The sequence below is a fragment of the Pseudorasbora parva genome, chromosome 20 (assembly GCF_024679245.1).
Source record: "Pseudorasbora parva isolate DD20220531a chromosome 20, ASM2467924v1, whole genome shotgun sequence".
NCBI classification, from domain to species: domain Eukaryota; kingdom Metazoa; phylum Chordata; class Actinopteri; order Cypriniformes; family Gobionidae; genus Pseudorasbora; species Pseudorasbora parva.
Window position 1 is genome coordinate 23,866,711 of NC_090191.1, and position 576,716 is coordinate 24,443,426.

The 576,716-nt window shown below is 38.1% G+C and overlaps 8 protein-coding genes and 1 long non-coding RNA gene across 17 annotated transcripts in view; 5 read left to right on the top strand and 4 right to left on the bottom strand.

Annotated features, from left to right (window-relative positions):
• slc35e3 (solute carrier family 35 member E3) overlaps window positions 1-1,230 on the bottom strand; it is a 6,275-nt gene extending 5,045 nt beyond the window's left edge. Inside the window, exon 1 of the mRNA XM_067427052.1 lies at window positions 615-1,230. Coding sequence (XP_067283153.1) covers window positions 615-1,016 — 402 coding nt within the window. The 5' untranslated portion in view covers window positions 1,017-1,230. The remainder of the gene's footprint in view (window positions 1-614) is intronic.
• A 35,226-nt stretch (window positions 1,231-36,456) lies between these two features.
• magi2a (membrane associated guanylate kinase, WW and PDZ domain containing 2a) lies at window positions 36,457-339,169 on the top strand. 8 transcript variants are annotated; one of them, XM_067428392.1, is made up of 23 exons: window positions 36,457-36,908; window positions 122,461-122,577; window positions 231,252-231,371; window positions 239,200-239,415; window positions 242,059-242,263; window positions 248,694-248,773; window positions 260,232-260,289; window positions 263,612-263,733; window positions 270,163-270,345; window positions 279,632-280,249; window positions 300,658-300,689; window positions 307,145-307,313; window positions 311,383-311,424; window positions 313,042-313,157; window positions 313,301-313,493; window positions 321,946-322,206; window positions 322,512-322,697; window positions 324,783-325,077; window positions 327,222-327,441; window positions 327,651-327,794; window positions 332,100-332,238; window positions 333,194-333,282; window positions 335,745-335,936. In XM_067428392.1, the coding sequence occupies exons 1-23, from the start codon at window positions 36,626-36,628 to the stop codon at window positions 335,799-335,801; spliced, it is 3,945 nt and encodes a 1,314-aa protein (XP_067284493.1). In that variant the 5' UTR covers window positions 36,457-36,625; the 3' UTR covers window positions 335,802-335,936. The 8 variants fall into 8 exon arrangements, with proteins under 8 accessions (XP_067284493.1, XP_067284492.1, XP_067284490.1 ...); XM_067428391.1 differs by having other exon boundaries at window positions 333,172-333,282; window positions 335,742-335,874; XM_067428389.1 differs by having other exon boundaries at window positions 36,458-36,908; window positions 313,042-313,133; window positions 327,225-327,441; window positions 335,742-335,936.
• An 8,914-nt stretch (window positions 339,170-348,083) lies between these two features.
• nup107 (nucleoporin 107) lies at window positions 348,084-364,717 on the top strand. The gene is made up of 26 exons (XM_067426931.1): window positions 348,084-348,238; window positions 348,765-348,850; window positions 349,188-349,280; window positions 351,106-351,215; window positions 351,301-351,430; window positions 351,521-351,624; window positions 351,801-351,928; window positions 352,460-352,508; window positions 354,207-354,278; window positions 354,366-354,454; window positions 354,543-354,735; window positions 356,631-356,721; window positions 358,056-358,135; window positions 359,235-359,294; window positions 359,378-359,523; window positions 359,612-359,660; window positions 359,742-359,811; window positions 359,906-360,021; window positions 360,149-360,338; window positions 361,544-361,656; window positions 361,749-361,851; window positions 363,168-363,328; window positions 363,625-363,750; window positions 363,850-363,963; window positions 364,199-364,366; window positions 364,510-364,717. The coding sequence occupies exons 1-26, from the start codon at window positions 348,231-348,233 to the stop codon at window positions 364,615-364,617; spliced, it is 2,757 nt and encodes a 918-aa protein (XP_067283032.1). The 5' UTR covers window positions 348,084-348,230; the 3' UTR covers window positions 364,618-364,717.
• Window positions 364,718-373,601: 8,884 nt separating this feature from the next.
• LOC137049860 (uncharacterized) lies at window positions 373,602-426,280 on the top strand. The gene is made up of 3 exons (XR_010899740.1): window positions 373,602-373,889; window positions 384,550-384,675; window positions 425,604-426,280. It is a non-coding gene; the product is annotated as an uncharacterized lncRNA (long non-coding RNA).
• Window positions 388,285-422,138, bottom strand: gnai1 (guanine nucleotide binding protein (G protein), alpha inhibiting activity polypeptide 1). The gene is made up of 9 exons (XM_067428585.1): window positions 421,707-422,138; window positions 400,174-400,216; window positions 399,931-400,072; window positions 398,360-398,517; window positions 394,986-395,114; window positions 393,798-393,927; window positions 393,079-393,232; window positions 390,466-390,673; window positions 388,285-388,879 (listed from the first exon to the last, which is right to left on the bottom strand). Exons 1-8 carry the CDS (start codon window positions 421,822-421,824, stop codon window positions 390,483-390,485), a joined length of 1,065 nt encoding a protein of 354 aa, XP_067284686.1. The 5' UTR covers window positions 421,825-422,138; the 3' UTR covers window positions 388,285-388,879; window positions 390,466-390,482.
• Window positions 426,281-430,136: 3,856 nt separating the features above from the next.
• On the top strand, window positions 430,137-451,205 carry cd36 (CD36 molecule (CD36 blood group)). Its single transcript, XM_067428075.1, has 12 exons — window positions 430,137-430,486; window positions 431,324-431,484; window positions 434,958-435,102; window positions 437,440-437,586; window positions 437,979-438,070; window positions 438,349-438,398; window positions 440,415-440,484; window positions 442,210-442,394; window positions 442,485-442,603; window positions 442,699-442,772; window positions 442,866-442,920; window positions 450,719-451,205. Exons 1-12 carry the CDS (start codon window positions 430,364-430,366, stop codon window positions 450,893-450,895), a joined length of 1,398 nt encoding a protein of 465 aa, XP_067284176.1. The 5' UTR covers window positions 430,137-430,363; the 3' UTR covers window positions 450,896-451,205.
• A 2,716-nt stretch (window positions 451,206-453,921) lies between these two features.
• On the bottom strand, window positions 453,922-507,299 carry sema3c (sema domain, immunoglobulin domain (Ig), short basic domain, secreted, (semaphorin) 3C). Its single transcript, XM_067428074.1, has 17 exons — window positions 507,167-507,299; window positions 481,495-481,655; window positions 479,317-479,379; window positions 477,145-477,264; window positions 472,739-472,829; window positions 470,390-470,509; window positions 469,708-469,850; window positions 469,502-469,616; window positions 467,421-467,490; window positions 465,223-465,367; window positions 464,360-464,582; window positions 461,929-462,017; window positions 460,679-460,720; window positions 460,336-460,493; window positions 459,458-459,525; window positions 457,526-457,656; window positions 453,922-456,075 (listed from the first exon to the last, which is right to left on the bottom strand). The coding sequence occupies exons 1-17, from the start codon at window positions 507,297-507,299 to the stop codon at window positions 455,674-455,676; spliced, it is 2,274 nt and encodes a 757-aa protein (XP_067284175.1). The 3' UTR covers window positions 453,922-455,673.
• Window positions 507,211-568,820, top strand: kdm7aa (lysine (K)-specific demethylase 7Aa). 2 transcript variants are annotated; one of them, XM_067428073.1, is made up of 18 exons: window positions 507,211-507,341; window positions 553,098-553,183; window positions 553,270-553,387; window positions 553,542-553,702; window positions 556,416-556,557; window positions 556,852-557,038; window positions 557,198-557,360; window positions 559,543-559,630; window positions 560,857-560,963; window positions 561,231-561,322; window positions 561,419-561,505; window positions 562,294-562,527; window positions 562,764-562,879; window positions 564,629-564,807; window positions 565,244-565,335; window positions 566,657-566,778; window positions 566,868-567,181; window positions 567,928-568,820. In XM_067428073.1, the coding sequence occupies exons 1-18, from the start codon at window positions 507,298-507,300 to the stop codon at window positions 568,014-568,016; spliced, it is 2,421 nt and encodes an 806-aa protein (XP_067284174.1). In that variant the 5' UTR covers window positions 507,211-507,297; the 3' UTR covers window positions 568,017-568,820. The 2 variants fall into 2 exon arrangements, with proteins under 2 accessions (XP_067284174.1, XP_067284173.1); XM_067428072.1 differs by lacking the exon at window positions 507,211-507,341 and adding an exon at window positions 544,125-544,244.
• A 1,798-nt stretch (window positions 568,821-570,618) lies between these two features.
• Window positions 570,619-572,371, bottom strand: ndufb2 (NADH:ubiquinone oxidoreductase subunit B2). Its single transcript, XM_067428076.1, has 4 exons — window positions 572,159-572,371; window positions 571,064-571,208; window positions 570,877-570,970; window positions 570,619-570,760 (listed from the first exon to the last, which is right to left on the bottom strand). Exons 1-3 carry the CDS (start codon window positions 572,242-572,244, stop codon window positions 570,896-570,898), a joined length of 306 nt encoding a protein of 101 aa, XP_067284177.1. The 5' UTR covers window positions 572,245-572,371; the 3' UTR covers window positions 570,619-570,760; window positions 570,877-570,895.
• Between the last annotated feature and the right edge of the window lie 4,345 nt (window positions 572,372-576,716).

The window sequence follows — 576,716 nt, forward strand, 5'->3', positions numbered from 1 at the left end:
ACACACACACACACACACACACACACACACACACACACACACAATCATTAAAATAGGTGTGGGAAACAGGTGTAAAAAGCAGATCACAGCAGTTATGTGACCCATTACCCTACATAAGCAACTCTGCATATAACCATGACTTGCTTTTATCAGAATTTAGCCAGAGCATAGTTCAAACTGATGCATGGCATGTGCATGCTATACAATTGATTAAATATGTGACCGTTATAACACATATTGTATTACTTTACACTCTCAGAGAAAGAAAAAAAAAGTACAGTGGGGGAAAAAGCACAACTTTAAAAGATACACAACTGGTCCTTAGGGTACAATTTTACCATGTGCCTTAAGGGTACCAGCAGTGACAGCCACTTGTACCTAAAAAGGTACAATTTAGTATTCTTTTTTGAGAGTGTACAAGCACACACACACACATATACATTTACAGTGTGGTTCACAAGCCCCAGACACCAATATGAAACAGTGATTTTTTTGTTTTGAACACCAGATTTTAAATGTCGTCCATACTCAGATTTCATGAATACATGAACTACTGATTTGTTAAGTAAAACTTTTGAATGACTTCATAGTCGAATAAACGAAAACCCACTTACTAGAGTCAGTTTAATCTTTGAGGAAAATGTCTTTCTGTAGTACATGGTCTGGATGGCTATGATCACGGGTGTTGTCATGGCTTTGGCCAGCTGATATGTTCCTATAGTGTTGCTTTGAAGAGACAGATTCGTGAAAACAACAAAACCACAGAAACTCAGAGCCAGCAGGATGATTTTAGAAGGTCTGAGACTCTTGGGGGAGAACATATCCATCTTCTGACACATATACAGCCCCAGCCATGTCACTACGAAATGAATGAGAGTCAGGGTCATGTTGGGAAAGCCATAGTGTACATAGATCCATTTGTTGATGAACACTATGCATATTGAAGACAGTAAGTTAGCCAGAAGTCCTGTAATTATCCGAGTGTTTCCAAGCAAGTCAGAGAGTCGCGTCGCCATAGCGGAACTAATTCAGAAGCACTTTAGTCTTCTGGATGCAAATAGTTCTGGAGAAACCGTTTAGGTGTCTGCTTTGGTGATGCATTAGCAGAGAGAGATAAAAGTGCACTGCTTCCCGTGGCTGAATGTTTGAAAGCGTGTCAGAAGAGCTTTCATTCTAGAGCGCCGCATTCACTCAAAGCGCTGCCACGGGTGTGACGTCCTGAAACGCGACGCGACGCTCGCAAATGAGGGATGTTCTTGGAAGGTAACGGTCCAACGTGAAGCTCTCGCGAGATTCACATGCGTACACAAACCAAAGGCACAAACAGCAACGATACGCACGCGCGAGAATTTCGCATTACGGTACCTTCCTTGAGGGATACGCCACGTCACTGTTCTTATGTGCGGTTTAGTGGACAAAATAAGGGTGCGACTCAATTAGTTCCCTAGTTCAGTTGCCAGGGCACTGATCAGGGAGTCAGCCCATTGACTTATGTCCTAATCAGTTCCCTGACTAGTGAACTAGGGAGTGGATTAAGACGCACCCTAAGAAAAGTTTCTTATTAGAAAAACCTTTTTGACTATTTAAATTGGAAAAATATATGGTCCATTCAACACAGATTTCTCCTTACCAACAAAGTTAAAGAAATATCCTTCAAATTACTCCATTACATTTATCCCTGTCAAACACTTTCTTAAAAACAAATTTAGATTAAATTTGGACGTTCCTTTTGTCAGAATGACATTGAAACTCTTATTCATTTATTTTGGTTGTGTAATTATTCCCAGCTCTGTAAAGATGTTAGTTTGTTTATCTCAAACAGCCTATGATTTTTACGGGTTTTCAATGAACCTCAAATTAGTTATTTAAAAAATATATATTAATCATATGCCTATTCAAATGCCTGCTTTATAATAAACCTAAATCTTTATCTATGTAGATTTTACATTCATAAATGTACATTTGTGCAGCCTACAAACTTTTCACTGTACTCAGTCTGGAATTGTTATTCATTTGTGTAATTTTTCCTTTTTTGTGTTATTTTGTTTTATTTGAGCTATAGGTAGCCTATTGCTTATTCATGTTTTGTTATTGTTGTTGTTGTTGTTTGTTAGTTTTTTTCTTTTATTGATGTTTATTGTTTCGCCATTATTTTTATGTTTGTTGTACCATAGTACAAACAGAATGTACTAATAAACCATTAAAAACTCATTAAAAAAAGACAAAATAAGAAAAGAATTTAACCAAAGATTTTGACCTTTTTTTTTCTTCCTCAAAGTAATTTATGATAGTATTAGTGGGGGGTTGTTCCTTTTACTTTAAAAAGTTTAATCATTTATCCATAAGCCTAAAAAGGCCTCCGATAAGTCTTGTAAGTTGTGATTACAAATGTATTATTACAGTATTTGCAAACCATTTAAAAACTATTTTAGATGTCATAATAGAAATAAAACACAATAGGGCTCTCTTAAAAACTGACATTTCGAACAATATTCAGTCTGTTCTTGATTTGTTGGTCTATTCAGAGTTATTGAGAAATGATATAGCCTATGCCTTTTCTGGATTTTTTCAAAGCCTTTAAGTCTTACATATATGGATTTATAGTTCAAACTTTTAAACAAGTTTTGGAGACCTGTTATTTAAAGCAGGTAATACTGTAGTCTATGTGACCGTGGACCACAAAGTTTTTTTAGTAAAAAAAAAAAAGAAGAAGAGAGATTTATACATAATCTGGAATCTGAATAAAAAAGCTTTCCATTTATGTATTTGTTAATTACATTAAGAAATTCAAGGGATTATCATTGGAAAGGAAATTGTCATCATCAGTCAATTGGCTGATGATATACCCTTTCAACGGGTTCCCTTAGCTCTTAATAGTCCACCATTAAAACCTTATCCAATGCTGATGCGCTTCATCTCAATGTGCTCAAATGTGAATTAATGCCAATTTAGCAATTTCTATGTCAATGTAATGTCCCTGTCAAAGAGACAATGACCTACTTTGGAATATAGAAAATTAAAAATCCAAAAGTTAGATGTGATTTGTATGTAATCAGTGTCTTCAGACTTATATTTAAAGGGAAGGATTCTTCTCTCACTTCACATCTGACATCTGCAGCCATCTCTTTATCGTTAGAATAATGTGTAAAAAGATTGATTATTTTTGTTTTGTCTAACAGCTAGTAATGGCAGTCTTAATTTGGTTGATTTTTTGCAACTTTAAATAATACTTTAATGGTTGAGGAATTATATTTTAGTATTTGGAATATTGCAGAATATATAATAGCTTTTCTCAGTTGAGAGGTTTGATTATATATATATTTGTTAACCCCTAAAAGTAGGCTATTGACATCAAATTTCCACCAGATAGCCATCAAGCCAAATATTGAATTCAAGCAAAGAAAGAAAATGTGGGTATACAAGTTGAGTCATAATAAATAAAGTGAAATGACACAGGGAATAAGTATTGAATACGTGAAGATAACAAGGTGCAAAATGGCATAGAAAGCCTGAAATCTGTCAGTATTGAGAGACAAACCCTGCTCCCATCAGTACTAATTGATATCAACTGCTTTAGTCCTAATTGATGGCATATAAAGGCTTCTCATTGCGCAGGAGGCACTTAGGAAAGACTTCATGATGGGTAAAAGTAAAGAACTCTCTCAAGATCTTGGTAATCTTATCGTTGAAAAGCTTTTTGATGGGAATGGTCCAGAATGCTGAATGTTCCTGTGAGCGATGTGGGGGCCATTATCCAGAAATGGAAAGAGCATCAGTTCACCAAACTAAAATTATAAGCAGCGCACTGAACCGCCATGGCATCCATGCACACTCATCACGCAAGACTCCATTGCTGAACAAAAAGCATGTTGAGGCTCGGTTAAAGTTTGCGAAGGAGCATTTGGAGAAGCCTGTGGATTATTGGGAGACAGTAGTATGGTCAGATGAAAGCAAAACTGAACTTTTTGGCAGTCATTCTACACACCATGTTTGGAGAAATGGCACTGCCCACCACCCCAAGAACACCACCAACAGTTAAGTTTGGGGGTGGAAGCCTCATGGTTTGGGGCTGCTTTTCAGCAAGGGGTACTGGGAGACTTCATATTATTGAAGGCAGGATTAATGGAGAAATGTAGCGGGACATTCCGGATAAAAAATCTTCTGCCATCTACCAGAAAACTGAAAATGAAAAGAGGGTGGACATTTCAGCAAGAAAATGATCACAAACACAAGGCCCTTGATTAAGAACCTTCAAGATTAAAAGACCATTTGTGTGGAAGAATGGGCCAGAATACCTCCTGCCCAATGCAGACGACTCGTCTCTCCATACAAGAGGCATCTAGAAGATGTAATCACCAACAAAGGCTTTTCTACAAAGTATGAAATAATGTGTTTAATACTTATTGCCTGAGTCATCTCACTTTAGTTATTATAACTTTTATACTTAAATGTTCTGATTTCTTTGTAAGAGTTTGGCTTGATGGCTACATGGAAATTTGGTGTCAATAGCCCGCTTAGAAATCCCCTTACTGATAAAAATGCTGATGTGTCGAATACTTATTTTCCCCGCTGTATATGTATGTGTGTGTATATATATATATATATGTCTCAACCGAAATCAAGACTCATCAGACCAGGCAACATTTTTCCAGTCTTCAACTGTCCAATTTTGGTGAGCTCGTGCAAATTGTAGCCTCTTTTTCCTATTTGTAGCAGATTGTGAAATACTCAGACCGGCCCGTCTGGCACCAACAACCATGCCACGCTCAAAATTGCTTAAATCCCCTTTCTTTCCCATTCTGACATTCAGTTTGGAGTTCAGGAGATTGTCTTGACCAGGACCACACCCCATAAAACATGGAAGCAACTGCCATGTGATTGGTTGATTAGATACTTGCATTAATGAGAAATTGAACAAGTGTTCCTATTAATTTACCGAAAGCACTATTTAATATTCCAGATTTTTAGATATCCAAGTGTTGGATAATAATCATGGAACAGACTGACCTCTGTTCAGAATACCCAATGTCACCAATAGGTGGCAGCATAGTTCTTTCAACTCACTGAGCCAGCCTCATATGATGTCATAATTCAGACAGCACACTTCCCCTCAATATATAATATAAATTACGTTTATTGTGAAGATTGGACCTGTTCCCAAAATTCTGCTGATGTGCAACATCAATATGTTGATTTTTTCCACTGCTCATTTTCTCTTCCCTTGGTCTGATGCCTGTAATTGTTCATAAGTAAAGATATATTAGTTGCCTCTAACTGTGTCTGCACACCGAATTCATCCTACAGACAGTGTGTTAGTAGTGTGATAAATCTGCTACCAGCTCATCACAAATGAATGTGTATGTTTTCAGTGAGCTAAATGCCGCAAGCAATCGTTCATCTGCAGGCATCTGCATGAAATTGTTTCCCTCTTAAATCATTAAGGGGGCCTAATTGACTTTTTAAATGAGGATGAGCTGCTTGCTGTATTGATTAGAATTTCAAGGAAGTTGAATCTGTGCAGTCACATGCCCTTGATAGATGTTTATTCATTGTTCTTTCCCGTAACCAAATATGAATAATCTTCTACCCCGTAAAAACAACACATTCACCCACTACAATCCATATGAGGACATTACAGCCCCATTGAGCCATAAGAAACAGTGTTTCTTCATTGTTTCTTTTTCTGTTTTCTGTTGCTCAACTGGTCACCCTTATTACGGAAATAATATTGTCATGTTGTTGTTTTCCCTGTTTACATGCAAACCAGAAAAAAACTGACAACGCAGCTAAACCACGTCTACATGACTTTATTAAAGGGGGGGGGGGGGGGTGAAATGCTGTTTCATGCATACTGAGCTTTTTACACTGTTAAAGACTTGGATTTCCATCCTAAACATGGACAAGTTGGATGTTTAATGGAGTATTTCTGTGTCAAAAAGAGTTTTTGTCGAGTATGGGTCCGCTTGACGTCAACAGGGCGGACTGTCCTTGTATAGGCCGCATGCCTCTTCTCCCGGAAGGGTGCGCGCACACGTGACCAGAGCGAGAGAGCAAATGCACGCCCATAAACACTGCTCTCAAGGTGCAGATCCACTCGTCCGTGCAACACTTCTGACGCGCCGCGCTCCACTTTACCGTGGAGATCGACTTTTGCGACACGACTGAAGCATGATGTTGTGACGCTTCCCGTCATTTCTGCGTTCAAATTGGTTCAAATGCAGCGCTGCCTTCCCGGAATGCTATGCGGGTGCGTTAAAGTCACTTAATGTCATCCATAGGAATAAAGTGGAGCACGGCGCGACAGAAGTGTTGCACGGACAAGTGGATCTGCACCTTTATTCCAATGGGTGACGTCAAGCGACTTCAACGTGCCCGGATAGCTTTCCGGGAAGGCAGCGCTGCATTTGAACCGATTTGAAAGCAGAAATGACGGGAAGCGTCACAACATCACGCTTCAGTCGTGTTGCAAAAGTGGATCTCCACGGTCACTGCTGCAGGACTTCCAAATCAACAATGTTACCAAAGAAGTGTGTTTTTGACGGAGCAGCCCCAACGATAAAGGTTCACATCGTGCTTTGGAAGCAGGCGGTGAGTAAAACTGCTTCAAATGTCTGTTGTTGGCTATCGTTGTGTAAGTAAACATCAGTAGACAACACGATCGTGTATAGTTAATTTATCAATGGAGAATGCGATCTATGGTGTGTGTTTAAATACATTTGTTTAGCTGACCAATATAGGTGTCAGTTTACAGTCAGCGTACTTGGCTGGATTCACCTTTCCCTCAATTGCATTGTCATCCTGTCCCTGAAGCTGAAAAACACCCCCACCGCATGATACTGCCACGACCATGCTTCACTGTTGGGACTGTATTGGACAGGTGATATTTTTCTCCACACATACCGCTTAGAATTAAGGCCAGAAAGTACTATCTTTGTCTCATCAGACCAGAGAATCTTATTTTTCACCATCTGTGAGTCCTTCAGGTGATTTTTTAGCAAACTTGTATGTGTCTAGCACTGAGTAGTGGCTTCCATCGAGCCACTCTGCCTTAAAGTCCCAATTGGTGGAGGGCTGCAGTGATGGTTGACTTTCTACAACTTTCTCCCATCTCCCAACTGCATCTGTGGAGCTCAGCCACAGTAAACTTTGGGTTCTTCTTTACCTCTCACCAAGGCTCTTCTCCCCCAATAGCTCAGTTTGCCCGGACAGCAGCTCTAAGAAGGGTTCTAGTCGTCCCAAACGTCTTCCATTTACTGTAAGGATTATGGAGGCAACTGTGCTCTTAGGAACCTTAAGTGCAGCAGATTTTTTTTTAACCGTGGCCAGATCTGTGCCTTGCAACAATTCTGTCTCTGAGCTCTTCAGGCAGTTCCTTTGACCTCATGAGTCTCATTTGCTCTTACATGCACTGTGAGCTGTAAGATCTTATATAGACAGATGTTTGGTTATCCTAATCAAGTCCAATCAGTATAATCAAACACAGCTGGACTCAAATGAAGATGTAGAACCATCTCAAGGATGAACAGAAGAACTGGACAGAACCTGAGTTAAATATATGAGAGTCACAGCAAAGGGTCTGAATACTTGGGACCATGTGATATTTCAGTTTTTCTGTTTTAATAAAGCTGAAAAAATATCAACAATTCTGTGTTTTTCTGTCAATACGGGGTGCTGTGTGTACATTAATGAGAAAAAAAAAGAACTTAAATGAATTTAGCAAATGGCTGCAGTATAACAAAGAGTGATAAATGGAAGGGGGTCTGAATACTTTCTGTACCCACTGTATATAGGCCTTATAGCTCTATATGGAGCAAATTATCTGTTCTCCTGGGTCCTAAAGACAGTTAATTCAGTTTATTTCATGCGTTTAGATATCTATTTAGACCTTATAACATATAGATTTTTGTGAAAAGAAGTGTGATCAATTCTATTGTCTGTGAACTTGTATTGTACAACCGCAAATCAGAAAAAGTTGGGACAGTATGGAATGTGCAAATAAAATAAAAAAGAAGTGATTTCTAAAATTACTTTGACTTGTATTTCATTGCAGACAATATGAACACAAAATATTTCATGTTTTGTCTGGTCAACTTCATGTCATTTGTAAATATGCATCCTTTCCTGTCATTCACACCTGCAACACATTTCAAAAAAAGTTGGGACAGTAAAGCATTTACCACTTTGTAATGTTGCCATTCCTTTTCACAACACTTAAAAGACGTTTAGGGACTGAAGACACCAAGTGATGAAGTGTTTCAGGTGTAATTTTGTCTCATTCTTCCTGCAAACAAGTCTTAAGGTGGGCAACAGTACGGGTCTCCGTTGTCTCATTTTGCGCTTCAAAATGCGCCACACATTCTCTATTGGAGACAGGTCGGGACTGCAGGCAGGCCAGTCAAGTACCCGTACCCTCTTCCTCCGCAGCCAGGACTTTGTAATGTGTGCAGAATGGGGTTTTGCATTGTCTTGTTGAAATATGCATGGACGTCCCTGGAAAAGATATCTTCTTGAAGGCAGCATATTATGCTCCAAAATCTCGATGTACTTTTCAGCATTAATGGTGCCTTCACAGAATTGCAAGTTACCTTTGCCAAGGGCACTGACACGACCCCATACCATGACAGACCCTGGCTTTTGGACTTGTTGCTGGTAACAGTCTGGATGATCCTTTTCTTCTTTGGTCCGGAGCACACGGCGTCCATTCCTCCCAAAAAATACCTGAAATACTGATTCATCTGACCACAGTATATTTCCACTGTGTGATGGTCCATCCCAGATGCCTCCGAGCCCAGAGAAGTCGACGGTGCTTCTGGGCACTGTTAACATAAGGCTTCCTTTTGGCACAGTACAGTTTTAACTGGCATTTGTGGATGTAACTATGTATTGTGGTACTTGACAAAGGTTTGCCAAAGTATTGTATTTTCCGGACTATAAGTCGCACTTTTTTCATAGTTTGGCTGGTCCTGCGACTTATAGTCAGGTGCGACTTATATATCAAATTTAATTCATACTGACTGACAAGAATAAGAATAGCCACAAGAATGCGCTCTATGCTGCTCCTGTAGCCTAATATTAACTTAAAGACAGCATCTTAGAAAGACTGAACACAAACAAAATGCCCCCATAAAGAAAATCTTATTCTGCAAAATACAAACAGCATGTAGTAAAATATGCAGTGGAGAACAATTCACACAGCGTCGCGCGGCTGAGCCTCTCCCGGCAGAGAGTTCAAGCGTCTGTGGACTCTATCCTTCAGCTCTGGCTATCTTGCTTACAGTCCGCAAGTAGCTTTCTTTTTCTTCTTCATTACAGTTAAAGTAACCTCTGCTTTTCGCCTGTCCCTTTCAAGTTTCTCACTCACTTCAAACTTTCTTTCTTCTGCTCGGTTATGCGGTGAAGCGGGCACGAGCGAGTGCATGCGAGCGGCTCCCGCTCTGCCCTAATGCGACTTATAGTCCAGTGCGACTTATATATGTTTTTTTCCTCTTCATGATGCATTTTTTGACTGATGCGACTTATACTCCGGAGCGACTTATAGTCCGGAAAATACGGTAGTCCTGAGCTATATGTGGTGATATCGCTTATAGATGAATGACGATTCTTGATGCAGTGCCGCCTGAGGGATCGGAGATCATGGTTGTTCAGCTTAGGCTTGCGGCCTTGTCCTTTACGCACTGAAATTCCTCCAGATTCCTTGAATCTTGTAATTATGTTATGCACTGTTGAATGTGAAATATCCAAATCTCTTCCTATCTTGCTTTGAGGAACATTGTTTTTAAACATTTCAATAATTTTCTCACGTATTTGTTGGCAAACTGGCGATCCTCGGCCCATCTTTGCTCCTAAAGGATTAGATCTTTCTTGGATGCTGCTTTTGTACCAAATCATAATTTCAATCACCTGTTTCAAATCACATCATTATTTAACCCTATTACCTCATTACTAGCCCTAAATTGCTCCTGTCCCAACTTTTTTGAAATGTGTTGCAGGTCTGAATGACAGGAAAGGATGCATATTTACAAATGACATGAAGTTGACCAGACAAAACATGAAATATTTTGTGTTCATATTGTCTGCAATGAAATAAATACAAGTCAAAGTAAATTTAGAAATCACCACTTTCTTTTTTTATTTGCGTTTTCCAAACTGTCCCAACTTTTTCTGATTTGGGGTTGTACTTCATATCTTACAAATATACTTGAAAAGTTTGTATAATATATTATAATAGCATTTTTCTTACATGGAGTCATGGATTCAAATAAGGTACACAAGAAATAAACCTAATTTTACACAATAACTGTGTCTACTTTGTATTGTGAATGCTCATTAGAGTATTGTGTATTGTGCTTTTATATAACAACATGCTATCAAAAAAACTCTATTGGAATCAATTTGCCAGCGAGTCCAAATATGCCGTACAAAACCACATTATAATAAAATGCAGTCAGGCTGATTTTGGATCATCAAGATTTTGGAAAAATCAATCATAGCAGGTTTGTTGCTATACTTCAAGCTCTAACCTGCTGGTTTATGCATTGCTTTGAATTTTGTCAAATTCACAAATGCCTCTTTTTTCAGTCAATATTCCCTAAATATATTTGATATTTGTTTTTTGCTACTTTCTATACGTGTGTGTGTGTGTGTGTGTGTGTGTGTGTGTGTGTGTGTGTGTGTGTGTCTTGTTGAGTTCAGCATTAACCTTTTCAAATAAAAAAGATATCCAGAAGTTTTTTTTATGGACTCTTATACAAAATGAACTCTTGCCCTGTGACACTATTAGCTTAGCTGTTATCATTTAGTGTTCAGGTCCAAACTTTGACTGCTCATCCTCACAACTGCATTTTTGGAGGCAAGACTACGCCAGCCATGTCAGCAGTTTAAGATAGACAACATGGGTTTATGATCCCTTGCACTTGAATGAAAACAGCTTGGATGCTTATAAAGCAGGGTGGGCTTGGTTGGTAAATGAAACACAAACAAGTAAATGGAAAAACGAAATAAGTATCTCAAAACTCCCTCTAACTCTACCACAAACTCAACCTTTGTCCCCAAGCCTATAGCGAGCTGCCTAGACATCATTTTAAGCAATGAATATGTAATTTTATAATACTGTATATTATAATGAATGGTGGTGCTTAAATTCACTTGCATTTAGTGAACATATTTTGTGTTTTATTTTGACAAAATGCAAAAGTAACCCAATAATCTGAGGCCACATTATTGCAAGTTGTGAGAAAGTGTGTGTGCGTATACACTATATAAAATATAAGGACATTACCAATGTCCCCAATTTTCAAAATGCTTATAAATCATACAGAATTAGTTTTTTTAGAAAGCAAAAATGCAGAATGTTTCCTGTGATGGGTAGGTTTAGGGCTAGGGGCAGTGTAAGGGGATAGAAAATACGGTTTGTACAGTATAAAAACCATTATGCCAATGGAATGTCCCCACGTGTGTGTGTGTGTGTGTGTGTGTGTGTGTGTGTGTGTGTGTGTGTGTGTGTGTGTGTGTGTGTGTGTGTGTGTGTGTGTGTCTGTGTGTGTGTGTGTGTGTGTGTGTGTGTGTGTGTGTGTGTGTGTGTGTGTGTGTGTGTGTGTGTGTGTGTTTTAGTATAAGTTTACAATAATAAAGAAAAACTATTGTTATCAATTATCAATATTTCTATATAAATGATGGACAAAGTCATACACAAAGGCAAATAACCATCAGGGTAACACACACTATTTAAATAGTGCAATACACATTGACCAAAAAACACAAAATGTAACAGAAATCTAATGTGCATTACTGATAACATAAAACGGAGAAACAAAGTTATTTAATCATGTGATGTGTCATGTTGAGAATTTTTTTAAAGTATATTGAGAATTTTTTAAAAGTATATTATACAGCAGTTCATAGTTTTATCTCCAAAAAAGCACTTATGCGGATGACGTCACAAGAGTTGTTTGCCACATAGAATTGTTATTCTCTTTTTTCCCCCTCATTTTGGTTAGGATGCCGCCTTCGGGCTATATATTGGCTGTTGACAGCAAAACAACTGTGTTTTGTAACGGAGCTTTTGGCCTTCATTAGCCATTATTTCTCTTTTCCTTTCTCTCCAGACTGTAGTCAATTTACATTAGGAACATGACAAATGTTACATCTAGCTCCCTTATTACTCTCAAAACATCTCAAAAAGCCCTATGAACCCCCCTCCAGTCAGTTTCTTGCACTATTTTCAAACATGCCACGCCGCTGAGATTGGTTTTTAAAATGCTGTGTATATTCCAAACATGACAAATGAGATGTTCACCATTGTCTGAGAACGAACAGTTATATCAGAGTGAAGCGGCAACCTCCGGTGTAGATAATGTGAGTTTTCGTATTAATTCAGACATCATTCTGAAAAGACTGAGGGGGTGATAATGATGACTAAACAGTGACAGAAAGCAGGGCGAATGGCTTCCAATCACAGAAGCCATCAGATGAGTTCACTTTGAAAAGACAACCTTGGTAAATATCCAAGGTAGTAAAGAGGCACGGTAGTAAAGATAAATGCTTTCTTTGAAGCCATACATTACAACTCTCAGTTAGACTGGAAGAATTAGCCTGTCACATGCAGACTAACCTTGAAAGATAGATTTTGAATTAAGCTGCCTCTGCCTGGCAAATGCTGCCGCAACACGGAAAAATGTCACATTTTCATATATCAAAGAATCTGTTGTCCTTGAGTCGCATCATTATTGCAAGTGTCATATTAAAGGAAGTCATAAATTCTGTCATTTAATCTCCTTCAAACTTGTATTCTTTCGTCTGAACACAAACTGAGATTTTGCACAGAATGTCCATGCTGCTCTTTTCCATATAATGAAATTGAACAGGGACTGGAGCTGTCAAGCTATTAAAATGTCAAAACCACAATAAAAGTACCATTATTCACTGAAAATCTTGCCCTGTTCTACAGCTTGAAAACAGGTCATTGATGCTCAATAATTTAGTATTTAATGATTTTTATGGTTATTAAAATTTGCATTAAAATTCAGTTTGATATTTTTGAAAGGGGCATATTCACTCATGAGGGGGGAGGTGCCTGTGTCGCGTAGCATGTTCGGGAATGTGGGGCGGGGCTATTAAGATAGGGGTGTGATCCTTTTGTGTAGGGGCGTGTTGTTTTTTTTTGTTTTCAAATTTCAACAGTTTCTCAGAAATCTCTTACTGCACCTTTAAGGCTTTGTTTACAGTGGGAAACCTGGGAGCTTTTTGTCCCTCCATTGGATGTCCATTCTACCAAAAGTTTGATGCTTAAGAAAAATCATAAAGGGATCTTAAAGGGATATTTGCCTTTTGAAGATAAATGATCCCTTTATGTGATTTTTTGGGTGAACTAACCCTTTAAATAGTTTGCCATAATCTTTTATCATTATTTCTATAAGTGTGTGTGTGTGTGTGTGTGGGGGGGGGGGGGGGGGTACGAAAAAGCTTTACTGCTTATCAATATTTAATATTAATATTTAGGCAAGGCAAGGCAAGGCAAGGCAAGGCAAGGCAAGGCAAGGCAAGGCAAGGCAAGGCAAGGCAAGGCAAGGCAAGGCAAGGCAAGGCAAGGCAAGGCAAGGCAAGGCAAGGCAAGGCAAGGCAAGGCAAGGCAAGGCAAGGCAAGGCAAGGCAAGGCAAGGCAAGGCAAGGCAAGGCAAGGCAAGGCAAGGCAAGGCAAGGCAAGGCAAGGCAAGGCAAGGCAAGGCAAGGCAAGGCAAGGCAAGGCAAGGCAAGGCAAGGCAAGGCAAGGCAAAAATAAGTTACCTGGATGCCTTAAAAAGTTCTGAAAATTTGAGTTAATACAATGAATATTTTTGAGAATAGACAGCTTTATTCAAATGTTATTAAAAGATTTTGTAAGCATATTGGGTAATGTAATTATGACGCAGTAAAACATGCATAATTGTGCTATTTTCACGATTTATCAAATTTTTATGTGGTTCAGATACAATAATATTTTGAGTTTCTATTTATTTAACCAATTTCCTTTATTGTATCAAATATTTTATTTCAATAAACTCAACATTTCAGGGCAACCAGGTTACTTAAAAAAATAAAAAAATAATAACAATATGTATTTTTTATTTTATTTTTTTTTGTAAACCAACATTATATTTTTTTACAGTGCATGAAAAAATAAAATAATAAAATTCACAGTAAGGAATCCTGCAGACCAAGTTCAATAAGTCTTGTAAAATGGCAATTGATTAACTTTAATGGCTTTAATTAAATTACTTTTTTTTATGACAAGACATGCCTGTAAAATGGTGCAACTCGTTAAAAACCTAATCATATGTTCAAATTATTCATGCTAAAAGCAATAATTATTGACATCACACTAGTGCATCATTCCTGCACATGCCAATTTTGACTGAGATTTATAGTGTTGAGTTTGAGTCCACCTTAGTAAAACAGCTTTTGAATTTAAAAAGCTATAGGATGGGACTTGACTTATCCACTGATATAAATGTATGGATTTAAGGCAGGGGGTGATAATCAGGGTATAGCTTGGTGAAAAGGAACAGCCTATTGGGACATGAAGAGCTGTAAATGCACCTCTTCTCTCTCAGTTTGTTGCTGTAAGTTTTGTGTGGGTTGATATTGACAGTTAGTTAGACCTCAGTAAGGGTAGATGCCACTTTTTTAATTTATTTTTTATTTTATTTTTATTTTTTTGTGGATGAAAAGGGGACACACCTACAGTTTTTACAATGGCAATCACAAGGTCCTACATGTAATTTCCATAAATCAATAGTTTCATTTTTGAATGCATTTACGAAAAAGAAATTACATCAATGTTCATTGTATGGATCTATGTTTTCAAGCTGATCAATATTTTGGAGGTTTGTTGTTGTTTTTGAATTTTTACCCAATCCAATTTTTTATCCCCAAAAAATGTGAACACGACACACGAGTGTGTGCAGCTGTGCACATAGAAACTTGTCTTAGGTTTGGAAGTATTGCATTGCTTGCATGAACAGAAAAGACTTAAAAACACATCAGTCGTCAGTCCGAGTCAAGTCCGAGTCACGAGAATGAGTCAGAGTTCCACAACTCTAGAGATTTTAAAGCTACACCAGAGACTTTTTTAAGCTTATTATACTTGATCTAAGGTTCACTATAGGAACGGGAAACACATATTGTCCAATTTACTCAGTCATATTTGCAGTTTACGCAACTTAAATTATTTAAGGCGAATCAAGTACTTAAAAAAGATTTTTGCTGAAACTGTAATTCCCAGCAATCTTTGATTGGGCCTTAACGAGGAGAGTAAAATTGTTGAATTAAGTGTTATTTTAGGTGTTTTTAAGCAAGATGAGCAAAGGTGGAGACTTGATGTTCAATTATGTTGGAATTATTAGAACAATTTAAATTACACTGCATTGTGGAGAAGAGTGGAGCATTTGCATACATTACTTCTTTGCCCAAGCATAGAACAATCTAATCATTTAGTTGTGACGCAAAAATATAAGAAATTGAATGAATGAATCCCATTATGGAACCATATTAAAATAATGTATAGACTAGGACTTAAAAATTACTTGATTTTGAAATTACGTGGTAACTTAAAGGTGAGATAAGTGATATCTGGTAACGTTTTTTTTTATTTCAAATCACCAAAACAAACACACCCCTACCCCAAAAAAGTTCTCGGCCCTATATTGATAGCTCCGCCCCACACATACGTAACCCAGGCAACGATATGGCAGAATCTGTGTGTAACGAATCCAGGTCGAATATTCAATGAAAAAGTCATCCCTTCCATCACAAAAACACAAACCGTTCTCATGAACAACTCGATAGTACACGAATACGAGTCCAGCTAACAACATATTACAATTATGACCAGATTAGAGTTATGGCGATCACAAAAACACAAACCGTTCTCATGACAACTCGATAGAACACGAGCACGACAGTCCAGCTAACGACATATTACAATTATAACAAGATTAGAGTTATAGCGATCACAAAACACAAACACACTCGATAAAGTTAGTAGGCTATACAAGCTCGATAGTCCAGCTAACGACATATATTACAATTATGACCAGATGGGTTATGTAAAGAGGAAACAAACATACCGGTATATTAGGAGTATCTTGTCGAACACATTTTGTGAGCTGACGCTTGAAACCTTGAAAAACTGAGGAGATTTAGATGCTTATACGGTGTGGAAATGAACGGGTCTTTATCATCGCTGAAGTGAGCCACAATACGATTGCAAATGGACAAACAAGAAAACATGACACATGAGCATATTCAGCCAAAAGCAGCATATATTCGTTTTTTCTTGGCTAATGTCCGTCTTGTGTGACTCGTGTTTTGAATAATGACGTGCACCGAGCTTCTCGTCTCACCATAGACACGCCCCTTAACCTGCTGATTGGCTACAAGTTTGTTATTTCACTCGGCCCGAGTCCTTTTTTTTTTTTTTTTTACGGTTTTGAAATAACACTTACCCCACCTTTAATTGATTGATGTGTAACCGATGTACAAGATTAAATCATTTAAATCCAACACACTTGGATTTTTTTCAGTGCCCTCAAAATTTGTCTGACTTTCTTTCTTCAGTGGAAAACAAAGAGATGTTTTGATGAATGTCCACGCTGCTCTTACCCTATTTGAGAGGGAGTAAATGATGACCATGGGTAAACTTTCTAAATCTAAACCATGGGTAAATCTTTGCCGCATTTTAAATGACTGTATGGTGTATCTTCCTACCCGGTTCACCTTGTAACTTTTTTTTTTCTCCCACTTTCTCTTTAATTACTCTCTCAGTTATTAATTAGTTGTCTTTGAGTTATCACCACACTCAAGGCCTTTAACTCTCAAGGGAAGACAAATCTGTCATCCTTCACGACCATGTGAGCGGTGTGTGTGTGCAGGAAACAAATTCATACTCTTCTCTTTTTCAAATTGTATGCTTTTAGTAGAACAGCCTGTATGAGTGTGATTATTATTATCATTACAGTGGTTTATATTTTGTTTGACCGACTCTCACATACGATGCATGGCTGAAGTATGATGGTTGCATGCGGTCCTCTTTACATCTTTCTTATGTCCTCTTTCTTCTTTCTTCAACAATAAGATATCCTGCATATAAAAGCTTAGTTCCAAAACCTAATGAGTCGTCCTATTTTCTACTCCCACATAGGTTGTTAAATTGTCAGCCGTTAAATGAGACTACTGATTTGAGACGACTGCCTTAAACCGTTTTAAATGAAATCGAGGTAATTTAGTTTAGAATAGTTTAGCTAGTTTAGAATTATAATATTAAAAGTATATTAATACCTTTTCTGTAGACTTTAATTTGTGCAATGCACACTGGCACGTAATAATACAAATTTGAAATGAAATAAAATAAGTTCAAGTACAAAAAAATACTAAAAATGAAGTATATATACTATAAATATGAATTCAATCTAAATAGTTTAAAAACAAATAAAAATGGTAAAAGCACATACCAAAATTACTAAAACTTAAACTAAATGATATACAAATAATATACAAATAAAAGCTCATTCAAAATATTAATTACTATAATACTATAAATACTAAAATTAAATAAATAAAAACTAAAAAAAAAATAATTTTGAAGCTTACAGTCATCAGCCATGTTTCCATCCACCTATTGTTTTGCGAATTTTAATGCTGGATGGAAACACCAAGATGCCAAATTGTGCATAAAAACAAATGCACTCAATTAAATTGGATCTTTTTTTTTTCTGATAAAAAAACATGCACAGAAATTATGATGGAAAAACTTTTACCGAATTAATCCCCTTAAAAACTCAAGTGACCTCGACAATGAATGTGATTAAGAACGTTCATTCCACGTTGCAATTACCGATATTACCGCAATAAACTATTCTGAACTGTAAAAAGCCTTCACCTCCATGTTGAACTTGTATTTACTTGTAATACAAGGTATAAACCCATCATTTTCTGAGAGCTACGACTTGCATCACCTGACCACTGCAGATTTAAAGAGTGTTCGACTTGAAATGGTGCTGTGCATGTAATGGAGGCCAGCTAGTAGTTGCTGTCGCTAGAGGTTGCAGCCTTTAGCCTCCTTGTTAGAGCGTTGACTCTCATGTCAGCGGACCAGGTTCGAGTCCCACTTGAGCAGGTGGTTGGAACTGGTGTGGTTACATTGGTGCCGTGACCCAGATGGGAGTGAGGTTTAGGGGGTGAGTGTAATGGAGGCCAGCTAGTTGTTGTTGTGTGAGTAAACCTCACTCCTCTGACCTCAAGAGATGCTCGGCGACTGACACTAGAGGCTGCAGCCTTTAGCCTCCTTGTTAGATCATCCAAATCTCATGCCGGCGGACCCGGGTTTGAGTCCAGCATGGAGCGGACGGTTCGAACAGGAGGGGTTACATGCAGAACGATCATGTATAACATTAGCATACAGGGGTTTATTTACAATTACGACATGATGTGAACGTAGCAATTGTATAGCCAGTGGCATTGCACAGCATCTCAAATGTTGGTTTAGTTATTTTGAAATGCCTTTGGCATTTGGTATGATGACTTCCCAGAAGCATCTCACACGATAGCGTTCACAAACACCAGGCATCCGAACTCGAGATAACATGACATGAGTGTTTATTGCGTTTCGTCTGCGAGCTCTGAGATGCAAGTCATTTATGATGGAGGATAAATGAGCTACAGTGGCTTCCCAGATTATACGAACCTACCTCTCATTCTTATTACAGATTTTTTGCGCCAATTTCACAGGAAGCATCTTGAACGCATGGGATGGAAACGGTGGTTTATTTAAAAATGTTTTATGCGATTTTCCAAGTTAAAATCACAAATTTGGATGGAAACAAACAGAATTAGCAAAGTAACTAATGCTTTGCTGCAGAATAAAAGTGGAACCCCTTTTTCTCTTTGTCTCACATGCGTCTTATATCTTGACATTTGTGTTTGTGTAGCTGAAACGCTCAGTGTGACCTTCAGCTTTGATACAGGCAGTTTGGTGAATGGTGGCAGACCCTCAGGGCACAGAAAGACACCTTGCTCCTGCTCTTCAAAGTAAATAAGCCAGTGTCTCTTCTCTTCCTCTCATGCATCCATCACACAGCGATAAGAGATCTCAAAGTCCTCCGTTCAAAGAGGCAGCGCAGACCTCGCTGTGAGGATTGAATACCATACTGAAATACAATACCGTACCACAAACACAATATATACACTCACAAAAGCAATTCATTTTATTTGTGAACTGTAATTCACAATTGTGGGGAACAGAGACAAAATCAAGCTTTTATTCTCTTCATCTCCATTCTCAACAGCGACCATAAATGTCAAATCTGGGACTCGTTATGAATTCATTGCCACTTCAAGAAGCTTTACGACATGTTTTACAGCAGTATCAAACATTCTTTTGTTTTTGTTTTTAAATATTCACATTCAGGGAAGAGAATATATATTTTATCCCATTGCATGATCATTTGATGTTTGCACTGTTTTTGTTCACAATGTTGATCTGGATTCTGTGAAAACAGTGTCAAACGCTGGATACTCACTGCTGCTTCAGACATCATATGGTAGAAACGTCCAAATGTCCCAAAAGGAGAGTCGGGGTCACATTCAGTGGACATACCCGGACATTTATTGTATTTATTTCAACAAATGACAACTAAAATCAAATCAGAATCCCTAGAAGCTTGTGAAGTTGCTGCATACAAGTTATGCTGTTTCACAAGCCAAGTGAAAGTCATACTCGCATGTAATGTTAGTTATTAAACCAAACAAATTTCAAAACTTTCAAAAACACTAAGCAATATAATTATTCGATCAGCAAGATTATTACTAGATTTGCTATCTGCCATCTTCCGTCACCTCCTCAACCTGCTTCCCTAGTGTTTTTACACAGAAGAAGCAAAAATTGTATTACACTGTCCAGTTTTCTCCCTATGCTAATTCTCAATTGAGCCTACAATGGCTGAATCCTTTTTCACAATCAAAACAGAAAATCCAAATACTGCCCTAAACTCACTAGCAGAAAGCAGCTTCACATTCTCTATATCCACCACCTCAATGGCAGACAAGTCTTTCAATTCAAATCGGTCTTCTTTATAACATAAGGATCACATCTAGCATATGTTGGGATTTTCTGTTTATACCTTTCCAAACCAGCACAGTACGGACTTTCCTCTATCTCATCCATTATGCTTTATCCTTCCTGTCCATCTGAATTTTGCGTGTCATCAGAATCCCGTGTCTGCAAACTCACAGGTGCTTGAGTTTAACGTCATGGACTGCCATCTGCCAATAGTAGTGCCAATAATGTTTTAGACACTGGTCACGCTTATGGCGTTCGCATAGCATAAATCCAAGATAAAGTATCCTGTTCCCCTTCTCAGGGAACCATGGTTACAGTCGTAACCTGAGATGTTTTGTACCTAGGGCCTTTCACACTGAGCAATTTAATACGTATGTACGGTGCTCATTAATCGAACCAATGGATCCCTATATGGGGCTATTCACACCAAATGTTTTGTATTTAAGCCATATTAACAATGAGACCAGGCTGTGTTTTCTTATGCTGTAACATCCCAAAACATTACTTCCAAAACCTAGTGAGCTGCCTGCAGCATTTGAAATGGATACTTAAAGGGTTAGTTGATGTCATAATGACTCACCCTAGTGTTTCACACCTGTAAGACCTCCGTTCATCTTCAGAACACAGTTAAAGATATTTTATATTTAGTGTGACTGTATCTAAGTGTATGCACACTATACTATCCATGTCCAGAAAGGTAATAAAAACATCATCAAAGTAGTCCATATGTGACATCAGTTAGAATCTCTTGAAGCATCGGAAATATATTTTGGTCCAAAAATAACAAAAACTACGACTTTATTCAGCATTGTCTTCTCTTCCGCGATTGTTTTCAAACCTCAAATAAAGATTCAAACGGTCATGAATCAGCGTATTGATTCATGATTCGGATCGCCAATGTCACGTGATTTCAGCAGTTTGGCAGTTTGACACACGATCCGAATCATGATTCAATCCGCTGATTCATGACCGTTTGAATCTTTATTTGAGGTTTGAAAACAAATGCGGAAGAGAAGACAATGCTGAATAAAGTCGTAGTTTTTGTTTTCGATGCTTGAAGAGATTCTAATTAACCAACTGATGTCACATAGGGACTACTTTGATGATGTTTTTATTACCTTTCTGGACATGGACAGTAAAGTGTGCATGGATACGCTCTCTGACTAAATATAAAATATCTTAAACTGTGTTCTGAAGATGAACGGAGGTCTTACTTGTGTGGAACAACAATAGGGTGAGTCATTAATGACATCTATTTCATTTTTGGGTGAACTAACCCTTTAATAACTTTTTTTTTTGTTACAGATTTGGAACAAAATAACTTGCATTTTGGTTGAACAATTCTTTTAGCAAATCTTAGGCACTCAAATGATGCTTCCTCATAAGCTTGATATGTGTTAGACAAATTCTGAGGCAGCACTGCAGCGTATACTTTGTTGATAAAGAAATCCCAGAATTTTTTGAAATCAGTTCAATGAAGAGTTCTATCCAAGATGGTGGACTTCTGTAATCGACAGATGCTGCTGATAGTGATTAACTGAACTCACAATATTCCTTAAAGTTTCAAGAGAAACTTGTGAACGAAAAATGTGAACTTTGTAGAAAAGGGCACTTTAAACTCCTCTGTGGTCTGCCCTTTTTTAAAAGAGAGGTCTTAGAAACATTATTCAGCTGATATTTTGAACAGATTTGGCATTTTGAGAAATCTCTGTGGATATGATTAATGAGGAAAAATATGCATGCTAAGGAGAGTCCATCTGATCTGTAATAATGGGAATTAGGAGTGATTTGTCATTTGGTCATATTTCTAGTAATGGAAATGTTCTTAAAGAAGTAATATCCATCCAGAAATTCCAATTCATCTCTTTTTTACTAGCAACATTTCGTCTCCAAGTAGGTTGCTTCAAGTAAGTCATCCACTATGCTCAGTAATAATACCTCCTGTCCGTACTGATTAACATGAATGAGAATATTTGAATTTTAGCAATGTCCATCCACACTAAAGAACATGAAAGCACTCTCAGATATATGTACAAATGTAATGAGACCTATAGGGATTATAGGGTCCATACCACTTTAACTTGAACACCATTGATGTCCATATTCATTACAAACGAATATGGTTATGGTTGGGGTTACAGGAATATATGGAGCCCCTAAAAACGTCATGGTGATGGAAAAGAATATGAAATGGCAGAACAAATTATATTCCAATGCTTTTGCCTAAAAAACGTTTCCACAAGACCCTATTTATAATGTCAGGTTTCAAAAGTGTGCTTTACATTACATTTCGATATGCATTTTGTTTAATGAAAATGTGGGAAAGATTGGCTCTGTGAGTGCTGGCATTATTCAGGAAAAGATTACCACGAATGTGAGCGATTGGATTCATTTCTCTCTTTATCTTATCCGTGCGATCCACTTTCCTTTTCTCGCAGAATGTGTCCACTGGTGCAGAGTGAGAGGAGCATGAGCTGGCATTTTCAATTAATTCTCTATGGGAGCTAGGGGGCATGTTTGCTCAGGGGATTGTGGGATTGACAGCAGGGCAGAACGAGTGATGAGAGCATCAGATAGTTGGGAAATGCTGAACTTATGTAAATGAAAATAAGAACCGGCAGCCAATCACTATGACATGATAACAAGCTAAAGCTGTCCGAAATGTTGGGATTTGGAACACCTCGTGGCCGGAAATCAGAGATACTAAAATGTCCCATAAGACTATGAATGGAGCACAGCATTATTCAGTCTTACTCACAATACCTCTTATCCAAATGAAACCTTCATATTAACCTATTCCCTCAAATTGTCCAGCAGGGGGCACTGATGAGTTTAGCTCCAGCTTCTGCAAAATCCTCAGCTGAAGGCAGGACAGAAAGACACAAACATGATTTAGTATCTGGGTCATGAGAAATAATTTAATTTCATTGGCTAGGGAAAATATTTGTCAAAATGTATGAGGCTCACATGGCATGTAGGTGTGAAACAGTAAGAAAATTACTATGATTACAGACGAGTAGATAACATCAACCCAAAAGCATGCTTTAAGTTATAGATAACACTGTGTCCAACTGATGGCAGGATTTCATAACCTATTTGTGACTTCAAATAGCAAAACTGTGAGGCTAATTTGTACGTCAACCATTCAAAGAGTTCCATCTTGATGGTCTGCTTTTATGATGTTTTGATAATTTCGTTCTCCTTTGAATGGAAAAGTTTTTTTGTTGTTGTTGTTTTATAAATGGTTAACTGGGCTGTGCCAACTGGGTAAGTGACAAATATGCATAAGATTGTGCGGCATATATAAAAATAATAATGAAAAATTCAACAAAAGCTTAAAACGAGTTACCTTTAAAAATGTCAAAAAAGACATAGCCCACTAAGATATTTTCCTTATATATATATTACACGGCTCTGTGAAATATTTGATTCTGATTGGTCAATCGCGCATTCCAGCGGTATGTTATTTCCAGATAACACCCGCTCATACGGGTACTACGAGTTATCTTGACCGGTTCTACTTCTATGCTTAACGCTGGCGCCATCTTGTGGCTTAAACAGCCGTGGGTTACAATGGAAGACTTCAAGGCAGGTTTCCTTTATAACATTTTTAATATAGATATTTTTCTTACACAAACGCATTGATTCGAATCAGAAGGCTCTATTAACCCATCGGAGCCGTGTGGAGCACGTTATTTGACGGACAGCTGCCTTTTTTATGGACTTCAAACACAACTACAACTAGGCCTACTGCTTGGATTAAGGTTAGCCTGGACTTTTTAAATATAACTCCGATTGTATTTGTCTGAAAGAAGAATGTCATATACACCTATGATAACTTGAGGGTGAGTAAATCATAGGCTTGGTTTCATTTTTGGGGGAACTAACCCTTTCAAGCATTCATTTTCAACATTTAGCATATGGCAAATCTTCAGCAATAGATAAAGGCTTAAAGCAGGTTGGAACTGTTTTTCTTCGCGGAAACTTTGCGTAAGAGCTAATAAAATATTTAATCTCAAGACAATATTTTGTGTCTAATAATTATTTTTTTGAGACTAGTAGCTGTGTAATAAGCGGGATAATGTACACCCAGCCGGTTGTTATCGCAGAATATACCCCTTCAGAGTGATGCAAGACCCCTCCGCGATCACTCTGTCGGGGTTTATTCTGCCATAACAACCAGCTGGGTGTACATTATCCCTTACATATAGGTGACATGGACTGCCAAGGCTCATTGATGCATACGGGCCTGCATAGCCTCAGCCCAGTCAGGGTGCTTATGCTGACCCCTGTCCATCACCGAAAGCACCAATAGTCGGCATGTGAGCATCAGAACTGGACCGCGGAGCAATGGAAGAAGGTGGCCTGGTCTGATGAATCACGTTTTTTTTTTTTACATCACGTGGATGACCGTGTGTGCATCACTTACCTGGAGAACACATGGCACCAGAATGCACAATGGGAAGAAGGCAATCCAGCAGAGGTGCTTTGGGGAATTTTCTGCTGTATGGGAAACCTTGGGTTCTGCCTTCCATATGAATGTTACTTTAACACATACCACCCAACTAAGCATTGTTGCAGATCATGTACACCCTTTTATGGAAACGGTATTTCCTGCTGGCTGTGGCCTCCATATTCCCCAGATCCTAAACTAATCGAGCATCTGTGGGATGTGCTGAACAAACAAGTCCGGTCCATAGAATCCCTATCTCACAACTTACAGGACTTAAAGGATCTGCTGCTAACATCCTGCTGCCAGATACCACAGCACACCTTCAGGGGTCTAGTGGAGACCATGCCTCAACGGGTCAGGGCTGTTTTGGTAGCAAAAGGGGGACCAACACAATATAAGGTCATAATGTTATGCCTGATCAGTTTATTTTACAGCTCAAACTAACCCTGCTTTGTCATAAAAAGTCTATTTTATGTAACAGAGGAAAGCCAAATAAATTAATTGGGTTTTCTTTTCAAGTATAGGTAATTACTACAATATACAATTGATATGATCACTAAGGTGTTAATCATAGAAGAGATGTATTCAAGTCATTGAACTGCATTTCAAATTTATTTTTACAATTGAGCCAGACAAGAATGAGCCTCATGTCATTGACTTGCTAGCAAAATGTAGCTGATAGATGACATAACCTCACCATCTGAACTCAAAAAGCTGCTAATCGCTATTATAGCCTTCCTTGCTCACAATTTCATTGAGATTTTCATGGAATTACCCATCAAACACCTGATGAATCCACACAAATGACTGGAGAAACATCTTCAACAACTGGAGGACCAGTTGTTTTTGACTAAATTGCCCCCGACAGTGCTTGTTCGGCACTTCAGTGCTGCAAAAAGGAGCCAGTCTACATCTTAAAACTGTACATCTGTCAGTGAGCTTTCAGCTGTGCCTTTTGCAGCCTGCCTCATTACATAAAGAATGGAGGCCAGCATCTGAAGTGGGAGGGTTACATAACACACTTAGTCCAAAGAGTGTGAGATATTATGGGTTTGTTTCATGTAAAGGCAAGACAGATTCGGAGAATTCGAAGCATTAAGCATCATGAATCTACAGAGCATTACAGGACAATGAAGTGGTTCATAGAAAAACCACATGATTGTCGTTTTTTCCCTATAGCCTTGCAGGCACCAACTCCTGCTGCCCTATATATTGCACATAGGTGATTCTTTTGCACATGCTTTTGAGAAGTCACACTAATAAATATTAACTTAAAGCCATCTTGTTAAAGGTGCACTATGCAACTTTCCGTCCACTGAAGGGTTCAAAACAAATGTGTAGTTTGATGACGCAAAGTTTGAGCGCAGCATCTTGGGACATGTGGTCTTGACCTCACAGCCGGTGGAAAATAGGACTCGGGCAGAAATCATGTTCATGGATGCGGTTATTAACGTTAGGCAAGGCAAGGCAAGGCAAGTTTATTTATATAGCACATTTCATACACAATGGCAATTCAAAGTGCTTTACATAGAAAGGAATTAAAATAGGGATAAAAATGCATAAGAAAAATAATACAATGTGAAGAGAATTAAAAATAATAAAATGATGATAACCAAAGAAAATAACAGGTAAACTAAAAAAATTATAAAAAGAATTAAAAAAATGATGCATAGATAAGGTGCAATCAGTCGGACGTACAATAGCACAGTGCTCATTCAGTAAATGCACAGCTAAACAGATGTGTTTTGAGTCTGGATTTGAATGTGGCTACTGTTGGAGCACATCTGATCTGTTCAGGAAGCTAGTTCCAACTACGGCTGGCATAATAGCTAAAAGCAGACTCTCCTTGCTTTGAGTGAACTCTTGGAATTTCTAACTGATTTGATCCTGCTGATCTGAGTGATCTGTTGGGTTTGTATTTAATCAGTATATCTGGAATGTATTGTTCTAGGTCATTGAGAGATTTATAAACAAGTAATAGTACTTTAAAGTTGATCCTAAATGTAACTGGAAGCCAGTGTAAAGACCTGAGAACTGGTGTGATATGGTCATATTTTCTGGTTCTGCTCACAATCCTGGCAGTAGCGTTCTGTATGAGCTGCAGCTGTCTAATGGTCTTTTTGGGAAGGACGGTGAGAAGGCCATTATAATAGTCCACCCTACTGGTGATGAAAGCATGAACAAGTTTCTCTAACTCTTGCCTGGAAACAAAGCATCTAATTCTTGCAATATTACAATATTAGACGACGTTACTGTAGTTTAAAGCAGAGCAGGAGCGAGTGTTGTGGAGCTGAGCACGACTGCTGGAGCGAATGTTATACAAACACACGGCTCGCGAGCACCGGGACTTTTATTATGACGGGACGGGACACATTCGCCGGGCGCCCGCACTGATCCGCTCTTCCGGTTATGATTATGAGGTAATGGAGCTCTGTTTATCATATTAGATACATTTAAGTGTGTTGATAATTATGTTATGACGTTACGCTGTGCGTTCACTTGTTCACACAGCTAAGAGTAAAGCGCTCCTGCCAAATAAATCCCGAAACCGAGGGTAGCGCAGATATGAAGCAATTGACAGGCGACTTCCTCAAACGCTATGCTGAAACATCCTGGTCCTTAGTTAAAATAGCAATTTTCTCACAATTTACAAATAGTTGGAAACATTTGGGATATTGTAGGTCCTCAACTAAACAAAATATATAACACTGGCTTAGTGGTTTTTCGATATTTTACTGCAAAAATACTACATAGTGCACCTTTAAGTAATAGTTAACCTTTAAAAAACTGGTGAGGGCGCCTATTCAAAACAAAGGCATAGTTTGATGACGGCAAGTTTAATGGCAGAATCTTGGGACATGTGGTCTTCACCTCACAGCGGGTGGAAAAGAATCGGGCTAGGACTCGGGCAGAAATCATGTTCATGAATGCAGTTACTAACGTTACTGTAGTATGAAGCAGAGCAGTACTCAATTGATCAAAATATATAACACTGCCTAGTGTTTTTTGGATATTTTACAGATTATTATTATTATTTTTTACATAGTGCACCATTAAGTAGTTTGGCGTAATCTTTTAAAATGGTTCACTGCTTAAAAAAAACAGTCATGTGGTGCGATTCCCCAAAAACTTTAGGATATTTATGAATTAAAGGGTTAGTTCACCCCAAAAAATTAAATTCTGTCATTAATTTCTCATCCTCATGTCGCTCCAAACCCGTAAGATCCCTAGTCCATGTGTTGAACCTTAATTTTATGGAGCGTTGAGAATACTTTTTGAGTGCAAAACAAACAAACATAATGACTTTATTCAACAATTTCTTCACGACTGTGCCAGTCTCTTACTGTCATAATTCCCCAGTGTGAGTGCCTGTGAACACCACCAGAGGGTGCACTCCAACCCGGACTATCATTCTCTCACAGACTACACTGCCCATTATCCTTTGCCCGGACACAGTGGCAATCACTGTTTACACCTGTGTCTCATTACCTCAGGCTATATATACCATGTTCACTCAGTCATTCATTGTGAAGTCTTGTTTTGTGTAATAACTGCATTTCTAAGCGTTTCACTGGTTTCATGTGTCTTAGTCTTGGATTTCTTGCCTTCTCCGTGGATTACCCTTTTGCCTGTCCCTTCTGTTTTGGTTGCTTTATTGGACTGATTACCTATTATGACCTTTGCCTGTTTTTGCACTACGTTTGAGGATTACTCTTTCATTCATTAAACACTGCATTTGGATCTCCTACCTTCTGTCTCAGAGCAGTCGTTACACCTTAGCTTGTTGATGTGGTAAATACAGTACAGCACTTTTGAGTTACATCGGAGCTACATTAGAACAGTGGTTCACCATTGGCCCGATGCTGTTCATGTGAGCACCACGACAAGTGTGTGTGATGCCGATGCAGGAGCTGGCCAGCGTAAACGTAAATTCATTGTTGAGAAGTTGAGTTTTGTTTGCTTTTTGCGGGCTTAAAGTATTCTCGACACTTCATACAATTAAGGTTGAACTACTGGAGTCACATGGAGTATTTTAACAATGCTCTCCTACATTTCTGGGCCTTGAAAGTGTTCATTGAATAGCTGTCTATGAAGAGGTCAGAGAACTCTGACTTCATCAAAAATATCTTAATTTGTGTTAAGATGAGCAAAGGTCTTACGGGTTTGGAACAGCATGTGGCTGAGTAATTAATGACATAAATATATTTCTATTTTTGGTGAACTAAACTTTTTAAATTGTTTTGTTTTTTGAAAATGGTATAAATGTTTTTAAAACCATATGAAGGTAACATGATTACAAAGAATGCACTGCTAAAATGTTACATTTAAACTGTAGATTTTTATTTAAATGTTCCCTTTCTTCACCGTGGACACTTAGATTTCGTTGAATTACGAATTTGGAATGACACATGGGTGTGTAAATATAATTTTTAATATTGTGATAACATATCTGATTTGTAATTGGTTAAACCATGGTAAAATGCAGTGGTCTTAATATAAGTGTTGTTTTTCTACAGAAAACCTCCAGTCATATCCTTAACAAGTTTTAACTCTTGTGAAACCCTGTGACAGTAGGACGGACGGTGGCTCTGTTCCAGTACTCTTGTTTGACACGCTCCCTTCACAGGTGATTTAAACTGGAGTCCATGATTTTGCAGCTGCCATGTTCATGATGTATGCATGTAACTTACTACGTTTTTCTTTCTGACACTCCAGCCTTGGACTCAGATAGAGTGCCTTAAAGGAAGAAAGAAGAGGAGGGACTCTCTTAAAAGATTAGAAGTGTTTAAAGGTGTTTGAAGGTAACTTATCGTGCAGACATTTTGGCGGGAGAACACTCCCTTGAGGTTTATCCACAGAAAACTATGCAAAAATGTCCCAAATTTGTGGGCCTTGCATCTGTTCCATAACAATGTAAATCCAAGATAGTTTGATAGTTTTGACATAGCTGGTTTAAATAGCACCATCCTGACCTCTTGCAGGGTTTGTCCTTCTAATCCAATTTAAATATAATGATACATACACTTTTACAAACATATTTCTGTCTTTCAGTGGAGTAGTAAACTACATTTTTACATCCTCATGTTTGCGCATGCGTCGAGATCACGTCAATAACTTGGTGGATAAAGCCGTTATGTTAATTTTTGTGCGCACAATGATTATTTTCGTCGCATTGTAACAATATTGTACATCCACTGTAGTAAGATGGACTTTGTATCGATGTGTTTTTAGTGCCTTTATGGGTCTTGTGAGTGGGAATGTACTGAATGCCAATGGAGGCCTATCTGAAGCCTTTCTCAGCCATCAGCTTTCAACAAAAATATCTTCATTTGTGTTCTGAAGATGAACGAAGGTCTTACGGGTGTCCAACGACATCAGGGTGAGTAATTAATTAAATCATTTTCATTTTTGGGTGAACTAACCCTTTAATGTTTCAACACAAAAATAGTTAGTAGTGCGTAAGTTGTAACTTAGTCCCCAAAGCTATGACAATTTTTTGACAAAACTAGGCTGAATTGTTGTAAGTAAGTTGTGATTTCAACCTATGTAATGTGTTAGCTTGTCATGATAACTACTTTTTGTTTTGCGATATGTCATCCCAGAAATAATTGCGATAAACTATATTATTGTAATTAAGACTATTTTAAGCCACTGACTGAGTTAATACTAATATTATTAGTATACTCAATTAACTGCAGAAACTGACTGAGGTCCTTGTTTTAAGCTACTCTGTATATTGCCGTCCCAAATGGCACGCAGCAGCCATTAACAACTCTTATCTGTGTCCCTTCCTTCTCCCGTTAAAACCATCAGGCTCTGCCTCTTTATTTCTGGATGGCTTTAAATTGGTTGGAAATTACGCCTGTCATAATCATTAGATCATGTTGCCTAGCAATATGTTGCAGTCCCCCCGGCGACATCACTGTCAGGACCAATGTGCTCCCATCTGCTGGAGTGCATTGTGGGAGCGTGAGATTGCTTCCTCCAGCTTTTGGATCTCTGACTCGATTGTCCTGTTTAGGAAGGCCACCTGCTCTCTGATGTACCAGCAGGGATGGAGCATCTCATTTCTGGGAGCACTTTTCTGTTGGATGAAAGCGTGCGAGTGTGGGTGTGAACATGAACCAGATTTGGAACACACACCAACAGACCTTTTGCATAAGAGTACATGTTGAAAACAAAGCTCTGACCTGAACAGCACTACATAATGCTCATACTTAGGTTCAAGGATTTCAGTATTTGATGCACTACTGTAAGCTTCAGGACATCTCCAGAAAATGGTGCATTCCATTTGTTCTCTGTATTTGGAAATTCCTAGTTCCGACATGGAAGTTTTAACTGGAATGCCTCTTCGAGTCAGAGTTGCGAGGAAACCTCGGCTCAAGTGTAACAATCCCGACTTTAGCGCATCAACGAAGCAGTAGTAATGGATGCGTCAGCATTATCTGTGCAAAATACTGCTTTTTTATGTTTGTTTTCCGAAGGAGCAAGCACAACAAAGGTTTGCCTGGATGCAACCTTAGTTTTCCGACCTGTGTACTGGAACGCGGTCAACTCAGGTGTGACACACCATTCCCAGAGCCGACATCACTCTTCTGAGGTAAATGGAATGCAGCATTACGCCTGTAAGTCAATGTAGTTGTCAATCTCACACACTAAAGCCATGGTCATACTAGACTTTGAGCATGGAAAATTTCTAGGGACACTCCAATGGTTGTAATATGATGTCACACTGCGGCTACTTTTTTATAAACATAATTCAACATATAGTATATTACATCCAAAATTTTATTGTAAAGGGCCCAATATACTTTAAGTGAAATCAAAGAATGAACTGATGTGATGTCATTTCAAACTAAATCAGGCCAAAACTAACTTCGCTTGGAATTTGTTATGAGAGTTCGAAACAACAAGCCAAAGCGAACTTTCCGGATAAATGTGCTACGGCTGGTAAACACCTTTGTACTATGATTGGTCTGAGGCAATTATGTAATAGGTAGGTGTGCTGGAGGCTCCGTCTTCATTCACACTGAAATCTTTTCCAGTTCATTTCTTCTCTTGAGTCTGTCACGGTCTGATGTGTGTGAGTAAAAACATGAACACACTGGAGAGCTGAAGTTGTACTTCATATGAAATTAGACACTGACACTTTTTTCATGTTTAAGCTATCTATTCTAAGTAGAGGCTCCTGGCCGTACATTTAGGGTGCTTTCACACCTGCCTCATTTAGTTCGGTTGAATCGTACTAGAGTTCGTTTCCCTCTTTAGTGCGGTTCATTTGGTCAGGTGTGAAAGCAGCAATTGTCCTCGGGTGCGCACCAAAAGCGGACCAAACAAGCATACCGAGACCTTCTTGTAGAGCTGGTCTCAGTATACGCTTTCAAACTAACTCTGGAGCGGTTCGTTTTTGGTGAGAACGTGATCCGACCTCGAACAGAACCAACTGAAAGAGTACTAATCATTTTTGGACCTAGCCAGCTGCCTTAGTAAGCTACACTGACATTATGTGCATTATTAGCTGATAGATCGTCAAGATCTTTAGAGTTAAGAATAATGAATGCATGTGAATAATGAATGTGAAAGCACCCTTAGATTTTGGGTCTTATTGCTAGTCTTATGATCGGCATTTTGTGGGCTCTGAACAAATCAGACACACTTTTGGCATAATTCTAATGTCCTTGCGTTATTCAGCCTGAGGGTGGCGCTCTAATGATGATTGACAGACTTTAGTATACACAATAAAGGCATAGAATGCAATCTTAGAGTTGCTTGTATTGTGTCTAAATGTTGTTTTAGAATAATAAAAGTCAGGAATCAGAGTGAGAAAAAAAGTATATTCTCAGAACAAACATAAAACAAGCACAACAGTGCATATAAAAGCTATTCACATGAGCATGTTTAAACAAAAGTATTTATACTTTCATTAATTTGATATGCTACTCCACATAGGAAGAACATAGTTGAAGCGGACTGATATCATCTTGGTCTGGAGCGAGGCTACATGAGGTGTGCTTACCTAATCGGCCAGAAATCTGCCCTAATACTTTAATACTTAATACCTATACTTTAGAAATCTCTATGAGAGTATGTTGCATTTTCATTTTTTACCACAGATTTAGATTGAAATTTGTGAGACGCTGTAGAGCTGGGGAGGGCTCAAAGACCAGCTGCCCCTCATAGTATCATAAAAACATGCCTGCCAAATCCATGCGCTACATTTTAATATATCCTGCTGACTTCACGACTTAAAATCCGAAAAATATTTGCTGCAGAATGCTGAACACATTTATAATTTATTAATAATTCAGTGTATATGGGTCTATGTTTGGATGAATACCTGCCCATACAAGCTGTGGCTGCCTGATCTAATGTATAAAGTGCTATATAAATAAACGTGACGTGACTGGATTGCTGAATTGTGGAGCTCATGCAAACAAAGTTGCTGTTTTTGTTTTGTTTTTTGTTTTATTATTGAGAGGAAGGCATGCAGCACATATTTACATATTCATCTAACCGTCGCTCTCAGCAGTGTAGGCGCCATCAGATGTTCACTAACAGTATATTGCTGCTTATGTATTTCGAACTTTTTCCCTAAGAGTATATCGGGGCCTTCTACTCCATGCTACTCTACATTTAGTTTGCGTTCTTAATTCAGCTAAGGTTCACACCATGAATTATCAGTCTTCTATTGGTCATACGTCTTATAGAGTAATTAATGAAACTCTTTAACAACGTTGAATTTGTTTAGCTTAATGTCGTTGGACACCCGTCAGACCTTCGTTCATCTTCAGAACACAAATGAAGATGTTTTTGTTGAAAGCTGATGGCTGAGATAGGCTTCAGATAGGCCTCCATTGGCATTCACTACATTCCCACTCACAAGACCCATAAAGGCACTAAAGAGTTCGATACAAATCTCACTACAGTGGCTGTAAAATAATTTTTCAATGCGACGAGAGTGGTATGGTTGCATTTATTGTTTGCATTTAATAAGACTAAGAAAAACTTTAATTTTTTTCAAAAAAAGAATAGAGTTGAATTAGGCGGTCACACACAGCCTCAATAAGAAGTTCTGGAAGGGCATAATTCATGTACAGTAAGAATTCTGAAGAGACTCATGTGAAATCACACAGGAGATAAGCCAGTCAGCTGTGTGTTTGTTACAGTGCTTTTTATATTGTTGTCTTTCATTGCATATGGTAATTAATTCTCAGAAAGTAGAAATGAAAATTACATTCATTACCAGATGACTAGTTAAAGCATTTCAAAATGTACCTGCAGACTATTTTTCCAGTCATGAATTTTGTTATTGAGGAATTCTTTAAAAAAAAAAAAAAACTGTGTAAAAATCTTCTCGTCTTTCTTGTTAACCCAATCTCATGTCTCGTCCCGTGTGTTTAGTGTCTTCACACACCTACTGTTTTATAAAAGTGATATCACACTCAATTATGAATATCAGATTCACATTAATATTACGAACATCCTACAGAATGTCTTTTTGCATTCTACTATGTGCTGCTTTCCTATAGTTTTTCAAGTGAGTGTTGTGAGTGTTGTGCTCACATCTTGTGTCTTTCGCAGTGCTGGGATACACTACACTTAACTTTAAAATCTAAACAGATTTAAAACACTAGGCATCACACACACTATAAATGTTAACAGAGAAAGCATCACTAAAAAACTGAGGATCACATACCACCAGACTCAAGCCGTTCCGAACATAAACTAATGCAGAAATGTGCTACGAGACACGACAAAAGAAAACAAAGAAAAAGCTAAAAAAACAGCTTGTGCCAATCATACATAATGTGAATAATGTACAATTTTCTGTGAAATCTGTCCTCTCCCACTGGCCAAAATCAGTTTTAGACAACTAGTATCAACTCTTGCCAATCAAGGTTAAAATCATTTAATTTCTTGCATTTTTAAACACACAACATTCTGTGTGAATGGCCTCTTACTCGTGTGATCGGCTAAACTGCTTATGTGGTTGAACTCTGGACTGGACGTAACTCCTCAATATCCTTTTGCCATGCTCAGGGAATTCCTAAACTTGTTTAAAACCTCCTGCCAAACAATTCTTTTTGCCTTGTCAAAACGTCCTCCTCTTTCTCGCCTTCTCCCGCTCGCTGTCTGTTTGTCTCCCGCTCTCACTCATCGCTCCGATACTCCCATCTGTGGAATGCAGAGCTGCTCCTCGGTCTCATGGAGCAAAGGTCACAGCACTGGCCCTTGTTATTTCCCCTAAACATCCCATAAAGATATCTCAACATCATCCTAATGTATTGCTCTCAGCAAAAAGGAAACCTTTAAGCTTGCATGCAGTACACCAGGATTCACAATGGTTCAGTTTCAGCACAGTCTGTTATTTAATGAAATCAAGTGTGAGAATATGAGAGTATACATGATAAGCAGTCTAGTTGGCCGTTTAACAGAAGATAATAGGAAGCATTCCCAGCATGGAGTTAAATATCTCATAATAATATTTCTAAAGCAACTCAGGGGAACTGTCTTGGAAGATGAAGTGCTGACTTGAAAGCATGTGTTTTGTGTGATGGATTATAACAAAACAAATAATAACTTAAAACTCATTTGGCTTGGTTTCAACCTCATTTGATCATAAAATGATGCTGCGTTTCTCTGTAACTAATCTACTTGAAAAACCTGGTCCTCTAATAAGGACTGCACTGCGCAAAATTATTATAGCTCTACTGGCATGATATGAGTTATCCTTTTCTTTACTTTAGATGTGTGTATGCGTATACACTACTATATTTTTTAACACATTTTATGCTTGCATGTAAAATGTTCACATATTCTTTTGATTAACTGTTTTTTTTTTATTCCAAAAGCTTTTTTGTGCAGATAGTATAACAAAAATTGTGAGAGTATAACAAAAAGTGGGGAAAAAAACATGCAAAACCACAAGGAAAACAACACTGTCACTTATTGTGAATGCAGTGACATGCAATTTAATATGCACGATTACCTATAAATTATATAACTTTTTATTCTACGCAGGAAAGATAATGTGTGTAGCCTATGTGAGGACATCATTTTTATTTTTATGTCAACTAAGAATAACATTTTAATAAATAACATTTAAGCTATGCTATTAAAATAAATAGCCTAGAAATGGAATGGAACTTTGATTCATACTGACATAATAATATTTCTACTGTGTTTGTGAATCACTTGCTTAAAGGTATATTAAAGTGTCTCCTATCTACAGCAGTACAGCTGCAGAAAATAGAGTTTCATTTTGCATTTTCTCCAGGAGGCGGCACAGCAGTCGTTTATAATGGAAAAGTTGCTCCGGGCTAACGATATGATGAAAGTTCCGTTACTTTCCTCCTTTCTTTCTCCCTCTCTCTCGCTCTTCTTTTTCTTTATGTTCTCTTCTCTTCTCTAGCGGGAAAGCGTCTCTTCTCTCCTCCTCCTCACATCACATCCGGCTCAGTTTCCCGAGCAGTTTGGACTCTTACAGTGCAGCGTTATGAAGTTCGAATCATGTAAACGAATCGATTCGAGCGGACGGTTCGTTTCAATGGCTGGACTCACTGATTAATTTTATGTGTCGTCTAAAATTACTCTTAGAAAAACCTTGTGGCATTTTAAAGTGTAGAAAGCGTCAGTTAACTGTTAAGAAACGATTTACCGACTTATTCTTCTAATAATATCCTAGGTAGGCTATGCATGAAGCAGCTTATTATTTTGTTTGTTTTATTAACTTCTAATGTTATTCCCCGTGTTTCCGTTTACGTCACTTAACTCGTACGCTTCTATCATGTCACTTACCATACAATTGTTCTCCCAAAGTTGACCATATAGCCGATGAATTCACAAACGCTTCGAGAGTTCGGATGAATCATCAAAAAGAACCGGTTCAAAACGACTCATTCGCGAATCGGACATCGCTATTACAGTTGAGTGTAGCAGTTTTAAGAGGCTGCTGTGGATCTGCTGCTGATATGGAGACTCTTCCCATCCACAGACCCTGATCGTGCAACTTTAGTGAGCTGACTGGACGGATTACGCACTTTCATGGATGCTCTCCTGTCACAGTAACAACTCCAAACATGTCCAAAAGCCTGAAGAAGAAAAGTCACTGGACTAACAGAGTCCACGAGATGGTGTTAACCAGGGGTCTGAATGGTGATTTTGGGTTCAAGCTGCAGGGAGGCGCGGAGAATGGACAGTTCCCTGTTATTGGAGAGGTGAAACCGGACAGGGGCAAACTGCACCAGGACGACTTACTTCTGGAGGTGAATGATACTCCAGTGGCCGGACTGACCATTAGGGATGTGTGGGCTGTGGTCAGGCACTGCAAAGACCCTGTCCGACTAAAGTGTGTCAAACCAGGTTAGTCTGTATCTATCTATCTATCTATCTATCTATCTATCTATCTATCTATCTATCTATCTATCTATCTATCTATCTATCTATCTATCTATCTATCTATCTATCTATCTATCTATCTATCTATCTAGTCAATCACCTGCTTAAGCTGTGAGTAGGCTATTGACTAACATAACGTTACCACACTTTTAATTGTAATAATAGTGTAGGACTACATTACAACTACACTTGTGTTTTTTCACGTGAGCATGAACTTTTGCATGTATGATTTTTGACAGTATAGGGTTGTTTAAAGTTTCACAACTGCTCGGGCTCGCGTGTGAAAGTTGTTAGTTTGTTGCTATAGAAGCGGGGTTGGTGTTTCTGGAAAGGGGGGCGTGTCCATCGCGCGTCCTGGTTATGATGTTACGTCATCTCCACGATTACAACGTCATCGCGCTGCATGCCATATTCCATTTAATGTTTGTAAACTTCTTGCTACATTTACCTAAATTGAGCTTTTTTGTTGACACTGAAGGTTTATCTTTCCGTTGTCCTTCAGTTTAGTCTGCGTTATCAGGCTGTAATCTGTTCTTTGTGGGTGTGCCACGGTTCTGAAATAAATCATGACATTACTATTTTCCCAAAAGGCTTGTATCTGAACCTCACAATCACAGTGTCATGAATGATGCCAGTTAAGTTAAACAAAGTGCCTTATTCTTTCTGTTTAGTAGCAGACCCATAATTGTAGCATTCCGGCTTCTTTAAGATTACCGGTTTAGCATGTGTGTGTGGCATATCTTCCTTTGACTTGTAGATTTTGCATTTCAAAGCCCACCTTTAGTAAATGTCTTAGAGGGTTTAGAAATGTTTGACCCAAGGACCCTCAAATATGAAGATCCAATGCAAGAGATCCCTTCCTGAAATATAGCATGTTAAAACTGAAACATTTGTTTTTAACATTAACAAAACAAAACAAAAAATTGCCTACTATATGAAAAACAAGATTAATAACCTGATTTCCAACTAGTTTATTGTTAGAAGGCAGAACGAAACAGTAATAATGTAGAATTTGGTATGACTTTTGTCCGAAATTTTCAGTGGACTTGTAAATCTGTTACTGCCTCAGATGTGTGAAATATTAGATTCTCTATATAATTCATAATAACAAAAATCCTCGTAATAATGTATAATGAGAACCTTTCTCGTAATATCATCCCGTTATGAGAAACTTTCTCATAAATATGACTTTACATGACTTATTATTTTCAGAAACTGTATCATGACTTTTCATAATAAATGAGAATCTTTATAAAAATAAGAAACTTTCTCGTAATAATGATTTAACAGCACGTCATGAAACATTCTCATAATTATGACATAACATCTTAAAAATAACGAGAAAATGTCTTTAGAAAGCAGAATGTATCAGTTATGCTAATTAAATGATGACATCTCATAATATTGATCATCTCATTATATTCAGAAAATGTTTAATAATTACTTAACATCTCATAATAATGAGAGAGTTTCTCATAATGTTAACATATCATAAAAATAAGAAACTTTCTAATAATAATGATTTAACAACTCATCATGAGAAGCTTTCACATAATTATGACTTATTGTCAAAAATAATGAGAAACTATCTTTAGAAAGCAGAATGTTTCAATTATAATATAAAAATTGGTAAATGTGACTTTTTTCAGTTGAGTGTAAATTTGATTCTGTAAGTAATATCATTGAACATGTTCTCATAACAGCAACAACGAGAACCTTTCACATAATAGTTACTAAACGCTATTGACGCATAATAACGTTATTAGTTATGAGAAATTTTGAGATTAAGGCATTGTTACCAAGTCATAGTTATGCGAGTTTTAGAAAATCTTTTGTTTTTTTGGCCTTGGATGATTATCACTGAACATTCATATCAAAGTTAGAGGCCCTACATTTCGAGGAAACATTTGGTATTGCCACCTTGTTTCATTGCCATGACCTTTGAATTTTGCTGTAGGCACAACAAAATCAAGAGATCAATAACTTGTATGAAGCACTTTGAGTTACTGCACTTAATTCCAAGATGCACCCTTTGCCCACAACTGAGCAATGCTTGTTCAGCTTTAGAGGGCCAAGGATGTGCTGTATCATTTGCATAGCAATAACAAGCACACTTTATACAAAATGTAAAACAATATCCAAACCCTTAGGCCTCATAGTGGGAAGTAGCACTTTTGTTATTCAGTGCTTTAATGTGTTTAAATTATTCTTTTCACTGTTTTATTTTCACATTAATTTATAGTATGTATTTCAATCATGACAATTCTCTGAGAAATTGGCATGGTAATATGGATATGGCAATGTTAATGTATTTGGTCTGTGTTGCTGCTTCTGATGCCTGCTTCTGCAGAGAAAGTATGGATTTGCTACTGCTAATAGATAGACATACATGCTTGTGTGAGCATACTATGTAAGATGTTTTTCTCCTGCTGCATAAAAGACATTAATCCTGTAGCAGTTTTAGGCCAAGTTTGCCACAAGAGTGCTGAAAAGTTAAGCCAAAGCACCTCGACCGCCCCAGGTGGCTGGATGCACTATAGGTCATAAACCCAGCCCTCTCCATGTAACATAATGGGACATTAGTCTCACGCCCACGGACCGTTGGTTGAGCGTCTGATGCATATGGCAAACACTTCAGGATTTTCAAAGTCGTCATCTGATTGGTTGAATTCTATAGAATGTAGAGCGTTTACAATGAGCGTTTACCAAGATGAACTAAATGCTGAATTTTCACAAATATGTGAAGTTCGCGGCTCCATTGTTGCAGTAAACTTAAACAACATTCTTAAATGAATTTTAGGTGCAACTTTACATTTTCATGCCCCTAAACAACAAAACGAACTGTGATTGGTTGTGTTACATGTCAGTCAAACTTCCTCTTTGGTGGTCCTTGACCAATGAAATTGACTGTGTAGAGTCCAGACTAGGCTTTCTATAATAGTCTGTGTTACCGGTGTTCAGGCGCCACACACGCCACGCCGAGACTTGGAATTGTTATTAAAAATGATAAACTGCACAAAGTTTGCTTCAAATTGTGTGCGGGCTGATTTGTGGAGAAAAAGAAAAAAGATGACGGAAGAAATTGTTGGAGAGAAAGAGGGAGCCAGGATTGTGTTCTGCAAAGAGAGTTTGAGGTAAATAAATAATTTTGTAATGTGCTGCTGCTGTTTGGCCTTTGTTTCTGTTTGATAGAATTGTAAATATATCTATTAAAATACTGATATTCTGCTCTATAACTCCTCCCTGAACCTCCCGCTGCCCTGTATCTCCCTCTCTCATTGGCTGTCGCTCATCGCCGATGTAATTTTCTGTCAGAACGTAGTTCACACAGCAGGAGTTTCAATCGCCGACAGGTCCAGATATTTAGCATGCCAAATATCTCAGCGGCGTCCGGGACTCGTCTGCGATTCTTTCTGATCGCGTCTTTGATTATTCACAGTGCGTGATTGTCACTCGTGTGCACGAGCACCGATTTGCTTATGATCTCGGGCATTTGTCGGCGATTTCACAAAACCTGTCGGCGACTCAAAATCGGGGCAAAAATAATCGGGCAGTGTGAACTAGGCTTTAGAGAACAGACACTATACTTTAAAACTGAACGTGTCTGCTTAATACAGCATGAGCTGAACGAGAGTCGCAGGAGTCAGATTTCATTCATCACCAGAGTGAAGAGCTGACAGACAAAATGATCTCAGTAGATTTGATTTCAAAGGGAAATGTAAAAGCGCCTATTTAAAGCTGCTGTCCATAACATTTTTTTGTGTTCAAGAATTACAAAAATTATATAACGAGAATGTACAACATAAATTCATTTTCCAAACCGTGTTTTTGTCTTACCCTGAGTCATTATGGTACACTTATAATAAGTGTTTATACTGGGACTATTTCAGACCGGTCTGGTAGGATCCTCTGCAGAGGAGGACAGTCCCTGTGTGACTCGCCATAGACATAAACAGAGAGGGGTAGCTCCGGCTTCAATGTTCTTCCGCAAGACGCATGCAGTTCTATTTGTTAACTGCTAGAGCACCAAAAGGTAAGGACTGGAGCTTTAAGTGAGTTTATCATTGTGCTGTTTTGTTGTTTTTCATTAAGAATAATAGGCTAATGAACCCAGAATTCAAGCAACCCGCCCCCGAATTGCTGCTAATTCTAGACTGAAAGTAAAATTTGTACTGTCATTAATTCACGGCCGCACAGAGCGAACACATTTACGGCCGCACTGTCATTTACGGTGCGTGTCCACTGGTGCGTTTTCCGTTCATTCTTATGGAAGCTTCCATAGGAATTTATTAAAAAACACTCCCTCCGATCCGTTATGAAGTGAACTTGCGCATTTTACTTTCGGATTAGAATTAGCGATTTAAATGTCCCCGTGTGTGATACAGGTATTACCGGTGTTGTCACACGTCGATTAACCGGTGGAAATATGTTCTTATCGTAACATCCCTAGTCCAGAAGTTCTCAAATTCCCTAGTGTTGTCAGTCTGAAGATCTGGCTACACCAGACTTAGACAAACTAAACAATCAAATTACACTTCAAATATTTTTTTTCCAACGATGGTTTCTGACATTTTAGGCAGTTTTTATCATGATCTTGGTCATCATTCTTTAAATATGTTTGGTTTAAGTTAGTTATTTGAGGCTGTAAAAACGGGGGTGTGACGTTATGATTGACAGCTTCTCTGTAGTCACTGAGGCACCAACAGACTTTTTTCGGGAACTTCGGGAGGAGATTGGAGCTTTAACTTAAATTTTTACCTTTCCATAACTGTTTACCAAAAGGTCAGGGGCGTGTGATTGATTAGGCGGGAGCAGTCTATGGGCGAGACCTTGATATCCCGTCTCCACTTTGTGCTCACTACTGCACAGACTCAAGATGTCCGTGCCATATTTGTGTGTGTGTGTGCTATAGATGGTATCTATGATTTCATACTGGTAGTTAAAAAGTTAGAATTTTTGTTGAAGCGTTTTTTTTTTTTCCTCAAGTGCAGTAGCAGGGGCCTACTTGATATTCATTGGACACAGTAGTAGGGCAGACACAAAACTGTGGTCGGTGTGGTCAGATGCCTAGGTAAGTACCCTAAGATGAGATGTCTGTAGCATTCATCTGTGAAATAACAGGTTGTGAAACACACACACACACACAGCCTCCTGGGATGACCTGGCCAACTTTTTGATGTCTGGGTTTTGAGTTATCTATGAGACCGTTTGATGAAATCATTTTTCATATTACTTTGAAATGCTGCAAGGCGACCTTTAAATATAGTTTTGTCACAATATCATAATTATGGCACTGCACATTATTGTATATATGTTTCATTCATCCCCTTGGGTAGGATGATATGAGGCTGACATAAATTATCATCTCTCAGCCGGCAGTTATAATTGTAAATTTAATTTCAGATTAGAAGATGTAATTATAATCATACCGCTGATTAGGTGTGTTAATACGCAATGCTTCCGGTCATTTTCTCTCTTGTTTGCTGTATTCTTTAACCCTGGACTCTGTGTTTCATGTTCCTCTCTCCACCACTGCTTGACCTACCAATCACGTAGGCTGCATGCTAGTTTAAACCACACCAAGACATCTGTAACTGGGATGTGACATCGCATGGATAGCAAGTACACATTTTCTGGTGCTCAGCTCATGGGGGTGGGCAACCCTAACTATAAAGCGTTATTTAAGCCTTGTGATGGAGCCGGCAGCACAGCAAGCGGAAAGCATGACATCATACATGTGCGGTTGTGGGATCTATAAACCTAGGCACTTCAGTTTGACACGAGTTTAGCTCTTCACCAGGCTGAATTCAAAGAAAAGGACTACGGCTCATCCTGCGCCATTTTTGCTATGCACACGAAGGGTTGATCAAATAGTTTTTTTTTTTTTTTAAAGAAGGTGTGCTTTTACTTTAAGTGACTGCACTCCAAGCTGTGGGAATTTTGATTTATCCCAATGACTTGATTCTTTTGAATCCATTCACCAAAAACTTCTGTTCAGATTAATTTACTGGTCCTTTCTGCAGGTTACACTTACATTGTTAAATAGGAGAAGTGGAGTTGGTGAGAAGTGTCTTTTGTGAGAAATTGAATCATTCTATTAAGGTCAGTGTATTGAAGTGTCAGAATTTGCTTTGGAAAATTGTAATTTTGACATGAAACGTAATTATGGCATAAAAGGTTGAATTCTTGAGTTTGATGTCATAATGATCTTCGAAATTCTCAGATACTAAGTCATGAGATCAAAATTATAACAGAAAATGAAAATATGAGATATAAAGTCATAGCAAATATATTATCATGACATATTATGGCATTTAATGGCATAAAGTGTCAGAAATATAAGATACTAAGTCAAAAGTCAGAATTTACCTGATTTACCTAAGCATTATTTGTGAAATTATGATATTGAGTCATGATATGATTCAAAAGTCAAATGTTTTGTCATAATAATGACTTTATCTCAGAAATTCATTATGACAAAGTTGGAATTAGATACAAAGTAGTCATAATAAGATAAAGTTGAAATTAAGGTAAAAAGTCAAATATATTTGCCATAATTATGAATTTTTATCGCATAATTTAACTAAAAAGTCATAATTATGACAGTTGAAATTATTAGATCTTAAGTCATAATGAGATAAAGATGAAATTATGAGGTCATACTTATGGCATAAGTCAAATGCTGTGACATTATTTTCTGAGCTATTAATTTTTATCTCACAATTTCAACTGTCATAATTAATATTTATGTTAAGTTATTTATATTTCTTCTTTTGCATCACTGTGAAATACCCCTTTTGATTTTAAACTGATGAACAATAAAAATGGATAAAATCCTATATATCTATATTGAAGCAGCTATACCTTATGATAGTTAAATCATTTGTTTTGAGCAGATTAGCAACCACCTAGAAATGACCCAGAACAGCAATGCCCTAGGATTCAGATTCAGAACATCTTCGCAACCACATAACAACTCTCTAGCGCCATGGCAGCGAGTATGTAGAAGCGCGTCGGAAAATATAAAGTCTACTTTATATGTATTTGCAGCGAACCCACTGTGGTGTTTGTTTATGGGAGCGCAGGACCAACTGCAGTGTATGATGTATCTCTGGGAATTGAGCAGACTCGCCTCAGGAAAGGCAGGAATGGGTTTCACCTCCTCTAGACTAGTGAAAATGTATTGATGCATCTCATTCATAGTCTCAATCTCTATGTCAGACTGCCCGAGAATACTTGTCTTGTCATGTGTCTATGTGGGTTCTGTACACCAGGTAACATTGCACCCTGGTGCATGTGTAGTAATGGTGTGAATGCAGTCACCCAGAAATCCTGCACTGGTAAGGAATATTGAACCTCTGGTGATCTGGAGCTGTCTTCCGCCCTCAGCACTTTAGTTATTGTCAGTCTGCATGGTGCAACGCCCATGAGAGGGGTCGGAGTTTGTGATAATGGAGAGTCATTACTCTTTAACACTTCCTCCCTCTCTCCATCTCTTAGTCTTTCACTTTTCGTTCAAGTGGGAGGTTCTCTCAAGGGAACCAGCTGTGGTGTTTTTAACCGTGGCAGCATTGAGCCCTCTTTTTTCTTCCCCTCTTTTTCTCACTTTTTCCCTTACACAGTCTTGATCGTTCTATATCTAATACATGATCATAGGTTATATATGACATTTCAGAGCAGAATGCGCTACTGTATGTGATTCAATTGCCTGAAATATGGCTATTCCATTGCCTCTTTTAATGAAGAATAAATGTTGCTGGGGCCATAGAGCAATATGATACATTTATAACAATTTCTCAGTTAACTTTTATGTGTTAGTGTTGAATGATTAGTAAAAAAAAATAATAAAAAAAACATCTGGAAATTAGAAATAGCTGTCCAGGTATCTCAAGCTGAAAACCAACACAACCCAGCCATGTAAATAATTATTAAAAATCAGCATATTGTCTTTGCATTTTAGTCCGTGTGTCAATTACCAATCAATAATATAATGTTTAATAATAACAATTATCTTATGTTTTGTAATCAAATTTTACTCTGTATCTAGCCGAAATATATTTCCATGTCCATGATCAATTAAAAAACAAATCAAATGTATGCCATTTTATGTAATTTACTAAAGCATGATTTTCGAAATCATGCGACACTAGTCATAATGATAGTGTTGTAGTACTCAAGAGAGGTCTTGGTCTTCAGACAGGTCTTAAGACCATTATTGAAGGTCTTAAGTGTTGTCTCCGTCTCTACCACATTTTTACTCGGTCTTGTCTCGGTCTCAGACTTAGCTGGCCAGACTGCTGGAATATTACTAATAATTTGATAGTTAACATCATTAAAGGGTTACTTCAGCGATTAGCATATGGCTTTGTATCAGTAGAAACCAAGCCTGCAGTCTCCCTCTCATTTACTGAAGCTTTCGCGCCTCGATCGCCCCCCGGTGACCGGTCCCAGTATAGCCGCCCCTCTGTGTTTTCTAATGGACGCGAGGCAAACTAAATAATAAAATTACACTTCAAAAAATGTTCCCCAAAGTTAGTGTATGTCACTGAAGGCAGTTATCATCACGATGATTTCATTTCAGGTGTTCGTTTTAAAAATAAGTTTACTTTGAGTTAGTTAATTGATGCTATAAAAACGGGGGTGTGACGTCATGATTGACAGCTGAGACTGACGGCTTCTCTGAGTGAAGTTGTCACTGAGGCACTAACGGACTTTTTTCGAAATTTTTGGGAGCAGATTAGATCTTTAGCTTTAATTTCTACATTTCCATAACTGTTTATTTCACACCAACATAATTAATTGTTCTGCATCTGCGAGAGTGTGGGCGGGCTTTTGAAATCGCGGCTGTACTTCCTGCCCTACTTCCTGCGCTCTACTGCGCAACTCCGGTCCCGAAATCGCTACTGCGCAGACTCGGTCCCAAGATGTCCGCGCCGTGCAAGGGCGCCTGAAAGCTTCAAATCTGACAAGCGGAAACGGATGATGTCGAGTCGTCCATATTTTTTTACGGTCTATGGTAGAAACCCTGGAGTATATTCAAATGATCGTAAAGCATTAATGTAAAAATAAGTATTTGTATGAGATCTGGATTTTTATATTATATGTGATATAATTAAGCAATATCACGAGCAAGAAATTAAAAAAAAAAAAAAAAAAAAAAAAAAACATTCTTCTCAACATTTTTTATGCATTTGTAATTTACTAATTCAGATGCGTCTTCTGTACAACCAGTGCAAAGATGAATTTTGTTGTTAATGATTTCATTGGATTGGTATAAAGAGCTCTATAAGTGCCTTATTCTAATTATGTTTATTAATTAAAAATTTGTAATTTCTCAGTCGGTGATGTGGATCTTTTTGAATTTAAAGAGTGCTGGTCTTGTCTTAGTCTCAACACACACACACACACACACACACACACACACACACACACACACACACACACACACACACACACACACACAGACTTGTCTTAGTCTTGTCTTGGTCTTAACACACATTGGTCTTGGTCTTGTCTTGTTCTCAACCCTTGTGCACATTGGTCTTGGTCTACTACACAAACTACTCTGGTTTTCATAGTAATGAGAAATGTAATTAAGAAATACATTTCATAATTTAAACTTTGTCGTAGTTATGACGTTTTATCTCATCATTCTGAAAACCAGAGTAGTTTATTCACTTAGAGCAGTTTGTTCACCTAATTTTATCTAATGTTTTGTGAGTTTTACTCTGTATCTAAATCAATACATCTTTTAGTGAAGAAAATATGTCAATGATCAATTTAATAATTAAAACATTAAAATGTAAATAAGCAACTTTATAAATACATTTATCAGTGTTTATAAACCAAGGGGCCAGGGCTCAGGATGACTAATCTAAAAAAACACAAACTTTTTCATAAACTTCTTGAAACATAAGAAATTAATGAATCAAGGTTAAATAATTTAAAGGTGCAGTAAGCGATTTCTGAGAAACACTTTAGATATTTAAAATCTACTCAGACAAACACCCCACTTCCATCATTGTTCCACCCCCAAAATGCATGAACATGCAATGCAAGCGTGGATGTCTCTTTATCATAGCCGAATCGAAGCAAAACAATGCTTTGCGAAGCAAACATGACGAACAAACCACAAAATACAGTACACGTAAGCGCTTGCTTTTCGTTGCCAGCAGCACAGCAGCTCCAGACAAACAATGACAGTCAAAACTATCCTGTTACGAGCTAACATTACAACAGCAGCATCTTGATTCTGTAGGAAAACCAATGTATGGAGCAGACAGAGCAATCTCAGCATACGTTTACAGGCCTTACCTCTTAGGTCTCTCCAGCTCTTGAAAGCTTTTCTAATATTACAGTTTTTTATGAATTGCTAAAGCACATTTCTCAAAACCTTAAACAAAAACAAAAACTTCAAGCTACATTCAGAGAACATCTGACTCCTCTGGCAAAATCAAACAATTGCCTCATTTTATGTGTGCTCAAAATCAAACTATGCTTTCAGATTATACACACAGCACAGTGCTGAGTAGTAAGGTGAATAAATTGCATAGTAATATTTTGTATGAGTGTTCTAAATATAAAAATATTAAATACAAAATATCTAAATACAAATATTAAATATGGTACACTGAAAAAAAAGGTTTGTTGGATTTACATTAATCATGTACATCGGTTCCACTTGACTCAGTTAAGTTAAACAAACATAATTTGTTCACATAACTACAACATGTAATTTTTAAGTAACCCAATTGAGTTGGGTTACTTGGGTTACTCAAAATGATTTTAATATGGCTTCCTAACTACATGGTGTGCATAGGGGGCTTGAGACCCTGCCTCTTTAATCAAATCACAAACTTATTTTTCTTTTTATATTTTTGTGGCCACTTGACTGATTTATAAGACTGCACTAGCTAGCTTTCATTCTGTTAGCCAGCAATAGCACTTAATGAACATGTCAAGTGCTATGAAATGCTCTGCTCTTTAAAGGGGTCATATAATGCAATTTTTGTACAAGTTAATATGAATATTTAGTGTCTAAATTAAAACTTTGTAATATACTTTAGTTAAAAATTCTATTTAGTATTCTAAGATATCACTCATTTAACCTGGTGAAAAACCGCTCTGTTTTCAGCAAGCCATTGAAATATTAAACAATATGAAGTCTCCCTCTTATCTAATTTTGCCCAAAAATTACATGAAATAACATTTAAGTTCAACAATTTTACTCTTTTCGTCAAGTCCCATGCAAAGCATGCTGGGAACTACAGTTTCTGCAAAAATCGTGTTTGAGTACTTGATTTGTTCACATTAACCCCAAATAATGTAATCTAGTAGATTGCATATTTAAAATAATTGAAAGAAATCACGTTTAGTAGAGAAACACAATTTTGTTGCGTAGATCGCAAATAATAAGATTGTGTAAATTGGACTGTTTTCCTTTTTTTTTCAGTGTATAGTAGGCCTTTTGGCTGTCTGTGTTCAGCACTTGCATACTGTAAAAAATTCAGGTACCAAACTGCGAAAGCCAAAAGGGTTAAGAAACTCATGAAAAGCAGGTTACAGTACACTCAAAAGAGTTGTGCAACTGCAAAATCAAAGTTAGTGAGAGATTCATTCTGCCTCAGCATCACGTCTTCATGTTGAGTCTGGCCTGAGGACTTCGTCCACATCACAGGCAATGTCGTCTCTTGCGAGGCAAAGGGCAAAAAAACCCTCTGGTGTGCCGGATCCGGCCTTGACAACATTCTCCACACCTTGCTTTCACTCATCCTCTTTCTCCTTGTTCGCCATCTCTTACGCATGCTCTTCTTCCTTTCCCTCTTCTTTGTTTCCATCCATTGGTATTAACCGTAGACTGTAAAAAAAAATATGGAAGATATGGAACTTTAGAAATAAATGTAAATAATTTTGTATAACAATTAACTGTTTTAGTAGTTTAACTTTTGCCTGCCTGTGTTAAACATAAGTGCATCACACAATTCGTGTTTTAGTGAGTTTTGCAAAAAGATTTGCAAATGGTGTCTAAACTACCTGAACGTTTTACAGAAAGAGTGATTTATTAGACAAACTGGTTTTGGCTATTGTGAATTTGGTTTAGTGTTTTTGCAGTTCAGAAAACTTTAACACTGAAGCTCTTGCCTGATCAAAACCCTTCTTTTTCCAGTGATACTCCTCTGACCTTTTCTCTGATGTAATGTCTTTTTTTTGTCATTTGCGTAAGCCACATGGGTAAAAAGGTTTAAATGTTTTTTCACCATTTTAGGGATGCACCGAAATCAAAATTCTTGGCCGTAACCAAAAAAGAGCAAACCAAGGCCGAAAACCGAAACACTGAAATAAATTATGCTAATTATTAGTAATTGTAACCAATAGTAACCATTGCATTTATGGCTATCTGTGGCTCTGTAACTTTACTAAATATTAAGACATTGCAATAGCATAAATTAATATTAAAGTTTCAAATGATAAATCAATTACAAATTATGCAAATATTTATTTAGCACATTGCAGCAATGCACAGTATAAAATCAAATTCAAACTAAAATGTTTAACTTGACCTCACTCGTGTGCATTAAATAATAATTTTCAGGTTGACTGGCCTGCAGAAAGGTAGAACCTGAACAAAGTTATCAAATGTAAAATAACTGCATATTTAACTGTTTAAATTAAAGATTTATGCTTATTAAACTTAAAAAAGCTATTCAATCAAGAGCAGTGAGTGATGTCCTTTGACCTTATCTTTTGTTTGACATTAAACAGAGCAGTAAAGGCTACTGCCCCTTTAAGACCTAATCCACAGATATGCGTAGTCTTTCTGGACTGTATAAAGTTCTCTTAAGGCATATGTCTGCTAGGACAATCATCAAGATGGACATGCTGACATACTTGTGTGGGTTTGTCCATTTAAGCGTGTAATAAGTTCGATATAGTGAGGAAGGAAGAGGACACGGGGGTCGGCAGGACTGTTGATGCTCTTTATTCTCTCAATAACTCAAATCACAACGTGCACGCTTCAGCGTGTGTTTGTCTCTGTATATGCTCAGTTTCGCTTCCGGGTCACGCACTTCCGGGTTCCGGATATCTCAGGGTCTCGCATCAACAGTCCGACTCTCTCTCTCCCTGGTCTCCGGTTCCGCTGGTGTTTTATCCCGTCTCCGCGCTCATTACTAGAACAAGAGACAGGTGTTATTAATCTGCGTCCAACCCACTCACTTACCGCTCGTCCCGCGGCCCTCTCTCCCGCTGCAGACCTCGCTGAACCACGCCCCCCTTGCCACATACCCCCACCGCCCGACTCAGGCCGGGGAGCCGTCCGGCCTGCAGCCCCCCCCCCCCCCCCCCCCCATTTCTGGAGAGGAAATCGGCCACAGCCATCTGAGCACCCGGCCTGTGGACCACCTTGAACTTAAACGGCTGGAGAGCCAGATACCAACGGGTGATCCGCGCGTTGGTATCCTTCATGCGGTGGAGCCATTGGAGAGGAGCGTGGTCCGAACAGAGGGTGAACTCCCGCCCCAGGAGGTAATAGCGGAGGGTGAGAACGGCCCATCTGATGGCCAAACACTCCTTTTCTATGGTGCTGTACTTAGCTTCCCTCTTGGAGAGCTTACGGCTAATGTACAGCACCGGCCGCTCTCCCCCCTCCACCTCCTGGGCCAGGACTGCGCCCAGCCCCCTGTCCGATGCGTCAGTCTGCAACAAGAAAGGGAGAGAAAAGTCAGGGGAGTGTAACAGCGGCCCGCCACATAGAGCAGCCTTTACTTGGGTAAAAGCCTGTTGACACGGCTCCGTCCACTGGACCGTATCTGGTAGCCCCTTTCTAGTAAGATCAGTCAAAGGGCTGGTGAGGTCCGAATAATTTGGTATAAACCGTCTATAATATCCCGCCAGCCCCAAGAACTGTCTTACCTCCTTTTTGGTCTTGGGCCTCGGACAGGTTGCAATTGCGGCAGTCTTATCAATTTGGGGACGCACCTGTCCCTGACCCAAGTGGAAGCCCAGATACCTTACTTCCACCCGCCCAATCGCACACTTCTTCGGATTGGCCGTGAGCCCCGCTTTCCTCAGCGACCTCAGGACCGCCCTCACATGCTGCATATGCCGCTGCCAATCGTGACTATAAATCACTATGTCATCTAGGTACGCTGCAGCATATGCAGCATGGGGACGCAAAATCCTATCCATGAGCCGCTGGAAGGTTGCGGGCGCCCCGAACAAGCCGAAAGGAAGCGTGACAAATTGGTGTAATCCAAACGGCGTGGTGAAAGCTGTTTTTTCTTTGGACAATGGAGACAAGGGGATCTGCCAATAGCCCTTTGTTAAGTCCAGTGTCGAATAAAATCGAGCCGTGCCTAACCGATCAAGCAACTCGTCAACCCGTGGCATTGGATACGCGTCGAACTTCGACACAGCGTTCACCTTGCGGTAGTCCACACAGAACCTGACCGAGCCGTCTGTTTTGGGGACCAAAACTATCGGGCTCGCCCAGTCACTGTTGGACTCCTCGATTACTCCCATGTCGAGCATTGCGCCTAATTCGTCCTGAACTACTTTTTTCTTGTGTTCAGGCAAGCGATACGGCCGGCTGCGAACTACCACGCCCGGCTCGGTCTCGATATGGTGCTGAATCAAGTCGGTACGTCCCGGTAGGGGCGAGAACACGTCAGCGAACTCCGCCTGTAATTTCGATAAATCAGCGAGTTGTAACGGTGAGAGGTGATCTCCCCCTGGGGCCAACGCGACTGATTGCGCTTTAATGCTCGCCTCTGGCCCGAGATCATCCTCTCCCCCGATCACCGTTGCCAACAACAACGATTCCACCTCATTCCATTTTTTAAGCAGATTGAGGTGGTATATTTGACGTGCCCCGTTCCTATCGGATCGTATCACTTCATAATCGAGCTCTCCTATCTGCCGTGCGACCTCAAACGGCCCCTGCCACTTTGACATTAATTTTGAGCTCGACGTTGGGAGTAGAACGAGCACTTTCTCTCCCGGTGTGAATTTGCGTAGTTTCGTACCCCTGTTATATGACCGGCTCTGGCGGTCCTGGGCTTGCAACAAATTCTCCCTAGATAGCCGCCCCAATGTGTGGAGTTTTGTTCGCAAGTCCATGACGTACTGAATTTCGTTTTTGGCCAACGAAGGCCCCTCCTCCCAAGTTTCTCGTAGGACGTCCAGCACCCCCCGTGGCTGTCGCCCGTAGAGAAGCTCGAAGGGGGAAAACCCCGTGGAGGCTTGCGGGACCTCGCGCACAGCAAATAAGAGGGGTTCTAACCACCGATCCCAATTTTTGGCGTCTTCCTGTACGAATTTACGGATCATGGATTTAAGAGTGCGATTAAATCGTTCGACCAAGCCGTCTGTTTGTGGGTGATAGACGCTGGTTCGAATGGATTTAATGCCCAATAATCCGTACAATTCGCTTAACGTGCGTGACATAAACGCCGTGCCTTGATCAGTGAGGATTTCTTTCGGAATCCCCACCCGGGAGATCAAACGAAACCGCATCACTCTTCGCCGAGATGTTGCGGAGAGCCACTGCTTCCGGATATCGTGTTGCGTAGTCCACGATAACTAGCGCAAAACGATGTCCGCGTGCGGATCGCTCTAATGGCCCGATGAGGTCCATCGCAATTCTCTCGAAGGGGACCTGCATTAATGGTAGGGGGGGCAATGGCGCTTTTGGGGCGGCCAGTGGGTTCACCAACTGACATTCAGGACAAGACGCGCACCACCTGCGCACATTGTCATGAATGCCTGGCCAAAAGAATCGGGTCATTAAACGATTCAGCGTGGCCGCCTGTCCCAGGTGGCCCGCCATCGGGTTAGAGTGAGCCGCCTGGAAAAGCATTTCCCGGCGGCTCTTTGGTACCAACAACTGGGTTGTATCCACTTTTGTCTGAGTGTCTTGGGTCACTCGATACAACCTATCCTTAATTATGGCAAAATAAGGATACGTGACGGGCAATGCGGGTTGGAGGGACTGACCGTCGATAGTGCGGACCTGTTGGAAAGCATGTTTTAGAGACTCATCTTGGGACTGCTCCAGAGGGAAGTCATCGCGGTCCGAGAGAATCAGTCTCTCAACCCCGCTCGGTTCCCCTGAAGCTGTTCCCAAGGGTCCCGTATCAGTCTCGCCAACCTGCACTCGCACCGCTCCGTTCCTAGCCTTGTTTCCCCAAGCGGCATCCGCGCATAACGACCCCAATAACGCCGAAAAGGCGGGCCAATTCGTCCCCAGAATTAGCGGATGCCGGAGGTGGGGACTAACCGCCACCTCAACATTATGCTTTTTCCCCCTAAACTGAATCGTGACTGGGACAACCGGATATTCCACCACATCCCCGTGCACACACCGCACCTTAACCATGCGGCTTGTATCCAATGCCCCAGGCTGCATCAGGCTTTGATGGATCGAGGTTTGGTTACATCCTGAATCCACCAAGGCCTGATATGTACCCCCCTTGATACTTACAGGAATTTGGTACTCTCCTGCTTGATCGGGGGTGGTCCGCTGGACGTCCGGGATCCGGATCATTGTTCCGATGTCCATCATCGGACATCGGTCCACAAAATGATCCGGATCGCCGCACCGCCAGCAGGCCAGCCCAGGCCTACCCGCCGCCCCGGCGGCGGGGAGTGGGTTGGAGGATGAGCTCGGAAAGGGGGCGGAACCAGAGCCATTGTCACCACCAGCCCCCAGCGGCCCCGCCCCCCTGGGCGGGACCCGCGAACTCCCAGACGGTCCAAGGCCCATCCCACCCCGGCCTCTGGGGGGGACGCGAGGAGGGCCTGGAGGGCGGGACCTGGGGAGAGGGACAGGTCGAGAGAGAGAGAGAGAGGGGGGAGAGAGAGAGGGAGAAGTTAGTGGGGGTTTGCCGACCCCCGGGCACGCCACCAGGTGGTCCTCCGCCAGGTGGATGGCCGTCTCCAGCGACGTGGGCCGGTGGCACTGGACCCACTCGGCGGTCTTCCGGGGGAGCCGAGTGATGAACTGCTCCAGCACCACCAGATCGACAACATGGTCCACGTCGCTGCCGCCGGCCAGCAGCCATCTGCGGCACTCGTCCCGGAGCTGTTGGGCCAATGCGAAGGGTCGACCGGACTCACCCCACTCCAGGGAGCGGAAGCGCTGGCGGTGTTGTTCTGGGGTCCGGCCGACCCGCTGAAGTATGGCCCGCTTCAGGTCGTCGTAGTCCAGGAGGTTCGCGACCGGTAGATGTTGCGCGGCCTCCTGGGCTTCGCCGGATAGAAGGGGGATGAGGCGCACCGGCCACTGTGCCCGGGGCCACCCGCAGGCCTCCGCGGCTTTTTGGAACAGATCCACGAAGGCCTCGGGATCGTCTTCCGGCCCCATCTTCTGTAGGGGCACGTGCACCGGTGCGCTGGCCCGCCCAGCGGCCTCGGCGCGAACCTCCCGGTCCATCCAGCTCCGGAACCGCTCGCGGTCCTCTTGCTGGCCTTGGACGATGGCCTCGAAGCGGCGCTCCTGTTCGGTCCGAAGGTCCAGCAATGCCTTATGGTGTTCCTGGTGGAGGACCGCGAGGGAGTTGATGATCTCCGCAAATGGCGAGGCGGAGGGCGTTGTCATGGCGGCGGCTCTGTCCTGCTTCCTTCCCGGGTTTCGGCACCAGTGTAATAAGTTCGATATAGTGAGGAAGGAAGAGGACACGGGGGTCGGCAGGACTGTTGATGCTCTTTATTCTCTCAATAACTCAAATCACAACGTGCACGCTTCAGCGTGTGTTTGTCTCTGTATATGCTCAGTTTCGCTTCCGGGTCACGCACTTCCGGGTTCCGGATATCTCAGGGTCTCGCATCAACAGTCCGACTCTCTCTCTCCCTGGTCTCCGGTTCCGCTGGTGTTTTATCCCGTCTCCGCGCTCATTACTAGAACAAGAGACAGGTGTTATTAATCTGCGTCCAACCCACTCACTTACCGCTCGTCCCGCGGCCCTCTCTCCCGCTGCAGACCTCGCTGAACCACGCCCCCCTTGCCACAAAGCGCAAGACTTGAAAGAGAACTCAATATTTGCACGCTGTGAGACGAGTGCGCTCTCTCGGATGAGTGCACAGAGACAGATCGTCTCACAGTCTTATGGCTCTACACGCGGTTGATGACGGCGAAAATGACTGGTCATATTCGAACAAACAGCGGCACTCTCATGCATTGAACAAAGTTTACAAAGAGAGACCGTTTTGCCCGTTTTTATTTTATCACTGTTGTTGTAGTGTATCACTGAGGAGCCAGTACGTGTATCCATCAACAGTTAAACAAGTCATCATTTTCAAGTTACAACCAATATGCATCATCAGATGAACCACATACGTCCACACCGCAGACATGTTGCTTTAGAAAAGCATGTGCATGTCGCGGTTTCTGTTTGTGTCATCACAACATTTCGGAAGTATTATTTCGGTGATAAAAGTCTTTTGGCCTTTTGGCTTTTGGGCCATTTTCGGCCGAAAATTCGTTGCATCCCTAGCCTGAATGCCAGCCGAACTTAGCCCCGCCCACAATATTTTTAGGTCGGGCGATTCGGTCTGGCCTCGATCAATAGAGGAGTAATTATCCCCGAACAGAAACTGTTTGGATCAATGAAATCATCAGGGCGGGCTTTAGACGATGACGGACAGATGATAAACAGTAACGTAATCATGCACGTCATCAAAGGCGCTTGGATTATATTTGTTCGAATCCTAAACGGAGAGCTTGTTTGTAAAAGCATTCACCTTCACTATTTCTCTCTGAAATGATGATCATGTTGGGTAAGTACTCTGTGTATCATTAAATTCTTAATTTTTTTTTACAACACCGACAAAGATTGTTTATTCCAGCGCGCGTGCAGACAGGGTTGCCAAGTTTTTACAACAAAACCCGCCAACTAATAGCCCTAAACAATAGCTTCTCGGGGTTGTTCACCGAGAAAAAAAAAAAAAAGTGTTTGGGGGGTAAAATGTGTTATTTTGGTAAGGTTGCCTGCTAAAATTCTCACTCATGGGTCTATATATCACATAATAGTCGCTTCAACCCGCAGACATGTAAAACAACCCGCGGAAAAAAAACGCGGACTTGGCAACACAGTGCAGTTGAGCTCTGTTGACATTTGACAATGCGCCGCTTCGTTGCTCTGATTGGTTGTGGCTCTATCCAATTGAGGTCTTTCCTGGTTCGGTTGAAACACGCCCCATAATCACAGTCCAATGGAGCAGTTTCAGACTCATATTCTGACTAGAATTGAGTATGACCACGTCAGGCTAGTGCATCACTTCACCATTTGTTGTATACAAATGTCAATGTCATGACTGCTTTTTATATTTTACAAGAATTTGTCAATAGATGAATGGTCTTGTGCATCACACCGAGCTTTTAAGATACAAATTTCAACAGTAGGTAAATTCTTAAAACCAGATGTGTTCAGGCGCATTATTTTGTGGCAATTGAAAACTAAATTTTTGATGCAGTATTTTCTGTTTAAAGGGCACAGAAGTAATATGCACCAATAGGCGGGTGCACAATGCGCATACACACTGCTTATTACACATAAGGACACGCAGAAAAGATTCCTCTCTGGAGCATACAAAAGCGTCTTTCCGCTCGCAAATTCCGCCATGTTAATAGCGAATTCGCCATGGTGCAAGCGCAACTGGCTTTTAAAGGGAATGGGAGACTCTGGTTGGTTTATGGTACATTACGGCCAAAACAATGGAAGCCCGTTTCTGCCACTAAACAAAAAATAAAAAGACTAATTGCTACTTTTCATCTTAGAATTTATATCACGCAATTGCGAGTTTATATCTCAGAATTCTGACTTTATAATTTGCAACTGTGAGAAAAAAAAGTCTGAATTATGACTTTACAACTCGCAATTGTGAGAGTCAGAATTCTGAGATAAAAAGTCGCAATTACTGTTTTTATTTTTTTTATTTAGTGGCAAAAACGGGCTTCCATGCAAAACATTCCCATGACTCATTAAGAGACTAGGGACAAGCCTTTTGGACCATGCGCCTGGCACGCCACCCGTTTTTTCCGTCGTTAAATTGGATTTTGACACGCCCTAAGTGCACCTGCTCTATACGCTTCAGACCATTTGCTCAGAATGGTAAAATAGGGCCCTTAATCCTCTATAGTTTCTATTAAATAAAGCACATCTCTAACAACATCTAATCTCACCCAGGATCGATCCATACAATAGGATTTGTCTTAACCAAATATCCCGTTTAAGTCAGTTTGTATTGTATGAGAGCTTTGGGTGGCTTATTGGATTTACCTATAATTTGTTTGTGGCTGTTGTAGTATTTATGTAAGAGTGAATCATAAGTGAATAAAGGGTAATCCAGTAAAAGTGTGTCTGAGTGGGCCAACAAATCAAGAAGATTTTCTGCCTGAGGATAGCAGTAGCACTGACACTTGTTTTGAAAAGGCTTGAGTTACTTTTTTGGCATCATAAATCCATAAGTTATATATGTTAACTTATAGGATGGACGGACGGACGGACGGACGGACAGACGGACAGACAGAGATAGATTCCATTCAATTACATCAGAACAATGTGCCAACTGTTGTTGTTGGTGTGTGTCTGTGTGTGTGTGTGTATGTGTGTCTCTGTGTGTGTGTGTGTGTGTGTGTGTGTGTGTGTGTGTGTGTGTGTGTGTGTGTGTGTGTGTGTGTGCACCATTGCTTCCTTCCATGTCAATTTATCACCCCTCCATGCCTGTCTGCTTGTTCACATACCCTTGCTCAAGGACATATGATTCATTGGTCTGAATATATCCGATTAGCAGGTACATTTGGGTCGACTTTATTTAACTTGAATTTAAATCACCTGCAGAAAGTCATTTGCATTACTTGTTTTGGGACAGTTTATAGTTTATGTGAAACATTCTACTTTCTACAAATGCAAGTGTCCATCTCTCGTCATGTCCATTACTGTGACGAGCATGAAAAAAAAAAGCTCTCTGCCAAGAGATCTGATCTCAGTTCTGTGGAAGACATGGATGTGTGAGTCAGGCATCATATCTATTGTGTCTTGTGTTGCTGGAGATCAGTGATAAACAGCGCTGTAGAGAAGATGGAGAAGGATAATTTGGAGTGAAGCCGTCTTCTGAGGCATGTTTGTTGAGGAAAGCGATCGTGCATTTGTATTCGGTGATTCAGATTTCCTCACGAGGCTGTCACTAAGGAGTCGGCAGTCCTCCACTTTAATTTGTTATTCCTAAAGCTTGTAAGATGATAACTAATTAATTTCTAAAACTCATCGAAAGTGCGATACCTCCTCCCACTAGGGTGCTTTTAGTACATAACAATTTGGCATCTTACTGAAGCTAATTCTTTAGCAAAACCATCATTTTTTCTTGCCTACGGTGAAGATGAAGGCGTTGAGAATTGCAGCATACGTCATACTGGACTGCCTACTATGCACAATGCATTTAAAATGTACAATATGAAAGAGTATTTCATTTATTTTACAATATACAACATAAAACGGTATACAAGATACAGTTAATGCACACAATTTGAATGCCCTACTGGCTATTTTCTGATATTAAAAATTGATTAGACATTGATTGGCCAAAATTGGATATTTAATTGTGCATGGTAATTTCCTAAATACATTTAGATTACATTTGCTGTCAACTAAAGCTCACTAAAGGTTATATTAGAATAGAACCGAATGTATCAGTTATTTATTGTTTATTGGTCATAACAAAATGAATGTTGAGCTTTTCGTATTGGTCAGAACGGAAATATGCTGTATTCCTGTAATTGTTTGTGTGCTTGTATTTGCTTCCAACAGTCAGAAATAGAGCGATAGACAGCCAGAAAAAGTACTTTGATGATTCACTGGAAAAAGAACGAACACAATCAATACTCTGTGTGTGTGTGTGTGTGTGTGTGTGTGTGTGTGTGTGTGTGTGTGTGTGTGTGTGTGTGTGTGTAGAAAGAGAGAGAGAGAGAGAGAGGGGTTCAGGGGATTGTAACTCTTTCGTTTCTACTGTAATTGCAGAAGGCCATGGACAAAAGAGGATGAGCTCCTTTCATATACAGTTTCATATACAATTAAGATTTATGTCAGTGAATCAGTTTAGTTGTGTGAATATTTACACTCTATGTAATGAATGTTTTATATTATTATTAAGAATTTCTTTTCATAGCGGTGAATGAGTTACAATACTGATGAAATTCAGCGCTTATGGTTTCAAGGTTCGAGGGGAAAAAACAGTGACCTGTAATTTAGTTCCACATGTGCATGGTTATGATTAATAACTCGGCGGATATGACCAGCCTAATTGTTACTGTTGCTGAAATTAAAAATGTTTGCCCACTTGCTGTCAGATTAAGAAAAAAAGATGTGTAATAATTGAATTTGTTGGAAATAGGTTATTGAAGAAATGAATTGTATCTGCTCATATTCAACTTCAGGCAGAAGGTTTTCTGATGTTACTTCTTGTTGCCATACAAGTTATTAAAGGGGGGGGGATGCTGTTTCATGCATACTGAGCTTTTTACACCTTTAAAGACTTGGATTCCCATCCTAAACATAGACAAAGTTTCAAAAACTAATGTTGGACGTTTGATGGAGTATTTCTGTATTAAAAATACTCCTTCCGGTTTCTCACAAGTTTCGGAGAGTTTTTTCGAGTATGGCTGGGCTTGACGTCGATAGAGCGGAAGGTCCTTGTATGGGCCGTACGGGCTCTTCTCCCGGTAGGGTGCCCGCGCGTGACTAGAGCGAGAGAGGAAATGCACGCCCGTAAACACTCTCAGGTGCAGATCCAGTCGTCCGTGAACACTTATGTCGGTTATAGTCCACGCCGCGCTCCACTTTATTCCTATGGGTGATATCAAGCGACTTCAACGCTTCACCACAGCATTCCGGGAAGGCAGCACTGCATTTGAATCGATTTGAACGCAGAAATGACGGGAAGCTTCGCAACATCGCGTCAGTTGCGTCTAAAAGTGGATCTCCACCGTTCACTGCTGTCAGGACTTCACCAAATCATACCAAAGAAGTGTGTTTTTGACGGGGCGGTCCCAGCGATAAAGGTTCGGTCCTGCTTTGGAAGCAGCCGGTGAGTAAAACTGCTTCAAATGTCTCTGCTATTGGCTACCGTCGCATGAGTAAACATCAGTAAACGACACGATCGCGTGCTTCGTCATTTAAATGCGCTAACGGACTTCGTTGTTGTTCTATGTACGTTACACTAGTTTGACGTGCAAAACCGTTTTGCTTGCTACTGCTAAGGTTTAACGTTAGTCGCATACAATAGTCCATAAACCGAATCATGTCCTCATAAACTGCGAGTAAAGACACACAAATGTTGACAGTAAATACAGTACATACCACAGAGACGGATGTCCTGCTGTTGCTGTTTCATCTGTTCAATTTATTTCAGCCTCCGAATTTGATTCAGGATCATATATCTATTAGCTGAGATTGATAGCGATGGGCTTCTCCACGCTTGAAGACGTCACCGCTTTGCGCTCGTCATTCTTTAGCTCCGCCCACACGATACGCCTCCAGGCACTCGTTTTTTTCCGGAAAGACTCGGTACAGCCTATATTTCTTTTATAAATATAATAAAACTAAAGACTTTTCGGAGATATGAAGGATGCAATACTACTCTATAGGTACTCAAGATTGACATGAGATTGACTGAAACTGAGTGTTTCACCCCCCTTTAAGATTCACCTTTAATGGACTATGAAGTTCTGCAGCTTCTTTTGTTGAGAAAAGAACAAGGCATGCTCTACTTTAAACTCTCTCACAGTACTTCCACCCTTTTACCATTTTGGCACCAAGCTGTTTGTGGTCAGCATGGCCTGCCAACAAAGAACATCTAAAAGTTTAACCTCTGACATCATCAGCAAAGTCATGTAAACCTGAACTCACAATAGAGTCTGGTCTGGTCAGGTCTTTCTCCAAAAAGCTCAACTGCATTATTCCATTTTTTTATATTATAATATATTATAATGATTTAGCTTTCACGCACCAAAACTTTTGCATTCTCTAATAAAACAAATGCATCTGCTATTTGAACAATAGCAGGAAGTGTAAATGATAACTGTGTCAGGCTGAAACTAGCAAAAAAACAATTGTGCCTGGTGTCACATTGTGCCGGGTGTATTATAGGGCCCATATCTTTATCCAATCTCATTTCCCCCATCCACATGTCCCTTTAGGGGTTCATTAAAATATTTAAAGGGTTAGTTCCCCCAAAAATGAAATCAGCGTATTGATTGATGATTCGGATCGCGTGTCAAACTGCCAAACTGCTGAATCATGCCTTTATTTAAGGATTGAAAACCAAACCGGAAGAGAAGACAACGTTGAACAAAGTCGTAGTTTTTGTGATTTTTTTATTTTTATTTTTATTTTTTTATTTTTTTTTTAGACCAAAATGTATTTTCGATGCTTCAAGAGATTCTTAACCAACTGATGTCACATATGGACTACTCACTTTCATGAAGGAACAGAAAATCTCTCTGACTCAATATAAAATATCTTAAACTGTGTTCCGAAGATGAACAGAGGTCTTACGGGTGTCAAACGACATTAGGGTGAGTCATTAATGACATAGATTTCATTTTTGGGTGAACAAACCCTTTAAATGCACCATAACTGAGAATGTCATTTAGCCTAGAAATCTAGACGCACCCTAGCGGCAGCAAATCTAACCTGCCCGCGAGTGTCGTCTAGCAACTCTCAATACACTTCTGAGCTATAAAAAGCCAAACTCTGGTCGGGCCAATCACATTGTGTCTAGAGTCGGTGGGCGGGGGTTAACATAATGACGGCTGAGTTGCGCTTGCGTGCTACTAATAAACAGAAGCTGGCGAACGGCGGTCTTTTGAATCAGCTTTGGCCGCGACTATGGGAGACTTGGAGTTAAGCTTTTCTCTGAGAAAAGAACAAAGAACAGCACTAATGTCACGTGTTCTGAGTCATGTGTTCTGAGTTTTGCCGAGCGGATACAGCGAAAGTGTAATCTGTCAACCAGCTCTGCTTCACCTTCGTCGCTCTGGTTGGTTGTAGCGCTATCCTATCGCGTGCAGAGGGAGTTTGAAAGACAACCGTTTATCCCGCCTCTCAGATTGAGCCCTGTCAATGGTGAGTTTCCAGACCAAACATCTCGATGTGGGTCTGGCTTGTCAGGCTAAATGTCATTAAGAACTTCATCTAAATCAGTACAGTTGTCTTCTGTGGTGTCGTTGGATCTGTTGTTAACATGTTTTTATTTGTTGGCTTCAGGTTTGTATTAAGTACGGAAGTAAACAAGGTTTCTTAAAAAAAAAAGTGTTCAGTAATTAGATGTTAAGGGAGTACAGCTTTCCTCAGCTGAGTACAAAGTCTTTCAAAAACAGGCAATCGTGCCACAATTTGTCCACTTAATAAAACGCCCATCTCCCCCTCGACTCACTGTCAGCTTCTTTCCTGCCTCCTCTCCTTCTCCTATTTCCCACATGTTTAAACTTCCTCCCTGCGTCAGTTTGTTTTTAATTAATGCCTACCGTATTATCGGAAGTACGTGAGTCCTGTTGTTGCATGGCTTGGCATTGAACTGAGGAGGCTTTGTTTACCAGCGTTGTATCTGCTTGTCAAGAGCTCACATGATTAAATAAGTTAATTAACTCAAACAAATCTGATTGGAGGTCATGGTTTGAATGGAGGTCAGGGTTTGTACCTAAAATAAGTCTCTTTCACTGAAGGAGCACTGAGTTAAAATCAGACTGGAATCACAAGATATTATGCAGAGGAATGCACTCAATAATAATTGTTTATACAGAGAATTTAATGTTCAGGTCAAACCATCGCACTATTATTGATATATTGATATTATTGGGTAACTATTATTTAAGTTGAGTTAAAAACTTTGGTTGAGTGAATGGCGATAATGCCATTCTAGACCATGATTGGCTAATACATTGCTCTTCCATTGCTTTTTTCTTATCTAATAGTTAATCAAACTCTATATAAACAAGCTTTTAATCAATGGTATAAGGTATAGAGTGTTTGTTAAGGGCTTAGTATTGACCTACAGCGGTACAATAGGTGGACTGATATTTAGGCATCTTGGCCCACGTGAGGAGCCCATCTCTGCATACATTACCATGAACGATGGGCCGCCATTGTCCTCACATAAAAAGGAATGCACAGTTATTCTAATGAAACGTGGGAAAGTGGATCACTCTCCTTCTTTTACCTCTCTGCCCCTTTCTTCCATTCACTGTTGGTATGCTGCTGTTTGTGAACTCTATCAGTCTTACATTAGTCATTCGAGTTTGTTGGCTGCTCAAGTGTGTGGTCATGTTGTGTGTGTGAATACAAATGGATACAGGTGTTTGTGAATGCGTGCGCTGTTTAAGTTGGTAATATTGTAACAGTTATCCACAGCTATGTTTTTTTCCATTCATACTTTTGAACCAAACACTTCTGAACCACATTGTTTACTAAAGCAATGAGCCCCAAGAAGCTGAGGTGTACAGTGAATATTATAACAGCTAGGGGTGTTGTTAGGCACGACGCGGAGGCACTGTAAAAACCACGGCTTCAAAGCGCTTATTGCTTTTATAAAATGGTTACCACACAATACAAATAGTAAAGCCAAAATATATGATTCATTGCAACTTTCATGAAATAAAGTCACTAAAAGCCTTCCTTCCACCAGAAAAAATAGTCCCTGACTGTGAACAGCAACCACTGATCTATATAAATGTTCTCTGTATGGATCAGTAAAGCAGCATAAGTAACATATGGTAAGCACTTGGTAAGCTCTTACAAAGTCAAAGACAATATCAGATGATCACAGAACTTTTAAATCAGCACTAGGTAACTTTTCATAATATATTTTCAAGACTCTTGTGATGATACATTGACTTCTAATAGGTTGAATGACATGTCTGCCATAGCCTGACGGGGTCTGTATCATTTTTTAATCGTACTTTTAAACTTCAGGTTTAGGGTAGTAACCCAAGAACAAAAAGAACTAGAAAATCCGACTGCTTTACGGCATATACGTCACTTCTACCACCACCCCACTTCCTTAAATTCAGACGTGCGAGCCCAACTATCGTTTGTTTGTCGGATGTTTTAGTCATGTCCGAAGCTGCACAGAAAAATAAGAAAGCAAAGGTTTTGTTGGAGGAAAGCAATAAGAGGAAACGAAAGTGATCGGATTAAAGGCAGGACGTGGATCAACATTGGACCAGCGTTTGCTCGTTGGCGTGAGCTGAAGGAGGCGTGCCTGACCTATGCTGACTTGGCTGTCATGCTTGCTATGGTGATAATTACCTACCACTCAAACATTGAATTGAAGTATCATAGATTCTGTAAAACGGTAACCAATAGACTATAGTCTACTATAATGACGTTGGCTTGTAAACGTGAGCATTGCGATCATTTGGCGTTAGAAAACAATAAAACCCATGAAATTATATTCATATGACATGCTGAAACATATGCCACTGTACCTGGGATGAAGACATTTCACACGCGACGCAAGCAGAACACATGCATGTGAACTTTGTTCAGGGTAACTGTTAGGGGTTTTTTCCAACCCGCGGGTCCCGCTTTTATGAAATTATTTGGCCCGTCCCTCACCACTATATATATTTTTACAACCTGCCCCGCACCCGCACCATTAAATAGACATACGGGGTCCGTGGGTTATGAGAGGACCCACACATCACTAGTTCAGGGCTATCATGGTTGTCATGTCAACAAATGCACGTGCGCATACCCTGATGTAGGATGACGAAGTTTGCGACAGTAGTAGAGGACAATATTTTTTCCCAACTGTAGGGGGACCCCGAGGGCAAAGCCCATGCTCTGTATTAGTACACTCCGAACTTTCTTTTCAGTTTTGAGACAATATGTACAGGGCTTTAAGGGTCTTTCTTGTTTTTTAATGTCTGAACTTTTTAACGTCTCTCTGTTTCTATCTCACTTGCTTGCTCTATTTTACCCTCTCACTCTTCCGTGCTCCTTAAATCGAGGTCTGAAATTTATATTCTGTGCTGTTGGCTGGTGGAGAAGTTCAACCATTGACTTATGTAGGTCAGAAGGTTTAATTGGATCTCGCTTTATTGAGATGGAGCCCTTTGTCTAAACGAGTGTGAATGCAAATGTGCGCACACACACTCTGCAAATTGAAGGCTGCTGTAATTTCAAAAAACAATATAATCTTTACCGCATTGCTGGTCTTTGTGCTTAGCATCCTACAGGAGATGAAAGCACAGAAATGCAAAATAAGCCGAAAGGTTTAGGTTTTCAAATACACTAAGAAATCTCTCTAAGTTCCTGCCAATGAAAGAACCACATCGTAACCATAAATTGGTAATGGACTTATACTCTAGGAGACTAATCAAATATAAAAAGTTATTGTGCTGTAAAAGGTTATTGGTTTATTGGTAACAAACATCAGGAGAAATTAAACTTATACTACAATCTTTCAATCTTAAAACGTATTGTTGGTAGTTACATCCCTGGTCCCTTTATTGCCACACACGGCTATTAGTGAACAGCTCATCACTAAACACATCAAAAGAACTTCAATGTCACAAAAGTCCCATTCAGGGAAAGTCAGTTGACTTGGCAGCCATATTTGCAATGACTTTGCCATGGCCTTGTAAGACCAATTCATATTTACCTAAATGTAGAAATACTGAAATCTCCAAACTTCTTGTCAAATTCACATTTAAATCACATATTTCAGCAAACCAGCAATAAAAAATGACACAACTCAATCTTCATGGTGATCCAGCCAATGCACGTGCATTCCCGAGCGCAAGTTTTTTGTTTGTTTCTAACCTAACACCAAATGTTAGTGACAAGTGAACCGATTCAGGTTTCTTCCTCTGCTTTTCACTGTTGCTTAGCCACATTGTCTGTTCTGCCACCAAGGCGTTTGCAGACTGAACAGATGCATGAACAGCCGTTCATTCAAATTAAAATGTTTTTTTTTTGAGGCAAATATTCAGTCTTGGTTTGAAAAGGCCTTAAGGATATTGACTGTTTCAGTGGGAAACAGAATCTTCTTCTGATGCAATGACTTTACCAACGGCAGTTGGCTCTTTTATTAGACGGTGGGACTTTTTATACCATATTGCATGTTACAGTTTCTCCCATTCCCAAAAATGAAGCCCATGAGAGAGTCAACTAACACCACCCAACACCAACATATGATTCTGACAGAGATTGTCATTAGAATCTCGCTAATCTAATGGTTTAAATGCAACTTAAAGATGCACTGTGTACATTTTAGCGGCATCTAGTGGCGAGGTTGCGAATTGCAACCGCTCACCCCTCCATTTCTAAGCACATAGAGAAGCTACGGTGGCCGGCACAGGACAAAGATGTCATCGTCTGAGAGATGTCATCGTCTCAGACATAATGTCATCGTCTCAGGCTACTGTAGTGGAAAAAATACATTTACCGAAATGTTTTAAATACATGTATTTTATGCAAAGTATACTACAAATACATTTACATATGCATGTACTAAATATAAATACTCTGGATTTGTACTGTTGGTATACTACATTGATATACTTAAATTCTGCTAAATTGAAACCACTAATTTTGTACTTAATGTGCTTTAGTTATCCAGAATTATTACACGGCTCTGTGAAATACTTGATTCTGATTGGTCAATCATGCATTCCAGCGGTATGTTATTTCCAGATAACAACCGCTCATCCGGGTACTTCTTGACCGGTACTACTTCTATGCTTAACGCTGGCGCCATCTTGTGGCTTAAACAGCCGTGGGTTACAATGGAAGGCTTCAAGGCAGGTTTCCTTTATAACGTTTTTAATATAGATATTTTTCTTACACAAACGCATCGATTCGAATCAGAAGGCTCTATTAACCCATCGGAGTCGTGTGGAGCACGTTATTTGATGGGCAGCTGCATTTTTAAGGACTTCAAACACAACTACAACTACTGCTTGGATTAAGGTTAGCCTGGACTTTTTAAATATAACTCCGATTGTATTTGTCTGAAAGAAGAATGTCATATACACCTATGATAACTTGAGGGTGAGTAAATCATAGGCTTGGTTTAATTTTCGGGTGAACTAACCCTTTCAGCATTCATTTTCAACATTTAGCATATGGCAAATCTTCAGCAATAGATAAAGGCTTAAAGCAGGTTGGAACTGTTTTTCTTTGCTGAAGCTTTGCGTAAGAGCTAATAAAATATTTAATCTCAAGACAATATTTTGTGTCTAATAATTATTTATTTGAGACTAGTAGCTGTGTAATAAGCGGGATAATGTACACCCAGCCGGTTGTTATATATATATAATGTTATCTGTAAGTCTGAAGCGATATATCAGTAAATATGTTAACAGATTTGTAGTATGCTTAGTATGAAGAAAAACATTTTAAATACATTTTGGTATACGTTACCTGACACAAATTTCATCAGCATTTTTCATTATTATTTTTCCAGCACCTAGTTTAAACAAGTACGAAGACATTTTTATCTGGAAAATCCACATCATCTATATTTTCTGGGAAACAATGAAAAAAATGGTCAGGTGCTGGACAAAGAAGAAACTCCCTAGTGTGCATGTGTCAATCACCTGCATGTGCATAAGCAATAAAAAATGAAATAGTTTGAAAGGCTATGTGTTTGGCTGTACAAGCATACGTGTAAAATCCATATATACTTAAGCTTAAGACAGTAATACACAGCCACTAGTTTAAGCTGGATTTTCCAAAGTTATCCCATTGGCATACTGTTAGCCTAGCCACACATTTTGTTTGTTTTTGTTCGCTCAGCCATTACAAATGGCTACATTATGGGGTCCTACGCAGACTTAACTCAATGCATCACCCCATTGTAAGGTTGCATTATCGTTAACCGATTTATATTGCTCCCTGCCTTTTGCAACATCCTTCTGTACGGTAGGCAGTAACAGAGCTTTAGTGTTTGTGATACTCCCCCAATCAGACTATGGAGTCGCAACACATGCCCCGAACAAACACTAACAATATAATATTCATTCCTGTGCTTTTTCAAACCCCACCGCACCTGTCCAGCATGTTCAGTACTGTAATCATTTTACCCGATTGCTTCCTTAGTCATGAAATGCTGCTCTTTTTTTCCAGCGCACTTTAATGTGCCGCTCGAGGAGTTCAACGTCAGCATCTTCAGACTCTAGACAGGCTGTAATCATTGACTCTTCAATGTGCACCACTGTGAAAAAGAGGCTCAGGGAGATTGGTTGCTAATTTTAGCTCCACTATAGCACAGATGCTCTCTGCTCTTAGTGGTGTCGAATTGCATCCACTTGCGTGTTTGCAGGTCGTGAAAGCACGCAGGTGTGGGATGTAAGGTTTTTGTCGCAGAGATCAGTCCACTTGCAAACGCACACAAATGGGAGAAGATATGGATATTTCCAAAGGTTTTGACATCAGCCTTTTGTGTTTCTATGTCTAGTTCAAACCTACATTTGTAGTCAGATGTGTCTGGCTCAAAGATGTCTAGCACAGTTCTCCTCGTTCCAGTTGCTCCTTTCTTATCTCTTCTTTCTTTCAGACTGGACTGAATTAACCCCTCAGGTCTGCTCTCTGCACTGAGAAACTAGGGCAGGGTCTTTGTACGCAGACAGCCTGACTAAGAGCATTTATAAGTGTTCATGTCTGCAGACATCTCAGTTTCCAAGTCGCCAAGAGGTGAATTAAAGCTCTTTTTTTCTGTTTGTGCTTTTTGTTACATAAAAACGGGCCTTGGAAATAATGGACCTGATTAAAGGCGCAGTTACATTCTGCAATGCAATGTGACCTCAATGTGAAATCTGCACTCTAAAAAATGCTGGGTTGAAAACAACCCAAGTTGGGTTAAAAAATGGACAAACCCAGAAATTAGGTTGTTTGAATGGGTCCATTCTAGGGGTGTAACGATACACAAATCTGACAGATCAGTACGTAACTCGATTTTGAAGTCACGGTTCGGTGCGATTTTGGAACAGCAGTTTTACAAAATTGCTTATTTATTTTTATTCAACAGTGGTATATATACTGAAAAAAAATCTGTCTGTCCTTAAATTAATTTAATTATAACTAAACGTTTCTTAAAGATAATGCTGTAAACTATATAGGGAGTCCTTACTTGGGCTACACATTGTAATATTAAAGGTTAACAACAGAGCCCAACTATTAGCCTCAATTCAGTTATTTATTTTTAGATATAATAATCAATACTCATAAGCTTCACATGAGGCAGTTTTTGCATTAACTTCTAAATCTAACTATATATTTTTTTTGCTCCAATTCGTTGTTGAAATATAATAATTTATAGTATACACGGCTGTCAAATCATGACAGATTTATTTAAACATGCGTTAAATAAACAAGACATCACTAAAAGGTGTGGGCACTGAATGACTTGCCTGAGGTAAATTTGATAGGGACATTGTTCTCAAGCTGTTGTCTTTCCGCGGTTGAAACACCGATTGAGCAATTACACAACATTATACAATTCAGTAAGTTGTAATGTATCGTCAACATACCTTTAGAGATATGTATTCATGTTTATTCTTTAGGAAGAGAGGATCGCGTTCACTCGCGCACCGCCGCCACCGCCGCCACCGCCGTTAGAACTGACCTGTACTATACTGTGATCAGTTACATCGCATTAAAGAGCGTCAAAACAGCATTTATCGTTTGAAATTTGTGATGAAATGGACTAAATACTTATTATGTCTGCGTGGGGACTCGGATTGTAGTATGTTCCGCGCTTAAAACAAGCCTACTGTTAACTGTTAAAGATTGCATTAGTACAGTTCGGTACACATGTGCACCGAATCGAAAGCCCTGTACCGAAACGGTTCGGAACGAATACGTGTACCGTTACACCCCTAGTCCATTCACTGGGTTTAAACAACCCAATATCTGGGTTTGTCCATTTTCAACTCAACTTGGGTTGTTTTAAACCCAGCATTGAGTATGAGGACATTTCTTTGAAACTCTGAAAAAGTTTCAAAGCACCAATTCATTATGAATTCCCCATGGATACTGCAGAGCAAAGGTGATGTGACCGCACCTTGACAGGAAAAGCTGTTTTGGCAATTCATTACCATGTTAACATTCATATAGTAATAACTTGCTATTGGTACTGTTATACTGTCAAGAGTCCTACACACTGCGATTTTTCAAAATCCTTTTAAATGTTGCTTGTCAGACTGTACGAACATGATTCCCGATGTAATACATGTCACACTGTAGGATCTCAGTTGTCCTTAATATCAGACTTTATAATAGTCAAGGCGTGCTAAAACGGACACATGAAAACTCGTCCGGAGTTTTATATCATCAATCAATGACGTGTTCGATGACGATGAGCTGCATTAAAAGTGGGACTCAAATTGTGGCTACAAAGAAATCTCTAGCTCTCGTTTTGGTCATAGTTTGTCTTGAAAAACTGAGATATTTGATGGTCATCGTAGGAGAAGTCACACTGCAGGATTGTGTGGCAAATCTTCTGAAACTCCCAGAATTTCGTCTGTGGTCAAATTTGATCGCAACGACCATTAATCGGCTGCCGGTGAACATGTCTTCAAAACTTCAGATTTTAGCCTAGGATCAGAGGACTCTTAGGATTTGCAAAATTTGTCTCAGGCGGCCAAATCGTGGCCAAATTCGCAGTGTGTACCCAGCTTTAGTGTAAGCTAAACCCCCCTTCCCTAAAAAATGAAAAGTTTCGTCATTGCATCATAGACAAGTTCTATTCTCGGATTTGCAGTTTAATATTTTCATTTTGATTGCTTAATTTAAGGAATATTTTACACATTTCCACATATAGCCCCCAAATGAAGAATTCATAAAGATGACATTATTCATAAATATTATATTATTGTGAAGGATTAGTAAAGCATATTATATTTACATATTAAGCACACAAAAAGTAGTTTTAATATGTCAATAATATTTGTTTTAAGATCTCATGTCAAAATATCTAAATAAAGTCGTTGTTGTCCAACGCTAGGAAGAGGATGTCTAAAACAAAAGGTCTGAAGAGAATTAGGTCGACACAAAATTCTCAAAATCAATCACACAATGATAGTACTTACTTAAAAACTTCCTCCAGACTCTGAGATCCTCTGATTAAAAACATTAAGCCTTTTTGATTGTTGTACAGCACTTTGGTCAATGCTCCGTTCTTTATAAATAATCCGAGACCTGATTAATCACATATTAATAATTGCTGAGAAAAGCCCTCAAATGAAAAATTCATAAAGATTGCATGGATTGTCCAAATTTATTTCATTGGCGTACTGTTAGCGGATTAACCTATTAGCCTAGCCTATGTGCAGTTCAGCTCTTAAAATGAAATCTGAGGTCTGAGTTATGACTGCAGAGACCAGAGACCTTGTCTTTGTTCAGTCAGAATAGATGACAACAATTACCTGCTAAACCGAATGACAGCCCTCCGGTGCTAATGCTAATTTATGTCAATAGATATAGCGCAGCAAGGCCACAGATGACTTTACTTAAAGGACGTATCCTTCAGACTCTGTTCGAGGATTGAATAATTCCCTCAACATAAGAGAATCAAAACAATGAGGAAAAATTTAGAAAATCATTAGCGTTAAAATGATAAAGACACCATGTTATGTGTTACCTATTATCCCAGCTAAGCTCTTAAGCTGCCTTGTCTATTCATTTTTCATTTAATTTCGAGCAATTCCAATCCCAAACATCTTTTGTTCATTTCATCAGCTCATTTGGGCTGAAAGAATGTACAATACATAAATAAATAAATAAAAAAGTCGTCCTACTTTGTTCTATGTGACAGATCTTCTTTTATTTAATAAAAAGATAAAATGATTCGACACATTTTTTAATCAAAAGAGTACACAACAGGACCTTAAACTCTTTCCACAAAACATCATATTCACAAAACGTTCATGACCCCCAGAATGTTATGTTGTTTGAATATCTCAGCTGTCAACATATAACAAAAAAAGAAACATTGCATGTTTTAAACAAAAAAAAGAGATTCTATTCGTTTATCCTTTTTTTTAATCAACACTTGAATGTGGACAAGGAAAAAAAAAAAGCTGAAAAAAATCTTCAGGTTTTGGTCAAAACATAGACAGTCCATCAACACCCCAAAACTTCACAGTTGTATATCTCTTTGTGGTTTTGACATTTTTCTCTGTAACCAAAAAAAAAGTTTTGATTTCTCAGCAGCTAAATGTTTAATGATCGTGTTAGCTTGCTTGTACGTTACCAACTTCTATTTAATACTTCTGGTTTGATGCTTGACCGTGCCATATTTAACCAAGGGGGTAATCTAGCACTCGGAAAGCGTACCACCCATTGCTAACCAAGCCATCACCTGCTGTTAGCATCCCATTGACTCCCATTCATTTTTGAGTCACTTTGACAGTGAATAACTCTACATCTGAGGTGGTTTTAAGACTCAATTTGTCCATTGTTTATTTCTAAAGAAACACAACAATATTTAAAAGGCTCCATTACCTTGTATCTTACACTATCGCCCCATAGAAGCTGTAAAAATAGGCTAACTATTGTGTTATTCCAACGCGACTCTGTCGCACAGTAGAGAAATTACCGTATAGACAGGAGGAGAGACGCTCAGAAGCAATCTTTTACTGTCTATCAGACAGTCGGGGGGACGTGGAGACATAAAGTGCAATAAAGAAAAGGGAGAACAATGGAGAGCAGCTGATAGTGAGCCAAAAGCAATGGGAGAAAACATTTAAACAACGTGATTCAGATTTCACTTCCCACAACTACTAGAAGAATTACAGCTGTCAGACAGGTTGCTTACGTCACATACGTCGTCAAGCTCCGTCTGAGCCTGCGCAGTTCGCTCAGCCATCAGGAAGTGAGTGCTTCTAATTGACTTCACAATTCGCCGTTGAAGTCAATGGGATCGCTGTGTCCATTTATTTTACTGTTTGTCTTTAATTTGGGAAATTGTAGAGAAATTATTCACAATTAAATAAATAAATAAAAAATTATAATAAATTAAAAGTTAGATTTATGTAAATAATGTGGCAACCTGTATTTATGTAAATAATGTAGCAACAACAAAAAAATGGTATGCTAGATAGATAGTACACTCTTAGAAGAAAAGGTTCTATCGGCGCTAGGTAGTTGGAACCCCTAAAAGGTTCACTGCAAAAAAATGCTTTTCTTACTTAGTATTTTTGTCTTGTTTCTAGTCCAAACATCTAAACATTATTAAAAAAAGAAGTATAGACAAGCAAAAGTAATTGTCTTATTTTGGGAAAAAATAGCTCAAAATTAAGAGAGTTTGTGCTAAGATAAGAAATGCATTTTTTTCTTTGATAAGAAATGCATTTTTTTGCAGTGTTCTATATAGAACCCTTTTTAAGTGCCAAAAGGGTTATTGCTTGTCATTATAGAACCCTTTTAGCAAAAAGGGGTCTTTGGAGTATACTCAACTATACTTCTATATATAAACTTTTAAGGGTTCCAAATACGTAGCGCAGGTAGAACCTTTCCTTCTAAGTGTGTAGTTTCTAATATAATTGTGTCTAAATAATATGTTTAACTTTAGTTAGCTACTGTTACGACCCTAGACTAGGGTCAGGGAAGTAATGTAAATAAAATGTTCTAAAAACCTGATTTAACAATTCCTTTCTCTTTTATTTTTTTATGTTATTTTTTTTCTGCCAGTTTCACCAAAACACAATGAAGCAAAGTCTTCAGGGTTGGGCTAGGCCAAATCAATAAACAAAAATAATGGCAACTGAGTAAACCCAATTATAGCTAAATAAATCCTATAAAAGAAGATAAAATACAGTAGTCTCACCTAATTCCCAAGGTGCACCAAACACAGGAGAAAAGTTATACACAAAAAAACAAAAAACAAAACAAAATTGCCATCCAATCCCAACCGCTTTAGTAATAAAGGAACAATTAGGTATACACTATTTACAGAAAAGGGGCAACACATATGCCACAATGAAGAAACAAAATTACCAGCGGGTGGAACACTAAACAGGGACAAAAGCCAAAATGAGTACGAGAGAGAGAGAGAGAGAGAGAGAGAGAGAGAGAGAGAGAGAGAGAGAGAGAGAGAGAGAGAGAGAGAGAGAGAGAGAGAGAGAGAGAGAGAGAGAGAGAGAGAGAGAGAGAGAGAGAGAATGCACTCACACACAAAGAAAAAAAACTGCAATACGTCACTACGTACGTCACTAACAATTTAAAAATAGTGTATATGTAGCCTCAACTAATATGAATTCAGCAGATTTTTCCCATATATGACATTATTGATTGTTCGGAAACCTTTTGGAAACCCATTTTTTAGTTTATCCTTTTTTCTTTTGGTGACGCCAGTGGTGCTTCGCCTTTCAGTTAAAATGATTGACTGCGTTAGTTGGGTTTTCTCTTGGCACAATGAATTCATTTTGGCACAGTTATTTTTGGCACAGCTGGGCAGTGTTTTGTAGCAGAATTTATTTTACATTCACCCAGCTGGAAATGCCTTGTAGTTGGACACACTGTAATCCATAATTGCAATGTGCCGTGGATCAAACACTCTCTCTTCTGGATGTGTTCCTCTTTCTTCCTTCCAGCTCCAGCCATCTCAGGGTGTTTTTTCTTTGCCATTGTTGCCTTTTTCCTTCTCACTGGGGATTTTTTTACACACTGATTATGTATGGAAATGCTGTAGTGTTATAATGTGCAAAAAAGAATATGGAAATACAGATATTTAAATTTTAAAAGTTCATTCATCATTCAATCTCAGCAGAGATTCTACACTACTTGATTATTTTCCTTTCTTATACGACCTATAACCTGATGACCAACCTAGGCTCATTGGGGGAAAAAACGTGTCTTTACCTATTTTTTTTTTTTACAAAACTACAAAACACACCTATATATATATTTGAAAGCAGTTTCCAGCTGAAATGAACAATAGTGGCTGTAAAACCGTTCACACAATTTATTATTACAGGTGCAGATAATTGATTAATAAAGATTTGATTTCACATGGTTCCTTCCTTGCACAACACTGTTATGATGTGAAAACATTGTTACCATAGCGCAGGGTGATCCCGGAGAGCCACATCCCTGCATATTGTGGCTTCAACCCTAATCAAACACATTACAAACACTAAACAAGTTAATGAAGGCCTGAAGGGTTACTAGGAAGCTACAGGCTGAATCCGAAATTGCCCCCTATACCCTTAAATAGTGCACTTGAAGGGAATGCCATTTGTAGTAGTGTCCGAAACCATAGTGGACATTATTGAGTGCACTTATTCAATCCCCACATTGCACCACAATAACGAGTGTACAGCCGAAGCGGCTGTACACTCGTTATTGTGGTGCAATGTGGGGATTGAATGAGTGCAGGGATGAATGAGGGATCCGAATTCACTCAATTGTTTTAATTCACTCATTCAAGTGAACTGTATTAGTGGATTAAAGTAGGGAATAGTGATTTAAAGGGTTAGTTCACCCAAAAATGAAAATGATTTAATTAATTACTCACCCTCATGTCGTTGGACACCCGTAAAATCTTTGTTTCTTCTTCAGAACACAAAAGATGATGTTTTTGTTGAAAGCTGATGGCTGAGAAAGGCTTCAGAAAGGCCTCCATTGGCATTCAGTACATTCCCACTCACAAGACCCATAAAGGCACTAAAAACATTGATACAAAGTCCATCTCACTACAGTGGCTGTACAATAATGTTACAATGCACCGAAAATAGTTATTATGCACACAAAAATTAAAATAACGGCTTTATCCACCAAGTTATTGACGTGAACTCGATGGAGGAGCTCCGTTATCGCGTGAGTTCACGTCCGAGACCTACAAGGAAGACAATAACTTGGTGGACAACGTTTTTTTTCGTTTTTTTTTTTTTGCGCACTATAACTATTTTCGTTGCATTGTAATATTATTGTACAGCCACTGTAGTGAGATGGACTTTGTATCGATGTTTTTTACCTCGGACCTCGGTTTAACGTCTCATCTGAAGGACGGTGCCCTTTGTCAGTACAGTGTCTCCATCACTATACTGGGGCGTTAGGACCGACACAGACCACAGGGTGAGCGCCCCCTGCTGGCCTCACTAACACCTCTACCAGCAGCAACTTAGTTTTCCCAGTTGGTCTCCCATCCAGGTACTGACCAGGCTCAGCCCTGCTTAGCTTCAGTGGGAAACCAGTCTTGGGCTGCAGGGTGATATGGCTGCTGGTTACAATTATATGGCACTTGGTTACAATTCCTGTAAAACAAGCTAAAACAGCTTCAGCAAATGCGTTTTAACTCATGTTTGCTGTTACACGGCGGTGTTCGCAACCAGGTGAGGATTAATTATGTTGACAAGCGCGTGCGTTGTTCAAGACTCAGTTTAGAGACGATGATTTTCCTTCTAACACAACTGCTTGCTAAAATTCATAAGGAAATATTAATGTCATCATAGTTCAAATTGCAAGTTTCACCCACAGTCAGGTGATTGACACTATTGGTGTGAGACTCGCTCACAATCATGTCAGTTTATGATTTGTGTCTAACTGATCGCATGGTTTTCGGTTAAAATGTCAAAATGATCGCATATCATTTGAAAACATTTAAAAATTATTGCAATATCATTATTATAATTATTTCGTCAGCTTTATCACGGGATTATGATGAATAGGTCTATTCATGTTTTAACCAAGAGGGAAATACGAGACATCCCGGGTGTCCTATGAGACACAGTGCTCTTCTGTAAGTTGTGCTGTAGCCTAAGCCTATCATATAGCCTACCTTTTGACATTCATATTTCGTTCTGTAACTGGAAAATAAGTGAATATTGGCTCATGTGTACATGATCCGCATGATGAGGCGCAGTCAAGCTTTAGTAAAGAGCGCGACATCTACTGTTTGAATTTTTATACAAATTTAACAGGAAGTGGTGTTATGACAAAATCAGTTTATTTATATCTCAGTCATGCCCCATCTTTCTGCAGAATGCTTACTGTTTACTTTAAGTGTAAAAAAGGAGTCTTTGGTTCATCTTTTGAAAGCATGAAATGAATGAAAAGAAGGCTATATGTATTATTTATTTTCTTTTACAGTTAAATTATTATTATTTATGTAATCAGGGAGGGTTTTTTTTAAGTCGCCAAAGCACTTTGTTCCTACATGAACTGACTACCTCATTGCACTTCATTAAAAAAAAGATATTTTTGCTCCATATCGCCCAGCCCTAAACTGCAGTACCCTGTTCTACATGTAGGGGCAGTGCTTTACAAGCTGAGGGGACACAATCCACTTAGACTGGAAAAATAATACCACTCTATAATATATAAGGACCAACGAAAACAGTTATGTCACCATCAATCTCTTTGATGCAATGCTAATTTGCTTGTGAGGAATGTTTTTTTTGACATAAGTGTTCCCAGTTGAATAACAGCTCTTCAGTCAGACATCCAGGAAAGCAAAACAACAACAATATGGGTTATGTGCAACAAAGTTCTGTATTCTGTAAAGCACCGCTTTCAGATCAGGTCTTTTGTATGTGCTTTGTTAAATATTGAGCTATTTTAATCAAAATGCCTTTAAAGTTGCAGATGCGATGAGACCTATTTTCCTGTTTGTTCATGTGATGCTCGGCATAAAGCCAGTGTTCACTATACCACAACAGCACTGCATTCAAATCAATGCATTTTATATCATCCAATGGCTTCTCTTTGCAAGTTAATGAAATCTTTTTTGATACGGTGATCATTATACTGCACCTCTAGAGGATGGCAACGTGTATTGTTTCCTCTGTTTGAGTAGGTCAGCAGATTGTGGATTTGTGTAATGGTTCAGTTGGTGGAATATTATCAAAAACCTAATGGCACCTGTGCCCATGATGAAAGTAAATGCAACCTACTGACTCCTCGCACATGCTCAATGTGTTTCTGGGACTCTGGTAGCCATGGTGCAGGGTAAAACCGCCATTAGACTAATGCTATAAATGATTCAATTGTGTGTGAAGCACCACCAGTAGACACACAACAAAAGATTGCCAACTGAGAGTAAGTCTGGGGCTGTTTTGGCCGGCTTTTGGTATTAGATTGTGCTGGCTTCTAATACAGACAGTATACAGTGTTTTTTATGTGTTGGGTTTCAGTTTGTCAGATAATGTTATTTTAGCTTGGCTTTGTGTGCGTATTTTAGTGTGCTCCTTTTTATTACAATTTGCTGCAATGTACTGCTTTCCATTGTGATGACGAAGCTGCATTTTCAGCAGCCATTATTCTTGTACTGTTGTCAAAAGTATCAGTATTTTGTATCAATTCAGAAAAATATCTGAAATTGTTATAATACTACTATTTTGCAGATTTGATACACCAATACCAGGTGCTCATTCTCTCACACTCTTCTCTCCATCGACAAATTTACAGTCGGACACACAGCCACCTCCACTCATTCACTCGTCTCATTCGCTCCGGTTGGATAGTGCTTGTATTGTGCATAATTTTAGTCATTCCCACAGGTTTTATGCTAACACCAAAAGGCTCACATTACTAATCTATATAAGTAGTATTTATATACTAATATATAAAACAGCCTCTCAAACAGTTTGCGAGTACAAAATTGACTTTTTTCATAGCTTATATGAAATTATATGAGATTATATTTTTTTTTTCATCAAATATTGAGCACCCCCATATTGCCAAAATGATATGATCCTCGTTTCATAACACCGGGAAGATTCGACCGTGATATCGGTGGTCGAATCAGGCTCCGCATATCGAAGCATCGAATCTTCGACTATTCGGGTCAACCCTAAAGTAAATACAGTCAGTTTTGGAATAATATTTGAAAGACGACACATGTTGAGTGACAGTATATTGATCTGTGTGTTAGCTCTTAAAGTGACAGCAGCCTAATAATTCTACTGCTGTCTGTCAAGTAAATCAAAGAATAAACGATAAAGAAAATCACGCGATGCTCTTGACTGAATAACTTGTCTCTGTGTCATACTTTGTCTCTTTATTCTATTGTATTTGTTCTGTAGTTTGTAATGCGTATTTATTCTTATTTTATTACAGACTGTTTACGTGTCTTTTTTTGTAAATCTAGTTCAAAGATTAAAGTAAAGCCTTCCTTTGTTGTAAGCTATTACAACAAAATGACCCATAAAAAAATCAAGATAACAAATAATCTGTATGGTGGTATATGAAAGTTTTTCCCGTGGTATGGAAAATGGTATTAAATATCGATATTTTTCAAGGTATCGTATCGAATTTGGAAATTCAAAAATCATGACAGTAATGTCTTGTATCAATATTGAAGACAATTGTGCTGCTTGTAAATATATATCTAACTTTTTTTAACTATTAACATCTCAACGTGCCTGCCATCTAGGTTTTGAAAGAGTGGTATGCTCTTGCTATATCATTTTCCATATTTTTCCTTGATTAGTTTTAGAAAGAAATGGGTCAGTGTTAGTGTTGCAAATATGCTGGCCTATTACAAACAATAGTCTGTGTACGTCAGTCCATGTAGGCCCTTGACTGTTGTGTCAAACTAAACACCGAAGCATTCTTTTGACTAGGAAACAAAAATTTTCTAGATACTTGCTAGGTTTTGGAACTCTTACTATATCCATCCACTTAGAAGAAAAATTATCAATTATTAAAAAATACACGTACAAACATGCTCAATAAACACTTGTTTTATATGCATTTACACTTTTTCTATTATCTCTCTCTCTGTCACACACACATGATTTAATTTAGGGATGTCTCAGCCATGCAGATAATTATTTTGCAGCAATATTAGCAGCCTGCTCTTTCTCAAAGAAAATCGTTAGATACCAAAATTAGACACAAAATCACCCGAAACAATGAGCTATTGTGTGTTTTGTAAAGGAAATGAGCATATCAAGGCACAAAGAACTGATAAATAATATCTCAGATGGTTTGAGAAAGGTAGTAACTTTGTGAATTGCCTTTTTGGCTATTTTACCATTTGACTTTGTGTCATTTAGTGTGTGTATCCGTCTTGCTCATCTTATTGAGTTTCCTGTCAATGCATTTAATTTCTAACCTCCAATTATTCCCCAGATATGCTGATTAAGTTGCTATAGCGACGCCTAAAATGTGTACAATCATATAACTTGAGTTGTGAATTGTGTAATTTATGCCAGCATATGCTACGAACGTGTACATGAGTCCTGTTCGTAGATGTGTGGGTGTGTTTTTGTGTACAGGGTTGTGTTATGCCCTCAGTGTGCCAACCTCCTCAACCTTCCCTGGCACTCAAACCCATAGAAAGACTAACATGCCAATGAAACCGCTGGGTTTGTTCAAAAGAGGAACTCTCAAACCCAATGCCCTGCCAGATTCAGTATTTACATACAGAGAAGTCAAACTGCGGCCATGTTCTCACTTATTGAAGCTGCCAGGCTTACAAAAGCTCAAATGCCTTTCCACAGACTTCGTAAGGCATGGACTAGTTATGGCGTTCTGTCCTTGATTCACTCTTTAGAGTCAATCCTCTGTTCACATGGGCTTTGTTGACTTCTGTTTAAAGGGGTGATGAATTGAGAAATCAACTTTCCCTTGAGCTTTTGATATATAAAAGGTCATGGTAAAATAAGAATATCCTGTAAGTTTCAGAGCTGTAAACATCCTTGTTAGTCAGAGAAATGCTTTTATAGACACCAGGCCCAGAAAACGATCCTGTTCGCTTGGCATCATCAAACTGACGAAACACCCCCTTTACTGAATAATAAGCACGTGTAATTCAATAGCTCCGCCCACTGACTAATCGGATCACGCTAGTCAGCAGCAATAAACATGCTGAAGGATATAGCAAGATATTGTGGAAGAACAGTTGCTTCCTTCAGATCATAATATTAGGAATGTTTGGTTGAACTTTATTTTTAATGAAGTTTCAGCTCACGTGGGAAAGACATGGTGTTCACTTCATTTCACTGCAGAATCGTGTGTAAACAATTCTCATGTGGCGCGGGATTTGCAGCCAAATTGAGATTAAAACACAAAGCTGTTTCTTCTATATTGGATCTGACAGAAATGTTGCAACACACTTATGTGAGTAAAACGTGTTTTTATATGTAATAGTACTGCATTGTTATAGATCGTTTTGCTTATGTGTACATGTCAAACACACTCTAAATAATGCTGGGTTATTTTTTAACCCAAAATGCTGGGTTAAGACTGTTGGGTAATTTTTGTTGATTTATTTGATCATATTTTAAACACCACTGGGTAGTTTCAAATTTCCAGTCGTTGGGTTAAACCTGCTGGGTCGCAATGCTTGGTTGATTCTACCCAGCGCTTGGTTGTTTCACGTGCTTCCCGCCTTGATTCGTTTAAATTCGCTCCCAAACTGTCATTTTGAAAGGACAATGCAAAAGACACAGCCACTGGTTGCAGATGTTTTAAGATAAGTTCATATATTTTCAATAATAATCCATTTTAATTAGCATAATTATAGTTTTTTTGAAGAAAAAGGTGAAATTATAGGTGAATAAATTGACAGAATATATTAGGTTTGTAGTTGTCATTGTTGCCAATTTTAAGACATTTGTTATTGTACTATTTGTCAAGCAATAAAAATGATTGTTTTAACAGTCTTAACATGCATACTTCATTTGTTCTTTCATGATTGTCTAGTTTTACAGTAGGCTAATGCACAGGAGATTTTTTAAGAACAACCCAGCAAGAATAACCCAGAATAGCAAATCCATTAATGGTAAAAAATTGACTACATTTTGGGTTTTCTCAACAGCCCAGCCTGCTGGGTTAAAATGCCACTGGATTAATTTAACCCAGCATGTGTTCTGTCCAATATTTACCCAGCGCTGGGTTGCCAATTGGGTTGTTTTTAACCCAGCCATTTTTAGAGTGCAGAACATACATTTAGCAAGCTGGACTTCCATGTTGTATACATTGTATGGTATGAGGTCCCAGGGCTGTGTGTTTTCCAGACCCCGTTGGGTGTCGGCAGGCCGATGAATCTCGTAATATCCCTTTCTTGTTCTGCTATGCTCTCTCTCTTGACTTGACATTTGAAGAGCGCTTATATTCGAACAATCGTGCGGGCTATGTAATACAAAACTAATAACCCAATCGATCGTGGGTGGATGAGAAATAAATCATTGTGTTTGTTTGATAAAGACGTACTTGAATCATTCTGGTTGCCGCTTTCAAAACAACCTCTCCCTCATGTGAACTGAACTGAGCAGGGGAGCTTAAGCTCATTAAATATGCAAATCTTATCCAATCCTAGCCGTGGGCATTTCCTTCTAAGAGTCCAGTGCGTCACGCCCATCAAAACCCAACGTTTTGGAGAGAGCCTCAAAACCAGTGTAGAAAATAGCCTGTTACTTATTAGTAATTATGTTTTTGAATGTAAAAACCAGATAAACGTCATCTGTTGACCTCAGACAACAGTATAACTTTTTTTTTTAAAGCCAGTTCATGACACCTTTAAATTTTATTGACTAAATGGCATTTCAGGATGGCGGACGTTTTTGAAAGCTGTAGCCTTTACTCTTCTCCTGCTTTTGTAATATTTTTCACTTGATATGCAAAACTCATCACCTGGATGATAGTCTGTTTTGGGTTTTTTAACATGTTATTATATAGTTGCTTGGATATTTTGGGTGGTAGCTAGGTGTATGCTTTCGACTCTCTCTCGGGATTTTTTAGCTGTTTTACTGTAAACCTGAACGTATACTTTTTTACACAGTCAAATTCACTTTGACTTGCAAAGTACACTTCTTTTGACTCGTACATGTACACAGGCATTCATCGAAGTTACAACCCATGTAAATACAGCAAAAAATGAAAATGCCCATGTGCAACTTAAGCATACAAAGTACACAAAAATCTTGCGGTGCACAGTACGCACACACTTTATTGTGATGACGAATTTGTGTCACGGACACTGTACACTGAACCTTGTGTATGCGTTAAAAAGTGAGCTATATTTGGACTTTTAGGATGCACTATACATTTTCATAAAAAAATACAGTAAAAACAGTAATATTGTGAAATATTATCTGTAAAAAATAAAACTCATTACTTTAGTCTTAGTCACGTTCAGAAATCACTTGTATAAGCTGATTTGCTGCTTAAGAAAATTGTGCGCTGTGCTGTTGTTCTGTTGTATTTTTATCGTAACGCTGTAAAACGATTTTTTTTTTTTTCAGGATTTTTGCGATTCATAAAAACAGCATTTATTTGGAATATAAATAATTTGTAATTTCTTTCTTTTTACTGTCAGTGTTTTACTTTAAGTTACTTAAAATTTTACTTTAAAGGTAGGAATTGGTTAAAAAACTTTTTTTTCCAAGCTTGTTTAAACTTTCTTTATATATCAATACATCATTAAAATGTAAGTACTCTGAAAAAGAAAGTATAAAAATGGAGTGTCTGTAGACCTCTCAAGACTGTTTTAAAGACAGCTCATTATTTCCATTCACTCCACCTTCTCCCTCCCTGGGCTCTTTCCAAAGCCACGCCCCCAAAATACATGAACGTACTACACCCATAGATATCCATAATAAAGGCTAGATGTCTTATGGCAGAGTCACCATCGTCATCACCGGCGGCCATCTTGTCACAGGCAAGCTTTCTGTTGGGCTCTGTGGAACCTGATGTAAAATGAGTGATCTGTACGAACATAAATACTCTTATCTCGCTGAAATCTTGACGGATTTACCAATGGTTTGGTTTCTTACAAACGTTATTAACATGGCTACAAATCTGGATGCTTTAACACGTTGAAATTGCAGCTTTTTGTTTCGGTAAACGACTTAATCGTGCAGCTTGTGTATCACGGCTATAAAGTACGTGCACTTTATCAAGGCTGAGACCACAATCGAGCTGTTCAATTATATAGGTTTTATTGACACCAATAACGATTTTATGACAACCAATCTTTTGTGTGTATATATATATATATATATATATATATATATATATATATATATATATATATTAGCTATAGCTAGCTCTGAAAAAAAAATCAGCGCTAGGCTATATATGTGTGTGTGTGTGTGTGCTTGTTTTTGTGACATATCAGGACAAAAATGTGTATAATAACATGTGTATGACACAGGTATTACAGAAAATGGTGACATATCAGGACATTACCCCATGTCCCCACTTTTCAAAATGCTTATAAATCATACAGGAGGAGTTTTTTTGAAAAAGTAAAAATGCAGAATGTTTCCTGAGATGGGTAGGTTTAGGGGTAGGTTTGTTGTTGTCGTGACTCCGGAGCGCTAGTTGGTGTTCCAGTATAATCGGTCCGTCAACTCATTCATTGAAAAACGTTCCACGGTGCAAAAATAAGTGTGGTTAAATTTTTTTTTTGTTTGTTTTTTGCGTAATTAATTAACGCGTTAAAGTCACGTAATTAATTATTCTTAATTAACGCGTTAAAGTCCCGGCCCTAAAAAAAAATCGAACTTTATCAGTATGAATATAAACAAATAAGATGTCTTTTAGTACAAACTATCAAGCTAGAATGGTAAAGTTTAAAATATATTTTTGTTTGATTTGGTAACGAGCTAGTTATATTTATAAGGCAAAGAAAACGGGTAGCATCATGTTTTTCCAATAACATCAGTTATACTGTAATGAAGATGAATTTCATGTAAGATTCATAACATACAGTGTTGAGCATGTAAGAGTTTCCATGATGAAAGCATTGTTGATTAGTAGTAGCTAAAGGTAACTTAGCTCTAAAAAAAGTTCCTGGATGCGGTGTACTAGCTTTTACACATGCATTTTGTTACCTAAAGTTAATTTTGCGAAATTCAACACATCAGTGATCAACTTGAGCTAAGCATATTGAGTATTTATTATCTCTACTAATGGCTAAGTGTATAATATTGTAACTTTATGCTAAGTAATGTTATTAGCTATATTAGGCAGCTTCGTGTGCTAGTGATACATGCTTCATGAAAACATAAACCAAAAAAATGTATAATCAAAATGAAAGATTACCTGTCCAGCAGAAATACAGCAGCAATGAGTCATTTTTCAGGTCCCTCAGTTCTCACCATCGTTGAAAAGCCACGCAGATATTTACTCGCATTTGATTTCTTTGTTTATCCAAAGACTTTCTGTGCATTGCCTTTTCTCGTACCGTCTTCCTTTTTTTGCATTGCTTGCCTTAGCTGACTGTAAAACCCTGCACTGTGAATTTTGAATGCTCTTTCTCTGCCATTATTTTGCCTAGGTTTCTTGCCTCTTGAACTGCTCAAAGCAAACGAGCGTGCGCATGTGGGCAGATCCTGTAGCGAAAGCGGTGGTCGCAATGGTAGCGAGAGAGAGTGACAGTCGCCCCAGCCAATCATTTGTTTCTTCCCAAACGAAAATAATGAGCGGTATTTATTGCAGATTAAAAAGTCTAGAGTCACTCGGTTTTTAAACTCTGCTTTTCAGGGAACTTACATTTTAATTATGTATTGACATAAAGAAAGTTTAAACAAATTTGGACAAAAGTGTTTTAGATCAGTCCGTCCTACCCTACCTTTAAAAGTAATGCGTTACAATGTTGCACTACTTCCTAAAAAAGTAATTAATTGCATTACTTAGTTACTTTTGTTTGGAGAGTAATGCATTACTTTACGTTTGCATTTTTCTTTTTTACTTTACTTTTTCTCACCTGAGCTGGGCTTGTTTGTTTTGTAATAAACACCTGAAGTGCAAATGCAAAATTAAATGCTAAATCACATCTGTACAGTGGAGGGTCCAGCTAAAACAAACCTTTATGATGCTCTTCTGTTCTGGATTGCAGAAGCATAGGAGACAGGAGAAGAAAGGTAAACACTTCATAAACAAACAAACAAACAAACAAATAAATAAATAAATAAATAAATAAATAAATAAAGTGCAGTTTTGCTTAGTATAGTTGAACTTCAGCATTGAAAGGTCAGTAGCAAAGATATTGGTTATTAAAGTAAGATTAAATTCATAAAGTATTTTTATGTAATTTTACATGTTTAATTATTGCAGATTTGTATAATATCCAGAGTTTGTATTTTGTGGAATACTGAAACTATTTTTGTGCAAGTGAGGAGTAAATGCTCATTTACTCTAGAACTACAATAACCACAATGTTTGCACACAACACCTCTGCATTTTAATCACGATTTCTCTAAACATGGGGACATGAGAGCTGTCAGTCAATAATTGGGAAAACAAAGTAACTTGCGTTACTAATTTAAAAAGTAACTCAGAAATGTATTGTAAATTTAAAAGTAATGTGGTACTTTGCCAGTTACTTGAAAAAGTAATCTGATTACGTAACTTGCATTACTTGTATTGCGTTATACCCCCAACACAGTTTACAGTGTCACTTTTGAATATCTTTGCTAAGTAAAAGTATTAATTAATAATAGATAAAGAACATCTTACTAACACCAAACGTTTGAACATTAGTATGTATATTCATTGATATTAGAAAAATATTGGATATTTCATTGTGCATTTGCATTTACCTTATTTTTACATCTTTAAACATTATTAAAGATTTGTATGCCATTGTATGCCAAAGTTATGCCATAACATGAATATAAGTACTTATTTAATATTAGTGCGTCTCTAAAATATTTCCAAAGTCAGATTGGTTCCAAAATGAATAGTACATCTCTCCTCAACCAGCCACACAATTGAACTTCATTATTTTTTTATATATGTTGCGAGATAAAGTTAAATATTTGGGTTTGTTCAAATCCCTTTATAAGTTTGAGCAAAAGTAATACTGATACTTGCCACTTCAGATACCACTAATAAGCAGTAAACGAAAAGTTCTCCCCCGTAGAAGATTCTAAAAAGAAGTTATGTCTACTTCTGACTAGTCATGGTGTGTTTCAGCAGGGGGTTGTGTGCCGCCGTGAGGAGCCTGAGAGAGTGATGACTAATGGATGGAGAGAGATATTTTAGAGTGTTAAAAGTGAGTGAGGAAATGACAGTTTAAGCGAGTGGGAGATTCTGGCTGTCGAAAGGCCAACATCCGAAAGTTCTGTTTTGGGCCAAACTAACAATTTCTCTCACTTGTTTTGAAAGCGATGTTCAGTGCATGTCATGGAATAGAGCGGTCTGTTTTGCCAGGAATTTACGTAAAATAGAAAGAGGGAAAGAAGGAGAGAATGGAAAGAAAAAATGAGTTTCCTGTGAGCTGTAGTCATCACATCCCCTGTATATTAAAGGGATAGTTTACGGCCATCGTTTACTCAGCTTCATGTCTTTAATACTAAAAACTATAATACTAAAAGATATTCTCTCTCAGTATATTTGTGTCCATCTATTTGAAAGTCTAAGCTTTAAAAGTGTATAAAGACATCGTAAATGTAACCCAAGTCTTCTGAAGAGACACGATCGCTTTATATGATGAAGCTTTTAATCACATATGAACATTGATCACCTTGTTGGTTCTTGCATGCATGTTCAGCACGTTTATTTGATTAGTTCTATGCATGTGTGTTAATCGATGTTTATATGAGAATGAAAGGCTAAGTAAAAAATCTACTACTGCTTTTAGTGTAATTTCTTTACTGTGGTAAAGAATAATTCAACATGTTTCAAAATCTCTAGGTGAATTTTTTGACAGACAGGCCATATTGATCCTCTCTTCTGATGTTTTATCGTGGTCTTCAATATTCTTTTGAATTTCAAAGCCATCTGACAGTCTTTGGGAGACGTCTAGCTTCAGGGAAACATCTATAGATGAAGGGAAATGACTTCTAATTCTTCACACTCGGAGATGTTGTAATGAAAGATTATGACTGATAGCACTGAAAACGACAGCACTCTCATTTGTGCCTGAATTTTCAGGAAAGTTTTTTTTTTTTATGACTTCATTTCAAAAGGTTACTGCTGACCTTTCAAGAAATCATATTTTCCCACCTCAGGTCCAAAATGTCATAGCCATAACTGGCATATTGCCCCTTAATATTCAGATTAATAGTCAATACATATTTTTCTTCCAAAAGGCTGATTCTCAACCTCCAATCCTTAACACAGCCTTTTCTTATTTATCACTAAGCCTAAACTTGAAGCGCTAACTTAATGATCACTGTTTTTTTAAGCATCAATTTTAGTGTTCATCTTAAAATATGGACCATTTTATAAATGAACAGTGCTTTATCAGTGATGAAAGTACTGATTGTTGTCAGCTGGAGACTTTGACCGGATCATTTGAAACAGTGAGTTGCTGAATCGAGAACAGATAAAAACAGATTGGGCCAATTCACAAATGAATAGTTTTGTGTTATTTTCAAACCGATTTAGCAGGTTCATTGAAAAGACGCTATCGCGTCTCTTAGCGGGTGATGTTTTTTTGTTTTTTGTTTTCCGTTCAAAATAAGGAGAAACAACATGTTTTTGTTAAATGTAAAAATTATGATGTTGTGCTTTAGAATGTAGTGAATGAAAAAAAGTACAGATAACTTGAAAAATGTAATTGTGACAAAGTAAAATACTTGTATTGTCCATTACTGACAGTAACACGCCGTGGCAGTGGAAAATGAATGGTGGAAATACAAAAATATAAGGTTGAAGAGTTAAAATACTATTAAATTTTTTTAAAATCTATCTATCAATTTGACACATTTCTCCAAACTCAGGTCACTGTTCTCAAAACATTTAACATAGTAATCTGATAGTAATCTGAACACTTTGTCTGTCTTAAAGGGTTAGTTCACCCAAAAATAAAATTTCTTTCATTAATGACTCACCCCAATGTCGTTCCACACCCGTAAGACCTCCGTTCATCCTCTGAACACAGTTTAAGATATTTTAGATTTAGTCCGAGGCCTTTCTGTCCTTTGAATGTAAGTGTATGCCCACTTGCTGTCCACGTCCAGAAGGTAATGAAAACATCATCAAAGTAGTCCATATGTGACATTAGTTGGTTAGTTAGACTCTTTTGAAGCGTCAACTATACATTTTGATCCAAAAATAACAAAAAATACGACAGCATTGTCTTCTCTCTCCGTGTTCCTCAAATAAAGAATCAAACGGTCATGATTCAAGATTCGGATCGCATGTGAAACTGGCAAACTGCTGAAATCACGTGACATTGGCGATACGAATCACGAATCAATCTGCTGATTCGCGATCGTTTGATTCTTTATTTGAGGTTTGAAAACAAACTCGGAAGAGAAGACAATGCTGAATAAAGTCGTAATTATTGTTATTTTTGCCATTAATGAAAGAAATTTCATTTTTGAGTGAACTAACCCTTTAAACAGTTTGTACATTTTCCTTCATTTTATGCAAATTGCATCATTTTCTCAAAACTCAAATGTTTTCACAATACAGCCAACCAAAACTTTAATATATCCGGGGGGAAACAATTGCAGCTTTTTTATTGATTTTTCAAAAATCACAATCCTTTATGCTCCATTTTTCCAAATGCAAATTGTCATTTGTTCAATTCTCAGTTGCACTTGGAATGTTCTCAATTGGCCCTAAATAAATATCTGCAGAGTTAGTAATACAAAAAACACAGGAAATGTATATTTTCTAATTGTTTACACTTTATATAAATGACAAAAAGTATAAAAAGGAAGATGTGTAAGAGCGAGAGGTTTTGGAGCGGATAGAGGAAGGGTAAAAAAGAGTGGAAGAGGTAGAAAGATGGTATAGAGAGGAAATGGAGCAAGAAGAGTTAAGGATTTATGATAAGCAATAAGAGCTGAGGATGTAGGAAGAGGAGTAGAGGGAGAAGAGATGGTTGAGTGGAAGGCAATGATATTAGTGGAAAGAGCAAGAGAAGAAAATGTAAGAAGACATGGACAGAGGGGAAGGGGAAAGCTGGTTTAAGAGGAGGGAGGAGAAGTAGAAGGATAGGGTGCAGGCTGGTTTCAAATGAAATCAGAGCCACCCTAATTGACCATGTCATTAATTATGGTCTTTCCTTGAGGGAAGCAGGACAGAGAGTTCAGCCCAATATAAACATTGTGCCACAGTCAATGTCCCTTGACAACAAGAGCTGCGATCCACTGGTGTTGTGGCACACACCGCTGTCTTGGGGCTGCACAACACAGAAAAGCTTCTAAATTTGAACTCCCTCAGTGAATCCCACTTTCCGCAGGGTGATCAGCAGCAAATTGAGCGAAATTGTGTAGTTGTTTGGGAAAATTTCCAATTTCACCATTCAACACTGGTGCAAGAGTGGTTTGAGCTTCAGCCACATTGCAGGAAGGTGTTCCTTCCAGCATATTCTCCTCTTGGAGATGTTACAAAGTAAATCTTCTTCAAGCGATGGAAGAGGCGTGTGGAGAGGTTGAGGCACGAGAGCGGCTTTTTTCCCCCCAAGATGTGTGATTCGCTGACCAGATGTAAATGCAAGGAAAGATATATAAAGTTAATTGATTCGAGGATTGCTGTATATGTATTTATTTCACTGTAAAAAAAAATATTGCTCGAAAAAGTAATTAACCTGGTTGCCTTAAAATTGTTTATTTAGAGTTTATTTAAATAAAAAATTGAGTTGATACCATGAAGGAAATTGGTTAAATAAAATAGAAACTCAAAATAGTATTGTATCTGAACCACATATAAAAGTGATACATCATGAAAATAGCACAATTTGGCATGTTTCATTGCATCTTCAGAAATAAAGCACACACACACACAGTTACCCAATATGCTTATAAAATCTTTTAATAATATTTGAATAAAGGTTGTCGATTCTCAAAAATGTTAATTGTATTAACTCAAAATTAAAATTTTAATGAACTCAAAATTATAAGGAAACCAGGTAACTTAGTTTTGAAAGAATTTTTTACAGTGTAGACATACGAATCCATATTAAACCCTGCGACACATTGATGTCTTAAGACATAAAAATGAACAGTATTTGTTATTTTTTACCTCATATCAGACGAATCTCATCTAGTATTCCTAATGCCATTACTTCCATTAAGTAAGGTCAAAAGGTCATGGCATGATCATAGATATACATAGAAGCCTCAATCAACTGATCCGCGCAGGCACTAATGAAAAAAAAAAAAAAAAACTACTGTATATATATGTATAATATCATATCTATGGACCCTACTCTACGGAAGTAATGGCATGGGGAATATGATGAGATTCGTCCTATATGAGGTAAAAATAAAATAAAAAATACTGTTCGGTTTCTTGCAGAAACCGATCATTTCGTATCTTAAGACATCAATGTGTCGCCACGAGCCACAGCGTTTAATATGGATTCTTATGTCTATGTGTTTTTTACTCTCATAGTGACTCTCGAAACACCCCAATGACATGCATTATATACGTCACCGGTTGGAGTTAAAAACCTTCATTTATGTTCTACTGAAGAAACAAACACACCTACATCTTGGATGCCATGGGGGTAAGCAAATAAACATTATTTCATTTTTGGGTGAACTATCCCTTTAACGCATTAAAATAATGAACATAATTTACGTCACGCTGTTAGATGATCTAAGATGTCGGCAGTTTATCACACTGAGCATCTGCAAGCACCTGTAACCATGGTGGGATCAAATGTCCATTCTAACACTTTAACCTGATTCTTCTTCTCTGTTTATGATCAGACCTTTAAACTCTGGGAAAGTTTTCAGTGATCCAGTAATCGAATTCATTCAAGCGAACAGTCCAAAACAGCGCTAATGCCAGGCTGATTGCGTCACACATATTAGAGAATAAATCACATTGCATTTTAGTGAATTATTCCAGTGTGTGCTTTGCTTTAAAACATATGCTTTGTCATGTTCTGTGATTGTTTCTGAAGAGCACAATTTTGGTGACGTACAGGAGTCGTACAGTAAGGGCACGAGAATTAAATTGATGCATGAATAACAAAAAAACATGTCTGCGTGCTTAGTTTTTTTTTAAGTGCTTAGTTTACCAAATCTCCAAAACCATAAGCTATTTCTCAGCCTTTGACTCAGTTTTCAATTGCAAAAAAAATTTTTTTTTTTTCAAAACGCTACACACTATTCTCTACATAAAACACAAAAATCGAACAGGAAGTGACTTGCTTTCCTTTTCCAAACACAACCAATCAAAATGCTACACTAATTCATCAGTGCCTTCAGGTGGAACACCTGCCTGGTGAGGACACACACACACACATACACACACGTAGTGTTTCCGTGTTTTATGGGGACTTTCCAAAGGCAAAATGGTTTTTATACTGAACAAACCGTATTTTCTATCCCCTTACACTGCCCCTGCCCCTAAATCTACCCATCACAGGAAACATTCTGCATTTTTACTTTCTAAAAAAACTCATCCTGTATGATCCCCACAAAATGTCCCCACAAGGACAAGGATTTCGGATATTGCCATCTTTTTGGGGACATTTTGTCCCCATAACGTAGAGATTACCAGCCCACACACACACACACACACACACACACACACACACACACACACACACACACATTCATGTATTTGTGTATCTACAGCTTCATTTCTAAGCTTTATTCATTACTATAATAAAATTCAGTGCATCATTTTTCAGTGAAAAATGTACTGTTTTGTCAACATAAGAGTGTTTAGTTTGCTGTGTTAATTGTTTTGAGAGCAACTACATTCATTTGGAGAAAGTGTCAAATCAATTGAGAAAACTGTAATTAGTAAAAGTATCCGACAATATCCTGTGACTACATATCGCACATAAAATATGCTGTAAAGAAAAAGTCTTCATCACGACACTTTCCACAAAACAAGACATACTTAAAGTAATGTTACATTATGATGTTTATAGTGCAAAATGTTATTTATTTTTTTGTGAAAATCTACATAGATAATTTCAGTACAAGCTATTTTAGATCAAATTGAATCTTTATAACCCATTAAAATATACAGTAATGGTGATTATTGTGACTAATTAAAAAAAATCATGTTTTATTTTAAAATATATTTTGCATTATGTACTAAACAGGTCTGATATAGGATGAGTTTCTTTTTGATCATATTATCTTATATAAATATTTCTCTGGGCCAGCTGGCTGAAGATTATTAAATTTGCGTGCAAGGACCTGCTATGGTCTCGTACATGCAGATCAGAATTTATGATGCCATTTGTTTTGCACCACCACTTTTTATTTGTATATCATCTCAATATGATGAATCCCCCTTTAAAGCTTCCATAGAGGACATCTGTTACAGGGAACGATGATTATTATACCCCATAATGAGCACCTGTCTTTATTTAATCTATCATAACATGCAATTTATGAAAACCTTAAGTAGGCTGACAGAAGTGTATGTGTGTGTGTGTGTGTGTGTGTGTATGTGTGTGTGTGTGTGTGTGTGTGTGTGTGTGTGTGTGTGTGTGTGTGTGTGTGTGTGTGTGTGTGTGTGTGTGTGTGTGTGTGTGTGTGTGTGTGTGTGTGGTATATTCTAAAACATCAGGATGTTAATCCCGTCATGTCTCTGTCAGCACGCCAAAGTGCTCTGAGTGGAATGACAAAAGGACAGTTTCCTTCACTTTCTTTCATCTTTTTTTTTTCTCTTCCATTTCTCCAGCTCTTTCTGGAGATCCATATAAAGCTGTGGTGCTGCATAGATCTGAAATATGGATTTTTTTTAGCCCTCTCTTAAGGTAAAAGCACATTTTATTACTCATAAGTTGATCTTTCATAGACATAGACATAATGGAGCTCCTACTAGCTATGTTTATTTTTGATATCGCAGACATTTATCCTAAATTTCCTTTTTGGAGACATTAAAATATTTAAATGAGGTCTTGCTAACAATACGGTATAAGAGCAAAGAGCTACAAAGTGGAGATTTCTGATGAGATAAATACAGAAATCCCTGTTTATTGCAGTACTGAGTATAGTTTGACACATTTTCGAGATCTCTTCTGAATCCCTAGAGACCTGTGAGATGATTTCTAAGTCTTGATTTTTCTTTTTCTGTCTCCTCACGTCTTCTCACCCCAGCATTGAGTGTATGCTTCCAGTAGGAGGTGTTACTGAGTCACAGTTGAGCAGAGAGGAGAGCCACTTCTTCTATATAAAAAGACTCTGTTGATGAGAGGAAATGAAAAAAGAGGAGGAAAAGAGGCTGTGAGTGAATGAGAGAACATGGCCAGAGTTTTAATGAGAGAGAAAGGGAGAGAAAGATGAATAGAAAATCAAGAGATGGGATGCAGAAAAAGTAAGCCAAACAGAGGGATGTCGCGATATATAAACAGAGGGTGAGAAAGAATGCAAGAAACAGAGAGGGAGATGAAAAACATATGGAGATTCCACATCATGAATCTTTCATCACAGCTATTGAACTATTCACAAAGAAATCATATGTAGTGGCATCCAGAGTTTCTTCATCTTTTTTTCTTTCTTACAAAAATCAACACACACACACACACACACACACACACACACACATACACGTTTGTTTTTGTGACATATGGGGACATTCCATAGGCGTAATGGTTTTTATACCGTACAAACCGTATTTTCTATCCCCTTACACTGCCCCTGCCCCTAAACCTACCCATCACAGGAAACAATCTGCATTTTTACTTTAAAAAAAAAATCATCCTGTATTATTTATAAGCATTTTGAAAAGTGGGGACATGGCCAATGTCCTCATATTTCACCTTCTCCTTGTAATAACTATGTAATACCCATGTCATTATACACATTTGTGTCTTCATGTCACAAAAACATGCCCACACACACACACACACACACACACACACACACACACACACACACACTTTATTTAACATCAAACACACTTTATTTTATACATCAAATTTATTTACAACTATACACTACATTTTTCAATGTAGAATGAAAACATAAATAAATAAAAAATGTCATAAAATGAAATTTAAAGGTGGGTCATTCCTGTGCCGCTAGTGTCAACAAACCCACACTACTGATTGAGACAACTTGAAATGTCGGATGCCCAAACAAACAGAGCTTATATTCTACAAAAAGTCTGCCTACACTTATCTTTTACCTAAACAAAGCCAAATAAAATGAAGTGAAACTAAACAGAACGAAACAATGGAAAGCCAAGCTAAACCAGAAACAAAACAAAACAACACATCATCTTCAAAGAAAATTGCTAAATAGAGGAGTCAAGTTCAAACAAGAATGGGCAGAACAAAACATTAAAAGCAGGAAAAAAAGATGTAAACTGACTCATGCTGGGTCAGAGAATAGCCCAACTAAAAACAGCACTCAGTACCTTCAGGAGTCTACAATGCACTCCAAGAAAACAAAGACATTCGATTGCTGAAACAAGGATGCAATAAACGGAAATAACACATTCTGTGCCTTCTTTCTTTTTTGATTGACAAAAAGAACACATGTACTATCATTAGAGATGTTCTTATTTTCAGTTAGAGATCAGTCATTTATTGAGCTTTTCACAGAGTGGTATCGTTCTTCCACAATCCACTTTTCCAGATCTCAACTGGGCTCAATCAATGGCGCTGTACTTGCATGAAAACAAGCTGTGAAATTCTTATTTTAGACATAAGCATGGTTAATTATTTAAAAAGGTGTAAAGGTGAAGAAACTATTTATTGGACAATATCTTTGTTTGTTCATTTGTCGTCCTTTACAACTGTTGATTTTCAGACTGTACAGTATGATTACAGGGAGATCTTTGGTAAAAGCCATGAAACTTGACTTTTTACAATCGGCATACAGTCGATAGGAAAAATTATTCAGACACCAGGTATATTTTTTTACTAGTGGATGCAGGACACTATAGTTCTTTTATGTAAGTGAGGATAGCAAAATAAAGTAAACTGCGACATAATATACCCCGAAATTCCTCATATAGTGGACTATGTAAAATTGATACAAATATTAGACTAAAATTATTCAGACACTTTGACCTGACCATGTTTTACAAGTGGTTTTTTTTTTCTTTAATTGCTATTGTGACCTTTTACTAGCCTAGAAATCTAGACGTACACCCTAGCGGCAGCAAATTTAATCTGCCCGTGAGTGTGGTCTAGCAACTCTCAATACCCTTCTGAGCTGTATTCGCCTAACTCTTGCCGGGCCAATCACATTGTGTAATAGTCAGTGGGCGGGGCCACAATCACGACGGCCGAGTTGCGCTTGCGTGCTTCTAGTAAACACAGAAACTGGCGAACGGTGGTCTTTCGAATCAGCTTTGACCGTGACTCTGGAAGACTTGGAGTTGAGCTTTTCTCTGAGAAAAGAACGGCACTGAAGTCATTCTTAAGAAGGGAAGTTTTGCCGACCGGATACGGCAAATGTTTAATCTATCAACAAGCTCTGTTTCACCTTCATTGCTCTGGTTGGTTGTAGCGCTATCCTATCGCGTGCAGAGGGAGTTTGAAAGACAACCGTTTATCCCGCCCCTCGGATTGAACCCTGCCAATGGTGAGTTTCCAAACCAAACATCTTGATGTGGGTCTGTCTTGTCAGGCTAACCTTTTACACCACAGACTGAAAAAATAAGCATTACTTGGTAATTGGTTGACCTAAATGGTTATTAACGAATGCAGTGTTCCAGGCAACCAGTAACCCGTGTTTTTCCAACCTTCTACCTGTAAAAGTGCACTGGAATGGCCGTTAAACCCGTAAATTCCCACCCGTGAACTCGTACTAGATTGCTGTACTCCCAGTTATGAGTTCTGACGTCACATAGCCCGCAAAAGAACAATGGCAGCCCCTACGGATGCGGTGTTGATGGAAGTCATACATTGAAAAGCAAATCGTTTATTAAAAAAAGGTATTGGTCTAACGTTAATTATCTGCAAATGTTATGCATTATCAGCAGCTTTTCTAGCATCAGCTAGGTTTCAGTACATTGAGTACAAGAATAAATTAATACCAAATACATTTCCAAATATACAAACACAATTCAAAAAAAGTTGAAACACTTTACAAATTGTGAATAAAAACAGAATGCAATGATGTGGAATTTTCAAATTTCAATATTTTTTTCAGAATACAACATATAGATGACATTTCAAGAGTTTTAACTGAGAAAATGTATAATTTTAAGGAAAAAATAAGTTGATTTTAAATGTCATGTCATCAAGTTGGGACAAGGCCATGTTTACCACTCTGTGGCATCCCCTCTTTTTAAAACTGTCTGCAAACATATATGGGCTGAGGAGAAAAGTTGCTCAAGTTTAGGAATAGGATTGTTGTCCTATTCTTGTCTAATACAGGCTTCTAGTTGCTGAACTGTCTTGGGTCTTCTTTGTCACATCTTCCTCTTTATGATGCACCAAATGTTTTCTATGGGTTAAAATTTCAGTACCCGGATCCTGCTTCTACGCAGCCATGATGTTGTAAATGATGCAGTGTGTGGTCTGGCATTGTCATGTTGGAAAATTACATTGAAAGAGATTACGTCTCTTGGGAGCATATGTTGTTCTAGAACTTGGATATTCCTTTCAGCATTGATGGTGGCTTTCCAGATGTGTAAGCTGCCCATGCCACACGTAACCCCATACCATTAAAGATGCAGGCTTCTGAACTGAATGCTGATAACAACTTGGGTTGTCCTTGTCCTCTTTAGTCCGGATGACATGACATCCCAGTTTTCCAAATTTTGATTCGTCTGACCACAGAACAGTTTTCCACTTTGCCACAGTCCATTTTAAATTAGCATTAGCCCAGAGAAAACGCCTGCGCTTCTGGATCATGTTTGGATATGGCTTCTTTTTTGACCTATAGATATTTAGCCGGCAACACACGGTGGATTGTGTTCACCGACAATGTTTTCTGGAAGTATTTGTGAGCCCATGTTGTGATTTTCATTACAGTAGCATTCATGTATGTGATGCAGTGCCGTCTAAGGGCCCGAAGATCACAGGCATCCAGTATGGTTTTCTAGTCTTGAACCTTTACGCACAGAGATTGTTCCAGATTCCCTGAATCTTTGGATGATGATATGCACTGTAGATGATTATAGCTTCAAACTCTTTGCAATGTTTCTCTGAGAAAATCCTTTCTGATATTGCGCCATTATTTTTTGCCGCTGCATTGGGGGAATAGGTGATTCTCTGCTCATCTTGACTTCTGAGAGACACTGCCACTCTGAGAGGCTCTTTTTACACGCAATCATGTTGCCAATTGACCTAGTCAGTGGCAAATTTGTCCTCCAGCTGTTACTTATATGTACATTTAACTTGCCTGGCCTCTTATTGCTACCTGTGCCAACTTTTTGGTAATGTGTAGCTCTCATGAAATCCAAAATGAGCCAATATTTGGCATGACATTTCAAAATGTCTCACTTTATTGTGAATAAAATATAAGTTTATGAGATTTGTAAATTATTGCATTCCTTTTTTATCCACAATTTTACAGTGTCCCAACTTTTTTGAATCGGGTTTGTACAAATAATGTAAAATAAAAGGTATAACAGCTTCTCTTGCCTTATGCACCATTTTTTCTCCGCCATGTCCCTCAAATAAGCAAAGAGTAAGCGATATTGGCGATAGAAATTATTGTAAATGAACATAAGCTCTGTAAAGTCTGACATGCTTTGTTTACATCTAACTACCGTAATTCCTTTAGCTAAGGCAGTTTGGCATGACTGCTTGGAACGCTACAAAGGTGTGAGTCGCGGTTTGAAGTCGTAACTTACAGGCTCAATAACCTGCCTGGAACGCAGCATAATTGTGTACATCACACAACAGCTGACAGCTGATTGGTTGATTATAATCCAATAAATACCTTTCTATCAGTTATCTGACGTTATCAAGAAGAATTTGTTCTGACACAGTTTAAATCTGAATTCTTGTCATATTTTATTAACATTTAACTGTGATAATGTGAGAGAATTTTGAAGGTGTTTGAATACATTTTGGTTTGACTATAAAGTCTGGTCTATTTTAGCCGTTGCAAATTTATTCATTCTTTGTGTCAGAAGTAGTGTGATCACTTGAAGTTTGTCAGAAATATAACAGGTCATCCTTTACTGGAATTTGTCGTGTCGCATCACTTTGCCCCATGTCGCATCAGTGTAGACAGCATCACTGATTATAATGGGTTCAATTTGCTTTTGTCGCTTTGCATCTCGCCGCTCGCAGCCAGTTCAGACACGGTGTTACATAGGAAAGGCTGTCTTTCTGACTGACATGCAAAGTGACCATCCTTTTTGTTTTATGTGCTGTTTAGATGTGGGTTTATCTTAAATCACTTTGTTTTTTGTTTTTTGGTGCCAGTATTCATCAGATGGTCGATAAGCGGGTCCCTGACTATTATAGGTCTAAAACAAAGTACTAAATGTTAAATCCACAAGAATAAAAAGTAAAGTTTGCATGGGACATAGCTTTATGTTTGCTTTGGAAACCCTCTGAGACTGTGGCCTCTTTTTAAGTCTGTCTTTTTTCTCAAATAGTGTACATGAAAGGAGGGCACAAAGCTTTCTCTAACACTATGTGAGAAATAAAAAAAAATGTAAATCTCCCAGAGTTAGACTTAAAGGTTAGGAACAGCACTGATTTAGCTGGGTGATATTTGTAGGGCTTGAAACTACTCAGACTATGGTCAGTCGTGACAGTTGTGGCCTAATGGTTAGAGAGTCTGACTGGTAACACAAAGGTTGCTGGTTCAATTTTCAGTACCTAACACCCAATCGCTGTTCACAAGTTCACTACTCATTGCTCCTAATGAGTATTTTTTTTCTCACAAAAAGAGAAAAAAGTCAAGCTGAATGTTGTCAAACAAGCATGAATTTGATAAGGCTGCCATCATTGATTCCAGCCATCTCCCTAGAGGATTTTTGCTGTCGTTGTGTGTGGTAATCAAACAAAGGCATCATTTGAAGAGAGGCTAATCTATAGTGACTGTTTCCTGTTAATGAGGTGAAATTAACTGCCCCTTCAATCCCACATGGGTCATGACTCTATCAGCACTGTGTGAATTACAGAAATGTAACAGATCTGATTCACTGCTAAGAGCACTGAAAGGATAGTTAAAGGTGAAGTGTGTCATTTTTTCGATGTTAAAATGATTTCTTCTATTCAGGCTTAATATGCTGAGACAGTTAGTTGTAAGTTTAGTGAATACCCAGGCTTGGTGGTGCTTTTAAAACATGTGATATGTTTGTTTGAGCATCCTGGCACAGCTACACCAACTCAACCAATGGCATATGTTTGGAGAGGGACTGTTTGTTCAACCAATGATTGGGAGAGTGTTTCAGAAAACTGTTTGGAAAAAGTACGATTTTTTTGCTGTTCTCCTAGGTAGAGCTGATTGATTATGGCAAAAATTCAATCAAAAATCAGTCAGTCAGTTGAGTAACATTAATGACACAGACAGCAGAAGGTATATTAGGCTGATGTTACTTTAAGACCTAATGCACAAATCCAATATACATTAGATTTTCTTGAAACTGTTTACATTCACTTAAGACATAAATAACTGTGTTAATGTAAATACTAATCAAGCCAGATATTTTGAAATATTTTTTGTGTATTTGTCAGTTTAGCCACACACCCGAAGCCCAAAGTATATTTGTCTTATCTGTGTTCCACTCCGTCTCTAAATTCTATTAAATGAACACCTCTACTGCTGGGTCATGCTTATAGTGTAAAAAGGACATATTTAGACTCAAATTAGGCATTTCTGAATCGCAGTTATGGCCCTGTTCACATCTGGTACCTGTTTATATGCATTTTGGTCAATTGGATCACAAGAAGAGAAGGGAGAAACATACCCATTTACACCTGGTGTTTTAATCTGTCTCTTTTTTCCACTTTCAACCACTTCTGTCCTGATTCTTCAAGGGGAGGGTCTATGGGTGCGTAAATGTGTTTTTTTTTTTTCAGATCTTCCGATCTATTGGACAAAATTAGCTTGCAAAATTTACATATGAACATGCCCGGAGACAACAGAAACACATATGGAGAACAGCAGCTTTCTTTTCTGCTCTGACAGCCACATGACCATGCTGAACGCTGTGAGTGTGTGTTAGAAATTAAGAATGGTCAAAGAACATTGTGCTTGGTGCGTTGTTTTTACCACACTATACCATGTTTTAGATTGTGTTTTAGATCATCTGGAACTTATAGCAGAGCATATAATAAAAATAAGTAGTATTGCAAGATTATTTATCAATGATGAAACTCGCATGATGAACATGTAATAATACTATTAATAGCAGAATCATGAATATTTAATCGCCATGTGTGCAGTACACACTCACGGCTGTTCAAACACATTTGACCACAGGAACGTTTACACTATGAAAGCAATTCGGTCAGCTGCGTTGACCGGAAGTTGGAAGTTGTCGAAAGTGGAGATGCTCAACTTTTAGACCCTGTTTACACCTGTATTTAGCGTCATCCACTTGTGATCCGATCGACCAAAACACATCTTAATACCAGGCTTAAACAGGGCCTATGTGATGTGTTCAAAGTTTGAATAAAATGTACACATTGGAATCTTTCAATCTTTTTGCAATCAGAGCTCAAAGTGCCACTACTATTTACAGCATTATAATCAAATTGATAGTCATCTGTCTTGTAAATATGCTCATTTTGTTATAACTTGAGGGAAGAAATTGCTGTGTTAGACTTTGTGTTTGACCAAACAATGCAAGATGGACGAAGCAGAATTCTTCTGTGTGAGGGACCATATAGCTCTGCTTCATCAGGTTTTTCGGGAGCTTGGAGGAACACACCTGTTTGGCACACAGCTGAGCTGTTTCAGAACATTGCTTGTATTAATTCATGCAAATGGTGCATGAGAAACCGGTAACATTTCTAGTATTGTACCGCGACAAGCATCATTATGACATTTAGTGTTGTAAAACACCGCTCATCTGTTCATCACGCCATCTCTGTATCCTATTAATCTACCAGCGTGTGTTTGTGAGAGTTTTTGAGAGCGTTTTTCATAAATCTTCATGCTTTCTGATTACTTCTAATTATTTCCCTGCTCTGCGTTGCAGTGTGTTTATGTTTTTGGTACACGTACGTACGTGTGAGTGTGCATATTAGCACACGGACTGAATCAGTATGTCGTCGCGAGCATTACAGAGGAACGTCAATTAGATGATGCTCAGCAGGGGTGAGGCACAGCGGTTGAATTGATTTCATCTGCATATAGATGATGGGTGATTCACACCCTCTCTTACTGATGAGCCCTCGTCACACACACTTCAACACACCCCTCAGGTAGTACGTGAGTGTTTTGTGAACTGATGACTTTGTTCATCTTCGGAACACAAATGAAGATATTTTTGTTGAAAGCAGATGGCTGAGAAAGGCTTCAGAAAGGCCTCCATTGGCATTCAGTACATTCCCACTGACCCACTCACAAGACCCATAAAGGCACTAAAGATGTCGTTACAAAGTCCATCTCACTACAGTGGCTGTAAAATAATTTTACAATGCGACGAAAATAGTTATTGTGCGCACAAAAATAAAAAAAAATGACTTTATCCACCAAGTTATTGATGTGAACACGACGCATGCGCGAGAATATGACCCAGCTCCACCGTTCCAATACATGACCCTGAAGAGGAGGAGTTCCAGGTGAGTTCATGTCAGAGACCTACAAGGAAGACAATAACTTGCCGGATAGTCATTATTTAGATTTTTTTTGCACAAAAAAACTATTCTCGTCACTTGGTAAAATTATTGAGAGATGTGAGATGGACTTTGTAACGAAGTCTTTAGTCCCTATATGGGTCTTGTGAGGAATGTACTGAATGCCAATGGAGGCCTATCTGAAGCCTTTCTCAGCCATCAGCTTTCAACAAAAATATCTTCATTTGTGTTCCGAAGATGAAGGAAGGTCTTACGGTTGTCCAACGACATGAGGTTCAGTAATTAATTAAATCATTTTCATTTTGGGATGAACTAACCCTTTAAAGATGATGTGCCATATGGGTAATTTAATAACAAGTGTGTATCTATTGAGCATCTGTGGAGGCCATTTGAGTATATTGTACTCATTGTCATGGTCAAGAAACCATTTTGAGATGATTTGAGCTTTGTGACGGTGCGTTATTCTGCTGAAAGTAGCCATCAGAAAACGCCACAAAGTGGTCATAAATAGATGGACAGGGTCAGCAACAAATGATACTAAGAGGCCAAAAGTGTGGCAAGAAAATATCCCGCACACCCTTACACCACCACCACTAGCCTGATCTCTTGATATAAGGTAGGATGGATCCATGCTTTCATGTTGTTTACGCCAAATTCTGACCCTACCATCTGAATGTCGCAGCAGAAATCAAGACTCAACGTTTTTCCAATCTCCTATTGTCCAATTTTGATGAGCCCTTGCAAATTGTAGCTCAGTTCCCTGTTGTTAGCCGACATGACTGGCACCCGGTGTGGTCTTCTGCTGCTGTAGTCCATTTGCTTCAAAGTTCGAGCAGTCAGAGATGCTCTTCTGCAGACCTTGGTTGTAAGGAGTGCTTATTCTCCTCTGACCTCTGGCATCAACAAAGCTTTTTCGCCAACAGAACTGCCGTTCACTGGATATTTTCTCTTTTCAGATCATTCTCTGTAAGCCCTAGAGATGGTTGTGTGTGAAAATCCCTGTAGATCAGCAGTTTCTCAGATACTCAGACCAGCCCGTCTTGCACCAACAACCATGCCAGTACAGCAGACATGTAGCAGACTGCCGAAATGCTACATACTGTAAATCTCAACATGCAAGTATTTCAGATGGAACGTTCTACTAAGCTTAGAGAAACCTTGCTGATAAATTTATTAAGAATATCAAATTACTTTCCTGCTTCATCAAATCATATTCCTGTTAGTATTCCTTCAGGCCTCCCGTCTTAAATAGTGTCTGACTGGATGCATAAAGCCTTGGTATGGCATAATTACCGCTAGACAAATGGATATGTGCTGACTATGGCTGAATTTAAAATTAGCCTGCTCTGAGTCTGACCCACAACCCCCAATCAATGCTAGTCACTTTATGTCTCTATTAATGAGATTCCAGCAACAATGCATGGTTAGAGAAAGTTAATGGTCTCTCACTCTATGCAGGACACCTACAAGTGTTGCCTTAAAGAAGCTGTAATATATTGGATACAAGGCTGGACTCAGGAAACACAAAGCTGACTTTTTGGCACATCGGTGGAGATGATTTTTCTTATTTCAGGAAGTTGTGTAGGCTGTTCATGCTGATTGGTAAAGGGATAATCGCTCAAAAAGTAAATAAATATAATATAACTAAAATATACGAAATTGAAAACTATTTCAACATGCTTTTTACCATAGACCTCAAAGGGAAGTTATTAGCTGGAGGGTCCTGTTGCTCTTTTCTATACAATGAAAGCAAATAATAATGACCAGGGTCTGTCAAGTTACAAAACAAAATAAAACAGAATTAAAGAAGCATACCAGTGAATAGTCAATATGAATTTTGTGCCGTATTCCAAGTCTAATCATGCCAAATCACTGTGTTAGATCTTGACAAGATTTTAAACAAGCTTCATTACCTTCAACAGTAAAGGAATAGTTAACACAAAAATGTATCAATATGGGATCCTCATGGAGGGTAGCAGCAGATACATTTTACTTCTATGACATATGAAATAGACTAAGAATTTCTTCAAAACCTCTGGAGAAGTCTATGTTAGAATTAATTTCTGAATGCCATTTGTCATCCATTAATTTAAATTTGAACATATAAATTGTGCTTCTACAATATCTTATATTAAACCTGTAGGCTTTTCTGGAAAAGGATTGGTAGAAAGAATTAATTTGTCTGTTTTGGTGCTGAGCTAAGCTGGTTTTCATCTATTTATTGCTCTAGCCAAGCTGGAAAGTGAAGAGATGTATTTGTATTGAAGTCAGTGTGCAAAAATGGTGCTTTGCTTAGTAAAATTTATGGGTGCAGATGTGAGCGTATATGTGGATTTAATTTAGACTGGGTAAACCCAGCCTGATCTGCCGGGCCTGGCAATTTGATTTCGCCCTGCAACTCTGTTCTCAACCTGTACATTAATTTCTACTGCTTCTGTTAGACTTTTGTGGGAACCAATCACAGAATGGCTTATCCACCTGGTGCGCTTTTGGAGGGTTTAACACGATGACGGATAGAGAAGCGTTGCCTGTTGATCACGCCTCTTGTGGTCTGATTGGTTGAAGGACTATCCAATTGCATACAAAGTCATTTGAATAATACTCGTCTCTTGTGCAGTAGAAAATACATAGCAGAATTCCCAGGCCAATGTTCAATCTTAAATTGAGCTTGGTCTGGTGAAGGTGACCATAGACCTGCATTATATGAGGCACAGACAAGAACGGTTTGACCTAAAATGATCAAAATTGTAACTACTGGGGAAACAAATACTCCTACATCTCGGATGCCCATGAGGTAAGCTAAAACATATCAAAATTTAATTTCAAAGTGAACTATCCCTTTAAGAGGGTCACAGTTTGGTTGGTTGTAATTAAGGCATATTTTTATACATAGAGGAGGTGTACCGCTACGGTAACTGGCTGTATAAAGTCTGATTTGTGGCAACAAAACTCACCTTTATTTTAAAGAATAATTAAGAAACTTTCCATTGATTTCCTCCTCTCTTTTCTTTTCCCAACCACCTCCGTTCCTCTTGTTCTCTCTCTCTACATGATGAAAAATGGATCAATAGGGGATCCTCATGGAGGGTAATAGCAGATACATTTAACTTCTATGAAAGTTGAAATAGACTTTTTTTAATCTCTGGAAAAGTCTATTAGAATTAATTTCTGAATGTAATTTATCATACATTAATTTAAATTTGAACATTGTGCTTCTACAATATCTCATATTAAACCTGTAGGCTTTTCTGGAAAAGGATTGGTAGAAAGAATACATTTGTCTGTATTGGTGCTGAGCTAAGCTAGTTTTCATCTATTTATTGCTCTAGCCAAGCTGGAAAGTGAAGAGATGTAGCTATTTGTATTGAAGTCAGTGTGCAAAAATGATGCTTTGCTTAGTAAAGTGCATGTGTGCAGATGTGAGAGTATCTGTGGATCTTACATGTTCTGTAGGCCTTTATGTGCTACAAGAAACAGTCAGTTAGTTTAGAGGTCATTATACAAATATATTTGACAGAATAAATTAAATTAAATTAAATTGTTGCCTTGGTAACTGAAGTACTAGTACTCAAGTACTAAAATGACTAAAACTAAGATAAAAATATGACTAAATATAATACAAAATTGATAGAACTATGTACTGATTTGCCAATAAATTACATGGTCACATTTTTCTGAGACATTTAGTTCTAAATCACAAGCAGCACTGTATTGTTTCCTTAGTTATGTTTGTGAAATAATCAGTAGTTCATTTTTTAATGGACACGTTTACATTTTTTAATTTTTTATTAATGGAGAGCGCCAACTACTATTTTGATTTTATGTAACCTGGTCAGTCTTTAATTGTGCTAGTGTCTATTTTAGATAATAAACAGAGCGTTTTATTTATTTTTTGAGCAAATCCATCTATCCATCCATCCATCCATCCATCCATCCATCCATCCATCCATCCATCCATCCATCCATCCATCCATCCATCCACTTTCCTTGCTAAAATGGGTTATTGTTGTCCAGATTAAGCTGAATTGAGGACCAGACTTTTTTGCCTCAAGTCAAAAGTCTGGCTAGGCGAGACTAATGAGATTCTGCTGTGCTGCGTGTGTCATGTGATGAGACAGGTCCTTGATAGCTATGACTACAGCATCTCCTCCCTGATCTCTACACATAAACACTGTCTTTGATCAGCTGGGGCTCCCACACACACACACACACACACACAGAAAGACAGAGCGAGGATAATACCGCTCCCTGTGCTCTACAGCAGGAGATATGAAGATACGATTTTTCATTTCAGGAGTTTTCTTGGTTATTTTATGGCTGGCGATGCTCCTGGGATTTGAACTCATCAGGTTTTAAACTCGTAAGGATGGAAAGTAGGCATGCTAGCCAGATGCTGTGTGCTTTGGTACATTTTTAAAGGAGCTGTTCTTGCAGTAACAAGCAGCACATGGTAATCAACCACACTCCACTGCGCTCTATTACAATCAGACATCTCAGAGACAAGAGACGAGATAAACAAGAGATTACTTGGCAGTACTACAATAAACAATCATGCTAATTTAGCTTTGCTGGATTTAACTCAACCTGAAATAAATGGCTTTGAATTAAAGTATTGAATAGCCTTCTGAATGGTGAACTGAACAGAGCTAAACTGCTGAACGGAGCTTAACCGAACTGAGCTGTTCTGTAATGAAGTGAACTGAAGTGAGCTGCACTGGGGTGTATTACAAAAAGCAGGTTATGTGACATACCTGGGTATGTTTAAGCGTAAGTAAGCGGATAATCTCACCTTTTTTTTTCTAAAATGGGGGTAACTTTCAGGGTATGTAGCCATAGCAACTCACTCTGAACATAACCTGCTCCAGATAAAATAACTTTATTTATGATGCACTTTCAGCTTTACAACTTTGCAACTGTTTACATTCACATACAGCTACATTACACACTCCATGAAAGGTCATTTTCAAAAATCCATAATAGCGGCACTTTAACTAAACTGATCTGTACTGAACTGAACTGTGGTAAACTAAACTGGGCTGCATTTATCACAAACATTGTAAAGGTTTGTGTAAAATTAAAAGAATTCCGTTTTTAAACTACTAATTCCCGAGAAATACTACTCTATTACTACAATGAGAGTATCTGTAATTCATTACTTTACACCACTGATCTGAACTTAACTGAAATTAAAAATAAACCAAGGTGATCTAAACTAAAGTGAACTGATTAGAATTATACATTTAAAAAAAGACAGAAGGGATACATACATAGTATGATTTAAGAACAAATTATAGACTAGTACTAATGTTGCGTTCAAGTCCTGGGAAGTTCATATTTACGTGTTTTACGACGTCAGCGTTCAAGACACTTTCGCTGGAGCAAGATGGCGGTGTATCGTCTCTTAATTAACTAGACAAAAATACAGCAAGGTTTTTTAACTGTACTTCCAGAAAACGAAGAACAAAAATGTGTGCCAGGCTTGTTAATGCTTTTTTTTATTAATTTATGAAGCCACCGTAAACTTTATCTTCGCATATTACATGTATTATATTACAGTGCTATTATATATTTTTTTGTAGGTAATTAGCTTATTTTGTTGTAAATAAAAATGCCTGACAATGTCACTGCTAAATACCTTTAAATAATGAGGTATTCTCCGGCACGTTTCTTGTGAACGCCTCCAACTCGTAAACATCGGGGCTTAAAAAAAATGTCAAGCCTCCCACTCCTATTTATGACTTTGTGGTGGCGTTCATGTGCGTTCAACTCGTAAATACGGCCTTTTCGGCATGACTTGAACGCGCCATGAATAAAAGACGAAGGACAAAGCCTCCCCACACATCTTATCTGTATTTTTGGAAAGCTTTGGATTTAGCATTGAAAAAAAACACTTTTTGAAATTGTTCGGAGTGTTATTTAATGCCCTGTTTAATTGTTAAAGCATAGTAAAATATTTTCTGTCGTTCACATTTTAAGAGCTTTAAACAAGCCTACAAATGTATGACAAATGTGACACTAGAAGTATCTTTCTGCCCTTTAATCTTAGGGTTATTATTACACTACACACAAGATCTTTATTCTTCCATAAAGACATCACTCATCACTTTTATAAACTTGTCATTGTGTGATATCTGTAAAATGAGCTGAGAAACACAGAGACTGTGCGTGTTGTGCAAATGATGGAGACTGCAGCTCCTTCAGCAGCGCTGAGGATGATGGACATTTTCTATTAGCCGCTCTAACGCCACTCCCAGTGTGAGAGATGAGTCTGTGCGCTCGTGTGTGTGTGTGTGTGTGTGTGTGTGTGTGTTTTGTTAGATGCAACTCCTGATAGACTTCTACTTTCTGCCAGACTCTGGGCTACACTATATGTAGAGAACATGACTGACATCTCAGACAAGACCCTTTATAACAGGAGAGTATGATACTGTTGGTTTAATGATGTGCTTCTTCTTTTTTTTTTTTTCTTCTTTTTTTTTTAAATCGTTAACATTTTAATTTAAACAATGGATCACATTTACTAATAATTGTATGGATTCATCATATTTATTTGCTCAGGAGAACAACAAAAATCCACGTAGTTCATAACACATAAAGGCGCATGAATTTGGTTTAACCTGTTCTAATGTTAGTTGTGTTCATTTTGACCAATTTTCACCGATTGTGTGCCCAAGGTCAGTAATTTGCATAAACACGCTTAAACCTAAATCTCCATAAAAGGGCATTCCATTCATAACAACTTAGTACTCTTAAGCCCCTTTCACACTGCGATTCCGGCAAATACACGGATAATGCGACCCGGCATTTGTTCCCGGGCCGCTAGATTTGGTCCATTCACACTGCCAGCGAAATGCCGTAATATGTGCGCTTTCACACACAACGCTTAACGGTCCCGGGTCGAGTTGACACGTGACATCCTGATGTGACGTGTAATGGCGAGCGATCTCAGCTTCAGCGCGGATAGTAAGGAGCTCCGTGGTCTCGACTTGTGTCCAGTTTGCACACATTTCTGCTTGTTTAATTTTAGTTTCTTTTGTGTACGAACACTCTCTGCGTTTAAAACACCGACTAGCTCTTCTGGCACTGCAGGGTTGTATTATTGAAAAAACAAGCTCTAGGAGTCACACGATAACTACGTACACGTTGCGGCATATGTTACGACTTTTGTTCACACAGCGCTCGTCCCGGGTCGAATACCGCAATATTACTAGGTCCCCGACCCGGGTCGAATTCGGTAATCAATCCCGGGACGTGGTTGCTTTCACACAGAAGGTGACCCGGCAATGTTCCGGGAATATTGCGGGTCCGACGTGCAGTGTGAAAGGGGCTTTAGTGAATGAGACATGCATTGGAATAATCCTTGGGTATGAATAGCAATTTCTGAATTTTCTCGCAATTGCAAGTTTATTTCACAATTATGACTTTTTCTCGCAATTATGACTTCTTTCTCGCAATTGCAAGTTTATATCACAATGAATTTTCTCGCAATTCTGACTTTGTATCTCGCAATTCTGACTTTTTCCCTAATTCTGACTTTTTCCTTGCAAATCTGACTGTGACTTATGAGTTTGTTTTGTGAGTTTATTTCATATGTATCCAAACTGTATTGAACTGTATTTCTCTTTTTCTGTTCTTTTTTCGCAATTGTGAGCTATAAAGTCCAACAATTCTAATGGATAAAAGACTGAATTTCTTTCTCCGAACTGTGAGTTTATATCTCACAATTCCGACTTTATAACATAAGGAAAAAAAAGAATTGTGAGATGTAAACTCACAATTGCAGGGGGAAAAGTCGGAATGGTGAGATAAAAAGTCGCAATTACCTTTTTTATGTTTTTATTCCATGGTGGAAACAAGCTTCCATACTATCCTTTTTTTTTTTTTTTTTTTTTTTTTCATAAACTATCCTGATGTCAAATAGGTATAGTAATATAGTTCCTGAAAAGAAAACAAAAGCATGATAAATAGTTTGACATAATCATTTCTATTAGTAAACTGAAAGGTTAGATTCTGAAATCCACTGCCGCCTCAATATATCATATATAGCCAAATTAAATTTTTAATTAACCCTTTCGCACGTACGTTCTAAATATTCAGACTGGCAGCCTGGCGTGAGTTTTTTAATGCGACTGTTACTGTGCAATGACATGCGTTCTAATTTCAATGGTAACACATCAACCTTAACACGTGAGTTTTCGCAGTCACAATGGCGCTCATGGTGGATGACTGCGTGCAGTGTGAGCACTCTATGAATGTTTTGCTTTATTTTTTAAAGCCTTAAGCAATATCTATCCTCCTATATTATTATAATGATTTTAAAGGATTCTTTCTAGTAATGATTTTGCTTAATCAATAGAACCACTGATTGTTTCTTGTTTTCTAAAGTTTCTATTTGGTCTCTGAGGAGTGACTGATGGTCTGTCCTAGAGATGTGTGATGTGTCACTAAACACTTGATAGCAACATGTTGTGGTGCGCTATCACAAACCCATAACATGCCAGGAGTGCAGTAACAGTGCTTGCTCCCGTAGCCCGGCTTCCAGAGATGAAATATGGATTTGTCTTTCATTTCTATTATATTTTATTCATTTTTATATTTCCATTTATTGAAACACTAAAGAATCAAGATGAATATTGCCTGTACTAATATCTGTATCTCTCACTGAGAGAAAGCACGTTATCAGTATGTTTTAGGAAAGAACTGGAGCTCGATCAACTCCAACCTTGAAAAGACTGTGTATCTGTGTATGTGTGCAATATTTTGTGTTACAGATCAGTGTTGGAGGTGGATTACGGGCATCCTGAGAGATGGATGGACTTGTTGTTCTGGGCAAGCTGGTGCCTGCTCCAGAGCTGGAAGGTCACTTGTGTGCCTAATTCCAGGGTGAAATGAACCTGATTAACTGACAATGTGTGGAAAAAATACCATGAATGTTCATTTTCTCTGAGCCAATCAGAATCATTCAACTTGCAGTAATGATGTGAATAGACCTTGAAAACAGTTTAACTGGTGGGACAATTGTATGTATGATAAACGACACGGGTAAAGCGGGAGTTGTTCTAGTGAAATTGTTCCTTAATCAATTGCACTCCTAACTCTTGGTCTTCATTTTTTAACCCCTAACCAAACAAAGCAAAAAAAGGGAGGACAAAGGATGGTTTGTCCAAGATGTAAAATCTTATGTTGTGTGACTCCCCCAAAAAATGAATTCTAAATTCCTAATTTGCTATATTTGTTAAAAATGCTTTTTACTTTGACAAATATATTTAAAAAGATTTTTGAAAATAATGATTATATGAAAAAAAATTACAAATTATTTGATGGTTATACATCACATTTTTAGAGTCAATAAATGTAAGATTTTGTTAAAATTGATTTAAAAGTTTTTTCGGAACCAAAATAAAAATGAGATTTTTTTTTTTCTTTAACATGGACACTCTATGACATTTATTTTTATTTTTGTAATTTTACATGTTGTGTTACATTCCACAACACTGTTGTGCATGTTTCTAAACGAGCATCTCTGCTCACAAGGTTTCAGCTCAGTCCCCCTCTCCTAATTAGAGGCTTATTATCTCAACAGCTGTCTTCCTGATGCCCACTCCAAATATGGGGGCACGTATAAATGCGCTCGCACACACACACAGTCATTACAGACACATTAAACTATAATAAAGTGCTACATCTGCCTGCTGGGCTAAAAGGTGCAGTCCTTCTGCGTGTAGCAAATAATGATTTTATGATTTAATGTAGCACGAGTGTGAAACATGTTAACTCGGCAGATGTTGCTCATCTTGTTTTGTGTTTGTGTGTTGGAGTGGTAGCACACGTGTTATGTAGCCACCAGCCAAAGGTATAACTTGGTCTTCATAAGCTATATTCATAGTGTATTAGTTAATTAATGGACAGGTATCATGGAATATTATTTTTTTATTTTGAGGTCATTCAGAAGTCGTCATATTAAGTCCTTGTTTACATGTTGATGCTGTTCATTATTTAAAGGAAGTATATGTAAGATTGTGGCCAAAACTGGTACTGCAAGTGTATCTCCTCTCCCCCTCCCCCTGACTCGAGGTTGCCAGATAGGCTGCAGGATCCAGCAGGAACGTTTGTAGCTGCAGCTGTGGTAACTAGAGCAGATCTAGCCACCCGGATGCCGAGACACTACTGACTTTGTGATTGGTAGATAGGTGGAGGGCGGAGCTTCAGGCCAAAACACAACATGTCCACATCAACATCAGTCGAGGGCTGCAACAACAACTTTTAAATGACAATATCTTGGCTGGACTACTGTTGTCAGGGATATAAGTATTTGAAATTAACATGATTTTTTAATGTCTAGTGACATATCACAGCCATTTTATGATTAATTGAAATACATTTCTTACATACAGTTCCATTAACAATTTGGTGTTGCTGTTGCTGCTTATTTCAGGATAACCAATCCAATGGGATTAAAACATATACATCTTAAAGGAACACTTCACTTTAAAAAAAAAAGGCTAATTTTCTAAGTCCCTTATAGTTAAACATTCAAAAATCTGGCGTTAGCACTTTTAGCATAGCTCAGCATACATCATTGAATCGTATTAGTCCATAAGTATCGCTCTCAAAAATGACAATAATGAAATTATGTTGTGGATTTACTGCGATTTGTAAAGAGCTGTGATAGTGAGTCGAAGGTGTATACAACCATCATGTTTCACAGAATACCAACGAAAATCAAGTAACGAAAGAATCAGTGGTTGACTGCTCTGAACCATAGATATCAAAACACCGTTAGATTCAAACAAGAAACTGCATGTTTCCTCAAAGCATTTGGGACCAGATGACTATTTGGAAAACATGGACAGTGTTACCACGTCTAAAGTGTTAAAGCGTCTAAAGGATATGGCCAGGATATTTTTTTGTTAGCTTGAACGACCAGATTGTACTACGCCAGTGATGTTACGTTCTGTGCCGAGGCTTTGGAGCGTGTCTCCTGCATTTAAAATTATTTGGTGGCCGCCAAAAAAATTTTTGTCCCGTCAAAGCCTTATTTGATCAGTTTTTGTGATTTATGAGAGATGTAGATAACAGGGCACTAACTGAGTGACAGAGAGAAACAACGGAGCACGTGCACTCTATCGGCCTTCATAATAAGAAGCACTGTCTTAGCATATTTCATTCGCATATTACGCTAGTCAATATCAAAAGGTCGGAAGATTGAATCCATGTCAGACCATTTTTCCTCGTATTTTGACTCACCAGTTTGAATCTGCTCTCCTCGTCGCTTCTGCCCCAGTCTGTTTAGCAACACTTTCTCTTTCACTTTTCAAAAGCTCGCCTTCAGTAACTGTTATTCCGGTTCAAATAAATACGGTTCGGGATCTGCAACAAAGTAAGAATCTTCTGAATCGTCTCACAAACAAGTTTGCCTATTTTCAGGCGCTTTGTAATATCATTGCTCTGCAGCATCCATGACGGGCGCAGGAAAGAGAAAATAGTTCCTAGCTATAACGGTCTAAAAAAATAGCAACTTTTTATTTTTCGTTGGTCTTAGTACACAATGTAACTATAGAAGAGTCAAGTTTTAAATAGAAAAAATATTGAAAGTCTTTGGTCATTTTTTTTAGCACTGATGCTAATGGTCTAATATGATTCAATGATGTATGCTAAGCTATGTTAAAAGTGCTACCGCCAGATACAGAGATCGGCTAAATGGATTCAAAAACAGTAAAACTCAACTGTTTAACTCTAAGGGACTTGGAAAATGAGCCAATTTTCAAAAAAAGTGGAGTGTTCCTTTAAAGATACAGTAGCAAAAACAGCCTCTTCAAAGATAACACGCAATAAAAGGATATTTTTTGTAAATTGTTTTGTATATACAATTTTTCTTTACTCAAAAACGTTAAAGATGTTCTTTCTGGCACTGAGGTCCTGGAAAGCAGCAGCTGTGGGACGTTATGAGAATTCAATACAGTCTGTTCCCTCTCTCTGGGGGTTCTGATGGCACCTGTTCTTAATCATGTGCTCTGTACTCACTCAAGGGCAATGGCACCCTGAACACTTCACTTACTCATTTTGTGTGGGTTTGTTATGAAATTCACTGAAACTTGGCAAACTAAGTTTAGCTGCTGACTGGGAAGTTCTTAATTACAAAAGAAGAAAGATCTGCTCCTCTCTTGACTTCTGCTCCAGCCATTGGATCTCATTCATAATATTTTTTTGGGGAAAAGTTCTTATTTTGAGAATATTGAGTAGTTTTACTCACTTGGCAAGTTTGGATGGTTAATTTTTTTTAAAGATTTGTTTAAAATATTACTTGAAAGTGTACCCAAAATTTTCTACACAACATTTTCCATTATCTTTTTTTGTAATTATACACTTTATTGTTGTAGTTTCATATAGGGGTGGGCGAAATGACCAAAATCTTATATATCGCGATATGAGCAATTTTATTTCACGTTAACGATTCATCACGATAGTTATTGTTATGATATCAGAAAGTTTGGATAATAATTTATTATTATTACATTAATAACACATATCTATATTCTACTTTTATTATATTTGTCAAGTTAAACCAAACTTTTATTCTGACGGGTTGCCATGAAGACCTTTTAAGTTTCTGTGTGTTATGATATGATGAGTTTTTCTCAAATGAAACGGTAACCAATTGATTTAATGTTAATCGGTACTTTGTAGTACCAATGTAATTTGGCCGGTGCATCCCCTTAAAAGTGCAGAGTTCGTACTTAACCCTAGTCAAGAAAAGTGAGAGATTTTTCTGTATTTTTGTAGTTTGATTAGCATTTGATCAACATTTGGATGCTGTCACTTTAAGACCGACTGCACGGATCCAATATACTCAAATCTTTCGCAACTCAACGTTCAGTTAAAACATAAATGACTGTGTTTACTTGCAAATGCATGGTCACTGACACATGCATGTATATTAGGGCCGGGACTCGATTAAAAAAATTAATCTAATTAATTAGAGGCTTTGTAATTAATTAATCGAAATTAATCGCATTTTAATCGCATATAAATATTTGACCTGAGAACAATGAGAAGTAATTTTTCACATGTATTTTTAGTATACCATTGAATAATGACTGAATACATAAGCTTAATCAACAAAATATAGTTTATTTATTTGACCTGAGAACAATGAGAAGTAATTTTTCACATGTATTTTTAGTATACCATTGAATAATGACTGAATACATAAGCTTAATCAACAAAATATAGTTTATTTATTTCAGTCCAGCAGACCAGCGCAATGTTTGCCATTAAGTTTAGCAAAAGCACACTTGTGATATTTGAGGCTCGATGTGATGCGGTGATACGCAAATTCCTTGTTGTATAGCTTGCACACAACCCTGCTCTTGACGACGCTTCCATCCTTTCGTTCTTTCGTTTTTTAAAAGAAAATTTCCCATCCACGGGGCCAAGCAAAGCGGTCTCATCAGCTTCTTCGTTCATGTTCGCTCATGCCCTGCGTCTCAATCAGCTCCATAGTTCCCTAGTCAGGGCACTGATCAGGACATAAGTCAATGGGCTGACTCCCTGATCAGTGCCCTGACTACTGAACTAGGGAGCTGATTGAGACGCACCCATGTTGTTGTCGTGACTCCGGAGCGCTAGTTGGTGTTCCAGTATAATCGGTCCGTCGAAACTGATTTATTGAAAAACGTTCCGCGGTGCAAAAATAAATGCGGTTAAATCTTTTATTTTTTTTGCGTAATTAATTAACGCGTTAAAGTCACGTAATTAATTAATCTTAATTAACGTGTTAAAGTCCCGGCCCTAATGTATATTTAACTGTTCATGCTGAATTTGTCAGCAAAAATCACTCAGTTCAGTTCTTACACACACTGAGCAACGGCGTCATGTCGCCCATCTCTCAGACATCGCTGAGATAGCGTGCATATACTGAAATATGTCTTTTGCTGCTAATTGCACTTCACCGGTTTAAAATCGCTTGTTTTTAAACCTCAGTACTTAAAAAAATGCATGCAAACGATACGTTTTTTCATGACTGTCTAAAATCTCTACCAGTTGACAAACTGAATCGAATTGAATCATTAAAAATATCCAGTTGAAAACAAATGCAACTCGAACATCGCTAGAAAAGCAAACTAAACAGAGCTGTGATGGATGTCTTAGCAGTTGACATGTTTTTATCTTGCTTAAGTAACTGCCTTATATTACTATACTGTTTGGGAGAAGCGGTTTATGATCCGAGACCAGTAGTGAAAAAAGAAGACCAAGAGTCAGGAGTGCAATTAATTAAAGAACATTTTCCTGAATAATAGTTTGTAGTTTCATCAGCAGAAGCCAGCTTCAAGTCTCAAGAGGAGTTCGTAGGCCGCGCTCCCTCTCTACCCATCTCATCTATCGTATACAATTGTCCCAACAGTTAAACTGTTTTCAAGGTCTATCTACATCATTACTGCAAGGTGGATGATTCTGATTGGCTCAGAGAAAAGCAGTCATGGTAAATTTTCACACATTGTCAATTAATCAGTTTCACGTGTTGACACTTTCACTCCAGAATTAGGCCCGTAATGACCTTCCAGGTCTGGAGCAGGCACCAGCTTGCCCAGAACAACGAGTCCATCCATCTCTCAGGATGCCCGTAATCCACCTCCAACACTGATCTGTAACACAGAATATTGCACACATACACAGATACACAGTCTTTTCAAGGTTGGAGTTGATCGAGCTCCAGTTCTTTCCCAAAACATACAGATATTAGTACAGGCAATATTCATCTTGATTCTTTAGTGTTTCAGTAAATGGAAATATAAAAATGAATAAACTATAATAGAAATGAAAGACAAATCCATATTTAATATCTGGAAGCCCGGCTAAGTGCGCAAGCACTGTTACTGCACTACTGCATGTTACGGGTGTGTTTAGTGTTTAGTGACACATCACACATCTCTAGGACAGACCCTCAGTTACTCCTCAGAGACCAAATACAAACTTTAGAAAACAAGAAACAATCAGTGGTTATCTTAATTAAATAACATCATAACTGCTAAGAATCATCAAAAATCATTATTATAATAATATAGGAGGATAAATATTGATTAAGTGACAGTGTACAATTTAGTGACAATTTAGTATTTCAGAATACACCTTTCAATACTAAATATGTCCTTCACTTCAATAAGAAAGAGTAATCCCGAATGGCAAATATAGATGTAAATATAGAAATATTAGGCCTGTGTGCATTTTTATTTTATTTATTAAAGGTGCCCTAGAATGAAAAATTGAATTAACCTTGCCATAGCGAAATAATAAGAGTTTAGTACATGGACATCACATACAGTGAGTCTGAAACACCATTGCCTCCTCCTTCATATGTAAATCTCGTAAATCAAAAACACCACGGAAAAATAAGTGCTTCTCAACATAAGGCCAACCGTGACGCAACATTTGCATCTGTCCAAACATGTTCATTGTCAGGCGGAACTGACGGAGCCGAATCTTCGGGACTGCAGGTAAACAAGACACTTGAGGATAGCAAAAACGGCAGCTCTCATTGACACTTCATGTTTAGGCAGTGCCTGTGTCAACAGGCAACTATGTCAACAGTCATGCTTGAGGTTTATTATAATCGGATACCAAAACAATTTATTTAAAAATCGTTCGTTTGCTCGGCCCATTTCAAGCAAGCTTCGCTCAGCGCCTTAAACTAAAGAAAGGGGCAACTATATTCCTGCAAGCAGTAAGTAATTTATCCACTTATTGACTAGCTGTTTAAACAATTTCTGAATAAATTGAGAGTTTTTTAGAGAAACCGCATTGTCTAGATAACACAAGATGCTAGTACAGTAACAACAGGAACGTCCAAGTACCGTACAAAACTAAATAGTGTGTCTAATGACAAAGGTTAATATTATTTTTTATTACAAAATACAACCGTAGATACGTTGCTTATAGATCATTCACTCAATCCTTCTTGCAAAAGTCACCTTTTCCTGACAGAACACAGACCCCCACAGACAGAATGACACTTTAAGCAGAACATCTCAATGGAGATTGCTGAAATGCAGCTTACTTGTTTATTGGTGTTTTCAGATCATCCGTGGTAAAACGGAAAACGTGGTTTAGGTAAAACACCGGATAGTATACATGTTTTTTTCACAGAAAAGCTATGTTTGGGGGATTTAAATTACTGAAATCTGGCAACCACAAGCACGAAACTCTCTCTCGCATGCGGATGATCTGAAAACACCAATAACCAAGTAAGTTGCATTTTAGCAATCTCCATTTGAGATGTTCTGCTTAGTGTCATTTAGTCCGTCTGTGTTCTGTCAGGACGGTCAGGACTCACGAGCTCAGCTGCTGTGCTGCTGTGAGCGGCTGAAACAAGCCAATCAGAGCAGAGCTCAACATTAATATTCATGACTATTCCAAATAAGGCAAAAACAGAGCATTACATCCTAGGGACAATTTATAGGGTTGTAAATGGACCTGTAAAACTGTACTTGGACAATTTTTGCATTTAAATAAGCCACATACCCTCTATGTAGATATCAGAGTTATTATATTAAAGTCTGAGCAAACATTCGCAAATCAACTGGAAAATAGATAGGTATGGGCAACCTTTTTATTCTTGCGTAGGAGAGACATTTGCCCTTCCAGATAATCTAACATCTCAATTTCCTACTATTTTCACAATTGTGAAAAAAAGTGTGTGTGTTGTCTGTATGTATTTGTGTTTCTTCTCAATAGATGGCTTGATTCTTCATATTGGTTACTTTGCACTGTTGTTAAGGAACACTACCATCCAAAATGTTGGGGTCAGTAAGATTTTTGAAAGAAATTAGTACTTTTAATCTGCAACTATTAAATTGATCAAAGCTGCAAAGACATTACTGTTACAAAAGATTTTAATTCAAAAATAAACTATGTTCTTTTGAACATACAATTCAGGGAATTCTGAAAAAAAAAAATGATTATGGTTTCCGCAAAAAATATTAAGGAGCACAACTTTTGTATTAATAATAAAAAAATATTTTTTTTGAGCACCAAATCATCATATTAGAATGATTTCTGAAGAATCATGTAACCTGTAGACTGGAGTAATTATGCTGAAAATTCAGCTTTGCCATCACAGTAATAAATTACATTTTAACATATAATAGAAAACTTTTATTTTAAATTATAATAATATTTTTGTATTTTTGATCATGTAAAGGTAATTGTAACCCCACACTTGCTTTGTCTCCTAAATTTTGGATTTGGTTTTGGATTATACTTTTACATTTGCTTTACATTTACAACATACATGTGAAAAATCTAGTAAATCTCCAGTTCACCCATAGAGGGCAATGAATCTCTTCCCATCCACCATCTCATACACAGGCACAGAGAGCTTTGTGATAGGTTCCCACTGTTAGGGCACGTTTCTTCTGCAGCGGCTCAGTGCTCAACCTCCCCTTTCTCTCTCTGTCTGTCTCTCTCTCGGTCACTGCAGAGCGACACTCTGTTACGGCAACGTGCAGAGAGACAGCCTGTGGCACTGAACCCATCTAACATTGCTAGGAAACCTGCACACTGTGGCCGCAGACCTGTGAAGACCTGGACTGCACACACACACACACACACACACACACGCATGCAATCACAGACACGCTCAAATCATCGCCTGCAACATCTGGCTGAACCGTGCAAGAGAAGTGCCGTTCCATTGCGCTCTGTGAGTCAACAAAACGTGTGCGTGTGTGTATGTGTCAAGGGATTTGAGGCTTCAGGGTCTGCAGTCTTCATTTATTTCTCTTCATGGAACTGAGTGTGTGAGACTCATCAATTTGTGTGTCATTTGCCATTAATTGCCTGTCCTATGTCACCCAGACAGAACTATGTGCCGATGATGTCTGTGTTGGATTTTAACACATGATTTGATTGTAAAGCAAAGTCGAGTTTTTTCTTTAACTGACTGCGCGTGTGTAAATAGCATGACTGTCATGTCTAGTTAACCAGTATGTCTGAAGTAGGTTATTCTATCTAGACGCATCGAGTTTGCTCTATGTGGAGTTCTCATATCCACCGGTGTGCATGCATGAATCAATGGGTGATGTGTGTATTTGGTGGGTGTAGATTTGAAGCATGAAAAACTGTTTTCTGAAACCCACATGACCACAGTTACTTAGTATGACGTCTTTTTTTCTTACAAAGTCCCTCCATTTTTTGACATGCGCTGGTGATGTCTTACGTTTCAACGTGTGCATTTAAATTATGTTTAAAGAAAAGTTGACCCAGAAATGAACATGACATGGTATTTCAAACCCCTTTGGCATTTTTCTTGCATGGGACATTAAAGAAGAATTTTTGAAAAATGTTCATGCTGCCCTTTTCCATATATAATGAAAGTGGATGGGGACTGGAGATGCTGAGCTCCAAAAAGGTAGCAAAAGCCTAATATAAGTAATCTTTAGTACTTGTAGGTCTTATAAAAGCCTTATGCTAACTTTGTGAGGAACAGTTAACATTCTTAACTGGAAATTTTGTTTGATAGCCATGGTCACCTTTCAAGTGGATGGGGACTGGGATTGTCACTGAAAGTACATAAAAGCATCATAAAAAGTCCATATGACTTGTGCAATGTATTCCAAGTCTTTTGAAGATATATGATCACTTTGTGTGAGGAAAAGGTCAAGATTTAAGTTTTTTTTTTATATATCTATATTCTTTGTATGCTCCACAGTAGATGTCAAATCTTATACAAAGATATGCATACTCAAAATTGATGCATAACATTGCATCACACTCAGAGTGAATCACACAAGTATGAATATAGACACATTAAAATTTTCATTTTCAGGTGAACTGGCCCTTTAAGAATGCATAAGCTATACGGTGAATTTTACTTATTGCTTTTTTTTTTTTAACTTTAAATTTTTCGAAATTGTGTATGTTCTCACAAAGCGGCAAGTTTTGATATACACAATCAAATGTTCATTTGGGTGAACGGGAACTTTAGAGATGAAAGCTTCACAGTGATAATTGGATTATCTTGGTCTGCATCTCACATCAAATTATAATATTCAAGCACTTCAATGTTAATTTTTAGGTGAAGTTGCCCTTTAAGGATCCAAGCTTTATTGTGAAATTTACTTATTGTTTATTTTTATTTTTTTACAGTAAAAACAATGTAAAAAATATTACTGTATGTTCTGACTAGTCTTGTTACTTGATAATGCAACACACCGCAGTCAAAAATATGCATTGTCAAATTTTTATTTTTAGGTGAACTGGCCCTTTAAGGATTTACACGTTACTGTGAAATTTACTTAATGCTCTTTGAAAGAGGGAGGGAAGAAATGCAGTTAATGTGTGTGTATATATTTCACTGGCCTTTTTTCCATATTCCCTCATCTGTCTATCTCTGATTTTTTTTTACCCTAACCCCCCTCTCATTCACACTCTGTCTGTCTGCTGATAAAGCACATTTTCTTTAGAGAACCCCCCTCCCCATTTCATCACAGGACGTAATAATGATGACAACGCGTGTGTGTGTGTGTATTTATTACTAGAGCGCCCCATGGGGATCCCTGCACACTAATGTGTTCAGATGTCATGTCTTCTCTATGTACTAGGAAACATTTCAATGTGTGTGTATCCACGACTTTGTGTGTTTATATTGATGGGGAATAAACGAAACAGGAAGGAAGGACCCTCTTAGAAGCCTGAAGAAGCTTTTTGACCACAGAACAAAGTGGAAACTATCACAGACGTATTCTCACAGCTCTTCAGGCAATCGCTTTGAGGTTAGGTTTTTGTATCGAGTGACTAAATCAGGGTTTGCTGCAGTATTGTCAAGCCTTTTCCTTAGAAAATAGAAAGGCGACACACACATTCACGTAATGGAGTCCTTTATTACCACAGAAAAACTGCACACAAAAGCATTTCTTCACAGAGTTTATTGTGAATCTGAAGTAAACGGCAAGGAGTCTGTTATCAGATGAGATTGTATCACGGTAGAGGGTCATCTAACCGCCTGTGTGTGTGTGTGTTACAGGAGGTGTTGTGGATAAAGATCTCAGGCAGTATCTCAACCTGCGTTTCCAGAAGGGCTCATTGGACCACGAGCTGCAACAAATTATTCGGGACAACCTCTATCTTCGTACAGTACCCTGTGAGTAACTCTTCACCCTGATTTCCTTAACCTTCGACACTGCTGCCCTCACTGGCTTGGCCCATATAACTTTTTATTGATGATTACTTGGCTGATATTGTCTGATCTCTGCAACGGAGCGGTCTTACTTGATTTTACATGTATGTAATTCTTTAGAAAATGACGTGAAAAACGATGCTGCCACATGCTAGGTTGGCAAGGCTTTGGTGTGGAGTTGCTAGGGTGCACTTGGTGTTGCTAGCATGTTAGTAAGAGGTTGCTAGTTTGTTTTGTGTGCAGTGTTAAAGAGATAGTTCACTTTAAAAATAAAATTCTGTCATACTTTACTCCCCCTCAAGGTGTTTCAAACCTGAATTTCTTTCTTCAGCTGAACACAAGGGAAGATATTTTGAAGAATGTCAGTTAACTGGAGCCATTGACTTCCATAGTAGGAAAAAATATATACTATGGAAGTCAATGGCTCCAGTTAACTGTTGGGTTACTGACATTCTTCAAAATATCTTCCCTTGTGTTCAGCTGCTGAAGAAAGAAATTCATACAGGTTTGAAACAACTTGAGGGTGAGTAATGGATGACAGAATTTTAATTTTTAAGTGAACTATCCCGTTAAGGTGAGATTGATACACAGCTGTTATGTACGGGAGTGACAACCACATTCTTAGAAAACTTAAAGAACGGAAAAGTACTGGACAACTAGTTGTCTGTCCCGTCATACAGTGCGAGAAATCGGAGATATTAGATGTGTGTCAACTGAAGGTTTGAGATCCAGTCATTGTTCTTAGCCGTAGCTGCTTCAAACAGTTTTGTGTTCTATACATGACTCAAATGCTCTTGGCTCAATTGGACTCTTGTCACATCAAAAGTGATAAGGCTTTTCATTTTTATTGACGTTGCTATCTTTGATAATGCTCCTATTCATTTATACAGACAGTATTGAAGATACTACTGTAAGTGGCAGTTTGACTGGGACATTTCAAGTCTCACACAAGTAAATGTGACGTGTACAATGGGCCCAATACAAATGGAATTTCTCACCTGTTTTATAGAAATCATAAGTATGATCGCTAAGGAAGGAATAGCGCACAACTTCTCAACAAGCTTCATGATCTGAGATGTTTAAGTCAAATTTGCAAGTCAGAATTCAACTACCTAAACTTATAGCTTATGGAATAGTATATAACACAATGTCTAATGTAACCGCCTATTTGTGATTGAAAATTTCCTCAAACAGGTAAACACTTTGCCAGTCTTTATACTGATAATGACGTGAAGTTTGTATCTGTATATTTCGAGTTGTAGTCTGTAGAGATTTTTTGAAACATAAGATATAATACTCAGTATATGCTGCGTCTTTGGACTGCACCGACACTTGAAAGGATTTCTGTGAGGATTTTGGTCAAGTGAAGCCCTTGTGTTATATGTGAGAGCAAGCGAGAGAGTGGAAGAGAGAGAACGAGAGAGAGAGAGAGTGATTACTGTCCAGCTGAGAGACTGAGCTGTGATTCCATTAGACCAGAGAGCGACACGTGAGATCCGTACCCAGGAGAAAGAGAGTGGTTTGGAGAATACAGATGAGAGCGAGAGAGAGGGATGGACTGACAAGAGATTACGATAAAAAAATGAATGAGGTGTGAGGACCTTAGATGAAATGCCTCAGATGTCGGATTCATTGAACGCTTGCAAGAGGAAAAAGAAACAAGGACACTGATAGCTTGAAATAAGAAGAGCGAGATTGAGGTGGAGAGGAAAAAAGATTGGATAGTTTGGAAAAACCCATGCATACAAATGTATTTTTATTCATATGTAATGCAACACCTTTGTTCCAAAACCTAGTGAGCTGCCTACTTAGAAAATAATTTAAGGGCATCATAGATGTGCTAGCGACAAGAAGATTTTTCCAAAAGGTGGCCAGCATAATTGCGTTCTAAGATATTTCATTTTGGCAGTTCCACTGTAAAAAGAGGTGAAAATATTCCTCCAAGATGGTGGACAGGTTTTTACTCAATAATTGTGTGCTATGTATTTTTTTTTTTTAGTATTGTTGACAAAATTATAATGAGATGTACACAAAATGGGTTACATCAAATTAATGTTACTTTTTGGAATATTTACTTTAAATTCACAAAATAATATACAAAAATAAATTGACTTTTAGGCTTTTTTTAAGGTTAGTTATCAGACTGCCAAGTGCCAACAATTGAGATGCGCTTCACGTTTGATTCATGTGAGGAGTGCTTTTTTTGTCAGTCTAATTATTCAGTCTATTCACTTTTATACTGTCCCACTCTTAGCTTAGCATCATGTTAATATAATCAATTGTCTGATAAATGTGAGTAGTGCAGTTTTGTGTGGTGAATACGTATACATTTGAAATGGCCATATATTGATCAATTATTTGTTGTTATCAGATAATCATGCTGTTAGTTTAGCAACATGCTAACTTCACACTCTATTGAATTTAATTTGGAGGTGCGAGTCTAGCTTTTAGCTTAGCATCATGTTAATTAAATCATTTGTTTGATAAACTTGAATAGTGCTTTTTTGTGTGGTGAATATATATCATTTATTGATCAAATATTGATCAATTATTTGTTGTGTTAGCCTACTATTAGATTCTCATGTTGTTAGCTTAGCAACATGCTAACTTCACACACTATTGAATTTAATTGTGGTGCGAGTCTAGTTTTTAACTTAGCACCATGCTAATAAAATTAATTGTTTCATAAATGTGAGTAGTGCTGTTTTGTGTGGGGAATACATATATGAAATGGCCAAATATTGATCAATTATTTGTTGTTGTTGTTGTTACTATTAGATTCTTATGCTGTTAGCTTAGCGGCATGCTTACTTCACACTCTATTGGATTTAATCATGAGGTGCGAGTCTGGTTTATAGCTTAGCACCTTGCTAATAAAATAAATAGTTTGATAAGCGTGAGTAGTGCTGTTTTGTGTGGTGATACGTTTAATTTTGAAATGGCCAAATATTGATCAATTATTTGTTGTTTTACTATTAGCCTAGAATCTCTTGCTATTAGCTTAGCAACATGCTAACGTTACACTATTGGATTTTATTGATATGCAACTCTAGTTCTTACCTTAGCGTCATGCTAATTAAATCAATTCTTTAATAAATGTGACAGGTGCTGTTTTTTCTGCTACATGCTCGCAATAATCACAAATGACTGTATAAATAAATGTAGACAGATTCTTTGGTCTATTACTAATTTCATGTTTTTAGCATTGCATCCTGCTATCACAACACTATGTTGCACTTGCAGTCAGTAATCACTATATGCCCAAATATTTAAAAAAAATATTTGTTGTGTAACTATTTCTTAATGTGTCGTTTTTAGTAGCATGTTAACGTTACTTTGGATTCAAATGTGAGATGTGGATCTAGTTTGATTCACCTGAGGATTTTTGTCTGCCGTGTGCCTATCATCTCAAAATAACCAAATTGTTGTCACGTGATTACTTTTGGAACTTGTTACCATCGAACTCTATTGGAATGTATTACCACACATCTATGAGGTTTTTGAAATCGTTGCCTATGTAGTAAGTTCCAAATCTGTTACTTATGAAGTTCAGTTTCCAACAGTGTTACAAAAAGTTCATTCATATACATTTGTAAAACATCATTCATATGCTTATGTTAATCCTACTAAGGGGTAGGTTTAGGATTGGGATTAGAGATGGAGCTTTATATATTTTTTTTCATTCAAATTGTACATGTTTATGTGAATCACATTTTACACTCTCATTACATACCTAGATTTTCTCATGAGATCGGCTTGTTAATTTCGGTTTGGATGTTGCCTTTGAAGTTCATTAGGTTTTGGAACAGAGTTTATATTTCACAGAAAATAATTTCTGCAGAATTGAGTTTGTGTATGTGTAAATCCCAGAAAGTCTCCAGAGGAAGTTGAGGATGTGTCCCCATTGCCGTCATATTATCAGTCGTGTGATTGGCTGCTTGCTGAGTAATGACATTAATGCTCATAATCACAGAACTGTCTCATGAATTATGCAGCATATCTATTACAGCTTAGGGTTCCATGACAGGTTAGGTCTGACACACACACACACACACACACACACACACACACACACACACACACACACACACACACACACACACACACACACACACAGGATGCAGACAAGGTGACATTAGAAGTTGTTAGTGCTGACATTGAACCTCTAAAGAAATGAGACGTGATGGACTATTATAAATGGGGGATGCAGTGTCCTCTAATAACAAGAGACCTAGAGATATCCATGTTGACCACTGCACATGTTTGCTTTGCTCAAAGTTGGACACTTCCCTGCTAAATAGTACGGGAAAAACAGCATGCCAAAAAGTAGTATATTCGAATAGTATTTGAAAACATAGGTGAAAAATACCCAGATGACCTACTATTTCTGCCAAGATTCTGCATTCGATGGACACTGTGAGAGAGGAGTTGTGAATGGCTGCAAAGCAACGCAACTGATGCGGAACTAGTAACGGCCGAAATTTCATTCATACCAGTACACATTATTATTTACTCATCCTCATGTTGTTTCAAACCCTATTCTTTTTTCGGAACATAAAATTAGATGTTTTGAAGAACGTGCAAGCTGCTCTTTTCCATGCAATGAATGCATGGCTAGGGAATGGCTGTTAAAAGGACAAAAGAAAGACACACGAAGTTATAGTGGTTGGAAGTAATGTTGTGAGCAAATAATGACAGTGTTTTTTTTTTCATTTTGTGAAATATTGGTGAACTATTTTTAAGGGTGGTGTGTTTGTCAATGTGTCTGAGGATGTTTGAGGGAACATTTGAAGTTTCATAACAAGACTGAAGCAGGTCTCATTTTCACTTCAGAACACAGAAATGTGGATCAGGCTTTTTCCAAAGCACCTGCCACCACATGCAGTCTGACACATTTTCAGAGCAAAACCACACACCTGAAAAATTGAACAAGCTTGAATTGCCAGTTAAAGATACCTAGAGTTCTCTGTAACTCCCTTGTTACTGAGCAAGACTTGAATGTAAAAGTCTCTGCCCTGAAATCCAAAGCTCTGATTTAGATTTTTAACAACAATCTAGACCACACCAGCCTGAAGTATCGTTTTCAGATCTACTGAATTGAGTCTTTGAAGAATTCTGAAGAAGCGGGTTTCATCATTCCAGTTATCAAAAATGGATATATGGTTCAACTACATTTCCAAGGCTTACATTCTTGGAGAGATTAAACATTGCGTTATTAAAAGGAAGATCATTACGATGAATTCATTCCCTAGATACTCTGTTTGGATTGGATTTAACTATATTTGTCAAGGATGTGGATGATCTAGTTCTTTCAAGTCAATATAAAATTAAAATTGACCCTAGTAATTTTAATACATATTCCTGGCCTTATCATGCACATTTCATCAAAAAATGAATAACTTGCTCCTGTTCTGAAATGGCTCTGCTTTTCGCCTGTCATCACTGGCTACGCAACTGTCGGGTAATGTTGCACACGCCGCCGCACTTTAAAAAATCATATGGGTTTCTGAAGCAAAAGATTATTTAAGTATTTTTTTTCCCAAGTATAAATAGCTAAACATCCTTAAAACAAGATCAATTGTCTATTCAATTAAAGTTAAGCTTGTTTTCTATTTCAGATTTTCTGCATCATTACTCCAGTCTTCAGTGTCACACAATCTTTCAGAAATCATTCTAACATGCAAATTGTATTGCTTATATATATATATATATATATATATATATATATATATATATATATATATATATATAAACGTTTTTTTAGTGGAAACCATGATACTTTTTTCAGATTTTTTTGATAAATAGAAAGTTCAAAGAACAGCATTTATTTGCAATGAAAATCTTTTATCACATCATAAATGTCTTTACTGTCACATTTGATCAATTGAACGAGTGTCCTTGGTGAATAAAGTTATAAAAAATAAAAATAAATATAAAAAACTGACCTTCGAATGTTAGTGTGCATTAGTCAGTTCCAACCATCCTTCATTTTGTTCTTACATTTCTCAGGGAAAATCTGTTATAGTGTTTTGATTGGCCTTTTCTTTCTCTGTATCCACATGACTCTGTCTGTCAATCTCGGCATCTCTTTCGCTCTTTCTAGCTCTGTCTTCCACTATTTTGGCATGTTTTTTTGTTTTTTTTGTTCCTGTCTCGGTTGTGGTACTTAAGCACCATGATGAGGGCTTTAGGTTTCCATGGTAACTGCCATCTCCCACCCCCCGCAGTCTGCGTCAGACCGCTGACGTCTATTCCCCCTTCCACCTCATTCCTTCACCCAGTCCTCCATCCTTCATATGAATACACAGGAAGTCAGGAAATGGGGCTGCTGTTGGGGAGCTCTTACGAAACAGAGCTATAATTGGCCAGGTTGCATGTGCATTGTGTGCTCTGATTGGAGGACGGGACTCTGAGAGCTCCTGGCGTGAGATGAAGAAACGTTTAACTGCAGATGAGGTCCGTTAGGAAGTCTGCCATGGAATAAGACTAAAGACGTGTGTGTGTGTGTGTGTGTGTGTGTGTGTGTGTGTGTGTGTGTGTGTGTGTGTGTGTGTGTGTGTGTGTGTGTGTGTGTGTGTGTGTGTGTGTGTGTGTGTGTGTGTGTGTGTGTGTGAGAGAGAGAGAGAGAAATCCTAAAGGGTAATATTTTTGTGTTACTGTGTGCCTGTCTTGCCACATGGCTTACAGCCAGATAGAGATGCATTAAAGCAGATACACTCAAACACACTTTAGAGAATGAGAAAGTTATTTATCTTTAATCTCTTTTTCTACACCCATATTTGTGGGTGATTCTCATGAAACATTGCCCCCTTAATATATTAACAAAACATAAAAGAAGAAATATGATTTTCCACAAAGTAAATGAAACCCATTTGACCTCATATTTTAAATTAGTGCAGTGCATTCTCATTACAATAATGTGAATAGATTTTTGTTGCTTTCATTTATTTTTATATCTATGTATTATATATATATATATATATATATATATATATATATATATATATATATATATATATATATATATATATATATATATATATATATATATTTATATATATTATGTATAAATATATATTTTTATATATATATATATATATATATATATATATATATATATATATATATATATATATAATGTATAAATATAAATATAATTGTGGGTGTGTGTGTGTGTGTGTGTGTGTGTGTGTGTGTGTGTGTGTGTGTGTTTGTGTGTGTGTGTGTATTTATTTATTTATTTATTTTTGTCTGTGTTTTGGAAGTTCCTGGAATTTATATAATGCTCAAGGGCATGGTTTCTAAATTTGCATGAATTTTGTTAATACATTTTTTTTATTGAATATTTTCTTATATTTTTTTAAAAATCTCTAAAATAATACTTATAATGAATTATACTAAAATTAACATGTAAATCCACTACGCTAGTATTTGTACATAATTTAAAAATGAACAATGTATTTTTTTAATGTATCACTTGAATTTCTTTTGATTTTATGGTGAAATATGATCAAGTGTTATTTATATACTATTATAGAATTTATTTATATTTTGAATTTGCTTTCATTTTTATTTATTTTTGCTAATTTTTAAAATATATTTTATGTTAAGTTTAAGTTTCGATGATTTTAATCAAAAGATATATGTTCATAGCATTACATTATTTTAAATTCAGTTGTAGTATTAGTAATTTTAGAATAACCTTGTACCCTGTTCATACACAACATACAAGTATCTCAGTTTCATACCAGCTCCAAACTCAGGTCTTCTCTCTCTTTTCCAGTTGGAGTGTCGTGTTTCTAAGATGTCCTGCTTGATTAAAGGTCCTTGTGTAGGCTGATGTCCAGAAGAGAGAGAGTTATTTGTAGCTTCGAGAAAGAGAGATACTGTAGCGAGAGGACTGGGAGGGAGGCAGCATGTCAAATGCCGTTAGAAATAGACCATACTTCCCCAAACAATCCCATCATCCATTTTTCTCTGTTGCAACTTACTTTAAATACCACTGACAGTTAGGTCAGTCACTTTTTAGCTTTTTCTGCCGATTTGATCTTTCATGAGTGTATTTCCCATTTAAATTGTTCTAATATTTAATAGATTTGACAGCATGATTGTGTACGCCCTTACAAACAAAAAGAGTCATTCATACATTATTCCTTTTTCCTAAAAGACTGCTTAATTTTTTAATATACGCCTATTTTTTTCAACTTTTAAGAGTATGCTAACATATAGATTAGCTTCAAAGCTAACATGCTGGACTTAAAGCCTCAAAACTCATGCGGTTTAGAAATGATCATAGTTTTCCTGTCCTAGACATCATTACAGATCTTCTAAACTCTCTTTAATGTGTTCATATGTCTCAGGCGCTGTGGTAGAGACCCTTTATCTTTTAAAGCTTGTGTCGTGGATGAGGTCTAATCTGTTGACAGTGATGTCTAACTCATGACATACTCGCTGGCTTTCTGAAGTCTGTGTGGCACAGCTGCAGTCAGTGTCGAATGCAAACCACACTCAGCGAGCCAATTATAATCTCCTTATCTCCAGAGTACAACACAAGCCATCCTGGAGTAAACACACTCACAGCCCAACTTCAGCTCAGATCCCCCATGATCCTTTAGAAGTTGTACCCCAAATAGCCTTTCATAATGAAAAACTCAAAACAACAACATCCCGTGGTTGTGTGCGTGTGGTTTTCATTGGATGTCCTTGAATGTTTGTTCTTTGCAGTTACTTCCATTCCAGACAGTAACTAAGAGATAGACACTATTAGAGAATTATATGCAATGTTGCTCCCAAAAATACACTTTGTGCCCAATATTTTTGGGTCACCTGTATTTACATACACATGACATTTTATGACATCCCATTCTTAATCCTTAGGGTTTAATATGGAGTTGGCCGACCCTTTGCAGCTATAAATGGTTTAACTCTTCTGGGAAGGCTTTCCACAAGGTTTAGCAATGTGTTTACCATACTTCTAGAAGCGCATTTGTGAGGTCAGGCACTGATGTTGGACAAGAAGGCCTGTCTCACAGTCTCCACTCTCATTCATCCTAAAGGTGTTATATCGTGTTGAGGTCAGAACTCTGTGTAGACCAGTCAAATTCCTCCTCACCAAACTCACTCATCCATGTTGTAATGGATGGGCATTCAGGCAGGCAAAGGAACAGGCAGAGAAGAGGATCCACTTGCGGCTATATTTATTGTAGAAACCCACAAGAAGAACAAAACACAAGTAAACCAGGGTAAATCAAGAAACACAGGCAGAAGAAAGTTACAACAAAATACATTGACAAAACACAAGAGAAACACAAGCTCTATATACACAGGAAAGACTAATTAAACAATATAACAAGGGAACATCTGGGGAAATTAATCAACATGAAAAACTACAAAGAACTACAAACATGACCACAGGAACAGGAAACAGGAATAAACACAGAAACAATGAGAAAAGAGAACACTTCAGCTTAAAAAGTTCTTAAGACAGGGTAAAACGAGACACAGTCATGTTGGAACAGGAATGGGGCTGTCCTCAAACAAAGTTGGGAGCAGGAGATTGTCAAAAATGTCTTGGTATGCTAAAGCATTAAGTTTCTTTCACTGGAACTAAGGGGCCAAGCCCAACCCCTGAAAAACAACCCCACACCATAATACCTCCTCCACCAAACTTGACACTTGGCACAATGCAGCCAGACAAGAATCATTCTCCTGGCAACCGCCAAACCCAGACTCAGTCCATCGGATTGTCAGACAGAGAAGCAAGATTCGTCTCCACTCCATTTATACCACTACATCCGACACTTTGCGTTGCACTTGATGTAATGTTTGGATGCAGCTGCTCGGCAATGGAAACCCATTCCATGAAGCTCTCTATGCACCGTTCTTGAGCTAATCCGAAGGCCACATGATGTTCAGAGGTCTGTAGCTATTGACTCTGCTCTGTGATTGTATGTGGCCTATCACTTCATAGCTGAATTGCTGCTGAGAAATTTCACAACTTATTTGGACTTATTGCACAGGTGACAACCTATCACGGTACCACGCTTAAATTCACTAAGCAGTCTGCATGCCTAGATGCTTGATTTTGGAACATCTGAATTAAGTGATTTCGATGGGTGCCCTAAAACTTTTGTCAATATAGTGCATTTAAGATGAAAAAATAGTCACTTTGTGACTTTCTTAATGTATATCAACAATTAGACAATTGCTGTAAGAAGATACAGAGTAAGAAAACAAATGCGTATATTATAGAATTTGGTCTTGTAAGTATTTACTGTATTTATTGTAAGTATTTATTTGTAAGCTGAAAAATGAAGATCCAGAGTCAGGAGTGTAATTAATTATAATAAAAAAATACTTAAGGATAGTTTGCAGTTTTAGAAGCCAGCTTCAAGTCTCACAAGGAGATCACAGGCCGCGCTCCCTCTCTCACAGTTTCGTTGCCTCGCCCCTATCGTACATACAATTGACCCAACAGTTATACTGTTTTCAAGGTCTATCCACATCATTACTGCAATGTGGATGGTTCTGATTGGCTCAGAGACAATGCACAGTCATGTTAATTTCCATACGTCAGTTAATCTGATGCACGTTTCCATAGACGTGTCACTTGTTGATGCTTTTATCCCGGAATTAGGCCCGTAGTGACCTTCCAGGTCTGGAGCAGGTGCCAGCTTGCCCAGAACAACAAGTCCACTTATCTCTTGTCCATTCTCAACACTGATCTGTAACACAGAATGCTGCGCAAACATACACAGATACACAGTCTCTCCAAGGTTGGAGCTGATTAGGCTCCAGTTCTAACCAAAACATACTTATATATATATATATATATATATATATATATATATATATATATATATATATATATATATATATATATATATATATATATATATATACAGATAATATATATATATATATACAGATATATTGAAGTTGCAGTGGATTTCAGAATCGCCCTTTCAGGACACTGTGCTCTAACAAGCACTGTCCTTCGGATGAGACGTTAAACCGAGGTCCTGACTCTCTGTGGTCATTAAAAATCCCATGTTCTTCAGAAAAAGAGTAGGGTGTAACCTAGGTGTAACCAAGAGTAGGGTGTAACCATCCTGGCCAAATTTGCCCATTGGCCTCTGTCCATCATGGCCTCCTAATCATCCCCGTCTCCTGGTTGGCTTCATCACTCGGTCCCCTCTCCACCAATCAGCTGATGTGTGGTGAGCGTTCTGGTGCAATAGTGCTGCCGTCGCATCATCCAGGTGAATGCTGCACATTAGTGGTGGTTGAGGAGATTCCCCCCTTCAATGTAAAGCGCTTTGAGTGCCTTGAGTGAGCTAGAGACTTGAGCAAAAGTTTGCCATCCATCCATCCATGCATACGTACATACATAATATGAACAATTTAATTAATAAAGAGATTTATGTGTACATTTTCAGTTTCTTTCCATTCAGACTTTGCCAAGGCAGTTCTGGTGAGTGCTGTATTTTATACACTATTGTTCAAAAGTCAGTAAGATTCCCAACACATTAGATTATTAATTTTAATTAGTAAAGATGCAATAAATTGATCAAAAGCGGAATTAGAGAGGTTTCAACCTAAATATATTAAGCAGCACAACGGTTTTCAACATTGAAAATCTGAATAATTTCTGAAAGATCATGTGACACTGAAGACTGGTGTAATGATGCTGAAAATACAGCTTTGCCATCACAGGAATAAATTACATTAATTATATTAACCCCAACTTTTTAACAGTAGTCTGATTAGGGAGCATTAAACTCCCCACAGTCTGAACTATTAGACTATGATCTTTAATGACAAGAACATGTGGCGTGTTTGTTATCCTCCGTAGAGTCATATGACAATCAGTGGCTATTTGTGTTATCTGTATCACTAGTGTTTGCCTCACATTAAAACACATGGTAACAAAGGAAATCAAAATGACTTTCAATACTTTTCCACCAATGCTGTACTATTTGGAAAGGTGGCATTTGATAACATAATGACATGAAAACTTTATTATTCTCTGAGGAATTTTCTACTTTCAAAGTCTTAAAATCTTCCCTCAACTCTTACTTCAAGGTGTTCCTGTCCTAATTTGTAGTCAATCCAAAGTATACTCTGTGCCAAATTCTAGATGTATGCAAATTGTTATATCCCCTGTGATTCGCTTTCCAGGTGAATCCAGCTGTTTTAGACGGCTGTGAAAAACTTTCAGTCAGGATGTGGCCGTTGTATGGAGAGTGTAAAGTGTACATTCATGGACAGTGGGCATTTGGGTATTTTTGCCACTCTTTAATGCATCTAAGAGTGATTTGTGTGGAGTGGGATGGTAGTGTAGAGATGGACAAAACACTCCACTGCATTAATATTCATACAGCGACGCATTTCAGCTGAGGAGAAATGGCGCACTTTCAAACAAACATGAGCCCCATCCATTATTCAAAGCCATTGGACCTGTGCATGCACTCACACATTCACAACAAACACACTCCCCTACTACACACACACACACACACACACACACACACACACACACACACACACACACACACACACACACACACTCACATATGCTTGTCTTCTCTTGGGAATACTAGAGAAAAGCAAAACTTTATGTGGATAAGCCCTTGAGTGGACTTAATATGAGCTCTACCTGTGTTTCAAAAAATGTAAACATAAAAGAGTCTGACACCTCAACCGTTGGTGTACGCTTGAGACCTAAATCAGAGAATTTCAAAAGAACATCTCAGAAACGTGTTAATTAATAATAATCAAGAACATAAATATTTAGGAGTTTTGGGGGAAAAAATAAATGAGCGGCTGCGCTTCATTTGACAGTACGTGTACTGGGTAATATAATGGTAATGAAACTACATGGGTTAAGGTTTGGTTTTGGGGTAGTTTTAGAGTTAGTACCTAGTACGTATTATATTCATAGGGAACAGGGCTGTACAATAAAGTGATACCCAATGAGTTCCAACACTATGGAGATTTTTGGGTTACACATTCATTTACAGTATGTGTACTTAAAGTGTACATGAAAGAACTGGTAATATATATATATATATATATATATATATATATATATATATATATATATATATATATATATATATATATATATATATCATATAACATGGGTTAAGGTTAGGTTTCAGGGTTAGTGCTTAGTTATAATCCAGTTATTGTAATTTCTATAATTAGTACATACGGAACAGGATTGTAAAATAGTGCTACCGATTTTTGGTATTTTGACAATATTTCTAATTACATTTAATAGGTTTTTCCCATCAATTCTTGTACAATACCATTTTAAATGATTGTTGTTATTATTGTATTAAAGTAATGTAAATGATCCTTTTCATACAATAAATAATGTTGTAAGAAAGAAGAAACAAAGTCTTGAATGCCCTGGGGGTAAGCTGATAAACATACAATTTTCTTTTTTGGGGCGAATTAGCCCTTTAATACTCTTTAATATATAAATCTCCCAATGTCAAAAATCATGGTTTTAAAAAGGTTTTATTTTTAAAATGTGATTGCACAATTAATTAATTTTAAATATTTGTTTTGCTTTTGGTCACCTTTCAAAAGATTTCGATTAGACCTAAATTGCCGTGTTGAGATCTTATGTTCACATAACCCCTGTCTATACCCATGAGAACACTCATGTTTGCTTTGCTTATCTAAATGAGGGCATATCATGAATTAAAATGAAAAATGTTTGCATAATATAAATATATTTATATATATGTACTTTACTTTAGAATCCTTTTTTCTTCTCATCCTCCCACCAAAGGCAGTTTTTGTCACATTTCTTGAGACAAATTTGCATTAAAGCAACAGCTAAGAAACACACACATATGGGGACATTTCATAGGCGTAATGGTTTTTATACTGTACAAATCGTATTTTCTATCCCCTTACACTGTCCCTACCCCTAAACCTACCCATCACAGGATTTTGTATTTTTACTTTCTCAAAAAACTCATCCTGTATGATTTATAAGCATTTTGAAAAGTGGGAAAATGGCCAATGTCCTCATATTTCATCCTCTCCTTGTAATACCTATGTCATACCCATGTCATTATACACGTGTCCTCATATGTCACAAAAACATGCACACACATCCCTGCGTGAGAGTACAGCTCAGAGCCAGTGACTCATTGAGCTACAAAAAACAAATCAATTCACAACCCCACGGCACTTTTCTAAACCCTGTGCCTTCCCTGCCAGGACCTGGTGAGACATGATGAACTCAGGAAGGGGTAAGAGGGGAAACATAGGGTCAAAAAAGAAGGAAACATGAACCAATCATGAAGTATGGAAGAAGAGAGCCAGAAAGGAAGTTAGAGGGTGGCCGGTCCCTTGCGTCTTTCTTTAGTCTAATTAAAGCGTGAGTCAGAACTCAAGAGGCTGCTGGGCTTTAGTGAGTGTGGCTACTATAAAGTCTCTGTGTGGTAATTACTGAAACCCTGTGCTACGAAGGCAGGGCCAGGGAAAAGTGCCGATGGAGGATGTCAGCAAGCCAACTGAGCGTGTGAAAGGTGGAAGGAAGTGCTTTGATTGTCCGTGAGAACTGCTGTTCCTACGAAACAGGATGAGACTGCTTCATTACTTTGATTAGTTGTTTTTATTCATATAGAATTTGATACATCTTCATCTCACTGGCGAAGCTCGCCAAAACAACACTAGGGTGCTGTGAGTGGTTGTCATAGCGTTTCAGTGTGGTTGTTAACATTTTTGATAACATGTTGCTGCGTGGTTCCTGTTGCTTTAGATAACTTGAAACATCAACAGTTTGTTACATGTTTTGAAATGTTCATTTCCTCGAAAAGAACTCGTTACACCCAGAAAATAAAGAAGACTATAAGTACCAAAGAAACAAAAAAAGTAGGTTGTTGTTTGTGCTGTCAAATCGATTAATCACAATTAATCACATCCAAATTAAAAGTTTGTGTTTTGTGTACTTTGTATAGTTATATATATATATATATAGAGAGAGAGAGAGAGAGAGAGAGAGAGAGAGAGAGAGAGAGAGAGAGAGAGAGAGAGAGAGAGAGAGAGAGAGAGAGAGAGAGAGAGAGAGAGAGAGAGAGAGAGAGAGAGTTGTTCATCTCTTTCTTTCTTCAGTCTAAAAGAAACTAACCTTTTTGAGGAAAACATTCCGGGATTTTTCTCTCCACCAATGACTTCCATTGCAACCAAAATGTTCAGGGCTCTGCATGATCCCAGACAAGGAATAGGGCCTTATATAGAGAAACCATTGGTCATTTTCTAATATAAAAAAAAAGATTATACCTTTTAAACTAAACTACGCATCTTGCATTGCTCTGCGACGTGCCAAGGATTGCGCAATCACGTCGGAAAGGTCGCACTAATTGTAGGCGGAAGTATCGCCCCCAAGCGAACGTGTGAGGACTAAGGCCGTGTGTTCACCAAAGCGCTTTTATCACGCTGCTGGCTGGCGTTTTCAATTGTTTTCAATGAGAGCGCCGCGTTTTTAGACGCCTGGAGTGCACTGAGGCGCTGAGCGAGTATTTCACGCTCACACGCTGAGCGCTCAGCATTTTTTAATGTTCGCCGAGAGTTGAAGAATGTTTAACTTTGAGTAAAACGCAGCGCTCATCACCGTCACTTTTCACCCAGCCATCCAATCACAGTGGAGGAGGGGCGGGACAAACACAACACAGACCAACTGCCACATTATGCGTGTCATCAGATGAAAACAAGCAAATAATAACGGAATAAAATGATTTAAAACAAAAGCCAGAGCAAATACTTTACATTGGATCTGCAGTTTTATATATAATCAATACAGAAACAAACTACCTGTGAAATTAGTAAGACTTTCGCGGATTTTCCATATCATAACAAGCAAAGAGTCTCAACTGAAGAAAAAAAAAACGCTGCCTGCCAAAACGCTCTCAAGCGCTCACAGCAAGGCGTTTTCAGCTGAGCGCCTAGCGTTTTCAGCCGGCTAAAGACGCTTTGGTGGACACACGGCCTAACACAAGCGCATTTTACCAAAAAACATCTTCAACTTCAAAGTTGTCTGACATCATTGTTTAAACTTTTTTTTGCTAAAGGACATTTGTAATAGTCTTCGCACGTACGCTTCGTAAACACAGGGGCGGTACTTCTACGTCTAGTGTGTGACGTTTTCGACGTGATTGCATGATTGCTGGCATGTTGCAGAGCCAGATGAGCACTTTAGGTCTAAAAAAATAAATAAATTTAAAAAAAAATAATTCTGGCCAAGACCCTATTCCTCATCTGGGATTGTGCCGATACTCCAAAGCCCTTTAAAACTGCTTTGATTTGGATCTTCAACATTTTGGTTGCAATAGAACTCAATGGTGAGGAGAAAAATCCTGGAATGTTTTCCTCAAAAACGTACTTTCTTTTCGATTGAAGAAATAAAGGCATGACCATCTTGGATGAGATGGGGGTGAGTAAAATATCGGGAAATTTTCATTTTGAAGGGAACTAATCTTTAATTATTGTAATGCAAATAAATTCCACAGATGTACTGTACAGTATTGAAAAAAACATCCTGCAGGCTGCATATAAATAAAATGTAAATATGTATAAAAAACAGTTGACATGTTCACTTTCTAGAAATAAACTGTTTTCGCTTCATTACATTCTTATTATAATTACTGTGCGAAGAAATGTAATTCTAATCACTCTAATGTAATATTGAAGATCATTCTGTCACATAATGAGAATGAGATTATATAGTAATGAAATTTGAGCGGGGAAAAAAAATATTGTGTTTTCCATTAAGTCTGATTGCTTAAATAGAATAGCACATCTCTCCTCAACAATCTTCATTATCTGAGTTATCATATATGTCCAGAGTTTAATGCTTAGGTTTAAGTGGTTAGTTCAGATCCTTAAATTGTAACTCTAATATCAAAAGTCCCTTTATTGATTTGTTTGTCCACGGTTTACTATGGAATTCTGCTTTTCATCTTCCAAAAGAGTGTGACTCAGGGTGTTGACTTATTAAAGAATAGCCGTCATAATAATTGAAACTTACCAGACAAACTGTGCCATTATGGCTCAAGTGATTTAAGTTACCTGAGGGCTGTATTGATATTCATAAGCTCTGAGAAAACTGCGTATGAGGAGGTGGTAAAGTGAGGCCTGCTCTGTGAATGAATGTCAGACACTTAAAAGTTAGTTCAGTGACTTTAAGACTTAGAGGACATGCTTGTGATGAATATGAATGATGGCAAGGCTAGAAAACATCCTAAACCGCCTAAGAACAGAATCTTTAATCTTGCTTCTGAGAAGGTAGTCTCAGACTCGAGACCATGCCCACAGCGGGTTCAAAGACATTCTGATGCGGATTGCACACAAAGCGGCTAGAGCTGACTAAAGTTACAAGCTCTAATTTGATTGGCTGATTTCTACAGTGACTGTATGCAGGACCATTGCAAGCATGGTGCGGTGTCCAGCGGTCAGTGTGAAGTTGAAAAAGCAGTCTAACAGCTCTCGGTAGAGGGACCAATCAAATTAAATAAGACTGTGAATTTACTGTTCACAGAAAACCATGCTTCAGCTTTAAGGGTGAAAGAGTTCAAGGTAAAATATATGCGTGCTAAATATTTACACTAACAACTGTTTTTGATATAGAAATATTAAATCACTGGCACTAAACAGTTGATACAAACTACTTGACTTTTTTGTCAAATATTGCCATATTGCATTCAATATCATTTACAGGATTCATGTAATTCGTAATTGAATGTGACCAGACAAGAAACATTAACAGAGCAATTTTGGCATATTAGGCATATAATTAAAAGTGGAATGTGAGCATATGTTAAAAAAATATAAATACAAATAAAAATATAAATAATTAGCAAATAGTTTGAAAGCATTGGAATAAATTCCATTTTTCCAGACAGTACCCTATAAACATTTAAATAAATAAAACAATGTCAGATTAAATAAATAAATAAAATATCACATGATGGTAATAATCATTACTCTTTTTATCATGCAATCAATTCTAGATATAAAATCAGGGCTATAATAATAATAATAAATAAAATAAAAATATGATTATACTTTTTCTCTTGTGAATATGGAAAATTGCAGAATGTCCAACCTGATCTGAACAATTTACATTTTGGCAAATTAGTTGTGAATTCATATGAATTTGTACAACTTGATTCGTATAAAAAAAACTAGGGCTATCATAATTGATTAATCACGATTAATCGCATCCAAAATAAAAGTTTATGTTTACATAATATACTGTGTATATAATATACGTAGTGTACTGTGTATAATTATCATGTCTATCTGAATACTGAATACACACACACATATATATATTAGGAGTGACCCTGAATAGTCGATGACTCGACGCATCGATATGCGCAGCCTGATTCGACCACCGATCTCACAGTCGAATAATCGCAGATGTTATGAAACGAGGATCATACCATTTTGGCAATATGGGGGTGCTCAATATTTTATTGACGTGACGTGACACGGCGCTGAGCTGAGCTGAGCGTCCGGTGTGCAACCCCTTTAAGGGTGCTGAGCTTTGCACCTCAAAGCGAAGCTAAGCGTCACACCTTAAAAATTTGAACACATTCAATGAGTGTACACACACCGGCGGCGGCATTCGGCATTCTCAAATCGTCAATGTAAATATTGATTTCACCCTGTGCTAAAAGATACCCTCATCGTGCAGCTCTTCTGTCTGTCAATTCAAACTTGAGCTCGCGAGTATACACGTCAGGTGTGCGTCTGGTGGCGGTGTGAGATCCTGAGACGGCGCTCTTCAGTCCGGTGTGCGACATGGTGAGAATCATTTCAAATTGGTTTCTTGAACATGAAAATGAGTTCACTGTACTAAAATGACCCCCACAGTGACCAGATCTCAACCCAATAGAGCATCTTTGGAATGTGGTGGAACAGGAGCTTCGTGCCCTGGATGTGCATCCCACAAATCTCCATCAACTGCAAGATGCTATCCTATCAATATGGGCCAACATTTCTAAAGAATGCTTTCAGCACCTTGTTGAATCAATGCCACGTACAATTAAGACAGATCTGGCGAAAGGGGGTAAAACACAGTTTTAGAATGGTGTTCCAAAAAATCATTTTTCTGTGTATGTTTGAATTTTTTTGTTTCTTTGGTGATAAATTAATTGCAAATTTCCATGAGAGTGCATTGGAATACCATTTTATTCTTCAGGTATTTTTCAACTTAGTACAACATTTACATTTAGAGTTTTATTCTAAGTATTCTGTTCAACAGCAGAAGGAAACCAGAAACATTATGTATTTTGCCTATCAGTCATCGTATGCAGAGCAGATAGATATCTTTGTGTTTGTGTATCAGTAAAAGGAATGAACTCATGCTGAGTGTGTAGTGTGTGTAAGTGAGTATGTACTTGTGGAAGGAGTGGATTTGTCAGTGGATTGTAGCGCAAGTAAATTAAAGTGTGTGATGTTTTGCTTAAGAGGGTTGTTGGCTGAGACTGGGTCACTTACACTTATGATGTTGAATGAGCACCACTGAAGCACAGCAATGCATGTTTGTTTCAGTGTTTTTCAGGTTGCGGTCCGTTTGCGGCATTGTTGAATGATCATGAATGGCCAGCGCTGTGTGGAATCAGACTGTGTAATGAACATTTATGCAGCCGTACTCCTGAGGACGCTTCAGAAAATGAACAAAGAGGGATGTGCGGAGAAGAGATTCTGTTGGTGAAGATGGTAGTTAATGCTGTATCAGACTTGAGGAAATGCTAAATCAAAGAGGTTTAGGACATTAGCATGACCTGGATGCCACGGATGTCTCATGTGCCAAAGGTTCTTATCACAAAGTGATACATTTACATTGTTCACAGTAGCGTTCAGATGCATTTAACAGCTATAAATGTTTTAGGTTTTTTACACTTATTTTAAGGTGTCCATGTTACAGTGTAATTCTAAGTTTTAGTAGTGAGTAATAGGGATTTGATGGTGAAGAAATTTTTCCACCGGTTAATCGAAGTGTGACAACACCGATAAAACTGGTATCACCGGCGGGGGCTTTTCAACTTGCTAATTTTAACGCGAAAGTGAAATGTGCATGGCCCCTCGGGCATTCATAATGGAGCAGGCCAGCACGCCAGACTGGACACACGCTGTGAATGAATGACAGTGCGGTGGTGAATGAATGCCTGTGCGGCCGTGCTCATTTTACTTTCGGTGCGGGTTGCTTGAATTGTGGGTTCATTAGCCTATTATTCTTATGAAAAAGGACAAAACCATACAATTGCAAACTCACTTAAATAGGCGCTTTTACATTTCACTTTGAAACCAAATCTTCTTCAATCATATTGTCTGTCAGCTCTTAACTCTGGTGATGAATGAAATCTCCTAATCCGGCTGGTTTGTAGCCTAGAAATATAGACGCACCCTAACAGCAGCAAATCTAATCCGCCGCGAGTGTCATCTAGCAACTCTTAATACCTTCTGAGCTGTAAAAAACCAAACTCTGGTCGGGCCAATCACATTGTGTATAGAGTCGGTGGGCGGGGCTTAAAATAATGACGCCAGAGTTGCGCTTGCGTGCTACTAATAAACACAGAAGCTGATGAACGGCGGTCTTTCGAATCAGCTTTGGCCGCGACTCTGGAAGACTTGGAGTTAAGCTTTCCTCTAAGAAAAGAACAAAGAACGGCACTGAAGTCATTCTTATAAAGGGAAGATGTGTTCGAATTTTTGTGACCAGATAATGCGAATGTTTAATCTGTCAACTAGCTCCGCTTCACCTTCGTTGCTCTGGTTGGTTGTAGCGCTATCCAATTGTGTGCAGAGGGAGTTTGAAAGACAGCCGTTTATCCTGCCGCTCAGATTGAGCCCTGTCAATGGTGAGTTTCCAGACCAAACATCTTGATGTGGGTCTGGCTTGTAAGGCTGGCTGGTTTGTTCTCCGACTCTCATTTGGCTCACGTTGCACTGAGCAGACACATTCAGTTTTTAATTGTTGTGCCTCTTCTCTAACTGAACTAAATGATTTAATTACTATAAAATATCAAAACGGCGGTGGGGGTGGTCCCGCGGTGGGCACAACGGCAAAACCGACTATCGCAGCAAGCCTACTGAGTAATATTACAATATGTACTCACTATAGGGTTAGAGTTTGGTTTTGGGTTAGTTGCATATAATAATGCATAATTTACTGTTATTCATAGTGTAACTCTTTTGCATAGTTTGCATAGTTTAACTCCCTGCCAAACAGAATATTCAGTGATTTGTGAGAAAACACTTAACCTCCAGACACAGAATGTTCTGGGTTTCCATATTTTTACTGTTATACGCTAGGGGACGCTATGACACATCTGAAAGAGTACTAAATCTCCTGATCAAAGCACATGCGAAGAACGCACAGAAACAAGTGATTTCTCATGTAATCATATGCATGTGTAAAATATCATTAAACATTAAACATATAAAGCATATAAATTCAAATGTTGTTGAATGAAATGTTGACCCTGGATGAGCTACAGGAAGTAAGCATTAAGGGTGTTCTTGATGGAGTGTTGATAAAAAAAAACTGCATGAAGCTAGAATCAATTGTTGTTGTTTTTATAAAGCAGAAGGGTATTGATATATTGCATGTTCAGACATTCATACAACAAAAATATTCTAAGGGGCATTGCATTTTTGTGAAAATGATCTACTGATCCGTTGCTGGTAGCTGGCAACTTTCTTTTAAAACACTGGCAGTGAAAGAGTTAATGCATTTGTTTACCATAATATGGTTGTTATTATTATTATTTAACATGTAAAACATCTTAATTTAATTATGACATCCTTTCATTAAAAAATATAGGCATGCATGCAGTTTATAGATTTATATGGTTTACATTTAAATACACAAATAGTTCATATGAACTTGAACTGTTGGCTCATGAGTGCCCCCTTTTTTGTCTGGTGCCCTTGGCAGATGCCCGGTAGATCTGTGAGTTAATCCGTTTATGATCTCAAGTGGCAATTAAAGTCCTGTTATCTTGATTGGTGTAATTAGAGTCTCGAGATTGATACTTGTGAGTTGTAAGTGTCTTCTCTCAGCTGATGCATACATTTGTCTGCATTTAGATGCGATTAAGCAATCGACCATATGTACCATATGTTGCCAAATCATTTGCCATGTTGGAATGCAACAGGTGAGTCTGCTTTTTTGACAGCACGTTCATGATGTTTTACATCAAATTGTAGAATATGGATTCACACCCCTGATCTGTCTTTTTCTTTCTATTTTCATTTTGGGTTAACCCACTTTCTTTTTACTGCTGTTTGCATCTGGCAAATGAGCCTATTCTGAGACAATGACCTCTGCTTCCAATTAAAGCCTGCTGAAGATTTACTGGGACAAGAGACGAGAGAGAGAAAAAGAGAGAAAGATTGAGATCAATATCTGGACAACAAAGAAGAAGGAATGATTAAGGTGATTCAGTGAGGCCTTGATGTGGACTTTGCACTTTGAGGAATATTTACAGCCATTTGTGAAGCCCACGGGTTCACAAGCCTCGGCATGTGAGCGCTTATGAGTGTGTGACCACTGAACCAGGCTCTCCAGCGCAGCCCAGGGAGCCCAGAAAAATTGCATTGCTAATCAAAAGCTGGACAGCTCTGCAGCAGTCATAAAGTGTGCTGGTTCTGCCTGTTCACCTGCCTGTCTTTGTTGTACGGCCAGTTCAAGAGAAATTAGTTTACAACCCTCTACGGTTTACGCACACCTTGGCAATAGAATCACCATTGGCTAGTAATTTTTTGTAGTTTAGTCGCCAGACTTATATACTATATATATATATATATATATATATATATATATATATATATATATATATATATATATATATATATATATATATATATATATATATATATTACACCTAATTGAGCAATATCTTTTCAAAATGACACATTTTATCCGAATGTACACCCATTAGTTCACCCAAAAAATTAAATTTCTTTCATTAATGACTCAACCAAATGTCATTCCAAACCCGTAAGACCTCCGTTCATCTTCAGAACACATTTTAGGATATTTTAGATCTAGTCCTGGGGCTTTCTGTCCTTTGTATGCCTACTAGTGTATGGGCTATTAGTTGGCAGGTTTTGTTGTAAAAACTTGGCAACCCTGTCAGCACGCAGGCTAAAATATACGATCTTTGCCGGTGTTGTTAAAAAAAAAAAGAAAAGAAAAAGTTTAAGGATACACAGAGTACTTACCAACATGATCATCATTTCAGAGAGAAATAGTGAAGGTGAATGCTTATACAAACAAGCTCTCCGTTTAGGATTTGAACAAATATAATCCATGCCCCTTTCATGAGGTGGATGATTATGTTGCTGTTTATCATCTGTCCATCATCGTCTAAAGCCCGCCCTGATGTTTTCATTGGTCCGAACAGTTTCTGTGGACAAGCCTCTATGGATCAAGTCCAGACCGACCTGCCTGAGTTCGGCTGGCATCCAGGCTACTCATACAGTGCCATGCTCAAAAAAAAAAAACCTTTCCGCCAAGTATTCAAATCCTGAAAGAGTGTATTTGGCACACAAAAAAACTCCATCATGTCTTGTCTTTTTGTGTTTTTGCCATGTTTAGCATGACAATTCAACTATTTAACAGTGTAAATAAGTCAGAATGCATGAAAAAGCATTAGACTCCCCCCTTTAAGACTGTTGATAACTTTGAGTTGTGATTGAGATTCATATATTCATAAATCATATAAATTCTCCACCAATAAGACTGTTGACATTTTAATTATCTTAAAAACCTTTTTCCACTACAAAGAACTCATAGTGTATTGGAAAAGTTCCATTAATTTCATTAAAAAGAACAAATGTTGCATTGTGGGGGACAACTTTTGCACCACACATTGGTTTTTACAAATGTAAAATTGATCTGTTTTAGCTTTTGAAATGAATTTCTCCTAATTGAAGCCACAGCTAATTTGTATGCATATGTGCTTTTGTTGTAGACTGCTAATTTGATCAGCAGCACTGCACGCTCCCCTTGAACGTGGATTTAATTTGAGACGAATCAGAATTCACTGGAGTTCAAATCTGTCTTTTTTTCTGCGGCTATAAATAGCTGCTTGACTTCTTTGTCACAATTGGGTCAAAGGAAGTTAAAAATACAAGAATGTCCCAGCAGAGCCGACAGATCAAGTGCCAAACAGCACGCAGGACGTAAGAGTGCCGGAGATGGACGGGGAGGCAGTATTTGTTCGGCTCAGGAAAACAAGACTAATGCACTTCATTTAGAATGTCACCGAAAAGATATGGAGCTTATATATCAGCTTGACATTTCTGATTCTGTCAACAAAGTGAAATGTACATGCATGTGTTGATTCGCGTGAGCGCCTATAGGCGAGTGCGCAAACATTAACCTCAACATGCTTAGTATTCCATGCCGGTTGTTTCCTGACACTCACGGCTGCCGCAGCCTTTCTCCTAGCGGATTTCCGACCGGCAGAGGCGTCACCATGGAGACAGACATGATGTCAGCCCAGTGGCATTGCTGATTATTGAAGGATGAAGTTTCACTCTCTTTGGACCACACTGAGTGTATATGCAGTGTTTTTTGGAGTGTGTGTGGAACAGGTGTATGCTCAGTGAAGGAGCAACGATGTCAATAGATCAATTGTTTGTTCAAACACTTGTATGTGAAATGAACTAGGCATGATACCAGCGCTGAGAAAGGGTTACCAACTAAAAAAATCATCCCTCTTTGTTTTCATGTTTGGTTATGCATAAGTCAGTGTGCTTGTTTGTGAATGTACATTAAAGTGTCATGAAACTGCCAATTTTAGCAAGTCAGTTCACACCACGGTTTTTAAAAAAGGGAGAGGGAGAGGACACAACTCTCTGTGCTCCATTCATAGCAAAAGGTCATGAATAATGATGAGATGGCGTCGTCTCATTGGCTTAAGCCACACAATCGAATAAATAATTATTAAAGAGACAATACTCACTGGAAATATAAATACTTCTCAAAGTAATTTTGTTCTCCTTAAAAAATAAAGTCTCAACAACAAGGTTGAGAACCCATGAGCATTTCCAATAACAAAACATGGACAGATGCAAAATAAAAATAAATAATTAACAATGGCATTAAAGAGATAGTTCACCCAAAAATGAAAATTCACCTTTGATTTACTCATTCTTAAGCCATGTGTATATGACATTCTTCTTTAAGACAAATACAATCAGAGTTATATGTAACAGAGTTCAGCTAGTAGTAGTTGCTGTGCGAGTAAACCTCACTCCTCTGACCACAAGAGACGCTCTAGCGACTGACGCTAGAGGTTGCAGCCTTTAGCCTCATTGTTAGAGCGTCCGACTCTCATGCTGGCGGACCTGGGTTCGAGTCCCGGTCCGAACAGTAGGGGTTACATTGGTGCCGTGACCCGGATGGTGAGCTTTAAAGGCACAATATGTAATGTTTCAGCATTAAAAATATAAAAGATCACTATATCTATGTTATATATTTTTTAAAGTTGTGTGTTTACATTATCCCGACAGTTCCAATTAACTTCTAAATCCAGAGAAATTAATATTTTAATTCGAAGACACGGACCGTGTCTTTATTTCCGTTATGTCGCCAGTCTTTCACGTCATATCCACGTTTGCGTCTTGCTTCCTGCGGAACTCGGCGGAACCGCCAAACTCAAAGAGGATCACTGACAGTATAAGGGGAACACCCGTATAAAAAAGTCTGTATGATAATGGATCATGACTACTCTTTGCCAGCTCAACAAAGCGCAAACGTACGAGTGAAAAAAAATGACCCGAGAAGATTTTGGGACAGTAGAAGAAGCAAGAGACGTGTAAACCTTGGAGAAGCCTTTGAAAGATGGCGAAATCTTCGTGACAAGCTCGGACTGCAGAGAGATATGCTGATCTCGCTTTCGTTTTAATAAACAGGTAATTTAAGTAACCATTCAGCTAACATAATAATCATATAATCATAACATGCTGTATGTTTGCATATTGCATAGCGATCTTGACCACATTGAGACGCGTTTAGCTGAATACGTAGCCTATAACGTTACATTTTGTATTGCATCGGCTTTTCAAACAGGCGGATTCTGTGTTTTTGGAGACTGAAACTGAGACTTTTTAAAACTGATTCAAAAGTATATTTCTATCCGTATATTTTGTGACAGGATGATGTCATGTGTAAAACGCAGATGGACTAGCTATTATTGGTTTTATATGTAGCTGGAGAAGGTAACGTTAGCTTCATAAGGTAATATGCCACTATCTTGGTCAATTAATATAAGGTGACCGTCACTTTTATCATATGTTAATACTAGCTACATATAATATCGATTTAATAATGATCTACTTATTCATATATCTCTGAGTTCCAAAATAAATGTTTATTAGATTGATGAATGTGGGGAGCGACACAGCGCGTGTTCCAATGAACAACGTATTGCTAGTGCTGGTTCTCTCATTTACTGTTTTATGTTGGTAATGATAAACTAAATTGAAATGTATTTCCTTATTGAACAGTTGATATACAGAATGTTCGACAATCGCGGATGCCATGTCAACATATCTATACTTTGAGTAACTCAAATTATGATGCACGGTTAATATGTCAACATAGCCTACCAACTTATAGGTGTGTTGACATAGCGACCGCCCGCACAACATTCTGACTCACACATTAGCTAACGTTACTGATAAGTTTGTTAAGTAACGGTAGCTCGCTGCTATTTCATTAGATTGGCATTACATAACGTGAAAAGCCGTAACTAAACTTAACAATAATAGAGATGTAATATAACAATTACCTTGTCAGTGAACATGTTTTCTGCTGGAGATGCCAGATTCGCTGGTTGACAGTGGCAATAATGACAACAACTCCCATGAGCACACGCACTTTCCCGACGTCATTAAAGTACGTCTGTTGTTATTATTTTGAATGAGTGACCCCTAGTGGCCAAAAGTTGCATACTGCACGTTTAAGGGGGTGAGTGGAACAGAGGCCAGCTAGTAGTAGTTGCTCTGCAAGTAAACCTAACTCCTCTGACCTCAAGAGATGCTCTAGCGACTGACGTTAGAGGTTGCAGCCTTTAGCCTCCTTGTTAGAGCGTCCGATTCTCATGCCGGCGGACCCGGGTTCAAGTCCCGGTCCGAACAGTAGGTGAATTCACTCACTCGTTTTCATTCACTCCTTCAAGTGGACTGTATTAATGGAAAAGTTTAGGGAATAGTGAATGAGGTTATACAGGGCGATTTCGAACACAGCCCTTATCTTGTAATTACAGTAATTACGTCACATGAAAGCAAGACATACGTGAAATTTGGCCATTTCTAAATGGGGGGGGGGGGGGGGCTATTATGGTTATGGCCCTGGGTGACATAAAAGCAGAAATGTTAGGCTGATAATTTCATATAAAAGCACCTGCATTATTAAAATAGTTTCTATTGATACCTTTGTATTATTTAAGCTTTAAATCTATTTAATAGTTTTTACTGTTAGCGTTTCTTGGCATAATATTTCATATACTTTTACACAGGAAAGATTGGAAAACTTTTTTCACACTAAAATCATGTTAGCACACATTGTATATATCCTGTCGCCATACTTCTGAAAAAGTGAGCATTTTACTGTTTAATTATTCACTTATTTTATTTATTTATTTATTGTGGCAATCAATATTATTCCACAATTGCAGTCAATTCATCTAAACTTGTACTAAACCCAAGATTTATTTTTATATTGATGTCAAGTCTGTACATTTGTAATAACATAATTTGCAAAATATCCCTGAATTTAACGCTTTTCTCTTATAATTAAATATATCAGACACCATCCCCATCTTCATACGTACAAATGTCAAAATTTTGAAAATGGTGTTTCACAGCCCTTTAAAGATATCATAAAATACTTTTCCTGTTATAAGTTCAACCTTTAATTGCCATTAAATTACCCCTTCCTGTACTTCAGCTTTGCCAAGACAATACATTTTTTCTTATTCTTAAAAATAGCCAGAAGAGCGGCATTAAATACACTGACATTTAAGAGCGAAGACCATTTAAAACGTGTCTCGGGCCCTTGTTGCATAAGTACCGGGTGTTATTATTACATAACATAGATGAATTCCTCACATAATTCATGAAAGTGTCTCAGTTTAAATAACTGGAAGTATTTAAACTTGTTATTATTATTATTTTTAAAAATAAATATATACTTAAATTATTAAAAAATGTGATTAGCAGCTTATTACAGTGTTATTACATGCCTATTACACACATATTACTATGTTATAAATGTGCCTTTATTGGTTGTTGTTACATTTGGTTTCCTGGAAATGGGCTGTGATCCTTTGAATTGTAAGGGCCCTTGTGAGTGATCCGTGCTTGTTTTGTTTCTCAGCTCACGTAGCAGTGCACTTCTGAATGCAAGGACAGTTTACCATGTCTCTGCCCTCTCTCGCCCTGTCTCTAGAACTTTCTTCAGAGAAAATGAGAAGGCTGTCGACCCAGCATGAGGAAAACAATACTTCACCCTCATCTCTTTTTTTTCTCCTCATTCTCCAAACTTAACATCTCTTTGTTACTCTCTACTCTTAAGTCAGCAGTTAAATTTAGTTTGCTTTAAAAGTTTGCCACTTCCTCTAATTAAGTACATTTGTACCGGATGATGACTTGTAATTGGTCTCAAGGAACATTGTCTAAGACATTAAAATGCATAGGGTTTAGAGTTTTGCAGCTTATTATGTAGAATTTAAAGAAGACATATCAGACATTTGAACAGCTCTTTAGTTTATAAAAGCCACAGAAAAAAAAAACAGCTTTAAAGAGTTAGTTCACCCAAAAATGAAATTTCTTTCATTAATGACTCACCCCAATGTCGTTCCACACCCATAAGACCTCCGTTCATCCTCTGAACACAGTTTAAGATATTTTAGATTTAGTCCGACAATGTATTTTTTGTTATTTTTGGACCAAAATGTGTTGTCGACGCTTCAAAAGAGTCTAACTAAGCAACTGATGTCACATATGGACTACTTGGATGATGTTTTATTACCTTCTGGACGTGGACAGCAAGTGGTCATACACTTACATTCAAAGGACAGAAAAGCCTCGGTCTAAATCTAAACTATCTTAAACTGTGTTCCGAGGATGAACAGAGGTCTTACGGGTGTGGAACGACATTGGGGTGAGTCATTAATGAAAGAAATTTCCTTTTTGGGTGAACTAACCCTTTAAGACAGAAATAGTCGTGTTTATGATAACCCATTTTTTACATGTTGTATCAACACTTCAATAGCATGTCATTATTCAGCAATTTGGCCCAACTTATATGGATATTAGTATAAACTACACAGCCAATCATAACAAACGTCATTAACATGTAATCTGTTCACCAATATGGATATTTCACTGGCAAGAATTTATGATTTATGAAAATACATTTTGCGAATTGAGAATTGATATTTTGAAAAATCAAACTTGATTTGTTTTTATTAGCACTTTTAACAATACATTTATACATTTAAAATAAAATAAAATACCATAAAAGGGTATATGGCCCTTAAAGTTTTTCATGAATAAATATTTTATGGAAGATTAAGTGTTCGTATAGTAGAATTGAAATTGTATAACCAGTTCTTTGGACAAAAGTAAAGAAAACTTTCACTTTCTCACTCATATCATGATTGTGACACTTTTACGGAAAAAACATTCTGACTCATCACAATTCATCCAAAAAACAATGCACTCAATTTCATTCTCTCTCCGGGTGTTCCGCCAGTAGTTATTTTTCCTATCTTTCACTGTTTTCTGCTTCACCATTTGGAATATAAAAACAGAAGGGAAGAGATATAAAAGGCTTTTAGACATTGATTTGTTTTGCAGCTAGCTGGATTGAAGTTCTCGGACCCTGCGCTGACAAAGTTGCCATGCGTCTAAAAGGCTCTTGAGAGGGTAGCTAGGCTTTCGTAATAGATCACCTGAACCGTCATTATCGACAGGGAGTTGAGGGAGGTGTGGGCTTTTAATGGCAAGAGAGCAATGAACTTGTTTATCTGTTGGTTGTCTTATCATTTTTGTTGTGCTGCAGCTTAGAGCTTGCTTCAAGGTTTCTGTCTTTACAAAAGCGCCTTTATATTCACTCACCTCAGAGTTCAGATCACGATTTACATGTTCAGTCCATGTTTAGAGCTATTATTTTTTATATTTGATACAATTTGTTCACAAACAAAGCATTTCTGTTTTTGTTTTCAAGGCTGCTTGAAAGAACGGTTCACTGAAAATGAAAATTCTGTCACTGCTTTCGCACCCCTCACCGTATCAAACCAAAAGCAGAGCGTTTGTTTGGTTACAACACACACTAATGGTGTTTGGGATAAGCCACATGCATTTGGTGCAATGAGTCACCATTTTAGTGTCTCAACACAAATGAGATGAGGTTTGAAGGTATATTATAGTCTGGAACTCATATACAGTCAGTCTTTTAAAAACGTTTCGATCCCCAAATGTCCTTGCTAAAATACAAAAGGTATTTTTGTACAAAGTGGATTTTTATGCTTTTACGTTTTCATTAAACTAAAGCAATTTATAAAATTTACACCATTCAGAAGTTTGAAGTTGTAAAAGAGCTTTTAATGTATTTGAGGAAGGCCTCTTATGTAGCCTAGAAATCTAGACGCACCCTAGCGGCGGCAAATCTAATCTGCCGCGAGTGTCGTCTAGGAACTCTCAATACCCTTCTGAGCTGTAAACGCCAAACTCTGGTCGGGCCAATCACATCGTGTATTGAGTCGTTGGGCGGGGCTTAACATAATGATGGCCGAGTTGCGCTTGCGTGCTTCTAGTAAACACAGAAACTGCCGAACGGTGGTCTTTCGAATCAGCTTTGACCGCGACTGTGGAAGACTTGGAGTTAAGCTTTCCTCTCAGAAAAGAACAAAGAACGGCACTGAAGTCATTCTTAAAAAGGGAAGATGTGTTCGTAGTTTTGCCGACCGGATACGGCGAAGATTTAATCTATTAACAAGCTCCATTTCACCTTCGTTGCTCTGGTTGGTTATAGCGCTATCCAATTGCGTGCACGCCGTGCAGAGGGAGTTTGAAAGACAACTGTTTATCCCGCCCCTCGGATTGAGCCCTGTTAATGGTGAGTTTCCAGACCAAACATCTTGATGTGGGTCTGGCTTGTCAGACTACCTCTTATGCCTATCAAGGCTGCATTTATAATAGAGTAATATTGTAAAATATTAATACATTTCAATTCTATATGGAGAGTCCCCTCAAAGATAGCGCAACTGTGTGTGTGTGTGCGTGTGTGTGTGTGTTTCTAATGTTCCCACAAGTATAGTAATACCAGTAAATTTTGATCTTTTGGGGATATGTTTTGGTCTCCATTAGGTAATAAGCTTATAAATCATTGAGAATTATCTTTTTTTTTTTTTTTGAATATCTAAAATAGCAGAAAGTTTTGTGTAATGGGTAGGTTTAGGGGTAAGGTTAGTGTAAATACATAGGGGATAAAATACACAGTTGATATAGATTAAAGCCATTACTTATGGAATAGGCCCATAAGGTATGGAAACCGCATGTGTGTGTGTGTGTGTGCTGCGTGTGCGTGTGCGTGTGCGTGTGCGTGTGCGTGTGTGTGTGTGTGTGTGTGTGTGTGTGTGTGTGTGTGTGTGTGTGTGTGTGTGTGTGTGTGTGTGTGTGTGTGTGTGTGTTAAGCCCCTGTCTTGCAGGTGCAGCTCCAGTAGTGTCTGGATGTATGTGTGAGCGCAGCTCTCTGTAATGCTAATAAGAACATCAGACAGGCTGATCACCCCCCCCGCCTGCTCTCCACACAGGAGCTTCTCACACCACTGCACACACAGCTGAACCACTGAGAGGCTCAGAGAGAGAAAGAAGCTCGAATTGAACTGTGAATGGAGATAAAGCAAGAAAAGAAGAGATTTGAATGGCTGAACTTTATGGATGAGAACGAGAAGGCAGGATGAACTGAATGAAATGAAGATAAGACAAGACAATAGAACCATAAACACTCAAATTGAAATAATAATTCGCCTAAAAAATAAAATTCAGAAAAGCACTCACCTTCATGTCGTTCAGAAATGTCATTTTCTGGCCAAAAATTAGGAATTTGACTTACTACGTTGTACTAATTTATTCCCTTTTTGCAATTTAGTTACAGGATATAATTAATAAGTCATATGTATAGTCTAAATTTGTGGCCATGTTACCTTGTTTTTCCTCCCTGCATGAATGTGAAGCTCTGCACAAAAAACTTTCTGTCTTCTACGGAACTTTCATTATGAAATAGTGACCAGAGACAAAAAGACACAAAACTGCAGTAAAAGTAGTCCATCTATATGTTTTGCTATATACAGTACAAACTTGAATATGCAAAAATCCGAATGAGATTAAAGGGTTAGTTCACCCAAAAATAAAATTGATGTCATTAATGACTCACCCTAATGTCGTTCCACACCCGTAAGACCTCCGTTCATCCTCAGAACAAGATGCATTTGTTTTCAAACCTCAAATAAAGATTCAAACGGCCATGAATCAGTGAATCGATCAATGATTCGGATCGCCAATGGATCGTCAGTGGATTGGATCGCGTGTCAAACTGCTGAAAGCACGTGACATTGGCGATCCGAATCATTGATCGATTCACTGATTCATGGCCGTTTGAAAACAAACGCGGAAGAGAAGACAATGCTGAATAAAGTCGTAGTTTTTGTTATTTTTGGAGCAAAATGTATTTTCAATGCTTGAAGAGATTCTAACTAACCAACTGATGTCACATATGGACTACTTTGATGATGTTTTTATTAGCTTTCTGGACATGGACAGTAAAGTGTCCATATGCTCTGGGACTAAAATATAAAATATCTTAAACTGTGTTCTGAAGATGAACGGAGGTCTTACGGGTGTGGGACGACATTAGGGTGAGTCATTAATGATATCATTTAATTTTGGGGTGAACTAACCCTTTAAGGTATTGATAGTTCATTCTGTTAGGTGCGATTAAAAACAGAAAAGATTACTATTTTGCGACTCTGGTATCTGAATAGTTTTCGCAAGTGGAGAAGTGAACAATGAAGGCTAAAAACAAAAGCTTGTGATCCTGGAGCATTTTGGGAAGGTGTGTAGTTGTGATGTGTTACTGACTAGGACTCTGTGGTGCCCTCAGCAGCATACTTGACTCTAAAGTCAAGATCTCTCACAGCGAACAGCACGAGCGGCCCTGGAGAGAAGCCACGGTCAGAGGGGCACTTATGCACTGCCAAGTATTCTTGACTATCTGAGGGAAGGAGAGGTGAGGGGTAAAGAGTGAGGCAGAGGACAGAGCAAGATGACAAGAGGGAGGCAGCAGGAAAGAGGATGAGTGGAGTTTGTGCAGTGAGACCTTGAGGCACTAGATTAACTGCCAGTTTTTATGAATGCAGTGCAAAATATGGACGGGATTGTTTTTTGTTTTTTTGTGAAAAAGTAAATTATATATAATTAGGTGTTCAATATTTAGAAAATGTTAATTGACAACCCCAGTATTTTGTATTTTATGCTGTTTTACTTCACATTTATTTAGCAACCTTATTTTTAAAGTTATGTCTTCTAAATTACTTTGTAATAATTTCACAGTTACTTTAAGTTACAACTTATATTTTACATTTCTGTTGCAATTGCATCTTTTTATAAATGACAGCCAGTATCAATACCAATTTGTGTAAAAATAAAACAAAATATTACTTGTTTTACTGCAGACCAAAAGTCGTGTTTCATGATTGAAAGAAATTGCACAATTCTTCAAATTAGTTAAATTTGTGTATCAGTTACATTTTTCTTTACTTTTTTTTAGAATTAAAATTAATTAAATACATATACATACATCAATATATATATATATATATATATATATATATATATATATACATACATACATACATACATACATACATACATACATACATACAAAACATTTAATATAAATTCAACAGGTTCTTACTTTGAATGATCTTAATACTTAGAGACATATACAAGATACTGATACATGACTTTTGAGGTGAGATTAATCGTGATTAAAAAAAATTGTTTTTAATAATGTTTAGTAGTATTTTTATATTGTAATTATTTCCCATTTACTCTCCAAATTAAAGTGTTAGTTCATCCAAAAATGAAATGTATGTCATTAATGATTCACCCTAATGTCGTTCCACACCCGTAAGACCTCCGTTCATCTTCAGAACACAATTTAAGATATTTTATATTTAGTCCGACAGCGTATCTAAGTGTATGCACACTATACTGTCCATGTCCAGAAAGGGAATAAAAACATCATCAAAGTAGTCCATATGTGACATCAATTAGAATTTCTTGAAGCATCGAAAATACATTTTGGTCCAAAAATAACAAAAACTATGACTTTATTCAGCATTGTCTTCTCTTCCGCGTTTGATTCATGAATCGGATCGCCAGTGTCCACCCAACTGATGTCACATATGGACTACTTTGATAATGTTTTTATTCCCTTTCTGGACATGGACAGTATAGTGTGCATACACTTCAATAAACTCTCAGACTAAATATAAAATATCTTAAACTGTGTTCTTGTCACGTCACAGACACAAGGGAAAATGGTGCGAGGACTCAAGTGCAGAAAATGATTAAATATTTATTTATAACAAATAAAACATAAATGCAAAACAAAACCCACGAGGGGGAAAACGTAACTAGAAAACACATAAACTGAAACTGAACACATACCACAAGGAAGTCACAGGGGAACGGAAGACGTAGACAGTACACAAGGATCCAACACAGACTGACAAACACAAGGAGCTTATAAGGGGAAGAAATCAAGAGGGAACAGGTGGGGCAAATTAACCAATAATCAGATAACAAGAAGGGCGGGGTTGACAGTAGACCGGAGACATGACAAAACCCACATGTGCACACAAAACAGGACAGGCATGTGACATTACCCCCTCCTTAAGGAGCGGCTACCAGACGCTCCACTAGGGACAGGGATGGGAGAAACAGACCAGGGCGGGACGGGAGGGGCTGACCAGGGCGGGACGGGAGGGACTGACCAGGGCGGGACGGGAGGGACTGACCAGGGCGGGACGGGAGGGACTGACCAGGGCGGGACGGGAGGGACTGACCAGGGGGGCACGGGAGGGACTGACCAGGGGGGCACGGGAGGGACAGACCAGGGCGGGACGGGAGGGACAGACCAGGGTGGGACGGGAGGGACAGGGGAAACAGACAAGGAAGGAACAGACAAGGGAGGGGCAAACAAGGGAGGGACAAGGAAAACAAAAAGTTCAGGAGGCCATGGTGGCACACAAAGTTCGAATGACCAGGGCGGCCCGCCGAAGTCGGGAGGCCCACCGAGTTCAGGTGGCCGGGGCGGCCCGCAGAGTTCAGGCGGCCAGGGCGGCATGGGTAGAGCAGGGCGCCAGGGAGGCGCGGTGAGAGCAGGACTCCTGGGTGGTGCGGTCAGTGCAGGGAGCGCCAGGGAGGTGCGGTGAGAGCAGGACGCCTCAGCGGCGCGGTGAGAGCAGGACGCCTCAGCGGCGCGGTGAGAGCAGGACGCCTCAGCGGCGCGGTGAGAGCAGGACGCCTCAGCGGCGCACGGAGAGCAGGACGCCTCAGCGGCGCACGGAGAGCAGGACGCCTCAGCGGCGCACGGAGAGCAGGACGCCTCAGCGGCGCACGGAGAGCAGGACGCCTCAGCGGCGCACGGAGAGCAGGACGCCTCAGCGGCGCACGGAGAGCAGGACGCCTCAGCGGCGCACGGAGAGCAGGACGCCTCAGCGGCGCACGGAGAGCAGGACGCCTCAGCGGCGCACGGAGAGCAGGACGCCTCAGCGGCGCACGGAGAGCAGGACGCCTCAGCGGCGCACGGAGAGCAGGACGCCTCAGCGGCGCACGGAGAGCAGGACGCCTCAGCGGCGCACGGAGAGCAGGACGCCTCAGCGGCGCACGGAGAGCAGGACGCCTCAGCGGCGCACGGAGAGCAGGACGCCTCAGCGGCGCACGGAGAGCAGGACGCCTCAGCGGCGCACGGAGAGCAGGACGCCTCAGCGGCGCACGGAGAGCAGGACGCCTCAGCGGCGCACGGAGAGCAGGACGCCTCAGCGGCGCACGGAGAGCAGGACGCCTCAGCGGCGCACGGAGAGCAGGACGCCTCAGCGGCGCACGGAGAGCAGGACGCCTCAGCGGCGCACGGAGAGCAGGACGCCTCAGCGGCGCACGGAGAGCAGGACGCCTCAGCGGCGCACGGAGAGCAGGACGCCTCAGCGGCGCACGGAGAGCAGGGCGCCTCAGCGGCGCACGGAGAGCAGGGCGCCTCAGCGGCGCACGGAGAGCAGGGCGCCTCAGCGGCGCACGGAGAGCAGGGCGCCTCAGCGGCGCACGGAGAGCAGGGCGCCTCAGCGGCGCAGGGAGAGCAGGGCGCCTCAGCGGCGCAGGCAGGGCGTTGGGGAAACTTCTCCAGTCCAGCAGTATCCACCGGCACTGGGACCACCGGAATACGATCTGCTGGCATTGGGACCACCGGAACATGATCTGCCCGAACTGGGACCACCGGAACACGATCCACCGGCACAGGGACCACCGGAACACGATCCGCCGGAACTGAGACCACCGGCACACGATCCACCGGAACTGGGACCACCGGAACACGATCCACCGGCACAGGGACCACCGGAACACGATCCACCGGCACAGGGACCACCGGAACACGATCCGCCGGAACTGAGACCACCGGCACACGATCCACCGGAACTGGGACCACCGGAACTGCCTCCGGGGCTTCGGATAAAGCCCTGTGCTCCTTCCACGCATGCAGGACTGCCACCACAAAGCATCCCATCACAACCCTCCAGGCCGTTTCCGGACTCGGGACCACCGGAACGGAGTCCACCGGCACAGGGACCACCGGAACACGATCCACCGGCACAGGGACCACCGGAACACGATCCACCGGCACAGGGACCACCGGAACACGATCCACCGGCACAGGGACCACCGGAGCACGATCCACCGGCACAGGGACCACCGGAGCACGATCCACCGGCACAGGGACCACCGGAGCACGATCCACCGGAACTGGGACCACCGGAGTGGTGGATGACACCCTGTGCTTTTCCCAAGCATGCAGGACTGCCACCACAAACCCTCCCATTACGGCCCTCCAGGCCATGTCCGGACTCGGGATTCCCGGACTCGGGACCCCCGGAACTGGCACCGAGGGAGAACTTCTCTGCTGAGTCCTCATTGTATGGTTGGATCCTTCTGTCACGTCACAAACAAGGGAAAATGGTGCGAGGACTCAAGTGCAGAAAATGATTAAATATTTATTTATAACAAATAAAACATAAATGCAAAACAAAACCCACGAGGGGGAAAACGTAACTAGAAAACACATAAACTGAAACTGAACACATACCACAAGGAAGTCACAGGGGAACGGAAGACGTAGACAGTACACAAGGATCCAACACAGACTGACAAACACAAGGAGCTTATAAGGGGAAGAAATCAAGAGGGAACAGGTGGGGCAAATTAACCAATAATCAGATAACAAGAAGGGCGGGGTTGACAGTAGACCGGAGACATGACAAAACCCACATGTGCACACAAAACAGGACAGGCATGTGACAGTTCTAAAGATGAACGGAGGTCTTACGGGTGTGAAACAACATTAGGGTGAGTCGTTAATGACATAATTTTTATTTTTCGGTGAACTAACCCTTTAATGTAGAAACAACTTCAAGACAGTATATTTTAAATATTTGTTGTAATGGCATCTTTTTTATAAATGAAGGCCAGTTTCAATAACAATCTGTTTAAAAATAAAATATAATTATATTTATTGCATATTGTTTAAAATACATATATTGTTTTACAGCAGACCAAAAGTCGTGTTTCATGGATTAGTAAATTGTAAAAAAAAAAAAAAAAAAAAAAATGAGTGAAGTAAAATGTGTTATCAGTGTTACATTTTTTAAAAAATTAAAATCAATTAAATACGTTTCTAAAAAATATTTTTGTACTACCAAAAATGTAATAATAGTTCAACAGATTAAATAGCAAAATATCTTATACTTAGAGACAGATACAAGATACACAACCTTTGAGGTGAGATTGGCCAAAATCACAATATTAAAGGAGGGGTATACATATTTTGCATGTTAAAAACGAGCTACTTATCATGCTAGATTAATATTATGTTAAATAGCCAAAAATGTCTATTAGGACTCACTACAAAAACACAAGGCATGTGTTTGGTGAAAGGTGCACTAGATTTCATGCCCTGTAATATTTTTAACCAAGCAATTCAATGCCTGATTCTCATCCATGTTAAATCAGTGTTATATAGAGAGAATACTATTTAAAAAAAGGATAAATTGATTTCTGGTATTAAAGGAAATGCAGAGGTAAATTTCAGCCCCCCTTTCACAGGCTGAATTTGGATTGCTGAATAGAGTCTCTTTCTCTGAGGTGTGAAATGAGATGGAAAATTAGACGAACGGATGTGAGTTTTTTTTCTTTCTTTTTTTCACTTCATCTCTGAAAGCGCTTGTCTGCTCACAGTCATATGTTCCATTTTTTTCATGTGAGAGGGTTTAAGTGGAAGATGAATCAGCTCTTGCCCTTGTGTGTCAGGCGTAAAGATGAAGTGTGTGTCTTATTGTGTAGTCATCTGTGCGGCAAGTTCGCCTTCACTGATTTTTCTTTTCTTTGTTTGTTTTCTGGATTGTGATGCTTAAAATCATGTATCTCCTTACATTCAGATAGAATTGCCAGGAATTCCTTGTAAACAGGAGCTCTAATTCATTCAGAAATCCTATTGGCTTGTTGCAAGTTTGTAACCATTGTTTAGACATTGGGGGGGACTCAAAATTATTTAATTTGATTGTCCATCTCACTTATTGTGACTGTTAGACCGCAGAGGCAAACCAACCAATAAAAATTACATTTTATTTTTGTCATGCGCAACAAACAGAGATTATCAAATATTGGGGGGAGGGATTATTCAGGGGTACCCCTCAATGTCTATGGTGGTTACAGCCCTGGCTCATTTGCTTCTCACTACTTTAACATATATATATATATATTTTTAATTAGCAACATTTTACACTAATTTAAAGACTGGGGGGGGGGGGGTTGTTCAAACTTTGGATTGAATTATTTGTTAATGAATCAGGCTGATCAGATTCTCAGGTTTGATTCACTTGAGCAAATCTTCAGTTAAAAACTCATGGGAGGGAAAGGCTTTCTTTGAAAATGACTTTGTTTTGACAAAGCTATCATGCGACTTCAGAAGACTTGAAATATAGTGTGCAAGTCATATGGGGGTGCGGTATAGTTTTCTAATTTCATTACATAAGAAAGAGCTGTTAAATTATGTTCAAATCACCTTTTTTCTTTTCTTTTTTTCTCCAGTCAACAAGGTTGAAAACAACATGAGGGTGAATTGATGATTACAGATTTTTCATTTTTTTGGTCAACTAACCTTTAATCAGAGGTAATATAAATGCAAAGAGAATCAGAGGGGGTAAATGTTGAGTCAATGGGAGCGATAAACTGAAATAGGGCACATTGTCCTTGCCATGAAAGGAAGTGAAGGATGGGTAAATGAATGGGAAAGGTCGGCATATATCGAAGCAGGGTCAGCCACTTGTCATGACGAAGTGGGAACCTTGCGGAACCATAAGGATTAAAGGTCAGTCATGATGTGCCTCATCACATGCTGTCAATCGTTTCTTTATGTGCCCTGTCAGTCAAGCAGACCAGAGAGATGTTGACCTCACTTGAACTTGAACTTTCCAAACATCCAAGAATCCAAACATTTGGATTTGGACCATATCTTGTCCGAAAACCAAACATTTAGATTGAAAAGGGGTTATCTGAGCAAAACGAATGAGCAACATTTATATAATTATATAGAACTTTGCCATCTCTACCAATGGCTGGGAAGTGAGAACAAATTTATTTGAAAAAATAAAAAATCGATATAATATATAAAAAAATATTTTTAATAAAAAATATATAATTAGCATTCATATTTTTGTATTAATAAAATTGTAAATACTTTTTTATTTTACATTAATAAAAATATATATAATTTCTCGGATTATCCACACACAAAAAAAAAAATTAAACGGTAAAATAATGTTTTGGGGTTATCAAGATACAAGAAACTGAAAGAAAATGCAAGCAACATACTTTTTTCTCTTTTCTAAATCTTATCAGTAGGCCTTATCTTATTAATAGTATTAAATACAAAGTTTACAGTTCCGTAGTGAGATCACGTTTTGCAGTTTTAGTCACATTACACTGTGATTTTGCCAATTCTTTAAAGAAGGCAGGTGTAAATGTTTTACAATGTAACACTTCATTCTAGCCCATTTAGGAATAATATCCATTCAATTTTAACCACGCTATGAGCACATTTGACTGAAAAATCTGCTGTTCACAGAAATCCCCAAATGCATAAATATGAGTTTCTTGAAAGCTTCTGTGAAAGAAAAGAAAACCCATAACCTAGGGTGCAGAACTTATCTCTTATCTTACTTATCGACGTAACTCACTGCTTAACTACCGTAGTATGTTGCGTCGTTGAAGAAATCAACTTGCTTGTCACAACTGTTTCCGTATTGTTGCAAATCTGTCATTCAACCATGTTGGTTAATTATGTCAAGCAGGTGGTGGAGTAATAACTGCTTTTAATGAATTCGTTTGAGATCGAATTTTATGCTAGACTTTTTGCTATAAACAATGAACATGGCACCTGAGGACTAATTCTTATTTTTCTCAGTTATTTTGCAGTTATTTTTAGTCCGCACATGCGCACTCTTCAAAAAAAGTGATTTAAATCTCTTGAAAAACTAAAAGACATAAATTACATTTGTATGTATTCAAAATAAAATATATAGAATGTACTAAATGTCCACTTGCTTACTTTGCTCAAGATAAGGATTTATTAAGTCCACATGTTATGCAAACTAGAAACTACACTGTACAAAATTATTTAGAAAAAAGTTACCTGGTTGCTCAGAGTTCATTGAAATTGAAATTTTGAGTTAATACAATGAACATTTTTTGAGATTCGACAACCTTTATTAAAATATTATTAAAAGATTTTGTAAGCATATTGGGTAATTGTGTTTGTTTTATTTCTGATGATGCAGTGAAACATGCCAAATAATGCTATTTTCATGATTTATCAAATTGTTTATTTGGTTCAGATGCAAAAATATTTTGAGTTTCTATTTATTAAACAAATTTCCTTCATTGTATCAACTCAATTTTTTTATTTCAATAAACTCAAAATTTTAAGGCAACCAGGTTACTTACTTTTTTAAGTTAAACCAACAAAAAACAACAAAAATGTTTTTACAGTGTAACCACAGGTCGAGATCTGTTGTTGCAACCACACAAGTTTGTGATGCTGTTAATAACTAAGAAAGTGTGAGTAACAACCAGATTTAAAGCTATAAAAGCCTTTTTAAATATGTGTAGGGCTTCATATTATAAACAATATCATGAGGTTGTGAGAAAAGAGGAAGAGAGCTCTGATGGGAAGTGTGTCAAGAGAAAAATAACATTGCGACTGTAGGTTAGACCAAATGCCCTCAACTTTATGAATCACACAGGTCAGTAGAAATCTCAAATAGGGCACTAGGGGTGGGATTTAGAGAGGCATGATTTGTATTAAAATAGACCTTCAGTCCTGTGCATTTTGCGCAACTAAATCTGACATGTATTTCAATTGTGCTTCCTTAAAAGCGCTCTGATACTTTTTAGGAAAGAAAACACTTTTTAAATCAGAAAAATCTTGGATAAAGTCCTTATTGAATTCAAGTGATCTGTAAACCAGGGCACAAAGCAAAGAGGTAGGAAGATCAACCTTGGAAAGCTGCACATCAAAGCTTAGAAAATTATCATCCGGCAGGAGTCTACACTTAAAACAGTTCATGAAAATTGTTGCTATTCCGCCTCCATGACCTACAGTTTTTGGAGAATTAGTTCATTTAGTGCCGTAGAATCAGCTGGAATAAGCCAGGTCTCCATCACAAATGAAAAAATAAAGAGGTATCAGGAAGACTGACAGTACGAAATTTACGTTGTGAGTCGCGATTAACATAGCGCAGGCGACGAGCAGTTCCCAAAGCCACACGTTTGGTAAGTTCCTGCTGGAAAAAGCAATGGCAAGTTCAAATGATAAAGCTCTGCGGGTGAATAGCAAAGGCCCATTGCAGAAAAAAAATACTGTAAGGAACAATAAAACAACTATAGCTGACATGCCGTTGCAGGAGAGCTCAGCCTTGAACGGCGCATCTTTCTACCTCATCCACACAACCATGTTAAGAAATGTGATACCACAAAACTTACCAAGAACAGAGCAAGTTGGTAAAGAATGCCCCAGACCTTTAAATCCCAAAGGAAACATGCCACAGAGAAAGTTGAAACTTACCCACGGGTCGATACCCAACAGACTAAGTGTAGCGGGGGGATAGAAGGCTCGCGTTAAGCCAAGATTAGAAGATTATAAGAACAGTCAATGAAACCAATAGTCTGTAGTCCTCTCAAAGAGAGCAAATATTCAGTGTCGAATGTGTTTAATCCAGGAAGGCAAACAAACCAAAACGGTTGTCCTTATGCCCTTTGTAAATTTGGCCTAAAAAGCATAAAAGGCCATCTGTTTAGCAATTGACTTCACACTGCCAATGAAAACCTTACTAAAAATTATGCTAATTGATTCTAAAGGTTTCAACTAAACCTCATCTGCATGTCCTGTTGGATAGTTTCTTTTTTTATCAGCTCCGTCTCCCCTGATTCATTCAAACTCAATTCATTTTGCAGAGACTGTAATCCTGTCATAATGCAAATTTCTGTGGCTAGTCCTAACTGAGATAAATTGTGTTTCAGAGTCATTTTAATCTAGAGTGAATAGGGCTTAAGTGCAAACACATAAAACGAGTGCTTTTTTCATATCGGGTGATTATGCTTGACTTGGCGCCTGAAGTGTTCGGCAGAGACGTGTGCCTGTTGTTTTAGTGATTTTATGCTAGTTCTGTTTTATGTATGTGTGCATACGTCTTACCTCGGGGGACATGATGAAATGTGACTCATTTCTTTTCTTGATGGTCACAAGAAAAAAAAGGCAGATGCACACATTCAAAGACGGATCCCTTTATTTGACATATGTTGTAGTAAAGGGATAGTTCACCCAAAAATGAAAATTCTGTCATAATTTACTCACACTAATATAGGCCCAAACATGTGAGAAACAATTTATACTGGTTGCTCTTTTCCATAATTGAAAATGCATTTGTATTTGGTTTGCATCTAACTAATGCCTGATCTGTTTAAAAGATTCTCAATACCGATACATGTATTCACTCAGTTCACCCCAGTTCAAGATGTAGTCATTTCTGTTTCTAGACTGAGTAAACCCATCCTGTTCTGCCGGTGTTTTGATTTTGAATTTTTCAACTCAGTCTGGAAACCTGTACATTCATTTCTACTGCTTCTGTTACACTTTTTTGGGAACCAATCACATACTGGCTTATCCACCTGGTTCACTATTGGTGGGTTTAACACAATGACGGATAGAGAACAGTTGGATCGTTGCTATGATTGATTGAAGGACTATCCAATAGCATACAGAGTCATTTGAATTATGCTTGTTTATCACGCCTCTTGTCGTCTGATTGGTCGAAGGACTATCCAGTTGCGTAAACAGTCATTTGACTTATGCTCATTGATCACACCTCTTGTGCAGCAGAAAATACAGAGCAGACTCCCCAGACCAATGTTCACTCTTAAATTGTGCTTGGTCTGGTTGATAGCCAAACAATTCTGATTCAATAATGAATCAGATTAGTGATTCGGTTAATCCAATTCCCAAAACCGATCTGAATTATTTGTTTCTCGATTTTGTTCTCCAGCAAAGACTCAAGACAGTATAGTATTGGTTGTCAATACAAATTATTTGTGCTGTTTTTAAATTGTAAGTCTCCCTTAAACAAGTAAACAACTGAATTGCTTCACAACGGGCCCATACATGCAGTTGTCACCAAACGAATACCAAAAAGAATCTGTGTTATAATCTATAGACAAAACTGCAAAGAGACAACAGTTGTTATGCAAATGTCTTCAAAAATGAAATTTCACTGTTCTAAATCCTAATGTGAACGGTTCTTCCATGCATGTTTATTCATAAAAATAAAAATAAACTCATAATGTGTAATCAAAATATCATAACTGGACCTTCTGGTGGAAATGAAAAACTTCTCTCTGTTAATGTATGCAGGAATTCTCCAATAATCATTTTAAACTCCAAAAAGCTCACATTCATCTGCCTCCACTTTTGAGTGCAACATTCACATCTCAAAATTCAATTACCAACTTTATGCATAGTTCTTTTTTCACAATACAGAAAATATCTGCTGCTACTTCTGTTTCATTGAGAAAAATAGGCACCATTTGATGTGAATGTTGCAGCTACAGCAATTGTAGAATCAGTAGGTAACATTCAGATTCAAATATATTTAATACACCCGATTCATTTAATTATTCTATTTGCTGTGCTTTATTGGATGAGTAATTCATTCTTTCCTTCATAAAAGATGTTAAATACATTTTTGTCTTTTGTTCAGAATTTCAAATACTCTTTTCTTTGAATCAAATGTTATAAGATTGTTATTCATCTCAGACATGGCACCTTTAGTTCAAGGCTCAGAGCTCTTTATTGAAGAATTTCTGAAATACCACAGACAAAATGAATGGAAATATGCTTGTGTAACCCGGCCGCAGAAGAAAAGTATGAAGCCACCTTTGAGCTGGATTGATAAACGTTAGCATTTCCAAAAAGAGGCTTTATCTTGTGAAAAATGACATAAGCGTCTTACGGGTGTCTAAGATATCTGCTCTTCATTAATCTTTAGGATTCTCCTTTGAATAGGGATTACTCATGAAAGTTCTGGGTAGGGGTACGTAACTTGACCCCTTCATTTGGAGTCTATGCTGTTATTTTCTTTCATCTCTCTTTCTAATTCTCTTTCAGAGGCAAAGTTTAAAGTAGTTCACACTCTAGCATTTAAAAGACCAAACATACTTTGATGTGTCTGTCCTCTTCTTTTTTCTTCATTTTTAGTGTTTTTTTCTTGGTGATATCCGGACAGGAGTAGTTAACCTTTACCACTGCACAATGTCTACTGCTACATCTCATTAAATGAGCTGTGCTCCGTTAAATGCTACAGTATTTCCTGCCATTAATGAGCACTGTGAATGTGTGTGTGTGACTGTTTTTAAGCATAGCTGTGTAATCATACTATTTGAAAAGCTGGAAAGAGCAAAAGCTTCATCAGCAGCCATATCACCCTGTACCCCAAGTCTGGTTTTCCATTAGAAGCTAAGCAGGGCTGAGCCTGGTACCTGGTGGGAGACCAACTGGGAAAACTAGGTAGCTGCTGGTAGAGGTGGTAGTGGGACCAGCAGGGGGGCGCTCACCCTGTGGTCTGTGTGGGGCCTAACACCCCAGTACAGTGATGGGGACATTGTACTGTACCAAGCACCGTCCTTTGGACGAAACGTTAAACCGAGATCCTGACTCTGTCCTCGGTTACAACCGAGGTATGCAGCAAAGCATTTGTGAAGCCACAACACACACAACCTTGAGGCGGATAGGCTACAACAGCAGAAGACCCCACCGGGTACCACTCATCTCCACTACAAATAGGAAAAAGAGGCTTCAATTTGCATGAGCTCACCAAAATTGGACAGTTGAATACTGTCTGACATTCAGATGGTAGAGTCAGAATTTGGCGTAAACAGAATGAGAACATGGATCCATCATGCCTTGTTACCACTGTGCACGATGGTGGCGGTGGTGTAATGGTGTGGGGGATGTTTTCTTGGCACACTTTAGGCCTCTTAGTGTCAATTGGGCATCATTTAAATGCCACAGCCTACCTGGGCATTGTTTCTAACCATGTCCATCCCTTTATGGCCACCATGTACCCATCCTCTGATGGCTACTTCTAGCATGATAATGCTAAAATGGCCTCCACAGTCACCAGATCTCAACCCAATAGAGCATCTTTGGAATGTGGTGGAACAGGAGCTTCGTGCCCTGGATGTGCATCCCACAAATCTCCATCAACTGCAAGATGCTATCCTATCAATATGGGCCAACATTTCTAAAGAATGCTTTCAGCACCTTGTGGAATCAATGCCACGTAGAATTAAAGCAGTTCTGAAGGTGAAAGGGGGTCAAACACGGTGTGTATGGTGTTCCTAATAATCCTTTAGGGGTGTATATTATAGCATTAACACTGGATAACTTTTCAGACAACAGAAGTTTTACATTATATGCACTTACGCACCGACTACCAACAAAACAGACATTTGATGCAGTTTTACTTACCACTTGTTGTTGCGACTCATGACCGGGATATTTTATGGCTGGGAATACTCCATCTTTCAATTTCAAATGATCTTCAAATCCAGCATCAAACTGTGCCTTGTTTATAAAACATTTGTCACCGAAATGCGGGGAACAAACTATTACACTCGCACAATTCCGTTGCTGCCTGAGAAAAACTTACTGCATCCCCTGTTCCCTTAATGCTGGGGAAGTTAAACAAGGTTATCTTTCCCTCACAACCAAAGACACACTGGTTTAGTGTCATTGTTGATTATTTGGTCTACCCAGTGGGCATTTGATGTAAATTTAACATCAATATGACATCAAACATTGTCAAAATTACATCATTTATTTATATATTTTATATCATTTATTTACATATTTGATATCATTTCAGTGTCAGGCAACACTCAATTTCAACCTAATCCGTATTCCTGTAGGGCATGGCTAATATACATATGAAAGGGTTTGTTTTTCGCCCATAGTGCAGTCAGTAAGAGCACAAGTGCTTGATTACCCTATTATGAAGTAGCAATGACTAATTTTAAATGTACTGCAGAAAAAGTATTAGATGTATTAGAAAATGTATTATGAAGTAGCAATGATTCATTTTAAATGTACTGCAGAAAATGTATTAGTTTTTAAATTATGTAGTGGTTCAAGTCAAATCATGATCCAAAGGAATGTTGGGTCATTCCATGTCAAATCAGACAACATCCAGGAAAATGGTTGCTAGTGTCAGATTTTGCTCAAAGTTGCTGTAAAAAATTGTATTTAATTATTTTAATTCCAATGTTTTCATGCATTTTTTAACACTTGTTTTTGTATCTTTTCTACGCTAAGAAATGCCTTATCTTGGATGCCATGTTTGGGCATTTATAGCTTTGTAAGCTGCTCAAACTTTGTAGGGTGGAAGACGAACATGTTGTTGGGCCATTAAAAGTATGTAGTTTACCTGTTAGTTTTATATAAGGCCCTAGATTTAAATGAATAAAAACAGAAAAAAAAAAACAAAAAAAAAGAAAAGAAAAAAAAGACCTAGGCTTATGACATTCAAAAACATTCAGGGTAGGTCTTTTAGATGTTGAAACTGAGTCACGTCGATTTACAATGAGTATTAAATATACTTTTCAGACAGTGAACAGACATTGTTTTGACATAAATTTCACATCAATCTGATGTGTTATTTCCTGACATCAAATCAATGTCGATTTAATGTAAATGATATTGACTTGAGATGTAGGGACCAGAAAAAAACATGTCAGACTGATTGAATCCAACTATTTAACAGTGTAAATAAGGCAGAACGCATGAAATAGTTTTAGACTCACCTTTGATATAGTATTGGATAATGGCCATATATCATGTTTACATAGTATAGTGTACTTTTGCAAATGAAAAAAACTCTTTTTTGCCATCTTCTAATTACCCTCATTTAGTTCCAAACGCATAAGACCTTCATTAATCTTTAAAACACAAATGTAGATATTTGAAATGAAGCCTGAGAGATTTCCGTCCCTCCATTAAAAGTCCAGCTACCTAAAACCGATCTAAAATCAGCAAAGCAGACCAGCCTAAGCTTGGCTAGAATGGGAGACCATGTAACAACCTTAAGCTGATTTAAACTGTTTTGGCACAACCATGGCATGTGCCCCAAAAAACTCTTTTTTGGGGGGGGATGCACACACTCTTTGATAAAGAAACTTAAAAATGAAATGCTCGTGCTTAGAGCAAAGGAAGCACATGGTATACTTAGCAATACTGTATTTGTCTGCTGTATTCAAAGTCATGATAGACACACCACACACACACACACACACACACACACACACACAGAGAGAGAGAGAGAGAGATAGATAAACTGAATTTGGATTCTGCAGCGGATAAGCCAGAATTCATTTCTGTTTCACATATCCTTACAAACTTTCATGCTAAGCTCTGTGAATACTGCCTGGCTTTCTTTCCCAGAGGCAGGCCTGTTCCTCTCAGATAGGTAGAAACAACAGGAGAAACGTTTTGTGAGGCTCAGACTCGGACACACAGACTTACAGCAGAACTGACTCTGAATGCAGCAAGTGGAGGACCTCAGTAGGGAGGAAACCGTAAAGTGCATTTACTGCTAGTGCTTTAGAATTTATGTTGAAATGGAAGTTTTGAGTTATAGTGGTAGCTATTTTAGTTCAAGAAGACTTGATTATGCAATATGCATTAGTGTAAAGAAGAATTGAGCTACGGTGCAGGAGAGCTTTTTTTAAATTACATTTATTGAAGATGCCAACATGCAGAAGGAAAAAAATTGAAGCACCTTTATACTGTGTGTCAAGCAGTGTTGTTATTAATAAAATGTCCCTATTGTGCTGATTTAAAGGTTGCTTATTTTGTCTTGGAGGACTGCTATAATAGTAAAAAAAAAAAAAAAACTGTTGACAACACAAACTAACTCTTCCAGGCTTTAGCTACAACTATGGAGTTTAGGATGACCACTAAGTTGTCATTATGCAAATTTGTTACAAACCTAAATAAACTAGAAAACCTACTGTATATAAGTAATTAATAAATACTGTATAAATACGTCTAAATAATAGCATATGAATAATATTAAAGTCAATCAGTCAATTTTAATTATCAAGGACAGTTCATTTTTAGTACATTAATTTTCATTGTATGGAAAAGAGCAGCATGGACATTATGCTAAACTTCTACTTTTGTGATCCTCAAAATTAAGTTGTATTTGGAACAAATTAGGGTGAATAATGTTTATGTGAGGTAGGGATGAATGGTCCCTGAAGTGTTCAAGTTTGGGTAAACTAACACATGCACACATTTAATTTCATTCAGTATGTCCTGCCTCGTGCTCTCGAGAAACAATGAAAAATGAGCGCACACACACACACACACACACACACACACACACACACACACACACACACACACACACACACACACACACACACACACACACACACACACACACACACACACACACACCTTCACATACTCTACACCATTAGTCCAGACAATCTCACCTACCGTTTTCCGCAGCTGTGTGTGGATGTGTGTGTGTGGCAATGTGATTCATCCCTTGAAAAGTGAGGTAGAGTGAGTAAAGTGACAGGGAGAAGAGTATTCCTGTCACTGAGGCCCTCTGGGAAATGTGGAGCTTGACTGTGTGTTGATGCATCCAAATGTGTCACCTGTCAAATCTTGCCGAATGCAGTGTCTTTACTCAAATGGCCTGGACTGTTTAGACTGAGGAAGAGGGCGCACTTGATTCGGCATGATTGTCTTTTTGAAGAGCCTTCAATAACGGAACAGAGCGTTCTGAGAACATTCATTATCCTCAGAGACCATCTCTGCCACAATCATTTGGCTTTGAAAAGGGCTTTTGTGATTTTTAGCCACATTGGCTTCCAAAAATATAAATAATATCATGTACAGGTTAAAAATACACTGCTATTTTGGGAGCAGGTAGCTGATATTACCAAACTTTGCATGACTGTCGTCCTAATGGTTTCAGCGACTACACACTATATATATATATATATATATATATATATATATATATATATATATATATATATATATATATATATATATATATATATATTTACCAAGCTCAAAGTTTTCATGTTTTTGAAAGAAGTGTCTTATGTAAGGCTGCATTGTTTTATAATAAGTATAAATTATAATAATTAATATGGTTACATTTTATTACAATTTAAAATAATAATTATATTGTTAAATAATTATTATTATTATCATTACTCCAGTCTTCAGTGTAACATGATCCTTCAGAAATTATTCTTATATGATGGTTTCCCATTCATCACTCGGTCTCCTCTCCACCAATCAGCTGATGTGTGGTGAGCGTTCTGCCGCAATAGTGCTGCCGTCGCATCATCCCGGTGGATGCTGCACATTGGTGGTGGTTGAGGAGATTCCCTCCTTCTATGTGTAAAGCGCTTTGGGTGTCTAGAAAACCGCTATATAAATGTAATGAATTATTATTATTATTATTATTATGGTTTATGCTAAAAAAAACAACAACAAAAAAACAGTTGTGCTGCTATTTTTTTTTCAGTTGTGTATCTAATATTTTTTTATGGAAACCATGATACATTTTTTATTTCTTTCAGGACACTCTGATGAATAGAAAATTGAAAAGAGCATCTTTTATTTGAAATCAAAATAATTTTCTATCACAATATGAAAGTCTTGAGTGTCACTTTTGATCAATTGGATGCATCCTTGCTGAATAAACATATTAATTGCTTCTTGACATCAAACATTTAATACTTGTCCCAATTCTACTTTCTTTAAGTTGGAAATGCAGTTTGCTTTGTAAATTTCCATAACACATAATTTACCATCTAGACATTAGCTTTAGGCTACTTGCTTATTTTTGTTGTGCACCTAAAGACATTTTTGTGCATGTCATTATAAATGTAATTTATTTCTTTAGTAAAACTTTAATCTGTCATATGGTTCAACTGTAATCTTGATTTAGTTATACGAGTCAATATATCCACTAAATATTTATAATAAATGTATGCAGACAAGCATGTTCCTGTGTATTGGGCCACCTAGAATCCAACATTGTGGACCTTTCTAAGCTTCTCCTATATGGGAGAGTCTAATCAAGACATTGACCAATTGACGTGATGTAATGTCCTCAAGGACCTGTTATTATGTTATTTAGCAGACTCATTCTTATCCAGAGATTAAGTCCATTTAGTTCAAGTTCAGTCCCTCGATGCAACCTGGGATTAAGTGGCCCGCTCAAGGGCATGATGACGATAGGGGATCCCAGTTCACTCTCATTATTAGCCTATTACTGCCGATTGCTAACCAGTGGGCTCGGTGCCTATGTGTGAAGTGTCACATACAGATGCTCAGTTCACTTACTCACACATTCCCTATACTAGAGCTGGGCAATATGACAAATATTTGTATCTCTCGTTAATTAATTTTCCCATGTTCTACCCATCCATTGAACTAAGATAACTGCTTATAAGCATCAGTCAAAACTAAAGCCACTTTTTCAAATCTCGTCATACAGTCTGCATTACCAAGATGAATGCAAGCCAAACAGTTCATCTCACCTCTAAAACTCCCTCAGACCAACAAAATACGTATATACAGTGGGGCAAAAAAGTATTTAGTCAGCCCCTAATTGTGCAAGTTCTCTCACTTAAAAAGATGGAGAGAGGCCTGAATTTTTCATCATAGGTAAACTTCAACTATGAGAGACAGATTGAGAGAAAAAAATCCAGAAAATCAGATTTTTAAAGAATTTATTTGCAAATTATGGTGGGAAATAAGTACTTTGTCACCTACAAAAAAGCAGGATTTCTGGCTCTCACAGACCTGTAACTTCTTCTTTAAGAGGCTCATCTGTCCTCCACTCGTTGCCTGTATTAATGGCACCTGTTTGAACACGTTATCAGTATAAAAGACAACTGTCCACAACCTCAAACAGTCAAGACTCAAAACTCCACTATGGCCAAAACCAAAGAGCTGACAAAGGACACAAAAATGTAGACCTGCACCAGGCTAGGAAGACTGAATCTGCAATAGGTAAGCAGCTTGGTGTGAAGAAATCAACTGTGGGAGCAATTATTTGAAAATGAAAGACATACAAGACCACTGATAATCTCCCTCGATCTGGGGCCCCACACAAGATCTCACCCCGTGGGGTCAAAATGATCACAAAAACAGTGCGCAAAAATCCCAGAACCATGATGATAACAAAGCCTTTACCATCAGTAACACACTATGCCACCTGAAACTCAAATCCTTCAGTGCCAGACGTGTCCCCCTGCTTAATCCAGTACATGCTCAGACCCATCTGAAGTTTGCTAGAGGACATTTGGATGATCCTGAAGAGTATTGGGAGAATGCCATATGGTCCTGCATTTTTACCAACTTTTTGGTAAAAACACAACTTGTCATGTTTGGAGGAGAAAGAATGTATCCAAAGAACACAATAACCACTGTGAAGCATGGGGGTGTAGACATTCTGCTTTTGGGCTGTTTTTCTGCAAAGGGACCAGGACGACTGATCCGTGTAAAGGAAAGAATGAATGGGGCCATGTATCGTGATATTTTGAGTAAAAACCTCCATCCATTAGCAAGGGCATTGAAGATTAAATGTGGCGTTGTCTTTCAGCATTGCAATGATTTTTATGACAATGACAATGGCTTTGTAAGAAGCATTTCAAGGTCCTGAAGTGGCCTAGCCAGTCTTCAGATCTCAACCCCATAGAAAATCTTTGGAGGGAGTTGAAAATCTGTGTTGCCTAGCGACAGCCCCAAATTAAAACTGCTCTAGAGAAGATCTGTTTGGAGGAATGGGCCAAATTACCACCAACAGTGTGTAAAAACCTTGTGGAGACTTAAAGAAAGCATTTGACCTTGTTGCCAACAAAGGGTATATAACAAAGTACTGAGATTAACTTTTGTTATAGACCAAATACTTATTTTACAACAACAAATTGCAAATAAATTCTTTAAAAATCAGATTTTTTTTTTCTCTCATAGTTGAAGTTTCACTATGATAAAAATGTCAGGTCTCTCCCATATTTTTAAGCGAGATAACTTGCACAATTGGTGGTTGAATAAATACTTTTTTGGCCCACTGGATGTCTCAAAATAAGCTCGTTCCACCACAACACTGGTGGAAAACATACATGTCATTGTAACGCGGTTCTTTGATGGAAGGAAGGAGGCGGGAAACGGCGAACGTTTAACAAACTTTTTAATTTCAAAATAAATAAACAAAACGAAAGTAAACCGCGGGCAGCCCCTCACGGACGACTACCTGCACACACACAACAAAACATAAACAAAACTCAACGTAAAATCCAGGCCTGGTCCTCTCTCGTCTTTCGCTGCCTTCGCTCCTCCTTTTATGCTCCCGTCACTTGGCCGCGAGACGAGACCGGTGTGTCGCGCAGCTGGTACTCATTACCACTCGTCACCGGCCTGTTTACTGTCTGTAGTACTACTGCAAAAAGTATGAATAAGAAATGTAGCAATTTGTTTTCTATAACTTTACATATAATTTATGTGAAAAATAAAAAGTTGAAACAACAACAAAAATGCATAAGCAATAATAATTACAAACAACTACAACAAAAGTATTTCACATTCAAAATGCACTAAAACTACCAAAACACTTCATAAACTCTTTCTTCCAGAACGCTATCAAAGGTTTTCAATAAGCAAACACACGTTATCAATCATAAAACACAGACCGACATCAGGTAGCATTATACAATGTTTTGTTTTGCAAAATTTCTTTACAAAACAAGAATGACACTCAGTACTGCTTATAATTCACTACAGTTTGTTACATAGTCCATGTGGGCATTACAGTACAAAAATATTAGTTTTTTTCCTTTTGCATAATGATGAAATTGAAAGACTAACACTTGTGTATAGGTGTTCAGTTTCATCTAGTTGCATTGATAGTAATAGATTTTTTTTCATTTCATTAGAATATTACAGTAGAAAGTAGCAGATTTCTATCTTATTCAATTGTGTATTACGTTATTGTTTTGAAATTAAATGTAACATTTTTGTAATCATGTACAAATTGGCCTGTAGGTACACTGAGTTTTGGGGGTTGTTATTTTGAAGTTTGAAAAGAGTTAGTTTAATTTGAAAGATCATCATTGAATGTTTGTTGTGCCAAACATTGACAAATGATACACTGTTTTGCTCACATACTGTTGTTGGGATCACTGTGTGAAGAGTTTTGAAAAAGTGAGAGAGAAAACTTTGAGAGACTAAAAATAGGACAGACCTGGGTCAGCTTTCAGCTGAAATTGCTATTAGTTGTGTTTGTAATAATTATTGTTTTGTTCCATTGTACATATTCTGCTAAGATTTTATATTTCAATATAGTTTGCCATTATTCTGACTTTTATCAGTTTTGAAAGCATTGTGTTAGCATTTGAAAAAAAAAATGTCTGCAAATATAGTGTTTTGCAGATAGTGACATATGAATGACAAAAGCGTTCATGGATTTTGGAAAATGGGGTCATTGAATGTATTTTGTGTGAAAGCAGTGAAAAATGATTCACAGTTTGGTCTACATAGAGTTTTGCTGAATGTGTGAAGAGTTTTGAACATGTGGCTTCAGTATTGATCGATGCTTGTTAGCAACTGGAGAGAAAAAAAAACTGTAAGAGGCAAAATTCCCCTTCCTTTCATTTGAACTAAAAAAAAACATGAGTCATTAAAAATGTAGTCTTTAAGGTCCTCAGAAACATGGCAGCAAGCAAACACAAATCTCAAGCAACTTCTGCACAGACGCGCGAAAGCAAACAGCATGCTGTTTTTCACCCCAATAAATCTGTTTCTCGGCGCTTGCGTATGGTGTGTGTGCATGTGCGCGTGTGTGTGTGTGGATGCTGTTGTCAGGAGGGATTCTGTGTCCCCTGTACTCTGAGCTCTGTGTGCACATGATAAGAAGCCTCCATTACCCCGACACAACAGCCAGGCAGGTAAACACCCTCCATACCCTCCTGGACTTATCTCCAGTATACACACACACAACTTTCTTTCACACACTCGGAAAGGTCAGCATTATTTGTTGTCGTGTGCATTGTATGATCAGGCCATCAAACTAGCGTTTATGGTAAACTATGTCTTTCCAATTGTAGGCTAGCTAAACATGCAGTATCCGTTTTAACATTGTATTGCTTAACTTCTGTGTTATCAGTAGTTAAGGACAAGGGATGGGACAATATCTTAGAATAGAATTACAGTTTTTCAAAACTCAAAAATACAAACTGATCACACTTGTAACACAGCTATCATTCTTTCAAACCTGATCTCATGCTTTCATGCACATATTTCCAGTCCAGATTATACTTGTTTCAAACTCAAGATTGTTGTAATATGTAATGAGAACATTTGATTTAATCAACAAAACACAACAGTGTAATCTTCTTCCAATTTAGTACTTTTAACAATCAGCCCATTCAACAGAAAACAATGCAAGATACATGTTTCAAATCACCCTTGTTGCTGAATTGTCTACAGTAATAGGCTACAGATGCTACATAAAAAATAGGCTTACATTACCTAACTTATTTAATTGAATCCATAATGTTTGTGATAGTATCTAGTCAGTGTGTTATTAAAAGGTGTGATAAAGTTATGACATACCAATGAGTTTCCTGCCAATATGTAAATGTTCTCACTGTGCCATATGACTTAATCTATACTGTAGTTGAACTTTATAATGGTGAGTTGCAGTAATGTGGCAGCCTCTGCCATGGTAATCTGTTTATAGTATCACATGGCATACATAGTGTAATGTAAAATTTTGTATTTGATTCCATCTGTGATGCAGTGTCTAAGGGCCCGAAGACCATGGGCATCCAGTATGGTTTTCCGGCCTTGACCCTTACGTACAAAGATTGTTCCAGATTCTCTGAATCTTCGGATGACATTATGCACTGTAGATGATGATAACTTCAAACTCTTTTTAATTTTTTTTTCTGAGAAACACCTTTCTGATATTGATCCACTATTTTTTGCCGCTGCATTGGGGGAATTGGTGATCCTCTGCCCATCTTGACTTCTGAGAGACACTGCCACTCTGAGAGGCTCTTTTTACACCCAATCATGTTGCCAATTGACCTAATAAGTTGCAAATAGATCCTCCAGCTGTTCTTTATTATGTACAGTTAACTTTCCTGACTTCTTATTGCTACCTGTCCCAACTTTTTGGTAATGTGTAGCTCTCATGAACTACAAAATGAGCCAATATTTGGCATGACATTTCAAAATGTCTCGCTTTCAACATTTGATGTGTTATCTATATTCTATTGTGAATAAAATATAAGTTTATGAGATTTGTAAATGATTGCATTCCTTTTTTAATTACAATTTGTACAGTGTCCCAACTTTTTTGGAATCGGGTTCGTAATAGACAAATGTTTTAAACAAAACATTTAATAGTAAGATTATTATAGATATGCATAGATTATATATTATGTTTATGACCAGATCATGCTAAAATGCATATCTGTACATTATTTGCGGTGGATTGTCAGTTTGTGTTTGGATGTCATGCTAACCTAAAACTTTTTTTGTGCAAAAATAGAGAGACTGAATAGCACAGTATTAGTTAACCACAATAGGTCAAGATAAATGCTGTTGGTTTTTACATCTTTACTTACCGCAGGACATCACTAAAGCATGGTGGGTAGCTTTTTTGTTTTGAAAAATCTTTTTGCTCAAAAGCCATTTCTCGTAAAAGCAGACGATTTATGCAGGCAGAGACAAGGTCAACCTCCAAAGATCCATAAATGCCAAGTGATGTATTCATTTAGTCTCAAAACTCTTGTGAATATGAATGCAATAGCAACAGACCTCAATACATAAAGAGTTTAGCATTGGATTTGAGATGTAAGGCACATGTCTACTGAATACATTCCACCAAGCACTTCATACTTGTGTGATTTTTTTTAATGCATATTCCTGTTGTTTGCATTTCAGGACAAAGGGAGTAAATATATCATGCTGCTTTTTGTTTTTATAGTGCGTATTATCAGATGTGGTTATATTAGCATAATTGAAGAAGAGCTTCATAACTGCAGTGGCATATAATCAGGACTTTAATATCTGGCAGGGGTTTTAACTGTGCCATGCTGGATAACCCAAGCCCATAAAAAGCATGATTAGGCACAGCAGAAGCCAAAGCAAACAAGTCTGTGTGTGTGTGGGCATGTTTTTGTGACATATGAGGACATGAATGTGTATAATGACATGGGTATGACATAGGTATTACAAGGAGAGGGGGAAATATGAGGACATTGGCCATGTCCCCACTTTTCAAGATGCTTATAAATCATATAGGATGAGTTTTTTTTAGAAAGTAAAAATGCAGAATGTTTCCTGTGATGGGTAAGTTTAGAGGTAGGGGCAGGGGCTAGAAAATACGGTTTGTACGGTATAAAAACCATTACACCTATGGAATGTCCCCATATGTCACAAAAACAAACGTGTGTGTGTGTGCGTGTGTGTGTGTGTGTGTGCGTGCGTGCATTACCCCTTTTCCACCAGCATGACCCGGGTGCTCGATCAGAGCTAGTGCCGTTTTAGAGTTGGTTCGACTGACGAGCCTTCTAAGCCATCTTTTTTTCATCCATCCATCCGTCCATCATTTCTTCTATTCATCTGTTTAACTATCCAATCTTATTTATACATCCATCCATCCATCCATCCATCCATCCATCCATCCATCTGTTAATCAGTTTATCCTTTTTTGTCACTTCATGTTATCCATCCATCTTTCCATCCTTTTATCCATCTGTCTGTTCATCAATGTATTCATCCACCCACTTATCCTTTTGTCTATCCATCCATCATCTATACATCCACCATCCATTTTCCATCCATCCATCCATCTGTTCATCAGTCTATCCTTTTTTGTCACTTCATGTTATCTATCCATCCTTTTATCCATCTGTCTTTTCATCAATGTATTCATCCACCCACTTATCCTTTTGTCTATCCATCCATCATCTATACATCCACCATCCACTTTCCATCCATTTTCCATTCATCCATCCGTCCATCCATCTGTTTTCCATCTTTCCATTAGTCAAGTGATTGATCTCCCTTAATTGTGGCAAAAGAGTTAATCATTGCACAATTCCCTTGAGTGTTTACACCGCTTGTGTGTGTTACACTGCTGCAGACTTGCTAGAGAAATTACTCTAAAATAGCATAAATCACATTATGTCATGTCAGAGTGAATTTAATGCATTTATAAATGCACATGGTAGATTTAAAGTAACAGCTCATATATTAATATGTAAGAAGTTAAAATAAAACAACACAAAGAAAACATTGTTTGTATTCATAAAAACATGGAAGAGTAATTTGTGTTGCAAAGTATATTGCATTTGATTTAGTCTGAAGAAGATTTTATTGGAGATATTTGGGAGATTAATATGCTGTAGGATTTTATAGGTCTATAAAGAGTCAGCAATTTCAGCTGAAGATACTCCAATTCTTTTGAGTATAAATCATGGCATTGGCTCTTTTTCAAACCATAGTACACTGCCTTGTTGTCTACATAGGCAGCTACTTTCTAAAGCAACACCCTTGTCGAAATAGAACAAGTGACACCATCCCACACTTACCACATAAACAGATGCACAGAAGATTCATAGTGCTTATAGTTCACTGCATTAGTTTTGCATTAGACTTCTGCTAAGCTAATGAGAAAGTATACTAATAAGCACAAATACACATACACATATATACATTGGTCTATAATAGTCAATTTTTAAAGCAATAATTATCCCAAAAATAAACATGATCAATGCACTGACGCTTTTGTTCTTCTAAACCCTTTTTTCTGTATTTTTTTGTGGAAGACATGGTAAGCTACTCTGGAGAATCTCTGATAGCATACTGTGATCATCAAGGCTTTGTGTGAGGAAAGTGTCATTCATTGACCTTTTTGATGTCAGCCATAGCTGTCAAATCTCATTTGCCCATTCACATTTTAAACTTGGTGTGTCAAGATACATCACACCTGGTTTGACGTCAATAACACCAAATGGCTTCGGTTCTCACAAAATAGTATCTAGCAAGGTAGCTTGTTTGATATTGGAACAGAGCTAGTGTCTCTAAATGTTCCAGAAAATCCTATTATGTTCAAATGCTTTTTTCCAGATGTCATTGTCCTTTCCCATATGCTATGCAGCCAGGGTTTAGCCAAGGGGAAGGTGACAGTCTTCCCCCACCATTTGCAAAAATCACTGTAACTGGATATTCAGCACCAGTGAATGGCTTTTATGGAACCCCCTAAAAGATTCCTATTAAAACCTGTATATGGCTAGAGATGATTTGTCTGTGGGTGAAATTGGATTAGTTGAACTGTAAAGCTTCAACGTCGTGCTTGAGACTCACTCTATCTCTCTGGCCGTCCGCCATTAAACAGAGAGGGAGAAAAGAGAAAAAACTTAAATTGCATTGGTGGAAGTGGTCTTGGTGGACACCTTTAGTGGGATCCAATTAATTTTTATGTGGAGTTGGCTGTCTGTGGTAGGAAGGGGTTGACTTTGGTGTCTGTGAGTATAGCTGATGTACTATAGATTATATAAAATGTGTTTTGATGATATCTTGGGGACCGTATGAGTGTTTTCTGGTTTGAGAGCTGTCATGCCTACAAGTGCACCAGTATCTTTCCAAAAAATATTACAGAAAATAATTGCAGTTCGGTCTTTGCTTTCAACATTCAAGCATTTCATAGCTAGAAGAGCTAGATAAAAACACTGAAAGGCGATAGAAGAACGGACTGAGTATAAAAAAGTTAAAGAAAAGCAAATATGAACACTAAGTGGGTATAGTTCCCCGACTTCAAATAAGATGTAACTTTGAGTTAACAAATGGGAATGTTTTAGCCTACCATGAACATTTTGTTGTTCAGAATACATCGAGAATAACAAAAATAATTGATGTAATTTATATTCTGTTCATATATTACTGTATGCATGTATATGTGTGTGTCATGATCATGTTTAGTTTAGCAACAGAGCCCTAGCGATCACCAGTGGCTCATTTTATTGCGGACGCGAAATCCAACATGGAGTCTGTCAAGGTGTGTGAGCCGTCAACAGCGACCATCGTTGAGGGAATGTTAGTGCAGTTCATTGGTTAGCGCTAGAGCTGCAACTAACGATTATTTTTTCTGTTGACTAATCTAGCGATTATTTTTTCGATTAGTTGACTAATCTAACGATTATTTATATTACAATAAATAATTAATCTAATGTTCTTTTTTGTGATTAGCTCATGAATCCTTTGGATAACTTTACAAAAATATATATAAGTACAACTTCTAATATAATATTTCAACCTTTATTCATTTTCAACCAATGTGGCTGAAGTTTTTACAGTATAAAATAATAAAGAGGCAAAGAAAATTATTTTACTATGGTAAATATGAGTTTATGATAGCGTTTATAATTAAACCACAGTAGCCATACATTTACAGTTGTCTGAGCCGCCATGAAATGTTCTTTAGCATCACAAACCATAAAGTGTAGTTAGGGTTCTGCTATGGTTTAGCATGGTTTCCTGATTCGGGGTAGCTCTGTGGTTTGTGACTGTTGTCTCGCGGCGCGCTGTCTTTTAAGGGGTCGTTCACATATCATGTCTTTTGTGCGCTCAAGTTCATTATTTCCAATGTAGGCGCGCGATAAGCGCGCTCATAATGGAAGCTCGCTTTTTCCAGGCGCGTCCGCACCGCATCAAGTTAAAAACATCTCAACTTTTCAGAATGCCGCAAGCGCAAGAATATCAGACCTGAACCAGGAAGTTGGTCACCAGATCACACGGAAACCAGTTAAACCGTAACACCGGAGAGTGGCGAGATGTTTTCCTCTAAGGTGCTCGCGCATCGCAGTTGTGCTGCCGTGGTACACCATATCGGTTTTGCAAAGGGAACAAAGGTCCATTTTATTTGTCCTCTGTTTAAAGTATTCCCATACTTTTGATAACAGTGGTCTCTTTTTTTGTGATAGAATGTAACTTTCTCCAATCCCTGTATGCCATTACGCGAGATGTAAACAAAGTGTGACGCGTCGACGCATTTCACGCACATCGACGTATTTTTGTAGTCAACGTAATCGATGACGTCGACGCGTCGTTGCAGCACTAGTTAGCGCCCCCTCCCACCTTTGAGGTACAGACACAAAGCTGGGTTGATAATGATTTATTGTTATTTGATGAGCTGGATGAGTTTTTTGCTGCACTTCAATCATGGCTGGTCCCAGATAATACCATATCATCTCAGTCATCGCTGGATATGTCCAAGTCATCACTGAATAAGCCCAGCTCCAAGTTGTTGCCGGTCAAGTCCAAGTCGCCCAAGTCGTCGCTGTTTAAGCCCAGCACAAAGTCTCCTTCTTTGCAGATGGTCCTGCCCAGCCTCCCCTTCTCTCTCTCTCTTCCGCTGCCAAAGCAATCCATTTCATCGACCTCATCTTCGCTGTCTCCCTTCAGCACCTCAGATCCTCTAGTTGTTATGCTATACTGCACATATCTGCCTGGGGCTTTCCGGTCATCAGCTGTGCCTTAGCTTGTTGATCCCTCAGCTCCACCTCAAGCCTCCAAGCCCTGGACTCCTCCTCAGCTCCACCTTGGCTTAATGCTCCCTCGGTTCCACCATGAATTGCCATCTCTAATGCTATCCCAGGCTTCCTCGTCCCTCTATCTCCACCTTGGTCCACCATTGGACCTTCATCTTGTCATAGCTCCACCCAAGCTCCTTCCTGGTCGTCGTCTCCTTTCAGTCCTCCTCTGCATTCGCCTCATCCTCCTCCAGAGCCTCCGCCCTCCTACCTTCCTCAGTTTGGATTATGCTTTGCAGCGTGAGATGTGCTTTCCGGGGATAGGGAGTTATGACATGTTCTCGTTTAGTTTCTTGTGTTGATTCGTTTTCAGTTTCTTTGTCACTGTTTTCCCTAGTTTTAGGTTTTATTCATCTGTTGTCATGGTTTATACTTAGTTACATACTTGTTCTCTTTTTAGGTGATAATCTTCCCTCTGTGTATTTAAGCCCTCAGTTCTCCTCTGTCCATGGTCTTCTGTTAACATTTCTCTCTGTTTGTGATTTTTTTTCTCTCCCAGAAGCACTCATCCACTATTAACGCATAAGCAATCATTAAAAGTTAAACAAAACCTTCTCGTTAGTTCTTAGAAATCCCGTATTGGTAAATGCTTTATTTATCATAGTGAATTTTCATGACTGGTGGGGCTGTTCACTCCTTCTAATGGTTGACAGAATATAAAGTATAATATTCAATGACACTTCCTCACACAGCAGTCAGCTTACAACACTGTTCCCTCAACTTTACACACACGCGTTTACCTTGCATTAGTATTTATATAAACATTGTCTCCAAATCTTTATCTTGCAGTTCCAGTTAGCTGCCACGCTGGTACAAGTTTTTTTTTTTTTGTATTTTTTTTTTTTTTTGAGAGCACATTCTTCGCCTGTAGCAAGAATCTGAGAACCAGAAGGAGGCAAATATTTGAATTATTTATCCCAGCATTTTTATTATTCATGATTTTTGTATAAACTTGTATCATGCAATAGATTTTTTTATTTGTAATGTTTCAGACTTTGGAGTACAGACATTTTGTTGTTTACTGTCGTTTGGGCAGCGAGCGGAAAAGACAGTTTTGAAACTAAACAGAACAGACTTGTACCTGTGAAAGTACCTGTGAAACAACTGGGTTTGTTTACTGGCTGTCTTAGTAATTCAAACAATTATATCTCAGAATTGTAATGGAGGACAAAGTTATGTGTGAGTCTCAATGAAACTCTCATGCTCTGTTCCAAACCAAACTCCCTTGTTGTCTGCCGTCTACTTTGTCAGTATTCTAATCTTAATGAAATCGAACTCTGATTTCCATTCATCCATCCATTCCACACAAATGATGGTTTTCATTACAAGTTTTAAGTCAATGATGTTTGCTGCTAGCATTTTGCTAAGCTAACAAAATGAAACATAATAAATACGGAGCAAAAACCTATTTTTAATTTATACTTGTCAGAATATAATGAAATAATTATAGTCAACATATTTCTCAACTTCATCCACCATATTGAATAAGGGCTTGTTGTAGTGCATTCTGAGAGGGATACATTGACTGTTACAATAAAATTGAGGAAAAACTTTACTTCTGAAAAATGTGGATTACATGCACACAAATTAAATAGATAACTTTTATAATACTTGTATGGTTGTGTGTGGTGTATTTTTTGTCATTTTTGCATTCTGAAAAATACAAAGTGATGATAAATAATAAGAAACATTTTAGTTCCCTTTCAGTCAGTCACGTTCGGCGTACGTCGGAACTGACCGACAAATTGGTCTCCGAAATCAGATTCCAATTCGTCGGTCAGTTCCGACGTACGCCTCTGTTCCCTCCTTCAGGGCACGAGGGTTAAATACGTAACTGAGACGATTTTTTAATGTTAAAAAAAGTGTAGTCTTGTCCTGAACAGAATTAACTTCTATTGTTTCAAATTAAGTAAATGAGCTTAAATAAATGCAGTAATTAATTGTGATTTTAAAAAAAAAAATCAATTATTATAAATGCAAGATAATCAGCCCATTCATTCCATTAATTAAATGGCTGTCGATAAATAAGGATTTATAAACATTCGTACAATTGTGAAGTTGTTCATATGTAATTAATTTTCATTTTAGATTCAGCAAAACTATTGAAATCAATTGACTGATTGTTAGGCTGCATTCACTAGGTCAGCCAGAACCGGGAACACATCCCATAACACCTGATGTACTCGTTGCATAATAAAAAAGTGGCATCTATGCTAATGTTAGTCTCTTTGTTTATCCCGAGGTTTGCTGCAGTTGGCCGGATCCAGGCCGTATCCAGATGCATTATTTGCAGCATCTATATGTCTGTTTTGGTAGCATTAGCATAGCATATCACTTTCTGAATGAGGACACCGATATAATACATTGAAACTCATGCTCTACTTGACACCATGATGGTAACCCTACAAACAAACAAAAAAACATAACAGAAACTCTTCTGAACACAGCATAACAAAACATTAAACACTACTAAATCTCCCACTTAACGTAAATCTTGCACACATACAAAAACATAATATAACACTTATTTTTGGCATTTACTGTCCCTTTTGAGTGTCATGTCAAAGCATGCTAGGAAATAGAAATCCCAGCCCAGTGTTGAAAATTTAAGTAAGTCTAAATTAAAAGAAGCAAGTTCATAAAATTCAAAAAAATGAGACAATTTATATTACTTAAAATGTGTCAGTTGTGTGAACTCAAAAAAGAAGATCTAAATACTCATAAAAGTTAATTAGTTTGAACTAATTTGTTTAATTTGAGTTGGCTCTACTCAAACCAATTCATTATTTTGAGCATTATAGGTGTTCACAGTTTACAGTGTATAGCCAAGATTCCACTATACTAAAATATTTAAAAAATATTTAAGATTACTTGATAATTTTAAGTTAAACATATAAATTAACTTACTCATATATTTTAAGTTAAGAGTTCATTAAAATGTACTTGTGCTAAAATAGAAACCTGGCAGTTATGCTTACTTAAACTTTGAATTTCTTAACTTTAAAATTTAAATGTAACTGATTACCTCAAATTTTTGAGTTTTGCCAACTTAGTTTACAGTGTATTTTCAAATGCCAGCTTTTAGCACCACTCAGCGGACATTTAATTGCTATACTTTCCAGCATAATGAAACAGATTCTTGCTCATCTGTTTTAAATCATACTTAACATGTTTTTAGTGCCACTCGCTCAAAATTTCACTTTTATAGTGCCTTGAAATGTGCAAGAAGCATCGTAATATCATTTTGTGAAATGTCACCATTTATATGTGGTAAAATAGAGGGATGGGACTTCAATAATATCTGCATGCTGGGTTTCAGAAGAACACATTACAAGAATTTAGCGGAGGAATAAGACTCTAATTTCATAATCGGGGTCTCTAGGAATCCATAAAAACAGTAAAGTCAAATCTAAACACAACTTTAACATTTAAATATATTTGCTTGGTTATAAAGCACAAATAAGAACAAAATGGAGGCCCTTGATATATGTGCACAGGGTGTCTATATGTATAATTGGCTCTCATTTGCATAATCATCCCCCACCATTTGTTGTCTCCATATGTTGAGGTATGTATAATTGAAGCTTTTTTTTCTCTGGAAGCGTTTGAGGCTTAGATTGCGGTGGTGTTCACTGATGTTATTTCTTCTCATTCTCTCGTTTCTTCCCTCGACCCCCCCGCCCATCCTCTTCACTCATCTCTTCTCCTCCCATCATCTCAGGAGAGGATATGACTGCAGGGCTGGCGGCCTTTAGCTGTAATTGGTGACTCTATTAACTGAAAGAGGGGGGAAATGACAACGTATAAATGGAAGAGACAATGAAGCCTTTGTTTATAATAGTGTACAAACACTAGCTATGCACTTTCCCACCGATTATAATATGCGCTTCCTCCTTGCATTTGCGAATCTCCCGAGGGTCAAAAAAGAGCATATGCAAACCTGCACATAATAATAATTCCCTTAGATGCTCAGACACAATTGTGCCTGTAAAGCTCAGTGATGCAAATACACCAGAGAACCCAGTTGTAGCGTCACTTCTGAAGTGAAAGAGGGCAAGTGTTTTATCATATCATGCAATTGGGAATGTCATTTCCTTAAAGGGGGGGGGGGGGGTGAAACACTCAGTTTCAGTCAATCTCATGTCAATCTTGAGTACCTATAGAGTAGTATTGCATCCTTCATATATCCGAAAAGTCTTTAGTTTTATTATATTTATAAAAGAAATATAGGCTGTACCGAGTCTTTCCGGAAAAAAACGAGCGTCTGGAGGCGTATCGTGTGGGCGGAGCTAAAGAATGACGAGCGCACCCAAAGCGTTCTCAAGCGTAGAGAAACCCAAGTATGCTATCGATCGGATTCAGCTAATACAGATATGATCCAGAATCAGATCCGGAGGCTGAAATAGAAACAGCAACAGCAGGACGTCCGTCTCTGTGGTATGGACTGTATTTAGTGGCCTGTCAACATTTGTGTGAGTTTACTCGCAGTTTATAAGGACATGATTCGGTTTATGGACTATTGTATGCGACTAAACCTTAGCAGTAGCAAGCAAAACGGTTTTGCACGTCAGACTAGTGTAACGTTATACATAGAACAACAATGGAGTAACGTTAACCTTTAGCGCATTTGAATGACAAAGCACGCGATCGTGTCGTTTACTTATGTTTACTCACGCAACGACCCAACAGCATAGACATTTGAAGCAGTTTTACTCACCGGCTGCTTCCAAAGCAGGACCGAACCTTTATCGCTGGGACCGCTCCGTCAAAAACACACTTCTTTGGTATGATTTGGTGAAGTCCTGTGACAGCAGTGACCGTGGAAATCCGCGATGTTGTGAAGCTTCCCGTCATTTCTGCGTTCAAATCGGTTCAAATGCAGCGCTGCCTTCCGGGAATGCTGTGCTGAAGCCTTGATATCACCCATAGGAATAAAGTGGAGCGGGGGCGCGGCGCATCATAAGTGTTCAAGGACGAGTGGATCTGCACCTTGAAAGAGTGTTTATGGGCGTGCATTTCCTCTCTTGCTCTAGTCACGCGCGCGCACCCTACCGGGAGAAGAGCCCGTACGGCCCATACAAGGACCTTCCGCTCTATTAACGTCAAACCGAGCCATACTCGAAAAAAACTCTCCGAAACTTGTGAGAAACCGGAAGGAGTATTTTTGACAAAGAAATACTCCATCAAACGTCCAACATTAGTTTTTGAAACTTTGTCTATGTTTAGGATGGGAATCCAAGTCTTTAACAGTGTAAAAAGCTCAGTATGCATGAAACAGCATTTCACCCCCCCTTTAATTAGTAATTTCTTGGCTTAGTTTACCAACTTCACTGGTTTTAGTTTATAAAGCAAGCCATGGCCCCACACCCCAATACCTGGCTGAGACAGTGCAACAATATGTTCCTGCCCAGACCCTCAGAACTAGCAATGAAAACATTGTGTGTTGCACCCAAGTATAAACGCTCTACTGGTGATGGAAGGGCTTTTAGTGTTACTGGCCCTAAGCAATGGAATAATCTGTTCCTGGATCTTCGTGGCTCTAGACATTTAACTCCCAACTTAAAACTCATCTATTCTCTATGCTCAGTAAATAATTATTTTGCTCTCAACTTCTCTGCCTTCAAGTGATCTCACACTTTTTCATTTTATATGACAAATTTATTGTATTTAATGTTCTCTTTGATTCTATAACTTCTAAGTTGTGTCCATCTGCTTGTATATTTTTAATAATAAGCAGGCTAACTGTTATTTTGATTGTCAATAGATCTTGTACTACACTGTGAAGCGACCTTGGGTTCTTGGAAGGCGCTATCAAAATGATTATTATTAAGAATCTATTAATTTACATGATTTTTCCAGTGCTAGAACAATTAGGCTACCTCGTTCATATATATATATATATATATATATATATATATATATATATATATATATATATATATATATATATATATATATATATATATATATATATATATATATATAAAATATATAATATGATACATATATGATATATATAGAAGGGGTTTTGAAGAAGTATTCACCCAAAAATTTTAATGATGTGATTATTTATTCATGAAACATTTGTTTATGTAACCTGAGTGTATTTCTTTCTAACATGGAGCACAAAAGGAGATATTTTGAAGAATGTTCATACTTTAATTTGTTCCCACGACTTAGTAATACCCCAGCACGTTTTAATTCGTTCCCTTGTTTTAAGTAAATCATGCGCATAATATAATAATTTGTTCCAAATTGTTTACAGAATGTGGCCACGTTGAAATTATTTGTTGTCTTGTTGTCTTTTTGTCAAAACGAGGGAACAAAATAGTTCAAAGTGGCCACAATGGACTAAGACGAGGTAATTAATAAATCATAGGAATAAATTCTTAATTTGTGCCCGCAATTTAACTAAAACAAGTGAACAAATTATATATATACACAATATATATTCTTTACGTTCTGTATTTCCAGGTCTTTTGAGGCCATATGATTTATCTCATATCTCTGACCAGCTTTGTACATTATTAGCTTCTAAGGATACTCAGACAAATTGAGTCACAAAGCTCTTTCTCTCTCTCTCTCTCTCTCTCTCTCTCTCTCTCTCTCTCTCTCTCTCTCTCTCTCTCTCTCTCTCTCAAACACACAGTCTTTGCTCAGTAATATTTACAGAGGATTAGGTTGACAGCAAAGCGTCTAATCTGGGATCAGGCCAACAGTCATTCAACACTGTGGCACACGGTGACATCATCCCTCCCTCAAGCCCTCTGTGTTCACTGTGTCTTTCATCCCTTTTTCTTCTGGTCTCTCGCTCTAAGACAGATCATCATCAGTGTCATTATTTCTATTTATTTTTAAATGGTGCCTTTTCCAGTTTGATAAGGTGTTTTTTTAAAGGAAATTGGTGCAATCATTTAAGCATTCCATTGGATAAATATGTGAAGATAAGTAGCTGCTTGTACCATCTCAAGCTAAATTAATATGCTGGGATATAAATATGCCTTCAGAAAGGTAGCTGGGCTGAACGTTTTACAGTTTAATTTCACATCATAAGCCCCCTGGTAAAGGTCATTACAAAATTATATTCTTAGGAAATGTAATAAATGTAATTTCTACTAATATCCACTTTTCAATTATCAATTGTTTACGAAATCATGGATTTTTATTTTTTTTTACCTTGAAGAGTTGATGACCAAATAATGATACTTTTAGTTTACGTGGTATTGCATTACTTTAAAAAGGGAAAAATATGGTTTATGCATTACCTGGAGCCTTTTTAATAACGGAATGTCTATTTACACCAAGTGCAAATAGCGTGCCTTGTTGGCAAGTACTATCCGCACTAGCTATGCCTAACAATGGCTGGTAAGCCCAAACACGATTAAGATGTGTTTTTCAACATCTGCAGTTGTGTAGTCAGTAGAGCACAAGCTTTCAAGCTTTTGACGCGATTGACCCGAGGTTCGAAAACAGCGCTCGAGTTTTGCAGAGCTCGCTCTTTTCCCTTTTGCCATCACATATCACTTCGGAACGGAATTTGCTTTCAATACAAATTAAGAAAATGTTCTAAAAGTGCCTAATGAAATGTTCAATATTAATAAAAGTATGTATTAGGTAGGTGTAGGGAGGGTGTTTATTGTCTCATTAAGGCTGCATCCATGTAATCCTTTTAATAAATATGATCATTCGCACTCTGTTATTATTGCATTCAATGTGCAACAGCACTGATGTGATAAAAGTATGTATCTGCAATATATGTGTAAATAGCAATTAGATGCTGTTTATACTTTATTTTGACAAAGAATATGCTATTTCACAAAATATGCTATTTCACTTAGTAAATAACATCAACAACTATTTGCCGTTGTAAATATCATCTATCGCTAAGAAATACAATTTTCACTTAGTGTAAATATAATCTAGTTGCTATTAATACTTGGTGTAAATAGCATCTATCCCTATTTACACAGTGTAAATAGCAATTATTTAAAAGAAAATATGCTACTTTCACTTAGTGTAAATAGAATCTAGTTGCTATTTACACTTGGTTAGGGGCATTAGGGGTATGATGAGACACTTATCTTACGAGACAAGATGAGACACGAGATGAGATTTTTACATAGTATTTATTAAAAATCCTCAATGATGAAATGCATGACTAGAACATTTGTTTGAAGGTGCATTTGAAATGTAAATGTTTTAATTGTTCATCTTGTAATGAATGTCATTTCAGTTCTACTTTCTGAGTATGAATTATCATATGCACTAAAAGACAAGCACTCTAAAGGTTTTGCCAAAAACTCAACTGTCTGGCTTCTCTCCTGTAAGATTGTCTGTTCAGACCTGCATTTGAGTGTAATCAAAGTATATAATATTCAAAGTGCAAATAGAGACCATATTTTTCTTCAAGCATAATGCGGAGTTAAAAGATGGGTACAACGAAATAGCTTTTATGTTGGGAGATATTCACGTACCTCAGGGAGCCTCTTTCAAAAAGCGGTAACATGTTGAAATCACATTTGAATCAGCTCTCAGTTCAGAAGCTTGCATCTCTGATGGTATGGGGTTGCATGCGTGCATGTGGCATATAGGCAGCTTACACGTCTGGAAAGGCACCATTAATGCTGAAAGGTACAGTCTTGTTCAAAATAATAGCAGTACAATGTGACTAACCAGAATAATCAAGGTTTTTAGTATATTTTTTATTGCTACGTGGCAAACAAGTTACCAGTAGGTTCAGTAGATTGTCAGAAAACAAACAAGACCCAGCATTCATGATATGCACGCTCTTAAGGCTGTGCAATTGGGCAATTAGTTGAATTAGTTGAAAGGGGTGTGTTCAAAAAATAGCAGTGTGGCATTCAATCACTGAGGTCATCAATTTTGTGAAGAAACAGGTGTGAATCAGGTGGCCCCTATTTAAGGATGAAGCCAACACTTGTTGAACATGCATTTGAAAGCTGAGGAAAATGGGTCGTTCAAGACATTGTTCAGAAGAACAGCGTACTTTGATTAAAAAGTTGATTAGAGAGGGGAAAACCTATAAAGAGGTGCAAAAAATGATAGGCTGTTCAGCTAAAATGATCTCCAATGCCTTAAAATGGAGAGCAAAACCAGAGAGACGTGGAAGAAAACGGAAGACAACCATCAAAATGGATAGAAGAATAACCAGAATGGCAAAGGCTCAGCCAATGATCACCTCCAGGATGATCAAAGACAGTCTGGAGTTACCTGTAAGTACTGTGACAGTTAGAAGACGTCTGTGTGAAGCTAATCTATTTTCAAGAATCCCCCGCAAAGTCCCTCTGTTAAAAAAAAGGCATGTGCAGAAGAGGTTACAATTTGCCAAAGAACACATCAACTGGCCTAAAGAGAAATGGAGGAACATTTTGTGGACTGATGAGAGTAAAATTGTTCTTTTTGGGTCCAAGGGCCACAGGCAGTTTGTGAGATGACCCCCAAACTCTGACATCAAGCCACAGTACACAGTGAAGACAGTGAAGCATGGAGGTGCAAGCATCATGATATGGGCATGTTTCTCCTACTATGGTGTTGGGCCTATTTATCGCATACCAGGGATCATGGATCAGTTTGCATATGTTAAAATACTTGAAGAGGTCATGTTGCCCTATGCTGAAGAGGCCATGCCCTTGAAACGGTTGTTTTAACAAGACAATGACCCAAAACACACTAGTAAACGGGCAAAGTCTTGGTTCCAAACCAACAAAACTTATGTTATGGAGTGGCCAGCCCAATCTCCAGACCTTAATCCAATTGAGAACTTGTGGGGTGATATCAAAAATGCTGTTTCTGAAGCAAAACCAAGAAATGTGAATGAATTGTGGAATGTTGTTAAAGAATCATGGAGTGGAATAACAGTTGAGAGGTGCCACAAGTTGGTTGACTCCATGCCACACAGATGTCAAGCAGTTTTAAAAAACTGTGGTCATACAACTAAATATTAGTTTAGTGATTCACAGGATTGCTAAATCCCAAAAGAGAAAAAAAATGTTTGTACAAAATAGTTTTGAGTTTGTACAGTCAAAGGTAGACACTGCTATTTTTTTTGAACACACCCCTTTCAACTAATTGCCCAATTGCACAGCCTTAAGAGCGTGCATATCATGAATGCTGGATCTTGTTTGTTTTCTGACAATCTACTGAACCTACTGGTAACTTGTTTGCCACGTAGCAATAAAAAATATACTAAAAACCTTGATTATTCTGGTTAGTCACATTGTACTGCTATTATTTTGAACAAGACTGTATATCCAAGTTCAAGAACAACATATGGTCCCATCCAGACGTCATCTCTTTCTGTAAAGACCTTGCATTTCCCAACATGCCAGACCACATACTGCATCAATTACAATATCATGGATGCGTAGAAGAAAGATCCAGGTACTGAAATTGCCAGCCTGCAGTCCAGATCTTTCACCCATAGAAAACATTTGGTGCATCATAAAGAGGAAGATGCGACAAAGAAGAACATGTTTCATGTTCGCTGGCCCTGTCCCAAATGGCACACTTCATGTGCACTTTCGGTCTTGTGGACTTACAATGGATATTGCGTGCCAATATCCATTGTTAGTCCGTTAAGTCCACAAGACCGTAGGGTGTCCCATTCGTCATTTAAGCTTAAAGAAGGGTGCTCGTGAGCGCCCCCTTTGCGGCTTCTATGCGCCCTCGATGCGCTCTACAGCTGAGCCTGCAAGTTTGCGAGCTACGCATAGGACTTCTAGCAGTCAAAGCGGCATTACGTCGTGAAAGTGCGGACTCAGAGGAAGACCGTGAGGGTTTAGGAGGCCATTTGGGACAGGGTCACTGTCATGTTTTGTCATGCACTTCCTGGTTTCATCATGTGGTCTATTGTCATGTGATTCTATGCCCTCATGTGTTCCTGCCTCGTGTTTCTGTTTCATGTTGTCATTGGTTTATGGGTTGATCGGTGTTCACAGGTGTCCCTTGCCTTGTGATTACCCCTTGTGTATTTAAGCCCTCATGTTTGCCATGTATCTTTGTCCCCAAATTGTATGATGTAACCCATGATTGGTGAGTTTAAGCTAAGTCTGTTTATGTCTAGCCAAGTTTGTTCAAGTCAAGTCTTTGTTTTATGTTTTGATTTTGATTTATGTTAAGTTTTCAATAAACTGCACTTGGGTTCTCAACCTCGCCTCTTCAGTAGGATTCGTTACATATTCATTGTTAAAGATCTTTTTTTTTTTTTTTTACTCGTATACCCATTTTATAGAATGACCCATCTAATGTATCTCTGTTGCTTGCCTGACTGGGCACTGCTGTTTTCCACATCTACAGACGAGCAGGCGGGAACATCCTGGGATGCCCACTGCACCTTCTTCTCACCCTCTCCCGGATGGCATGAGATTAAAGGAAGGGGGTTCGACAGATTGTTGAGGTTACAGCTCAGATAAGATCAAAAATGTGTTCACTGTCAAAACGCTTCAAATTGCATATTTTTTCCAAGCTGATCCTTCTTTTCCGCCACTTCACCCGTGCGTGAATGCTCAGATGCCTGTATGCCTCTGAAGTGGGAGGAAAGCAAAGCTTTTTTGTCATCCAAAAAGGTAAACAAGGAAGGGAGCGATATGAAGCATGAGAGATCAAACATACGATTGGAGGGAACACACCCTACCCGTCACCAGCTTGGAGAAAAGCTGTGCGTGTCACAGAAGCTACAGGGGTGTTTTATAAGGACATAAAACACGATGTTCTTGCATAAGGGTACACACAATTTGTCAGAGTCTTTTTAAGATGTAGTCTTTTGCCTGGGTAGAAAGAGTTGTAATTCACTTTGTTAAATGTTGCTTCTGTGATAGTTTATAGCAGATCTTCTTTGTTTTTGGAGATTTGTGATGTTCTGTCAGCCAAATGAGATTAAGTATATATGGATAGCATTACAGCTGCTGGATTTCTTCATGTATAGCCCCGTTTCCACCACAGGAACTTTACCCAGGAACTAGGAACTTTGGGTGGTACTTTGTGTGTTTAGACCGCAGGAACCAGGGTCTAAATGAAGTTCCGGGTAAATATTTCCGAGGGCGGGACTTGGGCGCTGAACATGCTGATTGGTTGAGCTCACGCAGCATTTTAGTTCAACCGGCATTTTTAAAAGTCTTTTGCGAGGTTCGTTCTGCGTTCAGTAAATATCAGTCTTGCTCTCTGTCTGGTGGCGCGCGGTCGTCTCAGCCATCTCACGTTCAATGTCCGTAATAGCTGATAATAATATACATTGTAATTTTAAATCTAGCTTTACAAGCTTTCTGAATATGCTGCATGCTGCTGAATCTGCATATTAGTGCTCTTTTCTGTCGTTATTAATTACCTCTTTAGTAAACCTATACATAACCAGCAAAAGCAGCACAGCTTGAATCTCTTCCATACTCGTTATTAATTTTTTTTCACCATGTAAACGACCTGACCGATTACTTTTAAGTGTGTGTCCTTACATGACGCGCTCATGTTGACAAGAGAGGAAAGTACATTTTTCTGAGGGGTAAACTTTTTATTTCGTAAGTTATGAAGATAATGTTGGAGTAATGACACAGCGTATATTGCCCCAGGCAGTTTTTACTTTAACTGCGCCTGACAGAAGATTTTTTTTTCTGAGATGATTATTACACTTTACAACAAATAGCTATAAATAATACTAATCCTGGTGGCCGTTAAGAGTTGCTATGACTACAGTTAACACACTCCAGCTGCTGGAGAAAACAGCGTTGACATTTTTGGTGCGGCAGACAAACTGCATGTGACAAAATGATTGCGATTGAAAGTCATCACATGTAAACACCAGATCGGTTTAGATAACGTCTCATGTAAACAGTTCACTAAATCTTTCAATCGGTACACTTAAAAATGATTACTGTCCCTCACTGATTTGGAGGAGCAGTCGCGCGCAGTCCTACATCACCGGACTAATTTGCCTAATCTTCTCGGAACTTTATCGCGGTCGAAACGCAGACAGCTGCAGGTCTGGGGGGGAGAAAAGTTCCTGTAAAAAAGTTCCTGGTACAAATTGTTCCGGGTAATTTTGGTGGAAACGGGGCTTATGTTTCTGCCTTGTGTTTTGAAGTTGGTCTCGATGTACAATTTCGTGGGTAGCGTAATAGTTAAAAATCTAGGCTGCTAGTACAAAGTTTGCTGGTTTAGTTCCACAACTAGCTGTATTGAAAACCAACTGGGATTTTCATAGTAAATATTTAAATAGCTATTATTCATCTTTTATCTCGAAAATGCTTACTATTCATCTGAGTAAATGTTGCATTTTTTTTTATCGGACAGTATGTAGCAGTATAATGACTAAATAAGGAGGCCAAGAGACAATCATTCCCTCATGTCTCAAATGTGTTTACTGCGCAAGTATCTTTTGAGATCCTCCGAATAACCCACTAAGGGGATTGAATCGTCTGTTTCAAGAGTCCCCTCAGGCTATCAGTCATAATAGAGGATGTCTGAAAAGCCACAGATCCATGTGAATTATTAATATCAATGTATTTATAGCAGAACAAATAATGTGGTTTTAAATGCACAGAGTTAACAAACAGACAGTGACGCATCACAGCGATGTTTTCTCTTCCTTGCTCACTTCTTCCCTTCCTCTTTGGCATTAATAATGCCAGTGTGTCAATAGGCTTCTTGGAGGTGTAGCTAATAATGGATATGTTTGGAGGGCAGGTTTGTTACCGTTTCAGCAGGGTATAGGTCGATTCGCTGGTTCTGAAATCAATCTTGCGTGTCCACTATCAATCACTGTGAAGCACAGAGCTCTCACGTCCTTGAACTTTTCTGATTTGTGGCTTCTTACCAGTTGAAAGAACTCAAACACATTGTTAATCTTGTTTGTATTTCCTAGCTTTGTTAAACAAAACCTCCGGTGTGCCTCAGGGGTCAATATTTGGTCCAATGCTGTTGTAAATTATTTACTTTTATCTTTTACTAAATGCTCCTCATTGTTGATTTTCTCAGGTCCTAGTAGATCTTTAAAGCATATCTACACCTTTCAGTATGTGGAAAGTGCAGTGAAAGCAAATTTGTCACTGTCATCTCAAAGGTACCATGTTACCAGACACATTGTTTTTATTTCTAGCGGCTTCCGGGGATAATCCAGCTCCGTTCACAGTATTATAAGGACTTTGCCGTTTCCTAATTGACTAATGGTCAGATTAGGAAGAACACAATGGACCTCGCTGACACGGCCTCTCGCAGTGATAACAGATGGATTACGAATTGAAATAGGACAGGCAGAACGGTAGTACTGTGAAAACATTACCTAAGCTGATCGGAATGAGATCAGTATCACTATGAATGACTGGTCTCATGAGCTCTGTCCCAAAATATAGTGTGCATCCATGTTGTCCTCTGTCTATACAGACATATATACTCTTATGCATCTTAAATGAAACACAACCTTTTAAGAGACTGGTTTAGAATGCTATTTATAGGCAGTAACTCTGCATGGTGCACAAATCACAAATTACCTAGTGTGAAACGCACAGGAAACCTTAGCATGTTGCTAAGCTAATGACACGGTTCTCTAAAAAGCATTAAAAATAGGAGATTATTATTTTAGCTGCATTCTCTATGAAGAGACTATTCTACATTGTTAAACTTGACATTTATTTGCATTATTATTAGTTGAAAATGGTTGTATTGATTATTTGATTAACAGCACATCTTTTGTAACATTATGAATGTATTTACTGTAATTTTTCTTAATTTTTAAGTGTCAAAGTTTCCCATGTGCTTCTTTTGTCATGGACTCTTATTTTAATATATTTTTTTCTTGTTATTATTGGCTATGTTTACTTCCTGTGTTTTTAGATTCTGGCTGTGTCCTAAATTGTCCCCTATACCCTTAAATAGGGTACTATTTGAGGGGACAGCCATTTACCATAGTGGACATTATTGAGTGCGCTCATTCAATCCCCAAAATGCACTGCTGTAACAAGTGTACAACAGATGTATTTTATTCCTATGTATAAATTCCTTTTTCATTGATTATTACATTGTTATTACATATTACATACACTAAAAAGGTTCAATTGGTGCTATGTATTTGGAACCCCTAAAATGTTCTAAATAGAACCCTTTTTAAGTGCCAAAAGGATTATTTATTGTCATTTTAGAACCGCATAAAAGGTTCTTTGGAGTTGAGCATACTTCATTAGGTTATTTGGGGTTTAATATAGAACCATAGGGTTCTTTACTCAACTCCAAAGAACTAGCATAGAAATCTAGACGCACATTAGTGGCAGCAAATCTAATCTGCCGCAAGTGTCGTCTAGCAACTCTCAATACACGTCTGAGCTGTAAACGCCAAACTGCGGGGCTTAACATAATGACGGCCGAGGTGCGCTTGCGTGCTACTAGTAAACAGAAACTGGCAAACGGCGGTCTTTCGAATCAGCTTTGACCACGACTCTGGTAGACTTGGAGTTAAGCTTTTCTCTGAGAAAAGAACAAAGAACGGCACTGAAGTCATTCTTAAGAAGGGACGATGTGTTCTGAGTTTTGCCGACCGGATGCGGCGAAAGTTTAATCTTCCAACTAGCTCTGCTTCACCTTCATTGCTCTGGTTGGTTGTAGCGCTAATCCAACCGTGTGCACGCCGTGCAGAGGAAGTTTGAAAGACAACCGTTTATCCCGCCCCTCGTATTGAGCTGTCAATGGTGAGTTTCCAGACCAAACATCTTGATGTGGCTCTGACTTGTCAGGCTACCAAAGAACCTTTTATGCTAAAAAGGTTCTATAATGACAAGAAAGAACCCTTTTGGCGCCTTTTGGTTCTATATAGAACCTTTTAGGGGTTCTAAATACACCACAGATAGAACATTTTAAGGTTCTGTATATAACCTTTTCTTCACAAAAGAGTGCAGTTTGTTCGCTGGCTCCCATGACTGCTGCAGTACCACCAACTGTCAACCTGTAGTGTCGAAATACTATTGGGTATACTGGTGGCGTTCGGTATCGCACAGACCAAAACAAAAACAAACATTCTGACACTCAACGCACATTTCAAAGTTGAATAAGTATGTGAATTTAGCATTTTTCCTAAATATCGGCAAACATATTATGGTATCTTTGATGCTGGTGGTTTTCATAATTTTTCCTAGTGTTTTTATTCAATGTAATTGCATCATTCTTCTGCGTCGAACCTCTTGAATCCGGATTATTAAATGAAGCCATTGCGTGAAAACAGTCAGAAGATCAGAAAATGTGATTTTTTTTTTAGTTATTGAACTAAATTAGCCACCCTTTTGGATAAATCTTTGCAATGGGAGCATGTCTATAATGACTCATCCTTCCATGCCTTCTCCTCAGTTTTCCATGGCTCCACCATCTCCATTGCCTGCTCCTCAAGTCCTCCAGTATTTTCTCCCTGGCTGTTCCACTTCATCAGACCACCACAGTCCATTATATCCCATATCTCATAATCTTGCCAGAATAATACTTCTTTTCCACAGTAAATGGGTTGGTGGTTGCGTATTGCAATTGCCAGATCCTTTTGCAAAGCATTAATAACAAGCTGTAATTTCCCCTGATGAATCACAGCGCAATGTTGTCATATTGTCTCATAAACAGGAGGAAGAAGAAGTAGGTCACCGTCTTTTCTCATCACCAGCCGCATTTTCTGCAAGGGATTACTTGCAGTGATGCTTTCATGCATGGGCAGGACAGGATTGGGACCCTTGGCAGCTGTAAGGCTGATTTTCCTTAATGTTTTCGGATGGCGACTGTATGTGCCATGACTTTGAGAGGTAGGAGAGTAGTTGCCCAAAGTCTTTCTTTAGAGTCTGTCACATCGCAGTGCCTGGTCCTTAGATCAAGTGACGGTGATATTGTATCTCCCAGCAAGACCAGACAGAGAGACTTAAGAATCAAGTTTAAGGAAACGAGACAGAGTCCATATTGCAGGCATTAGGAAGTGTCCGGAGGCATCCTTTGGGTTTGGTTAGTGCTCCATTCTGACCTCGGTTTGGTTGCCAAGATGATTCATAGCACCCAGCCGCAGAACAGGAGCATGCCACATAAAGCTGCACAAACCCCATTCTACACCAGCTCTTCAGAAGAACAAGCACAAAAACTTTACGGGCTTCTCGCATGGCTCAGTGCCTGCTAACACAGTAACAGTAATCCTCTTGGATCAGAGCAAGATAATCACATGCACAAGACAACAGAGGAAACACCAGAAGTGATGGATTTCCAGCTAAGCATCTCATATCTATCTGCAAATGGAAACGTGGCTCATACTGTGCACATGTTCCTCTGCATTAAACATTCAACCTAGTTCCATTTTCAATTTTTCATGTTGTTAAATTACTACTTCGCACAGGAGGTGTGGCCTAGCGGTGAGCTTACATGCTCAGTCACATTGCGCTGTGGCGCTCATGCTGGCATCGCAAGTTTAATCCTCTTTTCTTCTTGCCATTTCATGTGCTTTGTTATCTCTGTGAATTAAAATTTTTGAAAATGACTGTCAATGGGAAGTCAAGGTTAGCTGTGTTGTTTTGGGATGGGTTTTGTAATTAATGTTGCAAAAAAAAAAAACATATTCTTCATAAATAAATCGTATTCTTTATTTTTCCTTCAGAAATCAATCAATCACTGTGAAGCACAGCGTATCATTATCCTTTAACTGATTTGTTTGTATTTACTTTGCTTTATTCAAAACAAAACCACTGGTGTGCCTCAGGGGTCAATAATAGGCCCAATACTATTAAAAATCATTTCCTATTTTTTTTCTTTTAATGAAGGTTCATTGTTGCTAGTTTTCTCTGGTCCATGAATCTTTGAAACATATCAACATATCTCTGTATAGGGGAGACCAGGTATAGTAACTCTACCAATTCCAAAAATAACGGATAAGATATGAGTCATATGATAGTTTCAGTTTCCTCTGGCTTCCTTTACAATCCCACATGGAGGTTTTCCAGTCTGTGTTGCTATCTCTCCTGAAGCTACCGCAGAAAATAGGTAAGAAAGTAAAAAAAAGAGAAGAAAATATTTTGTTTAGTACTTCTACCATTGTAGATAATATATCAGGTCGAGTTATATCAGGTCAAAGTGTAGTTTCTCTAGTAAAGATTGGTGTATCTACCTCCTGCTAATTTCAAAGCACCATGCTAATACAGCTTGCTAAACAATGGGTGACAGTGGCAGGATATATTGTAACTTGAAACAATCATCCACTTACATACAACTAAGAACATTTTTTTGTGTATTTAATTCTACAGAATGCCTATGTTTATGTTAATTTGCTCACACACACAGACACACACACACACACACACATACACGTCTATATTACCAAGAGGGGACTATCACTCTACACTATCCAAGAGGGGACCTGTATTTCTAGTCATTTTGAAGAAACAAAAATCACATACAAAATTTTCTTTTAAGGTCCTTATTCATAATATAACTTCAAATAAGCATTTTTTTATTTTTTAAAAAATATGCCAAGAGGGGACCTGAATGATGTCTACCTATCCAACAGGGGACCTCCATAGACTCTAATGGAGCTGTGTGTGTGTGTGTGTGTGTGACCGATGTCTACCTATCCAACAGGGGACCTCCATTAGTCTGCAGTGGAGCTGTGTGTGTGTGTGTGAATGTGAAGTGAGCTGGCAGTCAAGTCTGTCTTCATTTTATTTATATATATATATATATATATATATATATATATATATATGCATTTGGCATATATATATGCCATCTCCACCATTACATGTCTTTACAAATAAATAACATAAATGCAGTTAAGCTTCGTACAGACTATATAATGTGTCAAGTAATAATATGTCTTTTTATAATAACTGTGTTCTTTTGAATGTACTGAGAAGTATTTATTTGTAACCTAAAATATACTTTAATTTATTTTGAAGCTTATTTTTAAATATATTTATTACACAGTCGCAATAAAGTTACAAGATGTAACATCAAGTAACACACTACACTTAGTTAGTCCACAAGTCTTCTTTTGCTTTCGTATGTTAGTCAACACATTAAAATAATGTAACAAAGTTCTTAATGTGAGGAAGGAAGAGGACACGGGGGTCGGCTGGACGGTTGATGCTCTTTTATTTATCAACTCAATATATCAAAAGCACACTTATGGTGTGGAGATTCTTTCCAACTCCAAACACTCGCGATCACTTCCGGGTCGGCACTTCCGGCTTCCGGTTTCTCAGTCTGTGTTTCAGCATCAACCGTCCGTCTCTCTCTCTCACTGGTCTCTGGTTCCGCCGAGGTTTTATACCCTCTCCGCGCTCATTACTGGAACAAGAGACAGGTGTTATTAATCTGCGTCCAACCCACTCACTTACCGCTCGTCCCGCGGCTCTCTCTCCCGCTGCAGACCTCGCTGAACCACGCCCCCCTTGCCACATACCCCCACCGCCCGACTCAGGCCGGGGAGCCGTCCGGCCTGCAGCCCCCCCCCCCCATTTCTGGAGAGGAAATCGGCCACAGCCATCTGAGCACCCGGCCTGTGGACCACCTTGAATTTAAACGGCTGAAGAGCTAGATACCAACGGGTGATCCGCGCGTTGGTATCCTTCATGCGGTGGAGCCATTGGAGAGGAGCGTGGTCCGAACAGAGGGTGAACTCTCGCCCCAGGAGGTAGTAGCGGAGGGTGAGAACGGCCCACCTGATGGCCAGACACTCCTTCTCTATGGTGCTGTACTTAGCTTCCCTCTTGGAGAGCTTACGGCTAATGTACAGCACCGGCCGGTCTCCCCCCTCCACCTCCTGGGCCAGGACTGCGCCCAGCCCCCTGTCCGACGCGTCAGTCTGCAACAAGAAAGGGAGAGAAAAGTCAGGGGAGTGTAAGAGCGGCCCGCCACATAGAGCAGCCTTCACTCGGGTAAAAGCCTGTTGACACGGCTCCGTCCACTGGACCGTATCTGGTAGCCCCTTTCTAGTAAGGTCAGTCAAAGGGCTGGTGAGGTCCGAATAATTTGGTATGAACCGTCTATAATATCCCGCCAGCCCCAAGAACTGCCTAACCTCCTTTTTGGTCTTGGGTCTCGGACAGGTTGCAATTGCTGCGGTCTTATCAATTTGGGGACGCACTTGTCCATGACCCAAGTGGAAGCCCAGATACCTTACTTCCACCCGCCCAATCGCACACTTCTTTGGGTTGGCCGTGAGCCCCGCTCCCCTCAGCGACCTCAAGACCGCCCTGACATGCTGCATATGCCGCTGCCAATCGTGACTGTAAATCACGATATCATCCAGATAGGCAGCAGCATATGCGGCATGGGGACGCAAAATCCTGTCCATGAGGCGCTGAAAGGTAGCGGGCGCCCCGAACAACCCGAAAGGAAGCGTGACAAATTGGTGCAATCCAAACGGCGTGGTGAAAGCTGTCTTTTCTTTGGACAATGGAGACAAGGGGATCTGCCAATAGCCCTTTGTTAAGTCCAGCGTCGAATAAAATCGAGCCGTGCCCAACCGATCAAGCAACTCGTCAACCCGCGGCATTGGATACGCGTCGAATTTCGACACAGCGTTCACCTTGCGGTAGTCCACACAGAACCTGACCGAGCCGTCTGTTTTGGGAACCAAAACTATCGGGCTCGCCCAGTCACTGTTGGACTCCTCGATTACTCCCATGTCGAGCATTGCGCCTAATTCTTCCTGAACTACCTTTTTCTTGTGTTCAGGCAAGCGATACGGCCGGCTGCGAACTACCACGCCCGGCTCGGTCTCGATATGGTGCTGAATCAAGTCGGTACGTCCCGGTAGGGGCGAGAACACGTCAGCGAACTCCGCCTGCAATTTTGATAAATCAGTGAGTTGTAACGGTGAGAGGTGATCTCCCCCAGGGGCCAGCGCGACTGATTGCGCTTTAATGCTCGCCTCTGGCCCGAGATCATCCTCTCCCCCGATCACCGTTGCCAACAACACTGATTCCACCTCATTCCATTTTTTTAGCAGGTTGAGGTGGTATATTTGACGTGCCCCGTTCCTATCGGATCGTATCACTTCATAATCGAGCTCTCCTACCTGTCGTGCGACCTCAAACGGCCCCTGCCACTTTGACATTAATTTTGAGCTCGACGTAGGGAGTAGAACGAGCACTTTCTCTCCCGGTGTGAATTTGCGTAGTTTTGTACCCCTGTTATATGACCGGCTCTGGCGGTCCTGGGCTTGCAACAAATTCTCCCTCGATAGCCGCCCCAAGGTGTGGAGTTTTGTTCGCAAGTCCAGCACATACTGAATTTCGTTCTTGGCCAAAGAAGGCCCCTCCTCCCAAGTTTCTCGTAGGACGTCCAGCACCCCCCGGGGCTGCCGTCCGTAGAGAAGCTCGAAGGGGGAAAACCCCGTGGAGGCTTGCGGGACCTCCCGCACAGCAAATAAGAGGGGTTCTAACCACCGATCCCAATTTTTGGCGTCTTCCTGTACGAATTTACGGATCATGGATTTAAGAGTGCGATTAAATCGTTCGACCAAGCCGTCTGTTTGTGGGTGATAGACGCTTGTTCGAATGGATTTAATGCCCAATAATCCGTACAATTCGCTTAACGTGCGTGACATAAACGCCGTGCCTTGATCAGTGAGGATTTCCTTCGGAATCCCCACTCGGGAGATTAAACGAAACAGTGCGTCCGCAACACTCTTCGCAGAGATGTTGCGGAGAGCCACTGCTTCCGGATATCGTGTTGCGTAGTCCACGATAACTAGCGCAAAACGATGTCCGCGTGCGGATCGCTCTAATGGCCCGATGAGGTCCATCGCAATTCTCTCGAAGGGGACCTGCATTAATGGAAGGGGGCGCAATGGCGCTTTTGGGGCGGCCAGTGGATTCACCAACTGACATTCAGGACAAGACGCGCACCACCTGCGCACATTGTCATGAATGCCTGGCCAAAAAAATCGGGTCATTAAACGATTCAGCGTGGCCGCCTGTCCCAGGTGGCCCGCCATCGGGTTAGAGTGAGCCGCCTGGAAAAGCATTTCCCGGCGGCTCTTTGGTACTAACAACTGGGTTGTATCTACCTTTGTCTGAGTGTCTTGGGTCACTCGATACAACCGATCTTTTATTATGGCAAAATAAGGATAGGAGACAGGCAAGGCAGGTTGGAGAGACTGTCCGTCGATCGATCGGACCTGCTGGAAAGCGTTCTTAAGGGTGTCGTCCTGGGACTGCTCCAGAGGAAAGTCATCGCGGTCCGAGAGAATTAGTCTCTCAATCCCGCTCGGTTCCTCTGGAGTTGTCTCCGAGGGTCCCGGTTCAGTCTCCCCAAGCTGTACTCGCACCGCCCCCTTCCTTGCCTTTTTCCCCCAAGCGGCATCCGCACACAACGATCCCAATAAAGCCGTAAAGGCGGGCCAATTCGTCCCCAGAATTAGCGGATGCCGGAGGTGTGGACTAACCGCCACCTCTATACTATGCTTTTGCCCCCGAAATTGTATCGTGACTGGGACAACCGGATATTCCACCACATCCCCGTGCACACACCGCACCTTAACCATGCGGCTTGTATCCAATGCCCCAGGCTGCATCAGGCTTTGATGGATCGAGGTTTGGTTACATCCTGAATCCACCAAGGCCTGATATGTACCCCCCTTGATACTTACAGGAATTTGGTACTCTCCTGCTTGATCGGGGGTGGTCCGCTGGACGTCCGGGATCCGGATCATTGTCCCGACGTCCATCCTCGGACATCGGTCCACAAAATGATCCGGATCACCGCACCGCCAGCAGGCCAGCCCAGGCTTACCCGCCACCCCTGCGGCGGGGAGTGGGTTGGACAATGAGCGCGGGGAGGGCGCGGAACCAGAGCCACTATCACCCCCCATCCCCAGCAGCCCCGCCCCCCTGGGCGGAGCCCGCGAACTCCCGAGCGGTCCAGGGCCCATCCCTCCCCGGCCTCTGGGGGGAATCCGAGGAGGGCCCGGAGGGCGTGACCTAGGGAGAGGGATAGGAGGAGAGGGAGACACAGAGGGGGGAGAGAGAGAGCGAGAGGTTAAAAGGGGTGCGCCGACCCCCGGGCACGCCACCAGGTGGTCCTCCGCCAGGTGGATGGCCGTCTCCAGCGACGTGGGCCGGTGGCACTGGACCCACTCGGCAGTTTTCCTTGGGAGCCGAGCGATGAACTGCTCCAGTACCACCAGATCGACGATGCGGTCCACGTCGCTTCCGCCGGCCAGGAGCCATCTGCGGCATGAGTCCCGGAGCTGTTGGGCCATCGCGAAGGGTCGGCCGGCCTCCCCCCTCTCCAGGGAGCGGAACCTCTGTCGGTGTTGCTCCGGGGAGCGGCCGACCCGCTGGAGGATGGCCTTCTTTAGGTCATCATAGTCCAGGAGTTTCGCCACCGGTAGCTGTTGTGCAGCAGCCTGGGCCTCGCCTGTCAGCAGTGGTATCAGGCGCACCGGCCACTGTGCCCGGGGCCACCCGCAGGCCTCCGCGGCCTTTTGAAAGAGGTCAACGAACGCCTCTGGGTCATCCTGTGGCCCCATTTTGTGCAGGGCCACGTGGACCGGTGCGCTGGCGAGCCCGGCGGCTTCGGTGCGAGCCTCCCGGTCGATCCAGCTCCGGAACTTCTCGCGGTCCTCTTGCTGGCCTCGGGCAATGGCCTCGAAGCGGCGCTCCTGGTCTGCCCGAAGGTCCAGCATGGCTTGGTGTTGGTCCTGATGGAGGACCGCGAGGGATGTAATAATGTCCGCAAATGGCGAGGCGGAGGGCGTTTGCATGGCGGCGGCGCTGTCCTACTTCCTCCCGGGTTTCGGCACCAATGTAACAAAGTTCTTAATGTGAGGAAGGAAGAGGACACGGGGGTCGGCTGGACGGTTGATGCTCTTTTATTTATCAACTCAATATATCAAAAGCACACTTATGGTGTGGAGATTCTTTCCAACTCCAAACACTCGCGATCACTTCCGGGTCGGCACTTCCGGCTTCCGGTTTCTCAGTCTGTGTTTCAGCATCAACCGTCCGTCTCTCTCTCTCACTGGTCTCTGGTTCCGCCGAGGTTTTATACCCTCTCCGCGCTCATTACTGGAACAAGAGACAGGTGTTATTAATCTGCGTCCAACCCACTCACTTACCGCTCGTCCCGCGGCTCTCTCTCCCGCTGCAGACCTCGCTGAACCACGCCCCCCTTGCCACAAATAAGTTAACTTGTTTACACAGGCATCTGGTATCACAATAGGCACACACACACACACACACACAAACACAATATACCTTATACATAACACCTAATACATTACAGAAAAGTCATTTCTTTAAGAAATTCATTCTCTGTTGTGTCTTCATAATTACAGTATATGATCAGTCCACATCTCTCATTTAAGATTATTGTCAGGTACACCAATGTATTTACATTATTGAATATTACAGGTCATTATTGAATAGTGATTACGTTACACACACACTGACTCAGGTCCCCTGTTAGATAGTAAATCACGACGCCTGTGTGTTTGCTGTGACATTTCTTATCATCACAAACACACTGTAAAGATTTAGAGTTTTTACAGCAATACCTGAGTTTAAAGAGTTAAATCAAGCAGAAATAGCTCTCTAATGTATTAATTGCAGGTCATTATTGAATAGTGATAACGTTACACACACACACTGACTCAGGTCCCCTGTTAGATAGTAAATCACGACGCCTGTGTGTTTGCTGTGTCATTTCTTATCATCACAAACACTCTGTAAAGATTTAGAGTTTTGACAGCAATACCTGAGTTTAAAGGGTTAAATCAAGCAGAAATAGCTCTCTAATGTATTAATTGCAGGTCATTATTGAATAGTGATTACGTTACACACACACACTGACTCAGGTCCCCTGTTAGATAGTAAATCACGACGCCTGTGTGTTTGCTGTGTCATTTCTTATCATCACAAACACTCTGTAAAGATTTAGAGTTTTGACAGCAATACCTGAGTTTAAAGGGTTAAATCAAGCAGAAATAGCTCTCTAATGTATTAATTGCCGGTCATTATTGAATAGTGATTACGTTACACACACACACTGACTCAGGTCCCCTGTTAGATAGTAAATCACGACGCCTGTGTGTTTGCTGTGACATTTCTTATCATCACAAACACACTGCAAAGATTTAGAGGTTTTACAGCAATACCTGAGTTTAAAGGGTTAAATCAAACAGAAATAGCTCTCTAATGTATTAAATGCAGGTCATTATTGAATAGTGATTACGTTACACACACACACTGACTCAGGTCCCCTGTTAGATAGTAAATCACGACGCCTGTGTGTTTGCTGTGACATTTCTTATCATCACAAACACACTGTAAAGATTTAGAGTTTTTACAGCAATACCTGAGTTTAAAGGGTTAAATCAAGCAGAAATAGCTCTCTAATGTATTAATTGCAGGTCATTATTGAATAGTGATTACGTTACACACACACTGACTCAGGTCCCCTGTTAGATAGTAAATCACGACGCCTGTGTGTTTGCTGTGACATTTCTTATAATCACAAACACACTGCACAGATTTAGAGTTTTTACAGCAATACCTGAGTTTAAAGGGTTAAATCAAGCAGAAATAGCTCTCTAATGTATTAATTGCCGGTCATTATTGAATAGTGAATATGTTACACACACACACTGACTCAGGTCCCCTGTTAGATAGTAAATCACGACGCCTGTGTGTTTCCTGTGACATTTCTTATCATCACAAACACACTGTAAAGATTTAGAGTTTTTACAGCAATACCTGAGTTTAAAGAGTTAAATCAAGCAGAAATAGCTCTCTAATGTATTAATTGCAGGTCATTATTGAATAGTGATTATGTTACACACACACACTCACTCAGGTCCCCTGTTAGATAGTAAATCACGACGCCTGTGTGTTTGCTGTGTCATTTCTTATCATCACAAACACTCTGTAAAGATTTAGAGTTTTGACAGCAATACCTGAGTTTAAAGGGTTAAATCAAGCAGAAATAGCTCTCTAATGTATTAATTGCAGCTTATTATTGAATAGTGATTATGTTACACACCCACACTCACTCAGGTCCCCTGTTAGATAGTAAATCACGACGCCTGTGTGTTTGCTGTGTCATTTCTTATCATCACAAACACTCTGTAAAGATTTAGAGTTTTGACAGCAATACCTGAGTTTAAAGGGTTAAATCAAGCAGAAATAGCTCTCTAATTTATTAATTGCAGCTTATTATTGAATAGTGATTACGTTACACACACACACTGACTCAGGTCCCCTGTTAGATAGTAAATCACGACGCCTGTGTGTTTGCTGTGACATTTCTTATCATCACAAACACACTGCAAAGATTTAGAGGTTTTACAGCAATACCTGAGTTTAAAGGGTTAAATCAAACAGAAATAGCTCTCTAATGTATTAAATGCAGGTCATTATTGAATAGTGATTACGTTACACACACACACTGACTCAGGTCCCCTGTTAGATAGTAAATCACGACGCCTGTGTGTTTGCTGTGACATTTCTTATCATCACAAACACACTGCAAAGATTTAGAGTTTTTACAGCAATACCTGAGTTTAAAGGGTTAAATCAAGCAGAAATAGCTCTCTAATGTATTAATTGCAGGTCATTATTGAATAGTGATTACGTTACACACACACTGACTCAGGTCCCCTGTTAGATAGTAAATCACGACGCCTGTGTGTTTGCTGTGACATTTCTTATAATCACAAACACACTGCACAGATTTAGAGTTTTTACAGCAATACCTGAGTTTAAAGGGTTAAATCAAGCAGAAATAGCTCTCTAATGTATTAATTGCAGGTCATTATTGAATAGTGATTATGTTACACACACACACTGACTCAGGTCCCCTGTTAGATAGTAAATCACGACACCTGTGTGTTTGCTGTGACATTTCTTATCATCACAAACACACTGTAAAGATTTAGAGTTTTTACAGCAATACCTGAGTTTAAAGAGTTAAATCAAGCAGAAATAGCTCTCTAATGTATTAATTGCAGGTCTTTATTGAATAGTGATTACGTTACACACACACACTGACTCAGGTCCCCTGTTAGATAGTAAATCACGACGCCTGTGTGTTTCCTGTGACATTTCTTATCATCACAAACACACTGTAAAGATTTAGAGTTTTTACAGCAATACCTGAGTTTAAAGAGTTAAATCAAGCAGAAATAGCTCTCTAATGTATTAATTGCAGGTCATTATTGAATAGTGATTATGTTACACACACACACTCACTCAGGTCCCCTGTTAGATAGTAAATCACGACGCCTGTGTGTTTGCTGTGTCATTTCTTATCATCACAAACACTCTGTAAAGATTTAGAGTTTTGACAGCAATACCTGAGTTTAAAGGGTTAAATCAAGCAGAAATAGCTCTCTAATGTATTAATTGCCGGTCATTATTGAATAGTGATTATGTTACACACACACTGACTCAGGTCCCCTGTTAGATAGTAAATCACGGCGCCTGTGTGTTTGCTGTGACATTTCTTATCATCACAAACACACTGCAAAGATTTAGAGGTTTTACAGCAATACCTGAGTTTAAAGGGTTAAATCAAGCAGAAATAGCTCTCTAATGTATTAAATGCAGGTCATTATTGAATAGTGATTACGTTACACACACACTGACTCAGGTCCCCTGTTAGATAGTAAATCACGACGCCTGTGTGTTTGCTGTGACATTTCTTATAATCACAAACACACTGCACAGATTTAGAGTTTTTACAGCAATACCTGAGTTTAAAGGGTTAAATCAAGCAGAAATAGCTCTCTAATGTATTAATTGCAGCTCATTATTGAATAGTGATTACGTTACACACACACTGACTCAGGTCCCCTGTTAGATAGTAAATCACGACGCCTGTGTGTTTCTCTCCTCAACCCCCACAACCCCCCACTCACAATTTACATTTCAATAAGGGAGACTTGAAAAACCAGTTTGTGAACCACAGGCCAATAGAGCTCAAACTACCAATGTGGCAGTACCCTTCTCAAATAAACTAGAGAAGATGCTGGGATTTGCCCTGCCAAATTAAACTAAATTACAGTTTTTACAATCGCTAGGCCACATTTCTCAATACTTTGGTCATTTTCAAAATCCTTCACACAGTTCTCCAAACCAACTTTCTGCTTCACATCAGTTATTTCACATTCAAAATCCACAAAAACTAACAAAAAACTTCATGTCTCAAATCAAGTGCCAATGATCCACAGTTTAGCTTGCACAGACTGAAGTTGTGATCACTGTGTGAAGAGTTGAAAAAGTTGAAAAAGTGTGTTTATTATTGAGAAATGTTTTGTAAAAGAACATTTTATATCACAGCTTAACTGTGGATCAACATTGCTTTAGCACAAAATGCATTCAATGGCAACATCTTTCAATTTACCTGAAATCTTTTCTCACTTTGACACAAACACAATCAAATCTTTGTTCTACACAGGCCAATTTGCACATCCTTACATGCTGTTTTCAAAAGTGTTAAACTTATGGACAAAACAATAACATAATACAAAACTGAATGAGACAGCAATTTACAACATGTATACAGTAATACTGTAATGCAATTTATACTGCTAAAAAAATCAAACACTATCAAAGCAACTTTGATGAAACTGAACACCAACACCAGTGTTAGTCCATTACCATCCATTCAAAAGAGGAAACTTAGGAATAATAATGTACTGTAATGTAAGCATGCAGTGAATTATGAGCAGTAGAGAGTGTCATTCTAGTTTTGTAAAGACATTTTAATTGTATAATGTTCCTGATGTTAGTGTTGGATGTAAACCTGTGCTGCCAGTGCTCTGTAAGAATGAGTTGATTTGTAAAAGTAAAATTAACTGCTGTGAAGCTGAAAGTTGGTTAGCAAATTTATAAACTCCTCACTCAGTTCTCCTAAATATTGGTAAATGTGTCCTAGCGATCGTAATTTCATTTCATCATGTAATTTCAATTTATTTTTGGCAGTGTATTTGGTCTAGGACACAGGTAACAGTAGTGAGGTTCTGTGTCTCACCTGTGAGAGTCTTCATGCATTGAAATGTAAATTACTGGTGGGGGGTTGAGCAGCAAACTCAACACACACTATTCTCTATTCCAATTTCAAGAGCACATCTAAACCACTAGCCCAAACACATTACAAGTGAAAGCACAAATAAATACAAAAGATATGATACAAATGAAATAAACAGTGCTTTTCAGGACGGTCTGTCAGTAGTTGTAATATAACACTGTCCTCACTGTAAAAAAAAAATATATATATATATATTATAAGTTAATAATTTTAAAGTTACTTTTTCTCAAAGTGTATGTTCACTTAACTGAACCTACTATGACATAAGCAACTATGTTTACTGGGATACTTCCTATTTTTTTTTAAATAATTTTGTATTAATTTTAGCATTTTAGTTTAGCATTCGTGGACTGTCAGAGATCCAGCTTTTGGGGCGTGTGCTTTAGGTGTTCACGCATATAGCACATGAGTAATGAAGAGCCTTCTGAAGCAAAGTGGCACGTTTGCGTAAGAACAATGTCCATATTTTAAACTTTATAGACTAAACTAACTATTTTTATTGAAAGAAATTGTGTTTTAGTGTTATTATGAAAAGAGTAACCCCTGACGCTAAGTTTTGTTTAGCTCTATCTTCTCTCTTCTGCGTTTGTCAGTGCACATACGTCAAGGATTCATGGGTGAAGAAGGGTTACTCTTTAAAGTACAACTCCGGTGAGAAATGACCCTTGGGGTAATTAATAGATGGTTACCGAGTAGATCGTTCTCTGGGATGCGTTTTCATGGAAATCAAGTGTAAAGAGTTTTATCTCTAAAAACAGATTTGAGTGACGAACGCTGTGCTAAGTGATGAACTGTGACTTGGAATCTCATATGGGCCATTGTTTCCGGAAGAAAGCACTGAACGCAGTAGAGAAAAAAAAGAAAAAAAAGTCCATGTAATTAGATTTCACAAACTTAATTCCTATCGATCAGCTCACTTAGCACAATGTTCGTGGCTCGACTAGTCGAGACTGTTTTCCAAGATGGCTGCAGTCTGTAAATGTGTAATGTACTGTCTTTATAAAGTATCTTCTTATTAAACCGTTTGTACTCTGACAAGTTCTCAATGCTTCGGTTTGCATGTAGGGACCCTCATTATGCTGCCTTGTTAGTGTGAGGTTATTTTGAGCCTTGTTAGTGGTATTAACTAGCAATTTAATTTCACTTATTCCATGCCCCATAGACAAACATTATAAGCTAATCTGTGTTTAGAGATAAAACTCTTTAAATTCGATTTTCATGAAACCGCATCCCAGAGAACGATCTACTCGGTAACCATCTGTTAATTACCCCTAGGGTCATTTCTCACTGGAGTTGTCCTTTAAGCGCAATGTGATTCGTGTGGCACTGAAAACCGAAAGCTAGTATTTTAGTCTATGGATCAGTTACTGTGTGGGTCAGTTATATGATGGTTAGATGCACTTTTATGGACCGACAAGGCACTGGCATTTTAAGAGCCAGGACTTTTTAAATATAAATTTAAATAACTCAGATTTTATTCATTTAAAAAAAGAATGTCATATACACTTGGGATGACTTGAGGGTGAGTAAATCATGGGCTAATTTTCATTTGTAGGTGAACTAACTGCTGTAAACTGGGCCCACAAACACAGTAGATCCACACAACCCCCCCCCCCCACACACACACAATTTACATTTTAATAATAATAAATAAGGGAAGACTTGAAAACCTAGGGCCCTATAATTTCCGCGATCACGGAATCGCGGACGGAATCGCGGAATTGGCATATTAACGCAGAATCTGGTGTTAACGCAGATTTCCCCGGAATTTTACATATTTGTAATGAAATTCTGTGTCGTGTGGGTTAAGAACGTATGTCTGAGGAAAGTGCAGACCGGGGGAAGCGACATAACCCCTCCCGTCATTTCAGCTCGCCCGTCAAAACATTGAAAGTACAGCGAAGTTGGTCTCCACGGCTCTGCTTTCGGCAGCGAAAAAGTTAAGAAACTCGACGCTAACGACGGTTTCACACTGCACGCGCAGGCGGCGCAGAAGCTTTGCATATGGAGAGCGTGAGCCGCGCTCGTGTATTGCACATACAGACAAATATTGTCCATTCTGTCAGATTTTCCGGTGTTCTGCTCGACCCCTGTCATCTCGTGCTTTGATTTATAATGTGCACATTAGGCAGCAATGCATATCTGCTGCAAATGCAACCGTTTTCCCCTCTGTTAGTCTGTTCCAAACATGCATTTAACATGCTGTATATGGCTAGTTTACATGATAAGTAACCTTAAAGTTAAGATAAGCATCTAGTTTTAATCATTTAAAGGGGCCTTTGTTGGGGAAAAAAACTTCAGGCAGTGTTGTGTTTTCGTGTATTTTTATTTTTCACAGCTCTGGATATCATTATGGTGATTGTTAAACACACAGAACAATTCACTACATGATTTCATGGTGAAATGTGTTTTTTTATGTTAATTTTCAAATTTAAATGTTTTACTTAATAGTACTGTAAAAGATGATTCTTATGATTTTTTTTTTTTTTAGTTCTTTTTAAAAAAAAATTACTTGAAAGAAAAAGCTAATGGAGCACTTTCATTTTAACTTATATAAACTATTACAATTTATTTTACCGGAAAGTTTAAAGCTAATAACCATTAATATTTGAAGTATTTGAAGTGCAGTGTTATGTCAAATATAATATTTGTCCTAAAAAGTAAATGTAATGTTTGTTACCTCGATAAATTTAAGGTCATTCCTATTTTTTGTTTTATGTTGTATTATATTAACATTAAAAGCAAACTCTTTTTTCACCAAAATTACAGTAAAGGGAAAAAAAACTGAATTACCAAACATTTTAACGGAACAAAAGGAATCTGCAAAAATTAAAACGGAAAAAACGGAATTTGCAAAAATTTAAACGGAAAAAACGGAATTTGGGAAAAAATAAAACAGATTTTATAGGGCCCTAAAACCCAGTTTGTGAACCAAAGGCCAACCTAGAGGAAAGGAAAATCAAACCTGAGATCTCCTTCTCAACTCACATCTTTCTCCTAGACAGAAATGAGATCAAGTGAATCAAATTGAGACATAAGGCTAAGTCTCCTGCTTCTCACATGTTTATCCTGAGACAAAAAATGACATTCTCTCATGTTTATCTCCACTAAAAGTTTCATAAGAGATCTCAACAACATCACATACTATGCTCTGATTTGTCTCCTTTGCTAGAGAGACTAGATTGCTCATATGTGTCTCCTCTAAAGTTTCAGAAGGGATCTCAACAGTATCGCATGCTGTGCTCAGACTTTTTTCTTCAGCTCGATACTCTGGAACTCTTACTTTTATCACCTCTAAAAAGTTTCATAAAAGATCTCAATAACATCACACACTGTGCTCAGAATATTCTCCTTAGTTAAAGTCTCTGGCACTCTCAAATTTGTCAAACAAATGTTGGTCACTTTTTCAAAACTCTTCACACAGTGATCACAACTTCAGTCTGTGCAAGCTAAACTGTGGATCATTGGCACTTGATTTGAGACATGAATGAAGTGTTTTGTTAGTTTTTGTGGATTTTGAATGTGAAATAACTGCTGTGAAGCAGAAAGTTGTTTTGGAGAACAAGTTTTGAAAATGACCAAAGTATTGAGAAATGTGTCCTAGCGATTGTAAAAACTAATTTAGTTTAATTTGGCAGGGCAAATCCCAGCATCTTCTCTAGTTTATTTGAGAAGGGTACTGCCACATTGGTATTTTGAGCTCTATTGGCCTGTGGTTCACAAACTGGTTTTTCAAGTCTTCCCTTATTGAAATGTAAATTGTGAGTGGGGGGTTGTGGGGGTTGAGGAGAGAAACACACAGGCGTCGTGATTTACTATCTAACAGGGGACCTGAGTCAGTGTGTGTGTAACGTAATCACTATTCAATAATGACCTGCAATGAATACATTAGAGAGCTATTTCTGCTTGATTTAACCCTTTAAACTCAGGTATTGCTGTAAAAACTCTAAATCTTTGCAGTGTGTTTATGACAACAAGAAATGTCACAGCCATACACAGGCGTCGTGATTTACTATCTAACAGGGGACCTGAGTCAGTGTGTGTGTGTAACGTAATCACTATTCAATAATGACCTGCAATGAATACATTAGAGAGCTATTTCTGCTTGATTTAACCCTTTAAACTCAGGTATTGCTGTAAAACCTCTAAATCTTTGCAGTGTGTTTATGACAACAAGAAATGTCACAGCCATACACAGGCGTCGTGATTTACTATCTAACAGGGGACCTGAGTCAGTGTGTGTGTGTAACGTAATCACTATTCAATAATGACCTGCAATGAATACATTAGAGAGCTATTTCTGCTTGATTTAACCCTTTAAACTCAGGTATTGCTGTAAAAACTCTAAATCTTTGCAGTGTGTTTATGACAACAAGAAATGTCACAGCCATACACAGGCGTCGTGATTTACTATCTAACAGGGAACCTGAGTCAGTGTGTGTGTGTAACGTAATCACTATTCAATAATGACCTGCAATGAATACATTAGAGAGCTATTACTGCTTGATTTAACCCGTTAAACTCAAATATTGCTGTAAAAACTCTAAATCTTTACAGTGTGTTTGTGATTATAAGAAATGTCACAGCAAACACACAGGCGTCGTGATTTACTATCTAACAGGGGACCTGAGTCAGTGTGTGTGTGTAACGTAGTCACTATTCAATAATGACCTGCAATTAATACATTAGAGAGCTATTTCTGCTTGATTTAACCCTTTAAACTCAGGTATTGCTGTAAAAACTCTAAATCTTTAAAGTGTGTTTGTGATGATAAGAAATGTCACAGCAAACACACAGGCGTCGTGATTTACTATCTAACAGGGGACCCGAGTCAGTGTGTGTGTAACATAATCACTATTCAATAATGACCTGCAATTAATACATTAGAGAGCTATTTCTGCTTGATTTAACCCTTTAAACTCAGGTATTGCTGTAAAAACTCTAAATCTTTACAGTGTGTTTATGATGATAAGAAATGTCACAGCAAACACACAGGCGTCGTGATTTACTATCTAACAGGGGACCTGAGTGAGTGTGTGTGTAACGTAATCACTATTCAATAATGACCTGCAATTAATACATTAGAGAGCTATTTCTGCTTGATTTAAACCTTTAAACTCAGGTATTGCTGTAAAAACTCTAAATCTTTGCAGTGTGTTTGTGATGATAAGAAATGTCACAGCAAACACACAGGCGTCGTGATTTACTATCTAACAGGGGACTCGACTCAGTGTGTGTGTAACATAATCACTATTCAATAATGACCTGCAATTAATACATTAGAGAGCTATTTCTGCTTGATTTAACCCTTTAAACTCAGGTATTGCTGTAAAAACTCTAAATCTTTACAGTGTGTTTGTGATGATAAGAAATGTCACAGCAAACACACAGGCATCGTGATTTACTATCTAACAGGGGACCTGAGTCAGTGTGTGTGTAACGTAATCACTATTCAATAATGACCTGCAATTAATACATTAGAGAGCTATTTCTGCTTGATTTAACCCTTTAAACTCAGGTATTGCTGTAAAAACTCTAAATCTTTACAGTGTGTTTGTGATGATAAGAAATGTCACAGCAAACACACAGGCATCGTGATTTATTATCTAACAGGGGACCTGAGTCAGTGTGTGTGTGTAACGTAATCACTATTCAATAATGACCTGCAATTAATACATTAGAGAGCTATTTCTGCTTGATTTAACCCTTTAAACTCAGGTATTGCTGTAAAAACTCTAAATCTTTACAGTGTGTTTGTGATGATAAGAAATGTCACAGCAAACACACAGGCGCCGTGATTTACTATCTAACAGGGGACCTGAGTCAGTGTGTGTGTGTAACGTAATCACTATTCAATAATGACCTGCAATTAATACATTAGAGAGCTTTTTCTGCTTGATTTAACCCTTTAAACTCAGGTATTGCTGTAAAAACTCTAAATCTTTACAGTGTGTTTGTGATGATAAGAAATGTCACAGCAAACACACAGGCGTCGTGATTTACTATCTAACAGGGGACCCGAGTCAGTGTGTGTGTAACATAATCACTATTCAATAATGACCTGCAATTAATACATTAGAGAGCTATTTCTGCTTGATTTAACCCTTTAAACTCAGGTATTGCTGTAAAAACTCTAAATCTTTACAGTGTGTTTATGATGATAAGAAATGTCACAGCAAACACACAGGCGTCGTGATTTACTATCTAACAGGGGACCTGAGTGAGTGTGTGTGTAACGTAATCACTATTCAATAATGACCTGCAATTAATACATTAGAGAGCTATTTCTGCTTGATTTAAACCTTTAAACTCAGGTATTGCTGTAAAAACTCTAAATCTTTGCAGTGTGTTTGTGATGATAAGAAATGTCACAGCAAACACACAGGCGTCGTGATTTACTATCTAACAGGGGACTCGACTCAGTGTGTGTGTAACATAATCACTATTCAATAATGACCTGCAATTAATACATTAGAGAGCTATTTCTGCTTGATTTAACCCTTTAAACTCAGGTATTGCTGTAAAAACTCTAAATCTTTACAGTGTGTTTGTGATGATAAGAAATGTCACAGCAAACACACAGGCATCGTGATTTACTATCTAACAGGGGACCTGAGTCACTGTGTGTGTGTAACGTAATCACTATTCAATAATGACCTGCAATTAATACATTAGAGAGCTATTTCTGCTTGATTTAACCCTTTAAACTCAGGTATTGCTGTAAAAACTCTAAATCTTTACAGTGTGTTTGTGATGATTAGAAATGTCACAGCAAACACACAGGCATCGTGATTTATTATCTAACAGGGGACCTGAGTCAGTGTGTGTGTGTAACGTAATCACTATTCAATAATGACCTGCAATTAATACATTAGAGAGCTATTTCTGCTTGATTTAACCCTTTAAACTCAGGTATTGCTGTAAAAACTCTAAATCTTTACAGTGTGTTTGTGATGATAAATGTCACAGCAAACACACAGGCGCCGTGATTTACTATCTAACAGGGGACCTGAGTCAGTGTGTGTGTGTAACGTAATCACTATTCAATAATGACCTGCAATTAATACATTAGAGAGCTTTTTCTGCTTGATTTAACCCTTTAAACTCAGGTATTGCTGTTAAAACTCTAAATCTTTGCAGTGTGTTTGTGATGATAAGAAATGTCACAGCAAACACACAGGCGTCGTGATTTACTATCTAACAGGGGACCCGAGTCAGTGTGTGTGTAACATAATCACTATTCAATAATGACCTGCAATTAATACATTAGAGAGCTTTTTCTGCTTGATTTAACCCTTTAAACTCAGGTATTGCTGTTAAAACTCTAAATCTTTGCAGTGTGTTTGTGATGATAAGAAATGTCACAGCAAACACACAGGCGTCGTGATTTACTATCTAACAGGGGACCTGAGTCAGTGTGTGTGTGTAACGTAATCACTATTCAATAATGACCTGCAATTAATACATTAGAGAGCTTTTTCTGCTTGATTTAACCCTTTAAACTCAGGTATTGCTGTAAAAACTCTAAATCTTTACAGTGTGTTTGTGATGATAAGAAATGTCACAGCAAACACACAGGTGTCGTGATTTACTATCTAACAGGGGACCTGATTCTTTTTGTTAAACATAAATAAATCAAAAGTGGTTAGTTTAAAAAGCTCATAAATGTATAAGGTGGTAAGATGGGCCTTTTATATGGGCCAAAAGTCACACATTATTTTTACAAATACTTGGCTAAAATAAAATGTTTTTAATAATGTCTATGTTAACACTTGTTTAAAAGAACTTTAGATGCAAAGTTTGTCCCATTTACCGTACCTTTTTTTTAAATATAAATAAAATAATGCATTATTTTTCAATAATTATAGGCCACTGTCATTAAAATGTTATATATATACACAGAAACAAAAAATGTTTACAAAAGCATTGAATGAGATCCCTTAATAATTTAATAAAGTTTTACGGTCTCTCCACAGCCATGATGGATGGTATTTACTATATTTATTTGTAGAAACTGAGGACACACACATTTTGATGGCAGATGTATTTCTAATTACATCCTGGTTGTTTAGATTTTTTAATCGTTTTTTCTTGGATCCTGTTGTATTTAATTTTAAAGTAATGCAAAGTTTGAAACTAGTCAGGGTATTTAGTAAAGAGATATAATCTATATACTGTTTGTTCCTTTAGTAAGCAGCCTGTTAAACAGCAGCTCTAGAGTCAGAGGACAGCAGGCCATTCAAACAATAGAGGAGTGTGTGTGTGTGTGAACGACGTGTGTTTAAGGGCTATTACAGTTCCTGCTCCAGCCTACAGGGGAGCTGCTGAGCATGGCCTTAAACACTCACACACTCTTAGGTCCCCTCTTGGTCAAAATTTTTAAAAATTCACCAGAGTGTTGTTTCTTGATTTTAACATGATTTAAACACACACACCTGTAGGTCCTTACTTGGTCAAACATTAAAAAAATCACCAGAGCATTTCTTTAGTGTTTTACTTCATTTTCACATGATTTAATGCATGACCAACAGGGGACTTGAAAAATGTCCCCTCTTGGCTCAGAGGTCCCCTGTTGGTGAGTGTGTAACGACGCCAAGGTCCCCTGTTAGATAGGTAGACAAGTACACACACACACACACACGCAAACATACATATGAATGTTCACGTATAGACATGCACAAACAAACACACACCCAAATTAAGTAATTTTAACTTGGCCAGTAAAAGATTGTGTAATTTCCACTTACTTGAAGTTTCCTTTGCAGTTCATTTTACAAAAAAATAAAATAATAATAATAACATTGAATTAAACCCCACTTTTAAAGTGTATGTTTAACTAGAAATATCTAAGTAAATAACACAATAGATATTGTGTAGATACTATATCTACATAGAAGTTACACGGCACCTGAACACAGAGACATGTGTGTGAAATGAATGTGTCATTTTCAGTAGGAAAATGACCTCTGAATGTCGCAAAATGACAAGTTACTAAACCTAATAACAAGAACAATGAGACAACAGTGTAAATACAGCTGGAAAATACCAAAAAAATCAACCTAATTATTTATTCAAACCCCAGTGCATGATGGGAACATCAGTATCAGAAAAGTTTAGTAGTTTTACCTAATTGTATAATGTTGATATTTACGCTTTAATTTCTACAAGCTTGAATTGAGTACTTATATAGAATTTACTTACCTGAACTAATTTGTGTATGTAGAAATTACTTCTTTTTCTGTAGTAATTACTTCACCACATAATCATTTTTATCAGTAAGTACCATATCTAGCTTCTAAAATATTGAGGAACTTAAAACTAGACAGAAATGCCTAAAATGATGCGAGTTTTACTTTATATTATTTTCCCCATAAGTTTTGCTTGTTTCAAAAGGAGCATTTGTTGCAGCCCATTACAGCCTTTTGGGGAGCACTAGTTGTTTATCAAGAATATAATATAATAACCCAAGGAATGTGCTATCATGTCCTTGCAGTGGAAATCAAGACCTTTTAGACTGTATGAAGCACATACTGTTCTTGTTACATGCCTTATGTGGCTGCAGACCCATGCCAGAACATAGCCCACGCGCCATGTTTTCAGAGACACGGCAAGCCCAAATTCTTCACGCCTCTCTTCGTTTTTTTCTACCTTGCTTGAGCAAATGTGCAAAAACTCTATTTCCAGATAGTATTTTCCTCTTCCCTTCTTCTCAGCAGGAGATATAGAGGTACATTTTGTACACAGGAAGCTGGCGCCACTTCGAAGTGGGCGAAACTGAGGACAAATAACTAGCCGCCTGCCGCACTAAGAAGCTGTGTGCCTTTTTGCAGATTGCTGCAGCCCAGGATTGCTCATGTGGAAAGAATCACTTTTTTTTTCTCTTCCTCTAGAGGTTTGTAAACTGCAAAGCGCTTCCTGACTGTAGTTGAAATAGATGTAAATTGGTTAAAAACTTGATTAAGAATAACACACTAGAGAGTAGCTAAATAAGCTTAATAAAATAAATAAGTGAAGCAGGATTTTGCATTGTTTTCCCTAAGTATTATCACATGATATATGTCTGTTATCCGTCTATTACATTGCCCAATTTATTGTCAGATACATTGCACTCTAAGGAGTGAAGTGTTACAGGGTAATTTATGTAATAATTAGGTGGCGCAAAAATCTGCCCAAGATCCAAGAGATATCTTGTATCTAAACATTTTTAGCCATCATCACAATTGTATGGCTTAATGTTGATAGCATGTTTACAGTGTGCATCCCACTTTATGCCTAGCCTCCTTCCATGATGCAGGTGAGTTGAAGCCTTGACGTGATTCATATGAAAAGGGTGGAAGATATCAACCCAAACTAATAGCAAGACAGATATATTTAGACAGCTAGAACAGCAACAAACAGCAAGAGTTCACAAATATGAGGTGACCCAGAATTCAGTGTTATGCGGTAACACCTCAAACTGGTGCTAAATGAATTACATTCTTAAATGTAAGCAATTCCTCTGTGCTCCCATGATAAAGTACTGTCATCATGAAAAGCACCCACTGGATAGGATGGCTAATTATAGCGGTCCACCATCAAAGGTCCGCTTTGAAGTTAGCATAGACATTCTCAACAAAAAAAAATTATTGGTACAAAAGCTGTCACTGAGGTGGTACCCTTTCAGATGGTACTAATATGTAACATTTAAGTACTAACACGCACCCTTTAGGGGACCTTTGAAACGGGCACAAAAGGATACTGTCCCTACGATTTATACTAGAGTCTGAATACATCTGTCTGTGGATGCGATTTCGAGTTTGTGTGGATTTTACATAAGTAGCCCTGTTCTAATAATGAACTTAGAGTTTTCTAAGTGAGTGACTACGTGCACAAGGTTAGCAACATGCCCAAACCATCTACATATAAAGCCTTTCACACAGCAATTATAAGCAGACATTCAACACTTTCTAAAAGCATGCTCTTTTCTTATGAAATATATTTAAGATTAAATATCTATGCATCAGTGGTGTGCAATGGTTTTGTGAAATGAGGCAGCAAAGTCCTCAAAGTATATATATCATTATACTTCAGGCATTCTTTAGAAATTTTGGCCCCTGTTGATAGGATAGCATCTTGCAGTTGATGGAGATTTGTTGGATGCACATCCTGGGCATGAAGCTCCCGTTCTACCACATCCCAAAGATGCTCAATTGGGTTGAGATCTGGTGACTGTGGGGGCCATTTTAGTACAGTGAACTCATTGTCATGTTCAAGAAACCAATTTGAAATGATGAGCTTTGTGACATGGTGCATTATACTGCTGGAAGTAGCCATTAGAGGATGGGTACATGGTGCTCATAAAGGGATGAACATGGTCAGAAACAATTGCTCAGGTAGGCCATGGCATTTAAATGATGCCCAATTGGCACTAAGGGGCCTAAAGTGTGCAAAGAAAACATCCCCCACACCATTACACCACCACCAGCAGCCTGCACAGTGGTAACAAGGCATGATGGATCCATGTTCTCATTCTGTTTACACCAAATTCTGACTCCACCATCAGAATGTCTCAACAGAAATCGAGACTCATCAAACCAGGCAACATTTTTCCAGTCTTCAACTGTCCAATTTTGGTGAGCTTGTGCAAATTGTAGCCTCTTTTTCCTATTTGTTGTGGAGATGAGTGGTACACGGCGGGGTCTTCTGCTGTTGTAGTCCATTCGCCTCAAGGTTGTGCGTGTTGTGGCTTCACAAATGCTTTGCTGCATATTGGTTGTAATGAGTGGTTATTTCAGTCAAAGTTGCTCTTCTACCAGCTTGAATCAGTCGGCCCATTCTCCTCTGACCTCTAGCATCAGCAAGGCATTTTTCGCCCACAGTACTGCTGCATACTGGATGTTTTTCCCTTTTCACACCATTCTTTGTAAACCCTAGAAATGGTTGTGCATGAAAATCCCAGTAACTGAGCAGATTGTGAAATACTCAGACCGGCCCGTCTGGCACCAACAACCATGCCACGCTCAAAATTGCTTAAATCACCTTTCTTTCCCATTCTGACATTCAGTTTGGAGTTCAGGAGATTGTCTAGACCAGGACCACACCCATAAATGCATTGAAGCAACTGCCATGTTTTTGGTTGATTAGATAATTGCATTAATGAGAACTTGAAGAGGTGTTCCTAATAATCCTTTAGGTGTGTGTGTGTGTGTGTGTGTGTGTGTGTGTGTGTGTGTGTGTGTGTGTGTGTGTGTGTGTGTGTGTGTGTGTGTGTGTGTGCGCTGAACAAACAAGTCAAATCTATGGAGGCTCCACCTTGCAACTTACAGGAATTAAAGGATCTGCTGCTAAAATCCTGGTGTCAGATACCACAGCACACCTTCAGGGGCCAGGGCTGTTTTGACAGAAAAAAGGGGAACCTTAGGGGTGTAACGATACATTGTATATCGAGATATCGCGATATAAAAAATGCAATGATATTTTTCATTCATGTAAATTATATGATTTGTGATCTAGAGTTAGCTTTATCCAAGGCTCAGCTTATTGGATTTATAAGGTATCTCAAAACTCACTCAAAGAAATGTATTCTGTCATGTTCTCGCCTTCATGTCAATTCAAACCCATAAGATTTTAATTTAACTTCACTACACAAATGAAGATGTTTTTCAAGAAACCAGAAAAAGATTTCTATGCCTCCATTTAAAGTCTATTACTTTCAAACTTAAAAGATCCAAAACATGTCATAAAGGCATCATACAAAAAAAAGTAATAAATTAGAGTGATCTAATCCAAATCCATAGCTTTATATGATGAAGAACAGATTTACAACAACGCACACAGGTCTACTGTAGTAAACACGGATGTTCAAATGATTGCGTGATGCGCAAGTATAACATGAGAGTGAGTAAATGCAGAACTAACCATTTACAGTTTGGGAATAGTCATTTTGACACGCTTTCTTGCGATTAGAACTGTGATTGATTGCATTGATCATCTGCAATGCAATTGCAAATGTGTGATGTCAGTTGTTCCTAGAATTTTTTGTACTTTTTTGTAAAAATAGTACAGAATGTATTGATGCATTGATTTGTTCATGAAAACATTTGTACACGGATATCAAACGCAAATTTGTGCATCGGACGGTCAGTGAATTCTCGCAAAGAGACCTGGCTAGTTAGCATATTCACGTTATTCTCATATGCTAGATGTTGTAAATTACTGTCTTCTCCATTCAAAACTGTCCAATTATTGATGAAAAGAGCCTTCGCGACATGACAGTCACAGCCAGCCACCAACGATGTTTGCTATTCTCTGGAAAGCCAGAAGTGTTGTGTTTTCAGTTAGCATCTAGCTACAGTTTGTATCGGCTCAAGATAAACAGATTGATGTGCATCTCGTCAACAAAGCCTTTCTGCCAAAGTAGCTGCCTCTCTCGAGAGAAAAAAATCACTGGCGTGGAGATCGATCCATCTTCCAGCAATTGGCTTTTCTCATTTAAAGTATGATTTATCAACAAATTGAGCTGTAAGATGATGCTGGCAAGCGATTTAATGGTCGTAGTTGATTCATTTTCTTTTCATTATGGTATTACACGCTCGGGTAGTCAGCGATATTGTGAGATATTCTAGTTGTCGTGATGAGGCACACCGTCTTGCGGAGTCTTCTGACGGGGCCCGGCCGCGTGTAGACAGGTCGCAAGACTGGAGACGTTCCATTTGCCCCTATTACCTGTGAACTGTCATTAGCATGCCCATCATAACTCTGAATAATAGGCTATCACAGTGGATAGACACCAGCCACTGGGGCTTGTTGTCATTGTGTAGTTATTGACTGATAGATGATGAGAGATGATGTGAGTTTTCTAACACTGGTGACAACTTGATGACTGTGCGGGGATCCGGTTGGGATTCTCTGCAACACTCGATGCCACAATCTCAGCGGAGTGCGAATCTCTGCTGTCAGATGTGGTTTTTAAACTGCCGTGGTTGTGTTTTGATTGCTGTGAACTTGCAGTTTGGAGGTCAGGTAATGGATGAGAGTGGAACCGTTTCACATCAGCCAGTATTTGGACAAGAACAGGGTAAAGGAATTTTCTGTGTTGTTTGCTTAATATTATTTGTGCAGTACTTTTTATGTTCATGGGAAGGGGTGAGTAAGCAGGTCATTTGAGTTATTTGGGTTTTAGAGGGTCAATGTGTCCAAAAAATATATATATAAAAAATTGTAGTTTACCGTAATTCTTCAAATAAAAGCCTGTAGTCAATTAAACGCCGGGCCTCTGATAGTGGAACAAATAAAGGCCCGTCTCAAATTAAGGTCGGGGGAAAATGTGTGGATAATCTCCTAAATGCCTTTCATTTAATGTGCATTCAGGTTCATCGTAATGTATAGTAGGGTTGTGCCATGACGTTGACCGACATCACACGGCCATCCTGATAGCATGCACCCCGTTCTTACGAGTGCGACACACAAATCCTATAGTAGTCTCTTAGTTAATCTAAAAAACTTTGCTGGGATTGCTCTGTAAATTAAATTGAGAATATAACTGATGCATTTATGCCATTTTAAAAAAGCTAGTGTCGTCTATGAGAGATGCGACATCTGTGAAAATAACAGGTCAGGCAGACTACACAAATATTGATCTTCACCTCTCGTCTCTCGTCTTACTCTGCATTTAACTTAAAAAATATATATATTTGTACAAGAAAACAAGCCTGCTTCAAATAAAAGCCAGTTCCCTTCTTCAGTTCAGGTAAATAAAGGCCCCGGTCTTTATTTGAGGAATTACGGTAAGGGCCTAGTTCTTAGAATTATATATTGGTATTACATTTTAAAAAATAACCTTTTACATATTTTTTTTTTAAGTTTCAATGTAATTAATATATGATATCTGATGTCATGTGGGGTAAAAAATGTAATTACATATTTTCTATGTTTACTTGTGTCTTGAATTATTAATTGAAAAGTATGATTCGGTTTTGGAGGCATCACACCATTTTACAGCCTGAACTAACCATACCTAGTCATAAAAAGGTTAATTTATCTGATATTTTAAGACATGTGTTGACCTTTTAATAATGGATATGTCATACTTTTACATGCGATTTTACTATCAAAAATGTCATTATTTTAATCAGCTTTTTTATTAAATATATAATGGCTGGAAAATAGCCCCAGATGACACAGCTTGCCCGCCTTATGGTATGGTCATTCAACAAACTTACAATTACAAAAAAAAACCTAGTTCTGTGGATTTGGCCACTTAGGTATTCTATAAAGAACCATCTTGTTTACAACGTTTTTGCAGTGTTGAGCTAAAGAGCCAATCACAAACAGATCTGTTGATTTCTTGAATGCAATGACCAATCAGAGGTGTTTGAGTTAGCATTAAACAAAAACTCTGTTGTTTTTAGTGTTTAGTGGATTCTGCACACTTGCAAATATCCCCTTATAACAAAAAATCGTGTAAATAAGAGATTTATTGCAAAGCCAGCTTTATTTATTGTAACAGAACTTCTTGAGATCTTGATGAAGAAGAGTGAGCATTTTAGTGATTATAAAGGGAGCGCTCTTTGCACTCTTTTTGAAATGGCAAGTCCCACACACATTATGTCCCTGTCCCTAATGACACCCAAAACACACGCGGCCTTCCTATAAGTCCACACTTTCACTGTAAGGCCGCTTTGACTATCAGATAGAATTCCGCTGTGGAGCTCGCACCAGTGCACTTCGTGGGCACATACTGACAGCAAAGGGGGCGCTCATGAGCACCCTTCTGAAACCTAAAATGAAAAACGGGACACTTCTCATGTCTCATGGACTTAACGGATATGCGCATGTGGCAGCCACTGTAAGTCCACAAGACCGAAAGTGCACATAAAGTGTGACATTTGGGACAGGGCCTGTGTAACCTGTTACATCTGTAACCTGTGAACGTAGACTCTGAGTAGGTTGTGCAGTGACAAGTAGCTTGAAACTGTTTCAAGGAAATCTACGTAAATGTGTTTTTAAAAGGAAGCTCTTCTTAGACTTTCCCTGGAGTTGGTTCACCCTCCGCCTATGATCAGAAAATTGATATTTAACACATTATTGCACAAAATAAAATTTGAAAGATAATTAATCTATATTTATAATTGACTATCGCTTGAAGGCTCGCCGCCTTCAACTATTTAAATGGCAAGTACACTCAAAAAAAAAAAAAAATACACTTCAATATGCTACAGATGTACATATTGTATTGATCTTTGGTATGCTTTGTTTTTCTCATTGTGTGGGTGGAAGAGTTGAAAAGTTTTTGTGCCTCGCGTTTACAAAGTAGCCTATATAGGCATAATCTTGTTTCTTGGTGTTAATATAGAACTTATAGGTCTATTTCAGTAATAAAACGGGATGTTATTGTTTTGGTGAATGTCTGTGATAAATGTGCCCCCCGAAAACGAGATACCCCCTTGTTACTTTTTTATGCCCCTAATATAATATCAAAATGTATTTTAATTCAGAAGATAAAACATTCTTATCACAGATGATATGTATTTAATCTCCATGTCATTGACCCTAGAATCAGGTGTTTACTGCTGGCATTCCCACAGTGAGCTGCCTTAACATGCAGAGTTTAGAAATACCCCAGTGCTTTCTCAGCTAGCAGCAATTAGTACAAACTCTGGAGCTCCTCGCTGGCTAATTACTGCTCTGCTATATCCAGGACGCAGGAATACATTAACACTTTTTACCCCTTGCTACTTGTGCATACACTTTAAACTATTCTCACTGTAAACTCTGTGAGGGGTGGTTTGTGTTATTTCTTTTTCTGTAGCTTGTAAATTGTCAGCATTTAAGGTTGTAAAAATTGGCACGAAAAAGAAAAAGCTGGTGTAGACATTTAGACATAGACATTTATTATTAGTTTAGCATGGTCTCCCAAGCTAGTGTTTAGCTGGTTGGCCAACTGGAATCCTAGCCTGAGTAGCTAACAAGCCTCTAAAACTATAGTAGCAAATCAGACCAACTAGCAAAAGTGCAGCATTTCTGAGGCTAGTTTAGGTGTGCCCAATTATTCTTGTGGAGGGTCAACATTCTGCAAAGTTCGCACCAACCCAAATTAAATACACCTTAACCAGGTAATCAAGTTCTTTTAGAGTGATATAAGCTTCTAGGGAGGTGTGTTAGGGCAGGGTGTAGTAAATGTTAGCTCTCCATCAGCTGCATTTGGAAACCCTGGGCTAGTTTAAGCTGTTTGTAGCATTACAGTCTCACTAAGAATTGTAGATGCATCTTCTAGACATAAGAGAATTCTCCAAAACAAGGGTTAAAGGGCTGTCAAACAGGGTTTTGGTGGTGCGTCATGATAAAAGTCACTAGAGCATATTTTGTCAAAATTGAGTCAAAAGTTTCGTTTTTAAAGAAGTTTCTTGTGTTTTCACCAAGGCTTCATAAAAATACGGTAAAAACTTTAATATTGTCAAATACTATTGCAGTTTAAAATAATGATTTTAAAATGTAATTTATTATTGCAAGCAATGCTGAATTGTTGAGCAGCCATAATTTCTTGTGTTTTTTACAGAAATGTTTATGAATAAAAATGTTAATTGAACATATTTTTTGTAACTTTATAAATGTCTCTATTTTGTCAACAAAATAATAGTGTGTGTTCTTTAGATTTTAGAAATGCTACATTTTTCAAGATTTTCATTGTTTCCTTTTGTATGGACAAGGTTGCATCATTATTTTCACCTTAGAACCTCAAAACCTTCTTTTTCTTTTTTTTCTTTTTTGTCCCTGACAGACTGTCAGACTGCATATGTGGCACTCTGTGTAAAAATTAAGTGAACTAGTTACCCGGGCACCTGTTCTGTTTGGCTCATGTTGAGCTTTGCTATAAAAACCTTTCTTTGTTAGATGAGCCTTCTAGCTGCTGATTAAGACCATGGCTCAAACCCTTAGGGGCCTCGCTGACCTGAACTGACTCTCTCTTTTCTCTGTAGGTACAACGAGGCAGCCTAAAGAAGGAGAGGTTCCGGGAGTAGACTACAGCTTTGTGACCGTTGAGCGGTTTGTGGAATTGGAGAAAAGTGGAGCTTTGCTGGAAAGTGGAACTTATGAAGGTAAGTTGACCGAGTTGCACAGTCATATATCAAGATATAGTTTTTTGTCCCAGTATCTCATTCATTGCTATGATTAGGGATTTGAGCAAACCCTAACCTAACTAACCACTGCTAGCTAAGTATTAAACTTTGGTTCATAACTCAATGTGCTACAGACATGAGCTATACCTCAAATCATTGAGTTTCTTGAGTTTAAGTGTGCTGTTACTTCTCTGAGTGTTTGTTTAACATGGTGAGCAATAAAGCCAGCTAAAAAGTTGCATCGATTTTCATTTAGGGGGGAACTGTACCTGATCTGGGATAAAAATATCAGTTGCTGAAAACACCTTGCTCTGGTCATTATGGAATGCTGGAACCAAAGCCTGCCATCAAAATGATTGGCTGCCATTACCTCCTAGAATAGTTTGGCGTGTTCTTGCTCCTAGACAGAAGAGATCTTCTGCTTAACCAAACAAGTTCTTCAAAGCATTTTGTTTGTGTGCTCTAAAATACAAGTAATACAATTAATAATGAGCCACAGTGGCATCCCCAGTGGCTACTATACAACTTTTATTTCCATTTCTTTTTGGTGACATTTTCCAGAAGAGACTATTTTATTTTCATAAGCTTATGGGATGGTAATGCTGCTTTATTCACAATTATTTGTGCGATATTCAGTTTTTCTTCTGAGACCCCCTGTAAATAAGAGTGAACAGACCTTGGGAAAGTATCTGATTGGCAGTAACTCTAGTTAATTCACAGCGTGATATAAAAATACCCTAAAGGGAATCTGATTCTCTGGGGTCTTGTGAGCTTAGCCTTTCTTCACTTCAAAAGTCCAACAACTTCATCTCTTGAATAAATATCCATTCCTTCATCTTTCTTTCAGTCCATTTCCACTTTTCCCTCTGAGTTGACTGTGAACTAAAGGGTACAGAAGAGAATCTCTGTATGCGAAATACATCAACTCTTTTCTTATACTCTGCTTCTTTCTCATTAAGTCTTCCTCAGTGTTCACAATGGGGATTTGGATTTTTATTGTGTTTTAAAGATTATGACTGGCACAGTAAAGAGACTCTTCTTAGCTCAGCTTTAATAATGTAACTTCAGGTATGTAAGTGGAATATGTGATGGGTTTACGAAGAGTTTTGAAATCTAATATAGAAAAAAAAAGTAATACAAAAATGTAATGTCCTGACTGACTCAAGTATACAAATAAATAATATTTGTACACTTTGCATAATTTGGTATTTTAAAATAAATGCTGTAATATTTTGCATTATTACAGATTGACACTCATGGTGGTTTAAACTTATGATTTCTTTACATTAAAACTCTTAAAATGTCAAAGTCTGGATCTGGGTCAAGGGTTGAAATAAATCTATATACAGTGGTGGTCAAAATTGCTGGCACCCCTGGTAAATATAATCAAAGGTGGCTGTAAAAAAAATAATTTGCATTGTTTATCCTTTTGATCTTTTATTGAAAAAAATCACAAAAATCAAACCTTTCATTGAAGTTAAATAATTGAAAATGGGGGAATAAATGCTTTTTTTCCAAAGCACGTTGGACACAATTATTAGCACCCCTAGAATTTTTTATGAGTAAAATATCTCTGAAGTATATTCCCATTAATATTTATTTTTTTAGCACACCATGGTGACAAGTAACATGAAATTGTCCAGCTATGATGTCTTGTTCCACAGGAGTATAAATATGAGGAAACACAAAGGCCAAATTCCCTTAATCATCCATCACAATGAGTAAAACCAAATAATATAGTTGTGATGTGGAGCAAAAGTTGAGCATTACAAAATAGAAAGCGGCTGTAGGAAAATTGATAAAGCATTAAAAAATCCTATTTACACCATCAGGTGCCAATCAACTAAAGATGTTACGAATCTGCCTAAAAGAGGACATGTCTACATCATCCTAATGCACGGCAAGGAGGATAGTTCAAGTTGACAACGACTCTCAAAGGATCACAGATGGAGAATCGCAGAGATTAGTTGAGTCTTGGGGTCAGAAAGCCAAAAAAAACTACATCACCACATGTTGTTTGGGAGGGATTCTAGAAAATCCTCCTCGCTCATCCAGAAACAAACTCCAATATATTTAGTTGTCAGACACGACTGGAAATTCAAAAGGGACTTGGTTCTGTGGTCAGATGAAACTAAAAAAGAGCTTTTTGGTAGCAAACCCATCAGATGGGTTTGGTGCAAACAGGGATCAATCAATCAATCAATCAATAATCAATCAATAATCAATCAAATTTTATTTATATAGCCCCTTACAACAACCAAAAGTAACACAAGGCGCTTTCCAGTAAAAACAGCAATAGACAACAGAATGTAACAACATAATTGTACTTAAAATGTGTGAACGTTTGTGGTTGTTGGGGAGAAGACGTGCTAATTCGTTTTGTACCAACTGAAGCCGACTGAGCAGTGATAGATTTAGTCCAGTGTAGAGGGCATTGCAGTAGTCTATACTCGAGCTGATGAAGGCATGAATTGCTTTTACAAGGTCAGCTCGGGACAAGAATGATTTGACCTTACTGAGCAGTCTTAGCTGGTAAAAGCTTGCCTTCACTACTGCACCAATCTGTTTATCGTACTGTACATTTTAATCTAAAATAACACCCAGGTTACACACAGTGGCAGCAAACTGAGGTGTGGCCAAAACTAAAAGAACTGCTGGATGAATCCGGGCTGAGCAGGATGTACTCAGTCTTTTCTTCATTCAAATGAAGGAAATTCTGGGATAGCCACTGTTTGATGTCCTGAAGGCAATTATGGAGAGGGTCTAATGGAGAACGATTGCTCAGAATCACAGGAAGATAGATCTAGAGGTCGTCTGGATAGAAATGAAATTGAAAATTGTGATTGGAGATGAGTTGACCAAGTGGCAACATATAGTGTGAGAACAGAATAGGACCGAGAATGGAACCTTGGGGAACAATAGATGACATTGGGGCAACCGAGGAGGAAAAGTTATTAAGCATTATTGAAAAATTTCTGTTAATGAGGTATGAGGAGAAATAATTTAGCACCCCACCCTGCAGACCAGCAACATGTTGAAGGCGAGAGATGAGTATGGCATGATCCACGGTGTCAAATGCACCGGTAAGGTCCAGTAACATCAAAACCAGAGCTTTTACTATCTAGGGCTCCAAGAATGTTATTATGGATCCTCAGTAACTCTGATTCAGTGCTATGTCTAGACCTGAAACTGGACTGAAATGTATCACCAATGATGTGCAGTTGAAGATGAGTCTGGAGCTGGGCGAAAACAAGCTTCTCCATCAACTTGAAACAAAAATGACAGGTGAGATATAGGGCGGAAGTTGGACAGTATGAAGGGATCAAGGTTGGGTTTCTCGAGCAACGGTCTAACAATGGTGTGTTTGAGAGCAGTAGAAACAGTACCCAAAACTAAGACCCAAACTGTTTATGAAGAGACAAGGCAGGGACCTATGATGTTAACAACCTCCTTCAGAATCCTCGCGGGAACAGCGTCTAGAGGGCAGGGGGTAGACTTCAACTCCTGGACGGCTTTTTTGAGGTCCACAAGAGTAACTGCATCAAAGTTCTCTAACACACATTGCGCCAAGAATTATTGTCCAAGAAATGTTGTTTTGAATGCATTGCATGTATTTACATCATTCAAGGCAACAGACACCAGATTTATGAAAGATTTAATAGTACTGAATACAATTCCAGGGCGGTGGCTATTGCTGTTAATGAGATAGGAGAGGTACTGTCCTTTAGCTTCCTTCAGTGCTCTCTGATAGGTGGCCAGACGGTCTCTAAACATCTCCAGTGACACATGCAGCCTGTCCTTCTTCCATTTACGCTCATCCTGTCTACACCGGCGCCTGAGGGCCCAAGTTGTATCATTGAGCCAGGGGTCCAATGGACCATTGGTCGACTTTACCTTGTAGGGTGCAACAGAGTCCATAATCTGGGAGCAGAGGGTGTGGAAGGAGGGGAGGAAAAGCTCTGGAAAAACAGGCGATGCTAATTCAGTAGAAGCAAGATCGGAAACAGAGAAGGAAGCAACAAAATCATCAACAGTAGATGAGGTAATAATTCGACAACGATGAGGGGCAGTAGATGTTGGTGCTGGCGAAACAGCACAAATGTCAAAGTATGAGAGAGTGGTCAGAGATGGGAAAATCCATGACCTCACAAGTTCCCCCCACGAGAGATAATAAGGTCAAGAGTGTGACTAAACCTATGAGTGGGATAGGATATGGACTGAACCCGATCTAATGAATCTAAAAGTGCCTTAAAATCATTAGCAGGTTTATCAGTGGGGCAGCAAACATGAATGTTAAAATCGCCATAGATTAGAATATTATCAAACTTTGCCAGAAACCCTGTCAGGAACTCAGAGAACTCAATTAAGAAAAGCTTGTTTAATTTGTACGGCTGGTAGATTGCTGCACATAAAATAGGATAAGGTTGTGTTAACACAAATACTTGTAACTCAAAGCTGGAACACCCTCTAGTCGACAGCTGGCGACTGTCAGGGACTGTCAGTGTGTGGTGGTTATCCCCCCGTCCCTACCTGCTTGCCTCAGGGTGTTTAAGTAAAGGTAGACAGAGGGGAGGAGCTCCAAGAAAGTACTGACATCACCTGGGAAAAGCCAGGTTTCGGTGAGGAAAAACAAATCCTCAGATTGTGAGGGGAGATTATATCATTAAGGACAAATGTTTTGTTATTGAGCGATCTGGTATTACAAAGTGCTACGGAACATAGTCAAGTTCACTGGCGGCGATGTCACACAAGGAATTGGACGGAGGTTTCCTTGGACGCAACCCCGGGTGGATGTTCCAAGACGGCCGGGACAAGAAAATGGGACGCCAGTGTTGGAGCTAACCAGCCAAAGCCAAGGGTAGCATTTCCACACTCATTGCCAAATCCTGATTGATCTCCATTGATCCGCCTGACATGTAACCTGCCTCTCCGACCGCGCCTTCTGCGGCATTTACTGCCTGATAGCAGACAGATAGGGCGTCTCAGGAAAGGAGGAATTAATGTCAACAATAGCGGTGGATGTTTAAAGGACTGGGCATTTAGGAGGCGATTAGTTGTAAAACGCAATTCCAGCAGCGTGGTGCATCATAAACAGTAAACGGCGAGACGGTAGCGAAAACAAACATGAAAAAACAGAGGAGCAAGTGGCAGGCCAAATACAGCGGAGCCATCTTGGATTTCCAAAGCACATCACAAAGATAGAAAGTACCCCATGCCCACGGCTAAAAATATAGCTGGATCTTTAATGTTGAGGGACCTATTTTTTTCCTGGAGGTCCTGGACATCTTGTTCAGACACATGGTATAATAGATTCTAACAAATACCAGCAGATAAAACAAATCAAAACCTGACCGCCTCTGCTAGAAGTCTTATAATGGGCCATGGTTGGATCTTTCATCAGGACAACAATCCAAAACAAACATCAAAATCAACACAAAAAATGTGTCACTGAACACAAAATGAAGCTTCTGCCATGGCTGCCCCAGTCCCCTGACCTGAACCCTATAGATAATGAGTGGGGTGAACTGAAGAGAAGAAGCACCAACATGGATCTGTGAATCTGAAGGATCTGGAGAGATTCAGTATGGAGGAATGGTCTCTGATCTCTTGTCAGGTGTTCTCCAAACTCATCAGGCATTTTAGGAGAAGAATCTGAGCTGTTATCTTTGGGAAAGAAGGTTGCAAAAAGTATTTAATAAAAGGGTGCCAATAATTGTAGCGTGTTTTGGAGAAAAGCATTTATTTCTTAATGTGATTTACCTTCATTTTTTTAATTATTTTACTTCAACGAAAGGTTAGGTTTTTGTGATTTTTTTTTAATTTTTTTTTTTTTAATAAAAGATCAAAAGGATAAACAATGCAGATTTATTTTTTTACAGCCGTCTTTGATCATATTTACCAGGGGTGCCAACAATTTTGACCACCACTGTAGCATCAAAAGATTTCTTTAAATAAATACTTTTGTTCAGCAAGAATATATATATATATATAAAATATATGTTATTTTAAATTCTAATAATATTTTAGGGTATTACTGTGTTTACTGCATTTTTTTATTAAATAAATGCCAAAAAAATTATAAAATACAAAAATTTTAAAAAAATATCCATATTAACATGGAAATGTATTTTATTTAATTTTTTTACTGTATTACTTCATTATAATTAAAATATTTAAAATAAGACTACGGTTAGCTGGTTATTATTAAAACAATAACGGGTAATTAAAAAATGGACATGATATATGACTTGATAAACTTTGATACAAAGAAACACTTGTGTTTGTGATGCATTCATGGTTTATTCTATTGTTTTTTAGTTTTTTTTTTAATCCATATTTATGAGATACAGCTGTTGTGCGCTCTTGCATCATGTCAGTTAGTGACCCATAGAGAATTGAAGGCACACTCAACCAGATGCCCTGCTCTCCTCAAGAGCCTGTTCATCCCAGGGGAGCCGTGGCACTATTACTGAGTCTGTAAACATAGAACAACACTCGCTGACACACTCATCCTTTGAGCAACAGTTTGTGTGTGATGTTGTACATGTGTCTGACTTTTGTGTTTCGTGACTTTTGTTTGCAGAGACATGATTTTCACTGACCGAGCAATGCAAGAAACTCAGATATTACAAACACATCACGCACACGCTTACCTAGTCGTCTTATTTAGTACATATCAGACATTTTTATGTAAAGCTAATTATAATTACTACTTTGTGTGTAGATTAGGGTAGTGACTATCACAGTTTTTTCTGTGACAGACGATAGATGGCTGGACGGATCGACAGACAGACAGATAGATAGACAGACAGACAGACAGACAGACAGGCAGACAGACAGATGATAGATGGATGGATGGATGGGCAGATCGACAGAGAGACAGACAGAAAGACAGAAAGACAGACAGATAGATAGATAGATAGATAGATAGATAGATAGATAGATAGATAGATAGATAGATAGATAGATAGATAGATAGATAGATAGATAGATAGATAGATAGATAGATAGATAGATAGATAGATAGATAGATAGATAGACGGACGGACGGACGGACGGACGGACGGACGGACAGATGATAGATGGATGGATGGATGGACGGATGGATGGATCAACAGACAGACTGACAGACAGACAGACAGACGATAGATGGATGGACAGACAGACAGACAGACAGACTAAATAGATAGATAGATACTTTAATAAATGTAATACATTAATAAATAACTTTACAGCCATGACTGAAATAGAACAAATAAATATAATACTAGGAGAGGGACAGACAGCAGCACTGGCAGCGAGATACATGTGCGCGTGCCACAGCCTGAGAGTGAGCAGGTGAATGTGTGTGTAATGTGTGTAATGCATCTGACCTCAGTGTGTCCACCACAGTGACCCCCAGTATGTGTGAGTGTGTGTATATATGTGTGTTAAACCACTGTGGTATCAAATGTTCTATTTGTTACACCGTTTATTTAAGTTGAAGTTCTGTTATACTGTGTTGTAATATTTTCTTCTATTTTCTTTATTATTACCATCAATTATTATTATTTATGTTCATATGTATCATTATTTATGTTATTCGCTTTGGCAATATTGTATTTTTACATTCATGCCAATAAAGCAATATTGAATTGAATTGAATTGAATTGAATTGAATTGAATTGAATTGAATTGAATTGAATTGAATTGATAGCGAGATAGACATACAGAAAGATCAATTCATTTAAAAAGTTGTGATCATTGCAGAGCTTACATTATAAACTTTGAAATGTCAGTTATACACCAAATGTCTGATGGATTGCAGATAACTATTACGGCACCCCGAAGCCCCCGGCAGAGCCCAGTCCACTGCTGCTGAATGTAGCTGAGCAGCTGTTGCCAGGCGCCACACCCAGATCACAGGGCAAACGCAGACGTAACAAGTCCGTCAGCAACATGGAGAAGGCTGGCATCGAGCCACCTGAGGAGGAAGAGGAGGAGAGGCCCGTCATCAACGGCAATGGAGTGGCCATCACCCCAGGTGAGGAGCTCTCAATCAATTTAAGAAGAAGAGAGATCTTTAATGCCATCCTGTGATGTACCGGCTCACCGCTGTAGTAAATTCAGTTGCCGCTGTGACCTCAGATCAGGGTTACAAGCGTAGAGATGATTACCATAGGGCCGCTAGGTGCATCATGTATCATAGCAACCGCCTCCACTCTAAATTACCTCATAGTAACCACTGTTGTCAGGGCAATAGCCTAGCAACTGTCATGCCAGCATGTTATCACACATTGTCTGTTTTTCGCTCCATAAGCTCTGTGGGGCAGAAATGTGCATCGAGTCTGGATGTACTGAAAAAAAAACTTTGTTTTGTTCTGGCTCTTATACATCACCATGATATGGTGATTTAGAATCTAACGCAGTGCGAGTATTGTTGACATCCAGCAATATTAAAAAAAATAGCAGAGTAAAAATGTATTGCTCAGGGCTCTTTTATAGCTCAGTGCACTTAAATTCAGCATGAAATCAAAATTGACCCTATTTACTTTCTTAATACAAGTTCCAGGCCTTATTGTACATGATTCATCCATCCATGTTATTCGAAAGAGGAATATTTTTCAATAAGTTGTAATAACTTTCAAAAAAACAACAAGGATTTTTTATTTTTATTTTTTTTACAATTTTACCACACTGTAAAAAATTATTTAGAAAAAAAGTTACCTGGTTGCCTTCAAATTTTGAGTTAATACAATGATTTTTTTTTTGAGATTCAACAACCTTTATTAAAGGGTTACTTCACCCAAAAATGAAATTGATGTCATTAATGACTCACCCTAATGTCGTACCACACCCGTAAGACCTCTGTTCATCATCGGAACACAGTTTAAGATATTTTAGATTTTAGTCCCAGAGCATATGCAGTCTATGCACACTGTGTTGTCCATGTCCAGAAAGCTAATAAAAACATCATCAAAGTAGTCCATATGTGACATCAGTTGATTGATTAGAATCTCTTGAAGCATCGAAAATACATTTTGGTCCAAAAATATGAATTTATTCAACATTGTCTTCTCTTCCGTGTGTCTCCAAAAAGATTCAAACGGTTAATGAATCAGTGAAACGATCAATGCTTCGGGTCACCAATGTCACGTGATTCTTTGACGCGATCTGAACTGCTGAAATCACGTGACATTGGCGACCCGAATCATTGATCGATTCACACCGTTTGAATCTTTTCTGAGAATCGGAGGAACACGGAAGAGAAGACAGTGCTGAATCAAAACATAGTTTTTGATATTTTTGGACCAAAATGTATTTTCGATCTTTCAAGAGATTCTAATCAACCAACTGATGTCACATATGGACTACTTTGAAGATGTTTTATTCCCTTTCTGGACATGAACAGTAAAGTGGGCATTGACTGCATATGCTTTTTGTTAGCTAGTAAGTGTGTATAATAGATATAATATAATATATAATGTGGATAGCTCAGATCATTTGGCCTTGGGATTTTATGTGTTTGAGTTCATATTGAAATTTCTGACTTTTCATTGCATTTTTGGTGTCTTGCCAGATCTAAGCACAATTTGAGACATTGATGAAATCTCTGAAGTAAGAATATTTTTACTTAGAAGTACTGTTTTACACATGTTTGTTATTATAGGAATATAATATAAAAATATTCTCAATTCATTCACAAAGTGTAAAAAAAGACTTTACTCTGTCTTCTGCACCTTTGATGCCTTTAAATTCTGTCTAGGCAGCTCACAAAGTGTGCGTGTGTGTATGCGTGCGCGTGCGTGCGTGCGTGCGTGTGTGTGTGTGTGTGTGTGTGTGTGTGTGTGTGTGTGTGTGTGTGATTGAGTGAAGCTGTCCTCTCATTTCTCAGTTGATTAAAACATCAGTACTGTTGAATGTTATGGGATTCGGTGTCTTTTTCTTTCGTCTCTCCCTCTCTCTTCCCCTCGATCTGTCTTTTGCGCCTCTCCTTTGGGACCTCCAACCTCCATAACTCAAACTAGGACACGTTCAGTTCTCTCTCTTTTTTTCTTCTCTCTCGCTTTCTCGCCACAGACTCCATTTTAATCACTCGACTCTTATTTCACCGTTCTCATTCCGACTAACTCCATCTCTGTCTTTTCTTCCATCATTTCTTCCAGTCTTCTGTTTTTCTCTTTCTAACATGCTCCTCTTACAGTGACCTGCTTTTTGATTCTCTCAGAAACTCCAAATCTCAGTTACATCTCTCTCTCTCTCTCTCTCTCTCTCTCTCTCTCTCTCTCTCTCTCTCTCTCTCTCTCTCTCTCTCTCTCTCTCTCTCTCTCTCTCTCGCGCTCTCTCTCTCTCTCGCGCTCTCTCTCTTATAAATATTTTCTCTGTCTGTCTCACTCATATTCACTGGTTTTCTCTGTAGTCTTGGACACAGAGTTTCACCAGCCATGCTGTTAAAAGTTGGAGACGTCTCCCGGAATATTGGATTCTCGTAAATTTGACAGTTAGATTTTTATAAGCGTACCTCCTATTGGCGATTGTTCTGTTGAATTCAATCACACTATTCAAACACTGTATCCGCTTCTATTGTCTAGTTCTTTTTAATTGATAATGGTGTTTGAATCAGAAATGTAGGTCTGCCGTTGCTATTGTTAAAAGGTTATAGATTTAGTTTTCTTGCATTTTTTAGAGTCCAGTGAACATGAAGACAAGAGTACAGACGCCTCAGGAGACATGCCCACCACATGCCCCTCTGAGACCTCCACAGATGCTCCCAAAGAAGGGACAGAACCACCAAAATCGCCTCCCAAACTGGATGAGAATGACGAGCTGGGTCCTCTGCCAGATAACTGGGAGATGGCTTACACTGAAAAAGGAGAAGTGTACTTCATTGAGTGAGTATCTATAATCAGCATTATTTTAAAGTTCATTCAGTATTTTTCCCCAATAAAAAAAGTTGGTAACACTTTACCTTTTAACTAATTTTAGGCTTCATTTTTTGCAATTAATTAGCTATTAGCATGCATATTACTAGGATATTGGCTGCTTATTAGTACTTATAAAGCACATATTAATTCCTTATTCTGCATGACCTTATTCTACATCCCTTAATCCTAGCCAATACCTAAAATTAACAACTACATTACTAACTATTAATAAGCTGTAAGTTAGGAGTTTGGGGCAAAAGTCGTAGTTAACAGTAAATTAATGTGTTCTACTTACTAAAGTGTTACCAAAAAAAAATGTACATGGAGCAGGAGCAGAATGGGGAAGAAAGGTGATTTAAGTGACTTGGCATGGAACGTGGCATGGTTTGTGGTGCAAGACGGGCTCATATCTGAGAAACTGCTGATCTACTGGGATTTTCACACACAACCATCTCATGGGTTTACAGAAAATGGTCTGAAGAAGAGAAAATATCCATTGAGCGGCAGGTCTGTGGAAGAAAATGCCTTGCTGAGGCCAGAGGTCAGAGAAGAATGACCGTTAGATAGCTGATAGAAAGGCAACAGTAACTCAAATTAGTACTTGTTACAACCGAGGTCTGCAGAAGAATATCTCTGATCGCACAAAATGTCAAATCATGAAGCAGAAGGGCTTCAGCAGCAGAAGACCACACCGGGTGCCACTCCCGACAGCTAAGAACTGGAAACTGAGGCTACAATTCACACGGGCTCATCAAAATTGAGCAATAGAAAATTGGAAAAATTTTGCCTTGTGTCTGAAGAGTCTAAATTTCTGCTGCAACATTCAGATGGTAGGGTCAGAATTTGGCATAAATAAAAGCAAGGATTCATCCTACCTCCTGGTGGTGTAATGGTGTAAGATCACCAGGATATATTCTTGGCTCACTTTGGACCCCTTAGTTCCAACAGTCTACCTGAGTATAGTTGCTGAGCATGTCCATTTGTTTATTACCGTTGTCTCTCCCTCTTCTGATGGCTACTTCCAGCAGGATAACACACCATGTCACAAAGCTTAGTGTATTCCTCCCTGAGAAACATTTTCGTGTACAGTAACAGAAGAAACCGCTCTGAGATCAGTGGCTGAAAGGTAGACTCACTTGTCTCAATGATGGGACTCGACTGGCGGCACTCTGCTATGCGACTGGCCAGAGAAATTGCAGCCTGGGGCAAAAAGATGGTGCACCTTTGATGTGCTCGCTCTCTATAACACTCCACAATTCTGCCCTTGTGTCTCTATCTTTCAGAGTGTGTTCCTCCCTGGTGTCACTTACTGTTTCATCCCCTCTTACAGAAAAGAAAATTAATTTCATATAAAAGCATATCAAAGGACGCTCTATTGGCACAGTGCATTTCCGCAGCTTATGTTCAGTTGCTTTGGGAGTTTAAATGTGACTGAATGCATGTACAGAGACATTTTGTCGTGATTAATCTGGTCCAGTATGAGTATGTGTGCGTGGTGAGAGATAGACATATGGAGAAGTGTCTACAGTTTGAGAATTAAAGACGCTCCGTCTGTGAGGGAGATCGAGAAAAACAAGGCGCCATTGGCTGCTTGACAACTCCATTAAATCCTCAATAGTCACACTGTGTGGGCCAGTGCAAACTGTGTTTGTGCGCGTGCCCATGTGCGCGTGCCCGTGTTGTGTTGTGTTACATGAAGCAGTGACAGACTGTCCTCGCATCATTCGGAGTCAGTCATGTTCCGCTTCTGTCATGAACGATACAACAGAAAATGAGTACTATCCCTGTGGAAAAGCAGTGATGTACAGTTTGAAGATTGCATACACACACACACACACACACACACACACACACACACACACACATTTCTAGCTATCTACAAGGGACAAATATCAAATGTATGGAAAAGCAATTGAAGAGTATAAATATATGAGCAATATCAGTTGGAATGCAAAATGTTTTAGATTTTTTGGAATTTTACTATTGCAGGTCCTAAACAAGCTTCCTATTTTAATGTCAAATCAATCTCATTGCTTTTTTGTTTTTTGTTTTTTTTACGTGAAATCTTTGAAAACACATTTTTATTTTTTAACTTTTTAATATACTTTTAAATATAGGTATAGTTTGAGTTGAGTGCATAGTATGCCTAGTATTTGTCTGCATTTCCTAAATTGTCACGTTTTGAGATTATTTTTATCAGTTTTTTTTCTGTTCTGTTCATGCCTAAATTCAATGGTTAGGTTTCTAGTTATTCATTAGTTTTGTCCATCGTTCATTCCCTGCCTGTTTGTCACTATGGTGAAATCCCAGAGTCTGTTCCAGTGAGTGAAATTCCTGACTTCATTCCAGAGACTGACATTTCAGAGTCTGTTCCATAGTGTGAAATCTCTGAGTTCTTTCCAAAGAGTGAAATCCAAGAGTGTTCCTGAGAGTGAAGTTCCAGGAGTCCATTCCTGAGAGTGAAATTCCCAAGTCTTTTCCAGTGAGTGAAATTCTAGAGCTTTTCCTGTCTGTTCTGGTGTGATCAAAGAGGTTTTCCTTTCCTTATTCGTTGTTACTGCTACTGTCATGTGAAAATGTGAGGACACCCTATTGAATTCCAAGGTTTTCTGCATCAGTACATAATAAAACAAATAATCTGGTCCCCTGCAAGATCTTAATTTAGAAAATTAAACCTCAGATGAACAACAACCCCTGAAATATCCCACCGTTTCATTATTTATTTAGCAAAAATAAAGCCAAAATGGAAAAGCCATGGGTGACAAAAGTTAGTGACACCCTTACTGTTAACATGGTAATTAAGAGGGTAAGGCACTGCTAATCAAATGCCTTTGGTTAACTGATCACCAGCAAGTGTGATCACCTCTATTAGAGCAAAGGTTTTGGCAGTTTGCTGGTCTGGAGCATTCAGGTGTGTGTTAACACAATGCCAAGGAGGAAAGACATCAGCAATTATCCTAGAGAAGCAATTGTTGCCGCAATCAATCTGCGAAGGGCTATTTCCAAACAATTTAAAGTCCATCATTCTACAGTGAGGAAGATTATTGGCAAGTGGAAGATATTCAAGACAGACACCAATCTTCTCATGAGAGGACGTCCCAGCAAATTCACCACAAGATCAGACTGTGCTCAGAAAAATTGTAGTCAACCCAAGAACTACACCTCATACTCTACAGGCCTCAGTTAACATGTTCGGTGTTAAAGTTCATGACAGTACAATTATAAAAAGATGGGTCAAGTATGGCATGTTTGGAAGGGTTGGCAGGAGAACCTCTTCTCTCTAAAAAAACATGGCAGCACAGCTTAGGTTTACATAGTTGCAACTGAACAAACCATAAGACTTCTAGAACAATTTCCTTTGGACACACTAGACCAAGTGGAGATGGTTGGCCTTAATGCACAGCGCTATTTGGTGAAAACCAAAAGAGCATATCAGCACAAACACCTCATACAAAAAGCCAAGCATGCTGGTGGAGGGGTGATGATTTTGGACTTGTTTTGTAGCCACAGGACCTGGACACCTCAAAGTCATTGAGTCGACCATGACCTCTTCTGTATACCAAAGTATTTTAGAGTCAAATGTGAGGCCATGTGTCCGACAGCTAAAGCTTGGCTAAATCTGAGTCATGCAACCGGACAATGATCCGAAGATCACCAGCAAATCTACAACAGAATGGCTGGAAAAAAAGAACGAAGGTGTTGCAATGGCCTAGTCGAAGTCCAGACCTCATCCGGTATGAAAGGCTGTGACAAGAGCTGTGCATAAACAAATGCCCACAAACATCAACACACTGAAGTGAAAAAAGTGGACCAAAATTCCTCCAGAATGACATGAGAGACTGATAAATCATGCAGAAAATTATTACTTCAAGTTATTGCTTTTAAAAGTGGATCTACAGGCAATTGAATGATAGGGCGTCCTAACTTTGTCACCCATGGTTTTCCATCTTGACTTTCTTTTTGCTAAATAAATAATGACAGGGTAATATGTCATGAGCTGTTGTTCATCTGTGGTTTTATTATTTTAAGACGTGCCTAACACTAGATGATTTTTTATTATGTCCTGATACAGAACACCATGGAATTCAATAGGGTGTCCTAATATTTTCACATGACTCTTGCACAGTGTCGACTCCAGCCCCTGAGCACAGTCCAGTGTCGGCTCCAGTCCATGCGCTTGCTCCAGAATCTGAGATTCTGTACCTAGTCAAGTCTCTAAGATCAACCAGGAGATCGCTCAAGCCAAAGAGATTGCATTGCTGTCCATTATGGCTATTTTGAATGTGGGCTGGTTCCACCTAGCCTTATGTCGTCTATGGCACCTCCTAGGCTCCCTGATTTATCTGCACCTCCCTGGCTGCCTGTGATGCTGGCACCTTCCAGGATCCTTGAGTCATCAGCACTTCCTTGACTTCCTGTGATGCTGGCACCTTCCAGGCTCCCTGAGTTACTAGCACCCTCCCTGGCTTCCTGTGATACTGGCACGTGCCAGGACCCCTTAGCTTCCGGCACCTCCCTGGCTCCCTGTATGGCCCATAGTGCCATAGAGGCTTCCTGTCTTGCCTAAGCCACCTTGATCACACCCTTTACCAGCCCATTGTCAGCCTCCAGGGTGTCCACCCTTCCAGCTCTGTGGACCTATTACGGCTCGAGGATACGCCTTCCGGGAGGGGGGTGTACTGTAACGTTTTGAGTTTGTTTTTGATCTGTTCTGTTCATGCCTGAGTTTCATGGTTAGGTTTCTAGTTGTTAGATAGTTTTGCTCATCTTCTAGTCCCTGCCTATTTGTTATCACGGTTATACATTGTCTCATTCAGTTCCGGTGCTCTTCGTTTAGCCTTTTTTGCACAATCTATTTATACTCACATTCTTGATTCACCCTCTGTCGTGGTATTAGTCTGTTGTTGAGTTGTGATAGTTTTCCTATTATTTCTTAGTCTTCTGTTTGAATTTAAATAAAACTTCCTTGGATTTTGACTCCTGCTTCCAGCAAGTGTTTGAACCTAACAGCCTGACGATAACACATTTTTTTTTTTTAAGTATTTTTTTAACATTTAGTTGGGCATCATACTAAGTTAAGTTTTGCTTTATTTTTTGTGATTAACATAAAACCTTGTTCATGCCCTCATGTTCCAGACTATAGCCGCTTTTCCATCATTGGGCCAAACCGTTCTCTATGCTTAACCATTCCATTCAGTGCTGATCAGGCCCAGCCTGCACAGATATGGGCTGATAACGGAGCTCTTTGAATTGTAATATGAATGTGTCAGTCATTGCCTTGGTAAAGCAGTGGTGTACTGATGATATGAGATGTACATAGATACCGCTTTATAATTTCGAGCCAAGAACGGTTTGTAATTGTGCCATGTTGTACCAGTCTCAAGTGAAAAATAACTGGATCTTTTCCTTACTGTTCTTAGAAAAGTGGCTTGAGTTGTGCAAGAGATGCAGGCTCTAACCTAATCTGCAGTCTTCCGATTCTGATTTATTTGATTATCCGAGTTTTATATTTAAAAAAGTTTATTAAAATTTGGCATCCAATTTGACAAACAAAAATAAAAAACAAACTTGCCCTTTTGCTAAGATAAACAATTTTTTGCATGGGAAACAAAAAAAAAATTGAACTGTCTGCAGTCATTGCTGGGTGGAAGAGGAAATATGTGGACTGCATATTCTTCAGAGCCAACTCAACAAAACTAAAACGCTAATTAGTGTAATTAGCTAATTAACAAGATGTGTGAACCTCTAATGTTGATTGAAATAGAGAAGGTAGTATCAACATTTTAAGTTGCGTCATGTTAGCTTCATCAGTGGCTGTAGTCTTATTGGTTCTTCTTAGATGGCCGTCATAGGAGCAGTCATGCCGCAGGACTATGACTCAACATTTTAGATGCTGTCAGAACTTTGTTGGAGGCTAAGATTAATTGCAAAGGCAATTAATTAGCTGTCGGTGAGCATGTGACACTAAGCCACTAAAATAAAATTAAAATTAAAAGAAATTGACTTATATTACCTGAAATTGGTCTCAGATGACAATTTCTCAGAAAAAAAAAAATCATATTAGGTACTTAACTGTTTAATAAAATCGCTGCTCATGTTCAGTTCTCCTCCCTCATACGGTAAATCAGGCACATCTTCCTCGTCATCTCTCTCCTCCTCCTCTCTTTCTTGCTGTGCTAATGAGAAGCTTACAGCTAATTAAAAGTATCGATGGCCGTTTTGTTAACCTAAACTTTTTTTTCTCACCCTCGTTTAGAGATGAGGTCTCCAGAGACTTCATTTCAGTCTTTTTCGTCTCCTCAGTGGAATGATTTACAGTAGCAGTTTGCAGCACTCTCATCTCCCTCTCTTCCTCTTCATCTCTTTTCCCTTTCTGCTCCATTTCTCTCCTCTCAAGCCACAACACAAAGACGACGTCCTGGTTGGACCCCCGGCTTGCGAAGAAAGCGAAGCCCCCTGAAGAATGCAAAGAGAACGGTTAGTGTTACATTTCTCTCTACATGTAATGACTCTGTTTGATTTACTCTCTGCACTGGTGCAGGCCAAAGAAAAACGTTTTAAATCTACTGAAATGAAGCAACTAGCTACAAGAGACTGTTTAAGTGATTATGGGGTGTTATTAAACAAGATGTGAAGCAGAAATGGCTTATTGCTTTTATTAAAGTCTGACCAATGTTTCTTAAATCCTTAAGTTCATTAGCCTAACTGAAGGCTGTTTATGACTGCTAAGCAACGTAACAGTGAAAGATCCTTTTTATGACTGTGTATGCATGCACAGTTCAGTGGGTCTATTTGCAAGAGGATATCAGTATGTTTATTTCATTTAGTCCATTCATAAGTCAAGTATCAAGTATATTTTTCAAAGCAACTGGACATTTGTGAGTGGCAGACAATAAAACAAGTCAAACAATCATGTAGAAATTGAAGAAGGGACCTGTATATAGAGACAAGAATATTGTAGCGCGGAGTAGCCAACACAACCATCCTGTAGTTTAGCCCTGACTCTAATCAAACTCACCTGAACCAGCTAATAAATTTGTTCAGGATTACTTAAAAATAACAAGCAGGTGTGTTGGATCATGGTTGAAACTGAAGTATGCAGGAAGGTAACAACTCCGTTTTTAGTACATTGTTGTTGTGTAAACGTACCCTAAACCCCTCTCATAATATCCTACCAACTCCCTAAACCAGTGGTGTCCAATCCTGCTCCTGGAGGGCCACTGTCCTGCAGAGTTTAGCTTCAAACCCAATGAAACACCGCTGAACCAGCTAATCAAGGTCTTTCTAATCATACTAGAAACTTCCAGCAGGTGTGTTGAGGCACGTTGGAGCTAAACTCTGCAGGACCGCTGCCCTCCAGGACCGAGTTTGGACACTCCTGCCCTAGACCAACCTCGCAGCTGTAAAACAGCACTCTGTCAACCACCCAGGACATCCTGGCAACCCCCTACCAATGCCCTACCAACTACCCCTTTGCAACTGCACAACACCATCCATAGCACCCTATTAACCATAAGGGAATCCCACGGAAACCACCCAAAACATTCTAGCATTAAAGGGTTAGTTCACCCAAAAATGAAATTTCTTTCATTAATGACTCACCCCAATGTCGTTCCACACCCGTAAGACCTCTGTTCATCCTCTGAACACAGTTTAAGATATTTTAGATTTAGTCCGAGGCCTTTCTGTCCTTTGAATGTAAGTGTATGACCACTTGCTGTCCACGTCCAGAAGGTAATGAAAACATCATCAAAGTAGTCCATATGTGACATCAGTTGGTTAGTTAGAGTCTTTGACAATACATTTTGGTCCAAAAATAACAAAAAATACGACTTTATTCAGCATTGTCTTCTCTTCCGTGTTCCTCAAATAAAGAATCAAACGGTCATGATTCAAGATTTGGATCGCGTGTCAAACTGCCAAACTGCTGAGGTCACGTGACATTGGCGATACGAATCACGAATCAATCTGCTGATTCGCGACCGTTTGATTCTTTATTTGAGGTTTGAAAACAAACGCCAAAGAGAAGACAATGCTGAATAAAGTCGTATTTTTTGTTCTTTTTGGACCAAAATGTATTGTCGACGCTTCAAAATAGTCTAACTAACCAACTGATGTCACATATGGACTACTTTGATGATGTTTTTATTACCTTCTGGACGTGGACAGCAAGTGGGCATACACTTACATTCAAAGGACAGAAAGGCCTCGGACTAAATCTAAAATATCTTAAACTGTGTTCCGAGGATGAACAGAGGTCTTACGGGTGTGGAACGACATTGGGGTGAGTCATTAATGAACGAAATTTCATTACTAACCCTTTAAGGCAGTGGATTTTACACTGGCAAACACCCCTAACATATTCTTTATCAAGTGTAACAATCCCATGTTTTGTTTTGCTTACTCTTCACACTCTACTTCACTTATGAATGTGATCTGGAGCTGAAGTATCATTTTAAAGTGAATGCGTTGTTAAATTAATCATGTCTGCAAGGGTATTCGCCATTGTTATACCTGTCGTAAAAGGATTTATCCATCACTGCCTTCCTCTCAGTTCACACATTCGTGCACTAAAATCTAACTTCATGTTTGCAGTATAATCAACTGTGCCAGTTGAATAAGATGCTGCTTGTTAGCATGCATGTGCGAAAAAACGCATTTCACATGTCAGCGGATTCCCGCAGTTCAAAGGCCTGTCAGCCAGTGTTGTGAAAACACGCATCACTGCGGATTTGCGCGGACGCGTGCGTTGCGTAACTCGGCCGCCCTCTTTTGTTTTGGAAAATGAGGGGAAGACACACAGCTCTGGATGCAAATCAAAGTCGTCTGCTGTTTTCTTTAATACTGTCACGCTCGTGTTCCTAGACTGTTTGTTTCCCAGCGTATATTTGCGGCAGCACGGAGTGAAGTTTCCGTAGATATGCCACAGTGTCTCTCCTGTTTACCTGTCATCTTGTCGTTCTCCCCGTGTCGATGTATCTCTCTGATGGTACCAATTCCCTGGGTTTGCGAGTGAATGAATAAGCACAACTAACATGTCTCTCTGTGTCTGTCGCTCGTGTTTCATTGTATTTCATCATTTCTGAAGCCGTCACTGTCAGCGAGGTCCCCCCCCCCCCCCCCCAAAAAAAAATATAACATGCTCACACTCGCTGGGAACAGGTGGAGATATGATTACAGAAACAGATGCATGGATGGATTGATGGATGGAAGCAGCTTTATCACTTGACAGCTGTGTCAATACAGGAATTACTGTTGCTTTCTCATTGATATCGCACAAATTAGCTAAATTAATGAACAAAATGTACACGCAAAAGCCCAACAGCGTCGCATAACAACACACAGCGGTGTGATTTTCACCGGGATGTTTATTCATGCAAGTTGCATGAGGTGTCACAGCAATTTTGTGCCATTGTGGATTCTTAGAACGACGAAAAGCCTCATTTTCCTCCAGCTGTAACAGTTGAGATTGGATTTGAAATGGAATATTCTGGTTCATAAACGTCCCCTGATAACAGCATTTTTAGCAGATATTGCTTTCAGTTTTGTGCATTTCCTCATGAGTAATTAGTTTAGTTGCCGTCAGAAGTGGTTTTATCCATCATAAACGCTTAGAGTCACATAACACATAATTGTTTGTTTGAAGGAACGTTGGGTTTTAGGCAAATCTATGTCTTCCTTTATCGATCAAAAATGCTTCTAATGCCTGAAGAAAGCAATTTGTTCCCATGCACCTCATTTTTGCTTCACATGTATTTGAATTCCTGGTGAAAAAACTACAATAGCCATTATTCTACAAATAAATCTCCACCTATCAGAAAATCGTGATGAGCACACCACCACAAAAGATGACTATCACAACACTGTGAATGAAATAAGTCATATACACTCAAAATACTCAAATATGTGTGTATATATGCATAATTTGCAACAAACTTTAAATATTCTGTTTTTATATACGGTACATAATCAACAACTTTTAATTCATAGTTTTTTATTTCTAATTCACAATGCTTCATGGAACTGTAGATGTTTTTCTCATTTAAAGCCTTTTAAGTGCACAGTCCTTGTACCTTTATCTTTTCAAATGCTTTTTTGCTTCAAATCAAAGTTTATAATGTTGCGATTTCATACCTGGTTGGTTTTGTTCATGGATTATGACACTTTTTTTTAAACCCTTTTGAAACCAAACCTGGCAAAAAAGTTGGTTTCTCTATTATTTTACTCTAATAGTTGGACTCTACTCCAAATAAACAAGACATTCATTTTTATTTCACACTTTTAAGAGCCCTCCAAATTGCCTCACTGGTAAAACAGCTACTGAAATATAATAGGAATATTTGCCATTATTTTTTCCTTTTGTTTTTTTTTGTGGAATACATGGCTAAATGGCCAAATTGTTCACACCAACAGTGATTTTATTGAGCTGTTTGCCCTGACATTTTTTGAAAGGCTGCACAATTGACAACTTTCTGAAAAAAGACCAGTTTTCTTTCAGCAAACTGACCTTCTAGTTGTAAAAGTGTCATGAATAATAAAATATTAGAGTTAGTTAGAAGTTAGAAGTTAAGAAAAGTCTTTGTAGGATGTCCTCGACTCTCTTCCAAGCTCCCAAGATTGAATGAAGAAGACGAATGTGGCGTTATAGATGGGTGCTATTTTAGAAGACAGAATCTAGCAGACAGCTGAAGATGGCGATGCGGGAATTAAGTGTTTGTTTTATGATAGCTCACACACAAACTCCATCCATCAATGAAGTTTCAGACTGGGTGATAGTGAATCAGTAAAGGAAGACGAGAGACTTTCATCCCTGTCAAGTTTAAAAGCGTTGCACTCAAACTATTCCGTATGGAGCCAAGATAGGTCAATTGAGAAAATGTAAGTATCTGCACAGTGCTGTTCAAAAGTTGGAACATTTTTTTAAATGTAAAGATTAATACTTTTACTCAGCAAGGATGCATTCAGTTCATCATTAGTGAGAGTAAAGCCATTTATGACGTTACAAAGGATTTGTATGGTTTACTTTTTTCACAAAAATATTAAGCAGCACAACAGTTTTCACCATTGATGATAATACATTTTAATAATAAATAAATTCAGCTTTGCCATGACAGCAATAAATTACATTTTAAAATTTTATATTTAAATAAATGTTTCACTGTTTTAGATCAAATAAATGTGCGCGTGTGTGTGTGTGTGTGTGTGTGTGTGTGTGTGTGTGTGTGTGTGTGTGTGTGTGTGTGTGTGTGTGTGTGTGTGTGTGTGTGTGTGTGTGTGTGTGTGTGTGTGTGTGTGTGTGTGTGTGTGTGTGTGTGTGTGTGTGTGTCGTTTTTTCTACTTGTTTATAAAAAGAAAACTATCTTACCTGTTAAACAATAGCAAACAGTTGCCAATCAATTCCCTAGTCAATTATTTAAATATTTTCACCACTTTTTGCTCTCATTTGGCATTTCATTTTTTGCAGCGTCTCTAAACGTTGATTCACCAAACCTATAAAGCTTTAGTTCATATTGTTTCTCGCACATACTTTCTTTTGTTTCCTTCTTCTCCTCCCTTCTCCTCCCTTCTCATCCCCACCCCCCTCATTTCCGTAAAGGTCAAAGCTTTTAACAAAAAAGATACTGCTGCCTGTTTTTACTGCAAAGGGCAGGCAGATTTTTAAATAGCAAGATTATTTAAATATTGTACAAACAAAATGCAAATATTGAAGAAGGTAATTAGCTTGAGCTCACAATTCTCAAGAGGTAAGTAGGGTGGGTTATATTTGGAGGCTGTGAGATTAGTCCAACCTCTGTTAATGTTATTTAAAATTCGGGTTTGAACGTATCACTCACTTGTGTCCTTGCATGGCAGCTGGGTACTTTATAAAAGAACCCACAGACCTCTATGGCAACAGTTTATGTAATGTGAAAGGAGAACAGAGGAGTTTTATGTTTTAATCTATTTTGTTAGGTTTGTGTATTTTACCCTTTTCTGAGGCCTCATTTATAACCATTGCATATGCACAAAACAGTCCCTGGAAGAGGTGTTCGCCACGTCCTCCACATAAGTGGTGATTTATAAAAACAAACTTGACAGGAACATTTGTGCACCTGTATGCAAACTCTGACCCATGTGTACAAACATTTTGGAGACCGTTTAGCGACACCGATGGTTAGCTGAGGGACTGACGCAGAAAACCACTTTAAAGGAGCAGGCCAACTTTTTGGGGCTTAAGCTTATTCACTGCATTCCCCAGAGTTAGATTAGTCTGTACATATTATTATCATCTCCGTGTGTGCCATAACTTTGTCTGACGCACCCACCACTAGCCTAGCTTAGCAGAAAGACTGGAGGTAAATGGCTTCATCTAGACTACTGCTCAATAAGGAACAAAATAATGGCAACATTTTCCTATTTACATGTGATGTGTATAGTTACATCGTGTACTAAGACCGACGGAAAATGAAAAGTTGTGATTTTCTAGACCGATATGGCTAGGAACTAGTTGTCACATTGGTTATTCTGACGGAAGTTAGCCTACTTTCAGGCACTGTGTAATATCATTGCGCCTGCTGCACCCGTGGTACGGCAGCAAAGTTATCCATAAAACTTGCATTGCAAACTCCATGTGACCTGGGCTACAAAACCAGTCATATGGTTTAAGTTTTTTTTTTTTTTTTTAGATTTATAAATCATCTGATAAGCTTTCAAATGATGTATGGTTTGTATATTGTAAAGGACAATATTTAGCCATGCATATTACTGCTAATAATATTATATATATATTTATATATGTGTGTATGTATATATATATATATATATATATATATATATATATATATATATATATATATATATATATATATTTTTTTTTTATATATATATGTGTGTATATATATATATATATATATATATATATATATATATATATATATATATATGTGTGTGTATATATATATATATATATATATATATATATATATATATATATATATATATATATATATATATATATATATATATATATATTTAAGGTAAATGTACAAAATATCTTCATGGAACATTATCTTTACTTAATATCCTGAAGATTTTGGGCATAAAAGAAAAATTGATATTTTTGACCCATATGTGGTACGGCAGCAAAGTTATCCATAGTAAAACTTGCATTGTAAACTCCATATGTGACCTGGGCTACAAAACCAGTCATATGGTTTAAGTTTTTTTTTTTTTTTTTTTTTTTTTGATTTATAAATCCTCTGAGTAAATACACTTTCAATTGATGTATGGTTTGTATTGTAAAGGACAATATTTAGCCGAGAAACAACTATTCGAAAATCTGGAATCTGAGGGTGCAAAAAAATCAAAATATTGAGAAGATCGCCTTTAATAATAATGTGTTCAATTTATATTAGACACCCAAAGCACTTTACATTGAAGGGGGGAATCTCCTGAACCACCACCAATGTGCAGCATCCACCTGGATGATGCAACGGCAGCCATATTGTGCCAGAACGCTCACCACACACCAGCTGATTGGTGGAGAGGAGACCGAGTGATGAAGCCAATCAGGAGTTCCTATTTTATTAATGAATTTATTAATGAATTTATTAGTGAGCAAAATGTGCTTAATGGTATCATCTGATATTTGTATATTTATAAGCTTTAAAGTTGTCCAAATGCAGTCCTTAGCCATGCATATTACTACTAATGATACATTTTTATATATATTTAAGGTAGGAAATGTAAAAAAATATCTTCATGGAACATTATCTTTACTTAATATTCTAAAGATTTTTGGCATAAAAGAAAAATTTATATTTTTGACCCATACAATCTATTGTTGGCTATTGCCACAAATATACCTGCGCAACTATGACTGGTTTTGTGGTCCAGGGTCACATATATGGTTATTTCGGGGAGGAGATGCATGTGGGGATGCATCTTCTGCTGACTGAGTTTTAAAATCTAGCTTTTGTGTGAGTATGTCAACTTTTAGGATGAAATCTAGGGAAACCTTTATAAATGAGGCCCCTGTTCTTTTCTAAAGATGTTTAGTTCAGCTTTATGCTCTGTTTGAGTGTCAAGATCAATTTGTTCAATTTTCATTTAAACTGACAATGAGGCCAAGAGCTGATCTGAGAACAGCAGAATGTCTGTTGCGTCTTGCATAGTCAAGTAGACTTGTCAAACTATCAGTATGAAGTCTGGTCCACTTAGCAGTTTTTTTTTTTCTTTTTTTTTTTTTCTGGCCAATCAGACAGGCCAGATTTTCAACTGACATGCAGTGTTGGGGAGTAACTAAAGCCAAACCTTTTACTTACCTTTCTGGGACTGCCTGTGGGTTGTTCAGAAACCTCTCAAATTTAATCAAAAATATCTTAATTTTATATTCCAAAGATGAAATTACTTTTTTGGGTGAACTAAACCTTTAAAGATTTAATTTCTTACTAAACTACATTTTTCAGTAGCATGAGAGCAGGTATATTTGAAATAGTGTACACAGTAAAAAAATTAAATATAAAAAAAAAATTTAAAAAAAATAAGTTACCTGGTTACCTTAATTGTGAGTTCATTGAAATTAAAAATTTGAGTTAATACAATTAATATTTTTGAAGAATTGACCACCTTTATTCACATATTATTAAAAGATTTTTTTAAGCATATTGGGCAATTGTGTGTGTTTTATCTGTGATGACGCAGCCAATTTTCATGATTTATCATATTATGTGGTACAGATACAATAATATTTTGAGTTTCATTTATGAAATCAATTTCCTACATTGTATCAACTCAAATTTTTAAATCAGGTTACTTACTTTTTTAAGTTAAACCAGCAATATTATATTTTACAATATTATATATAACAATATTATAACAATATTTACAGTGTAGGCTTTTAAGTTAAACCAACAATATTATATTTTACAATATTATATATAACAATAATTACAGTGTAGGCTTTTAAGTTAAACCAACAATATTATATAAAACAATATTATATAAAACAATATTATAACAATATTTACAGTGTAGGCTTTTAAGTTAAACCAACAATATTATATTTTACAATATTATATATAACAATATTATAACAATATTTACAGTGTAGGCTTTTAAGTTAAACCAACAATATTATATTTTACAATATTATATTTTACAATATTATAACAGTATTTACAGTGTAGGCTTTACAGCAGAGCAAACTAAGGTACCAAATCAAGCATTTGTCTTTTTTTCTCTCAAACAAAGCATCAGAAAATATCATTAGAGTTATATAATTCATGAACTATTCGCACAGGAAACTATTCACCAATCAAATGATCAATTCACAATCAATGTAAAGGCAAATGCTGCTGTTCATCACTGTGTTTTCATTTCGCTTAGAATAAATTAGACTGTTTCCTATTTTATTAATGAATTTATTCGTGAGCAAAATGTGCTTAATGGCAGAATAATTAGTTATGAATTAAAATAGTATCATCTGATAGTTGTATATTTATAAAGATACTGTCTCCTTAAAAGTATCAATGTAATTAGCTATATTAATTATCATTACTTATTACTGGTTAAGAGTGCATTAAAAAAATGGTAACTAATTGGTACCATACATTTTATTCAAGTCATATATTATATAAAATCACTGAATTGACCTACATGCATTAGTTTATGCAAGCAAAACAAATGGGTTAAATCAGGTAAAAAAATGGTCTCTAAGGTTAAAATTACAGGTTTATGCCTTTTTTACCATTTAGCTTGATTGTAATTGAAATGCTTTAAATTAAGTGCATGCTTGGCAAGCTGCAGTCTCCCTGTTGGAGCCAATAACATCATCATGATCTCTCTTTCTTTCCCAGTTCACTTCCTGTCAGCTTGCTCTACTCCCCTATCAAAATAAAGCCAAAAAAGCTAACAAAAAAACTAAAAATAGTTTTAAAACAATGCATTTTATCCTATTTGACGCTGCGATAGTTACCGCTATACTGTAGAAAGAGGCGCCACAGAGAACAGAGAGCATGTGACCGAACCGAGAGAAATTTCTCCAGTCTTAATTCATTTGGAACACCAATGATTATCCGAACATATTGTTTGCCAAGTTATTTTTAATTTGCGCTACTCTTGTTAGATTACGTTGGTTATAATGGAAATGTCGTTTTTAGATATCTCTAGATATGGCTTGAGTCTCTCCTTCAATGTAAACCTATGGGTTGTTTTACTTACAAGGAAAAAATCATGAACATCATTTTGAAAAGTAATAATGCACCTCTCCTCAACAAGTCGCATGATTTGATATTCATGAAGTATTCATGAAATGAAAATTTTATGGCACCCATTTAATAATTGTGGTTAGGGGTTTGTTCAGATCCTAAATGTTCATCCTAAAGATTGATCCGTGCACTCGGTTGTCTTTACAAGCTGATTTTTATTTTAATAGGACAACCAGCTCATAGCACAGCAGTAGAGTAATACCCAACAGCGCTTTGATCTGTGTGTGTGTGTGTGTGTGTGTGTGTGTGTGTGTGTGTGTGTGTGTGTGTGTGTGTGTGTGTGTGTGTGTGTGTGTGTGTGTGTGTGTGTGTGTGTGTGTGTGTGTGTGTGTGTGTGTGTGTGGGTGCTAGCCAGATTAAGTGAGAACATCACACAGTTTCTGTCACTTGCAATTTACAAAGTTGTGTGTGATATACACGGAGTCTGGTATTTCACCCTGCTCTACGCTGCTGAATGTATAGTGTGTGTGTGTGTGCGTGTGCGTGTGTGCGCGCTTGTAATTACGCTGTGTTTCCTTGACACTTTCGTCTAGAAGCTCAGCATGTGTGCGTGCTATATGGAGCGTGTGTATTCAAGTATTGATTGGTATATGTAAATTTTTGTTTAAATATTAATAATAAGGTTCAGTCGAATGACAGTCTCTGTGACCAATGACTTTTAAGTCTTATTATCTTGGAGTGGCACGAATTAAGTGCACCGTACTTTATTAAGCAACAGAAAATATTAGGATAGACAGTGAAAATTAGAATATTCTCAGGATATGGTGCCATTTATGCTAATATGCTAAGAATATTCTATCTATCTATCTATCTATCTATCTATCTATCTATCTATCTATCTATCTATCTATCTATCTATCTATCTATCTGTCTGTCTGTCTGTCTGTCTGTCTGTCTGTCTGTCTGTCTGTCTGTCTGTCTGTCTGTCTGTCTGCCTGCCTGCCTGCCTGCCTGCCTGCCTGCCTGCCTGCCTGCCTGCCTGCCTGCCTGCCTGCCTGCCTGTCTGTCTGTCTGTCTGTCTGTCTGTCTGTCTGTCTGCCTGCCTGCCAGCCTGCCTGCCTGCCTTCCTACCTACCTACCTACCTGTTTATCTATCTGTCTATCTATCTATCTATCTATCTATCTATCTATCTATCTATCTGTCTGTCTGTCTGTCTGTCTGTCTGTCTGTCTGTCTGTCTGTCCGTCCGTCCGTCCGTCCGTCCGTCCGTCCGTTTTTTTTTTAAAGCAGGAATGTCACAGTATAATGGAGGTGAATAAAAAAAGTACAAGGACAAATATAAATTCCGTAATTTTCAGAAACGTGTTTAGAAAAAGAAATGCAGACAATGAAAGCACAATATTTTAATTTCGATAAAAGCTACATTTTCTTCTTCCGTATAACCCATTAAAATGTCACTGTGATGAATGGGGGCCTGCAAATTAGATGATATTGTGAAAGACTGTGAAAAATGTTTAAGAATAAAATGAATGCTTTATTTTAAAGTTATTCTGCATTTGCACACTAAATCTGTCAGATAATAATGCAGCGGTCAGTATTCTGTTAATTATCACAGTAAGTCATGGGGACACGCAAAGCCCAAATGGCACCCTTTTCAGATAATGAGCAGATCATTTTTACTTTATAACTACAGGATCTAGCTTTGAATTAAATGTTTAAGCGGATGTATTTATTGTTTGTTTTTCAGAGCTTCCTTATGGCTGGGAGAAAATCGATGACCCTATTTATGGAACCTACTATGTCGAGTAAGTTGAACTGCTTGAGTTAACGCACTCATTTTAAAGGCACTTTGGCACATTTTCTCACAGCTCTGTATTAATTGGTTATTAAGCTGCTGCCCCATGCTCAGGACAGAAAAAAAAATGCTCCAGTGTTTCCTAATTCAGTTCGCAGTGTTTTTGCGTGTGTGTGCCATCATTTTTCTTGCTTAATGCACAGTCTGGGATGAGGTGGGACTATTTATAGTATGGCTTGCTTGGCTACTCTTCCTCCCAGGACAGAGGAGAACAGCCTGCCTAGAGCAAATAATGCAGCTGTAGTATCATGTGGATACAAAACCATACACTCTCGCCAACTGCATCATAAATGCAGCACTGCATCCACGTCTGGTGTCCTCAGATGGGATTATGACACTTTATTTCATTGATAACTATAAAGAATATCTACATGCTTTGTTGTGTATTTATAAATGTTATTCTGTCTATCTATCTATCTATCTATCTATCTATCTATCTATCTATCTATCTATCTATCTATCTATCTATCTATCTATCTATCTATCTATCTATCTATCTATCTATCTATCTATCTATCTATCTATCTATCTATCTATCTATCTATCTATCTCTGTCCGCTGTCCCTCCGTACATGCCTGTCTACTAAATTTAAAGGGGTTCTTCAGCGCTGGGAAGATGAATCTGTATTTAATATATTTGGTGCCTTCTTGACTGAGAAAAGACAGAAAATGTATGTTTGTCTCATGGGGATGAAAGACTACAATTCCCAGAATGCTTCGTTGCCCTGTGAGGCCATTCCCAAAGCCACCTACTGGATTACTGTGGCTGAGTTGGAGAAGACACTACATTTAAAAACTAAATGGGTCTGTTCAATATAATGAGTGAGTCGCCGCGCGAGTATCACAGCACTGAGCACTAACTGCAGGAGTGAGATATATGAGCTGATGAGCTCTCGTGATGACAGCTGAGGTAATCGCGACTACACTCGCAGCATACATTCACAACACAAGTTAAGTCTGGCGCTTTTCAGTTTATGCCTTTGCAAGCTTAACTTTCATAGAAATTAATTTGAGAAGTTAAAAGACTCACATTGCTCACCATAGCTCCGTTTAAATGAGTGCCTGTAGCTGCGAGCTGAGCTCTGAGTGTGATCTCCATCCCCCATGCGCGGGTTCAAAACATGCGGAAATGGCTCCCTCTGCTGGCTGTAGTCTTTAGCCTTTGGGCAAACATTCCTCCTATGATGCAAATATCACCAATTTGCAACATAGGATAATTTTTTCAAGAAATAAAATGCATAAATCTCTTGTCTCAGGGGGATATGAGGGGAGAAAGCACAATCATTTGAATATACTCCAGGGTTTCTACTGATTCTACTGAAAGCTTTTAATTTTGATTATATATCCTTCATAATGCATTGTGTATTATTAGCAAATCAACTGTTGTATTTTATTTATTTTTTAATTAAAGCAAAAACACCTATTATTTGAACTCTTTTTGTTTGTCTTTCTATGGAAAGGGAGGGAAGAAAAGCCCATCTTCAGTAGTAATTGTACAACTGTGGGTTTTACATTGCAGAAGATGACAGCTGAGAAGATCAGAAGCTGCATCTGGTGTGAAATGACTGTAATTTACTATAAATCTGTGTCTAGTGGCTTTTTATAGGAGAAGATATAACAAGAACAATATGCATAAAGATTATCGTTTGTGTTTGTGTTGTGTGTGTATTTTCAGGTTGACACACACTTTACCCTTTACTGTTGGTATTTAATAGGACCAAGCCAGAACCAATTCCAAGACTGGTTTCCACTTTGCCAAACCTTGGGCTAATGTGCTACAAGAAAGTGTGGAACTGATTTCAGCAAAAGTACTGGGGACAAAATCCATTTGCTCATTATACTTTGATCTGTTGAATCAATTTCCGGCTTTAGACCTCAAAAGAAATCTAAAACCAATGTCTCCAAAATTGACCTTGCATAGTCTTGGCACAATGCTGTAATTACAAAAGCCACGTCTTTACAAGAAAGCATTACCTCTTTTCAACAGAATGCCTTTTAATAGGGCCTAATTGTCTTTGTACTTTCAAATGGCGTGGTTTTCAACAGTGCTTTTTAAAACAGATTGAATTAATTCTGACAGCAAGTGTTGCACAGACAGTCAAAAGAGCCATTTTTCTTCCAGATCAGAGGATGCTCTCATTACTGTCTGATCTTACATCACTCTTTTAACAAAGATAAGGACTAACTGGGCTTCTGTTTTACTCAATGTCTGTTTGATTTTAAATTACTTGTTAAAGTGTATTAAAATGAACACGTGCTTTCATGCATAGTGCATAACATTAATGGCTTGTGTCAATTTTTGTTTGTTGGAGGTGTTTGACCAATTGCATTGACCAACCATGAGAAATTATACTGCAGGATTTGCAGAACAAGTGCATAAACCAAGGGACCAATGGCATGACTTCATATATGCTTTAAAGGGATAGTTCACCCAAAAAACACAATTCTGTCATCATATAGGTGTTCCAAAGCTGGATGAATTTCTTTCTTCTGCTTTCTTCACAAAGGAGAAATGGGAAATGTTTGTAACCAAGTAGAGCTCAGCAGCCATTGACTACCATAGGATTTTCCCCCCCACTTTGGTAGTCAATTTCTGCCAATTATGCTTGGTTACAAACATTCTTCCAACTATCTTCCAGCAGAACAAATACATTTATACAGGTTTGGAATGACTTGAGCATGACTAAATTATGACAGAATTTAAATTTTTCTGGATAGATTTCAACTATTCCTTTCATAGCCAGTTACTGAAATGGATGCAGACTCGGTTAAATAATGAATTAAAGATGACAAATAGAGTCAAGAGTGTTAATTATAAATATATTTCATTTAATACCAAATATCATTGTCTTTTTGTTGCATGATTTTGGTACAATAGTTTTGCTCAATATTTGGTGTCCAATATAAAATCTGGGTCCTGAAACAAAATTAGTTGCATTAGAGTACATTTAGCAAAAGGCTGAAATACAGTACATGACTCTTTTTTTACCATAATTTCCAATTGACGAGAGAATGCTAGTCGCTTAAAAGTTAGAGCCGGTCTGTAGATATCAGATTTTCATAAAATAGTTTTCATTGGTATAGCTGCGGCCTATAGAGTGTTCCAAATCAGTTACTTATGAGGTTCCATTTCAAATAAAATGCTCCCTTGAAGACAGGCAGCAAGTCAGAACGCTAGGGGGCTTATATATGGAATATATAAGCCATATGTAAGTGTTTATAAAGTAGCCACTCAAGAAATACATTTGAACAAGTCTGTTTTCTGATTGCAGTCACATAAACAGAAGGACTCAGTTTGAGAACCCAGTTTTAGAGGCCAAGAGAAGACTACAACAGCAGCAGCAGATGCAGAGCCAAGGCTTGTCCTCTCTTCCCCTACCTGCAGTCTACAGAGGTAAAGTATTAATGATATCTTAATTTTAAGGTGTGGTACTAATGCAAATATATTTATATTTGTGGTGTTCCAAAACCACCATATCTTAGGCACACTGATGACATCATAATAACACTTATCTGCTCTCCATGCAATGACATGTTTAACATCAAATATGCTGGAATTGCTGATTGATGCTCGATACTATTATATTTATCTTATGAGCTCAGTGTCTGTCTCCATAGAAACACATCTAAGCTCAGGCATTGTCTTTGGTATTGTACCATCTGTGAGTGAACTTATTGTTAAGCATATTACTTCCTTAGAGCCAGACCTTTGAAGTTATTTGTTTTACTTCGCCCAAAAAATGAAAATTCTGTCATTGTTTACTCATGCATATTTTGTTCCGAACCTGGATGGCTTTCTTGGAACAAAAAAAAAGAGAAATTATGAAGACCTGGTCTTTTTCCCATGCACTTACATTGAGCTGAATTCAAGCTTCAATAAATATGGAGAACCAGATGAGAACCAGATAATGACTTAAGTTTTGTGTGGTATGGCTTGTATATGACACACGCGCAAATGGACGTTTATGAATTTGTTTGTTTGTTTGTTTGTTTGTTTGTTTGTTTGTTTTTGCATCCTTTTTTTAAAGCTTGATAGTCTCAAAATCTCAAGCTTGACTTTTTCTTTATTCATTGTAAATACATGGAGGGGAAAAAGGGTACTTTATCCAGAATATCTCCTTTTGTGTTCCATGGAAGAAAGGAGAACATTCAGGTTTGAATGGGCAGTATGAGTAAATAATGACAGAATTTTCATTTGTGGTGAACTAATCCAGTAAATATAGTTGCACAGTCCATTCAAACTAAGGCTGAGTGCATCCTGTTTTCTTTGAGACTCCGTTATCAAATGATAATATGTCTCCTTTCATAATATGGCCTTGGACTGATTATGGTTAGAAGCATTTCTTGTAATAATTCCTGTTAAGTTTATCCATTTAGCATGGGCATGCTGCTACACACATAAAGGTAAGGGGGGGGGGGAGTATTTTAGGCCAGAATGGGTGTTAACAAGAAGAACTTTCTCTACCTTGTTTCAGTCCATCTTTCAGAGACAGCATACTGCACTAGAAACTTCCAGCATACCTACACTTTATGGCCAAAAGTACTGTATGTGGACACCTGAACACCACATATGTGCTTGTTATACATTTAATTTCAAAATCATAGCCGTTAACGAGTAGTCTGTCCTCCCTAACAGGCCTACTAGATCCACTAGATGTTAGATCATGTCTGGAGGGATTTGCTCCTGTTTAGACACAATAGCATCAGTGAGGTCACTGCGTGTTCCAATTAATCCCTAGGGTTTTCAATAGGAGATCATGTCTGGTCTTTGTGCAGGCCAGTTTCCATACGGGGATCATTAATATGTGGACTTATAGAGTAGAAAATGGCCCTCCACAAAAATGGAAGGGGGGGGGGGGGGTCCACATACTCTTCGCCATGTAATGTCAAATCTTGTGTCTACAAGAGAAAAGTGCCATACCTTTAAGCAAAAATGGACCATAGAGGACTGATAAATAATTTACTTGATCTGGATGCTCAGATGTTAAATGTAGATCAATACAGTGCATAACTCCTTCTCTTTAAATAGTAAAGCAAACTTTGTGGTGACCAGTTTGCCAAGTAGGACATGTTCCTTGATCAACATCTTTTGATGGCACCTAACCCTATTCCTAGACATGAACTGTGGTGTGACAAGCAGCGGGGCGAAGGACCGCGAGAGCGGGCCGGTGATGAGTGTTGATGAGTGCCAGCTGCATGGCACACCGGTCTCGTCTCGCGGCCATGTGATGGGAGCATAAAAGGAGGAGCAAGTGCTGCGGAAGATGAGAGAGGACCAGGCCTGGAGTTTATGTTGAGTTTTGTTTTACGTGTTATTATGTGTTAGTGGACAGTCGTCTGTGAGGGGCTGCCCACGTTTTATTGTGTGGGTATTTGCAGGCAGTCGTCCGTGAGGGGCTGCCCGCGGTTTTACTTTCGTTTTGTTTATTTATTTGTATATTAAAGTTTGTTGAACTTTCGCCGGTTCCCGCCTCCTTCCTTCCCAGCTACAAACTTGTTACACTGGTGCCGACACCCGGGAAGGAAGCAGGACAGCCCCGCCGCCATGCAGCTGGCACTCATCAACACTCATCACCGGCCCGCTCTCGCGGTCCCTTGCCCCGCTGCTTGTCACACCACACGAACCCTAACCATAACTGCCCATAAACCAAAGAAAAATTATAGGATGATAATATTCTTGACGCTTCAACTCAAGCCCTATCCCTAACCCTAAATTTAGCTCTAAAATCTGATTGCTGGGAACATTCTTCCAAGACCAGCAAGCATCACCCTAGATTTCCTGTTAAAATGTAACCGTCTTATGCCCACAGTAGGCCAACTTTGTATCCTTCAATGCCATTTACAGATTCCCTGTGTGAGTTGAGGATGCAAACCCAGTCCTATGTCTAGCCTTAAACTCTAAAACCGGATTATTCAGTGTTGTTCCAGAACCACCAAGGGTGTTCAACTTGGCAAACTCTCCCTAGATTGCCTGTTAAAATGTAACTCTTCTTTGTCAATGGTAGACTTACCTTATATCTTTCAATGACATTTCTCGATTTCCTATGTGAGTTGAGGGTTTTTGTTCTCTGTAACAGTGGAGGAGAGCCCCTCCTCTGCCACCTTACCAAGGGCCAGACTGGCATATGTGGGTCCCGCTCCAGAGCGCTCTCACAGTCTCACTGACCTGACCGAGGCCCCTCTGTACCGGGCTGGTGTGTTTGGACTGCATGGTACGTCCCCAGACCAGTGCCCCCTTTGAGCAAGGGGAGACTACAGCAGGAGTCTATTCGCCTGGCCTGTTTTTGCATAGTCCTTAAGCTCCTTTAAGGAACATTCTCTCAGTTTCAGTGGAACAAGTGGATACTTTTTGTTGGCTTTTCATTGTTTGGTTTTGTATTTTACTTTTTGCCTGCGCTTCCAGGATACATATGAGTACACCTACCCTGCTGAATAAACCAGCATAACTGGATGCCATCATATGTTTGGGATGCTGGTTTATAACAAATGGCTATTGTTTCCATAAAACAAGTGACCAACAACTACCAACGAGTCGATTTGCGAGTCGACTAATCAGTTTATCTTTCTTCAGCATTTAATTTTAGCTTTAATATTTTAACAAAGTTAATATTAAAAGGGTTAGTTTACCAAAAAATGAAAATTCTGTCATTAATTACTTACCCTAATGTCATTCCCGTTCATCTTCGGAACCCAAGTGAAAATATTTTGGTTGAAATCCGATGGCTCAGAAAGGCCTTCATTGACACCAATGTCATTTCCTCTCTCAAGACCCATAAAGGCACTAAAGACGTCGTTACAAAGCCCATCTCAATACAGTGGCCTTACAATAATTTTATGAAGCAACGAGAATAGTTTTTGTGCACAAAAAAACGAAATAACGACTTCGAAAGGGCCGATTTCAAAATAGTTTCGAACCATTATAAATCAGTTTATCAATTCATGATTCAGATCGCGTGCCAAACTGCTGAAATCATGTGACATTGGCAATGTGAATCATGAATTACACTGATTCATAACGGTTCGAAACTCATTATTTAGTTGTTGTTTTTTTGTGCATAAAAACTATTCTCGTCAGGGCTGGACTGGTAATCTGTCATACCGGGCATTTGCCCGGTGGGCCGACGCACTTTGGGGCCGGTAGTGTTTTTAAAAATAAATCAATTTTTCGTACCACTGACAACATGCAGCGACACCGGCCCATTGGTTTGTCTTCTGAATTGACAAGCCAAAGCGAGAGAGTCCTCCCCTCCATATTAGGCGCTTTTTTCTATCTATTTATTTATTAGTAGGCTATTTGAGCGCATGGAACTGCAAAAGGTGAATATTCGCACAGCGCAGCCGCTGACAAACGTACGCTGCGTTTAAATGCTGCTCTATACGGCACTTTGACTCCGAATTATGTTTTATTCAATCGTATGATATAGGAACATTACAGGTTCTGTGTTGAATCAGCTGAAAACAGCCGCGAGCATGTATTCATGATGAGGTGGAAAACAGCAACACACAAACGTTTCACTTTAGCAGAACCACAATTTACATTGCAGCTACTAACAGCGAAGAAATATGGTGTTTTGGAAGAAACATTTATTAAAAATGTTGCTATATTACTTAAATTAATATTGCAGAATATAAATCACTTTTATAGAGGCTGTTTTTGTATTTTCTACAGGTGTTTACATTTTTTTGCTTACAAATATAATAGTTTATTATATGTTTTATATATTTTAGAAACCATATAGCCATATAATGAGGAGCCAGGTTTGTACAGTCTATGTTTTTTACCCTGTGACTACCATGATCTTACATTTAAATGAAACTGGCCTACAGTTAAACTATAGTCTATAAAAGTTTTAAAGTCTGGATCCCATGAATTAAGGGCCTACAGTTAAACTATAGTCTATAAAAGTTTTAAAGTCTGGATCCCATGAATTAAGGACAAAGCTTTAAAAGTTTTATTAACTTTTTTTTTAATAGATTTAATGAAATGTAAGAGCCTCATGAAAGATAGATCAGTGTCTTACTTAAATTATGTGTTAACTCTTGAAAAATATGATTGTTCAACCCAAAAATGTGATCATTTACTCACCCTAATGTCTGTGTTTTTGTTCATACAATATTCAAATGGTAGCCTAACCAAAATGGCTTGGTTGCCAACATTCTTCAAAACATCTTATTTTGTGATTCACAGAAGTCATGCAGGTTTGGAATGACACGAGAGTGAGTAAATGATGACAGCATTTAAAAGAAGTAAATTTACTTTACTGCATCCTAGCTCAAAATCATCAGTGCTTTACTGCCAAGGGAATTTCTGTGTGACAAAAAAAGCAATTTGTAGCAAATTCAATAATATCTATCATTATTTGTCCTTGTCCTAGTTTTATTTATATACTCCAATTTAAGGCCCCAACCCCAGCAAAAACATTCACAGGGAACTCATGGGCCGGATGTGTTGGGTATGCCAGAGTCGAATTTTAGCCCCAGTCCAGCCGTTATTCTCGTCGCTTCATAAAATGATTGTAAAGTAAGTAGTGAGATGGGCTTTTTAACGACGTCTTTAGTGCCTTTTATGGGTCTTGAGAGAGGAAATTGCATTGGTGTCAATGAAAGCCTTTCTGAGCCATCGGATTTCAACAAAAAATATCTATTTTTTCTTACAGGTGTCGAACGACTGAATTTTCATTTTTGGTTGAACTAACCCTTTAAGGTAGTTTTAATTGTTCATTTTATTATTCCTATTAAAATTAAGAGTAAAAAATATTGTTATCTTTACTTGGGGTTTACCTCACATATTTTAAAAGCACTATTCACAGATATATCCTGACTGACTGTTAGCACCCCAAAATCCTCTCTGAAGACATGTAAACATGAAATAAAAAGCTTTTCATGAACCGATCATCTTCCGATAGACAAAATCAAGTCCAGCTATTAATTTTATCCTCATTGAATGTACTGTTTATCTCTGGAAAATGTCAGATTACAGAGGTAAAACGAGTTGCGGATGCTATTTTACCTACCAACTCTGCCCATCCCTATTTTTTTTATTTTAACCAACAAGGCTACGTTGGTCAACCAGCTGCTCCAGCTACATATTGCTGGTGCCTGTCCATCGGGTAGACCAGCACCAAACAAGCATGGATCAGCATGGAAATTCATGCTGGTCTTTCAGCAGGGTACCTGGACCAGCTATTGACCCTAACAAACGCATGGCAGAAACTGCTAAAAGACTAGATCTGGCCCAGATGATGGTGAAAAAAAGACTCTCAACCAAGAAATAAGATGGAGTGACTATGGCTGACATATTGTTACTCCATACTGTGTACTGAAGTAGGCCTCTCTTCAGTTTGAAGAAGCAGCTCTTCAGTACAAAGGTCCTTTTTGGTGTGCGATTACAGCGAAGTGTCTTCTCCAGAACAGTTTTCTCCACTCTGAGAGAGCAGAAGAACCACTCTGCCTGTGCTGGTTCTTCTCCTGGCTTTTTTTTTTTTTTTTTTTTTGCTTAAGTCTTGGCTGTCCTTAGAGATGGTCCTGGACAAGGCTAATTCTAAACACTGCTGAGTGTAACATTGGAGTATGCCTAAAGAGCCAAAAGTGAGGTTTGAGCAAAAAAAAAACAAAAAAAAACAAGCCATCATGTCCCACTCTGCTCTTGTATGTTTGGCTGTAAGCAAAGCGCTTGGCCTTCTACCCACAATTCCCCAGTGTGATGTGATCTGCTGCTTTTGATGGGTTTGGAGTGGCTTTTACAAAGTAACCCGTTTATTTCTGGATATCTTCTGCTTGATTACAATCTCATGTTTCTGTCTGCATTTCTTCGCCTTGGCAGAGAAGCCTCTGTTCACGCGGGACCCTACACAGCTGAAGGGCAGCTTTCTGTCTACAGCCCTGCAGAAAAGCAACATGGGATTTGGCTTCACTATCATCGGCGGTGACGAACCGGATGAGTTTCTACAGGTCAAAAGCGTCATACCGGACGGGCCTGCTGCACAGGATGGGAAAATGGCTACAGGTAAACACACACACACACACACTCAAACACTTACAGGTCAATGTTTGAATTGCGCTAATGTGCTATTCTCACTCAAACAGAGCTCCCAGCTGGCCAGTCTCTCTCAATCTCTGTTTCTGACAAGGTTACGGTGTGAATCTGTCATTTATTGGTTGATGGTGCGTTAGGGACATCCAGGGGTTAAATGCATTTACGGACAGTGTATTTATTGGCTTTGTGTGTTATCCACAGCAGGGCATGTGTCCATTAATCATGGTGGGACTTATAAACCCTGCAACTCCAGTTCAGCCTAATGGAAGTGTGACTGCGGCAGCATTACTCACACACACACACTCATATTGTACATCCACATTGAAATATCTGGTACATTCAGAGGGATCCACAGTGCAGAGTTCAGAATATAGTCAATGCGTCTCCCATGATGACGCTTTAATGTAGTATTGTTGTTAGTAGTTGTGGAAATTATCCTCTCTGCTCCTTTCCTCTCCTTTCTGCTCCTCTCTTCCACCCTTCACGCTCCCTCTGGACTCCTTGTCCTACTTGTGCTATTTCACAGTTACAGTGCTCTGAAGGAGCTTCAGGTCTATGTCAGTTTGAAATATTCAATTCTGCTGGATTAGAGTACTCCGCGCGGAAACATGTCCTGCAGTGGACATACATACAGTGCATTACCACCACCATTGTTGGGGAATGTAACTTTTGAAGACCCCATGTAATCACATAAATGATTTTTTGTTAATTTCAGTCAATGTGTGTTAGCTTTTAAACAAACCTGTACGCTAATGTGCTTCGATAATGCTGATCAAAATTAATCTTTAGCTGATAAAAAGCTGACTAAAATATTTTTATATATCAAATCAGATTGTCTCTAGAATGACAATATATCCCTCATGCAAGTTGCTACCAGCACATTTTGGCACATTAAGCAATACCATATTTATTTAATTGCTCACTTAGTTTTGTTGTGGCAACAACTTATGAACTCATGCACTCTATAGAATTCTGGCTTGTTTCAACCCATGTTCGGGTCAAATATGGACAAACCCTTGCCTAGAAATCTAGACGCACCCTAGCAAATGTTATTTTCAGCCAGGGTCGTCTAGCAACTCTCCATTGGCTTGCGAGCTTAAAAAAACCAAACTCTGGTCAGGCCAATCACATTGTGTATAGAGTCGGTGGGCGGGTTTAACATGATGGCAGAGTTGCGAGGGTTCCACATGAAATCCCTGCTACTTCCCTGCTAACAAACAACAGCACTGAAGTCATGCTTAACAAAGGAAGATGTTTTCTGAGTTTTGCTGACTGGATATGGCAAAAGTTTAATCTATCAACTAGCTCTGATGTATGGGATTTAGCCACAACCCGCTTGTGATTGTTGTCTCACAACTAATAATGCTTTGGTTGGTTGTAGCGCTACACTATTGCGTGCAGAGGGAGTTTGAAAGACAACCGTTTACCATCTTGATGTGGGTCTGGTTTGACAGGCTTGACAAACCCAACCGTTGGTTTAAAAATATTTTACCCAAAATGGACTGAAACAACCCAGCATTTTTAAGAGTGATTGTTTTTGGGACATGAAAGGTTATAAAATCCTTATGTTATGGCCTAAAGATCCTGCGTTGAGGGAACAACATCCATTTTTCATAGTCATTAAGGGTGTACTTAACCAAGCCTCACTGAAATTAAAGAAACTGTATGTAAGAAATGTATTTTAGTTAATCATAAAATGGCCCTGATATGTCACTAGACATTAAGAAATCATGTTAATTTCAAATACTTATATCACTGACAACAGTAGTCCGGCCAAGATATTGTCATTTAAAAGTTGTTACATTTACATTTTACATTTATGCATTTGGCAGACGCTTTTATCCAAAGCGACTTACATTGCATTCAAGGTACACATTTTACATCATTGTCAATTCTTGCTTTCCCAGGGAATCGTACCCATGACCTTGGCGTTGCTAGTGCCACGCTCTACTGGTTGAGCTACAGGAAAGTTGTTGCAGCCCTTGACTGATGTTGATGTTGACATGTTGTGTTTTGTCCTGAAGCTCCACCCTCCACCTATCGACCAATCACAAAGTCAATAGTGTTTCACCATCCGGGTTGCAAGATCTGCTCTAGTTACCACAGCTGCAGCTACAAACTTTTCTGCTGGATCTGGCAACCTCGAGTCAGGGGGGAGGGGGAGAGGGGATACACCCCTCTACAGTCATTTGAATGTCATTGCAGTTCCAGTTTTGGCCACAATCTTACATTGACTACCTTCAAATATGATAATATAAATGTTAAACTCCTCATGAAATCAAAATCAACCGTATTTACATTAGCAAACATTATTGGTTTTAGGGTGAACAATTAATCCGTGCAAATGAATACACAGAAAACAATTGTTTAATCAAAATCTGGAAAGTAACGTCCAGTCTGGAGTGGTGTTCCTTCTCAGATGATGTCAGTTTGAAGGCTTAGGTTTGAAAATGCTTAAAGGGTTAGTTCACCCAAAAATGCTGTTATTAATTACTCACCCTCATGTCGTTCGACACACCCGTTCATCTTCGTAACACAAATGAAGATATTTTTTTTGAAATCCGATGGCTCAGAAAGGCTTTAGGAAATGGCACTGTGGCGAATGGAGGCTTTTCTGAGCCATCGGATTTCAACAAAAATATCTTCATTTGTGTTCTGAAGATGAACGGAGGTCTTACAGGTGTCGAACGACATGAGGGTGAGTAATTAATGAAAGAATTTTCATTTTTGAGTGAACTAACCCTTTAAGCACTCCTCTCCAACCGTTGCTATGAGCGAGAGATGGAGAGGAGGACTGCTGAATTAAAACCGTGCCCTCTATTCAATATCCCGTTTCACTTAAAAATACATCACAGCACTGAAATAAAAACAGTTGCAACTTCCAGTTCACTGGGACTTTGCATTTAAGATAAAACATTTCCCTCAAAAAAACCTGTGGCCATGAAGGATTTTGTTACAATATATTATCACAACAAAGCTAAGTGAACAGCGAACAGAACCCATCGCTTGCCAGGCACCATAGCTATTGATTATTTAATTATGAATGTTCATTTCCCCATTATTTTTTTACCTTCAGCATCATCTAACAATCCCTTTAATCCTTAAAAAAAACGTTGATAATTGAACACTATTCGATTTAACCTTAAGAAAAATCTTAAAATGAATATCTATTTTTCATACCTTATAATGTGAGGCATAAATAGACTTTTATAGAAAGACATTTATAGACATTTAAAATGATTTTTTATTTTTTTTATTTTGACAAGTATAGAAATGTAATATTGGAGATTTGTCCATGGCATGAAACTAATTATAAGTTCATCTTTATTGGTTTGGAAAATACACCAATATGCAAGAGTTACATTTTCAAACTATTCACATTATTTTTCTATTCATTAGTGGTGTTTGCTAAGGCAAATAACAATATTAATATTACTCATATTTCTGATACAAAGCGTGATTTTGTTAACGTATTACTCCAACACTGACCTCCACAATAATCATAACACTCCTCCACAAATTAGCATTAATGTGAGGTAAACATGACACGTATTCCTCTCTCCACTGTACTTCTGGCTAAGTGCTTCCCTGATATATTAAATATATCATGCAGAGTGCTGGGATTTGCTGCGTGACATGCTTCTCTTCCTGCTTCTTAGAGCCCTGCCATCTACCCCGTCCACGCCCACTATAGATGCCTCTGCGGCGCTGATGTTTGCTCTGCCCCTCACAGCTGTGCCTGAGTCCTCTCATAAAGAATCTAACAAGCAGATAATGAGTTAAATCAGGTGCACCAGTGTGCTGCTGAGGGACAAGAAGCACACAAGTCATATGCCTGCTGGAGGATCTCTGCATTTGATGTTTAGAGCTTCATTTGTGTAGTGTGTCTATTGTGGCTCAGCAGCGATGTTTAGGGGATTGTGTATTGATTGTGTTTGTTTAGAATGCCAGTCACAAAGCAGCGCTCCTCTGGGTTCCCATGCATGCACAGACACAAGATGTCTCAGACGTTGGTTCCCAGAGCACCTCTTATGTTGTCTTGCTGTCATTAGTTTTACGCAGCCTCTTCAGAACAAGACTGTAGTTTAGCTGCAGTGGGTTTTTGTTCAAGCTTGTGTGTGTGTGTGTGTGTGTGTGTGCGTGCGTGCGTGCGTGCGTGTGTGTGTGTGCGTGTGCGTGTGTGTTCGTGTTTTAAATATTTTTACATGCAAATGTTCTTTTATCAACATACCAATTAGTGAAGGGCTGAATACAAACATTAATAGGAATTACATCATATATATATATATATATATATATATATATATATAGTGATAGTTCACCCAAAAATGAAAATTAGACCATGTTTTACTCACCCTCAAGTCATCCTAGGTGTATATGACTGTCTTTTTTCAGACGGAGTTATGTTAAAAATGTCCTGGCTCTTCAAAGCTTTATAATGGCTGTGAATTGTCATTTTTGAAGTCCATAAAAGTGCATCTATCCATCATATAACTGCTCCACACGGCTGTGCGGTTTTCCGAAGCGAAGTGGCACGTTCGTGTATGAAAAATATCCATATTTAAAACTTCATAGACTAAAATAACTTGCTTCTGGGGGTCAGCGGTACGTGTATAGAGTTGCGCTAAAAGAGTAACTCTTGACCCTTGACCCTTGAACCCTTGATGCATGTGTATTGGCGAACGCAGAAGCGTAGAGGATAGAGCAAAACCACAATCCCGACAATCCCAACCACTAAAATGAAATAAAAAAGAGTCTAAAACGAGAATTTCTAATGAGAAATGCAGAAAGATTTCGATATAAGAGAATATGGGCTTGAGTTTGTTGTCCAGCCATACCAGCAAGAAGCGTCAAAGTTTCAGGTGCTCCTGTACATCGCATCAGGGGGTTACACTTTTAGCGCAAGTCGACTTGGTACCGCTGACCGACGGAAGCTAGTTATTTTACTACAAATAGTGGTGCATTCACACTTGTTGTTCAGTTCATTTGGTTCTCTTGGTCCGAACCAAAAAAAAACTAAAACAAAACATATTGTTCTGGTCTGCTTAGCGTTCACAGTCACACTAGCATTTTTAACAGTGAACCTAAAGTTACCGAACCAAAGGCTTAGGGATAAGGTCACAACCTGATTTTATGGCGTATATTTCGCGACGGAGCTTGCTTACCGAACATTCAAAACAATGCTGTGTGCTGGATTAAACGCAGTCATTTTATGCGTGTACATATGGCATTATTTTTACCAGCTGAGAACTCACGAAGAGCTCATAAAATGTTTAAGACATTCAAAACAGCATCGGGATTCCTCCGTTGTATGCAGAAACAAAGATCTGCTGCAAAAGAGATGGCAGTTCTGTCGTCTGTACCAACTCATGGGCAACACAGGTCCTTTGATGAGAAGAACCAGGTATGCTTTTTGTGCGTTTCTTCTAGCATTTTCTAGACTTGCTCGTCGGACCAAATATTGATGAGGCCCTTCCCTCTTCATTGCGTTGCTCCACGTTTGCCCGTTACTCATTTGGGATACACCGATCGATCTTTCCGCATCGTCAAATCAGCTTACTTGTACCATCGCATCTTGTGACATTCCATCCGGTTTTTGGTTCGTTTACATGTCTTTTGTCCGTGTCGCGTTCATATACCAATCAAACCGCACCAGAGTTCATTTGGAAGCGGACCGAGACCCATCTTTTTAGGGTGCTTTCACACCTGCCTCATTTTGTTCGGTTGAATCGTACTAGAGTTCGTTTCCCTCTTTGGTGCGGTTCGTTTGGTCAGTTGTGAATGCAGCAATCGCACTCGGGTGCGCACCAAAAGCGGACCAAACAAGAGTACCGAGACCTCCTTGAAGAGGTGGTCTCGGTACGGTTTCAAACGAACTCTGGAGCGGTTTGTTTGTGGTTAAAACGTGATCCGACCTCGAACAGAACCAACTGCAAAAGTTCTGATCATTTTTGGACTTAGCCAGCTGCCGTAGTCGGCTGCGCTGACATTGTGTGCATGATATTATTACCTGATAGATCGTTGGCAATATTTTCGGGAAGATGAGCATGTCAAGAGTTAATAATTAATGCACGGCTCCGCTTGAAGTGATGAGCGATGCACGGTCGCCGTCTGCAGTGCATTAGAGCGTTGTTTTCACGTCGCATCCGCGCGTCATTATAGAAATGTATTTGCATACTCTGTGGTAAATACACACAGTGTAGTAGATTATGGCCAGGGACAAAACTAGCCCGCGCAGTTGTCTCTCCATAGTGTTATTATAGTTTGCTGGCTTTGCCTCTTCTGCTGGAATTTTCCCACACGTAAATTCTGACCAATCGAAAAGCAGTTTAGGAAATACGCCATGGCCAATGAGTGATGTGGATGTTGTCACGTGCTTGCGTTTTGGTTCGTTTCAACTGGTTCGGACCAAAGCAATCAGTGTGGTGTGAAAAGGAACCAAAAAAATTGAAAAATGCTACAATGTATAATTGTTTGCCCTTGGTACGGACCAAATGAACCGAACTAGAGATGTGAAAGCACCCTTAGCTTGTTTGGTGCGCACCAGGGTTCGGATGGCAGCGTTCACATATGTTCAAATGAACCGCACTAACCAAGCAATCGCGCCAGGGTTGCACTTTTACTTAAAAAAACTTTAAAAAAGCTTTGAAGGACCAGGACATTTGTAATGTAACTCCGATTGTATTTGTCTGAAAAAAGGATGTCATATACACCTATGATGAATTGAGGGTGAGAAAATCATGGGCTAATTTTCATTTTTGGTTGAATTAACCCTTTAATGTAAGAACTTAACAGTAAAAATTTAGTTAAAAACACTTAAGGCATGTTTTCCACACTCCTTTTCACCAAAATTATTTTAAATGCCCCAATATAACAATACAGTAAGTTGCATTAAACAAAAAAACTTTACTTAAATAATACATATTTTTAAATGAAATAACTTAATAAATAAAAAATTCATATGCAGGGGCCATGAACACTTTTGAGTGATTGATGAATCATTTGAATTGGTTAATTGATTATATTATTTGATTCATTGAAAATAATCAAACTTACTCTACATTTTTGCTATTAATGTTGAAATCAGACACCTTATTAACATATCTATTTAAATACTCTCATACAAATAGAAAAAAGCAGATATAAACCAGCCCTTGTTTTAACTTTTACCGGCTTTTATTACCAAGTGTCATCATACACAAGTATATTCTAAAGCAGAACAGGACAAGACTATGAAAAAAATCTTTCATGTTAATTGTTAAGATGGTAAAAAAAATTCCCTGATACTAAAGAGGTAAGTTTGCACTTTAAGTGGATGATAATATCTTAGGAAAAGTAGGAAAATTATTGTAGGAAAGTAGTGATTTGGTTTGCCCTGTTGAGCTCTGGCCCATATTGATGCTGACATAAAATTAGGTGTGAAACGGTGAGGTCACGCCGATACCATTTGCTCTCTGGAAGCATGTGAAATTATTGATTGGAACACCAGAGGCTCTAGGCAAATGTCGAACGTATTTACCGAGATTAATTAAAATTTCTGCACACAACAGTCAGGAGGGGACAAGCCCATCGATAGACGCGTGCGGCACTGCATGAAATGTCTCCAGGAAACCAGCAACACAACAGACATACTGTGTGAGACCCCGTGATCTTATTTATCCCACAAATACATTCGCCACATTTGCTGGAATCATCTCATTTCCATAATAATTGCATTTCCAATATATTTTTTTTTGTGTGTGTGTCAGCATTCAAATATGGAGGGAAAAGCCTAAATGAGCCTAAGTAACGCAAACATACGTCAAATGTTAATGCAAATGCTTTTCACAACACAAGACAAGCTCGATTTCACATTCCAGGCAAATTGAATGAGGGAACGAACAATTGAAAGAACGGTAAACTTCTTCATAAAAGAGAAGTGACAATCACAATTAAGGCTCGAGGCATATCGACACTTTAGGATTTGGAGAAGTATTGAGTATTTCCCTCAAATTGGTGAGCTGTAATTGTCACAGTTGCCAGGGGAGACGACATGAATAAATATTGAATGACTAAAATCGTTGCAAATTGGGAAAAGTTTTTCACCCTGATTAAAGAAACTGTTCTTGTTGTGTTTTTTTTTCTTTCTTTCTTTCTTTTCTTATGTTCCAAAAACCTTGTGAGCTGTGCACTGATTCATTTGCGTTGGGCAAAATTCATTCTACACAGACAGCAAGCCACTTTCTCATGTAAAGCACACAGGAGATTTGACTCTTCTAGTCAAAAAAATCCTAAAGGAGTTCTAATGAAATTTAATGATAAGATGGAACCAATCCTAAACCGTTCTAATGAGGTATTAACACAAGAATCAAAATAAGAATTTTACAACATCTAATGGATAAACTAACAGTCTGAGAGGAAAAAATACACTGGGACAAATTAAACTGGAATTTAAGTATATCCAGTTAGGAAAACAGTTATAACGGTTAGATCATTCTTAAAGGGTTCGTATTGAGGCCAATAGAATGAGTTCCATATTATGTTGATTATGATTATGATTATTAAGAATACTCCATCAGCATTTCAGTTGATTACTGTAGCTATATAGTCAGAATTTATAGAGTTTGACTTTAGAATGTTTGCTAAACTAATGACGTATCACTCTCATAAGAACAAAATCTACAGCACACATAAATAATGCAGAGCAGATAGTCAAAATAGTTAGCATGTTGCTAAGCTAATGATTTAGCACTTCATTAGCACAAACAAATAATGGAGCTGAATGTAAAAATTTATAGTTTGAAATTAGCATATAGTTAAGCAATGATTTATCACTTTCATAAGCACAAAATATGCAACACAAACTCATAATGGAGCAGAGAGTTTGACATTAGCTAGTGTGCTGTGAAGCTAACAAGTTAGCACTCATGAGCACAATACACAGCACAGATAAATAGCTAATAACTGATAACTGATAGTTTGACATTAGCATGATGCTAAGCTAATTTCTAAACACTGCCATAAGCACAAAAAGTAATCTGATTAAACTTATTTGTATAAATACTTTTCTGAATTGAATTAAAAAAATTGACTCATCCACCATTTTGTATGCATTTTGTCACTGTGCAATGCATTCTGGGAATGAGGTATCTTGTTAAGAAGCATAATTATGTTTAAAGCGATTACATTTTGGAACAGCCTTTGCTTCTTGGCCGCATATATCTGCCAGAGCTAATATATGCTAATATATCTTTCTCTCTGTCTAACTGTTTTCCAGGAGACGTGATCGTCTACATTAATGACGTCTGCGTCCTGGGCACCACCCACGCTGATGTGGTTAAACTTTTCCAGTCTGTGCCAATCGGACAAAGCGTAACCCTCGTCCTTTGCAGGGGTTACCCTCTTCCTTATGACCCGGAGGATGCAGCCAACACCTTGCTGTCCCCCCTTGGCCTCATTGAGCGCCCTCTGCTGGTCAACGGCCGGAATAGCTACGACAGCTACATGGAGTACATCTCCCGCACCGCTCGCTTCATCGACCCCCTCCAAACTACCTTGCCGCAGCCCCACCCTGGAGACACCCACCTGGACGCCGGACCGCTGGAGGACAGCGTCTCAATGGCCTCGTCAGGAGCGGCCGGTGGAGAGCTGCTAACGATTACCATGGTGAAAGGTGCAGACGGGTTTGGATTCACCATAGCAGACAGTAATGGAGGACAGAGGGTGAAGCAGATTCTGGAGGCGCAAGGATGCCCGGGGCTGTGCGAGGGAGATCTGATTGTGGAAATTAACCAGCAACCCGCACTAACCATGCCACACACGCAGGTGGTGGAGCTGCTAAAAGAGTGTCCTGTCGGGGCAGAGGCCACGTTGGTCGTACAGAGAGGAGGGGCAGGTAAGGAGGCTTATGTTTGTGTTGGGGTGGGTGTGTGTCTTCGGTTTGTGTGTTCTTAAAGGCCTCTTAATTGGTTGATTGGTCCATTTTGTCCTTCTTAGCAGTTTTATTATTCACTCCTCGGCTTTCTTAAAGCGCTGAGTCATGCTGAAGAATGAGCTGTTTCTGGCATTGACCTTCACTGTGTGGAAAAGCACTCTGGGTAAAAATAGACTCTGACACATAATTACAGTAGTGTACAAATATGCATACACCTTACCTGTGTGCTTAGTATATTAATATCCTACCTTCTGTGCAAGGACTGTTACATAACATGCTTTCACAAACACACACACACACACAACACCTCAAATTCACAAATCAGCACACCTAAAGGGATAGTTCACTTTAAAATGAAAATTCTGTCATCCTTTACTCACCCTCAAGTTGTTTCAAACCTGTATGAATTTCTTTCTTCAGCTGAACACAAGGGAAACTATTTTGAAGAATGTCAGTAACCCAACAGTTAACTGTTAAAAGCCATTTACTTCCATAGTATTTTTTTTTCCTACTATGGAAGTCCAGCTAACTGTTTGGTTACTGACATTCTTCAAAAAATATTCTCTTGTGTTCAGCTGAAGAAAGAAATTCATACCGGTTTGAAATAGCTGGAGGGTTAGTAAAGGATGACAGAAATTTCATTTTAAAGTGAACTATCCCTAGAGGCTATGAAATTAGTATTTGAGCTTTGTGACTTTTAGCACATCTGCTAGCTTTGAGGATAATTATACTAGTCTAGTCTACGCTAGTCTATGCCTTATGGTGCGGTCACATTTACTGTTGTTTGTCGGGATTTTGTGGACACAATTCTGTCATTAGAGTAGGCTCAGTATGTTGTATGTTTTCACTGTGCAAGTTTTTCATGCAAATTTGCAGCACTGACCCATAGAAATAGTGTGCTTTATAGATTTCTATGCTATTGACAATAGAAAGGGGACCTTTTTATTAATAATTCCACCTAAATTATGCTGAAAGTGGTCATATAATGGTACAAATGTGTGTTGGCAGTGCCTATACACAATCATCCTATAATGAAAAAAATCCATCCAGTGTTTTTTTATTTTATTTTTATATATAATGTTTCCTAACATGTTTCCCCTGTCTCAAATGATTCCGAGCTGATTCCGATCATCGGTTCCAAACGCGCAAGTCTTGGTTTCCATAGTGGCCACCTGATTTCCGGAAGTGCTTGCCGCGCCCGCTTGCTCTTGCAGCCATCGAGCACGGTAAACGGCGCTCTAAAGTGTGGATTTATTTCACTTTTAAAAAGCCTGGGTCGGCACAGTGCAAGTAGTGTTGTCAAAAATATCGATACTGAAATATCTGAAAAGATACAATACTCAGTTTCTACAGTATCGATACCAGCTGCGCTCTCCTCTCCGACCGACAGTGAGTTGACATGCATCTGCATATTCTCATTCAGTCCGGTTAATGGCGAACGTGCGTTCTGCGGGACTTTTCCTCATGACAGTGTTAGTGTTAGTGTGTGATCAGTAAAACCGCCCCACAGAACAGAGGGGCGGGGCGAGCAAAGCTCATTATCATTTAAAGTCACATGCACTAATATGGCTTGGTGAAAACAGAGCTGTTTTTGACCAGGTAAAATGAGTGCTTTCTTACAATACTAATGATAATTTTTAATTAAAGTATATTACAAATATAATATATTTTCTTTTAACTAAACACTAAATAATCATATTAACTTGTACAAAAATGGCATTATATGACCCCTTAAATTCTCACCTAAATGATGCTTAAGTGATTACATTTCTTAAATCAGTGATTAAATCAGTGATTAAGTGATTAAATCATCTTAAATTTTAACAGTAGACCTTTAAAATGTACATTCTTTAAACTACAGTAAAATAAAGGCTAAAGGCTATTGACCCCTTGGATATGTTCCACCTTCAGTCCAGGAAAGAAAACTGCAGTGGTCAAGCCATTTCATGGAGCCTTTAAAGTTAAACTGAATTCAAAATTGATCCCAAAACTGATGCCAAACAGCTATTTTAAGTTTCACTCTTGGCATCGTGCAGTGATGTGCTTTCCAGCACACAAGCACTTCCTACACTCAGCGTACACCGTGTCCCAGACACCTACACTGTCTCACATACAAATTACGGTTTGCTGGTTCAGTGTCTAGCTCTCGAGAGGCAGTGAATCAATACTGATTATTTAACAGTGCTGTTGATTATTGCTGGTGATAACTTGTTTCTCACCCGAGACTTAAATTCTCCCTAATTAATTAAGAAATTGATTACTTCAGCTATTCAGTCAAAAAAGCCAGCTCTGCAGTCATTTTCTGTATATCACTGATGGTTGAGAACTGGGACAAAATTTGATCTGCCATAGTTTTCATTTATAAAGATCCATAGTGCCATAGTGGTAATTTTCTTTATTTTTAAAGTTAAATAATAAGTTAAATAATTGTATCTGGGGTTTTCACAGATGTTTCCCTGCTTTTTTTCTTTGCTTGAGAGATGTTTGTTTTTCCAGAATGACTGACATGTATGATTATTAAAGTCAGGCCTCATCCTGAAGGTACTCATGATACTCATTTTTGATATTTTAAGTTGAACACTCTTCAAGCTGAAAATCAACTTTAAAACCATCAGATAGCATTCATTAATTGAAGTGAATTAAAAATGTGTCTGTATTCATGTGAAGTATTTGGCACATTTATTTAGTACTGTATCTCACAGCAATATTGGTTGACAGCATGACTTCTTCTTTTTCCAGTTCTATAGCCTGTTTTGTTTCAAATATCAGTGGTATGAATACAGCCTGTCCAGCATGTCAGAACCCGGAAAGCATATAATTTGAGCACTAATTGCAGTTGGAAGCACTCTGCGTTGATAATTTTATTTAATTTTTTTAGGCCTGTGGTTTTAGGCCGAAATTAATTATGAGTCATTTATTTTAGGAAATGAAAAGGTAGCAAAAGCTGATCCCCATGCACCTGTCTATACTGTAGAAAAGCAGAAAGAGAAAAGCTTTTTCAATACGTTTTAGTATTCAATACAAAGGAAAAAGTCCTTCAATGGCTTTAGCTCTGACTGACTCCCTTGCTGAGAACATATAAGCTCTTTTTAAAAGCAGCTCGAGTCAGTGTGATTTATGACCCTTTAGCAATCAGAGTCTGATGTAATGCAGAGAGAAAGAAAGGGAATATATAGAATAGAGATTCAGGATGGAGAGAAGGTATAGAGATCTTAACCCTCAGAAACCCACTGTAGCAAAATGGGTTAATAATGAGAAAGTGGGAAAGAGGAGGTGAAGGAAAGATCTAGAGAGACATTTTGAGAGCTTATTTGAATGGTATCTCTCCTCTGTGTCAGTGTAGGTCAAAGGTTAACGAGCGAGACATTAAATCCTCGTTAAGCCTCCTCGTGATCAGTATGCTGGGCTACAGCCTCTATGCACTTTTTACATACAGTATTAGGAGCGAATGCGCTCCAAAGCACACACTCTCGTAAGTATACACGCATAATTGAGGTTAAGGGAAATTAATGAACATTTAAAAATCTATGAATGTCATTGCGTTATACAAACAAAATATCGATCCAAGAATTTGTTTTAAAGGATAGCATTTTAAATGAAAACATTTCACAGTTTTTAAGTGATAAATCAATAATAATAAAAAAAAATATTTTGGACTTAAAGAGCTGACTTCATACACCCACTAAAAACTTTGCACCAGTTGGATAAAAAGAACTGCAGAAATTACTTTTCAGAAAAGCTCATTTTTTTCATGTCCAGACATAATGAATAGGAATTGGGCTTGGGCTTGATATTAAAAAAACACTTTTTTAAATAATTTGTTATCTAATGCAATGACATTAAGATATTTTAACATGTGACTTAAAGGTGGGGTAAGTGCTATCTGGTAACCGTTGTTGATATTTCAAATCACCAAAACAAACACGCCCCTACCCCCAAAAAGGGTCTCGGCCCAATTTTGATAGCGCCGCCCCACACATACGTAACCCAGGCAACGACTACGGCAGAATTTGTGTGTAACTAATCCAGGTCGAATATTCAATGAAAAAGTCACCCCTTCCATCACAAAAACACAAACCGTTCTCATGAACAACTCGATAGTACACAAGCCTGACAGTTCATCTAATGAACATATTACAATTATGACCAGATTAGAGTCATAGCGATCACAAAACACAAACAGTTCTCATGAACAACTCGATAACGTTAGTATACAAGCTCGATAGTCCAGCTAACAACATATTACAATTATGACCGCATGGGTTATATAGATGAAAAGAGGAAACAAACATATATTTGGAGTATAGTATCTTACCTGTCGGACGCATTTTGTGAGCTGACGCTTGAAACCTTGAAACACTGAGGGGATTTAGATGCTCCATAAGGTGTGGAAATGAACGGGTCTTTATCATCGCTGAAGTGAGCGACAATACGATCGCAAATGGACAAACAAGCCAACATGACACACGAGCATATTCAAGCAAAAGCCAGCATATATTAGTTCTTTCTTGGCTATTGTCCATCCTGTGTGACTCGTGTTTTGAATAATGACGCACACTGAGCCTCTCGTCTCACCATAGACACGCCCCTTAACCTGCTGATTGGCTAAAAGTTTGTTATTGCACTCGGCCCGAGTCCTTTTTCTAAAACGGTTTTGAAATAACACCCCATCCCCCCTTAAAGGTGCTGTATGTAGGAATGACAGCTAGTGGTTGAAATGGGTACTGCAGTCCAAATTAAAAATATACTTTGCCCTGCCCCCTTCTCTATTCTGTTTTAGGGACACGAGTATGTGAACTTTGCATGTTTCCTAAATATCTACAAACATATGGTGGTATTTTTAGGCTTTAGTACAATCAAAAACCATTAAGAGTCAAAATACTTTTTTATTTATTTTTATGTTTTGTGTGTGTGTCTGTTTAGTATATTTTAGTATTTTAGGTCTGCCAAAGTTAATGGTCCAACTAAAAAAGTTTAACAGCATAAAATTTCTAGGTTTATTGCTGTCTAGTGGCATTTTCTTATTTAACACGGCGGATTGTAAAGGTTTCAAGTATTTTAATATACATTTTGCCTATTTTTATTTCATATATTTATCTAATTTAATATTTTTTTGGCAAAAAAATGTTTTTGCTTTAATAATACCACAACATTTAAGTTGTAATTCTTTTGTAAAAATCATATAATAAACCTCCTTGCAATACTTTTTTTTTTTTTTTTGCAATAATTTACCATTTACCATTTTAAAGAAAGTAAATACTTCTTCAGATAATTCTAAATTTGTTTCGTATCTTAGAAGCCTGGATTTTATGCCATTTTAAATGTGAGATAAATTGGAAATATACCTTTAAAACTAGGCCGCTTCAAAAGTGGGCATTCAGCTCTGTTGTCAGTCAGTTCATTTGGAACAATAAGGGGTAGAGAAGTCATCTTGATTAATCCTGATCGCAGTAAAGTTATTGGTATTCATTCCTTACTTCATTTCTCTTGTGTTGAGATTTGTGCCTCACCAAAGTGAAGTGTAATGAAGCTACATTCTGTTTGCAAGGGCACAGACTCACAACTATAGTTGTATGTATTCTGTGCCACTAACAGAGTCAGCGTGCTTGAAGGTCATTATGGTCACTTGAATCCGAATATGGCATAATGTTCCTTACATCAGCAATCATCATTTTCATCCTCATCATCCTTGTGTGCATACAGACTGCACAGTGATCCCTGAAAAACTAAACAGCCTGTTGCATCACGCCACCACCCGAGTTTCACATCCGTCTGTTATCCGTGTTATCTGTGACTGACATAAGGAGGACAGAAGATGATTTGCACAAACCAACAGTTTCTGTCAAGCCAAGTCGCAGGGTCAGTCTTATTCAATGCTGCTTCCATCTGTATTTATCTGCATCTCTTCCTCTCTTTTCTTCTTTTTGATTCATTATATTCCAAGTATTCTGAAGCCATGTGTGTGGAACATTTAGTTTTACATCATTTTACGTATTCACAAAAGCAGTCTTAATGATTAATCGACCATCAGACTGATCCAGTTCTTAAAGGAACTGTATGTAAGAAATGTATTTCAGTTAATCATAGAATGACCCTGATATGACACTAGACATTAAGAAATCATGTTAGTTTCAAATACTTTTTAGGGATGTTAACTGATGACCGTTTGACTGATGATTGACCGTATCAACGTTCCGCATAAGATGGGCTTACATTTGGAAATATATTACATCTACATTTCAGTGGTAACACATAAGGTGTTGATCGTCTTTCTTTATTATTGTTAGCACTACCTCAAACTAAGGCAGCGTCTCTTCGGAGCGCTCATTTTCTTAAATGAGCCGCTACAATGTTTCAAATGAGCTTCTAACGATAGACAAATGTCTTTATTTTCAACGCGATCACCTTGTACCTAAACCATTTCGAAACTAAGGAACCATTTGTCACCCGATTACAAACAAGCTCCTGGGTGCTGCGTTTGCAGGACTCATGTTACGCGCTGTAGAGGATTTTAAAAAAGTGACGTGAGTGGAAGGGAGGCGGCGGCGCAGGGACTGTGTGTGTGTGAGAGCGGGAGGCAGAGCGGCAGAGAGATGCGACAGAGTTGCGAAATTGCAGGCACGGCTCGCGGCTGTTATTTTGAAATAGCACAGCATGTTTTAAACTAATCGGTTAACCGGTTTCAACCGGCTAATGAGGCTCAGTGGTCGGTCAAGAAAATGTTTAGTTTTCGCCATCCCTAATACTTAAATCACTGACAACAGTAGTCAGGCCAGTATATTGTCATTTAAAAGTTGTTGCAGCCCTCAACTGATGTTGATGTTGACATGTTGTGTTTTGGCCTGAAGCTCCACCCTCCACCTATCGACCAATCACGAAGTCAGTAGTGTTTCAGCATCCGGGTTGCCAGATCTGCTCTAGTTACCACAGCTGCAGCTACAAATGTTCCTGCTGGATCCTGCAGCCTATCTGGCAACCTCGAATCAGGGGGGAGGGGGAGAGGAAATAGTGATTGTAGCATCAGTTTTGGCCACAATCTTACATACACTTCCTTTAAGTTTAAATCACTGACTCCATTTATCGGTCACATCGTTTAACATCTCACTGGAAGGAGAGAACATTATTTAATGACTTAAATTTCGAGCTTGATGTTGGTCCTGAAGGTTAGGATTAAGGTTAGATGCAGGGCTGGGAGTAAGGGGTTTGGGATTAGGGTTAGAAATAGGGGTTAGATTTAGAATTTTGGGGTTTGGGGTCAGGGTTGAATGAAATGATCAGGGAGTCCATTATAGATTTGGGTTGGTCTTAGAATTAGGAGTTTGTGTTGAAGGTCAGGATCCAGGTTAGATGAAGGGGTTGGAGTAAGGAGATTGGGATCAGGCATAGAAATAGGGGTTAGATTAAGAATTTTGTGGTTGGGGTCAGGGTTAAGTGAAAGTATCAGGGAGTCCATGATGGATTTCGGTTAGAGTTTGAATTGGACTTGGGCTTGCGGTCAAGGTTTAGTGAAAGGATCATTGGGTCCATAATGGATTTGGGTTAAAGTTGCGGTTTGGAGTAGGAGTTGCTGCTAAGGTTTAGAATCAAGGTTAATTGAAGAATTGGGAGTAATGGGTTTAGGATCAGAGTTAGAAATAGGGGTTAGATTTAGAATTAGGGGTTGGGTTTTGGGTCAGGTTCAGTGAAAGGATCAGGGAGTACACAATGGAATAGATTTTGGCTTATGGTTGTTTGGTAGCTATGTTGCTCTCTTAGCAAACATGATCATCCATCCATTAATTCTTTAAAGCTACACTGTGTAACTTTTTTAGTTTATTCTTAGCTAAAAAGTTAGCTTAGCTTAGCTTAGTTCTTTCAAATATATATGCGCTCATTAATGTATATTTACTTCTTTCAACCAATGAAGTATTCTCGTAAGCTTATAATATGCCATTGAAAATACATACGGGTGAGGGGTTCGAATGCCGGTCGCCATGTTGGCCCTCCATCTTGAAAGTACATCAGCCAAAGAGGGACATACCCGCAAATTCAAGCTTTGCCTTTCGCGTTTTAACACTCAATGGCACCATGTCAAATGTGAAGAGGGGGATTGCCATGTTAATCTTGGACTAACTCGGCCACCGTAGGAGTTAAAACGAAATTGGAATTGAGAGGAACAAAAACTGGATGGTTATATACCTTTTCACCGCTAGATGGGGGAAAATATAACACAGTGTAGCTTTAAATCTCATATCTTAGGTTGTGGGGATGCTGGAGCTTGTCTTGGACCGTAGACAGAGAAACACTCTGGATGAATGAGTGGTAATGTCCTATTGGTTAAATCATTATATGCTATAAATTAAATGAGCTATAGCAAAAAGTCAGTTCTTCAGCATTTACTGTTATACCAAAATATACATGCAGTTACCAATTAACAAACAGACTTTCTCCGTTCTACTGATCCTGTATCCTGAGTCAATGACATGAGGCGTAGCTCACTCAGAGATGCGTAATGCCAACACTTAAAGGTTTCTCTACGAATCCAATCAGTGGAATGTTCCAGGAGCGTTTAGACAGCCTATTATACACCCTAATAAAACTGTCAGTGTTCCAGTGAAATGATATGCTACTTCTTAATGTACCTCAATTTGGCCCCTCTGTCTCACTAGTGGACACTGGCCATCCTATCTAATTACACTAGTGCAAATGTGAGTGTCTCTTGTGAACAGTTTGGTTCACCCTCTCTGGTTCTCTTTTTATAACGCACCTTTACTGCATTCCTGCAGATCGTTTCTCATCTTTTCTTTCCTTGTATCCTCGGAGTGGGAGTCTGAAGCTAAATCTCAAGGCTTGTCCTTTGTGTAACAGTGGGTTGATTGTTTATAAATGTCTCATTCATAATGTCCAGATGGTGATGTGGTTTTACTGCCAGATCTCTTTGTCTCTGCAATAATTTCACTGCCCCACATGTCTAGCACTCTTCACTTGTGAAAATGCCCTTGGCTGCTGATTTAAGTGCATTTTGGCATGTTCCCCTGGAATGGTTATTGGTTGGATCTGTCTTTGAAGCGCTGCTCCAGGATCTCTAACCGGAATCCACTGATTACCAAACACCCCACCAGAGCGCCATCTGGCGTTTCCATGATTGGCTTATTTAGTGAAGATCAGATTGTTATCAGATCATTTTTGCAGTGAAAGTTCCTGTGTACTGTCACTATGACAGCCTTGTTATGTCAGACAGTTCAACAGAACGTTGGTTATGATGGCCAAAAGCAATACTTCCAGAAGAAAACAATGACTTTATCCCTGAAATGAAAGTATTTAAATACAATTTTAAAAAAAAATAGTTACTGTTGCCCATGCTCGCATTAAAGGCATAAAGGAGTCACATTTGAAATGGCATAAAGGAGTTTTGTGGCTTGTGTCTGTTTGAGGTCTTTGATATAGTTGTTTACTCCTTAAAACTTGACAAAATAATAATTTAGCAGATATTCAAATTTAAGAAGTAAATTCTTCTGAGAAAACAAAACAAAAATATTCATGAGTCATTGTGCACTCACAGGTGTATCCAAACAAGTCCCGCTAAGTTCGATTAGCATTATCAAGTGTAGCTAATCATGGTTCTCGGCTGTAAAGTTAACTTAAAGCCTTTTCGAAATGCATCATCCCCAGCCTGGATGCCACCCAAACTCAGCCCCGCCCACAACATTTGAGCTCAGGCAGTTCGGTCTGGACTCGATCCATAGAGGAGTATTTTGCCCAAACAGAAACTGTTCGGACCAATGAAATCATCAGGGCGGGCTTTAGATGATGGACAGATGATCAACAGTAACGCAATCATCCACATCATCAAAGGCGCTTGGTTGAATTTGTTCTAACCCTAAACGGAGAGCTTGTTTGTATATTCATTCACCTGCACTATTTCTCTCAGAAAGGATGATCATGTTGGTAAGTACTTTGTGTATCCTTAAATTCTTTTTTCTCTGGCAAAGATTGTTTATTCCTGCGTGTTTGCAGACAGGGTTGCCGAGTTTTTACAACAAAACCCGCCAACTACTAGCCCAAAAAAATAGCTTCTTGGGGGGAAAAATGGCATTTGGGGGGTAAAATGTGTTATTTTGGCAAGGTAGCCTGCTAAAATTCGCATTCCTGGGTCTATAAATCACATAATTGAGGTCGCTTCAACCCGCGGATATGGAAAACAACCCTCGGGAAAACCGCAGACCTGGTAATGCAGTTGAGTTCTGTTGACATTTTACAACTAATATTATATGTCGCTCCGTTGCTCTGATTGGTTGTAGGTCTATCCAATTGATGTCTTTCCTGGTTCGGTTGAAACATGCCCCATAATCACAATGGAGCAGTATCAGACTCATATTCTGACTAAAATTGAGTATGACCACATCAGGCTACATCACCCCCAACGTCCTGTTTAAATAGGACATACGTCAATACAAGAGGGAAAATAAGATATTTCCTTGTTTTGTTTTTTCTCCTAAAAAACAAAATGTCATTGCTTTGCGATTGTTATGTAATGTTTGTAGTAAACAGTTTTAGTTTTTAGGATATATTTTAATATAACTCTATTATTGTATTTGATTATTGTATTCGTCTGAAAGAAGAATGTCATATACACCTAGGATGGCTTGAGGGTGAGTAAATCATGGGATAGTTCACTTTTTTTGTGAACTATTCCTTTAATATTACCCCATACTGAACTTAACCACTAATCCCGCTATCTTAATGACTTGTAATAAGATGTAAATTAGGAGTTTATTGAGGCAAAAGTAGTAGTTAATAGTGCATTATGTCACAGAGTTTAGCTTCTTGGCTTTCTTTGTTATAACCAGAACTGTAAAGGTTCTTTTTAGTGTCTTTTGCTAATGGTGACTAGATTTTAAAGTAGAAGTGTGTAATTTCTGCCCCATTACTGTTTCTCAGGATTCTCAGAAATCAATCTTCTTCAGCTTTGCATTTTAAGCTGTGATGGAAGAAGGTATTTTAGCGTAGAAATACCTACACAGCTCAGTTCTATATTATTGCAGAGAGTTTGTATTTTTGACACATTTAATAAGTTGTTTTTACGGAGCCCTAAGAGAACATTAATTTATTAGAGACATTTAGAGACATGTGGATACAAAAGGTGATGAATATCATTCAGGCTTGTACTTCCAGTCTCACTGTTGTCATGGCCACCAGTTAAAGCATCTGCTGTTTTGGTTGTAGTTGGTGTTTAGAGGAAATGTGCTGTCTAGCTTAGTGTGTGTCTGTGCGTGTTTGTGAGAGTATGTGTGCACTGTTTAAATTACTTTTCAAAGCTGGCATTAATATCTCATATGGTGTGATCAATCCTGTTTATCAATTTTCTTCTTTACTAGCAGTGCGTGTGTGCGTGCATGTGCGTGTGCGCGTGTGTGCGCGCGCGCGCGTGTGTGTGTGTGTGTGTGTGTGTGTGTGTGTGTGTGTGTGTGTGTGTGTGCAGAAGCAGATGACTCTTAGCTGGTTGAGAAAAAACAAACGCCTCTCAGCGTCTCATCAAAGAGGTAATTAGCTCCAGCTCTACTGATATTCTCATTAGCTGATTTATACCCATTAACTGAGATATAGGCATGGGACCATTAGCTTACCAGACACATGCTTCACAATTTCAAAAGGAGCTTATGGGGAATTGACAGTGGATATGAATTAACACACTCATAGACATCTCACACAACACATCGGCTGTCAAAAACTCTGACTAGCTTCTCAGTAAGGACAGTTACTGACTACAATTTAATGAAGGATTTTACCTATATATAACCCCCCAATAACCAAAAAAATGAATAGTCATATAATCAGGCTATTAATTAATTAAATACATTGTGCATTCAGAGATTTTAAAATCTCTGAATGCACTGTACGAAAAGTTCCTGTACGAACTAAACGGAGCAATCTACGCAATATGACTGAAGCCCAGTTTATTTAATTGTGCGTGAGTGGTGCACAAATCACTATACTTTACACGTGTTAAATAGTGATAAAAAGTGATAATAGTGAAATAGGGATAATTCCTATCGCAATGCTGATGATAAAATGTGCTTTCCATTTGAATTCTATTGAGAATTTGCCATTTAAAATCCAAAGACCCGCCCCCTTTAGTTACTGTTGCTACGTCCGACAAGCCATAGGCGCCTCACATCATGTTATCACGCAGTGAAAAATACATTGCGGAGTCATTTATTCAGAAATGTAACCAATAAATACTGCTCTAATCCAGTGGGGAAAGTCAAACATGATCTAAAACAGCCACATAAACTAAAAGGACTGATGAAAAGAGGAGAAAACATCCTCTTGCACCAACATAAATTACTCACTATTCATGACCATGCATACTACACTCTTAGAAGAAAAGATTCTATATAGAACCTTAAAAGGTTCTATTGGCGCTACATAGTTGGATCCCCTAAAAGGTTCACTGCAAAAAATGCTTTTCTTACTTAGTATTTTTGTCTTGTTTCTAGTCCAAACATCTAAACATTCTTAAAACAAGAAGTATTTACTAGACAAGCAAAAGTAATTGTCTTAATTTGGGGGAAAATAACTCAAAATTAAGAGAGTTTTTGCTAAGATAAGAAATGCATTGTTTTTGTTTGTTTTGTTTTTTTTGTTGTTTTTTTTTTTTTTTTTTTGCAGTGTTCTATATAGAACCCTTTTTAAGTGCCAAAAGGGTTATTTCTTGTCATTATAGAACCCTTTTAGCATAAGGGTCTTTGGAGTATACTCAACTATAATTCTATATGGGTTCCAAATACGTAGTGCTGATGGAGCCGTTTCTTCTAAGAGTGTAGAATTTATCTCGTTGTATTTGTTGTGGTAAATTTTGACTAACTTTACTTAATTTACAACAGATCATCTATTGTGATCTATTACAATAAGAATAGAATTTTCACTAAATATTTTAAATATTACAACTGTGGCATGTTGCAGCTATAGCTTCTAAATGTGTATGTTGCTATTTTTCTATACAAATGCTATGGATAAAAAGGAAAGAAAAAGGTTAACATTGGACTTAGGATGGTAATGAGGAGTCATCAATCGTCTTTACTCTTTATTGTAACAAACGCTTCAGTTAAAAAAATTACAAGAAATATGTTACTTTTTCATAAAGCCAAGTACACCTTAAACAATTGATTTTCCCCATGTGTAAAATGTGTTCTGCTAATGATAACAGATATTAGGTAAACCTGGTTTTCAGATATTCCAAGAGATGATAGAACATTTACATTTTCAAAATAAGAACATTTTAAGCACAGTTAGTTTGACCTATAATAGCAATTTAATTTTGAAAATTCTGTCAAACTGTTTTTAGGTTTTCTTAAATTTCTTAAAATCATATTCTATGTAAACAAGTAATTGTTAACTAGGCTATTACTTTTTTTGCAGTTGTTATTGATGCGTGGAAGATACCACAAAAGAACATGTTGCAAAAACAAACAAACAAATAAATGAATCAATTCATCTCATGAGGACACGTGCCTTGGGACCACGCCAAACTGTTTACACTTCAGCCTCCACCCATGAATTAATATATATATGAGCAATATCACACTCATAGCAGTGATATGGTTGTATATCATCATGGCTGTGATTCAGCTGTAGGTAATCAAAGCCACGCTGATATACAGCCATATCACACGCCTGCGGAGATCACATTTACGAAAGCGGCAACAAAAAAAACCCAAAAAATAGAAGCTATGTTTATATATGAGTCACATATTTGAGACCTAAAAAACTCTTAAAACTACATTTTGTGACACAACAACAGTAAAAAATATGGTAGATGTGGCCTCTTTCAGCAGGATAATGTCCCCTGCCACAAAGCAAAAATGGTTCAGGAATGGTTTGAGGAGCACAACAACGAGTTTGAGGTTTTGACTTGGCCTCCAAATTCCCCAGATCTCAATCCAAGCGAGCATCTGTGGAATGTGCTGAACAAACAAGCCCGATCCATGAGACCCCACCAAACAACTTTCAAGACTTAAAGGATGTGCTGCTAACTGCTGCTAATTGCAGCTTCATACCTTGATGTACTCAGCAGTCAGACAGTTGCCCGCTGGGTCTGTGTGTATATTATGTATAAATGAAGATTAATGCCCCCTCATCTAATCTCAGTGCTGCTTAAATCTTATTTAGTTAATGAAATGTGCCAGAGCCGTAAAGCGAGGGTAAGCAAGCCATTGATTTGCAGCAAAGTGGACATCAGATGTCCTGACTGCGTATTTGCAAAGTGTATTTTAATCAGTATGGACCAGAATCCACACATGAGAGCCTGGAGGTATAGAAAAAGATATCAGCTTAAAAAAATCATAATTCTCTGAAAAGCTTTTTTGTTGTATACAGTCAAATAAATAAAAAAGGACCCGCTTTATATTAGGTGGCCTTAACTACTATGTACTAACATTTTAATTATTAATTTTAAACAATGCACTTATTGTGTACATACTTGTTTTTTACATTGTACTTACATTTTAAAAATGCCTGCATGTAATTACTTCTGTAATTAATTTCTGTAGTTACATTTGTAATTTCACAGTTGTCACTTGCCTTACACCTAACCCTACCCTTAAACTTACCCATATCACCACACCTGTCCCTAACTCTACCCGTATCCCACCTCAATATCAGCAAAGATGTTTTGCAATACAATTTGATCACAGTAAGTACATATTTTTTAATGTAAGTACTTAGTACTTAAGGCCACCTAATATAAAGTGGGGCCAAGAAAAAACTATATTCAAAGTGACAAAGACAACCACAACATGTTTTCTTTCGAACAAAATGTATCATGGTTTCTTGAGCAGCAAATCAGCATATTATAATGATTTCTGAAGAATCACGTGACACTGAAGACTGGAGTATTGATGCTGAAAATACAGCTTTGCCATCTCAGGAAGAAATGACACTTTGAAATAAATTAAAATAGAAAACAGTAATTTTAAATTGTAATAATATATTATAAAAAAAATGCCTTTTTACTGTTTTTTCTGACCAAATTAATGCAGCTTTGGTGTGCATAAAAGACCTTTTTCAAAAACATGAAAAAAAAAATCTTAGAGATGTGGGAACCCGCGATTAAACTGTCTACTTTGGTCTGTTTTAACTTTGAAGCACAAAATGATCCTTTAAACGATATATTGTCTATAAAACAGCATTATTATAATTTTTAGGGTAACACTTTATTTTAAGTTGACGTAGTTACATGTTACTGCATGCACTTTAAAAACAGTAAATTACACATAATTACCAGTAACTAACCCTAAACCAAACCCTAACCGTAACTCTATAGTAAGTCTTTAAAAAGTAAACTTTTTGAACCATTGTTGTTGTTATTATTTCATTTCAATTCTAATATAACAACAAAAATAGTCATATTTTCATCAATTAATAATACATTTCTAATAATTATTCATAAAAAAATCGATTATTCTAAATTTGATCATTACTAACAGTTATGATTAACTTTGTATCTATACTGTAGGATCTTCTCTCCCTGACTCTTGTCATCCTCCACTTATGCGATTACCAATTAGTGGATAGCAAATTTGGACAAGTGGGCAGCACTTCCATAATTGCCAGATGGCAGGATGTACTCCAGAACACATTTACTGGTTTAGTCCTCACCTGCCTCATACAGATTTACGTGTTTGATGGTTGTTATTAGCATAATCTGCTTCATATGCATCAAGGGTGTTGCAGAATCTAGCTTGTGTGTTTATTTGAATGAGTCACACAGTGTATTTCCTGGGGATTTCATATCGGGTTCAAATTGGGAGAGATATTTAACAGCCGCATCCTTCACAAGACTTGTGATGTGAACTCATTACAAATCAAAATCTGAGCATTGTTGTCCATTTATTGTGTCTTATCGCCATCAGCATAAGCTTGTCTTTTTTTAGCTTAAAGCTTTTATCTTAAAATATGTGTATTTATTTACTTTATTTGATTTACATCCATTGATGAGGCTTGATATGACTTGTATCTGTATTTTCCAGAGCACGCCTTCCATTCATTTCTCTATCCACATATAAATGAAGCCACTTCCCTTCCCTTTCAGCTGTTCTGCCCTAGTGTCACTGATTTCTTGCTCACTGAAGCTGCCCAACTTTTGGCCTCTCCACTCCTTATTTGATGGCTTATGCCCAGCCAACACGCTGCACTTTTTAATCTGCTGGTTACAGTGCTTGTGTTGTAAAAGTGGCGTACATTAAAACACACATACTATACAATGTATGTGTATGAAATACATATGAATACTCATGAGATCACTTTGGATTAACATTTAGTGTACATTAAAATGCTTTTGTGTGAGGCGCAATGTTTCTTTATGTAGACTACACTTCCCAAAAGAGCTGAGGACTATTTCTGAATCGTTTGCCTGACGTTTTATACATCAGATATTCAAGATTGACTAAAAGGTCACCTTTACATAATCACTAAAGCATTTTTTCATAATCACTGTCAGCCTGGAGCCTTAAAGAGCAAATACACGGTTCTGACAAACCTATGACATCAATAAGTTTTTCATCTCCAGAGTCATGTAGCAACTCAAGAACCATATCCACCTTATTTTGCAACACGCAAGTAAGCTATTTTATGTGATTGAGTGAGATTTCCGATTCATTAGCTCCCATTGGGAAATAACTAGAAGAGAAAGGTAAAACTATTTGGGCTGTTTATAATTATGACAATACAATACAATACATTTACATTTAATCATTTAGCAGACGCTTTTATCCAAAGCGACTTACAAAAAGGGGAGAGCAATAGAAGCAACAAAACAAACAAGGGCAACAACCTCCGAGCTGTAAGAATTCTCAGTTAATCGAGCACAGTACACAAACAATATATTTTTTTATTATTATTATTTATTTATTACAATAATAGGTTAAGAAACAAGTTCACAAAATCAAGCAGATTGACAAGCTGTTTTGTACAGCTGAAAATAACTGAAAGCGGATCAAACTGGAAGCCATATTCAGTTTACAAATTGTTGGATACAGTGAAAAAAATTGTTATTGATAAAAAGTGTACAACAGTTTGTCACTGGGGCAGTTCCCTTAAAAAATGACAACATTGTACCTTAACAAGCCCTTAAAGTTGTCTTTGAGAGTATTCAAAAAGCACTGTCAGTTATGTTTTAAGTGCATGTAAACAGTTGAGAACGAAAACGTGTGTGTAACAGTATAATGGATACGTGCATCAGGTCTTAAAGTGACAGCAGCCTAATATACCTGCTGCAAAAATTTAAGATAATATAAAAAAATATCTATATGGCCCTTGGTATTGATGTCAAAATTGTGGCTAGTGAAAATGCTGAGTGGCTAGTAACTTTGGAAAACCACTAACCACAGTGGCTGGGAAGCAAAAAAGTCAATATCAAGCCCTGTGTACCCTTAAAGTACTACTAAAAAATGTATATATATGTATTTATATTAACAATAAATGCAAAAAAGTGAATAACCGGAATTTTACAATCAACAGCCAAATTTTTCACAGCCACAGTAATCTTAATGCTTTATTGGATTAACTGTGCAGTCCTAATATGTGCGTTGACTGTCTCTCGTGCTAATTCCAAACAGGTCATTTGCACTGCCTTGTTCATTTCTGAAGGTCATCCGTGGTAAGACATGAAAGACAGAGAGGCAAACAGAAGTTGAATGCAAGACACTGGACGGCCTGCGTGTATGTGTGTCTTTGTTTTGTGCGCTTCAAGGCAGATTTAGAAATTTTGAGAGAAAATATTCATGAATCTGCCGTTTGATGTCGGCGGGTATTGTTTAGCTCTTAATACCTGGAGAGGTGCTCTACACTGACACTACTTCCTGTTTGTTATGATTAGAGTTCAGAAGCCTCATGGTCTTTCGCCTCATCTTAGCCAAAGTTTTTCCTCCAGGGGGAAAATAAGCATTTGATGTGATGTGAGGATGCCGTTCAGTGCATTTTAAGTATCTTTGTGTCATTCGATTTGGGCATCCTTTCATTGATTGCAACAGGAGAAAATATATATATTATATTTTTTTTGTCATCAAAAAAGGATCAACAAATACAGTCCTTAGGGTCAAACTTGCATATCTTACATTCAAATCTCTCTTTTACTTAACAGATATATAAAATATTCACCACTTGTCCTCAAAATGCAATTGCCTTTTTTTCTAGATTGAATAGATATTTGAATAGATGCTGTTTGAATCGCTTCTTCAGAGTTAATTACATATTAAATTCTTTCGATTTTAAACACTGTTCTTTTTGTGATTCCACACTAATCCTGTTAGGCGATTTTAAGCGCTTTACGGCTGTGAAACACCAAAACAACATCAAAGAACTAGTGGCGACGAAAGCCGTATGTGTCTTCGCATGAGACTGTGGTGGCCAACGAGCAAGTGTCAATAGTCCATATTTGTCATTTCAAAAAAGAAAACGAAACTGCTGATATACAAACCATTAAACAAAAAAGCACTTGTTTACCATTTATCATGTTGCTCACTTTCTTTGTTACATGTCGTTAAGAACATGTTACCGTATTGGAATAATGTAAGATGACATATTAGAACAGACTTCTGTCTGTGCCTTCTTGATTTTTTGCTCAATTTCATCACTTTCAATTTTATTCCCGAAGACGGATGGCGATTTAACATCTGCCAAAAAAGTCACTGATGGGGTCTGACTAGTGCAAATGGTGCGGAACACATCACAAAAACTAAGCTGACATATGCTCAACGATGGCCCAACATTGGCCGTTGGCCAACCATCAGCATAGGGACTTGAGGGATTTGTTTTACACTACTTAGAATTATTCAGAATTTTATTTTATTTTATTTTTTTGAATTTTCAAATAGAATTTGAAAATTTAAAATATTTGTTCTGGATGTCATTCATATAGGCATACTTCATTATTCATATTCTTTGTATAAAAGTTGATATTTCCTTCATTCCATTGAATCTCAAAGCATGCTGGTGTAACAGTTCTGTTTTAGTTTTTTTCCCGTTTCCCTGAGTTTCTGATTATTTTCCATAGTCACTAATTCCACACACCTGTTCTGTTTCTATCATTATTAAAGGCCCACTGAAGTGCCTTAAAACACACCACATTATTCAGTGTGTTGACATGATTTCCGGCTCCAGCTGTTAGCAGCTCCTCCCCTTTTTTGAAACAGCCAATAGCGTTTTGTTATATACAGTTTGACCAGAGCCTTTCTGTTTGGTAAAGCCAGACTAGCCAGTTTCCTCTGAATGTTTATCATCATAATCTCCTCCATATCGCTTTGAAATGCAGCATTCTGTGCAGAATTCAAACGGGTCGATATGTTTGTTGTTTGCACCGACTCACACATATGATCCGCTCTGCGCTCTCGTGTCTGTAGTCTAAATTTAGACCAGAGCCGTTGGTGTGTGCGCGCGCTGCTGCGCACAGATATTTATTCGCCTCAAATGAAAGCATATTTACACTGAATCATTTCCTATCGCATATATAGTGTGCTATGTGCCTTTCACCATGTAGAAATGAGTAAATGTGTGACAACAATTTCAGCCGCAACTTCAGCAGTGTAAGTGTCGGGCTTTAGATTCTAGAGAGCATTTTGATTGGACAGAAGATTTGATGAGAAGATGAAGTTTTATTCATTTTAACGGAAGTGAGAGACTGTAAGTTTTGAATGCTTATATCTCCTAAATGCAAATTGTCTTCATTGTTTTGGAACATACCAGTTTATTCATAACTTTAAGGCTAACACAGTCATACTAATAGCTAAAAAACATCAATTTTGATTTCAGTGGGCCTTTAAGTTCCTCTGGTTTAGGCCTGAGTGTCCTTAGTTCATTGTTTAGTATTGTTTTTGTCAAAATCTTATCTATGTTGTATGTGGTTGAGTTCTTTATCTCCTGGGATTCTCCTGAGTTCTCTGCGTGGATTGTAATAAAGAGTGTTTTTGTTTCTACTCTTTCATCATGCGCATCTTTACAGCCACCGTGACAGCTGGATTATCAGCTTTTGCACAAACAAGATTTCATCCGAGGCGGACGAACATCCCGACACCCCCACACCCCCAGGATCGGTGCAAAAGTTGTATTAACATTTTGTATTAAATAACAATATTACAAAATAGAAGTAATCTCAGAAATGGCTTTTAGACACCACTGTAGGGGGAAAACTATAAAACTAGCTAGAAAAATAACAAAATGAAAGTGCATCCTCACACTCAGATAAGGAACAGCTCTGGAGTAAACAAACTAAAAATGCTAATAAGAGGTTATCGTCCAGGACTTTTCCTGTTTTGTTTTTGTTTAATATTCACCGTTGTAATCTTATATTAAAGCTCCAGCTGGCTAAAAGTTTTGTTTTTGTACCATTGCAGGTCACTTTTCACCTTGGAAGACCTCTAAACAGGTAAAATGTATCGTATTTCAGCCTTCTGATTAATAAACTAACAGTAACCGTGCACTTTCAATATTGACTGATTAAGTCATATAATACATTATGCAGCATATCTACGAATAACCATGACTGTTGAGCTTTAATACTAAGCTTAATGCATAATAGACGCTTATTACATTGCTATAACATATTACCACTAACTGCATTGTACTAAGCTACTGCTTGTTCCTCTTAATGGACAGTTCAGTAAGACTGACTAATTTTCTTCACAGATACATCATTAAAACACCAAACGGCAGCTATTTTAAAATATGTGAAAATAAATCACATTAATATAATAGAGCAAATAATTTTTTTCAGGTTAAAGATTTATGTATAATTTTTTCCTATAAAAAAGAAAAGAAAATGTTGGTCAGTTACAAGTTGCGTTTGTGTGAGTGCAAAGAATTAGGTTATGGAAATTCATTGTTTTAAGATGTGGGAACCCTAGTTGAAATAAAGAGTTAATATGTCATCATTTTATAGCTGAGAACAAACTCTTAAGATCACTGCACTGTCTCTAATCTTTTCTCACCAACCATTGCCCTGGCCTGTCAAATCTTGACCCTCAGCAGCAGTCTGCCCATTTCGTGTCCACTGTTTCTGATCCAATATTGTCCGCTTGACCACATCTCAAAGGAAAGTTTCCTCAATAAACTCTAAACTGTACATGCATCAAATATTTAAAAACCAATCAAATGATTTTAATAGAGCAAATAATCTTTTCTAGTTAAAAATCTGATTAAATCTAGTTATGATCAGGCGGCTGTCTAGGAATTGCAATGTTTTGCATATACAATATATTTATTTTATTTAATGTATGTTTTGCAAATCCAATAATCACCAATGGACAGTTATGGAAATTCATTATTGAAAGATGTAGAGACTAGTTTAAATGTCATTTTACACACACACACACACACACACACACACACACACACACACACACACAGGTTTGTTTTTGTGAATTGTGGGGACATTCAATGGGCGTAATGGTTTTTATACAAATTGTGTTTTCTATCCCCCTACACTACCCCTACCCCTAAACCTTCCCATCACAGGAAACTGCATTTTTACTTTCTCAAAAAAAATCAACAAACAAAAAACCTAATTCGGTATGATTTATAAGCTTTTTGAAAAATGGGAACATGGGGTAATGTCCTCATAAGTCACCATCTCCTGTAATACCCATGTCATACCCATGTCATTATACACATTTGTGTCCAGATATGTCAAAACATGCACAAACACACACACACACACACACACACACACACACACACACACACACACACACACACACACACACACACACACTTACATCTATTTATTTTTGGTTTGAGAACCCTGCCTTGTCTATTTCATATAACAAAGGCTTGACTGGTCATAAATCGACTGATTTTTCTTCACACTACAGAGAGTCAGTGGCAATGCCTTGAGCTGCTGGCGACTGTACTGTCATTCTTCAGCACATATCTTTGAATCTATCTCTAGGGAACAGAACTGGGACAGAGTGAAAGTACCCGCTACTGCACTACAGTAGAGAGCTGCTTGGTCTTTATCATCTCGCTCCCTCCCTAACGCTGGGGTTTAATTAGACATCATTTGCTTTAAGAATAACTCAACAGTCAGAAAAAGTTTCATTACTTGAAAATGTTAAAGAGGTCCATCTTTTTTTCTGCAATTATACATGTCTGAAGAATATCATCCAACGCTGAGTGTGACGGTTATATGGGCACTGCACAGCATCATTTAATCGATTGAAATTATGAAATGCAATGGCTTTTGCTACAGACCACCAATGGTGTCAAAATACAGTAATGCATATGCGAACCGCCTAAATTAATACCATGTGTAAGCTAATAGGAATGGGATAATACAGCTGAACTATGTGGTAATATCTGTGGCAAGCAGTGCGTGACCGAGAGCCATGGGAACGAGCGAGGCCGGTGGCGTGAGTGCCAATGAGTGTTATCTGCACACCACACCAGTCTCTCGTTTCATCCTCGCTCCGTTCCCATGGCTCTTGGCCACGCACTGCTTTCCACAATATATTTTAGGCTTCTGACAATAGTTTCGTTATTGATATATGTTTTGAAATGGCTCAGCAGTACCATCATTTTGACCAAAAATCCAGTCTTGCTAAGTAGTTTAAGTTCTAAATCAAGAGGTAAAATACAGTAAAAATCTCGTTAAAATTACTAAATGAACCGAATCATTTGAATAGGGAACTAAATAAAATGTTCATCTCTTCATGTGCTCATACTCATAAATCATGCAATACAAACTGTTCAATTTCCACAGAAGCTTAATTAAAACAGGGTATCCGCGGGGTCTTGAAAAGTCTTAAAAGGTGATAAATCAATTTTGGGAAAATTAAGACCCTTATAAAGTATTAAAAAGTCTTATCACGGCTTTATAAAGTCTTAAATTTTGAAAGTATTTTGTTCAAGCTTTGTCAAAAGAGTTTGACTCCAAAAAGTATTTATGAATATATTTATTTTCATCCCCATAAGTATTAAAAAACAACCGGGTACTCAGTCTGAGATCTGCTCGGAGCGCGCGCGCCAGGGATGGAAATTAGCGCCGCCACGCCACCAGCCAAATGCGGCTGATTTTGAGTTGTGGCGGGTAAACTCGCTTCACCTACCGAGCTGTTTCACCTCTTTGTAAACTTTGTTCAGTGCATGCGAGTGCTGCCGTATGTGCGCATATGACCAGTCGTTTTCTCCGTCATCACTCGCGTGCGCTGTGAGACTCGCGCGCTCTGAGAGAAGATCTGACGCTGTGCATCATCCGAGAGCGCGCGCGAGTCTCAAAGCGCGCAAATATTGAGTTCTCTTTCAAGTCTTGCGCTTAAATGGACAAACTCACACAAGAAGTATGTCAACATGTCCATCTTGATGAGTATCCTAGCAGACATCGTCTGAATATGCCTTAAGTGAACTGTATAGTGTGCACAGTCGAGAAAGACGAGCATATCCCTGCCTTAGGTCTTAAAGGCGCAGTAGCCTTTACTGCTGCCTGAGGGATGTCCTTATATTTAGTTTGACATTAAACAATGCTCTTGATTGAATAGTTTTTGTAAGTTTAATAAGGATTAATCTTTAAAAATATGCAGTTATTTTACATTTGATTACTTTATTCAATTGCTGTACCTTTCTGCAGGCCAGTAGACCTGTACATTATTATTTAATGAACACATGAGTGAGGTCGAGTTAAACATTCTAGTTTGAATTTTATTTTTCGGTTTTCGGCTTTGGTTTCTTCTTTTTTTGTTTCGGTCAAGAATTTTGATTTCGGTGCATCCCTACTGACAATGTTCTGCTCAGTATGTTGTCAACACGCTTCAAAGATGCCAGAATGAATAGTTTCATTCTTGGGACTAAAAACCATAAAACTGGAAGCCATAAAAGACCACAAATCATCGTGAAAATATCAGGAATTCATTGAGACTTGAGATTAAATAAACTGCCCAAGTATTGTAGAGCTTGTAGTATTAATTTGTTAAAAACAAAAAAGTGGCTGGTAAAAACATTGAGTGGTAGACTTTGAAAAAAGTTAATTTCCATCCCTGGCGCGCGCCGTCTACGGGTGACGTCATGTATTTTGCGGAATGCGCAGTTAGGTGATGTGTCGCCCTCCATATGTTGTAAAACAGATATGCAATATAAACAATACAAAATTGGCCTACGATAGAGATTTTAAGTCTACATTCGACTACAACTGTTTATTAAAGGTTTGTTGCCGATTAGATTTTGAAGTGCGATGAGGTCTTAAAATATTTTGAGAAGGTCTTAAAAAAGTCTTAAAAAGGTATTAAAATTAACTTCAGGATTCCTGCATATACCCTGTAAAAGCACACTTCATTAAAATTACCACACAATTGGTCAATTGTTTGGTTAATTTTATATAACTAACAAAATAGAATCGACTTTATTATAACTGTCTGATGCCCAGCACCAGTATACAGTGAATTCACTGCATCCGAAATCGCATACGGTGATTGATTTGAAACTTATTTCGCGACTGTTAAAAAAGTATGTTCTATATAGTATGAATGTGTGTACTATGAATGTAATCCAAACATACTATATCCGCCATGTTGTTACCATCATATGACCTCCCAGAATCAATTGCGTCGCTTTACTGCCATTTGCAAATCATCTTGTGGGATAGTTCTGCAGTACTTCAGAATCTCGCCGGAAGTAGGTCATCCGGGTACTTTTCGCCTATTTTTTTTCTCCGAATACTATGAATTTGGACATACTACTCTGTTGGTGTTGTCTGGCTATCACCAGACCAAGCTCAATTTAAGATTGAACATTGGTCTGGGGAGTCTGCTCTGTATATTCTACTGCACAAGAGGTGTGATCAACGGGCACAGTTCAAATGACTCTGTACGAAATTGGATAGTCCTTCAACCAATCAGACCACAACAGGCAACGACCGATCGCTTCTCTATCCATCATCGTGTTAAACCCGCCAGTTGCACGCCAGGTGGATAAACCAGTCTGAGATTGCTTTTCACAAAAGAAACAGTAGAAACAGAAACAGTAGAAATTAATGTTCAGGTTTCCAGACTAAGTTCAGGGCGAAATCAATTTGCCGGCAGATCAGGCTGGGTTTTATCCAGTCTACTGATGGTGTGCTTTTTATTCACATAATATATAGTAGGAAAGTATATGATTTCAGACGCAGTGATGCACATTGTACAAATAAATCTGATAATGGAAATATGATGTTTACAAGCCCCATCTAAACCATTATCTAAATATTACCATAAATACTATAAAACGCCAACCTGACCAGTACTAATAAAAAGATTAAAACCCAATTTCTGTCTCTTCCCATTTCATCTCTGGATGATTAATCTCATATTACCCATTCTCAGACTCTGACTCTGTCTGATCAAATGAAACAAGTTGGGGTAAAACATAAAATATGTATAATAAAACTGTATTTTTTATTCATCAAAACCTGAAGTAATGTATGAAAAACTGATGTGAACCCATCCAAAACAGTTTGTCCTTTAGCAGACCTCTGTGAGCTGCAAAACATGTCCAATGAACGTTGATTCTTTAAGGGAACGTTTGCCATGAGCAAAAACCTATTTGTAAGAGTGTGTGTCACAGCGCTTTTCTCCGGCAATATTATAATCTATGAGCTAATGTGCGCGTGTGCATAAGTTTACTTGGCAGCGACATGTTTTAATCTTTGTTTGTTTCCCAGCTGTGCACAGCAGCCCAGAGGCATTGGCCTTCATCCTCTAGAGCTCCTCCAGATTAACATGCTAACCCAGACCTCCTTTAATTAATAAGCCCTGGCATCTTTCTCATCCTGGCATCTACTGTCTTTCTTTGTTAATTCCCCAACCTCCCTTTTGTTTGGATTTGCTTTTAGGGTGCACTAGACACTAGAACACTAACACTAGAGCTTTTGGCGTAAACCCGAACCCAATTGTTATGTAAGTTTGGTTTGTTCAGCTCATTTTAATTTTTGTTTTTTGTTTTGTTTTGCGGTAACATGTCTTCCAGGTTTGGGCAACATACGGATTTTAATCGCCTCTCTTTTGATTTATGAGTGGGATTTGAACTGGCCAGGACTCCACAGGAAGTTGAATGACAAAATGCACTAAACTGAAATTGTTGTTAAATATATAGTTGAAAAAAAAAAGTCATTTTAAAAAGTCATTAAAACATTTGTGTACTCCGTTTTGGGGATAATTGTTTTTAATGTATTTATTGAAATCCCGTAATTTGTCAGATTTATTTTTTCAAATGTTTATTCTTTAAAACTGCCAAAAGAATCATTGATGAAACCTGAAGCTGATTTAGAACCGGTATCATTCTTTATCATTCTAATCCCTAACAGCGATACTCACATTAATGACGCAAACACAACGATTCGGACCTAAAAGCAGGACTGGGTGATGGAATCGAACTTGAGTTCAGACCAAGCAATCTGCGTGAAAACAGCCTTGCTATTAGAAAAAAACGGACATCTATGCCTGCTTGCATTGTGTGTTCTGTTTGCATAACCTAATTTTGGATGTCGTGCAAGAGCCCGGTGCAGTAAAGTGGTTTGGGAACGTTTCGCCCACAGCTGCATTAGCATGAGAAAACACAAAGATTACATTCAGTATCGTCAGCAATAGAGAAACGCATCAAGCGTCCTTGATGAGCCCTTGATGCCGCCTTATTTTGCTGAGCTAGAACTAACTTGCCATGCATTGTGTGTACACTTCATTTAAAAACTAATTACCGCAAAAGCGGGTTCATTGTTAAACCCTTTCCTATCCCACGGCCAGTCAAATTCCAGGCGGAAGTTGCCTGGAAGAGTACAGTTTGCTTACTCGGTTCAGCGTTTTAATAAACTCAGCCCTGGGAGATGATTGGGTGCTTTACTGAATACCGGTGTATTTGCAGGTCTTGGAACATTGGGATCCTCACAGCAGTCCCACAACCAGTCTATCTATCCATGCTCTCCCTCACAGCACTCCATATCTGCACTGGCCCTCAGGTACAGAGTTTGACTTGACCAAACCTGACCCCTATGACCTGTATGAGAAGTCCAGGGCTATCTATGAAAATAGGCGTAAGTAACTGAAGCAACATCTTGCTAGCACCTAAAGCTATTGATGTCTATTTAGCCTGCTGCTAATCTGTGCTGTTTACCTACTGATTTTTTGCACACATGCTCATATGGAATTGATGTTCTGCTGATACATTTCCTGTTGTTCATCCAAATTACATGTAGCACAGTGCTCTGAAGTAGCCAGCGATAAAAGCTATCTCTTCTATGGTATGTTTTTTTGCGAGATTGGGATGAACGACAAAAAACTGCATTCCACATTGCTGTAAAAATGTAATGGAAGAAATCCTAACGTCATATGCTGGCTATATAAATGGGAATTACAAAAAAAAATCTGATAAAGGTTTTTGTTTTGTTTTTTGCATTTTTTTTAACTAAACAAGTACATTTATGTTACAAATATTGTCAGATTTTATTCGTAATATTTACATTGGTTATGCTGATCAGGCATAACATTATAATCTCTGAGAGGTGAAGTGAAGAACACTGATTGTCTCTTTATCGTGGCACCTGTTGGTGGGTACATATTAGGCAGCAAGTGAACATTTTGTCCTCGAAGTTAATGTGTTAGAAACAGAAATAATGGGCAAGCATAAGGATTTGAGTGAGTTTGACAAGGGCCAAATTGTGATGGCTAGATGAGCATCTCCAAAACTGCATCTCTTGTGGGGTGTTCCCGTTCTGCAGTGGCGAGTATCTATCAAAAGTGGTTCAAAGAAGGAACAGTGGTGAATCGGAGACAGGGTCATGGGTGGCTAAGTCTCATTGATGCACTTGGGGAGCGGAGGCTGGCCCGTGTGTCCGATTAAACAGACAAGCTGCTCAAGAAGTTAATGCCGGTTCTGATAGAAAGGTGTCAGAATACACAGTGCATCGCAGTTTGTTGTGTATGGGGCTGCATAGCCACAGACCAGTCAGGGTGCCCATGCTGACCCCTGTCCAACGCCGAAAGCGGCAACAGTGAGCGCCTGAGCATCAGAACTGGACCACGGAGCAATTGAAGAATGGCCTGGTCTGATGAATCACTTTTTCTTTTACATCACGTGGATGGCCACATTGCTTACCTGGGGAACACATGGCACCAGGATGCACTATGGGAAGAAGGCAAGCCGGCAGAGGAAGTGTGATGCTTTGAGCAATGTTCTGCTGGGAAACCTTGAGCCCTGCCATCCATGTGGATGTTACTTTGACACGTACCACCTACCTAAGCATTGTTGCAGACCATGTACACCCCGTCATGGAAACAGTATTCCCTGGTGGCTGCGGCCTCTTTCAGCAGGATAATGCACCCTGCCACAAAGCAAAAAGGGTTCAGAAATGGTTCGATCCATGAAGGACCCAATTCGCAACTTACAGGACTTAAAGAATCTGCTGCTAACATCTTGGTGCCAGATACCACAGCACACCTTAGGGGTCTAGATGAGTCTATGCCTCGACTGGTCAGGTCTGTTTTAGCAGCGAAAGGGGAATCAATACAATATAATGTTATGCCTGATCGGTATATATATATATATATATATATATATATATATATATAAACAGAATGTATTTTTCTCCTTTCAAAATACAGGAGCTGTACTTGGATGTACATAGAGATTACTATTATCAAGATGGCCACTGAGTAAACCGATATTAAACATCAAATTTGCTCACCTTTGACTCGAAAATAATTTTTTACTGCTGCCTCATATTTTTATAACATGGTTTACAGTAAGTCTCAAGTGACCATAATGTCAGCTCTCTCAGACTCACAAAATACTTCTTCATTGTTGTAACTTACAACATCCTTATCCTTTTCCTTATGTATCTTATCCTCCATGGTAAGTGTTCTGAGGTTGCCATGTCTTTTCAATTTGGAATTTCTCCACAAATAGATCTGTAGAGCTGCTCTGGTGTCTGGGAGAACTTCAGTTGCCTTTGTGACTTTGACGTTATATAACACTTTACATTATTAATGCAGGTACTTTCTTAACCAAATTTAGAGACATTACCACTCATACAGGCTTTCTGAACTTTTGAAGGTCCCCATGTGAACCAACATACATAGCATTTTAAGAAGGATATGTTTAATTCAACAAATAGTTTATAATACATTCATTCATATGAATATGAATATACTTATAATGGTATGAAAGTACCTGCATATTGAACAAAAACGTCTGAACTGTCAATGGAGTTAATGTTGCATTTATAAATGTGCGTGTAGATTGACAGCGATTAAATCTGTCTGCACTCTCATTGCTGGTCACTGTGCATTTACATAAAGTTGAACTGCTGTAGCACACTAGACATTTGCTATGGTTTTAAATCAGCAGGGAATTGGTGTGCTAGCCCTCATTAGTGTTCTATACGTCCTCCTTTATTTTGTACAGTATATAGTGTTCTCTTTAATATTCACTGCTGGCAATGACAGGTTGGCAAATGGTAATGGAGATGTTGGTTAATACAGTGTTGATGTTGTCTGATAATGTCATTATCTTGTCATGTACAATGATCCTCCATAGAAATATACGAGGTTTTTGCTTTATATTTATAGATCGCATTATATCGCAGACAACTTTAGCATCTATTTTAGTAGATATGCTGGTGATATTGATATTAGATTTGCTGTGTGCAAACCATTTACTCTCTCTGCCAGGTAAGTATGCTCACTTTCTGAAGGTGGATCACATTTTGTATATTTTGTAAGATTTTCCTCATCTTGTTTTATGAGCAAGATGTTTTAAACTGCCTCATTTTGTGAAATTGCATTTCTTTCTAAACTGACAGTGACAATGTTTCAGTACGTTCAGTCATGAGACTGTTAATGTTTTATAGCGGTTTGAATGTGCCCTTGATGTTGCAAAGATGCTGTATAGATTTTGTATTTTAATTTGGTGAATAGTTGGGGATTTTTCATATTAATACTCATTATTATTACAGGAGCTCAGTTTTTCCCACATATTCTGTTTATGCTAATGCATATTTTATATGATCTTTCTTTGATAGATTCAAGTAATAAATCGAATAAATGTCAGAATTGCGAGATGTAAACTCAATTGTGAGATATAAAGTCAAAATTGCGATTTATAATGTCACAATTGTGAGATAAAAAGTTGCACTTATTAGACTTTAAAATGTTTTATCCTGTGACGGAGACGAGCTGTAATAGTTTGCCCTGAAATTATTTGACAGGGTAATATTTCAGTCATAAGAACTATAGCAATTAAAGAGTTAATCTATTCAATGCATGTTTACCATGCTGCTCTTAATGATCACAAATGAGAATGCTTAATCATTTTCACCGCACTAATGTAACAATAAATAATATACAGCAACATTCACCTACACGTTTTGTCAAAACATTTTAAAGCGTGCAAAATACACTAGAAGACTTCCGTTGAACACATAGTAATAATTTAATTATGAACTGATTCTTTTCAAAAGAGCTGATTTGCGTAAATGAAGAAACTCTAATGAAATGGGTTTAAATTAGATGCGCTTAACATTCTTACGCTGTGATATTTACAAGTCATTACACAAGGAGAGGGCACAAAACCAGCCTACTGCTACAGTCAAATGAAAAAAAAAAATGTAAATCATCACAATATACACCAATATATTGGTTTAATATCAGCAACTAGGGGTTGCAAATATCGAGCAGCTCTTGCAGAGTGGCAGATGAGATTGCAGGAATGATGCAGTTGAATATCCATCTCCCTCTCAGAATCAGGCTCTAGCTCCACCTGGAATCTATTTAAAATGTGGTATACATTATACACACAGCATGGATGTGTGTAAGTTTGCTGCTCATGTTGATCTCAGTTCCTGTCTGCTCTAAACCAGAAGATGAATTATGTTTGAGACACTGCGTAAAATCAAGAACGGACTGTTTTTGTTATCAAATGACATTTGTAAGTGTGCCGTTAGTTCTTTTTTGGGGGCACTGTATAATTTCTTCATTGCTTTGAAGTCATTGGGCATTATTTTAGCGAGGAGACAGGTTATGTGTATATTTTAGTTATATTTCCAGGTGTGTATGTTTATGTAAGCATTGATTTATGGGCTGCCCTTGTATCTCTCCCTTTCTTAGAGCCAGGGCTTCCTCGAGCAGCCATCCCAGCTGACCTCTCCGGTGAGTAAATATATCTGCACCCAAAACAGAAACATTCTGACAGAAAGAGTTCTGCATAAAGTAAAGCCTGAAAATCATTTTTTATACAACATAGTGCAATATACATCCAGTGACCCTCTACATTTTATAAATTTTTTAATGTTAAGCAAAGTTTTTCTTTCAGTAATTTCACTTTCTAGTATCCTTAAATAAAGTTATATTTGTCGCCTATAATCATATGCCATTTCATAAAACCTCTAAGCGTTTAAAGGGTTATTCCCCCCCCCCCCCAAAAAAAGGTCATTCGACAACCATAAGACCTCAGTTGATCTTCAAAACACAAATGAAGATATTTTTGTTGAAATCCGATGGCTCAGAAAAGGCTTTCATGATACTAATGTCATTTTCTCTCTCAAGACCCATAAAAGGCACTAAAGACGTCGATAAAAAGCCTATCTCGCTACTTGCTCTACAATCATTTTATGAAGCGGCGATAATAGTTTTTGTGCGCAAAAAAACAACAACAACTAAATAACGACTTACATCGGGCCGATTTAAAAACAAAGATTCAAACCGCTATGAATCAGTGTAATGATTCATGATTTGGATCGCCAATGTCACGTGATTTCAACAGTTTGGCACACGATTTGACACACGATCATGAATCATGAATCAATACACTACAAAATATATATGTTTGGTCTGTTACAATTACATTTTTTATCAAATTTAGTATCATCAAATAAATTATTTTATTTGTGTCACCTAAAATCATATGATATTTAATACATGATGACACTTCTTTGAACAGCATTTGATAAATATTGATATTTACTGTAAATCAGGCAATAGTAATGTTTTTTGGGGTACAGATTTAAATTTGGTCTGTTAATTTGGTTTTCTAAAATCATGATATTCAATACATGATGACATTTAGACTAAATTTTAACGACATGTTTCATAAAAATAAAATAAAAAACACTTCTTTGAGCAACATTTGATATATATTGATATATAAGGCTGACAAAAGTAATGTTTTTTTTGGGGGGGGGGGTAAACATTTTAATTAGCTTTGTTAGATTTTTATAAAATTATCAAATAAATGTTATTTCGTCACCTAGAAATCATGATATTTTAAACTTTATATTTAGACTATATCAATACAAAAAAATTGTACAATATTTGTATATATATATAAAATTATCATTTTATATATATATATATATGTATATATATATATATATATATATATATATATATATATATAGTAAAAGGATTGACAATAGTATATCAGTATTAATTAATTATCTGCTAAATGCCTTTACAAGGTATTAAAATAAAGTATGAAAGTCTTAGTTTTTTTATATCCAATTACTGTGACCTCTGTGAAATAGTACCTGGAGATTTCTACAGTTTCATTTTTTAGTCAGTTTTTGCCACGTATCATTCTCACTGCTTTCAGAATGAACCTGCCAATACAGGTTCAAGAACATAAAATGAATGAATTAACTAATTAAGTACTCACTGAACAGAAATTGAGGTCTTAAAAGTCCACTAGAAGAGTAAATTGCACAGTAAATTGAGAACAATCTGTAAAAATGACTAAATTGTGAGATAAATGTGTGTCTTTAATGTCAGCATCAGAGTTCCAGGAGGTGGAGGTGCACCTGCGCAGACAGAAGTCCGGTTTCGGCTTCAGGATCCTGGGCGGGGAGGAACCAGGACAGCCTGTGAGTCTGGAGGCTCAGGAGAAGGCTCGTACTTTAGAACTAACGCACACGCTTCCTAAAACAGAGTTCACTGCCATTGGCTAACATGATAACATGACTGTTCGTCTACTTTAGTGTCCATTCAAATCTTAAAGAGAGCCCATAGTAACCGTGCTGTGTCTGTACAGATCCTGATTGGTGCAATCATCGAGAAGAGCCCTGCAGATAAAGACGGCCGTCTCCGGCCAGGAGATGAGCTGATGTCAGTCGATGGGATCCCTGTGGCTGGAAAACCCCACCGTTACGTCATTGACCTGATGCATGGGGCGGCCCGGACTGGGCAGGTTAAACTCACTGTACGACGGAGAATTCAGCCCACAGGTGAGAATTGGCTTGTGTTTGTTTTTATATTTGTCCACTAACAATGTCCAACAGTGAACATACATCCACCCCATTTCAAATCATGTATTGTGTTTAATAGTAGCCTAGCGTCGTCATACTCAATTCTAGTCAGAATATGAGTCTGATACTCCATTGGGCTGTAATTATGGGGCATGTTTCAACCGAACCAGAAAAGACATCAATTGGATAGACCTACAACCAATCAGAGCAACAGAGCGACGCATAACGTTAGTTTTCAAATGTCAACCCAAGGGGGTAATCTAGCGCTCGGAAAGCGTTCCACCCCTAGGGGCTGCCATTGCTAACCAAGGCATCGCCTGCTGTTAGCATCCCATTGACTCCCATTCATTGTTGAGTCACTTTGACAGTGAATAACTTTACATCTGAGTCGTTTAAAGACTCCATTTGTCCATTGTTTTTTTCTAAAGAAACACGACAATGCATAAAAGGCTCCGTTACCTTGTATCTTATACTATCGCCCCGCAGAAGCTGTTTTTGTAAAAATAGGTCATAACCAACGCGACTCTGTCGCACAGTTGAGAAATTACCGTATAGACCTGAGGAGACGCTCGCAGGCAATCTTTTACTGTCTATGAGACAGTCGGGGGAACGTGGAGACATAAAGTCAAGGGGGGAGAATGGGGAGAAGCCCATAGTGAGCCAAAAGCAACGGGAGAAAATATTTAAACAATGTGATTCAGATTTCACTTTCCACAACTACTAGAAGACCTACAGCTGTCAGACAGGAGGCTCACGTCACATCTACGTTGTCAAGCTCAGTCTGAGCCTGCGCAGTTCGCTCAGCCATCAGGAAGTGAGTGCCCCTAGGTTGACTTCATTATTTTGCCGTTGACGTCAATAGGGTCGCTCTGTCCATTTCTTTTACTGTCTATGATGTCAACAGATCTCAATTGACCTATCGGTAAGCCCCTCCCCTCGAACGCAGATGAGCCAATAGCACTTGAGCATATGTTGCATGGGCAGCGGAACTCGGACATCTTTAGGTTTCACGTTTCACTGCCATAGAGAAACATTGGAAATCTGATGCTCTCATCAGTTTGATGTTGTTTTTGCTACAAAATTGGTAAAACGATGTTCGGTTGTGATGTCAATTCTAACGATTAAAGTTAGTGATATGTAACTAACTTCTCACGTCATATAACGGTGTAAGTTAGATCAAAAACACATAAACGATGGTCTACATTTCAGTGTATCTCGCCATATTAAGTTGTTTACATGTAAATTAATTTAACCTAAACCTGTGGTACATGAACAGTGTTGATCCTGGATGTAAGCTATCATTGCGATCGTAATGAGGCTTCTCGTATTCTTCTTTATCGTTTAGTTTGTTTTTGTAAGCATTTTTGATATTTCTCTGAGTTTAAATATGTTTAAGGTCTACATTATCTGTCTTACTATAGTTGAGGGACTCTTATTTTGATGGGTATTATAGTTTACGGGTAGTGAAAGGGAGTGCTCGCACGCAGATTTATCTGAGTTGTTTTGCAGATACAGATTTACCAGTTAATGCACCCTCGAAAAGGCACATGGTCTGTATATGTTTGTTTATTGTTAGTTGTATGAGTGTTTTTTTGTAATTTGCTGTGTATGTTAGTGATAATGCAACGGAGAGAGAGAGAGTTTGTGAACGAGACGTTAATGCGCACGCTTTGTTTGTTCAGCTCGTACGGTGATTTTTTTGGAGTGAAAAACGATGTAATAAACTTCATAAACCATCAGTAAAGTTTGGTCATCATTCAGAAGGGGTATACGCTACATTTTGTGTCCAAAAACATATTGGGATGACATTTTCACCATGGTTTCCACACTGACAGTTGTCATTGTAAGACATAGCAAATCCGTTTGTTTGTCCGAGTTAGCAACAGTAACTTAGGGGGGCGGGGCTTGCCGATAGGTCAATTGCACTGTGTTGCAAATTCTGCGGTTTTCCAGAGGGTTGTTTTCCATGTCCGTGGGTTGAAGCGACCTCAATTATGTAATATATAGACCCAGGAATGTGAATTTTAGCAGGCAACCTTGCCAAAATAACACACATTTTACCCCCCAACGCCATTTTTTCGCCATCACGTTTCCTATTTCATCTCAAGCATGCAATTCACTGGTTTTGCCATGGTAGGTGTTTTTTATTATAAAAATTAACTTTATTAGAGGAAAAATTGTTTGTTGCGGTGGGACATTTATGAATTTTAGAAAAAAGCATATGATTCTTTGTCCCATCATAGTTTTAAACATGTAATAATATTTTCAAAATAGATATTCATAGTTTAAGATAAATAAATAAAAAGTCTGAGCCGGGGGCAGGTTTAAAACAATAAACTCCTTATTGTTTTAAAAGACATTTGCAACAAAAATAAGGATAGCATGATTCCAATATGACCTTCATATATAGGGGGGGGGGGATGTTTGTTTTAATAAAAATAAATTATTGGGACATAAAACTGCCTGAGACTGAAGAAACCACCTTTAAAGGTTAAGGCTTGTTATTTCCTGACAGTTACAGCAATTATATATTGTTGCAAAGTATATATTACGTGAAGAAGGTAATTGAGGTAATGAAGCAGGTGCAGTTATACTGTTCCTCTGCTGTTTATTATGTGTCCTCTTTCTCTCTCTCTCTCTCTCTCTCTCTCTCTCTCTCTCTCTCTCTCTCTCTCTCTCTCTCTCTCTCTCTCTCTCTCTCTCTCTCTCTCTCTCTCGTCCTCCCTGTCTAATAATTCTTGGTGTAGCTGAGGCTCAGATTTTGTGCCCTTTTAAGCTTTGCCTCCCTCATCCTTCTCAGTGTCTGACTCATCCTCTCATTCTTATCTTTCCTGGACAATCGTTTCTCCCCCTTGCATCTCAGTGGAGCGGTTGGGGAAATGTCTGGCTGCTGGCTTTTTCAGGCTTACTGTTTGATCGCAGAGGGACTTCAGACCAGCGTTAACCAGACTACAGCATCTCTGTTTCTCTCTTTCTCGCACACTTGTATTAATTGTTGCTGATACCTGTTTCTATATCTAAAAATTGTATTTAATGTTTTTAATGTAACTGTTAGAGAGAAAATTATGGAACACCGAATTGATGGCAACGATTTATAGAGAAAGTGGCCTGGATGTGAGGGGTTCAGGGGGATTTTTGCCAGCCTTTGCACTGTGGATGAATACAGTTCTTGTAGAGTGGTGAGGGGTGTACTGATGATTCTCTCAACAGGTGAACCAGACAGAAGTGCAGAGGACAGACTCAATAACTGCAGAGTAGAACTGTATCAGCAGCTCTTGTGGCAACCTCCCCTGGGCCTTTTTCACAATGGAGTCAATAGCCTCTTTTCCACTGTAGGGCTAACATTGGCTGGGTGGGCCCAGTAGTCTTGGATCTCAAGCACCGGGGCCAGTAGCTCTGCAGCGCTACCCTAAAACCCACCCTTAACACGCCTCCATAGAACAATGTCACCTCACGTTTCACCAGTTGACTTAAAACTAGCTAGATATCAAAATGACTTAAAGACTTATCAAGAAAAGACTGGACCACAAAGAGAACATATACCTATTCAGTTCCTCCTGCTTTCATTTATTTGCTATCACAAGAAGAATCCACAAATAACAATTTCATTAAAGCTTACATTTAGAAAAACATTGATAAAATATGTTTATGTCACATTTCTTTAGAAAGAGTGAGCATTTCTATACAGTTTCAACAAAATGGTGTGATCTGAGGAAGTTTGAGTGATCTCTGCTGTCTGACTACACTGTTATCTTTTCAGCTTATGAGAAGAAAACAGGAGTTATGAGTTTACCAGTTAACTGGAGTGCATGTTTTTTATGACATGCAGATACATTATTTCGGTATCAACAAAGGAACAGGGAATAGACAGTTAAAACATGAAATTAAAATAAATACACAGTTATTTGTCTACCTTCTTCAAGCAGTCTTTTTCATAAACATCTACAGTCTTGTTCAAAATAATAGCAGTACAATGTGACTAACCAGAATAATCAAGGTTTTTCGTATATTTTTTTATTGCTACGTGGCAAACAAGTTACCAGTAGGTTCAGTAGATTCTCAGAAAACAAATGAGACCCAGCATTCATGATATGCACGCTCTTAAGGCTGTGCAATTGGGCAATTAGTTGAATTAGTTGAAAGGGGTGTATTCAAAAAAATAGCAGTGTGGCATTCAATCACTGAGGTCATCAATTTTGTGAAGAAACAGGTGTGAATCAGGTGGCCCCTATTTAAGGATGAAGCCAACACTTGTTGAACATGCATTTGAAAGCTGAGGAAAATGGGTCGTTCAAGACATTGTTCAGAAGAACAGCGTACTTTGATTAAAAAGTTGATTAGAGAAAACTCCTCTTGATTAGAGGAAAACCTATAAAGAGGTGTAAAAAATGATAGCCTGTTCAGCTAAAATGATCTCTAATGCCTTAAAATGGAGAGCAAAACCAGAGAGACGTGGAAGAAAACGGAAGACAACCATCAAAATGGATAGAAGAATAACCAGAATGGCAAAGGCTCAGCCAATGATCACCTCCAGGATGATCAAAGACAGTCTGGAGTTACCTGTAAGTACTGTGACAGTTAGAAGACGTCTGTGTGAAGCTAATCTATTTTCAAGGATCCCCCGCAAAGTCCCTCTGTTAAAAAAAAGGCATGTGCAGAAGAGGTTACAATTTGCCAAAGAACACATCAACTGGCCTAAAGAGAAATGGAGGAACATTTTGTGGGCTGATGAGAGTAAAATTGTTCTTTTTGGGTCCAAGGGCCACAGGCAGTTTGTGAGACGACCCCCAAACTCTGAATTCAAGCCACAGTACACAGTGAAGACAGTGAAGCATGGAGGTGCAAGCATCATGATATGGGCATGTTTCTCCTACTATGGTGTTGGGCCTATTTATCGCATACCAGGGATCATGGATCAGTTTGCATATGTTAAAATACTTGAAGAGGTCATGTTGCCCTATGCTGAAGAGGACATGCCCTTGAAATGGTTGTTTCAACAAGACAATGACCCAAAACACACTAGTAAACGGGCAAAGTCTTGGTTCCATACCAACAAAATTAATGTTATGGAGTGGCCAGCCCAATCTCCAGACCTTAATCCAATTGAGAACTTGTGGGGTGATATCAAAAATGCTGTTTCTGAAGCAAAACCAAGAAATGTGAATGAATTGTGGAGTGTTGTTAAAGAATCATGGAGTGGAATAACAGTTGAGAGGTGCCACAAGTTGGTTGACTCCATGCCACACAGATGTCAAGCAGTTTTAAAAAACTGTGGTCATACAACTAAATATTAGTTTAGTGATTCACAGGATTGCTAAATCCCAGGAAAAAAAAATGTTTGTACAAAATAGTTTTGAGTTTGTACAGTCAAAGGTAGACACTGCTATTTTTTGAACACACCCCTTTCAACTAATTGCCCAATTGCACAGCCTTAAGAGCGTGCATATCATGAATGCTGGGTCTTGTTTGTTTTCTGACAATCTACTGAACCTACTGGTAACTTGTTTGCCACGTAGCAATAAAAAATATACTAAAAACCTTGATTATTCTGGTTAGTCACATTGTACTGCTATTATTTTGAACAAGACTGTATATATTATCACATTAAGTAGCCTTTACCTAGCCTAGAAATCAAGACGCACCCTAGCGGCAGCAAATCTAATCTGCCCGCGAGTGTCGTCTAGCTACTTTCAATGCTCTTCTGAGCTGTAAACGTCAAACTCTGGTCGGGCCAATACCACATCGTGTATAGAGTCGGTGGGCGGGGCTTAACATAATGACGATGGCCGAGTTGCGCTTGCGTGCTTCTAGTAAACACAGAAACTGGCGAACGGCGGCGGTCTTTCGAATCAGCTTTGACCGCAACTCTGGAAGACTAGGAGTTAAGCTTTTCTCTGAGAAAAGAACAAAGAACGGCACTGAAATCATTCTTAAGAAGGGGAGATGTGTTCGGAGTTTTGCTGACAGGATATGGCTAATCTATTATTTATTAATCTATTAATCTATCAACGAGCTCCGTTTCACCTTCGTTGCTCTGGTTGGTTGTAGCGCTATCCTATTGCGTGCAAAGGGAGTTTGAAACACAACCGTTTATCCCGCCCCTCGGATTGAGCCCTGTTAATGGTGAGTTTCCAAACCAAACATCTTGATGTGGGTCTGGCTTGTGCGGCTAGCCTTTACCATCACATATATTTCTGCATCATACAGTGTTGAGAATCCCAGTCAGATCGCAACAAAGTTATTTTCAAATACTCGCTGGTGTCTGAAAGTGAGTTTTGAGCTGAATTTTTTTTAAAATGTCTTAAATGCTGAAGTTGATCAGGTAAACTCGGGTAATCTCTTAAGCCCCAGTTGGCCTGCTTTGGACTAATGTATTTGGCAGGCCAAAAATCCTTGGCCGTTGGCCCCGTCCAATGTGTTGGATTGTTCCTCCTAAAGTCCACAATCTTCTCCAATGTTTTGAGTGTGTTCAGCTCCAGGTTGTTGTGACTGCACCAGACAGCCAGTTGTTCAACCCCTTGTCTGTATGCAGACTCATCACCGTCCTGGGGTGCGTTTCCCAAAAGCATCGTTAGCCAACTACAAGTTCCGTTGCTATCAACATAGTTCAACAAGTCTGTGTTTCCTGAAACCATCGTTCCAACGAACATTCGCAAACAGCGTCGCAAACTTGCGTGTTTGCAACGACAGATCTCGACCTGTGGTTAGAAGCATAGTTTTTTTGTTTGTATGACATGTGGACTTAATAAATACTTATCTTGAGCAAAATAAGCAAGCTGACATTTAGTACAATCTATTAGCCTGACAAGCCAGACCCACATCAAGATGTTTGGTCTGGAAACTCACCATTGACGGTGCTCAATCCGAGCGGCGGGATAAACGGTTGTCTTTCAAACTCCCTCTGCACGCAATTGGATAGCGCTACCACCGACCAGAGCAACGAATGTGAAGCAGAGCTAACGTTAGTTGACATATTAAACTTCCGCCATATCCGTTCGACAAAACTCTGTTCTTTTCTCAGAGAAAAGCTTAACTCCAAGTCTCCCAGAGTCTAGGTCAAAGCTGATTCGAAAGACAGCCGTTCGCCAGTTTCTGTGTTTACTAGAAGCACGCAAGCGCAACTCGGCTGTCATTATGTTAAACCCCGCCCACCGACTCTATACACTATGTGATTGGCCCTATCAGAGTTTGGCTTTTACAGCTCAGAAGTGTATTGAGAGTTGCTAGATGACACTTGCATCAGATTAGATTTGCTGCCGCTAGGATGCGTCTAGATTTCTAGGCTAACAATCTATATCTTTTATCTCAAATACATACAAATGTAATTTATGTCTATTAAATGTGTCAAGAGATTTAAAGCACCGTTTTTGAAGAGTGCGCATGTGTGGATGTGCTCTACTACGCAAGAACGAGCCTATGATTGAATCTGAAAATAAAGCAAAATAACTGAGAAATATAAGAATTAGTCCTTAGGTGCCACGTCCATAATTTATAGCAAAAAAATTTGCATGAATTCGATCTCAAAAGAATTAATTAAAACCAGTTTTTACTCCACCACCTGCATGACATCATTAGCCAACATGGTTGAATGACAGATTTGCAACAATACGGTTTTGGGAAACAGTCATGACTAGCTAGTTGATTTTTTCAATGATGCATCGTACTATGGTAGTTAGGCAGTGAGTCACGCCATTGTATGGAAGACACACCCCTGGATGAGGCAGATGAGTGTGGTGTCATCTGCAAACTTCAAGAGCTTGACTGTTTGGTCTTTGGTGGAGCAGTCGTTGGTGTACAGGGAGAAGGGTAGTGGGGAGAGTACACATCCCTGGGGGCCACCAGTGCTAATTATGTGGATGTTGGTGATCCACTGACAGTTGGAGGAGGGCACAGAGAGGTGGGTTCAGGGGCGTGGGACTGGGGGGATAAAGGGTACTGAGTAACCAGGGCCCGAGGCAGGGGGGGGGGGGGGGGGGGGGGGCCTTAGAAGTCAGTTTTCTATACATACACATACATGGTACGGGGGCCCAGCAAGATGGTTTGTACCCAGGGCCCAAAATTTGGTGCTACGCCCCTGGGTGGGTTAATTTAGGCATGAGAAGGTTTGGAATGATGGTGTTGAAGGACGAGCTGAAGTCCACAAACAGGATCCTCACATAAGTCCCTGGTTTGTCCAGATGTTGCAGGATGTAGTGCAGTCCCATGTTGACTGCATCATCTTCAAACCAAGCAAACTTCAGGGGGTCTAGCAAGGGTCCAGTAATGTACTTCAGGTCGGGCTACACATGACCACAGACGTTAAAGGGAAATTGAAGGAAAATGCTAAGTCAGTAAAAGGGTTCCTTGAACAGTCTATTTATTGTACTTTCTCTCTCTCTCTCTCTCTCTCTCTCTCTCTCTCTCTCTCTCTCTCTCTCTCTGGTATCTTCAGGTGAACCCTTTCCAGAGAATGGCCGCAGTCCTGGATCTACCCAGCACAGTTCCCCCAGGAGTGACTTCAACTCCAGAATGTTCTGCAACTCTGCCCCCTCACAAAACTCCGCCCCATCCACCACAGGCTCCTCCCCACCAGACACAGTAACCAATCAGAATCTGCAGCCTAGCGATGTCACCATTCAGCGCAAGGAGAGTGAAGGGTTTGGATTCGTTATTATCAGTTCACTCAACAGGCCTGAAACTGCGGCTGCTGCTGGTAAGAAAGGACTATTTTGTACACTTTAACTTTCAATTGGGGACATTCCTTTACTGTAATAGCTCACTTAGGCTGGCTGCTTCAGAGGGTCATAGTGATTTTAAAAGTGCTGCATGTCCTCATAAACCTGTGTATTAATAATGGATGTACTTCTATTTGAGGGCTGAAGAGGCTAGTTTCAGTGTTCTAATGCAGCGCCCACGCTCGTATATAAAAACAGCTCCACTAACATGAAAGGACAGAGTGCAGAAAAAGAGCTCTCTCAATGTATTACGTAAAAAGTATTTGTGCATGTGTGTTGTAAGCTGTGCCTCATAAGATTGGCCGCATCATTGAGGGAAGCCCAGCAGACCACTGCGGGAAGCTCAAGGTTGGAGATCGTATACTGGCCGTCAACCATCAGTCTATCGTCAACATGCCACACGCAGACATCGTCAAACTGATCAAGGACGCGGGACTCACTGTCACACTCAGGATCATCCCTCAGGAGGGTGAGTGGACATCTGCGAACACTAATTCTGCTACTAAAGTGAATTTATAGGTTGACTTCCTGAACATTGCTCTGTGATGTCAACTGGCTCAACCAGTGGTGTGAGATTTTGAAGTTGAAATGTGATTGGATATTGCTGTTTTTCCCAAATGGTAGTTTGTGATAAAAAAAAAAATGAGGAAGTTCATGAGATTGTGACTGAAATGTCAGTGCTAAATAAAATTATTTTATTTAAAGATTTAAAAAAATAACTGGTGCAAATAAAATGTGCAAATAAAATTCGTAAAATTGCAACACAATAAAAAATGATAGCTAAATGACGTGCAAAAATATGTATATACCGAAATTAAAAGTTAAATGTATAGTTAAAAAATCCAGTGTATAGCATTAGTTGTGAATTAGCCTTAGCTAAAAACGCTATGATGCATACATCAGATGAATGTTCAAATGTATGTTTTTTTGTATCTGTCCCTATCCAAATAAACTTAAATAAATAAGTTCTGCCAGGTCACAATGCTGTCAGCTGATCAAGTCTACCTATGGGAATATAATGCTATCGTAGCATGCCCATATAAGCTCCTTCAGTATCTTCTATCATGTTTCTCTAGAGCTAATTACCCTCCTTCAGCCCCAGCTCCTCCTGTCGTCAGTCAGGATTTGGTATTCTGCTTCCCCCCCTTGAATCAGACTACATTCCCAAATTAGGTTTTACATTTTAATTTTAGACATTAATGCTATCTGCAATACATTGTTGCTTCTGTTTTGTTAACCCTAGAGAGGTTTTATACCTGCTCTTATCTATGCTAGGCTGAATAGATGCGCAGGGAGTTCTTGCCCAGAACAGAACTATACCTCCAAACTATAGCTCTAAACTATATGCTAATCGTCTATCATCTTTGACGATTGTGATCCTGACAGAAATTACATTTCTGTCATCATTTGCTTACAAAAAAGGCATACCGATTTGTAGTGACATGAGGATGAGTAAATGGCAACAGAATGTCACTTTGGGAGCTTTAAAGAGCCTGATTCAATAAATGATAGCACACAAATAAAAAACCTGCATCTTATTCACCAACCACCAAAAATCCACTTTGACTACTCGGTCATTCTGTCCTTTCTATGTAAATTATAATTATTATCAATCTTTTTTACACTGGTCACTTCATGTGTTTTTACTGATCAACTGTTATAACTTTAAACATAGCTACATACATGTGTCTCCAAAATACAAATCAGTTTCAAATTCAAATTCAGTGTCACCAAAAGCAACTATATGTGGAGAGACTGGTAGCACTGGTAAGAGAATTTAGTCGCACTACCTTCAGTTTCATTTGCAGCAGTTTGCACGTCATCTTGTTCAATTGATACTTACTGTATCTACAGTGTGCTATAGCTTGTGGCTTTAACAACCAGATGCATTGTCTTTGGAATGTGTCTCACCTCCTGAAGTGGTTTGAGTGATCGGATTGCAATCCATCTCGAATGAGTCTCGGGTGGCATTTACACCTGGTCATTTCTCGATCGATTCACCATTTCATGAAAATGCCTGAAGTGGCCAAGTATAAATAGGCCTATTGTGGAAGCTTGTTTCATCTCGCAATTCTGTATTTTTTTCTCAGAAGTGCAAGGTATAAACTCACAATTGCGAGTCAAAATTATGAGATATTAAGTCGCAATTGCCTGATATTAAAGTCGCAAACTCGCAATTCAGACTTTTTTTACTCACAATTGCAAGTTTATACCTCACAATTCTGTCGTTATAACGAAATTAAAGTTAAAGATAAGCGATAAAAAGTCGCAGTTACATTTTTTTAATTCTGTGGAATTATTTAATTCTGGAAAGTTTAGTAAAGTATGCCAGATTATTATGTTTCATACACACATTTTAGATTATTATATACTCCATGAACTAGCACTCGGTTTTTCATCTTGTACCAGCCTTTTTGTTTGGGTGTTTGCACTGTTAATTTATTTGCATAAATATTTTTGTGTATTTAGAGCTAAAACAATGCAGACAGAACATGCAACAACAAAAAATATCTATTTTAGAAGCTTAGTTTTTTGTCTTTTCTCCATTTTTCAGAGACAAACAGCACGCCGTCGGCAGGCAGCTCAGAGAAGCAGAGCCCTATGGCCCAGCCCAGTCCAGTTTGCCAACCCAGCACTGTGAACCAGACCGGTGCTGCCCCTCTACTCAACTCCAACCCTCAAACCAACTCTGCACCTCAACCCAGCCCCATAACACAGGCTAATTCAGAAGCACAACCGAGCCCTGTCATTCAAAACAGCCCAGCCAATCATCCCAGCTCAGTGACCCAACAGAACCCGCCCATCCAGCCCTCCACAGTGCCAGTGCAGATCTACAGCCACGATAGCAGGCAAGACACCCACTTAATAAATATCGGTTTAAGCATTTTTTGTATCTGATTTAATAAGGTTAACCTATTTAGACATAATTATGATTTTAGGTTATGAAAACCTACACATATTTTGCAGTGGGTTCAAGTTGGTCACATGATTTGATACGTTGACTAACAGAAAGCTGCTTGGTTTGAAAGTGACTTCTGTGTTATCTGTGAATAATATGTTGTTTTGTGAAATTGTATGTGTTCACCCTAATGAATGTGACCTAACCTTAATGGATGTGACCTCAATTAGTTCACCCAAAAATAAAAATATTTTGTGTCATTAAATACTCATTACCCTCATGTCGTTCTAAACCCGTAAGACATTCGAACATAAGTGAAGATACTTTTGATGAAATCCGAGAGCTCTCTGACCCCTCCATAGATAGCTATTTAATTAACACTTTCAATCTGATCCATCATGCCCTGTTACCACTGTGCAGGCTGGTGGCGGTGGTGTAATGGTGTGGGGGATGTTTTCTTGGCTCACTTTAGGCCCCTTAGTGCCAATTGGGCATCATTTAAATGCCACGGCCTACCTGAGCATTGTTTCTGACCATGTCCATCCCTTTATGACCACCATGTACCCATCCTCTGATGGCTACTTCCAGCAGGATATTAATGCACCATGTCACAAAGCTCAAATCATTTCAAATTGGTTTCTTGAACATGACAATGAGTTCACTGTACTAAAATGACCCCCACAGTCAGCAGATCTCAACCCAATAGAGCATCTTTAGGATGTGGTGGAACGGGAGCTTCGTGCCCTGGATGTGCATCCAACAAATCTCCATCAACTGCTAGATGCTATCCTATCAATATGGGCCAACATTTCTAAAGAATGCTTTCAGCACCTTGTTGAATCAATGCCAAGTAGAATTAAAGCAGTTTTGAAGGCGAAAGGGGGTCAAACACAGTATTAGTTTGGTGTTCCTAATAATCCTTTAGGTGAGTGTATAACTGCTCCACACGGCTCCGGGGAAGTATTGCGTTTGTGGTAGAAAAATATTCATATTTAAAACTTTATAAAGTAAAATATCTAACTTCTGCCAGATCGAAAAAAAATTTAACTGGTGTGCACACGCAGTGTAAGCATTTTGAACTGCGACAGGTGCTTCACTTTTTTTCCATAAGTTGAATACGGAAGTTTTAAGTATGGATATTTTTGTAACACAAATGCATCGCTTCGCTTCAGAAGACCTGTATTAACCCGCGGAGCCCAGTGGAGCAGTTATATGATGGACAGAATGCACTTTTAGGGACTTCAAAAATGAAAAATCGCTGCCGTTTAGAAGCTTTGAAGAGCCAGGACATGTTTTTATATAACTGTATTGTATTCGTCTGAAAGAAGAATGTCATATACACCTAGGATGACTTGAGGGTGAGTAAATCATGGGATCATTTGAATTTTTGGGTGAACTATCCCTTTAATGGTTATTATGGCTTATATTAAAATTCTATACTATTATGTCTAAATAAATGTAAAAATACAACACTAAAATCAGTTGTTTTAAATTCTACAAGTCAATCTAGACACCGCAACATTATAACGTATCAAATGAAAGATGGATATTTTGCTGACGGTTAACCGATATGGAAGCGATATATTGTGCGTCCCTAATCATTTGAACGGACACATTCAAGTCAAAAAATGTTCAAACCACTAAAGTTCACTATTACAGACTCTCTCTCACTATAAGGTTGTTGTGTAAAATCACTTATCTCTTACAGAACTGAATAATTTACCTGCGTGGCTCTTTAAAACAGTTTTTAATCATTTATATAGCCTGCAGGGGCCAATGATTTCACTTCCTCTCCATGCTCACTCAAGTTTCAATATACACCCTAGAGCTCCTCAGGCTTCGCCATTTTCAACAGAACATTATCCTGCATTAAACTTTAAAATTCATTAGAGCGCTAGCTCTGTCAGTGGTAAGTAGCTTTTGACCGCATCCACTGAAAAAAACGATGTAAACAGAGTAAACATTATGAGACAATCTCCTCATTTCCGTCTCTGTATATTACAGTTTTTTCTATTTTTAATTGACAGATTTTTTTTTTAACAAGAAAGAGTGTAACGGCATTAGTGCTCACTGGTTCTGCTCTGATTGGTTAAGCAGCTACAGGTCAGAGGTGAAAGCAAGACAGGACGTAAAACCCGATATTCGGCAGCCGTTCACTGATTACCGCCAACCCCCGGTGGACTACCGACACCCTCCTGTAGCGGATTACCGACAGCCGCCTACGCTCGATTACAGACACCCCCCGCTGCTGGACTACAGACAGCTGTCCACTGATCCTCGCACCTTTCCCTTACCGGACTACAGGATGCCACAGGTAACCCTGCTGCCACTCTGTATTCACTCCTACAGAAATACACACTGATATCATCATTCATCACCAACCATTAATATCATGAAATGAATATGTTAAAGTGTATAAAGTGCCACTGACAGATCATTTCCATAAAGTATACATTAGGCATGTTCATAAAACAGTATGCTCGTTAAATTCCTTAATTCATATGTGTGTGTGTGTGTTGGCAGGATTTCGATTTCTTCACAGTTGAGTTGGAAAAGGGTATGAAAGGTTTCGGCTTTAGTATCCGTGGAGGTCGTGAGTATAAGATGGACCTGTTTGTTCTGCGATTGGCTGAAGATGGACCTGCCATACGCAATGGGAGGATGAGGGTGAGCTGAAATCGCCTGTCCATATCTATCTATCTATCTATCTATCTATCTATCTATCTATCTATCTATCTATCTATCTATCTATCTATCTATCTATCTATCTATCTATCTATCTATCTATCTATCTATCTATCTATCTATCTATCTATCTATCTATCTGTCTGTCTGTCTGTCTGTCTGTCTGTCTGTCTGTCTATCTATCTATCTCCTCTGCAGATGTTCTGTTCCCTGTTAAGCTCTTGTCCGTAATGAAGCTGTCATAGCTAATATGAATGAAATAGCCCCCTTAGCCCTATCTCTCTTTTCCTACCTCTTATGCCATCCTTTTCATATTTAGTCCATTACCTGAGTGTTCTGTTCCATTCAAGAGCCTCAGTTCTGACTGTAAACATCACCCTGTCTTCTTTCAAGTTGTGAATATAGCACAGCACAAAATGCCTTTTGAAACTATAATTACCTTGTGGTGGAACCGACCTGTGGTATTTTAAAAAAGTCCATTAAGCATGAAGTCATACAGCCCCATGCAGACACTGCTACCGGGTTTCCACACATACCCTCTACATATACCGAAAACACGGTATAGCTGCTGACGCTGCTAGCTGCGATGCTTTTACTAACACTCTCCACCCCAAAGGTCAGAGGAACCCGGCCCCAGACATAGTGCAAGAACAAAAAACGAGAGACTCCTTGTCAATAATGAGAGAGTTGAGGTCATATTGCTCTCTGCCCCTAATTTAAACAAGATCTTAATGAGTCACAAAAAACTTGCTGCCCATCGCTGGCAGTGACCTGCCCAGACTTCTACATTATCCAGACCATTTGAGAGGAATCCTCCATTTGTTACTATAATTGGCTCGTTCATTTTCCTCAGCCCCCTGGCCAATTAGTTCACCGACACAAGACAAGTTCAATGCGCCTACATGCTCAGCATCAGCATGTATGTGGGCACATTTTCCTGTTATAGAGGCACCAATATTTTCATAATTAAGCAACCTTTTTCTACATTATTTGTTTGTTGGTTAAGGGAAAATATTATAGTATTTATTAAGGATGAGAAAAACTCAATTATTGTTTTATTAAAATATTTTTGTTTAATTGTCCAAATAAACCAATATGCACAATTATTTGTTTATTAATTAGTATGCATTATGTAGTTGAATGTGTGTATTATGGCATTATACTACAGTTATATAAAATAATACACATTATTATTGAATAAAAAATATTATATTATTATTATATTACATTACTAGAATTAAATAGTCACTGGGTTTTCCGTAACCGAAAAGAACAAAGGATAAGGGTACATACATATTTTAACTTTATTTTTTAAAGTATTCTTTATACAGTCAAACCAAAATGTATTCAGACACCTTTAACCATTTCTCACATTATCACAGTTTATTTGCTATAGTTTAGAAAATGGTAATAAAATATGACGAACTCAGTTAAACTGCGCCAGACCAAATTCATCTTGATAATGTCAGATAACTTTGATAGTAAGGTATGTAATGGATTACAATCAACTGTCAGCTGTTCAATTTAAGTACACAATTAGATAATACCGTCAACCAATTACCAAGCAATGCTTCATTTTGTTCAGTCTGTGCTGTAAAAGGTCACATTAGAAATTAATCAAAACATGGTCAGGTCATAGTGTCTGAATAAGTTTGGTCCCAAAATGTTATCAATTTTACTTCTATTCCACTGTATGAGGACTTTTTGGGTATAATATGTTGCAGTTTTCGTTATTTTGCTATCCTCACTTACATAAATGAACTTCAGTGTCCTGCATCCACTTGTAACAAATATTACATCTGGTGTCTGAATATTTTTTGGTTTGACTGTATAACCTTTTAAAATTTGAACAGTGGCAGGTGTTATTCTATGGATGTGAACATAGAATAACATTTTTAAAAAATGGCAAAGACTGACAGATATCAAATGAACAGGCTTATTGCACAAAACAATCTTAGCCCACGCAACAACAACAACAACAAAAACTATGCATAATAAATTACAACATAATATGCATAATAACAGGTATATTCTCACAGCAAATTATATAACAGTTTGACAGTAATTGTCTTGAAATCTATTGTTGAAGGCAGTGTATATATATATATATATATATATATATATATATATATATATATATATATATATATATATATATATATATATATATATATATATATATATATATATATATATATATAGTGCCTTGCAAAAGTATTCATACCCACTGAACTTTTCCACATTTTGACACATTACAACCACAAACAAAAAAATATTTTATTGGGATTTTATATGATAGACCAACACAAAGTGGCACATAATTGTGAAATAGAATGAAATTGATAAATAGTGTCCAAACATTTTTCCAAATAAATATCTGAAAAGTGTATTTATATTCAGCCCCCATAAATCAATACTTTGTAGAACCACCTTTGGCTGCAATTACAGCTGCAAGTCTTTTGGGGTATGTCTCTATCAGTTTTGCACATCTAGAGAGTGAAAGTTTTGCCCATTCTTCTTTGCAAAATAGCTCAAGCTCATGCAGATTGGATGGAGAATGTCTGTGAACAGCAATTTTAAGTCTCACCACAAATTCTCATTTGGATTTAGGGCTGGACTTTGACTCGGTCATTCTAACACATGAATATGCTTTGATCTAAACCATTCCATTGTAGATCTGGCTGTATGTTTAGGGTCGTTGTCCTGATGGAAGGTGAACCTCAGTCCCAGTCTCAAGTCCTTTGCAGACTCTAACAGGTTTTCATCTAAGATTGCCCTGTATTTGGCTCCATCCATCTTTTCATCAACTCTGACTAGCTTCCCTGTCCCTGCTGAAGAAAAGCATCCCCAAAACATGATGCTGCCACCACCATGTTTCACGGTGGGGATGATGTGTTAAGGGCGATGTGCAGTGTTAGGTTTCCTCCACACTTAGCGTTTTGCATTTAGGCCAAAAAGTTCAATTTTGGTCTCATCTGACCAGAGCACCTTCTTCCACATGTTTGCTGTGTCCCCCACATGGCTTGTTGCAAACTGTAAACGGGACTTCTTATGGCTTTCTTTCAACAATGGCTTTTTTCTTGCTACTCTTGCATAAGGGCCAGATTTGTGGAGTGCACGGCTAATAGTTGTCCTGTGGACAGATTCTCCCACATAAGCTGTGGATCTCTGGAGCTCCTCCAGATGTTACCATGGGCTTCTTGACTGCTTCTCTAATTAATAATCTCCTTGCCCGGCCTGTAAGTTTATTTGGACGGCCATGTCTTGGTAGGTTTGCAGTTGTGCCCTACTCTTTCCATTTTCGGATGATGGATTGTACAGTGCTCCGTGAGATGTTTAAGGCTTAGGATATTGATTTATAACCTAACCCTGCTTTAAACTTCTCCACAAATTTATCCCTGACCTGTCTGGTGTGTACTTTGGTCTTCATGATGCTGTTTTTTCACTAATGTTCTCCAAAAAATCTCTGAGGGCTTCACAGAACAGCTGTATTTATACTGAGATTAAATTACACACAGGTGGACTCAATTTACTATTTGAGTGACTTCTGAAGGCAATTAAATTCAACTGGATTTTAGTAAGAGGTATCAGAGTAAAAGGGGCTGAATATAAATGCACCCCACACTTTTCAGATATTTATTTGTAAAAAATGTTTGGACACCATTTATCATTTTCTTTTTATTATCATTATCATTATCATTTTATCCATTTATCATTTATCATTTTCTTTCTATATAATAGAGACAGACAGACAGATACATACATACATACATACATATCACTGATTGACTAGTCACTTAGTGGGCAACTAATTATAGTATTGAGTAAAGGCAATTAACCAGTCCCTTATTATCCTCAGTATCGCACACCTTAACTACAGTTGATGAAGAGCTCTGGTAGTGTAGCTCGTAGGAGCCTCGTGCCCATGATTCATTCATTCAGTCATGCTAATTCTGAAATTAATTGGTACTCTATCTCATTCATGACTGCTAATGCTGATTAGCGCTTAACCAACATGAGTTATGGACATATATTGATCCTACTGAATAAATATCCTTAATAAATGATAGTCATATTGTCATTAAAACCAGAGAGGGTGCAATTCAAATCTGTTGAAAAATAATTACTGCTGTTCTGTATGTGAATTTGCACATCCAACTTCACAAACTTAGGTATATGAATTGCCAGGATAACATTCTCTAGAGTTCAATGTTTGTTTAGGATGGATTTTCCATCAAAAGCACTTTTTCATACAGAGATAATAGCCATGCTTTGTCTGTTTTGCAGGTTGGTGATCAGATTATTGAAATAAATGGGGAGAGCACGAGGGATATGACCCACGCTAGGGCTATTGAGCTCATCAAATCGGGTGGCCGTAGAGTTCGCCTGCTGCTCAAGAGAGGCACAGGGCAGGTCCCTGAGTATGGTAGGTTCACACCAATGTCTGAACACATACCTTACTGCTCAGAATTGTCTACAGTATTAGATCATTTAGGTTACAGGACCCCAAAGAGACGGAGTAACCATGAGTGCAAGACAAATAGGATCTCATCTTTGGAAGAGGTGTACTGGGTAACACACAGAATGTGTATAGTTTAACATATTTAGCATTCTTTTCACATGTTGTGAAATAATGCTTATTTACACCAAGAGCGAAATGTGTCTGGTTGACAGGTTTCACATGATATATTATTATCAATATTTTGCTCTCAAAGAGTTTCTAGTACATGTAGGTACTTTTAGCCTCACCATCAGTTACAGTTTTCCTCTATCACTTTGACTTTTAAAAAAATAATCGTAACATTCTATAAACTGTAAGTGCAGTTGTCAGAACTGCTTTATGATTTGGTTCGTGCTTTAAAACTAATTGTGTTATTAAATTGGCCAATGGTCACATTTTCATCAGTTTTGATCAGCAATTCCTGTGCATTTAGTTATGCGCAAATTGTATACAATTGTATGGACTCTTTTGCACATGCTAAAACGTGTACAGATTGAATACAATTAATAAGAAATTCAAATCTGATAAGAACAAGATTATTCAGAGAAAAATCTCATTCAAGAGCCAAAGCGATGGAGAAAAATATAATTCTCTTGTACACTAATATATAATAACCCCAAAATGATTTCTGTAACACATTAAAATCCTTCCATTTTCCTGCTAACACAATACTGTGACAGCATGTTCTTGGTATTAATGCAGATGTAGCTAGTCTTCTTCTATTTCGTCAATGTTATTGGCTGTTAGTGAATAATTCTCACTTCCTTTCTCAAGTTTTCTCACTGAATACTATCTCAGCACTGATCTTAATACTGTCTTAGCCTTTGGCTGCTGTTCTAACCCTAATGATTGGTCTAGGTTGTTACTTCGCCTCTTATAGGAATGGTACCTTCCAGTCTCTCCATGTGCATGAAAAGTGACAACCATGGCTCCCCCTATTTCTTCCTAATGGGCCATCCTAAAGACACGGTTTGTAATAGAGTGCATGCGTTCTAACACCAGTCCATCATTCTTTCTTGGAGTGCTGTGGTTTGGTTTGGTTTGGTTTGGTTTGATTTGGATTGGTTAGTTGTACTCGCTTGTCTGATTTTGTGTGTGTGTGTGTGTGTGTGTGTGTGTGTGTGTGTGTGTGTGTGTGTGTGTGTGTGTGTGTGTGTGTGTGTGTGTGTGTGTGTGTGTGTGTGTGTGGTTTTGTATCTGAATCTGTCAATGATTTGTAACTCACATGTAACTTGTCTATTCCTAAATTAAGATTATGAAAGTCTTAGTTTTAGCATTCAGACATTAGATGCATTACATAGAGCACCTATATTGTGCATAAGCACATTAAACTTCATTATTGGCATTCAGCACAGACGCTAAGGGGTGTGAGAAAGTTACCTTGATTGAAGGACTATACTGGTTATCACAGTAGTAGAGAAACACACAACTTATGTCTGTTTGCGTAAATAAATTGTCAGGAGAACATATAGTAAAGTTTGTTTTCTTAAAGTCTGCTTTAATACTGGGTTACTGGGTTGTCCTTTTTCACGTTTTCTGGGTTGGTAGGTGCACCGGGTACCCGATTAAAGCACTTAAACATGGAAAAAGTCCTGATATGTCCCCTTTAACATTCTTGTAACTGACTCTCCATTGTGATGAAAATGTAACACCTATGAAGACCTAACACACTTGCCTTTGAATTCCGCTCACACTCGGCCATCTTTTTTCATGCGTTTAGTATCCCACTGCGGTCTCTGTGGCGCCACAAAAGCCTTGCTGAAATACAGCCATCATGAGATGGTTGTGTCAGCCTCTGGTTTTATATTCCATACCTGTCTTCTATTTCACAGTGAAAAACTCTTTATGAGCTTTGATTCATCTTTTTCCTCTATAGGCCAGTGATTTCTGCTGCACCTGGGCCATATAAATGAGAAAAAATGTACCCCAGTAGAGTAAGAAAAGGCTAGCACAGAGATACAATGATACATAATTGTTCACTCCTGCTATATTTCCTTTTGCTTGAAGCTCGATGATAATAAGATATTGTTGTAAGTGTTTGTTTTCTTCTGCTGAAATGAATTCCCAGCCAATTTGTTTGTTAGCACACATTAAAATGGCCGCCTGGGTGCATATGTGCTGCATAGGTTGGTAGAAACCTGAGCAGTCCTCAGTGTATCCTGCAATATCTGTGGTGACAGGTAGGATTAGGGATGTATAATGAGAATATTAGGGTTGCTGACCCTCTTTCAGTTTGGGTTATGGTTGTGGATTGTGGGTGTCACTCCAATATAAGCATCTCAGTATGAAGTGATGTGTTTAAGTGTATGTGTGGGGAGGTGAATAGCAGGAAGAGCCAATGGGAAAACATGTTAATTCCACACCCAATAGACACATATGAAACTAGTTTACTGGCTGAAAACTATCCCATTTCCTGTCAGTAATGGAGATACGGTAATGGTTTTGTACGGTATGCAAACAATGTAAAATAGTGATCTGTGTCCATTCCAAGAAGCACTGATACTATAAGTTGGTAATACCATAGTACTTTGATATTTACTATGGTACTGTATTTATATGGTACTCCAACATTGTGGAATTATCATAATGCAGGTCCAAAATCCATAGCATTTTCATTTTACCATCTGCAAAATACGATTGTAATACCATTGATTGTTTCGGTAGTGTAGATTGTGTGAATTTCTTTTTCTTCCCAAACCAGTTCTGCGCAAACCCCGCCGTACAGCCGATTCGAATGCGTTTACTGGTCATGATAATCTCAGTGTCGAGATAACACTGAAACAAATACTATCCCCTAACCCAAATCTAACCTTAACCTCACGGTAGCACTGGTAGTTAGCATTACTATTTGTCACTATTGGATCCATGATATTTCTGAACTAAATCTATTAAGTCTGAACTTATCTTGACAGGTGACTGCGTGATTGAGAAATGAAATTAGCTGCTTGGTAGGGTTTGCCCTGAGCTGGTTTAGGAGAAAAAAATAATGTGATTTGTGCGGTTCATGTTCATTAGTTAGCACTTCTTTGCCAGTGTTAGTTTTGGTTCCACTATCCACTATTGCTGCTCACACTTCAGATAAGGGTCCAATTCTCACTAACTAACAAACTATCTAACTATTAACTGTGGCTTTTACCTCAATAAATTACTCCTTATTAATAGTTAATAAGGTAGTAGTTAAGTTTATGTATTGGGTAGGAATTGAGTAGGATAGGGATGTAGAATACGGTCATGCGGAATAAGGCATTAATATGTGCTTTAAGTATTAATAAACAGACAGTATACTAGTAATATGCATGCTAATAAGCAACTAGTTAATAGTGAGAATTGGACCCTAAACTAAAGTGTTACCTTTTTTCTTCTGGTGTGTGAGTGTGTTTTCATTTGTGCTTCTTTCTTTGGATGTAACTGTTGCCATGTTTCCACAGCAGATAGTCCCGCCCCCTGGGATGCTCACACTACAGCCTCCCCAAGTCTGTCGGAAGTAGCACCACCCCTCGACAGCTTATCTAATCAATCAGCTTCTTCTCATGTGAACCCTCCCACTGAACCACCTCATACATTGTCCTCGGAAGCAGCAGGTCCAGACTGTCCTCGGGGTCCTAAAGGACCAGAGGGTAGGGCTCTGGAGCAGGCAAGTGTGGGGAAGAGGTCAGCCATGACAGGTGGAGTTGGGGGTGGGACCAAGCAGAGGGAGAGTAGCAGGACCAACCGCCGCTCTAGTGGAGGGAAGGTTCAGCAACAATACCTTGATGAACTTGCAGGAGAGCCCAAATCCCACAAAAGCAGCCGGGCAAAGTCCAAGGAGCGCAGGAGGGAAAGGAGCAACACACCATCTCGAAAGCGTGACTCGCCCAAAACTTCCCCGACTGATACCAATATGAATGGGGGAAACGGATGCCTAGATGGTAGCAACAACCAGCAAGGAGCTCTGGTGCCATTCAAAGCCCTACCAAAGGAACCAGAGAAAGGGCAAATGAGCCAAGAGAGTCGTCCCAGCCACAACTCTAAGACCAGCAGCAGTGCATCAGGCAGGAAGGCCACTGTATCCCCAGGGCCCTGGAAGATCCCTGGTATGGAGAAGCTACCCAGTACCCTACGCTCAGCCACCTCCACCATCAGCAGATAACATCTCACCCCAATCTCAGGCCCAAGTTACTTTTGACCTTGACTTCTTTCAGCCAACTTTTGGACCAGCACTGGGCCATTATCCGCCTTTTTGGGACTAGTGGAGCTTGGGCTCTCTTTTCACAGGCTTGCTCTACTTAGTAGAGATGTGTTTTAAAATTGACTAGGTATCACCCTCCCACAATCCTCACTAAAGACCTTTCCATGCATTTCTAGACAGAGCATTTTTTATTTATATTTTATTCTAAGTTATTTTAACAGATATGACACCCACCACCTTAAGAACTGGAAGCATTCACTCCAAAAATGGAACCACGGTAGAATGAGTGATGCATGTAGCGTGCTTAAAGAAACCCAGACTATTTTGAACTGTTGGGGAAAAGCACTCAAGACTCAGAGATGTACATGCATAGAAAACCACTTACTGACTCTAAACCACCACTGGTGGCTACAGCAATTTTTATACACTTTCATAAAAAAATGAAGAATACTGAAGGAGTTACCTGACATACAGTTTTTGTGTATTTGAAGAATGAATATGATTAAAAAGATTCTATATGAGCGGACACTCGACTATGGAACTCTGCCTTAAAGACTGACCTGCAGATGTCTGTATAAGGGTTGGTAAAATGAATATAGAAATAGATATATTATATGACTACATATATGTGAGACATATTGTAAATATGGTCTTTATACCCCATTGTGACCCCATACTGGAGTATTGACATCATACACAGTGTAAATTAGAAAAGTGTAATCTAGAATTCATTCCTACTCCACTTTAAGGTGTGTTCCCACTGACAGCGATTTAAACAAAAGTGGTTGCTAGTGGGTGTTCCTATTCAACTTAATATCGAACTGTAAAAGGAAACAGAAACGGTTGCTTGCGTCACTTAAAATTGCTGACTCCCATTAATAATTAATGACCTTCAGTTGCTGAAAATTACTATCAGTGTGACCACCCCTTGAGACCACTGATTGGTCAGCTGCTCTGTCAATTTCTGAAGGAGCCAATGGGCTTTGACCTTCTCTTGACTCTGGCATCATTGGTTCAATCTATTCTCCCTTTACTTGTCTACAAAGCAATTTGAAGGAGCCCAAGATGATTTTGATGAAATATAGATTTTGATTAGGGCAGAGTGCCTTATGCCAGGGGTGTCCAATCCTGGAGGCTACTGTCCTGCAGGGTTTAACTAAGCGTTTTACCAGCTAATCAAGGTCTTCAGAATTACTAGAAATGTCCAGGTAAGTTTTTTGGAGCAGGTTTTGAGTTAAACTCTTCAGTACATTGGCCCTCCAGGAGCAGGATTGGACACACCTGTCTTATGCCGACCACTTGATGCTTTATTTGAGCTCCGGATCCTTAAGCTCCGAAAAAGTAGGGTGCTATAAATTAATTTGACTATCGTTCTTTTGAAACTGTGCAACAGTAAAATCAGAACTGAATGAGTATGTTGACGCATCCCTATCTCTGAATGCTGATTGTTGTCTATATCAGCTGAGAGACCGGTTTATGTCCACAGTATAGATATATCCATATAAATCTGAAAGCTATTTTCGTACATAGATAGAAATAGAGTTGGCAGTCTTCTAAGAGAAATGCAGATATTTATAAATGATATCTCTGACAGGAGTACAAATGTTTGTTGAGCACTTTGTCTTTAAATAGACATATAGAAAACAGTACTGTTAAGAATAAATGCTGTGCATCCATGATATTCATTGAATATTTCTGAGGAAGTTCATTCTCAAAATCCTCCTATGAAGATTTGCTTATTAACACATCCCTATATAAAATATTGTGTGTAAGTCTCTTTCACATGATTCACGTCAGGGCTTCTACCTGTTGTGAAAACATCAACTCTTCACAAAATGGTGATTTTTTTTTTACAAGCTTGCTAATAGCAAATTGTGAAAGCAATTGAAGGAGGTATGCTATTTTGTCATGCGTTGTTTTTCTCTGAATGTCATCATCCCCCTTGACACTGTGTTGGAGATACTGTAACTTCATGTGTCTACTATATACACACAGTCTCTCAGTATCTTTTCTCTTTTTCTTTTTTATCTTGCTAAACGAAAGCTAACTGAAAACACAAACGATGCGTCTGAAATCGAATACTGTCTGAACAGGTACTACGTTTGAATTTGAACTTATTTCATGACCATTAAAAAATACTTAATGTAGTGTGAATGTGTGTAGAATGAATGTAATACGCACTCACTACATTCGCCATGTTGTCATTGTCTTGTGGCCTACCAGCGTTAGTTACATTACTTCACCTCCATTCATAAATCCCCTCCCGTGGCCTCATGGGATAGTAAAGTGTCCATTGTATAAACACTTCAGAATCTCGCCAGAAGTAGTAGGTCATCTGGGGACTTTTCGAATACTATGTATTCGGACATACTACCGTTGCCGTACTGTTTTTCCGGATACTGTATAGTAAGTAGGTATTCAATTTCGGACACAGCACTAGAATCCATTAAAAGCCAATGGAGAAGCGAATCATTGGAATCACTTTCAGAAAATGTTTTTGCCAATCAGAATCCACCTTCAAAGAGCTCAAGCTAATTAAAGCACTTATTATAATCAGTTATTGTGCATTGGTGTGGACGCTAGCATAGTTATTGTTCTTGCTGTGAATGGGATTTGATACTCTAGTCTAGCTTGATGCTTTGCTCCATATAATTGAATGGATTGGGGAACGTTGATGCGAGTCATGTGAAAGGGTTATTTTATATCTGGGCCTCAGTGTACATTCTTATCCTGCAGTATTTTTGAATTTTCTTTTATAATTCACTTTTTTTGTGATTCACATTGCCATTAATGTCACTCAGCATTACTTGAAGGTGAAATTGGCTCATTTCTGTGCAACTTGTGGTATCAAACAGAACTGTACCGCTGACAAAACTCACAAAACAGCATTGGCACAGCCAGTTGCATGATTTTGAAGGAGTTTCTTCATTGTTCAACTGATTTTATGACCAAAATTGACACAGAAATTACACACTTATACAAAATACTACACACAACAACAAAAAACATAGGCTACACACACATCAAGACCCTAATGGTGCTTTTATTGTGTATTTTTTCTGCAATACTATCCAAAATGTTGTATAATTACTATAATTTTGTTATTTGTGTTCATTTTAAAAATTATATACACGTTAACTCCAGTTCCCATGTAAAGGACCCTAGACAAGACCTCATCCATTCTATCCATTGTCATAATATCATCTCTATTATATTCATCTCCCACAGAAATAAAGCAATGACTGGTTCTATACTGATGCTCTTTGACAACTGTTGTGGATGACAATTGAGAGCCGACAATGATCTAGTCATTACAAGATAGTGCTAACATTTCTCTGATAAAGACAAATTAATTGAAGCACTCCAAAAGCGAGTGTACCTCGGTGGCTATTAATTTCTGAGTGTTACAGCTATAGAAATCCCAGACAGACATTGTCAAAGCAAATGTGTTTTCCATAAAGTACCAGCAAAATTTGAGTGTGCATAAGAATGAGCTGGATCCCAAATGCTTTGATTTCTCTCATAGTGTTAGATGGGAACTTGGTTTTACAGTACAAAATTATTGGAGTGTTACGAATTAGAAACAAGGCATATTAAGGCCAGAAACATAGGGGAGAGCGGGGCACAACCTAATGCTTTGTGACTTTCTCAGTTTGTGTAAATCAGTTTGGAGTATTTATTTTTTGCCACATTCATATCGTTAATTATTTTTGTAAAGTTTTCTTTCATTAATACAGTGTAGGCTATACTTTTTTCCTTTTTAAAAAGATTTACCCGTGAAAGAATGGAAATGAAATGTGACAAAATGCCCCATGGGGTTGGCGGGGGGTTGGGGGGGAATACTGTTAGCCTGACAAGCCAGACCCACATCAAGATGTTTGGTCTGGAAATTCACCATTGACAGGGCTCAATCCGAGGGGCGGGATAAACGGTTGTATTTCAAACTCCCTCTGCACGCGATAGGATAGCGCTACAACCAACCAGAGCAACGAAGGTGAACCAGAGCTCGTTGATAGATTAAACATTCATCGTATCCGGTCGGCTAAACTCCGAACACATCTTCCCTTTTTAAGAATGACTTCAGTGCCGTTCTTTGTTCTTTTCTCAGAGAAAAGTTTAACTCCAAGTCTTCCAGAGTCGCGGTCAAAGCTGATTCGAAAGACCGCCGTTCGCCAGTTTCTGTGTTTACTAGAAGCATGCAAACGCAACTCGGCCGTCGTCATTATGGCCCCGCCCACAGACTCTATACACGACGTGATTGGCCCGTCCAGAGTGAGGGGAATACAGCTCAGAAGGGTATTGAGAGTTCCTAGACGACACTTGCGGGCAGATTAAATTTGCTGCCGCTAGAGTGCGTCTAGATTTCTAGTATATTGTAACTTGTGGGGCACAATGTAACATGACAAAATTACAGCTTAAAATTTTATCTAATTAAATAAAAAATCTATATACTGCTTATATGACAACTAGTAAATACACTAAGTTTCGTCATGCTGGCATGTCTGGAAAGTTTTAAACCATGTGTGTCACAAGAACTAACCCTGCGTTAGGTTGTACCCCACACTCCCTTACTCTACGCAAGTACCCAAATGCTGACACAATGTTTGGCTATGCTCTTTTGTTGAAGCGTATCCTTAGCATCCAGTATTGCACTACTGGTTCTAACAAACCTCTGTACTCAGGGGGGCGACAGCTATCTTCAAATGTCTGTACAATTGAACCATGTGTTGTCAATGTGCAGTCACAATTACATTTCCTTTCAAATTGTTGTCTCCGTGCAGATTTTGCAACTGGTTGAATCACGTTGGTCATGTGCTTGTTTTGAAAGTTAAATATATTCACAATAGACTATGAAGCTTTTTTTGTCAATACAAATTTGATGACACCTAAATTTTGTTAGCCAGTTAGCTTAGCTAGCTAGTAAAATGTTAAATGAACTTTAACTTCAAACTTTACACTGAAACTTAAGCTTTAAAAGTTGACCATAAAGAGAAATCTGACACTGAATGATTTATGCTAATACCACGTTAAGAATACGTCGTGTAAATAAATAAATGAATTTAATTCTAATATATTTTGGAACACAACAACAAGAACAAAGCTGATTAGTTTGTGTAGTTAGCAGCATTTGCATTCATGTACTTGTTTCTGGCCTTATGGTTTTCATTTTGTAGAGTAGTTTAAAAGAGAGAGAAAGAATAGTGTCAGTGCATTGGCACTGCTTTTTCATTTAATTTGTCTCGAGTTTGCCAAATGCTGAAGAGACGTTACCGAAATGACTCAGCCTGATAAATAACGTGATTTAAAATGTATTTATCGGTGGAGCCATGACGGCTATACGCAATGCCCCAAATGGGCTCTGTATCACTGTGGAGAACTTTAAAAAACAGTGCGGTTCACCCTGTACAGCTAAAAAGGTATAAATATGACACTATGTACTATGACCTAGTCACAAAAACTGTAAGTGAGCTACTATTTTTATGAAATGCAACTCAATGGATATATACTTACTTTTGCAGAGCTCTTGTTTACTGTATGATATTTACTGAAATACTGTCAAATAAAACCTTGACATGGTGTAAAGTATTCAAGTAAAATGCAAGTGTTTTGTGAGTGTTTTATTTAATTGTCAGTCTGCACTGATTTCCTGCTGCATGACTGCATGATTTCCTGCTGCGTGATTATGTAACCAGAAATGGTTAAACAGTCTTTATTCGAAAAGGAGATGCTGAAGTGTATGCTGGGTAGCGGTGACATAATTACATGTTTATTAAAAGAAACACAAACGGGACTAAGCGTAACTCCAGGAGTTGAACTTTGCTCAATGTGCAAAACAATACATGATATTTATATTGTTCTTTGTATGCATGATAATTAAAATGTTAGATTACCAGGTGCCGATGTGACTTGAATAACATGTACGATCAGGTTAGGTACAGTTCTTAAACACTACCATGCTACAAAAAACAAAACAAAAAAAAGTTTGGGTTTAAATACTCAAATGCTTAAGATATTTATGATTGGATCATTATTTGCAGTGATTATTATGTTTCTAGCATGCTAGCATGTTACATGTGTGGCAGCAGTTCTTCTAACCCTTAGTGATGGAGTGTGTATAGCCTTTTATTTCTAAAACAGCTATGTAGGAAGAAACTTTATGGCCATATTCATATTCATATATATATATATATATATATATATATATATATATATATATATATATATATATATATATATATATATATATATATATATATATAATATATATATTATACACCAATCAGGCATAACATTATGACCACTGACAGGGAAAGTGAACAATAATCTGATTATCTCTTCATCATGGCACCTGTTAGTGGTTGGTATATATTAAGCAGCAAGTTAGCATTTTGTCCTCAAAGTTGTTAGAAGCTGGAAAATTTGGCATGCAAAAGGATTTAAATGAGTTTGACAAAGGCCAGTTTATGAGTGTTTGTGGGGTGTTCCCGGTCTGCAGTGGTCAGTATCTATCAAAACAGGTCCAAGGAAGAAACAGTGGTGGACCGGCGACAAGGTCATGGGCTGACAAAGTCACATTGATGCACGTGGGGAGCAAAGGCTGGCCTGTGTGGTCCGATCAAACAGACAAGCAACTGTGGCTCAAATTGCTAATTGGTTCTGATAGAAAGGTGTGTCAGAATACGCAATGCATTGCAATTTGTTACGTATGGGGCTATATAGTCGCAGACCAGTCAGGTCATGGCCGAGTGTATGTGGGTCATTTACCTGGGGAATGCATGGCACCAGGATGGGCCTCTTTTAGCAGGATAATGCGCCCTGCCACAAAGCAAAAATGGTTCAGCGATGGTTTGAGGAGCACAACAACGAGTATGAGGTGTTGACTTAGCCTCCAAATTCCCCAGATCTCAATCCAGTCGAGCATCTGTGGGATGTGCTGCTAAACAAACAAGACCTATCCATGGAAGCACTATCTTGCAACTTGCAGGACTTTTTTGCGCCAGATATCACAGCACAACTTCAGGGGTCTAGTGGAGTCCGTGCTTTAATGGGTCAGGGCTGTTTTGGCAGCAAAAATGGGAATCAACAGAATATTAGGAAGGTTGTCTTAATGTCATGCCTGATCGGTGTATATATAGTTACTTGAAAGTAAGGTGTTATCTTACTTACACCTGGGCTGGGATTGCTTGTTTGTTTTTTAATACATTTTATTTTAATAAATGCAAATTTACAAATGTACAATAGTTATTCTGGATCGCAGAGGAGGAGGATGCAGGAGAAGAAAGTTCAACACTCTTACTTCAGCAAAAAATAAAAAAAATTATACACTTGTCATTTTTGCTTATGAGAATAGAACATCAGCAGAAAATATATTGATTAAAAAAGTTAGATTAAATGCATAAAGTTTTTTTTATATAATTTAACATTTAATTATTACAGGTTTGTTATATTCTAAGTTTGCATGTCACTGTTTTGATTTTTATGTTAAGGAATACTGAATCTGTTTTTGTGCAAGTGAGATACTAGTAAATACTTTGCTCATATTTAAAAACCTCTCAACATGGGAACAAAAGTGATGTCAGTCAATATGTTTTGAAAAAGTAACTTGAATTACTTATTTGAAAATGTAACTCAATTATTTTGTTGTAAATTTAAAAGTAATGTGTTAGGCCTACATTAGTTACTCTTGTAATACAATACCCCCAACACTGGTCACATGATCCTTCAGAACTTGCTCGAGAAACATTTACATTTATGCATTTAGCAGATGCTTTTATCCAAAGCGACTTACAACTCAGGAGTACAGGAAGCGATCTGTCACGCAAAAAGTGACCTAAATACCAAGATTTGTACTCAGAGTAGCAAAAACCAGAAAAGGGGGATCAAAAAGAAAAGGTAGTGGAGGGTTTTTATGATAAGATTAAGTGCTCATGAAAGTTTTTCAGTTTTTTCCTGTCTTTTGAATGAAGCGAGTGATTCTGTCGTGCGTATAGAGGACGGGTTATCGTTCCCCCAACCAGGAACAATGAATGAAAAAGTTCTGGAGAGGGATTTCATGCCTCTCTGTGATGGTACCACAAGCCTGAGCGAAGGCTTCTGGTGGGGGTGTAGACACGTAGGAGTGAGTCAAAGTATGCGGGTGCTGAGCTTGTGGAAGATCCATAAGCAAGAGTCAGAGCTTTGAATTTGATCCGGGCAGTGAGTGGTAGCCAATGCAGAGAGATGAAAAGAGGTGTGACATGGAGCCATTTTGGGCTCATTGAGGACAAGACGTGCTGCAGCGTTCTGGATAATTTGCAACGGTTTGATTGCACAAGATGGAAGTCCAGCCAGAAGCGCATTGCAATAGTCAAGTCTAGAAATGACCAGGGCTTGGACAAAAAGCTGTGTTGCATGCTCCTTAAGGAACCGTCTGATTTTCCTGATGTTGTGCAACGCAAACCTGCATGACTGAGCTGTCTTTGAAATGTGGTCTTTGAAGGACAGCTGGTCATCAAAGATTACTCCATGATTTCTGACCATCCCTGAAGGGGTAATCAAAGATGAACCTAGCTGGCTGGTAAAATCGTGTTGTATGGTCGGATTAGCAGGGAAGACGAGCAGCTCAGTCTTTGCTAAAGTGAGCTGTAGGTGTTGTTCTTTCATCCATGCCGAGATGTCCGCCAGACAGCTCGAGATTTGTGCAGCTACTGTCGGATCATCTGGTTGAAATGAGAGGTAGAGCTGTCATCAGCAAAACAATGATATGAGAGGACGTGTGCCTGAATGATGGGTCCCAATGATGTCATGTAAATGGAGAAGAGGAGAGGTCCAAGCACTGAGCCCTGAGGAACCCCCGTGGTCAGTTGATGTGTTTTGGATAACTCTCCTCTCCAGGCAACCTAAAAAGACCTACCTGTGAGATAAGACTCAAACCAGTGAAGTGGAGTCCCTGAGATGCCCAGTGATGAGAGGGTTGACAGAAGAATCTGATGATTCACAGTGTCAAAGGCAGCAGATAGATCAAGGAGGATGAGGACTGATGATTTGGAAGCAGCTTTTCCCATCCGCAGGGCTTCAGTAACTGACAATAATGCCGTCTCAGTTGAGTGGCCCTTTTTGAAACCTGACTGGTTTACATCCAGTTGATTAGACTGTGAGAGGAAAGATGAGACCTGGTTGAAAACAACTCTTTCAAGTGTTTTCGCTATGAATGGTAGGAGAGAAACAGGTTCTCTACAAGTGATGTGTCTTATGTGGGTTTTTTAAGCAGTGGGGTTACCCGAGCCTGCTTGAATGTGGTAGGGAAGATGCCGGTGCAGAGAGATGTGTTGATGATGTGTGTGTGTGCTGGTAAGAGTGTAGGGGAGATGGCTTGTAGAAGATGTGAGGGGATGGGATCTAGAGGGCAGGGGATGGCTGGAGAGGAGAAGTTTAGATACTTCAGCGTCAGTGAGTGTAGAGAAGGAGGAGAGAAAATGTTTGGCTGTGGATGTGGCTGATTTAAAATTGTGTTTGTGTGGAGGTGGGAACTGACTGCTGATGATTGTGGTTTTATCTGTGAAAAAATGGGCAAGATCGTCTGCAGATAGAGAGGTGGTGGGAGGTGGTGGAGGGGGACAGAGGAGAGAGTTGAAAGTTCTGAAATGTGTGCGTGTGCCTGAGATTCTGTTGATTTTGTTGTGGAAATATGAGGATTTAGCTATATAGATATCATGAGAGAAGAAAAAAAGAGCAGAGATTGATATTTCCTCAGGTCAAATGGGTTGTTTGATTTGCACCATTTTCTCTCTGCTGCTCTAAGTTTGGTCCGGTGTTCACGAAGAACATCAGTTAACCAAGGGTTAGCGGGAGTAGAGCATGCTAAGAAAGAGGGCAGATACTATCAAGAAGTTAAAGTAGTACATAAAGTGCCTGTTACGGTGTTGACATCCATAGAGGAAAATTGTGTGGGTGAAGGAAGAGAGGATGACACCGGAGAAGAGATGAGAGGGAGAACGAGAACACAGGTTTCATCTGAAATTAACTGGTAGAGGAAGTGGAAGTAAGTAAGATGTAGATTGCAGCTGTGTATGTAGATGAGGTCAAGTCGGTTGCCAGATTTGTGGGTGTTTGAGGTAGTAAGGTAGCCTGACGTGGTCATACTCAATTCTAGTCAGAATATGAGTCTGAAACTGCTCCATTGGGCTGTGATTATGGGGCGTGTTACAACCGAACCAGGAAAGACCTCAATTGGATAGACCTACAACCAATAAGAGCAACGAAGCGACGCATTGTCAAATGTCAACAGAGCTCAACTGCACTGTGTTGCCAAGTCCGCATTTTGTGGGTTGTTTTCTATGTCTGCGGGTTTATGCGACTATTATGAATTTTAGCAGGCAACCTTGCCAAAATAACACACATTTTACCCCTCAAACAACATTTTTTTTCTCGGAGAACACCCCCGAGAAGCTATTGTTTAGGGCTAGTAGTTGGCGGGTTTTGTTGTAAAAACTTGGCAACCCTGTCTGCACACGCACTGGAATAAACGATCTTTGCAGATGTTGTAAAAAAAAAAAAAAGAATTTAATGAGACACAGAGTACTTACCCATAATGATCATCATTTTTGAGAGAAATTGTGAAGGTGAATGCATATACAAACAAGCTCTCCGTTTAGGATTCGAACAAATATAATCCAAGCGCCTTTGATGACGTACATGATTACGTTAGTGTTTATCATCTGTCCGTCTGAAGCCCGCCCTGATGATCTCATTGGTCCAAACAGTCTCTGTTCGGAGATAATTACTCCTCTATGGATCGAGGCCAGACCAAACCGCCGGACCTAAAAAAATTGTGGGCGGGGCTTAATTTGGAAGACATCTAGTAGTTTTTTTTATTTTATTTAAATGCCAGTTACATACATAACAAATTTAAAACAAAAATACATATAATATTCACAAATTCAACAATACAAGAACAATCAAATATAGTCTAAAAAATTAAATTATATAATTAAAAGAAAAGAAAAAAAAGAAAAAAAAGAGAGTATGCGAACATTAAGTAAATAACCTGAGCTTCACATAAAGACCTAGTACGTTTTGCTTTGCTGTTTTTCATCCCAAGTAATAATTCATTATAATTCGACATTTCTATCTGAAACAACGAAAAATTGGGTTTTTTTCTTAGCCCATTTTTGCTTATGAATATGATATTTTCCCATCAAACAGAGATTAATAGTGAATGCCACATCTGGTGACAATTGTTGTCCATAAAAATAAATAAATAAATAAAAAATAAATAAATAATGTCACTTATGAGACGTGACATTTCAATTTAATTTATAAATTAAAAAATAATCCCATCAAACGTATGTCATGTGCCACTAATGTAATAGATATTGGATTGGATTAGGGTGAAAATATTTTTTGAAAAGAGAGACCAATCTTAATGCAATATAACCAGAACAAGATTAAATGGTGGTATCCCAGTATTGTAATAGGCTATATTTCAGAAGATTACGTGACATAATTAAACAAATAGAAAGACACATTGCTATTTTTTTACAGTGTATGATTGCTATGCATGTCATTTCTTCTGAGGCCAGTATGTGGCAGTACCTAACACAGACGGTTATGGTTTTGTAATGCTCATTCATCCTCTCCAGTAGGCGGCAGTGTGATTAGCGCAATCAAATGCACAGCTGAGAAAGAAGAACGAAGACGAACCTCAGAAGTGAAGGCGCAAAATCAAGTACGCTAGCATCATTGGCTAGCAATTGTGAATTGACGCCATATGGACTGGTAAATATTACATTTTACTATGATATTATTCGTGTATAAATGTTATCCGATTGTTTTGCCTACTATGTCAGGTTCGTGTGTTGTCCGAATTTTAATTATTGTTGTATGAGCGACTCCACATGTCATTTACACACGGAATAATATACGTTAAACACTCATGACAGAAAAGAAAATGATTGTATCTTTTTTCTTTTCTTTTTTTACAAGAAAACATTATCTAATGTTATTTTTATGTAAATACAGTCACACAACTGCTTTAATCAAAATAACAATAGTTAGTAGTTAGCTGTTTTTTTGTTTTGACACTTAACCAGTTAGCTATATTCGCTATTTGATTGTTTTACTTGAAGTGTTTTTTTTTATGTTTGGTTAAGTCATTTTATATCTGTTTTGTATGATGGGTTAACGCTGTTAAATGCGAATATATTGTCTGAAGACACAATCTGTGTTCAACTGTATTTGTGAGCATGTGGCATAATGCAACACTAACTATATGCATAGTAAAATGTCTCTGTATTCTGTACAGGAATCAGACCTGGTTGAGTCCAGCGGTTCGGGACACTGAGGTGACCCGGGCTGCCCGCAGAAAGAGTTCACAAAAAAAAGTCGCATGTATCCTTACTAAGGTTAAATACTATAAGTCATGTGTTTATATAGTGCTTCATGGCTAAAGTGTGATAGTAATTTAATTTCAATACTTTATACAGTGATAAACAGGAAAATAACATTGATAAATGCAAAAAGAAGCTGTACAAAAGACAAAAATGGTGTCATTATCCAGCTCGGTTCTGTTACGGTTTTTGTTCTCATCTGATAGTTTAAAGTACAATGGTCAGACACTGATCAAGAGACATAATGCTAAACACTATCCATATCTCCTAAATATGCTCTGGAAATGTTCTAAACATGTACAAATGTTGTTGATGTTTTTCCTTGACTGTTTGTTCAGTCCCACTGGCACAAGATGACACTCCTGGAACCAGCACTACCCCTGCTAGACCCCTATTGCGGCAAACACCTGGGTCTCTCCTTAAACAGACATGTGAGTAAACTGTTTACAATGTAGGATTTGTGAGCTTCCAATCAGAATTGAATGTTAGGGGCTGCTTTCTCCTTCTTTCCAAAGCGCTCAGGAGCTTTCACTCCCCAGATGTCTGCTTTTGCTAAGCAACTATGAGCTGCACTCTACATCATGACAAGGAAGGATAAATGGATTTCCAGCACTGATTAAAAAAAATATTTATATTACTTTTATTTATGGAAAAGAAAATCCCATCCATTGATTTAAGGTGCCATTTATTTTCTTCTTTAAAGAAAAAAATATTAATCCAAACATTCGAATGACCCCCCCCCCCCCCCCCATGTTTTTAACATTTATAATAATTAGAATTTGTCTAAGAAAGATATCTGAAAGATCACATGACACTGAAGACTGTAATAATGACTGTAGAAAATTCAGTTTTGCCTTCGCAGGAATAAATTACAATTTAAAATTTATATATTTGTAATCATTTTTATCGAATAAATGTAGCATTGGTGACATTAAGAGACTACTTTCAAAAACATAAAATCATAAACTTCCATGCTATAAAGCTTAAGCATAAAATCTTTGTAATGATGGCAGGCCACAAGGTGCTGCAGTATAAAAATGTTTAAAAAATAATAAACAAGATTAAACTAACAAAGAAAGTAAAAATAAATGTATTAAATTGTATAAAATAAAAACAAATTATAGAATCAACAGTACAGTACTCTAGTGAGTAGAAATTAATGAAACTATATATATATATATATATATATATATATATATATATATATATATATATATATATATATATATATATATATATATATATATATATATATATATATATTAGTGTGTGTGCGTGTCCGTGTGTGTGTGTTTTCACAGTTAAGTTTTCACAGTATAAATCGAGTCTTTATTCATGAATTATATAGCTGTCTTTTAAAGCTACACTGTGTGATATTTTCCCCCATCTAGTGGTGAAAAGGTATATGACCATCCAGTGAATAATAGTTTCTGTTCCTCTCAATTCTGATTTCGTTTTAACTCCTACGATGGCCTATTTAGTCCAAGATTAACATGGCAATCCCCATCTTCACATTCGACACAGTGCCATCGAGTGTTAAAACGCGGAAGGCGAAGCTTGTATTTATCAGCATGTCCCTCTTTGGATACTGTACTTTCAAGATGGAGGGGCAACATGGCGACCGGCATTCGAACCCCTCACCCATATGTATTTTCAATGGCATATTATAAACTTACGAGAATACTTTATTACTTGAAAGAAGTAAATATACATTAATGCATTAATGAGCACATATGTTTTTGAAAGAACTAAGTGTTTTTAGCTAAGAATAAACTAAAAAAGTTACACAGTGTTGCTTTAAATTTTGTAATTGGGGTGCCTTACCTGAGGATGTATATATATATATATATATATATATATATATATATATATATATATATATATATATATATATATATATATATATATATATATATATATATATATATATATATATATACATTTTATGTATAAACTGATTAAGGATATATATATATATATCCTTAATCAGTTTCCCTAACGTTATTAATAAAGTTTTCAATCAATCAATCAAATCCTTGTAGCATCTAAAAGAGTAAAAAAAACTAATTTTTACTATATTAAATGTGTTAAAATAGATAATATTAAAAAAAATTATACATAAAATGTATAAAATAGTAGTTTTTTGTGGAAATTGGAGGATTTATTTCATAAGTCTGTTTACTTTTCTCTTTCAAGTTTTATGTTTGTGAAGAGTGATTTTTATTGATGCGCAGATGTTTTTCATATCTCGTGCAGTCACCCCAAGAAGTGCCCTAAGGAACCCAGATGTGTCGGCGATCCTCGGGACAGGAAGCAGAACTCCTCGCTTCGTAAACACTCCCCGTACCAAAGGCAGTCTGAGCATGGTGAGTGACCACAGTTCACATGTATTTTGCTTGTATGATTTCAGTGTTAACTCTTTTGTCTGATTCTTGTTTGTTGACGCTTCAGAACTTGGATGACAGTGATTGGACAAACAGTCTGTACCCGTCTCCTCTGTCTGGGCTGGTGGACACCAGCTTCACTGATGATGTCAGCATGAGCGCTCTTATGCTAAAGGAAGATGATCCCGGAGAGGCTGGTGAATATCATCACAAGTCATCACAAAGGAAATTATCAGTTTATTTAAATATGCTGAAGTTACAGCTCTCTCTATCCATTTTTCTCCCAGCATCTCTCAGTTTGTTTCCCGAATTTCTGCAGTCCTTTTTGCGTCATTCGTCCACAGCTGTGTTTGACCTGTTAGAGGAGTATGAGACTCTCTGTCAGGACAAGGTAAACACCTAGTAGTGCATAGACTTATAACATTGTGGATATAATTTTTTTAATTATTCATAATTTTATTAGTCAGGAAAGAGATGTTTTTGTTCTTTGAAAAAACTATAATTGTGTAAATATTAGCATGGCAAGCTGAATAAAAAATCCTTACTGAGTCTTCTCCTGTATTGTAGGTCAGTATGTTACAGAAATTGGTTCTCCGTTCAGCCCCTGGTCAGCAGAAATCCTCCAAGACGTTTAGCATTACCTGGTTGCTGCAGCAAGAGATGGTGACCTGGAGACTCATCACATCCCTATACAGGTGCAACACACTCATGACTTACATTATCGTTAACATCAGTAGTTTTTTTTTTATTCAGCAAGGATGCATTAAATTGATCAAATGAACAGTAAACACATTTGTAATGTGTAATAATAGTAATAATAATTGGTAAAAAAATAGATTTTTTAAATAAATTCTGTTCTTTTGAACTTTCTGTTTTCAGCATTGATAATAATAAGAAATGTTTCTTGAGCACCAAATCAGCATATTAGAATTTCTGAAGGATCATGTGACACTGAAGACTGAAGTAATGATGCTGAAAATACAGCTTTACCATCCCAAATTCCATTTTAACATATATTCAAATAGAAAACATTCATTTAAAAAAATTTAGTTATATTTAAAAATTTTACTGTATTTCTGATCAAATAAATGCCACCTTGTTGAACATAAGTCTTTCAAGAACAAATAAAAATGTCACTGATCCTAGACACCTTTGAACAATAATGTAAATGTGAATAAAAGTATTACTTGCTTGCTTACATATTGTTATAACTCTCTTAAACACAGAGACAGAGTCCAGACAGTTTTAGAAGAAGACATCATGATGGATATAACTGTAAGTGCTTGTGTGTTACACCAAAAGGTGTTTGGAGCCACACTTAAAGGGATCCCATGGTGTTGAGACTTGTATGGCTTAATATAACATAAATGATGTCTCTTACTGAATTATGTGGTAGAAAACCCATGAAAGATTTACGTTATTTAAAAAATCGATTTTATATTTGGACCATGGGCGGCGCCATTTTGTTTGCGTTCTAGGTTGATGACGTAGAGTGGTTGAACTCCTCAATCAGCTGGCGTTACCCGTAGCTATTTTTACCACAACGCAACTCGAAAATTGTTTCAGAGTTAAACAAAACAAATGAATTGCTTTGTAATTGTACTTAAAACACACTCAAACATACATGTGCACACAAACTCACCTAAGTCACAAACAGATCGGCGGGCGCGCACACACACACACCTCTGACAGACTGCTCTGTCTCAATCGCATGCATCATCACCAAAACATCCTGCCTCTCTTCCTCACGTTACTTTATCCCATCGTCCTACCTAGATATTTCCCTCTGCTGGTCACATTAGGCATTAGTTAATCTACTATCAACAGTCTATCTAGGGAACAGGATGTGTTGAACAGGATATCAACACGGGAATACATTGAGGGTTATGTATGCGCGCACGCAGTGCGTGCGTGTGTGTGTGTGTTCGCGCCGATCTGTTGGGGTGTGTGTGTGTGTTCGCGCCGATCTGTTGGGGTGTGTGTGTGTGTGTGTGTGTTCGCGCCGATCTGTTGGGGTGTGTGTGAGTCTGTGTGAGAGAGAGAGTTTGTGTGCACATGTATGTTTGAGTGCGTGAAGTCGGACAGCTGTTTGTAAATCGGCTTTACACTCGTTATTGCGCTGGAACGTGAGACTGAATGACTGCACTCGAACATGTCCACTATGGTGTCGGACAACACTACAAATGTCCGTCCCTTCAAATAATGCCCTATTTAAGGGTATAGGGGGTCGATTTCAGATTCAGCCCCTGTCGTGGAGACTGAGCAGCCCAACATCTCGATTGAGACAGAGCCTGTCGTGTGCGCGCCCGCCGATCTGTGACTTGTGTAGGTGAGTTTGTGTGCACATGTATGTTTGAGTGTGTTTTAAGTATAATTACAAAGGAATTCATTGGTTTTGTTTAACTCTGAAACAATTTTCGAGTTGCGTTGTGGTAAAAATAGCTACGGGTAACGCCAGCTGATTGAGGAGTTCAACCACTCTACGTCATCAACCTAGAACGCAAACAAAATGGCGCCGCCCATGGTCCAAATATAAAATCGATTTTTTAAATAACGTAGATCTTTCATGGGTTTTCTACCACATAATTCAGTAAGAGACATCATTTATGTTATATTAAGCCATACAAGTCTCAACACCAGGGGATCCCTTTAAAAGTGAATGTGTCATTGCATTATATTACAAAATATCAAACCTTATGATAGCCTAAGCACATTTTTTTCCCCAGACAAAACATTTCATAAAATGTAGCTTGCTAGGTTTTAAACGATTAAACAATGATATAGTGTCCAAAATGGAAAAAAAAATCTGTTGGGAAACTTTCTTTGTCACCAAGTAGCATTGCTTTTTTGCTGATGCCACTTGGTGTGATATTTTGTATCCATCGCAGTGACATTCACACATTAATTGTGACTTGAACATCCATTTTTTGGGGGGCCACTGCATGTTAACTTGAGGTTGTGTTTTCTCTGGAGATGCCCAGTGAGAGTGAGAAGGCAGTAATGGAGCAGTTCTTCCAAAAGGACAGTATAGTGCGACAGAGCCAGGTACACACATGCATCCATTTACACCCATTCTGTAGATTTCTGTGTATAAGAACACCTCCGCTCAATATACGGTGTGTGTTTATTTAGCTGGTGGTGGATTGGTTGGAGAGTATAGCCAAAGATGAGATAGGAGACTTCTCTGATAACATTGAATACTACGCCAAATCTGTGTACTGGTAAGTAATATTAACACTTGTAGAATATCTGAGATTTCAGTATACAATTTAAACAGGTAAATCATTTATGGTGGATTGTTCATGTTAGGGAAAACACGCTCCATACCTTAAAGCTGAGGAGGAATCAGTCCAGCAGTGGTTTCAGCAGGCCGCTGGTCACAGAACTGGATCCTGATGCTCCCATCAGACAGAAGAGACCACTGGCAGACCTGGACCGAGAGGACGACTCTCGTCTGCTCAAAAACCTCTTCAATCTCATACGAGCTGGCATGACTGATGAGGTGTGTGTTGTCTGATAGGGATTCTAACACCACAAAACAAAGTTATTTTCACATTTGAAATATTTTGGTCTGATCTCAAACATTACATCTGTTTCAAAACCGAAAAAAACTTTTGGTAACACTTTATTTTTATATACCTGTATGTGTCCTGTGTCCTAAATAGTTACCAAATTAATTTAACAGAAAATGATACATAATTGCAAGTAACTAGCACTAAACATAACCCTAAACCTATAGTAACCACATGCTAGTTAATATTACTTAATATTTATTTGAGTAAAGACACTGCAACAAGGACACATTCAAATAAAGTTTCAAACTTTGAATAACTACCTATGATTTTCTTTTGATTTTCTTTAATTTTTTTAAAACCAGCAATACAAAAAATTAAAGGGGGGGTGAAATGCTGTTTCATGCATACTGATCTTTTTACACTGTTAAAGACTTGGAATCCCATACTAAACATAGACAAAGTTTCAAAAGTTAAGGTGGACGTTTGATGGGAGTATTTCTTTGTCAAAAATACTACTTCCGGTTAGACATAAGTTTCGGCAAGTTTTTTGAGATCATGCGTCCCCATTGACGTTAGTGGGGGCGGAATTTCCTTGTATGGGCCTTACGGACAATTCTACCGGAAGCGCATGAGAGAGAGCGAGGGAGAGAGCGAAAGCAACAGCCTACGCCCATCAAAGCGGGGCTTGTAGGATGCTGGACAGGTGACAATTACACATAGCACATAACAATGTCACCAAAAAAGTGGGTTTTTGGTTGCCAGACCAAGACAGTCCTGCAAAGATTCGCCAAAAACCCCGCGTTAAGGCAACAGTGGATCTAATTTGCTTTTCCGGATCAGCAACTGAGTTGCGCGAATGTTTATATCTGTTCGCTGCATTTCGGTGCCGACTGTTTCACAAGGCCCAGCTCGACGCCGAATTTTCCCAATCGCCTAATGCTGAAGGATGGAGCAGTCCCAACGTTAGAAGGGTGAGTGAGACTGCTTTTAGTCCGCTTACTGTCTACACAAACCACGCGTAAACACACAACCACACAAACACACGTGCACAACTGCACTTCCCACATGTACACCTTCAAAGACAAAAATACGACGATATAATTCAAGTATAAATATGTAAATAACACAAGCCGCTAAGCATATTATATAGTTAGTGTATAACTTGTAACTTACCACATACAGACGTCCTGCTCTAGTCGTTTTTGCTGCTGCTCCTGTTCAACTGCAGCCTCTGGGTCTGATTCCGGATCATAGATGTATGGCTGTATCTGATTAAAAGCCATATTTTTATTTTGAATAAAGTTTTTTTCCGCTGTTAGGGATGACGCTCGACTCAACACACAGCGCGCTGCTGCACACGTCATTATTTAGCTCCGCTCACACGACACGCCCCCACCCGCTCGGCTTTTTTCGGAAAGACTCGGAACAGCGCATCTTTCTTATATAATTATTAAAAAAATAAAAACTTTTCGGAGATATGCAGGATGCAATGCTACTCTATAGGTACTCAAGATTGACATGACACTGACTGAAACTGAGTGTTTCACCCCCCCTTTAAATATTGCCAGACCACAAAAGGATACACAATCACCAATGCACAATGTCCAATGCATTCAGTGTTAGGTGAGGTGAATAAGCAACAAAAAAAGTGTCAACTTGTCCACCGAGCCAAAGGAGGCTCTTATGAGTCACCCTGAAATGTATGACATGACATATATTAAGAAACTAATACATTTTTTAAGAGTTTTGAGAGAAATATCTGACATTTTAAATTATGTGGTGACTACAGACAAGCCTAGACATTCAGTTGTTTAAAGGCAGGGCAGTGAATACTGAAAATGACATCTTGTGTGTGTGCGTGTGCATGTGCGTGTGTGTGTAGGCTCAGAGGCTGTGTAAGCGATGTGGTCAGGCCTGGCGTGCTGCCACTCTGGAAGGCTGGAAACTGTACCATGACCCCAACATCAACGGAGGTCAACACACATGCACCTACTAACAACATTTAACTACATTTTACCTTTTTATGTTAAATTGGACTTAAAGGGATCGTTCATCCAGAACTTAACTTTGTCATCATTTACTCGCCTTCATTTCGTCTAAACCCATAAGACATTCGTTAATCTTCAGAACACAAATGAAGATATTTTTAATGAAACCTGAGAAATGTCTGTTCCTCCACTTGAAAGTCCATTTACCCAAAACGTGGACACTTCGGAAAGTTTGTAAAGACATTGCAAATGCAATCTATATGAATCAAGTAGTTTAATCAAAGTATTTCAATCATGAACACTTTATATAATATTACAACATCCAGCCTGTTGTAATCACATAATAAACCCAGACAGTGTGATTAAGACCCTATCCTGATGTGAATTATATCACCCAGAAAGGGTTTGTTTTGCAATAACAACCAGCTGGATGGACATTATCCTGCTTATTATATGGCTACTTCCCACATAGCGGATAATTGGACACAAAATATACATTTTTATTGACATTTTTTAGTAGCTCAGTGAAGAAAACAGTTACAAGCAGCTTTTAGCCAAGAGGAGTGAAGAAGTTCTAAGGAATAAAATACACTCATACCACTTTTTACACAGCTTTTAATTTCAGAAATAATAATGGGGACGAGATATTGATTTGAGATGAAACTGTTGTGAAATCTTGCGTGTTTGGTATCTTCTAATGATGAAACAATATTACAGTACTATCAATACTAAAGTCCTCTGATTTCATTTTCGATACTATCGATAAATATAACAGACAAAAGAGGGCAGCAGCTGTGTTTATGTGATATGCTGTCTGTTGAGGAATACAAGAGACATAAAAGTTGTGCAGGCTTCAGATACCCAGATGCGCAGGCTTCAGATACCCAGATATGCGGTATGTTATTCAGCATTGCTATTAATGACGATTGTTATAGGAGAATTACACACCTCAAAATTTCAGGACTGACCAATAATAATCAAGTAGTCTTTTTAAAAAACATGTTCAATTTATGGTTTTATTCACATATAAACATTGCAAACAATGCACACAAATAGAGGACATCAAATGTGGTGAATTGAAACTCAAATGTGCTTGCTTGACACGTGAGAACCAAGGATGTGCATATGGGTTTGGAAATCATGAGTGTGAGTAAATGATGAAAGAAAAAAAAAAGCCTTTTTTATTAATTGTTTCAAATATGACTATACGTGTACTTTCATGTTATAACGTGTGTGTGTGTGTGTGTGTGTGTGTGTGTGTGTGTGTGTGTGTGTGTGTGTGTGTGTGTGTGTGTGTGTGTGTGTGTGTGTGTGTTCAGGAGGTGGAGAGCTTCAGCCAGTGGAGGGGAATCCTCATCGGAGTGTGTGGAAGGTTTGCTGTTGGAGAATGGCAGAGGAGGTGAGGAAACTGTAGATCAGGGGTCTACAACGGGGTGCTAGATGTTCAGTAGGAAATTAGAGAAATTACTAAATGTAGCAAATCTATTTTTAACATTTACATTGTAATTTAAGATATTTTATGACATTTTTCTTTAACAATATTTATTTTAAAGATGTACTTGAATTGAATTAAAATCCCATTAAATTATTTTGGGCAATAAATGTTTTTATTATATTTATTTCACTCGTACTCGTTACTCACGTGTCGTACTCGTACTCACACGGTATAAATTGATTTTTATACATGAAAAAATATACATTTGTGTCTCATTTCGTTCAATTTTGAAGGTTGCGATGCAGAATGTGGAGTGTCCTCAGTCAGAATTAAATGAGATGTCCTTCGTAGGACACACAGGCAGGAAGTATCACATTGCTATGCCAACACGTTCAGCCTCATTGCGCTCTCACGCCAGTTATATGAATGAAAATTATTTATAACTTGAAAATGACTAAAATGTTTCTTGTCTTGACAGCAATGTACTGTTCTAAACATTTAAAAAAGCACTAAACTGTTATAATCCTGTTTACCAAAACCATCTGTTTGAGGTAATAGAGCTTAAAAAAACAAACTTAAACTCCTTAAATGTAAACACCTCACCTACGCTTGCATGTATATCTGGCGGTGGTGTGGTTTTTTCATATAATATATAAAAAATATGAAGATTGTTAACGGAGACGCAAAGAAATGTGGGTTATCTCCAGCCGTGAAGGATACACCTCATGCACACTCCGAATTCCTGTGAAAGAAGGACGCATTCGAAGGTCGCATTTGGAGTGTCCTACTCACTTTTTTGAAATGAGATGGCCTTATGACGTATTCGGCCTTCGAACGCGACCTCCGGAGGACGCAGCCTTCTGAAATGAGACACAGCTATTGTATTTAGCATTAAAAAGCATAGTTTTCTAGCATTAAAAAGTTTGACATTTGCTCTGTAAGGATAAAAGTCCCAGTAAATTTAAATTGAGTATTAAATCAGGTGAAATGTCTGTAAATTTAATAGACAGCTGCTGTGAATGTCTCATTCTGATTTAGATTCTACTTTGCATTGCTGTTTCAGGAGCAGTTCAACAAATTTGAAAGAGCCATCTATGCTGCACTGAGTGGAAACCTCAAACAGGTCAATAGCTGTCCACCCATTCTTACTCCATTTCTTTCCACTTGATTTTAGTCATTATTTGAACATGTCCTAATGTCCTGCAGCTGTTACCCGTGTGCGAATCGTGGGAAGACACGGTCTGGGCTTATTTCCGAGTGATGGTGGACACTCTGGTAGAGCAGGAGATCTGTTCTTCTGGTCTGGGCAGTGAGGAGCTGGAGGAGTTGCCCAGAGAGTTCCTGGAGACCAAGTATGACTTAAAACTCGTTCTCCTGTGCATCACATTAATTCATGTGCTTTTCCAAGAAATGATTGATTCTATCATGTGGCTTTTTCAGTTGGACTTTGGATAAAGTCTTTGAAGAGCTTCAAGCAACAGAATCCAAAGTGAGGATAAATAAATAAGGTAAAAGACTAAACGGAATTAAATGTTTCTTTTCTGATCATGCACACGTTTTATGTTGGCAGAGGGTTCTGGATGCAACCAAGGAGCATTACCATGTGATTCAGAAGTTTGTCATTCTTGGAGATGTTGATGGTATGCTTTGAGAACACATTTTAAGGGATCTTAGTTTTTCTTTGTCTAAGGAAAAAAATAAAGATTTTAATGTCCACTGAACTTGTTTTGAAAGGTCTTCTGGAGGAGCTCAATGATTGGTTGGGAAGAAGTACACCTTTGCCAGCTCATCTGTTGCGCTTCATGTCACATTTAGTGCTGTTTTATCGCAGTTTGGGCATTCAGCTCAAGGTACGTACACACACACGTATGTTTTAGATTTGTATTGTTCTTTGTGTGTCTAGCTAATTATTGAATAGAGGAAAATGTTCAAATGTTTGATTTAAACTCATTGATTGGTTTGATCTGTCTTTGTCAGGAGGAGGTTTGTGTAGATATCCTGAAGGCATACATCTCTCTGTTAGTGAAGGAGAAGCAAGTGGATCTCATTGCGTTCTACGTCAGTCATCTTCCTTCTGACATGGCCGTGTCACAATATGCTAAATTCCTGGAGGAAGTCACTGAGACTGAGCAGCGCAAACACTGTCTGAACCTGGCAACTCAAGCAGGTGAGGTCAAAGAGTCTTGCATTACAGTAAAATGGGTTTATTTTGCGATAATGACAGACTCAAGGCCCCGCTATACTCAGAAAAGTTAAGTAAGCATCTGATTCTGATCATAGCGATGTGGATGTTTGCACAAGCTCTGCAATTCAGCAGTCAAATAAAATCACATTCACTTTAAAGATTACTTTAAAGGGTTTCTTTGCTCAAAAATGATTAATTCTGTCATTTAATTACTCACCCTCATGCTGTTCCAAACACATTTGGACATTCGTTCATCTTCGGTACACAAATAAAGATAACTTTAATGAAATCTGAGAGCTCTCTGTCGCACCATTGACAGCGAATGTCAACGAAATTAACACTGCATTCTGGGGGTTGAAAGTGTTAGTTGCATTTTTTTTCACAGACGAAAATTAGTTTAAACAAACCACAATTTTTTTTTCAATGACGATAATCTATTGACATTTTTGTCAAGTAATAAAAACTAGATGAAAATGTTAGGAAGGGACGATTTACAAAAATGTAAACATTTGTGAAAAAGAGAAGAGCAGACATATTAATAGATCTGAATAAGCATGACATCACTAAAGAGAGCTCTATATGGTGCGGTTTTCTGTGCGCACACACCCGAAGCGCACAGCCGTACACACAGCTACCTCGCACGAGTACTGAATTAGGCTCTCTTTCGTATCTGAATGGACAAATACACACAACATCGTCATAATGTGTTTAAAGAGTTCACGTCAACATAGCCGGTTATGTCTTAAGACAACATAAACAGTTGTTTAAATAAAAATACATTAGTTTATACCGCTATAATTTAAATTTTGAAATTTGAAAGTTTATTTATAGTTTTCAGTCACGTGACTGTCGTGGAGCCCTGGAGGGCAAAACAGCCGTAGAACTGCAGCACAGCCTGTCAATTTTCCATCTTAAAAACTAAAATATGTAAACAAGATTTGGGCATTTGTGATCCATATACAGCCCCTGCTGCAGTATTTCAGTTACTAAAAACAGTTTGACGGAGCTAACATTTCTGGAAGTTTTGAACTTCTGAACCTCTAAATGAGCTTGGTTTTGTCCCGATTTTGTTCAAAATGACGTCACACCAGTTGATTTTAAATTGAAGTATATTGAGGCCTTCCCTGTACATAACTTTCGGTATTACATGCTTATTACAAATTATGTTTATGCTTTGTGGTGTTTAGGTTTGGACGTGCCATCGATCACAAAAACTGTAGTAGAGACCATCAGAGAGAGAGACACAAATGAGTTTGCCCACCATGACCTAACCCCTTCCCTGGATACAGTAACTACAGCGGTACAAATGAACCGTTAACTGTTTTAATTGATAAAATTAATTAAACTAATTACCAGTAGAATAGACTGAAAACTCTTCATCTGTTCACACAGGAGGATCAGCAGAAGATTGATGTCATTGACTGGCTGGTGTTTGATCCTGCCCAGCGAGCTGAAGCCCTTAAACAGAGCAATGCCATCATGAGGAAGTTCTTAGGTGAGACTTTTACAACTAAATTATTGTATTAAGATGTAATTGATACTTTTATATTCTGTAGTTGATTTTATATTTTGATTTTAGAATGTATTAAATATGTATCATTTAGAATGAAACCACTATAATTTATAATTATTATATATTTACATGTTTAATAATTTTTCTGTTCTAAATACAATTACATTTGAAGGATTTGTTGTGGAAACTAAAATACGTGTATAAAATGTTTGTAAATTATTCATTTAATTTAACGGTATTTTAAGTAATTTCTGAATCTACTACAATAATACAATTGTATTGGTAATAATACAATGTGATTTATACAACGATGCAACTTATCTGCGTTTTCTCTCTTAACAATACAGTTTTGACCCTATTCAACTAATTTAGGTTTGTTTATACTGCTATAATTAAAAGGGGTTTATTCATAGTTTTTAGTGACTGTCGGGGAGCCCTGGGGGGCAAGTTTTGGGCATTTGTGATCCATATACAGCTCTTGCTGCAGTATTTCAATCACTAAAAACAGCGGGACGTTTTTAAAATGCTTAACGTGAAAAACAATTAGGGTTTCACCAATAAGGATTACATTAAGCAGTGTTTATTGCACCCAGGTTATGGAATGCACTTCCTCTCACTGTTAGAGATGCTCCTACATTAGCTAGTTTTAAGAAGCTGTTAAAAACTAATCTTTTTAAAATTGCCTATAGAACCGTTGCCTATATAGGCCGTTAGAATTAAAGGGCGGATCAAGCAGGTGAAGGGGAAACCGCCACAAGGCTAAAAAAAATCCTTATTAGTGCAGCCAGACCCTTAAAGTGCCAAAAATGTAAAAAAAAAAAAAAATATATATATATATATATATATATATATATATATATATATATATATATATATATATTAAAAGATTAAATTCAGTTTACACCTTTTTTAAGATGCATACGATATACACGTGAGCAGGTGATCCAAGAATATGAATGCAATGCTTTTTCTTTGTAATGGTTTCTGATGAAAAAAAACGCTTAACAAGAAACCTTTTTTTGCGTTAATATTCTGTGTTTATTTGCTTGCCCATACAAAGTATGCATGATCAATAAGTTGTATATTGAACTTAGTCTTAATATCACTCTTACCACATTAAAAATTTCTACAAACCTTGTTAAAATGACTGGGGGGCAATGGAGGAAAGCCTTGTTTTGCCTTCCAGGTGGGCGTTCCTATAAGAGTGACTTCACGTGAAAACTATAAATAGCTTTGGTTGCTCAATTCAAAGCATTGTCTTTTATTTATTCACATCTAATGTTCTTCTTTTGCCATAGCATCTAAGAAGCACGATGCAGCCAAGATGGTCTTTGCCAAAGTGCCGGAAGATTCCATGCGGGAGATCTACCGACAGTGGGAGGAGCAGGGTATGGACACGCCCCTTCCTGCTGAGGAGCAGAATGCTATTCGAGAGCATCTGTGCATCCGTGCCTATCTGGTGAGAAGCAGCATCTTTCTGCAACACTGATTTGTTTGTCACTGTAATGAACATACAATACAGTTTAAGTTTGGCACAATTAAAGTTTGTTTTTGTTTTTTTAAGAAATCTTTTATGATGACTTCCGAAGGAGCATGTGACACTGAAGAAATATGTTTAAAAATATTTCGCGATACTACTGTTTTTACTGTATTTGTAACAAATAAATGCTGCATTGGTGAGCGTAAGGACATTAAAAAAAATGTTTTACTTACTTTTTCTAAACTTTGTTTTCTTAATTATTTCCATCCCCACAGGAAGCTCATGAAGCATTTAATGAGTGGTTCAAGCACATGAACTGCCCTCCGGTGAAACCCACAGCACCTGCTCAAGCAAAGTTTACAGAGAAGGTAGCCCATGAGATGAAAGAAGCAGAGTACAAGGTCAGAACAGGACATCTACACAGTGCTGACAACTATTCTTTTGTGAACACTTCTAACTTTGATCATTAATGGCTTTTCTTTTTCACTTCCTCCTTCCAGATGGAGTATGAGAACTGGCAGGGGCGTCTGGGAGCACTGACTGAGGATGTGAAGGAGAGGATCTATAATGTTCTGCTGTTTGTAGATGGGGGATGGATGGTGGATGTCAGAGAGGTGAGTAGGTTATCTTTTAATTTACAGCTTTGATAAACATGTGCATGTGACATTGAACAGAACTCATTATAACTTCATTATAACTGTCAGGTCAGAATAATACCATAATACCATAAATAAGCATTAGTGACTGTCCTATTTATTACCTTTAATCATTGAATATTAATGTATCATATATTTATGAAATTTTGGGATTGTAGGATGTTCAGGATTTGCTGAATGTGTGTTTTTGCAGGAAGCAGAGGAAGACTCTGAGCGCACTCATCAAATGGCTCTGCTGCGGCGTTTGTGTCTGCCCATGATGTCGTTCCTTCTGCTAACCGTACTGCAGCGCACTGAACGCCACCAGGAGAGTCTGCGTCTGGCTGACATCATCGCATCTGACCAACACAGATTATATGAGGTGTGCCATCTAAACCTTTTAGAGAATGATTGTGAATGTAGACATGAAAAGTGTTTCTCTTTTTAAATTTCCATAAGTGGGGAAAGTAAATGCTTTAGTGTGTGGTTTTAGTAAAGTGATCTGAACTTTCTTTGAACTGTCAGGTTTTCTCTAAAGAGGAGCTACAGAAGTTTCTTCAGAAGATGAGGGAATCCTCTCTACTTTTGCTGGATAAAGGCCTGGATCCACTCGGATATGAGATTCAGCCCTAGACACCGTTTTCTCATGCTGTTTATGTCATAAGTCCTGTTTGGGGGGGAAATTAAACATAGTAATTTTGTAATTTGAATAAAGATTGGTCAATTGTTTAGATACAGATGTATTTTTTATGAGTCACACTGATTTTTAAAGTATTTCTTCCTCTAAAATATATAATTATTATTATTATTATTATTATTATTATTATTATTTTACAGTAACATGTTTAGGATTTTCATAGTTAGAGAAATAACTTGGTATTTTTTCAATCCAGTGCTGTGCTCTTTGGCTTTTAAGCACCTTTTGATATATTTGTATCTTTTATTTCTACTTTTTATAATTCAAAGCTTTTAACATTTCAATGTTAAATGGGATTAATGTAAGTGTGTATATACATTTTACCAGTTTGATTTCAGTGCTTCGCTGCATTTTAGTTGTTCTCTATACTTTAATTTGGCTGTGTTACTTTTTTTTATTTTAAGGAAAAACTTTCTTAACTATAGACTATCTATCTAAACTAGAAAGAAATCGCTCTAAACGATTCGGTGCGTGAGTTAGCTGTTCGAATCATTCAGACTGAAACGATTCATGACCATTTAATTAAAAAAAAACGTTAAATATGATTCATTTTGCGTTTGGGCATCGTTCTAATTATAAACAGCTGACAGAAAATATGGGACACACAACTTTAGTGACTTCTATAATGGCTATTTCTGACCACATAAACAGAGTGAAGTACCAAAATATAAACAGTGCCGATGAACATTTAGTTTTAAAAACGAGTGTTTAACTTGAGAATGTTTTGCTTTATATATATATATATATATATATATATATATATATATATATATATATATGTCAATAATATATGCAAGTTATCACATCTTTCAATGTTTAGTTTGCAGACTTTTAATTACAGAGGGGAAGAGGGAGGGTAATCTGCATTATTGAAGTTGTAGTTGTACTTGTTGATCCACAAATGCTTTAGTTTGGGATCATTCATGTAGCGTTGAAGGAGTAACTCTCTTTCTTTTTGCTCCTTCTCCTTGACCATTTTCTTTTCCTCCCTTTTCTTGGCCTTCTCCACTGCCCATGTGAATTGAATAAGTGGCACTTTTCTTTTGCACTTTTTGAGGACATCCACATTTTTCTGGGTCTCATTTTTGTTGTCGGGAGATGCTACACAGAAGAGCTTCCTCATGTGCTCATCGATCTGAGAAGCATGATCCGAATGGCCTTGTATGGCCTTGGACTCTCCCATATAACTGTGGTCACCTTCCTCTTCCTCAAATCCCTGGACCTCCACCACTTCGTTCGCCCACGCATCCTCCTGCACCTCGCTGTCTTTCGCCAACCAACAAGCAACCGTATTTCTCGGTTTCACTTGGTTTTGGATGGTCTTCTCTGTGTACAGTTTGTACTCGTTCTCCTCATCCTCTAAATCAACCAGAATAAGATCTGGAGGTGGCTTAAATGGGAAAGAAGTAAACGGCTGAGGCTTCCGGCTGGGAGGTTGTTGCAGAGCAACGGCTTCTTTGGGTGGAGGAGTGGGGCTCGGAGGAACCGCCATCAGTTTGAGAGGGTCCTCTTGAAGTGAAGAACATGGCAGGGGTAGAACTTCCTCAGGTGCTGGAGATGGTTTCTGAGGTTTTGTCACTGGCGGCAGGGGCTTGAATTGAGCAGCTGGTAGAATGAGGCGTCCAGAGACACTAGGAAGCATTGGTTCTTTCTCTATTGGCTTTAAGGAAAATCTGACTGGAGTTTGCAGAGGTTTGACGACCACAAGAAGTGGCGTTGGCTCTGGGATCTTCCGTTCCTTCCGTTTTCTCTCCTTCCTTTTTTTCTCTCCAGCTTCTTTAAGCTCACTTCCTCCCATCAGCTTCTCTCTTTCTTTCAGGTGTACACGTCCACTCTTCTTTGTCTTTTCAAAGATGAGTGTTACTGTGTCTAAAGCAGCCTTGTCCTTATCACTGCCTGCCTTATCGATCTTCAACTCTCTTTCCTCCTTTCTCTCGCCAAGCTGGTACTGCTCAGGTACCTTGTGCAGAGGTGGACAAAATACATAACTTTATTAATTGAGTAAAAGTAAAAGTACTTCTGGTCAAATAATACTCCGTTACAAGTGAAAGTTGTAAAAACAGACTCAAGTAAAAGTACAGAAGTATTTGTTTTCAAAAGTACATAAGTATAAAAGTAAATTTCCTTTTTTATGTCGATGCATTATTTTATTATTGTTGTATAAATGCACACAGTCATCATGGTTTAAGCCAGTCAGTGATGCTCCATCTGACATACTAGCATACGGACTAATTTAAACTAATTTAAATACATGTATATAAGTTACAAAGCTGCTGTCACTTAAAGGCCGAATGCACCGATCCAATACACTGATACACATCTGATATTCTCCAAACTTTACCATTCTCTTTCTCCCAGATGTTTATATTTTTTTATATTTTATAAGACATGCACCAAGTGTATGCCAACTAAAATAATCTGGATTATTTATTTTTTTACTGAAACATACTTTCAAAGTATGACTTTGGGTGCACACACTTGTGCCTAAGAACCGTTTTCTTCCATTTTGCTATGAACAGATTAGTGTTCAAAAAAAGTTGGGGAAATGATATGACTATAAGAGTGATTCCTGATAGACTGTCTGAAACAACAACAAAAAACCTTTTAAAGAAGAAAAAATCATCCACAACTTTCAGAGCTGCAACAGAAACGACTTTCGACCTAGATAGAAATGTAGTTGAGTAAAAAGTACGATATTTGTCTTTCAAATGTAGCGAAGTGAAAGTCATAAGTTTCCAGAAAAAATAATACTCCAGTAAAGTACAAATTCTCAAAAAGTGTACTTAAGTACATTACTCAAGTAAATGTACTTTTAGTTACTGTCTCACCTTGCGGCATCTCTTACTGCACTTTCTGTCAGTGGCAGTGAAGTTGAAGTCCTCACACCTCTCCTGAAGTTTCTCCATTGCCGCTAATTCTTTCGCTGCACACCGCTGCTCCCTCCTGCGCACGGAGTGGGCAAACCGCTCAAACAGTTGTCCGATTATACTCCTAAACACCGCCATTATGGACACTGAATTTTGTGAATTCAATATTCGTCGTCAATATCTGAAGAGTCTTGAAAGTCTTCGATCTGTTCGCTCCTAAGCAACACACCAACAAAAGTCAGATCTGCAGTTTAATGCTGCCGGAATGAAATCTCTACTATGATGTCACAATAGTGAGCTCAACCCAGCTAGGTGAGAATTCCGAGCAGCAAACACAAACACATTCACACTAGACAACGAATTGAATACTGACTGTTTCCAAACAAGTTTCCTAAATAGTTTTGTGATTTTTGGGGTCCCAGACAAAATATAGAAACACAGCCCTATACAAATGTACACATTTATCTGGATCAATCCTTTAGCTTCCTTTATCTTGCTGCCTTCACTATCAGACATGTTGTATTTCCCACTTCTAAAGTTGTGATTACGAGCTCATCGCATTAAAGTTTGTCTTGAGTGCGTTCTTGTCCAGTTTTCAACTATATAACAGTTACGATAATTCCGATAGCATTGTCCAATTGTTTTGTTGTAATGGCCTTTATTCTTGTTTAACACCCTAAAATAGCAACTGTATAGTAAAATGAGTATGACACATGGAACTGTCTGAGCTTGAGGGTTGTGGTGTGGTTTAGACTTATATGAATTATATCATAATTTTCACCCCTCAGTGAACTATGAAACTACCATTTAAACGGGTTAAAACAGCATTAGCGTAGGTTGGACACTAGGTGGTGCTTTTATTTTATCAACAAATATTAATAAAAATTGAAAAATAATGAAAAGGAAATCATAAATCTACAAAATTACATGGTAATTTCAACCAAAACCTGAGTATATATTTGCCCCGCTTTCAATGTGTTGTATGTGTGTAAAGTAGCTGCGCATGCGTCCTCTACTAGTAGCTACTTGGGTCCTTCACAAACAAAACAGGAGTGAGCGCCATTTAAAACAATAATAATAAAACAATAAAAATATTATATGCACTCTTGCTCAGTGTTTAGTTATATCTTTTAGAAGTTTCGCTGCATAATATTTTCTTTTGCTACAAGCAGGATACACAAAAAGCATGTTCAACATGGACGAAATATGGTTGTCATGGTAACGAACATTACATCAACCGTTTGCGTGTTGGTGCTCAATGTGCATCGTGAAATTCGTGAATAAAAGCATTTTTAGGGGGCCCAAGACAGTCTCCTACCTTTTGCCTAAGGTAAATCCGCCGCTGCCCAAACACTCCTCTCCCTCCCTGAATATTAAATTGAGATATAGTCCCCTGGTTTTAGAATCATATTCAAAAAAGTAGCATATTATAATTATAACCTTTATCTCCTAACATGTATGCACAGTGTTGGCTAAGTTTCTCTCTCTCAAAAAAGTCAATAAGTAAAAAATTAGCCTATAGCTACTGATTACATCTTTCACGTGTATACTACTAACTACTCTCTCTTTTAAATGTATTCCAATACATCAGGGGGTCCTCAATCTCGGTCCTGCACTGTCCTGCAGAGCTTAGCTTCAACCTCAATCAAACACACCTGAACCAGCTAATCAATGGCTTTATAAGACCTAGTAAGACATTGATTAGCTGGTTCAGGTGTATAATGATTGGGGCTGGAGCTAAACTGCAGGACAGTGGCCCTTCAGGACTGAGATTGGGGACCCCTGCAATACATATTACTACTAATTATTTTCGAAACCCTCAACCAGCTGAATGGAAATGAAACTGCTCTTTTAATTCTTTCAAATAAATAATATATAATTGCATACATTATTCTTGAACTGACCAAAGTAAAACAAAAATTCTACTATTGTTTTATAATGTTATATAGCCTAGTATTTAATGGAATAGATCAGAAGTAATTGTAATTAAATTAAAGAAAAAATAAGAGTAATCCCTTACTTAACATTTTGAAGGAAAAGTAAGTAAATAGTAGCTAATTTGTAAAAGTAAAAATAAAAACAGTTATTAATTAGTAATGCATTACACACAACACTGATTGTGTAATTATAATTGTATTGTAAATCCATTCATTGCGTAGCTAGTAGCTGCATTGTGTAAATACAAGGATAAAGGTCTTTTATTCTGTTGAATTTATTGATTAAATGCAAGAATCTGACATAAGATGACTAGGTTGGGAAGGTTATTTTGGAAATAACCTGTAATTATGTAATGGTAATGATGTAATGAATTTAAAAAATACTGTTATCAATAGCATATCTGGCTTTATTGCTCACTCAGTGTTATTTCAGGGTTTTTTATCTTCTCTCAACTAAGACAACACATCCTTTATTTTGTTTATTTTATTTAATATTGCTACTAAACTTTGACTATAGGATGGGCATGTTGCATATTAATGCTGCCTTCACGTGCAATCGGAAATTTGATTATTCCGACTTCTGAAGTCGTGACTACGAGATCATTGCATTCAAGTTTCAAAATGTGAGGGCGTTCATGTAAAATTTATACATAGGAAACTCATATTTACGATAATTCCGAGAGCACGTGAAGGCAGCATAATTGTTTTGGGAACCTATTTTTTATGTATTGTATGTTTCTCTATAATTATGTTCTAGTTGATGTCAGTTGAAGCATAGGCAGGGCCCCGACATAGACTCAAGCCCATGGGACCCCAGCCCTTAGCATTAAGCCCTGTAAATATAGAGAGTTCCTTTTAAGAATAAAATAATGTTAAAAGTCTGGGCCCACCAGGAATTTCAAAGCTGGAGCCAGGCCTGCCCTGCCCTGGAGCAAATTACTGTCAATTCAATAGCGTGTTGTTTTGTAAAACTGACGGGCCTCAAAAGGTTGAGAGCACTGCTGTAAAGGCTATAAAGCTATAGTAAATTGTTAAATCTGAATTTATATTAAGTTAAAACATGATCATTTATCATACCGCATTTCATTTTTGTGTAAGTGTAGAGTTTTCTAAAATGAATAAACCTAGGCTGCACAAACCTATACCTCTAAAAACATGAAATCAATCTTTCCCTCCAATGAACAGTTGAAGTGGATGAGAGGCATTATGGGAGGCTAATGGGATGCGTGATTGATTTGCAGTCCAGATGGAATTTGTGTGAGGTCCAAACTCCAAAGTCAAGTCCATCAGAGCACTGGAAGAATGACATCATTTAGGACGATACACGGACACTAATACATGACTCTTCTTGTAACGGTTACATGCATTAATCAGTAAAATCATTACGAAGTATGAGCAAGTATGAGAGTGTGGCTGTTAGTTAACAAGTTAGTGTTAAGTAACTTACATTTTAGACCCAATATTGCCAGTTACTATGCTTGTCTCACAATAATATAAGTATGTAAGGTGCAAAAAGGGTCTTCATGTACCACTAATGCACATCCGGGAGGTCTGGAACATTGCATTGAATTTGTGAATACTTTTATTTTTGTTTTTTGCCAAGTACTTTTTTGTTTTGTTATCTTGTTATAAGAAACTAAAGTTTTGTGCTTTTTAAAACAAACAAAAAAGCCCCCCAAAAATATGTGAAGTAAAAAACTTTAAGGTATTTATGCTGTGACTAAAAGTATCTGATTTTAAGGTTTAGATATTTTAATTGGAAAACAGGACAAATTTTGTTATTATGCATACCGATCAGGCAACTTTATGTCCTAATATTGTGTTGATCTATAATAATCCCAGACCTGTCAAGACACAGACTCCCCTAGACCCCTGAAGGTGTGCTGTGGTATATGGCAACAAGATGTTAGCAGCAGATTCTTTTAAGTTCTGTAAGTTGCAAGGTGGGGTCTCCATGGATCGAACTTGTTTGTTCAGCATATCACAGATACTCGATTGGATTAAGATCTGGGGAATTTGGAGGCCAAGTCAACACTTCCAACTCGTTATTGTGCTCCCCAAACCATTCCTGATTCCATAGCAGGGTGTACACATGGTCTGCAACGATGTTTGAAACAGGTCAGCTGCATCCTCTGGCTTGCCTTCTTCCCATACATCCTGGACTGGTGCCATGTGTTCCCCAGGTAAGCGACACACTCACCCGGGCCATCCACGTGATGTAAAAGAAAACGTGATTCATCGGACCAGGTCACCTTCTTCCATTCCATTGCTCTGTGGTCCAGTTCTGATGTTCACATGCCCACTATTGGCGCTTTCGCTTGTGGACAGGGTTCAGAATGGGCCCCCTGACTGGTCTGTGGGCTATGTAGCCCCATACTTGCGATGCACCTGTATATTCTGACACATTTCTTTTAGAACCAGCATTAAAGGTGTCATGAACTGGCTTTTATTTATATATATATATATATATATATATATATATATATATATATATATATATATATATATATATATATATATATATATATATATATATATATATATATATATATATACTGTTTTCTGAGGTCAACTAATGATGTTCCTGTGGTTTTTACATTCAAAAACATCATATCTAATTTGTAATGGGCTATTTTCTACACTGGTTTTGAGGCTCTCCTCTGAACGCTGGGTTTTGATGGGCGTGACTAAGTAAATGCCCACGGCTAGGATTGGAGATTGCATATTTAGTGAGTTTAAAGGGTCATGAAACCCCAAAACACTTTTTTTGAGATGTAAACAGATATGTATAGGCTGCACATCATTGAAAACACTAAGGGTACTCATTAATGGTATGCATATGTGAAAATAGTTATTTTTGCATTTTTCAGAGCGATTTCTGTCTTCCGGTTTGAAAAGTTTAGTCGGAGCAACGTCACAAATGCTGACGTCGGCACGGCCTTTTCGGCCCAAGTATGGGCAGCTGGGCACATGCTGACGTCGACCGCTCTGAGCAATTCTCGATATATATTCATGACATAAAGCTCATTCAGTCCAATCCCTGCGCTGTAGTATGCATACAAGATAATTTAGTTAATATGCATGAGACAGTCACTTCTGTCAGGCTCGTCTTACATCATTATTGTAGAGATATGGTGGGGAAGTTTTGGAAGCAGCGTGCGGAAAAGTCACGGAGGAAAGCTAGGCGTTGTGCTGATACGAAGTAACGTAAAGGGCGCCGAGCGAGCTGTAACCGGCGCCGTCTGTGGAAGCCTTTGCTACAAAGGCTCGGTAAAGTAAAATTCACCTGAGGAATCGCACGCCGAACCTGCAAGCGTTGACTATCTATGTCAGGAGTGCAAAATAACCAATCTGTAATCTGTAGGCTAATGAACAAAAGCCACGTCCTCTCCGTTTTATTTGTCGTCACAGCCATGCACTAAACCGCATGTGTTCGGGCTCTTAGTGAAAGAGTGTGCTGCATATTTGGACAAATATAGATTTAGCTGCCGAGTGATAGACAGCGCGGATCGTCACGGCAATGCGCGGTCGAGACTATGAAGCCTCAAACCTCTTCGCTTTTACCCCGATCTAGAATTACACATCTCTTATCACATCGCATGTTGTGTGGTTCACGTTCTCTTATCAAGTCGGCGCGTTGTTCATCTTGCCAAACAGCGTGCATATTTGGACAAATATAGTTTTATCACGTTTGCAAAATATTTCGTCATGCAGAATAACATTTATTTTCATTTCTCACTGAATTATGCTGGTTTGAACTTTGAAGAGCTGAATGATTTGCGATCTCTGCTGCACGCCACTCATAGCTCTCTCATTCGCTGTACTCATCCCTCATTTAATCTCACTGTGGTAAACAATGCCAACGTGAACCAAGAACATGTCTCAGAACCGCTCAGCACCTACTGACAGACACTCCCCTATTTATGCAAACATTCCCTCTTTCCACACAATACCATCCCACCTTTTCACAGTCGACCACTCCCCTTTTAACAAGCTTTTTCAAATCGAAGGTGTGAAAAAACACCGCTGCAGCAGGGGGGTTTCATGACCCTTTAAGCTCCCCTGTCTGTTCACATGAGAGGAGACAGAGAGTGAGGGAGAAGCGGCAACCAGAATGATTCTCTCGACCACAGGGCTCAACAAACACAATGTTTTATTTTTCATCGACCCACGATTGATTGGACTATTATTTTTATATTACACATAGCCCGCGCGAACCGCGCGCACACACGTCCGCCCTTCAGATGTAAACGAGAGAGAGAGAGAGAGAGAGAGAGAGAGAGAGAGAGAGAGAGAGAGAGAGAGAGAGAGAGAGAGAGAGAGAACGAGAACGAGAACAAGAACGACTTATAATGAGATTCATCGGCCTGCCGCCTTTGGGAGCCGAGTCCAGCCTGCCTAAAGGTATGTTTCTGTTAGACATGTACACATAAGCTTAATGATCTATAACAATGCAGTACTATTACATATAAAAACACGTTTTTAAACACGTGTATTGCACCATTTCTGGATCCAAATTCAGCATCTACTGGAGATTTGTTTACAAACGATTCCGCAATGAACTGAAATGAACATGTCTTCCCCACGTGAGCTGGAACTTCATTAAAAATAAAGTTCTACACTCATTCCTAATATTAGGATAAGAAGGAAGCTTATGCAGCGACTGCGTTCTTCCACAACCAGAAATAGCAAAATATCGGCATGTTTATTGTTGTTGACCAGCGCGAGCCCTCCATGAGTCGAGGCTACTGGATTAGACGCGCTGTAGAGGTGTGTTTTCGCGCACTGACCTCAGTATGAAGCACAGGGCGTGTGTAACAGTTAGTGTATTACATATTCAAACGTTTGTTTTATTCTTGAATAGAACAAAGGAGCACAAATAAAAAAATTATGGGGTAATAAAAAGTAAGAAAACACCATAAATACTAGTACAAATACTAGGCCTACTGTTGTTGTGTGTCAATGAATGTGACATTGTTGGATGTAGTTTTAAGAGGGTTTTTTAATGCAAAAATGTAGTTATTTAGACCTCAAACATGCCTCTTATAAACACAGTGCCTGTTTGACTATTTGTTTTGACGTTTTCAGAGATGTGTGCTCGGGGCCAACAGTGGCCGTCCAGCACTCATGTATACTCACAGAGAAAAGCAATATCACACTCATATAGCCATGTGATGTGGCTCTCTGTCAGCACGGCTGTGATTCGATAGGCAGTCATAGCCATGCTGTTATAGAGCCATATCCCGCGACTATGAGTGTGATATTAAAGTTCAGGCTCTGATGTCACAAAGGGAAACAATAAAAGATGAACTTTAGTTGATGATGTTACATGTTAATCTGAGATAAGCACATACAATGACTTTTCTTATTTTGATACTTTACCAAAAATCCATTCCTGAAACAGGAAAAGTGTTAATCACAGGACTGTGCAAGATGCGCAGGACACAAGATTAAAGCACATCTTCCTGATAATGATCCACAACCCGTCCCGTGTGTTGTTGTCCATGTAAGTGGAGAAGCCCATCTAAGTTTAAATCACTTACTCTGACAGAAGCCAAATTGCTTGCCAGGAAGAAAGAGTACAGTGAACCCTGGTTCCTGTCAACCTTACGGGGGTGTTTCTTAATCTAGATCCAAACACAGATTCTTCTGCTCTCCAAATCAGCAGACGTTTGACAAGTTTGTTAGGGCTCTTTAAAGTCTTCCCTTACGCAACAAAAATATATTTCTCAATATATTAGTTGACAATATATTTCATGTGTCTCCATATATTGTGAAATTTACATGGTAATATATCATATGATATATTATATAATAATATATTATATATGCAAGTTATATATTGCAATATATGGGACAATACTGCAATTATTGCCGTTTTCATATATTGAATATATACCTATTATTATACTATTCAATATATTGCTATGTATATTGAAATATATCCTACAATATATGAAATTATATATTGAAAGAGTCATTGTATATATATATATGTAAATATATATGTAAAATTATATGAGATAATATACCTCAATGTACTGGATAATATAATCAGATTTATATGGGAACATGTCTTAAATATATTGATTTATATTACATAGTATATAATTATCATATATATTGTATACATGGTAAATATGAAATAATCTAATGTACACTGTCTGTCATATATTTTAAAATATAACCGATTAAAATATAATATAGAAATTAGGGCCGGGACTCGATTAAAAAAAAAATCTAATTAATTAGAGGCTTTGTAATTAATTAATCGAAATGAATCGCATTTTAATTGCATATAAATATTTGACCAGAGAACAATGACAAGATATTTTTCACATGGATTTTTAGTATCCCATTGAATAATGACTGAATACATAAGCTTAATCAACAAAATATTGTTTATTTATTTCAGTCCAGCAGACCAGCGCAATGTTTGCCAGTTTAGCAAAAGCATATTTGTGATATCTGAGGCTCGATGTGCTGCGGTGATACGCAAATTCCTTGTTGTATAGCTTGCTCACAACCGTGCTCTTGACGACGCTTCCATTCTTTCGTTTTTTAAAACAAACTTTCCAATCCACGGGCCAAGCAAAGCAGTCTCAAAAGCTTCTTCGTTCCATAGCTTCGTTCATGTTCACACGGTTTGTTGTTGTCGTGACTCCGGAGCACTAGTTGGTGTTTCAGTATAATTGGTCCGTCGAAACTCATTCATTGAAAAACGTTCCGCGGTGCAAAAATAAGTGTGGTACATTTTTTTTTTTTTTGCGTAATTAATTAACGCGTTAAAGTCCCGGCCCTAATAGAAATATTTTCTAAATATAGAAAATATATTGAATGTCATGCACCATCTGATTTGGGCTATTGTTAATCAACCTCTGTAAACATATGCAGGAGCTTGCTTAACTCATAAAAAAATACTTTGTTTCAATAAAAATACATGAAATAATTTAGTTTTGTTTGTATATCAATGTATTTTAATATATGAATCAATATATAGCAATACGTTGTCCATCCATATATTGCTATATATTTTCAAATATATGAGGAAGTTTCTGATACATTGAAATATATTTTCTAATGTATTGCAATATAAATTCTAGTATATTGCAATATATTTTTGTTTCGTAAGGGTTTTCCCTGGAGAGTTGGTTGAGCACTCTTCATTTAGTGTTAATGAGGGTCATATACTGCTGAAGCTGCTTGGCTGAAGATAGAAACATGTTTGATCTCACTGCAGGACATGTTAAAGAGCTTCCAATGTGTTTGAGTAGCCTAATAAGGGAAAACTGCTCATTTAAAAGTGTTAATTTGCTTACTCCTAATTATGTTAGTCATATATTCCACCATTTTGTACATACAATAATTAGTGAGTAATAAGGGTTAGTGCCTCATAATCCTCCATTAACTTTTTATTTATCATTATTTAATTATTATTTTTTAAAAAGGAGGTATTATATTATTTGTATATTGTTTTATGTCCAGAAAAATGCAGGTTCACTGTAAAAAGAAATTGTGGAAATTGTGGATTATATCACGATATAACGATGATGTGCATCACAAGAAATGAAAATAAATGTGAATTTGATTGTAATATCTATATCATTAGATGAATCAAAGGTGATAGACATTAATAATGTTACAAAAGATTTATATGGAAAAAATAATTGGACCGTTTGTACTTTCAAATCATCAAAATTTGCTAGAAAAATAATAACCGGTTTCAACTTTGAGAATTATAAGACATATTTCTTTGGTACCAAATCAGAATATTTCTGAAGGATCTTGTGACTGAAGACTGAAGTAAGGTACATTTTAAAAATCATTAAGAACAGTTATTTTAAAAATTGAAATATTTAACAAAAAATCATGTTTTTTTGTTTATTTTTTTGATCAAATGAATGCTGGTTCATTTTTCACATTTTGCATTTATAATATAAGGTATCAGGATGGCATGAATGTATCACATTAGGAGTTTTTTATTTTAATTTTATTTAAAATGTGTAACTTTTTCTGCCTAACACTACAAATCTATAGTACTGTTTCTAATGATAAATGGATCTCTGGGTAATTTGATGAGAGCATCACATTGTCTGATTGGTCCCACTCTGTTCTGGGTGAGTGTGCATTTACCCTAATGTGTTGATTATTGACTCCATGACTCCCATTAAAGTGCTTCACTTCCCCACACAGGAAACCAACAAAACCCTTGAGAATTAATTATGATCCCATAACACATGCTATATGATTCTTCATTAATACAGACTCTTACAGAAAGAAAAAAAAAATCAAATCAACAAAGTACATTTATCAATTAACACATTTTGGTTAATGACTTTATTAAAGCACCTAAATTAGGTGTGTGTGTGTGTGTGTGTGTGTGTGTGTGTGTGTGTGTGTGTGTGTGTGTGTGTGTGTGTGTGTGTGTGTGTGTGTGTGTGTGGTGTGTGGTGTGTGTGTGTGTGTCTGCGTGTTTATATCCCGTTGTGTTTATTTTAGAGATCACCCATTTTGAGGTCCAGTCAACGGTCCCCACTTTTCAAAATGCTTATAAATCTTACAGGATGAGTTTTTTTTTTGAGAAATTAAAAATGCAGAATGTTTCCTGTGATGGGTAGGTTTAGGGGCAGGGGCAGTGTAGGGGGATAGAATGTACAGTTTGTACAGTATAAAAAACATTACGTCGAGAGAGAGAGAGAGAGAGAGAGAGAGAGAGAGAGAGAGAGAATGCAGAAAGTGTTGTGTGAAGGGTAGGTTTAGTGGGGGTTAGGGTAAGGGCAGAGAATATATTCAGTTTGTACAGTATAAAAAAAATATGCCTATGGAGAGACAAAGATAGCAAACCAGACGTGTGTAAAAACCATTAATTGTTTAAGATATAACTTGTATAATACCGCTATGCATATAACTTATATAATTCCTCCCATGTCCTTTGGGTGGCGCTGTGATACAGGATGGCACGATCCACTCAGTAAATCAGAATGAGGAACTGAACAGCTTGGGGTTTGTTCTTTTATTGCGAAATTTAGAGGGTGTGAAATTGCTGATTGCTCTGACCTGACTTGCAGCAAGTCTTTTCCTATTGTGTAATCAGACAATTTCATGAACACTGGTGCCGTGTGTCAAGAGGACATTACATCCTGTTGCTAAATTGATTTACCACAATATTACTATAGGGGAATTCTGTGTATTATAACAATGTTAAATTACTGTTTATTCTATTTTAATATATAGGCGGTTTAAATATAATTTATTCAACTGATGCAAAGCTGAATTTTCAGCATCATCTCCAGTCTTCAGTGTCAAATGATCCTTCAGAAATCATTCTACTGCTGATTTTCTGGAAACATTTATTATTTTATTATTATTAATAATAATATTGAAGAATCTTTTGTAACATTATGTGTCCTTACTATCACTTTTGATCAATTTAATGTGTAATTGCTGAATAAGACTAATCATCTCTTTCAAACTAAAAAAATCTAACTTTTGAATGATATATTATTTATTTTAAGTTATTATTTGGTCACTGAAAGCCAGGTCAGAATAAACCTGCCATCATTCGAACATAAAATGGCTTTCCACATATATCGTGCATGTGGAATTAATTCAGCCTGTGTTTTTCTAACCCATATACAGTACAGGCCAAAAGTTTGGACACATTACTGTTTGTAATGTTTTTGAAAGAAGTTTCTTCTGCTCATCAAGCCTGCATTTATTTGATGCTGCTGCGTAATGTTTTCATTACCTGTGATACTAGAAATCTTCTGTAACAACAATATACAATACTGCTCAGTAATTTGGGGTGAGTCATTTTTTTTTCTCTTATTTTTAAATAAATCTATAATTTTATTCAGCAAGGATGTGTTAAATTGATAAAAATGGATAGTAAAGGAGATTTATATTATTTGGAAATATGTTTTTATTTTGAATAAATGCAGTTCTTTTGAACCATTTATTCATCAAATATATTAGGCAGCACAACTTTTTCCAACACTCATAATAAATCTGAATATTAGAATGATTTCTGAAGGATCATGTGATAGACTGGATGTCACATGTGACACTGAAGACTGGAGTAATGATCCTGAAAATTCAGCTTTGCATCACAGAAATAAATGATAATTTAAAGTATAATAAACTGAAAACCAAATATTTTAAATTGTAATAATATATCACAATATGAGAAAATCTGTATTTTTTATCAAATAAATGCAAGCTTGATGAGCAGAAGAAACTTCTTTCAAAAACATTACAAATAGTAATGTGTCCAAACTTTTGGCCTGTACTGTAAATTAGAGTTTCTGAAAGCAGTGCATCTAAATGACCAATTAACTAATAAAATATATATGATGGTTGCTGTTCACCATTATCAACTAAGTGCTTAAGCAGTGGCCCTGCACCATGTGTTGGGATGGAAACAACACATTTTAATGACTGGAGGACAGATGTTACTGTGCAGACTGAGCGTTGATCCGCTCAATATTCATCATCCTCATGTGATCTCTAGAAGTAAAGAGCCTCCATTGTGTTGTTGCGGGTTAAAATAGCACAACCAAATATTTTTGGAGTAGCAGAACCAACCAGAATGATAGAATGATTCATTTTTTTGTTGCTGTTTGTGTAACAGCATTTTATTTTCTGTTTCCTTAATTGTTTACTGACGCAGGAGTGTTTGTAGGCGGTTGCTCTGCATATAAATTGTATCATAAATGTCACAGTATGAGATCAGACTCAGAAATGTAGGCCATGCTTTAGATGATTCATGCAAGAACTCTTAGCATTCTGCCCACAGAATATCTCGAGTCGGCAAAACAACATAAACATCTGCCCTAACAAACACATGCTGCCATATCCAGACAGTCATCATCCTGTGATACAATGCATAAATATCAACAGATTATATTCACTGTTTGTTTTCATATTTGAGCCTTGAATGAAAGTCTAAAGGCAGTAAGGCACATGATGTTCCTTCAGCGCAAGGACATTGTGTAAGTGTACCACTTACTGTTGGTTGACCTGCTCACTCCTATACAGTAAATGCCATTTCAGGGTTCACTGTTTTAAAAGTTTGGGATGTGTAAGATTGAAATAAATCATTGTACTCAGCGCGGATGCTTTTTTTATTGATCAAAAGTGACAGGGAGGCTTTTCATTGTAATAAAAACATCCAAATACAGTAAATGATGCTGTTTTGAACTTTTCCGGTTGCACTTTATTTTAAAGCATTTATTGTACTTACAATGTACTTGCCTAAGAATATACTGAACATATTGTGACCCTGGATCACAAAACCAGTCATAAGGGGACATTTTTTTGTTAAATTGAGATTTATACATCATCTGAAAATCTGGAACCTGGCAGTGCAAAAAAATAAATAAAATAAATCTAAATATTAAGAATATCACCTTTTAAAGTTTTTTAAATTAAGTTCTTATATATTTATGGTAAGGAATGTACAAAATATCTTCATGTAATGTGTTCTTTACTTAATATCCTAATGATTTTTGGCATAAAAGATATTTTTTTTAATTTTGACCCATATAATGTATTGTTGGCTATTCCCACAAATACCTTCGTGACTAATGACTGGTTTGTGGTCCAGGCTCACATATAAGGTAACTGCATGGGTTAAGGTTAGATTAAGATGTAGGTTTAGGGTTACCTAGTTATTACACTGTATACAAATAATAATAATAATATATATATATTTTTTTAAATCAGGCCGCATTTGAAACTTTTATAGTGACTGATCACATCTACACTTTTTTGTTGTTGGCCAATTGAAAAATTTAGATGTGATCGGTCACTTGAAAATGTTTAATTGGGGCCTGATTTTGTTTTTTGTTTTTTTTAAAGTGTACCTAGTTATTGTAATTACTGTAATAAGTATTACGTTTTATTAACTGTCAGAAAAAAGTTACATTGCTATCACTGGGGCGGTACCATATGGTACAAAACTGAAAAGGTACTAATATGTAGGTACTAAGGTATGTAATATGCACTCTTAACATACTGGTATGTACCTTTAAGGTACTAATACTCACTCTTAACCTACTGATATACTGTATATTCCTTTTAGGGTACTAATATGTACCACGTAAGGTACAAAGATGTACCTTTTCATTTTTAGGAGGGTACTGCCCCGGTGACAGCACTGTACCTTTTTTTCGGAGAGTGTTGTTTTACTATTTGCAGCCTTGGTGAGGACACTTTTAAGACACAAAAAAACATTACAAATCATAATCTAGGCTATGTTAAGCTATGTACATATTTTTTTTTTATTACTTAAAAATAACAATAATAGTTGTCCATTGTCCCATGATATGATATTCTGCTGTTATATAAGTGGACACCTCTCTTTCAATTAGTATTATTCAGCACAGTGTGGTTTACTTGAGTTTTATTCAAATTATATGTGCCTCTCTGCATTATACTAAAGCAGCAAAAAGTGGGATGAACGTTTGCGTATCACGAGAAATTAGCAATGAAGAGCATGAAGGGAGGGCGAGCATGAGAGTGGGAAAGAAAAACAAACCGAATGCAGAGTGGGCGACAAAATCACTTTGTGACCCACTTTATCTGTTTGCTGTCAGCTCTTGGAAAATTATAACACCCTCATTTCGCTGTGTTGATGAATGTTAATTTTATTTTAAATGCGCTCTTTCAGGGTAGTTATTCCAGGTAGCACTATTTCCAGATTTTCTGAAAATGCTGAAAATTAGTCATTCATTGTTCAAGTGACATTAACCTCAGTTGGCATCAAAAATCTGTTCTGAGAAGAACTATAATAGCCGAACGTGCGTGCATGTGCGCCTTTACGCATTGTCCAATGTCACAGTGAAAACATCAGGAGCTATTAATAACAGCCTGCTGAAGGCATCATCAGACCGACGGAATATCTCTGTTGCTATGGAGTCCAGAGCTGATGACATCACTGGGCATGCGTTAATATGAAAGAAAGGCTCCTGGTTACTGAGGAAGAGGAAATATCGTACACTTGGATCAAATGTTTTTGCTTTTTGTGTGTGTGTGTTTTTGGTTTTGGTTTTTTAGATTGCACAAAAGTTTTATTTTCTATATAAAAAGCTTTGGTTATATATACCGAAACACTAATCTGCTGTTGGATGTGCAATTAATGCACTCAAAAGTCTTGCCTGAAAGTGCTATCTATTAATCAAATGAATGCTTTACATCATGTCTAATTGCATGAGAAGGTCACTAATGGAAAATCTAATGCTTCTCGTCTCCCACGCTCAACAGAGAACGCAGAGGGCTCAACAATGAGACACACTCATGTGCCAAATAAATTACCATTAACCAGTTTACAGTATAGGATCCACCAAAAGTGGTTAAATAACTTGTTTTATGCGAGCCTTAAATGAATATTTAAAAAAAAAAAATCCAGGAACCCAAAAAAGCTGTTATGTAATGTAATGAAAGTGGACTGGAGCTGTTCCTTTACAAAAAATACCTTCTGATAGCTTATTGAAATTATTATTATTTCATTATTTGCTGAAAATCCCTCTATCCTCCCAATATCCATCATTACATTGTTTGGAGTGTAAGAAAAAAAATGGCGGGGAGAAAAAATGTATATATAAAACCAAATATTTTATGATATGTCCTATGTAGAGGGGACACCAGGACTCAACAAACAAAACATTTTTTTACATGACATTTTTTATATTCAGGATGGTCACAGGCTATTTATTCTATCACTAAATCAGGGTTTTCAGGACTTCCACAGCTCCAGGAAACTTCCACCTTAACCAAACTATGCACAAAGGATATGATAAGAAAGATATTAGAGAATGATTTGACATACTTTTTCACAAAAATGGGTTTTCCCAACATACAATTGATCTATTCATTGTCTCTAATTTGGATATTAATGTGTTTTTTGGGCAACATGTAATGAAAAAAAGAAGTGCTATAACAATGAGAGTAAACATTTTAATAATATCTCATTTCATTTCTTCCGTGTTCACTTATGTCTCTCTAAAATGCCTGATAAGGCTGCGGTAAGTTCTGTGTCCTTTACTGTGGACATGTATGAAACGTATGATGCACTTCTCATAACAGAAAGTCTTATTAAAAACACCACTAAAGTTGTCTTGAGATGTTAATTTACGACAAACAATATGAAAATTGTTCCGATTTAAATGATAATCATATTATTCACATACTGGATTTAGTCATTCAGTGAGTGTCAGTCGTGAAACTTTCACATTTTCTATCTCTGAAAAGCCATGAATGTGCTCCTTTACAAGACATCCAGACTATGGCTTATTATGTGGTCTCAAAGACATTTGTTGAACTATAATGTCCTCTGAGAAAAAGAAAAAAAAAACTAGGCCTATTGCTGGGTCTGAGGGATATATGGCATTGGAAAACGGTCCACTTTCACTGTATGGAAAGTAGCATCATTAACATTCTGCAGTCTGCTTTCTGTTTCTTGTTTTCTTCCATTCCATTTGAAAAGAAATCATGTTGTCTGAAACATTAAGCTTAGTAAAAGATAATAGGATGTCCAACAAGGTCATTAAATTGTGTTTGTGTGTGTTTGTGAGACAAAGGTAAGGCAAGTGGAATTCATCTTGTGCTAAAAAAGGTGCCTGACACTGACATTGTGTTCAGTGCTGGAACAACACTGATAAGGCACTTTTATCACTGGGCTGCAAACATACACCACACACACACACACACACACACACACACACACACACACACTCTCACACACACACACACACACACAGAGAGAGAGAGAGAGAGAGAGAGAGAGAGAGAGAGACTCTCTCTCTCTTAAAGAGAGAGAGAGAGAGAGACAAATGGAAAAATCACTACAATAATGCATTCTTTGTTCTCTTTTACAAAACATCAGTCGTTCCGCTCATTTGTGCCAGAGTTTGATAGCAATGCAGCTACTGTGTCAAACTGCTTCAACATCGCCATTCCCCACCACACCCCCTTATGACATAATCACTCATTTATCTTGCTCTTTTTACATCTAAAAATACAGCGTTATCTATTCATCTTTTCTTGTCTTGTTCTTCCTCCACAGGCAGCAAATCATCACATAAATACTCAGAACGTCATCCCTGACTTGGAGTTGAAGGAGTGTTGGATCAGCGATGCGATTTAGCCGTCTGTGGAGGTTTGAAGGTGATGTAGGCCTGAAAATTTTCACGTGAGCACAAAAAACTAAACTATTTACATTTGAACAAATGCTTATAACTACACATCATACTGTATTATATGAGTGAAGCAAAAATTGACAAATTAATCATTAAGCCAGTTAGTCATCGACATCAAGCTAACATTTTAGCTTTAGCTCTTTGGATTAGCTATAGAACAAAATATCATGATAGAACACTATGCAAATATTCTCGCATTATACTATATGTTTTGCCAGTGCACTCTTCTTAGTTCGGTGTCTCTTAAAAGCGAAATTATTTGTGTATATAATTATGAGTGAAACGCTTTCTCAAACAAGAAAAAATGTAGAATGGAACTTAATTTTGTCTATTAAGAACTGAATTTGATCGTTGTTTGTGAAATTCTGCAATACGAGTGGAGGGATTATTTTTCCGCCATCACACAAATGAACATCTGAAAAGTGATTTTATTGTGAAGGAGAGAAGAAAAGCAATGTGTTTGTTTTTTTTGTTTTTTTCATCAGAATTATGACACAGCACTTGCTGTGTGAACAGCAACAACAAAATCATTGACATGATTAGAACAAATTGGATAATATTTTTTATTTTTTTGTTGAAATTAATGGGAGACAAATTTCACATATTGGAAATGTTTGGTACTATGCCAAAACAAATTCTTACTAAAAGCTAACATTTTTGAGATCTCAACCTCAAATTTGGAATACAGCTTGTTTAGATTTATTGCTTTGATTTTCTCACAGTTTTAGAGTAAAATGTGTTTTGGAAAATATATATTTTATATAATAATTGTGTGTGTGTGTGTGTGTGTGTGTGTGTGTGCTCGGGGGGGATTCAAATTCACTTTTATTTTTTTTACTTTAGCAATAATCTGCCTAACATGTGCTCCAAAGGGTTCAATATTTATGACAGTTTAAATTGGAAAATTTTATTTAAAAGTAAATAAATAACTACTGCATGAATATAATTTAGTACCATGAAATTCCCTAAAAATAATAAAATAAAAACCATATAGTACAATAAAAAAAAATAAAAAAAACCTGAGTGACACAAACAGTATCTGATTTAAAAAAAAGTTTTTAAGATATATAATTTATAACAAACTGAGGCACGGTTGCCTTTTACCATGCCCAAGCGCGATTGTCCCTCTTCCCTCTTCCAAGTGTGCCAGGGCCGGCTAACTGAACGTAACGGAGTGCTCACACTAGTCAACCGAACCAGACTTTGGGGGTCAAACGTGCCCGGGCACGGTTCAGAGCGCCTAGTGTGAGTATACCCTTAAGCTTCAACTGGAAACTGCAACTGAGTCATCAACCTGACACAAAACTATGAACACACTATAGATGTAGGCAGTTTTCTGTCTGTTCCTCTACTGGCCCCCTGGCTTGTGACCTATATACATGCCAGGTTTTCTGGATGATTCCCTAGAGTAGCTTGTAATCTTCAGTGTTTCCATTTGCTCAGCTATGGATCCAGCAACTAAAAGTGATAGCATGCTTTTACTATAAACAGGTTAGGAAAATACCACCATGAGCCTTATCTGAGGCAACAGGGAGCTATAATTGTCTGAAGCTTGTATTAGCACACTGATTTCATTACATTTTTTCTTGGCAGTCAGAGCCAGTCATAATGTTAACCAATAGCCAACATAGCTATTTGGGAATTGTATCAGCAAACTCATTTAAGTCTGGCTCCGTTCTGGTCTGGAACACCCACTTTTTTATGATACAGTCAGATCCCGATTGATAAAAAAAGCACCATTGTACATTATTTCCCCTATTTCACAGGGAAATACACTTTTTGCAAAGTAAAATGTGTTGTCAATGACTTTTGTATGTTAAGCAGGATATGAAGGCCATTATATAGAAATCCCAGAGAGTTTACAAACAATAGCAGAATTAGCTCTGCTCCAAAACCTAGTGAGCTGCCTCACTGCCCACATTGGCTTTTAAGATTGAACATTAGTCGTGGGTGAATATTGTGTATTTTTTACAGCTCAAGAGGCGTGATCAACGGGTATAGTTCCAATGACTTTGGCTGCATTTACACTGCAGGTCTTGATGCACAATTCCGATTTGGTGACTATATCTGATTTTTTTGACAGCCCGCTTATATAATTTTGTCAAAAGCGACCCGTATCCGATATTTGCATTTACACTGTACTCCGTCAAAACAGCCCAAGACGCTCTTAACTGGTGAAAGGAAGTAAAACAGCGCGATATGCAATGGACATGATTGCAAAAAGTTTTGCTATCTGTACTGTTCCACACATCTTTAAAGGTAGGCAAAACATTTATCTCTTAAGGCGGAGAAAAAGAAGAGAGCCCTTGACAGGGTTGCCAGGTTTTCACAACAAAACCCGCCCAATTGCAACTCAAAACTGTGTTAAAGTAGCCCAATTCCGCATGAAAACCGTGGACTTGGGAATACTGGATCGCAGTTTGTTTCCACCTGTGTTGACGTCATTCACCTCCGTCCTTTTTTCAATGACGTACGACTCGCATTTACTGGGGAATATCCGATTTGACCGCTTACATGGCAGACGCAAATGCACGCATCCGATTCATATCGGATTTATTACACATATGAGTGAGGCCTGAATCTGATCTGAGGATATCGGAATTCATGTGTTCATCGCTTCTCTATCTGTCATCGTGTTAAACTCGCGGATAAGTGGATAAGCCAGTTTGTGATGGGTCCCCGCAGATTTGTAACGGAAGCAGGACAGAAAAATGTACAAGTTTTTTATAGGATTTACCCAGTCTATACATTGGCAGTTGCCTTCTAGAAGTGCTGTCAAAATGTTTTGGACAAAAAAGGTAGATTTTCTGTTGTTACTAATGTAGAGAAGCGTGAAGCAGCTCATAAAGAAAACATTTTCAAACCAAGCAGCTTTCTGTTGGTGAAGGGTGTAAATAAAATAAAATAAAAACTATTGTTAACAATAACTTTCAGTACAGAATAAAAATTAGTTTTTTATTTTGTGGCAGCCATTTTGGATTTGTTTTTCATCGAGCTCATTGCAATATTGGGATTGTTTCTCCACAAAAGAGACATGCTTCTTCTCAAGCGAGTAAGTAGACAAGGATGAGTAGAATGCGACAAAGGCTACAGACATAACTCAGGAAGTAAATGCCTTTTATTAGCAAAATAAGGGAAATGAGTGTACAAATGTTCCCCCAATATGGAGAACACACAGACAGAGGTGGCAGTTTTCTTGAAAATCAATCAACAGTATCGCTTGCCTCAAATGTCTGTTTGCAGACATTTTTATATTGTTTTTTTTGTGTGAAATCTCGAACCCCTTCTTAGTCGCTTTTGTCTCTCAATGGCGTTCTGCAACACGTCATTCTCCGAGCAATAAGCCATTAAAATGGCAGCCAGTGTCTGATGACAGATGCTTGAGAGACAGATTCTAAGTCCTGTGTGTGTCTCCGCGTCTGACAGCTGAACAGGACTCTTCTCCATCTGAAGTGGCTGTTTGGTCTACTCTTGTTGCCATGGAGACCCAGAGGTTTGGACCACCGCTCACTGTATTAACCATTAGCTTTATCTACACCGGCATATTTTATATATATATATATATATATATATATATATATATATATATATATATATATATATATATATATATATAATATACGCATAAACACACAAACAGATACACACGCGCACACACACTCTCTCATACACACGCTCACATTCAATGCATATGAGGATTTGTGCTCTCAAATTAGTAACATCCAGTATGAATTTTTTCGACGTTGGAGAGATATTCAGCAGGCAAACCCAAGCAAATGGACAAAGACTGCAGAAACGCATGCGAAGGCACGAGGACCAACAAACTGGATCGAGTAGCACAATCTTCCCCTCTTCCCATAGCAACAACCGCAAAGGCAAAAAAAATGTAACATTTTACAAGAAAAGGGAAACTTCTCTGATGCAAGAATGCAAAATAAAAAGAAATCCCTTGTTTAAAAGAAACAAACTTGTGTCGGGGAAAAAATAAACAACATGGCCGTGACAGCAACGACTGTACGAACATTCGACACAATTCATTTTAAATGCTACTTTTTTAAATTTCAAAAGACAAAAACCATAAATAAAGCTGACAAAAGTGGCGTAATGTACAGCACTGGTCCAAGACTAATTTCCTCCATACATAGTCTTGCAATCTTTCTCCAACAATATGCACATCAAAACTGGCTTCAAATGCACCTAGATAGAAAAAAAGAAGAGTTACTTAAATGTGAGCTAAATAAATCTCTATCATATTCAAACAAGGCATTAAGAGTAACGGCTGTTTCACACCGCAAGCTTGAGCAGCGCCTGAGCAGCGCATCAGCGTAACTACACCGTCACTGTAGCTGCAGACGCGCGAGAGTATTCACACTGGAAGTGTTTGTACAGCGTCACAGCAGTGGCTCCCGCAATGCTAGAGCCCTATTACATAGGCTACTAAACTAAAAGAAAGTTTATTATATTTTCTGGCTAGTTTACTTTACTTTTTATAATCATAATCCTACTTTCACCCAAACTGAATCATTAAAACAAGTTTAAAGGTAGGCTAAATCTTCTACAGATATTTTTTATTCTGTTTTCTTTAGTGACATACTCCAGTTATTGTTAAAACACACCACACATGCTTCTTGTGTGCATTTTAAGTGCTTTTTGTGTGATATTATATTTATTTTGTCCATCAAAAGTGTGCTTTCACTTTACACCGTGACTGCAGCTGCTAGAGCCTATATAAAAGAAAGTTTATCATATTTTCTGGCTCGTTTACTTTATTTTTTATAATCATAACCATATACTTTCACCCAAACTGAATAATTAAAACAAGTTTAAATGGGTAAATCTTCTACAGATATTTTTTATTCTTCGTTTTCTTTTTTGACATACAATACACAACACGTGCTTCTTGTGTGCATTTTAAGCATTTTTGTGTGTGAAATCATATTCATTTTGTCCATTTAAAAGCGTGCTTTCACTTTAATTGAGCGTCAGGAGCGTCAGCAGCGCAGCAAAAATAGGCTCGCCGCCGAAACCCCCGCTTCACTGCTGCTCATGCGACGCTCCTGCGCTCACGTGCTGCTCCTGCTCCCGGTGTGAATGCACTCATTGATTAACATGGGCACCGAAAAAATATGCGCCCCTCATGCTTGCGGTGTGAAACGGCCGTAAACTATTGACCACACGGTTTACTAGTTCACACACCTTACATTTTCACATTTAAAATCACAATTTAAAGGTGAAGTGTGGAATTTTTACGGCACTTATTGCGCTAAACAGAATGGCAAAAATATTCAGATTTTCAAGAAACAAAATATTTTTTGAAGGATGACTTAGAGCCAGGCCATTAAATAAAATTTAATTATCAAATTAATGCATCCTTGCTGAATAAAATCTTTTGGGCAGTAGTGTATGTTTAAAAAGATGTTGCCCCTTTAAGAGGTAATCCAACTCTAAACTTACAATATAAAGAAATGATTTACCAAAAATGTATAATTCTTGTTCGTCACTTAATCGCACTCATGTCAACTTATAGTAATGTAGGTTTAGAATAACATGAAGGTGAATAAATTATGACAGAAATTCTATTTTTGGGCAAACTATCCCTCAAACATTGAAACAAATACAGGCGTCACCTTTAAACATACATTAGTCCTGTTATGTTTTATTCCAGGGCGGCTCCAGAGCCAGTATGTGATTTCATCCGCAATATGAACATTGATTATTTTGCACATAAACACACACTGCATAGCCAGGATGGCACACGTGACATTGAGGAAGCTGAACCTCACCAGATACAAGCCAGCTTCTAGAAGAGTCCACAGTCCTTCAGGTTGTTCTTGATGATGACGTCGGTCACTGCGTCAAACACAAATTGCACGTTCTTGGTGTCGGTGGCACAGGTGAAGTGAGTGTAGATCTCCTTAGTATCTTTCCGCTTGTTCAGATCCTCAAACTGACACTGAATGTAGGCGGCGGCCTCTTCGTACGTATTCGACCCTGTCAGATGGGCAATTTTCAGTATGAGGAAGTGATGTCACAGGATGATGTTCCTGTGACGTCAGAAACAGTGTAATATATAGGTCTAAGGGACCACATACATTTTATTCCAGGCTGCGATTAGTCATAAAAATGTTTTGCTCTGGTCTTCAACTGCCGTAACATTCAACACCAACATTTGGTATGTAACTGTTGAATGGTCATAATATTATTAGAATTCTATGGTATCTATGCAAATTATATTCAAACAGTAAGTATATTCATTCCAACAGGGTTTCCATATGTTCTGTAGTCGTTTGTAAATAAGTGATGGAAATATTTAAATACATTTTTAAAATAAAATTTCTAGCTGAAATAAATGCATGTTTATTAATTTAGAAATGTAGAAATGTCCATCATTTTTCAGTAATTGTGACTGGAAATCACAATTTTATGATTTTTCTGTATACCTATTCTGTGATGGGGGTGTAATGCAGTGCTTTATATTTCTTTTTAGGTTTAGGTTTGTAAAAGTAAATAACTATACTTGGGCCTATATATATATATATATTGGCCCAAGTATAGTATTTTTATTTTATTTTTTTATTTTTTTCAGAAGCTGCATCTGAATTATTTGGCTATATTTATAGACCAAACCAACATTTAATTACCAACATTCTTCAAAATCTTCTTGTTCCACATGTAAATAAACAGTATTTACATTTTTGGGCAAGCTATGTCCCAACATATGTTTTTTTGTATTAATTTTTTTATTTTATTATGAAGTGATACTCTACATAAGAAACTGCCAGTAGGTGGTGATAAATGTTGAAATGAGGAAGTCACTGAGTCATTCATCCATTAGATTCGCTAAAACTGTGGATTCATTCAGAAATGAAGCACCGCTGTGTGTTGCTCGGAGAAGCACAACAGTTCTGCTCTGGCATTAAAGGTATTATTTTCATTGGCAAAATTGAGCAAAAGAAACAACATTGTGTCTAAAATATAACATAATATTAACTTACTTATTGAACTGTTGTATAAAATCAATATCGCATTGCACTCCTCATACAGGGGCATTTTTGCCCTGATATCTTGAAGTTTAGGGCCAGATTTACTAAACAGGGCAAATTAGCATGAGAGCACAATTCCATTAAAGCAGTGATTGGAGTGTAAAGTTATGCGCATGATCTATGCGCAAATTAAAGAACACAGACGCAGCCGGATAATTTCCATAATGACCAACGCAATCTATCAGTTAGCGTCTGGGTTAAGCCGTGCTGAGCGGTAAATAATGGCGCAAACACCAGTAAATTTACGAGTGCAAAACTTTGTAAATCACCTTCTGTGATTCATTTAAATACTCTCCTCCCATAAATTTTGGTCTGAAAGAGAAACTCCTACAAATGCATATGCAATATGGTCAGCCGCAAAAATAACTGTCATCGCCTTTTCAGCGCTAATTTATCACTGCATGTCTTTAGTCAATCCAGTAAAAACAGTTGTTTTTTAACGCCAAAAGAGGGTTTGCGCTGGCGCAAGCTGTTAGTAAATATGACCCTTAGGCCGGGGACACACTGCAAGTGTGCCGTGAACGCCTCGGCTGCATGGCGTGTCCGTTTTTATTTCGGCTCCTATGTTAACCGGTTAGAGCTTGCACACTGCCTGCATCACATGCTTCACATAGAAGAGACACCTATTTTTCACGCGACGCAAGCGTGTTGGAAGCGTTTCCAGGCAAAATAGAATAGAAAAAGATGCTTATGTCATTTTGACACGAATACATATTAATAAATTACATTTTCATGTTTGAAAGTCTGTAGGTTAACATAAATGCAGATATAGGCCTAATTGTAATAATAAAAACAATATAATCATAGATTTTGAAATATTAAACCTGTCAATACAGAACAAAATATTCTGTAGCCTATTTTGCCGTTAATACCATAAATATGTATGGTCAATAGGCTACTGCCGACATTGTCTTTGCTGTATCAATAGGCAATATATTTATATTTAACATGAAGTATAGTGCTTCCCTGTACATCAATACCAGAAGCAGCGCCGCATCAGACACGCTACTGGTATGCAAAGAAAGAGAAAATGCCATGTAGGCACCTCACGGCTGACACGCAACAGAAACGCCATGCTCAAACCACGCTTGCAGTGTGTCTCCTTAGGGTCATTCTAACGGCACACTATAGGCTCCAATCACGCAGTGAGCTGTTGCTCTGTTTCATGTTCAGCACAATCAACTGTATGAAATGTTAGGTGACCTACTCTGGGTCTGGGTCAGGGCGGGTGCATTAAATTATTTTATCTGCATTACTTTTTTCATAACTGATTACTTAAATATATGCGTAAAATTGACAGCCCTGAAAAAATACAGTCATGTAACAGAGAGTAAACCCATATGGAGGTCCGACCTGCATATTCTGGGTAGCAAATGGTGAGCGGACTCTTCTTGATCTTCTCCTCAAACAAATCCTTCTTATTCAGGAACAGGATGATAGAGGTGTCCGTGAACCACTTGTTGTTGCAGATGCTGTCAAATAGCTTCATGCTCTCATGCATTCGGTTCTGAAGAAAGATAAATTGGTAGATGTAACATAAGAAATAAGGACTGAAAGAGATAGAAAATGGGTGTCGATTGAGCATCTTGGCTTGGAAGCATCTTTAAACACTATATTACATTAGTGACATGCATCATCCACTTAACAATCATTTAATGACTACATACCGAGCTTTGTATCGAGTTGCCTTTCACCCCAGCTCAAAAGCTTGATTTATGTAATACAGACTGAGGGTGGAGATGGGCTTTAGCCCTCTGCCATTTACCATTAAATCAGTCAATACCTGTTTGCGAACCCCTAATAAAGTAGACTTAGATTGAATCAATATCCTCTTGGCATGGATTATATAATAAATGCAGGAATTGGTTTTCTTGTCAGGTTGAGATATTTTTCTTCAATTCCTTACAAGGTTTAACATTTACAACAACAACAAAATCTACAAAATGTTTGAATGAAGTTTTTACATTTCACGGTTCCAGTTTGAATAACAAAAATTGGAATTTCAATATAGCACTGCCTTGCAGCCACTGTAATTCTGTATTTTTTTTAAATAACAGGAAGTACTCTCGCACCATCTCTTCGTCTTCAGCCAGCACCAGGTCATAATCACTCAGTGCCACGCAGAAGATGATGGCAGTCACGCCTTCAAAACAGTGGATCCATTTTTTTCTCTCTGACCTTTGACCCCCGACATCAAACATCCTGAAAGGCATAACATTTTAAAATCGTTAAAAAAAAATCACTCTTAAACGAGAGAACTATTTTGCTGACATGGCTGCCTGTAAAGGGAGCATATTATCTGAAATGAAACCACAGAAGTGATTGTTACTCGCTACATAGATTGAAAATCTGTGCGACACAAAACTAGCATTCCTTAGGTAAAATGCACAGAATTACAATTTATTAAAAAGCACGTAGCTAAGCTAAGGCTGTTATGCTCTAATAAGCATAACTTATAGCAAACACAAATATTGAGCTGGACATTAGTCATTATAACTCTGAAAGGTCTAATTCTTAATATGGGCAAAGAAAATGATGCTATGTGCTTCCTCTTCCTGTCTGAATCAGAGTGCAAACCAGTTCAAGTCTGACACTTCTCTATTTTTCTCTCTCTGCTTCTCTTTTCTATCACTCTTGCCCACGATTGCAGGCACACACCGCATGGGTTTTTCCAATATTCACAGTTTACTTACACCAAAACTACTGTGAAGTAATTTCTAATTCAATCTATGGATAAGCAAATGCATAAAAAAGTGTAATAAATAATGTGACAAATGATGAAATGAATCACTGTAGGTGAATTTCATTAAGAAATCCGTTATGTTTACTCTCAAAATAAATATAGATTGCCTAATTTGTGAACAATTAAAAAAATTTCAATGACAAGTAAGCACATCTTCACCCAAATTCTCATTACTGTAATGCTAGTGATTTAAAAATGATTTTATTATTTTTATTAAAATGAGCATAAATTATGTAACGTACAACAAATACTACCATTGATGCACCTGTACAGTTACATTCTATAAATGCTCTCCTCATTTTAAATTGAATTGTAATTATATAAATATATTGTGTATATACTGTACATGACATTATTTTCTCACATTATTGTACTGAGAATTAGTAAAGAGGGTACATTTTGATTTTCTTGCATTCATTTACTAAGCCTATTCTAGCACCACTTTTCTTGTGATATTTGGGGTGAAATAAGAGTGTGTTCTTTGCAATTGTGTAATAAAACAACCTAAAGTGCTCACTTAAAGTGCAGGTCTTTGAAAGTGAAGTGTGTCTCCACAATGCCTGTGGTTTTGACTCGGGTCCTTAGCACATCCTGTTGAGTGGGTATATAGGTGGCCTGTGCTATTCTGTCCAAATCATTCAGGTAGCTGTGAAGATATAACAAGGAGGGAAGGGTTAATTCATATTAAATGAAATACTGTGAGTGCTTTGAGTCAGTTCCTTTTGGTTCCAGTAAATCTCTTGACCCAGAGGTCCCTCACAAGACAGGGGAACAGGGGTAGACTGACCTAGGTGGAGATGAGGATTTAAAGTTTCAATCTGCAGTAATCTCCTTTTGCAAAAACAGATTTGTATACACAAACGCAGTTCTGCTCAAACAATTGCACAACACTCCGTGTTTGTTTTTTGTGTAGCGTCTGTCAACTGCCCTTTCATATGATGTTCATTGCCCTGGCTAAAATGGTGTGGCACAGGCTACGTATTATCTTGCAATTTGGTAATGCTTAGTAGCAGTTTAAACAAGAACCAAACCAAATTATGCACTCTCATATACAAATGACACCTGTACCACACACACACACACTTGCGCAGAAACTTTGTTCCGAAACCTAGCGTGCAGCTACGCACTTAGACCGCATTTTAAGATATAGTGGGCAAAAAAGGTAGTCAACCTTATAAGATATTATTTTTGGCTCAATAATAAAACACTTTTTAATGTATTCGCCACAGAGAAGGCCACACCCAGAATGCATCGCAACATACAGTGAACAAAACATGGTTTTATTGATAATGAACCTATAATTATTTTCCAAATGTAATATTAGAACCAAAATTTCTGTGTGCCATGTATAAACTAATTTAATATTATATAACAGTTATAAATTATATAATACTTAATTTTGTTATTAATAATTCATGCGAAAAAATTATATAAAAGCTTTTGGTTCGTAAAGTGGGGTGTGATGATAATATATTTATTATCAATTTTTTATTTTTGTAATTGTTTTTTGCTTGAACTATTTGACATTTTATGTAAATTCCATTGATTCGTCAAGTGAGAGTGATACAAAAATAATAAATATTCATTTATATTTTATGTAATCTATTGCTTAGTTAGTTACATTAAATGTGTATTAAAACTATTAAATAGAAACGACGAATAAAACTCCTTGGCCTGAGACACTGGGGTTCTAGTTTCCCTGCAACCCTACGGAAAATGGATTTATAGAAAAACAAATAAAGCAATAATAAAATATCAGTATCGGTACCACCAGGCAATGTGCAGCATTTCAAATCAGACGCTCATAATGTTCAATTAGTTTCTAATGCTTTCTTAGAAGGCAGCTGCCTATGTAGATAGCAGACAGTAAGGTTCACTGGGTTTTAGAACAACTAAAGACACACTCATTTGTAGGAGAACAGCAGTGACTACTATTTGTACAGTGATTACTATTTGATTAAGAGAAATTGGAATTTCTGAGTACACTGCATAATTGTTATCTGTAATTGCTATCGTTATCTACTTTATCTTTAGCAACAGTTTTGTGCAACATGAAACACATGCATTAACACGCACCCACACATATTTGCATGCCTTAACTGTAAAACCATATGACACACTTTCATCTGTGTATTTTTCTCATGTGAAAATCAACGTTGTTACACGTGCGGCTAGTCAGGGGTTTTCTGAGTCAAGGGTAACGGCATGTTCTAGCGTAAGCAGGCAGCTACAGGCAGCAGGGCAAATATTGACAGGCTCATTCAAGGCTCAAACAGTGAGAGTCTGGGTACGGCAAGACAGGAGATTTCTCTGTACTGGATAAAGCTGTTTGAACTTGCTGTTTTGGCAGTGGCTGATGTTCAGTGAGCAAGAAAAACAGAAGGGGAGAGAACGTGAAAACAGAAGGGGGAATGAACGGTTGAGCACACAAAAAGGTGAACGGGCTGAGAGAGATAGGAAGGGAGGATAGTATGTGAGGTAGAGAGATAGAGAAAGATAAACAAAGAGTGGCTGTGGAGGACAAAAACAAAGTTATGAGCTGATTCATCCTCATCCTAACGAAATGTGAAACGCCCCTGCAGAGAGCAAAATGCTGTGCGAGATGATTGAATCACAGTCGATAAAAATGTATAATCATGAAATTATATATATATATTTTATGTTTAATACACAACTTAGAAATCAATGTGAGCAGTCACACTATCTCATCTGCCTTTGTTCCACATGTATTTTCCTATAGGGATATTAAAAAGTCTTCATTATATATAGTTTAAAGCCATGAACCAAATCATCCAGCTACGAGGTGAATCACAACATTACAAACTCTGAAGTAAAAAAAGCATTTGAAAATTGGACATAAGTCCAGTGTACTTAACAGTAGGGCTGCACAATTTATCCAAATATTGCAAATGTAAATATCGCAATATGAACATCGCAACGGCACGCAATATCTGAATTATTTTAATAGCCTACTTCAACATTGTGAAAAGTGTACATTTTAGGTCGAAGCTGCGACGCATAGAGCAGAGAATAGACTGGGCACACGACTTTTACTTATGTGACTTGCTTGATGTTAAAAAGAGTTATTAAACGCAATAAGTTGCGAAAACAGTCTCGCGCTGTCTGACACACACACAAACACCGAAAAGTCGCCTCTCTGAAAGCGCGTGATCCCTTCAGTTCAGTTTCGTGTCTGTATTACATTTCCAATTATATTTTTTGTTTGTTTACATTGATGTTAAAACTATATTGTCAGATTTGTGACATTAATTTTTGCTAAACCGCTTCTGGTCACTTTCAGAAGTTGTAGCAATGCTTTTCTTTTCCCAGAAAGAATGTGAAACACATAAATGGTATTCTCAGTTTTCTTTTTGTTTTTTTGTTTTTAAAGTAATTTAAATAGATTTTACACACTAATTGCAATATCAAAACGCATATCGAATATCGTCTTATTTAACAAGGTATCGTATTTTTCTTCAATATCTCACAGCCCTACTTAACAGCTTCAATAAGGGAAAAACTGTCCCATGAAGCATTGCGAAACATAAAACCATTGATTTAACGTTATATATATATATATATATATATATATATATATATATAAATAATATCTGGGTATGGTTTGAGACATTCTGAAACTCTAGAGACAAAAAGATTACTGGGGTCATTATCATAGATGCTTAAGTCTCCATTTGTTCTACATTTAGCCTTGTAGAAGAAACAATTGAAGTATTAAAGAGATTTTCTTTTTCCTGTGGGGTGATTTATCACCTAGCGCTTTAGGGTTTTTACGCTTGGTTAGGATGTGGTGTAAGGTGAAGCAGAGGACATATAAAGAAAACAAGAAAAGCAGCAGGGGTTGGGTAGAGGAAGACAGAGATGTAGACCCACTATGCTGCTGAATCGTTGAGCTGGTACTCTCTGGATCGGCTGAAACAGGCCTGTACTCCTCCATCCTTCCACAAACGCTTTATCACTCCAGCCAGCTCTGCTGTCATGAAACCCTCCTCAGCGCTGCCCGCCAAAACAAACAACTGCCTTGCATCATCCTGAGACACAGAGAGAGGAGAGCAGATTTTTTCATTCTAGCACATGTATAGAATTATCATTGTCAATGTCCTAATAATCATCCCATATATAATGAATCCACAATTTACTTTATTTATTTTTTTCTTTTTTTTTCTTTACATCTTGTTTCATACAAACTAACAGCTTGATTTTGGTATGATAATAAATTTGTTACACATATCCAAAAATAGACCTTTATTAAAATGAGAAGAAAAGAGATGAATCAATTGAAAATGTCAATAACCCCCAAAAAAGGAAACGTTTGGGTTGGTTTGTAATTTAGTTTAGAGTGTCCAAAATAAAATAAATAGAGTGTCCAATAATGTTGGGTCTGGGAACACACCGTTGGCAGAGCTCAATCCGAGGGGAGGGATAAACAGCTGTCTTTCAAATTTCCTCTGAACGCAATTGGATAGCGCTACAACCACCCAGAGCAATGAAGAAGGTAAAGCGGAGCTAGTTGATAGATTAAACTTTTGCCATATACCGGATACGGCAAAACTAAGAACACATTTTCCGTTCTTAAGAATGACTTTACTCCAGTTCTTTGTTCTTTTCTCAAAGAAACTTAACTCCCAAGTCTTCCAGAGTCGCACCCAAAGGTTATTCAAAAGACCGCCATTCGCCAGCTTCTTTGTTTTCAAATAGCATGCGAAACCATCGCAACTCTGCTGTTATTATGTTAAGCCCGACCGCCGACTCTATACACGGTGTGATTGGCCTGACCAGAGTTTGGTTTTTACCATTTGCAAGCCAATGGAGAGTTGCTAGGCGCCCTGGCCGCAAATTAGATTTGATGCCGCTATGGTGCGTTTCAATTTAATGACTTAAAAAATATCAATCAATAAAAAGGGGGATGGGGGGTTCTCCGGAAAAAAATGGCGTTTGGGGGGTAAAATGTGTGTTATTTTGGCAAGGTTGCCCGCTAAAATTTGCATTCTTGGGTCTATATATCACATATTTGAAGTCGCTTCAAACCACGGACATGGAAAACAACCCTTGGGTAAACCGCAGACTTGGCAACACAGTGCAGTTGATTTCTCTTGACAGTTAACTAATATTATGCGTCGCTCTGTTGCTCTGATTTGTTGTAGGTCTATCCAATTGAGGTCTTTCCTGGTTCCATTGAAACATGCCCCATAATTACAGCTCAATGGAGCAGACGATGACGGATGATGACGTCAGGCTAAGCATTCAATGTCAAAAATGATTGATTTAACTGAAAGGCAGAACTTCCATTCCTACAGCTGCCATATTGGCCGGTAGGATTTCTTCTGGTGTTTTTTCCCTTTTCTTCTGGTGGGCCATCTTTTCATTTTAACAGTGTCTATGAATCTACACAAGTGGGCTGTGGGTGACATAAAGCGCACCATGCCATCAAACCTGTGACTCACCGCTCGTGCTGCGTCTCCGAAGTCGATCTTGAGTCGCCCCATGGCACGAATGATGGCGATGATAGACTGAATAGTGTTGCTGTAGACAACAGCTTTGTACTGTTTGCACTCTTCCTCCGAGTAACCTGCCTCATGGATGATTCTATATAGAGAGAAATGAGTAACCAATAAATGATATTCAGCCAAAATGGAAGTGTAATTCTGTAAGAAAAAGTAATTGTGTAAGAAAAGAAAAACACTTACTTCATTTGTTTGACTATTGTACTCTTCCCAGACTCCCCAGCACCTGCAAAAGATTAGTTGCATATGAGTTAGTGCATTTGTCGACAAACGATATTAACGCAAGACTTGAATGAATTGCAAGAACAATGACTGAGTTATGCATCCACTCGTATGTGTAAGACAGAAAACCAAAATTAAAATTCAAAAAGCCTTTGACAATTTCAGCTCAGCGCTTTGTTTCTGAGGAGCCCCTGCGTGAATTTTTAAAACCCTGTAGAGTGATGTAGACAACGGCTGTCTCTTTAGTCCCGGAAAAACAAGATCTAAGACACTGAATATTGTTATACATAGTCGTTCTTCTAACACTTTAATTTTTTCATTATTGCATATGAATATTTTATTAACTTCTCAGGAGAAAATTTGTCATCATTTACTCCCTTGTGTCGTTCCAAGCATCCACTATGGCTTTCTAGAGGATAAAAGAAGGTCATAGGGGTTTGGAACAACATGAGTAAATAAAATGTTGTGTAGATAAAATCATCAGACCACACCTAACTGTTCCTATCCCGTGTATGTTGACAAATGTGCACAGCTGGTAAACTTTGTCAGCTCCCACTGCTGCATCGATTGGTTCAATAACGGCTCCACTTATTGAATCCAATTTAAGCAGCTTATCTACCGGGATATCGTTCCCTTGCACGGAGACAGAAAACTCCACTGCTGTGTCTGTTGTCTTGATCTGCTTAACAGAAAAGCCACATGGACTTAAAAAGACTATATCTGGTTGTCCAACCAATGGCAGACAGGAAATGGGATCTGCAATACAAACATGTTATATATGCAGTCAAAATCGACTTATAGAGGTTGGACTGCTTTTCTAAGAAAATGATATTTGCTACGCCACATCCCTTTCCGATATCCTTGCTTGTATTGTGCAAACCTTACAGAGTTTACCAAGTTTAAAGGTTTAAAAGGTGCTTTCAGTTGAGCTTAACTTGTATTGGACATTGTGAACATTCCTTTAATAATAATATACACACATTATGTGCACTTAGAGTACATATTTAAGTGTGCACAGATCTTTGCCAAAGGCTTAGTGTCTGATCAAAGACCAACATCTGATAAGCTTATTATGGGTTAGAATGGAAACCACGAGTAAGTGGATGGTGACCAATCAACTTCTAAGGGTTCAAGAATAAGGAAAAATGGTTCGGCCATTTCAACATAATACAATCAAATAGACCAGCACTTTGCAGACACAGTACACAAAGTTATGTATATAAAATCAACTTACATGTTGTTCTTCTTTGTCCTTCCTGAATACATATTTCTGCTTTTTTTTCTAATAAATAATAATACTAGTTTGTGCCAAATGACTCAATAACATTTTTAAAAAGACTTTTAATTTTACTTTTTTCTTCATTACGATATCAGGACAGTTGTGTCAACTGTTTAGACTCAAAAAATATCAAAATTAATTTTGATTCAGAAATTAAAACGTCTCAGGTTACGTATGTAACCATGGTTCCCTGAGAGGGAACGAGACGCTGCGTCGAAACGCTAGGGGACGCCTCTGCGTGCCATGTCATGAAGCACTTGTGTAATCAGTCCAATAGCGGGACGATACGTCACGGGCGGGTGACGTCATCGACCAGGAAGCTATAAAGCATGCCCGGACCAAACAGTCACTAGCTTCTGGAAAAGTCGAACAAATCGATCACAGGCATGCCGGGAGTATGGCATCTCGACGCAGCGTCTCGTTCCCTCTCAGGGAACCATGGTTACATACGTAACCTGAGACGTTCCCTATCTCGAGGGAACTTCGAGCTGCGTCGAAACGCTAGGGGACCTCAATACCCACGCCGCCAGAGTCCCAAATGTCTGTATGTGTGAATCAACCCAGAAACACCCGGGACCCCGGTGTAGAGGCTACATCTAGATTGTAAAACCTCACAAATGTATGCGGAGAGGACCACCCAGCCGCATCACATACCTCTGACAATGAAACTCCCGAAATAAGAGCCATAGAGGCAGCCATACTCCTAGTGGAGTGGGCGCGGACCCTCATTGGTGAAGGATGTCCGGCCGACTCATAAGCGAGCGAAATAGCCTCGACTATCCACTTGCTAAGCATCTGCTTTGAAGCCGGTTTTCCCTTGCTCGGGGACCCAAAAACACACAAACAACTGTTCTGAGTTTCGCCACAGGGCAGCCCTGTGGACATATGCATCTAGGGCCCTGACCGGACATAGCAGATTTAGCTTCTCTTGGTCTTGACTAGTGAACGGAGGCGGACAGAAAGCCTGCAGCATTAGTGGTCCCGGCACATTAGTCGGGACCTTGGGAGCATATCCTTCCCTCGGGAAGAGAAATGCTTTTACCATTCCTGGTGCAAACTCCAGACAAGAGGGTGCCACTGCCTAAGTAGGCACCCTCGAGCGTGCCGCAGGTCTGCGCCTCAAAGTACCACGAAGGAAACGCATGACCCAAGGGTGTTTCCCCAATGATGCATTATCTAATGGAATATGATAAGCAGATATCGCCGACACATATACTTTCAGTGTTGACGGAGATAACCCTGCGGAGAATTTTTCTTGTAGGAACTCAAGAACTGAACCGAACGGGCAGTTAACAGGGTCCAAAGCCTGGTGCGTACACCAGGCGACAAAAACTCTCCATTTGAGTGCGTAAAGTCTCCTTGTGGATGGTGCTCTGGAGTGCAACATGGTCTCTATCACCTCAGTAGATAGACCCGTGTTTATGAACTGGGCCCCCTCAGGGGCCAAGCCCACCGTTTCCACAGTTCCGGGCGCGGGTGCAGTACTGACCCCCCCGGCCTGCGAAAGAAGATCTCTCCTGACTGGGATTTTCCAGGGAGGACCTTCTAGGAGAGACATAATGTCGGCGAGCCATACTTGGCCCGGCCAGAGCGGGGCTACCAATAAAAGCTGAACCCCGTCCCGGCGGACGCTCTCCAGCACTCCTGGGAGCAATGCCAGAGGGGGGAAGGCGTACAGACGCAGCCTCGGCCACGTCTGTACCATTGCGTCCAGCCCCAGCAGGGCTGGATGCGTGAGGGAGAAATATGCTGGACAGTGTGTCGTCTCTCGAGACGCAAACAGATCCACCTGGGCTCGCCCAAAGCGGATCCACAGCTCCTCCACCACCTCGGGTGGAGTCTCCATTCTCCCGGCATCACTCCCTGCCTCGACAGGGAGTCTGCCGCTACATACAGGACCCCCGGGATGTACATCGCCCTGAGCGAGAGCATCTTGCCGTGGGCCCATGTTAGCATATGACGCGTCAGCTTCCACACCCGACGCAATCTCAACCCCCCCTGGTGATTTATATACGAGACCACCGAAGTGTTGTCTGACCGAACTAACACATGGCGGCCCCGCAGGTCTGAGAGGAAGTGCTTGATTTTATATGATTGAAACACAGCCATCAGCTCCAGCTGGTTTATGTGCCAGGAGAGCTGACGGCCGCTCAGACCTTGGGCCGAGCGGCCACTCATGACCGCTCCCCAGCCAGTTAGGGAGGCATCCGTCGTTAGCGTTACGCGACGACAAGGAGCCCCCAGAACTGGACCTTGGGACAGGAACCAAGGATCTTTTCACTTCACTAAGGCACGTAGGCAGCGCCGCGTGACCTTGATCAAGCGAAAAAGGGTTTCCCCTCAGGGAGAACCCCTTGGTCCTGAGCCACCACTGTAAGGGTCTCATGTACCGCAGGCCAAAAGGTACCCCGTTGGACGCTGCTGTCATCAGCCCTAACACTCTCTGAAAGTGTTTCACAGTGAGTGACTGACCTAGCTTTATCTGGGTCACGGTATCCAGGATCGTTTTTATCCTGGGAGGGCATAGCCGAGCCAACATTATTTTCGTGTCCCAGACTACCGCCAGAAAAGTAGTACTCTGCAGCTTATAGGTGCCAGCACACATTTCTTTCCGTTCAACCTTAGCCCCAACACTCTCATATGGGCGAGAACAGCATCTCAATGCTGAACGCCCACTGTTTCGACTATGCTAACATCAGCCAATCGTCGATATAGTTGAGCACGCGAATGCCCTGGAGTCGCACCTGAGCCAGAGCTGCATTCACGCACTTGGTGAAAGTGTGGGGTGATTAAGCTAGGCCGAATGGCAGCACTCAATACTGGTAAGCTTCGCCCCCAAAAGCAAACCTGAAGACCTGTCTGTGCTGCGGAAGGATGGAGATGTGGAAGTATACATTTTTTTAGGTCTATTGTGACACACCAGTCCTCGGACCTGACGTGACACACGATCTGTTTTATCGTGAGCATTTTGTTTAGCTGATGCAGATCTAAAAATAGGCCTTAACCCTCCATCCTTCTTTGGAACTATGAAGTACCGGCTGTAAAAGCCCGACTCTCTGCAGAGGGGAGGGACCCGTGTATAGCCTCTTTTCGCAGAAGAGTCTGTACCTCTCGTTCCATGACCAGAGGCTGCTCGGGGGTTACTACCGTAGGAGTAACCCTGCTGAACACGGGTGGGTGTGACCCGAACCCTTTTTATAATGTGAGCAGGACCCATTCTGAGATATTCGGCAGAAGTTTCCACGCTGCCAGAAAATCTACTAAGGGAACCAGCCTCTCGAGGCTGGTCTCTGGATTTTCCTGGGTGGTCAGCCCGGTGTCCTGTAACGGATAACCGGCAGGTAGCAACCGAACTGACCGCCCCGGGGCCCTCACGAGAGGGCGCGAACATCCCCAAGCCGCTACGTTTCCGGGCGGACAAGGAGATATATGTTCGCCGGGGACCGCCGCGCCCTGAAGCACCAACGGTGGCAGGGTTGGCAGACCGGCCCCCCCGATGGCACCGGGAAAGAGCGGGCGCCTCGGCGAGCCGCACTCTCCCGGAGGGGACTGCCATCGGAAGTCCTGCGCCTCTGACGTCAGAACTTCTTAGCCGAGGCCTTCCTAGCAGTAAGGACGGCCCTCAGATCCGCCCTACCACGGGAAGGTCCCGGCTGAGCGCGTCGCCCGGATCCCCGATCTCTCTGCGGGGGGGGCCCCGAGCGGCCACGCTCTCTCTTTGTTTTGCTCGGTGTAGGTTTGAGAAAGGATGTACTCGGCTGAGGCTGCCCCGCCCGACAGCCCCAGAGGGACATTTTGATTTATTTATTTATTTATTATATATATATATATATTTATATTTCATATCTCAATATCAATATCCCCCAGCAGGTCTGCTTGTTTTATATGCTTGCAGGGCAACCGCCGTATACAAACCGGCGGCCGCCTGATCTGCTGCCGAATATGCCCTACCCCCAAAGCCGACTTTTTTTTTTTTTTTTTTACCGGCTTGTTGTGGGCAGCTGTGGGGCTGTGTGACGATGTGGACTCGGGGGAGAGATAGCTCGCAAGCGTCTCTTCCCCGCGAGACATCGTCGCCCTTTCTGAATGATAGATGCAGACCCATAATCTACGCGATGCCTCGGCAAACACGCGATCTGAGCCACTAAACTCAACCCCGTAATCTACACGCTGCCTCGGCAAGCGCGAGATCCGCGATCGAGTCATAGAATCTATATTGTAGACCCGTGATCTACACGCTGCCTCGGCAAACGCGAGATCCGAGCCACTAGATTCAGCCCCTCGTACTCTCAAACATACTGTCTGCTCGCCATTATATTGTTCTTTCTCTTTCTTATTTTATTTATATATTTATTTATTTTTTGGCGAACTTCTTGACACTCGGCCGGCCAGTCTAAACTTAACCTGGACACAGCGCGAGTTACACCAATAGCACCTCTTTTTATGAGTGTGTGTGTGTCGTTTTCTTTTGGCAGATCATCAGCGCTAACAACATCCAGTTCCTCGGAGCTGGAGTGCTGCTGCGCTTGTGCCTCAGCGCGAGCGGAAGAAAACCGCAGAGCGTGCTTCCAGCTCGCTAACTGAGGCATGAGATCCAGCGGGTAAAGGCAGAGATAGGGGATCACCCGTCTCTAACCCCGCCACTAGATCCAACTGCGATCCCCAGGACGCGAGCCTTCGCTGCGCCTCGGCAACAGCGGGACCCGAGCCCTGAGGACCGCGAGAAGCACTCTCCTCGAAGAGTGCCCGGCGTGATCTTAATATGCGCATTGGGAGTCTCTCGCAATGCTCGCAGCCGACCCCCTCGAGAGCTGACTGGGCATGCTCGAGCCCCAAACACATCACACATTAGGACGTGTGTATCCCCACAGGGAGGAACACAACACCTATACTGACTTGCCATATTTCTTTCTTTCTTTCTTTTTTGAACACACACACAATAAATGGACATACAATTCACACAGAGCGCTTGTGAAGACACAGAAGCTAGTGACTGTTTGGTCCGGGCATGCTTTATAGCTTCCTGGTCGATGACGTCACCCGCCCGTGACGTATCGTCCCGCTATTGGACTGATTACACAAGTGCTTCATGACATGGCACGCAGAGGCGTCCCCTAGCGTTTCGACGCAGCTCGAAGTTCCCTCGAGATAGGGAAACATGTCCGTCATAGACATACATAATTGTATTAATGTTTTTATACACTATAATAGTACATAGTCATTTTATGTGCTCTTTTTTTAGTGATTTTAGTATCTTGGCTGAACTAAAATCATTTTTAATTACAAAAAATACTTAAATGAGGATCACGGCATAGGCATAGTCTGTGTTTTGCTCTGTTATCAGTTTGTAAAATCAGCTCCTCCCATGGAAAACAAAACAGAAGTTTAATTTCCATCCTAAAACATCATTACACATGTAACAGAAAAATTCCGACAGGCTGTGGTGGAATATTAAACCACTGAATCAGAAAATAGAGGTGTGTGTTTTATAACAAGAATCTGTGTTATGAGCAGTCCTGGGAACAGCCCTCCAAGGCTAGTGCAACCTGGGAGAGATCTTAATAAAGCAATGGAGAAACAGAGAGAACGTGCCACTAGAGGAACAAGGTGCGAGCCAGTTTCTATTCGTGAAAATTAACTGAGCTGTGTGGCACAATTACACTCATCTTGCTTTTGTCCATTTGACACATGCAGTCGTGCACACACAAACTCATGCATCCACACACGCGCATGCTCGAGCCCAGTCTTTCGTCACACTGCCATAGCAACCGGCCCTGTTTCTGAGGACATGCTGCCAAATGAGGACTCAGATACCTGATGGGCGCATGCCAGCGAAAAACAGCTCGGCAGCGTATCGCTCATATGCATGCGTTTCCAGTAATGCATGATAATCCCTATTTGTCATAGTGACTTGCTTTTGGCTTCCTGCTGATTGTGCGCATAAAGCATGTGCCACTTTATTGTGGCAGATAAAACTCTTCGTTTAAGGTGGCCCATGTCCAGTCTCTGTATGGTCAAGGATCTGGATGCGAAAATGAGCTGGAACTTGTAAGAGCTTTAAACATTTATTGATATAAACAAAACCATGTAGTGTAAAACTATGAAAAATAGTGTATGCAAGTTATTTGTGAATTTGTAAATTACTTAATAGATTTTTGCTGTGCTTTCTAATGTTTCCTCCAAATGGGAGGAAATAACGTCTTCACTTGCAATTTAGCTGGCTGGCACAAAAAAATGACTACGGTACCAAAATTAATGTAAAAATAAGCAAATATCAACCAATTAATCAGCCTTGCTGACATATCATCCATCGCTACTTTTGTGGGTTAAATGAGCCAAGTGGTTCTTCACAAAAGAACAACCACCATGACACTCCTGAACACCTTGTAAACTTACAAATTAGGTTACAAAGATATTGTGACACTGTGAGCAAACCTGCAGGTCCGACAGCTGGGGTGTGATAAACAAATTTTGGAATTGCCTTTGATGAAATAGTTGCCTCCTTCAGTGCATCGAACAAAGAAATGTTTGTTATATTTAACCCCAAAATGAAAGAAACAACATAATTATTTTGCATAAAAAATTGGGTTGAATTTTGTTTTGTTAGAGTGCATTTAACATGTATCCTAATAAATGTAATGATTAAAAAATCATAGTGATCTCACTAAGCTGCCAATTTGTAACCAGAAATGCGTTCAACTATGCTCACTGAGCGTATCAGATCCTTACCCCAAAGCCTCTGATAAACTTCACCCCCTAGCTGGTCAGCTACCATTTAAAAAAAATAATGTTACATATCATAATTCATTTTATACATTGACAAATCACCAACAGGGCTGAATGATATATTGTTTTAGCATCGGTTTCGGAGTGATGCTCATCCGTGATTCTCACATCGCAGTATGTGCGATGTCAAGTATACACCGTAAAAAAAAAATCAGGTCCCAATTGAAAATTGTCATTTAATTTACAGAAATTAAATTTGGCCAAATGTGATCAGTCACAAGAAATTTTTTTTTTACAGTGTAGGGATCGTAGTTGAGGCGCCAATGTTCAACGCACGTGATTCTTGGATTAATTGCAAAGTTTAACCATCATATAGTAAAAGTTTATCATTTGCACATGTTTTAGGTCCTTTCAGTTTAAATATTGAAACGATATTAAACAATGTGAGTGCAAGAAGATTCTATTTGGTTTTCTGTGCTCACACACAGAGCAGCACAGTCAGCAGCACATGAACACAGAATTCTGTTCTCTTTCGCGTCTCTTTGTGCTTGAATGGACACGTAAATGCAAAAAGATGTAAAAAATGCCCTTCTCGGCGAGTAGCCTCATAAGCACAGGCTTACAGCTTACGCTTATGGCTTACTTGAACTTAAACAATTAAGAAGAAAAAAATAGGTGCATAGCATTATATTGATATTATACATATATTGACATTTATACCTTGTGTCGTTCATGTTACTCAAACAACAAAATACAAAGAAAAAATTACTTTTGTAGCTCTAACAGATTAATTATATTTAATTTATACAGTGAAGACTGTTATTTTACATTTGATTCTTCAATTTCTGTACCTGAATACTGTTAGACTTTACACTTTTTTAATTTATGTTTTTGTTTTATTGTATTTATCCAGTGTTTCCCACACATAGACTAATTTGTGGTGGTCCGCCACAGAATCAACACCGGCCGCCACTAGGGGTGTAATGATACAATTGTGTCACGATTCGATATGTATCTCGATACTGAACTCACGATACGATATTTATCTCGGTGTGTGTGTGTGTGTGTGTGTGTGTGTGTGTGTGTGTGTGTGTGTGTGTGTGTGTGTGTGTGTGTGTGTGTTTTATTTTTTATTATTTGGGTATTATTAACAAATATTCCCCCATTGCATTATTATACATAATGTTCAACATTATGTAGTCATTGTATGATTCTATGTAATAAGATAATTAAAGTAGTAATGTCACTGAAAACATTTTTCCCTCACGCATCAGTCACGCTTTCAATGCAGGCAGCATTCTCTCCCCATGCTTGCTATGTCCTGCCTCTCCCGCTATTAATGCAGTAGCCTATGTAAGAATGAACCATCTAAAATGCTTTGAATAATCATACTACTAAAACTAAATGTGATCTGGTAATTTAAATGAGGGTTGCGCTTTCACTTGTTTTTTTATTTTATTTTATTTTTTATTTTAGAAATCCTTCAGGTTTCATAATGAATGTCTTCATTTGTGTTTGGAAGTTAAATGAAAAATTACATGATGGTGAGTAGCATGATGACAGAATCTACATTTGTGGTAGCCTAGATTTTCTTAATTTGTGTTTGGGTGAATTATACCTTATTAATAGGTCCACTATTTAAGCCTTGGATAAAACAACTATATATCGCGAATCATATCATTTCCATCAGCGATACATATCGTCACATTTTCAAATCGCGATATATCGTTTAACGATATATCGTTACCCTCCTATCCGCCACATATTGCATTTCGTCAAAGATGCATGCATATTCGTTCAGCTGCATTTCCTTAGCTCTCCTTCCGCCTCTTGTGCAAATCTGTCTCTCTCTCTCACACACACACACACACACACACACACACACACACACACACACTCACTTACTCTCTCTCACACACACACACACAACCGGTGCGTTGCATTCGATCGTAAGTCAATAAAACCAGAGCCGTTGAATAACAGAGTTGCGACATGCATTCATCTCGTGGCAGCGTGCGGTCACGTGATCACGGCCCTCTTAATAGTTCTAAACAAACCAGCACATTCATTGCAAGTCACAGTCAATCAATACATTTGAATAGAAAACAGCTTCACTGTACAGGTATTTGCAGCAATTTTTGGTTAACAGTACAGGATTGATGGAGATGCAACATTGTAATGTTATGCTCTTCTTGTATTTCTCCCTGAGATATTCCTTACTATCATTGTCAAATGTGACCATACAACTATTTTTTAATTAAATAAATGTTATTAAATAAACTATATTTTATTTTAGTAATATTTATTGAATATTTTGAGGAGATCTTTTGGTACTAAATACTATTTGTGCACTAACTATAGTCCATTAATGACCACTTAAAATATTTTTCTTCTAATATTTATATTACAATTAGTGTAGTAATTAAGGTTAAAATAGAGAATTCCAACGCAAAGAGGCAAATTAGTCATTTTGTGGCCGGATTTTTTTTTTTTTTTTAATGCCATTACCCACGAAGTGCCTGTATGGCTCTTTAATAAATAATAATCAAGTTGCTTAAAGTATTGCAGATCATAACTTTGCTTACTTAATTTGTAGGTTTTACATTTGTATACATGTTAGACATGGTAAAATACTAGATTTCTTTAAAAGTGAAAGAAATTTACACCCACACACACACCCACACCCCCACACACACACACACACACACACACACACACACACACACCCCTCACCGCCACCACCACACATTGCTTTTGAATCTGTGGGAAACATTGTTATCTTTGCTTTTAACTTGTTTATTGTTTCTATGCATATTCACTCCCTTACAAAATCACCCCAATTATTCTAGAATGATTCATTCTTTCCAAATAGATTCATGTCATAGATTCAAAACCCCAATTATTCTAGAATGATTCATTCTTTCCAAATAGATTCATGTCATAGATTCAAAACCCCAAATTATTCTAGAATGATTCATTCTTTCCAAATAGATTCAAGTCATCTAATGAAATAGTTTTTAATATCGCACTGCCAATTTTGATTTTTCAAAATGTGCTTTGATATGGCATTTTATGTGCCATATACTTGATAAAATGTTCTTTTGATATGAATACTCTTTAGCAGAAATACTTTTAGCTTTTCTCTTACGTTTGTCTGTCTTATGTTATATATATATATATATATATATATATATATATATATATATATATATATATATATATATATATATAATATATATATATACACACACACATTTATTACAAAAAAAAATTTGCTGAAAGCTTATGATGAAAGCTGGATTTCATTATTTAATTTGGAAGAACTCTAAAACCTGCTAAACCTGTCTAATGAATGTTTGCAATCTTTCAGTATAAAGAAAAATATCATCACATTTCACCTCAGGCACTATTAAAGAACATCTTTTGTTTTTCTGGTCCTGAGTGATTATGTAAGCCACAGCATTGAGAAATCACAAGTCTTTTTCATTTGGATTATTCCACAAAACATACATTTTATGAATTGCATAATCATAATAATTGATAGCAGCAGGCCTTTATGTTTGTCGCCCTTCACAATCGGAAATTTCCATCCACAAGGTTTGCTTGAGATTTGACACAATGACCACTCTTTTTTTTCTCTGGTCCTCTGAGAATACTTCTCCCCATTTTTGTACAGACCACGATTGATAACAGACTTACATCACAGCCCTATCTGTGAAACACAACTCCAGCATGTCTCAACACACTGACACCATGTGACAACTCTAATGCAATGCTTTGTCGCACTGCCCCGTCTTATTAGATTACAGCAAACACACGCTCTGTATTGTATAACACACTTCAAGCCCTTCTAGTGATCCTCACATGCAGATACATTTTCACGTGTTGTTTTTGTTTGAGATCTGTTAGGATTTCAAGTCAGAATTTTCACAAGATGAACTGTAATTTCTTTTTACATTTTGGGTCAGTTGATGGAACTGTAATCAACTTGATCTGTTGGGTCAGTGCTATATCTTTATTTTTTTGTATCTTTAAAGGGGTCATGACATAAGAAATCGCATTTTCCTTCATCTTATGACATATAAGACATCTTTGTTTGTACCAATAAGAGATCTTTGTTAAAGTGCCCCTATTATGCTATTTTTAAAGGCTCCTAATTTTTTTTGGAGGTCTCCAACAACAGGTTTACAAGCATCAAAGGGTCAACAGTTTAATTTTCTCATAATATACATTGTACATCACCACATTTTTCTATGATTCTCAAACGACTCAATGATTTAGGGTGCGTTCACACTTGTAGTTTGGTTAGTTTGGTTCGTTTGGCCAGGATACAAAAACAAAACATATAGTCCTGGTCCGTTTGGCGTTCACATTGGCTTTTTTAACAGCGACCCTAAGGGTGCGTTCACACTTGTAATTTGATTAGTTTGGTTTGGTTTGGTTGTTTGGTCCAGATCAAAAAACAAAAACAAAACATATAGTCCTGGTCCGTTTGGCGTTCACACTGGCATTTTTAACAGCGACCCTAAGGGTGTGTTCACACTTGTAATTTGGTTAGTTTGGTTCATTTGGTCTGGACCAAAAAACAAAAACAAAACATATAGTCCTGGTCCACTTAGCATTCACACTGGTATTTTTAACAGCGAACCTAAAGTTACCGCAACAAAGGCATAGGGAGACGCTCACAACCTGATTGGTCGGCTTATAAGACGTAGGAGCTTGCTTACCGAACATTCAAAACAATGCTGTGTGTTGGATTAAACGTGATCATTTTTCCGTACATATGGCATTATTTTTACCCGCTAAGAACTCATGAAGAGCTCATAAAATGTTCAAAACATTCAAAACAGCACTAGCATTTCCTCCGTTGTATGCAGAAAAGAGACAGGCATCTCTTATTCAAAAGAGACGGCAGCTCTGTCGTCTGTACCGACTAATGTGCAACACGGATCCTTTGATGAGAAGAACCAGGTATGCTTTTTGTGTGTTTTTTCTAGCATTTTTGAAACATGCTTGTCAGACCAAATATTGAAGAGGCACTTCCTCGTTGCTCTACGTTTGCCCTCTAACGTTAACGTTGCACATTTTGGATACACCGACCTTTCCGCGTCGTCAAATCAGCTGACTTGTAGCGTCGCATCTTGTGACATTACGTCCGGTTTTTGGTTTGTTTACATGTCTTTGGTCCGTGTTGCGTTCATATATCAGTCGAACCACACCAGAGTTAGTTTGGAAGCGGACCGAGCGGAGTGCGCACCAGGGTTTGTTTTAATCCAACCAAACAACACACAGACAAGTGTGAATGCACCCTTAGTTTCTCTAAATCCCTCCTTTCCATGAGCCTGCTCTGCTCTGATTGGCCAGATGGCCCAGTTTGGTGTGATTGGTCTATTGCTAACAGCGCGTTACGGAAGCTAAACCCCCATTACCATAACTGTACTTCAGCTCTGGAGGCTTCCTAAAGCTCAGTGATTGCACACACTGTAAAGACAGTAATGATGACGTCGATTTTACCATATCAATCCGAGTGCGAGTTCGGAAGAACTTGTTATTCAACCCGAACCTCCATCGGAAGGACAACTTTAGCAGGATGTTTCTCAGTGATACGCTACTCGGTATGAGGCAGATACCTGCGCTCTCGCGGGTCACAACGCAATAAACTGTGGCACGGGACTAGATTTGTTAAACGAGTGTGGGCACAGGCAGTAACGTGTGTGTGTGTGTGTGTGTGTGTGTGTGTGTGTGTGTGTGTGTGTGTGTGTGTGTGTGTCAGTGTGTGTGTGCGGGATGCGGGAGAATAAAACTATTTACGATTTAGACTCCCGCAAAATAGAAATATCTAAAAAATAAAACAAATAAATTGTTATCTATTGCACAAAAGCAACAAGAACAACTAAAACAAAATAAAAACAATTTACTGTTGCAAGCATAGGCAGAGTTTCTGTTTATTACGTTTTTGCTGCGTTGTGCACTGTAGCCAATCACGGACATATGTGTTGATTTCTAAAACACAATGGCCAATCAGATCGGGTGCATTTAAGATAGAATCCACTCACCGCTCAAAACGAGTTTTTGTTCAGTACTGAGTTCTGCATGCTGGCAGAAATCCTCTGATTATGACAAAGAAAGTGTAGACATTATGAAAGATTCATTGTGCTGTCAGCTTCATAACGGAGCTTTGTAAGATCGCAATGAACTGAGAGGTCAGCTTTTTAGGAGTTATTAAGGGAACGCACCTTGCGCGCATTCTGCGATGTTAAACCCTGCACGTGCTTGCTTTAAAGCTACACTGTGTGATATTTTCCCCCATCTAGTGGTGAAAAGGTAAATGACCATCCAGTGAATATTAGTTTCTGTTCCTCTCAATTCCGATTTCGTTTTAACTCCTACGGTGGCCGATTTAGTCCAATATTAACATGGCTTCCAGTTTGACCTCGTCCATGAGTGCCATCGAGTGTTAAAACACGAAAGGCGAAGCTTGAATTTACGGGTATGTCCCTCTTTGGCTAATGTACTTTTAAGATGGAGGGCTTTTATGTAGGCTTTTGTGGGCGGGCGCGGGGCAAAACATGAATGTTGCGGGTGGGAGCAGGAGAAGGTAAATTCTGTCCTGTGCAGATCTCTCGTTTGAGGTTCATTATGATATGTTGCAACTGTAATTCCTCACTATCAGCATTAACAAAGTTTATGTCTATCAACAAGCCGATGTGTATATTTCTAATTTATAGCAGTGTGCATTTGGGAACTGTATCAATAACAGCACATACGTTAAACGTAAGCATTTGTAAAACAAATCTTAAGCAGTTTTATGTAATAGTGGCCCACAACTAATTATCAGAAGTATCTCAGTAAGACAGTAATAGCGAGAGTTTTTTGAACACCAGGTATAAAATATATACATCAATAATTATTTATACTTACAGGTTGTGATTCGGAGGAGCAAGCTAGTCCAAATAAGTTACTGACCCATCTTTCAAGAGTAAGTAAATAACTTAATTTATCATGCACTTTCGACTTTACAACTTTGGATAACGTTTATATTCAGACACTGCATTAAAGGGAATTTAATAGGGGCACTTTAATACATACTGCAACTTTTAAACCTCATTCTAAACAAAGCATTTATTTATGCTCCAAAAACCACTCATTGGGTGACCTGTGACATCACACGGGCAAACACATTTGCATATGACTGCGTTCAGAGCAAGACATTGACGAATATTTTTACATCATCACACCATAGGCCCACTATCATTAAGTCATATAAATATGTTGTACGACTAATGTGTGAAATGTTTAATAATAATACATTTAAAAAGACACACCATTGGTTAAGTCAGCTGACTGCTTAAACAAACAGGGCAATGTTTTGAAAGTGCCACAGAGCCACAGTGTTTACATTCTTTACAAGTCAACCAACAAATAGCTTACTTGTATCTGTCTCTGTATTAAACTAGGAAAAAATATTTGCAACAATTTCACTTTTCCTTTAAATCCCGAAGCATGCACTACAGTAGCTACTCTATTATTTTCTGTCACAGCACCACGTAAACATTTGACCCTACAGGGACGTAGCTGCGCTAACACCTGTAATTGGAAAGACTCCTTCAGAAGGAAGAGAATGAGCGTAAAGAGGACACATTATTTTAATTATATCTCACCACAGAGGCCTGTAGCCCAGAGGGACTTATCAATACACCCATCCAGGGGAAAGACAGAGAGACAGAGACATGGTCACAGTCACACAGACGCATACACAAGTGGATCTCTGAAACAAAGAGTCTCTCAGATGACCCAAGATGAACAGTTTGTTCTTTTGGAACCCAATAAAATCATGACTCGCACACTAATTTGAGCATGTAAACTCCTAATGAAGACTAACAATCTCATTTGGTATTCCCAAAACATCTTCTATTGAATCCATGTCTCACAAAACACACTGAGTCATCAAACACCTGACACTCTGAGGAGTTCTTTGGCTGTTTCCTTTGTAAACTTGCCTCTTTTGAAGGGTTTGGATTAACCTTAAAGTCAAAATGTGAAACTATTCAATGAGAATTTTCTTTTTTCTTTTTTTGTATGGGTGAGGAATTGACTGGGAAGTGATCTTACAAAGACTGCATTATCTACAAATGTAGACTAGCATGTCTCAATGGAATGTAAATCATTTAAAAATTCAATATAATGAATCTGTTTTCTGTATTTAATCATGTTAAGTGCAATTTCTTTTAAATTATTAGTGTAAAATTAGTAATTATAGTAATTTAACATTACATTATAGGCCTAAACAGCAAATGATCCATATGAAACAGTATATATTCCTTACAGAAATTAATGTGCTTATTTTCTTAGACCTACAGAATCTGTTTTACGGTTAGTTAATATTATTCTCCTTGCTTATACACTCTTGCATCAGCCAAGTTGCAGAAATCACACAAAAGGAGATGTTAGGCAGAATGATCATCATCCACTTTTATTTTATAGAAAGAAATGCAGTGTATGTGAATGGTGAAACATTCTTCAAAACATTTTCATTTTGTGTTTTGAACACTTGTTACTATCCCTTGTAACAAGGGTCAATTTTGATTTTAAAAGCATTATAGCTGTACCACAAGTGGAAAACACCCATGAATTGTTGTGTTGGAGTGCTTTGTGAGGTTAATTTATTGAACGGCTCTCTGAACTTTCACTCTGGTGACATCATTGGAATGTGAACGGTATGTACATCAAAGCTGCTTAAAACCCTCAAACCATGACGTGCCAAAAGACCGATCTATGCTTTCACTCACTCACCCACACGCCCACAACTACTCTTTAACAAATAACACTACCATAACTTGGTTAAATGACCAGGTTCAAATTAACTTGATCATGACCAGTATATTCTGCATCACTAAGGGTCTTTACAATTCCTTGTGTTTTTCATTAAAGGTCCCGTTCTTCTCGTGTTTTTGAAGCTTTGATTGTGTTTACAGTGTGCAATATAACATGAGTTCATGTTTCGCTTGTAAAAAAACAGTAGTTTTCACACAATTTACTTATTTGTACACCGCTGTTTTCTCTGTCCTAAAAACGGCCTGATGATTTCCTTGTTCTATAAAGTCCCTCCTTCGGAAACACGTAACGAGTTCTGATTGTGCCAGCGCTTCCCGTGTTGTGATTGGACAGCAGCTTAGCGCACTTTGCCCGGAAAGGTCCCGCCTCTTACCATAACAGGGAGATGCAAGAGCTGAATGCGCGCTCTTCTCCACGTGGGAGAGCAACAAAACCACGCCCCCTATTTTGCGTGTACTTGTGGGCGGAGGGTTAGTCAACAAACTGTTCTAGTGACGTCATTCCATCCCTGCACTTCCTGCTGTAGTCCAAACCGGCCGTTCGCTGTAGGCTTTGAAAGGGAACTTCTGTTAAATAAAATATCTCGCTTGGCATTGAACTTTGAGCTTTATAATTTTACAGGTATTATTTATGCTCTAACAGCAACATTACACACTAACTAAAGTTTGAAAGATGGAATCGCAAAGAACGGGACCTTTAAAGGAGATATTAAAGGGCAAGGTGATGTATAACTTGTGTGTGTGTGTGATCAACAGAGAGATGGTCTGAGGTTTACATGGTTTACAGACATTAGTGCTGCTACATTAGGCCCAGTTCATCTGTTCATTTTCATCCCTGTAGTTGCAAACACAACACACACACCTCCGCTGAGACCAGCTGTCCAGCAATCAGTTGGGTTATCACACACAGGTTGAAGATTATGATCCGCACTACACCACACCCCGACCTCTATGGTGCATAAACACTAGAGATTTCCTGCCAAAAGCTACTAAAGCAACATCTAATGGAAATCAAAAGCACCAGCTGTTAAATAGCCAAGTGAGGTTTTGGCTATATACAGTATTTTGAACCATTTTGATATTTTCAGCCATAATCATCAGCCAAAATCTCACTTGGATATTTCACAGTAATTTTAATTTTGTGTAAAAATCCAGATACATCCTTGTCAATGGTTTAACCATTTTTTTTTATTGTTTTAAGATAGTATAATGTGGTTTGTTGTAGTTTTTTTCAATTATATTATTTTTAAATTAAGAAAATAGTGTAAACAAATTGTTGATTTAAACAAATTTGTGAACATTTTCATGTCATCATTTTTATTTTGTGATAATAAAATAAGATTGTGATTTTGTGATCTGGTTGTGATTGACCAGTTGATAATACATTATCCTGCTTATTTATTACCTGGGTACTTACCAAATAAGCAAATAATTAAAAAAAATGCTAAAATATCAAATCATCAAGTCAAATCATCATCATTATTATTATCATTATTATTATTATTATTACTTGAGAAGGAATATTAAAAATATAGAGTATTAGTATTGCGTGTTTTGCCATTGACCAAGTTGTTATCTAGATATGTGCATCGTTGACACTGAAAGAAAATCACATTTGTTCCACCACAAATCTCTGTGCAAATGTGTTGTGTATGATGAATTACTTTCATATAAATCTACAAGATTACTGGGCAAAGAAAAATATCATATCTGTCCATGAAAAATATAAAACGCCTCTTTTTTTCTATCGGATTAGATTTAAAATATTATTGGATTTTATTGCAATTTAAGCGCTTATCGAAATACTACTATTACAGCATTTTATAGCCAAACATTTGGCACTTTGAGCGATTGCATCGGCATGTGAGTGTTCTGGCAGCTAAACCCTGTCAGGTGTCAATGCACCCTGGGTCGACTACGACACAGTGCCTGATACGGGACTGTTTCAGACAAACACATGAATTCACCAAACCCTCCATGTGCTGGTCATTTGCAAACCAAAGAGGTATTCCATATTTAATACTCAGAGAGAGAGAGAGAGAGTGTGTGTGTGTGTGTGTGTGTGTGTGTGTGTGTGTGTGTGTGTGTGTGTGTGTGTGTGTGTGTGTGTGTGTGTGTGTGTGTGTGTGTGTGTGTGTGTGTGTGTGTGTGTGTGTGTGTGTGTGTGTTGGTTCCTGTCTTTCACCACTCTATTGCTGCCACTGTGGGTAATTTGAACACATTGAGTTTGTGTGTCTGTGTGCGTCTGCGTGTTGCCTGGAGACGAGCCGCTGTATTCAAGATACCATCTAGCTAGCATCTAGCAGTGGATACTGAGGTCAAAATGACTGCAGACAGTAATGGTTTAAACATGAAATTTCAGATTACAGGGATAGTTAACCCAAAAATAAAAATTGGATTTGCCTACCCCCAGTGCATCTAAATATACATATAGCTTCCTCACCGATCGGTCAAATTAGGCATCTACATAATATTATATATATATATCTATAGCCAGTTTGAGCTTACCAGACGGAAGTAATGGCCAATGGGAACACTAGATGAGTTTCTTAGGGATATGAGGTAAAAAATAAGAAAAAACATAAGTATTGTTGTGTTTCTCATAGAAACAGATCAGTTCGTGTCTTAAGATGTCAATGTGTCATCACAAGCAGCAAGGTTTTTGTGCATGTTGTATACCGGTAAACATGTTTTTTGTTTGTTTGTTTTGCTTTCATAGAATTGTTACTAATTCACATGCATTATATGACTAGCACACAGCAACGGTTGGAGTTAAAAGTCTTAATTTGTGTTCTACTGAAGAAACAAAGACACCTTGTTGGATATTGGATGCACTGTGGGTAAGCAGATAAACATCAAATTTAAGTTTTTGGGTGAACTAACCCAGACACAACTGATAACGCAACTGATTTAATCCGTTGCAATTAGATTTAATCCAACATTTTCACTGGCCCGCAACACAAAAACATGCATGCATACAAACATTTATTAGGTCTATATTATACTGTGTATGATGTTGCTTTATGGACAGCATTTAAATTAAGTTTATTATCAATAAATGTTGATAACAAACATAATGTATTATGCTGTGATATGAGCATTTTGAAAAGTGGTTAAACTGCAATAAAATCCAATAATATTTAAAAATCTAGATAGATAGATAGATAGATAGATAGATAGATAGATAGATAGATAGATAGATAGATAGATAGATAGATAGATAGATAGATAGATAGATAGATAGATAGATAGATAGATAGATAGATAATACTACTTTTATTTATATTGTATACAAATCTTTCACATTTGAATGTACTGTATAATAATAATAATATGAAATGATTAAATAAATAAAAAATCCGATCACTGACTGGATTTAAAAGTCTGTATAGGAAGCATTAAAAAAATTCTTGCAGGCCATATTATTTTATATTATTACACATTCTTTTAACATGATAATAATCTTTGATTGAAAAAGACAAGATTCCGTGCAATATAATAAAGACATTATATAATAGTGGGCCTAATATAATAATTTATTATTCTTTTATTAATTCCAAATAAAATGTTAATTTATTAATAATATCAATTTCTGATAATCTCAGTTTGCTTAGGAGGTTTATTTACGCATTAAAAAGAAGAGGATGTTGTTACCTCATCAAAATGATCTCATTCCCACAACCAATCTAAATATGCCTCCTCCCGCCCAGTCACCATATATATATATATATATATATATATATATATATATATATATATATATATATATATATATGCAAGATTAATTTACTTTTTTTATGCATGATCAGAAATGTAGAATAAAGCTCTGGCCCTCTGGTCAACTTCTCTAGCGGTGGTCCCGGGCAAGTGAAGTCCTTATTGTTAAATCATAGGCTAGAGCCTGTTATGGATAGAGGGGGCTTGTTAATTAAGGGGTTTCCTACAGGCAGTCCAGAGAATGCATGTACACCTCAACACAAGCCTTGCCTTCATCTGTCATGAACCTGCGGTTAGTCTCAAATGTTTAATCTATCACATCATGTTTACGTGCTGACACACAGATGATCAGTGGCGCGAGACGTCATGCTCAAATGTACCATCATTTCACAATAAGAAGGCAATGAAGCAACAGGTCGCCAGTCCCAGACCCCTCCTCCTACATTTAAACGCATCCTCACCACAGCAGCTCATTACCAATAGACCCTTCAAAAGATGCATTTCCGCCTAACGTTACTTAAAGCTCTTCTTTTAGTTTCCAGTGCACCACACACAGTGTGTGGGGGGTTTGTTTTGAGTGCACTGCGACAGTTTCATTGACAGCTCTGTTACTTTGTGGCCATTTATGGGAACGATCAATATTTCCTTCTGTCTAAATGCTCTGTTATTAACTATGTATAATCATTCTGAACGAAACTAGTGAAATGTTGACCACCTCCTCGACAGGCAGCCTATGAAGTTAAGAAACATATAAAGCAACATAAACATAAAAAAGCTATAAAGCAACACTCCCGAATGCTTCAAATGCCAACCAAACTGAAACTTTCCTTTATAGATTTGATGGTAACTACAGCGTATGTTGTTTTAATGGCTGTCTATAAAGCAGTTATAACGAAGGGAGAGTTTAGGCCCCTCATATATGTTTAATTGTTTCTTACCGAGCAGCAGGAGTTTGACCTCCCTGGCCGCTTTCTCCCCGTCATCTCTCAGGTTTCTGTCGATCATTTTACTCCTCTCCACCGCCGCCTTATCCTCCGTGCTTAACGTACAGCCCATCCTCACGACGATCCGAACCGTTTCAATCTAACGCACAGTATTCAACATGCACCAGCTCCCTCTCCGGAAAACCACACGCCCTTCTTTAAAAAAAACCCAGAACCGAGCGCAAAAGGGGGTCTTGGAAATCAAAAGAGAGAGGATATTGTCTGACTCTTGCCTTGTTCGATCAAACTATTCCTTTTGCTTCCTTTATTTCACCGTAAATCCCGTCAAAGGGATGAAAAAGGGGTCCGTAAAAGCGTAGCGATCCGCTCCCCAGCGCGTCAGTATTCACACGGGCTCGCGCTGCTTCCTGTTCGCATGCATGCAGGCGCGTTCACGTGCGCGAGGGGACGCGCGCTCTGCCTCAGCATCAGCAGTTAGAGGACATGAATGAATGATGCAGGGCGAGGCGCAGGACGTGTCATCATCACTCGATGCTCTTCCCGTCAGGGCGAAGTCGCCTGTCTGTGTCCACTTTCAAACAGACCGGCAGGATGAACAGGAGTTATTCAATTCATTTGTATGGGTTTATCCTCCTCTTAAAATGTAAAAAAGTTAGAAATACTTTAATTAATTTACTTAAAGGGATAGTTCACACAAAAAAATGAAAAATTCTGTCATCATTTACTCGCCCTCAAGTTGTTTCAAACCTGTTTGAATTTCTTTCTTTTGCTGAACAATTTCATTTTCCAATGTGGAAATCAATCTCACCCATCAACTGTTCGGTTACCCATATTCTTCAAAATATCTAATTTTCGATTCAGCAGAAGAAATAAATTCATACTGTTTTGGAACAACTTGAGGGTGAGTAAATGTTGACAAAATCCAATGTTTTGGGTGAACTATTCCTTTTAAGTAAATATCTTGCCTATTAAGCTGCCATGCATGATTGTTTTATTTTTATTTATTATAATAAAAAAGTAAAAGAAGATCTTTCTAGCCAAACTGTTACATGGTTTGAATTCAATGTCATGCACTTCATCTTATTCCAAAAATTGCTATAGTTATAAAGTCGACAAGTTATGAAATACTTTCTATTTATTTATGAGTAAATAAATTTATTTATCTATACATTTTTGAGTAAAATCTTCTTTAAACTGTGGTTTGTTATTTTTCTAAAGCATATTCGAGCTAAAATCACACCAGTTTAAAGTTCGTTTAACAAGCAATCTACCGATATCACGTTGTGCGATTCCAAATGTTGGTAAAAGCTTTATTACTATTTTTTAATTATCAGTTTTCTAAAGTAAATATCTTTGCTGAACAATGAAATCTTTACTGGTTTTTATTGAGTAAATAAAATACATTTTATATTGTTATTAACATTTCAAGATGAGCATGTACTGGATTGAATCAGCATAGGTTTCCATGATGCATTAGGTAGAAAAACCCTGTTACAATATTTGTATAGAATATGATAAAGCAGGCTTTTAAGGAACATTTATTTGTGATCTCTCAATCATCATTATTACATTGCATTATGTTTGACCCCCAAAATTGAAACTACTTATTTCTAAAACATATGTGAGACATCTTGACAACTTTTTATATGCATGGTATGTAAGTAGTCGTTATAGTTTTATAAAAATCTGAATTCCATCTTACCGTTTTTTCCATAAAAAAACACCAAATTGACCTCTATTTCCTATTAATGTGTTTATCCTTCAAGTGTGAGCTTTTCTTTTATATTCTGTCTTAAGGTACAATAAACTGTTCCATTTCAAAATATTAGATTTGTCTGACTATTATTTCATATGGCAGGCTGTAGCAGGTTAAAATATTAACAACATCACATTATCATGAATAAATAAACGACCTCAAGATTTGCACAAGGGTGACAGTCAACAAACTGACAAAGGTATAAACTCAACATGGCAACTAAATCAACAACACCAGTGTAAATAAAAGCAGCAAATGTTCAAACAATGCAGCCATATTAATTATTCATGCTCAAGTGCATGCTGGGAAGAAGGTGAAGGAGATGAATCACAAAACCTTTTGTAGGCCTCTTAGAGCTAACACACTAGAGCGTATCTTCTCTTTTGTAAAAGTATCTGCATACAGTACATTGCTTGCATTTCTTAAAGTTGCAAGTTATTAGAACTTTGAAATAGTAAATCAACAAAAACTATTTTGTTTTGCAAAAATAATAGCACAAATATTTGTTATTTAGTTCTTTATAATGTTACTATTTTTTTGTTTAATACTTAATTTTTTGTAATACTTAACAATTAATACTTAAAAGTTGTTATACAGTTGAGTTTAATTTATGTTTGTATGTTCCCAGTTCTTGGTCAATTTCTAATACAAATTGTTTGTTTGTTTGTTTGTTTGTTTGTTTGTTTGTTTTGAATAGGACATATATAAGAAATTAGTTTTCTGTGTTGTAACAGTCCAACCATCAAATTAAAGTTTATTGCACACTCTAAAAATTTAGTTATTTCAGCTTGATCTGATATTTTGGTATAACCTAATCAGACATGTATGTCATGTGATCATTTAATCATATTAAATAGCTTTTAAATAGCATATTCATTTTTTTTTACAAAAAATAAAAATAAAACGGAGTGTCTATTTACACAGTGCAAATGACCAGTCTTGTTGTCGAGGCTACTGACATTGTCACCAACATCTGATTGAGCCATACAAAATAACAAAATATATATTTTTTAACGAAAGCAGTGGTAGCTAGAAGAGGTGTTTATTTAAATAAAAATTAAGAAAACTGGGAAAGTGGAAATCATGTAGGTGTTATTGGTGGGCTTTAGTGATAAGGACGAGTAATGTCCCAATAAGACAGCTATCAGAACCAGCATTGACTCAATTTCGTGAGCAATTTGAGCTCCAGTTGCTCGTCTGTTTGATCGGACTACATGGGGCAGTCTTCGCTCCCCACGTGCATCAATGAGCCTTGACCACCCATGACCCTCTCGCTGGTTCACCACTGTTGCTTCCTTGGACCAGTTTTGATAGATACTGACGACTGCAGACCGGTAACTCCCCACAAGAGCTGCAGTTTTGGAGATGCTCTGACACAGTCGTCTAGCCATCACAATTTGGCCCTTGTCAAACTCACTCAAATTTCGCTTGCCAATTTGTCCTGCTTCTAACACGTCAACTTTAAGGACAAAATGTTCACTTGCTGCCTAATATATCCCACCCACTAAAAGATAAAGTGATGGAGAGATAATCTGTGTTAATCACTTCACCTGGTCATAATGTTATGTCTGGTTGTTTTAGTAACCAACATATATTACATATACAAAAAAAAAAAAAACATGAAAACATTATTTTTACCAAGGTTTTGAACGATAATGGGTAAAAATACACTACACTGTAGTAAAATAAATAGCTGAATAATGGTTTGAAATCTAAAAATGGTTAAATTAACTTTGTTTAAGTCTAACTTTCTAAATGAATCAATCTGTCTATGTTCCGTTTTTTTTTAAAACAAGCACATATTCAATTTGTTTAGTGGATATATTCTATTCTATTCTATTCTATTCTATTCTATTCTATTCTATTCTATTCTATTCTATTCTATTCTACACTGGCAGAAAAAAGTACAGTGCTGTCACCAGGCAGTACCCTAAGGTACAAAAGCGAGAGAGAGAAAAGCACTGTGTACTTTTAAAGTAATAATATGTACCATTTAGGGGTAAGTAAGGTACAAAAATGTTCCTTTTTACTTTTGTCCCTTAGAGTACCGCCCCAGTGACAGCGCTGTACCTTTTTTTTTCTGACAGTGTATTCTCTTGTCCTATCATCTCAGCATCCCTGTTGTGTTTTCTCAGGTTTATGCATTCGTCCTAGACCCATCACAGATGCCAGTGCCACACTGGACCATGTGTTCCAAGGTCAAATGAACTGTGACTGCGACATCAACGCTGCTGATAATACTGTGTAGCTTGCAGAAAGAGCTTGAAAAATCATTACACTAGCACTCCTTGGCAGAGGCTCAGCCTTTTAATATGCGAGCATGACTGAGAGGTTAAAGCAGATAAATTAGGGAATGAACTCAGACCTTACAGTTGCTTCGAGCTGTTTGGGAAACACGACTGCTTTTGAGTGAGCATTTGCATTGGATCTCAGAGGGTTACACCACTGTAACCACGCATTTACATGTCACATGAGGGTGTTACAGCTTGTATGCAAAGTGTTTGACAGTTGGCTACAGTTCTACTGTTGAGCAAGGACAGAGATTGTTTGTTAGTTGTTACTTGTATGCTTTAGAAAAACACACCACAATTGTACATTTAGGCTACATTAAGTAGGCTTCAATGAAAACAAACATGTGTTTATGTTGGTAAGAGTGGTTGCTAAGGGTGTTTTTGTAGTGATACACAGAGCCGTAGGGTGAGGTGTCATAAACTTGTTTTATTGTGCATAAACACAGATATTAACCAATAAGAACAAAACAGTTTATAAATTAAAATATGGTAAACAGCCTAACTACATTAGCTAACACGAGATATCAATGAACACCACTGCTCTTCAGCATTTACTAACACATTTTTAAAATCTAATGTTGTATCTGTAAATGCACAAATATGAAACAATGAAGAATTTTTATTTTTATTTTCTTACAAAAATTAATAAATGTTTTAAAAATATTCCTAATGGATGCTTCATTTTAGCTAATGCATTAATGTTAACAAATGATACATTACTGTACATTTCTACAATAAATATAGACATATTCATGCTGTATCATAAATAAAGTTAAGAAAATAAAAAATAAGATGAACAAAAAAATAAAATAAAAAAATGCATAATTTATTAATGCTGCAAAGTTAAACACCAGCAATAGGCTGTAATGTTAACATCAGATAATATTTGCAGATAATAGGACCACATATAAAATATTAGTGCAAAACACATTACTATAATGCTGTCATTCAGATTTCTGTAAATTACAATCATTTCCTGATCCTGTGACATCATAGTATACCATTGTACGGACACTTGCAAGTAGCAATAGGAAATTTCTTGCTACTCGACCTAGGTTCTCACATATTTGATTCTGCCAATGTGCCACTCTTTCAGTTATTTTTTTTTTAATTTTTTATTACAATGATAATTTGCAAACGGTATTCTATCCTACACCCACTTTGAAATTGAACTAAACTCACAACCTAAGATTCCTTAAATTCTTTGAATACATATCTAAAGGAAATCTATGTATGTAAAGCATTCCTTGTAATTGTCTGTGTTATTGTATTAATAACTGAGTACTAGCAACTTATGATTTGATTAGAATTAATATTATTTATTTATTTTTCTTGTGTGCGTTTGTTTCTATATGTATTTTATATGTAAACATGACATATTCTATATGTAAGGTTTTGTATCCCTTTATGTTATTGTGTTTGTTATTAGATAAATAGTTTTTAAAAAGCAACAAATAAAAAATAAATTCTTGCTAGTTTGACAAGTTGACATAAATAGTTGAACACTGCCCTCTAGTGCCCTATAGATGCAAACTTGCATTGACTATTGTTTTTATTTGTAAACAGTCGCATGAAGCGCAAATGAGGGTACGAGAAACTTCATCCAATTTTCTTTTGCACAATTTAATAATTGTAAAGAGATATTTACACTTCTTTTCTCCAAATCAACTTGAAGTAAATTCCAGCTGTGCACATTTTACAGCGCGTGTTTACCGAAATGACCCATGAACCCCACACGTAAACACAAATATAATACACACCTTAACCCACTACGACACCAGTGTAACGTCTGCTATAATCACACTACAGTCTACAGTTTGGACCATAGACTTAAAAAGACGACTTGAGACCATTGAACACTAGAGGCCAGTAGAAGCTAAAACTTCACGTGGCAACCTATATTACTCAGCTAACTAGCCTACTAAATATAACACACACAGCACACACGTGTGAGAGGGGAGGTGCAATGCGAGATGTAAAGATATTTCTCTAATGCTCATTAGCAGTAACTAATAAAAGCAGTCCTTGAACTTTTTATTGGTTTATAGGCCTATTTGACATGTCAGTTATCTGAGCTATGTTTTTAACTTCTAGATTTTTGAATGTTAGGGAATGATATTCATTTTGCAACGTTTATCATATTCATTGCAGAATTATTCTTTTCTTGCCTTCACCAATCATTTTCTATTATATTCTTAATTATGGGCTATGTTCTGTTTTGTTTTTGTGCATGACTGTGTGGAGTGCTTGATTTTGATTTGTCAATGAATGCCACATCAGTGGTCTGATATTCTATTCTATTCTATTCTATTCTATTCTATTCTATTCTATTCTATTCTATTCTGAATGGCATGCACAGTATATTGCATTGCAAAATGTCCCAATTTACCAATAATAGAACAGAATTTCAGATCACTGAATTCTTGATTCTTATTGGTAAATATAAACATGTTTGTTTTCATTGAATTTTTCATAGAAATTTTAATTGCGGGTGTTTTTCTAAAGCATATTCTGGCTGAATTGACAACAGTTACCATACTTTGACGTTAGTATAATAAACAATGTAGAAATCAAATCATTGTTCTTCGGTTCCAAAGTTTTGACAGAGACACAATTATTACTCCTTATCATGGCACATGTTCTTGCTGCAGAGTAGAACTGTAGCCAACAGTCAAATACTTTACAAGCTGTAATATCCTCATGAGATCCAATGCATATATATATATATATATATATATATATATATATATATATATATATATATATATATATATATATATATATATATATATATATATATATATATATATATATATATATATATATAGTAAGGGAAGGTCATAAATTAGATATTCACACACATTAAAGGGACAACCCGAAGCCGAGAGGTAGGAAGGGAAGGAACAATATCCAAAAATTGCAAATGCAAAATCTGAAGAAACCACCACCCGTCAACGTAAGTCAGCTGACAGCCGGTCAACAGCCCTAGTTCCTCTGGAAACACCCAGTTTTTCCCAAAAACTACATAGACATCAATGTGGAGAATTTTGTATAAATACCACTGTTCTTTGTCTGCTTGGTGTGCATCTTTTGATTTGATTGCTAGGTGTAACCTCATAGAGAAACTATCTCTCTACAAGCCTAATGCTCAACTGTAATTCTTTGACTTGTATTGCTCATTTGGGAACAAGTTATTTTTTACTTCTATTGCTTTGAACTGCTTATAAGGTAATTAGCCTTTTTGTATTATTCCACTCATACAGGACTGCCCTGTTGAGATTGGAAAGGCTGAAGTATTATAATCTATAATCTTTTGATATTTTGCTAAGCAACTACTGAATTATTGTGTAACCAGTATTTTTATCTTTTGTTCAAATAAACTTTTATTTTATAAAGACAAAGTACTGTTCGACCTCTACTTCAGCTTTTAAAGATAAGTTCAATAAGTATAGAAAGAGCATCATAGTACATCTTACAAGGTCCAAGTCAATTAACCAACCGGGAGAGAATCTGCTGGAAGGGTAAGCATGAATTCATTTAAAGGGTTGTTGATTGAGTATTGTTTTATATTGTTCATATAAGGATGAAAGGTCATTCACCTAGAATACTGGTATAATGTAGATAAGCTAGTATAGGCTAAGGCCTAATTCTGACCTGACAGCACAAGGCTACTTAGTTACAATTATCAATATTGTATTCTAAGGGTTAACCAGGAGTTGAGGTAAATACCAGATCTCACCACTATATATAATATATATATACACACACACTATTATATTCACTGTAAAGTGTTGACTTAACTTAAACAGTAAGGAAACCCTTTGCCTTAAAATGATTATGTAATAAACGTCATACATCATTGAAGAAAAAAAAAGATATTCAACATTTTTCCAATTACGCATGCTTTATTTAGGTTATTTAATCATTTTAAGGCAATGGGCTTCCTCACTTTTTTAAAGTTAAGTCAACTGATCACTTTTACAGTGTAAGTATATTTTATTCTACTAGCTACTCGTCTGTTAAATTTTAAATACAGAATGTTTTATGCCTGTCCGCAATGCAATATTCTCTTCTGTTAACTGTATCTATTAGGCTACATTATTTTCCTTCAATTCAGGAGTAAATTCTCTTTGTGTTGTATAGTATGGTCAAAAGTAAATAAAAATAAACATAATTTAAAAAGTGATGTTAAGTAACTTATAACTGTTAATTAGCCTACATGCAAGACATTTCCAACATAGCCTACTTTTTTGTGCTTTTTTCGTTTCTTTTTTCCGAACTTATCAAGTCGATATCGAATAGATATTTCAAAATCACTTTTGAATGTAAACATTATTTAAGCATCATCTCGCGAGTGAAAGTGACATTGGCCTTGGCTTCTGAATGCCGTGTGTTACGCGCCCGCTCCCCGCCCAGCAGCGCGTTATCGCGCTGAGATAACTCCGTGTTAACGAGGGTCTTCGGGTGTGATAAACGGCAATACAGTCCTCATTCTCCTCCTCTACAACCTTCGATCCCTGGAACTTACATAATTCCCAGGACGACCTAATGCTTGCACCTGACGCGCCGCAGGTCAGTGTTGGTCCAGCCTGCTGCTCGCCGTCATGACCTGCTGTGATCAGAGATGCAGGCTCATCGCAGGGGCCGTGGTGGGCGCCCTGATCGCCGTGCTGGGCGGGATTCTCATCCCTGTGGGCAACACGTTCATTGAAAACACCGTGAACAAGGTAAGTCGTCGTCTTTTTATATCAATATTCGGCGCACATGCGTTTGCAGATACTCCAGACGGACAGAAACGCTACATGATGAAGTTGTTGTGGAGAAATATTCGGAATAATTTAGAAAACAGCCAAGGTTGGGTACAACGTAGGCTACTATTAATGATGAGATTAAATAAAATGGGGTTTTGGGGTCAAGGGCGTTTTTTTTTCATATAAGGTTATTGGGGTATGTGCAATTTATTGATTAGAATTTCATATTTTTTTTCTACTCTTTCATGAACTTAGTCTTAGTGTTTAAAATAGGCTGAAAAGCCATTAAAATGAGGTCTAATACACTTTAAATAAATGTACATTAGATATTTAAACATCAGGTTCTTGTCCTGTCTCAGTTTCAAGGTCAGTGACCATGTGTTAAATGAGCTGTATTTTTCTTCTGAGGCAAAAACATTTAAAATGTTCAATAGCATCTCTGCGAAATAAAGGTACAAAAGCTGGGGGGGTTGGGGGTACCTTTTCAAAAGGCACACTTTTGTACCTAAATGGTGCATATTGGTACATATTAAAGGTACATATCAGCCTACAACAAGGAACAAAAGTGTACCTATTTGAAAAGGTACCGCCCTAGTGACAGCTTTTGTACCTTTTTTTTTCGGAGAGTATATAGCCAAGATTTTAAGATGAGTGCCTATGCAGAAACAGACTAAAAGTAACCTCATGTTGACTTATATTCATTGGATTGTGACAACTTGCTCTAGTCTAAGTATGTTAAACTACTAGAATGCATAATGTAGTATAAAATATGTCTAGTGTATCTAATACCAAGTATGTTTTGTGTCTCTAAAGGAAACAGTGTTGGAAAACGGGACATTAGCATTTGACACCTGGACGTCTGTTGATGTAGCAATATACAGGCAGTTCTGGCTGTTTGACGTTCAGAACCCTGACGATGTTGTAAGTCATGGGGCCAAACCTGTGCTGGTGCAGAAAGGGCCGTACACATACAGGTAAGATTTGTGGCCAAATAGATACATTTTCAATCAATTCTCATGTAAACAAACCATTCTTCTTTTTCCTGGTCCTCTTTGTTTTGGGGTCACACATGGGTCCTTCGCTGTCCAAAGTGACAGAAGCCTTGAGATTTAACTGCTTTTTTTCAGGAAAACCAATGTAATATATCTTTGGTCAATGATATTTTTTTGATTGTTTGTTAGAATTTTGAGGTAATTTTACGACACTTTGCCATTTTAATCAGCCATTGTTCCCCATTGAAAATAATACTAAACAATTTTGTAATATATTTTTCAGTTATTTTTCAATTAAAGAAGTATTCCATGTTAAAATAGAGACAAGGCATTTAAAATACAATTTTTGAAGGCAGATTAGTGCCATCTGGTAGGAGTAAAAAAAGGAAAATGCATGTAATGCCATGGTGTAACCACTAAATTCCTTTATAGTTCCATATAAAGTGGCTTATAAATTCTCTATTGATTATTAAGTTGATGATTTGGATTTATACTTAGACATTCTCAAAGACTACTTTTTTGTTTGAAATGTTGATTTGAAGTGTCAGTTTTTGCATTAATTTTACTACAGTCAAACCAAGGAGGAAATTCGTTTTTTTTACATATATCATCAAAGTTTTATAAAAATGTAACAAAAATGAATAGGTGGCGAGGTGATGGAGAAAGAGATGTGGGAGGAGCGAGCGAGTCTCAAGTCATCTCATGAGGGAGCTCGTCCTTATATGCCTCTGAGCTCCCTCCTGAGAGGACTCGAGACTTGCTCACTCCTCCAACTTCTCTCGCTCATCCACCTCACTCATCCACAGTGTGCTTTATTACAGCTTAACCATATTTTACCATATCATTACAGCCACACCAGTAGGGCTGTAACGATATGCGATATGAAATCGAAATCGCAATACGCAGGCCCACGAACCTGTATCGCGATGTGAGAAGGCAGAATCGCAACACACCCCTTCCAACTGCCAGAATTATCCTTCCTGTCCAGGTCCAACTTTTAAGTCAGCAGTATGGCAACATTTCAGCTACCCGGTGGAGAACAAGGATGGCAATCGTGTAGTTGACAAGACCCACACAATTTGCCGTAAGTGTTTCAAGAAGCTTCCCCAACCGGCTGGCAACGTGGTGTGAGCGTGGCGGTTCTGTTGCGTGTCATCCGCGGGGCGGCTGCGTGGCGTTTTCTCTTTCTTTGCACACCAGAAGCGTGTCTGACGCGGCGCTTCTGTTGGTATTGATGTACAGGAGGCCCTATACTTCATGTTAAATATATATTGCCTATTGGTACAGCAAAGAAAACGTCGGCAGTAGCCTATTGACCATACAGATATATGGTATTGACGGCAAAATAGGCTACAGAATACTGTACAGAATAAAACTGTTTTGTCCCCCCCATATCGGGGTTTGTATCGTACCGTGGGTCAAAAATCGTGATACGAACCGAATCGTGGGTTTGGTGTATCGTTACAGCCCTACACACCAGTACATTTGTGTGTATATAATATGAGTGTGTTGCGTGTCTCGTGTGAAAGTGTGTCTATTTTGTACTCTTGTGTAACCTTTTGCTTTTTGTTTATTTTTTACTGTATTGTGGCTGAATTATTGACTTTATTTTACACATTTGTTCAATAACATGACCAGCTGTTTGCTGTAGTCCTTAGAAATTGATTGCTTTAAAAGCAAATATCTCCCTTTGCTTTACACTTTGAACATTGTAAATTTGCAGATGTTGTTTGTGCTCAAACAGCAACATTACACACTAGCTAAAGTTAGAAAAGTGTAATCGTGTTTTACCACCCCTTTAAAGAAAATCCAGCAAAATCGCTTCTTGATATTTTAAATTCACGTGACTTGTTCTCCATCTCTTGAACTACCTGAAATAAAGAAGAAAGAATTTCAATGCACCAGCCTTTTGCCAAAGTGTAGACTATTTTTACCTTCTTCTAAGGCTTATCAACAAAGCCATTATCAACATAATGCACTTCAAGCTCGTTTAAAAGTTTTGTCTTGCTGTTGGCATTTAATCGTTGTTGATAAGTTTATCTGATGGGATCATGCTTGTCTAATCTAAGGCAAATATTATGCTCTTATACTGTTATATTCATATCCTTATGTCATGGAATAAAGTAATATAAATAGCAGTTTAGCAGTATTTAAATAATGTACAGTGAGTACTTTTTCACATTTTTTTAATTTGATCTTATTATATTTAATATATAAAATATATAATATTTAAAATATTATTTAATTATATTAGTTTTATATACACTGCACATTAGGGACATCAGTTAGCTTCATTTCCAGGGATACAAATAATAATTAAAGAAAATATATCTGATGAGAGGCTAACGATCGGCGGGTGAAGGTCGCTGCGCGTTCGTCTTTTCAGCGGGGCAAAGGGGATTTTATTCCAATTCCTCTTAATCTGACTCCATTTAATGATAATTTAGAATTTGGGTTAGAATGCCAATTGTTTATTTGGTCATTCATTTTTAATAGTTTAAGTACACATTTAATTATTCCGTTTAACCCTTCGTTGAAATTATACCCAACCTGAATAATTCCAGAGCAAGTCAGAATCAATCAAAGTATAACAATTTATTTAACAGTCAGGTAAATGTATAAAGCCAATTACATAGTCAATTCAAAGGTAATCCATATATAACATCAAATAGTCTGAAGTAAAGAATGAAATGTATACCTGACTTCTGAAAACTACATAATGCTGGCTATCTTGAGACATCCAGCATTACGGGCTGACCGGTTTAAAGTGTCAAGCCCTGAGCTCTTTGCAACATTTCCTTAAATACCCAGAAACAAATGCACAAACTCTTTCAAATGTAAACACGAGTGCACAATGGGAATTTGCATTGATCAAGACTTGTATTGATCCAAAGGCCAAATGGCTGAAAGCCACACCCACCAAACTAAGACAAGATATCTTTAAACTCTTAAAACATTGATTATCTTTTGGTTAACTTCTGTGGAGTTGAGATATTTGTACCAGTCGCACTGAAACATTTCAAACGATATCAAACACATATAATACTGTATCGTGTGGATTGACATTGTAATATAGAGATTTTGTGTGTATTTTCAGGTGATCTCAGCATGAGACAGGGAAGGAATTGGGGGAGACGGGGTATATAGGGAAAGATGTAGATTAGCTGATAGTGAGGTGAGACTTGTGTCTCCAGTGGTGTGTGAGGGACAGTTCAGATGTTAATTTCCTTTATTTTCTCAGAGAGTCCTTGTTCTTCATTCAGACATTTCGGCATATACTAGTTTTTTCAGTCTTACAGGGTTATATATTCTTAAAATATGGCATTACTCTGCTGCATAGTCATATGACCAGTAAAACACCACATAACTTACATTTTATTGCAATTTTAAGCCACTAAATGGTCATAATGTATTTCCCAGTGGGCTAATATGCTCTCATCTTCTCTGTCTTCCAGGACACGTTTTATCCCCAAAACCAATATCACCTTCAATGATAACTTCACTGTGTCCTTTGTGCTGCCGGCGGGAGCCATCTTTGAGCCTGGCATGTCAGTAGGAAATGAGGAGGACATAGTCACTTCACTCAACCTGGCTGTAGCAGTATGTATTTCATTTTCAACAACCGTCTCTGCCCTTCTGTTTTCCTGCTTGTCTCTCTTCCTCCCTCGTTCTCCATGCCTAGTTAATGTGATGAGTAATCTTCAAGACTGGGTTAATGGCTGCTGGAAATTCAGCTTTGCCATCACATGAATAAATTATATCTAGAGGTACATTATTATTATAATATTTCTAAATATGACTGCTTTTACTGTATTTTTGATCAAATAAATGCTGTTTGGTGAGCATTAGAGACATAAAAAAAAATCTGGTCACACTTTATATTAGGTGTCTTTGCTATACACATACATGAAAACATAAGTACAATGTGCTTATTGTTTTAATGTTGTATTGCAAAACACTTTTGCTGCTCTTGAGGTGGGATACGGGTAAGGTTCGGGACTGGTTTGGTGGAATAGGTATAGGTTTAAGGGGTAAAGCCTGGAATACACTGCATGATTTTAGCAATCCTATAAGATCATTACAAATCACACTGTACAACATGGACCTATTAAACTTGGGTACGACATGCAAGTAGACTGTACGATCGCACCTTTTGGCTCGTAGGCTACGATGCTAGTTTCTATAGAAGAATAGAACGTCATCAGCATGTGGTAAACAAAAAGACCATGATGAATCACACTTTGGCAGTTGAAGTTTTTATGTGTGCCAAAAAAGAGGACGCGGCAAAAGAGGAAGGGAAAAGAGCTTGTGTTAAGCAGTTTTAAGTTTTAGCGTAATGTCGGGTTGATTTCACGCCGCATTTTTATCGTCTGGCATATTGTTTGAATGGTTTGGGCATGTGACACTGAAGACTGCTAGAGTAATGATGTTGAAAATTCAGCTTTGCATCACAGAAATAAATTACATTTTTGTCAAGTCACCATTATTTGCATAGCGCTTTATACAATACAGATTGTTTCCAAGCAGCTTTACAGTGATAAACAGGAAATTATGCTATACAGGCTGTATAGCAACTCTAAAAGAAAATAGTGTCATTGTTCAGCTGAAGTCAGTTCAGTGTTGATTCAGTTCCATTGCAAAGATCATCAATTATTAAACTAGTTCATTTCATCTATAAAGCAGTTCTGCAGAAAAACAGTGGTGTCGTCGTCCAGCTCAGTTTAGTTCTCATCCAGTAGTGTCAGTGCAGTCAGAGCTGTAATATTGCTGAATATTAACTGTCCCCAACTATGCAAGCCAGAGGCGATAGTGACAAGAAACCCAAACTCCATCAGGTGACAGAACAGAAGAAAAAAACCTTGGGAGAAACCAAGCTCAGTCGGCGGGGACAGTTCTCCTCTGGCCAACCAATGAACAGTCTATGATATGATTCAGGCTGTGGATCGCATTTAAATAATTAATTGACTTAGATTGGATTCATCACGCCTGTATGGAGACGAAGCTGGTCGTAGGTCCGTGCAAACACCTTGTCTGGTTCTTGTTTTCTTTGCTGAGGATCTGTGCCGCTGGTTGTTGCATCGACGAGGCCTTCTCAGGGGATTGACTAGTGACTAGTCAGGATCTCATTAACATTCAGGGCTGCATTGTGGTTGTGTCTAGACGCACTACCTTCTTCTGATCTTGATATGGACTGGATATGGCTGACAACGATAACCTCGGGATAAACAAAAATTCGTCCTACAATGTAACAAGTACATTCGGTGTTATGGGAAGTGTTCCCGGGTTCCGTCTTACCTCATTTATGTAGCCTAACAATCCATTAACGGATGTGAATTATAGAAATGTGAGAGATGCGTTTTTTTTAGTCTAGAGTTAAACTGACAGAGTGTGTATGCTTCCCGTGCAATGCTAAAAAGACCAGTTTCCAGAGTTTGGGTGCTAAATGGGAAAAAGACTGACCATCTGCATTTGATTTTGATATCCTAGGTATTATCAACTGGCCAGAATTTTGGGATCGCAATAGACATGATGGAGTATAATGTGTTAAGAGCTTGTTTAAGTACTATATACTATATTATATAGATTGTTTTAGATTGTTTAGATTGACGCTTCATAAAGGTTGTTATTCTAAAGCAAGTCAGTCAAAGTTTGTCAAATCAATAGATAACATATTGATGTATGTGATTATCTGTCCAAAGGCAGTGCAGTCTGTAAGTTAATGCATAACTAACAAAGATGTATTATCATCGAATATTCACTGTTATATCTTATATTCATAATAACAGTTGATGTTCAGTCAGATTAAAGTGCTTTGCAAGTAATAAATGCAAATGAACTTTGCTTGAGGTTGAATAGAGTTGTTGATTTCAAGGTTTTATTTGAAATGTATGTTTCCATACCTGTGCTGGGCTCAATCTTCATTTTATTTTCTTCCAGGGTGTCTACAGTTTGCTTGATCATAAATTGGCCAATTGGTTAATCCAGCACAACAATGCCACGCTCTTCCAGAACAGGACTGTTAAGGAGTTGTTATGGGGCTACAAAGACCCAATGCTGAACAGCATGATTGGAGTTTTCTATCCAGTAAGCATGACAACATTTGATAGCATTCATCACTTGCTAATAAAGCCCAATTGATTGAAGTATATGTAGAACAACTGTAATTACACAAGTTTTATTGTGAGTGTGCAAAATAATTAGCAAATTTGGACGTGACCTAAAAAGAAACGCATGCAAATACATAATTGAACTAAATTATAGAAGTAAATATGTATGTAAGGATACAAAGACTAAAAATGTCAGAGTTAAGAATACTTGAAAACCCCATGAAATGGTTTAACAAAATATAGACTATAGATTAACATCTAAGTAAGATAAAAAAAATTAAGTTAGAGTTTACAAATGCTTATGTTCCCAGTTTTCACAGCTCCATATGCTTTAATATTCAAGAGAAAATATTGCCTTTTTTCTTTTAGTACAATGGCACCAGCGATGGACCATACACTGTGTTCACAGGCAAAGATGACATTAAAAAGGTAGCCACGATTAAATGCTGGCAGGGCGAAAAGTAAGTAATGTTACATTAGCGTAAAGAATACAATATGCAACATGATTTTTTTAGTTGTAGCTGTTTGTTGTTCTCCAAAAGAAAAATTACCCAGACTGTAAATCTAGATGTGGTACAACAGCTGTCAATAAATGTGTTTCTGATTTAATTGTTTAATCAATCAATCAATCAATCAATCAATCAATCAATCAATCAATCAATCAATCAATCAATCAATCACATTCATATCTTTAACCCAACATTAGTAACTCTTAAACTAACAAAAAAATGTTTTACAGATCACTGAATTACTGGAAGGACCCTTATTGCAACATGATAAACGGAACAGGCAAGTTTACCTAAAATATTACATTGATATTAAATTAATTGTAATTATTAGGGATGCACCGAAAATTTTGGCCAATACCTATAATTCTTGAATTCTTTATATTGGCCAGTAAATCTACATCCCCATTTTTATATCATTTTTGAGAGCCTTATTACTAAAACAAAAGACTCGCCATCAAAAGCCATGTCCCAATGCGAAAGTGACTTAAAGCAGCACTAGGTAACTTTTCAACCTTCATAATATATTTTTTAAGACTCTTGTGATGATAAATCGACTTACAATAGGTTGAATGACACGTCTGCCATAGCCTGATGGGGTCTGTATCGTTTTTAATCGTACTTTTAAACTTCGGGTTTCGAGTAGTAACCCGAGAAAAAAAAAGAACTACAAAATTCGACTGCTTTACGGCATATACGTCACTTCCACCAACACACACACTTCCTTACATTCGGACGTGCGAGCCCAAATTTGTTCGTCGGATAATATAGTCATGTCCGAAGCAGCAGAGACAAATAAGAAAGAAAAGGTTTTGTTGGAGGAAAGCAATAAGAGGAAACGAAAAAGTGATGTGATTAAAGGCAGGACGAGAATCAACATGTGACCGTTTGCTCGTCGGAGTGAGCTGAAGGAGGCGTGCCCGACCGATGCTGTCCTGCTTGTTACGGTGAGCTACCACTCAAACATTGAACTGAAGTATCATATAGATTCTGTAAAACGGTAACCAATAGACTACTATAATGACGCTGGCTTGTAAACGTGAGCATCGTGATTATTTGGCGTTTGAAAAAAATAAAGCCCATGAAATTATATTCATATGACATGCTGAAACATATGCCACTGACTGTAACGTTACCTGGGATGAAGACATTTCACACGCGACGCCAGAAGAACTCCTCTTGCAGTATTCAGGGGAACTGTTAGTGCTGCACCGACCCGCGGGACGCTTTTATGAAGTTATTTGGCCCGCACCGCACCACTGTATATATTTTTACAACCCGCCGCGCACCCGCGACCATTAAATAGAGATACGGGGTCCGTGGGTTATGGGACGACCCGCGCATCACTTGTTCAGGGCTATCAGGGTTGTCATGTCAACAAATGCACGCGCGATTGCATCCCCTGTTGTAGGATGACAGCTCTTACGACAGTAGTTGAGGACATTATTTTTTCCAAACTGTAGGGGGACCCCGAGAGCAAAAGTAGCCAAGTGGGGCTTTAAAATGCAATTCATCAACTGGCCAATAGGGACAGGCTCCAGAAGGGAGCAGGATCTCATTGAGCTCCATGTTTAAAAAAACATGTTTACAGCTTGGTAAAAATTGTGGTTTTGGTCTATAAGGCTAATTTCGCCCTTCTTGAAAACTGTGAGGGGGGTGCATTTTTTTTTTTATAACTCATTAGTTTACATTATATAAAGCCTTAAAGTTTTGCGAATTTACTTTGATTGACAGGTGGATAGCCATTTATCCGCTGCATGTTAGTCATCGCGTCACCTCAGCTCTGCCCACGTCCCACCTCTCTGCCCATTTTCTGTTATCCGGGCGTAGCGCGCAATGATGCTCTGGCAAAATTGTCTCTACTTTACGTTTCAAAACTGCTCTTCAGAATCCTATGGGTGACGTCACGGACAATACGTCCATATTTTTTTTTACAGTCTATGGTCTCAGCTAAAGGAAATAATTTTTTTTTTGGCTTTAATATATCGGCCACATTTTTTTTTATTGGGCCGATAATAATAACTTTAAAAATGAACATATATTGACCCATACCGATATATCGTGCATCCCTAGTAATTATGATACTGACATATGCACATATGTGGTATGACTAGCTGTTGGCCTAAAACTTTGGTGGATGTGGCCAATATAGAAATAGTGCGCAGAGCTCAATGTTTTCCATCTGTGTATCATTTAATTATAGAGCCTTCAGCACTTCTGTATGTCAGCATTTCCTTTAGTAATGTTATATTTCGTACATTCAATTGTTATCCACTTTTTTTTATTCATATATCAACAGATGGTTCCTCCTTTCACCCGTTCTTGGACAAGAAAGAACCCCTGTTCTTCTTTTCTCCTGATATCTGCAGGTATTTCAGTTTGTTCCCTCTTAATCAATAGAAAAAGTACTTAAACCACACTTATAACTTATTGCCTTATAGAACTAAATATGAAACCAAATCTTCTGCAAGCAGCTGATTTAAGATGTTTTTGGTCTCAATGTGATTTTATTTTTTATTTTTAGCTGGTTTCAAATTCAAACTGTGTGTCTTTCTCAGAGTAGCCAAGTGATTTATTCATCACGTTAACGCTGGCCATGTTTCACTAATGTTTGACAATCAGAAAACGCCTTTCTGAACAGTACATCTACTGATTTGTCATTTAACAAACGTGACAAATGTTCTTATGCTAGCATTCTTTACAATAAATGCAATTTAGTTAGAAACCATACTAAATGGTGTTTGGTGTTCTGCATTCAAACATGTTAAGTGTCCACATATTTTATGAGGCTACTATATATAGTATTTTGAAATGCTACACATCAGCAATGTTCTCATAATCTTTCGATTAAAGTCCCGTTACCTCCATGAGGGTTCATGGACTTTCATCTCTTCGCCTGATTAGATTTGATCTGGAGTCCTGATCACATATAATGTATCCAAGTGGAGGTTGGTTGAATGTGTCCACTCTTTTGTTTGTCGTTACCACCAGAGGTCAGGCCACTCCTTTCCTTCTGCGGGGTCAGAGATGTCAGAAAAGATTCTAGCAATGCTAACATTCCTTCACTTTCATCATGATACATCTGTGACTGGAAAGCCGTAACTGCTGGAGATCAAAGCTAGACAGTGTCTTTTTTCTTGTAGTCACATGATAAGTATTAAAATATTTATTACAGAGACCATATGTTAAGGCTTCTGAAATGTCTATTTGTCTTCATTTTTTCATTCATGGTTAAAAAAGTATTTTGACACTTACAGTTTAGATACTGGCATATATATATATATATATATATATATATATATATATATATATATATATATATATATATATATTTAGAAAGATAGATAGATAGATAGATAGATAGATAGATAGATAGATAGATAGATAGATAGATAGATAGATAGATAGATAGATAGATAGATAGATAGATAGATAGATAGATAGATAGATAGATAGACAGAGACAGACAGACAGACAGACAGACAGACAGACACATATATATATATATATCATATTCAAACGAGGGAAAATTTCACAAAAATATTAATGTAATATAATGAAATTTTGGGGTCACTAAGATGTTTTTTAAAGTAATATTTAATACTTTAATTCAGCAAGGATACATTAAACTTATCAAAAGTAGCCTAAATGTTGCACAAATAAATTATGTTCTTTTGAACTTTCTATTAATAAGAATTAGGGTTTCCATAAAAATATTATTCTTAAAAAATGTTTCTTAAGCAGCAAATCAGCAAAGAATGATTTCTCTAATCATGTGACACTGAAGACTGAATGATGCTGAAAATGCAGCTTTGATCTATAATGATCTTTGATTTATAATTGTACTAATATTTCACAGTATTACTGTTTTACTGTATTTCTGATCAGCCTTGGTCAGCATAAGAGACTTCAGCCCAAAATGTAGTGTATTATATCAATTATAAAACAAATTATATACATTCAAATGTGCAAAGAAGATACATTTTTAAAGTTTTTTAAACATTGGTGGACAAATCATAAGTTAATGTTATAAAGCACACTTTGCACCTTTGCAACACATACATATACGATTAAATATTATGCTTTTCCTGCAGGTCAATATCTGCTGAGTATGACAGCACTGTGAACCTGAAGGGAATCGATGTGTATCGGTACATGTTGCCTGCTGAAGCTCTGGCCTCTCCAGTGGTCAACCCAGATAACCAGTGCTACTGTACAGACCCTGCGCTCACCAAAAACTGCACTGTGGCAGGACTTCTTGACCTCACTGCTTGTAAAGGTCAGTGCTTTCAGCCTCTTATAAAGTCAGCTGAGACTAAAATGTATTGAATGTAGTTTTTCAAAATTTAACTTGTGAGTTTGCCCACAGGAACTCCAGTATTCCTTTCCCTACCCCACTTCCTCTATGGTACCAATGATCTCATCGAGTCAGTGGTCGGACTGAGTCCGAACTTTGAAGAGCACTCCATATTTTTGGACGTTGAACCGGTGAGAAGCTCATTTTACTTTGCATAAGTTTTCTTTTAGAAGAAAAGCTTTAGGATATGATGATATAATGGTTATGAATCTTGTGTCATTTGTAGATTACAGGCTTCACTCTGAGATTTGCAAAAAGGCTTCAACTCAACATGTTGTACGGCCCATCTGATAACATTGTGTATGTAAACAGACATCACACGCTGCCATGAATGCATGTGGCTTTGCTTAATTCATACATGCATGGTCTAACATGTTATCTTTTTTCTCACAGAATTCTGAATAAAATCAAGGAGAACACAATTTTCCCTTTGTTGTGGGTGAACGAGGTGAGTGCTAACAAATCATCTATTTAAAGCAGTTAAGTCCAGCTAAAGCATAAGAGTCCTATAAAGAAACCAGTGGTATTTATAAAGCTGGTCAAAGTAAAATTTTAGTCTTAAAGCTGCTGTCCTGTTCGGGACTTTTTTTGTGTTCAAGGTTTATAAAATTATATAATGAGAATGTACAACATGAATCCATTTTCCAAACCGTGTTTTTGTCTTACCCTGAATCTTTATGGTACACTTATAATAAGTGTTTATATTGGGACTATTTCAGACCGGTCTGGTAGTGACTGGACTGGACACAGTCCCTGCCTGTCTCGCCATAGACATAAACAGAGACGTTAAAAGTAGTTCCGGCGTTAATGTTCTTCCGCAAGACACATGCAGTTATGTTTATTAACTTCTAGAGTGCAAAAAGTTACAAACTCAGGCTTTAAGTATGTCAAAATTCAAAAGACTAGATCTCAGCTCCTAAATTATTTAAGATTGCTGGAGAGGTATCCTAACCTATTTAACAAGTTGGCTGCAGAGATGAGGAGACCACACACTTTTGCACCTAAATATAATGTATTGGAGTTAAATGATGACAGGGAGTTAAAATTGGAGACAAAGAGATAAAATGATAAAAGCTTGATTGTCAAGATATTCTTTTTGTAACTGACCTAGTAAGAAATGTTTAACTTCTCCCACTCAAATCAATGCTCTAACTGCAGAAATAAAAGTAATAAATAGTCTTAAAAGCACTATTGTGACACTGGCGACTGACCAAGTTTGATTAAAAAAAAAAAAAAAACGATCTTTTTTGTTATATTTATATATATATATATATATATATATATATATATATATATATATATATATATATATATATATATATATATATATATATATATATATGTGTGTATTTAAATATTTAAAAATATAAGGGAAGAACAAAACAAGCTTAATAAAGGTATATCTGACAAAATTATCTAGAGGTTTTAGACAAAACAAAAATGCTCACAGGGAAAAAGGCATACATTTTCTGCAACATTATCAGTTATTAATATTTCATTGGCTTTTGTTTTTGCATGTGTTGAAAATTTCTTTGTATGACAGCCTGGCCCAAAATTATGTCCACGCACTTTAGCATGCTTCATTGTGTTATCACAACTAAGACGATTGATTTTAAACACAACTACGCAATATGCTTATAAAATATTTAACACATTTGTAATAATATTAGAATAAAGGGTCAATATGTCAATTTTTCTATGCCGGAAATCACTTTTGGCCACTACTGTATGGCAGTTCCTAAAATGTATGTTGCCGGCAATAGTCGATAGAGCCTTGGGTGCTGAGCCTTCACCCCTTATAAATGCAGTAAATACTTTGATTTATTGATTTTAATCTGCAGGGACATCACGTAAAGGTTTGTTTATGTACAGGAAAAATGCATTGAATGATGGAGAATAAAACATTAAGGTCAAGGTGGAAAATGTCTCATGTCCCATCTTCTGCGGCGATAGAACTGAGTTTGACCTTCCCCGATCCCGTCCCCCGTTTCTCTCTCTGTTTCCTGTCTACTCACTGTTCTATCATGATAAAAAGGCAAAAATAAAGCTTTAATAAATAAATGAGAAAATAATGTCTGATTACCCGTGGCAGTTGTTTCACGGATTCACACTTACAAATGATCAAACAGAGTAAAATAAGCGTATTTTGCGGGCTGTCTGGGGGGAGCTCAGATGTAAATCTGAGTCTCAAATGACTAAATTAGCAATATACTTTCATAATTGTTTATCCTTCAGCTCCTTTTTTTTCTGGTCTTCTCTGTTTAGATACTTTACTTTACATTTAGATACTTCATTATTAATTTTACATTAATAATGAAGCAAAACAAGTTTCATTTGCAGTTGAACATGTTCTGGAGTGTTTTAAACCAAATATTGATACTCTTGTGATTTCTTTAAAAGGAGGCAATTTTTTGTTGTTGTTTATTTTTCCTTTGGACACAAAACGTCCCTGGTTACGTATGTAACCTTAGTTCCCTGAGAACAGGGAACGAGACGCTGCGTCAGCTGACGCTACGGGGAACGCCTTCAGCGTGACAGGTGTCTGAAATCGCTATCAAATCACAATCCTACTGACCGTCGGCAGCTGGTGATGTCATCACCGTGCGACCAGGAAGTATAAAAAGGCACCGTGCCAACATGACAACATCCGCTTCGTCTGAAGGGACTGTGGGCAGGCACACCTTGAAGCATGGCCATGTGACGCAGCGTCTCGTTCCCTGTTCTCAGGGAACTAAGGTTACATACGTAACCAGGGACGTTCCCTTTCGAAAGGGAACTCGCGCTGCGTCAGCTGACGCTACGGGGAACGATATACCCACGCCGCCATGCTGAGGGGAGTGCACGCCCCTTACTGGCAGTGAGAACTGCCTGGACGAGTGTTCGCGGAAAGTCTGAACCACTCCCCCTCTAGCCACACAGGCTGCCAGTGACATCATTCCCTACGGTCATAGCCCAAGCTATATGCCTAAGAGAGAACCTAAACAAGTTTTAACTGAGGTTTCCTACTCTCGGCTTGCTCGAGGGCCTGGGACCTACTTCGAAGGAAGGAGTCCCTTAAGGGAATGTGGCTAGGGGACCCGAGGGCGCCACCAGCCGTCACTAATTCGGGAAACCCTTCACCGAATGCCACCAGGGAGGCCTCACCTGGCATCACTTCTGTGGGACACCCCAGCTTGGCCAACCCTGTCTGTCAAAACAGAGCCTCCGGACATCGCTCTACTTATGAGCATCCAGACTGAGGGACTGCAAAGTGGCAGTGTCCTCCTCAGACCGGAACTCGGAGACGGGAATCCTGGAGAGCAGTACTCAGCTTAGTGCTTCTTACCCTTGCCATCGAGGGGAGTCTCTTCTGCTCGATCCTAGGATCTACTGAGCACATTTATTACAGGGGTGCTCAGGAGGCCTAAAAAAGGCCTATGGACTGATCTACCCGGGAGGCCCCGAGGGGGGCCTGCCCGTCTGATCAGACTCAAGCGGCCGTAAGCTCGCAGACGACCCTCAATGAGGGGAGCTCTTAAGCCAGCTTGGTAGGTAACCCATGCTGTAGGCTAGCCAGTCCCTGTCCTGAAGGGACTGCGCAGCAGAAACGGAGTCTCGTTGTGCTAGGGCATAAGCCCGCCCTTGAGTTATACCGGCGCAGGCCGGGACCCACCGGCGGGCAGCCGCTAGCTGTCAGCCCAAAGCCAGTTATACATTCCTGTTCCAAGGAACCGTTTCCCCTCCAGGGAGGCCATGAGGCGCCTCCACCCAGCACCGTTAGTGTTAGCTGTTTGCTGTTAAAAGCCGCAGGAAGGTGGCTTTACTGGTTCCTCAGGGGGCTCATGAGGCTATAACGCCAGAAGCCACCCACGCTAATGGCTAGCGTGTCACCGAGACCTTGGTCCGGGAATCCTCACCCAAAAAGGCCCAAAGAGGCCTGACAGCATAATACACTGGCCTAACGAGCGTCCCAGCTCGGGGCTCACCCTCAGGCGGCCTGCAGGCAGGTGGCTTTACTGGTTCCTCAGGGGGCTCATGAGGCTATAGCGCCAGAAGCCACCCATGCTAATAGCTAGCTTGTCACCGAGACCTGGTCCGGGAATCCCTCCCAAAAAGGCCAAAAGAGGCCTGACAGCATAATACACTGGCCTACCGAGCGTCCCAGCTCGGGGGCTCACCCTCAGGCGGCCTAGAGCGGCCTACTTCCTGTCAGCCAACATGCAAACTGTTGGGAGCTGTTGTGTTCCCAGGGCTCGCCTCCAGGGAGGCCTGTTTGATGCCTACGTACAGTCCGGTCTTTTTAGGGCGGCCCGGAGAGGCCTATTGCCGAATGGCAGTTCCCTATTAGATTGGTGACATACGGTGCTTATCCGATGGCAAATCCCACCGGAAACCCCGCAGGGCCGGGAAACGACCACAGGACGGCCTGAAGCGGCCCGTCCCTGATAGCAGACTATGCTAGCCGCCTGGCTAGCACCCGCGCACACTGTTGCAAGACCTGGGAACCGGGGCTCACCCTACAGGCGGCCTCAAGCGGCCTAGATCCTGTCAACCAATGGTCGGAACCCTAGGTCACCCCCTCAGGGGACGCCATGTGAGGCGTGCTGAAAACTCAGCGAGCCCTTAAAGTCGGGCTGACAGTGGCTGTCTGCTGGCTGATGGGGACTGGGTATCCAGTCACTACCTGGGGACTCATCCCCAGGGAGGCCATTAGGGGCCTACTTATGACGAGGTTTCTACTGCAACCGACATCGTTGGGGAGAACCCTCCCCGCTCACATGGGCCACGACGTCGGAACTCACCCGCAGGGAGGCCTACTGAGGCCTACCACCTGACCCAGAGTTAACTGCCCGGACTGCCTCGGCTGGCGTCTCCCGCCAGCCAGCCTTCTATAGTCGGTCCGCCCCAGCGGCCCATAGCAGCCTTCTGCGACGGCGCAGTCTCTCAGGCAGCGCCTACCAGCGTGGACCTAAAACACAATGCCCACAGCAGTGCACTCAGCATAAAGCGCCTTGAACACTCTAAAGCGAGGGGAGTACAACTTACGCCACCTGCCTCCAGGGCGGCCGTCTGGTCGGCCAGCGGTCCGCCGTCCGCGCAAGGGCATCAGCCGTGACAGTGTTTCGACTCCAGGGGAGCATCCTACCAACCGATGCTTTCAGATGGTTGCGAAGTACAGCTCGACCCGAGCCTAAAAGGTGAAGCAGAAGACACAGAGCAAAAAGTGAAAGATATTGAACACACACACCCATAACCGGCCATTTCCTGAACCAAGCCGGGGGGCCGCCCAGAAGTGGCGGCCGCACTAGCTCTGGGGGGCGGGGCTAGCAAAACCAGTCTAACTGCGCACCGCGAAGAGACGCCTACCCCGTCCCCACGACCACTGGCTGAGTCGCGATTCATTCTGCTACACACCTTTATGCATTAATAATAACCCCCAAATGCAGAAGAGGGGTGGGCATTGGCCGGACGACCCTACTGCGGGGAGGCCGGGTAGGGATATAAAGCTCCTGCGGGACTACCGACAGGAGCCCGGGGCAACTGCCAGGGCGATATGCCACCGCGAGACGCCACCGTCATCCCATCAACAGCCTAGGCCAACTTGATGCACTAGCATCGGTCTGATAATCCCACACACAACGGCCCTAAACAGGGCTGGGACAGACCTTACTGTAGTTCATGCGCTAGCCTAACCTCACAAATTCATCTAGATATTTCACTAGCAGAGGTGCCAACGCTACCCAGAGGTGGCTACAGCTAAAAACGTTCGCCAGGAGAACATACGTCAGTTTATATCGCCGCTACATGCCCGCGGCATTTGCGGTGGCCTCAACTGCTCATATTACACATATCCAGAAGAGAAACAGCCTTATAAACTACTGTTGCTACACTAGCAAACATACAGCCTACATAAACACACTGTGTTTATACAAAACATCGTTCTAGCCACCTTTACCGGGGAACTACAGGCCCACTGTTACACTTTTCTTCATCTTTTGTAGACAAAATATCCCTCAGGGAAGCATAGAGTCCAAACATACGGCATTAAAAAGAAGAATGTTTGCCCTAAAAGGGGACTCACCCGCTGTCTTCAGTGCCTCATCGCTTCATGTAACATGCATGCTTCGGCGCACTAACCTGAGGGTGGGGCGCTTCATTCTCAAACAAGGCCGATTTTGGAGGCGGCCGCGAACTCCCGCTATTCCCAGAGACGATGCACTGTGTGCGGGCAGAGCACACACCGGCCTGGCAGGCCGTCAGAGTCTCACATCCGCTCATCATCGGCCCGCGCGGCCTGGTGTGAAGCGCGCCCGGGGAGAGAAAAGAACATAACAGAAAAACAAAGGAGGGGACACATTTACATCACTTCCGCGCCCTCGGGGGCGGAGACTCACCACCCCGCTTCCGGCGCTGGAAGCGGCTCTTCTCCCCGATGTCCCTCCTCCTGTTGCGGGTGTCCCGCCTCTTCTGCGTCCTACTCCTCCACGGAGGGGGCGCCCGAGAGGCTACGCTGCTGCGTTGGCCCAATCGATGATCCTCGGACCTCGAAGGGCCAGGGACACCCTCCTGCCTGGGCGCCGCCCCGGACCTCAGCGGAATACACGTTCTATATGCCGCTGAGCGCGCCCTCGCCTCTCTGAACTTTCCCACCACCGCCTCGACGGAGGTGCCGAAAAGCTCAGAGGGCGAGACCGGGGCATCAAGGAGAAAAGCCTTTTCTTTCCCCCCGATGTCCGCCAGGTTCAGCCACAGATGCCTCTCCGTGGCGACCATAGCCGCCATCGACCGTCCGATGGCGACTGCTGTGTGTTTGGCCGCCCGGAGAGAGAGATCCGTGGTGCGGCGCAACTCAGCCATCGCATCAGGGGGTAGGCCCTCCCCCTGATCGAGGTCCCTCAGCAGATCGGCCTGATAGGCCTGCAACACTGCCATTGTGTGCAAGGCCGCCGCCGCCTGACCCGCCGACGTGTATGCCCTGCCGTTAAGACGCGAGGTCGTCTTTAATGGTTTAGACGGCAGGGCTGGAGCTCTTAGTGCCGATGGCCGCCCGGACGCGAGATAGTTCGCGAACGTCTCATCGATGGGCGGCATCGACACATACCCTGCCTCGGCCAATCCCTCGACATCAGCGAAGTTAAACCGCTGATGCCGATGGATTCGCGCCGAGTAGGGTTTCTTCCATGCCCCCACGACCTGCTCGTGAAGGTCGGGGATGAATGGAAGGCTCCCGGGAGCTGGGCGGCTATGGTCGGGGAGAAACCGATCGCCCAATCTGTCAGGGCGGGCGGCCTCTCCCCTGGCTCTCTGCCACGGCAGCTGAAGTCTCAGCGCCGCGCGCCCCATCACATCGTACAGCTCCCCATACACGGGGCAGGATGGCTGGGAGGATTCAGCCTCAGCTTCATTTTCCCCCTCATCCACAGCCATCCTCTGATCGACCGGAAGAGCATGGGAAGAGCTCTGTGTCTTAAGCTCTTTGTGTCTGAAACTTCATGTGGCCAAATTCCTTTCGGCCATAAAACATCTTATCAGATGGTTTCCAGGGTGACGAAGAATCCTTCTCTGTTGTGTTGGGGGAAGGTCTGCTAGTGAGCACAACTTTCAAAACATATTTGTTAAATGTAACTGGCGATTGTGTGTTTGATTCGCCTGAGTCGCTACAGTTTAATGAACTTTCCTCTTGTTTATATTGTTTATATTTTATTTCTTTTAATTATTATTGTATTCTAGCTAATCTGGTACTGACTTTACCAGATTAGCTAGACTGATATTGTTATATGTTATATATGTTTTTAACATTTTAGTAATATATATATATATATAATATTACTAAAATGTTAAAAACATTTAGGTTGAATTCAAGCATATTTAGGTCCAACCAAAGCACTATGCCAAATAAAGAATTCAGGTTCAACTAAAGTGTTTAAGATCAAGCATTAAACCAAGTCAGTAAAATCCTATTTAAATGTGATATATAGTGTGTTATTGTACGTTGTGGTTTGTGATGGGTCCAAATATAGCATTCACTGTAGATACAATAAGCCCACTATAGATCCATTATCTCCACTAGGTACTTTAGACCCTTTGGGACTAACAGAGTAATTTCTGAAATCTTACATCTGATATATCAGAAGAAATATTACGGCCCATAAACCGCTAATCTCACACATGTCTGACCCCTGAACCATCTGATTGTCTCATCAGAGCAGGATTAGGTTCCGCCTCGCTGTTGAGACTTTATGATTTTTGTCTCTTATTTGTGTTAGACGGCAGCCCTGGACGATGAGACCGCCGACTTGTTCAAGAAAGAACTGATTTCTCGGATTGACCTGCTGGAGGGGTTTCAAATTGGACTTCTAGTGGCCGGTTCAATCATATTTGTCAGCTGTATGATTGGATTGATGGTGGTATGCACAAAGACAAAAAAATACAATTTAAAATAAAAATGCTTTGATTAAATAAAGGGAGGGATGCTTGGTGCTTTGTCTTTGATTTTTGGTAGCACCCTTTGGGGGAACTGTATATTGTAATTGTTATTTGAGCTCAGAGTACAGCAATTCTATTTATATAATTTATATACTCAGCATTTTTGCAGAGCAAAATTATTTCTTTCTGTATTTGCTTGATATTGTATCAAGTCATACTTTCAATAGTTATCAGGGTAAATGTTCTGCCATTATGTGGTTATACTGTGGTTTATTTAAATATGAAATAGTTTTGTATGTCAGCACAATTTCAGTAAAACAAAGAACTGTGAAACTTGGCCTCATTGTTATTTTTGTTTTCTGTCCTTTCTTTCTACTCTTTGCATAGTTGTTGTTGCTTTCAACATATCTTAAATCACATATTGAGTTCTGCCTTCTCATGCGTAAGAACAACCACCAAGAACAGATAAACAGAAGAAATTCTGGAACAGATTTCTCTGTTATACCCTGTAAATCCGTACGATTTATATTCCACTCTCCAATGGCTGCTAAATCAAAAAAGGAGGGTTTGTAGAACAAGAGGCCTGTGTTTGAGTGGGACACGGGGGCTTGTTTAATATTAAAGTAGGACTGGGAGCACCTTCTCTCTGCTTTATGAATTATGAAGCACCACTGGTCAACTTTGACTCTTGCTTTTCTGCTCTGGTTTGACCCATGGGTTTTAAACTGGTAAAGGCCAGAGCGAACAGCATGTAGGTTTACACTCTACTTTGGAACAGAGGCTTAGAGACAAAAAATATGCATAATCATTCAAAAATAATGACATTGCGATAACTTATTGAGTTATTTGAGTCATATGTGGACCACCCTGGACCACAAAACCAGTCATAAGTCGCACATTTGTGACAATAGTCAACAATACATTTAATGGGTAAAAATTACAAATTTAAAGGCAAATTTCTCAATATTTGGATTTAATATTGAAAAATGTTTAGTTTTTTTTTTAAATATTCCATTTACCTGTAATAATTATTGTTATGCAGTTAAAGCAGGGCATAAATATTATGTATAAAAATGTATATAATTAAATTAGCCTACGATATAATAGTACATTTGATTTTAATAATAATAATAATAATATACAGATTTATTATTAGCCAAGTATATTAGCTGTCTAAATTGTGCAGAAAATGTCAAGTAAATACAAATTTAAATTGTTAAGGCAATCAAAGTCGATATAAGCTACGTATGTCCGATGTTTTCTATTCTCGCGATAACTGACTGAACTCATGGTTGACGAGACTGCGCGAGTTTATCAGTCGTATGCTTCATTCACGTGCTCTCGGAATTATCGTAAATACGAGTTTCCTAGGTAAAAAATTGCACATTAATGCCCTCCCATTTCACAATTTGAATGGAATGAGCTCGTAATCACAACTTCAGAAGAGGGAATTATCAAATTTCCGTTAGCACGTAAAGGCGGCATAATTAACTGACGGCAGATGGTAGATTAACCTGAGGACATACCGCTGACGGAGCAGCTCCGGTGGAAGATTATTAAAGCACATGAAATCTTTTTTCTGCGTATCTGTAAGTTACCAAAAACACACATTATTAAAACGCAAGTTGCAACAGACCTAACTTACGACTCGCGCTTTTCGTTTTGTTCACATATCAGTAAGTTATTAACCGAACTAAAGGACGTTAGTCTTGGAAATTTAAGAGTGTAGGCTACTGTGAATTTGAGAAGAATTCTGTTGTTCTTTTCACCTTTGAGTATTGTCTTCAAAGCTATAGATTGAATGTGAATATTTTTCGGTACTACAAATTTAATGGAATTCTCTGATTCTCTTGTAAAGAGTTCCTAAAACATAATATGACATGTTGAAGTTGTTTATTGCAGTTGTTCAATCTTAAATCATTTATAAATAGGTATACACGAATCAAGACATTTAATAAAATAAAATTATCATTATCATTCACAGGAAATACAGCATATTTTCTATAGTAATATTAAAACGTTATTATATTGTTACTCCAAATGCCATTTAGAGAGGGCACACAATGCCACAGCAAAAAACAACAACAACAACAACAAAAATTAAACTTCTGCCAAATGCAGAATCAGTCAAAAACATCTAAAGTTTGGCATAAAAAATTAATTCAGACATTTCAGAGAAGAATGGATGTGAATGAAATGCATCTAATTTTAATACAGAAATCTATAGCAAAATGTTTTTTAGAGCTGACTATTTACAGACATTCAAAATACAAAAAACATAAGTTACACAGACATCAGTCCAAAATTGTAAGCTGTACAATGCTATACATCATCTAAAATGAGTGACAATCACATTACAGTTGTTCACACTGAGCAAACCAGAATTCATTAACATATTCATTCCCAACATCATCAATTCCTGTATAACAATGCATGCATGATAACATGCCTCATTAGGCCTATCCTTAAATGACTTAAACACTGGTATTACTTGGGCTTAGGTAAATCTAAAAAAGTTGTTTCAAGGCCTATTCACACCAGGAATAACAATAAAGATAACTACTGTAGAATCACAACTAGCGTCTGCAGCATTAAACGCTCACGCTCTTTAAAGTAGGATGGATTCTGATTGGCTGGCAATGTTTATAGTTCATCAACTGAAAAAAATAAGGCCATTATCTGTGCCATTATCGTTATAGTTGTAGTGCTATTCCTTTACATTTTACCATTTTAAAAACTATATCTTTATCATTATTGTTATTGTTGTGAACGGGCCTTAAAACTAATTTATTGTTGTTCAGTATACCATTTTAATAAAAGAGGAAAACGTGCACATACACTCACATTTTAAACCAATAGTTCACCCAAAATGTACTTAATTTACCCTTATAATTCTTTCTTTCAGGAAAGACAAAGGAGATATTTTGAAGAATGTTCTTGCTGCTTTTCTGTGTGAAAGCATGGCCAGTGACTGTCAACGGACAAAAAAGTGGTCCTTATGACTTCTCCTCTATATTCCAAGTCCTGCATGTTTGAAAGGTCATTTAGGGTGAGTAAAATATGACAAAGCTGTTTTTTGGGGGAGTAGGCAGGGGTGGTGGGTAGGAGGAGAGACTATCCATAAGGAAACGGTTATGTATTTTGGATTATTGACGTTTCTCAAAGCACAACACTGGACGAACACACAACACTCTTTACAGTTTTATGGGCTCAGAGAGCCACCTGTCTGGTGTAGTTATATATCTCCAATCCATCTTCGCTTTCCACATGAACATCTGTGGTGCAGCTGGGCTGATGCTTTTAGTACATGAGATGAGCTATAATCCACACAATTACCAGACAATCATCATATCAATGTGGTAGGCTGTTGATAAACTTTATAAGACTACTGTTGATATTAGTTACGTTTGAGGTATTGAAGAATTTTAGGTAGTAGAATAGAAATATATGTTCCATTAAAGGAATTTTTTAAAAATGTCTTGCCCAGAATATGCCAAATGAATCTACCTGGACCAAGCTTGAATTTCTAGAACATATGTATCTATAATTGCAATCTTCTGCAGATACATTGATAGAGAACCAAATTAGAAGAAATCAAATTTAAATGTTTTTTTTTTCTCTTTGTCAATTTTTTTTAGCTTACAATTTGATGTAAATGCTTGTGTGCTCCTAAAGTACCAAGAATATGTACTATGTACCAATAAATCCAAATTGAAATGGAAACTGACCTTTAGTCCAGCTTTAGCCTTCAGTATTACCTTCTAGTTTGTCTAGAAGGTAATACTGCTTTCATATTATCATGAAATTCTGTTGCTTTTAGTCCATTTATTTTAGTTTAGAAGCTAATGCTTGTGTGCTAGTAAAATTGACAACTTTTAGCAGCTATATGTACCTACAAATCCAAATTAAAATGTTGTGGCTTTTTTTTGGTCAATTTATGTTTGCTTAGAGAATAGTGCTAATGCTAGTTTATACCTACAAGTTAACAAAATACTCTCATGAGCCATATTTGATAAAATTTTTGGAGAAACCAAACTGAAATTTTGTGGGTTTTAGTCCATGTCTGTTAGCTTTGAGGCCAATGGTAACGCTAGTGTATTCTTAAAATGTAACAACATAAAACTTTAACACATATGTACATTTAAAATTTACAGTCTTTTTCTTGTCTTTATTTTGATGACTCATCTTGCGCTCAGGAGCATAGGCAAATTTTTGTCCAATCAAATGCTCTTTAGAATGGGAATGTCCCTTTTGTTTTCACCACCTACCTTTGGCTAGCATTAGCAAAGAGCAAATAAAGGTTTGTAACTAAACATAAACTATTGGCAATAAAAAACCGAGCCGTCTGATATTTTCATCCCAACTTCCTGTTTAAAAAGAAAATAGATCAACACAAAAAACAAAGTGTTTGTCAAGCCATTTTGCTGGATCATAATGGACTTTTGCGTTACTTTCTGGTGTGTTCTGAAATGTTACACCCACATAAAATGACAACAGCACTACTGTATGACGTATGGCATCTTGCATTATGTAGCATAAAACAGATTAGCGTGTGTGTGTGTGTGTGTATCTGAGGATTTCTCAGTTTTCTGCTCTGACAGCTCCTCATGTATATAAGACTGCACCTGAGATGCTTTGAGCTTGAAGAGAAAATAAAAAAAACAGTTGAGGTTCATATCTGAGGAATATTCTCCAAAGTTCTCCTCCTTTATTTTCCACTAGAGTTCTCTCATGATGCATGTCTTTATTCCTTTTCATCATCTCTACATCCATCTTCTTCCATTATGTTCCACCTCTATTCCTCTAGTAAGTGGTTCCGCCGGTTCCTGCTCTTCCTGTGGTCCAGCAGGGGTTTAAGTTTGCCCAGATCGCCTCTCATGGGGCTCTGTAAGTTCTGCAGACTCTGCATCTGTTTGCGTTCCTTGCAGTATTGGTGCATGGCCAACGTCTCAGCCGGGCTGAAGGCAGACACCAGGGCTTTAGGGTGCAGTGTGGCTGCCCAGCCCCAAGGTGACTGCTGTTTGTTGCTCAGGGCGCTGACCAGAGCCTCACTCAGCACCTGGAGACGGATCTTAGTCAGAGTGCGCTTGAAGCCATTCTCTGTTGCTAGACAGTAGTACAGGCCCTGGTCTGAAGAATGCACCGAACGGATGAGCAATCCGTGATTTGTGGACACCACACGATCGCTCAGCTTAACCTGCACACAAAGAAAATATTGACTGATGAATGCATGATTTTTAAATGCTTAGCAAATACAAAAATACTTTAAAATAGAATAATCAAAAATGTAGTGAGGTTTATGCTTAAAACAAGTAAAATATATTTGCTAATATACTATTTTAGATATACTATATATACTATTTTAGAAAATAAATATAAATGTACTTCATCGGAATGAAAAAAAAAACAAACAAAAAAATGGACATGATTAGAAAAGGTTAAATGGTCCTGAAAATAAATAGTCAAACTATTATATCCTCATGACCAAAAATGAGCGCACTGGAAATTAACGGGAAACAAATTTTATCTAGTGGAAACGTTTGGTACTGCGCCCAACAAAATCTTACTGAAAGCTCATTCTTTGAGATCTCAACCTCAGATTTGGAACACAACTTTTAGATTTAAATTCTCACGGATTTAGAGTAAAACAACACTCTCTAGAAAATATATATTTCATATAAAATTTTAATAAAGTATCATTGTGCATTTGTATTCATTTTTTAGGTTCACTTTTCTAAACTTTTTTTCACTTCAGCCATACAAATGAATTTAACTTTTTAAATACAGTTTATATACTTTTATATAAAAATTGTTATAATAATTTATTATAATAATTTAATTGAATTTAATAATTTAATATGTTTTTTATTCACAGTTAAAAGTTAAATTAATGTATACAGTTAAAAAAAATGTATATTATATTAAAATATTATAATTGTTTTAATTATTTTATGCAATAATTTATTTAATAATACATGTTAATAATTTAATAAATTATATAATAATAATAATAATAATAATAATAATAATGTATTATAATTATATAATGTAATGTTTTTATATATTACATAATAATTATATAATATTTATATAAACAATTATATTAAATGTAAATATTAGAATATATATAATATTTTAATATAATCTTAATTTGTTCATTTTATATATATATATATATATATATATATATATATATATATATATATATATATATATATATATATATATATATATATATATATATATATAAAATACATGTATTATATGTGAGTTCATTATTCTAAATTAAGTACAAAACATACAGTTTGTATTTTCCAATGGGAAGAAAGCCCTTTTAGAAAGTTTACAAATTGTCATATTTCTTGTTGTCATGTTATTTTACAATTGTCATGTTATTTTAAGTTTGTTTCTGTGTCTCTATTCTTCATTCTTTATTGTAAGCCAGATGTATTTGTAAGAAAAATAAGTTTTGAACATCTCTGTGTGTCCTTTATTTTCTTATGCTCCAAGCACAGAGGAAGCTTTAAAATTTTAGGAGGGCTGTATGATTACAAACACATGATGATATTTGATTGAAAGCACTGAAGCAGTGTACTGTATGTCGCCTGTTGAGGATCAGTGTTTAATGTTGGACAGGGTTGTCTGACCTCTTTTCTGCGATCGTTGTCTCTCTGAATAAGCCATTTAACAGAGGCCTGAGGAGATTTAGGCTGACACTCCAAGAAGGTGGTGTTGTTTTTGACTCCATACTGAGTCATCTCCACTGCATTCCTGTAGGCTGAAATAAGACGTCAAGTGTTAGCCAGACTGTTTTCACACACTTAGTGAATATACTAATTGCAATTGTACTGCTGTAATTCAGCTGACACGCTAACATCTGCAGAACTCGATAGGGTACGAGTTCACTGAGTATGCAGTAAAATCTAAAGAGTAGTGGGTCAGATCAGTCTGTACAATTGGATAATTGACCCTGTACACAGCCAAATGAAATCATACATTCAACATCTGTTTTGACATTATGCTACTTTTGTTTTGTGCATACAGCTGGGATAAAGCTTTCACTCTTTGTTAAGACTGATATTAAATAATTCTGATGCATCCAAATGTTAAATGAGTCATCTGGATCGCTGACAGTATCTGTGCCAATTGTATTCAAATTAGCAGGTGTTCTTTCACAAGGAGAGAGAGAGAGAGAATGAGCAAACAGAGGGAGAAAGATTGATATGAGAGTGGTATAGAGGGATAGAAATATGGGATTTGAACTGAAAGTATGCATTTTATTACAAATAGTGTGTACATGTATATGTATTAAATCAGTTAGTATATTGGAAAACTACGTCGACACATCATAAAATGATTGTTGCATGAGCATGTTAGCATTAGCATTGGCTGCGTTCACATGGGCATTAGCATAATTACAAGATGACAACTTGCAGATTTTACTCTGAACAGTTCGAAATGATTAGTTTCTATAGCAACATTCACAACGCCAAAATGGATCCATTTGTGGCCGTGTTGTGTTGATGAGCAAAATACTTAGTCACTAGATTGATTCACCCTTAGATGCTCTCGCAAAATGTTTAATTATATGTCCTAACCAGACGTGACTTAGTTTCTAGCAACAAGCTATTCTTCCTCACATTCAGAAAGCACAAATGCAGCACAGAAACAAATGTGGCACAATCACAGCCAATCTGAACATACATTAGTTTAGAAGTACAATTTTAACGTTGTTTTGCGCTAGAGTCAACATTTCCACAAACAGATTCACTGCATTGATTAACTAAATCACTACTGAGAATAGATAATATAATAGACAATTTTTTGCCAGCTAATTTCTGCTAATGTGACCAGCACACTATTGAAGCTGCTGCCAGCTTAGGTTGGGGTTTCCATTAACGTTTCATGAGTTTTCAATTAGTATTTACAAGTTTAACCAAATGAAGTTTAAGAAAAAAAGAAGTAACTCTCAGAAAGTCACAATTTTAAAATATGGAGATATAAAGATATTAAATATAAAGAAATAAAATTGCAATTATATAACAAAATTCCAGAAGCGTCTCACACGATCGCGTTCACAAACACCAGGCAGCCGAACTCTCTATCTGTTTTTATTACAAGTGATGATTTTGTTCTCTTGAACACATTTTATTCGCAGACGTCTTATGCGATAATAAAGTTTTGAACTTTGGATGGAAGCATAGCTCTCTTACTATTAACTAGTTGCTTATTAACATGCATATTACTATGATATTGGCTGTTTATTAGTACTTATAAAGCACAAATTAATGCCTTATTCTGTGTGACCATATTCTGCATCCCTTAATCCTATACCCCATACTTAAATTTAACAACTAGGCTACCTTTCTTACTATTAATAAGCAGTAATTAGGAGTTTATGGAGGTAAAAGTCATAGTGAGAATTGGACCCTAAACTAAAGTGACTAAATAAATAAATGGAAACAGGTTTTTTAAAGTCACAAAACTGCTTACTTATTAAAATTTAAATTCTCATCTCAGCACATAACTTTGTGACATTATTTGTTTAGCCCGTGTGTTGACATGCAGGTAGTTATTACCTTTCAGATTGAACCCTCTGCACTGAGTCAGTGGATTCCCGTGCATAATATCCTGCCTTCTGCTTCTCCTGGAAAAACATTTACACAGGATTAATCCAACATATTTTCATATATGCATTCTGTCCTTTCACTCTTATATTCTCTCACTTTTTATCAACATCCCTGTCTGAATGTTTGCACACTGTTAATTTTTCAAAACACACTCCTTGTCATGAAAGCCAAATTTTAGCTTAATTTATCACAATTAACTTGATTTAGCTGTCAAAAGTGCAGTGAAGTGAAATGTCTGTCTTTTCTACTTCATCACTTTGGGAAGGATGTTTTGATGGCTGTTCCTTCCATCAATATTTTCCCAACTCAACACATCTGACTTCAAGAGAAACTGTTTTGCTAAAGTATCAGATTAGATTTTAACATGTCCCATTCTGAAACAATCCACAATGTAAATACGCATGAATATGCATTATGTGGGCTGTTCTGTTTGATTGACCGGCAGCATGTGTGTGTGGTCTGAATGCCAAAGATTAGATGGTTTGCCACACAGTTGGCAGAGTGTTCGGACAAGTTGGTCATTTACAGTCAAAAAATCCCATCTTCAAATCTCTCTACTAGCAATATCTTGTTGATATGTCTCAGGCTTTTTTAAACTGTCAGGGGAATATTTTAAGCCAGAACACTTTAAAATATAATAGTGTCTAAATACATTTTAAAATGTAGGGTTATGGTTTTGTTCAAATCCCACAGATAATTTTCGGCCCAGACTGTGTGTCTCTGCATTACAACCAAAGCTGTCCTCATCCTTTATTTCTGCCCCACTTCTGCTGCAATTTATGCCACCCTGAGTGTTTGTGTGTGTGGTAGAGAGCATGTGTGTGTACCTCTTGCCAGTCGGGTAGAATCGAGAACAGCTGAGGCCATCCCAGGCGCAGTACGGGTCCCGCGCTAAACAGCAGTCCGCACAGGCAGAGCCGTATGCGTTACAGCGGTGCAAAGACACCTGGGACACTCCATGCTCAGAGCTAACATACAGCTGTTGCTGTAACACAAACAAGCCACATATCACAAAAGCTGTTCATTTAACCCACAGGACTGGTGACAAGATAATTACCCAGAATTAAAGCAACTATTTCCCCCTCCACAATTTATTGCCTCCTCCACTTACTATATGTAGCGCTTAGTCAGAAAATGCAGCTAGATAAAAGAGCTACTCAATGTAGTTACCTTTTTAGAAGAGATTCTTAGGTTGGTGATGGGAGACTGCTTCTGAAAATTAGAAGAGGAACAGTGTTTTTTTTTTTCTCAGGATTTTCTTTTATTAAATAATAGTATATATAGATAATAAGTGTGTGTGGGTGTGTGTGTGTGTGTGTGTGTGTGTGTGTGTGTGTGTGTGTGTGTGTGTGTGTGTGTGTGTGGGCATGCGTGCGTGCGTGTGTGGGCGTGCGTGCGTGTGTGTGTGTTTACAAAAATATTTCTGTCAATGTGGTGCAACTAACATAGAGAAGCCTACTTTGTTGTTCATGGTATTCATTAATCAAAAAAAAAAAAAAATACCTTGAAAAGTACATATTAACTTTTGAGAAAAACTATGCTTTTTAGCAAAAATTGTGTAATCACTTTTTTTTACTTGATAGTTACACCTTTTGCCAATTGTTGAGTAATAAAGATTAAAGACAGCATGAAATAGAAAATAACAATTTCTTATTGATCTTAATATCAACGATTCATCCATGCATGTTTTATTTATTGAGAATTTTTCTTTTTTAATATCATAATGTGATCTTCTCGTGAAATTAATTAGAATTTTTCCAGTGACCTATGCCTAGTCTCCTCCTAGTCTGCTTTAACGCCGCCCTTTTCTTGCAATCAATTGCAAATTAGTATTCAGATCTGCCTCCATTCAACCTACAATGAGTTTTTTTCCCCCTTCTTTTCAATAATCATTTTACTCAGATACTGTATGTCACAATATGGAAGAAAATATCCGTCCCTACTTCCGTTCCATCACATATATATGACAACTCTAAGAACTGGTCATATGTGTTTTAAACTAGTCTTTTAAAAAAAAATTATTTGCTTATCATTAAATTGGACATCCTTGGTCTATTCTTCATGATTCCAATAATGATCATCACAGTGTTGAGTTTGTATGTGAAGGTGCAAATTTGCGAGCGCGTGTTGAGATGCCAAATTAAACAGTCCACTGAGCTACGTGTTTGGCCTTTCTTTGTCCATAAATAAATGATCTAAATGCCCAGTTTGACAATTTCAAGCCACTCAAAGCAGATCATAAGAAACCTCACAATGTAACCTTTTCCTCACCTCAAGCCTAGCCTCTTTTCCCATTAAAAAATCTGCCTTCCCTCAGAACAACATTGAGTTCTAATAAACGCTTTGTGGCACTGCCAGCTCTGCTCATGCAGTCTGCCCTCTAGATACTTTGATGTGTGATGTGTGGCGAGAACTCAGACCTTAAACACTTCCAGCTCCTCCAGGATTAGATCCTCATCCAGAGAGCCGTTTGACGGCAGAACCACAACCTTCTGTACCGTGCCTTTATCTGTGAACGGAATATCAGAACATCAGAAGAGTACCGGACAGTTGGGAAAGCAAAAACAGCCTCAGTAATTTAGTCTGGGTTTGAACTGTGTATGAACTTTCCATTGTTCACAGATTTTCTCTTTTGAACGCTTGTGTGTGTATCCTTGTTGTTGTTTTTGACATTGTTGAGCATCTGTTCTGAGAAACACATCTGAAGTCTAGACTTCAGAAGAAAAGGTGAGTGGTTGCCAAGGTGTTCTGGGTGGTTGCTATGTGATTTCTTTCTTGTTCAAGTCAAAAGAGCCCACTCTCTTCTCCCTAGATTTGGCCTGTGGCCCTTCTTTGATGTAAAGGGTTTCTGCCATCTGTCTGGTGGAAATTATTTATTGGAAATCTTCAGCTGTGGAAATGTTTTAAATGATAAGTTTGCTGCTAACAACCATTAAAAGTCAAGCTCATTCATTCTGTGAGGTCATGGTAGGTGTGCATATTTCGCTGCAGACGTTCGGGAGAGGGTCAATGGGGAATTTAGCTCAAACTCTGGAAATTCCCATTTTAAATGGCCAACATTTCAAGACAAAACCCTGCCAAGGAGCAGCCAGGCCGCTCCACGAAATGCTCCTGGCTTTCCATCAGGCTATTTGATAGGCAAATACAAACAGCTGTGATTTTGAATTCTCTCCAAATGTCCCTATCCCCGTTCCCTAGTAACCGCAGAGCCTGTCTGCTGTCGTGTCTGTGATTCTGTTCTCATTTAAGCACACACTCTCATACTCGCTCTTTCATTATTGCATTCCCATCTCAAAAGTTAATATTATGTATAGGTCCTGTGACACAGCAGGACTCTTAATATCCTCCATTTAAATGATTATGAATAGATAAATAATAATATGCTTGTGTTAAAATGATTAGATTATAAGGTTTGTGTAGATGTGTTGCCCCCTGGTGGTGGTCAGTGGTACACTACCTAAACAATGTGTGATCAGTGGAGTTCTGTGTGAAGTGGAATGGCAATGAATATTTATTTTTAACTTATTTTTATTTAATCTTTATTTTTTATAAACAGAATCTGGAAGTAAATGGAAACAATAGTTAATAGAAAAACCAAACCCCCTAGAAAGTTTGCTGAGGCCCTTTAGTGGGTCCTGGCTCCCTGATTGAGAGCAACTGCTTTATATTTAAAGTATAGACATTTTTGGGAAGATATAAGGAGAATAGGATGATGACTGTTGCAAGCCAGGTTTAAAATGTAAAATGCTCCAACTACTTTAAAGGCTGACATCAGGGCACCTTTTGGCTTTTATGAACAATCCGGTAAGCCACAAATGTACACAGAGTTGATTTACACTGTGTGTAAATCAAAGATATGATTTATCAAAACGATTTCATTTACACTTGGGCACGTGTCTCTACAAAACTGATATAAATCCAATTTTCAATTCCCGCACTAGATTTAATGGAGTTCACGTCACGTCAAAACAAAAGATATGAGCTGCATTTTATTAATCAACAGCTAATTTCACAATCATAAATTTCCGCAACATATACTTTCGGTTTCATTTGAGGTAGTTTGTACGTTGGCTTGATAAAGAAATACTCGTCTGTGGCGATGTGCGCCGCAGTAGCGCTGTCATATCTGGCTATAACATGACATAGCCTATAACATGCTCTCACACGTTTATTTTTCCAGCATATTTGGGATGAGTAAAATTAACATATGTGGTTTCAACAACCAGATGCATTTAGATTTAAGTTTTGACTGTAATACGGCCCAGACCACCTCCTGAAGTGGCTTTTAGTGTTTTGTGTATTTGTTCTGTGCCCAGACTTGAGTTTTGTTTGATACATTCAAGAAGCGTGTTGTTTTCTTTAAGCAGGTGAAATTAAAGGTTCGGTTCATATAACTGACCGACAAAATTGTATACATGAGGATACAAGTGAACCGCCAATGCATTGTGATATCGAATTGAACCGAATCAATGACATGATAATTGTCGTGATAAAACCGTGAGACCAGTGTAGGTTTACCCCTACTCCTGGTATGGTATTGTATAATGTAAACTGTATGTTAAGGAACATTGTTTAAGTATAGTAAATTAAGTGACCACTTAGTGATCACTTCCAGTAAAACGTTATGTCGGTAACTTTTCTGCCTTTGTCATTTTTAGATGGAAAAAGCGATTTCGTCTGTTGACAAGGTCAACAAGCAGCCAAGCAAAGTTAAGTGTGCCAGGCTAGCTCCTTCCATAAACAGATGATGACATGAGGTAGCTGTATATATTGTGTATATATTTTTATCGTGGTCGTAATTCGTCGGTTGATGTTCTAGTATGGTCATTTATTTTTCCTGTGGGGATTTACCTGTGCCCAGGAATAGAACCTGGTAGTGTCCGTCTGCAGCGGTGACCTGGTCCACAGCTATAGAGGTGTATTTGTAATCAGCATGCGTTCGCACCACCAGAGGTTTCCTGCCGACCGGATAAATGGGGTTAAACATGACCGGGTGATTCCTCACGAACGTCACCACGTCATCTGGAAACTCTTTAGTACTCTGGATGTGAGGGGTAAATGCGCCACCAGGACACTGACAGGAAAAGGAGAAAAATAAGGAAATTAGATTATCATGCTGGTTTATTCAGTGAGGCTTTGTCACTTTAATCAACTAGACTCAAACTAATTTTAGTGAGTCATCATCTACATCACGTAATGTTATAAAATTACCCCCTAAATTAAAATTCCAAAGTACTATTCATTTAAGGTGTTAAGTGGGGGGTAAAAACCTTTGTGTTCTTTTAAAATCATACTGGACACATACATTACAAAAAGCTTAATACTAACAAAACAACAATAATAACAAAAACTAATAAATTATTGTGTTATTAAAATAAAACTATAAATAATTTCTTATTTATAAAAATAAAATGACCTTAAAATATATAACTATATATATCTAGTATTATTAAAACATTATTCTATAGGATGTCAGCACAATATTGTTTAAATTTCTCACTACTTACAAATTATCTTTAAATATAATCCTATAAATTAAGTTTATACAGAATTGAATGTATATGCTAAACTAAACATGTTAATTATTAATATTGCTCACTCATAATTATTTTCCTTTTTAGCTAAACTGTGTAAACAGCAAATATTTACTCTGTTTGTTGGTGTTGTAAACAGAGTGACTGTACCAAGGCAGGGCATTAATGTGTGTGACTCACAGTTCCCGGTCGTGGGTAAGGGATCCGGCCCTGGAAAGCCACCCACTGGAAGTTGGGCCCTTCCTTGTGCGCAAACGGTCCGTTGAAGACCGTCAGGATGTCGGCCATGTTGTAAACACAGACAGCAGAACCTCTGAACACAGAACTGGAAGGAATAACACAAAACACACACATGTTTAACATGGAAGGAAGTCAGACAGTAAAAGACATTCTAGCACATCCTTCCTGACCGTTTGGATGGAAGGGATGATGTAACATGCATGGTTATACTGGAGACTTAGTCCACTGAGAGAGAAAAATGCCACATAGAGGAAAGGGGACACCGCTTTGATTATACTCTGGGATGAAGTGTGGTTTGGCTGGACATCGTAGATTTTGATCAGATAGCAAGACAAAGAGTTTCTTTGTTTGATCGCAAAACGAGGGAAAGAGGCGACATATAACGATAAATAACAGCAGGGCATGGACAAAGAAGCTGTTGCTGTTTGGATTGGCCTCATTAGGAAAACCACACCGGCTGAACGTGGTTGGAGATTGTGCCACAATTCGAAAACCTTGACCGAAATCTCACCTTATTCAACCACAGCTCACGTCCACACATGCCACTGCTGACACAAGTAAACATACAGTCATAGAAACCCACTGTAATTTAATGAAATTACCCATAGGAAATATCACAAATGAGATTTCATTTTTGAACTGAAATGAACTGTTTTCTCCTAAACTATGAGATAAAGAATGGATACTTCTGCTCCATTGGCCTCTTGGGTTGTTCTCAGTGATCTCATTTTTTTCTTTACTAGATCTTCAGAAGAGATCGCAACAGTATCTCAAACTGTGCTGTACTCATATTTGTCAGTAATAAAATATGAAATGACCCGTGTTATGCTTGGATTTGGCTTCTTTTTAAATTGCCCCCTGCAAAGGATTTCCATGGGCACTTTTGACCTTTAAAAAGGACGGTCTGTTTTTTTTTCCAAATTTTGAATGGTGTATTCTAGAATATGAATGAATGAATGTGACATTTATAAAGTGCTTTCATATGTACTACTGTACAACCAAAGCGCTTCACACTCATGTCAGGGGTCTCTCCTCAACCACCGCCAGTGTGCAGCATCCACTTGGATGATGCGACAGCAGCCACAGTACAACGGCGCCAGTGCGCTCACCACACACCAGCGATAGGTGGAGAGGAGAGAGGGTGATAGAGCCAATTCAGTGAAATATAGTATTTAGAATGTATACATTTACAAATAGTAGAATATAGTGAAAAATTCCAATATAGTGAAATATAAATGATATTATTTACTATATTAAAAATATATATTTACTCATTTATAATTAAATATTTATGTAATTAAATGTAATAAATCGATTAAAATGGCCTATATAATATACAAATATAAAATAGAATATATATACATTTATTGACCATATACAAATATAAACAAACATGGAATGTAGAAGGAATAAAATATATGTATAAGAATATATTTATAAACTCAATTATATTCTATTTTATACTATTCATTTACATTAAATTGAATAGAATATAGTTTATAGGAAAAATGTAAAATAACATTTTTATGAACTTAAAATATTGATTTCATTTATTGATTAATTTATTCATTATCATATAAACCTAATAATTACATTTAGTAATAAATTATAAAAGAGGAGAAATTCTGGACCATTTTAGCTTGATGTCTGACCCTGGTAGCTAGCTATATTCGAAATTTGTCAACAGTTGTCTCATTTATGTCTTTTTATTTGCATACATAAGATTAAGAACTTCCAAGCATTCTGTATCTTTTCTAAGAGGTTACACTCATTTACAGAAAACGCTAACAGACACAGTTAAAGTGGCTGAGTGACATCACACTTGTCTCTCCTGCTCTCTGTGTGACAGTCCAATTTAAATCATTCAGCGAGACCTCCTCATCATAATGTTAAATTCATCACAGTAAAAAAAAAAGTCCATTGGATGACCCCCTGAACTAACATTAGATTTATGTTTGTAAAGAAGTGACCTTTTCTTCCCATCACAACCCTTTGGTGTGATCACATGTTCCCAGAAACCCTGTCATCCCCTCAGCTCCAACCCCGCCTGACCTATATTTGGCAAATACACACATAAAAACATGCACACGCATATATACACATATTAGTGGCAAGCTCAATATTGCTATTGGCTTTACCTTGTAGAGGTGAAGACTCCAAAGATGAGGAGGCCCTTTGGGTGGTCCGTCTCCAATAAAAACACATTTTCTGCAAGGAAAGAGACAAGCACTCACTCAATGGCTGAACATCTGTCCCACAACATTGTTACGCGGTTCTAGTGTGGCCTAACAAGAAAGAAAAAAAAACAGGTGAAAGTGTAAATCCATCATGGGCTTTAAACATCCAGTGTAAACTATTTGCGCTGAGTGTTTTATGATCGTAATAGGACTTTAATGAGGTGAAAAGCTTTACAAATGACCTAGGGCCATTGTTGAATGGTAATACTGACAAACGACATGTTTTATGTCTAATGACCAATAATTATAGGAAGCTGTTTAACTAGAATATGAAATTTGTTAGGCTTTTAAAGGAATGCTTTGGGTTAAATACAGTTACGATAAGGCTATGATCAAAGTCGACGCTTAAAGGGTTAGTTCACCCAAAAATGAAATTGATGTCATTAATGACTCACCCTAATGTCGTTTCACACCCGTAAGACCTCCGTTCATCTTCAGAACACAGTTTAAGTCCGATTATATTTAGTCCGACAGCGTATCTAAGTGTATGCACACTATACTGTCCAAGTCCAGAAAGGGAATAAAAACATCATCAAAGTAGTCCATATGTGACATCAGTTAGTTAATTAGAATCTCTTGAAGCGTCAAAAATAAATTTTGGTCCAAAATTAGCAAAAACTATGACTTTATTCAGCATGGTTTTCTTTTCCGCGTTTGTTTTAAAACCTCAAATAAAGATTCAAATGGTTATGAATCAGCATATTGATTAATGATTTGGATCGCCAATGTCATGTGATTCAGCAGTTTGGCAGTTTGACACGGGATCTGAATCATGAATCAATACGCTGATTCATGACCCTTTGAATCTTTATTTGAGGTTTGAAAACAAACGCGGAAGAGAAGACAATGCTGAATAAAGTATAAAATTCAAATAAAGTATAAAAAAATAAACATTCACTGATTGAATTTTGGACCAAAATGTATTTTCGATGCTTCAAGAGATTCTAATAAACTAACTGATGTCACATATGGACTACTTTGAGGATCTTTTTATTCCCTTTCTGGACATGGACAGTATAGTGTGCCTGCACTTAGATATGCTGTCGGACTAAATATAAAATATCTTAAACTGTGTTCTGAAGATGAACGGAGGTCTTACGGGTGTGAAACCACATTAGGGTGAGTCATTAATGACATCAATTTCATTTTGGTGAACTAACCCTTTAAGCTAGCTAGTAATATTTTTGTTCTTTTTGTAAAGGTTTTGTAACTCTTAAACCAACAGCTGGGGACTCTAGTGATATATTGTAGATAAAAGAGCAATAGTCATATGGTAAAAATGGTCAAAACATGCCAGTTTATTTGATATATTTTTATAGTCTATATTTTTAATGACAAAAAAATAACAAAAAACTGCACTACTGTAAAAAAAAAAAAAATGTTTGTGTGTGCGTGTGTGTGTGTGTGTGTGTGTGTGTGTGTGTGTGTGTGTGTGTGTGTGTGTGTGTGTGTGGTTCAGGTATTTCATATTGTGGTGTGACAGGCAGCGGGGCGAGGGACCGCGAGATGCTCCTCCATATAAGGAGGAGCAAGTGCTGCGGAAGTCGAGAGAAAATCCAGGCCTGGTCCTCTCTCCTCTTCCGCAGCCCTTGCTCCTCCTTATATGCTCCTGTCACATGGCCGCGAGACGAGACCGGTGTGCCACGCAGCTGGCACTCGTGAACATTAATCACCGGCCCGCTCTCGCGGTCCCTCGCCCCGCTGCCTGTCACACCACACATATGTTGTGGGGACACAATTTTCCCACACAAATAGCAATACCAGGACTTTTTTTGATCCCCATAAGGAAAACAGCTTTTAAATAATATTAAGTGAAGGTTTTTTTTGTAAATGTAAATATGCAGAAAGTTTTCTGTGAGAGTTGAGTTTAGGGTTAGGGTTAGCTTAGGGGAATAGAATATACAGTTTTTACAGTATAAATGATTGTGTTACTTTGGAAACTCCACATAAAACATGAAAATCCTGTGTGTGCGTGCTCTCACCAAGCTCATCAAAGTGGGTCTCGGTACCGTCTTCTTCTAGAACCGAACATACCATCCGAGCCTTCAGAAACGTGGTCCACTTGTTTACCAGACTTCGTTGACCACCAGTGTCATTCTAAGTAGAATTTACAACAATGAAATAAAATTCATTATATTAATACATGTATATATTATAGAGTTAATGATACAAACACACAGAGACTTACAGGGCACACTCGAGCCACCATAGTGTGGATGTTCTTAGTGTTTCCACTACTGTCTGTCAGTCTCTCACGCAGGAAAAAGTAGAGTTTGGCATCGTTTGGGTCTGAGCCGTCAGGAATGAAGTGTGCGTCAATGAACACTGGCTCTAGTCAAAATAAAAGAATAACTTCAGCTTAAACACTCAATTTGCTCTACATGAACCACACAAGAGAAATGAAAAGATTGTACTGTCTCATTTCCCTCCTACAGAATCAAACAACTCTGAATGGTGCTAATGCCCGAGTTTATGTGAAATAGAATATAGCTGTTGGCGAACTGAGATATCTCACACATCCTGACCAAAATATCCACTTCATAGTGTATATTTGGATTACATCACACAAAAGATAATGTGACCCCTTGAGAAAACCATTATGCATGTACAATGTTTTCACTTTCCAGGTGGAATCATTGTAAAAAATACTTTCTTTTGTCCTGTCTCCAGCCATTTCCTTTGATGTGGGCAAGATCTTTTTACTGTGTGGTTTGTGTATTATTTTACCGAAATGGCATGGAACGTGAACATGTAACTTAATGCTACACATAAATAATTATTTGTGGTTTCAATCAAATTTTATGAACAGTTTCCTGACAGAACAGTCATAATAATGGAGATGAATGAAATAACGTGTAGGGTTTGTATACCGCTTAGCCATTTGGAGTTATGTTGGTCCGTCCTCACTGCATTCCTTGTGGTCAGGCTCCTAAAAATGGCCGCGTCTGTCCCCATGAAGTCGATGTACATGCCAGAGAACAGCTCCTGATCTAACCACAGACACAAACACAAATCTGTCACATTTGCTTTATACCGATTTTTCTTGTTAAGTTGACAAAAATTTTGCGTAGTAGTTTAAGATTTTGGGATTCTATATCTTCTCAAATGAATAGTGTCCTTGTCCTTTCCATTTTTATACATTAAGTTCCTCTTAAGACATTTTTTTTTGTTGATGTTAATGATACTTCAACAAATTAACAACAAATGAATCATTCTATAATAAAACTTTTCCCGCATTTCATGGACTTAATGTTACATGTTTAAAGATGTTTTCGTGTTGACATTTCTATAAATCCCTGCTATTAGGAAATCAAGGTAAACTAACATCAAGTTTTACGGATTTAACTACAATAATTAATTGTTATAATGTTGTATTAAATAATTGTTATTGTTATAAACTGTGATGATAACCCTGAAACAAACATGCACTCATTTCAGTGTGTTAATTTATATATAAATGTGTTTTAAACAGGGTTGTCAAAGTTAATGTTTTAATGCATATGCATTAAAACTTTGACAACCCTGTTTAAAACACATTTATTTTGTAAACCTACTGCATAGTTTCTGCTACTGGCTGAACAGATCTTTGTTGAATATTAGACATATGGATTTATCGTGGCTGTAAATTTTTTCTGCGGTGTGCTCTACTAATGACCTGCTCAAATCTCCATTCCCCAAAGCTCTCCTTCCTTTCATCAATCCGCTACTCTATCACTTCATCACTCGACATGTACGACTAGGGGGAAAGTGTATGATGGAAATTTGCAGACAGACGTCAGACAGAGAAAGCTGTAGGCTGTCACGTCAAGGACCGTCAGTCTTTGATGCCGTCTAGACCATTAGGAACTGTTCAACTTAATGGAATAACCACTTAAAACTTTAGCATATTATATTTAGGCGTGCGTGTGATTTCTCTAGGAGAATATGTGTGGCACGTGTAAACAGTTCTCATGAGATGTAAACGGACAGATGAGTGCATGTTTGTTTCGGGGTTATTATAGTTAATTATAACAATTAATTATTGTAGTTAAATCCATAAAACTTGATGTATGTTTAACTTGATGTACTAACAAAAATGTAAATAAAATGAATAAATATTATGTAGAGGTGTGACTATACACTTAGCTCATAAGACAATATACAATATTGTGCTCACAGGAAAGATATGAGATGATATTTTAACACTATTTGTAAAAAAAAAAAATCTTCAATGACGAAATATATGACTGGAAAAATAGTATTTTACTCGACTGTAAAACACAAAATGCAAAACAAACTTAGTGGAAAAAACCTATACCAAAATGTATTTAAAAGACATTAGTATAGTACGAATAAGGACACGTCGCTTGAGACTTCCTGATATAAATATTATAATTAAACTTTATTTGGAGTACTTCTTTATTGCACATATTGTTTTAATATCACTATCATAAGTAAGGATAGTATGATCTCTGTATAATATCATTCTTTACAGTAACTGCAAGATATTTAATGTGTGCCCAAGGTTGCAGTAGTTCCATTTTAGCACTATCAAATATACTTAAGTATATCTTTAGTTGGACATCAGCACATACTGTATGTATTTTTCACTAGGGAATGCAGGTACTTTTAAAATGTTATCTTGTGATGAATGTCACATCAGTTCTGCTTTTTGAGTATGATTTATCATATGCATTAAAAGACAGAACAATAAAATGCAAGCACTGTAAAAGGTTTGGCCACAAACTCAACTGTGTTATGCTGATATCGTGAGACAGCTTTTCACTTCGACAAAGTCATATTTTAATATTGCGAGCTGTTTTGGCACAGGATCACAAGTCACACCCCTAATGTAGACATGTAATGAAAACTGACATATAAAATGTAAAGATAAAAATATTAATAAAAAATATAGTATCTCAATGAGATATACTAAAATAACACTGTTTATGTTGCCCTCTGGTGTGTGTGTGTGTGTGTGTGTGTGTGTAATGTAGCCTAATAGCTGTATCAACAGCAACCCTACACCAACTAGCCAATTACATATCAAAGGATTAAGGTGGCGGCACTGAGCGACCCAAAGTGTTCACATCGGAAGGGGAGCAGACACCCACAAAATGTGGGTGTTTGGTGACACTATGGGGTCACGAACAAAGAGATCATAGAGAAAATGTGTTTTATGAAGTGTGCAAGACAAAATGGCACCCATGGATAAAGACACAAAAGACGCCAGCACTCACTGAGCATGACCGAGACGGTGTTGACTTGTGGGTTGAAGGAGCACCTCCCTTTCCCTGATTCTGCTCGGGAAGAGATTTGAAACACTTGCTCCTGCCAATAACACCAAAAACACACAAAAATCTTGCATTTCACAATCACAATGTTATTGTGGTATCAGAAATATTTCAAATAAACCTGCTGAAGCTTCATGTATAAACATTAGAGTAGGGCATTGGCACAAATAATGAGTCATGATTCAGTTTGATTTCAATTCACAAGGTTGGGATTCGATTCGATATCGATTAATTGGGGTCTACAAGATTAAAATATCTCTTAACTAATGCTGTAAACTATGAAGGAAACCATTTTTAGATGGGAGGCATGATGCAAAGTTCTGTTCATTTATTAACTGAAAACAGCATAGTCTGAAAGATTGATTCTTGGGATTTTAGAATCGAAAACGGTTCTTCAAAATTAGATTTTTTTTTTTTTTTTTTACCCAGCCCTAATAAACGTTAAAATAAAGCAGTGGTTGGACCGTTATATGCCTTTTTTCCCTGTCTGAGTGACCGCTTCTTGCCCAGAATAAGCTGCAAATTTGACCAGACTTTTGGCTGATCATCAAATCATATTCTCCATAAATATAAATGACTCTGACATATGCTTTGGTTATCATTTTATCCCATTTCCCCTCATCAAATCTATTATCAACTTTCAATTTGATCTGAAATGTTTCACAGCCAATCTATATAAAAAGATTTCCAAGTAATTTCCTAGCACGCATTTGTGCAGTGGTTTTGGAGAGCTGCCTTTCTTCTGATTGGTTGGACAGACTTGCCCAGATGCTTCCAGGTTTCCGACTGTCAGGCCAATCTATCCCCTCATTTGGTGTCATAATGTTGGCCAGTCACGTGAAGTGAGAGAAACCAGAGACGTAGAGAGCTTCCGTCAGGACATACAGCCACTGGTGGTAGAGTTTCTAATTTATCACGAGAACGCGTGTGCTCAGTAACTAATGTATTTCCTCTTTACATCACACGCGACTAAGAAACAAGTCACATGGTGACTCCGGGGTGGCCCTGTCATTGTTAAAGCTACACTGCACACTTTTAAAGGTTACAGGTCACCATATTCTAGAGTTTTCTGCTCCTGTAATAGTCCAGCTGGTGTGCAGCCATGAGAGATGGACACGGGTGGAGGGTTGAGAGAGCAAAATGCTTTTCAAACAAAAAAAAAGAATGATAGAAAACAAACTGCTGGACTCAGATGGCTAGCAGAACTGCCTGTAATCTTATCTGGTCTCGCCTTGTCTTTTCTCTTCATTTTTTTCTCTTCTCTTCAACTGGTCTTTTCACGCCTCCTTCCTACAACTTTCTTTTTCTCCTTCTCTAAGTATTCTTGTCTCGTCTCCTCTGGTATTCTCTTCGCATTTTGTTAATTCTGGTCTCCTCTCATCTGGTCTCATTGTTTCTCCTTTTATCTTAACTTTGTATTCCCATCTCGTGTCATGGCTTGTCACCTCTCATCTCACCCCCTCTGGTTCTCATCTCATCTCTTGTCTTTTGTTTCACTTTGAGTTGTCTCAACTCACTTGTTATTTCTTAACCTCATTTGCCTCATATCTTATTATTTTATTATATCATCTTATCTTACCATCTTATCTATCTCATCTCAAATGTCCTCTCATTTCTTCTTCTTTAATTTTAACCTATGTGTTCCCATCTCTTCTCATTGGTGTCTCTTGTCACCTCTTATCTCTTTTTTTTTTCTTATGTCGTCTCATCTTGCTGCATCTGGTCTCTTCAGTTTTTATTTCTTCTTTTTTATCTCATTATTGTCTCTTCTCATTTAATTTAATCTTGTCTCATCTCAGCTGGTCTCTTCACTTTTTTCTATTTTCCTTTTAATCTAATCTTTATTATCTCGACTACGCATTTAATTTAATCTAGTCTCATCTCTTCTCTAACCTTCAACTCATCTCACCTTGTATTTTCTTGTCTTGTCTCTTGTTTTTTCTTGTATTGGCTAATCTCATCTCACCTAATCTTTTCTCATCTCTTGTCTTGTCTTGTTTCGTCTAGTCTCATCTCACCTCATCTTTTCTCGTCTCTTGTCTTGTTTCGTCTAGTCTCATCTCACTTCATCTTTTCTCGTCTCTTGTCTTGTTTCGTCTAGTTTCATCTCACCTCATCTTTTCTCGTCTCTTGTCTTGTTTCGTCTAGTCTCATCTCACCTCATCTTTTCTCGTCTCTTGTCTTGTTTCGTCTAGTCTCATCTCACCTCATCTTTTCTCGTCTCTTGTCTTGTCTTGTTTCGTCTAGTCTCATCTCACCTCATCTTTTCTCGTCTCTTGTCTTGTTTCGTCTAGTCTCATCTCACTTCATCTTTTCTCGTCTCTTGTCTTGTTTCGTCTAGTTTCATCTCACCTCATCTTTTCTCGTCTCTTGTCTTGTTTCGTCTAGTCTCATCTCACCTCATCTTTTCTCGTCTCTTGTCTTGTTTCGTCTAGTCTCATCTCACCTCATCTTTTCTCGTCTCTTGTCTTGTCTTGTTTCGTCTAGTCTCATCTCACCTCATCTTTTCTCGTCTCTTGTCTTGTCTTGTTTCGTCTAGTCTCATCTCACCTCATCTTTTCTCGTCTCTTGTCTTGTTTCGTCTAGTCTCATCTCACCTCATCTTTTCTCGTCTCTTGTCTTGTTTCGTCTAGTCTCATCTCACCTCATCTTTTCTCGTCTCTTGTCTTGTCTTGTTTCGTCTAGTCTCATCTCACCTCATCTTTTCTCGTCTCTTGTCTTGTTTCGTCTAGTCTCATCTCACTTCATCTTTTCTCGTCTCTTGTCTTGTTTCGTCTAGTTTCATCTCACCTCATCTTTTCTCGTCTCTTGTCTTGTTTCGTCTAGTCTCATCTCACCTCATCTTTTCTCGTCTCTTGTCTTGTTTCGTCTAGTCTCATCTCACCTCATCTTTTCTCGTCTCTTGTCTTGTCTTGTTTCGTCTAGTCTCATCTCACCTCATCTTTTCTCGTCTCTTGTCTTGTCTTGTTTCGTCTAGTTTCATCTCACCTCGCCCTTTCTTATCTTGTTTCATCTAGTCTCATCTCACCTCATCTTTTCTCGTCTCTTGTCTTGTCTTGTTTCGTCTAGTCTCATCTCACCTCATCTTTTCTCGTCTCTTGTCTTATCTTGTTTCGTCTAGTTTCATCTCACCTCGCCCTTTCTTATCTTGTTTCATCTAGTCTCATCTCACCTTGCCTTTTATCGTCTCTTGTTTCATCTAGTCTGTTCTCACCTCATCTTTTCTCATCTCTTGTTTCGTCTAGTCTCATCTCACCTCATCTTTTCTCGTCTATTGTTTCATCTAGTCTCATCTCACTTTGTCTCTTCTCGTCTCTTGTTTCATCTAATCTCATCTCACCTCATCTTTCTCGTCTCTTGTCTTGTTTCGTCTAGTCTCATCTCACCTCATCTTTTCTCGTCTCTTGTCTTGTCTTTTGTTTTTTTTTCGGTGTGGTATACTCATATCACCTCACCTTTTCTTGTCTCTTGTCTTGTTTCATCAAGTCTCATCTGACCTCACCCTTTCTTGCCTCTTGTCCTGTTTCATCTCACCTCACCTTTTCCCACCTCTTATCTCGTTTCATCTATACTTAATCTCACCTCATCTTATTTAGTCTCATCTGGTCTCTTGTCTTGTTTCATCTAGTCTCTTCTTATCTCACTTAGACCTTTTCCGTCTCTTGTCTAGTCTTTTCTTGTTTTGACTAGTCTCGACTCATCTCACCTCGCCTTTCCTTGTTTGCTATTTTGACTAGTATCAACTCACTTCGCCTTTACATCATCTCTTGTCTTGTTTCTTCTAGACTCGTCTCATCTCACCTCATCTTTTTTAATCTTTTGTATTTTTTCTTGTTTCGACTAGTCTCATCTCACCTCATCTTTTCTCGTCTCTTGTCTTGTTCCGTCTAGTTTCATCTCACCTCGCCCTTTCTTATCTTGTTTCATCTAGTCTCATCTCACCTTGCCTTTTATCGTCTCTTGTTTCATCTAGTCTGTTCTCACCTCATCTTTTCTCATCTCTTGTTTTATCTAGTCTCATCTCACCTCATCTTTTCTCGTCTCATCTCTTCTCTTGTTTAGTCTCATTGTATTGCTCTCTTTTTGATTGGCATGTCTTGTCTTGTCTCATCTGGTCTCTTCTCTCCTTTTTGACCTCTAAATTCCCTCATTCCCATGTTGGTCTAAATTATCATGAGGATGTCATGTCAATGGATAGATGATGTACGACCTTATAACTCAGTGGTAGATTACAGAAACACATTTTTCCCAATACAACATTTTTGAAATCTCAAGTAAATGTAGCAAAGTTAAGGTGAAACTGAACTAAATCAGACTGTCTGACTGCTTTTCATTAGTGAGCGTAAACTGACCTCAGGACGCCTGCCACGGTTAACATATGCACACACTGGGCTGTAGGCTCCACTGCCGCAGATGAACAGATGCGTCCTGTTATAAGGCTGGATCACTCGTAAGAAGTTTCCACATCCATGCTGAGGAGGACAAAAGAAACAGAGAAATCATTGCTTTTTATCCTAAAATGCACACTAAAATCTATTTTAACCAAATTTTAAAGTCATTTAATGTTGATGCTATAATAAAGCTGACTTTTTGTTTTGGAAACTGAAAATGCCAATTAAAATTAAGACTACTTATTGATATAAAACCTATAATTCAGAAAAAAAATTAAATAGATGAGGAATTCAAGGCCTATTCAAGGAATCCAGGAAACCCAAACTAAAGTGTTGCCAAACCAACTGCATATGATCCAGCCCAGAAAAAGAGAACGAGAGAGATGAGTCGAAAAAGAAAAAAACGCCAGGGGAGCATTTAGGAACTTGGCGAAGTGTGTCAAAACAGCAGCTGCATGAGCTCTCGGTTAGCATGTGCACACACAGGTCCTTCATGAGCAACTCCAGAAAAATACTTCCAACAGCAGCACACACCCTCCATCCACTCCTCCCTTTCACGTGTTTGTCATTAATATGTCTTTTTCTGTGGCACATATCAACATTATCCTCTTCTGGCTTGTATTCACAGTACGTAACCTTTTTCTTCCGCAAAGGTGAACAGATGTCTTGACAGCTTACGGTTCACGTAGAGATCAGGCAGAATTAACAAGAGCGACCTCTATCAACATGTCTTAATATAATTTACAGCTCTGTTAAAGATATGCCTCAGTGTTTCCCAAATGATGCAGATGGATTCCGGCCCTATCCTATCAGGGGAGAGGGATGGGGTGTATCCCTGTGAGGGGAGGAAATCTAACAACTTGACCAGGGGCAACACTACAGATCCATAGATGCAAATAAAATGTCTGGGGATATGTGGCGCAAACCCTAGTTTAAACATGCATACACATTGACCGAGGGAAAACAGACTATAGGAAGGGCTCAAACACAAATATTTGTCATAGCCATGCAGGGAAGCATATTTCAAGATGTAACGCATTGCTATGTACCCTCACTGTTAAAGTTATTAAACCACTGTATTCCTACAATCAAAGTCTAGAGCTGGATGAAAGTCTTCAATGACATTTCTGTAGCATTTTTACCCTAAAATGCAAAACAAAATAAATAAATGATTCAAAACAAACTAATTATAATCTTTTTCTCAAAATTGTGAGTTACGAAGTAAATTTTTGCAAAAAGTCTTGCAATTCTGACCATTTCTTGAAACTAAAAGTTTATAATGTGCAATTCTGGAAAAAAAATCATAATTGTGGGATAAAAAGCTGTACTTACCGTACTTTTAAAAATACAAATTCTGTGGAAAACTAGCTTCCACACTATGACTGTACTGAAAGGACAATGTGCTTACTGTTAAAATATGGTCAGAATGCCAAAAATATTTTTATTAAAAACATGCTGTTTTCTTTATTTGTCTTTCTTTGTTTGAAATTCATGTGTGGCTAAATTTGCCTTATTTTTTCCAGTTACATGCAATTCAAATGAACTTTTTTCCTTTCATATAAGTGCCAGTGCACATGCTCATTAGTATCTGAAATACAGTCTTGTAAAATTATCATTTGCATCTGGCATTTGTGGTGAGTATGTTAAGTACAGTATATTTCTTTGGCCAGCTGCAAACATTGGTCCATTCCGGCATTTTACTTTATATTAACACACATACCGGTAATCAATGACACCTTGTGACCTCCCATTGCGCTACAGACAACATCTAGAGACAGCTTTTACTCATGGGCACTGGGGCAAGAACCATCTGTTTCTGATCCAGCCATGACTGATAGAAATTGGAATAATAAAACTTTATTTTGAATAAACTCGTGCCTCTGTTCCTGATCCAACCATCGTGGTTAATATTCGAGGCAAAAAAACTGATTTAGAATCAACTCATGTTTGGTGCTCTTTTGATTAATTTTGGACAAATTTAATTAATTGCTGTAATTGTGGGGAGAGAATAATGCTTGTGGAAACGGCTTACTGGATAATCACTTCACCAAGCAACAGACAAATAGGATTTGAATCAAGAATGCTGCTGCTGTGTGTGAATCAGAGGCATAAAAAGCTGGCCAATGTTCTTACTGTGGGGTCTTTGCCAGCCATCTGACACTCCTCGACCTTACTGGTGGATGCCGGCCAGAAGATCTGATAGAGAAAAAAGATGAGAGCAATGAGAGATTTGTAATATTGATGAAAGAACTATATGACAGTGTGGCGTTTTTGACTGACAGATTTACATTGCAATGCATCTCTAATGGTATTACTAGACAAGTGTGCAATTTGCTAGTTTAATGTTCATATTTAATCAACAGTTGGCATTTTGAAATGACAAGTGACGTGATGCACCATATTTGAATGTATGTAACCGCAAAGATTTGGGAGATGCTGTGGAAGGGTTTTTCAGATCTTCAGCTAAAAAAGGTTAAACTATAAAAGTTTCAGGTTGGTCGGGGATTTTTTTTTTTTTTTTGATAAATTAATAATGTTATTCAGCAAGGATGCATTACATTGATAAAAAGTGACTAAAATTATATTTCAAATAACAATTCAGTTCTTTTTAACTTTATATTCATTAAAGAATCCAGGGGGGAAAAAATCCACAAAAATATTAAGAAGCACAACCATTTTCAACATTAATAATAAATGTTTCTTGAACAGCAAATCATCCTATTAGAATTCATTCTGAAGAAGCCTGGATGATGATAATGATGGTAAATCTTCTGCTGCACAGGAATATATTTCACTTTATTTATGAATTGTTCTACTATCAGTGGCGTAACTTTGTTTTAAAAAGTGGGTGGGACATAAATTGCGTATCATATGCACGTGAAAAACTGCGTACTATATGCACGCCAAAGCTCATTTTAAACGTATGAGGGGCGCTCATACGTCAAAATGAGCTTTGGCGTGCATATGGTACGCAGTTTTTCCCGTGCATATGATATGCACTATATGGCGTATTAAGGGGGGTAGCATTTCGGATAAAATGTTATATCAGATGTAAAATATGTACAATAACAATTGCAGATTTTTTTTTTATTAAAATGTCCGGAAATCAATGAAATAGTTAATTTATTGATATAGATATTGTTTAATTATTGCATCTAAACACAATATAGCGTTGTGCCAAGATTTTTCACGTGAATAAAGGCATATATAGATTTGCACACTTTTCTTTTAATCCCTGGTCTAGTCTGTTAAACTTGTCAGAAATTCTCGTTTCTAATCTGCCCTCGTAGCCTATGTTTTTCTCTCATCAAAACTGAATATCATCAGTGGTTGTACATCAAGAGCAGGGACAGTTTTTGTGCATTTTGTTTCGTGATCTGACCGGAACAATTAGAAAGTCTCTGCAACGGCGTTAAGCGTTAGATTAAAGCGCTCGTCTGTATGAAGACTGCATGAGCCGCGAAAGAAATCTGCACCTCTGATAACAGCGGCAACGAGCGCCAGATTGCCTCTTATTTAACAAACGAATAAAATGATGCTCTTCTAGTTAACCAAAGATGTTTTGTTTGTATTAGTTAGGTTCATCCGTGAAGCAAGATGTTTTAAAAAAGTGGTGTGGACATGTCCCACCTGCAAATTACGCCTATGTCTACTATAATTTTCATCCAATAACTTATTGGTGAAAATAAAAGATACATTTTTACTAACCCTATTTTGCATGGTAGTGTAAATTGCTTTATTTTCATTACAGAAAGCTTGGCTTCAGAAGACTTCAAATATTGAATATGAGGAATTTTCTTTGGGAATTTAACAGCCCTATTGTCACCCTTCATTATATAGGCAAAATCAGCCTGGGCATTCTACAAAATGTCTCTTTTTTTCTGTTTTATGGGAAAAGCATATTACTAAAAATATCCCATTTAAAGCCTAGGAGTTATTTAGCAATCACAAGCTCTAAAAGAAAACACAAATCATGCTGTATTGTACTCAAGCTTAAGGCTTTTTACAGGCGAACTCATGTGATTCGGGTTGAGCCCTGCAGAATTGATGGGCCGCATAGACCAGCAGAAAACAGTGAATCTGAAGTTTTGCCAGCCTTAGTTGGAAGAGGAAAGATAAACTTCCATACTCTGTGCCAGTTGTGTTTAAGCAGTCTCCTCAAGAGCCAGCACTGTTTAAATAAAACTGCATCTCTCCCATTTGTCAAATGAGATGTGCAAGAAGAAATGTGGTCACCGTTGGTTTCAACGGCTGCAGAACTGTTCTGCTGCATTTCATGTTGATATAGAGGGGTGTTTACTGCTCTCTCACCTTCAGCGCGGTCTGGCTGATGTTATTGATGTCCATTGAGAGTACATGGTCCTTGCAGCCCACGTACATACGGTCCTGGTCCTCATCCATGAAAAGGATCCTGTAGTCCATGGCCTTCTCAGACAAAGTGTAGTGCTCAAAGGACTGGGTCTTCTGTAATTCTATAATGCAAACACAAACATGTTCTTCGCATTAGTGTGAGTGAGGTTTTGGTGTTTACTTGCACTGCTGACAATGACGAGGCTGCGGAACCCTGATCTTATTCTAGAACACACACTCATGCTCACATACTTATACAGAGATGCAGGGCCCTTCACCATCAAAGTCTCTCTAATAATGAAGAGTAACCTCATGAATATTCATTGTTGTTTCTCATTAGTCATTCACTAATGTATAGAGAAATGGAGGCCACATTGATACCCTCCTTCTGGTCTTTATTCTTTTTTAACACTCTTTTAAAGCCATCCCTCCTTAATTTTCTCTTCAGTGTTCAGATAACTCCCTCCAGTTCCAATCAAAGTCACATTTCTCTTATCCACGGACACTTTCCTTTCACATTTCTTCTTTTTATCCTCAAATAAAGAGAGGCCTAAAACCAGTGCAATTCCCAGCTTCCTTAGTGTATCTCATGACAAATTTCTCCATCCCCTGCTTCCTATTCAAACAAGCACATCCAAAGCAGGATTTGATCCAAATAAGACATTTAAAAATGTATAATAAAAACATTCTAAAATATATTTTAATATATATTTTGATAGCAATTTATTTTAAGGTTCAGTTATTAACTATAAACTCGTTGCTTATTAGCATGCATATTACTAGGATATTGGCTGTTTATTTGTACTTATAAAGCACATATTAATGCCTTGTTCTGCATGACCTTATTCTACATCCCTTAATCCTACCCAATACCTAAACTTAAATGCTAGGAGTTTATTGAGGAAAAAAATCGTAGTTAATAGTGAATATGTATTCCCAAAGTGTTACCTATATTTTAATATGAATCTCAAATGATTAGACATTTGTCATAGTTAAGTACTGTCAAAAAAGTGAATACACCAATCTCATTCATTCATTAATTCATTAATTAATTCTGCCAAAACAGAAAAAAAGAAAGAAAGAAATACCCAGGCTAGGCCGAAATTTTTGTTAGTGATTTGAATTTTTTTTTTTTTTCAAATGGGATCTTTTGCCTGGAAATGACACATTAATGGGAAAATATATATTAGCTTTTTATTTGTATATTTTGACAAAACAAATTTACCAAAATTATTCATATCTCAGATCTTATTGCAAAATTCTCAGGAAATGCAATCTTCTGTACCATTCTAAGTGCCCCTGGTAACTTCTAGTTCTAGACTAGAGAATTCTAATCTATAATAGAAGTGGTCTTACTATAAAGAGAAGCTGATACACCTGTTTGTCACTTGCAAGTCATGGCTAAAACCAAGGAGCTTAGTAAGAACCTCTGGTTGTGCATTGCGGGTGCTCACAAAAAAGAGTAAGGTTTCAAAAGTTCCAGTGGCCACTCCAGTGGACACAGCACAAAGACTGACCTCCATGACACCGAACTTCTTAAAGACAAGCACAGGAAAGCTCAACAGGGCAAAGAAGAAGCCTATTCTTCATTGATTATGTGGTCTGACAAGACAAAAATTTGGATTTGGACATAGGGATGTCCAAAGGGATGGATAGACATAGGGGTTTTTGTTTCAAGCAAAAAAGAAGCATTCAACCAACACCTTCCCCACGGTCAAGCATGGTGGTGGGAACACAATGCTTTGAAAGTGTTTTTAGCAAATGGCCCAGGCAAACTTTTAAAAGTTAATGGCATCATGAAAAAAGAAGACCATTGAGATAATGCAGCAAAATATCAGACCGCAGAAAAACTTGGCCTGGGGACGCAGTGGACCTTCCAACAAGATAACTATTCAAAACACAGCAAAAGTGGTCAAGAAATGGTTGGTAGAGAACAATATCAATATTTTTGAATGGCCAAGCCAGAGTCCAGACCTGAATTCAATTGAGAATTTGTGGAGAGAACTGAAGACCAGAGTGATGGCAAGGAAGCCTTTAGGGCTGGTCCAGAATATACTAATATTTGTTCTGTGGGTTCAGGTCAGTTTTCAATTTTGGGATTTGATTATTTGTTTTTGTTTTATTTTAGTTTTTTTTTTTTTTTTTTTCATAAAATCTGACATCTCGAAATCCCCTCGAAATGGTTCTCATTCACGCTTGAATATGTTTACACTATAAAATCTGGCAAAATACAATACTCTCACCGTCACATTACAGTGCTTGTGCACAGTGTGGCCGTTAACGAATGACCGTGCAGTCGTGCTTATTTTAGTTTTTGTTCAGAATTATTTTGGGGCTGGTTGCTTGAATGGTGCAACCAGCACCCTGGTTCATTAGCCTACTATTCTTAATGAAAAACACAACAACAAAACAGTACAATGACAAACTCCCTTAAATATGCGTTTTTACATTTTGCGTTGTTGTAATCACATCTTCCGCGATCATCTTGTCATTCAGATCTCTCGTGATGAATGAAATCTGACTCCTGCTGCTAGTTTGTGCTGCGACTTTAGTTCGTCTCACGCTGCACGTTCAGTTTTTAACTGTAGTTAATCTGTTCTCTATCTGAACTAAATGATTTTTACTGCTATAAAATATCAAAATGACGGTGGGGGTGGTGCTGCGGTGGGCAAGTAATGTAACCAGTGTTATGCCTTAACACCGGTAACACTGACTATCGCAGCAAGCTTAATATTACCAAAATATTATGCAAAATATAGGAGCTTGTTACTGGGACATAAAATACCTGTGTGTGTTTTGTATCACTGGCGCTGTGTCTGTGATCGGCGCATATAAGCCCTGTCCCCCGTGAGGCGCACCGTTTCTCTAGATTCCTGCCTTTTTTAAAGAGAAGAATATGTTCAGCTCCCTCCCTCCTATTCGGTGTTGGTTACTTCCGAAGCTTCGCAGCTCAAAAAATGGTATTCGGACCAGCCCGCCCTAGAAGTCTTCCAACCTTATGGAGGTTGTAATAAAAGTTTTGCCATTGATTATTGAGAAAGGGTATTAATAATTGTGGACATGGAATGTTTTGTCAAAATGATAAAAGGGGGGATAGCTAATATTCTTTGTTAATATCTCCAGCTTGTTAATATCTCCAGCACAATGTCTAACTTTTTGTCACCTTTTTGTTTAATTTCCAACCATAAGATGTCTATTTGTCAAATAAAAATTCACCAAAATTAAAACTTTGGCCTGGGTATGAATAATTCTGGGCTTTACTGTGGTATAAACATATTTATATATTTAATTAAATTACTAATTTATTAATTTTATGTTCCATTTCTACTTCAAGAATTTCTATTTCAAAATCTATTTAAATTCAATCATTTAAAAGACATTATCATTATTCTATAGATTTGTCAGAAAATAACCAGCACACAAGACGAAATGAAGATTGACGCCACCCCAGGCTCTCCGAAGAGCATTGACAGTAGACAGCGAGTCTCACCAGACTATTATGGGATTATATTAGTGGAGAGGGCCTTGTCAAACCCGTCATTCTAACCTGGGTTTAATAAAGAGAGGCGCGGAGGGCAACAGATTACATCAACCAGGCTTCAAAGCACTACGGATAGCGTCTCAGTAAGATAAGAGTGGCATTATTACTGTTCAAAGAGCTCATCAGGGCGAGACTGCAACGTGCTGAGAGCATGAGAACAAGACAGGAACGAAGACGTGACGTTGCAGAAGAAACGTAGGAGGAAGCAGATGTGAGGGAATAAGAATGAAATAAAATGCCTCATAAGAGGTAGCGAAATAGAGAAATCCCACTTCTGGTTAGGTTTCGGGAAACTAATTAGAAACATGCAGCTTCTGTAAACTCAGACAGGAATCATAAAATCCCATTTCACCCCATTCAGCAGACTCGTGCCATTAAAGACTTTCAGAAAGATTTTCTTTTTTCAGAAAATTGAGTTGTTGGGTGAGCCTTTCATTTCAGCATATTTCAGCTTTGGTTTCAGGTTTGTTATAACATAGAAATGCTGTGTTGCACATAACTTAAGGTTAAGTTTCTTTCTTAGCCTGTGTGCTGCACAAAATATTTCCCAGATGTTACATTCCTTCTGAAGGCACATTCACACCAAGGTATAGTTATAATAACTATATTTATTACTATATTAGCATCCACACCAACATAAGTGCTGTAAAAAAATGTATAGTATCACCGGGGGCAGAGGGGTGGGGGTCGATCTGCAAGCAATTCAAGCGGTATCTTTCTTTTGACTCGAGTAGTCTCTTAGATTTAGAGTAGTTTTTGAAACATTATGGTAATCGCTATCGTTCTTGTGAACCTTAAGAATTTAATTTGACATTTTCTGAAGGAAATGTGAGTGGTGCTCATCTGGGCAAAAGTCACCACTTCTAGGGTGTTCTGGGGATGTAAACACACACACGCACACGCACACGCACATGCACACACGTTAGGTTTTTGTGAATTGTGGGGACTTTCCATAAGCGTAATGCATTTCACACCGTACAAACTACATTCTATCCCCCCACACTGTCCCTGCCCCTAAACCTACCCATCACAGGAAACATTGTGCACAATTTTTTTACAGGTTTTTTTTTTTTTTACAAAAAAACATAATAGTATGTTTATAAATACATTTACATTTTGGGGACCGCTGGCTGGTCCCCAGGTGGTCTCAGGTTTATATTAAACTGTGGGGACATTACGCCATTAACATTTCTTATAATCAGTGTTAATATTAATAATTAATAATAATAATTTAATAATATATATTTTAATTTAATGTTTGCTGAATAAAAGGCCCCATTTACACCGCATGGTTCAAGTGACCCAATTCTGATTTTTTCTTCTCATGTGGCACAGATCGGATATGTCCTGAATGTGGAAGCAGTAAAAAAAACGCATGAATTCCGATATCCTCAGATCAGATTCAGGCCTCACTCATATGTGGTCCTAAATCCGATATGAATCGGATGCGTGCATTTGCGTCTGCCATGTAAGTGATCAGAATGGATATTCCCCAGTAAATGTGAGTCGTACGTCATTGACAAAAAGGACGGAGGCGAATGACGTCAACTCAGGTGGCTACAAAGGCCAGTGTTGCCAAGTCCGCAGTTTTCCTGGTTACTCTTTTTGGGCTACTTTAACACAGTTTTGAGTTGCAATTTGGCGGGTTTTGTTGTGAAAACCTATGGGATATAGTCACCAAATCGGAACTGTGTATCAAGACCTACAGTGTAACTGCAGCCAAAGTGTTAATTTCTTAAAAGAAAACTTGAAAGGTAGTGTAAATAGTGGTTTAGTTTAGTTTTGGGTTTGAATGTGTTAGGATAAACAATGATTAACCTCAAACTGTTTATTTTTGTGTCATCGTTGAATCTGACTTTCATATGTTCTGTCTTTCTAAAAGGCTTTCTTATGTGCTGAAGTAAAAGACAGCACAGTGGGAAACATTCACAAGACCTTCCCACCCTGTGGATAAACGGACACACATTGCCCCTCTTGGGAGGATTGTGTGGTGTTTTGTGTCTGCCTGTCTTGACCCCTGAGCTCTAAAAACATGAATCATTCTTGGAGCTATGGACACATATCTAAGTCAACATTCCCAATTGACAGGTGCTACCACACCTGCTAATAATGCAATTAAGGAAAATGCTGTAGTTTATTTCATATTTGGGTTTTCAAAAGAAAATACAACAGACCGATGATCTAATTTACTCTAAATGTAAAATAATATTTGACTTAAGGCCAAAGGTCACTTAGCACATTTTTCACTTAGGGCAGACAGAGGGTACATTCCTATCCTCATATTTACACTACTGTATGTACTAAAAGTATGCACTTCACTGAAGATGGGAAAGTTTATACTTTAGAATGTTATAAGAAAAATTAGAAGAATTGCCTATTCCAGTCTTGTGTTGTATTTAGTATGACTAGTATGTACAACCCATTTTTTTAGGCAGATTTACTCCAGGTAGCCTGAGTTAGTTGGATGGCACATCTGCAGTGCAGTTTTCAAATTGTGACACTTGGATTAGGATCAAGGCTTGGACTGCGTCTAGAGAACATTCATCGTATTGTTTATGAGCGACTGCAGTGTTAATTTGGCACTGTGTTTGGGATCATGAACTCTCTGCAAAGCTTGGAGGATGCATATCACAGAGAAACACGACTGATCATTGCATCATTCTGCAAGTGAGACTTAATTAGGACCTCAATGCTTTTGAAAAGGCAATGTGTTCTAGGATTACAAAATGTATTTGGATTAATCACAAAATAAAAATATTGAAGATGTTAAAATAGAAAAATCCTTAAAATGATGAGCCATATTCTTAGAAATCTTTGTATTAATGTTGCTTTACATCAATATGCCAGTAAGTGGCAACAAGTATCTGGAGTTATGAATGAGTCATTGAATCATTCACTCAAATAATTTGTTCAAAAACACTGATTCATTCATTTGCGGTCACATTTACCATTGTTAACTGAAATTTTGTGGGCAAAAGTTCCCTATGCACACTTCACTAGTGTTCAGTTTGGTCTCAGGAATTCTCTGCACCGATCAACAGAAAGCTGCTTGGTTTGAAAGTGACTTTTGAGTGAGCTGTGCTTCATACATTATTATGCTGTTGCCAATGGACAGTAGATCTTAAAGTATGGCTGAAGTTTTTCATCTTTTCTCAGGCGCATAGGTAAAGGCAGTTAATAATTGGCAATATCTAAATCTAAAAGGAAAACCTTTTTCTTTTTGAACTTTTGCATAAAAGCACTATCACAATTGCTTTCTAAAAAAAAGGAGTGAATAACATACAGACTATTTGTATTATGATAGTTATGAATAAATGTTTTATTTCGAACTATACAAAGAAGAGAAAAAACAACAACAACAAAAGATATTATATATACACACATAAAATATACATAACAAATATAATAAAATTTACCTAGGATGAGCGGAGTGCATGTAGTCACTCACATGTAATAAAAAATAACTTTATCAGTATGAATATAAACAAATAAGATGTCTTTTAGTACTCACTATCATGCTAGAATATTGATACTGGTAAAGTTTAAAATATATTTTTGTTTGATTCGGTAACGAGCTAGTTATATTTATAAGGCAAAGCTAAAACGGGTAGCATTGATACATGTTTTTCCAATAACATCAGTTATACTGTGATGAAGATGAATTTCGTTTAAGATTCATAACATATACTGTGTTTTACATGTAAGAGTTTCCATGATGAAAGCATTGTTGATTAGTAGTATAGCTAAAGCTAACTTAGTTCTAAAAAAAGTTCCTGGATGTGGTGTACTAGCTTTTACACATACATTTTGTTATCTAAAGTTAAATTTGGCAAAAATCAATGCGACAGCTATCAACTTGAGCTAAGCATATTGAGTATATATCATTTCTACTAATGGTCTTGCTAAGTGTATAACATTGTAACTTTATGCTAAGTATTGTTATGTTTGCTATATTAGGCAGCTACGTGTGCTTCATGAAAACATAAACCAAAAAAAATGTATAATCAAAATGAAAGATTACCTGTCCAGCAGAAATCCAGCCATCAAGGAGTCGCTTTTCAGCCCCTTGAGGTGCCTCAGTTCTCGACATCGTTGTAAAGCCACACCGATATTTACTCGCGTTTGATTTCTTTGTTTATCCAAAGACTTTTTGTGCATTGCCCTGTCTTGTACTGTCTTTCTTTTTTTGTATTGTTTGCCTTCGCTGACTGCAAAACCTGGCACTGTGAATTTTAAATGCTCTTTCTCTGCCATTATTTTGCCCTGCGCACATGTGAGCAAAAGGGGTGGCAGCCATGGTAGTGAGAAAGAGTGACAGTTGCCCAAGCCAATCACTTGTTTCATCCCAGACGAAAATAATGAGCAGTGTTTTTAGCAGATTAAAAAGTGTAGAGTCACTCGATTTTTATACTCTCTTGTTCAGAGTACTTACATTTTAATTATGTATTGACATATAAAGAAAGTGTAAACAAATTTGGACAAAAGTTTTTTTTAACATTCTTACCTACCCTACTTAAGCTAAATATAGATTACATTAACATTAACAATGGTTTTAAATTCTCACTATCCCTCTCCAAATCTGTACATATCAAAAATGTATCTTTTGTACCTTTGTTAAAATTGCAACATAGTATTTACACTTTGTTTAATCGATTTGTTCAGACCATTCCACAAAATAGTTCACTGATAATGCAAATCAAACTCACTATGCTTTAACTTGCAATCTGACTTAAACTGTCCTTTCACTTTTGTTTTTAGCTTCGGAAAGTCTGCTTCATCTTTGTAATATATCTGGATAATGTAAATTCCATTGGATATTTTTCACCATTGTGTTCATATCGACGTAGACTATAGTTAAATGCTGCTGTTAATTTTTTATTGTTTTAAAAAGCTTCACTATCGTTTAACTAGCAGCATTCAACAATGAAGAAGCTTTTTGATGTTTTGTGAATAAATGAATAGGTCCAGACTCCAGCATCACATTAAGTGATCCGTCTACAGACAGCTCAAGCAAATGTCTAGAGACAACATTCATCAGTGAATGAGAATTACAAACCACATAAGCATTTCTGTAAAGGTAAAAGCATAATGTTGTCCAATCATGACTAGTGTCAAGAGAATATTGATAAGGGGCCTGATCTCAGTGTGGATAAAAGATGAAGAATGCATATGTTATGCTATATTATGGAAAGTTGGCAGACATCCACCCATAAAACCGCTGTGCAGTGAAAACTTCGGAGAGAAACTCTGAGTTTAAATGCTTCCCGCAATCAAACTCTCCGTCAGCAGTCAAATGCTACACACGTGATGAATATGAATCAACGTCAAGCAAATCACAACCATATTCCATAACTTAAAGCCAATATGTAACTTTAAACCCCAGGCTAAATCTCGTCAAGAGGGCTTTTGATAATGAATTATTTTTGTTTGTGAACATACAGTATTAGTCATGGGCTTGACCACATTCCTGCATGGTTAAGTCAGGAAGATCAACCCGGAGATGTTCTTCACACATCCTTGTAGGATTGATCCATGAGGAGCCATTCTGGGTGTTGCTCTGTTGATATGGCTGACCATGACACGGGTAGTGTTGTTCGCTCAGCAGGGTGCACTTTACACTGCCGATGGTGTGGTTTTCTGGAAGGGTTGCATTGCGGAGAAGTGCTGGGAACGTTTTACTCACAAGTGTTATGTCTAGGCCTCTTCCTGAGCTCCTCAGTGGAGTGATACTTGATATATGTGCTTAAAAATCGCTTGTGTAGTCACAATGGGAAGGTTGATTCTCATTATACTATTATACTTATAACACAAGTAGCAATAGCAACTCAAGAAGTGTGTAGCAGGGGTTTTCAAACTGGAGATTGTGGGATCATCAAAAAATAGAATTTTCTATTTTATTTTATTGTTGTTTTTACAAAATGCATTTTTAGGGATGTCAAGTCTAAATATAAATTGTATATATTAATATTAATTATTAAATATGGATTATAGTTTATTAGTTTATAATAGTTAATTTAATTTAATTAAATTAAAAAAATTTAATACTGCTTTGTTACAATTTCCCAGATTTTTGTTATCTGGGAATCATGTGTTTTAAATCATGATTATTTTATCAGCCCTGTTTAATTTTATTTATTTATTTTTCAAGTAGTGTATGGCTGATAAAGGTGATTTAGAACCGTATTTATTGCAAAAATTGTTATGCAAATGAATTCAAATAGCTCTTCAGGTTTATACATATATTTTTCCTCTTATAATAAGAATATTTGTATGTTTTGCTTAGGTTTCAGTACAATGACAATGATTAAAAAAAGTTTTTATAATAACATTCTTTTAAATTGTAAATAAATGCTGTTCTGATTAACATTATATTTACCAAAGAATCCTAAAATGTAAGTTTCCATAATAATATTAATTAGCACAACAAAAATAAGAAATATTTCTTGAGCAGCAAATTAGCATATTAGAATGATTTCTAAAGGATCATGTGACACTGAAGACTGGAGTAATGATGCTGAAAATACACCTTTCAATCACAGGAATAATGTACGTTTTAAAATATATTCAAAAATGTATTTTTGATCAAATAGCTGCCTTTATGTTTTAGGAAAGGGGTCCCTCATAAAGAGATTTAAGGGTCTTTGGCATCAAAACATTTGACAGCCTATCATCTATGGAGCTTAATTTATAATGAACCCAGAACAGTAACCCATAAAGAAGGTTATTCCGTTAACAATGTGAACAAGATGATCTTTTTCAGATCTTTAACATGAGAAGGCTTTGAGCAACCATCCAAGTGATGAACTAAGAACTTCAACCATCCTAGCTATAGATGAGTTTCCTCTTCCTCATTCCACTCACAACCTTTTTGCTTTCATTTACACAGAGCAGTCGAGCAGAACTGGAACAAGGCCCTTTTGTGCTAAGAAAGTCCTTAAACATTCATTATTAAACACCACAAGAGGGTTATGAGTCTCGATCTTCTCAGTATAGAGACCACCAAGACATGCGAGACCATATGTTTGATCATAAAAGAGAAACTTCCAGAGAAATCCATACTGTATGTATGTGGCACAAGGTTACAAGATTAGAGAAATGCTGGTAGGTTTAAGAGTTTAATGAGTACACGGATTCACCTTGACACGGATCAAATAATCCATATTTTTTTGCTGAGCTTCTAGCCTGGTGTTGTCAATACTGGCTTTGCGCTGTTCATATTAGCTTTATAAAGCTGCTCTACAATGATAAAAAATGATATATGCTTAAACTGGGGTCAAACTAAGTTAATCTCGGGCCTTATATTCAGAATAATTTAGCTCGGCCTAAATCAAAATTGGCGAATTCAATGGACCAATTCAAACCCATTGCAAATTCTGCCTGAGGAAATATTTCACAGGAAATTTCCAGATTGCGTGGAAATGACTGGATTTCAATGGCAAAAACAACAACAATAACAAAAAAAAAACAGTACAGCAGTTGTTTTAACCTGTCGGGTAGAACTTTTTGAAGTTTGAGCTCTTAGAATGGTATCTCTTCTCAACTCAAGATTTTGCAAGTAAACCTTAAGCTAATGCACACATCTGCCCCATGCATTAAATGTAAAGGTATTCTAAACTATTCTGATTACTGGCATGATCAGAATACCATCAGGTTCTTAGAATTTGCTAGCAGAATACTATCAGTCTTCAAGAGCATGCTTGCTCTTGGAAAAATATCAGCTGATCTCTTTTACAAGAGTGGCTCGAATGATTCAAATCATGATGCCAAATGTCTGGTGTAGGTTGCCCACTAACGTCACCGAAGTGCTATATTCTCTTCTGTCTCAGCTGCCAATGCTTTAACCAAAGGCGACAGATTTAGCGACAGATACAAAATCAGCCTCCTGTCAGATTAGAATCACTACAACTGATTGCAGAACTGCGCAAAGCTTTGATTTGAAAATAAATCAAAGATGAATCAGACAAACTGGCAGCCCTGAAAACTTGGTTTTTGGTCAAAGAAAAGCTTTTTTTGACAGCTGGCTCAGCAAACGATATGCTTACTGTGATGTCAGAGTTCAGTGAAACGCCACCTCAAGACCAGTGGCGATTTCTTTAAGACTGCAAGGGAAGCTCGGCTTCCCTTATAATGTCACAAAATTAATGGTCAAATATGTACTATTGTATTAACATTTTATTGACTAAAAAGCATTAGAAAACGCTCATCTCAAAGACGAGTTCGTTCAGAATCAGTTACATATAGCAGGTCGGCTGACTCTATTTCCTTCTCATACATTCCAGCAGCGTCAGTGCATTTCCCTATTGAAGCCCAGCGTCCATTGACTTCAATGGGGCTGCTTTGAACGTTTTTTTTCAGCGCTTTGAAAGTAGACGGTCATTGGATAAACGCTGCGATTATGTCCCGCCCACGGACGCTCAGCGTCTCTGGGGGTGAATGGGGAGTAGGCTGGCCCGGACTCCGAGCTTCTGCGTGATGATTGGAGGGTCTGTCGAAAGACTGCATCTCCTTTTGACTGACAGTGATTCTGTACTATAAGGAATCACTGAAGCTATTCACGCTCAGTCCCATCGCGGATTTCTCAAGTTCAGTCGAAATAAAAACTGCTGTAACCTATTTCTTTGATATTTGCTTGGTGAAATTGCTTGATTTTCATCATACATTTCACACAATTATACACCACATTCCTTGTTTCAGTTTTACAGTTTAAATTTTTTTTTTAGATCGTTCATTTATTCACAGGGTCACAGACCATTTTATTGAAAAGGAACGTAGGGCAGAATTTACTTTTAAATAAATAGACACTTTTATGATGTTGGCCGAAAATGAGCTTCCCCTCTCTGACAGACCAGTAGCCGCCACTGCTCAAGACGAACGCCTAATTCTGTATCCCCGCCCACCGACCCATGACATGTTAGATAAATAACATAGGCCAACGTGGAGCAAAACAGGATCAAACTTCCAAGCAATGAAGCAAGTTTCAAACATGCCATAAGCCTCCTTCGGATTACAATATTAGGAATGCATGGTTGAACTTTATTTTTACTGAAGATCCAGCTCACGTGGGGACGACATTGCATTTGTTCGCTTCATTTCACTGTGGATTCGTTTGTAAACAAGAGACTGGATTTGCAGACAGAAAACGATTAAAAACTATGCTGTGCCTTCTGGATCTGACAGGAATGATGCAACACAATTATGTGAGTAAAATAAGTTTTTTATATATATATATATATATATATATATATATATATATATATATATATATATATATATATATATATATATATGTGATAGTATTGCATTGTTACATTTGATATCTACTGAAGCGCTTTTCTTCCGGTCTTCTTCAAAACAAAATGTTGCATCGTGAATGACGTAGGCGTGTTCCGGCTTGGTACGTTAAGTGCAAGTGTGAGTGCAGGCCAGTGGGGGAGTGGGAAGGGGGACCATCACGCTCGGACACGGTACAAGGCAACTGTGCCTAGGGTGAGTACACTCTGAGATAACTAAGGGCATATTGCGATGCGATTGTCGCACACACTAGAGTAGGAGTTGTTTCGTTTCTCCGGCACAGTTAGCGATCACTCAACTGAACCTTGCTCTGGCCTGCCTCTTCCAATGTGGCCAGGTCACAGTAAGCGATCACATTAGTCAAACAATCCAGCCTTTAGGGGTCAAATGTGTTCAGGTCAGTCTTAAACAGGGATTGGATTGATTCGGATTTACAGAAATCCGCATGTGTAAACATAGTCAGTATCACAAAGAATGTCAAAGGATGATCAAAACTATAACAACTGACACCATGTGGACAAACGATTGCATGGACCTGCTGAGAGTCACTAATTGCAGTTCAGCACTAGAGCCAAAGTTTTCCAGGCTCCATTAACTTTGCTTTACTGGCTTAAGCTCCAATTACAGCCTCAGCTTTTGTTAATGTCCTCCTCATTGCCTGAACACCAAAAGCTTGTGCGCATAAATTAACTGTATGCAAATATATCGGCCATATCCCATTCATTTAGAACGCTACCGGTGCCAGTGTTGCTCGGGGAGACAAGTGGGTGGAGTTCCCAGAACTCATGTTCTTCATGAAGATGGAGTGCCCCTGCCTTCAAGACATGACTTTAAATCCTTTTCAAAAGCCACCGCTGTTTAGACAATAACATGGTTCTTTGGTTTGGTTCTGCATGGTTACACTCACATAATGTGATGTGTAAGCGATTTCACACATACTCGTAGACTCAAAGCCTTTGTCCAGGCAACCGTATACGTCATCCTCATTAACGCGTACAATATCTTTGGCCTTGGTTCAGTGGCATGATATATCATTTACTTAGATGGAAACAAGGAGGCTGCCAAGTTATTGGTGCTTGCTAGGGTGCCATTACCGTTGTTTACTATTAGGGTCGGGGGATTTTCAAACTCATAACCTTAAAGTCGGCATTAAACTGAAACTGGATAATTGTTTACTTTCCATTATGATGTGAAGGAGTGAAAGTGAAAAAGTGAAAGAGCTTCTTAAACAAAAATGTTGGCAGGACTTGATTTTATGCATCAGTAATTGATTGGACGGTTGTGGTTTGCTATTGGTCGATCTCGTGTGATTGACAGCTTGTCCCACCCTTGCGCCAGTAAACACATTATCAGAGAAGAGTTGTCACTGATGGCACATGAATAAATAAATAAAAAAAGATGTGCACTTATAAATCATTTATAATATTTACCGTAATGTTCCGTTAAAAAAATAAGGATTGTTAATTTTGATATTATGGTTACTATGTATTGCACACTGTCAGTCACTAAGAAACTACTTTAGGATTTAGGGTGATCAGGTGAACACAGGAAGCAGGTCGGGATGCGCTCAACAAGTTACGACCACCCAGACTGTAGGGTAACATGCGACAGAGTAGTCAGGCAGTCTGTCCTCTTGACATTACCCACATTCCTCTGGCCTCTAGAATGCACACATACATACTCACACATACACAAATACACAAGCACTCTCATTCAATAAGCATTTATAAATACTGGCACTGGGGAAGAAGACCTGCATACATTGCATTTCACACTGACAGCACTGTTAGCAACTGACTGCATCAATTAGCAAATGGGCTGCCATTTTGTCCTTAAATCCTTCAACACATCTGTCCTCTGGGGTAACCAGCTAGAGAAGAACTGTTTCTGCCACACTATTTCCAGATACAATAGTCCTCTTGTACATTGTACATGAAAAACAGAACTATTTATATGGTTGCGTCCCAATTTGCATTCTCATGCAGTGCATAAAATGCAGTCGTCAATTTTTTTATGAAAACAGCTCCTATTTTTGGGACTATTTTTAAGTGTTGGCATCTAGCTAAATTCCGTGGCTTAAAATGTATTTAATAATAATAAAAAATGTATTTACTTTATAAAAAGCAAGCATAAACGTAAAGGATGCAGCAGCGAACAGAAATGGCGAAAGAAAAGGGCTAACATTAACATTACTATTCTGTCTGAAACAAGTGACGTTATATAGCCTACGTAAGCTACCATTTTTTCTGTTAACTTTTATTAGACTCCAGGTTGAAATAAAAGAAAAGGACATCTTTACACTGAGCACGTTTGCTGCAGTCCACTACACATCACAATCGGCTAAAACAAATCCGCAGGTGACTTTTCTGAACAAGAGCTCTCCCGAGGCCGTGTTTCTCACACTGTTTGCGTGAATCCCGGCACAGTTCAAGTGCAATCGAATTCAGAGCACCTCCTCTCGGGTCGGTACCCTGGTGCGCCCCAGGTCCGCATGACAGCTTACACACGACAAATTATTTCATGCAAACCGTGCCCCTGTTCTGAAATAAACTGCCAGTGTAAAAACTCCCTTTAATTATATATTCTTAAAATTAGAGAAATCACTGCTTATTCTGAATTTTTACATTTAGGAGACATGAACAAACATCTATGACCTTTGATACATGTCTAGTCTTCATGCTCTGAGTATGTTTTCACTAATAATAAATATAGATTTGCATAAAGCATCCATATTTGTAAATACGCATGTTGATTATATAAAAAATGTAAAATATTAATTTAAGGTAAATTTTGAACTGATGTAAATGTATGATTAAGTTGCAATTAATCGCGAGTTCACTCATGACAATCATGTGATCAATCGCAGTTAAATATTTTAATCGTTGACAGCCCTAAAGGATATATATATATATATATATATATATATATATATATATATATATATATATATATATATATATATATATATATATATATATTTCAAAAAATCTGCAAGGAAAAGAAGTGCTTCCTGTTTAAATACGATTAGAAACTATTTGGCTTTAATTCACATTTATCGATAATACATTTTACATTTCTCTCACATTCCGCAAAAGATAGCTTTATATCAGCACAGAGTTCAGATGGGGTTGCTCTCTTGACAGCATGAATTTTATCAGCAGTCTCAGATCCTTCGTATCTCTCTGCGTCAGGTCAGGCTCAGTTACAGTGCTGTATTTCTCTGGCACCGCACAGGGTTTCCCACAGGAGCTGTAACTTAATACGTTAACTTACCCATCATGCTAATGGCTGCTTTGCCCCAATTAGCACATGGCCACATCTTCACCTGTCACCTTTCCCCCCGGGCCCCGTGTGACCTTTCACCTTAACACGAGACACCCCTTGCTTATACATAAACATGCATACACAGTGTTGTATGCTGATTTACTTTAAAAAAGTGACAGTGGAAATACTGGGATGAATCCCCAAGGCATATTTCATAATGTGTAGTTTCAAATGAATCGTATTTTGTACAGTCATTTCTTATGTAAGAGTGAAGAAACAAAACAGTTAAAAGTAGATGTGCTGTATCTTTGGAGGTATGCAGACGAACACAGACATGTAGACGAAAATAAGCCTCATTTTGAAAGTGAAATTCACATTTGAGCACAGGAAAGACCTGTCAATTCCATTACGCCAATGTTTCCTTTTCTTTTTAACCAACCTCTTTCTTTTTACAATTTAGAGTTTTGGCCACTCAGCTGGAAAAGCTTTAGAAATCTTTAAACCAAAGACCATATTTGGCTTTAAACATTCTTTTCAAATCCTTACGCCTGAACAGTTAGAGCAAACAGATAGCATAAAAGGCTTAAAGAAAGTCTTGGATGGTAAAACGTGGAACAACGCTTGAATACATTAACATGAATCAATAGGGCAGAACATGCATGTTAATGCCACCAGACGGGCTGTTTTCAGTATTGATGGACATGGATTGAGCATGGTATCTGCAGGCAAACAGAGTAAACCAGCCGTATTTACCAAGGTTAGAAAGGTGAGCGAGAGACCTTCAGGCAGAGGTTGAGGTGAAATGGGGGCGAGAAAGAGGACAGAGATTGTCTGCCTCGAGCACTAACTCGATCAGTACAGTTAACCCAGACATAGCCTACAGATAAACACATTTGTTGGCCTTAATATGCCACTGCTGACAACTTTCAACGAGCCATGTTTTGTACGGAATGGAATTCCCCCAAACATTTTGCACTGTGTTTGTGTGTGTTAGTGTTCATTGCTTAATATTTTACATGTGTTCAATTGTTTTCATTTGCCAAAATCTGTGTTACAACCACAAAAAACTATTTGGACTATTCAGATCTAAACTTGAAAAGACTAGTGCTCCATATAGTTTATCGGACCTCATTTTAACTCTAACCTTTCCTAACCATGACCTCTTGACCTCACACTCAACCTAGAGGCAAGTTGCAGCCAATGGTCTTCAGCCTCCATTGATTTATAGTGATGTTTGCTAAGGAAAGCATCAGTATTACTATTTCTCATACTTGGTGATGTTTCTAAGCCCCACCAAGAACAATAATGATAACTATATCAGTACCCACACTAGGGCTGTACGATATATTGTTTTAACATCGATAAAATAATTGGTTACATTTATATAGCGCTTTTCTAGGCACTCAAATACCTAACAAAGGATATCACGATGTGTGCATCCAATAGGATTGATAGGATGTGCAATGTCAAGTATGCTTCTGTATATATAGCAATATGTATTGCAGAAAAACAAAATGTAGCATTTTTTTCCCCCGATATTGTGCAGCCTTAATTCATACCAGCGGACGATATCATTCGGTTTATTCTGAGGTATACCAACAATATAATTTCTCTGTGATGTTATAAGTTGTGGCGTGGAGCTGTGGACTATGTGATTCTTTTGTGTTTAGAATGATATTTAGAGCTATATATTTATATAGTTATTGAACTTTGTGTGAACAAGCCTACATTCTAAGTGCAGTATGAAGGCCATATTTAACTTGCTTAGCAAAAAGTGTTTTTTGATTTGGTAATTCGTTGCACTTTGTTTTTGTTTCAGCTTCTGAGTGTTTTATTTTTGTTATTTGTTGCATGTTTTGTTTTTGTACTTTGTTTTTTATTGTTTTCCTTTTTGTTTTTGTTGCACTTAGTTTTTGTTTCTCCTTCTGAGTGTTTTATTTTTGCTATGTGTTTTGTTTTGTTTTTGCAGTTTTTATTTCTCCTTCTGAGTGTTTTATTTTTGCTATTTGTTGCATGTTTATTGTTTATTTGTTTTTTGTTGTGTGTATTGTTTTGCATTGTTCTGTTTAGTTTTTTTTGCACTTTGTTTTTGTTTTATTTTGTATTATTCAACTTAACCCCTTAAGTGTCACCCCCCTTTTTGAAAATATACATGAAAATTCACTATCCAAACTTAAATGGTTGCAATTCAAGAATGCTTTGGAATATAGACATAAGTTTGGTCTCATTTTAAAGAAGACAGTCAGCAGAGTATTGCTCAAGTGAAATCATTTCAAAAAATTTAAGTTTAAAAAAGTTATGGAAGTTTAAATGTACTGTAAATCAAAAATACTGTACTAGATATTTAATATTTAATATAAAATATATATGTTACAAAATAATGTGGACTCTAAAATTACTATCAAATCAAAGCCATATGTCTAATTAATTTGTGTTCCAAATTTGAAGTTGATATCACAAAAATTTAAGTTCCCATGAGATTTTGTTTAGGCGTTGTACCACAAATAGCCACCGGGTGTCATTGAAATTCCATTGATTTTTTAAAATGCAATTTCCTGTGTCAAATGTATATATTTTTGTGTAAATATCACAAAACAGTTTGCAGATATAGAACCGTGAGACTAAGACCTTTCCGACGATATGCGTTTTGTCAAGATTAGAAAAGGTTTTTATTATAAATTAAATAAATATGTTAAATAAATATGAAACATGACAACGCCACTTGGGGAGGAGCCCGCTAGAATAATTTAGAGCACCGTTTCTATGGTAACGCAAGGTCCGATTTCAAATCGGTTTGCACAGGATGAATCTTGAGTTCGTAAGCTTTCGAATGATATATAGTTTGTCAACATTAGATCAGGACAAATATAGGATATATTGTTTTAAACATGCAGTGGCTAATGGGCCCACCGGTGGGCCAGTGACACTTAAGGGGTTAAGCAATCCTCTAGAAAAACCTACCAAAACCCAAATAACCACCCTAGCAACTATCCAGAAAACCATAGCAAGCACCTAGCAATGAGCTAACAACTACTGAGAACTAAGCTCAGATTTTCTTCAGAAAATGTAAAAAAAAAAAAAAGTGTTTTAGGGTGAGATGTATCAGATCAACACTTAAAAAACATTCAGTCTTTTGAATGGATTGTTCATCATTCACACTTCTGGCTACAGCTCTTAAGTGATTTATGCCTAAGACATTACCTTATAGACGATGAATTTGATGTTGGCTCAAGTAATCTCAAAGTGATATCTGGGGTAGAAAATGCAGAGAATGTTTTATCTTGGAATTGACTGGGTTTGAGCAAATGTTAGTCTTGATTTTCTGCTTTAAACAGGCTGTAATTTAGATACAAATCAGACCTTCATAGATGAAGCCTTTTTTAAAGTTCCTGAGTGTGTATTTTCATAAATGACTTAACGATCTCAAATTATGGCATTGTTGCTAGTATATGGCACACATAGACTCTTAAATGCCATGTTGTGGTCTGCTGGAGGATAAAAGAGTTTTTATACTGCATAATTGCTGTACGACTAAAACAATCAGGGGACAAAAATGTGCTGCATGTTTTTGTGGAAAGAGAATATTTGTGCATGCACGCAAACTGGCATAAATTTGTCATAGATGACGGCTTGTCACAACATGAAAACACCCAGCTATGTCGTCCAATACAGCTGCCTTCTCCATCTATATTTCATCAACAAGGCTTATGAGATGAAATGCATTAGTTGCCTCAGTCGATACTCTGTTAAATATCAGTTTATAAAAAACAAAGAACAGAACTGCTAAGTTATGTAAACAGAATTTGACACAGCTAGTAAAGCAAAGGTCAGATTAGTCCCGTTGCGTGTGTGACATGAAAAAGCTGCTATACCCTGCAATAAAGGGCAAACATTCATGCTCATCTCATGAGTGGAAAAAATACTTTATGAAGGATTCCTAAAATGCCTTGCATTTCTGAGGGTTAACCAAAAACCACAACAAACAACCCACCCATGAACAAATCAACATGGGTATTAATTCAATCATACATGACCTTTATTTGCAAAGGGTGTTGCCTTGTGTTACCTGGCTCAAGTTCACACATGTGGCTTAAAGCAAATTTTGGACAGGGTGGATTCAGGTCAGAACTGATAAACAGACATTATCCTTACAAAGGGGCTGAGCCAAGTTAACACCCAACTGTTTGCAATTGTTTCCTAATTGAAGTAAATTCATTATTACCCAAACTGACTTCATGACATTGGCAAATGTGCAAATGTCTGGCTGTCTCCTCCCAAACAATAATAATAAAAATATCTTGCTGAGAACATGTCTTGGTCATAAGCTAAATGTAATTTTGGTTTAAATGTAATTTTGGTCAAAGAAAACGTGATTCATCAAACCAGGCCACCTTCTTCCATTGCTCTGTTGTCCAGTTCTAATGCTCACGTGCCCACTGTTGGCACTTTCATTGGTGGACAGGGGTCACCCTGACTGGTCTGTGGCTATGCAGCCTCATATGCAACAAACTGTGATGCACTGTGTATTTTGACACCTTTCTATCAGAACCAGCAATAACTTCTTGAGCAATTTAAATTACAGTAGCTCATGTTTGATTGAGCCATATGAGCCAGCCTTCACTCCCCCACGTGCATCAATGAGCCTTGGCCGCCCATGACCCTGTCATCGGTTCACCGCTGTTTCTTCCTTGGACCAGTTTTGATAGATATTGACCACTGCAGACCGGGAACACCAAATTCGCTCAAATCCTTATGCTTGCCCATTTTTCTTGCTTCCAACATGTTAACTTTGAGGATAAAATGTTCACTTGCTTGCCCAATATATCCCACTTACTAACAGGTGTCATGATGAAGAGATAATCAGTGTTAATCACTTTGAATGGTCATAATGTTATGCCTGATGGGTGTATATATATTTAAATGATAAATGAAAGAGTATATTTGATGGTTGTATTTTATTTCAAAATACAAGAAACATCTTGAGATTCCATATAAAACAAATCTGTTGTGAATTTTCTGATAATTCAGGGGAGCTTTATTATCATACATCATCCCTTACTTATTGTTGTATAATACAGATGTTTATTATTATTCATCGGAACCACATGGTTCAGCTTTATCTCGGTTTATTATTGAGTTTCAATTGCCAGGCTATTGCATTGGATGAAATGATTATTAGTCAGAAGAATTTCTGCAAACACACAAGCACCCGACAGAATCCAGTTTCAAAAGAGCTCTCGCCTGACTGACCGGCAAATAATCAAATACTGACCCTCGCTTTATCAGCCAGGTTTATTTTCTCACAAGGTGTTAGTTTGGTTTGAAATCACATAGTAACTGACCCTTTGTGAAGTTCTACCACCCTTGGTTACTGTTGTTGGCAAAAACAAACTTTAAAGAGCGACCCATAGGAATGCACTTGAGATTTTCACACAGTTTTAAGTCAAATGTGCTCATAAATTATGACATTTAAAAGCATTTTTATTTTTTGTATTTCTTAATTGTTCGATTAGCATCCAAATCTGCATTCTGAAATGTATTGCTTCCTTCATTAAGGAATCAATCCTATTTTATATTCCTATTCCAATTCCATACAACCCCTAACCCCCTAACCTCCCTCCCTCCATTTCTAGTCATGGAAGCTGAAAGACACCCAAAACTCCCAGCTCTCTCCATAAAGATGCTTTCAGACGTGACTTTACTGGAGCACCCCAAACACCCCAGAACATCTGGAGCGATCCTAGCGTAATCCAGATGAGATATTCAGACCCTGTTCTGTGTTAATACTGACATTTTTAACCTACACATCTGTCTTCTTCCGAAACTCTCAGAAAGATGAAAATCATCCAAACGGTCCAAGGGTCTAAAGGGATGTCTAAATCATGTAGATGACAATCCGGGACCTCATAAATTGTTTCTGTTGATATATTCTCAGGATATACATTACATTGTTCATTTACCATCAAACATTCTCCAAAACACAAACACATCTGATTTTTCAATGATCAAGACATCTCTGGTATTTACACTATAACACATAGCGAAATGTTTTCTCAAAACAAAAATTATTTGCAGAGGTTTCTAGACTGGATGACTCCTCCAGAGGCCATCTCAGAGGCATTACTCAAATCCACACCTGCAAAATAGTTGAATGTGAACTGTCTAAGATCAAGCTGGTTTAATTATTCCAAAACAAATCTTGCTTGAAAACCCATATTTGAACACTTCAATTTGCAGCACAAGGATGTTGGACTGTTTAGGATGTCCCTATTAGTATCAAACAGAGCGTGTTACGTGGCATTCTTCAGAAAGACAAAACGGTTCCAGAATGTTTTGAGTCTGAGCAGAGTTTTTCCATGGCACAGTCCACTCTGACACTAATGTCGCCATTACCAAACCTTCCCACTGTTTCTTTTCAGCACATAAGACATAGATGGATGACTACACTAGGGAATGTGCTGGATAGACAAGGAGAAATAATGGAATGACAAATTGGGCCAAAAACATGAATTGAAAGGAATAAGAAAGCTGGAAGGCATATAAAAACAGTTTGAAATGTTAAGAACAAGAAACAAATGTCCACCACTGACAAAACCAGACAATGAAAAATACTGAGGAACAAAGCAATAACTAGACTCTCATACTTGAGTCAGTTAGCCTTACAAGCCAGACCCACATCAAGATGTTTGGTCTGGAAACTCACCATTGACAGGGCTCAATCCGAGGGGCGGGATAAACGGTTGTCTTTCAAACTCCCTCTGCACGCAATAGGATAGCGCTACAACCAACCAGAGCAACGAAGGTGAAACAGAGCTTGTTGATAGATTAAACATTCGCCGTATCCGGTCGGCTAAACTCCGAACACATCTTCCCTTTTTAAGAATGACTTCAGTGCCGTTCTTTGTTCTTTTCTCAGAGGAAAGCTTAACTCCAAGTCTTCCAGAATGGCAGTCAAAGCTGATTCGAAAGACCGCCGTTCGCCAGTTTCTGTGTTTACTAGACAACAGAAGCACGCAAACGCAACTCGGCCGTCTTCATTATGGCCCCGCCCGCCGACTCTATACACAATGTGATTGGGCCATCCAGATTGTGAGGAATACAGCTCAGAAGGGTATTGAGAGTTCCTAGACGACACTTGCGGGCAGATTAAATTTGCTGCCGCTAGGGTGCGTCTAGATTTCTACGCTATGAGTCAGTGACATATTCTCAATATTTCATCCAGATCTATTAAGTAAAAAAAAAAAACATTAAAATGCAATCCACACCAAAAATATTCACATTTTCATTGATGAAAATATTTTCAGTTTCTGATTTAAAGTCTCCCTCTAGTCAATAATTTAACCTCTTAAAACTCATCTTTGATTACCAAAATGACTTTTGAAAGTTGCCTTTCCTGTGAAAAAAACCTTAATGCTTAAAATAGCTTGAATGTAACTCTACACCCTTGCTCCATGCAATTCATAAATATGCAAATTAGCCCCGTCTCTACTCACAAGCTCAGAGATTCACTCGCTCAACTTTACTCGTAACTTCACATTCTTTCTGGGAAAAGAAAGCGTCGCTACAACTTCTGAAAGTGACCAGCAGTGTTTTAGCAAAAATGTATGTCACAAATCTGACGGTATAATTTTAACATCAATGTAAACAAACAAAAAGTGTAATGCCAATATTTAAATACCAAAAACTCTTGGCTTGTCTTGGTAATATAGTTATATCAGCCTAAAATTGAACATCAAGAACATAAAGACTCCTGAACTAGGGGTGGACGATTATTTGTGATGTTTTAAATTATCTTTGTTAGTAAAAACCCTTTCACATTAACTAAATATACATTGATACATAATAAAACTACAAAGGTTATTCAGCCAAGAGCACTGAGTGATTTTCTCGTTGTTTAACAGACAGCGGCAGCTTTACTGTATTAGCCGCCTGTCACTTTAAAACCTAATGCACGGACCCTATTGACACACATTCGTTCACTTAAAGCATAACGAACTGTGTTTACATGAATACTCATCAAGACAGCCATTTTGACATAACGGTGTGTGTGTCAGACAGCGTGAGACCGGAAGGAGTAGTTTTTCGTTAGTTATTGCATTTAATAACTCTTTTTAATGTCAAGAAAGTCACATAAGTAACAGTCGTGTGCCCAGTCAATTCTCTGCTATACACCGACCTAAAAAATACACTTTTCACAATGTTGAAGTAGCCTATTAAAATCATTCAGTTATTGCGTCCAGTTGCGATATGCATAGTGCCATTTGTACATTTGCGATATTTCGATAATTTCGATATATTGCACAGCCCTATGTGATAAAATCAAAGCTAATTGAATTCATGAAGCCATGACAAATTTTTTATTATGCCTGAATCAAACAGTCTACATTATCAACCTGTCCAGGTTACACCAACAAAAGTGTCGGATCCGTTCAGATTAGAAAATCACATTTTCTACCACCTTTAATGTTTGCAGTTTTTCTGGCAAGCCGAGCAACTAGCAATCTAGATGCCCTATGCGTTGACACACCACCATTTCCTTACTCAACTGTATTAAATGTTTGCTACAGCAGATACGAGAGGAAAGATCACCCTTGACATCTGATATGAGACCAGCTCAGCCATTTCCATTAGAACGATCAAAGTCATGAAAACATAACTCTTGATTTAGCACTCGGAGATAATGTTGCAGGCACATAATATAAGCTTTATGTAATACTGTGGATATACAACAAATGTCTCTGTGATATTTAACACGTCGACTCAAACAGTTTATCATTACAGCTCATTAAACCATCTGCAGTCGGGACCACATCACTCTTGGAAAAATAATTGAACAGCAATCACAACAGCTAAATCAGAGCTGTCTTGTGTGACTCACATGCAAAATATATATTTTCCACTGTTTAATCTTCATTCATTCATCAATATTTTTAATAACACAGTCCAATATGTACGCAAAAAGTATTCACTTCTTTACTGACCACACTTTTGTTTAATCAAGGGTTTGACAGTATTCAAAATTATATATAACTTTACCACATTGGAACAAATCCAAGCCTTTTTAGAGTCTTCCAGAAAATGCTCACATTGTTCAACAAGTTCAAAGGTGACGTGAATGAATGTGGAGCTTTCCTCTGCCAATCAATGAACAAAATACCAGGTGCCAATCGATCAATAAACACCTTACCTCAGTTTAATATAGTAAACCTTTTTTAATTTCAGCTAGTCCTTTTTTAAAAAGTATCTTAGCAATGCTAAACACACAATATTGTGAAAGCAGAACATTCAGAGCTCATGACTGCGGCACAAGGATGTAATGAGGAACAAATGGAGACCCCAATCTGGTTAAAAGCACTCTGATGAGAATGCTTTTATCAAGGGAAGTGACCTCACTTAAAGAGGACATGATGTCATTACATAAGAATGTCATATGCCACCCTGCTATGCCTTAATAACATCAGGAAGCGTTCTTGTAATTAAGGTAACCCCATCTAAAAGGAAATGCCTTGATTGGAGGATGACATTGACCATTCTTACCTTGAAATGACAGGAGGACTCGTGGCTGTGGCGGAGAAAGACCATGGACGCAGGTGACACAGAGGACGAGGGGAAGGAACAACCGCACACTCGTCCCCAAAGACCAACCCCAGAGCGCTCCTGACCTCCCCATGACTGCTGAGGAGACACCCAGACCGGCCCACCTGCAAAGAAGGTGAAGGAATTATAAAGGACAAGAGTCTTGCTGATGGAAAGCTACTTTCTCTCTTGTTTTCAAAGAATTCATGTGCAGTAGGCACGAGAAATAAATACATTTTGAAAATAGAGGTAGATTACTTACAGGAACAGGGCACCCATATTCTTAATAAATAAAGATTCTTAATATTTTGATATACTTTTTTGTTTCTAAAGGAAGTTTTAATATGTAAATATTCTTGAAGCAAGATAGATTTTTTTTTAAACACTACATAAGTAAAATTAACCTAGATGAAATGTAAAATGCACAATAGTTTTAACAGTTTTAAATATACAATAATAAGATTTAACACATACTGTACATGTTGATACTAACTATATTTGTAAATATATATATATATATATATATATATATATATATATATATATATATATATATATATATATATATATATATATATATATATTATTTTTTATTTTATTTATTTTTTTATTTTACAAAATGTAAAAGGGACAGTTTTGAATAATCTGTGGTAATTGACACATTCCTACAGATTTTGATCATGCTCAACTAGTATTTGAACCCATAACATTCCTTTAAAAGTTCAACATTTTTCCCATTTGTGACATTAGGCACTTTCTGTGTGAGGAAATGTCTTTGATATAGTGTTAAATCAACAGTGTGTCAAAAGCAGCCAGTTAAAATACATATTTTAGCAGTTATATCATAACAGTTATGCTTGAAAGCTTTTTCCTTAAAGGTCTCCTGTATGCCTTCTACTTAATTAATCTTGAGAAAGTGCCATGACATTGATTCACTCAGTTATGATTTTAGCCAATGGCGCATAAACAATGGCTCCTGTCCAACCTGAGTCATTATTTTAGCTTTACAGGAGGACGTCAAGGTAGTGGTACCTCAAAGAAATGTATGCTTTTTTTTACTTCTAACAAAAGAATGAATGGACACTCCCTGTGTTTCTCTCCTCTCTATTCTATTATGGGACAACAGAAGTTCAATAATACATGGGGAGAAGTTTGATTTCCTGTACAAGAACTCTTTCTTCATGCTCCAGGGAGAACAGACAGCCTTCTCTGACCAGGACACTCTTGGAGAATAGGAATACATGCAGTTCATAATTATATATTAATAATATGTTTGTTTTGTAGCAGAGCGAGCGCAGAAGGACTGAGAACAGAGTAAGAATAGCAAAGTCTCTCTGCTCATGTCTTATACATGAATCATGTGAAAGATTGATAGAAACTTTGTACAAGACATCTACAGTGCATGTCTGACTCAGTGAGGTATGAGCACAATGCACAGGGTGTGTTCACAGTCAACAGAAGTGCATGTATACCAGAAATCACTGTGTAGGGGGGGTGCTGGTTAAAGTGTCTTTTATGGAGTCAGCCGCTATATGGGTGATCTTTGATGCATCTCGTTGGTTTTTTGGCATCTCACGCCATGAGCACCACATTTTTAGGAGGTAGTGTCAGGTTAAAGTTCAAGTGTTAAGGTCAGTTTTCTCTTTCAGGTCAATAAATTTAAGACAATTTTGATGAATTTGGAATTTCCCCTTTTTAAAGTGTCATATTACAGGGCCCCTATTATGCTTGTTAGACTTGTGCAGGACACTTCACAATGGTAAATCTTCATTTTATAACTCCCTTGCGTTTTCGAACTGTCATTTCTGTCAGGATCACAATCATCAAAGATGATAGGTAATTAGCATATAGTTTAGATTGGCAGTGTAGTTCTGTTCTGGGCAAGAACTCCCTGTTCCATCCATGTAGTCTAGCATAGATAAGAGCAGGGAGAGCAGCAATAACACCCTTCTATAGGATTAACAGAACAGAAGCAACGATGCATTGCAGGTAGCATTAATGTCTATATTAAAATGTACAACCTAATTCGGGAGTTTAGTCTGATTCAAGGGGGAATCAGAATACCAGATTCTGACTGACAACAGGAGGAGCTGGGGCTGAAGGAGGGTAATTAGCTCTAGAGAAACATGATAGAAGCTGATAATACTGAAGGAGCTTAAATGTATGTATGATGATAGGCATCATGTTCCTATAGGTAGACGTGATCAGCTGATAGTCAGGTGACGTGAGCTGGACTAAACGTGACCATCCAGTACTGACGCTATATGCTGGATTTCTCTATATCATGGGTAAAACTGTATGTTCGTTGACACACTGAGCTGCTTTGAATTGTGGTCGTTAGAACAATGGTGAGAGAAGTTTTCTGTCATAGAGGTTCATTCCAGTTGGCATGGACTTTGTGCTTTGTAGCTTTGCTTATTGTTGACATGTTTAAACAGCTATTATAGACGATTAAGGGAAGGTTTCTTTCTTTTTTAAAACATCATATGTCCCCTTTCAACCTATGTGACTTTAGTTATTTGCTAGTAATTCTATAGCCTCCTTAATACACTCCTAGGCAAAAAAATTGGACAAAATGGCCAAACTTTAAGCTTTTAATTGTCTTAGCCACAAATTATTGGTCAGGGAATTGGCACAATTTATACAAATGCTCTACTTAATAAAGACATTTAAGGAGGAAATGTTTATTAAGACATTTCTGTCACAGAAAATCATCAGAATTAAGTTTTTGGCAGAATATGGGAAGATGTGTGTGGAGTGATGAATCACAATGAAACATGAGTTGCATGGTGATACTCCAGAGTGATCTCTTCCAAAGTCTGCTGAGAAATATAATGACGAATGCACCTCTGCCAAAGTGAAGCATGGAGAAAGGGGTGTCATTGTGTGGGGAGCCTTTTTAGCAGCTGGTATTGGTGAGCTATTTCACTGTGAAAAGTCATTAAAATGCTTTGGACTTCCCACAATTGAAAAGTTGTTATCTAAAGAGGAATGATCAGATGGTATTTTTCAACAAGACAATGTTTCTGCCCCAATTGTAGACAAGTAGTCTATCAGGCTCATGTTTTAGCCTGGTCAGTGTCCAGATTTGAACCCTAGCTAATATTTGGTTTCACATTAAACTCAAACGAACTAGGAGACATTTTCCAACTACTCATGAACTGTCTAAAGCCATTAACATTGAGTATAACACTGACTCTTCTTCCTGTAAAAAGCTGTCTGCAAGTTGGGGAAGGCTGTTCCATGCTAAGTAACTTTATCTACATAGTTTTTTACTATTTTTGCTTATTTCCTGACCAGTGATTTGTGATTTAAAATGGTTACTACCATTAAAAGACCACTAAATAATTTTGCCCATGAGTGTATGCATAACAGGAGCATGAGTTGTGTAGAACATGTTTATAAGTGAGAGTGCTTGTGATGGGGAGAAGAAAAAAAAGTGTCTCCATGTTGTTTTGTATGAGTTAGTGCATATTTACAAGGGTGCGTGTGTGTATACATGTGCGTATGTTTGTTTGAGCATATGATAAACTGCAGAAGGCTGAAATGTCTTTGGCAGGGAGTATTGGAGAGAAGCTCTTAAGTTGGGTGGAGGCTACCGCTCTCTGGACAGTAATGGCTTTCTACTGCTGGTCAGGGCCTGCCAGACATGCATACAGCTGCTAAAGTCATCACCAGTCCATCATAGATCCATCACTGGCCCAACACTAAGCATGAGCTGATGTTCAAGCTTCTAAGATCACAACCCTTAAATGAGACATCCCTCATTATTTATGTGCCTAATGACCAGTTTCAGTCAAGGCCTTAATATAAACCAAGCAGAGTTTTATGCTGCTTTTTGGTAAACTTCATAATTTAATGGCTTTTATGCATTGCTTCGTGGTCTCTCTCTATCTCTCCATATCAACACAAATTAGAATAGCTACTTGCCGCCATCTTACAACTTAAAACCATTAGATGCTATCTAGTAAAAATGGCCTTGGAACACTTCAGTATTACTTTAATGGTGACCATAAAACATTTGATAGATGTCTAGAACTTACAAAAGATTTCAAGCCAAGGCACTCGAGTTTATGAAAAGTATAAAAAGCCTTTATTTCATCGAGGCTTAGGCATAAAAAACAAGTAGAAGACCTGCACACCAACGCGTTGTGGCTAGAACTGCTAATGTTAAAGCTGGACTATGTAATTTTTCCGTCCACTAGAGGGCGCCTATTCTAAACAAAGGTGTAGTTTGATGACGGCAAGTTTGAGCACAGAATCTTGGGACATGTGGTTTTTACCTCACAGCCGGTGGTAAAGAATTGGGATAGGACTCTGGCAGAAATCATGTTGATGGATGCGGTTATTAACGTTACTGTAGTATGAACATAGACCGTAAAAAAATATGGACGACTCGACATCATCCGTTTCCGCTTGCCATATTTGAAGCTTTCAGGCAGCCTTGCACGGCGCGGACATCTTGGGACCGAGTCTGCGCAGTAGCGATTTCGGGACCGGAGTTGCGCAGTAGAGCGCAGGAAGTAGAGCAGGAAGTACAGTCGCGATATCAAAAGCCCGCCCACACTCTCGCAGATGCAGAACAATTAATTATGTTGGTGTGAAATAAACAGTTATGGAAATGTAGAAATTAAAGCTAAAGCTCTAATCTGCTCCGAAAAATTTCGAAAAATGTCCGTTAGTGCCTCAGTGATAACTTCACTCAGAGAAGCCGTCAGTCTCAGCTGTCAATCATGACGTCACACCCCCGTTTTTATAGCATCAAATAACGAACTAAATATAAACTTATTTTTAAAACGAACACCTGAAATGAAATCATCGTGATGATAACTGCCTTCCCCATAAACTAACTTTGGGGGAAAATGTTTGAAGTGTAATTTTATTATTTAGTTTGCCTCGCGTCCATTAGAAATCACAGAGGGGCGGCTATACTGGGACCGGTCACCGGGGGGCGATCGAGGCGCGAAAGCTTCAGTAAATGAGAGGTAGACTGCAGGCTTGAGTATGAAACAGAGCAGGGCCAAGTGTTGTGGAGCTGAGCACGGCCGCTGGAGCAATTGAAGCGCAACACACACAGCTTGCAAGCAACAAGACTTTTATTATGACGGGACACAGTTGCGCTTTTCCGGTCATCAGTATGAGGTAACACAGCTCTGTTTATCATATTAGATACATTTAAGTGTGTTTAAAATGATGTTATGACGTTACTCTGTGCGTTTGCTCAGCAGCTGCTGTGACACTTGTTCACATTGCTAAGAGTAAAGCGTTTCTGCAAAATAAAACCGGAAACCGAGGGTAACGCAGATATGACGCAATTGACAGGCTCCCTCAGACGTCCCAGCTCCTTGTTTAAAATAGCAGTTTTCTCACAATTTACAAATAGTTGCAAACATTTGGGATATTGTAAGAACTCAACTGAACAAAATATCTAACACTGGCCGAGTGGTTTTTGGATATTTTACTGCAAAAATACTACAAAGCTAGAAGATGAAAACATCACTTAGAAGAACAAATCTGTATCACAAAAAGCTGGATGAGTAGACATTGTATCTAAATATTTAAATCCGAACTAGATCATTGAGAACTTAACTTAATTGCATATTAATAATACAATATAAAATATATATAATCTACAAAATTACATTTTAATTTAATAAGTTAATCACTTCATTTATAAGTAGTACGATTTTGGACCAATGGAGATTCTTTTGTGGGCAGAGCTATCCAGCACAACAACAAAAAAAGCTATTGACAAAATGTCCTGACGGTATTACTCTGCTTAGGGCAAAAAAAAAAAAAATCTGATTTACAGAGTGTTTGGCTTTACGTTAGTGTGTGAGTATCACACTTCAAGATGGCACCCCTCTCACTTCTGGAGAAAATGTGATGTCTATGACATGTGGCAGACTATTTGCTGAATTGTTTAAAACTATTTCACCGACACTCCAGATTCCCAATGAATTCTGTCACGAGGTGATTTCTGACTATCTTTTAACCACATCACTAAAGCTGGATCGCGGTGTCATCTGAGAAACTCAAACGTCTGTCAAAGCTGTCATAATGCGCATTCATTCCGCTTCAGCTGAGAGCACGGCAGCCTGGAAACGTATCACGCGCGGTTTATCTTCAAGCTTATCGTCTTGTTTGTCATGGCTATCTGTGTAATGAGTTTTCCATCTTTCTCTTTATGAAAGTGTCAGTCAAAACCAATTATTGCTCACTAGAAATATAACTTAGAACCGGCTCATCTAAGATATGTTAAACAGATGGGAGGAAATTAAGTGTCTGGAAACTCTATACAGTATGAATGTGACTTTTACTGGTACTTGCTTGTGAATGTCATGATGCTAAGGTGTTGTTGGTGCTTGCCAGGGCATTGCTATGTGGTTGCTTGGGGGGTTCTCTAGTGTCTGTGATATTCAGGTCTCTATACTGTATATATGTCTTGGGTCCCTTCCTTTCATTTATTTAAAGGAGATTTTGTTCACCCATCAGGTGAAATTTTTCCACTCGCTTAAGGTGTGTTCACATTTACCATCGTTCACATTTTCACACAAATCCAGTTATTTCAAAGGAATCTATGCAATCAGAATTTTTACGTGAGGGCGAATGATTTTCCAGTGCAGATGACGCAATGAAGGTGACGCAGATTCTCTGTGTTGACTAACAGAAAGCTGCTTGGAAAGTGACTTCTAAGCTGTGCTTCGTACATCACTGCATTATTGACAATAGACAGTAGACCCTATTTCGCCCAAAATGTGATTTTGCATTTCGCTAATAACGTGAAATGGTAGTAAACTTTCACAACAAACTACATGATGTCCATATCACAAACAGTACTGGACATGTAACATGCACAAAACATAATACCTTAAGGTTAGAGGTTTCTTATATTAAATGGAATAGAAAACATCAATCAAAATATTATATTTTACACAAGTGTTTCCCCAATTTGATGCAGAGAAAATTTATTCTGGAAGCCTATTGGTTAATCATTTTGTGGTTTTTCTGAGAGATGCCCGTCACCGTACCACACCCTGTCATTCACCAGCTCACAATCCTAACCCTCCACACACTTCCACAATGTGACAGCAATAAAAATCCCCATTCGATATTGCTTTTTATAATGAAAAAAATCCCAGATGCTATCTTTAGTACACATTTATAAAATAATAACATCACTGTCTTAGTCTCAAACTCCCTAGACTCATTCGCACTCTCTGCTGTCCTGTCTGTGACGCACAGCACACATTCCCCAACGTCTCTGCCAATAAAAAGATCGCCCAAGACTCACAAAAAGGATACATATCATCTGAGTTCTTCACAATACTTAAAATGATTAAATATAAAATTAGATTTTGTTCAAAAATATATGTATGATATATAGATTGAGGCAAAAATGCCCCTTTTGAAACAAGAAATAAAAACACTTAAATATAGCAATTTTCTAAAAATCAAGCAAAATAAATACATTTTAAAAAGTGACTAATGGGGGGGGGGACATACCAGCAAAGGAAATTTCATTTAATAAAATATTAATGAATCTTACAACTACACAGAAATAATGCAAATTTAACTTGTGAGATATTTTGCACATCATCATGTAAAATAATTGCTCATGTTTCTTGAATTTAAACAAAGTAGGAATCATATTAACAAAGATTAGAAATAACAATAAAATGAGTGTCTATTTCTAAAGTAATAATTTTTTTATTTCTTTTTTTTATATAGAAGCTTCTCTCAGTGACTGAAGCATGTATAAGGTCTTGATTTCCTGTCTCTGGTGGGTGTCTGCACCTGTTAGCCTCAGCCTGAGTCCCCACTTCCCGAAATCTCCCCCAAACGGGACTCACCTTCTGAGGCTTCCCAGCTGTACTGTCCTCAATGAGCAGAGAGTGGGTGAATGTTATAGCCACAGACGTAGTGAAGAAATACAGCGTTGCGTGGACTTCCCCAGAAAGAGTGAAGAGAGGTGTTATTCCAACCGGCTGACTGTGGGACAGGGAAGAGAGAGGTTGAGAAGATTGAGAGAGGTAAAGAGAGTGAGAGAGAAGGGTGGACGGGTTTCCGATTACACTCCTCTACTCTCCTCTTGAGCCCCCCTCCTCTTTTCTTTCCCCTCCTCTCTCTCTCTCTCTCTCTCTCTCTCTCTCTCTCTCTCTCTCTCTTTACACAAGTAACTGAACAGATATTCCAGACCCCTGAATCTCACTTTGCCTGCACAGTGAGCAGCAGTCTAGGCAGACGGTGGCAGGACTCCAGAGTCAGATTCTGCTTATTGATGTCCCTTCAGAACTATAACTTAGATACCATGCAGAAGTTCCTTTATTTACATTTACATAAAATGACAACTCAACACTGCAGGGACAAAGAAAAAATATTGGACCCACTTTATATTAGGTGGCCTTAACTATTATGTACTAACATTGTAGTTAATCATTTGATACAGTGCACTTTTTGTGTACATACATGTTTTTACATTGTACTTATATTTAAAAAAATACCTGCATGCAATTACGTCTGTAATTAATTTCTGCAGTAACATTTGTAATTACACAGTTGGCACTTTCCTTACACCTAACTCTACCCTTAAACTAACCCACAAAACACACCTGTTCCTAACTCTACCTGTATCTCACCTCAATATCAGCTAAAGTGTTTTGCAATATAATATGAACACAATAAGTACATTGTACTTACTTTTTGATGTAAGTACATAGTACTTAAGGCCACCTAATATAAAGTGGGGCCAAAATATTTTTCATAATTCACAGACTACCCTAAATCTAGCTGGCATCTTTAACTAATTAATATATCAATCTTTAAGATTGTTTACATAAAAGTACCATATGCAACTTAGTTAACATTAATATACACATGCACTGCTGTACTTTCTGCAGTTTAGGGACGGCAAGAGTTTTTTTTAAAGAAGTCTTGTTCACCAAGGATTCATTTATTTGATCGGAAATACAGTAAAACAGTAATATTGTGATATATTAAAATATAAAAGTTACTGTGATTTTGTAATACTATTTTAAAACGTTAAAAATATTTATTTGTATTTAAAACTTATATTTTAAAAATGTAGTCCTATGTATTCCCAAAAATTGCATTATTCTATAAACTACTGATATTCCTTCCAAATTTCAAGTATAAAATGCCATTTAGAGAATTTATTTGTATTAAATTAAAACTATAGTGTGTGTATATATATATATATATATATATATATATATATATATATATATATATATATATATATATATATATATATATATATATATATATGTATATATATGTATGTATATATACACTGCCATATTTTTAAATCTCAAATATTGTGAAGAAATTACGTTTATTCATTTTTTTAAAAAACACAATACCAATGTTTTACTTAGGAAGACTTCAGAAATCAATATTTGGTGGAATAACCCTGATTTCCATTCACAGCATTCATGTGTCTTGGCATGCTCGCTTTAGTCTTTCGCATTGCTATTGGGTAACCTTGTATCCTTCATATTGATCACATTTTTTACGGTTTTTAGTAGGGTTCAGGCTTGGAGTTTGGGCTGGCCGTTACTGGGTCGGTCTTGTTTTGGTGGTCCTCCATTCCCATTTTTATTGGTATGGCTTTGTGGATTGGAGCATTGTTCTGCAAAGACGGATCTGACTGATTCTGATCTTCTCCAAGTCCAGTTTTCAGCTGGTGCTCCAAAGGTTAGACAGAGACCTGGAAAGGTCTGCATTGTCTCATATTGGTCAGATCCATTTTTATAAAAGATTCATGACTCAAGTCCGATTCCAGCATTACTGAAGAACCCAAAGATCATCACCAATTCTCTATCAAATTTCACAGTGGGTGCAAAAGAGTGCAGGCCTCTCCAGGACTCTGTTTAACCATTAGAGGACCAGGTGTTGGGCAAAGCTGAAAACTGGATTCATCAGAGAACATCGAAATCAGTCAGATCTGTTTTTGTGAAGGACGCATGACTCAAGGACAATGCTCCATGCCACATGCACTGCCAGGCCGATGAAGGTGTGGATGGAGGACCACCAGATCAAGACCCTGTCATGACCAGGCCAAACTTCAGACCTGAAGCCCATTGAAAACCTTTGGAATGAGATCAAGAGGAAAGTCGCAAACCATCAAATAAATCAGAGCTGCTTGAATTTTTGTGCCAGGAGTGGCATAAACTCCCTAAAGTACCAAAAATACCAAATAATTTCATAACCTTAAAGGCCCTTCATTTTTTAAAAACAGGTTTCCTGGATGCTCCCTTGCGTGGGAAAGAGTTTTCTCCTCTATTTTTTAAGTTTATAAGTATCTAGATAATTTACAGTCAGCGGTTATTATCGTAAAATGAACCCCAACAGGGTGATCAGGAAGCCTATTATTTTGCTGCCCTAACTGGACACACAATTATATAATTAGTAGCTTTTTATTATTTGAATTTAGAATTTAGAATCCCTGCTGTCTATGGCTATCAGAACAGATCCCAGAAGTTGGGGCCCACTAGATGATAACCGCCGGATTAAACTATCATCCTGCCGTTAATAAAAAGCCCAATAAATCAACAGTGAAATGTATCCATGCACACTTCCACAGCCCAGATTAAATGTTATTTCTATCCAAGATTCCAGTTGCAAAGGGAGTGCAGGGAGCTGGACGCTCTGGAGCCTGTTTCCAAACCACATTGTGCAGACTTCAGCAAGGAAAGTCAGAATTGCCATCACCACCGCAATTCCACTGCCAAGTTATTAATTACAGATGGTGAAAGCTGGATCTGTATCATGTGAATGATAGCCAAATGTTCAAGGGAATTACGAAGAGCCCCGATACAGTACTCTAAATTAAATGCACAGTATAGTGGCCCCAAAAAGCCACTTAAAAATGTGACTTATTGTTTTGCTTGTGTGCAGATGGGCGATTGGTTAGATAAGACAATTTGATCAGCAATAATGTGACACTATAAAGAAAGGACAATAAAGCACATCTGTTGATCAATTCAAAAGTTTAATTATTCGCCCTTTCTCTATACAAAAGTTGAAAAAAGTAATTGTAATCAATTATAAAACTATTTGTGATTTATAATTTATATGCTTTCTCTACTAAATAATGAATGAATTAATTAATGAATGCATGAATGAATGCATGAATGAATGAAGCCATTGTACAGATTTAATATGCAAAAAAACTAATTAAAAAATTACGTTAAATCACTTTTTTTCTGAAAAAATATATAAAAATATTTTAAGGTATATAAAATGCTAATAAAAAAATTGTTTTCAAAGTATGTTTTATATTAGAAATTGTCATATTTACTTGTTCTTTTTTAAATTCACATTTTAACAAAATTTTACTTTATTATAATTTAAATATATATATATATATATATATATATATATATATATATATATATATATATATATATATATATATATATATATATATTACAATAAGGTAAAATTTTGTTAAAATGTGAATTTAAAAAATGGTTATCGTACAGATTGACTATGCAAAGAGAACAAAGAACAAATAATAAAACATTTAATTAGCCTAATATTTTTATATATTTATGTTCAGTAAAAGAAATTGTTTATCTCAGTTTTCCTTGGTTTTCTTTGCATATTAGATCTGTACAATATTTATTTATTTATTTATTTAATTATTTAGTAGGGGAACATATTCTAAATAAATTATAAAAGATTATAAATTGCAGTAGTCAAAAAGAAAAAATCTGTTGTAAAATATCTGCATTGTTAGCAGTTGTGTGGTCAATGATGTGTGAAAGGGCTTCCTGTGGTTGTGAGTTGTAATTACAGGTTATTGTATTCCTGTGTTGTAATTACAGTCTCAAGTTAGATACTCTCAATAGGTTTCAGGTTGCTGGCACTTTATAGCTTCAGTTTAAATAATCTGTCTGGCTTGAAGTGCCTCAACAATACGACTAGCTGAAACCAATTGTGTGTATTTGAATGTGTGTGGGGACAGCGGGAAATAATTAGCTCTTCTCTGACTCTTGAAGTGATTTACAGCTTTCCAGTAAAATGGTCAGAAATGAGGTTCATTTAGCTGTAAAATCACACACACACACACACACACACACACACACACACACACACACACACACACACACACACACACACACACACACACACACACACACACACAGCGCATTATTTCAGTGTAGAAACAACAGCACAAATCAGAAACAGTAAATTACAAAGTGTCTCAGACGATATCTCAGGCATAAATCTGCAAATACACACACTCACATGTGACTTGCTGAGATGCTTGATCATAAAGACTGGTGAGTTGTGCTCATAAAACTCTGCTTTGAGAAAAATTACTTACAGATATCTGTGATGATAGAAAGGTTTGGCTAAAACGGGCGTTCATTGGCTGCCAAAATACCTCTTTGGCTGAAGGAATGTTTCTGGAATATTAAGGTGATTATTTTAATGAAAGGAAAATAATAAGTTGTATTATGAAATCTGATTAAATCTGAGTCACACTGCAGAGAAGTGCTGCATTTGCTTTTGTCCACTTGTACTGAAGTGTGTGTGTGCTTCCTTGCGTCCTTACAGATGTTTAGCATTTGTCACACTAATGTTAAGTGGCTCATACATAATCTGGGGTCAGAGGTGGCTTAAACTCTGCATTAGTAATGGACATCACAAACAGACACACATGCTAATGTAAAGACACAGTCAATCTGCACAGACCAGCCCTTCCACTAATGCAAAACTTTATTTGTAAGGCCAAAACAAGTAGAAAAGTAGGACATTTTTATTGAGTTTGGGACTTATCGATCAGTACTGCCCATGTATTTACGCTGGTTGATGAACATTGATGATGTGAATGTGTTGCTAAATTATTGAAATATTAATTTAAAGGTAGACTTTAATTGTAACTTCTGGCCCTGTAATGGTAAAAAAACAAAACCATGTATTTAGCAAAGGAACATTGTTTTGGTTGTGCTTCAGCTTTCTTTCTCATAACAAAAAAGAGAGAGAGATTATCCTCCTGCTTATAAAACATTCACTGCTAAGCTAAATAAGTATAACCAGTTTAAATGTAAAATGGTATAACCAGTGGAAAGGATCTCAAACTGACGATGAAGACGTTACTGTAGCTATACCCTTTAATAGGCGCAGTTACTTCCTTGAAAAACAAATATATATATATATATATATATATATATATATATATATATATATATATATATATATATATATATATATATCTGCCACAGCGCTACAACAACCCTTCACAATAGGTGATGCTTTACAATCAACTCTTTTGAGCTATATGGCAATTTATGTTCAATGAAATACCTTACTCACCTTTAGAGTAATAAATATGCCATCTCTGCGTTGCTTTTACAACATTTCCTCAGTTCTCATATTCTCTGAAAAGCCAAGCCAATGTTGATTCTGGTTTAGCTGCTCCATGTCATCCTTTCTCGCTCATTGTGACACCTAACCTATGCCGTCACTAAAGCCGTGTCTTGAACATGAATATTTTGTTGAAATATTATAAATTAGTGCATTAACTAATATACAAGCTTGCCTCATAGACTTCCATTGTGCATTTGTTTAACCAAAATTATTATTTGTTATGATCTCAATCTGAATCCAGCATTGGATAGCCCTTTAAATATCACTCTCTAGGTTAATCTGCACTTTATTTTATGCCTCTTTTCAACGCGTTACCTGAAACACATGAAATAATGCCTTTTTTACCAAGCATGCTCCAGGGAAATTCACTGGCTTCACCTCCAGTCACCCAGCACGCCCCTTTGTAGCTCTCTTCTGTAAAAGTTTCTCAGTTCTAATAAGGTTCTTTGATGAGCAAGTCACTTCTAAGCACCAGATCTGCTGATTGATAGCCTTGCATGTTCGCCGATGACTCTGAATAGAAACACATTGTTCCCTGAAAGGCCAGGGGACCTAGCTTTAGCATATCTAGCGTAGCTGCGGCCGGGTCTGGAACCTGGGAAGCAAAGCTTGGATAAACAAAGTAGAAAAAGCGAATAATGAGAGTGCTAATAAGTACCAGTACATAGTACAAAGTGCAGAGCCACTGACAGATTTGGTCAAAGAGCTTAAAATTTGGATCATTGTCAAAGAAATGACAAAACTTGACTAGACAACGGTGGTATTCACAGCTGTGAGGGATGGTAGTTATGCTTCAAGCACTGAGAGTTCCTCTCCTCTGAAAGTCATGCTAAATCAAGTTGCTAATACCCCAGAGAACACACGGACCTGTAGGTTTAGCCGTCTCAGTTGCAAAGAGCTTGAGTGAGATTTCCACTGACACTTGTTTCTTGAAGAATGAAGCCGTTCAGTCTTGGTTATTGATTTCAGGCTCTTGTTGTTGATGGAAAATCACTTGGAGTTTTGGAGAGAGACTGAGAGTATTTCCATATCTGAGGGATATCGACAGCACATGATTTTCGGAGTGATCCAAAGGAATGGGCAAAAGTGTATGAGCAAGCGATGAGGAGGAAAACAGACAAAGTCAGCTTTATACCAGAGCTGCGTGATCTTGATCTAACAAGATTAGCTCATCCTGACTCACTCAGCAACCATTTCTCCCTCAGTGCATGTCGTTGTGTCCGAATCGTTCTGTTTCTTTCCCAAACGGTATCTCAAAATAGACAACTTCACATGGACCCAATGACTAAAGACAATCTCAGCGGTGCAAGTGGTGAGAGCAACAAAACGTGGAGAAATTATCAACTTTATGCATACGAGAAACGAAAAGACGAAAAATCTGTTTATAGTGCTGCGATTACAGGTTTCTATATTTAATTTAGATTTAAAAATCAGTTTTTTGTGACTGGATTAACAAATAATTAAATTGACTCCGTACTTATACACTTATACATTTGAGTTTTCCAAGGGTAATAAAGTTACCCTTGTGAAGTACACTTTAGCATTCCTTCAAAAAGAGTACTTATGAAAATAATATACCGGTACATTAAAATAATATACTTAAAGGACAACTCTGGTGAATTTTTAAGTTTATCTTGATCGTTATATCTTTGTGAGTACAGTCTATAGAAGAAGAAAAAAACAAACTGGATTGGTGCTTGTAATACAGAGTTATTACAGTTAATGCCCAGAGCCCCCACTCAGCTAAAACGGCAGCTTGTCCTTTAAGTCGGAACTGAATGTAAAAATTTTAGACACCGTCTGACAATGATTTAGTTTAAAGTTGTAATAAATGCAATATCTGAACTTTAGAGTTCAGTAGGACTGAAGTACATCTTCATATGTAATTTCATTATTACTTTTATTGTCTTCGAAATACGTTTAAAGTGTCTATGGACAAATGCAGTGACTATGATTTATGGTTAATTAAAATGTACTGTATTGGCATTTTAAAATGATGTATTAAGATATATTTCATTTCATTAACTTATTTATAATTGCTTTAATGTTGAAGTTGCAATTTATTATATTCAAAATATATTAACTTTAAAAGTAGTATTGAATAACACTAAATCGGTCAAATATGTACATTTTCTGATCCATTACATCTTGTTTCCTAGGCAAGCAGTAATTCAGTCTGATTGTAGTCAAACTGAGGCATTGTAAAGTGCTGTAAATCCTCTTCATTTTTTAACAATAAAAGACAAATCCCATCTATTTCCATGAAATACATGTAATCATACAATATATTTAATAACTTCCATTCTCCTGCTCAGTGGGAGTATAGACAAAGTAATTTTGGCCCCTACAGCTAATTTTAATACTGACATATTCCATAAAGCTGATGGCCAAAGACTTGCTCCCATGATTAAATAATCACTGGATTTTAAATCAATTCAGACCTGCATTAAAGTTAATATCCCTTGCATTTCATCTCTTTGCCCTAATAAAGAATACACTCATGGAAAGATCCCCTGGACAGATCATATTTCCTGCACTTTAAAGAGCACCGCTATTTTGATTCATGGCTTCATTTGGGCTGAAAGGCAGCGTGGGTGTACGTCTCAGAAGTTAGTGTATATATCTTTAGTCCTTAGACATGAATTAATTTATATGAACAATCGAAACAATTTATAAGGCTGTCACTTTGTGTTATTTTACTGCGCTGGTTTGTTTAGTAACAGCAGTCAAAAAATGTCATTATTGCTGATATCACTCAATTAGGTGTCCTGACATGTATCACACTTGCCTCTGTTACAGTCCTAAGGCTCTGTCAACACCAAACAAGAAATGTCAGTGAAATGTTTAATATTTGACAGAAATGCTTGAACCCAATGAGTAAGAGATACAAAAGTGAGACAGATGCTGAAGACCTAACACAACATACTTGACAACATGTGGCCGTTTTGGGGACAATAGCCTCCCTTTCATTTTTAAATAGTCTTTGGCACTTTCCCTCTTCCTCTCGCTCTCGAGCAGTAAAGGAGCCTCATTCAGAGCAGACACACATCTGCGGGACATCACAAGATAGATCTAATTATCTACTAAAAGAGTTATGCAAATTAGGAACACAAAGATCCATTGGAGTGAGTGACAGAAAAGATAGAGTGTATCTTTCTTCCTGTCAACAAGTTATGAATCTTTTGTGGACATGCATCATTATGCATTTCATTTAAAAAGAGATAATTCATGTGCACAGACAGATTTACATTTGCATTCTGACGTTGAAGGAATAGTTCACCCATAAATAGAAATGTTGTCATCATTTACTCAACGTCATGTCGTTCCAAATCCATGTGATTTTCTTTCTGCAGTGGAATGTAAACAGCATCATAAAAGCCATTCATTCAACTTGCACACTATATTACATGTCTGCTGATGTTTGTGAGGAACATTCCGAAATGTTCTGTATTGAAGCTTCACAATCCAAGTCACTATGTGACCACTTGCATTATATGGAAGAGAGCAGCATGAACAGTCTTCAAAATATCTTCTTTTATGTCCCATGGCAGAAAGGAAGTTTGGAACAACATGTTAAATGTAATTGTAAATGATGATGGTAAATTTGAACAATACCAATTAAACTCACTGTCTGTAGGTGAACTGAAGTTTGCAGATGAGAATGATTTGGGGGTATATAACTTTACATAGCACAGCGCCATGCACTAATCCAGTGTTTCCCAACCTTTTTTCAGTCATGGCACCCTTTGAAAATGTTCTAAATTTTGTGGCACCCAATCGCATACGTTATGCTATAGGGGTGTGACGGTACAGATTGCTCACGGTTTGCTTTGTATCACGGTTTTAGGGTCACGGTTTCAGTACGGTTCGGTATTTGGTATGTTCAGGAAAAAAAGGACTACTGACGAATAAAAATAAAGAAAATAAGAACAAATAAGTTTAATAAAAGCAGCAGCACAAAAACAATACTATCAAGCAAAGATACTAATAAAATTATGCTTTTAATTATGGTCTAACATTAGGTTTTAGGTACATAAATTGAATAAAGTAATCAAATGTAAAATAACTGCATATTTAACTGTTTAAATTAAAGATTAATCCTTATTAAACTTGCAAAAGCTATTCAATCAAGAGCAGTGAGTGATGTCCTTTTGTTTGACATTAAACAGAGCAGTAAAGGCTACTGCCCCTTTAAGACCTAATGCAGGGATATGTGTTGTCTTTCTTGACTGTATAAACTTCTCTTAAGACATACAGACTATGTCTGCTTGGATACTCATAAACATGGACATGTTGACATACTTGTTGTGTGAGTTTGTCCATTCAAACGTAAGACTTGAAAGAGAACTTAATATTTGCTCGCTGTGAGACGAGACAATTTTCTCACAGCGCGCACGATTTTTCATTCGCGTCTTCTAGCACTACACCCGTATTCATATTTCAACACACAGCAGCACTCACATGCATTGAACAAAGTTTACTAAAAGAGACCGTTTTGCCAACGATTTTCTTTTATTATCATCGCTGTTGTAATGTATCACTGAGGAGCCAGCACCTGTATCCATCGACAGAAACATACATAAAGCATTATTTTACACAGGCACCTTTTACACAGCACCCCTGCTCTCCTCAGACGGCACCCTGCGGCACCCCGGTGGGGAAACACTGTACTAATCAATGTGATATACTGCAGAACATGCTCTTTACTTTGTTCCTCCAGAACGCCTGTAAACAATCACCTTCTTCATGGTCTGTCTGCTCTCTGAGTCTCTGCTGGACTGGATCCACCAACCTCACCTGAAAGGAAATCTGACAGGACAGAAAAAAGGGAACATCGGTCCATCGACATTTCACGGTATTGTTTGCCTCGCTGGTAGACAGGTGGAACCTATAGCAAGTGAAAACAGATGAACATACCAAGCAAAGACCCTAGAAAGAATGCACACATTGCATTGGGAGAGAGAAAGTGAACATTTTTAGACAGTGAAAACAAAAAACAACGCTGCTGAGGTCTACCCTCAAAACTGGGGTTTTCACCAACCTGCTTGACCTTTCTCGAAGGGGTCACAACTTAGTTTCTATACATTCCAATGACTGTCACAGACCTCCCTGAATGTGGATAACTCTGAAACAAGCGGTAAATTAGAACTGTTAAGAACATGGAGCACCAGAGTCAACATTCCCTTCAAGGATTCATCCATCAGAATTACTCCTCTTATTCCATTCGGTTGGACAGGCCTATTGGGATTTTGCCAAGTTGGACATGTTCTTGGATTCGCATCATTTTGGGTCCTGGAACAACATTTCAGTTGAACAATCAGATTTTAAGGTTGGGGCTTCGGCTACATTCCTGGGTCAATTACATATTAGAGTGTACATGGTAAAGATCTTCTAAAAAATCGACACATTTAAGATTTATACTCTTTTTGTTCATTTTGGTTTCATAGAATTTTAAAATGTTATTGTTCCTGAATGTTATTTATTAATTAATAGTCAAAAATCTGTGTCATGTCATTGGCCGTCTTATGAACTTATGATTTCCATCAGATTTTAGAGGGAAATTATGGTTGAGGTTAGAGCATTTATTCTAAAAGTTGTTGATCCAGGAATGTGTCCAACTTCGCAAGACCACCATTGAGTGGTTAGACATTATTTAAAATGCCATTATTTCCATGTTACTGTGTAATCATAAATTGAAGTACTGAGTAATAACAATTAACTACATATACTTACTAGTGTTATGGTTAGGATTATGGTGTAGTTTAGGGTTAGTTGCATTTAATAATGTACAGTTTATTGTAATTACTAGAATAACTACAAGTAAAATGTGTAACATCGACAGTAAAATAGTGTTACCGATTACTCTACGTGACATTGTGGTGACTTAACCTTTTCATTACAGTGTTTTCATTTAATTGCCTTTGCAGATCACTTCTATTATCTCAAAGAGCTCAAAAGGACACAACAGAAACTAAATAATTCTTATTGAGTGCAATTGGGGCCATCTCTTGAAGGATATATCTGGCTTGACAATCAATTCCTCCATCTAGGCAGCTGGTGTCAGTAGATCTTGTCCTGTGGTCATTCTCTTTTAGAAAATCACATTGCTGTTAGCTGCTATGAATGGTCATGATTGCCCTATTGAGCCTTTGGAAAGGTGAGAGGTCAGCTGTCCATCTCAATTGACAGTCTCAAGGGTGACCTTCTCGACCTCTAGGGAAATAAGGTAATGAAGAATACTCATCTGGTCAACTGGGTGGCCTACTCTTGATCAAAGTAACAAATAGATTTCATTTGGCAGCGTCAGACTCAGAACAGATATGGTACTAAGCAAGCGAAACTTGAAATGCAGCCAAATGTGCCCCATTCCGTTATTTTAAAAAACAGCTTTAAACCTGGAACTGCTTGTGGTAAATGAATATTTAACCCACAAATGTAAAAACTTTTTATTTACTCAAACTTTATGGCTTCCTTTTGTCTGTGGAACAAAATAATTGGCATTTCTTGACTTCAAGACTAGCGACTAAAAAGGTCTTCTGAAGTCATACTTTGGTTTCATCTGTTAAGAACAGTCATGAACAGATCACTGAGCCTTTGAATTGAACATGATTCAACTCTAATAGTTTCCAATAGATCTTAAAGGGATAGTTCACTCAAAAATGAAAATGTTATATATCTGCTTACCCCCAGGGCATCCAAGATGTAGGTGTGTTTGTTTCTTCAGTAGAACACAAATGAAATTTTTTAACTCCAACCGTTGCCGTATAATGCATGTCAATGGGGTGTTTTTCTATGAGAGTCACTATGAGAGTAAAAAAACACAATAGACATACGAATCCATATTAAACACAGGGGCTCGTGACGACACATTGATGTTGAAACAATCAGTTTGTGCGAGAAACAGAACAGTATATATATATATATATATATATATATATATATATATATATATATATATATATATATTATTATTATTATTTTTTTACCTATCTACCCTTTTTACTTATCTATTTTTTACATATTACCTATTTAAATTTTTAAACTATCACTTTAATCCAATTTAAGAAACAAATCACCTGGTTCACCATGTAAAGTTTTTGATTGCTTGTATATAGCTATATAGTATTACCAAAAAAAGAGTTTTAACATAATTTTTCATGCTTTTTGGGGAGTCAAAACTCATATCTCTAGTTGGCTCATATTTCGTCCAAGGCACCAAGATCACCACAAAAGTCAGTATTTAACTCCTGCATAATACTGGTTTCGATATCCCACTGCCCAAGTGAGCACCATTGCCACTAAGCTATGTATTTAACAACATTTAACATCAAATTGGCACTTTAAAGAGGATCTATTATGCTTTTTTACATTTTCAACTATCTTTAGTTTCGCTGTTAGAGCATGAAAAAGTCTGCTAGTTACACAAGCAAAGTCCACTCCAATTCATATCAGTAAGCACTGTTTCTGAACTCCTTCAAACGTCTTTTATAATCTTGAGTTTTCTTCCAGGAAATGTACGTCACAATATCCCTCACTTAAATATTTCATACCTAAGATTTACACAAAAAGGGAGCAAGGCCTGGTTGAGTTGCGCTAGTAGTTTGCTGAAACTAGTATGGGGCGTGACATTTCCCAAACACGCTGGAAGCTGTTGACCAGTCACAACATACAGATCCAGCTGACCAATCAGAGCACATTGTGCTTTTCAGAAGGAGGGGCTTCATAGAGCCTGAAACTAAACAGTGTTATTGACAGACTGGGAAGAGAGGTGCTGCAACAATGTAAAATGTGAAAAATAATGTTTTTTGAACATTAAAGAATTGAAAACCTATACTAGTAGACACCAAAAACATTATCGAGGCTTTGTAAAAAAGGCATAATATGGCCTTTAAAGTCTGAAATGAACAATGTTAATGATTAAAAATCATCAGGTGTCGAAAGAAAACTAAATATGACAAGGTACCTAGCTTTTGACTGAAAGTCAAAATCATGTCCTAAAACACAGTAAATACTGTTTACCCAGAATTCACAACATGTGAAAGACTCTTTGGCAGCCACAGTAAATTCAGATTTGTAGGCTGACTGAGGGTCAAGCCGTCTTCAGTCAGTTTCCATTAGCATCCATTCATCATGGGCGGGAGCATCGACCCTGTTTGCCCTGGTGACTACCTGCCTTCTGACAGATGTTCCAGAAGCCAAGTCCTGCGTGACAAATGTCGGCTTTTCTGTCGGGGTCAAAGGACAAAGCATATCACTTACCTCTCAAGCCATAGAATGCAGATGCATGATGTGACTATTCAGTCCGTGGGACCTCGTGCGACTCTGAGGGAGAGGAACCTTCCCTTGTGGAATAATTGATATACCTCAGAAACCACATTCTGTATTCATGCGGCCACCCTTTTGACCTTAATGAAACTTCCTACTCCCAAACTATCCCCCGGATAGCTACTAAAACCCCAACGTCCCCTTGACACCTACCAAGTTCACTCACCTGTGGTTTAGAAACCAGGGCAGGATGTCTGTTGTTGCTGGTTTTCCTGAGGGACGACCAGATCAAGGCTGCTTTGTACGGTGGCCTAAAGTTCACCCAACCCAACTGTGGATTCATTTCACTGGGAAACACACAGACAGATGAACAGATGAAAAGCAGATATTGTTCGATATTCTATGGACTGCTTGATTCTGATTGGTCAGTTGTGACATTCTGTGGTCAAATATTTTTGTATTATGACACTAGACTGTATAACTCACCATTCTCTCATAACACACCTCTCATATTTTGTAACACAAAGAGTTGCTGACAGTACATTATCGTACATTGTGCATGCAAGTATTCTCAGACCTGGCAAAATCATTTTCTACTGTATAATCAGTATGTTATTTCAGATTGGCAGCCTTTTTGATGTACAACATTATTGGATAATCACGGGTCTATGATGCTTCTTTTACCAGTAGTTGCTGAGCAGAGCAAATTCTGCCTCTGGACAATGTTGCCAGATGCTCTGCTTACAAATATTTTAAACTTATTTTCCACTTTCTGGGTCATTATGGTTTCAGTTTCCTATATCATTATTCAGTAAACACTCCCTACAGAAATCTGACTTCAAGTTAGCGCTTCAGGAAGTGACTCCCACTGAAAGTGCTCTAACGTTTAACTAATATTGTGATGGCTTCATCTGAAAATTGAATTGTATTACAGCTATAAATTTCCTCTACCCTGGAAAAAGACCCTGCACAATCAATAACAATGCACTCAACTTGTGACTTTGTTTCTGTAATTAAGAATAGGGCGCCATGCATTATTCCCTTGCACACTGGGTAAATTAACGCGAAACAACGCCACATTTCTCTGATTAGTCTGGTTGGGCGGAATGAAAGAGTATTGGCTAAACATTCGGGGAGCTGTTATGAATCCGCTCTGTCCAAACATCCTGCTGTTTTATATGCTTCCTGGGGCCAGAGGTCATTGCAGACAGGCATGACCAATCATCATGTAAATCTAGATCTGAGCGAGGCCTGTCATCCACACAGTGCAATTCAATTACGTTTAATTTACTGAAGAAGAATGCATGTTGACTTCAGTTGATGGATTGAATTTTTTATGGACGGAGTTAAAAACTTAAATTCCAGATTAAAAAACTGCAAGATGTGCATTTAAATTAAATAAGCGGTAACATTCCTGCACCAGTGTAAGTTTGTCTTTGTTTAAATAAACGACTGTATATTATAAATGAATCTTGATTTAATATGTACACAATGGCAGAATGTAGCATACACTGTGTCCTAACAATGAAAGATAAATATGCTTTATTAGCAGCACAATTAGTAATTTGAGCAAACTCCTCACCCCGAGTATTAAACTTTAGAGTGTAGCTCACGCATAAATCATCCTGTAAAGTTTGATATAGACATGTATACTTTACATCATGTGGTTTTTGAAGAAAGATGCGCTGTAACATTTCTAAGCAATCAGTCTACTGAATGACAGTAAAATGTACACATACTTAGCCAACATGCCAAGACTGAGTTCATATTTATGAAATAAATGGGGAAAACAATTTACAGCTTGTATTTCGAATTTCACAGTCATTTCATGCTTAACGTGAACCATTCCACTGCGTATCACTGCTTCAATACAGGCAATCACAACAGAGCCTGAATGAGTTTTGGAAAAGGGAATGATTGCCTTTCCATATCCTAAATAACTTATATAAGTGCAGTGGAGAGACAATAATTTCCCATTCCTGTTGAAAGTGTTCTGTAATCACTCCCTATTTTTCATTCTGCTCACATACTCTGGAACGTCGGGAACACAGACAAGCACAGAGTTTTACAAACTGTGCTATTACACTAAATGTCCGCACTCATAGGCCACCTTTAATCGATTTTGGGAAGGAAACTGTTGTTTTAGATTCTCAGAAACTGACTGATAAGGGCTGGTTGCATTTTGAACATTTTGTGCTTTGAATATCAAGTAAATATAAATCATAGCAAACGTTTGGAGTTCAGGTATTCACATAAACACCAACTTTTAAGAGGTCCAGGTACAAACATGGTAAAGATAAGGCTGCAGCCGGCAGATGGACCGGATCATGTATCCATTTACATGAGGCTTTGGTTCTTTACTGGAATACCTCATTGTGCCATTACCTCATTTGCTGATGAAAGGTTCAAACAGTGTTCGAGGCCACTTTGAGAATCCAGAGAAATGGGTTCATTACGACAAAACAGGCTGGCTAATCAACCACATACAATTACAAACACATGTGACCAGTGCAAACCAAAGCTGACAAAGTGGTATAATCTAAGGGCATGGACATGGGATTTCCATGTCAATATGTCTTGGATGTAATTTATTTTATATTTTTTTCTGTCAAATGTAAAGCAAAGCCTTTTTGCATATTCTAATGCATGCTCTTCTGTTATTGGTTATGTTATAAAAGAGAATCAATGATGCTTGCCACTCAATCCACTTATGTCATAATGCACTCTTTTGAAATAACATATCATAACATGGTGAATGAATAATGACAGAATTTTCACTTTTGGGTCAACTATTTTTTTTACAGTGTTGTTGAATCAACCTTGTTGAATCTCTATACAACCTTGTTGAATCTCTATAGATAATAATCTCTAAGATAATTTCAAGCTCATTTGTTAGAGGCACATAATTACGTCTCCCAGACATTTACCAGTTTTAATTACTTAAAAGGTTCTGAGCTATATAACTGTCACTGTTATTGATCTGCTCATGAAAAGAGGAAATTACATCAACTGAGGAAATCTTTGAATCTCTTTCACTCTTTTTTTTCTCTCTCTGCAAACTGTTGTATAATATTAATCATCAAAGTACAGGGCTAAATAGTTGTACATTCTATTTTAACTTAATACATTTTAATGTGGGAAGCATGTGAAATATTTAGTTGACATTTATTATCTTTGGTTATTTAATGCATAATAAAAATGTCCCTCTTTAGTACAATAGCAGATCAAGTGCCCTAATTTATAACATTTTAGATATTGGATTACATTAAGTAGTTTTGAAGCCAACATAAGTAACAAAATAATATTCAAGAGCAATAGTATTCCTATTAGCGTGTAACTTAGTTCAGAGTTCAGAGAGTGAACCTGTTCGTTAACTACATTGTCTGTGCAAATGTAAGTTGTAATATTACTTTATATATATATACACTACTCAAAAAATTAAAGGAACACTTTTTAATCAGAGAATAGCATCAAGTCAGTTAAACTCCTGGGATATTGATCTGGTCAGTAGCAGAGGGGGTTGTTAATAAGTTTCAGCTACTTTGGTGTTAATGAAATTAACAACAGGTTCACCAGATGGGCAACAATGAGACGACCCCAAAACAGGAATGGTTTTACAGGTGGAGGCCACAGACATTTTATTTCCCTACTCATCTTTTCTGTTTTTCTTGACTGTTTTTCACTAGTTTTGTATTTGGCTTGGGTCAGTGTCACTTCTGGTAGCATGAAGCGATACCTGGACTCTACAGATTTTGCACAAGCAGTCCAACTCCTCCAGGATGGCACATCAATAGGTGCCATTGCCAGAAGGTTTGAGGTGTCTGCAAACACAGTCTCAAGAGTATGGAGGATATTCCAGAAAACATGCAGTTACTCTTGAAGAGCTGGACAGGGCCGTAGAATGTTCTTAGCCCATCAGAAGGATCAATATCTGCTTCTTTGTGCAAGGAGGAACAGGATGAGTACTGCCAGAGCCCTACAAAATGACCTCCATCAGGCCATTGGTGTGAATGTCTCTGACCAAAAAATCAGAAACAGATTTCATGAGGTGGCCTGAGAGCCCGACGTCCTCTAGTGGGCCCTGTGCTCATTGCCCGGCACCATGGAGCTCAATTGGCATTTGCTGTTGAACACCAGAATTGGTAGGTCCTCCACTGGTGCCCTGTGCTTTTCACAGATGAGAGCAGGTTCACCCGGAAAACACGTGAACGTCGAGAAAGAGTCTGGAGAAGCCGTGGAGTTATGCTGCCTGTCACATCATTCAGCATGACTGGTTTGGTGGTGGGTCAGTGATGGTCTGGGGAGGCATATCCATGGAGGGACACATGGCTAGACAATGGCACCCTTACAGCCATTATGTATTGGACCCATTGTCAGACCCTACGCTGGTGCAGCGGGTCCTGGGTTCCTCCTAGTGCACAATAATGCCCGACCTCATGTGGCGAGAGTATGCAAGCAGTTCCTGGAGGATGAAGGAATTGATGACATTGAATGGCCAACACGCTCACCTGACCTCAATCCAAAAGAGCACCTCTGGGACAGTGTTTCGATCCATCCGAAGGTGCCAGGTTGCACCTCAGACTGTCCAGGAGCTCAGTGATGCCCTGGTCCAGATCTGTGAGGAAATACCCCAGGACACCATCCATTGTCTCATCAGGATTGTGCCCTGACGTTGTCAGGCATGCATACAAACATGTGGAGACCATACAAACTACTGAGTAGCGTTTTGAGTTGCTGCAATGACATTTCAGCAAAATTAACAAGCCTAAAGCATATTTTTTTTCACTTTGATTTTGAAAATAGTCCTCTGTAGGTTGATCATTTTCATTTCCATCAAACAATGTGGCATCCTTTCATTCCTAACACATTACCCAGTCCATATAGTATAGATAATCAGGATGACATTTTCCCCCCGTTGAGATCTGATGTTTTGTTCTTTTAATTTTTTTGTGCAGACTTGATAAATCTCATTAGCCTATATACGGTATATAGAAAACGTTTGAGTGAGTTAGTTATCCTGATTTTAAAAAAGTGGTTTATTAGTTTAAAGTTTTCAACTCAAGCAGATGAACTTACAACATATTTTGCAAAATATGAAGAAAAACTACAGTTTTTTCTCCCTGCAGGTTTCTTCAAAAACATTGTTAATGTATTATTAATATACTACAATATGTGTTAAATTAAAAACAATTTTCATTATCGTTGATAAAATCACCAAAATCCCCCATCAGCCAATATTTTCATCAGTCATTTTGTTGACAAGATTAACACTGAATGGCTCATTAACCAACAGACCATGTTAACATAATGCTGTTTTAGCGTCTGGTGCATTTGTCAGGCGCAGTCTACAGTATCATCTCTCTCATCTAACCGTGACTGTGTTCATTAAGGCTAGGATTTGCTGCTCTGCTTGACTAAACCAAACACACACACACAAATAGACACACACACACGCTACCAGCAAACATATTTCATACAAAAATGCAACTGCTTGTGTACTGCGAAGGCAGATTGACCTGTCAACATGTGTACCGCAGATCATATAATTAGTCTTTTACAGCCTCAGCGTTTTGGTGCAGTGGATGACTTATGACCCTTAATGTGCATGTCAGCATGTTAGTAGATATCGACTCTAGAGATGCACTTTCATATGATTTATTTAGCTATCAGTAAAGAAAATACTTGTATATACTTGTTATACATATTCCGCTGTGTTATAGTGCACTTGTATAATGCATTAAGCCTTTTAGGAGCTTGGAAATATCCTTTGAATCCACAACATTTCAAATTGCATTTGGAAGATTTCAAATTCTACCTCATTATTGTTCTGGTTTGCATAAATTTTGATGGCAGGGGAAGAGAGAAGATTGGCAGTGGGATGTCAATTAGAGATGAGATCATTGAATGCACATCTATTGATCATATTGTAAATGTGTGGACACACTTGACTTGGGTGTTTAGTGGCATGCAGGGTAAGCATGGGTGTGTGCTGCAGCTTATAGAGCCAGTAGGGCTCCCTGGGGCCCAATCCAACCTTTCACAGCCAGTTTAGCACTAAATGTATAATGGCACAGCCTGTGGTGACCTGCTGCTCTTGGGCTGTTTGTGTGGTATGTGTGGCTTTTCTTGCAGTGAATAGAAACTATATGCTTAGCATTATTTTGGCCAAAATGTAAGCCAACATTTAAACTTAATGGTTGCCAGAATGCATTGCGACAAGCTAAAAAAATGTTATTTAAGTTATTTGAGTTAAAAAAGTATATATATACTTAATTCAATGCTACAGAGCCCCACACATGACATGCAGGGGAAAAAAAGATATTGTGGCCATAAATTTATAATATTTTTGGGATTTATTTAATTATTTTTTGACATTTTAAGAATTCTTAATTTTTAATAGTTTTTAAAATTGGTGAAGAATTGTTGAGGACTTTCAAGATTCTTCCGTCTAACTACAATGGCCTATTACCCAATATTTGTGTACTGTGTTTTAATGCTTATTAGATTACTGTGTTGTTACTTTAGCAACATGATAAATTCAGAACGTTGATGTAATTTATGAAAGAGTAAAACAAAGTAATTGTACCTTTATTTTTTAAATGTATATATCGAAATGTTGCTGTCTCTTGCAATTGCGATTTTGTTACTTGAAACTGTGACTTTAAAGTCCCGTTGTGAGTTACAAAAACTGTAAAAAAAAAAAAAAAAAATTAAATCAGTCCCCAATTGAAAATTTTCTAGTGACTAATCATATCAAAAATTTTCAGTTGGCCAAATTTAATTTCTGTGAATTGATGCAATTTAATTCACTGAAATTTAATTTGGCCAACGAAAAAATTTAGATGTGATTAGTCACTAGAAAACTTTATCACAATATGACTATCTTGAAATTGTGATTTCGTTTCTCATAATTGTGACTTTATATCTTGCAATTGCATCTTTTTTTCTTTCTCACAATTTTTATTTCTCCATTTTCTAAACCATTTGTCCTATGTAGGGTCGCTGTGCTGCTAAAGTCTATCACCCTATGAACCACCCACGATTTTAAACTTTGTCTTTCAAATTTTCTTTTTCTTTTTCTTTCCTTACTTTTCTTCTTTTTGTTTTTACTTTGAGGTGGAAATAGACTTCCATTCACATAGTTGATAAGGCAGAGCATTCCAAAATTAGTCACTTATTTTTATTCACTTTAAGGTTTCATGCCAGTTATGATGCTAGGCTCCATTTATTTTTCACACCCCTGAAGAGACTTCCTGTCTCCTTGTTTAGCACTTTACATTCACACATTCTTGGACAGTAAATCTAACAATTTTGCTAAAACAAACTCTTCTCTAACACCATCCCTTGAGATTTCCCCATTAATGTTCTCATTCCACTATGTGTTTATATGAGCACACAATTCACATTTAATATAAGCTGTGGTCAGGCAAACAAGAAGAGAAACAGAACCCGTTAACCACTGGCCAGTGAGTAATTTAATGATTAATTATAATATAAATAAAACAAAGATTATAATGGAAATCAGCCAACCTTTCAACACAGAGGGCATTCATTCATAACCGAGTGGCCACGTGCCACCCTCTGTGCATGAATCAGTGATTACAGTGTCGACTCCAAACCCTTTTGACTCCAGAGAACTGTTGACATATTAATCAGTCATATATACCAAGCCTACACTGTAAGTCCATTGCCAGTTTGATGTGGAAACACAGAAAATTGGAAAATTCTGTCAATGAGAACGCATTAAAGGTTTATTTTATTACGGCTATTTTTTATGTCAAAGCACATTCTCTCAGCCCATTGTTCATTGACTACGATTAGTATGCCATTCATGGGTTTCTTTCTTCCAAAAGTGTAAACATTGAACCCCCCAGGCACCATCAAAACATTGAGAGCCATCACTCTTTTTCAGCTAATCCAATTGCTAGGGTTTGGGGTTGCCGCATGACATGACGTCAAAATGAGATTCTTGGTTTCGACAATGTGTTTTGATCTTACCATTTCAATTATTTAACACTTCTACGCAACATACTATATTTCGGACATGTTTTGCAGGCAAAGAGGCAGCACAGTGGTCATCTTTGCCACTCTGGTTATTTGTTGCAATGTCTGTCCAACCCTAGACCTTGGTGATTGCGGGTCTGAAGACCTTTTTGTCTGCTGCTTAACTTATTTAATCAGCAGGCCAAGGGTTTACGACAACAACTATTTGACTGAGTCAACCAAGACTCACCCAAGACCTCACTTTACACGCCCCAGGCACAGCACACTCTGCGAACACACACACACACACACACACACACACACACACACACACGGTGCTTAGTAGTCATCTGGAAAGCATTGCAGTTACTTCGTTCTTGACATATTTTTTCTTGAGCTCCCTGGCCCCATGCTCCTGTTGTCATTGTATAAGTGATACACCCCGCACTGAGCTCAAGATGGAGAAAACAATCATCACGCCGCAACATTAGCAGTGATAACAGTAGCGTCAGCACTCAGCAGTGGACTTATTACTGAGAGAGCAGCATGCTGCATCACTGCACGTCTGGACCACTGCCATAGCCAGACATCTCCCCCTATGTGTCAGCAGAGTTAACGCTTCAGTCTGTAAACTATTAACCAGATGAACTTTACTATTACAGAGCCAGACTTTTGACCGTCTGCAAGGGCTGTTTCACTTTACAGCTTATTCAAGCCTTTTTAGATGATCTATGACAAATAAGGGCGTCCACAATAAAGACAATTCTTTTAAAAATCTGGTTTAAAACGCATGCCAAGTTCATATTTTACCCGTTGTATTTATGTTGGTGTCATATTGTTTAGAGAAAGCTTTATGCCATTTTCAAAAAAAGGTTTAAAATGTATAAAAAAGGTCATGTGGTGTAATTATGAGGTTAAACATGATTTTTCCTTACACCTTAAATACATGAATCTTAACATTTTCCCGCAAAAAGTTTTTAAAACTAATTTATAATTTGTTGTTGTTTAATAAATTAAGGTAAAAAAATATTTTCTTTTTTACAAATCATGCACACATGCACGCGCACACATGCACACGTGCTCACGGAATGTGAGGAGGGTACGGAAAGTATTCAGACCCCCTTGAATTTTTATATTGCAGCCATTTGTTAAAATCATTTAAGTTCATTTTTTTCTCATTAATGTACACACAGCACCCCATATTGACAGAAACACACATAATTGTTGACATTTGTGCACGTTTATTTTAAAAAGAAAACTGAAATATCACATGATCCTATGCTGAGGCACAAATGATGCATTTTGCACGAATGACGCTGCAAGAATCATGTGAATTGAGCGTTTTGAACACGATCCGAACAAATTGAAAAATCTGAACTTTGGATTGGTTCACTTTGGAACTTTGGAATCTGAATGGATTCAAAATGTTCACGCGGCCAACTTCGCGCAAATAGCGCAATTCATTTGCGTCATTCTCGTCCGGTGTGAATGCAGTGTGAGTATTCAGACCCTTTGCTGTGACACTCATATATTTAACTCAGGTGCTGTCCATTTCTTCTGATAATCCTTGAGATGGTTCTACACCTTCATTTAAGTCAAGCTGTGTTTGATTATACTGATTGGACTTGATTAGGAAAGACACACACACACCTGTCAATATAAGACCTTACAGCTCACAGTGCGTGTCAGAGCAAATGAGAATCATGAGGTCAAAGGAACTGCCTGAAGAACTCAGAGACAGAATGGGGGCAAGGCACAGATCTAGCCAAGGTTTCAAAAAAACTATCCATCTGCACTTAAGGTTTTTAAGAGCACAGTGGCCTCCATAATCCTTAAATAGAAGACGTTTGGGACGACCAGAACCCTTCCTAGAGCCTTGGTGAGAGAGGTAAAGAAGAACTTAAAGATCACTGTGTCTGAGCTCCAGAGATGAAGTCTGGAGATCGGAGAAAGTTGTAGGAAGTCAACCATCACTGCACCCCTCCACCAGTCAGGCCTTTATGGCAGAATGGTCCAACAAGAGCCTCTCCTTAGTGCAAGACACATGAAAGCCCACATGGAGTTTGCTAAAAAAAAAAAAAACACCTGAAGGACAAGATGGTGAGAAATAAGATTCTCTGGCCTGATTAGACCAAGATAAAACTTTTTGGGCTTAATTCTAAGTATAATGTGTTGGCAAAACTCATCATCTGTCTAATACAATCCCAACTGTGAAGCATGGTGGTGGCAGCATCATGCTGTGGGGGTGTTTTTCAGCTGCATGGACTGGATGACTGGTTGCAATTGATGGAAAGATGAATGTGGCCAAGTACAGGGATATCCTATTGCTTAAGACCTCGAACTGGGCCGAAGGTTCACCTTGCAACAAGACAATGACCCTAAACACACAGCTAAAATAACAAATGAGTGGCTTCACAACAACTCCATGACTGTTCTTAAATGGCCCAGCCAGAGCCCTGACTTAAACCCAATTGAGCATCTCTGGAGAGACCTGAAAATGGCTGTCCACCTACGTTTACTATCCAACCTGACAGAACTGGAGAGAATCTGTAAGATATACTTTTTTTTCTCTTTATTATGATATCAGGACAGTTATAGCACATTAACGCTGTTGATTTTATGCGTACAAGAACGCCAAATTGTTCTTCATTATTTTATTCATTGGCTAATAAAAATACAGCTAAAATACAGTTGTCTAATACAATGTCTAATACAGTTTATTATCAGTATTATTGTTATGCCATTATGTTACTTTCATTTTAGACCAAGGTAAAAGCTCTTCTCTCACAATATAAATTATATACAGTAGATCTAAATTGGTAAAACCACATGGGTACAAGGTGGCATAATTTAAAAAATAAATAAAAATATCATACCTAAAATGCATTCAGTTAAGACAATAATATTCAGGTCAGTGAAACTCTCAAAGGGAGAAGCCAGACACTTTTGGTGATATATATACATGTGCACTGGTCCACAGAGACCCATAAGACAGATAGAGAGGCATGGAAGAAGAGAAATACACCACTTATCAACAAGTAATGTGTTACACACCACTTATCTGCAGGGATTTGTGGTGCAGATTAGGTTTTCCATCTGTTTAGATGCATCAGAAGAGGACGTTAGGTTAAATATGTTTTATCAAGTTTTTAAATTAGCACAATCAAATACATCTTTTATATGTAAGACAAAAATGGTAAGGATATATGAGTGTTAAGGAGTCTTATCAAGTCAACAAAAACCCTTCGAGGTGGAGCTATGGGATACGGCCTGTCAACACATCTATAGATAGACTGTTACTGTGATGTAATGGAAGAGTGTTTAACTTGGCGTCATAGTGTGGACGTATAGCATGTTAAATTATTTACTTCAAAGTATAATATGTGATTAGTGTGTTTGCTACTGTTGCTCCTACTTAAAAATAAAAACTAAACAAACAGATTTACATTGAATGAGGGACTTGAGCCATATTTATCTTGACTTAGTGGTGGGATAATTACTCTCGGCCACCTAGCAACACCCTAGCAACCACACGGGCAATTTAGAACATTTTTGCATCATAGCAAAACCCTAACATCTAATGACAAGTTTTTCTATTTCAGAAAATGTAGAAATGTATCTTTATATGCGTATCTGTTCATGTGCTTGCACTGGACATTCAGCCTATGGTAAACACATTAGAACATCTGGTTGCATAAACATGTTTTGATGAGATTTTGTTAGAAGGTCTCAGTAAATGGGTAGTGGTTTTGTTGATTTCATTCTTGGCTTGTTTTATGTTGATACAGTAATACTTTGAGGACTTGTCACCGATCTGTCTGATGATGGCTTTTTCAGCGTTCCTTTTTCCTCTTCTTCTTCTTCTTTGCACCCTCTCATTCTTCACACATTATGACAGTTCACACAAAACTTTCACATTTCTTGAACTGGTATGTCAAAATTCACTCACACAATAAATTGTTAGATTTCCTGTTTTTTTAGTTTCTCACTCTACTATATTATCTATTTAGGACATTCTTGAGACCTTAAAGCTACACTGTGTAACTTTTTTTAGTTTATTCTTAGCTAAAAACACTTACATTAATATATATTTACTTCTTTCAAGTAATAAAGTATTCTCGTAAGTTTATAATATGCCTTTGAAAATACATACGGGTGAGGGGTTTGAATGCTGGTCGCCATGTTGCCCCTCCATCTTGAAAGTAGCCAAAGAGGGACATACCTGTATATTTAAGCTTCGCCTTTTGCGTTTTAACACTCGATGGCACCGTGTCGAATGTGAAGAGGGGGATTGTCATGTTAATCTTGGACTGAATAGGCCACCGTAGGAGTTAAAACGAAATCAGAATTGAGAGGAACAGAAACTATTATTCATTGGATGGTCATATACCCTTTCACCGCTAGATGGGGGAAAATATCACACAGTGTAGCTTTAATGATAAATCATGTACAATAAAATTATGCAAACTGCATATTCATGGACTGTGTGATTGAACAAATACTTTTTTAAAGGGCGTTGTATTGCAATTGCAAGAAAAGCGCGCAGTATTTGTTTTCAGTGCAGGTTGCAATAATAAAGAAGATATTGTGTGGGCATGACATTTAAAAAAAATATTACTTTCAACATCTGATGTTATCTATATTCTATTGTAAATATAATATATAAGTTTGTAAATTATTGTATTCTTTTTTATTCACAATTTAGTGTCCCAACTTTTTTAGAATCGGGTTGTGTTACGTCATACAATTGCATCTTTGCTCTCTGTCACTCACATCCTGTCACCGTAAACTGGCATGTCAGTCATCTTAAAGGGCACATCAATCATCTTAAAATCACAGTTAAAATCCTACACATTTTACATCGGGTTAAACTGATTATTAGTCACTCAAATCTTTATCTAAACCTCTCACCGTCTGTCACACATATCTGTCACCATGTTTTGTAGTTTTTAACACTTTTTACACTTGTTTGTAGTTCTGAACCGAATCCTCCTCCAGTCCACATTGGCAGTATTAGCCTTTATAGTGTGCACAGATCCACACTTTGAATATCTACCGGAGATAATAGACCATTCAAGGACTTTTTACATAATCTTTTCAACATACTATGCTTTGGGACACAATTATTCTAATCTCGCTTACTATTTAGGATGGATAGTGTGGACATCGGGACGCAGGGAGAGATAAAAAAAACAGAACACACAGTGATTTCTAGCCACATCTAGTGGTTACTGAGAAAGATTGCATGAGAATGGCATACATGTAGTGAAGACTGTATCCAAGCATTCACTCATCTCGTAATCTCGTTTCTAATTAGTAATAATTGCTAAAATCACAGTGAAAAACAGATGAGTTCACCAGCATTAAAACTTAATTCCAACTACTTTAGTCATTAACCTAACATCCTAAGAACATCAACAATACTCAGTTACAATACAACAATACAGTATACACTATTTCTGCTACAGCTATAATTACAAAAATAAGTTTTACAGCTACAATTATGACTATGGAGGATGAAACCTGCAAAAGCAATAAATAACTAAATACATGTGTGATTAAATAAATAAATATATCCACAAAATTAATAAATGTAATATAAATAATTAAATGTGCAAGGAGATAAATACATAAATAATTTGTGATGTTGGGGGAAATAAAATAAAAAAGGTCCCTTTTTTATGTCCCCCAACATTCAATTGATTTTTTTAATTATTTATCTGCGCACACATTCTGTTATGTATATGTTAATGTAGGAATATGTGGATTTATGTATTTATTTGCATAGGCCTATATATTTAGCCTATTGTTTTGCAGGTTTCGCCTACCATACAACTGTTAGGATTTTTTTTTTTTAAATGACAAATAACAACATAAGTAAGAAAATACAATAAAAGCAATTTAACCATAAATGTAAAAATCATGTTATTTTAATGCACGTGTGTGGTTTGATAGACGATTAAATCAAGCATATCAGTAAATAACATGGTCACATTCATCCATCCAACGCTAGATGGCGCACAAGTCAAAGTCAAATTTTTGCCTTCACCATGTCCTGGAAATACTTTGTCTCAAATTCAATTGAAAAGTCAAATTGGATTGGATCCCTCCATCCCAAATTATTCTTGAAACCATTAAAACTGATGAGCTGCTTTATGAAGACTTAGAAAACATCTTAATACTAGTTATTTCCCTATTTATATACATACTAAATGCTATGTGTATGTATTTAATGTTTACATTAATATATAGGCTAATAATATTCATTTATTTTTCGCATTATATTAAATGTAATTTTAATTATGTGCGTGTGTGATAGTGTTAACATTTATGTGTGTTAGCCTTAACATTTATTGTTTGCACAGCCAAAAAGAAAGAAAGAAAGAAAGAAAGAAAGAAAGAAAGAAAGAAAGAAAGAAAGAAAGAAAGAAAGAAAGAAAGAAAGAAAGAAAGAAAGAAAGAAAGAAAGAAAGAAATCGCCAGTTCAATGTGATTTGTGCGTAGCCCCTCCCCCAGCTACTATCTGCGCATGTCAGAACGCCGCTGATCACGTAGTCCACGTGCAGCACGCTGATGCTACGGCATGAATGCACTTGTTCCAATGACCCTTGCGTCTTTACCTGTACAGTCTACCTGGTCACTATTTAATTGTAAATTAAGCGTTTATTATTACTTTTGGAGTGTAAATTGGAAAAGCTTGTGATTCTGTAGTAGTTATTAAACCTGGTTTACTCATATTAAACACTTGCTTTACTTTTAGTGTCTCGCCTCAGGCAGTGCCCTATATCATTTGACATGATAATCATAGTAGTACGCCACATGGATCATCTGTATGTTTCATGAAGCTAGATTTTTAAATCTGCCTCAGCTTGAGATGCTTTGCTGAACTTGTATAAAACGGTTTTATTTTTTTATCTCACTTTATAGGTCAGGTTTGACGCCAAAATAATATAATTTGGCGTTAAATCACGTAGCCTGTGGTGTTGCCGGCTCGGGTAAATGAAAATTGAGATCCTAATTATAATTTTAACAGCATTGTCGTGTATGAATTTAATTTTATTGTCAAAAGTAGTACGCCCACAATCTGTCTTCATTCATTTAAACCTCCAAGTGTTCGTGTTGGATCCCATGTAGGCAGTGGAAGGCACGGATGTCTACTCGACGCGCACTAGACGGATTTTCCTTCGGCAGTTTCCGTTTATGTTAACCACGCCCCTATTTCCCTTCGGGAGATTCCGCTGACGTTAATCCCGCCCCTACAGTGCTCAGCGTTGTTTAGGGACATTAGGAAGATGGCGGCTGCCCCGCTATACTGTGTCTGCCGGCGGCCCTATGATGTTAACCGGTTTATGATCGAATGCGACATTTGTAAGGACTGGTTCCACGGCAGGTATGGAAATTATGGTCTATTTAACATATGGGTGACGGTTGGTATGTACAGGCTGCCTTGCCACGGGGGTATTTTTGGTGTAAATCAAGGGTGTCATGTGAAAGTGCTGGTGACGCGCGTTGGGGGTATTTAAATTTGACGGTGCGCGATCACGCTCGACTCTCATGTGTTTCGAGCTTTATTGATCGATTTCTGTCAGATTTCTTCATGATAAATGTGTAAGAGGAACTTTTAAGACAACCTGCCTCCCACAGCCCTTCCCTCAGGATTAGATTATCCTGCTTTCCTTTAGAAATGAGCTGCCAAAAGCCACATGGCTCATCTGTATGTGTGTTATGAAACTAGACATTTAAATCGTCTGTCTGCCTGAGCTTGACATGTTTTGCTGAACTAGGAGAAAACTGTTTTTTATCTCACGTTATAGCTTAGATTTGACGTCAAAATAATCAATTTTGTTGCTATTTGATAATAGTTTTAATCAGGGATTTCAGATGGGATTTACCGTAGTCACCATAGTTTCTGGCAAAGATGTGTGTACTGTACTGTATATTTAAACTATTAGCTAATAGCTACAAAATGTATTATTTTGCCATCAAATATGAGCTATAAAGTGAGATAAACTGTTTTATATATATATATATATATATATATATATATATATATATATATATATATATATATATATATAAAAACAAACACAGGTTATGATAAATACAGTTTTGAGATAAACACATTGTCTAGCCTAACAATTCAACATATTTCACATTTAGTTCCAAAGGGTTAGTCTGTAATAAACCTGATATGCTTAATTAAAGATAAATAGACATCAATGTGATGTCTTGACACGTATGAATACAACATTGTGTGTATATATGATAATCATGTCTGGTCATGTCACGTTTATTCTGTTCATGTGTCAAATTGTTTTATGTGGCAAGACAAGTTGTGCAATATGAACACTTCTAGTGCTTGGCAGAACAGATAAGTTTTTGAGAACTATCTATATTGGCACCAATTTTTTGTTTTTGTTTTTGGCGTGCTGTCAAAGGTTTCTGCCTTTAAGCTTCAAGACAGAATCTGCTCTGTAAATGAGCCAGGTCTCAGCTTTCCTTCCTGTCTTGAGAAGTAACTGCCGGTATACAGCGAACGGTTGTGCGGGTGTTGAGAATTAAGTCTTGTGTAACTTTGATGAGCTGCCAGGTTCCCGAAAGTGCGAGACAAAGACTGGCGAGAAGAAGAAGTGAGGGAAATGACTCTGATTCTGCAGTGTCATTGACGCACAAGATCGTTACAGCATGCTCGGTATTACTTCTCCCTGCGCATCTAGATTGACATGACACAATTTTTCCAGAATCAGATATGTGAAACTTCTCTTGTAGAATTTGCATGACGAAAAATGCATGTGGCAGAATTTTGATGTCTTGCCAAAATGCATTTGAGGTGCATGTGTGCCTGAACCTGTGAATCAATGTCTGATGTTATGCTTGGTTCTCTTCATAGCAGGTTTTGATTTGTATTATGAGGCTTCAGATTTTTGAGGCTTACAGATGAGTTTAGGTGGCCATAGATCTGCTGATTAATGATGCTGCAAGTTCAATGCACCTTCAGGTCTCGGGTCAAGACCATATTTTGTCCTTTTCAGACTGAAAGCAAACTAATTCTGTGGACCTGAGTGCTGGCATAAAGCCCAAATACATAAATCTATTTTCCATTAGTAGTTAAACCTCTTAATGCCTAGTGTCGATTGGAAATTTCGGGAATGCATTGGTTTACTTTTTTTCCACACTTGATTTACTTTTTGGCTTGATTTTTCACACTTGTTCTGATCATAGAACAGTCTTAAAAATAAATCTTAAAAGCCAGTCTGAAATTAAGCTTCACCTAGTCCGTCACTGATCATATTTGGAACAATTAATCCGTGCATGTTACATTTTTTTTAATTTATTTTTTTAAGTAGTTTTGACCTGGCCATTTTTAATCAAAATTTCATAACATGGATATTCCAGTACTCTCTGATGATGCTTGCCGAACTTTTTCAATCAATTAGGTCGCTTAACGCTGTCCTTTTCTTCACAGTCAACTTAGATCTCCCTCTATTGGCTCAACAGTTGATGGGTGGAGCCAAGTCCCACTCTATAGTTATTATTTTTTGAAAATTAATTTCACTCATATCTACTTCACAATACACAAAGGAAGACTCGAGGCTACTTCTGTTTCATTGTGATTTTTTTGCATGTGTTAATGTTTTACTTGTTCCATGAAAATGCTAAAATAATTCCTGTAAGATGGTGGTATCATAAAAATAAAAAGCTTAGGGTCACATGGGATCAGCAGATTTGTGTACTACCCATCTATAGACTAGACTGTAAACCCAGCCTGATGTGCCGGGGATTTGATTTCGGCCTACAACTCAGTCTGGAAACCTGTATTCATTTCTACTGCTTCTGTTACACTTTTGTGGGAACCCATCTCAGACTGGCTTATCCACCTGGCACTCTATTGGCAGGTTTAACACAATGACGGATAGAGAAACGATGGTTTGCTTCCCGTTGATTATGCCTCTTGTGGTCTGATTGGTTGAAGGACTATCCAATTGCGTACAATACTACTGTATCCAATGGCGTACAATACTACTTTTCTCTGTAGAAAATACAGAGCAGACTCCCCAGACCAATGTTCAATCTTAAATTTAGCTTGGTCTGGTGAAAGCCAGTCAACCCCATCTAGCCATACCAAATGTAAATTTTTTGGCTCTAGATTATTTGGGAATCCTTCTGCATGGATGGATTGACACTGGCCTAAACTTCACTCTTTCTTTGGATCTTGAATGTTTGCACTTGTGACAGGAACATGAAGACGCAGCTGTGACGTTAAAATACTTTCCCTCTTCTGGTCACTTGGTTTGTCAGGATGTTTTGCCGTTTAATTCATTATGCCTCATTAAATCCTAAATAGGCTCTGTAGTCTCAACAGAAGCTTAGTGTGAGCCTCCTCCAGACCTGAGACGCCCTGAAGATTTGCGTTCAGTAATCAGGGCCTGGTTCGGTGACCCCTTTTCTGCTCTGTAGTGTGTTAATCTAATCAATTATTCTGTGTATTTGTTAGGAAAGTATACAGACAATAAATGTTGAGAAACGTGTCAAACTGCTGAAGTCACGTGACATTGGCGATCCGAATCACTGATCGATTCACTGATTAATGACTGTTTGACTCTTTATTTGAGGAACACGGAAGAGAAGACAATGCTGAATTAAGTCGTAGTTTTTGATATTTTTGGACCAAAATGTATTGTCGATGCTTCAAGAGATTTCAATCAACCAACTGATGTCACATATGGACTACTTTGATCATGTTTTTATTAGCTTTCTGGACATGGACAGTAAAGTGTGCATAGACTGCATATGCTCTGGGACCAAAATATTAAAATATCTTAAATTGTGTTCCGAAGATGAACGGAGCTCTTACGGTAGAGGAACGACATTAGGGTGAGTCATTAATGACATCAATTTCATTTTTGGGTGAACTAACCCTTTAAATCGTCATTTAGTTGGCAGTGTTTATTTGACTTTCACCATTGACGCAATCCAATGTAGTAATGCAGATCCACTAGTCCAGAATGGAGTCTATCCTTCTGCTTAAGCCCAAAGTAATTTTGTATGCTGCATGTGACAAATGTCGTCATCAACAATGTGTGTACTGTAGACCTGTGGTCCGGTCCATGTACTTGGACCTTTCTGCTTATGCATACACCTTTCATTTGTTTGTCCTTTATTAGTTGATCCACAAGGTAGCAATTCTCACCCCAACCATTGTTTAAAGGAATAGTTCACCCAAAAATGAAAATTTGATGTTTATCTGCTTACCCCCAGGGAATCCAAGTTGTAGGTGTGTTTTATTTCTTAAATAAAAACAGTCTTTAAAACAGTCCAAAAAGAAAAGAAAGAGACGTAGCAACAACAAGCTTCTGAAGATCGCAAAAACAGGAGACGCCCGCAGTGATGAACACTTCAAATTGGTGATTAAAAGATTGCAACTCTACTTTAAAAGAGTATAGACATTTTTATCATTTAGAGTTCGGATCAAAAACGTTACACCCTTGAATGCTCTTTCATGTTAAACGACTGTTTTTTTTTGTGTGTGTTTTTTTTTTTTTAATGATTTAGCATAGGAACAGACTAAAGGTGTGGTCACACTACACTTTTAGTTCTATTGACTTCCATTCATACGATGCGTCTGCAAACGCTAGCTAATGCGAAACATTTTGTATTTTGCTGTGTTCCAATGTTCAAGTTTGGTGAATTCCAAGCTGTGAATTTGCATCAAGTGAAGACCAGAAGAAAATCGATATGCCAGGACGTGACTTCTTGGCTGAATTAAAAGAATGCATATTTTGCAGTATTGCAGGTCAATTGGATTGTATATTTTTACATTTTACATTTGTGGTTATAAAAAAGAAGCCGCATACCACGTCATATCATGGGATATGTTAGAGTGTCTGAAGAAATTGTGTGCTCATACTGACACCACGGCTTAAGCTGCCATTGCTAGTTTACTAAAAAACAAAATGTGGCGAAGTAATATGTAACTCTATTGTCATCAAACCTTGAACTGCTTTGAAAAACATTACTTTTAACTTTTTACATTTAACTATTAAACTAATATTTTTGTGTATTAATTGTTTTAAAAGCAGTAAGGAAATATTTTTTTGTGATTTGGCTAATATAGCATGGCATCCCGTTTATCATTGCTTGCTGAATATGTAGTGTAATAATAAGTGATGAATAGTTAATGTAGCCTATACAGTGAGGGGATTACACAAAATAAAGGGCTCTGACAAGCTGGCCACTGGAAACCTGTTCAGAGGGTTCATTTCTACACACTTTTTTGCTTTCACTCCCTTTGGTTCCCTGGTAGGTAGTTAATCAGTTACTCAGGTGACAGGAAGGCTGACTCAACTCCAGGCATGTGGCACACTGACCTGGTTCACATGGCGTTATGAAACTAAGACAGGCAGGTAAATGGAGAGTTTCATATATAAGAAGTCTTTGTATGAGAGAGGGTAAACTCCATATAATAAACTGAATGCAATGAGATTGTACAGTAAATATTCACCATGAAAATGTGAGTTTGGCCTACAAAAATACATTTCCAACTTAATTTTTTTTTTAATTAATAAAAAGAAAACGTATTTGGTGCTCAAAAGAGCTTTCGTCTGGTAATTATAACATTGTTGTGATGTTCAAGTGGACTCATCTCATAAATGCGGTTATTCCAACATGACTTTGAGGCATTTTGGGATTTTGTGTGGATTAAATGTGCGTAGTGCATTGTGGGAGCCTGTTTGGATATGGTAAAAGTGCTGCTTTATATTTCACTTAAGAGTGAATTGTGTGGGTCTTTATGTTGTCCAACACTGCTGAGAACTTCAGTACATTCATCAACTGGGGGACGGGATCTGAGCTCTCTATTCTTTCCCTCATTGTCTGTTTCACGGAGGAGGGAAGCGGAGGAGGAGAGTGGGTGTAGAGTCATTCATCCATAAACCCTTCCTCCCCCATCTGCTCGTGTGTCATAGCATGTCTGGCTCTGATACCCAGGTGATGCAGCATAAGCTGGAGTCAAGGCAATGGTTCAAGCTATCCCGTTTGGAGACTGGAATTATATCACAGGGGTAAAAGACAATCATCCGATGAATGCTACAGACATTCACAACTCCAGAATCTTGCAATTTTGCTATCATAATAGTGATACTCCAATGATAAAACTTGGGCTGATGCCAGTAACATGTTAATTAGGTTGTGTCATGGTCAGTAATTAATAAATATTACATTTTTCTATTATTATTATTATTATTAAATTATTAACATTTAAAAGATAAATGAAGGATAGCTCTTATAAAAGATAAAATATCTTTTAAATGAGCATTTGATCATGGTATCCATGATCTGTGAGAGAGCAGTTATCATTTATAGATATGAAACATTCTTTTTTTTAAGCACAGTATCATTACTACTGGTTCGATAATTCAAACTAATTAGAAGTACTGGGATAAGTTTATATTTCGAATATTACAGATGTCTACGGTAGCCATCAAAATTGAGTTTTGAAAGTAACTTGACACTTCAAATAATGAATGTCTCGATTACACCGTTACACCAGTAACGGCAATGAGTGACTGTTAAAAAAATCTATTAGTCATTGAATCATTAATTCAAGCGATTTGTTCAAAACACTGATTCATCCATAATGAAAAGTGTCATCTTTTTCGAGCGAGTCATTGAACCATTCATTCAAACCGATTAAAAATCGCTCGCTATTTTCTTATTTTCAAAGAAAAAGTAAACTTGAGGGAAATTAAATGGAAAAAAATGAAAACGTTAACAACAATATAAACTTTGGTAACTGTTGTCTTCTGTCATTTTAGTCTGAAAGACAGAAGTTATGCCCGTATCGAAAAATTTGGGGGAAAATACCTTCATTGAGGATCGACTTCTTTGTACATGGTACTCCAAATCTCAAAAGCGTTTTAAGTTTTTCCGTTCTACCAGTGTTTACGGTATTGGCCAGCGTGGGTGGTGTTTCGAACTTCTTTTTACCCACTAGCAAAAAGCAAAAAATGAACTCTGCCGTTAGTATATTGGGACTTTTACCTCTTCTGGGATGACAACAGCTTTAGCTACCTGGTTTTACTTGGTCTTTCTTACAGTTTCCTGCAATAATGAGGAGTTCAAAGCTTAGACAGAAGCACACTCAATCCTTTGCGTGTGTTCAAAGGCTGTCTTTTCTTTGAGAAGAATCACCTTTCTTCTGAGGTCCCCTGCTGATTTTAACAGCCCCATATAGCACAGCATCCACTCTTGATGTTAACTCTATTCTGATGGAAGAGAGAGCCAAAACGTTTACGGCAGCATCATTCAAACTCAAAAAGGAATTAAAACCACTCTTGAAATGCATGATTGCAGCAAAATCCAGTAATCTACAGATCGTAAGGTGTCTATGTACAGCTTCTCCGTTACTAGCATATACCACCCTGAGCCCTTCCGGTCCACTGCAGAGGCTCTGTTCCAAATAGGCTACTTGATGTACAGACTCGCAATGGCCACATGAAGTCCTGCCCATGAAGTCAAAGGATGTCCCATTTGTCATTTTCGATTTTAAAAGGGCGCCATGCCACTACTATCCGACTACTGGGCTAAAGTATTATGTCTCCAAATTGTGGAATTGAGAACGGCCCATTTGGGATAGGGCCAGGATATATGTGATGTAATGCCTCATACACTTGTGGGTAATAGTCACTGTGAAGTCTGCACATGTGGGCGCAGCAAAAGCATGCATCAAGGGAGCATAGTTGCCGCCCATGTGCACTCTTCTGAAACGTAAATCAATAAATGGGACAGCCTATCGTTTTGTAGATTTAAAAGAAAACTGTGAGCGAAGGCCACAAGACTGCAAGTGCAGAATTTCGAAGAGGGCCTAAGTTCTCAATATTTTGGTTGTATTAAAAGTAAGACCTCCATTTAAAAGAAATCACTTTTGTGCATAATGCTTTTGCGCAGAAGCTGGGCCAATTTGAACGATAACCAGGTCGTCGTGGTCCACTGAAGAGACTTTATTATTTAATCTTATTTAATATTTTTAACAGATTTAATTGGTGATTAGACATTCAACCCGTTGCTTAGAGATTTTGGCCTTTTCCCTCATTTCGTTTAGACAGTTTTAAGTGTTCTTGCATGACTAAAAAGTAGCATATATATGTAAGCTACAGGAAAAGTATAGCAAATATCAGGCTAGGTGTCAGTAAACACACCTGTGTGAGTGTTCGCACTTTTCTACGTTCTCTCGTGTGGCCCCAGTTGTTTGAGTCGACTGCATCAGTAAATCTCTTGCCGCTGGACTGTCAAAACTCGTCTAGCTGATTTCACGTGGTTGGCGGTATGACTCTCGAATGAATCTTTGGAATGTGTGTTTGTGTGGGTGGCTCAGCATGATGGTTGTGGCTGTGGTTTGGCCTTTTGGCAACGTGACTTGGGGTGCAGTTTAAGTGACATGGCTGGTGGAGGAAATCCCACAATTGTGACGCAACACACTGTTGATTGTACTACTGCCTGGTGCCTGCCCACACAATGTTTGACATATACTGTGGTAAACTATGTAAAACTTTGTAATATTATCTGAAAAGTTCAGATGATGACGCCATTGTACCATGCAACATAGAGCATAACCGCCAATGACTAAGTTTAAAAAAGGCACATTGGACATGTATATCATTAGGTTCTGCAAACAGCCATTCCATGGGTTACATTGGTGTGGTCCATTTTAAATTCTATAATATTGCGTCATGTGGTTTTTTGGGTTGTAAATTAATTTTGATTATACCATGTCCATGTGGTAGCTTCGGACATTTTTTGTGGTTCTTGGTTTTTGGTTGATGGCTAGGCCTATACTATTTTTTTTTTGTGTGCCCATTTTGAAATTATTGTCATTATTGTCCTTTTGACTTTCATACTCACATGTGTATACTGTACATTTTAATGTTGTGATGCATAAATTCACTTGTATCTTTTAAGATGGTTGATTTTAATCTTTATTTTAAATGTTTTTAATGTCAGCCATCTTTGTTTTTTTTTTTATTATGACCACAACAATGACATTTTTTGTGTGTCATTGTGTTAGTCTAGTGTCTGAATGGGTAATTGAGTTCTCGTCCAAAGGAAAATTGTAATTTTCAAATAGTTTATAAATGCAAGTTTAACTGTTTGTTAAGATTAAGACTCGTTTGTGTTATTTGCTAGTACTGGGTGCTTGTGGCAGAATTCTATCTATTGGTTACTTATCTTGTTTTCCTTGTTTCAGTTGTGTTCAGGTAGTGGAGCACCATGCTGCTGATATCGATGTTTATCACTGTCCCAACTGTGAGCCCATCCACGGACCCTCCATGAGTAAGTGTGTGCATGTGCAAATGTTTCTTAATCGCTTTTGTTGTGTCCAAGGATCAGTCTTATGTATATTTCTTTCCTTTTCTCAGTGAAAAAGCATAACAACTGGCACAGGCATGACTACACAGAGCCAAATGACGGTACACACCCCGTCCAGGCAGGAACCGCTGTGTTTGTACAAGAACTCCAGGCCAGGAGCTTTTCCAGGTACAAGCACATCTGGATAAAAACTTAATTAAATGTTGAACTTTCCTACCTTGACGTCTGATGTGTTATGTGGACATAATCAATCATTGATACATTTGTTGCGACCTTCCTGATAAGACTTGCAATTGATTTGTGTGCCTTGGCTTTTCCAAAGTGGTGAGGAGGTTCTGGTGCCAATGCATGGGAGTCAGGTGACCCAACGCTTCTTGGAGAGGGAGGGCTTCCATTACCCCATAGTGGTGCATGACCTGGATGGACTGGGCCTTAAACTGCCCTCTCCTTCTTTCTCTGTCAGCGACGTGGAGCATTACGTTGGTAAGACCTAGTTAGTGTGTATTGCATTTATGGTCTATCAGATAACAGCTCAAGAGAGTGTCTGGCAAGTGGAGCACTAGAGACTCATTTAGATAACATTTGGACCAGACACACACATTTGTGCATGTAGGTTGTTCAGAAGTTTCGGGTCAGTAAAATTTTATTTTATTTTAAAGGTAGTTTAGGCAGTTTTAGAGTAGCTAGCAATAGCAAGCTAGCTTTGAAAGCACAAGATCCCACCTTCCCTTCAGGGCGTCTCCAAAGTCCCACTTCTCCTCCAAAACACATGAACACACACGGCAGAGTCTGCAAAGCGTCATGAGAGACAGCGTTAAATTACCTCATGTCTCAAAGGACCAAACACAATGATTGGGCGAAATTGTTTTGGTCTTGTGACGTCCACAGAAGATATATGTACTGGTTTTAATATTTAGACCACTTCTATTGATTGCTTTAAGGATGTGAAGAGAGTTTCAACCAGTTTAACAAATTACCTATACCCTACCTTTAAAGGTGCACTGTGTAAATTTTAGCAGCATTTAATGGTGACGTTGTGAATTGCAAGCGCTCAAGCCTCCTTTTCGAAGCATATAGGGAAGCTGGGGTGGCAATCACAGGACAAAGATGTCGTCATATGAGACAGCAGAAAGTAGCTAGTGCTCTATAGAGCAGTTTGTCCGTTTAGGGCTACTGTAGAAACATGAGGGTGCAAAATAGTGACTTCACTGTAAGGGGACCCACGGTGTATGTAGATAGAAATAGCTAATTTTAAGGAAATGAAAACATAACAGTTCATTATGTAAGGTCTTTATGCTGCATTAAAAACATAGCTATGTATTTTATATTGCATTTCTGTCAATAGATCCTCATAAATACTATACACTGCACCTTTAATACTTATTTCAGGAATAATGCATTGATCAAATGTGACAAAAAAAAGTGCCTTTAGTGCCTGGGGCTGTAAAATCAACCATTTACTCTAATCTCTGTTGGGTTTTAATACGATTTCATTAAAAGCTAACAAGTACTTTTTTTAAATAACTTTAAACACATTAGAGCATTAGGTTACCAAGAGCCATTGTGATTGTGGTTATCCGTCCGTGCAAGTAGTGAATGGGTTTGGACCGGACTCCTGTACAACTGTGCAGGTTATCTCCTCTATCCTCTACATTAGACCTAAAACATTTCATCTCCAGTTACAAAGCTGTTGTACAGCACTGCCAGTCTGAGCTCAGGTTCCCAATAGGGCCGTTTTATCTCAATGCTTATGTTACATGGCTCCCTCTTTCGCACGCCGCTGATCTTTAAGCTGGAACTGTTTTAGTAGTAACAGGTGTCGAGGGGAAGAGGTGTGTGTGTCTGTCTGTCTGTGTGTGAGGGAGAGGGGGGTGGGGTGCACTCAACAGATCATGTTACCTAGCCAGTTGGGCACAGACAAAAGGCTTCTAACCTTCTCTGTCTGTCGTTTCTTCCATTTTCTCCATCCACCCTGCTTTTCTTTTTCTTTTTTAGAAAAGATACACACTCATTGAGAAACACTCATTCTTCCATGGATGGGTAAATTTAGAAAAGAATATTGTTTGTTGTCAACTTTGATCAAATTGCATGCAACATTAAAGGAAGTTAAAGGGATAATTCACCCAATGAATGTACATTTACCCTCATATTATTTCAAACCTGAATGACTTTCTTCTGTAGAACATAAGATGTTGTTTTTGCGGAATGTTCAACTTTTCTTTTTCAATATAACGAAAATGAATAGCGACTTTGGGCAAGCTACATTCTACAGCTTTAGAAGACTTTGAATATAGTGCACACGTTGTATGTTAGGATTATGGTGTTTTTTTTTGTCATTTTTTTTAAGCTCAACAATTCTAGTCCTCATTAGTGAAGTTGTGTTAACTAACACTAAAACATTTTTTTTAATCAGTAATTGAAAAAAACTAAACTATAAAAATGATTCAATAAATCCTTAAAAAAATATGAAATGTCTTGCAAAAAATAAGTTTGTTGATGTGCTAAAATTACTCAAATTGAAATAAAAATAAAGCTATATAGAAATATTAATAAGAAAAGCAAAAGGCACATAACAAAATTACTAAAACTTAAATTAAAATGAGAACTGAAAATATCAAAATAAAAGCTAATTTAATAATATTAATAAATACTATAATAGTATTTGAATATAACTAAAATAACAATGGCCCTTTTATTTTCATTGTGTGGAAAAGGCAGAATGAATATTCTTCAAATATTTTAGTTTGCATATTGAGGTTGGTTAAAAAAAGAAAAGAAAGGGTGACCTTTTTAAATGTTGTCTAATGACATTTTAAAATTAATATTGCTGGAAATGAATGGGTGAAGACAAAAATATCAGCATTAGTTCAAAAAAGCTGTGCAGAGTTTTAGTTATGTCCTGTTCCCAACTTTGGCTTTGAGCCTTTCACATTTATGTGTTTGTGGGACTGTTCTTCCAGCTGTTCCCTGTCATTAGACATTGGCCAGCTGTGTGTGTGGGTGTTCACTTTACCACCAGCTGTCCAGCTTAATTTCCGGTCCTCAGCTGTCATTTGTGATTTGCGGCCATGCAGCTGTGTTTCTCAAAAAGCCTTATTACATACTTTATGTTTGTGAAACAGACATGCAGAATATATAGAGAATTTCTGCCTAAGACCCAAACCCAATCTGAAAACATTTCGCTTTCTTTTTCCAGGTGCAAATAAAGTCATCGATGTGATTGATGTTGCGAGACAGGCAGACAGCAAGCTGAAGCTGGGAGAGTTTGTGAAATATTATTATCAACCTGAACGACCCAAAGTGTTGAATGTTATCAGCCTGGAGTTCTCTGATACAAAGTACGTTTGTGTGCGAAACTGTCAGTTTCCTTTCTGTGTAAGATAACTTGACTGCAAATGAACTTATTCCACTGGTTTAAATAACATACAGTGTTACTTTAACACTTAGGTCACGTTGTTGCATTAGATGAAAAAATCTAAATCTAAATACACTTTATTTTTAAAGAAAGTGTGTTTTTGGGGCATGGTATACAATTATGTAACTAGTTTATGATTTACATGAGTTCAACTAACATTTATCACTACTATGTGCTTGTTTGAAATCAGATTTTTTTGTTTTCTGCTCTATTTTAGGATGTCTGATTTGGTGGAGGTTCCTGAAATAGCGCAGAAGATGTCCTGGGTGGAGAATTACTGGCCTGACGAATCGTTCTTCCCCAAACCATTTGTGCAGAAGTATTGTCTCATGGGAATGAAAAACAGTTACACAGACTTCCACATCGACTTTGGAGGAACTTCAGTGTGGTATCATGTACTTTGGGTAAGAAATGAGACTTGTTTGATGATGTAAATCTGTTTTAAGAAGCGCATTTTGTATATCACCATCTAAATGGCTTCAGTTTAATTCTACAGGTCTGTAAGTGCTGGTAAGAAGTTCCAATGAAATTCTGGTAATTTTTTTTGTGTTTGTGTTGCACAGGGAGAGAAGATTTTCTACTTGATCAAGCCGACTAAGGCTAACCTTGCACTATATGAGTCCTGGAGCTCATCACCCAATCAGAGCGAAGTATTCTTTGGGGAAAAAGTCGACAAGTGTTACAAATGTGTGGTGAAGCAGGGAACTACCATCTTCCTCCCCACCGGTGAGAACACAGACTTAGCCAAACTTCTGAATCACTTTTTGTGTCCTTCTAAAAGATTATACCCTCCCACCTATTTACATTATTATAATCAGAACCAGAATTATCTTTATTCGCCTAGTGTGCGCAAACATACAAGGAATTTGTTGTGGTTTTCTGGAGCTCTGGGTACATTTGTGCATCCATACAAACATATATTACACAAGAGGATAGAAAGAACATTTAAATAAGTAAGATTAAGGTGTACAGATGTGTGCGTTATGTATACTGTATTAATAAAAATATGTATTAACGTAGTGAGGGTCTATTTATTGCCTAACTCTCAGGCAGCAATAAACACCATATGACATGAATTATAAAAACAGGTAGTAATTGGTGTGCTAGCTATTTAAGGTGGAGATAGCCTGGGGAAAGAAACTATTTTTATGTCTAGATGTTCTAGTACACAGAGATCTGTAACGACAGAAATGCAAACAGGCTGTGGTAATGTTAATAAAAAATGTTAATGTTAATTTCTAGTCGATCTATAATGCATTAAAAATGCAATTAACTTTTTTTAATTTTATTTAAAATGATAAATATATTAAATGAAAAATATATATTTTTAAATTATATTTAAATTATATATTTTTCTTTTAAATTTGTCGAGTTGGTTCAGCTTTTGTGATATCGAAATGATGAAACGAGCATTAAAATGGTTGGATTATTAAAGAAAGCCTTAAGTTGTTTTCCACAAACTTTTATTGTTATTATCATCATCATTATCATCATTATTATTATTATTATTATTATTATTATTATTATTATTATTATCATCATCATGCAGAAACAAGAAATGGTTTCATAGGGTAGACACATTCATATAATATTAGATCATTTGTGGCAAGGAAAGGTTAGTTCAGGTTGTTAATTGTCATTTGGTGTGACTCCCAAAAAAGTAATATGTATGAATGAATTAATAATTAATTATATTTGTTTTTTTATAAAAAAAATAAAGTTTAAACATTTATTTTTTTACATGTTAGAAAATAATACTTAAGATGTGTACACTCACATGTTCACAGTGACATTTTTGTTGTTGTTTTACTTGAGGGTAATGCCAAATTACATTATTAGTGTCCTTAATTTGAAACTTTCTTAAAAATGGCATACATTTTTTTCAAAACCATAACCAATAGGACTAAAAAGTGTACATTGCTAAGAGCCTAACTACCTTTTTTTTTTAAATTTTTTAATGAAATTCACTTTTATTTATTGGGGACACATTGACTCAAATAATACCATGTATCCTTGATTGAACCCTATTGAACCCCCTACAAAATAGGATGTGCGCTTTCGTATAAATACACATACACGTATACGGCAAGGCGAACGTAATGTCAGGCGGTTTCCCAGGACTCCTGCCAGGAAAATGTGGATTGGCGTCCAACACCGATGACCCTTGTTACAGTGGGATTGTTGGGCAACAGTCTTCGCTGAGCAACGTGGTAAACAGAATGAAAACACACTGATGGGCCTGTGATTTAATTCACGTGCATCTCACCGAATGGAAAGAATGAAAAGTGTCTGAATGCTATTTTAATCACACATGAGAGGACCTTTAATTCAGCATACATTTAGAGCTCTATAAATGGTCTTTAACCAGTGTGGAGATAGTAGACGTAACTCTTGTAGGGAGGAGGGATTCGTTTTCACAGCATGTGTGTTTGTGGTGGGTAAAAGCGAGCATGTGGGTTTCCCTCGAGCAGAACGTCACGTATGACGAAGCAGAAATCCCCCTCTTGTTTAGCGGCATGTCTGCACACGGTGGCCAATACACATGCAGCCAGGCGGAGAGATAAAAGTGATATTTCTGTCAGTGGTAGAGAGGTGTGGGTGTGAGAACTCTATATTTAACTTTTGCTGATGTGTGTTTGTGTGTATTACACACTGGTTACTGACGTGAATTGTGTGTACACTGTATTTTGCTGTATGTATGCTAAATAATGTAAGCTTCTACATTGCTTGTACTCATCTACTAAAATGGATCATGTGTTTTAGTGATTTAAGCTAATGTTTAATGAATATAATATGCATATGACATTAAAATAAACATAAATTGGTGTAGGGCTTGTGAAAGTGAATTAGGTCAGCATAAAATGGTCTTTGTTGAGCTTTGAATGTTGATCTCTGTTGCCCTCTACAGGTTGGATCCATGCAGTGCTTACTTCTCAGGACTCCATGGCGTTTGGTGGGAACTTCTTGCATAACTTAAACATAGGCATGCAGCTCAGGTAAAACCCTGAATTAATTTCTCAATATTTATCCTTTTGATTAAGCTTCTCTATACTGTCTGTACTGTTCCTGTCACTATAGTTAATTTAAGGGAAAAACATTTGAAAATAGGCTCATTTTCCAACTTCCTAGAGGTAGTAAACAGTTGAGTTTTACCGTTTTCAAGTTCAATCAGCCGATCTCCAGATCTGGCAGTAGCACTTTTAGCATAGCTTAGATCATTGTATATGATTAGACCGTTAGCATCTCGCTCAAATCACCAAAGACCTTCAATATTTTTCCTATTTAAAACGTCTTTTTTTTCTTTTCTTTTTTCGTCTGTCTTCGTACACAATGTAACTACAAAAGAGTCAAGTTTTAAAGGTCCCGTCCTTTGCGATTCCATCTTTCAAACTTTAGTTAGTGTGAAAGGTTGCTGTTAGAGCATAAATTAATACCTGTACAAATATAAAGCTCAAAGTTCAATGTCAAGCGAGATATTTTATTTAACAGAAGTTCCCTTTCAAAGCCTACAGCGAACGGCCGGTTTGGACTACACGCCTGCACATCCTGGCATGAATGACGTCACTCGAACCGTTTGTTGATTAACCCTCCGCCCACAAGAACACGCAAAATAGGGGGCGTGGTCTTGTTGCTCTCACGTGGAGTGCGCATTCAGCGCTTGCATCTCCCCGTTATGGTAAGAGGCGGGATCTTTCTGGGCAAAGTGCGCTAAGCTGCTGTCCAATCACAACACGGGAAGTGCTGGCCCAATCAGAACTCGTTACGTATTTCTGAAGGAGGGACTTCATAGAACAAGGAAATCTTCAGGCCGTTTTTAGGACAGAGAAAACAGCTCGGTACAGATAAGTAAATTGTGTGAAAAATACTGTTTTTTTACACGCGAAAAAATGAACTCATGTTATATTGCACACTGTAAACATAATCAAAGCTTCGAAAACACGCAAAGAACGGGACCTTTAAATAGGAAAAATATTGAAAGTTTTTGGTCATTTTTGAGCAGGGATGCTAATGGTCTAATCAGATTCAATAATATATGCTAAATTATGCTAAAAGTGCTACCCCCAGATCCGGAGATCAGCTGAATGGATTCAAAAAGGTAAAACTCAACTGTTTAACTCTAGGAAAGTTGGAAAATTAGACTATTTTCAAAAAAAGTGGAGTGCTCCTTTAAGGTTTCTAAACCTATATTCCTACCGGAGCTGATATACATCTTCAATTTCAGGTGTTATGAGATGGAACGCAGACTAAAGACTCCAGATCTCTTTAAATTCCCATACTTTGAGGCCATCTGTTGGTATGTGGCCAAAAACCTTCTGGAGACCCTTAAAGGTGAGTGGGACAGGACATATCCTGCAGTGCTTTAGTCTAGGGTAAAAGCACTTACTATAAAACAGATTAAATATTTCATTTGTCTACACTTGTCATGTGACCCATAAACAACATCAAAGAACCGTGAATATGCAAATGTGATTGTTAAAATGTTGAAATATAAACTAAAGATATTGTCAGTTATTCCTCGCATGAACATTCCAGTTAATAGTTGCAGATGTAGCCTCTTGATGGAGTGAAGATTGAAACGCGTTGGTGTTTTTTCAGAGCTGCGGGAGGATAAACGTCAACCTCAGGATTATCTAGTGGACGGGGTGAAAGCTTTAATCTCATCACTGAAGACATGGCTGAGGAGGGAGGCAAGAGAACTTCCGCTTTTACCATGAAATAATTTTTCTAGTGAAACTCCTGTGGTTGTTCTACATGGTAATTTTCTCTGCATGCTTCCTCTACAGTTGACTCAACCTAACAGTGAGGTTCCAGACCATATCAGGCCAAGCCATCTCATTAAAGCTCTGACCAAGGAGATCCGCCACCTGGAGGTAAGACGAGCGTGAAGAAGTCGAGTGGGTTTGAATGGGGGATTTAGACAGTAGTTCACAGATGTTTAGAAAGGCGTTGTGACAATAAGAGATAGTCGGTGCGTTTTGTTTTGCTACTTTATGGAAACAGTTTATTTCTGTCTTGCCATCATTCTACTTAAAATCAATTCAATTAAATTCGATAAAATCAATTAATTAATTTAAAACTAAATTAAACTAAACTAAATCAAATTAAACTAAATAAAACATTAATATTAAATATTGCATACATTGGAATAAATTATATTTATATTAAACTTTAACAAATGTACTATTAATGTAAATTTAATTAAACAAAATTTACAATATCTTAATTACACAATCTGGACTAAATTAATTAAAATAAACTTAATTAAATGAAATGAAACCTATTTAAAATAAAAATGATTTTTTACACCTCTTGGTGTAAATTAAATGTATATTTAATTGAAGCAAATGTACAATTATTAATTTAAATTTGATAGTGATAAATTTGGAGTACATTTAATATATGTTCAACTGAAGCAAGTACAAGAATTAAATTAAATTTAAAATATTAAATACATTTTTAATTATTATATAGCCTGTACTTAAATTAAATTAAACTAACATACATTTTTTTAATGTTTTAATTTTTCCTTTACATTTTTTTTACCTAAAAAACGGTTTACATTCTTAAATATTTATGCTAATTAATATAATGGGTGTTTATACATAACTTTTAATCGCTCCGAGTTGGAAGTATTTAGCTGTGTTATTTTCCTAAACAGGATGACTCGAACAAAGCTGGAAAAACTCAGGGAAGTGCTGAGTGCTCTTCAACACGCTCAGCACTGGAGAAAGGATATCAGGCGCGTCGTGCAGCTCGGCGGCTACGAGACCATCATCATCGACACCACCACCACCATCATCTTCACAGCCGCAAACTGCCCTCTAACTTGGACATCCTGGAGCTTCACACGCTGGAGGTATTAAAGAGACTAGAGGTCGGACCGCTTGAGGAGGTAAGTCGGTTTGAGTCAGATTTTTTCCCCCATAATGCACTACAGCATTAAGCTCAAATTTCTTATCCGTTCTCTATGGTGGCATTAGCATTATTTCTTATCATATGCCTGTAATACAATGCTATCGAATGATTTTAGAGGGCATTTTCACCTTGATATTAGATAGGTTCACTGCTTTAGCAGCATGCAATTATTCTTTTATTTCCAGTAAAAACATCTATTGTTTCTTGTAACAGGACCCAGCCTTCAGCTCTAAAGTGAATGGCAAGTTTAAGAAAGTGTCTGCTGTAGCTGTTGATGGTGGTCATGACAACGCCCTGCGCCTAGTACTATGTGATGGCAAAATTATGAGGTGAGGGTCCCGATAGCATTACTTTTTGGTGACATTAGCATTGTCTGTTAGGCACTAGTTTTCAGTGTTATGAGTGACCCAGAGATTTATAACAATGCCAGTCAATGTACAGTAACATTAATGTTAATACTAACCAACATTAGTAATGTTATTATAGTAAATGAAAGAGAACATTTATTTGACTTTATAAAAAAAGACAATATTATTCCCTTATTTATCACTGTTTATATGAATATTTAGTTTGACGCAAAATGCATATTTAAAGGGATGGTTTACCCAAAAATGAAAATGATCTTATGATTTACTCTAAAGCCATCCTCAGGTGTATATAACATTCTTCTATCAGACGAATAGTTATATTAAAAAATGTCCTGGCTCTACAAAGATTTATAATGGCAGTGAATGGCTGTTTCTGTTTTGAAGTCCATAAAAAGAGCATCTATTCGTCATATAACTGCTCCACACAGCTTCGGGAGGTTAAAGGCCTTCTGAAACAAAGCTGTGCGTTTGTGTAAGAAAAATATCCATATTCAAAACTTTTCAAACTGAGACAAACAGTTTGTCTCAACTTCACCTAAGACATTCGCCCTTTTTGTTCAGCAAAAAAAAAAAAAAAAAAAAATCATTTGAATGATTTCCGAAGGATCATGACCTTGAAGACTGGAGTAATGATGCTGAAAATTCACCTTTGCATCACAGTAATTAATTACGTTTTAAAATATATTATAATAGAAAATTAATTTTCTATTATAATATATTTTTATAATAAATGTATAAAAATATAATTTTTATATAATTTTCTAATAAATTTCGCAACATTATTGTTTACTGTATTATCAAATAAATGCTGCCTTGGTGAGCAGAAGTGACTTGTAAATGGTTTCACATGTTAAACATTTTATTAATGTATTTAGCCTGGTTTCACAGACATGGCTAAGATTAAGCCAGGATTAGGCCTTAGTTCAATTAGGACATTTAAGTAGCTTTTATAAACATGCTTTAGAAAGAAAGAAAAAAACATTACTGTTGAGCATTTTGAGACAAAATAATGGCAGTGACATATTTTGAGATATGCCAGGTCAAGTTGGTTTCTATTCAAGGGGTGGTAAAACATGTAAAATTTCACTTTTCCAACTTTAGCTAGTGTGTAATGTTGCTGTTTGAGCGTAAACAACATCTGCAAAGTTACAACGCTCAAAGTTTAAAGCAAAGGGAGATATTTGCTTTTAAATAAATCAATTTCTAAGGACTACAGCAAACAGCCGGTAGGGAACTACAGCCTTTTCCTCCAGACTCGCTGACATCAGCAGCTACAATAGAGATCACTAAGACATGTGCCCCGCCCACAGCTTGTGATAACTTGCTGATCATCAAACACGTGAACTAGGCGGTTAGCGAATCAGAACACAGCTGGGCCAGCTAACCAATCTGAGCCCATTGCGTATTTTTGAGGGACCCGCTTCATAGAACCTGGAAACCATCAGACCGTTTTTACAAGGAGGGACATAGCAGTATAGAATGAAGGTAAAATATATGAAAGATAATGCAATTTTTTAAAAACGAAGCATGAACACGTTACAGTGCACCCCACAAACACAATCAGGCCTTCGAAAGAATGTGTTTTACCACCCCTTTAAAACAGCTCAAACTTGCACTTTAGTCTAGGACTATCTTAAGCCTTGTCTGTGAATCCGGGGGAATATTCATTTAATGACTTCAGTTTTCTGTTTTGGTCCTTCTTCCTCACAGGGAGAGGTTATCTATCAGTAATGTGACAGCCAAAATCAATGGAGTGGAAATGTTGCAGTACCATCAACACAGGATAAAATTGGAAAGGATGCCAATGTGCCCACAAGAAAAGGTGAAAAAAGAAAAACGAGAGGAGGAATTTGGAGTACACTGCACTATCAAGAAACCACTCAGTCATGGTGAGTCGCTCAGAACTGTAGATGTTGCCGCAACTCAGCTTTTGCTATCCAGACTGACTATCCACATTATTTTGCAACGTTGAAGTAAGCTATTTTATGTGAATATGTGAGACTTCTGATTAATCACTGCTATAGGGAAATAACAGTGCTCTACAAACCAGTGTGTTTGTAATTACGTCAGTACATTAAAATAATATAGTTAGAAATGTACTTGCGTATACTTGAATATGCTTGAAATATCAAGTAGCTGTTTTTGCACAGCTAAAAATACCTGAAGTGAATGACACCTGAAACCAAACACATTCAAGTGAAAAATGGCCGCACCTGCTCTTCAGTTAAAAATAAGTTGGATAAAAGCTTGAAGACTGTGTAAAAACAAGAGCATTATTGGTTGTTTAGTATGTACATTTGTTTGACCAACGTCTTATTTTGTCAGGTCTTACTGTGCAGACAGAACTCAGGATGGAGCCGCCACATGTAGCATCTTCAGACAGTGACTCTGAGTCTGAAACAGAGGATTGTGCTGAGGTACTGTTGGTTTTGATTAAATGGCTTAACGGGGTCATGAATTGAGAAATCGAATTTTCCTTGGTCTTTTGCCGTGAGAGGTCACTGTACTATAAAAATAAGCTGTACATGTCAGAACTCCAAAGTTCCCCGCTAGACCAAAAACATTTTTTATTGAAATCAAGCTCCCAAAACAACTCGTTTTGGATTATAGAGTGCGACGAAAGACGGCCTCTACAGAAGATCCAACGTCTACTTCTACAGCATTGCTGCTTTAGCCCCGCCCACCGATTCACTCATGTCATGTAGTAGCAAATACAAGAGAGACGAACGCAGGATTACTCCGGCAACAAAACCATAGAGATGCCTCTGAGGATTACAAGATGTTTTTCAGTGCCGCAACATGGCCTTCCTTGTGATTTATAACGTTAAGAAAGCGTGGATGAACTTAATTTTTAATAAAGTTCTAGTTTGTTCGGTTCATTTTACGCCGGATTCATTTTTAAACAAGACAACAAGGCTTTTCAGAGAGACTGAAAATAAAAGATGATGCAGTGCTGACTTTATTGGATCTGACAGTAATGTCGCAACATTAAAGTGTGAGTAAACGCGTTTTTACTTTGACTGTTACGGATCATTTGATGTACTCACTTTATTGAAAATGATGAACGATGAATAGAAGAACAACATAAGTGGAACATAATTTGTTTGCATGAAACACCACAAGTTATCCTGTCAACTATAACTGCATTAAATCCAAGTACTCTCCACAAGACTTGTAAAGCATATGTAATATGCGTAAATGTTTCACAGTTGGCTAGTGTTAAAACAATGCAACGAGATTAGCTCCTTTCTGTGGCGTCTACGTTTAAACACTAATGTATGTGATAAAATACAATACTGCCTCACAGAATAAAGGAAAACGCATAAATTAAGATGATTAATTACTAGTCTGTCCAGGCTGGAGTATCCTTTTTATTTGAGATGTAGGTTTGTCTGACTCTGGCTCAAACATGTATGACGAACATCGGAAGTTCAATACAATTCCAGACGTGTAGCAGGGACATTGACAATTATTTTAATATTCAAAACTGTTACTCAGTTATAGTAGTAGGTGTTTACTTCCAAGTCTTGAATGCGGCACACCTATCAACTTTATAGGTCAAAACTCTCTTTTAAAACTTGTGTTTCAAAGAGAGGGTCAAACTGGATTAAACGTAGTGTATTACTTCTAAATTAGATGGTTACTGATTTTAAAATATTGCTAACATTTATAAGTGGACTCCTTTAAAATCATTCTTTTCTGCCATTTAATCCTGTCTGTCACCCTTTCTTTAAACAGAAACGCTCATCAGAGTCGGGGAGTTCTGAGGAAGAGGATGGCGCATGTAAGGGAGACTCAGGGAGTTTTGTGGAGAATCTGAGCAGCCGGCCACACGGCCACCATAAGCAAGCGTTAAAGCGGTATGACTACCCTGCATTTCACACACCTGAAAAACCCACACAGTTTAAAAGCTGTTTTTGTGCTTAAATTGTGAACTACTTGTCCACAGAGAACGTCCTACCTCACCGAACACAGACTGTGCCATTCAGGGCATGCTGTCCATGGCGGGGCTGCTGTGTCAGCAGGCGTCGGAAGGGGCCGATATTTTACAGCAGCATTGGTGGTCCAGTCAGGGTAACAGCAACAGCAGCACTGACACGTGGGACAGCAGTGAACCCTGTTCGGCGCCCCGCAGTCCGGAGGGAGAAGATGGGAGTCTTGGGGAGGAATATTCATATAGAGAGAGCTCACTTTCTCCTCCACTCCACCCCTCCAAAAGGCATGCCCCCAACCCCACGCCCATCAGCAACCAGGCCACTAAAGGTGAGCAGGCTGGGTTATTATTATGGTTTCTTACACACACACAATTTGTTTTTATTATTTCTTCGAGAAAGTAAAACTTTTGTTCGCCAAATCAGGTCATGTGGTGCAACCAACATGCAGAAAAAAAATGGTTGGGTTTGTCCATATTTTACCCAAATTTGGGTTAAAACAATTCAGCATTTTTTTTTTAGAATGCCCTCGTTACTATTTGTCAATTTATCACTAATTCAGCCTTTATCTAAAAGGTTTGTTAAGATTGAAAAAGTCATGTTGTGTAACTCTCCTAAAATGAAATCATATTTATGAATTAATATAGCTAATGTTGATATTTGTACATAAAACAAATACATGAATACATTTGGAATATTTTGCCAATTAAATGTTGAAACTACATTTTTTACAAGAATTTTAAGATTTTTTTTTTACCTTGAAAAATATGTAAAAGCACATTCTTGAAAACTATGTTGAAACCATTTTTTGTCCTTGAAAATATGTAAATTTTCTTGGAAATGTAAACTGATATTTATTTCGCTTTGTTTTGGCCTTAAAAAATATAAAATATTTTTCTACACACATTTATTCAGATTACACCACATGACATTTTTAGAGCGATTATATTCGTCAAAACCTTTCTTGAACAATCTATAAAACGTGTTAAACTACATTTGAAAGGGTTTTGCTTTATTTTATTTATTTAGAAAACAAAACAAATTTGCTTATGTCATGTTTTTGTGTTTGTATTGCAGGAAAGCGTCCTAAGAAAGGACAGGTGACGGCTAAACAGAGGCTTGGGAAGATATTAAAAATGAGTTGCCATAAAGGCTTATTCCTGTAGCATGACGGAGGAAAGAATGAGACTATGTGTAAGAAATCAACACAGCTGCTTTTCTTTATACGCTGAAATTCAACACACACACACGCACACTCATTTACACTCACTCACACACACACACACACTCTGTGCATGTTGAGGTGACAGGGTATGTTTAATGGCTCACCTTTTTCACCAATCGCACGAAATACACAACAGATTATCCATCCGCGCAGAGACACAGCTTTTACCTTGGACAACGTTAAATTGTTAACAGCCAAAAGTTTCAAGAGAAAGCACAGAAATGCATGGTCAGAGGTCCAGAGAGCAGCGGGTGTTCCTACGGGCAGGAAAACGAGCTGCAAAAATGTGTATCACGGGCTGAGGCCTCTCCTCTCCCCCACCCTACCTCTTCTCACATCTGTAGCATGAGTGTCCAGGCGCTCGCAGACACTGGGACTGTTCCATTGATCCTCGGATTCCCCTCAAGTCATTATCAATCTGCCTATTTCTCTCTCCTTTTGGTTGTCTCAGGCTGATGTATGAGCTTTTGAAATGGTGCTGATCATTTATAAATCCTTTTCCAGCCCCTCTGCCCCTTTAAGCAATAACTGTACAGCAGTGAGTGATGTATTGATGATTTAGTGGGCCGCACTTTTTGGATGCGCAGTTTGTCCTCATGGTGGAGCCATCAAAAAAAAAAAAAAATCAGTGGCAAAGATATAACTATATAACTTTCCCTTGATTTGTGTTTATCTTGTGTTTTGGTCTTAAGTGATTTAAAGGGATAGTTCACGCAAAAAATGAAAATTGGCATCATTTAATCACCCTAAAGTTGTTCTAAAACTGTGTGGATTTATTTTTTCTGCTGAACACAAAGAAAGATATTTGGAAGAATGTTTGTAACCAAGCAGTTATCTTCACCCATCGACTGCCATAGTATTTTTTTACCCACTATGGTTGTCAATGGCTGCCGAGATCGGCTCGGTTACAAATATTCTTCCTTTTTGTTCAGCGGACAAATTTAATTCATACAGGTTTTAAACAACTTGAGGATGAGTAAATAATAGAATTTTCATTTTTGGGTGAACTATCCCTTTAAATGAGTATTCTAAGGTATTTTTTGTTGTACCTTAGTTTGTAAAAAAAAAAAAAATGCTGACACATGCACTTAAAGCAGTCCTCGTATTGCAAGTGCATCAGATTGTCAACTTTTTTTTGTTTGTTTGTTTGTTTTAAATATCCCGAAATGTAGTGGAAACCCGGAATAGTCCTTTTACACTGGCAAAATTGAAGAAAATCGTACATTTATTCGCCTCTGTCACAACCCAGTGGCCACAAAGAGGTACTGCATCCTAGAGCGCTGCCCCTGAAATACTGTATGTGATGTAGTTTGCGAGGACTAAAAATGCTTGTCACGTGATTGACAATGATCTTTAGCCTATTCTGCATAATTTGTGTTCTATTTGTTTTTTTTTTATTATATTTTTTGACTGGATAACTTATTTATTAATTTCAAAGATATAAGGATTTATATTGCATTCTGAATTTCCTGTTTTTCATTTGCATTGAATAGGTCTGTAAATACGAGTATAATTTCGAATGTTGAATGAGCTTTTGTTTAGGTTCAGCTTTATGAATTTTGTAGTTAACACATTTAATGCTACTTAATGACTTGTCTTTACCTGTTAAATTTACCTCTAAAATAGCGCAAGTCAAATATTGTTGCTTTATGTTGTCTTTACAACCTGTTAAAAAAATGGGACAAAAGAATTTCAGTGGGAACAAAAAAAAAAAAAAAAAATGGTGGTGGTGCTTGTGTGTGAATTTCTTAGAGAGGCTATGAAACGTTTTCTCAGGGAACATCAAACAGGTGACATCTTTGAATTCATCACCAGCACCGTCACACAATCGCGTTTTGTACTCGTTTCCACAAACTTGCCAACAAATGTATATATATTCCCATTTATTTTTTGTCTGGTGAATGTAAATCCCAGATTCAGAACAAAGGTGTCCCGCTGTAAAGTATATAAAAATACTCTTGAGTTTGTACGACTTTGTGAGAATAGAACAGCACCAACAGATTTTGATTAGCTATTCTTGACTGTTGTGTAAGAAGTCTGTTGGTTCAGAAAGCAAATGCACTATTTTGGATCTACATGACTTCAGTTGGATAACCGCTAAAACTCAGGCTTTGTTACGGTTGAGTTTTGCTCATTCGCATGTGTTTTATGATAAAATGTTCCTCTGTTCCCGCTCCCTAACCTTTACACCCTTTGAAAATGTCAGCATTCTGAGGAAAACGACTCATATCCTTCATTATTTGATCAATTAAGCTGGTCTTCGGACAGGTTTTCTTTACTTTGACGCATTAATTGTACAGTATTTATTAAGCTCTAGCATTCATTTCCATATTCAAACTGTGGTATAGACTTAATGTCACTGTGTTTTCAAATGCTGTGTTCTGTTCCTTCTCTTCAATAGTTCTCTTTGAAAAGTTGTGGATGTGATGGATTTTCTCCAATGCAATGTATATACAAGATTAGGGAAATGTTTTGTAGATCACACTGTTTTCCCCTTCCCTTTACCAAGTGTTAAGTGATAAAAACACTGTTCTATTGACAAATTCAGGAGTTGGTGGCTTTTATTTATTTATTTTATAATGCAACTTTTACAATTGGACTTGATAATAAGTCCATACACATAACAGGAACTTTCAGTTTCCTCTACAGAAAATGTGCGGGTTTGCGATCACCTCTGGTGCACATCTGCAAATGTAAAGCAGAAAAGAGAAATCTTAGTCATGCATGCTGTGGCAACACACCAGGTAACCACACTGAAGAAACAACCAATTTCCTCTATGTAAATGACTTGAATAGTGTACATTGGGGTGTGTGATTAGTCTACTCTTCATCATCAGGTGGGATTCCCAGCTCCTCATCAGTCCATGCTGAAGTGTCCGGCCATGGGAAATGACCCTAAAGAGACATTTAATTAAGTGGTTGGTGGTCTGTTTCTTATGCATGAAAACAAAGGCATTTCATCTCTGTTCTAATGCAGTTTCCGCTCACCAGGATGGCATCCGAGTCGTGCCAGGTGTGCCACAGGATCCAGAACCACATGGCACCGCTGAGCAGCTCTGCTTGGAATTTCTGGTTCTTGGTGATTTGAGGAGGTTGTCTGTACTGAGGTTCAATATGAGGGCCGCCTCCTGCCCTAAAACACAAAAGACAGAACCATTAGCAGTATGTATGACAATTTAATTACTAGTAGTACTAATGCCAACCCACAGTATTACAAACGATGATGTATGTGGGGATAAACTTGGACCAATTTTATAGGTACACTTCCTGGCCACACAAAAAGTCGCTGTTTGGATTTAAATGGACAAATGCTTAAGAGTCTATGATTGGATCATTATTGCAGTGATTGTTAGGTTTTAAACTTGTAATAATGGCAGCTACTCCAGCACATCCAAAAGACTTTCAATGAATTTAATTTACTCAGAGATGTAAATTCATGTGTGAAAATGATTATTCGTGCTCTCTTCCAACCCTTCTTTCGCAATTTGAGCCTGATGAATCTTGACATTGTAATCCTGGAATACTGCCGTAATGTGTCTAAATAAAAGGCTACACACTCCATGAGTTAGTTATAAGAACTGTTGCCAAACATAGAACAGGCTAGAATATGGCAGTAATGATGACAAAAGCCAGTTCTTTCATACACATATTCGTGAAGAATAAGTGATTTGTTTACTTTATAATAAAATATTCAATATTTCACAGCAAAAAGAGCAAGGTGATACCAGTTTTTAGAAATTTGTTTTTGGCCGTGTACCTTGGAGTACAACGTAAATACTACTATACTAAAAATGTGAATCATTCACTGCCATGTTATTTCCATTTGGTACCATCACGGTACCATGGTATTACCAGAGTACCTACTTTTAACAAAGGCTATCCTTATAACGTTACTATATAATTAACGTTATACATATAGCCATATTTAAAACCTTTCGTAAAACATTTCGTAAATTTAAACTAAAACACTGCAATTATTATGTTTCTAAAGTATTATTTAGACTTTATAAGACATAAAATACAGACTTCACTGGATTCCAGCTGCATGTTTAGCTTGTTAGCCTTCTGGTTATAAACACTCACTTTCTGAGAGTCATCTGCTGAGGTCCCCGTCTGAAGAGCTGCAGGCCGGTTCGGAGGACACCCGCCGTCCTCCCGAGAGAAGACATACTTATATCGGTGCCAGCACTGTTTTTAACGAGTATAAATCGAAATGACAACGACGACCAGACAGGGAAATGTCACCTTTACAGGGGTATGTTTCTTTGGCCTGCTAATAACGAGCCCTGTGATTGGTTGCTTAAAATAAGGCATTTTAATGCTACTCACTGTCTATTCGTTAGAGGGCGCCAAATACCCACTGACGAAAGTCCGTATAACTAAAACTATTTAAGCGTCGTTGGCAAAGCATAAAAACAATATGAGTGTCATATATAAATTACATAAATCAATGATATATATATATATATATATATATATATATATATATATATATATATATATATATATAGTGTGTGTGTGTATATATATATATATATATATATATTTCGTAGGCTACAACGAAGTAGGCTAAATGTGTGTGTATATATATATATATATATATATATATATATATATATATATATATATATATATATATATATATTCGTTGGGTCATTTATTACACTTAAGAAAAACATTTGATTTATTTTTGTATGTATCCATTCCAATTTTTTTTATTTGCAAAGGTTGTAATCAAGAGATAAAAGAGTCTGCTTCTCGAGTAGCCCCCTTATCATGTATTGTATTTTATGGCAAACATATGAAACTCTTCCGATTTTATTATGGTGTGCATTAAAAGAAGAAACTATTAAGAAATGATCTCACAATTGTGTTCATTCAGACTTTGGAAATAGGACAAAGAAGACAAGTGATAATTATGTGTGAAATAGTACTTTATTGACACAAATGGCAATACAATTAAACAAAATTATTAACTTAATATAGCATCCTCTGGCCATCTATTGTCCAAGGCTGTTTCCCAAAAACATCAAAAGCCTAACCAGATTGCAGAAGCATTGCCGCAAACATGATTTTTCTAAATAATAATAATAATGTGACCTATGAATAATTATTATAAGTTGCTCATAAATAAATGTTCATCTTCAGATACTACTAACAAGAAAAGCACTTTGTTTACTTTTGCTATAAATAATGCTGGGGTATTTCAACCCCAATTGACAACCCCTGCTTTTGGGTTAAATTGTTTTAGTTATACTTTTAACCCAACGGTCAGGATTGTCCATATTTCGGTTGAAACAACCCAGCATTATTTAAAGGTTTATTAAATAATTTCACAGCAAAGACATGTGAACCACAACCTGAAGGTGAATATTAATACTAAAAGGCCTTTTACCAACTAAGCTAAAAAAAAAAAATTATGAACAAATTTTTTAGTTTGGATCATGTTGACTAATTAAATGTATTCAAGTTATATTGCAATAACCTAACTTATATGAACCTTATAAAGCCATTCTTATTTATTATATTTGATACATGCACTATGTTAATTAAGCCATGTTATTTCAATGCAATTTTAACGTTAAACTACCCAAGTCACCTTGTAGCCCCCCTGGAAGCTTGATGAGGCCCCTAGTGGGACCCGGACTGAAAACCACTGCGCTTTACCAACCAAAGCTTCCAGATGTTTTGGCAAGTTGGCCATTATGCCCCGGTCCTGGAACAAGAAGTTTGACAGTTTCCAAGACACAATACATACAGTGTATTGTGTCGGTAGTATATACTAATTACATACTATTTGTGCCTTTAGGGCACCTTGTGACACTTTCATCCTTCTTGTGTCCAGATCATGTACTGGACAAAAATAATAGTAGGTCAAAATAATGCAAGTAACGAAATTTCTACGAAAATTCAGTCTATAAAAGGCAATTTGAGCTTAACTTTCTTGAGGGAGCCAATATGCAAAAACTACTACTCACTAAGCGGTATAGAAAATGCTCCAATACGCCATTTACTAATCATCATCTCCAGAGCAGCGCGGGGGAGGCGTGGGATCATCGACAACATGGCGGCTATGGAAACGCAATCAATGAAAAAAAGCGAGCAGCTCAAAGCCACGACTTTACCGAACATCAATCTTAACAAACGCAAGAAACCGATTTCTCATGCAGATATTATGGCATCGCATACCAACGATGTGAAACTTCGGCTGGGATGATTTCTGCATTCGTTTCCTGCGTCAAAACAGGAAGTGCGCGCTCCCTCGGTTGAATTCTTTTGTTGCAGCGGCTCATATGCGGCTGTTTATTGTGACGTAACAGACGATGCTCTAGTCTAGAGTAATAATGGCAGCAGCAGGTGCGCTTAACGTTACCCGTTAAAAGTCAAAACATTACGCTAGGATACGAGCGCTGCCACCCAACAGTGATGTCCCAATAGCGAACGAATGGCTGAATTACAATACAGGGAATTACAGCGCGCGCACACACAGCCTTTTTAGAAAAAAATATTAATTTTAATGGGACAATACCGTAATGAACAGTATATATACACACACATGTCTGTTAGGTTATAATCAGACGAAGGGACCACGTAGTTACGTCATTACGCAAAAAAAATCGATTTTAATCTCTCCTTTTTTTTTTAAACGAACCACCGAACGCCCAAATTAACTACTTTCCAAAGCTCCGGCGTCAAAAGCCAATTCAAGATTATTTTTTTCCATCAACGTGTATTTTAAAACACAAACATGATGACGTACTCTTAAGGAGCTCTATCCAGTTCTCGGCAATGATATTTTCTGGAAAGACCGTGACCCCGCCCAGTGTGGGCTTTGTGCAGTGCTTTGCGAGCGAGGACGCCATCTTCTTGCGATTTTTGTGACGCGAAACGAACGAATAATGTGCATTGCAAACTCCGTGGAAGGGCTCTTCTAAGACGCCTTGTTTCATAGATCCACTGAGCTTTAAGTAAATCAAATGGTTAATGAGATTTGGAGTTAATGGCACCCTACTGTCGTCCACAAACACGGTCGGATCTCCGGGTGCGCCGCTCTCCCCTCGCAGCTCAGTACCCGCCCACTTATGGAATTCAGATGATGTCATCGGTAGCCAATCAACGCCGGGAAAACAGAACAATGAGCGTATTATTGGTCAAGGGCAATGTCATTCATTCTATTCAGGAAGGCCAGGGAGGGGGGAGAGCGGAGAAAAATCGCCATTTTGAAAGCGTAACAAAATGAACGATATCGACACTGAAAGAATACACTAGCTCCAAAATTGGTTGACTGTAGCCCGTCTTAACATCCATCTATAAACTCACTGTCCCAAAGGCTAAAACCTGACGATTTGACTGGCGTAGGCAATCCTGTGCAATATAACAGCTCGATTTAACTATCTCTAGCTTCGTTTTCCTTTCAACTGTGTAAATTCGATGATCGGCGCGTCACATCGCTGTTTTCTGCTTTGTAGTGCTGTTTCTCCACTCTGCGTTGCATAGCTCTTCAACTGCAAGTGGTTGGTTTTATAGCTCGTACTGCGCATGCGCAGGAGGATGCGGTTTAGATCCAGTTTAGCATGGGGGAGGGTGTTTGTTTGTAGGGTAAGTTTCTCGAATGAAGCCGTCTGCTTCAAAAGCAACATTTGGAAACTCCTGCAACAACATGACATTAGTTAACTATGAAACGATACAGGACAACAATTGTAATGAATATGTAAATATGTGTATTATATCTCAACATGAATCGGGAGACTGTAGGCTTGAAAGGATTTAACTAAATGGAAAATAGCAGAAGGAAAAAAAAGAGTGGGTCTGTCCGCAGCCAACGGAAATATTGCCGTTTCATTACTCTCTGCAGATGTTTGTGTTTATACTTGTGGTCATCTCACTCCAGTTACCTCGAGCAGAGTTTAAAAAAAAAAAAACACTGCACTTGTATAAAGGGTTACATAACAGATTTGCAGCCATTTACTGTTTTGGGCCTCACAAGTAGGTGTTCGTATTCAACCATAGTAGGCAATAACTTGCGTAGGCTGCCTCCTGCTTTGTTTTCACCCAATTCTCAAAGCTCTTTTTTTATTATTTCATAAATGTTCCATAAAAAGGAAATGCGTTGGGAAAGGGCTGACAATAAGACTTCCACATCAGGAATCTACCTATATATATATATATATATATATATATATATATATATATATTTTTTTTTTTTTTTTTTTTTTTTTAAACTACCACCTACACATGTGGATACAGATTGTTTTATTATACCAAAACATGCAGATATGTAAAGAAAATACAGGACTTGGCAAGATTGAAACCTTTTTACCAAACATGTATTTGTAATGGTAGCTATTTTGTAACACTATAAACACTTACGAATTATTCATTGTATTTGGGTTTAGCGATTTCAAACAAATTGGGGATGCACTACTTGTGCTAGTACCTAAATTACAAGTCAAATCATGTGGCTTTCTTCACTATTACTTTTACTTTACCAACTGTATTTCTTGCCTGGAGGCAAATGAAGGCCCCAAGCCATATCTAAACCAAAATATATATGTACTCTTTTACCTTGGACCAGTTATCAACCATTCAGAACACCTTAGCAACTGCAAACTAAAACGTCAATAATGAAGTGCCATACGCT

Excerpts from the sequence above, each read along its gene's own strand:
- magi2a (XM_067428384.1), top strand. The coding sequence starts at position 36,626 with ATGTCCAAAAGCCTGAAGAAGAAAAGTCACTGGACTAACAGAGTCCAC. Across the intron at positions 270,346-279,631 it reads GGATGGGAAAATGGCTACAG|GAGACGTGATCGTCTACATT; the intron begins GTAAACACACAC and ends ACTGTTTTCCAG. Across the intron at positions 327,442-327,650 it reads CGGACTACAGGATGCCACAG|GATTTCGATTTCTTCACAGT; the intron begins GTAACCCTGCTG and ends GTGTGTTGGCAG.
- nup107 (XM_067426931.1), top strand. Across the intron at positions 351,625-351,800 it reads AGACTCTCTGTCAGGACAAG|GTCAGTATGTTACAGAAATT; the intron begins GTAAACACCTAG and ends CCTGTATTGTAG. Across the intron at positions 364,367-364,509 it reads ACCAACACAGATTATATGAG|GTTTTCTCTAAAGAGGAGCT; the intron begins GTGTGCCATCTA and ends TTGAACTGTCAG.
- gnai1 (XM_067428585.1), bottom strand. The coding sequence starts at position 421,824 with ATGGGCTGTACGTTAAGCACGGAGGATAAGGCGGCGGTGGAGAGGAGT. Across the intron at positions 398,518-399,930 it reads TCGGAGACGCAGCACGAGCG|GATGATGCAAGGCAGTTGTT; the intron begins GTGAGTCACAGG and ends TCTGTGTCTCAG. Across the intron at positions 390,674-393,078 it reads TTGCTACCCAGAATATGCAG|GGTCGAATACGTACGAAGAG; the intron begins GTCGGACCTCCA and ends CCCATCTGACAG.
- cd36 (XM_067428075.1), top strand. The coding sequence starts at position 430,364 with ATGACCTGCTGTGATCAGAGATGCAGGCTCATCGCAGGGGCCGTGGTG. Across the intron at positions 438,399-440,414 it reads CAACATGATAAACGGAACAG|ATGGTTCCTCCTTTCACCCG; the intron begins GCAAGTTTACCT and ends ATATATCAACAG. Across the intron at positions 440,485-442,209 it reads TTTTCTCCTGATATCTGCAG|GTCAATATCTGCTGAGTATG; the intron begins GTATTTCAGTTT and ends CTTTTCCTGCAG.
- sema3c (XM_067428074.1), bottom strand. The coding sequence starts at position 507,299 with ATGGGGAGGTCAGGAGCGCTCTGGGGTTGGTCTTTGGGGACGAGTGTG. Across the intron at positions 469,617-469,707 it reads TGGTGGCTCGAGTGTGCCCT|AATGACACTGGTGGTCAACG; the intron begins GTAAGTCTCTGT and ends AATTCTACTTAG. Across the intron at positions 464,583-465,222 it reads CTTACCCACGACCGGGAACT|TGTCCTGGTGGCGCATTTAC; the intron begins GTGAGTCACACA and ends TTTTCCTGTCAG.
- kdm7aa (XM_067428072.1), top strand. The coding sequence starts at position 544,147 with ATGGCGGCTGCCCCGCTATACTGTGTCTGCCGGCGGCCCTATGATGTT. Across the intron at positions 562,880-564,628 it reads TGTGATGGCAAAATTATGAG|GGAGAGGTTATCTATCAGTA; the intron begins GTGAGGGTCCCG and ends TCTTCCTCACAG. Across the intron at positions 565,336-566,656 it reads AAACAGAGGATTGTGCTGAG|AAACGCTCATCAGAGTCGGG; the intron begins GTACTGTTGGTT and ends TTCTTTAAACAG.
- ndufb2 (XM_067428076.1), bottom strand. The coding sequence starts at position 572,244 with ATGTCTTCTCTCGGGAGGACGGCGGGTGTCCTCCGAACCGGCCTGCAG. Across the intron at positions 571,209-572,158 it reads CAGCAGATGACTCTCAGAAA|GGCAGGAGGCGGCCCTCATA; the intron begins GTGAGTGTTTAT and ends TTTGTGTTTTAG. Across the intron at positions 570,971-571,063 it reads ACGACTCGGATGCCATCCTG|GGTCATTTCCCATGGCCGGA; the intron begins GTGAGCGGAAAC and ends ATGTCTCTTTAG.